Source organism: Dermacentor variabilis, chromosome 1 (assembly GCF_050947875.1).
Source record: "Dermacentor variabilis isolate Ectoservices chromosome 1, ASM5094787v1, whole genome shotgun sequence".
Lineage (NCBI taxonomy): Eukaryota > Metazoa > Arthropoda > Arachnida > Ixodida > Ixodidae > Dermacentor > Dermacentor variabilis.
The window spans coordinates 160,066,996-160,584,676 of NC_134568.1; the positions used below are offsets into that span (position 1 = coordinate 160,066,996).

Genomic DNA, 517,681 nt, shown 5'->3' on the forward strand with positions numbered 1-517,681 from the left:
CTCTTTCACTCGCACCTAAAACACAAGTGCGTGGGGCGCGATAGGATCTGATCGCACTTGGACTTAATTTATACGTACGGAACATGATGCGGCTCCAAGCTGTTGTTCTTGTCGCGCTGCACGCTGTTTGAGAGGTGCGTTTGCAAGCAGCCGCTTGTAATTCAATCATTTAACTATCTGCGTCAGCGGAAGTTACCAATGTTGATTGTCTTGGCACTCCTCTGCGGCAGAAGCGAAATTTCGTTATACTGAAATTGCACACACAAACACACTTCTTTATATTGAGGCTCTAAATGCATGGTGTTCTATGGAGAAGAGGTTATGAAAAGTTAAATACTTCGTTATATCGAGAATTTCGTTATACTGAGGCTTAACTGTATAGAGATTTCAATTTATATACCTTGTTGTTCAGCTCCTTGGGTCATGGTTTCTATGACTATGACTCATATAACTCTGTATCTGTTGCATAGAAAATCTCTCTCGCCCCGTTTCCCTATCGTTCTCCTTTTGGAGGAGGCCCCCTCTTGATGCTATCCTCTTTCCACTCTTGGCCCACATCATTTCATAATCGAGGCATGTAAGGCCACAGTTCCTTATGCGATGCAGCTCTGACATCATGTGTACCATACAGAATTGTACATGAGCCTGAGCCCATGCATAACCATTCTTCTGATCAAATGTTAATTTTTAGACTGACGTCCTTTCCTCTTGCATGACAGTTATCTCTGCTGTATTGTTGCTGCTCTCTCATGTATGTATACCAATCAATTATCTTAGTCAATTACTTCTTGAACATTGAGTCCAATCTTTGCCAACTTAAGTGTGTGTTGAATGTTAATCTTTTAAGACCTGTCTTCACAATCTGCCTCCACCTCATCCATTTTAGCATCCTCAATTCAGTCACTTCTCCATCCTGACTGCTAGGTGACTTTATTAAAATTGTTTAGGTTCCATACAGTATTGCTGGTCATGTATTGTCTTATAAGTTTATTAGACAGTGAAAATCTTCAACTTGACTGGAACCTGTGTAACATAAATATCATAATGCATCTTTTCAGTTTTTCCAAACTATGTCAATTCTGCTGATTCTGTGGGCTGTCCAAATTTTCCATGTTGGTGTTTTCAGTTATCATTGAACCAAGGTATCCGTCTTCTCTATGGCTTACCCTCAAGGCTTCCCTTTCATCTACTCTGAGAAATTGGCATGCGGCTACCAGATGTGGGCAGCTTGCCTCACAACACATGCACATGCTCAGCTACTTTTTCCAACCTTTGTGCTAGATGTCAATCAGCATGAGCGAAGCAGCGAGAATGGGGAATTATGAAATTAAGGCAGAGGTTCGAGCATTAAGGGAAGTCATACTTATGAGGTGAGTACATGTGAAGAAAAGTATTCAGAAATGTTGGGAATTTGCAGTTTCCTGTTTATTGGTCTATTAAACTCTCCCTAGCTATTTCAGTTATTTCATCATGTGTTGCAATTTTTAGTTGCAATATGTTCTTCTTAAGTGCTGCCACACTTACTACTAGAAGTTTGAGAACTTATATTTCTTATTCACTTGGTTCATTCATACCTACAAGCAGCAGTCTTTTCACTTTACATCAGCTATTGAATGTAATGCCCAGATATGTTCTCAGTCTACTTCAGTGGGAGTCACTAACACAGTGAATGATCATGAAGCATGTGTGTTCTTAGAAAGTGCCTTCATGTGATGCAGCTGTAAGTTAAGGTAGGGGATGCTTTGGAAAGCACGTTATGTCTTGCATGAGAATTATTTTATGCCAGAAAGCACACAAATATTTGTGTTTATTTCTGGTGTTCTTCTTCCTTAATTACTTTCTTGATTCAGCGCATATATATGAAGCAAGAGATCTTGGCTTGTTCTTTCTTTACATTAGCAAATTACATTAATCATATAATAGCACACTTTACATAATTGAGCACATTAAAAGTCACTTGGCGAGCAAAACATGTACTTGTCTTTTTGAATATCCCAGCTTAATGTTTTAGTGTGTGCAGTTTGGACGTGATTCTTGAGAAGCACTACACCTGCTTCAAGTATATGAGGTATAATTGCTTTTGCTTAAAAATAATCCTAATCTTCCTTGATAGCTGTCCTTTTTTTACTAGACAATATAAACATGGTGCTTAATTCCAAGATAAATATGCCTGCTGTAACTGCATGCATCAGTGTTTGACTATTCGTTACCTACTATTCCTATTAGAAAAATGTATTTGCCAACCTCCAATTATTTTCATTGAAGTAGTGAAGAGTTTGACGGCAGCCTGTCTGGTTCGGTCAAAAGAGGCACGGTAAGTAGTTTAAAATTAGATGCTAACCATAAAAATGAAAAATAAGAACTGGTTCAACTGGAGCTTTGTTCACAATCTTTGTGAACAAGGCTTTCAAGTGGGAGCCGAAGCATCTATCTTGCATGCCCGATCATCATTTGCTTATTATTATTATTATTTGAATTCATCTAGCCCTAAAGAGGTGGCAATTTATTTCGAATACTACTCTTTGCATTTTGTTTCCATTGCTGAGTTTTTTTTTTTTTAAGTAACTTCATGCACAACACAAGTACAACTCAAACATTTTCATTCTTTCAAGGACGTCACAACTAGTGGAAGGTATTCTGCACTAACATAATTATTTTGAGATTTCCAGTAAATACGCAGTCCTCATAAAAAGTATCTAAATAATTTTGGCCTAAGCGGTTATACATTAACCATGTAGGCTTCATCAACTTCTGACATCACTTGGTCTTGGCAAACTTGTGAGCTGACAAGTTTGAGCATGCAGTCACTTCCCTCCATATTTGTTTCGATGAAGGCTTGCCCTTTGGTGCTACTCTGGATCCACCCCAGTTTCCTGTGATTACCACTACGGGCTTCAAGGCCCACACCCTCAGGAAGACTTTTCATGCACAAACCTGGTTCTTTCACACTTTTACTAAGACAGACATTGAAAGCAAGGATGGCATAGCAGGCATGTTGGTTACAGAAGTACTTTATTAAATAGCTTTGTAAGTATTCATCTTGTGGACATTTCCATATCCTCTTCTTCTGAATTAGCTGGGGGAGCATGTCTCCTTCTCATGCATACCCCAGCCCAGCCAATCAGAACTTCAGCAGCGGATGAAATGGACATTTCCACTAGGTGGACACAGAATACATCCCCTGTGCTCTGTCCTATCTTTCCACCCTTTTCCATGTATCTTACTCAGTAAACTACTGGTTCAGCATGTTGGTCACCTTAATCAATCTTCCAATAGCTCAGCACTTAAAAGGTATACAATACAAATAAGGCACTGTAAACCCAAGCAGTTAGGCTGGCGATTGCTGCTGTTATGCACTATACAGGCTGAAGCAATGGCTTCACCGTTGCTTTTTAAGTTAACTTTACTGAACTTTGAATTTAGAGAAGGCAGAATATAAAAACAGACTAGCATCTTTCTTATGGGCTTCACGCCTCTGCTTTTTTGTGTTACTAAAATAAGTATGTTGAACCTAAATGAAGTAAAAGGAAAAGAATATTGTCACACTAATTTCATTTCACTGTCTTTTGAAAGTTATAGCAAGATTTTTTTATTGCATTACGAGTTGTTACTTGTTTCAATCTTAATGTTCATTTCTCATACTCCAATTGGACTACAACTGTTCCCTCATCCACAGCTATCAAGGCCTTATGGCAACTTTGGAAGCTCTCTGAACTGAGTAAATGCTATGCATTGCATTATTTCTTGATACATTTTCATGGCTGCCTTTAACCTCTATAGTTCCTTATTAAAGCCAGCATCTCTCTTGTGACCACATTTAAAGAGCTTGTGGTTATGTATGCCTAACAAGAGAATGGGCACTTTGTAGTGCTAGTATGCTCTAAGTAAATTGTTTTATGCAAGAATTGCTGACATAATTGTCTGACAAATACTGCATCATGTTTGCTATTTTGCCTTGTTTCAATTTCACTGCATCTATACATTTTTACCAGTGCATGAGTAGGGTTCAAGGCTGTTCTTTAAAATGCTCATGAGCACTTATCATGATCAGTTCCCCATATAAGTGGTTTTGCTGATGAGAATACAGGAATACGAGCAAAAATTGACATGGAACCAACATATAGATAACGTCTGCATGACTGTCTATCAAAAGTTATATTTTCTGAGAAAAAAGCTGGAACATGCATCGCGTAATGTAAAACTTATTGCATACACCGCCTTCATTAAGATGATACTAGAATATTCAGCCGTTGTTTGGAGTCCCCATCAAGTGACGCTCAAGAGGAAGTTAGAAAGGATACAGAGTCTGGCGGCACGTTTTATTTGTTCGACATACCGAAGGAAGGAATCGGTCACGCTTATGTTACAGCGTTGCAACTTCTATCTTCTTGAGGTACGTAGGAAAAAAATATAGGCTGAAGGTGCTTTATCAAATAATGCAGGATCAACTTTAGATTGATAAGCTCAAATATCTACACGCTCCAGGCAAAAGATACCCGCGAACTAACCACGACTACGTCATAAAGCCGGACTGTACCAACAGTGATACATATCGATACTCATTTTTCCTGGATGCGATAGAAATGTGGAACCAATTGCCAAACGCTGTTGTTAGCCTAAAAGATGTCACCGACTTTGAAGATGCTGCTGAAGCATATTTATGGGAGTTTTCGAATTAGTTTTGAAGTGCCAAGTGATATGTGCGACTTGATATTCATTGTACGTATTTTGACAAATGTCAGAAGTGTGCTGAACAGCATTCAAGTGAACATCTTATTCACTGTGAATTGACAAGTGTTAAGCAACTTTACGTACATTGACATTGTCCATATTTGATTTATGTAATTGTATTGTCCTCTCTGTTATGACCCTCTATGAGGGTTGACAGTATTAATAAATAAATAAATAGACAACGAGGAATGTGGGTAAGAACACTTTATTTTCAGCACACGTTTTTTTAATGAACGGCTGTTATACTTCTAAAATCTGCACATTTAATAAAAGTACACTGCTCTGCTTCATCACTCCATGCTAAGTGCAAGTATCCTGTACCAGGAAGTCAAACCAAGACGTGGGATGTTCAGTCTGTGAAAATAAAAACGAGTTTGAAACATTAACGTGCAAAAACTAAAGCACACTCAAGAAAATAAACACAGCACAGGAACATATCCAATGAATCAGAATTACCTTTGAGAGCAAACATATAGTTTCTATGCCACAGTGAAGAAACCTTATTCCTCCGGCTTTTTTTGTGCGTGAGAAAATATGAAAGTGCATGCGTTCTCCCCATATTGTGTATCTGTCACCTTTTCACACACAACAAAGATGTTGTCTCAATGTGCCCAACTGTCTTTGCATATCCATTTCTCTGCTCTCATACCATGATAACTACAGTTAAAGGCTGTAGCAATGCTTAGCTTGAATGAACCAACACAAGCTACATGCACTGTGCTGTTGAACATGGCATTGTAAGTTAAGATTCATGCACAGCACATTCATGTGCTATGAACATTTGATTGTTATTGTAGGCGAGATAAATAAAAAGAAGGTATGTAAATAAGAATGTTCCCTAATAAGCTGTGCAGAAGTGCTCTCCCGTTTGGACAGAATCCGAGCACAGCTGCAGTGAACAAGAAGCCAACTTATACAGCATTTAAAATCTAGGTTCTAAATGTGCTGCAGATTTTTCTGAATTCATGGTCGAAAATCTAGGTGTTAAAGGTGACAAACATTTAAACAGGTCTCTATTCGGACTGGTAATGCTATGTGTCACCTAGTTTGATAAAATATGCCATATCACTGGTCTCCCAAGCTAAAGCTGCTGTCCAGTTGCAAGTGCAAATCACTCAATTATGTCTAGGGCACGTTTGAGCAAAAGGCAGCCAAGATTACTGTGCCATTGAGGTCTATTTCCTGACATCTGATTTCTTCTCAGAAAGCTACCTCTCTAAAAAAAAAAAACCTTCCCAACAACATAACCCAAACCTTTCTTGAGAAAAGCCATCACACTGGTCCTTGAACACTAATTACACAGTGGCTCCTTGTGATGTAATGTTATGTACGTCAGCACCTTACAAAGTACAGGAAAATTTAATAATGGCAGCGTGACAGGTATACAAAAAAGTAAAGGGATAAAACATCACACAGGCTGCCATCAGTGTTCATATCTCTACTTTAATGTGGATGTTTTTAGCAGTGAATACACGTTCTCATTAAACTGAGTCATAATATTACAAAAGCGAAGGACAAGGGTCTTTACATTCTAAACCGACAAATGTGCATTATTACGATCCACCGCAATACAGGAGGTGTTTTGCAGTGAACGGTCACGTAAGGTTTTGGCTAACTACGGCGGGCGTGTCCTGCAGCGAGGCCTCTTGTGTATTGCGGTAAAGCGTATTATTGTGACAAGAGCTAACCTGGCATGTATGGCTTTAGCCAACAAAAGTTCTCAAGACATCATGCATCCTGCCGCGAAAATCTGCTTTGTTGAGAGTAGACCATTAGGTTCGTCGCTGACAGAAACCATACATTCCAGATTCACATAAATCTTTCCCAATATCGGCATGCTTCACCGCAACACACAAATATGTTGCGGTGATAACGGTGGTGGAACAGGCTGGTGCAAATGTTTCGACAGGGGAGCGTGCCTTCATCAGGGCAACTGCTTTCCTTGGCAGTTTTCATATACGTGAGCCCCCCCCCCCCCCCCCCACTCCCGACAGGGGAGATTTAGCTGGACCTTTGCCAAGAAACGTACCGACAAGCGTTTGGTAGTGGCTGGTAGAGATGCAGGAGTCTAAAAAGCGTTGCGAAATTCGGTTCCGTAAGGTTAGCTTCACCGCAATACAAATATGTTAAGCAGTTAGACATACATGTTTTGCGGTGAATCATAGCAAGGGTACCTGGCCTTTGATGCAAAGCAGCTTCCCAAGAGGAACGCTAATCCAGTGGCTAGTTATGCAGTTCCCCGCATGCGAGTGAGTTCCCTGCGTTCGGCGGTTTCCCAGTGACATACAAAATGACATTGATTGACTGTGTTGTAAAAGGGCGACGGCACTATATGCTGATGCAAAAGCGTCGTTTCGCTTTCGAAAACTGCGCTCGGCTAAAGAGAACACCTTGACTCGCATATGACCAAAGCAGTTGAACAGGAAACTACGAAATTACGTAGCTATTATGGAAGAAATCAACAGTTAAGAAAAAAATGGGCGTGTAAACATTAACTGGCTTACGAGGTCGACAAACCAACGGTTCAAAGCATCACAGCCACGTCCGAAATAGCGCTGAAGGCCGGCCAGCACACTTAGGCGCCTCGGCGCGCGTAATGTAATAGGAGACGGCAGGTCCACAAGTACATTATTAAGGAACACATATGTCGGTAAAAGCGGTCACTCTTCAGTTCTGACATGCTACACCGCGTAACACTAGTATACTGCGGCGAAGCTGACTTCAGGACGCCGATTTCTTCAACTCATCTAGCGAGGCAGGTCCGTTTATCACGCTTGGCAACGTTTGACATTTTCTGCATTAATTTCGTTTGCTCTTTTTAATTTTATTATCACAGTGACCCTGTATCACGCAGTAGCAGAGCTAGTGCCGCGTCTTAGCTGCGTTAGGAAAGGTAAGCGTGTATGCAGCAGGCACGGCGGCATTGGCTCTTGTTTGGAAACTTCAAGAGACGCTCTTCCGCGGAGCGATGCTATTTGTATTATTAAAAGAATGCAGGTGATGATTAAATGAGCCGCAGCAAAGCTGTAAAAAAGCAGTAATAACGCTGTTCTAAGATCCTCTCGCTCGAGCGAGATGGTCTTAGAAAAAAAGCGCGATGCAACGCGATCTGACGGAACAGCTCGTCAGGCTAGTGTTTTCCTGCGTCCTCGTTCTTACGCGCACCCTCCCCTGAATCAGACTACTGAATGGTTCTGTGCACGCACTGACGATCCTGACGGAGGCAATACCACTCACATGAGCAACTCCATATAACATGCCACGGCCCATTCCACATGCCGGCTGCAATTTGACGCGGCCATGAGGCAAAATATGCGCACAAGGTACCTAATGGTAACGCATCAAACAGCTCACAGCCCCAATCCTTTATTACACGCATATAGCGTGGAAAGATGAATTACTCACGCTCTAAGTGGGCACGGAATACGAACCGCTTCGCAGCGCAGCCGGCTCCGTAAGACAGACGCCATGGAAATGAGCGGATGTGACATCATGGGTTATAGCGGACGTGACGTCATGGGTGAACGTAGACATTTCGGGCACCTTTCGTCTGCTGTGCCCCGGGCACAGCAGACACGGCCTTTGAAAAACCCGGGGATCGAGAAAACCACTGTCAAGCACGAATTTAAAAACAGTGAAGCCCTCCGATGGCCTATTCAAAAGCGTCAGATGGTAGTTAGTACCTGAAAGCTTTATAATATAGTATCTTCCAGACAGGGGTAATTGGCGATCGCTGGGAGAGGCCTCCGTGCTGCAGTGCACATAAAAAATAGGTTGATGATGATGATGATCGTGGTTTCATAGTTGTGGGATGCGGTAGTGCACTCACTTTCACAAATTCACTGCCTCACCCATAGAGTTTCATATTAGTATTTATTTAGAAACTCTACGGTATCACATTAATATAAACTCTGTAATGAAAAAGTAGCATCTTTTGCTTTCGTTTCAGTAGAAAAGCAAGAAAATCAGTAGATTCAAGTGCTTTATCACTGAATCAGCAGAAAATTTTAAAAATCAGTAGATCTACTGATAAATCAGCAGCCGTGGCATCACTGCGTGTATTAGAATGGGGTAGTGGGTCCAACGGAGGCATGAACGGAGGCAACCGCAAGGGGCAAGAGTGAACAAAAAAAAAAAAAAAAAAACGCTGAAATTTGCGGCGGCGCTGCCATCGCCTTCTTCTAAAGTTCCGGCCAATCAGGTGCCTCGACGGCCCGGCGGCACCGCGTGCGTGCGTCTATTTGTCGTACAAAAATCCCTCACGTGACCTGATCCTAGGCGCCTAGAGACAGCATCGTTTAGGGATATTTGAGAAGGCGCGATGCTGGCGCCGAACGACGCCCTGGCGTGTTCGTCCTCGGCGTGATCGTTCTCTGGACCGCGCGTTGTTCAACAATTGCTCATGTGATTGTACGTGCGTTGCTTGTGTGTTGGTTGTAGGTTCTGTGTTACTTGGCGGAAAGACGTGAGTAGTGGCGGTGCGGCAGTGCGGCTTTGGCCTCTGTGAGCTCTGGCAGCACACAATCTGCGTTGTGTGACCCGTGCTTTCTTGAGAACTCGGCGGTGGTGACGATTGAAATATCGAAGTGGCCTAGCGCCTCGGCAGCGAATTTCTGCGAACCGCGATGTGGCGTCACCGTGTCTGACTTTGCTTAACGGACATCGAGTGATGTGCTATTCGCTACAAGTCATGTAAATGCAACTGCGTCGACCGCCCACTATTCAGCGCTGAATGTGTGTTTGGTGTGCTGTGCTTGAAACGAGTGGTGCAGCCGTGCAGCGGGGGTGGCGGAGGAGCAGAGTGGCTTAGGGGCTCCGTTTGAGCGTTCACAGACATGTGCTCCCGTCTTGGTCTCATTAGCGGCTGTCGCGGGATTGTGGTGTGCTAGCTCCTTGCCTAGTACGAAGTTTACGACGCTGACACACAGCATGTTCACGTTTTTCCGCGCTATATGTCATTTGCATGACGGCCGAGTTGAAAACGAGACATATGTCTGTGTTCTTTGCGTTTGTGTGTTGTAAATTACTTTCTATTGTGGAAGTTCTGGGAGTCTTATTACGCAAGGAGTGCAAACGTAAACATAAACACAGGTGTGTGTCTGAAATTTTGAATTACCATAATACCCTTTACGACCGAGAAGTGGGCTACACGGCCTGTGTGAATCAGCTACCGTATGTTGCGACGCTCTTCCGTGCGGTAGACTGATGCATGGTGCACGTTTATTTCTGTACTGTTGTAAAAACCATTTGTTTATTCACTCAATACAAATGTACGGCTTCTTCGCCGCAGTACATTTTAGTTACGCGGTGAAGCATACTAAAGTGGGAGGGGGCCGCTATCAGCCAGCATAGTATGTCCACTTAGGCGACCTGAGAGGCGGCGGGTGCGCGAGTGTATAATTAAAGAACTCTTATTATGTACAGTGACAGTGGCCCCTTTTCACTTTTAGCATGCTTCATCCGTGGCTTCATCGCAGTACATTGCTTAGGCTTCACCGCGAAATATTAGTGTGTTGCGAGAAAGATAATCGTAAAAAGCCTAATTATGCAACATTTCTTTTGTAGCTTGCTACACCGCAATACAGGGGTGTAAATAAGCATCGTGCAGTAAAGCATACTAAGAGTGGAAAGTGCACATAGGTTTACACTGTGCTCATTATTTTAAATTGCGACATAATTTGCAAGCGCATCTGTGCTCGCGCGCACTAAGCTTCATTGACAAGTCTTTGTACATTACAAATTCATATTGCAGGGAAGCTTACTAAAGCACATTCGACATTATGGTACGTGTTATTCACCTTCAATGCAGGAGCACAATGCAGATTCTTGCCCCTGCTTTTGGCTGGACTGCACATGCTCTTTGAGAATTGATTCATTCCTTGATTAAGCGCAAGACCTAGCAATGGTTAGCCCAAATGTAGATTTGAGAAAACCAAAACGAATTCAGCAGTAAGAAGCTAAAGGGTTGTTTTGGTGTAGACCAGTGGCCAAGTCCGGATATGAAAGAGGAAGAAAAGCAGAGTCTTTCCACTTCAACACTGGGAGGCACAACTCCCACAAATAAATACGTCTCTTACTTATTTGACTTTTTTAAGGAGATTACCGACTTGCATTGGCAAGTGTTCACTTCAACAAACACTGCATGAAGTGAGCTTCCTGTGCATATTTCACCAGCTACTGCATCATTGTTTCACATTATGAGTGAAACTGCAATTTTCTTTATGCCACAACTTGCCCAATTTTCTGTTTTGCAGTAGGATGTTAGCAGTGCTATTAAGGCACTTAAATACTCATGAATAGTAGTAAAGAGCAACAAATATAAGAAAGCAGTGGCTTTTTGTGTGTAGACTATGCATACACCTGGTGCTCTTATGGTCATTTTTTCTGCTAACCATTCTAAACAAGTTTATACACAATTAGTTTATAAACAGACAACTAAACCACAGGTATTGTTGCTAAGCAAAGTATATTTATTCGGTGACATTTTCTGCAGCCCTGCTATTGGGCTTGCCTTCCTTCCTTTTCGTCTGTGCAGGTTCATTAAGAAGTGATTAGACAGTTTGACAATTTTCATCGTTGAAAGACATAGCGAAACATTTCTCGGGTTGTTTTTTCTTGGTTTCAGACTCTGCACATTGCATTTTAAGGCGTGTTTTCTGTTGCTTTTTCTTTATGGGTAGGGCATGTCAACACTTTTTCCACTACGTCAAGTATGTGGTGCCATAGACTGTTCTTAGATGGAGTCTTGCCCTTTCATTCTGTACAATATGATGTCGGTTCTTTGTGTCCAAGGCTGTTTTACAGCGTGATTGTAGCATTTTGCTAAGTTTTGCCTCTGTCACCCAAGCTTGAAAGATTGCTACTCACTGCTGGTGGCATGACACATGTGACATTTCTTTTTCAATAAAAGGAAGTCTGTCACTTATCCTGTGCACTCCTGTGTCTTTTGTCTCTTTGAATTGCAATTTGTTGCCTATATCTGCTCTTTTGTTGCATTTCAGATTAGGAATGGCTATCATAATTGACATTTAACCATATTGCACACAATGTGGATGATACATATTTGCAATATATGGCCACCATAAATATAATAGAAGTTAATAATTCAAGAATAGTGCCTTTGCCTGGTGGTGCAGCCATGAATTGTGGCTATAAGGTAGCAGTGCTTGTGCAGAATATAGTTAAACTCTACTACTTTCAAACATCATTGTTTTTATCTGCATTTGTATAGCTCCAGTTTCTGTGAACACACATCTGGTGAAAGAGTGGCTTGCACGTGCAGTTGGGTCCAATGAATAGCCTAATTTCTGCCCGTTTTCATGTTATTTCCATATTAGTAAAAGCAGTCGTTTTTATAGTAGCCTGTTTGCCCAGTGTAGAAGCCGCTGCAGGGTGTCAGGATCTCATACACATCTTCAGCTTTGCAGGTGACACAGCATCTGGCACATAGTTTGCCACAGGCCATGTATTCGGGGCAAGTTGAGTTTACTCACTAGCATGGAGAACCAAGGTTGTTGGATATGAAGTAAACCGCCTGCATACTCATTGGCCTTCTTCATTTCGCGTGACATATGTGGTTATAGCGACCCTTGTTTTAAACACTTCTTGTCCAGCAGCAGTCGTTTGCTTTTGAAACACTCAGGATAGCTTTCAGCAAGCTGGACAGGAATAACACTGAATTGTCGCATTTATCATCCGAAGCTTCGTACAGTATGATGAGGGCGTAAATAAATGAGGGTGTTCCTCAAGGCCTTGTAGCACATGTCACGAGTTTGGAGCAACATGATGTATAGCACTTTTTTTGATCGCGTGCTATAGGTTTTGCAGGTGTGGCCATGGTTGAAGTGCAGTGCAAGGTCAAGAAAACAGATATCTATGAGGAACAATGTGCACTGTGTTGGAGATGTGACGCTTCCAGAAAAGGTGCAGCATGTGTTAGCCCTTGGGCCTAAGTTTGCTGTGGAACCTCGAAAGTCGCCACACGAACTTCTCACCCTTGTTAGGCAAGTTGCTGGACGTGCCGCGGACACCAAATCTGAAAGGTGTGTTGCAGAAGGTGTGGATGGTTCAACACGTTGCAAACCTTCCACAAAGGTACTCCCGATTGGATATGTTACATCATTCCTGAAAGGGAGCTCATTATCACTTTTACCCTCTGACAAAGAAGGTGGTTTTGCTGTCCTGCCGTCAGGAGACTTCAATGCGAAGCCCACCGTTGCCATTGATTCAGTTTTTAAACGTGATGACAGTGTTTCCCTTGCTAACATCAAATTGAAAGCAAAAAAACTATGCAAATCCCTTAGCCTTGACAAGCTAGCAAAAGTGATTGAAGAAACTAAAAAGCTAAGCCTAGACATTTTCTTTTCAGCTAAGACGCATAAGAATGACTGCCCTCTGCGGGTTATCGTAACTGAAGCAGCGACTTGGCAGAAAGCTGTTGGCTTGTTTTTTGCAAGATAAACTAAACCTTCTAGTCATTGACGATCCTTGCCTGGTTAGAGATTCTGGTGAAGTTATTAGTCAGCGCTGTGTATGTCGTCTTCACAGTCCTTGTCTTTCGCGCTGTACGTTATTTTTGATCATGAATTACCAACTAGCTCAAGCAACCACCCTAGTTCATAATTAGGCTTTTTTCCGATTATCTTTCTCGCAATACACTAATATTTCGCGGTGAAGCCTAAGCAATGTACTGCGGTGAAGCATACTAAAAGTGAAAAGTGGCCACTGTCACTGGACATAATAAGAGTTCTTTAATTATACACTCGCGCACCCGCCGCCTCTCAGGTCGCCTAAGTGGACATACTATGCTGGCTGATAGCGGCCCCCTCCCACTTTTAGTATGCTTCACCGCGTGACTAAAATGTACTGCGGCGAAGAAGCCGTACATTTGTATTGAGTGAATAAACAAATGGTTTTTACAACAGTACAGAAATAAACGCGCACCATGCATCAGCCTACCGCACGGAAGAGCGTCGCAACATACGGTAGCTGATTCACACAGGCCGTGTAGCCCACTTCTCAGTCGTAAAGGGTATTATGGGTAATTCAAAATTTCAGACACACATATGTGTTTATGTTTACGTTCGCACTCCTTGCGTAATAAGACTCCCAGAACTTCCACAATAGAAAGTAATTTACAACACACAAACGCAAAGAACACAGACATATGTCTCGTTCTCAACTCTGCCGTCATGCAAAAGACATACGGCGCGGAAAAACGTGAACATGCTGTGTGTCAGCGTCGTAAACTTCGTACTAGGCAAGGAGCTAGCACACCACAATCCCGCGACAGCCGCTAATGAGATCAAGACGGGAGCACATGTCTGTGAACGCTCAAACGGAGCCCCTAAGCCACTCTGCTCCTCCGCCACCCCCGCTGCACGGCTGCACCACTCGTTTCAAGCACAGCACACCAAATACACATTCAGCGCTGAATAGTGGCCGGTCGACGCAGTTGCATTGGTAACACTGAGCTTAGTGTCACACTTTACTTCCCCGCCCCTGCTCTAGCTTCTGGATTGGCGCGGCTCGCTACGTGCTTGCGCGCGCTTTTCCGAGCGCAGATTGCTGTGCGCCTGGTGCTGCACTAGGCTATTATACAGTTGCTTTTTCGAGCGCAGATCGGTGTGCGTCTGGTTTTTGCACTAGGCTTTTATACGATCGCTTGTCGCTGCTTTCCGTTCGTCGCGGCTTGGTACTGGCGCACAGACTTGGTGCGCGCCTGCTTTTTACACTGGTCTTTGAACACATCGCTCGCTGCTCGCACTTGAGCAAAGTGAGCGTCGCTTAGCGCGGAAGTGCTGCGCCGCGGGCGTACCGTGTATGTAAGCGCGCAGCAATGCCGGGAAACATTCATGCAAAAGCAAAGGGTCAGAAAACTGCGCTTTGTTTTCCATTATTACTTTGTCATGTACCTTCACACTGGGTAGCGCCGAGCGATCGCTTCTAACAAACGCAGAAATGAGTCTTTGCAGCGCGTGTGGCCATTAATTGACTCCCACCCCACAGCCATGTGAGGTGCGACTCCAGCAGCGGTGCAGTTACTCTGCAGCCGGCGGAGAGGAGGTGGCGCTTCACTTGCTGCCAATAACTTTCTTTTTTTTGCGTGTGAACGCCCGTGATAGCTCGTGAGGTTGTGCGGGATGAGCTGCTGGCGCGACCCCCACTCGGTGGCCCCGGGAGGATTGTGCAAATTGATGAATGCCTCCTTCGCGGCGAGCGAAAATACAATCGAGGCCGCCTGATGACGGGCGACAACGTTCCGCCGAGCCGCCAAAATCACGGCGGCATTGCAGATCGTGGACCATGGGTATTCGGCATGATCTGCGTGATCACCGGGCAGCTCCGACTATTCAAGGTCGACGGACGAGACGCGGCGACGCTAGGCCCCATTATTGCAGCCTACGTTGAACCGTGGACCACCATCCACAGTGATGAATATGCCGCATGCCGAACTTAGTGGATGCTAACGGAGCGAGCCTCAATCTGCAATGGGAAACTAAACCACAGCGTGCACTTTGTGGACTCAATCACGGGCGTTGACACGCTAAATAATGGAATGTTATTGGCATGCAGAAACTGAAGCGCCACCTCCTCTCAGCCGGCTGCAGGGTAACTGCACCGCTGCTGGAGTCGCACCTCGCATGGCTGTGGGGTGGGAGTCAATTAATGGCCACACGCGCTGCAAAGACTTATTTCGGCGTTTGTTGCGATCGCTCGGCGCTACGCAGTGTGAAGGTACATGACAAAGTAATGGAAAACAAAGCGCAGTTTCCTGACCCTTTGCTTTTGCATGAATGTTTCCCGGCATTGCCGCGCGCATTGCCGCGGCGCAGCACTTCCGCGCTAAGCGACGCTCACTTTGTAATTATATATAACTGCGAGCAGCGAGCGATTTGTTCAAAGACCAGTGCAAAAACCAAACGCACACCGATCTGCGCTCGAAAAAGCAACTGTACAAAAGCCTAGTGCAGAAACCAGGCGCACAGCAATCTGCGCTCGGAAAAGCGCGCGCAAGCACGTAGCGAGCCGCGCCAATCCAATCCAGAAGCCAAAAGAGTGGGGGGAGTAATGTGTGACACTGTTACCGTTGCATTTACATGACTTGTAGCGAGTAGCACATCACTCGATGTCCGTTAAGCAAAGTCAGACACGGTGACGCATCATCGCGGTTCGCAGAAATTCGCTGCCGAGGCGCTAGGCCACTTCGATATTTCAATCGTCACCACCGCCGAGTTCTTAAGAAAGCACGGGTCACACAACGCAGATTCTGTACTGCCAGCACTCACCGAGGCCAAAGCCGCACTGCCGCACCGCCACTACTCACGGCTCTCCGCCAAGTAACACAGAACCTACAACCAACACACAAGCAACGCAAGCATAATCACATGTGCAATGCTCAACAACGCGCGGTCCAGAGAACGATCACGCCGAGGACGAACACGCCACGGCGTCGCTCGGCCATAGAATAAAGCACCAACTTGCTCGGCGCCAGCACAGGCCAGCATCGCGCCACATCGCGCCTTCTCAAAAATCCCTAAACGATGCTGTCCCTAGGCACCTAGGATCAGGTCACGTGAGGGATTTTTGTACCCCAAATGGTAGTGACTACAGTGACGGGGCCCGGTACTTTAACATCTGCACTACAGTGACGGGGCCCGGTACTTTAACATCTGCACTACAGTGACGGGGCCCGGTACTTTAACATCTGCACTACAGTGACGGGGCCCGGTACTTTAACATCCGCACTACAGTGACGGGGCTCGTCACTTTAACAGCAACACTGAAGCGACGGGGCCGTCACTATGATTACACTAGCCACTGTACTATGATGTTGGTATCGGGGGCGAGGACACTTACCGAGTCGCCCTCTGTCGGAAGCGCCTTACATGCGTACGCGTAGTCTGAGGGATAACTCGGTGCGCTCCGCATAGGTTTGGCTATCGGCGCTAAATAAAGATACTACGCGGCAGCCCTCCTGATCATTTTTGCAAGTACTCTCGAAATGACACAAGTATTTTACCTTTAAAATAATAATGTTAAAAAAATTATGGGGTTTTACGTGGCAAAAGAAATAATAATGTTGGATAAACAGAAAGCACACAATGGTTTACAGATGCTATCTTTTTACCTACTACGTACGGTAAGCTGGGACACTGTGCGCGGTCACCGCGATCGATTCCCCCGAACCGTTTTGCGTGAAACGTAGGCAATCGCCGAGAGAAAACTATGTGAAATATGTTCTTATAGTGGGCTGGCTGTCTGTGTAACCAAATGTAGCATAACAGAATGAACCTTCAATGCAGCGATCGCACGGGTTCGCGGTGACCGACTTCGCGTCTGCATGCATGTCCTCGCACAATGTTTCGCTTTCGCTTCGAGCGCGTTTTCGCATCGTGCCGTGAGCTTTATGCCGCAGCATACGAGCATCACGGCGACTTGTGATGTGCCGTCGCGATGATTCAGTCTTTTTCTTTTCTTCTAAAGTCTTCGAAGCTTCAATATCATCATTTCTCAAATTTCATCGAACTGCATGTTTATCGGTCGTCTAAGCGAGCAATTACCCGCTGCTTCTCTTTCTTAATCCAGTACAATATTCATTGTCTAGTGCTACACAAGCATGAACATATGCCATGCCTTTCTTAATGTTTTTTACCGTTCTCCTTCCATTACAGTTAACTTTCTTTCTCTTTCTTTATTATAATCATCATAGGTATTACAGTGCATACGCAAAAGATTGTTGGAACCAATAGCCGCTAGCTAGTGGATGGGTCCGGATGCGAAATGTAATAGACATGCGGTACAAGCATAGGAGGATCAATACAGAGGATGAAAGCAACACATTAGCACATTAACAGAAAAAAAGATTTTTTTATTACAGCATACATAAAAATTATCACCAGTTACATAAACTATCAAACCGCAAAGAACAGAACGCCAAGCATGAATACAGGCACCAAATCAGTGGTTTGTAGCTAATAAATACGATTTCAGTGCTCTGCCGAAATTTTGTGTTTTTTTTTATTTTGGTGGGTAAGTTGTTCAATGCCTTAACTCAAACAAATTCAAGTAGTCTTTTTCCGCATACATTATGTACAGGAGGCAGGTTGACATTTCCAGCGGCAGTACTTCTGGTAGAACGTGAAAAAAAATATGGACGCACGGAAAGGATGATTGCGTTTCACAATATTGTTTACATAATAGCTATTTTACGTCCACGCATAAAATCGAATGGCAATAGGTTTAGTTGATTGAACAGTGGTCTGCTGTGTGTAACGGTGCTTGAGTGCGCCATTATTCTTAATGCCCACTTTTGTATGCAACCAGATGGAGCATAAGAGAATGAAGCTTCAATGCAGCGATCGCACGGGTTCGCGGTGACCGACTGCGCGTCTGCATGCATGCCCGCGTTCCGCTTTCGCTGCGAGCGCGTTTTCGCACCGTGCCCTGAACTTTATGCCGCAGCATACGAGCATTTTACAGTACACAAGCAACTATTGTTGCGTGGATGTTATCATACAGTATCTGCCATCAATCTGTTCATAGACCAAAGCTTCATGACAGTCGGGCAGTGCGCGCGGGCGAGCGTCTCAGTGCGCACTTTTGCTACTCATCGAACATCGCAGCCCGACGCCGTATCACAAATCTTCCTCGGGAAAGTGCTTGCTGCACAACCGAGTTGTAGCCAATGGCTGCTTGCCGGTTCTAAGTTTCGCGATCCAAGCTTCACGCAGCTTTTTGTCCTGCGGGTGTGTCTGAAGGCTGACACCGGGCTCCGTTGTGTACGTCCAGCACTGCGGCACCGAGCAGTAGCCTACCATGTTGGGCGCCTTGAAAGGCAGCCACTACCACTAGTATTTTCAAGTGTTGTCAAGCACACACCTGAAGCGGGAAAACCTCCCCCCTAAATCAGAACCGCAGCCGCAAGTGGAGACCTTAAACTTTCGTTTTCAGCTCGCTTCGGCGCTTCCGAAGCAGTCGACGCGGCCACTGTGTCCACGTGATGCTTCATACCACGTCACGCGCCGACGGCGGCGCCAGCTCTCCCAGGGGTGGAGCTCGCCCCTAAGAGGGGGTTTCCGAGCACGTGCTTCGCCAGTCACAACGGACACCTCATCCCTACACGTGTTTCGCCAGTCAGAAGAGCAATCTGTGACTGCACATGTGTCGTTAGTCAGTCGTTTTTTCTTTCGTTCTTTCTTTGTTCCTCCACCTTTCCACACACTTTGTGGCAGTTGCCACGGCCGTATTACGGGGCCTAATAATCATCATAATAATAATCAATGCATTCCGTTACTGCACGGAAGTTGCTGACATCGTGAATTAAATTCACATGGAATAAAATCTCGCGGTCCGTGAAGTGCTCGGCACCCCCATAGGCTCCAGCACGGAGAAGCTCATGCAACTGGGGGTCCACAACACCTTCGATGAGGTTGTCGAGTCACAGAAGTCAGTCCAGGTTATCAGGCTCGCTTCCTCGCCTGCGGGGAGGCGGATCCTGGAGGCGCTGGACTTTAACCCACTGCCGTCAGGGAAAGGCGCTGCGCGCTCGACGCGGGGTCGCGGGAGGGCGGCACGGTCTCGCCGTTCCCACGCAACATGCACCCGCAACACAATGTAGGCCGCGCTTCTCGGATCCGTCGCCGGCGATCCATGATCGGTCGCGTTCGTCGACGTCGCCCAATACGGTTAGTCCGACCGATTCGCGGCGGCCGGGTGGATCACAGCGTCCGTGCGGGGCTCGTCCCCGGCACTGGCGGAACAGATTGCGGTGGCCCTCGCCCTCCGGGACGAAAGCAGACTGCAGGTCTACACGGATTCCCGGGCGGCGGTCAGGGCCTTCGCCGCGGGTTCGGTCTCGAGGGAGGCACGTTGCCCCCCACGTCATCACTTGGTTCCCGGCCCACATGGGCAGCCTCGGGTCTACCCTGTCGTTGCCAACGCCAACGAGCTGGCACACGCCCGCGCGCCCAAACTCACCCACCGCGCCGGGGAAACGCCGCTCGCAGGCGTGGACGCAGGGCTCCACAATGAGTCGCTCCTCACGTTGAACGAGATTACAAAGCACTATCGACAGGAGGGTCTATCCCCCGCACCACGCCAGGACTCGTTCAAGCCCGATTGTCCGGAGTGCGGAGATCCATTCTGCACTTTAGAACACATGCTCTTGCGGTGCCCCTCGTTAAGGGACCACGATCACCTCACCACGGAAGAAGAGTGGGAGGAGGCGGTCAGGCACGGCCTGCCCGTCCCAACGTGGGAGCGGCTCGCGGCGGCCCCCTCCTTCATAAGGGGGTTTCGGAGTCGCGCTCCTCAGGACCTTAATAAAGTTATAGTGAACTAGAAGGATAATAAAGTTCAGTGCCTGCCGTGAAGTGCTCGAAGTTGTTTGCACAAAATGTATGAAAGAAGTGCGGCCACTGACGTCGCTACAGCGTCACAGTGGTTAAGGGGCCGCGCCCCGTCACTGTAGTGTAGACGTTAAAGTGCCGGGCTCCGTCACTGTAGTACTTATGTTAAAGTACCGGGCCCCGTCACTGTAGTGCGGATGTTAAAGTACCGGGCCCCGTCACTGTAGTGCAGATATTAAAGTACCGGGCCCCGTCACTGTAGTGAAGATGTTAAAGTACCGGGCCCCGTCACTGTAGTCACTGCCACGACAAATCAACAAATAGGATGGGTGGATGGATGTTATGAGCGTCCCCTTTGGAACGGGGCCGTGGGTTGCGCCACCAAGCTCTTGCCACTATGCTGCCTAATATGCTACCTAGGTTAACCAATGAAAAAAGAAAAAAAAAACACTATGAACTACCACGTCCAAATTTTCTGATCCCCTATTGCGAACTGTGCTTTTGTACGTCTCCGTCTTTTGTCGTTTCCCTACTTTTCTTCCACCAATCCTCCAATAGCCTCTTACTAATCTCTATTGCGGACCTGTTTGCTATACCACTGCTCCCGCTGAACCCAAGGGCTTCAAGGAGGCCAGTCGTGCCTAAATTGACCGCTGGGTAGACGTCTTCACATTCTAATAAAATATGCTCCGTCGTTTGTTGTTGTTGTTGTGGCCTGTGATGCGTGTGGCTCCTCCCACGATGGGGGATTGGCCAAGAGATGGGTGGATTATTCGAAATTATTATGGCGCATAAATTTCCTAATAGTTATTGAAATAGCATTGAATAGCGCAGAATTGCCTGTTAAATAACATCAGGAAGGTAATATTGAATTGGTAATAATTAACTTAAAAGTTCCCTAGCTTTACCGCAGCAAGCACATACTTCTTCTTCCTTCTTATATCTCGCTTTATAGGTGCGTGTTCTAAGGCATCCCGATCTCGCTTCGAAAAGTAATGAGCTTCCCTTTGAGTTATCATATAAATGGTTTCTTTCCTGATTTCATTTTTTCCTCTTAAGTAGTTACTCATGGCAGGTTTCTTTTCCATTGCCACCACCCGTGATATTAATACAGCCTCTCTGACTTTCTGCTTGACCTTCTTTGTTGCTGTGTTGCCCACCCCACAGGCCGCATACTTGCTGGTAAGCTTCCTAGTTCTTTTCCTCCACTGTGAATCAATGTTTTGCCTGTACAGATACCTGAACACTCTCCCAGGCCATTTACTTTCTTCCATATTCCTCAGCCGTTCTTCATACTCAATTTTACTGCGAGCTTCCCTCACTTCAAAACTAGTCCAGCCCATATATCCCCCTGCACAGCTTCATTTGTAGTCTTCCGGTGAGCGCCCAATGCGAGGCGACTCACTGACCTTTGGTTCCCGTCGAGTCCTGATTGTACCCCTGATTTAAAGCAAACAACCGCATTTCCAAAAGTAAGTCCTGGAACCATTACCCCTTTCCACATACGTCGGAGGACCTCGTACCTATTGTATCCCCATAGCGCTATGTGCTTCATTATGGCTGCATTTCTCTTCCCCTTGACTGTTATGGTTTTTTCCTGTGTTTCCATATATCCATTGCCTTCGTTTATCCATATACCAAGGTATTTATATTCTGTTACCCGAGGTATTTCTTGGCCCTGTATCTCCCCCGTCTGTTCACTGTTTTCATTGAATACCATAACCCCTGATTTTCTAACACTAAATTTCAAACCTAAATTGTTGCCTTCCTGTCCACAGATATTAGCCAGACGTTGCAAATCACTTTGCTTGTTAGCGAGCAACACAATGTCGTCCGCATAAAATAAACCTGGGAGTTGCTGCTCTATATTTTACCTAATTAAGCCACACAGTTCATTTATTCCGGTACCTCATCCCATATTCCTGTACACGAACCCCATTTCTTCGCAATATGAGCTGTGAATTTCGTTCCCTCACGACACAGTGAAAACAAGACGCACATAAGGTTTCAAAAAGGAAAGCAAAGTACAAACGCGATCCATCTGATTGCGGTCATGCTAGAACGCAACTGCAATGCTGCGTTCGAGCGCGTCCGTGCTTGTTTCGGCATTGTTGTAATCGCACCGCTGGCGCGAGTTGTTGGGAACTCGGCGCTGACGCCCGTTGTTGCACCTGGGTCGCAAGCCCCAAGGGTAGCGTTGGCCTGGAGGCCTGGGGTACAACTGGAAGCATCCGAAGGTCCCGGCAAAGCATGAGTCGACTGGTAACAACAAAACAACTTGTTTATTCTAACATCGCAAAGAGTTGGCGGTCAGGTTGACCGAAGTAGAGAGACGGGAGTGCACTTTACTCAACAGAAGAAATCGGAGCCCCCCTTTTGGCGTCCGGGGGCAGCTGCTTTTATACTCTCGCAGTTGAGGGCAAGAAGGAACCCCTCTATAGACGAGCACGTGACTGTGCCGCTCGGGTACAATGGGATAAGGTGACGCAGCCGTCGTGCCGGCGCCGTTCGGGCACAATGGGGAGGAGAAGGTGGCTCATACTGTCGTGTCGGCGCCGGTCGGGCACAATGGGGAGGAGAAGGTGGCTCACACTGTCGTGTCGGCGCCTGTCAGACCCCCTCGCTTCACAGTTGTTGGGAGCTCCTCTCCCCGGCTGCCGCGCTTCGACAAGCGTGGGCACCAATATGCACATACACTCACACACGCACCTGAAGACACGTGGCATCGGAACATGCCTGGACGCGCTTGGCGGGGAGGCGTAGCGGCGGCGCCGAACGGGCCAAAATGTCTGCCGCTTTGTTGCAGCCGCGCCGGCTAAACCGCGCGTCGTAGGCGAAACGTAACAGACCGCCCCGCCGGGGGAAGGAGATCCCGATGGTCAGGGGACTGCATCCGCTGTCCGGAGGGATGTCGCTCGATGATGCTCATAACCGAAGTCGGGCGTCCCTCGACGTTTCTTGAGCGCAGCGCACAGAGAAGGCCTCGTTCTCTCGTTCAGGTTCGCACAGGACACTGCAAAGTGACTTCGGGAGAGTTCACATTTTTGTTCTCGTTCCCGGCAAGCGTTAGAACTACGCTGAAACTCAACCGCTCAGTCAGCAAGCACGGCACAACCCTCACTAAGCCCTGCCAGGCTTTTTCCCCTTCTATACCACTGCCTAGTTCCTTACAGTAGTCTAGCAGCACTTAGAACGCGTCCACAAATTGGAAAATTGCACTAGAAAGCATGTCATCACTTTGGAACACTAAACAAAAGCAATATGTTAAAAATCCTGCCTCAGGAAGAAAAACATCAGTAACAAACAATTTTGAGGCTGATTCCTACGTTAGGGGTTTCGACTTAAGCCATCGGCGTTACCGTTGAGACTCCCCTTTTTGTAACGCACCTCAAAGGAATATTGTTGCAAAGCGAGGCTCCAGCGCAGGAGGCGGCCATTTTTGGGAGAGATGGTCTGCAGCCATTGGAGAGGGCAGTGATCCGTCTCAATGATAAACCTCGAGCCGGCTAGATAGCATGACAATTTCTGAACGGCCCACACGAGACACGCACACTCTTTCTCGGTGGCGCTGTACGCCGGCTCACGACTGGTCAGCTTACGACTAGCATACAGGACGGGGTGTTCTACTTCTCCATTTTCCCGTTGGCACAGTACAACGCCCATGCCTCGCTCACTAGCATCGCACTGAACTACGAACCCTTTTGTGTAGTCTGGCGATCGTAGCACAGGCTGGCTTGTTAGGGCGCTCTTTAGGGCGCTAAAAGCTCTTTCCTTTGTCTCGTCCCAGACGACTGTTTGCGGCTCTGTCTTTCTTAGAGCATCCGTCAGGGGAGCCGCGATATCAGAGTACCTGGGGATGTACCTCTGATAGTAGCCGGCGACACCTAAGAACGACCGAATATCGGTCTTCGTGCGCGGTTGCGGGAAGTCTCGCACAGCGGCCACCTTTATTTCAGAGGGGCGGCGACGACCCTGACCAATCACGTGACCGAGGTAGACAACCTCGGCCTGTGCTAACTGGCACTTAGGAGCCTTGACTGTCAAGCCCGCTTCGCGCAGGCGGGTTAGCACTGCCCGCAAGTGTGCCATATGCTCAGACCAGGATGCGGAGAATATCGCTACGTCGTCTAGATACGGTAAAGCGAATTCTTGCTGTCCCCGCAACACTTTATCCATGAGGCTTGAAAAACAGTATGGCGCGTTCTTCAAACCAAAACTCAACACTTTAGGACGGAATGTTTCCATTGGTGAAATGAACGCCGCATACCTACTAGCCTCTTCTGTAAGTGGAACCTGCCAATAACCCCTGACAAGATCTAGGGTGGAAATAAACTGAGCGCTACTAACTTTCTCAAGGCGCTCCTCGATGTTAGGGATCGGATAAATTTGATCCTTAGTGATGGAATTAAGCCTGCGGTAGTCGACGCAAGGACGAGGTTCCTTGCCCGGTACCTCAACTAAAATCAAAGGGGAGGTATAATCACTCTCACCTGCCTCAATAACACCGAGCTGTAGCATTTTCTTTATCTCAGCCTCCATAATATCGTTCTGGCGGGGTGACACCCGATACGCCTTGGATCGTACTGGCTCTGGGGAGGTAAGTTCTATATCATGAGTAAGTACAGAAGTCCTACCAGGCCTCTCAGAGAACAGACCTTGAAACTCTTGTAAGAGCTGGTGTAGTTCGGTTTTCTGCTCAGGCGACAGCGATGCTCCACTGACTAAGTCACTAATGACCTGATCGGTGTCTTTCCTGTTCGTCACTGAGCTTAGTCCCGGAAGCTCGACCGGAAGCTCTTCAGGAACGTTTACCATCATGCACACCACTGCTTCCCTTTGTCTATAAGGTTTGAGCAGATTACAGTGGTAAACTTGCTGTGCTTTCCGCTTTCCTGGCAGACTCACCACGTAGTTAACGTCCGACAGTTTCTGAACAATTCGTGCTGGGCCCTCCCACTGCACGTCTAGTTTGTTGTTTAGCGATGTGCGCAATATCATGACCTCATCGCCCACCTCAAAACGACGGGCCCTGGCTGTCCGATCATAATAAACCTTGGCCCTCTGCTGGGCCTTTGCCATTGCTTCACCTGACAACTCCTGTGCCCTTCTTAAGCGTTCGAGGAGCTTAAGCACGTACTCCACCACGACTGGGTCGTCGCCCCTGCCTTCCCACGATTCTCGAAGCATGCGAGGCGGAGACCGAAGCGAGCGACCGTACACCAGCTCAGCTGGCGAAAACCCCGTAGCTGCATGCGGCGCGGTCCGTAATGCAAACATCACCCCAGGCAGACACAGCTCCCAGTCAGTTTGATGTTCAAAACACAATGCTCTCAACACGCGCTTCATGACGGAGTGGAGCTTCTCAACGGAATTCGACTGTGGGTGGTACACTGAGCTGTGTAACAGCTTTACCCCACACCTTTCGAGAAAAGTTGTCGTCAAAGCGCTAGTAAACACTGTGCCCTGATCTGATTGGATTTCCGCAGGAAAACCAACTCGCGCAAATATGCACAGTAGTGCATTGACTATCTCAACTGAGCTGAGTTCTTTAAGCGGCACTGCTTCAGGGAACTTTGTCGCTGGGCAGATCACAGTCAAAATGTGTCTGTACCCCGTGGCTGTTACCGGCAGAGGTCCCACAGTATCAATAACGAGCCGTCTAAAAGGCTCCGTAATGATAGGTACCAATCTCAACGGCGCCCTTGATTTGTCCCCCGGTTTGCCCACCCGCTGACAGGTGTCACATTTCCTCACGAAGTGGTCTGCGTCCCGAAAACACCCTGGCCTATAGTACTCTTGCAAGAGACGGTCCTTAGTTTTCTTAACTCCTAGGTGTCCGGACCACGAACCCCCGTGCGACAAGCGCAACAGATCCTGACGATAGCATTGAGGCACGATCAGCTGATCGAACTCCACTCCTCTGCGGTCTAGATACTTCCGGTACAGGACTCCACCTCTTTCCACAAAGCGAGCATTTTTCTTGGCGATACCTTCCTTGACAATGCAGCGTACGTTTTCTAGGCTGCCATCCTTTTTTTGCTCGGCTATCAAAGCCGACCGGCTGACTTTTAGCAACCTATTAAGTCCGTCTGACGTAGGCGCGATGAGCAAATCTTTAGATAGCTCTTCTAACTTTCCCGTGTCGGGCATTTCCTCTCCAGTATCTGGCGCCTTCAACGTTACAGACTCAATTTTATTCAGTTCGGGCTCGGCTTGCTGCGCCTCTGACCCTTTCTCATTGTTCGACAACGTCGGCGCCGCAACTACCGCCTTTGCAGCGAGCTCCCGAACCTTCGATCTGGTTAAGGCCTGAACGCTAGCCTCACCAAACAAAAGCCCCTTCTCGCGCAGGAGGTGATCGGACCTGTTCGAAAATAGGTACGGGTACTGGGGGGGCAGCATAGATGACACTGCCGCCTCCGTCTCAAGCGCTCCGAAAGGTCCTTCAATAAGCACTTTTGCTACGGGCAGACACACGCTATGAGCTTCCACGGCTTGCTTGATCCATGCGCACTCGCCCGTGAACATATCGGGTTCTACGTAGGAGGGGTGAACTACATCCATCGTAGCTGCGGAATCGCGAAGCACTCGGCACTCTTTCCCGTTCACGAGGAGGTCTCGCATGTAAGGCTCGAGAAGCTTCATGTTCTCGTCAGTGCTGCATAATGACAAAAACACAACTTTTGGTTTTGTTTCCGGACACTGCGCCGAAAAGTGACCCGGCTTCTGGCACGTATAACAAACGCGCTTGCCTCATCTCGAACCGCTTTCTGCGTTTGGCTTCGGCTGCCGCCGTCTCCTTAGGTTCGGTCGCACTGCTTTCACTCGCATCCGCACTACGTGTGTTCCCCTTTGCTCTCATGGGTGTGAACTTCGGCCTCTCAAACTTCGAGCCAAATTCACCCTTTTGACCGTCCTTAGCTCCGCGAGCCCGACGCGTCACAAACTCCTCGGCTAGCTCAGCGGCTTTAGCCACCGTACAAACGTCTGGCCTATCCAAGACCCAGTACCGCACGTTCTCAGGTAACCGACTATAAAACTGTTCTAGCCCGAAACACTGCAGAACTTTCTCGTGGTCACCAAACGCTTTCTCTTCTTTGAGCCACTCCTGCATGTTTGACATAAGCCTGTACGCAAACTCTGTGTATGACTCACTTCTGCCTTTCTCATTTTCCCGAAACTTCCGACGGAACGCCTCCGCTGACAGCCTGTACTTCTTTAGCAGACTCGATTTCACTTTGTCGAAATCCTCTGCCTCCTCTCTATCCAAGCGAGCGACTACGTCGGCCGCCTCGCCGGGTAACAAAGTGAGCAAGCGCTGTGGCCACGTTTCCCGAGAGAACCCCTGCTTCTCGCACGTTCGCTCAAAGTTAACCAGGAACAAACCAATGTCCTCTCCAAGCTTAAACGGCCGCATCAGGTCAGTCATTTTGAACAATACGCGTTCTCCTGCACCGTGTGCCTGACTTCCATTACGAGCGCGTTCGATCTCTATCTCGAGACGCTTCATTTCCAAAGCGTGTTGACGGTCGCGCTCTTGTTGCTCTCGCTCTTTCTGTTCTTTACGTTCACGCTCTTCTTTTTCTTTCTGTTCTTTTTGTTCACGCTCATCTTTTTCTTTTTTCTCTTTAAGTTCGCGCTCCTGTCTTTTTGCAGTCTCCCTCTCCTCAATGGTCTCAAGGCATTCCGACAGCTCGTCATCCTCAGCTTCTAACTCAAGAATAGCCCTTAGCAGTTCAGGTTTTCTGAGTTTGTCTGAGACATCCAGACCCAACTCTCTTGCAAGCTCCAGCAATTTCGGTTTGCGCAACGACTTCAAATCCATGGCTGCTCTGAATGCTGCTTTCTCTACTGCCTATTATTGTCTTGCCGCAATCTAACCCGGTAGCAACGACAACCACAATTACCAGCTCTGTTTCTGACACTAACAAAAGCCTGGCAAAACTCAGAAGAAGAAAGTCCCGCACTCACCAAACCTCGTAGCCAAGAATTCAGCGCAGTCGTTCCGCTGCAGGCAACCAGTCATCACACAGGGCTCGTTGCACTGCTCCCGGATCGTTGTTGAGCTGCTCAGCATACAGTCAACTGCATATCTTCGCTGCTGGCCTCCGTTGTCGCGATCTCACCGCTGGCAGACAGTTGTTGTAATCGCACCGCTGGCGCGAGTTGTTGGGAACTCGGCGCTGACGCCCGTTGTTGCACCTGGGTCGCAAGCCCCAAGGGTAGCGTTGGCCTGGCGGCCTGGGGTACAACTGGAAGCATCCGAAGGTCCCGGCAAAGCATGAGTCGACTGGTAACAACAAAACAACTTGTTTATTCTAACATCGCAAAGAGTTGGCGGTCAGGTTGACCGAAGTAGAGAGACGGGAGTGCACTTTACTCAACAGAAGAAATCGGAGCCCCCCTTTTGGCGTCCGGGGGCAGCTGCTTTTATTGGCGGCGAGGAGTTACGGAGTCGCCATCTATCGGAAGCGCCTCGCTGGCGTAGTATGAGGGATCACGTGGCGCGCTCCTCATAGGTTTTGGTGTCAGCGCTCACTGAAAACACCACGCGCGAGCTCTCCCGGACATTTCTGTAAGTACTTTCGAAACGAGAGAAGTTTCTTACTGTCTGAATAATAATCTTGGGCAAACTGAAAGCACACAATCGTTTACAGACGCTATCTCTTTACCGAATACGTACAGTGAACGCCACTGCGCGCGGTCGCCGCGATGGAGTCTCCCGAACCGGCTTGCGTGAAAGGTAGGTAAACGCTCAGAGCAAACTATCTGAAATATGTTCTTATAGTGTTTGTATAACTAAATGGAGCGTAATAGAATGAAGCCTCAATGAAGCGATCGCGCAGATTCGCAGCGACCGACTGCGCGTCTGCATGCTTGTCCGCGCACTGTTTCGCTTTCTCCGCGCGCGCGTCTTCGCACCGTGCCATGAGCTTTAGGCCGCAGAATATGAGCATTTGACAGTATACAAGCAACCATTGTTGCGTGGGCGCTATCAGAGCTGTTCAAAAATAATTTCATCGTAGAGACTTCGACGCCTACGGGGACTGTGATGTGCCGTCGTGACGATTCAATCTTTTTTTTTTCTTCTAAATTCTTTGACCTTTCAATACTATTTCTCGAGTTGCGTCGCACTGTATGTTTATCGGTGTTCTCAGCGTGCAATTCCCCGCTGCTCCTTTTTTTGTAATCCAGTGCATTAATTCATAACACAAATATGACCATATGCCATGCTTTTTTTAAATGTGCTTCTTACCGCTGCCTTCCCACTCCACTGAACTTGCCAGTTTCTATAGCATCGACAGGTTCACAGACCAAACCGTCATTACATTAGTCGGGCAGCGGACTCGGGCGAGCGTCTCACTGAGCGTTTTCAGAACATCGCAGACCGGGCGCCGTAGCAGAAATCTTCCTCGCGTCTGTGCTTGCTGCATACCCGAGTTGTAGCCGATGACTGTTTTCCGGTTTTATGTTTCGCGAGCCAAGCTTCACACAGCTTCTTGTCCTGCGGCTACGTGTGAATAAGGCTGACACCTATGGCTGACACCGTGCTCCGTTGCGTGCGTCCGGCATTGCGGCACCGAGCAGTAGCCTACCATGTTGTGCGCCTTCAAAGGCAGCCACTACCTATTGTAGTGCTTTCAAGCGTTGTAAAGGAGACCCTCGAAGCGGGAAAATCTCGCCACTAAATGAGGACCGCAGCGCATGAGGGAATTTAAACTCTCGTTTTCAGCTCGCTTCAGCGCGCCCGAAGCAGCCGACGCGGCCGCTATGTCCACGTGATCCCTCCTAGCACGTCACGCCGACGGTGGCGCCAGCTTTTCCAGTGGTGGAGCTCGAGGCCAATACTCTCGCAGTTGAGGGCAAGAAGGAACCCCTCTATAGACGAGCACGTGACTGTGCCGCTCGGGTACAATGGGATAAGGTGACGCAGCCGTCGTGCCGGCGCCGTTCGGGCACAATGGGGAGGAGAAGGTGGCTCATACTGTCGTGTCGGCGCCGGTCGGGCACAATGGGGAGGAGAAGGTGGCTCACACTGTCGTGTCGGCGCCTGTCAGACCCCCTCGCTTCACAGTTGTTGGGAGCTCCTCTCCCCGGCTGCCGCGCTTCGACAAGCGTGGGCACCAATATGCACATACACTCACACACGCACCTGAAGACACGTGGCATCGGAACATGCCTGGACGCGCTTGGCGGGGAGGCGTAGCGGCGGCGCCGAACGGGCCAAAATGTCTGCCGCTTTGTTGCAGCCGCGCCGGCTAAACCGCGCGTCGTAGGCGAAACGTAACAGCATGCTCTGGATGGATGGATGGATGGATGTTATCCCAAGCAACCCTAGCCGAGTGCCAATGATTGGCCGATTGTTGGGAAATAGTCGGCAGCCGGCTTCACTGGCCACCCGACTTCCGAAAACAGTCGGCCCGACGTCTCCTTCCAGCTACATCGGCACGCGGCGGGCCGCACGGGCGCCGAGCCTGGCCGAGCGCGGCAGGCTGCCCGATTGATAGCAATCTCCAGTACAGTCAGTGAGGCTTTCTTTTTTTTTTTGGGGGGGGGGGAGTAGAATTGACCATGTTACTGAATAAAGGCTCTGATTGTCAGCAGCCTCCCAAGTCATCTTTACTTGACAATGGCGGTAGAACTTGGGATCAGAGAGCCAGTGATAGATATGCAGCTGCTAGGTGCTTTCCAGCATTTTACTTTTGTGTGATGCCTCGACACTTCTGCAGCCAGGTGGCTGTGCCAGGCCAAGGGGTCTAGTGAACAGAGCTCATGATGAGGTTCTCTTTATGAAGGGGTGGTATGATAGATATTGTTACGAGCTATCGTGACAATATGATAATAGAGTGAACGCGCAATATCCTAGCTTGGTTGCGCTGTTATGCAACCAATTAAGGTTGCGGAATATCCTGCGTTTATTCGCGCAGTCCGAGGTGCCGACGCGCTAAATGCCTAGTCGCGGGGTCGAGGAGTCGACCCTCGATGCGCTTATTCGCGCAGTCGGAGGCGCCGATGAGGGTCCGAGAAGACCGCGCGTGATGTGCATCATCGCCGAGTCGGAGACTCCCCATGCGCGAAATGTTTAGCCGCATGTCCGAGGATTGCGATGCGCTATGTGCTTCGTCACGAATTCCGAAACACCGAGTGCTGAAAGGCTTAGCCGCATGTCCGAGGATTACGCGCGTGAATCTTGGTCGCGAAGACCGCGTCGCCGATGCTCTGAATGCTTAGCCGCGACTCTGAAACGTCCACAAGCGTAGGGATCGGCCACGCTACTGCGATGTCCGCGTTGCGCCCGTTTTGACACGTCGAGATTACGGCGAGCGGAGACGTCCAGACTCGCGAGGTGCAAAGAGCCGAGCAGACGACGCGAGCGCAAGACCAATGGCGAACCGCGCTGGAGTCACATGGCGGGCGCGGCCAATCGCAGACTCCGGAACGACATTCAATCATTTGCTTTTTGTGCGCTTGTTTATGTATGGAGAAGGCCTATGAAGCGGCAAATTTGACGACAGAGAAATGCGCTTTCCAACGAGACCAAGATGGCGGCGCTCGGTCGCGCCGATCCGGAGATATTGTGGCTTGAAAAACGCTGTTCTTGATTTCCGCGAGATCTGTTGCCACCTTGGCTGATAGAACGAATTTTTTAGAGCACTTCTAAGTGGTTTAAAGTGATGATATTTAGGTATCAGATAGAAAAAGGGTCATAGAAACTGAAAGTGTGATTTTCAAAAAATCGATTTTTTTTGCAATTTTTCGCGATGCGAAACCCGCGTCCCCCCTTAAGTGCATAATGAATGCCCGCACTAATTTTCCCCGCATGAGAGTGGACATCGTGGCTGCAGCTTGCGACAGGAAATACCGGCTTCATTCAGGAAATTGGGCAATGGCAACGGCGGGCAGTTGGAGCGAAAAATGAAAGTCGCGTGATAATTGACAAGAGAATTCTCCTCCAGGACTGTGCATGGATCAATGAACTAGGATTGAAACTTGTCACACTAATCAGGGTGTCTAGAGCCATTGGTGCCTGGAGCAACTCTTTTATCACCAGGTTGGAAGAAAACTATGTGATGGGATGCAGCATAGCGATCCTGTTGTATGGCTTTGGTGTCAATGCAGGCACACTGGTGACACTGGGCAAGGTGTGAAAATATTCTTCGCAGGAGGATGTAGATGGATTGACAGGGACATTGATAAAAGAAATCTTGAGAAAGGTAGCAGGCAGATGGCCATAAACAAGGTCAAACAGCAAGTAGCATTAAACGGTGGTGTTGCATGCGAAATTGTGATGAACGGCAAAAGTGCACCTCAGTTTACCTCTGTGGTCTGTCTAAATATACACGGCTAGCATGTCGGAGAGTGTGCGATTAAACCATTCAGTCAGGCTGTTGGTCTGAGGATGGTGCTCGAGGCTTGGAGCACTGTGTATAGCAGTAATGAGCAGAATTCTTTTCCATGGTTGCTCAGGAGGACATGAGGGGTGCATCGATGCAGGATAGTCTCAAAGAACAAAGGCAACAACTTCCAAACCAGAAGCAGAACTTGTAGAAGTCGTTTCGGCATAGTGTGTCAGGTGGTCGATGGCAGTCACTATCCACCGATTACTGGCGGGAGTGATGGGAAAAGGCCCATAAAAGTAGATGCTAACATCCTCAAATGGTGCCATGGGACACGGAACTGGTTGCACTTGTCCAGGAGGCACTGAAGTTAGGTGCTCGCGATGCTGATGAAAGCTACAGGAAGTGACGTATCGCTATGCTAGTAGAAAGGCCAGGCTACTAAAACGACTTCTAATGTAGTCGTACATTTTGTGAAAACTAAGGTGGCCAGCAGTCAAATTGTCGTAAAAGGCCTTAAGGACATGAGGGCAAAGGAATTGCGGCAGAACAGGTACCAAGCATTGATCATAGAGATGGTAAATATGTTGGTAAAGCACAAAGTTGTACAACTTGAATTGCGTCAGTTGTCAATGAACATGGGTGTTACGCACTTAGGAAGCTTCATGGAGATGATCTATAATACATCAGCAGTACGGGTCAGCTAGTTGGTGAGAGGACAATGTTTTATGGTTGTCCAGAGGAAGCTGGTCTGCAGTGATCGGGGTCAAACCGGGGGAAAATAGATGTCTCAGTGCTTGTCGTGGAAAGCGGTTGCACATGCATTGAATGGTGGCATAGGAAGCAGGCAGTGAGAATGACACCTGAATATTAGTGCTTTTCACCAGACTTGTAGATTATGTCAAAGTCATATTCTTGCAAACAAAGTATCCAGCAGCCCAGAAATCCAGACAAGTTCTTGAGCATGGAAAGCCAACATAAAATGTGGTGCTTTCGTAACAACTGTAAATTGGTGGCCCTGAAGATAGGGGTGAAATTTATGTACAGACCAAACAACAGCTAAACACTCAAGCTCAACGTTTGCATAGTTCTTGTTGGCACCTGTGAGTAAATGGCTGGTTATGCAATGACTGTCTCGTGTGGAGAGTTGCAGGAAGACAGCACCAGTGTTGTGGCTGCAAGCACCTATTTTCAAAAGAGTAGGTGCAGCTTCGCCAAATGACAAAGTATAGGTTGAAATGCGAGGGCACCCTTCAGGTGGTTAAACTGAGATTCACACTCTGGAGTCTACGCAAAGGAAGCACCAGAAGCAAGTGACTTGAGTAGTGGAACAGCAATGGAGGTAAAATTAAATATAAAACAGCGAAAATAGAAAGCGAGGTGAAGGAAACTGCGCAAGTCTTTGCTCCTTTCGAGGCAAGAAAAGTGAAAAACCATAGAAACCTTGCCAGAGTTGTCAGGATAAATGCCGTCCTTGCTCACAATATGACTTAGGACTTTTAATTGTTTTGCTTACAACATGAAGCTTATTAGTGTTGAGCTGAACACCAGTGCATTCGCAAGGCATGTTGAAACAGTTTTACACTGTAGGTGCTTAGCAAATGTTGATGAGAAGAACGACATCTAGATATCACAAACAGTGTCAATCATGTGCTCAAAAGTTGTGGAAGCATTACAGAGCTTAAACGGCATGGCACTGAACTCACAAAGCCCATTTAACATGAAAACATATTTTTTTGTCATGTTTGTGCATAGAAATGTGCCAATAGTCTGAATGCAGATCAAGGCTGGAAAAGTACTTTGCACCTTGCAGGGAATCGAGGGCATTGTCAATGCAAGGCATAAGGTATACATCTTGGCATGTATAGTCTTGTTGAAACTCAGTAATCGACGCATAAGTGCATGGAGCCATCTCTTATTTTAACCAACAGGGGCCGAGCAAGGGCCTAGCTTAGGGGCACATAATTTTCAGTTGCAGCATGTCAGCGACATTTTCTTCAGTGATGCTTCGATCAGCTAGAGACATGCAACTGTAAATTGGTTGTTTGAGTGCACTTTCTCTGTGGTGCATGTGAGTGCCATAATGAAAAGCATGCTTTTTCAAATTTGGCCAATGACAAGCCCACACTTATGGCAGAAGTAGCTTAATTGGCAGTAGGTATTTTATGGCAAATGGAGGATCACAGTGCACTATTTGGTAAAGTTGCATTGATGTATAACCAACAACATGGTTTAACTAACAATATAGAAAAGTCATGGTCTCCGAAAGGAAAACAAAATGAGCTTTCCATTACCTTAAATAATCTTATTTTTTTTGTTCACATTTGAATTTGCATCTGCATTTGAATGTTTGCATTTAATTTGTTCATAACTGGTCACATTTATGCTTCCCAACATTTTCACTATCTACCAATGCTGTTACTTTTACTACTACATCACAAACCCACATTCCAAACATCTATGGGCTGCAGCTGTTGTGGCAATTTGCCTTGAAGGACAGTCTGCCCATACCGTGCTCATAGAATACAGTGCTCAAATTGATTATTTCACTCCAAATCAATTACTGCAGAACATACATGCTTAAGCATAGCATATATCTGATGCTGTTCTAGGCAAGAATTCACATTGACGTCTAAACCCTATGTCATAAATAATGGTCTATGGACTGGCATCGTCTTAGCTGTTAGTCTCATCTGCGAGCACTACACACTTTTTTTTAGTTAAAAGAGCAAATACACCTGTGTTATTACTTCAATTTTTGAGAGCACACAGTAGTATGAAAGCACATTATAATCACAGTAATCAATAGAATTTAATATAAGGCCTGTATTGTGTAATGAAGTCTTTGTACTACAGCACACTGTAGTTAAGGTAGCAATAGCCATTGTTTGCTGTCTTATGTTGGTACATCACAGGCCATAATTTGAAAACTCATTTTGTTTCAGGGTGTTGAAATTTGTGAGAAACCAAGCTTTTCTTGGCGTATTACCTACTCATATTGATAAGTTCATCACAATTAGTAGTTGCGCACGTTTTAAAGCATCTTCTTAAGCTCTTGCCTTCTAACTTAAACAGACTAAAGGACCTTACTATCACAAGGTGCTTGAAAATGGTAAAGACTACAGCAAAAACGAACATAATTAAGAAAGTCTCTATCACCCGACACTAACATGACAAAATTTATGGATGGTGCTCACATGTTTAATAATCCTATAGCTGTAGCAAACACATTAAAAAATTATTTGGTTCTGCTAGCATAAAATTAATCGGAGAGAACAGAAAGGAAACAGGAACACTACTTGTCGGCACCACGTGTCCTTTCTGTTCTCCTGTGTAACGTTGTGCAGGCCGAGCCGGTTGATATGCACCATCTAGCCCAGCAATATACTGTGTTATTTTTGAGAAGCTCTCATCCTCAGACTAATACATCTAGGCTTTCCTGCTTCCCTCACTCTTTTTACTTAAAACCCACACCACCAGAAGTCATTAGCAGTATAGTATATCTCAAGACTACCAGTTGTGGCCTAAACTTAATTCATCTATCCAAAATCAAACTTGTTGCTCGTGAGTTATCTTGTGCCCTTTCTAATATTCTTAATACTGCATTCAGTATAGGTGTTTTTCCAACAAGTATCAAACAGGGTAATGTAATACCAGCATTTAAAAAAAGATTGAAATCTTTTGTCTAATTATCACCTGATCACCATCCTATCTTTTTTTTAAGTAAAATAGCTGAGCTCATTGTTGCTCATCTAATGAACTACGTATCGAAATTTGACCTTTCAACCTCCAGCAATCCTGTTCTTGTGCAAACTTATAAACAGATTCAGTTATGATAAAATTTACTGACAACATAAAACCATTTCTCAGTAATGAGATATAAGCAAGGGCTGTATCTTTACATCATTAACCATGCCATTCTGTATACAAAACTTGAATCCCTGCGAATTTTCAGGCCTACTTCAGCGCTCTTGAGCTACCTTACTGACCAAACCCACATTGTCAGGTAACAGGTATGCAGGTGCTTCATCTTCTCCAATAAGAACTAACCAGAGCATTTTTATAAGGATCAATTTCGGGCCATCTGCTTATTTTTTTCATTGTTTATTATTTAAATCAATGACTTGTCATAATCTCTTGAATGTTATAACTTCATCCTTTATCAAACACAACCATGTATCTTTTTTGTAGAATTGAAATGAATTCTTTTATTCCATTATTCATTACAAAATATGAACAAGGCCGATAAAAAAGTGAATTCATGTTCACTTGACTGGCATTCAAACCCTGCAAAAAATTATATTTTGTTCTTCCCAAGAAACAATGCAGTAACAACTCCTCAACAGCTTACGCTTACAGGTGCCAATTAATTCCGTCTATTAAAAATTTTGTAGTTTCACCACATACATTACATCTTCATAAGCACAAAAGGCATACAGCTGCAGAACAGATTAAAAATTTTAAATTCATCAGCAAATTTTGCAAAGTTTACAAAATGTTGACTCCATGCGAGAACTCTCTACAGGAATAGTGATAAAATTATTAAATGTCAACCAGTGAAGGTCTAAATACCAACTTCATGAATATTGTTACATGGCGCAATAATAACTTGCTAAAAGTGAACCCTGCAAAAAAATTTTATTTTATTCTTCCCAAAAAACACCAGCAACAACTCCTCAACATTACACAGATTACCCTTCCAGGTGCCAATTAATTTTGTCAATTGAAAATTTAGTAGTTTCACCACATTTCTTGCATCTCCCCAATCACAAAAAGCACCCAGCTGCAGAACAAATAAAATATTTTCAATTCTTAGCAAGCTGTAATTGTCAATTAAGTTTACAAAATGTGGACTCTATGCGGGAACTTTCTACAGGAATGCCAGATACGACAACAATCATTTCTTGTATAGCATACTTGGAACGCACCTATCCAATTACTTGAAAAATATGCCTGATGTAAAACACTGAAAAACAGTGAAGCAGGTGAACCCACCAGAGGCATACTAGGGGATAACGTGGGACAAGATTAGTCAACACAAATGAAGCCAGCACTATGCTTGTTCTGTCTAATCTTGTCCAATGTTTTTGCGGTGTCCCCAAGCATTCACCTAGGTATGTACCAATAAGCTCATTTTACAGCCCTTCTGACACCGTTACATGATGACATACTGACAGCAAGAGCAAACATCTAGCCATCTACTTTTCAACTCATTTTTACTAAAACACTTTACACGTATCCAAACTTGCAGCACGGTCCAATCAAGTGTTTCAAGATGCTTGTGACACATTTTGAATAATTTTTATCAGTGATTTTGCCTTGGATGCACTATCTTGGCATGCAAAATTGTGTACAAAGTGCAGGAAGAGAATAGCTGTTGTTCCTTTAGCTAATTCTATTACTTTCGTGGCTGCTACACTTCATCCTCTACTAAAATACAATACTCATGTGAAATCAATTACCAAATTTATTTTGGCATCCGAGTATTCATTTAAACAAGGAATTGTTTCCAGCAACATTCTGAATCACCTTACTACGCTTTCATTAACAGTCACCTCATCTACTGTGTTTAATCGCGGGGCAACACGTAACTGACAGATCTGTAATCTCTTGAAGAAAAATAAATGGTGCAGAACAGATATGGATGGAAGAACACATACAACAGGATGGGTGTGTCCCTCCGTCTGTGTCTATTTTTCACCATTTATTTTTCTTCAAGTATGACACACCAACTAGATCAAACCTCTCACCCAACTTCAAAATCAATTAGTTCGTATACAGTACCTGCTCCATGCATTTACTGCAGCTTTGGGATTCTACTATTAGTTTGTACATTCCACCTTAAAGTACATCTATTAGTGTTTTGAAGTCGCAAGGATAACAACTTAACCCAGTGCATCTTTATAACACAAATAACACATTTTTAATGTGATTAGCATTCTTGGGGTACTTCATGCACTTTCCATTGTATGTTTGTTTCCATGTTGTAACCATTTTACCACCAACTTGGGTCACTAGGTAGTTCATGCATGGTGGAATGGAATCCTTCTGTGTGGCTGCTGTGTGGAAGGAAAAGTATTCAAAATTAAGGCCAGGATAACGTAAAACAATTCCAACCTGTTTTTATTTCAAATTCACCATCAGCCCTCTGTGACAGGCTTGGGTCCTGCCTTATAGTGGAAGTTTTATGGATTTACATTTCACGGATTTGGAATAAAAACAGATTGGAATAGTTTTACGTTATCCTGACCCTACTGTTGGACCAACTTGGGTCACTGAGTATGTGGCACTGGGTATGTGCTACATTTCAATTAACCTCCTTGATGGCAACTTTGGTCACTGGGTATGTACCACTTACTAATGACAAAAAATATCCTTTAATATTTATCTGGTGCTGGGCAGAATTGAACCAACATCATAAACATTCAGACAGTCTTCAGACACACATATTCAGACATGTGCCACACAAACTTCATGGAGCCGCCACTAGGGGGCACAGTGTGTCCGAAGGAATGTGCAAGAGAGGAGCCTGGCTGCATATGTGCTTCATACGCGACACATTTTAGCAGTGGCAATATAGTGTGAAGTTACATTGCTTCAATGCTAACAGCATTAATGTCGACCTTCATCGTGAGATAGGTTCTGCCAGAAATGTTATAACAGAACCTGTTCTTTAACTACCAAAAGGAAACTCCAACTACAGTAAAGTGACAGCCCTCTTTTCAGCTGTATTTATCCCTTTAGAATTCTTTGCAATATGAAATATTATATCATCACAGCCACAATACTGTTTCTGTTAAATGCTATAATAGTCTTTATGGACAACTTATGTTACCCAATTTGTTAAAACGTAGTAATGTGTAGTACTGTTTCACTGTTCTTTGCAATTAGTGTTTATGAATAATTATTTGCCTATAAGATTTGTTACTGCCACATTGCATTGTTTGTGTACCATTGTTTTGCTTATTCCAATATGCTTTCATTTATCGATTCTGCCACTTTAAACATCATTTGCCAACTGCACATTCTTCTTTACGTATGTGTTCTAACAGGAGGTCTTCCTGACAGTTTATACTATGGGATCTCCTTCTGTATTATGTCACTACATACACTTTGTACCAAAAAGAATACTTAAATAAACTTGAATTTGAAATGAACCCATAGAGAAGCATGACATGCTACTTTGCATGGCCCTTACAGCCACTATGGTTCGTCTCCCCAGTGATGCCATACACAAAAAAAGCAAGAATTGTAACAAACATTTCTCTGTTTATTATAAAATATAGGAAGGTCGCCCAAGGCGAATACATGTATGTAGGGGGATTTGACAATGTATCTTGACCACACGTTGTGGGCACACATTCACAGAGTTGCCCTGATAACAAAGTCGCTGGTAAATGTCACACAGTGTTTATTATTTTCCCTTTGAACAAAACGTATGACAGATTAAAAGCACAGCAACACTATGAAATAGTGCCTGCTTGCTCTCATCTCCACAAAGAGAGACACAATAACAGGGTAGCAGTAGCAGGGTCACAAGCTGTGTACGTAAGACAACAAGGACAAAGGTGCTACAAACACACAAGAACACGAGTACAGTCGGGTGCACTGATAGGCACACCTTAGGCAGCAACAAGTTCCTCCATCTCCAGGGGTGCTTGCTAGTCAGCACAAAATGAAGGGGACAAAAAAAAATTTTTTTGTGAGTTTCACATTGCACTGCTACCACAGCAAGCATCATATTGAGCGAAAACAAAGCCATTAGGCAATAACTAGTGCACTTACCAATTGCACTCTCTCGAAAATCATCTTCCTCGATAGGTGGTGCAAAGTGGGCAATGCCAATTGACATTTTCCACTGCCCACAGGTGCCCTAATGCTGAGTGTCACAGTAATTTTTCATGAAAGCTCCACATAAAGCAAGGTAGTGTATCATAAGCAGCTTTGCTCCGGATGAACACTGCCTATGGCACACATAAAGAAGGGTTCTGCAGCAAAGCAATTCCCTTGTAATGGTTATAAAAAAAAACAGCTTTATTCCTTTTTGTGCACACGCTGAACTTCATGCACACAGATTTTTTGTCTTAAATTTATGCACATTTTCTAAATGATATTACCATACACAAAATGATCAATATTGCAACAAAAATAACTGCAGATGCTATACACCTGCTGCAAACCTCAATGCATTGAGAGGTATGTTGAATAAGTTGATAAATCATCAACAAGCAATGTGTGCAGTTTTATGATGCACCATTTTTGTTATTTGCTTTATTATTCACCACAACAGTGAATTCAGGATCAAAATAGACTCCATTCAAATACAGGCTCAACTTGGTAAAACTTTTCTGATCGCTTGCTTGTCTTTCTCATGCAAATGTATTGGGTTGCATTAACATGTCAGTGCATACTTACAGGAACATTACTAATTAAAACAATGTTCCAAAGAATTACATATTTTGTATTAATGGCACCTGATGATGACACCTCTGCTAAGAAAAAGAAGGACCCTGACAGTGAATATGTTGCCACTTGCGATACAGCATACATATGCTTGCATCGTTCCCACTGTACAGGTTCATTGCTCTGCTTGTAGTATGTTTGAACATATGGGAAACAAAGTGATAAAAAGTTAACAGTAGCTCTTACAGTCAAAGTATTAAGCACTTCTGTCCTAGTTCTTCAACAAAGCTCAGTGGTCTCAAAGTCTGAAGCAAGTTTCCAATGAAATTCTTGAACAAGAACACAGCAGCTGCGTCTCTATCTTTAGAAGACTTCTGACACTTCTAATCTAAAATAAAAAGCAATTTTATTGCCAGGCTTTCCTAGAAGAGATGAGAACTGACAAGGACTGATGTGATCATCAGCTGAAAAATGTTCATTCTTAGTACAAACACCCATGTGTTCATGGATAAATCACACACCACAGCATCATGACAGAGCAACTATACACTACTTTTTTTTTTTCACTTTGACATGGAAACGGAAGGCAGCATTGTTCGTGCCAGCGACGAAACACATTTTGCATAAGAACACTTTACAATGTAGCCTCAGTGCCAGACAAGCATTATGAAAATGAGGGAGTGTTGACATGTGCATCACTCTGCATCGGCTGTAAGCTCTTCCCCTACTGGCCAATGACTCATGGCAGGGCAAAGTACCAGGTTAAATGACTCGTGCAAAAGCTACGTCTTGATTCTTAAGTGAACATGTTCACCACAAAAGCAGTTTTAATTCAATTTCTGTGCTCCTCAGCATGGCCCATGCATGGTTCTTAAAGTACAGGTGGATAAACAAAGCTAAGCAAGAATACAAGGACAAAAAATAAAATAAAAATATAGTGAAGTGTGTTTACTGTATGGTTCTGGCATCATTTATGTGCAATTGACATGAATGCAAACTGCATTGTCTATCATGTCTGCATGCCTCCGTGACAGGGGACAGACCTGTAGGAGGTGGCAAAGGTGCATAAAGCAGTCGTGAGCATGACCAAGTCTGTGTGCTGTAGTAAACATAAAATCGTCAGTTTAGCTTGGTGCACAGTTAAACAAAGATGCATGCATTCATTTCGCACAGAGCATTCATTATGCACAGAGTCCAAAATTCACTAAAGAAATTTGTGGTTTACTAACAGTGCCTTAACAAATGGCACGTGCATGCACAACATTGTTTTTCAAAGGCAAAATGGTTTGAATGCCACTGAATAGTAACAACATGTTTGCAAGGCTGTTCATGGAGTGAGCAGGGTGACATTTATTCATAATTTTTTTAACAGAAGGACTGATCATAGGTATTAGACACATGCAATGCAGCCATACTCCACATAAGGTGTTTGAACAAAAACAATCATTTATGCCTTTCCTTTCAATAACCTTTCTTTTGTGCAAGTCAAAACCACCTTTTTATGTGTGCAGGCCTCGTATACCTGCATGGTGTCTCAATTTTGAAAGGCTGATGGTTATGCATGCAGTAGATCAAGTCACTCCATGGTGCATAAAAGCTTACATCAGTAGCAAGTGACTGGCACAAGCAGGCTGGTGTGTAGAAGGCAGTACAGACCCCACTAACTTTAGAGGACTTTGAATCTTGCAGCTTGAGTACTTTAATATGGCACTTGACCAGCAGGCACCTTCTGAAGTGTGATGTCCTTATATATGAGTCGCAGTATGGTTAGAGCTTAAAAGCTTCCTGCTAAGAATTGCATTTTACCCAGTACTCCATTGGTGGCTTTGTAGAGTGGCAGAACACAAAGTATCAATTTTTTACTGCCACAATAAAAAGTTTCAGAACTTCTGCAAGTCCAGGCAAGCAATCAACTCTGCAGCCACACATCTGCAGGCAAAGTTAACGTTTACTGTATAGAGCACACAATGATTTAAGGCAATTCAAATGTATGGATTATAACAATGAATACCGTAAATGTGTATCCCAATATGATGTGGTGCATGGCTAGTTGGTGACCCCCTAAATGGAATATGTTGAGCACAGACAGAACAACATGAAGACAAACAACACTGAAGTGCTCCATTGTCTGTCTTCTTCATAGTGTTCTTCTGTTCACACTCAATATGTTCATTAAAGATGTGTGTAGCTGACACCAGATATGACATGCACTCATTTAAATTTTTGTCCTTCTAGATTAGCAAGAAACAAAAGAAGTGTGCATAAATCAGAAAGATTAGTATTTGTGAATGTTTATACACAACTGTGAGTGACCAAGATAATGTGGTATCTAACCAGCGCTCCCTTTTCAAATCCTATTAAACTACAGCTCTTTGTAGCCACAGTTAGTATCACATAATTTAACTGGCACAAAGCTGAATCAGAATTGATTCCAGCAACAAGCTAGTTAGACACTGCCAATGTCCATCGACTCAGCACCATATAGCCATGATTAAGCTTTTGTCACTTGGCCTGCACTTGGTGGCTGTTCTTTTACTTTACCTAGGCAGCTTTATGGTCATCACAGGAGGTGCTGGTGCAACGTGCTTTAAGACACCCTATGCAGCATAATGGGTACACTAGAGATAAATACAGTCATGCATCAGATGCGACAAACCCACAAGTAAAATAAGGCTGCAACAGTATATTCTGATAAAAAAAAAAAAAACAGACCAGTCATCTCTGGAATTTACGAGGAATTTTCATATTTATTAGCCAAAAATGACCCGTAAGCATATGACGACACTAAACGAAAATCGCCAGAGGAATGTGAATTGGCTTTACACATCTTTCACAACATATGGTGACTTCTATCCTTAGTTTGTAGGTGATTGTGAAAAAAAAAAAAAACCTATAATTTCTGTAATCAGGTGACATTCCAAATATTCCACATATGCTTCATATATATTTTCAATAAGTGTAGCAATAGGCATGGGGTCAACCAGTTTCATCTACTGTGTGCATGTCTCCTCGTGCTGTTCCCAGAAATGTATGCTAAAGGAAACTGGCATCACCCACAAGCAGATTTTCAAAATTTTTCCACAGTATACATGACACTATCTTGTTAAATTTCCAAATTTACTTCATATGCACCATTACATGTCAGGCAAATTATACAATTCTTTTTTATTCTTAGACCTTCAAGAATAATAAACACAGAAATCTAACGACATAGTGACCACCACACCAATAATGGCAGTTGGCTGACATTAGTAGATGCTAGTTTTAGCAATTTTGACAGTAGCTACCTATGTGGAGCCACTTTTCAGCTCTGCACCTTGAGCATAGGTGCACGCTCCGTGGGATTTTTGCCCATGTGTGAACAAAAGTGCAGTGCTAAAGACATCAATAATCCAAGCAGTCATTGCTAAGAAGTATCAATCTCAAATGTTATTCACAACACTAAACGTCCAATGCAACTTCTGCTTCAAGAACTCCTAGACTACTTTCTGGGACCCGACAGCAAACATTTACTTGCAGAAGTGTTGACTCCTTGCTGTATGACACTGACCAAATTTGTCCTCCTGTGCTGCATCATGATCAATGGCCCATAATACACCACCACAAACATGAACAAAAGTAGTGAAGTCGCAATTCTATAAGGCAATGCCTAGACACAGTTTCTGTGATGTTGGTATCTAAGGTACGATGCAAGAGAAGCTGGGTTGAAGAATGTAGATTGGGGAGGAGTGGGGGGTCATGAAGATTTGTGTGCAAGAACTAATCCTCAATGAATAACTAAGAATACCAAGTGCACAATGGTCTCTACTAATCAATGGCAGCAGCAAAACATCAGTGTGCAGAAGTACTGCACAACACCAGGCAGCCAGTTCAGTTCACATGTTCCCTCCACAAGCAATTTGAAAAGGAGAAATTCAACAGACCTCCAGTAGCTGCTGCAGATCAGACGAGAAAACACAAACTACGTGGCATGGAAATATCCAGACTGGAAATCCAATATAAAGTAACATTTATTCGCATGTAGAAATTGTAACCACAGTGAAATTTGTATATCACTGTGGATGCAGATTCCTTGGCAGTAATTGTCACTTAGAGACAACGTTGATGTGCTTGTGTCAAAATGTGCACACATGTGTGTGCGCTGCGTGAACATGCAATTTTTTTTAACAGTTTACATTACTGCCCACAAAAATTTACACCAAGTCTGAGTAATCTTCAGTGAATTGCATCAGTCATAAACAGCCTGACATGGATGCACTATGTGCACAACCAGAGATGCATATGGGAGTGTAGCAGACAAATGTGTATACATTATTAACACAGTTCGGATACAACAAATCTTCCAGGGCTTCTTCCCCTAAAGTTACTATCACATGGTACCATGCAAATAAACACTTACATAAGCTACATGCCCATCTCTTAAACCATGGGCTAACAATCATGTCGAAAACCACACCTGTAACATACTAGACAGTGTGCTAAGGGAAATAAAGAAAAAAGGTGCATTTTCTGAGATGTTCTCTCAGAAATGAAGCTTTCTAGGACCACTTAAGATGCATCTGTCAAATTTACAACTAAGAACAAAAAAAGGTCCCTATACTTTTTTGCGAATAGTTCATCATGTATAGCAGTTTCATGTGGTCGGCACTTTACCCCATGTTTTTACTACTCAGACCAGCTAGACAGGCATAAAGGAAACTCCCAATTAAGATAATTTTAAGACAGTTTAACCTGCCCTTAGGTGCTCAATAGGGCATGCAACTAATTCTTAGAGCTTTTCACATATCTGTAGTAACCACCCGTATTTTATATATAAAACACATAAGGCCAAAATTTATTACATGTGATGGTGTTTCACATTGCCATCATAAAGACATTTCACGGTACTAAGGTAAAGTGCACTTACAAGTGAAGATGAACAACTTTTGATACAGTATAAAGATTTAATAAAAAGACTTATAGGCATTTAAAAAGAGATTAAATGTGTTTTCAAAGTAGCTTCTTCAGATGTCTGGTTGACCATGCAAATGGAAATTCAAACCAAGTGAAATACAACTTTGCACATTATTCTTTAACAGACTTTAATAGAAGGGTGTGAGAACAAAACTAAAATGTCATTGGCAGTTTTTATGTCATATTGAGGCACAAGTCTTAAATGAATGTAGTAACAGTGATATGTTAAGCACAAGGTGCTGCAAACACATCTTAAGACAAAGCATACATAACAAAGACGATTAGTCTATTCAACATGCAAGCTCTGGGGACAAAGCGAGTCCAGGAACAGCAGTAAACCTTGTAGTTCCCATGAGGCTTATAGCAAAGCAGCCCACATCACATGAAAAACCTCAAAACTTTACAATCTCTAAATTTCTTCACAAAGCTTTGCAAGATGGAGGCAACCACGTCTTTACAGAAACCATAACACTTCAGGCTCCCCATACTGGACACATATTGTAAATGATACAAATATACCAGGTTAAAGTGTTTGTTCTTTTGTATGGGACTAACAGCACAATGTCAGGTAATAAGTATGAAATGAACAACAAAAGTATAATAGTACATCTGCACTGTCAGCAAACACTGAAAGAATAAACAAAGGAGGTTATCTGTACAATGCCAATACCCACAGTCACAAAAACATCCAGAGCCAGCAAATAAGGGCACTTCGCACTTATTCTCAACTCCACTTCTGTGCAAAGCCACACAGCACTACAGTAGTGGAATACCTTAGCAGTTGTGTTCAATGGACCCAATCCCATTTGATATACTCATGAGGAAAGTGTCCCACACCGCAAGACCTACTTGGGCCACAACTGCTTTGGGACCCTTTGAAGCAATACACGTGGCTGTGCAGGCCTAAACACTTTGCATACAGTGCAGTGTGGTGCACCAGTGTGCACTGACTTGTGCCACATGTCCGCAAGTGGAAAAGTTGCATACAAAGATACAGCAAATGCAATGCATTGCTAAGGTTACCCCAGACCCTCTGTGTACAAACGTGCACATTACAGCTGTGTAAACAACGATGACAACAGTACACAAACTTTGTATAACTACAAAAGTTAATCGAGGCATGACCACATCTTGAAATAGAAGCAATGCATGCAAGTGTACCAAAAGTGGGTGTACTTCCTTTCGGAGAATTGCTTCTTTGGCATTAACTGCTGTTCGTCCAGCCATTTTCGTTGTACAAATGCAGTTTTTTTCTGTGTGTGTGTGTGTGCAAAGAAAACATTACAGAAAACAACACGATAGAAGATAGGGAGCTTCTCTAAACAGGATAAGGACAAAGTTGATGCCAGCCGATGACCGCTGGACCCCCCCCCGTGCTTGGAATATTCTTTTGCACTGTCACACTAAAACAAAGTATACTTGGAAGCAACAAGAGGCCCAGTTAACAGGACCTTCTTTTCTTTTGTTGAACACCAACAAGTGCTCCATGTAGTAGATCCTCTTATTGCTTTATCCCGTAATAAATATTCACTTTCACAGTGACCTGAGCTTTTTTATGACACGGCTACAAAGCGCACTTTCACTCAAAAAGGCCAAACATGTCCTGCTTCTTTTACAGGCAATAGCAATAACTCCAATAAATGAGCTGCCAGTACTCCAGAATTCAGCTCTTTAGACTGGTCTTACTTCCCTCTAATTATTACTGAAACTTCACAACCGGTAACGATGCTGCAGTCTGTGACATGCTTACATCAATGAGCTTGCTATAGTCCTGAAAATATGTCCTCATCACAATTCTCCGTGCTTATTAGCTGCAACACCCAGATATAAACAAGACCATAAAGCCGAAGTGTAACATGCATGAAAAGTCCATATTTGTCCACATGACAGAGCTGCCTTTGAATATAATTTTCTGGATATGGATATGGTCATGTATAGTGTTAACAGATGTCCCAAATAAAATGACCATGATGTTATGAAGTGATGCCAGCAATAGCTCTTTCTAGTATAAGTGAAGAAAGTCCAGACTCCACAGCTACTGAACTAGGTGAAATGTTCTCACAACTTAATGCATCAAATGAGAGCCATTGAGCTAGCTGTCAGGCATGCTAGAATGACTAGAGCCAAGATCATGCAGCCACAGTGAAAGCTGCACTGTCATCTGGTCTACACAAGATATCTTTTGGAACATCTTTATATATATAAAGTTTAAGGTAGCAAACAGGAGTGACAATGCACATAATTTCACTGAAACAAATGGTTTGTAGTAGTTCCTAACTACCAATAAAAGTAGGTAATCCTACTTAGACACCTACAATGTACTAGCGAATTTCAATGTTCAATACCCGTGCCTCAACTTGGAAAAAAATGAAAGGCACTAAAGGCAAACATTAAAGTGGGCTAAAATGATAGGTACTGGTATTAAGATAACAAGCATCTCACTTTTACTAAAACCAGAACATCAGCAAACCAGAAAGCAATGTAAAAGCCCCACGTGGTGACACTACCTTTGAAATCTGAAATCAGCTCATCGAAGAATCAAAGATGTATATGCTACCCATAGTGATGAAGCTGCTGACTTAGCCAATGAAGCATCATTGTGCACACATTACCAATAAGTACAAGCCTTCAAGAGCACCACACGTTCTGTTGAACTCAAACTAATGTAATACAGCATCCCTATGTAGAGTTAAGGGGAAGCAACAAGGTACAACATGTTGACCACTGTTCCAAGAGATGTGCAGTCTAGTCAGGTGCTTTCTTGTTTTGCTTGGTTGGTTACCACTTTGTAAACTCTTGTTTCCCGGTGCCCCTACTTTTATCCAACTGTCACACCCTCTATTAGAATGGACGTAGCAAAAGCAGGTGCACCACAGGAATTACCATGTTTTGTAGGCAAGCGAACTTGCAAAAAAGAAGTTTAATCTTCAGTGCTTCCCACTCCATCTCTTTACAAAGAACATGAGCTAATAATGTTCCAAAAAGGTAATTTACCAGTCTTGCCTAACTTAATGTCTGCTTTTAGTGCCCATTTAAAGCAAAGCATATTAAAGGGACCCTGAACCACTTTTTATTGAACTCAAGAAATGCATTTGAAGTCAAATTAGACTATTTCAGAAATACCTTGCTGCAAAAAGTACTTCAATGTGTTCAGCAGAAGCAGAGTTAATGGCAATCAAACAGCCCCTTCACAGTGCTTCCCCTCTTTCTTCAATGACTTGCACTGCGAAAGCTATACAGCGGAGCGGGGCATGCCCACAACGCTCTGCCTACCGAGTATCACGGTGGCGTGTAGTTCATTTCAAATTTGATTTTAGATGTTCACGTAGGTGGCACTACTTCCGATTTTGCCACCAATGAGCACCAAACACAGCTGTCCTCAATGAGCCACAGTGTGCTCAGCCAGAGGACTCGTCGCGGCACCCCATGGCAGCTGCAGTATCTACGCTATGTAGTAGACCACAGTTACATGCAACTGCAGCGTTTGCTTTGTGCATGACAGGGCTTGAGTGTGCGCTTGTGCTCATACGCTCGTGTCTGACTGTGCTACATGGTGCAGACCAGCTTTGTCTTGCACTAGCTTGACCGATGGAGAGTAGCCACATTCGACTTACGCATATTGAAGAGCTATCAACAGCTCAATACGAAGCAAAGTCTGCCAGGAGCAGCCAGGCGTGCTAGCAAGCATGCGTGTGGTCTGACCTTAAATTTCATGTGGTTCAAAGCTAGTTTAGTGTTCAAAACTAGTCGAAATTACAGAGTCCCGATGGCTATGACACCGATAAGCAGGGTGGCCAAAGTTTAATTCCTACACGGCCAGCCACAGCCGAGCATGAGCAGACGATAGTTGACTTCTTCCAGAAGTACGCAATTCTTACCGAAATTCAAAAGCAGATTTTCACTTACTTCAGCCTGTTTATTAAACTGCATCAATAAATATACACATTAACAGTAGGAAGAAGCGCACTGATTCAAACCCCCCTCTTGATTTATGTCAGCTATCCACCAATAGCAGCCGCGTATTCGAATCTGCTCTATTACGAAATAAAGTGTCCAGAAAAGAGTGAGGAGCAGGCTTTTGTTGAAAAGAGAATGTTTGAGAAAAAAGTGACTTTGTGCTCTGCTTGTGAGCTACACGTGCTGTGCACGAATGCAGAATTTGGCTGAGATATTCACAGTAGCATATGCTATCTACAGACTGTGTTTTTTCACCAAGCCCGAGGGGTGGTTTAGGGCCCCTTTAAAGGAAAGAAAAAGCAATCCATTGCATTCAATCATTAAATCTTAGCAGCTCACAAAGCTGTATACTGCCACATAATTGGTGCTTTCTAAAAGTTACAGCAGTTGCAAAGAGACAAGAGTCTAAAATTATTCAATTATAATGACTCAGCGTAGAAGCAACAGGAAGGTAGTTATTCCACCTGTTAATGTAATGCTGCTTTTCTGATGGAATTAGTAAGTTCCAGCACTAAAATAACATATTTGAAACCTTTTTTAATAAATATTCTTAGTATAAGTCAGAACTTTGATGCACAGTTCTTGGTGGCATTTTTTTATGTGCTTCCCTGCCTCACCCTTAGGCATGTATAAATCATGTAGTCATCAAACAACCTATAGCACTGTGCAACGTACCCTTGACAAAGCCCTGACATCAACTTAGATGAAACTTCTTGCAAAGAAAAAAAAAAAGAAAAGAAAAAGAAAGGAAGCTATGGTATGCATAACAGCTGCCATAAAGTTCTAAACAAACAGCTAATTGAATTAAAGGTGCACAGCTGAGCTCCATTGTCTAAACAAAAAGAAAGAGACTAAAGTTGCACCTTGTTTTAATGAAGTTGCATCTGACACGAAAGTACCTTCATTTTAGCCAATATTTGTTATAAGCATATATGCTGATATTGGCAAACAAAATCACAATCAGGTTTATGTGAACCACAAGCGCGATGCCTCTGTCGAGAGAAAGTCACCTTCAGGTTTTGATGGTGCACCGGTGGCTAGCGCTATGACAATAATAACTTACATACATGTGTTTTGCATGGTTTCTAATACACAATTGTGCCATCGGTATGTGGTCACATGATGTTGGCATACTGGCACATTGGCTAGATGGCTGTGGTTCGACCAAGCCAAGCCACTGGTCAAAACATGCACATGTGTCCCAAATGTGCCATGTTAAGCTGCTCTTGCCGAGTAAGTCACTAACCAATTTTTCAGACATGAAGAGCTTCGCACACGGACCTGAGCTCCACTACTTTCAGGCTAGCCCTTACGTGTGATCTCATGCTTGATCGCCGATGATGGCCCTCTTGCTACCCATGGCGGCTTGTTGTTGGTCTGTGGAGTGGCTGACAACAAAACTTTGTCACAGCTGTACTGCCTAGGCCACTAGGCTCAACTACTGCCGCCTCATTGGCAAGTAAAGTTATGGTTTGGTCTTTGGAAGCAAGGCTACGTAGCAGCAACTTTGCTCATAGGTACCATGTTTGCAGGTTTACGTGTGAGGACCTTGATCGGAAAATTGAGAAGCACACTGTGTGGTGTCCAAAATTTCATTTCACATTATAAGTTGGTCCTGGGGGTATGTGGAGGTGTTGCAGAGGACTGTCCATGTAAATGTGCAGGCAAGAAAAATTGGGTACCTGAAAAATTAGATGGTGACTGAATTTGAAATTTTGGTTACCAGAATACATATTTTAAACCTTTCGTGAACAAAAATTTCTTTTGCTATGACCGTTATAGCAGGAGAATAACCCATTGAAACAAAGCATGAGCAACTATCCTTTAGATTTGTTTTGTCATATCAGACAATTAATTATATCTGTGCTTATTATATTGTGGTTTGACTGTATTGATCAGGTGATATACAAGTTAGCTGTGAAAAGCTTTCAACACTTTAAGCACGAATTAAAAAAAAAGAAAAAAAAAGAAAACAAGAAATGAGAGAATCACATACTATTACGATCAGTACAAGTTGCAACACATGAGCCATGGCCGAAATGTAAGCATACCCCAAGTACCCAAGTAATAGGGTAAGCCGATGCCAAGATGCCATTTATCTGAGAACAAACTTTGGAATGCCCATATATATATATATATATATATATATATATATATATATATATATATATATATATATATATATATTTTTTTTTTCTGCTGCTTCTTACTTTGTAGAAAAACTAAAATGTCACTTCTTTGCAGAGTACAACTTCAGATGAGCAAAGTGGCTTATTTTGTCACAGCAGGCCGCCACTCTAATTTAACATTTTAGTAACTGGACAAGCCTGAAAATCATTGGTTGCAGTTCCTCCGAAGAAAGAAGAGAACAATGGAGGCACTCAAGGAGGTATGTGCACCTTTAAAATGGTGCAACCTCCACTTTTCACTCAGCTAAACCATTTTATGGCACAACCAGCGTGCCATAGAGTACTATCTGGCCACTGCTTCAGTGTTGCAATTCATATCTATCACAACAACACATCAATAACAAATAGCTTAAGGCAAAGCAACAGCAACTAAGCATCAAAAGTTAACGATAAAATAAAGTGAAAGTGAGCTAAAAAGTATTAAGTCCTTAAAAGTTTGCAACTCAGAACTGAAGGGCCATGATTTGCACTGAGGATAATGGTTATATTTCAATCGCAATAAAGCATATGAAACCAACAAAAACATTTTGAATGTTTTCTGGCCCAGCACATCATTTTTTTGCCTGTTACTGCACAAAAGAAAGAAAACATGTGACATAAGTATAAATGTGCTTGGGGGCTACAATGTGATAATTTTTTGCACTTGCACACAGCAAAAAAAAATTACGCCTACCTGTTCCTTAACCGCCCTTGTCTGAAGTAGCTTTGCATAGTCAGGCATAGAATTCACACCTTCTCCTTAACACTGTAAACAGCTTTAGAGCGTTTGCTACTAAGCAGACTCCCCCTGACCCTCCCTCACTACCCAAATAACTCACGTGATGCCAGCCAACTCAGGGTGACAGAGCACGCATTGTTATTTGTCCTAGAGTAAGGTAAGAACAGATTGTAAAATTGTTTCATGTGAAAAGTTTATGATAATGTCATCTTCAGCTGTGCAAATTTTGTTTCCAAAAGCACTTATGAAACAGTGTTGCATTTAAACTAGCAACAGAAATGCAAGATATGAATATATGAACCAACAAAATGTAACAGACATGAGCAGAATAAGCATTACAATGATATAGCTAAAGAACTAAAGGTAAGGCATTGCCACTCATGCCACAAATGCATCAACTGGAAGACTTGCACTTGGAATGCAGCAACAGTACGGTGCAAGTCCACCTGTTGAGACATGTCAGGTGATGCGGCAGAGATTTTTGTCTTGCTTCCAACAAGAAAAGGTTTCTTGTTTTTCTTTTGCGTTTTTTTTTTCAGCTGAACGCCAATAAACACAGAGAATCTGATAAGAAGCTTGCTACTTAGCTACATAGACATTTTTCATAGCATTCATTCCCTACACGCTGACGCGAGGCATTACAATTCCACTATATGACAGATGTAATTTCTTGTCCCTTGAAGGAATGCTGCTATGTGAGATGATGAAAAGTTGCACCCCGACGGTCACCGGGTCACAACTGATGGAGTGCATGTTAAATGGGCAGCACGTTTCAGCTCCTTCCTTCAGTGTCCCTTAAGGGCAGCTTGGTAGAAACTTTAGACGCTGTGTAAATGCTGGCCCCCTGAGGGTCCTCTCCAGTTGTATTTTTTTAGTGTGTTCCCAGGCAACAAGCCTGTGAGACCACCACGATGCGTGACAAAATTCACCTGCAGCTGTTAGTGCAGGCACATCTGCTGCCAGGGCATCTGCAGGCCGTGAAAGGTTGCATGGACACGAATGGCAGCTAGAGCAGTGGTTGGGCTACATAGCCTGCCTCACCTGCATGAAGCCATAGTCGTTACACCCCATGCATTCACGAGCAGGAGTAATGTTCTGGCCCCACTTTAAGCCCACTCACTGCTCTGGCTTGTCTTTTTACACAATCCTGGCAACAGAAGCACAGCTGCTATTTTTCCTAGGTGTGGCTCAGCATCCCAGGATGGGCCATTGCTGCTGCACCAATGGAGCAGCTGCTGCGACGTGGTGGTCCTGTAGTTGTCATGCCACAAGGCCCATCCGGGTTACTTTGGCAGACAGGAATGTGTGCAGTGTGAACACAAATGGTTTAGGGCACTGCATCAAGTCCAGCTCCTGTAAAAGAACATTACAGAGCCTCAACGAAAGCTGGATCCAGGAACATTCTCCTGGGCACACTGCAGTAGCATCCCATACAATAGGACATTCGACCACGGTGCAGTTTTCAAACCAAGTGTTCCAGATCCAGCAAAGACTCCCTCTTCTAAAGCAAAACAAGTAATGCATTTCACACTAGCTAAGGCAATAGATGAACTAAACTGACATTTCTACTGAAAGGCATTTTTCTGTTTTTAAAAAGTCACTGTAGAGACAAGTAACAATGAAGTACCTTTTCTCCATCTTCTCCACCAAAGTCAAGCCAAGCGAGACGCATGCCATCATCACCAGAATTTCGTAATCTTTCGAATGAAAACTGCCAGAGGGTCAGTTGCCTGCGGTTTTCTTGCAAAAGAAAGCCATCTTCATAGTGTAATGTAAGAGTGCATTCCTGGCCTTGGAAAAGACAGGCTGGAATATAAAGAGAAATTTCACATTATATGAATTTATCATTTAAAACATCTTTTATATCATTAATGTCAAAATGATGGCATAAGAAGGAATCCATTTTTCAAAATGTCATTGCACACATCGAGCTGCGTTTTTATATTATACAGATTAAAAAAAAATATTGCTTGTGACAAGTAGCACTACGCTGCCATTTCAGCCAGACTATAGTCAAACCCAGTTATAATAAGCTGGTTCAAGCGCTAAATATAGTTCAATGTATCAAGTAATACAATAGACGCAAACCTGGGTATAAAAAACTTTTATGAACTTTTATGATGGATTCGTTATACATGGAAGCACAAACCTGCATGCAATACAGCTGAAAAACCCCATGGCAACCTAACTCACAGTAGTGCATATAATGCTGCCGTTTGGTACAATCTACAGCTCCCTGTGGGTTATGCATCATGTAACACCCCACCTGATTACATACTACATGGTTTCATCAGGCTGATGAAGCTTTGAATTTTCATGCCCTTCCAACATGCTTGATGACAATCGTCACATGGTCTGCTCGATGTTATCCCAATAGTTGGTAAGTTCTTTTTTTTTTGATAAGACGTATCTACCTGTGCAGACCAAAAGCTCAAAGCTTGATAAAAAATTTTGGGGCTTCACATGAAGGCAACAAGAAATAGTTGAAATGACTCCTTTGAATTTTCTTTTTACTGTGTTATCACGGTTACTGCTGCCGGCTTTGCAATGACACAGCATCTGCAATTGCGAGCAGCAATCATTGCCAAGCTGTCTGCTGTTGGCATAATGCTGTAATGCTTGCTTGAAGAGCGAGATTGTCAGCAGTAAACAGTGGCGACAACAAGTATCTATGCTGTACACAAGATAGTTTTGATGTAATAGTTCTGCGGAAACTCGCAAGGTGGAAAGAAGAAATTAATAGAGGGAAAATCAGACATCCACCCGTTTGTAGCAATTGCTACAAAGGAAACCCATAGGGGTTCCTCGAAAGAAAAGCCTCTCAGGTGAAGAAAAATTCATCCTGGTCCGGGACAGGAACTCGGGACCACCGCCTTTCCGGGACAACCGCTCTACCATCTGAGCTAACCAGGCGGCTAGCAGATGGCAGGGCGAAGTTGAATTTGTGAACAACTCGAAGCAATGGCAAGAGTTTGACTTGGTTTGAGTGTTTGAGTGTTAATTCGAATTCTGCGGGGATGCTACAAAAATTTGAATTATACAAAATTCGAACTAACAAAAGTCAGAAAAAAGTCGCTTGGTTAAGGCGCGTATATAGTCCGACGAGACGTGAGCAAGCACGCACAGACGCTACGTCACATTGGCATGAACAAGAACGTCTATACCTCGAAACACTGGCACAGCTAGCGTTACCAGACGCAGCTAATGTGGTCCGACGTGCCTGACGTTGAGATGGCTCTTGCTCCATCCGCGCGTTCATCGCACTGAGTGGCGCGAAGAAAAAAAAATTTTGCAGTTTCACCTGAAAAGCGAAGCATCGATTGTGATAGCAAATTAGTAGATAGCTATACGAAGTAAGAATAGTAGTTTTATTGGCTTTATTAACTTGTAAACATTCACTTACTAACTAATTTAACAAGTACTGTGTCAGGTGCACAGGTAAACTTGAACACATCTCGCTCGATGACCTCAGAAACTCGCTGAAAAACGTTGGAGTGAGGAATTGCGGCAGTAGCAGTGAACAAATTGACCTTTGTACAGACCTTGCTTAACGCAAGCATAACTACGAAACTACGAAACGCGAGCATACGAAGCTATCGACACTATGTGCACTCTGCAAACATAGCAGATCGCTTTGAAGATGAGGCCCACGCAGGTGCGCACTTTGGCCACGTCGCAGATCTCTTTCAAGATACAGCAACTGCATGGCTGCGCCGTAAGTAGCAGCCACCAGAGAAAAACGTCCCCCCTCCCTCCGCCTCACCCCCGTGCCTTGCGCGCATGACAGGAGAGGGCGCGCATTCGCCCCGCCTATCTCGCTTCAGCACGCGAGATTGAGCCGTGTTCATTGGCTCACCCTCGCATGCTTTCTCTTGCCCATACAGCATGTGGCGCATGGCAACGATTTTATTTCCCTTGAGCTTTGTACGGAACATCCCGGGAGAGGAGCGACCTGCAACAGAGGCGTTGGCCATGCATGGCCAGGCGCAAACGCAACTCTCTCCAGTCAAGCCTAAACAAAGGGCCACAGATGAAAAATGCAACGCTGCGTGGGCCGTGCGGCGACGCCAGCATTGCCAACGTGCTCCTGTGCACTAGCACTCTTCCCATCCACGATGGCACGGAGTTTGAATTATAGGTGGTGGTGCAGATTTCAGTGTGAATTAACGGGATGTGTTACATATTGCTTTCAATACATTGCTGGACGGACCGCGGCGGCTACTTCGAATTATCTGAAATTTCGAATTAAAGAGTTGTGAATTAACGAGCTTTTACTGTATATTGTAAGGAACCGCTTCATTCCAGCTGAGCTCATGCTGCTACCATGAGGATCAAGCTGTGCAGCTGTTGATGATATGTACAGATGAAGAAGATGTACAATGGATGATGATATGTGGAGATGATGAAGTTGAAAGTCGGGCAAGTGTTGCACTCACACTCGCTGTGGAAGCAGTCGCCTGGCTGCGTGGAAGTATTATGAAATGCGTGGAGTATATGGTTTTAAACGAGAGACATGCACTATCTCTGTCCCACGGCAATGGTGATCAGATGGCCTTCTAAGGAGCGGGACGTGGTAATTGACAGGTGATGTCTGTTCAATGACCATGTAAGAAGCGTGTGAGAAATTTTTCGCATAAGCGGGGAATGCGCACAGGAGTCCAAAGAAGAACTTCGTCACCAGGAGAAAAAGTTACAGCACGGTGAGCCGAGTTGTAACGAGATTTGCGAGCGTCCTGGGAGATGCCGGTGTTAAGGTGGGCAAGGTGACGGCAGTCCGCGAGGCAAGACAGAAACTGTTCTGAGAAAGGAGCTGCTGGGGGTACATGAGTCGAAAGGAAGGATACATCAAGAACGAAACTTGGTGAACGGCCATAGACATGGAAAAATGGTGAAAAGCCGGTGGTACATTGCGTAGCCGTGTTATAAGCGAATGTCACGAATGGCAGGAGTGCATCCCAGTTCGTGTGGTCGGGGCGGATGTACGTCGCAATCATGTCGGAGAGGGTACGATGAAAACGCTCCGTCAAGCCGTTGGTCTGCGGATGGTAACTGGAAGTCATCTTGTGAATTGTGTTTGAGGCGCGCAGAGCTTCGGTAAGGATAGAAGAGAGGAAGACTTTGCCACGGTCGCTGAGGAGAATGTGCGGAGTGCCATGGTGTAAGAAAATGTTGCATAGAAAGAAATCGGCGACTTCAGCAGCAGTCCCTGATGTTAGAGAGGCTGTCTCCGTGTAGTGTGTTAGATGGTTTACCGCCGTAACAATCCAATGATTGCCATGTGAGATTGTGGGAAGTCTATTCCAACTGCTTCGAAAGGCGAAGTGGGGCAAGGCAGAGGTTACAAAGAGCCAGAAGGAGCTGTTGGCGGTCGTTTGCAGCTTTGACAATGAACGCAGGAAGCAACGTACTTCGCGACGGCTGAAGACAGGCCAGGCCAGGAGCAGCGACTGCGTATTCTGTCATAAATCTTGTGGTAGTCTAGAAGATAGGCCATCGGATGATCGTGAAAGGCTTCGAGCACCTCACGTTACAGAGAATGTGGTATGACTGGGACCCATTTGTTGCCATCGACGTGATAAATGTAGCGATGTAAAGTCCCATTGTGCCGCTGGAATTGATTAAGTTGTTGACGAAGTTGGGCATTCAGAGGTGACGAAGAGCCTTCCATGCGTTGGAGAATAGTTCAGCAGTATGGATCGACACGTTGATAAGATACAAGGACAGATGGGCTGTTGGGTCTTAGCCAATCGAGGGTTGCGATGGGTAAAGCCGGTGAACAGGACTCGGGACGTACGCTAGTATGGAGAGGCGATGGTGAATCGTCCTGGTTTGGCAGAGGGTAGCACGATAGAGCATTGGCGTCTTGATGCTTCTTTCCAGCCCTGTAAGTGACATCGATATCATACTCCTGTAAGCGAAGCACCCAGCGACCAAGGCAACCCGATAAATTCTTTAGCGATGGTCAGTAACGACTGTAAAATGGCGGCCGTGAAGATATGGGCGAAATTTTTGCACTGCCCAAACAACAGCAACGCACTCCTGCTTGGTTATGGTGTAATTCTTCTCTGCGGTGGTTAGTGTATGACTAGCGTAAGCAATTACTCATTCGTGGAAGATGTCACATTGCAGTAGTATGGCACAGAGACCATGACTGCTAGCGTCAGTGTGAAGGATGGTGGGCGCATTCAGATCGAAGTGGCACAGCACTGGGTCCAACGTCAGGGCATGTTTCAAAGTCAGGAAAGCACATTCACATTCGTCGGACCAAATGATGAGCACATCTCTGGTGAGGAGTTGATGGAGTGGGGAAGCAAGCGCAGCGAAGTTGTGTATGAAGCGCCGGAAGTAAGAAGCAAGTCCGAGAAAACTGCACAGGTCTTTTTGACACAGCGGACGGTGAAATTTCGGAGACGGCAGCAAGCTTCTCAGGGTCCGGTCGAATACCTTCTTTGCTGACCAAGTGCCCCAGAAATTTGATGGTCTTTCTGGTGAAACTGCATTTTTTTGTATTGATCTGCAGACCAGCGTTTTCAAGAGAGGCAAGGACTTCATCAATACATTGCAACATCGCATGTGAGAACGTGGTTGAAAAGACTACAATGTCGTCGAGATAGCACAGACAGGTTTTCCATTTCAATTCACGCAAGACATTATCGATCACGCGTTCGAAGGCGGCAGGCATACTGCAGAGTTCAAAAGGCATCACATTGAACTCATAGAGTCCATCAGGGGTGGCAAATGCCGTTTTTTCTTTGTCGGATTTGGACATCGGTATTTGCCAGTAGCCTGATCTAAGGTCAAGGCTAGAAAAATATTCGGCGCCGTGGAGTGAATCTAGGACATCATCGATCCGTGGAAGGGGGTAAACATCCTTATGCATGATTTTGTTCAGCGCATGGTAATCAACACAAAAACCCACTGAGCCATCTTTCTTCTGCACTAGAACAACTGGGGAAGACCAGGGACTCGAGGAAGGACGTATGAGATTGTATTTAAGCATGTCCGATACATTTTCCTCAATGATTTTGTGCTCTGTAAGAGACACGCGTTACGGGTGCCGCTGAACAATACGGGAGCCATCAGTCTGTATGTGGTGAGTAGCGGCGGTAGTCATACCGAGGACGGGCAAATCAACATCTAGCAAGGAATGGTGTTTGTTCAATAGGGTGAGGAGATCTTGACTCTGGGCAGGCATTAGGTCAGGGCTCATGGCTGCCCACAATGGTGTGGAAGAGGCATTACTTGGTGGCGATTTTGATTCAGGTGGAACTGTCGAAAGGGCGACAATTGCAACAGGATGAGTGTCAACAGCACAAGTGACAGTTGTTCCACGAGGAAACAGTTGGGGTTCGGGAGTTTGGTTTAAGGTGGTAAGCAATGCAGACCCCTCAGAGAAGCGAATAAGGCCAGGGGTAATCAGAATCCCATGAGATAGGGTATGGCAGTGGGGTAGAATGAGTACGTCGCCATCCACAATGTTGCAGGAGTCGACACTGATAATCTCTTCTCTAGATGGCCAAAGAACGTAATCGGAGGAGGTGACGAGATGAATGCGTTCTTCGTGGTTAGGTAGAGAATTGCCGGTGGCATCCAGTTGTATGAGGCACTGACGACAAGATATAGAAGTGGACGCAAAAGGTAAGAAGTCCCACCCCAAGATTAGTTCGTGGGTACACTCATGAAATAGCGTAAAAACAATGGTGAAGAATTCCATCTATGGACACATGAACAGCACACTGCGCGAATGGACGAATAATGGCGTTGGTCGCTGCACTAAGGGCCAGAGTAAGACGTGGTCACTTTTCAGAGGCGGGAACAAAAGTCAGCGTGAATAATTGAAATGGAAGCGCCTGTATCAACGAGAGCTTCGACGTATACACCTTCTACAAACACTGACAAGTTGGACAGTCGCTCCGGAGGAATTGTAGGCTCTCCAGTGGATGCCATTTTCCCCTTCTAAAACTGCATTGGGGAGTTTTCCGAGAGGGTGTTTGTGACATGAGATGCTGTGTCGGAGAGGCGACATCGAACGACGACGTGGAGAAAGTGACCTGCGGCGAAATTCATGAGAATTCACAGGCATATCAGTTGGGTAGGAAGGAGATGGTGACCGGTGATAAGAGGAGCGGTAGGCCATGCACCGATAGCCCATTGCTGGATGGAAGCTTGAATGTTTCTCGGGAGCGTAGCCACATTGCTCCTCCTGTTGATGCCTTCAACAAAATTGGGAGATGTGCCCTCGAGTGTGTGCATATATATGTGTCTGTGAATATGCATATATTAACCTTGCCACAGGTATGTACAACGAATATCTTGCCATGTTGCTGCCTGTAGTCCACGGGGAGGTGGGACTAGTCAAGCTGCCGTTATGCAGCTTTTATCCTGCCATCCCTACTGCTTTGTATACATCAGTGTACTTATGTGGTAAATAAGCTTCTTCTTCTTCGATAGCCACAGTAGTAGCAAATGGGCCTGGCAGGACGCAGAGCAGAGTAGTAACGCTCTACACGCACTGGCGGTGACAACGAAGCCACTGGAGGGCAGTAGGCTGAGGGGAAGTAATGGCAGGAGAAAGCGCTGCAACGTCTGCATACGTTGGTACCGGATGAGTGCAGGGGCCATCGGAGCACAGGACGCGAGGCGGACGTGATCTCTTGCCGAATGATGTCATGCAAGCCAGTCAGTGGAGAAGGAACGGTACTTTGCGGAGTGCAGGAAGAGCACCGCCCATGAAGCTCTTCACGGAAGAGGTCGCGGATCAGCGTGCGCAAGTCCATGGTCGAAGGGAGACGAATGTCGGAAGTATTGGTGCACAGCCGAAGAGACTGGAGCTCCTCAAGTCACTGGCAAGTATTTATCACATTGTGGATGGTAGCAGGATTTTGCGTAGCAAGGGTATTGAAGGCGACTGTGTTTACGCCTTTTATTATGTGGCGTATTCAGTCGCTCTGGGACATGGTGGCATTCACACGCTTGCACAATGCAAGTACATCCTCAATGTATGAGGTCTACGATTCCCCAGCGAATTGCACTCACTGAGCTTCTTCTTCGCGGCCTCAGCGTGAACAGCTGGGGCACCGAAAATCTGCCGAAGCTGTTGTGTGAACGTTGCCCAGTCAGGAAGATCTGGCTCACGGTTCCAAAACCAGGTTTTTGCGACGTCGGACAGGTAGAATGGGACATTCCGTAATTTCTGTGAACTGTTCCACTTGCTGAAGTCGCTTAAGAGGTCATAGTTTTGGAGCCAGTCCTCTACGTCATCCCCATGTAGACCAGCGAAGAGTTAAGGGTCGCGCTGGCGGCTGTTGAAGGTCAGGAGGGAAAGCGAAGGCTGCAGTGGAGCAGCGGCATCGAATGTGCCAGGATTCGCTGAAGCGAGCATGGCCGGTGGTGTTATGCGGCGACCCAAGCGGAGCTCCAGTGAGAATGTGCGAGAAGTCTTGAGGAACGAAAAGCACCGTCCACCACTAGTAAGGAACCGCTTTATTCCAGCTGAGCTCGTGCTGCTACCCTGAGGATCAAGCTGTGCAGATGTTGATATGTACAGATGAAGAAGATGTACAATGGATGATGATATGTGGAGATGATGAAGTTGAAAGTCAGGCAAGTGTTGCGCTCACAATATGCTATATGCGTACCAAGCCCAAGGGCTGGCTCAGGATCCCTTTAATGCTTCTGCGATGCTTCCTTTGAGGCAGTATCGAGCATAAGGGAATTAGCCATGGACAATAGTCAAGTTCCCGGTTGGCTGCCACAAAGCTCTTGCTGTGCTGCATGGCACTGGTGAAATGATGTGTTGTCCAGCTGTGCCCATGCCGCAGTTGATTTTAAGGAATTACAAATACAGTAGAACCTCATTCATACGTTTTGGAAAAAAAAGCGAGAAAAACGTACTAACCGGGAAAACGTACAATCCAAATAACTAAAAAAATTTGACGGACTCCCAATTATTGTTGACATCTACGAAATGCAAAACATTGCACGGATCGTTGTGGCACGAGATGCCGACGCGTTTTGTTGTTTTGTATAACGTGGTGTTTTAAGAGGGCGACGGAAAACCGAAACGAAATCGAGCTGGTGGGCAACACCAGATGCAACCGAAGTGAAAAGTGATGGCCACATCGTGCATCCTGAAGCAGGGAGTGGCAGCGCATTTGGATTATTGCTTTCTAAAAGCGTGCAGTACGCTACCAATGGCACTACGCGCCACGTGCTGTAAAACAGATAGGTGAAGATGCTTATCGCAATAGGTTTGGCGGTGATAGCTGTGAATGCGGTGGCCGGGGCGGAGATTCGCGGGTACCGGAATAAGAAACTGTGTGCGTCGTCATTTTCACATGTGACGGGTGGCTATACATACACTACAATGCGTTGGCGGGCTAGTTGGTGCGAATCCATAATTACTTTGTTTAGCACAAAACAACGGACACAAGAGAGAGGAAAGGATAAGACGCTACTCTCAACTGACATCATTTTATTGCGTCACTCCTTTATAGAGAGCAGAATCCAGAAGAACATGCAGAGTGAGCACCGTGTGCAGGAACCACCAACATCCGATCACCAGAGCGCACTCATGTGACAGAATCCAAAAAACCATATTCAGCGAGGTACAAGTTTAAAGAAGGCACACTAATGCACTGTGAACCCAATGACTGTATGAAAAAAGCTTCCGATAATTCTCGTGCGGTGGTATCACAGCTCTTTTTCAAAATCGTAGTATCACGAAACATAGCTTTGCACTTGCATATTTTACAATGTTGAGCTAAATGGGAACCTGTGCCTGTCCGTGTGGATCGCTCATGTTCTCTAAGGCACTTGTTAACTCGTAAGCAGTCGTGTGAAAACGTGTCGATCCGAGTAGTTTGAGTAGCTTGTTGAAGAGTGCTGAGTCAAACTGCCAACCGCGATCGGTGATTATTGTGGATGGGCAGCCGAACCTTGCGATCCATGTAGACACGAAAGCTGCTGCAACAGTGGGCGCTGAGATGTCAGATATAGGTGCAGCTTCTGGCCACTGTGTATAGCGGTCGATGCATGTCAGTATGTAGCAGTAACCTTTCGAAGGTGGGAGAGGGCCGACGAGGTCCAGGTGTATGGTGTCAAAACGAGCATCCGGTGGAAGAAAAGACTTGGCAGGCGGAATTGGGTGACGCCGGATCTTAGAGCATTGACACTACAAACAGCAGCGGACCCAATCGCGAAAGGATTGGCCCATGTTCCGTAAACCGAAAGGCATGCGGAGAAATTCAAAAAGACCGAAGGGTGTGGTGATGGCGGTCTTGCGAATGTCTTCTTCAGCAACCGGTAGTTGATGATAGGCGCGAACGAGATTGATCTTCGAAAAGATTGTCGCACCATGCCATGCTACCGTGAAGTCCTGAATGTTCGGTAGAGGGTAGAGATCAGGAACTGTAATGTTGTTTAGTGCCCGGTAATCGCCGCATGGGTGCCAGTCTCCCGTCTTCTTCGGCACCATGTGAAGTGGTGATGCCCAGTTACTGGAGGAAGGGCGGATGATGCCAAGTTGCAGCATGTGTTTGAACTCCACGCGAGCGATTTTGAGTTTCTCTGGGGACAATTGCCGGGGTTGGAAATAGGCTGGTGGGCCAGAGGTGACGATGTGATGGCACACGTCATGTTGCACCGGATGCGTCCAGTCCGGCAGGCATGTCAAAGTGGGAAACTCGCGTAGGAGCGCGGCAAAAGGTTCGTCCAACATGGCAGAAATGGTGCGATTGGCGATGTGCCAGATAATGGGACGCTGGGAACGGATAGCTCGGTCACGAAGTCGATGAGACGGCGTCGTTGGATGTCAACAAGGAGTCCGTAGTTGTGCAAGAAGTCTGCTCCAATGACTGCACGATGGACGTCGGCAACCAGGAAAATCCAGCGGAACGCTCATCGAAGGCCAAAGTTTAGCATGGCGGAGCGTGATGAGAAAACTGGAATCCTGGTGCCGTTGACGGCTTGCAAAAACGACACAGGTGTCACTTTTTGGTCGGGGAGCTGGGAGGAGAGAATGCCGACGTCAGCTCCTGTGTCGACTAAGAATTGTCCCATAATTCTGTCCGTTACGTAGAAAAGACAACTTGTGTGTTGGGCCGGACCACTCGTCGCCGTTAGAGGTCGGCTGGCCTGTTTCCTGACGAGCGTAGTTTCCAAAACGGCGGTGGTAGTAGCAAACGCCAGACGTAGTTGATGTTTCATTGCGGGTGCCCGTGCATCTTGATTTGCTGAAACTACGGCTGCATGGGCGATGAGATGACGTGCGGCGATGTTCAGCTCCACAGATGATGCGTTCTAGGCGCTCACACAAGGAGTCGAGCGGAGATTGCGCTGCTGGAGAGCAGGGAAGGGTTTCCAGGGAGGTTGTATTGTCACCCGGAGACGATGCCGTGGTTGCGATGGTTGGGGCGGCTACTTCCATGACTTTGTCGGCCAAAGAAACAAGTCCGGTAAGGTCCATGGCAGAGGCTGTTGCCAGGACCATCTGCATGTTAGCCGGGAGTCATTGCAAAACAATTCGCGCAACAGCTTGTCGTCGATGGATCTCGCGTTGTTTCGAGCAGCTGCCTCATTCGACGAAAAAGTTGACTAGGGCGTCGGTCGCCGAGTTCTTCATGCGGACAGAAGCTGCGGTATGCTGTAGCAGGACTGCCTTGAGATCGTCATAGGTGGTGGTAGACAATGGGGAGTTCAACAAATCTGCTACCTCGTCAATGGCGGCGGGCGAGAGTGCTGCGACGGCATAATGAAACTTTGAGACTTGAGAGCTGATACCAGCGACTTGAAATTGCGATTTGGCCTGAAGAAACCATGCCTAAGGATGCTGGTCCAAGTACTGTGGGAGGCGGACAGCGATGGCCGAACAGGAGGGCTCACCACATTTTTCTGAAGAGTTCTGGCCTTGAGCTCTTGTATCGTTGGTCTGGTCCATGGTCGTCTCTACCACAGGAGCGTATGGCAGTATCACGTCCGGGTCACCAAACTGTGGCGACGAGCGACCACATAGACCTGTAGAGCCTCGGGCTCTCGCGGGAGAGGAAGAACCGACACTCGATGTCTTAGCTTAGCATTCTTTTTAATCTCTTCGGAACGCTAGCCCGTGCCGGAGCATGCCAGCCGCTCATGCCTCATGCAGACGCGAGCGTCTACGTAATTCTCATGCGACGCCGATGCTGCTGCAGCTACACTCTCCTTTGTTTCACTAGTTTACTTTTTATTTTTTTTGCTGAATACAACGTTAGTCAAATAGTGCTTTGATGTTTCCATTTTTATTACTTACAGCGCGCACTAAAAACATGGACAAAGAAGAGAGACGAAACACAAGCACTGTTTTGTGTTTGTACGTGTTTTTAGTGTGTGCTGTAATAATAATGTAGATGTACCGACTCGCCTAGCTAGCTACCGTACTACAGTTGATGTTTCCATACGTGAATCCTACTTTTGTTTTTGTTCATGAGAATTAAGTCTCATAATGTGCCCTTTGTGTTTTATTTTACTGGAGAGAGTGCAGCTAACACTGCGCTGTTGCTCACCTATGAATAACTTGTCTCGTTTTTTATGAGAGAAGTGTTCCTTTTCAAGCGTTGCTTTTACTGTCTCATTCTATTTATCCTTTAGTATGTTTATGCTTAGCTGTTATGCCTATGTGATATACTTTTATTGGTTCAGGTGTTAAGTGCTCATTGTGCCTTTCAGAAACCAAGAGATGGCATTCAGTTGTATTTTTAGTGTAAACTTTATTGTCATGAGGCAGAGGCAGTTCTTCATTATGTGCAGCAATTTAGTTTGCCTGTAATGTCTGCAGTCTGCCATTATATTTCACTGCATATATTGTGTACATCATTACGTATTTGTAAAACGGTTGATATGTAGAAGACGTTTCACAATAAAGATGCTGGTGGTGACAACTTGAGTTTCTCTTGGCTTAGTAATTGTGGCACTTCTTCGATTTGTTGTCTTAAACAGTCCAGGACTGTCTGAGAAGCTGTGTACGCCAATGCTCACTGGCTGTAATAGAGTCTAAAGCAGTCTGTGGCAGTCTGGGACAATAAATTGAAGAGGCCCAGTGCATGCATGCATGACGAATATAAGAAACAGCCAGAAATAGTACAAGGCACATCCAGTGGATGTAAATGTGGATATATATTAGATGTTGCAAACACAGCCATACATAGTACAATGGACGTCCTCTGGACGTAAGTGTGGTTAATATGGATATCTATTAGATGTAGTAAATATCTACTGGATGTTGTGGATGATGATTTGGGACTTTTATGGCGCGGCAGCCATGCAGGCTATAATGCACCAAATGGATGTTGTGGATATCTATTACATGTAATATATATCTATCGGATGTTGTGGATATCTAATAGATGTAATACACATATCTACAGGTTGTTGTGGACACATGTTAGATGTTACATATATTCGGACCTGACATCCCCACAACATACCACTTAAATGTTCTGGATGCATTTGTGATAATCCATAGTACATCCATAAAACATTTGCTGGATAAATCTGGATATCTAATGGATGTACTGAATGTTCAAGGTGTACCATAATATGCACATCTAATGAATGTATCTGGGTAACTGAGCCAGGACAACCGTCGGAGTTGTAGGCATTGATTTGGGCTGCGCCATTTCGGGTCCTGTTTTGTCCGTCATGTTGTCCAATCCGAGGTGACAACCACTGCGGAGCTCCGTTCTGTCTCGTGGGTACCCCGCACCTCCACCAATTTGTTTCGTTGTGGAAGTTGCATATAAAGATGTATTTACAATATTTACAAGAGAGGCAATGATACATAAACAAGACAGCTGTCCAGACCGATTCCACCTCTACATGTCAACTCGTCTTCTGCTGACTGGCGCCACTGTTGATTGCGCCGTAACAATATGTTACTGTGTCAGAACCTGAAACTGAGCTGCCACAAGAGCCTAGGACAAGCTTGAGTTCATGGATACAATAATGGTTGTTTGTATCCCTCTGATGAAGACTTGTTTGGATGCAGAAGTATATTTTCAGCTATTCTTTTACGGCATAAAAACTTTTTGGAATAATTTTCTGAGCTTGATACACATTCAAAGTGCTAATCAAAAGTGTCTGCTTGATATTCTATTGTATCACCAGAGCCAGTAAGAAGAGGAAAAAAATTTGGGCATTCTCCTTTCAGTTTACATACCCTATCATATACTTTGCTCACATCTGAGTATGAGTTTATTGAGGTTACATAATGTGTCCAGTTTTCTCTTTCAAATATTCAGTGGATATGCCAGCCATTTGCTTTGCACTGTTTAAAATTTATTAAGATTTTCTGCCGTTGGGTAGTGAGAAAAAATGCTCCAGATTTTGTTCCAACATTACTTTTGCCAGTTCACAGTCTTTGTTACACCACGGTTTTGGATTAACTTTATTTGCGCAGGACCCGGGTATGAAGCTTTGAGCAGAGCAGAGGATGTGCTCAGTGATATAGCTGGTCATTTCCTCTACAGCTAGGTGGTCCACATCTTCCAGGTGCAGTGTACATAGTTTTTTCGATTTCGACCAGTTTCAACTATGAAGCCTCCATTTTTCAGGGTAAGCAGGCCCATCATGCCATTTTGTTGCTTTGCAAGCACTGGGAAAGGATCGCTCCTATAAAGATTATTAATAACCCTCCATTCTAGGTATGAAAGAAGTGATCCTGACCCCATGCCTAAATTTATACATGAATAAGTGTTGTGTGTGGTTCTGCCTTGTTAAACACACAGGCTCCAGATGACAGAAGGAACTTTTATACTGCACCACCTTTCACATGACACATTGAGTCACCCCAGAATGTGCTGTGAGCATTAAAATCTCTGGTTATTATATAGGGTTCAGGGAGCTGGTAAATAAGTTTTTCAAACTCTGCTGTGTCAAACTGTTCATCAGGCAAGATACATATATGAAGTAAATAGTCACAAGTTGATTGAACAATATAGCCCGAACAGCCACTGCCTCAAATGAACTCTGAAGAAATGCATGCTGGCATGCAACTGACTTTTTGGCTATAATTCCCACAGCCCCTGACAAAGAATTACCATTATTTCAATCTTTACGAAAAACAATGTACTGCCTTAAAAAGTTCTTGCTTGTTGACTTTAAATATGTTTCTTGAACACAGAACAGCCTTGGCTGATATTCCTTCAGTAGATCTTTGACATCATCTAGATTGTGAAATACACCCCTAGCATTCCACTTTTTCGTGTAGCCATATTGAGGAAACAAGCTATGTTGTATGTGTTCAAGAGTACATGCTAAGATGTATACAAGGATGGTAACCATTTAGGTTACCTGTCCCTTTTTTGGCACAGTTACAAAAAGTTTGTCCTCAGTGTGCCTCGGAGGAGCGCAGATCTTTTGGCACAGATGATACCGGGGTTTTGAGGTCAACCTCCGTCGCCTCCTCTCAGGCACTGGATGACCAAGAGCCAGGCGCCAAGACGCGCATCTCAGGTCATGGAGTTTGGTTCAGCTTCAGACCCTGTGACACAGCAGTCTGCAGGCCTACCTCTGATGCTGATGGAGCAGCACTGGCTGCTGCCACCAAGGGGGCAGATGGAGTTGCTACAGGACTACTGTGCATGGACCCTGTAGACCCCTGAAACCGGTGTTGCGCTGCCCCCTGCTGCGCCACACTGGCACAGCTTATTTGAGGCAAGTGCCCTCGCTTTTTTCTAATTTCATAGGATGAGAATTTTTCCTTTATGGCAACTGCAATTATTTCTTTTTCTCTCTTCCAGCAAGAGTAGCTCCCTGAGTAAGCTGGATGGTCTCCTTTGCAATTGATACATTGTGCAAGAGCATTGCACTTGTCAGAAGGATGGCCATTGGCACTACACTTTGCGCATGTTTCTTTGCCTCTACATGATTGTGATACATGGCCGAACCTATGGCACTTGAAGCGCTGCCTCGGGTTCAGTATGTAGGGTCTGACATTGATTTTCGCATATCCTTTGTCATTGTTATTCTTTGTACCTGAATTACATTTTGCTCTTGGAATCCTTCAAGGAACTCTTCATCACTAAGGCTCAGGAAGTCTGATAAGTCCCCTGCTTGTGTTGAGCGAGCGATGTGCAGAGATTGTCACATTAATGCCGCTGACAATGGTGAGTTCAGCGAACTTTTCAACTAGTCCTTTCTTTGTTAGTTCGAGGAGGAGGTCTCCACTTGCCATTTTTGAGGCTTTGTAGCCAGGTCCAATCGTGTTTGCCAGGCATTTAGCTACTACGAAAGGCCACAGTTTTTGCACAGTTGTGTTGCCTTCACTGTGAAGGAGATGGTACTTTGGGAAGATGTCCTTGTTTTGTTTCAAAAAGAACTGGAAAGTTGCTTTGGTGCATCCTCTTTTTAGGGGGCGATCTTCAAGGAGGGAAAATAGTTTGCCATATAAACCTTGGAAAATTCGGAGGCGATGGTATCCACCCACTACCTTACCTTACAAGGTTGGAACACAACCTTACAAGGTTGGAAGAACACCTGCAGATGCCAGCCATACATTGCCGCTATAACCTAATATATATAGATACCCAAGACTGGATATATTACATAATGTTAACCCTTGCTGCCCGGAAAATCGGAAGTTAAAAGAAGTTAATAGAAGACAGGAAAGATGGAGAAGTGGGAGAAAAAGGGGGAAAGATAAAAGAAGGTTTTAAGAAAAGGCGACTGCCGATTTCGCCCAGGTGGGTCAGCCCGGTGGCGCAGTCTACGTGAAGCAGAGGCCAAAGAGCTGTGTTGCCTCTGCCAAGAGGCCATGAAAGGTCCAAACTCCTGGCTTTGGCTCAACGCCCAGGATCCCCTTTTCCCTGGACACCGCACAGCAATACACAGCTACACACAGGAGGGTCCAACCCCCATGTGCTTGAGCCCGTGGTGTTGCAACACACTAAATGCCTGCTGACGCAGAAGCCCCTGCAGCCCTGCTCGACAAATATGCACGGTGTTTACTTTTCAGAAATAGCAGAAATGTAATGTAATGTACTGTACTTTGACTTTAAATTTAGCCAGTTTGTCTGCAACTGTTACCATGTTGAGCAGTAGTGTTTCCTTGCCTTCTTACATTGCCCTTTCTCTCTCCCACCCTCCCCAAATGTATGCGAGCTGCGAGCAAAGAATGGCAAGGCTGTTATTCACTTGGTTTGTGTCTGCGTTGGTTCTTCCCATTCTCTGCCTACACTCTCCTACCTCCTCTCGACCGTTCTACCTACCTCCCCTTTGGACTGTTGCACGTTAGTACAAAGGTAAGCACGGCAGCTTCTGCGATGCTTTTGTGGGTGGTCACAGATAATTACAGCAGTCGAGAAGGCATTGTGGCAATGTGATGAAAAGGCCCAAACAAGTTTTTGCGTCATCTTTTCTCTCTGCCGCACTCCTGCCAAGTATACTTGCGCTTGGGACCACCTCTCGGTGTGGTGTGCGAGACAGCAACATTAGCAGCAACAGTGGAAAAGTTGACGGAAAAGGTAAATAAAGCTTCGCTTAAAAAAACAAACATATCTACAATAGTCATACCTTCTTTTCTAAAGGTACTGCATGACAGTAATGAGTGGCACCTGTACTAAGGGAGTAGTGAGGAGAGGCACACAGGACCAAGGTTACTGAACCTGCATAGAACACCAGCTTCTAGTCTCCTTCTCACCTCTAAAAACAAGGCACTTCTGTGCTTGCTCCAATTATCTGTGAAAAACATTCACAGCTACATGATAAAGCTGCATCAAGTGCGCTGTTGTCATACAAGCAGCAGCTGCTCACCTAAGCGCACTTCCTTGGCGGCAGCCACAGCAAGATGGGCACCATGCACCAGGTGGCGAGCCCACACTGCCAGGTCTCGGTGGGTTTCAACACGCATGAGCCGTGACTGGACTCCCTGGCGCGTGCCAAGTCGCAGTGTCAGTGTGGTTGCGTCACCCCCAGCTGATGGTCCCACGGAGACCCTGCCAGAACTTGTTGTCACAAGCCTGCAGAGAGTCACCAGCATTTCAAGCTGCTACTCGTAACAGGCTCTATACAGTAAAACCTAGTTCATACGTAGTTGGCGGGGAACGTGGATCAGGTACACACTACGCGATGTACTAATCAACTGACAATGGGCAGATGAGTGGCTGTAGACTTACTGGCCAAAAAAAAAAACGTGTTAATTCTCACTCAAACACGCATGCAGACAAGCTTTATTTGCGAGCAGGCAGCATGAAAATCTGATTTTCACTTGTCACCCTAGCGGCCTAGCAACGACAGCATCCACAAACTCAGCGAGGCCATGAGCCAGTTTCTCCATCAGATCCCACTTCTCTGTGAACACTCTCATGACGGTCAACGCACAAAGCGCGTCCGGATACGGAACGGCCACCATCTATGTTGTCATCTATGATGATGACGGGGAAGTGCTAGAAGCTATGACAGCAGGAAACACATCATGACTACCATGTTTTGACCTCACTATCAGTGGCGATTGCAGTTCAAGAAAGGCCTGTGCACCAAAATTTGGCTATCTATGGTCTGCACGCACGACATTTCACCGATTACACGCTTGTATGTGCCAAAAAATGAAGTAAATACTGCACACTAACCGTACGGCATGCATTAACTGACACAGCAAGCGGTCAACCAATATATAAGGTTCATTGGCGACAGGGTGGGGATTCAATGCGACTATATTTAAACTAAAATTACTTATTAAGTGGGTATGTAAGGTTTTACTGTGCCAGATTCCATTTCTTCCTCCAAAAAGCTCAACTAACAGTCCACATTCTTCAAAGTTTGCTTAACAACGCATTACATGCTGTGCGTGTGTGTGTGCACGTGCACGTGCAGGTGCATGTGTGTGTTTATTTCAGCTTCGTTTAAATTAGCGCTCTAGGGCAGTGCTTGCTTCTGCACAAATAATTGTTTGTTTATAAACGCCTGTTTAGCCTACATGCCTACAAGCACGCATACAGGTCAGTTCGTTGTAAAAGTCACACACCGTACCGCTCACATTAGAGCAGTCTAAGCATGTTCAACAAAAGAAAACATTTATTTAACATGAACTTAAGAGAAACTTAGTGAAATAAATTGCTGATTTTTCTGTGCACACTTTGTCTGATGGAATGTGCGACTGCAGCCAACTTTATTGCGCCAAGGTTCACAGCATGCTCAGAAGTGAAACACAGGAGCTAGGCAAATAGAGCTGCAGATAATCGAATGTCGCTATTGCTTCCCCTGCTGTCAAGATTATTGGTTCTTACAGGATCTCCAGCATTGTTATCTTTGTTTACATTCACGTCTTTTCCACCGTAGATGGTTTTGAGACGACTTCGTTGTTCATTTACATCATCATGACGTCATCAACTACGATGTATTCATCAGGTGTCGCATCTATTTACATGTTACAACAAATAGCATACAAGTTGAGTGATTCCTAGAGCAGTGCAGCTAGACTACTAATATCAGCATGCTCCTCATGTGCATCGATAGCTCTGCTGTTAGCGCTAGGGCAGAGCACACCTTGGTGACATTTTCAGAGGGCATTGGCGGCAATGCTACATGGAATTTGTTGTAAAACAACAAATCAGTCGTCAAGGATGTGTAAATCCCTTCATTGTATGGGCAATTTCATTACAGGTGTCTTTGTTGTAGGGGTCTTCATTGTAGATGCGTTCACAATACATGTAAAAGATAGGAATTCGGTAGGGACATATTTCATCCTTTGTTATACAGGACATTTCACTGTAGAGGCGTTCGACGGTATGTGAGAAAACATTTCTAGAACACAAGAAACAAGTGGTATAATGTAAGCACAGGGGACTGCTAAGAAGATAGGGCTCAATATGTTCTTAGCAACAAAACACATAGTGAAGAGCTCACTGTTCTAACACTTTCCATGTGCACTGTAGAAACAAGCCTATGTTTGATAAGCTTCCATAACGCATTTACATTAAGCAAGATCCCTCAACCACAATGCACTGCAGCACTCCTCCATGTCACAAAACTCTGAATTGAAAGGCATATAGCACCTTACATGCATATGGCCCCACCAGTACGAAGGGTGGGGGCCATTAGTATTGATTACCTAGTGTGAAGCAAAGGCACACTGTGCACAGGCACAGCCCAGGCCTCCTTGGTCCAGGGAACCAGGTCATAAAACAGGAGGTCCCTGTCCGTGATTGCCACGAACACAGCACGCCACTGTGCTGTCACTGAATCTTCTCGTGTCTGCAGCAAGAAAATGTTTCAATTTAATCGCCTAGCCACCATAAGTGAACATGTTTCACAAGAAACCTTCAGAATTCGCATACAAAATTGCCCATGACAAGATTTACCAGAAGCACCATGACATTAAGTCTGAATACAGACTGCACTTGAACACTGGGCAGAGTTGCATTTGCGCCTACTAAGTGAAGCCAATGTCCTCTATAATAAATAATCAGCGATGTGAAAATTCACGAATGAACACATTTTTTTTTCAAGAACACAAGTAAGTATGATAAACTTTCAAAAATAAGTTGCTAATGAAGCCCTTCGTTAAAAATAGCACTGCCTTGACATTTCACTTCCTTGGAATCCAAATCATGGCAGGGTAAGTCTCAAGATGCGAGTTTACAAACTAATGATTAGACCTGGGAATATAGGAACAAAAATATTACTGGAATAGAGACAATTTTGTGGACACGTATTTCTATAGGTAGTTTCATGGTGTTATTAACAAAATCACATTTATGCTTTTTTACCACCAAAATTCACATGCTATTCTCTTGCTTTTGAAAGATATGGCCAGGGCCATGGCCAGTGTCTGTTTACCTTAAGTGTGCCTAACAGAATCCTCAGTCAGAGGATTCTGTTATTAATGTTAGGTAATGTGGATTCTGTTGTTAATTATTAATGTTAATAATTGCTGCACTTTCCAGAGCTGAGAGGCAGAAACATAAGTGATGGCAACCATGCCCTTGTATATTAGGTCATCTTTATTTGGCTAGAGCCAGCAGTGCCACAAGAAGGAAAAGGAAAGAAGAAAGAATATTCCTGTGGACATGTGAACATTTTACATAAAAAATTCACTGAAGATTATGATACTCCCTAATGCGAAATTTGAGCGCAGCTATATATGCATTTTTATTTCACGATATATTGGCTGGCACAGACAATCTGTCTGCAGCACGTTGCAAATAGAGCAAAGTGTGGTGCGACTGCCTTGCTAATCTAGAGATCGTGAGAGGCAGTGCATGGGCGACTCATGGGCATGATTCACAGCAGCCGCAGCAGACAGACCTCCACTCATGCAGCGCTCTGTTTCTATATTGGTGGACGCGCTTGCTGCATGCCTTATCGATGGTGTCATCGGTGAACAGACAACATGCGTTACTCTGGTGCCATCTCTTAGCGATCGTCGAACACATCTTGCACGGCACTACTCTTTTCTTCTCGTGCTTATACCATACCCTCCTTTTCCGCTTTCTGCCTCATGGTTCTGCTGCACACTCCTCCTCTGCTTTCCTCCTTGCGCTCTCTTAGCTATTGCTGTCCTTCATCAACACCCTGTAGAAGGTGTCGCTTTCATCCCCCGCTGCAATCTGCATTCACTCTTTCATCCTTCACTGTGCTTGCTTGCTCAGTTATGCCGAAGGATGTGGATGCTCAATGCAGGAATGGCTGCCCAAGAGCTGCGCTCTAAAAACTATTCCAGCCTGCTCTACTGGCACAAGCCACCATTACTGCAATATGCTGTGCTGCCATGAGTACTTGAATCATCTCTTGCTCAATTTAACCAACTATGGCTAGTCCTCTGCCCTGGAGCCAAATGAGGTGGGCAGGGCCGCCCACTAATTTTCCAGCACGCTTGAGGATAACATGGTCCACCTATTCATCTCTGGTTTCATACAGTGCTCATGTCTGAAAGCCCAAACTTGCACAGTTTCCAATGTATGTTATTTGGATGCCACAGGAGCGTTCATGAAAGGATACTACAGTCACTCCTTTCTGATGTAAAGGCATTATCAAGAAGTGAATGACACATTGCATACAGGTGTGTATATTTAATAAAAGGACACAAAATGGAAAATCTTGACAACCCGGTAAATCTGCAACATTCCCAGACACTCAATGTATGTTCTGAACAATTTGGGACAACAAAATTGATGAAAAGCAAGCAAGAACGGCTTTGAAAGTCTTACCGGCTGCTGGCAGTGTTAGTTAACCAGAACATTTACCAAGAAAGGAAATGTCATGGAAATCCCAGTTCTAGCAACTATCTTTCAGCTAGTGCTAAAAAATAACCATCTTACTAACTTATTTTTGCTTTTGGCATTCTTTCAATGAATGTTGCATGTTACTGGGGGGCTCTCTGCTCATGGCTGCTCTTAAGGCAACCGCTAATTATCACGATATCCTCGCGCCTTCCCTTTGAAGAAGCCTTTATGCTTTTTGTGCCTGTCCTGCTGCACCTCCCCTGTCCTTTGGTTACTGGATGGTCATTATTCATTGTCTGCTTATTTTGAGTTGTGACAGACTACTATCCAGCACAGGTTAGCAAAATGAATAAAACTCACTCAGATTTGTCAAAATCAGTCTGTCCGGCTCACTCAGACTCGCCATAATCAGAACCAGCCTGGCTCACCTAGACTCACTCACCTGATATCAGAACCAGACAAGCTCATGCAGGCTACAACTCGGCAAGATCAGGCTCAAGCATGCATACATTTACTCACGGGGTCACAGACTCGTACTAACTTGTGCTCACTCAGACTCACAAAATCAAGGTGTCAGGTAGACTACCATTCAGATATTGATAAAGCAAATTTTTAGCACTATTTGGAGAAATATAATCAAATTAAATTTTTGTGACGGGAACAGAGGAATTTAGTAAGACCACCTTGCATAGATGAGCATTTAATGGGACGAACAGTTTTTGTATTAAAGCAACTTCATGGCAAAATGAGCAATACCATTGATGGCTAAAAAATGAGGCCAATTCAGTAATGAAAACATACTGCGGCTTCCTCGGTGGAGCTGCACATATATTCAGGAAAGCTTGTATTGTTACTATATGAAATCGCATGAAAAGAGAAAGCAGGCATGTTTCTTGATATAAAATATCATTCGCGACAACTTTAGGAAGCCCAAGACATAAAAGTAATGCCTCTTGTTACGTCTCACCACGGCCAAGGGCATTAATTAGACATTTGCCGTGAGGCAACCCTGCCCATTCAACAGCGCCTATGCAGAAGTCAATGCACTGTTGGTGCCGACTGTTGACGGGCCAACAAAAGACCCCTCTACCTGGACATGACAACCTGAACTAATTGATGAAAAGGGCCAACGTCGAATGCTACCGTGGGAACAACTTCAACCTCAGATCCCCGGGTTGCTAAATATGCGGGGGTGAAGGTAGAACATCGGAGGCGGAGTTTGGTGGAATGGTGCGATATCATGGGCAGGATATTGCGACCGATTCGATGATTGCAACTGGCTGCAATACAGACATCAGACTTCGTAGTCTAGTCACCTAGGGAAGATGACAGTATTAAAAGCAGAGACTTCTGGCACAGTGGGGGGTGCTGACGTGTCCTGATATGAACTCAAAGACGTTTAATATGCTCCTACATGGAGTGGGCTTCCATATCTGAAGCCAGTGTAAATAATGTAAAATAAGCCCTTTTTCCTTCGTTCTTACCACCAGACATACTCGTCGATTGGCTTGGGTGGATTCCTGGCCCAAACGCCACCTCAAGCCGCAACACTCTCGTTCTAATAGAAACAGAGGCTGAATTTTGTACGCAGGTCCGCCAGAAAACAAAAGACAGCCAAACTCTATTATCGAGCAAACATACATGCAAGTGATCGCAATGAGGGCATGCCGGTGCAATTCTGACTAATTGCTGCTAAGTTTACGCAACATTTCCACTGTGCAAGCTGTGCTTCCTTTGAGGTTGTATCCTCTATATGCGGACTCCAATAAAGCTTTTCTGTGTATATGACACCCAAACATTTTTAAGTGAATTTACCTGCGGGATACCCTCTGGTCGATAAAGAATTGAAATTTGCACAGGAACGCTTTGAGGGAAAATCAGGACGGTGCTTTTTCCGATATTAAGTGAGAACTTAATGCCATCAAGCCACAATTCAAGAGGACTCATATAGGACTGTAGCATTTGGTACAGTCCTATTATTTGGAACAGCTTATGTCGTTCTTACAAAAAGGTAATCCGCCTCTTTGACAAAGGCAGCTACGCTGCAATAAATTTTTTAATTTATTTTATTTATAAATACTGCGATCTTAAACAAGATCTTAGCAGCGTGGTACACGAGTAAGTTCACAAAACAATATAAATACAAAAATGGGGAATTGCAGTCAAAAATTCTTCAAACAAACGCTTCACGCAAGCGCAAAAAACAGGCACAAGGAACAGGCGCACAAAACACAGGCGCAAAAACAAGTGCTTCAACGTTACATCAGTGATCTTTCCCAATCATAAAGTAAAACAGCGCTATCACTGACAATATCAGCAAGTGCAAAAAAAAAAAAGTTAAAGATATGTTTCGAAAAGTGATAATGAGTCCTGTGTTACAGTTTTATCGGCCAGCTTATTCCAATCTACTATAGTTCTGGGAAAAAAAAGAATACTTGAAGCAGTTGACACGTGTTGTAAAAGGAGTTACAGCTAGTGAGTGTCGCTGTCTGGTAGCGTAACCTGTTGCATAGGTGATAATGCGAGACGTGTCGATGTTGTAGAGACCATTTATTATTTGGAAAAAGAATTTTAAACAACATGCATGATTTCTGTCACTTATAGAAGGCAAGCCGCTCCGAGATAAAAGGTTAGTAATAGAACTATGCCCATATGTATTGTAGATGAATCAAACTGCTTTTTTCTGTAAGCTTTCTAGCTTTCCAATATCGCTTTTAGTGAACGGGTCCCATATAACTATAGCATATTCTAAAACGGGGCGGACTAGTGTTTTGTATGGCAATAGACATACTGTTGGTGTGGAGGATTTTAATACGCGTCTTAGGAAAAACAACTTGCGGCGACAATTTGCTATTAATGTGTCAAGGTGCTTTGACCAGGAAAGATCCTTTGTTATGTACAAGCCAAGGTACTTATATTGCGCTACCTCTGACAAAAAAGCGTTTTCTGTGCCATAGCGATATACCAGTGGCTTTTTTTTAAATGTTATCCACATATATACTGTCTTTTCAAAATTAATGCTCATTTGCCATTGTCTACACCACTCAACTACCTTATTAAAGTCCCTGTTTAACCTAAGTTGGTCTTCCGTTGTTATTTCATCGTACAGAACGCAGTCGTCAGCGTAAAGCCTCATTTCAACAGAGAGGTTAGTGACAATATCGTTTATATATAACAAAAAGAAAAGGGGGCCAAGAACGGATCCCTGTGGGACACCAGAATTCACAGCAGCTATATCAGAGGTTGTTTTATTTACAGTAACAAACTGATGGCGGTTTGTAAGGTAGGCTTTAATCCATGCTAATATTTTATCATATTTAAGCACAGCTCCTAGCTTATGAAGCAATTTAACATGAGACACCCTATCAAATGCCTTGCTGAAATCCATGAATATCGCGTCTGTTTGTTTCCCTTTGTTTACAGTGTTAGCAAAGTCATGTATGATTTCAACTATAGTTGAGCAGTCGTCGAAAGGCCACTTCTAAAACCATGCTGCATGTTTGTGAAAACGTTATGTTCGTCTAGAAAGCCAGTTATATATTTATGAATTATATGTTCTAAGAGCTTACAAGATGTTGATGTTAATGAAATCGGTCTGTATTTATTGATGCGAGATTTATCCCCCGATTTATGTAAAGGTTTTATTCTATCAATTTTCCAGTCTTCCGATAGTGATCCTTCGTTAATTGACTTCGCAAATAGAATGTACAGATATTTTGCACACCATTCAGCATAACACTTTAGAAAACAGTTTGGAATATCATCTGGTCCTGGAGATTTTTTAATGTCAAGCTTTAACAATAAATTTAGAATACCCTGTTCCGAAATAACAATGTCGGGAAGGGAAGGCAGTTCAGCAGAAAAGCATGGTAAACAGCCATCACCACTTGTGAATGCACTCTTAAAATGGTTATTAAAAGCAGAACACACAGTTTTCTCATCCCGCACACTTTCGCCGTTTATAAAAAAGGTGTCGGAAGACGAAGAGGCGGGTGTCACAACCCTCCAGAATTTCTCGGGAGATGATCTGATAAAGTCTGGTAGTAATGTGCTGTGGTAATACTCTTTATCTTTGACAATCTTTTCGTGAAGTTTTTCGGACAAGTTATCAATATCGGCTTTCAGTTCTTCGACGTCCTTCATTAGGGTGCGTTTCTTTTTTAATCGCTTAAGTTTCCGCCTCATCTGTAACGTCTCCTGCGTAATCCATGGATTGCGGCGCCCTGACTTCTTCACTATTTTAGGAATGAAGCGTTCCACACAATCAAAAATGAGGTCTTTAAAAAAAAAGCCAGAGGTCGTTTACACTACAATCAAGGCCTTGAAAGTGATCGTAGTTAAAAGCTAGCGCATCTATTATAGAGTCATGCCGTGATCTTGAAAAATTTGGAAAATATTGAACGTTATTGGTTCGATTGATTAAAGCACTTTTCAATGTCAGGACAACTGCTTTGTGATCAGAAATACCAGATGTTATTGTATATGAGATGCAGTCTTTAATGGTGCCACTTACAAATCAAGAAATACATGACTTTTATGAACTATTTGAATCAAGTTTTCATTTGCACTCTGTGGAAAACAACTGGTCTCTCTTTCAGAATAAACTTAACACCCTAGCAGAGAAGTACATTCCAACTATAACCGTTCGCACTAATCGACATCAGCCATGGTTTAACAAAACACTTAAAACTCTCGAGAACAAAAAGAAAAATCTTTTTCGATCCGCAAGAATGATATCAAGCCTCGGCGTCTCCGAAAGATACTACGAGTCTGAGTGTGTCTACTTGGACGCTATCCGCAGACATAAACATTCGTTTTATCATAACGACCAAGGGCATTAATTAGACATTTGCCGTGAGGCAACCCTGCCCATTCAACAGCGCCTATGCAGAAGTCAATGCAGTGTTGGCGCCGACTGTTGACGGGTCAACAAAAGACCCCCCTACCTGGACATGACAACCTGAACTAATTGATGAAAAGGGCCAACGTCGAATGCTACCGTGGGAACAACTTCAACCTCAGATTCCCAGGTTGCTAAATATGTGGGGGTGAAGGTAGAACATCGGAGGCGGAGTTTGGCGGAATGGTGCGATATCATGGGCAGGATATTGCGACCGATTCGATGATTTCAACTGACTCACCACATAACTGATAACCCGAAAAAATTTTGACACATAATTATTCGCCACACTATCAGTATCCCAAACGAAATGTATGATCCTTTATCAGACGCTGACTGTGCTAACACTTTTAACACAACATTTTCTTCAGTTTTCACCATGGAATCCTATATGCCCATTCAAAGCATTTCTGCTTCTGCCATGCCAGAAATGCCTGCCATAATTTTTTCATTAAATGGTATCTGTAGAATAATAGAAAACCTCAAGATATCATCGTCTGCTGGCCCCGACAAAATTGCTTCAAAACTCCTAAAAAGCACTAAAATCATTTCTGCTTCTTTTTTAATGTTGCTGTTTTCCCAATCATTAACCACAGGTAACCTACCGATTGAATGGAAAGCGGGCAAGGTCATCCCGGTCTACAAATCAGGTAATAGGAACTCACCACTAAACTACCACACGATTTCCATAACAAGTGTCCCTTGTAAGATCATGGAACATGTCATTTTCTCACAATTAATGGACTTTCTCGACTCAAAAAATTTTTTTCATTCATCACAGCACGGTTTCCGCAAGGGATTTTCTTTTGAAACCCTGTTGGCTATCTTTCTTCATGACCTGCATTCAAACCTCGACACTAATACACAGATTAACGCAATTTTCCTCGATTTTGCAAAAGCCTTTGACAAAGTAGCTCATCCATGCCTGCTTCTAAAACTTTCACAGTTGAATATTCACTCTAACATTCTAAGATGAACAAAAGGATTTCTTAACAATCACTCACAGTTTGTGCAAATCAATAATAGTGCTTCTAACCCGGTTCCTGTAGCATCAGGCGTTCCACAGGGCTCTGTGCTAGGACCCCTCCTGTTCTTAATATATAATAATGATCTACCAATGGAAACTGACAATTGCAACGTTTAACACCCGAACTCTCTCGGGTGAGGCTAGCTTAGCAGGACTCTTTGAGGAACTATCAGACATTGTTTGGTATATCATCGGCCTTAGTGAGATTAGAACTGGTGAAGCTTATACATTGCTGAATAACGGACATGTTCTCTGCTATAGAGGTCTCCTAGATAAGAAGCAATACGGGGTAGGATTCCTAATCCATAAGGACATAGTGGGCAACAATGACGAATTCTACAGCATTAATGAAAGGGTTGCTGTAGTAATCAAACTTAATAAGAGGTATACATTAAAGTTAGTACAAGCCCATGCTCCAACATCCAGTCACGATGATGGGGAAGTAGATCAGTTTTATGAAGATGTTGAATTAGCAATGAGAAAAGTGCAAAATCAGTATACTGTAGTAACGGGCGACTTCAATGCAAAAGTGCGGAAAAAGCAGGCTGGGGAACAAGCAATTGGCAACTACGGTGTCGATTCTAGAAATGCTAGAGGAGAGATCCTGGTAGAATTCGCAGAAAGGAATAAGCTTCGAATAATGAACACCCTTTTCCAGGAAGCATAGCAACAGAAAGTGGACCTGGAAAAGCCCTAATGGTGAAACAAGAAATGAAATTGACTTCATACTTTCTGCTGATCCCAGCATAGTGCAGGATGTAGAAGTGATAGCCAGGGTAAAGTGCAGTGACCATTGGTTAGTGAGGGCTAGGCTTTACCTCAATTTGAAGAGAGAAAGAGCAAAACAGGTCAAGAAGATACAGGTCAACCTAGAGGCAGTAAGGGTAAAAGCAGACAAATTCAGGCTGGTACTTGCAAACAACTATGCAGCCTTAGAACAGAGAGATGATGATGACATAGAGCTAACGAATGAAACAGTAACTAGGTTGGCTTCAGAGGCAGCAATTAAAGTGGGAGGCAAGGCACCAAGGCAACCGGTAGGCAAGCTCTGCCAAGTAACAAAGGACCTAATAAAGAAACGGCAAAGAATGAAAGTGTTCAACTCAAGAGAGAAGATAGAATTTGTGGAACAGTCAAAACTGATCAACAAGGCGAAAATAAGTGATATTCGAAACTATAATGTGAGAAAGACTGAAGAAGCCATAATAATGGACGCAGCCTGAAATCAGTGAGAAAGAAACTTGGCATAGGACAAACCAAGATGTATGCACTAAAAGATAAGCAGGGTAATATCATCAGCAATCTCGAAGATATAGTAAAAGCAGCAGAATAATTCTATACTGACCTGTACAGTACCCAGAGGACTCTGGAGAACTCCATTCAAAAGGATAATGAACTGGATACAGAAACTCCTCCTATAACTAGAGATGAGGTCAGAAGGGCCTTGCAAGACATGAAACGGGGAAAAGTGGCAGGAGAAGATGGAATAACAGCCGATTTAATTAAAGATGGAGGAGACATATTGACTGAAGACTGGTGGCTCTCTATACGAAGTGTCTAACGACTTCAAGGGTCCCAGAGAACTGGAATGCCAACATTATACTAATCCACAAAAAGGGAGACAAAGAATAGAAAAATTACAGGCCCATTAGCTTACTCCCAGTATTAGATAAAATATTCACCAAGATAATTTCCAATAGAATAAGGGCAACACTGTACTTCAGTCAACCAAGGAAACATGCTGGCTTTAGGAAGGGATACTCTACACACACACACGTACACACACAGGGTTGCCCCCTTTTAGACAGCAAGAAAAAGAAAAAACAGCACCAAGAAGAGCAGAGGGGGAAGACATGCTTTTTTAAAAAAATGCACAAATGTATGTTTAACTGCATAAATGCACATATACAAACGAAACAAAAACAAAATAAAATTATGATGCGCCAACTACAAACTTTGCACACTGAAATTTATTGAAAGGCTTTATATAAAATATGGTAAACGCTTGAAATATTCATGCTGTTGTTGCAAAGGGACCCTGAAATGATCTTGATGATTTCGTACAAATGTACCGAGTCGTTAGGTAGGTCCTTCTGATCATTATGTAATACATTTAAGCACTCCGTGTAAAATGTGTAATTTATTATAAGATTTTAAATATATGCATGGCTACTGATCGCAGCGGCACCCCTACACTGAATTTTCACCTGGCAAATTTGGCCCAACTGACACCAGTTGGGCAAATGACTTGATTGGCTAACCAGGTCGTGTCATCGATAATTTTTCCAATTTTATGGCGAGCAATGTTGTTCGTAATAGTTGGAATGTTGGTTAATTTGAACCTATAAGAAAAAGTAACAGAAAGAGAACACCCAACGACCATTTATCACTACACTCAAGCACTTCCAGCCAGCTTGTGTAACAATGTGCTCCATATTGACGCAAGCTGTGCAGTCACTGTTGGTCTCAAACTTTCCTTTCACGAGCACCATGGTTTACTCTTGTTGCACTGTGCGCTGCAAACATAGTTACTGGCAATATGTCAAGCTGAGACATTGTGTCCCTCTGCTGCAAGGCAGCAGACAATTGGAGTGGCTGCAGTGCACCGAGCTGCCAGTACAAGATCAACTTCAGGATCGCCGCGTTTGCGGCCATCACTTCATGCCGGAGGATTACTACCATAATAGAGATTTTTAGCGCGTCCGGTATTCAGGCAAACGCAAGTGCAAGCGGATTGGGCGTTTTACCGGACGAGCAGAGGTGCAAACGTTAACGGCGTGCACAGTGCAGCCACCTGGTGGCACAGAGCTCAACCAGACAAACATAGAGCTAATACAGCAGTAACCAAGTGTATTCTACTTTGCTGCTGTTGTAAATTTTCGGCAGGAAGGTAACTGTGAACACATTGTCTTTTTAAATGTTTAAAATGTTTTACACTTGGTTATAGCAATAGTAGCTCTGTGTTTGGCTCGTTTGACTGTCTGCGCCACCAGATGGCTACAACGTGCAGGCCGCTCAAACCACTCACATTTACACCTCCGCCAATCCACCAAAACGCCCAGCTTCCCTACGGTTACCGGAATACCGGACTTGCTCGGTGCTACGATGGAACGCTCGCAACGCACGCTGCTTGGATAGCTCTCACAGGGGATCGATGAAGTAGACAGCACGAAGTCACATTATGACGCAGAGCCAGTGGGGCAGAGCTTAGCCCCGATCACTTAGCCAAGGAGTTGAGGAGAAAAAGCAGGGCTAGGGAGGAGGGCAACTCGTAATTGTCCATAGCTCTCTTAATACGAGACATTTCACTTAAATTGTGACACTAATGTTTTACTCTAGCTGTACCCTACGCGTCTACAGAATTTTTCCAAACAGTTTCAGGGACCCTTTAAGGAATTAAAGAAAATTTAAGGAATTATGAATGAATGTGCTTGTGATAATTTTGTTTTTCACTATGTATGAACACCCAACAGAGCACTTGCTATGCATAGCTTATAATTTGCCGATTTAGGGAGAACCAGAAAGTCAGCAAATGGCATGCTGGTGGGGGGTTGAGCCAGCACCGTGAGGGAAGAACCGGTCGTCCCAGTAGAAAACCAGCCAGGCGGCAGCCCTATAGCACATACACACATCATTCTGCAACACAACTGCATGCCTGGCGTTGAGCAGTATACTGTGGCACCTATCTGATCAGGTGCGGAAGGGTCACTGTCCCTGCACCACACCACACTATCAGTTACATCCGGCTGCACAACTTCAGCATTGCTGCAATTGTGCACATCACTTCAACGATGGAATATACAGAGCGGCCACACATGACAGCCCCAATGGAGGGTACCCGGAAGAGATTCCAAGTACCAGTCAAAAATGGGTCATGTTCAGTGTCACGAAGCTTCTCTCACCTTCTCGGAGAGCCAGCCCATGTGCTGGAGTTGCGCCTGGTCGAGTACATCGCGCAGCAGGTGTCCGGCCTCGACTACGGCCTGTGCCATGACGCGTGCCAGGGCCGCATGCAGCGCATTGAACCAAGCAGAGCATTGGGCCGTGTCAGCGCAGCGAAGCAGGCACACGCTGCGCCTGTCGGGCGAGTGGAGTTCAAGCACACGCGGCTCTGGTACGGTGAGCGAGCGCGCCAGCTGGCACAGCAGCAGTGGCACGCGCCGGCAGTCGGGCCGACCCTGTGGATGCGACGCTGCAGTTCCCCGGGACAGCAGGCCGCCTGGTGCAAAGTCCCAGCCCATCTCCGCCAGCACGGATGCCTTGCGGAAGTAGGGCGTCACCTCCCGCAGGTATTTCACTGTATACAGAGAGACGCAGCTCAGATCTTTAGATGCATAGCCGCTTCCTCGATGAAAGCATCGCTGCTGCACAGCCTTTGCTTACAGCGGAGTTGACACCTACACATTGCAAAAAAATTTACACCCTTAAGGGCATTGTTTTGTCAACTGGGCAACACTTTTACGTTTCAGTCATCATCTTTCATCGTTATCAGCCTATTTTTTATGTCCACTGCAGGACAAAGGCCTCTCCCAGCAATCTCCAATTACCCCTGTCTTACCCTGGCTGATTTCAACTTGCGCCTGAAAATTTCCTAATTTCATCACCGGCTGTGCTTCCCTTACCTTGGCACCCATTTCGTAACTCTATAATGGTCAACCAGTTATCTGCCTTACGCATTACATGACCCATCCAGCTCCATTTTTTTCCTCTTAATGTCAACCACAATAATGGCTATCCCCTTTTGCTCTCTGATCCACAATGCTCTCTTCCTCCCTCTTAACGTTACACCCAACATTTTTCATTCCATCGTTCTTTGCGCAGTCCTTGTATTGTACACGATAGCGAGCTCTAACTATATGTGTGATGAGAAAAGGCGTAGTTGAAAACTATGCAGTAATTCTGACCACTCAGTGCACACATAAAGACCTGAAACAAGAGTCTCACAGCAATTGCAATGAAAGTTTACTTATTGCATTTTTCGTGCCATCTGTTGGTTCTATCATTGTTTATAGTTGCCACAAGAAGTCGGCAAAGAAGAAAACTTCATTTTTTAATTCCCTCCAATGATTCCATCTTAGACCCCTTAAATATGTGGATGTTAGCCATGGGACAACCAAGTACCCTATATACACCCATAAAAGTGTTCAAATAATAAGTGTGTATGAGCAGCTTGGCAGCAATAAGAAAACGTTGAAAACTGGTTGTTCAGTACGTCCTCTACATAATATATGGCCAAAATAACTCAAATAAAATCATATGTGCTCTCTTGTTGCCCCCAAGAGCTGCAGCATCCTTAAGAAGCGCACCGCGATGGCAAGCTGTCAGAAATTCAGCTTCAAACAGCACGAAGAAAGAAACGTGGCTTTCCAAGTGGCGGCCACATCCAGCGTCGGTGGGTTTTTAGTGCAGATGAGCATTTCCTTTCTATTTCAACTTGCTGCTCAACTGTTCTTTTTTAACACTGAGGCATCGTATACGCAATCCCACTTTGAGTCACGAAAAACGATTTCCCTAATACATCACACTTACCGGATAGGAGCATGTAGCTCTGTATCTCTTACGTCAAAAAAAGAAAAAAAGAAGAAAAGGTCGTAGTAGTTGCTAACTTTAGGGTAGTAAGTGTGTCACGATACTGACTACCTATGTAGCAAGTGCAGGTGGTAATGGTAGGGGTAGTAACTTTACTAACGAAAAATGGTAGTAACCACGATAACTAATGAGACACAAAAAAGAAGAAATCGTTACTAATGTGCTTACTTAACTAACAAATGTAACCACTACGAACACAACTGCCTTATAATTACCAGCAATGTATACGGACAATTTTATTTATAAGGACCATTCCGATCGTCATATTATGTCGGTGCTATTGTTAAAGCATAGAAAGGTAAAATAATGATAACAGCATCTCTTTTTGTCACATTCAGTTGCCATGGAGCCTAATTGTCAAGCATACCAAGGACAACATTATGGCATAGACTCGGATAACTATGCACAGTGACAGAAGTTCATGAATGAACGGTGCACGACAACAGCAGACATACATCACACATACACACAACAACGAAGGAACTACGTGACCCATACTTTATGAATGATTTCAGGAGTATCTACAGCCATATTTTGGGCGAGACCATCTAGTACTGTGAATACCTATGCAATTTATAAATAACTGAGGTTATTGTCATCAATTTCCTTGCGCGCTGTCTGCACCTACGTGTGTGACGACGTAGGACATGACTGTTAATCGAACATAATGAAAGACATTGTATATTATCTATATTTTGCACAAAACTGACGCAATCGGGCATAATAGACAATGGCAAGACAAGGTAAAGGTTACTAACTTAGCCTCCATGCACTTACATAGATAATCTATGTTGGAAAATAGGTAGCAAGATTTAGCAAAGGTCCGTCTGAGGAAGCAAGTTCCACTATTACTATTATTTTAAAGTGAAGCTTTCTTTGCCTCTTCCTTCGATTTGCTGCTGTTGCTACTGCTGCTGTCTGGCATATGGCGTCAGGGGATAGTTCAGAGCATGTGTATACATGACAGTGAGGCAGAGAGGAAAGGCGACGCAAGAAACTCGTTTGGACCCCACCGCATCGAATATGCATGATGCACTCTGGAGCTCCCTGGACGCCGCCACATTAGCGTCTTGACAGCTGCAATTATCCGTGACCCCCCTCAAAGGCATTGCAGAAACTGCAGCGCTTACCTATCTACTAACCTTCCAGTCCAGGGGGGATGTAGATAGAATTGTAGAGAGGAGGAGGGAGAAGAGTTCCCACACAAGGGGGGCGAAGAGGAGGATAGGGAAAAGGTGACGTAAGAAGGCAAGGTAATGCTACTACTATAACATGACAGCAGTTGTGGGGAAACTGGATAAACTTAAGTTCAAGGTACGGTACAGTAAGTTTCTGTTATTTCTGAAAAATAAACATCATGCAAACATGTCAAGCGGACAACTTACGCAGGGCATGCAGAAGCAGAGCCGCATTATCACAGGGTCCAGGCGACACTACGGAAGCGGTCTCATGTCAAATAAACGCTTCTGTGCCCACCATGGTAGCTTTGTGGCTATGGCGTTGCTGGAGGTTGCGGGTTTGATCCTGACCGCGGCAGCCGCATGTCGACGGGAGCGAAATAAAAGACGCACGTGCAGTTGAATTTTGGGACATGTTAAAGAACATCACGACATCAAGATTAATCCAGAGTATTACGCAGACAAACAGCAGTGGTGGATCCAAGGTAACGTTTAACATCAACTCACCACTCTTGTGTTGGACTAAACGTTGAAGATATTACACATTCGTCGCCAACATCACCACTAATTATCGTCAATCAAAGCAAGAAGCACAGAAAGCGTCGCTTACATTAAATTAAATAATGGTGTTTACGTGTCGAAACCACGATCTGATTATGAAGAACACCACAGAGGAGGACTCCGGAAATTTGAGCTACCTGGGTTCTTTAACGTGAACCTAAATCTAATTACACGGGTGTTTTCGCATGTCACCTCCATCGAAATGAAGCCGCAGTAGCCGGAGCCTTGCTTACATCGATTCCTACACTGTGTAGGATCTGCATAATTTTTTTACAACATATTTTATGAAGAGTGAAAACTTCAGTTTCGACAGATGTTTGTGTGGATGTTTGATATTGGAGCTTACATGCACCACAGGGCCACCAGAAGGCGCCCACAAGATACTCGACCGCGTCACCAACACACACCAGATCAAAGGCCATCATAACGAAGGACGTACCCACTTTCACATTACGACAACTGTGTTTTTGCAAGTCTTTAAATTTCGAGATGTTGGCTAAGAGCCAATAAGGAGAGGGAATAAATAAAGAAGCAAACAAAGACAATATACAGGAAGCACTATGCCATTTTTCCCTACCGTAGACCTACCATATTCCACGAAATACGCAAGAGTGGCAGCAGTGCATTCATACAGACATCACAGGGAGAGGCACCGCCAAAACAAGTACAGGCCCTACATCAGATGCCTTCTGCCAAGATGCCAGCATGACCGACCACAACGCATCATGTGCCCAGGCAAGTGGTCTGCGACTCATTACGCTTCACTTTCGTAAAGAATCGAGCGGCATCGTAACATGTTCGTCATTCTTTAATTGTAACGTCTTAAAATGCATGTACGAGAGGCTTTCTGAAAGTAAGTTTCGTCATTTAATTTCACACAGAAACTGTTTATTACCAAAAAATTGTCACGTATGGGGGAGCGCTTAAAGACTGAAGTATAAACCCCATGTAAACGATCTTGTGCACGACAGCGACAAGCGACGCAATGGAGATGGCTGTCGCATTCGCTCATCGCCTAAAAGTCGTACCCCATGCGAGCGATGTCTCCCCAGTGTTACCGGTATGAGGGCAGCAATATAGGCGCCAAAACTAGCGTGACGCGTGCTTCATTAACTTAAGTTTACGTGTTTTACTGTAAAAAGCATCATAAATTATTTCTGAAGGCCTTGCAGTAGGTTCTCATTCTTGCACGTATAAAAATTCAATCGTTTGCTCGTTTTGTGTGACAAACGGAAGTGCTCGAGTTTTGTACATCCAGTTCCGGCTTTGCGCTATTGGCTAGTCACTCATAGCACTTCCGGGCGACGAGCGACGAATTCTAGATTTGCAGAACCGAGCGATCGCGCGACAAGACCGAGCGATCTGTTCAAGCGACGGCCTGATCCGTCGCTCGTCGCTGTCGTGCACAAAATCGCGCTTATGGGGTTTAGCCTTAAACCCCATGATAGCGATTTTGTGCGCGACGGCTTCGAGCGTTAAAGGCTAAACCCCATGAGCGCGATTTTGTGCGCGACAGCACCGAGCGACGGATCGGGCCGTCGCGTGAACAGATCGCTTGGTCTTGTCGCGCGATCGCTCGGTTCTGCAGATCTAGAATTCGTCGCTCGTCGCCCGGAAGTGCTATGAGCGACTAGCCAATAGTGCAAAGCCGGAACTGGATGTACATAACTCCAGTACTTCCGATTGTCGCACGCAACGAGCAAACGATTGAAGTTTTATATGTGCAAGGATAAGAACCTACTGCAAGACTCAGAAATATTTTATGCTGCTTTTTACAGTAAAATACATCAACTTAAGTTAATAAAGCACACGTCACGCTAGTTTCGGCGCCTATATTGCTGCCCTCATACCGGCAACACTGGGGAGACGTCACTCGAAGTCATCGCTCGCATGGGGTGCAACTTGTAGGCGACAAGCGAACGTGACAGCCACCTCCATCGCGTTGCTTGTCGCTGTCGCGTGCAAGATCGCTTGCATGGGGTTTATACTTAAACCCCGTGATCGCGATTTTGTGCGTGACAGCGACAAGCGACGGCTTCGAGCGACAGATCGGGCCGTCGCTTTAACAGATCGCTTAGTCTTGTCGTGCGTTCGCTCGGTTCTGCACATCTAGAATTCGTCGCTCGTCGCCCGGAAGTGCTATGAGCGACTAGCCAATAGTAGGCAGCCGGAACAGGATGTACATTAGTGAAGTACTACCGGTTTCCGCACGTGCGCGCTTCTCAGTATACAAACGGAACGAGCAAAGTACCAAATTTTGATATGTAAACAAAATAAACCTATTGCAAGACCTTCAGAAATACTTTATGCTGCTTTGTACAGCCAAACAAATCAACTTAAATAATTATAGCAAGTGCCACGCCAGGTTTGGCGCTAACTCGATCCCCTAATACCGGCAACATACGGCTTCGAGCGACGGATCGGGCCGTCGCTCATACAGATCGCTCGGTTCTGCAAATCTAGAATTCGTCGCTCGGAAGTGCTATGAGCGACTAGCCAATAGTAGGCAGCCGGAACGGGATGTACGTTAGTGACCTACTACCAGTTTGCGCACGTGCGCGCTTCTCAGTATACAAACGGAACGGGCGGAACGAGCGAACTATCGAATTTTGATATGTAAACGGGGGGAAAAAGCCTAATGCAAGACCCTTCAGAAATACTTCATGTTGCTTTGTACAGCCAAACAAATCAACTTAAATAATTATAGCAGGTGCCACGCCAGGTGTGGCGCTAACTCGATCCCCTTAATACCGGCAGCACTGGAGAGCCGTCGCGCGAAGCGGTCGCTCGCTTGGAGTTTGACTTCTGGGCGACAAGCGAACGCGACAGCCATCTCCATAGCGTCGCTTGTCGCTGTCGCGCGCAAGATCGCTTGCATGGGGTTTATATACTTAAACCCCATGAGCGCGATTTTGTGCGCGACAGCGACGGCTTCGAGCGACGCATCGGGCCGCCGCTTGAACAGATCGCTCGGTCTTGTCGCGCGATCACTCGGTTCTGCAAATCTAGAATTTGTCGCTCGTCGCTCGGAAGTGCTATGAGCGACTAGCCAATAGCGCGAGGCCGGAACTGGATGTACATAACTCAAATACTTCCGATTGTCGCACGGAACGAGCAAACGATTGAATTATTATAGTGCAAGGATAAGAACCTACTGGAAGACCTTCAGAAATATATTATGCTGCTTTTTACAGTAAAACACATCAACTTAAGTTAATAAAGCACGCGTCACGCTAGTTTCGGCGCCTATATTGTTGCCCTCATACCGGCAACACTGGGGAGACGTCGCTTGAAGTCATCGCTCGCATGGGGTACGACTTATCGGCGACGGGCGAACGCGACAGCCATCTCCATCGCGTCGCTTGTCGCTGTCGCGCAAGATCGCTTGCGTGGGGTTTACCGCGTCACCTCCGCCGCGGGTCAGCCCGGCATTGCAAGTGCCCTGCAATGCAAGGAACTGTCGCACAGCCTGCTCCACCTAAGCATTGTTTGGAATTGACGCTCCGAGAGTGCGGCTTTCAGTGCAGAGAACAAGTGCCCATTTATACTGGATAATAACACGCACTTCCAATGACGACCACGTTGTCAGCACACGTCTGTCTTGCCATCGTGATTTGTACTCGAGTAACCTCGGTCACGCCGGTCTGCCTAGTCAGCTGCTACTCTTTCTTTTTCGGCGCTCTGCGCATGTGTCATTCCTCCTCCGCTGACATTCTTTCCGTCATTCAACCAGCGGCGGGCGTGGATTCTTATGGCGATTGTTTATTTCACCTAGTGTACCATCTTCTCTTTAGAAAAAAATGACGAAACTTTCGGAACGTCCCTCGTAAATATTTTCCTGCTCGCACTTCTGACTTTTCAAGTCAGATGTGAAACGCTGTGTCCGCCCGTGTCACCACTCAGTGTGCCTGCAATGACAGGAAGGAATATTTCAATGCAAGGGGACGAGTGCGATGCCGGCCGCGGAAGCCGCATGCCGGGATGCAGGCGGGATGCAAAAACGCTCGTGTACCATGCTTTGGGTAAGGGCAACTTCGGCGATTTTTTTACCATGTCAAGATAATGGAATATTTAAGTCCCCGAGATGTCACGCGTCTGATAGTAGAATCGTTCCGCAAATTCGGAAATAAATTTAAATAAGCAAGAAAAGCGCAAAAACGAAAGCGAAACCTGGCCAAGCTGCCGAGCGAACCTCTTCGTGTGACGTCGACGGTCCCCAGCGGGGAACAACGTTCTTAAACGTACTTCAGTCTTACAGCTCCCTATGCGAGCCCACTGGTCAACGTGGCCGCAGCGGCTGTCACTGGAACTGCCGGCGCTGCAGTCGCGCCTTTCGTCACGCGTCGTCTACTCCTGCTGTGATGCGTCGTTTGCAGCAGCTTACCTGTACCACTTATCCGTCGGTAAACGTAATTTGAATGTGAACTCCGAGTTTTGTGACAAACCTACCGCGCTTAACAGCGACTTCACCGTGTGGGTGTATCTGTGTTAATGTAGCTTGCAGTCGCGTCTCTCTCCACGCACGGTGCTTCGTCTACTATGATTGCTGCGATGCGTCGTTTGCCCCACCTAACCTGCATCGCTTGCTCGTTAGCGAATGTTTTTTAGCTGCCCGCTCAAAATTTTATGCCAAGGTTAATGTGAAAAATGAAATTTCCCTGCTAAAAAAATTAAATTATGGGGTTTAACGTGCCAAAACCACTTTCTGATTATGAGGCACGCCGTAGTGGGGGACTCCGGAAATTTCGACCACCTGGAGTTCTTTAACGTGCACCTAAATCTAAGTACACAGGTGTTTTCGCATTTCGCCCCCATCGAAATGCGGCCGCCGCGGCCGGGATTCGATCCCGCGACCTCGTGCTCAGCAGCCCAACACCATAACCACTGAGCCACCACGGCGGGTAATTTCCCTGTGTCGACCTCGAAATGCACGTGTGGCTAGCGCATCGAGTCTGTAGCTGTACGACGCAAATGAGCGGCCGGGCGCGCCGATTTGGTTTTCCAACAAACTTTTCCTAGTCAGAAGCGCCACACTGGTTTGCTAAGTGCTTTTTTCCGGCAGCGTATTCATACCACGTGTTCATACTAGGTGTAATAAAGACGAGCGCCTGTATATAATCTGCAGCGGTATTAAGAACTTATTGCGCGCAGCTCGAGATTGTAAGGTGCATCAAATGCTACTCCTCTGTTGGTAAGCTAACCGCCTCTCATTAGTTCAATGCATAAATATTCTTTGGCGAGTACCCTTGCCAAATCTCTCTGTCACGCGAAAAGTGTAATGTCTTGTATCGACACAAAAATGCGTAATTTGCGAAGTTAGGACGAACATTAATTCGTTAAAGTAGTGTAAATGTACATGATTGGTATCTACGAGGGGCGTTCAATAAAGATTTCCCCTGACTCACTTCTATTTATTGTAGGATGCTGAAACTGCGCATGTGTAATGACATAAGTCACTATAGGTCACGTGCCAATGTGCAACTCTGAACTAATAACGGTCTTTCTTTTACAGGTGCTGAAGTGGTATGAGGTGTGATAATGGATGCAGTGGAATACAGGGCAGTCATCAAGTTCCTGTACTTGAAAGGCCGCACTCCAAGGGAGACGTTCGATGAGATAAAAGAGGTTTATGGGGAGGATTCCTCATCATATGATGTAGTGAAGAACTGGCATAGTCAATTCAAATGTGGTTGGACTTCGGTGGAAATGGCTCCGATTACAGGGCGACCCCACTCCGCTATCGATGAACACACCATCCAGCAAGTGGAGGCCGCCATTTTGGAAAATCGCCGCGTAACCGTTCGGGACCTGGCCCAAAATGTCAAGATTAGTGTGAGGTCCATGGAAAAAATCATTCAGGATCATCTTCATATGCGTAAGGTATTCGCTCGCTGGGTTCCCCGGCTGCTCACACCTTTCCAAAAGCAGGAACGAGTCGAATGCTCCCAGGCTCTTTTGACGATGTGCGATGGAAACCAGGAGGACTTTCTCAGCAGACTTATTGCACAGGATAAAAGCTGGGTCCATCACTGTGATCCGGAGACTAAAGTCCAGTCGATGCAATGGAAGCACTTGGACTCACCGCCTCCAAAGAAGGCCCGCGCCCAGCTTTCGGCGGGCAAGGTCATGCTCACAGTCTTTTGGGACCAGCACGGAGTAGTCTTGATGGATTTCCTAGCAAAGGGTGCCATGATTACTGGGGCATACTATGCTTCACTGCTGCGGAAATTGCGGGAGGCCAATGGCAAAAGCAAGAGACGTGGCATGCTCACCAAAGGTGTCCGCCTTCTGCAAGACAATGCCCCAGTTCACAACTCACATGTTGCGCAGATGGAAGCACGCTGCTGCGGCTTTCAAATTCTACCGCATCCCCCTCATTCACCCGACCTCGCACCATCGGACTTTCACCTCTTTCCAACAATGAAGTCATAGTTTAAGGGTAAGCATTTTCCAGATGATGAGACTATGATTTCTGAAGTCACAACATGGCTTCTGGAGCAACCTGTCGACTTCTACAAGCGAGGTATTTACAGTTGCATAAAAAGATGGGAGAAGTGTGTGTCCCTGGGTGGCACCTATGTAGAGAATGACTAATAAATCTGCGAAGTTTCGTTGCTCTCCGTCCACAGGAAGTGGGTCAGGGGAAATCTTTATTGAACGCCCCTTGTATACAAGCTATAAACGATAAACAAACGAAACTCCTATCTGCAAACTGAATGTGCTCGGTGAATTTCTTCGCCCGCCATCTGTTCCGTGTCTATTAAACCTAATTTGTGCATGCCTTTTTACATGTCTGATGTTATTGGGGCCGGATCACTCCAGAAAAAGGGAGAAGCAGCACGCGGAAGCACAAACACACATCAGACTTGTATTGACGCACACAACACAGATAACGGCACACACACGTGACAGTTTCCCAAAATGCCTCATAGACGACATGCACTATATCTATGGATCGGTGGATTATGATTGGCCTACAGTTCCGGCGGAAGCGTGTGTCGTCGTGTCTGAGACCTCGTGGAACCGATGTCGGCCAGCGGGGTCGGACAGCAGTGTCGGCCGGCCGGGTCGGACAGCCGTGTAGGACGGCCGGGTCGGACAGCCGTGTAGGACGGCCGGGTCGGACAGCCGTGTAGGACGGCCGGGTCGGACAGCCGGGTCGGACCGCCTCGCGGGGCTCAGGTGGCCCTGCTCAACAGTCGATAGACGGGAGCCTCCGCGTGCCCGGTTTCCCTCCGGCGGGGTATGCGCTCGGGAGCCCACGGCCGCAGTCACCGGTTCGCGTCCACAGCTGGCGGGGTAGCCCTGTGGCCGCTCACTCGAACGCTCGATCGCCCCGGTTCAGGACCGCCAGCCCTCCTGGACCAGTGCCCAGCGGAAGAGCGGGGCGAGGTAACCTCCCAACGGGCGACAGCGTTGACTCGGGTGTGGCGTATTGGCGCAGGCGGCGATAGCTCCTATGGGCCAGCCGCCCAGCGAGGAAGCTGTTTTTCATCGAACGCCGAACCTCGCGCACTGCTCACGCTGCGGGCCACGGGCCATACTCACTCGCGCCACGCTTTTTGAGGCGCCACTGCCGACGCTCCCAAATCGGTGTCGATGATGATGATGGTCCTCTTCGCCACCGCACGGCGCACTGCCTTCATATGTTTATGCTTCCACTCCCGCGTACCGTATATTATAACAATACCCCCCTTTTCGAGAAAGTTGTTCACAACTATTCTAACACAAGGACGCGGGATGAAAAGAAAGGAAAAGGAAAATTGTCGTGTACGTTTGTCCGATTGTTCATATAAGCACACGACACACATTGATAACAGGGCATTGCGCCCAGTTAAAGTACTAATGCACAGGTCTGTCCGGTTTCAAATATACACTAAGCGCTTGAGTGGTCGTATTGTCTAATCGCATTTTGATATATTTACAGGTGATTACGCGCGACTCGACTCAAGTAGTCAGCTCCGACATTGTCACAACCTCTTGTGTAGTTAACAGTACAATAATACTCCTACCAAAAGGAGACTCCAACGCAACACTCTGTTGACGTGTCTGGCGCGCTCCTCTGTGGGCTTGGTTTCGCTGGCCTGGTCCCCGGCGCATTCTCGACTTCGAAGGGCCTTGTGTCGGCGCTTCTAAAACTTCAGGACCGAACGAACTTGTCGTATTCTTCCACGCACACATAAACACACACCGACGAGGAAGTGGAGCGGCCTGTACTTTCCCTTTAGGGGTTGTCTTTTGGCACTTGTCACACGACTTCACAAAGCGTTTTACGTCTCTGTGTACATCTGGCCAATAATATTCTTGTAGGATACGATCGGTTGTCCTCCTGATACCTTTATGTCCTGCCATGATGTTTTCATGTGCCACTTCTAATATGCCATGTCTAAATATTTTTGGTATGACCACCTGCTTAAAGGTTCTGGCAGTGGCCCGGTGGTAAAGGCGATACAACAATCCTTTTTCTTCGACGAATTCGTAGCTGTGACCCTTTCCCGAGTTAAACGACTTGCTTACATTAGCAAAAATATGTTTCAGCGTCGGGTCTTTCCACTGTTCTTCAATGAGTTGTCCTTTTGTCCCGTCACGTAAGACGATTGTCGGAACGCACAAGGGACGAATCTTGCCTAGTTCTTCAGTTTTGGCTTCAGCCACGCTCGATACATGCTGAGGCTTCCTAGGCGCCTTATTAAAATTCATCCCTATCGACGACGACTCCGCGTTGGGAGCAGCGGGGTGCTTCCAGTCAGAGACCGGATCGTATGGTCCTCTGACGCCTGGAAGATTTCCCAGAACAAGGTCGTAGAGGGGCTCGTCCATACATGCCACAATTAATTTGTCTGTAAAGTACGGCGTGTTCATTTGTACGACAGCTTCAGGTAGGTATCTTGTTGAGCCGTCCAGAAGAAGAACGTTGCTCGTTCTTCCCGTCATATACATCTTTGGAACGAGTTCTAGTCTGACAATTGCGGTATTACAACCGGTGTCTCGTAGTATACGAACACTTCTTCCCAGCAGCCGGCCTTCAACCACTGGCATCCCGTCGATGAGGAAAGTTACAACAGTCCCAGGGTTCTTGTCGTCGCTGTCACTTGATCGGCGAGTCTTCTTTCCTGGACGCTTTGATTCTTTCACTGGACGAGTCCGGACTGGTTGAGATTCGCTGAGTGCACACGCAGAACTTGGTTTGTTGTCCCCGTACCGAGTTCGGCAATTTTCAGCTGTATGTCCCGTTCTGTCGCACAACTCACACTTCAGCATACGCTTAGGTGGGGCACGGCAGTCAGGAGGTAAATGTCCAAACCGGTGACAGAGGGTGCACATAAGTTGCGGTTTCCTGGGAACTTGAATGTTTTCCCCACCAGAATCCTTTGTGTTATCGGGACCCTTCCCTAGGTTTGTCCAGTTCTGCGCTTCAAGAAAGCGATCCGTCAAGCTAGCAAGTTCGTCAAGGGATTTGCACTCTCGCTCCTTCAAGAAAATTACTGGCTTTGGCTCACAACAACGCAGAAACTGTTCAGAGATCATGTGATCTCGTAGACCTTCATATGTTTTAGGCACATTAGCCATCTCAATCCAATGGTCAAAATAGGCCGAAATTCTTGCTGCTGTCTTCCAGTTTCGCCCTCTACTGCTCGCGCTTTCCGAAACTTCTCTTGGTAGCCTTCAGCCGTGAATTGAAATTTCTGTAGCAAAGCTTTCTTTAACTTCGAATAATCTAATGAATCGGCGGCAGTCATCCGACCAATCAGTTAACGCTTCACCAGTTCGACACATGCTCACAGCAAGAGCCCATTTTTCTTGTGGCCAGTCCTGCCCTGTTGCTACGCGCTCAAATAGCTGTAAATACGCGTATAAGTCATCGCGTTTCTCGTCGAACAAAGGAAGTAACTTCGGTGGATTGAGGGATGACGAGGAGGTGCTGGGCGCAGTGAAAATTTCAGAAGCCGCTGCCGGCACATTCCGAGCTCCTTCCCGAAGCTGCAGCTTTAGCTGGAGGATCTCACGCTGCCTCTCGTCAGCTAAGCGTGCTAATTCAGCAGCTTCCTTGGTTGCCTCTCGCTCCGCAGCTCTCTCGTCCCTTTGTTTTGCCTGTTCGGCCTCAATCCATCTGCGAAGTTCTGCGCCTGACAGTACTATTTGGAGTCCTATAGCCGTGATTTTCAGTAAATCCATGGTGCCGTCTACTAATGTGTGTCTGCGCTCAAGCGAAACTTCCCTCTTTCACTGTATTTACGAGTGAATCCTGGCAGGCTCGCCAGTTTGTGATATTATTGGGGCCGGATCATTCCAGAAAAAGGGAGAAGCAGCACGCGGAAGCACAAACACACATCAGACTTGTATTGACGCACACAACACAGATAACGGCACACACACGTGACAGTTCCTCAAAATGTCTCATAGACGACATGCACTATATCTATGGATCGGTGGATTATGATTGGCCTACAGTTCCGGCGGAAGCGTGTGTCGCCGTGTCTGAGACCTCGTTGAACCGATGTCGGCCAGCGGGGTCGGACAGCAGTGTCGGCCGGCCGGGTCGGACAGCCGTGTAGGACGGACGGGTCGGACGGACGGGTCGGACGGACGAGTCGGACGGACGGGTCGGACCGCCGGGTCGGACCGCCTCGCGGGGCTCAGGTGGCCCTGCTCAACAGTCGATAGACGGGAGCCTCCGCGTGCCCGGTTTCCCTCCGGCGGGGTATGCGCTCGGGAGCCCACGGCCACAGTCACGGGGTCGCGTCCACAACTGGCGGGGTAGCCCTGTGGGCGCTCATTCGAACGCTCGATCGCCCCGGTTCAGGACCGCCAGCCCTCCTGGACCAGTGCCCAGCGGAAGAGCGGGGCGAGGTAACCCCCCAGCCGGCGACAGCGTTAACTCGGGTGTGGCGTATTGGCGCGGGCGGCGATAGCTCCTATGGGCCAGACGCCCAGCGAGGAAGCTGTTTTCCGTCGAACGCCGAACCTCGCGCACTGCTCACGCCACGGGCCACACTCCCTCGCGCCACGCTTTTTGAGGCGCCACTGCCGACGCTCCCAAATCGGTGTCGATGATGATGATGGTCCTCTTCGTCACCACACGGCGCACTGCCTTCATATGTTTATGCTTCCACTCCCGCGTACCGTATATTATAACAATGTCCCTCACACATTTAAAAATATGTACGTTGAATGTGATCGGCCGGAAGTGGCAAGCATAGAGTTGTGAGAAACTCTGTGGTGGCAAGAACCGATTCGACAACTGAACATTCATAGGTCAAAAGATTATTTTATTTTCTACGAACAAAATTGGCAAAGAACCTTGTGAAGTATTATTTACTTGAGCAACCTTTCTTTCAAAGTAATCTTGCATCTTTTTACTGGCGGGTCACGTGCTCGTGCTCTGTAAGCGGTCGTTTTATACCGTTCTTTTTTTTTTTTTTTTGTAAAGTGAATGCGCATGATGGACATAAAACTTGATTATATGTCAACGATTACAAATCTTCACATCCAAATGCAAGCACTCACAGATGGTTTTTCCAGCCTGACTGGGCTGTTCAAGAATAAATCGCCGGAAGCAGCATTCACTAAAGTGTGATGAATTAATGTTTAATTCTGTACGCGTTCAATAACGGTGAATATGCCAGGATTGTTTTGAACGACTTCATACCTCTGCGAATAAAGAGGCTTGTGGGGGTTCAGAATCACGTACATTTGAAGCCACAGGCATTTTTATTGATCGTATTGCCCATACTTATGTTTCTGTAGTCGCTTGAGGGTTGTGTACGGAGGCTTGCTCGAACAGAGTTGCCTCCACAGCAAGAGATAACGTTCACAAGCTTTTGCAAGTACTGCACTACACTGTTTGTGGTGGACATATGATCTTGTACGTCGCTGTTTTATTTCGGCTTGATGTTAAGCGCTCCCTGCCGTGCTTAATTGTCAAGCCGTCTGCTTCTCCGAGGATTTCAATTACGCTTTTGAGGGTAGTATAGCCGCTCGAAATAGGATTTCGTGGATTTTGTTGTAGCTTTTCATGCAGCAAATTAGGTGCGATACTTTTCAAGGACAACACTTTCCATAACTCAAAATATTCCACCTACGAGTTGCTTCGTGTAAAGCGATTCACATATCGCTGCTGCGTCGCGTCGCCTTCAATAAATTCAAGCTTCCATAGTACAGAAGGCAAAACCACGGTCGAGAGCTTGTTGATTACAGCCAGTAGCGCATATATCTAAGGCAAGCACAACAATATTCCAAGTACAATTGGTTCGAAACCTGCATGAAGCGCATCACTGCAAGCTTCCGCCGAAGTGCCTGCCAAAACTCGAGCTGCTGCTGTTGGTGAACTTCGATTTTGCATCACATTTCTTGGCTTCGGGATTTGTTCGTGAAGACCGGAAATAACTAAGTCGTCGAATCGCGCCGTAAACAAGCGTCCATGTTTCCAGCGACGAATCAACATATATTTGTTCTCAATAATTAAAATATAGATCGTCGTCCTCAACATGACGTTCACACAGGTCGGACTTATCTGTGGGGCATTCTTTCTTTCGGCGCAACATCTATTTTCATATACAAAGCTCTCTGCCGTCGTCGCGGTGCGAAAAAAAAAATAATAAGTGACCATCAGCATCACGCTGCATCTGGCTGCTCGAGCTGCCGTAGGCAAAGCAGAACTTCAACACAGGAAACTTCTTCCTGTTATGAGACGACGAAACGCTTCTGCGCGAAACTTTTCACTTGAAGAAACCGCAGCACATCAACAACACAACCACAGTAGCGATAGACAAAGCAGCACCACCGAAAAGAAAACAAATGAAAGCAGAAGCGAAACCAGAAGTGGTAGAAGTGACGATAGACGTGATCGCAGCGCCAACAGTTAGAGTGAGCACCACTTCGGCCACCTCCCGAGCGGGGCTGTGACACTGTAGTATGCCGGGGAAGGCGTGAAGGCATGCCGGTCTCGCCCGCTAGGCGAACGAAACCAGCGAAGAGCAGACGCTCAGCTGATTCGTGACCGCACCGGACCTTCGGGTGACAATGTCAGCTGCACCAACACTTCGAATCTGTCAAATATTGACAGTTATGATTCTGACGAATTAAACAGCCACGAATCGCCATTCGCATTCGACCCGCCACCACGAAAGCCAGCGCCCATGCGCTACAGATTGTGTTGTAACATGAAGACCAAAGTTAGCCCTAACCACTGATTTTATACATGCTGCTTGCTATTTTAGGTGTTTTACCCCTTCTCAGGGAAGCGCTTCGCATGTTCACTGTAAGATGTGGAGCACGACTTTCCGCATTTGTATCCTGCAAGAATGTCGCTGACAGTCCAAAACACCGACCGGTGCACTTGTTTACATCGGCTGGTAGAGTGACCACTACTCATTCGCTTGAGATAAAATGCTAGCCGCTCATCGGTGACTTCAATTAATGTCAGAACATATCAATACAGGTAGATTCTGCGCATGTAAGCACCGTGCATCATTCTTAATAGCGCTATGAGCGAACACACACCTTCGAAAACAGCGAGCCGGATACCGTAGTACGGGAGTGTTGTTATGCTGCCTACGTATCATTCTTCGTATTCCCTTCATGCACACAATATGTTCCGTAAAGTGGACATTGATGGACTTTGCGCGTATGAGCATCATTAATTTAGAGAACGCGCAGTTTTCTCGCGGAAACGCCGATGCCAATATTGACACCCATAGGCGGAAGGTTTTCATTTTTCCGGGAGGGGGGGGGGGGGGGGGGGGAGTAGCTGGGTCCCGACCAGCTCTCCGAACTATATATATATATATATATATATATATATATATATATATGTGTGTGTGTGTGTGTGTGTGTGTGTGTGTGTGTGTGTGTGTGTGTGTGTGTGTGTGTGTGTGTGTGTGTGTGTGTGTGATTTCTTGCACTTGAGGAAACTTCGTGTGACCTCGAAGAATTGTTCACCGAAGTGACGGCCTTATATGCGAATTTACAACACCTCATAGTGGGAGACACTTCAGTTTCAGAGCCTGAGTCCTCTCGCACCACCAAGAATCAGGCGTCTCTCGGTGGTGTAATATTCCTTCGTGTAATCGTCGTATACTTCGCTATCACTAATACTGCTTCGCCTTTCCGGCGAAACTGCAGCCTCTCTCTGTCTTCGCACCTCGTACATTGTACACCTCGTACCTATTGTATCGCCATAGCCCTCTGTGCTTCATTATGGCTGCATTTCTCTTCCTCTTCCCTCTTATTGCGACCCGCCGTGGTTGCTCAGTGGCTATGGTGTTGGGCTGCTGAGCACGAGGTCGCGGGATCGAATCCCGGCCACGGCGGCTGCATTTCGATGGGGGCGAAATGCGAAAACACCCGTGTGCTTAGATTTAGGTGCACGTTAAAGAACCCCAGGTGGTCAAAATTTCCCAAGTCCTCCACTACGGCGTGCCTCATAATCAGAAAGTGGTTTTGGCACGTAAAACCCCAAATATTATTATTATTATTCGTTTATCCATATACTAAGGCATTTATATTTTCTTACCAGAGGTATTTCCTGGCCCTGTATTGCCACTGTCTGTTCACTGTTTTCATTTAATACCAGAACACCTGATTTTCTAACACTAAATTTCAAACCTAGATTATAGCCCTCCTGTCCACAGATATTAGCCAGACGTTGCAAACCACTTTACTTGTTAGCTAGCAACACAATGTCGTCCGCATAAAATAAACCTGGAAGCTGCTGCTCTACTACTGTACCCGCCTGTTTGTACGACAGATTAAAGCCGATATTACTTCCTTCTAGCGCCCTCTCCATCCTCACCATGTACATCATAAACAGCAGCGGGGATAAAGGACACCCCTGCTTCAGTCCCTTGTTGATATGAACTTCCTCTTCGCTCCTCATCCCTTCCCATTCAACGCAAAGGGTATTTTCTACGTAAATCTCTCAAAAGCTGTAGAAAATCGTCACCTAAGCCTTCCCCTTCCAGAATATGCCACAAAATGTTGCGGTCTACGTTGTCATAGGCTCCTGTAATGTCTAAAAAGGCCACATATAACGGTCTGTTTTCTAAATTTGATATTTCAATACACTGGGTAAGAACAAGCAAGTTTACATCCAAACGCCTATACTATTCTGAAGCCATTCTGAAGTTCTCACAAAATGCCATTATTATCTGCCCATGCTTGAAGCTTTAATTTGATTGCCTGCATTGCTAGCCTGTATACTACCGATATAATGGTCAAGGGTCTATACGAGTGAATTTTATCTTTCTCCCCCTTACATTTATAAATTAAATTCATTCTACTTTGTCGCTAACTCTCTGGTATTCGTCTATCTTTTGAAGTTTTTGACACTGCTTTCACCAGAGTTTCCTGACTTTTTGGTCCTAGTTAATTAATCAGCCTAACGGGAACCTCGTCTAGCCCTGTGGCTGTGCGCTTAGGAATTTTCTCTTCGGCTTTCTTCCAGTTGAAATTTGTCAGCACCAGCCCCTTTTCCACCAGGGTCTCTTTCATGCTCTTTTTTCTTCTAATACAACCTCGTCATTGCCTTGGAAAGATTCGGCTGTTATTTTTCGGATGTTATTTATTGCCGCTTCTCCTTCCAGTCTGTTTCCATATTCGCCTAGGATATGTTGTTGTATTGTTGTTGACTTCCTGTCTAATAATTTTATGTGGTTCCAAAATATTCTAGGTGCGGCCTTCTTTTTCTCACGTATTTCTGACAACCAACGTTCACTTTCACCTTTTAATTTTGCTTGCACCAGTATTTGAACAATAGACTTTTTCTCCCGGTATATTTCCAATTTACCGGCTACTTCATCCTGTGGCAACTGCGCCTTCTTTGCTTGCCTGTGCTCTCGAGATGCTTTCTGTCGTTCGGCGATCGCTTCTCGTATCTCACTATTCCACCAGCTTTTCAGTTTCTCGTTTCCTTTCCAACGAACATGTTGTTTCTCTTTCCATATTTCTGTCGTTATTACACTTAGAAGCTCACCATATTCCCACTCTTTACTTGGCCATTTGCCAAGTTCTTGCTCGATTCTAGTGCCTATATTTGTTATTTGTTCAGCGTTCAAATTTGGACTGGCCATTTTGCACGCCTTGCTCTCTTTCTCAACTACATATCACATTTTCAATATGGCGCGTTTATGGTCACTCCCTATGCTACTATACCCTTCCTCATCAATGACCATTTCTCTCAACTTATCAAGAATTCCTTCTGTCATCAGACAGTAATCAATGGTTGACTGCCGGTTTCCCATTTCCCACGTGATCTGCCCTTCACACTTAGGCCCTGTATTCACGATAACGAGGTTATGTTGCTCACAAAGGTATAGAATTGACTTCCCGTTGTTGTCGATATAGCCGTCTAAATCCTGTATGTGGGCATTCATGTCGCCTAATAGGATAATTTCAGCACCAGTCCCGAAACCCTTAATATCAGCGCTTATGCATTCCACTTACTCTTTATTCTTCTCGGAGCGATTATTTCCGGTCCACAAATACGTAACGCCCAGCCAAAATTTTTTCCCAGTCATTGTACCTGATAACCAAAAATGCTCTTGATATTTTGAATTTACTCTTTTCCATTTGGCTCCCTCATGGATGAGCATTCCGACTCCCCCTCCCTTTCTTTCCGACTTATTTCTGTTGCACCCTTCCCAAACATAATTCTCAATCACTGGCGGCTCTTATGAGTCTCTAAGGAGCGTTTCTGTGACCGCATACACTCCTATTTGTTCGCTATTTAACTGCTCCTCAATCTCTGCCCACTTTTCCTTTCTTCTGCTGCCTTGCATGTTTATGTAGTCTATTGCACGGTGAGCTCTCTTTCTTGCTTTCCTCCTTTTTCTGTTATTGACGGCGATGCTATACTGAGGTTCCGTTAGATGATCTTCATTACTACCTACTCTGGCCTCCTGAGCGCCCGTGGGCCCCCTAAAAAAGCAACAGCGCTACCACCAAGTCGCCAGCCCACTACTCGTGCCAGCCTGTAATTGAAGTGGATCCCATCTCGTTGAAAACCACCACACCTTCTCACTTCCCTGTTTACTTCGACAATCTCGAAGCCTTTCTCCCGGCTCATTTTCCATATCGCCTCATTAGCAGCCACTACGGCGAAGGTGTGTGTGTCGACAGCGCTGCAGCAATGGAGACGGGTACGGACAGAGGGGGGAAAAAATGTGGCGACGGCGCCTGTGCACGTGGCCTGCGCTTCTGTAGTTATAACGTCACGCGCGTTGGAGGCAGAGGCGTAGCCAGAAGTTTATTTCCGCGGGGGGTGGTCGGTGAGTAAAACGGTGCCCGCAGACCGCGCTACGGCTTTTCTGCGCAAAATGCAAACGCGCAGCCAGAAACAGCCAAGACAGAGCCGACAGCAGCGCGAAAGCGAAACTATGGTGGCTAGCAGAAGGAAAAGCGCGCGACGATAAGCTGGTTCTTTATTTTACGACGCAACTTCGACGCTCGTTGCAATGGACGCCCCTGACAACGACACATTGGCTCGCGATGCTGGGCTCGACTTCAGCGATTTAAGCGCTGATGAACGTGACCAGCTGCTGAGGGCTCGCGCTACCCGCGTCGTTGCGTACTACTACGACGGCGGCCTGCTTTGAAAGGCACTCCACGCGACTTCAGTAAGTCGGCGCTGAACTCGTAATCCTCTGGACGAAAGTGCAGCGAGCACACTACGTGATTTTTCGGCTCTTTACCAGCGCGATGTGGCAGAGGTACGGCACTTAACCACTTCGAACGCAGAGATTCACTCGTTGGCAAACAGCGATAAGTAGCGTTGGATTCGCCGCTGCAACTGCCCTTGGCCAAGTACCGCAGACCGTTCGCGCATCCCACGACATCACATGGACGTGGCATTCTCGCTGCTTGTTCCAAATGCAAGTTTCGCGAGCCAGCAGGACCACCGCAGCACGACGCGATAAAGAAACAACTGAAACTCCAAAGCGCGCGCGGCGCAAAGTCGAGCGCGCAGAGTCGAGCGAAAACGAAACATTTCGATCACCCACACTACTCAAGGGTAACGTCAAAATGTTATTTTTTCTTAGAATCGAATAGAAGCAGACCAGCAGCATTTTCTTCCGTCTTATAATCTAACGAAATGATCTTTTTAATATGAGTAGTTGAGTACCAGTGACATAATTTATGATGAGGAGTGCCTTCGTCATCGGGCTAGTATCGGAATGTCGCTGGGGAGTCTCAAATCGTGTCATGCATTTACCTCAATTTCTCGGTTACTAAAGCTCTGTTCGCGATTATATTGACGCCTTAGACGTTCTAGAGCATTGCTTTATCGCTTTAACTTGACTTCATAGTAACCTTTAGTGTCCCTTTAACAAGGAGGATGCACGTTTTGCAGCCACTGCCACTTCGCATCAAATTATGCTATCATCCTTATGCTACCTTTAAAAATGATGATATTAAAGAACTAACGTTTCGTTTACGAATTGATGCATTTATATAATGTATATAGATGACCTGAACAGCGCTAAAAATGCGGCCATAGAAAAACAGGACAGCGCACAATCGTGTGTCTTCTCGTTTGCAGGCCAGACTTGTTGCAGCCGAGGTAGCAGCGGAAATCAACGTTGTTTTTCAGCTACACCTTATAGTGAGTAGTACGGCCACCGCTACGTACGGGAAAGGGCGGGCACTATTTTACAAGTTTCCTACCACTCAATCGCGCTTCCGGCGTTGTGGGCATGCTATATTATGCTACATTTAAAAATAAAGGAACGATCGAAGCTTTGCGTTAGAACTTCGATAGTATCATATGATGCAAGTTTCACTCATTTCTGGTTACCTGCTGTGCGACTTGTTTGGAGAGATGTTTGCAAGTAAATTGCGATCATGGTATTTTAGTCATCACGCGACGTATTGGGGGCGAGGACTTACTGAGTCGCCATCTGTCGGAAGCGCCTCCCTTGCGTAGTATGAGGGATCACACGGCGCGCTCCTCATGGGTTTCGCTTACGGCGCTCAATAATAACACCCCGTGGCAGCCCTCGTGGCCACTTATGTAAGTACTCTCAAAACGATGGAAGTTTTCTACTGTCGATGTAATAATCTTGGGCAAACTGAAAGCACAGAATCGTTTACAGACGCTATTTCTTTACCGAATACGTACAGTGAACGCCACTGCACGCGGTCGCCACGATGGAGTCTCCCGAGCCGGCTTCTTGCGTGAAAAGTAGGCGAACGCTGAGAGTAAATTATGTGAAATATGTTCTTATAGTGGGCTGTCTGGATAACCGAATGGAGCATAACAGAATGAAGCCCCAATGCAGCGATCACACGAGTTCGCAGCGGCCGACTGCGCGTCTCCATGCATGTCCGCGCACAATGTTTTGCTTTCGCTGTGAGCGCATTTTCGCACCGTGCCGTGAGCTTTAGGCCGCAGCATATGAGCATTTGACAGTACACTAGCAACCATTGTTGCGTGGACGTGATCAGAACTGCTCAAAAATAATTTCGTTATGAGACTTCAACGCCTACGGCGACTCTGATGTGCCGTCGCGACGATTGAATATTTTTTTTTCTTCTAAATTCTTGGACATTTCAATATTATTTCTCAAGTTGCGCCGCACTGTATGTTTATCGGTCTTCTCAGCGTGCGATTTCTCGCTGCTTCTTTTTCGTAATCCAGTGCTTTAATTCATAACACAAACATGACCATATGCCATGCCTTTTTTTAATGTGCGTCTTACCGCTCCCTTTCCGTTCCAGTGAACTTGCCAGTGTCTAGCATCAACAAGTTCATAGACTAAACCGTCACGACATGCTGACACCGGGCTCCGTAGCGTACGTCCGGCACTGCGGCACCGAGAAGTAGCCTACCATGGTGCACGCCTCCAAAGGCTGCCACTACCTATTATAGTACTTTCACATGTTGTCAAGCAGACACCCAAGGCGGTAAAGCATCACCACTTAATTAGAACCGCACCGCAGATGCGACTTTAAACTTTCGTTTTCAGCTCGCTTCGGCGCTTCCGAAGCAGCCGACGCGGCCGCTGTGTCCACGTGATCCCTCATGCCACGTCACGCCGACGGTGGCGCCAGCTTTTCCAGTGGTAGAGCTCGCCCCCAATATTGTTATTTGATCACACTCGGGAATTGATGAAGCAGACAGTCCGAAGCAGGGCTGCTTCCTTTTCAGAAGCCTTTGCGAATATTACGGCATCCGTTGTTCGCAGTAAGATAAGGGACAGTAGCTCCGAGAGATTTGAAATTAAACGACCTGTCTCCTGGCACCCGTCTCTTCCGAAAATTGCCGAGACGTTTAGTTAGGGTGGGCTCTCCGCAGCAAGCAGCACGTGTTACGACGGGGTAGGTGAGTCTCAGCTACACTCTAAGAACAGTTTACACCCTTTGGCTTGCCCGTTCTGCCACACAAAAATAATCGTCATCTGCCTTGATGCCTTTCCTTTCTTTATCGCTGCGAGCCCAGAACTTTCCAGTAACGAATGGCACGCGCGTTATCAGCATAGAACAGTTTACACCCTTTGGAGTGCCCCTTCTGATAACGCGCGTGCCGTTCGTCACTGGAAATTTCCGGGCTTGCAGCGATAAAAAAAGGAAACGCATCAAGGCAGATGACGATTATTTTTGTGTGGCAGAAGGGGCAAGCAAAAGGGTGTAAACTGTTCTTAGAGTGTACACTCTTAGGCAAAGTTACACCCTTTGGCTTGCCCCTTCTGCCACACAACAATAATCGTTATCTGCCTTGATGCGTTTCCTTTCTTTAACGCTGCGAGCCCGGTACTTTCCAGTAACGAACGGCACGCGCGTTATCAGCCTAGAACAGTTTACACCCTTTGGAGTGCCCCTTCTGATAACGTGCGTGCCGTTCGTTACTGGAAAGTTCCTGGCTCGCAGCGTTAAAGAAAGGAAACGCATCAAGGCAGATAACGATTATTGTTGTGTGGCAGAAGGGGCAAGCCAAAGGGTGTAACTTTGCCTAAGAGTGTAGGCGACTGGCCACGGCCGTCCCATGGTGTTTAGCGATCGGGCAGCGACGAGACGCTCTTCCCTATGTCCATAATTATCCTCCAACTTCGTTCTTGACACCTTTTATGCACGTTCCCCCCTCCTCGTATCTGTCACTCCACTCCCCTTCTTAACATTCTTTTCCGTTAGTCACTGTCACATTCGACAACATTCACCGGTTTGTTGAACGGCGCGGCGGTCGCTAACAATTCTATATTTTTGTTCCTGCGTGGACTTCGAGGCCATTCGATCGCCTACCTGCCCTCCCACCTGTTTGTTGTGGCGGTTTCTTAGCTTCCCTGGCCCAGCACCTCCGTCCTTGATATATTTTGCCGTACGCAAATCAGCGTTCTTTTAAAGAAAAACATTTTTTCTAGAAAGCTTGCCCGTGTCGGGGGTGGTTCAGAGCGAGTATATACATGGAATGAACGTAGCAGAGAGGAAAGAAGATGGAAAAACTCGTTTGGACCTTTGCACCGCGTCAAATGTGCGCAATGCCCTTTGGAGCTTCCTGGGCGTCGATCGCCATATTAACCTCTTGATAGCTGTAATTATCCGTGACCTCTGCACTGCAGAAACCACTGCAGAAATTGCAGCGCTTACCTTTGTACTATACCCAAGTCCAGAGGGGAGCTAGGTAGACTGGTAGAGAAAAGGGGGTGGGAGGAGTAGGAGGCAGAGACTTGGTAGAACCGACGCAGTCGTGAAACGAGTGAATAACAGCCTTGCCACTCTTCGCTCGCAGTTCCCATACAAGGCGAGGAGGGAGGGGATAGGAAAAGGTGACGTAAGAAGGCAAGAAAACGCTGCTACTTAAGACACGACAGAGGTTGCTGGAAAACTGGATAAACTTAAGTTCTAGGTACGGTGACATGATAACCCCCTCCTCCCCCTTCGGACAGCCACTAGCCCTAGCCTTGCTTTCACATTCAAGCTTTCCCTTTCATCCATGTCGCTCTTTTGGAGCCCACCTCCTGAAAATTTCTGATCCGTGGGAAAGGGGTCATGAGAAATTTCGATGGGGTGGGGGTTGCCCCCCCCCCTCCTGCCTACGCCAATGGTCGGAGGTGACGGCGCGGCTGCAGCAGCGGTTGCGGCAGGTGCATGGGAGGTGTGGTGGCCGCGGCGGCGCTTGTGTCAGCGTAGTGCGGTGCCGTATGAAAAAGAATGTACGATTTCATAATGTATGCAGCCCATGTATGCAGCCTAAACAAAAAAAATTATGGAGTTTTACGTGCCAAAACCACGATTTGATTGTGAGGCACGCTGCAGTGCGGGACTCCGGAATCATTTGGACTACCAAGGGTTCTTTAACGTGCAGCTAAATCTAAGTACACGTGTGTTCTCGCATTTTGCCCCCATCGAAATGCGGCCGCCGTGGCCGGGATTCGATCCCGTGACCTCGCGCTTAGCAGCCACACATCATAGCCACTCGGGTACAGCCTAAACAGCTTCGCTGGTAATCTGTCCCCATAGAATGTTGTGGCCCCACGAATTTTTCTGCAAAGCTTTTGCGGGGGGTCACGTATAATTACAGCTTCCAAAATACTAATCTGGCGACGCCCACGGAGCTCCGGAGGGCACTGTGTACATGCGACGCGATAGATAGGTTCAAACGAGTTTCTCGCGTCGCCTTTCTTGTTCGGCACGCTCCTTGACATACACACACTGAACCACCCCGAGCCACCGCCGCCGCAGCAGCAGCAGCAACATCAAAATTCAAGGAAGAGGGAAAGAAAGCTTCGCTTTAAAATGATTACGGGAGTACGAAGTATGTCATGCAAAGTTTCGGATGCCGACCAAGGTGGTCTATTCAATCGTGTAATGGGTTAGAAGACGTTCTGGCTTTGACCACACCATTTTAGTCGGCGTTCTGCTTTCCTAAATGTGAACTGACTTCCCTCATTTTAAGAGTAGTTCAGGTTGCGTCCAGTGGTCCGGGCTTGCTCCAATTAAATCCCGCTCCAGTGAGTGATTTCGGCGCGAAAGCCGTTCACCATCTCCCATTGGAATTGCTAGACTTGCTCAAAAAGCTGAGGTATTCCGAATCTGTCATTGGCATTTTCCCTAAGACTTGTACAAACTGAAACCATAAAGTTTAAACGTATGTTTGAAAGATCTCACTGAGACTTCATCGCAAGAGCTTCGTCGCAACTAACCTATAATAAAATGAAACGTAGCTTTAATGCATATTGTTCATTATTGCGCATGCCACTTTTGTGGTAAGTCAATGCTTTTTCGGCGTAACTAAACTTCAAAATCGAGTAATCTCAGCGAATAACTGGCTTAGTGCACACAGGCGCACAGCCCCCCACCATCACTATTTTTTTTTCTATTTTTGTGGCCCTTGAACTGTTACAGACTATACACTCGAATGCCGAACCTTCTCGGTTAAACAGAACTTGGCGTATACTTCTCTCGTCGATTTCTTTTTATTTTATTTTATTTCAGACGGCAACAACGAACCCCCAAGACGTCCCGCGAAGGCCCACCGAGACGAAACTTATTCACATACACTCACACGCGTTCACATTAGACATACTTTTTCTATCTCGTCGTGTGCTAAACCAGAAAACGGCTCCCATCTGCACACTGCTTCGGACGCCTCCCTCGCCGCCAGCGCGTCGCCCATCTCGTTGGGCATGCGCGAACGCGTGCCGACAGGACAGCGGCGCCGATGGATCACAGCTGGGCGATCACATATCGGCCAAGCCGGGTAGGCGCTCGCACGCACGGCACAGTTCCCGTATTTAGACCGCGGCAATCCATAACGACCGGGAGCGATCCACTTGCGCACATGATGGCGCGCACACCGTCGGGCAACACTCGTGCTGGCCACGTCACAAGATGGGCCCCGCGGCGCTGTCGTATCGAACGGCAGCGCCTATCTGACAACTGCTCGTGCACCCGGATCGAGAGGAATAGTGAAACAAGGTCTATGGTCGCAGCTCATCTGACAAGAAATTGCAGTTTTCGTCTCGTCTTTAACAATAATAACACCACCACCACCCTGTATATATATATATATATATATACAGGGTTTCCCAACTATTATGCACCAAGATTTAAATATATGCAAATGCCACGTAACTGGACAGAACAGAGGTAATGTTGTTTGCCGTTGCTTGGAGATACTCAAACAATTTTTTTTTCATTCCGCCTAATTAGATAATACGTCTTAATTAATCAACTTCTCAAATGTAATAATTAGATGAAAAGTGTCAATGACAACATTGTAGAGCGACATAAGAAGCTCCCAATACAGCTTTCTGTTGCTCAATAGGTGCTTCATAAAAGTGTTTTTCCGAAAGTGCCTGAGCGGCCAGTCGCGCGGAAGCGCGTATTCAGCAACAGAAAACTGTATCGGGAGTTTTTCATGTCGCTCAGCAATTTTCTCATTGACACTTTTAATCTAATTATGACATTTGATAGGCTGATTGATTGATTAATTAATTAAGACGAATTATCTCATTAGGAGGAACGAAAAATAATATTTTGAGTATCTCCAAGCGACGCCAAACCACATTAGCTTGGTTCGGTCCAGCCACGTGGCGTTCACATATTTTTAAACTCTGGCTAAAGTTAGCTGGGACACCCTGTATATACATACAGGGTGTATATACAGCTCGGCTTTCCAGTGGCCGTGCGAATTGTCCATTGGCATATGCTCGGAAACGTGCATAGCCAACCAGTCAGAAGGCTCCGGAACTGACATCCGGCGCGTGATTTTTTCTGCAAATACAGTTTGTTTGGATCTCCCTGAACGTCTCGCGACAACGCCGAAGGACCTAACACCGTTGTTTACGCGAGGAAAAAACGAAGAGTCTGGCATCGCATACGACGACTCCCGATTACGATAGCAGCGCACCTGGCGGCGTCCGCTTTTTTTTTTTTTTTTTTTTTTGCATCGCGGCGCCTCCTGATGAAGTGGGGCTTTCTTTATTTCTCCTTTTTGTCACTTCGTCGGCCTACCCCAATGCGGCGTCAATGACGCCGACGTTCCTCCCATTGTGCCCTGCGACGCGGCGGGTCGGGTGCCTTCGTCGTCAGCACTGCTCGTCCCGCATGTACACCCATTCCGTAGCATGCAACAAAAATAAACGCCGTTGTTCGTATAACCGGTATATATAAAAGCACCCAGTACAACAAAATTCACCATGTTTAGAGGCGGGTAGGTAAGCAGCGTAACGTAAGCAGTCACTTTGCGTTTCCAGACGAGTACCGCGTGCACGGCAGGGAGCGCAGACCTTAAAACGCCGGGCGCCATGTCCAGCACGAAGGTCGCTCCCACGACTTCAACCGAACAATTTCCATTGCAGGGGCAAACATGCGCGCAACACCCCGACAGCCGCATTGCTTACGGTGTGAAGCCGTGCGCGGTGGGAGCGCGGTGGTTCTCGGATTTCGCACTCGCCGCGAAACAACGCAGTAACACCGGGGCCAGAAATGGAATCTACCATGGTCTCGGCATCGCCATACGGCTCGGCGCCTCAAGCAGTTGTAAACCGAGGGAACTCATAGCGGCCCGCATCAGAACACCGCGCAAGGTCGGAGGTTTACAACACCCTCCGATTGCTTTCAGCGAGCGATTTCAAGCAGGCGAAATATGCAGCAGAATAAATAAGTAAATAACTAAAATTTGGAGGGGTTGCTCCTTTAAAGGCAACTTTAACCATAAGGGGGCAAACCGTCGCAACATAGAGTAATGCATGCAACGAATTTGAACGAAGGAATCACTCCAGCTCAAGAAGTTTTTGTAAGCTGGCGGCGGTCAGCCTGAAGAAACCAAACAGATTTCAAGATTTTTGGAGCACAGGCCGCTTTTCCAACTATTTTATCCCTTTGCAGCCAGTCAACCAGATAGACTTGTAAATGTGATTACTGCAGATATCGATATCGTGACGATTCCTTTCATCTCGAACGTCTGCATATGCAGGAATGCCGTGGGGGTGCGCCTGATGACGGACGAAAATATAGCCACGGAGCAGCGGATGCTTTCATATATCTCGCCAGCTGCACTTTGCTGCAGTGATTGCGCATCGGATAAAAGAAGAAGAAAAAAAATCAACACGTTTGACTAGGCTCGTCTGGGCCACGAAAAACATTGTTGGAGTAAAAAAGAGAGAGAGAGAGAAAAACAACGTGATTGCCAGCTTGCCAAAATTCAGTTTTACCAACATATTCTAAACATAATGCATGGCGCATTTACTTCAAAGAGCCGCTCGTAGGACATGCGCCAAGTGCACAGAATGAAGCATCGTCTATCGAAACAGCCAGTGAGATGTCCGCGACTATCGGTAAGGATCTTTCTCCATACTGACGGGCATCGAATAGAAGCTGTGGTGATGAGACGGACATGCGGCTTCCATTGTCTGGACGCGGCGTCAGCACCCACGTTTCTAGCATTGAACACCATCTTTCCCATTCATTGCAGACGGCGAGTGACGTATCAAGCACCTATTGTAAGATTCGTCGGACGATCTCGCAGCTGCCACCATTTGTTAGAGGTGTCGGACGATCTACGAGCTGTAGGCCGATCTCACCGCTGCCATTCAGATGTAAGATTTGGCAGTCGTAGCTGTAGGAAGGAGCTTGACTCTTCGTCGGGACTTAGGAGAGCAGGATTTATTTACATGTTATTTACAGTTGAACATGAGATACATCGACAGTCTAGTGTGGCTCCCAAATGGCGCCCGCAAGACGAACATACAGCAACGGAGCACACAGCTCACGAGTACATTTCGAGCACAACGAGTACACACTAGCAGCCGACAATCGCTGCTTATAAGTACTCCGCTCGACGTCATAGTTCGACGTCATTGTAGGTGACCCGCCCTTTTGGAGGAGGCGGGCTCTCGACTTGGAGGATGAGGGCTCACACACACACACACGCACGCACGCACGCGCGCGCGCGCACGCACGCACGCACACACACACACACACACACACACACACACACACACACACACACACACACACACACACACACACACACACACACACACACACACACACACACACAGGTGCAATGGCCCGGAGCCGACGTCAGAGGGGCTTCGTAGAACTCTCAGCCGTCCCTGGTAGCGCGCCCGGGTAGCACATTGTCTGGTGTCTCGAAAAGCGCATGGGGAGGTTCCGCCAATTACCACCCCTCGAGAACTCCCCTGAGCTGACCCCTCGCATCGTGGCTGCCGGTTATCCGCAGTTCTCTGAAGTGCGCCACCGTCCCGGTTGGATCGGAACACGTGCAGTGGGCTGAAATAGCTGCAGGCCGATCCTAACACTATAACGTACCGTAAGAAGCCAACAAACAAAGACACCAAGGACAACATAAGGGAAGTTACTTGAAATTACTAATTGAATTAAAGAAATTACAAATTAATGGCAATGAAGGTGGATGAAAAAACTTGCCGCAGGTGGGGAACGACCCCACGCCTTCTCATTACACATGCGATGCTCTAACCAATAGAGCTACCGCGACGCCGTTTTCCCATCCACTTTCTTGGGTATTTGTCTTTTACTACTAGAAGTAACCTTGGGAGTGTTAGCCAGTGCCACGACTCCCGAACCTTGGCGGCGGATGTGGAAAATTTTTTCTGCCGCAGGCGTCACAAGTACGTGACCTTTTTGGGTGAAGGCAACTGGTAAATAAACCCACACATGCTGCCTGAAGGCATTGGCAGAGGACAGGCCGCTGACCACTGTCGACTCGGATAGAGTTACGTTTCGGGGTATAGGTATATAGATCCATTCATTTCTGACAATTAACTACCGTAAGAAAGAAATCAGACGGTGTTCCATCAAATGCTTGACAAGAGCAGAATACGCGTTAGCATAGGCTAGGAGTCCATTTTCCTGTGCATGCTTAAACGAAAAAAATTAAACACACTGGCTGTCGTCGGCGCTGAATAAAAACTTGGTCGTGACACCAAGAGCTACTCAACGTGACCTAAGAGCTAGATATAGGACCATATGTGACATCACCGCCGCTTACATTAACGAATGGGAATAAACCGAAATAATAGTGGGGGTAACATATTCCAACAAGTTGCACAGAGGTTGTTCGGACCGACCACACACTGCGTGCGCCAGAAGCACATACAGCGGGATGCGTGAAACAAGTTCAACTCGGTTCTCGCATAGGTGGTGTGCGCAAAGCAGGTGTACATCACGGCGCACGAGAAAAAAATAAAAGCTGGTGGGATAAATCGGCGGAAATCGTGCCAGCAAGCAAAAGATACAACAAAACTTCGCAGACGACCAGAGTGAGGCACTGAGAGGCGCTTAAGAGCACGCGAGCACCGCAGGCACCCAGGTATAAAATCAAGCTGTAAAATACACATAAGAACAAAAAGAAAAATGAGGTAGGTCAGCTAGAGCCGCGGCGTCGAGCAGCAAGTGAGGAAGGGGAATCTAAAAATGATAACGATGATAAAACGGTGCAAATGAACATCGAGAGAGCGGCAGTGAGGAGAGACCAAAGTGACGGCACACGCATCTGCGCAAAGCGCAGGTATGAGTAAATGTCAGCGCGCGCAAAATATATTGCCGCCGGCTCGCACGTTCCTCTTCTCTCTGGATCGCACCGCCTTGCACAACATCGTTGTGCGTTATTCGCTTTGCGCTCGCAGGGAAGAGATCTCGCTATCCTTTTTTTCCCTCTTTCCCCAACACACGCCCCCGCGCCAGAGGCGCACGCTGCGGCAACCACCCGACGTCGGATGATCCAGCTAACGTTGGACGCTGCGCGGTCGCCATATTTCCTTTCCCGGCGGTACTCTGCAGCCACAAGAGTCGGTGGCGAGGCCACACATGCCGCCTGCAGTGCGAAAAGCGCCGAAGGATGTTTGCAAAGCAGCTGCGCTGACGCCGCGCGGGAGAGCCCGCGCGACGCGATCTCGGAAGGCGCGCCTCTACACCGGAACCTAGTTCTATCATCCGCAAGAGGATTGCGACCTTTGCGAGGAAAGTACTTTGTCGCACTATCAAGGTGTCAGCTGCAAATTATAGAGTGCAAGGTCATGCAGGGCGTTCCGGAAAGCGCGTTCGAAGTTACTTAGACATATATCTATGATGCGATAATTAAGCGATTGCTTTTACCACAGATGCATACATTATGAAATGACTCGAGGTACTAATCAGGCAAGTAATTATGGAAATAAGACTAATGATCTTTTTAATCGTAAGAATAAGGCGACTGATCCCCATATGAGACGAAGCCCGTTATTTACATAACCTGTTCCATAACCTGTAAAAAGCGAAGGATACTCATGCTTACAACTGAATGAATTCCAGGCAATTTGACACACAAAAAAAAAAAGAAGCTGAACTGCCGAAGTGTGCAATTGCCACGCCCTTAGCACTTAGTAGACGCCCGTGAGTCCGCTGAAGGCCCGCAGACTCTTCTCTGACAGGAAACCACGTCACCGTGATGTCGTATAGCTTAAGTCCCGAGCTGTCCCAGGCGCGTGTAAATCGAGCACTCGCAACTCCACGGCTTCGTCCTATATCTGTTGTCTGATATAGCAATGCCGCGTAGTACTGCAATGGAGGGAGAATTCGGCGCACTTGCCGCCGACTTTCTGGCGTCCGAGTGAGATTGCGACGTTCCTGATCTGCAGTGGGCCGTTCAATCACTAGATTTATTCGTCGCTGCACTGGTGGTCAGAAGGCTCTCAAGGGAGGAGCAGTACCGCGTGCTGTTTTATGCAGAAACTGTGGTATCGACGTATAGACGAACGAAGCAAGCTCTTTTGATTGTCGAAGAGCACGAGTACATCCCTCGCCGGTGATTTTGAGGCTTCACCTTTCTACACGAAGAGGTGCAGAGGGACCTGAGCGAGAAAATTATTCGTCGCCATTTTACTTACACTATGTCATGCATACACACATATTCTTGTCGAACACGGGCATTCCATCGTTGTCGATGACAGAGAAAACCACCGTCTATCTGTCAATGGTAAATGGCCGTTCTGGTGGACATGCTGTAGATTGGTGCAGACGACACGACTTAAGTGGCACGCAAACGCGCAATGATTGAGCACAAGGAAATCAACGAGAGCGCGAAAGCCCGCCTCCGGGGCGAAAACGTTCCCACAGATCATGGGCGTCTGTGACCAGTCCAAAGTGAGTGCAAACTTTATTCGAAATGTCCGCGATTTGGGCCGGATGGGGCAATAAGCACCCCAGCCTAGGTGACGGCCTCGAGCCCTTGCACACGGGCGACTTCCTCGGCGTGCCGGACGGCACACAGTTGATCGGCGTCCGAAGTTTTTTTTTCTTTTTGCTCTAGACTGGCCAGCATTTTCAGCCACGACCTCGCTGACCAGTCCGGAACAAAAAGAAAAAAAACTTCGCACGCCTCTTTGGCCAATGGGTGGAACTTCTGAGAGGTTCCCTGAGAAGCGAATGTCGTGCGGGCGAACCGAGCAGTACCGGCTCATCCGGGACTTGTAAATGGAAGATGCCCACTGTTTACGCTTCACCGTCCGGCGAGCATGAAGCGAGTGCCTTAATCAGAGCCACACGGACCATACTAGCGCTAAACATAAGCAAGGCCTTTGACGGTGTCACGCATCGTTCAATCCGAACTGATCTGAGCCAGATGAACGTGGCGAAACGCAGTTTTGAATATATCTCAGACTTCTTCCGGGAGAGAACTGCAGAAATGCATCTAAACGACCTGAAGAGCGAACGCTTCACCTCAGGAACACGAGGAGACCCGCAAGGTGCAGTTATCTCACCTTTTCTTTTTAACATCAGTGGGCACGGCGGACCAGGCAGAGGCCATGTGGCTGCACGCACCTTTCTTCTGTCTGACCCAGGTTTTCCTGCTTGGTCACGCCGGAGCGGACTATCCGCACAACTTTCATCAGGAACACCATGACGTCACTCCCCTGTCTACGTGCGTCACACCTACAGCGCCGCCGCACCAACATGTGACCTGAACGAACTACCCTGTATATAGCCGACCGCAAGCGTTTCACTTCAGTGGACACGGCGGACCAGGCCAAGGCATGCGGCTTCACGCACCTTTCTTCTGTCTGACCCGGTTGGTGCCTATTATTGTGCATATAAATATGACTGTCGTGCCATACTGGTTCTGCCTTGCCCCCAACAGTGTATTCGTATTGCTTGTGATGTGTAGCAGTTGCTGCTGTGTGGCGATATCGAGTTGAATCCCGGCCCTGACCCCGACTCGGACAGTGTGAGCACGCGGGAATTGCTGCAGCAGTAACTTGCAGGACAGCAGAACTTGATACATGAGATGGCAGCATTAAGGACGCAAAACGCAAACATGGAAAAGATTTTGTGTGAATACACACAACAGCTTGAACTTTAAAAACACAGTCAGCCCGCGTTGAAAACCGCGCGAGAACTGTCACTTTCCTTCGCGCAAAAATTACTGATTTGGAGGACCGAAGTAGGCGTTCTAATCTGATTGTCTTTGGAATATCTGAAGAACCCAATGAAACTGAATCCGTTCTTAGAAAGTCATCTCTGAGGTTTATCTTGGTAAGCTAGATGTCACGTGGAATTCAGTCGCCAGAATCCACCGCATCGGTAGGACTGGAAATAAACCGACCTGTCCTACTGTTCTTTCAGGATTTTAATGAAAAACAAGAGGTCATGCGGAATGTCCGGAAGCTGAAAGGAACCGATTATTCTGTCAAAAATGATTATTCACGCGACACCCTTAGAATAAGAAAGCTGTTACGTGACAGCACTAAAAACGACAGACATCAAGGCAAGAAACCCATTCTTGTGCACGATAAATTGAAAATCGATGGGCAGATGTTTGCGTGGGATGAGGCCAACGGTTGCCGAGTCAAAATACGTAATGAACAGAATAAAGAGTGACTCTGATCACCAATCAACAAAGAACTCAAGCTTCTAAACATAAATGCACGCAGCGTCGTAAACAAGAGTGACCGTCTTGAAGCCACAATTCTGGGGTATCAGCCACGTATCGTTGTAGTCACGGAGACTTGGTTGCACGAAGAAATTGACGATGATGATGTTTTGCCCCCTCTATACCGGGTTTTCCGTCGCGAAAGAGCTTCCAGAGGAGGTGGGGTTGCCGTATAAATAAAGCAAGGCATCGACGCGTTTTTGCTTCTGGAAATTAAAAACAATGAAATCCTCGCAATCAAACTTTCCTGCTGGGGAGGGTCCTTCCTACTAATCGCAGTTTACAGAGCACCTGATTCCCCTCCGCAGTTTATGCGTGAGCTGTCAGATTTCATGAACGGTTTTCATTAAGACAGAATTTTATTGATCGGAGATTTTAATCTACCGTCAATTAACTGGGACAGACGTTTTCTTAGTCCCGATCATGCTATCCATGAAGAACACGTCTTTAATATTATGCTGAGGCATGACTTGCAGCAAATAGTAAGAGCCTACACGAGTACATGGTACTTCTATACTTGACCTTGTTTTTGTAAGCCGGTTAATCACAAACTTCCATGTTTCAGTCGAGCAAGGAATATCTGATAATATGGTATATTGTTCCTTCCCTACTAATCCTGTTTGTAAGGAGTCCGTGGCCAATTTTAGCATTGTAAAGGACTTCTCGCGTGCAAAAGATGAGAGCGTGCTGAATTTAGATTTTTACCTCAGCAGCTTCCCAGGCAATAATGTTAATGAGTTATGGAATAAATTTAGATATATGTGCATTCACTGCCTTGATAATTTTGTCCCTAACATGATTTAAAAATCGCGCAAAGCGTCTTCCTGGATCACTCGTGAAGTCCTGCAGTTAAAAAGAAAACTAAAACGCTTGAAACGAGGAGGTGGCAGTCGTTCTATTATTCAGTCTATCCAGCGATCCCTTAATGTAGCTGTTAGCTCCGCTAAACGCTATTATTTTGAGTACACTATGCCTAATTTTATTCGAACTTCACCGGAAAAATTTTGGAGCCACTTATGTCAGAAGGAAAGCCTACTGACAGAATAATGCACGACGGCACGCCCCTCACAGATGAACACGATACTGCTACTTAATTCAACCACTACTTCCACAATGTCTTTGCTGATACAAGTGTTATACCTTGTCACCTAAAACGCTATGTTGTACGTGCCCTGTTGTATCAAGATCTGGCGTTATCGAACTGCTCTTAAAGTTGAAAATGAAAGCGTCGCCAGGTCCTGATAAAATTCCAAATGCTTTCTTGCACCGGTATGCCGAAAAGCTTTGAGTTTCTTGTTATTTTTCGCACATCACTTTCTTCGGCTGTTATTCCTTCAGATTGGACGTGTTGTTCCTGTTATTAAAAGGCCCCTCACCAGGCCCCATAGCAAATTTTGGTTATACCCTGGAAGTTGTTACGTGTCCTCTAGGGAGCGTTCTGCCGCAAAATTTTTGCAAATCGGCTCATTAATAGCCGAGATAGAAATATTTCAGTGCCGCGAACCCATGAGTTCTGCAGGTGGGCTCGACTGCCAAGCAATACGCGCTTTCCACTCGCCCCGTCTAGCCTTCGCAAGCAAAATTCCTTCCTTGCATTCTCCTATACCAGACCTCGAGGATCGCGTGATGCATACGCCACAGGCCCCGCCTTCATTTTTTTTCTCTTTTTTTTTTTTTTTTGGTGTGACACACTTCCGCTGACGGCGTCGCGCACAAGCTATAGTCTCATTCGTGCAGCGCATGATTTTGTGCGCTGTGCACAAGGAAACGTGACTAGCGGTATAATTGGAAGACTTCTAGGTGGTGTTGACTCACCCCGTCTAGCCTTCGCAAGCGAAATTCCTTCCCTGCGTTCTCCCATACCAGACCTCGAGCATGGCGTGACGCACACGTCACAAGCCCCGCCTTCATTTTTTTTCCTGCGCTACGCATTTCCGCTGACCGCGCCGCGCGCGAGCTGTTGTCTAGTTCGCGCAGTGCACGAGGAGACATGACGAGACGTATAATTCAGTGCTACACGAATACCGAGGCAGAACAAGCGGATCGCAGAGCATGATCACGCGCTGCAACACGGTAGAAAATGGCATAGTTTCGGTACCTGCGCACGTGACCGGACGACCGTGGGAACAAGCACACGAAGAGGAGGCACATCTCTCTTGCTTCGGTGCGAAGTAAAACATAAGAACACGCAGACGTTCCGTTTGTGTGTTTTATTATTTCTCTAAACTTCAATTCGTCAATTCAAGCAACAGATCGCACAGATAACAGATGTCTTGAATAATTCTCGAAGTTAAGTGTCACCACGAGCGACGTCACACTGCGGACACGATTACGTAGGCGCAGGGGCACGATTACGTCACCGTCCGGCTTGGAGCGCGGCGGCCGCGAGTGAAGAGGGAAATGCGCAATGGATGCTCTGCGCTTGTCAGCTCAAAATGGCCAGACCTGGTGAGGGGCCCTTTAGGAAAGGAGATGCCTCACTGATATCGAATTATCGCCCCATATCACTCACTTCTACCTGTTGCAAGCCACAGAACACATCATCATTAAATATATCATTGGTTTTCTTAATGACAACTTAATCTTTTCTGATGTACAACATGGTTTAGGAAGGGCTATTCTACAATTACACAGCTAACATCGGTTGTTCATAGTTTCGCATCTGTTCTTGATAAATCAGGCCAGGTTGACATTATTTTTATGGATTTCAGTAAATTATTTGATTTCGTCTCTCATTCTAAACTAATTCACAACCTTCAACAAGTCGGTCTTCCTAACTGCATAGGTAAATGGGTTTCAGCTTACTTATCTAACCGAATGCAATTTGTCAGTATTGATGATCATTATTCAAATAACCTTCCCGTCTCTTCTGGTGTCCCTCAAAGAAGCGTCCTTGGTCCTCTCCTGTTTTTAATATATGTGAACGACATTGTTAACGTAATCAATTATCCCGTTAAAATCACGCTATTTGCAGATGACTGTGTTTTGTTTAATGTAATAATGTGTCGTGAAGACCAGGTCTTCACGACAAGTTCCGACTACCAACTCTTGCCTAAAAAACATTTCAGGGTGTCTACCAAGTTGACATTTCCAAATTCCCTGAGTTTTCCAGGTTTTCCCTGAATGCCTCTGCGAAATTCCCTGAGTGATGCAGAACTGTTTTATGTCAAGACCAGCTGAAACCATATTGCCCGATGCGCTCACTCTCTAGTAAGCAGATCAAAAAAAATAAAAAACTACTTAATCCAATTTGAATACTAAGGAGAAGTGTTCATGTTATTCAAGAAGAGAACAGAAGGAAGGGGGTTAGTAAAATGCACAGCAAATAAAATGTCTTCGAAAAAAATTGCAAATCGAGTCGGACATTCTCAAATACGAATAAAAAAGGAGATCCATACAAAAGAAATTATTTTCGAATATGAGCTATTTCTATCAACTGATCGTAAGCTCAGTGGTATGAGGTCTGAACTTTGTCACAATTGAGATTCATTCTCAACCGCTCGTAAGTGTACCGCAACTGTCCTGACATACTCTCAGCCCGCGCACGACGCCTCATTGTTGTGTTTCACTGCTTGAAAGAGTTTATTTTGGTTTGGATGAGGGACACTTGCATCTCGGCATAAGCCAACACTTTGTTTTTTGAGCTAAAGCTCCTTCAAAACGGCGGCCGCACGCTTCCTTTCCCGTTCATTCCTCAATGCGTAGGACCTCTCTGTTCTTGTACTCCTTCCGTCACTCGTTCGCCCCACGGACCATTTGAAGCATCTTCTTGGTCAGTTGCACAGTCCACGTCCTAGTTTTCGAACTCCTTATGGGCCGCGAAAACGTCCGAAAAATCGGCCAGTTGGAAAAAAATAAATGCATGTCATTTACTGCCCTTAAGGGCTCAAGCCGACACAGGCACATTCGAAAACGCTCTGAAGGCCTGTCGGTACACGTATCAGGCATATCGGTGCTCGTGCTGTGACAGGAAGTACGCGTGTATAATTAAGGAATACATAATGTGTCCAGTGGCAATAGCCCCTTCCCACGCTTGTTACGCTTCACTGCAATACTTTTGCGTATGCTTCACCAAGTATGTACGGAGGCGAAGCTGACTTTCGGGAACCGGCATTATGCATCGCACCGTGCTTTCCAAGCTTCTAAGCCAATCGCGAGGACCGCAAAGGCGGATTCAGTGCCATTGCTGAAAACAGCGAATTCTTTCAATAAAAAACACTGCACCCAACGACAAGAAGCTTCATAGCGAACGTCGAAGCAGCTAGGTCTAGCGTTGCCGCAGCGGTGGCTACGGCTGCCAGCGGATCTGCGTGCGAGAGCGCCGGTTTCAGGCGGCGAGGTGATCAAAATGGCAGCAGTGGTGGCTTTTATTAATGCCGTTTCGGACCTGCAGTCATGACAAAACGTCCGGAAAATCGGACAGTGAAGAGTTCTTGCGTACGAAATTTCAGACGTTCTGATACATTGACTCTATGGTGTACGTGGTGGTGGTGCCGCGAAGCCGTCCGAATTATCGGGAATCCGGAAAGTCGGTCGTTGACTGTACACTGGCAACTCCTCCAGCCGACGACAGGCCGTCAAAGACGATTCATTACGATTCCTGTCTTGCTCGAGCCAGCTTTACCGCGACTTTCGACCCTTTCAATAAAATTACAGCTAATTTTCCCTGATAGAGGGACAAATTCCCTGAGTTTTCCCTGAGTTTTTCCAGACTACTCAAAATCCCTGAGAATTCCCGGTTTTCCCGGTTGGTAGACACCCTGCATTTCCGATTGGTGTAATCAATGGGGCGTAAAACTTAACACACAAAAAACTATTTATGAGAGTAACCAACAAATGAAGTCTATTGTATCCTTACGCTCTTCCATCATTCCCGCTTTATGAGGTAACCGAATATCAATATCTTGGTGTGACGTTAACTAACAATCTATGCTGGAATAACCATATATGTAACGTGTGCGCATCAGGCTTCCGTAAGCTTTGTGTCCTCAAACATAAACTCAGAAATGCTCCCACAGACCTAAAATATTAAGCCTATTCATCAGTAATTAGACCTAAGTTAGAATACGCATGCATTGTTTGGGACCCATTTACTAAAACTAACATTCAAGCACTTGAAACGATCCAGCGCAAGGCCATCCGAGTCATCTATTCGAAATACCACTCAGGAGACTCACCTTCTGCAATAATGCGGGAACACGGGATTCCGACCTAACAACTAAGACTAAAAATCCTCAGAAAAATTTCTTTTTCTTCTCAAACATAAGAAACTGTCAATGAGCCCAGATCATTACATTAAACCATTTTCCACAATGCGGTCAACGAATCATCGTCACTGTGATTCAATAATCCCATTTGCCGCCAGAACTAATGTTTTAAAATATTCCTTCTTTCCTCGCACGAGTACTGACTGGAATTCCTTACCCATCGCAGCACTAATAGACATAAACACCACTGAAAAAATAGAACATTGACGTTCATAAACTTGTCAATTTTGTGCTTTCTGTATTGTTGTGTATTGCTTTGTCCCTCCTGCAAGGGCACAGAAGGACCTGCAGCATTTTGTAACTAAAATAAATAAACATTACTATGAGAAACAGAACAGACAAAACAGACAGCCAACAGCAGGCCTCCACAATAGGGGTTCCAATGAAATCTGGCCCAGTCCGGCCTGTGCTGAGTGCTGGGAATGCTCATACAGCAAAACACCTGCAGCGCACATGCTATAGCCGGGCTACAGTCTACAATCCGACAAATATGCGGATTAATAAAAAGAATCCCATCAAGGCACACAGGCATAAAGGAGGGGGACCTATTTCGGCTGATTCAGGCCTTTCTGGTCAGTTGCATACTTACTGCCACTTATAAGGCGAGCGGATGGCGGCAAAACGCCTTAATCCGTCTAGCATACTGAACAGCGTTGGGGCTACCCAAGTAGACCAATTCGGACAAACTATTAAGATTAGGCATAGATAACACTACAGAAGAACTGATCGAGGCGCACAAAACGGCGCAAGATTTTCCGTCTGTCCGGTACACTGGCCGGCAGGTACATTCTGGGCAAGCTGGGCCTAAATCCCACAATCGCCTCTGTGGGACGAACCCCCTTGCCACAAATAGCAAGACGACAATTGATCATTAAACGTATTTTTAAAAACATGCTCACAGGAAGGCACGACAGCCGCCGTACGGCCAGGGTAAAGAACTTGTGGGACAAGCATAAGAACGACCACTCTGTTGCCTATGTGGATGCGGCGGCGCAGGGTCACCGAAAATACGTTGTCAGCGTAGTGACCGAGAGCGGCCGCATTTTCAACGTGGCCACGGTCGAGGCCTTCTCCGCCCTTGAGGCGGAGGAGACTGCGATCGCTCTAGCCATCACAAATGACTTCGTTCATACAATCTCGAGCGATTCAAAAAGCGCGATCTTAAATTACAGTAAAGGCACTGTTAACAAAATTACGCAGCAAATCTTAAACAATTATTACTACAAGCGGACAGACTTATCAATCTAGTATGGGTCCCCACAAACTCCAGAATACTTTTAAAGAGAAGGTGCACCGCAATGCCCGAGGTTCAACAAACCGGGAGGTGCGCCACTCCGACTCGGTTTCTCGGGGTGCGGCGGTGACCACATATAACGAGATCACGAACTTGTATAAAGAAATGAGGCGCACTTCTCCGGCGCCTCATCGGGACCTTACCAGCGCGCAGGCCTACGTCCTTCGCCAGCTTCGGACAGACTCTTTTCTCAGCCCACATAAACTGGCGATTATCACCAATGGGGAATTTAGCCTCATATGTGTCAAAATTGTAACCTCAACGAATTGGAAACACAAGACCACATCCCCTGGGGATGTAAGGGTTCACCTCCCCCCAAAACGCTCTTGCCAGCACCCTTCAAACTTTCCTGGGAGGCCTTACTTATGAATGCCGCCGAGCTCGGGGAACAACTGAAAATCGTCACTTGGGCCGAAGGAGTCGCCCCCAACAGGGGCCACCTTGAGATCCCGCCATGATTTTCAATAAAGATGTTGTATACGTGCACCTGCCCGTAAACATGAGTTAATAGTCACTTCAATCATGCACGTCTGCTAATAAAGTGACAGTAGAGCTCTTCGGTAGTTCAGTATCGCTTTTACGGGTGAAATTGGCCGGATGCGGATATATTCATTAAGCTTACCAGCGTTTGCTTTCCACTAGTCTGGAACCACTTATGCGGACGACGGGCTTCAAGCCATATTAGACTTAATCGTCTGACACTTTCGATTAAAAGTTCATTAATCTGATTTTCATAATTGTTGAATTATGGTATTTGGAGCCATTTTAGAACATATGCCTCAGTGGTAAAAGAAATTCCGAGGAAATAATTATTGCATCACATATATTTCTGAAGAATTTCGGGTGCCTTTTCAGAAACACCCTGTATATAACCTGAACGGATACGCTCCAGTGACGCTGTTTAACCCTTTCCGTGCCAAGGACGAGTCTCACCAGGGTCCCCTCACTCCTCCGGGGATTTCCTTTCGTCTACACTCTTAAAACAGTTGCGCCCTTTGGGGCGTATATTTGTCCCACAACGATAATCGTCATCTGCCTTGCTTGCGCTTCCTTTCTTGAAAATGCTGCGCTCGCTACTTTCCTGTCGAGAATGCTATGTCACGCTGATAACACGCATGCCGTTCGTGACTAGGAAGTACCGGGCTCGCCACGTTAAACAAAGGAAATGCGGGCAGGACAGATGACGATTATCGTTTTGGGACAAAATACAACCCAAAGGGTGTAGACTTTTTTAGGGTGTATACTGAGTGCCACAGACGAGTGTCAGTCGCTTTATCATTTTGGTGTGTACATAACGATATTAAATATGCCACTATATAGCTTATCACAAAACTGATTTTTTGAGGGCGCGGTCGGCAGAAACGCCGCGTAAGTGTGGTTACCCTTGGTTTTAAATATGGCAGCAAGCGGCAGCGACGGTCGCCTTCCTCAATGCCAGTGTTTTTGGACGTTTATTCATATCACGTAAACACTTGGAGCTGGGAAGCTCTCGTGGGTCGTGTTCGGAGCGTCAACTTAGTACCGACGATTACGAGGAAGATAGAGCCTCTGGCGGCCTCTGTCGCGTGGACAAGGCTCGATGAAAACGTTTTGGCGCAGCCACCTCTGCGATTTCCTTTCCTCGCCGCGCCAACAATAACGCGTCGCACGGAGGACAACAAAGGCACGCTTGATTTCTATTCCAAGAAATATCAAGATTCACATACACTGTTTCTATGGCCTCGTTATATATATGCAACCCAAACACATTAAGCAAAAATTGACAGCAAAAGACAACAGAAAATAACAACTGAACTGCTGATTCGCTCACTAACTAAATTAACAAGCATGGTGCCACGCGTGCACAGGCAAACGTCAACACATCTCACTCGATGACAGCGGAAACTCAATGTCGGAACAATGGAGTGAGGAAGCGCGGCAGCAGCAGCGAGCGAATTCGCCTTTGCGCTAGCTGCCTTTCGCTTCAACGCGGAAAACAGAGCACACGAAGCTATCAGCATTCGTCGCACTCTGTCCCCATCGAAGATCGCTTTCAAGAGAGGGCAGCAGCGTCGGAGTAGAACGCGCCCCCCTTCCTCCCCCCTCCCTCCCGTGGCTTGCCCGCGACGCGCTTCCTTTCCGCTTTCTTCCCTTGCGTACGCGAGATTTAGCCGCCATCGTCTAAAGCCCCTTAAAGGGACCCTGAAACGCTTTTGACGATTTTCTACAAACGTACTGAGTCGTTAGAGTAGGTCCTTCTGATCATTAATTGACACATCTAAGTGCCCCGCGTAAAGCGTGTAATTTATTATAAGGTTTTAAAAGTGCACATCACTGCCGATCGCAGCACACTGCTCGGCGGAATTTTAAGCCGCCCCTACCCATATGACCGAAATCACCCATACGACGTCAGTGGGGCGAGCTATCCGATTGGCTGACAAGGCCGCGTGATCGATAAATTTTCCAACTTTATGGTAAACAAATGATCTTTGTAATAGTTGGAATGTTAGTTAATTTGTTTTTATGAAAAGAAAGTAACATAAAGAGAATGCACAAGAATAATTTTTCAGTACACTTAAGCACTTCCGGCACACAGCAAGTGTCGTCTGCTTGTGTTACAACGTACTCCATTTTGACGAGAGCTCCGCGGTCAGAGTCGGTCTCAGTCTTTTCGCGAGCACTATGATTCGACTTTGGTGCCTTGTGGACTGCAAACGTAGCGACTGGCAATATGTCAAGCTGCGACATCGTGTCCCTCTGCAAGGTAGCGTACGAGCGAACTGGCTGCTGCGCATCGGACTGCCGCTATCCCATCGGCGCCAGGATTTGCGCGTTTGTGGCCGTCACCTTACACCGGAAGATTACTAACGCAATAGCGTTTCGCGAGTCCGGTATTAGGTCAAACGCAAGCGCAAGGGGACAGAGTCTGGCCGCTTAACTGTACCGTAACGGGATGAGCCATGAGATGAGCAGAAGGGCAAATGTGAATGGTCTGCACGGTGCAGCCACCTGGTGGCACAAAGCTCAACCATACACAGTAGCAGCAACGAAGTGTATTCTTCTTTGCTGCTGGTGTGTATTTTTCGCAGGAGTGTAATCATCAACACGTTGTTTTTATAATTGTTTAAAATGTTTTACACTTGGTTAGAGCAATATTAGCGCTTTGTTTGACTGGTTAAGCGCTGCGCCAACAAGTGTATGGACCGTGCAGACCAATGCAGACCGATCAGGCCGTTCATGTACGTCTACAATAAAGTTCCTTCATCAGCTTGAGTTTATGCCTCCAGTCATTTGCCGAAATGACCAGCTTGCCTGTGGTTACCGGAATACAAAACACGTTCGGCGCTACGACAGAATGCTCGGAACGCACGCTGCTTCGATAGCTCTCGCTTGGGGTCGACGGCCAAGCGGCTAGCGGAGAGGTCTCGCGCGGGCGGGGGCGGGCTCCAAAACAACCCGAAGTGGACGATGTGACGTCGCATCGTGACGCTGAACCAGTGAAGGCGGAGCTTAGCCCCGCTCGCTCGGCGAACGAGTTGAGGAGGAAAAGCACGGCTAGGGAGGAGGGTAACTTCTAATCGCTTGTAGCTCCATTAATACGTAACGCTTCACTTAAATTGTGGTACGAATGTTCTACTTAAGCTGTACCCTACGCGTCTACAAAATTTGTCCGAACCATTTCAGGGGCCCTTTAAACTTCCTAAAGTATTGCTACGCTTTGAAGAATGCCGCCTCCTCCTCGCGCGCTCAGGCCGAGGACGACACCGCGTCGCTATTGGCCTAATAGCATCACGTGGGCCCTCGCGCCGTGCATCAGCGCCATTTTTGCTCGAGAAACGTCTATGGAGTGGCGAGGAGCGCATGTTGGCGCCGTTGCTACGCTAGAGCAGTGTAGGTGGCGCCACCGCCGAGGAGGGAGCGTGAAAGAGGAGAAACGAGGAGTGAAGGCGGAGGAGGAGAGTGTCGCTACTTTACGAAGTTTAAGGGGCTTTACCATGGTCGGCTCACCCCACGACCTACTGTCGTGGCTCACCCTCTCACGCTTTCACTCGCAGATACAACATAGGCGCGCGGCGACGTCAGAAAGCGACTGGAGTGTCCACGTAATTGTTATCGCAATAAAGAAAGTTGACACGGAAAGGGTTAATCGATCTGCAACAGAGCGGCAAGTCTACGAGGAAGCTACTGCAACGTGCAGCACTTATTTGGCCACACACCCTCGAATGGACCACGGTGCTGACAAATGTCCAAAGCACATGACGATCATAAAACGTGCTGGCAGTGTCGAAGACAGTTCGCAGCACTTAATATTACCACAGACGAACTAGAAGCACGCGACAACAACAGCTGTGCTGTATCGATAAGAAATGAACGACTCTGGTAATTTAGTTGGAATCACGTGGAAGAAAAATTAAGGAAGAAGGAGAAAAAGAGGCAAGAACGTAGAAGGAAATCGGTAATTTGCCGGATTATTTGCTGATCTTACTTGTTTCTTTTATTGATCGAGCTTTGATAGTCTATTCAATTAATGCATCCTTGCTTGCACTACTGAATTCTTGGCCTATCCCCCTTAGCGAGTCGAACGACGACGACGGATGGTCGGTAATACTGTGAAGGTCAAACTGTGGCAGCACTCCACTGCCAAGATACGTACACTCGCGAGTTAAGGATGCCGCGTAAGGAAAAAAATGAGACGCAAGGAAATGCACAGTACAGAAAAACGAAATATTCAGCGTGCCCCAATGAACACTTTATTTTTCCCAATCAGACTTAATATTTCGGCTACCGTTTTAGTAAGCGTTATAGGCGGCGATACACCAAAGCAAAATATCCAATTATGTCGCTCACTCGTGGTGCGTCAGTCTGCTGCGTATTCGCCAACGGCGATATATCTGCAGTTCGAAGAAGCATTTCGTAACATGGTATGATGGGCTGCTGCAGACTCTGCTCAGACATCATACGTTACCTGTCATCAGATAACACCACTGGACCCTATATATTATAGCCGGAAACCGAACCCTCAATTTCTATAATCGAGACCGGCGCTTAAGCCACACGAACGCTAGCATGAGTATACAGTGGACCTGCGAGAACAGGAGAAGTTGGCTGCTAAGGCAGTCAGAATATCCTCCGAGTCTAGGTCTATGTCCTACAGTGGGTGGGTGTCATTTCTTGAAGGAAATCACAAGCATTACCATCATTAGGAGTTGTTGCAGATACCATCTGCATTCCGACGACGAGGCGCTTATATGGGAAGGGACGCCGTAACGGAGGTGCCCTGGATTAATGTTGACCATCCGCGGCGTTCTTCAGAAAGACAGAATCGAGTTTACAGGTTCTTTTGGGACGGAAAGCTCGTAGGACGTCGAACCCACAGCAGTTACGCGGAAGACGTTGTGAAAAAATTTTCGATCTGTGGTCACGTTCGGGCTTAGATAGCATGCTGGAAAGAGCGAGATGCGAGCACCCCAGCATATCAAACAAAATTCAGAAAGCACGTGCGTCACCCAAACACAAGACATATTTCGTTTATCAACGCGACTTTGGCTCACGCCATCAAAACTATTGAAAACGTTGTCTACCGTAATGCGCACCCAATTTTGTTATGATGTCCTGTCGAACTTCTCCACGCTCACTAAGCGATCGAAGCACTTGAAGATATATAAAGCTACATTTTTACGAGTGATGGTGCAGTGCCTCGTCTTCCAGCGCCGACACACCATCACGGCATATCGTGGCTCACATGGGCAACACGTGGAACACTCGGTGATTCGCAAACCCGCACGCGTAGAAAAGTACGACGCCATGAAAGGAAGGCTGGCGCCGCTGCACTTGCTGACACGGAGGCAGACGTCTTTCTTTAATAAAACGCGCAGTGCATTTCATAAAGGCTAGCATATGTACACCGATTCATTACTACGGAAGTTTAACACCAGCGTTGCGCTTAATCTATTTTTACGCGACATTCCGCGCTAATGTATAACTATTGAATACCTCGTTGAACGGCTAACAGCGATAGGCCATGCGACACAAGGGGGACGAAGCAACCATACATAAGCACTGAACTACTGAACATTTAATGAAAGGAAACGATCTTTGCACCCAGAGGAAGCACATGTGGCAAAAAAGTGTGCGCGTGCACCTAAACATATGCGGTCAGGTAGATATTTGTAAACTATGCGCGTCGATCGCGACACGCGTATCACCCTTGTAAACGAAATATGCTTCAGCAATCGTACGCGCCGTCCTATGCCCGCGTTTAGACAGGACTGTTGTATGTCTAACAATGACGGACAGACTGCCAATCGGTCGCGATGCTTTTGCGCACGTGCCGCTCAAGTACAATGCCTTCTCCACAGCCGTAAAGGTAAAAAAAAAATCATGGGGTTTTACGCGCCAAAACCACTTTCTGATTATGAGGCACGCCGTAGTGGAGGACTCCGGAAATTTCGACCACCTGGGGTTCTTTAACATGCACCTAAATTTAAGTACACGGGTGTTTTTCGCCCCCATCGAAATGCGGCCGCCGCGGCCGGGATTCGATCCCGCGACCTCGTGCTCAGCAGCCCAACACTATAGCCACTGAGCTACCACGGCGGGTTATTCACGTGCCAAAACCACGATATGATTACGAGGCACGCCGCAGTGGGGACTCCGGATTAACTTTGACCTCCTGGGGGACCTCCTTTGACCTCATTCACGGCACACGGGCGTTTTTGCATTTCGCCCCCATCGAAATGCGGCCGCCGCGGCCGGGATTGCGTCCCGCGCCCTGGAACTTAGCAGCGTGCAACGCCAAAGCCACTACGCCACTACACGGTGGGTGGCAAATGTACTATACTATAGTTTTGCCGAGGTTGTTTTTAGCTGAAAGTATGATATTTAAGCCCAGCGTCGACCTCCTTCAGACGTGACACAGCATGCAGATATGGGGACACGGAGGAAGGAAATGAGTATAGGAGGCAGCGTCACGCCACAATCTTGAAGCCTAATCATTAAAAAAAATGAAGGAGAAATAAGCCCTCACGTAGGCTAGCGGCACATTCCAGTCGGCCCACTTTGGTTGCATATGCTGCGGGGGTTTCTAAGTAGGCATGACAAACGCGCACGCCGAGGTTAGTGAAAGTTCATACGCCAGTTGCAAACCGCAACTTTTCCAAATCTTGTCTCTCTCAATAAATTCTACCCACACTGTTATGCAGATCGTTGCCCTGGCTGTGGCAGGTCGCCCACAATCTTCCACGTCACGATTGAGTGCACTGCAAACCTCTTTCCTCCCTTGCCAACTCTTCTTTACCCCCTACGCAACAAAGAGCTGTGGGACGATGCCCTCCGCGACGGACCTCCCGAGGTCCTCCGAGCTGTGATACAACGGGCTCGAAACATCGCCGGAATCATCTTAGGGACCCTGGACTGAGGGTTCCTCCCAAACTGCTCTCGCCATTCAAATATTATTAATAAAGATGTTTTACTCTCTCTCATGCGTGTCACACAGTCGAATCTGTGTTCTGTCAGTTCGGTAACGCAGCGAACCACCTCACGTTACGCAGGCGTCAGGTAACCGGCATCGTGCCCAACAAACCGAGGACTAACTCAAGGACGCGTTTCGGGGCGGTTTCAAGGAAACGGGGAAACCTATCGACCTGAAAACGTGTGCAGGCAACCAAGCCACATGTGCAGGCGGTCAAGCGAGCGTCCAGGGTCCGCAGCGACTGCTTTCCCGTGGGAAAAAACATTCGTCCCTTCTTGTGCTCACGGATGGACTGGCGAGCCGGGAACCCCGAAGGTATTTAAGGCCATGCCGGCCCATTGTTAAAGCGGACGGTCCCAGTAGACGCTGTCGTTCTGCTCAAAGTCTTCGGCCTCTCAACAGACCGGCGAGAACTCAATAGGCGCGTCTCAACAGCGTAACGACGTCGCACCACACAATCTTACAAAATAGTGTACGTAAGTCTGAAGGAAAGGCGACAACTTCGGAGTTTAGAGCGCAGGCTAATGCTATTTATTTCTCTCGCAACGAAACACGCACAACACAACCTTTTACTAAGCGAAAACGCGACAAAAAGGTACCCCGCAAAACGTCTCGTCTCTTCCTATATAGCTGCGAGACAACATCCGTGGTTGCCCAGTGGCTATGGTGTTGGGCTGCTGAGCACGAGGTCGCGGGATCGAATCCCAGCCACGGCGGCCGGATTACGATGGGGGCGAAATGCGAAAACACCCATGTACTTAGATTTAGGTGCACGGTAAAGAACCCCAGGTGGTCGAAATTTCTGGAGTCCTCCACTACGGCGTGCCTCATAATCAGAAAGTGGTTTTGGCACGTAAAACACCATAATTCATTCAGGACAAAAATGAGAAAATATGCAACGCAGTTTAAGGTGCACAATAGTTGATTTGACGAAACAATAGACCATGCTCGGGCATTCTGGGCGGGTTTCGAGGTGAGAGGGCTGGCAACTCTACTAACCCTAACCGCGGTGGTAAGCCCAAGTGACGCTTTGAAAATTCTGTCGTCATGGGTCAGGCGCCCCAGTCTTTCTCCACGTTTCAAGGAAATGCGTTTGAAGCGAAGAACGACGTCCGCGGTAGCAGAAAACTACCTATTATACATCCTATGTGCCTCCATGCCTGTGACGGCAGGCGCTACTAAAAGTTACCACGTACCAAACAATCTCGACTAGTCCGGCAACCATGTGGGCCGAATCCTACCCAGGAGGCACCGCGCACTGGCCCGGAAAGTGGAAGGGGTGGCCTCAGAGGAGGTTGGCTTGCCGAGGCCACCATAGCCGAGGCTAGCGGAATCACGTGACGCTCCCTCCTAGTCTTTTTTTTTTTTCCTTCATTCATGTATGGGGCACTGACAACTGGATTCTCAGCGACCTATTCCCCCTTGTAAAACGGTACGTTTGGTTAGCTTCCAATTTTAGCTTCCCTAAAATTATTTCGTGAAGCGAAGCTAAAGTGCAAGCCTGCTAAGCTCCACAGTGAAGCTTTCATCCAACAAGTGCGGACATGACTTCAAGGCCCAGCTCAGAACGACCAAAGCGCATAAGCAACGTGTTGTGTCGCCCTCGTCTGGTGTCCGATCTCCTATAGTATCACATAACGAAATGGAAGTCAAGGATACGTTTTACAGATCGCGGTGAACACACACAGCAGCATACGTTGACAACCAAAGCGAATACACACGTTCCATAACCGGATGCAGTGATATATAGAAACCTTCCTTTTAAATTATAACATAAGCGCATTTACGCTGGTTCCTGCACATCTGTCCACTTCAACAAAAACAAGGTAGTCATACACGACACCATTCAAAGCAGCTTCAAGCTAACGGCCAACCTTGCTAAAATTCACTTTAATTTACACATGAAAATCCTGATTTCATTTACAAGCGCGATGATATGTATCATCGCGCTTGTAAATGAAATCAGGGGGAGTATTCTGTACGAGTCCACCTAGTGGACTGTCCATTTCGGCCGCTGCTGATTGGCTAGGGCCACTCGTCTCCTCCTCTCTCGTACAGCTGTATCCAGTCAGCAGCGGCCGAAATGGACAGTCCACTAGGTGGACTCTTAAAGAATACCCCCTGGTTTCCTGCATCTTCCATTCGTTGCACGCCTGATCAAGCTTCTCTGTCTTATCTTTCTCATCTTCATACTTGGGACGACAACCGATCGAAGCAGGTGACCAAGCGCGATCCGACTTGTGATATTGCTGAGGGGGTGGCAAGGGTGAGCGGAGGTAAGCTCGACCGACGCAACCGCTTCCCTCGCTTCGCCCGATTTAAAATTCACAAAAAGAGAGAGAAAAAAAGTTAGGATGTCCGGCAACTGCTTGGAGCGCGCATATTCCTTGAAACCGAAACTAGCACTAGCCTTCCGGGGGTTGCCGTTACTGCTTCCCTGTCGCTGCCTTTCCGCGTTGTCATCTTTGCTGCTGTCATCGTCGTCGTTGTTTTTCGCACATACCCGCAATGAGCGATCGGCCAAGAATCGGGCTGTTACCACGTCTGTCAGGCCCACTAACTTTTCTTCACTGCCACCGCGTTTTTCCCGATACTATTGAGAGTGATGGTGTGCCTTAAAATGATCGAGTGGTAGGCGCGTTGGTACTCCATTGCGAGCACTTAAATGAAAATGGAAGGAAACTATTCTTATACCCAAAGCAAGGACATGGGGTAGACAGCTTAACAAAAGGACGTAAAAATATGCATTTAGGCAATCCTGAGGGGGTATTCTTTAAGAGTCCACCTAGTGGACTGTCCATTTCGGCCGCTGCTGACTGGATACAGCTGTACGAGAGAGGAGGAGACGAGTGGCCCTAGCCAATCAGCAGCGGCCGAAATGGACAGTCCACTAGGTGGACTCGTACAGAATACTCCCCCAGGTCAACCAAGCGTTAGACGAAGATGGCTAAACCGGGGCATGTGTTGCGGGGCTCTTTGGTGTTCTAACATTGGGAATTCCAGTTCTGCGAAGTTTTTTCAGGTTCCCTAATGACAGCAGGTAAGCACAAGTATTTCACTTTACCTTCTGAGCAGGTATTCATTTTGCATGAATAAACCAGTTCTGTGCAAGCCTTAGTGGATTGACATAGGAATAGTGTCGCTCGATCCATTCGTCATGACGGCAGCCCATCTGCTGTCGGTGACTACTTGTACTCGAGGGCTTGAGTGCGTTTGTTGGGCTATACTTTCTGTGCACTCTTCACTTTGTCGACACATGCAGCCAAGGCTAAAGTAAAGAAAAATAGACACAGCCGTGATGCTTTAAATTTCTAGAGCAACGATGGGAAAAGAATACACGCACGTAATTTCTTGTTTTGTCTTGATGCACCATTTCTAAGATATCGTACTGAAGAAGGTTGAAGCTCTCTATTTTATCTGAATTTTGGAGCGTAGACGGTACCATACGCTCAGTTACCTTGCTTTAGGCTCAGTTTCGGTGCGTGCAAGTTTTTGAGCACCTGTATTATAGACGAGGCGCAATGTTATTTGTTTTGCCGGCAAAATGTATTTAATAATATCAGTAATACAAGTATAGAGTATTTAATGATAAGTATGAATTGGTAATCACCCTTGCGATGAAGAGTACTACTAAGTATTTTTTTATGAATGCTTGGTTTCTTGCGTTGCTGTTGTGTCAAAATAGTGTCATAATACTCGCCATGCTTTTCGTATATATGAATGGGACGCAAAGTATGACGGCAGGCAGATTATATGTGCTTGTAAGCGCTACAGAGATATGCTACCTTATCCGGCATGTAGTTCAAATAATGAGAGCAATTATAGGCTACTTCCTTTTCATGCAGAAACATGTAGCCAACTTAAAATTCTGTGGGTCCCTACTTCTCATACTGTCAATGAAATACATGTATTATATTCTGCCTTCTTTCTGTAAGCCACAAAATGCGTCGCCGTCATAACATACGTGACACTCAAGTTCCGCGTGACCAGCCCGTGATGGTTAATTTTCGCATTGGTTTGGATCTTCTGGAATATATGATCGCTCATTATGTACAAATTTCAGTTGTGAATGAAAATTGCTTCTGCAGATTGACATTTTCGACTGTGTGGTCAGTCTTTTTCCAGTACGGAATGCATGAATAAAAACAAAAACGTTCAACTTTTACTTGTGTTGAATTTTGGCTGACTGAGAAATCGGCAAGCTTTAGTTGATCTACTTCACAGCACACGTATGAAATTAACGATTTATGGTGTCAGGAAGTTATTTTCTCTATACTGCGCCCCCCCCCCCCCACTATTCTGTGGACTAGCTGAACTGTAGCCCTAAACTTAATCACAAGTTAGGAATTTCAAAGCGACTGCTTTCACGAAATGACGAAATGTAAAATATTACCTGAAAATATTGGTAGTTAGTGACGGTTTGCTGTATAAATATTTTTCGTTATAATTGCTTGGCACTGGTGTGTACGAGCGCTGTGCCAGTGCTATAAAAAAATTGAACCTTCCAAGGTAAACGCGCCAAAAAGAAAAGCGCTTCGTAAACACGGCACACTTTAGCGGGTTCTGCTCCGCGATTTGGCCAATGTCGCCGCGTGGCCAATGGCCGCGCAACAGTGCGAGAAAAATTTGGAGGACGCTTAAGCTTCGCCTTTAAGAGTGGAACGCGATAACTTTCAAAGATCCCTGACTGCTTCTTACGCCTCCCGGCAACTGGAGCGTATGTAATCGTAATGTTTACCGGGAAACTGGCCGCGAACGCTATGCACGAAGGCGGGCTTTATGGTAGAAACGCGGCCTCTTGCGTGGGCCACGATGTGGCGGAGGCGAGCACCAGCTGGAGGTGTTGCAAGGAACCGGGCGCGCCGTTCCGTGGCCCCCAAGACACCCGCGCGGCGGCGCGCGCAAATGGCGGACGCCGCGGCCGGTGTGTGAATTGTAGAAACGCTGGAAAAGGGGTTTCTTTGAGTTTTCGCGTAACAGAATTATGTTTTCTCGTATTGTCAAAGTACAATCCGAGAGCTATCGTGTCTGTAGGTTGAGCGTAAGTCGTAGTTTACGATTTTTCCACGTATTTTAGGTTGATAAATTTAATTGTTCAGTAAATTCTTGCATCACATGGAGGACCTCGGTATTGTTAAGAACGGCCTGCTGAGGTGCAAGTTTTGCTAGCCGGTTGCGACAGCGGCGTCAAACTTTTCCTGCAAGGCCGCCGCAACCCTCAAGCCACGGCGTCACTAAGTCGACTGTGTCCGGAGGACAATACGCGCGTCCTCGACTCTCCGTCGCAGGAGCCGAGATGAGTTCGACGAAGCAGGCTTTGTGCCGGAACACGACACCGCCAACCCGGTCTGCCGCGAGCGGGGGAGTCCCCGAGGGAACGTAGTTCGAGGCCCCTTCCCACGCGCCGTTCAAGACGCAAGACAATGGGCAACTGGCGGCCGGGCTGCGGGGGTCAGCTAGGGGAATAAAAGGCGCCTTTCCTGACGTAAGCCCCGAGTTCTACGAAGTCCGTCTGACGTCGGTTGAGGACCGTGAACCTGTGCGGAAGTGTGTTTGTGTGTGTGTAATCCCTCGCGCACAGAGGCGACTCGTTTACGATGACTGGTCGAATGTTTCCCTCACCTTGGGATCGAGGGAGGACCGAGTGTTTATAAACCGCTGTTGTGCGGCCGCTCAGTGCACTTTCTCTCGCAGTCATGCTAGACTGATGAACTGCAACGTCCTTATGTAGATACTATAAATAAACCCATATTTGTCTTTCTCGATGAGAAGCAGTCCTTCCCTTCAACAACGTCCTCAGCGTGGGTAAGTTGGACGACGGCATGGGCCAGCTACCTTCTAATTTATGCCCGACTCCAATCTTGACAACTGATTACGAGCGATGGGATTGAGCCCCCAATCCTTACAGTATGCGTGGTTCGAAAATATTTTTGCCGTAACGACATTCGACGCCGACGACACGGGCTCCTTAAAGAGACACTAAAGGCAAATGCTAAGTCGACGTGGACTGTATAAATACCATTCCAGAAACCTCGCAACGCTTGTTTCGCGTCAAGAAAATACTTAGTTTACGAGAAAATTCCATCTGAAGGGTCCGAATGCCTTTTTCGAAATTCAAATCTCCCGCCACCCACCCGGTGGAGTGGTGACGTCGCACAGGCCATCACCACCCTTTGCTGCCGTCGGTGAGTAAAACCCGCCCGACAGACGGCGGTACCGAGCGAAGACAAAGTGGTGGATTCGCCGCTGCAGCTGCTTTTTGGTCAAGTGGCGTAGACCGTTCGCGCACCCCGCGACATCACATGGAAGTTGAATTGTCTGCTACTTGCCATTTGTGCGAGTTTCGCGAGCCAGCAAAACCAGCACAGCACTACGCGACGAAGAAACTACTGAAACGCGAACGCGTGGGTGGCGCGGACTCGCGCAAAAATGGAACCCTTCGACCGCCCCCGTCGTTGTCAAGGGTAATTTCAATGAGTTCTTTTTTCTAGTTAATGAGATAGCACTGCACATGTAGCATTTTATTTCGTCTTATAATGCTATACAAGGATGCTATTTTGTAAAGGATGGTTGAGTACTAGTGACAGAATTTAACCGAATAGTGCTTGCGTCATCGGGCAAGTGCTTGAATGTCCCGGCCAGTCCCGGTCGACGGCCGAGGTGCCCCCGTATCGGCCGCCACCATTAGAAGCCGCAACTCGGAAACGGCTGAAGAAGTTGCGATAGCGCTTGCTTGCGTGGGAACGGAAGCAAATTTCATAATTAGCGATAGCAAAACGGCCATCTGGAATTTTGGAAAGGGCAGGATCTCGCCGGAAGCGGCAAGGGTTCTGGCCAGTAGACGGCTGAACAGAAAAATTAGCCTAATTTGGACCCCTGCACACACGTCCGTTCCTGGCAACGAGGCGGCCCACGAGTTAGCCCGAGCTCTCTACTTCCGGGTGGCTGTGGAACCGCCCGACTGCCGGAACATGGACGAGCGTCTGCAAAATTATACGGAGATTGTCGAAAATTATCGGCTACGCAGGAGACTGGTGCCACCACCGGATAAAAGTCTAAACAATAGAGAGGCAGTCGCATGGCGGCGCCTGCAAGCTGGGAACTTCGTAAACCCGGTCTGGGCATACCATGTTATACATGATAGAGAAACCGATGAGTGCAAACACTGTGGGGCGAGAGGGACCCTCGATCACGTAATCTGGGAATGCGCTAGCTCACCAGGGGAACGGAAGCAAATTTCATAATTAGCGATAGCAAAACGGCCATCTGGAATTTTGGAAAGGGCAGGATCTCGCCGGAAGCGGCAAGGGTTCTGGCCAGTAGACGGCTGAACAGAAAAATTAGCCTAATTTGGACCCCTGCACACACGTCCGTTCCTGGCAACGAGGCGGCCCACGAGTTAGCCCGAGCTCTCTACTTCCGGGTGGCTGTGGAACCGCCCGACTGCCGGAACATGGACGAGCGTCTGCAAAATTATACGGAGATTGTCGAAAATTATCGGCTACGCAGGAGACTGGTGCCACCACCGGATAAAAGTCTAAACAATAGAGAGGCAGTCGCATGGCGGCGCCTGCAAGCTGGGAACTTCGTAAACCCGGTCTGGGCATACCATGTTATGCATGATAGAGAAACCGATGAGTGCAAACACTGTGGGGCGAGAGGGACCCTCGATCACGTAATCTGGGAATGCGCTAGCTCACCAGGGGCTAAAGCAAACAAATTGTAGAGAGGCCTGGGAAGCCCTGCTGCGGAGCGAGGACCCTACTCCACAGCAACACGCCATCCGCCTGGCGGAAGAAGCTGCGAAGAGTCAAGACCTCTTTGCTTGCTTCTAATCGCGGAGGTTCCGGCCCCCGTCCCCAAGGCCTGTGTGCTGGGGACGGGGAGTAGGGGCCTCCTTATCCGGCGGTACAATAAAGTTGCTATCATCATCATCTTGAATGTCCCGGGGCAGTCTCTAACACTGTCCTGCATTTTCCTCAATTTCTCGATTATTAAGGCTCTGTTCGCGATAATATTGACGCCTTAGAGATCCTCGAGCGCTAATTTATCACTTTAGCTTGACTTAACATTTGCCTTTAGTGTCCCTTTAACGCTGTCGCGTCAAAAGCCAGCTTGCGCACGCTTGCGTGCGAAGTGAGAAAGGAGGGTTTCGCGGAAAGCCTCCCTTTTTCGGCGGCGCGCCCTTGCTCTCTACCTTCTGAGCTCATCAATGACGTCATGGAGGCATTGTAATTATTTACGGCAAACGCCAGTGGTGGAAGCGGCGCTGCCACCGCGTATCGGCATGGGACAGAGTGTCCCAAGGGAGCTATAGGGAGCTTGGGCCCCGGTAACTCCTGGAGACCTGCGGCACAGGCCCTCAAGCACGGTGGCCACAAAAAATCAGAAACTGCGCTTTAATCTTGTCTCATTCCGTAAAGCATGATATAAGGATTTTTACCATTACACACACACACACACACACACACACACACACACACACACACACACACACACACACACACACACACACACACACACACACACACACACACACATATATATATATATATATATATATATATATATATATATATATATATATATATATATATATATATATATATATATATATGGTGTCCCACGTAACTTGAGCCAAGATTTTAAAAATGAAAGGCGCTTCGGCAGCGAATTGAACCGAAGGCATACTATTCGCACTGGCCTATAGTACCTCAGGCAATTTTTTTGTTTTCCCCGTAACACACTAATTCATTAAGTTTAATGACCAACTTTTTAATAATTGGCTGAGCGCCCCAAGTATGATATGCAGATTTGTAAAGCACCTTCAGACACCACCGATTGAGTTATTTCCTGTACGATGCGTCTCACGTGGTCCTTCTTTTTCCCGGGTTGCAAAGAAAGCCAGCGAAATATGGAAAAAGCCACGTGATGGAGCGCTTGCACAGTGGTATCGCGCTGCTCTCAAGCGTGCGTTCGGTGAACAAGGTCGGCTACATCGTGACTGACGGAGAAGCGGCTGGGCGTTCTTTATCTCATCAGCAGCGCTCGGCCAGCAGCACGCATTGGCGCCGTCATCCTACGTGAGCCGATTGTTGGCCGATTCCGAAGATAGTGCAATGCCTGCCCGACCCGCGGCGGAGGTGAATCAGCGCTAAGCACTCCCCATGCGTGGGCCGATCCCGAAGATAGTACAATGCCGAGCTGACCGACGGCGGATGTGAAGCAGGCGTTAAACGGACACTAAAGGTTACCAGAAAGTCAAGTTAAAGTGATAAAGCAATGCTCTATAACGTCTAAGGCGTCAATATAATCGCGAACAGAGCTTTAGTAACCGAGAAATTGAGATAAATGCATGACACGATTTGAGACCCCCCCAGCGACATTCCGGTGTATACTAGCCCGATGACGAAAGCACTCCTCATCATAATTTGTCACTAGTACACAACTACTCGTATTAAAAAGATAATTTCATTAGATTATAAGACGGAAGAAAATGCTACTTGTCTACTTCCATTCGATTCTAAGAAAAAACATTTTGACGTTACCCTTGAGAAGTATGGGCGATCGAGAGGTTTCGTTTTCGCTCGACTCTGCGCGCTCGACTTTGCGCCGCGCGCGCTTTGGAGTTTCAGCTGTTTCTTTATCGCGTCGTGCTGCGGTTGTCCTGCTGGCTCGCGAAACTTGCATTTGGAACAAGCAGCGAGAATGCCACGTCCATGTGATGTCGTGGGATGCGCGAACGGTCTGCGGAACTTGGCCAAGGGCAGTTGCAGCGGCGAATCCAACGTTACTTATCACTGTGTGCCCAATAGTGAACCTCTCCGTTCGAAGTGGTTAAGCGCCGTGCTTCTGCCACAGCACGCTGGCAAAGAGCCGAAAAATCACGTAGTGTGCTCGCTGCACTTTCCTCCAGAGGATTACGAGTTCAACGCGGACTTACTGAAGTCGCGTGAAGTGCCAATCAAAGCAGGCCGTCGTCGTAGTAGTATGCAACGACGCCGGCAGCGCGAGCCCTCAACAGCAGGTCACGTTCATCAGTGGTTAAATCGCTGAACTCGAGCCCAGCATCGCGACCTAATGTGTCGTTGTCAGGGTCATCCATTGCAACGAGCGTCGAAGTTGGCGTCATAAAATAAAGAACCAGCTTATCGTCGTGCGCTTTCCCTTCCGCTAGCCAGCATAGTTAGGGCACCCTAGCATAGTTCCGCTTTCGCGCTACTGTCGGCTCTGTCTTGGCTCTGTCTGGCCGCGCGTTTGCGTTTTGTGCAGAAAAGCCGTAGCGCCGTCTGCGGGAGCCGTTTTACTCATCGACGGCGCAACGTCACTATGAGACCATGACGTCACTGCGCTAGAGGTACGCGGACGCTTCAGAACACATTTTCTCTTAAAATAAGTCTCTACTTTGCACGAAACAAGCGTTTCGAGGTTTCTAGGATGGTATTTCAACAGTTCACGTTGACTTAATATTAACCTTTAGTGTCCCTTTAAGCACTCCCCATACGTGGGAGGATCCGAAGATAGTGAAATACCGGCCCGACCCGCGGCGGAGGTGAAGCAGTCGTTAAGCACTCCCCATACGTGGGCCGATCCCGAAGATAGTGTCATACCGGCCCGACCCGCGGCGGAGGTGACGCAGGCGTTCCCCGCCATACGCCGCAACGAAAGCTCTGCCTAAAGGTAGTGTGGCCGAAGTCGCTAAATTCTTCGTCGAGAACATCCTGCTGCGACATGGTGCCCCAGAAGTCACCGATAGAAGAACGGCCTTCACTGCAGAGCTTACCCAAACCTTTTGGCAATACAGCCAGACTAGCCACAGAAGGAAATCTGCGTACCACCCGCAGTCGAATGGTCTTACGGAGCGGCTGAACAAGAACCCCGCCGACATGCTAGCAACGTACGTCGACGTCAAAGACAAGACGTGGGACGCCACCCTGCCGTACGTAACCTTTGCTTACAACACGCCAGTGCAAGAAACAACGCAGATCACGCCGTTCAAGCTGGTTTACGGCAGGAACTGTTAATCGCTTGTGAAGGTTTAGTTACAGGAAACTCCCGAACTTTGGGTTGCCAGGCAGCAAACCCCCCCGATTTTTTTCAACGGTTTCCCTCCTCGAAAATAACATACCGACTTTTACACTCCGAATTTCAAGAAATATAAAGCCAGCCCGAGAACGAAGATAAGCCAGGACACACCTCTACAGAAGAAATGCGTGTATATCCAGAAATCAGACGTGTGAAGCCGGCTCGACGGACAAAGCAGCGGCAGCAGCAGCGGCTCAACGCTAATCTTCGCGGCGCGTGCGGCGGACGGCGCACGAACGCTGCAGGGGCGCGCCTTATCGGTGCTTCGTACTCGAGCGCCTTTTGTTTTTTGCTTGGCGACTCGGAGCTTGTAGAGCCACGACTTTCGTTGTTCAGCTGCGGCTCTTGGGCTGCTGACGTCATTGCGACGCACACTGTGCCCCATATTTGCTTGCTCGTTTACTTGCTAGGTTGAGTTTAGCGTCCCCAAGAAACACTGGTGTTATGAGACACACCGTAGTGAGGCTCCGGATTACATTCCACCTCCTGAGGTTATTTACCGAGCATGTCAGTCTAACACGGGTCGCTTCGTCCACTGAGCGATGTCAACGCCTGATATATAGCCTATTTCGCGCAGCGTCTTGCGCTCAATGGAGCGGTATGCTCGCAGGTGTTGCACTTATCTCGAGTACGCGGCGTGATATGGTAGCTGCCAGGTCAAAGCGACTTGAAAGCATGAGGACACTACTGAAAATTTCTTGTAAAAAAAAAAAGAATAATGGCAGTTTTATAACACACTTTTCTGTTCACTTCTGTTTTGTGTTAGCCTGTTCTGTGATTTTACCAATCTAATGTGTTTTAGTTTTCCGTAATTTGACGCAATTGTTTTAGGTAGCTTATTAAGGGAGTAACTTCTACTCGCCTAATGACTGCAGCTTTCATGTATAGTACGAGATTACATCGAAGGCGCCAAATAAAACAACGGACGAAGGAAGGCGACAGCAGCAGACCGCACGCGGGTGTCCCGTGTCGCCTTCCTTCGTCCGTTGTTTTATTGGGCGCCTTCGATGTAATCTCGTACTATACATGAAAGCTGCAGTCATTAGGCGAGTGGAAGTGTATAACCAACTCGCCCACCAGCACGTGCATAGTACGAGAGATTCAAATGCCGGGATGCGGTTGTTACAGATCATACATGCACAAATGAGCAAGCTACGTAGAGCACATGAGATGTGACCAGTGACAAGGCATCTGGCGCCAAGACACCAGGCACCATATATACGCGACACATCCAAGTATCAAGTCTATGAGCTTATATAGCCAGGCACTGAGCGGCATCATTTGCCCTCATTGTAGCTGCATCTTATTCAGAAACTAAGACCAATTGGCTCACGCATACGAGATCTATCTGCGGCTAGTGAAACTGCACATGAAGGTTGAGGATACTAAAGAAACGAACAAATCTCATTTCGCTCTAATTATAGAGGACAAAATTTTTCACTTTACCTTATGAAGACAGTCTGTTAAAATTTTTAAAAAATCTTTGACCATTTACGGAAATACATTTTTTTAATGAACTAATATCTTTCGTTCATTGAAAGACAATTTCTGTAATAAAAATACGAAAAAATCCATTTTCTGTTTTTTTCGCATTTGTTTTCATAGTGTAGAGTGAAAGCGGCTAAAGGGACCTGATGCCAACTGGAGAGCTTCGTTCATGAATCGCAATTCAAGTGGTGTTTGTTACGTCGTTGTTCACCGTCGAAACAAGAACTCAGCTTACGTTGCAATGAACGGCATCCATCCAAAGAAATTATTTAACTTTTGCTTTCGATTCTTCGTTCCCCCGACGACTGGAAGGCGGATGCTTCTCTATAGGCTGAATCAAAGCGACAAGCGCAGTGTGCAAACTGTTGAAACACGTCTACGCCACGCTGCATTTCCTGAATTTCCGACGTAATTTTAGGAAACTTCTTCTATGGTGAAAGTCTTGCTTTCAAAACTGCATATCGAACTGTTTTTAACGTAACGGTATTTCTACTGCACTTTGCCGGTCAGCTTTGCACGTCAAGGTCTATTTCTGCTCAACGCTGAGGCGGAGCAATGCTTCTCACAAACTAGGAAAGGTGGTTTACTATACTTACTGCGCGTAAGTATAAAGGCTCGGTCAACACCAAATTCTTGCTTGGACGATGGACTGTGCTGTATTGCATATTTTGGGGAGTATAAGACAAAGAGGGAAAGCCAACTTTTAAAGGGTCCTTGAAAAGGTTAGGACAAATTTTCTAGACGCGTAGGGTACAGTTACTGTGAAACATTAGCGCCACAATTTATGAAGCTACAGACGATTACAACTTGCCCTCCTCCCTAGCCATGCTTTGAAATCGAAACTTTCTTTGCCTCTTCTTTCGGCTATTGCGCTACTACTGCTGCCGCTGCTGTCTGGCACGCGGCGTAGGGGAGTGATTCAGAGCAGGAGCGGTGGCAGAGCGGAAAGGCTACGCGAGAAAATCGTTTGGACCTTTCCATCGCAGCGCATGTGCACAATGCTCTCGGAGTTCCCTGGGTGTCGCCACATTAAGCCTCTTGACAGCTGTAATTATCCACGAACCCTTCAAAAGCATTGCAGAAACAGCAGCGATTACCTCCGAGTCCACAGGGGACGTGGATAGAGAGGAGGGGGGGGGGGAAAGGCTTAAGATGAGTAGGACCAACGCAGTCGCGCAAACGCTCGCAGTTCCCATACAGGAGCAAATGGTGGGAGAGGGAAAAGATGACGCGAGAAAGCAAGGAAACAGCGGCTGCAGGCAAACTGAAGGTACGGTACGGAACGCTTCTGGCATTTCTGAACAATGAACACAATGCAAATGTGCCAAGCGGACAACTGACGCAGGGCGTGCAGACGCAAAGCCGCATTAAAACACTTGTAGGGTCTAGCGACACAACGGAAGCGGTCGCACGTCAAATCAACACTTCTGTGTCCGCCGCGGTAGCTTGACGGCTATGGCATTGCTCGAGGTCACGGGTTTATTCCCGACCGTGGCAGCCGCATTTCGACGGGAGCGAAATACAAAAACGTCAGTGCACTTAAATTTAGGTGCGCACTTTAAAGAAGACCAGGGTGTCAAAATTAATCCGGAGTCCGCCACTATGGCGTGCCTCATAATCCGATCATGGTTTTGGCACGTACAGTTTAACACGTGCCAACAGTTTACAGTGTACAGAGTGTACAACAGTGTACAGTTTAACACGTCTTCCACGATTCGATGTGCCATGTGAGGCAATGACAATGCTCAACCCTCTCAGAGGTTATGAACAATGGCGCACAACAACGCCTCAAGCAAACACGTCTCCCTGTGTGTTCTGTGTACTACGCCGACAAACAGCAGTGGTGCACCAGAAATAACGTTTAACATCAACTTAACATTCTCGTATTGGACTAAACGCTGAAGAAATTACACATTAAATGTCAACATCATCGCTCATTATCGTCTATCAAAGCAAACAGCATAGAAAGCTTCGATTCCCACAGGATGTGGGATCCGCACTCATTGCCTCTGCATCATGAAGTGAGGTCGTGCTGTCTACTTCCGGTGCCTTGGAGGCAGCGCGCGAAGCCTCTCCAACCTCCCCATTAGTTGCCGCCTGGACGTCAATCCCCAGCGAGAGCTATCCAAGCAACGTTCGTTGCAAGCGTTCTGTCGCTGCGCCGAGCGTGTCACGCCTTCCGGTAAACGCAGGCGAACTGGGCGTTTTGACGGATGGGCGGAGGCTTAAACTAAAGCCCCTCCATACTTCTACCGCTGTGATGAAGGGGCTTCGTAAATGTGAGCGCCTTGAGCCGCCTGAACGGTGTAGCCACCTGGTGGCGCACAGCTTAACCAGTCAAACACAGAACTACTACAGCTGAAACGAAGTGTAAAACATTTTAAACATTTAAAAATACAATTGGTTCACGATTACGCTCCTGCCGAAGATTTACAGCAACAGCAAAGTAGCATGCACTCGGTTACTGCTATATTAGCTCTATGCTTGTCTGATTGAGCTCTGTGCTACCGGGTGGCTGCACCGTGCATGCCCTTCACGTTTGCGCCTCCGCTCATCCGGTAAAACACCCAGTCCGCTTGCGCTTGCGCTTACCCGAGGACAGGACACGCTAAAAATCTGTTACGGTAGTAATCCTCCGGCATGGAGTGGTGGCCGCAAATGCGTAGATGATGGCACCGATCGGATACCGACAGCTCGATGCGCTGCAGCCACACCCACTCCACTCGCATGTTGCTTTGCAGAGGGACATGATGTCCAACTTGACATGCTGCTGATCGTTGGATTTGCAGCCCACGACGTAACAAGGACGATCCATGGTGCTCGCGAAAAGAAAGCTCGAGACCAACGATGACAGCGCAGCTTGCGTCGACATGAGTACATTGTAACAGTGGAGACACTTGCTGTGTGCTGGAAGTGCTTGAGTGTATAGTGACAAATTGTCGATGGGTGTTCTCCTTCTGTTACTTTTTTTATAGAAACAAATTAACAAAATCTCAACTGTTCCGAACATTTGTTCACCATAAAGTTGAAAAAATTATCGATGACGTGACCAGTGTGGCCAATTGGATAGTTCGCCCAAGTGACGTCAATTGGGATAACTGCGGCTGAAAATACATGGGAGCGGCGCCACTGCGATTGGTAGCGATGGACATTGAGTGACCTTGTAATAAATTACATGTTTTACGCGGAAGCTGAAATGTGTAACTTAATGATCAGAATGACCTACCCTAACGACTCAGTACGTTTGTACAAAATCGTCAGAATCGTTTCAGGGTCCCTTTAAATGATTTACGCGCGCATTTTATACTAACATTTCCGAAAATCACATGCACAGAGTCGATACCACTTATATGCAACGTATATACGGAACGTTTTCTGTCGGCAAAATATAGCCAGCTTTGAAAACAAAATCGTCAAGAAACGATCGCGAGAGGTGGTAAACACGGGTTAACAGGGTAAGGGCGCGCAACATTACTTGCCATCGCTAAAGTCGATTTTTGGTTAATTTCCAATTCCTACACGACATACAGGTCATGTTTATTACTAGCAATTGGTATTCTAGTACACTGTACTGTTGGGGTCACGGGATGCCTTCGGCTTGGCTTAGTTATAGTATCACTCAAGATGGAGGGGCACGAGCAACGAAGCACTCGATCGGCGCATGGCTTCTTGCGCGAACACGGCTCTGTACTGAATGCTAACAGTGGGCCACTGCCCGCTGTAAGGTGAGCACACTCGCGAGGCGCGATCGACCAGATAAGTTATAGCAACGGCGCACGTCCATCGGTCCAGTGACGGCAGCGGATACCTATTGGCGGGATGACGCAACTTCACGCAGGCGAGAGCTTGCGCAAACAAAGGAACCAGAGAACGGCTTCTGCACGCAGTCGTCCCATCGCCGCATCTGCTGCGTCGAGGCGATGCCCTCACCCCCACGCTCTCCCCTCACCACTATGACCTACTTTCGCGCGTCACTCAATCATTTCGGATTTCCCGCGAAGCGCCGGTTGCTATACCATCGGGAGATACAATATTTTGTCTTGAAATTGCGTCGTACCGCGGATGGGTAGCCGCTGCCGTCACCGGACCAATGGACGCGCGCCGTTGGTATACTTTATCTGGTCGATCAGGCCTCGCAAGCAAGCCGAGAAGTGTCCCCACCTACAGAGTGTGTGTATATATATCTTACACCGTAATAATAATATTTGGGTTTTACGTGCCAAAACCACTTTCTGATTATGAGGCACGCCGTAGTGGAGGACTCCGGAAATTTTTGACCACCTGGGGTTCTTTAACGTGCACCTAAATCTAAGCACACGGGTGTTTTCGCATTTCGCCCCCATCGAACTGCGGCCGCCGTGGCCGGGATTCGATCCCGCGACCTCGTGCTCAGCAGCCCAACACCATAGCCACTGAGCAACCACGGCGGGTATATCTTACACCGTAAGCCGCTGTGAAATATGCATTGTCGTTTCTGTATGTCAAAGCAGACGGCAGCTCACAAACTACTTAATTCAAGCGCGTACGAATGCAAGTTCGCGAGCGCGTGCCTCCACGCAGGTGCTCGTCATATATATGGTTTCGAATTAATTTCCGCGGTTGGTTGTGACTGCATGAGCATCCCCTTTGAAATTAAACACTGGCACATGCTACCGAACTCGTTCTTTTATTGCGATAGCAATTATATGGACACAAAGTGCATTTCTGCCGTCGGTGTCGCCGTGAGGTTCCGTATAAAGTCCCACGGGCGATGACCGTCGCTGCGCGTCCTACGCTGTATGGGCAAGTGAGAGCGTGCGAGGGGAGCCAGCGATCGCTGCTCAATCTCGCCCGCGCGGAGGAGACGAAATGGGGGAGGAAGCGCGGAGTCCCGTCGCGCGCGAGGCACCCAACGCTACGAGGTACCGGGGGGAGGAGAGGGTGGGGGCGGCGTTATACTCCGCGGCTGAAACTGTACATTTGGCGGCTGAGCGCGGTCGCGCGGCCCTATCTTGAGAGCGATCTGCGTTGGTGGCAGAGTCTAGGTGCGTCAGTGGCTCGTATAGCTTTATCCATGCTGTGTGTTCTCGGCGCACACTTTGCTTTGAAGCGATAGACAGCATGAATGTCACTTCGCTCGCTGCTGCTGCAGCGTTTCCTCACGCTAGCGTTTTGACAGTTATGTAAATGTGTTTATGTTTGCTTGTGCGCACGTGACACCATGCTTGTTAACTTAGTATGCCTATGTTTACAAGTTTATACGGCCGATAAGACTATCATCCTTACTTCGTATAGCTGTCCACTAATTTGCTATCTCAATCGATGCTTCACCTTTTGGGCGAAACTGCGACTTTTTACAGCTAAGATGTTAAGGGATACTTTCCCCAGTATCGCGTCCTCGTGTAGAAAAAACTATCTTCATCAGCAATGGCTCCAACGTCGTCATCTTAGTCCACAGCCGACTCGCTGGCGCCCCTCGGCGCTAGCGTGCGAACGCGCTCGTGCCACTGCCACCGCGTTCATTGTCGTCATTATTTAAATAATATTGACACGTGTACTTGTTTGCCTTTACCGGGCGACACGTTTCACCGCCTAAAAATGTTATCGCACAGCGCGTGACGTGCCTACATGTATCCGAAGTTTCTGGAAAGTTATCGGTGCGTCTATAGACCAGAACACGATAGCCTCGCACCCAGACTAACCGAACGCATACTCTCGCACCCGGGTTGCCCAGTCGACCAGCGCCATCTTGTACTGGGCTGCCAAAGTGTGTTCGCCGGCGACCGGTAGACATGGCAAGCGCCAGCTCTAGGACTCCAAAGTGCGGAAATGTGCCCGTTCACGCGGATCCAAGGTACAAGAAGTCATCTGGGCATCATTGCGTCGCGTTTGGATGCCAAAACAACCAGCGCAAAAGGAGCAGGTTGCTTAGCGCTGTTTGCGAAGAGCACAACACACGTAGGGAATCGTGCCGGTGCGGTGTTTTCAGCCTGCACCGATTTCCATCCGCAACGAAGAATGCCAAGCTGCGCCACCGGTGGATAGCTGCAGTGAATAGGAAGAACTACCAACCCAGTGAAAATGCACGAGTGAGTATTCGATCTGTGTATATTTTGGTGCCACGTTCAACTTTGCGCGCTACGAACGTAATATGTGTAACACGCAGGTTTGCTCCAAGCACTTTCTGAACAACAAGCCTATAGAGAGAATCCCGTGCCAGTGCTTCGCCTTGGCTATAACAAAAAGGCAAGCCTTTTCGTGTTTTCATTCATGCAGAGCTCCCGACGATTAAGCAGCAGAACAGTTGAGTTTGCGGTTAGCGATACTTGCAGCTGGTGCACGGCAGGACCATTAAGCGTGAACGACAAGTTGTAGGCAATAGAATGTTGCCCTGCTGGTGAGCGTTATTGCTATGAAAGTAAACCGAAGTCTGCTCGTCACGTAGCATGCGTCCACAAAAACGTAAACGACGACTGCTCGTCGCCGAAGGTGTTCTTGCAGCGCGCCTGCCTTTACGAGCTGCATGGTATTGCAGATGTCGTTCGTAACGAATTCATTTGAGCCTCCTGAGCTCTAAACTGCGTGCGGGCTGTTATGCGGGGCAAAGCGCAAACTTTTTCCGTTCATATAGCGAGGAAAATATGGTGGTTAATTTTGTTGTATTTTGTAAAAAAATTTTGCTCGTTTCCGCCAGTTTTCTTTTCTTTTCTAAGGGAGCGCCAACAATCCGATATGGCCTCGCACAAGCGAAACAGGTCTGATACCAGGTAGCTACAGTTGGTGGGACTAATTTCTTGGAATGCAGGTGCGGTTGTTGTCTTGTACCAAAGGGGTCCCTGATGATGCAGCTTTAAGTAGGGATGGTAATTTTATGTGCCCTGTCATGGTTTGTGCAACAACTGTACAACACGTGCATCTGTCATGCTCACCCTGTTATACGGGCTTTGACTGCACATGTAGTTGAACATTATAACTACTGTAGTTCCTCATTTTCCAATGGGTGCAGGTTTTTAATATACTGCTTGTTCGAGTGCTGTAGGCTTGTATTCTGAATGTTGTACTCTTAAGTGGTTGCACCATACAATTGGCCTGGTTTATATTCTATTTCATTTTGAGAGGACTTTATATCTTCGCAACAGTGATGGCATGGGAAAGAACTACAGCCCTTCTTACTATAACATATATTTTGTTTTCAATGTGCAGGTGGTGAAGAGCAGGCGTCAGCTAATCAGGCAGGCTATTGTCCTCGAGCTCCACCACTGGAAAAGCTGGCGCCACCGTCGGCGTGACGTGCTAGTAGGGATCACGTGGACATAGCGGCCGCGTCGGCTGCTTCGAGAGCGCCGAAGCGAGCTGAAAACGAGAGTTTAAATTCCCTCGTACGCTGCGGTCCTCATTTAGTGGCGAGATTTTCCCGCTTCGAGTGTCTCCTTTACAACGCTTGAAAGCACTAGAATAGGTAGTGGCTGCCTTTGAAGGCGCGCAACATGGTAGGCTACTGCTCGGTGCCGCAGTGCCGGACGTACGCAACGGAGCCCGGTATCAGCCTTATTCACACGTAGCCGCAGGACAAGAAGCTGCGTGAAGCTTGGCTCGCGACACATAAAACCGGCAAACAGTCATCGGCTACAACTCGGGTATGCAGCAAGCACAGATGCGAGGTAGATTTCTGCTACGGCGCCGGGTCTGCGATGTTCGGAAAACGCGCGCTGAGACGCTCGCCCGAGTCCGCTGCCCGACTAATGTCATGACGGTTTGGTCTAGGAACTTGTCGATGCTACAGATACTGGCAAGTTCACTGGAATGGAAAGGGAGCGGTAAGACGCACATTAAAAAAAGGCATGGCATATGGTCATGTTTGTACGTGTTATGAATTAATGCACTGCATTACAAAAAAGCAGCGGGAATCGCACGCTGAGAACACAGATAAACATAGTGCGACGCAACTCGAGAATATGGAAACGTCCAAGAATTTAGAAGAAAACAAAAGATTGAATCGTCGCGACGACACATCAGTCCCCGTAGGCGTCGAAGTCTCTACAATGAAATTATTTTGAACAGCTCTGATAGCGCCCACGCAACAATGGTTGATTGTATACTGTCAAATGCTCATATTCTGCGGCCTAAAGCTCATGGCACGGTGCGAAAACGCGCTCACAGCGAAAGCAAAACATTGGGCGCGGACATGCATGCAGACGCGCAGTCGGTCGTTGCGAACCCGTGCGATCGCTGCATTGAGGCTTCATTCTGTTATGCCCCATTTGGTTATACAGACAGCCCACTCTAACAACATATTTCACATAGTTTACTCTCAGCGTTTGGCTACCTTTCACGCAAGAAGCCGGTTCGGGAGACTCCATCGCGGCGACCACGCGCAGTGGTGCTCGCTTTACATATTCGGCAAAGAGATAGCGTCTGTAAACGATTCTGTGCTTTCAGTTTGCCCAAGATTATTATTTAGACAGCAAAAAACTTCTCTCGTTTCGAAAGTACTTACAGAAATGTCCGGGAGAGCTCGCGCGTGGTGTTTTCAGTGAGCGCTGACAGCAAAACCTATGAGGAGCGCGCCGCGTGATCCCTCATACTACGCCAGCGAGGCGCTTCCGCTAGATGGCGAGTCCGTAACTCCTCGCCGCCAATAAGCCCAGTCAAACGACCTCGCCAGTTGGTTGCCAAACGCGGCCAACCCAGTAGTTACCATGACAAACAAGACAAAACTGAAAGTGCAGAGGACAATGTTCTGCGTGCTTTAATAATATATGGCACCAACACAGTGCTGTATATTCTTTCACAGGTTACGTGCCAGAAATGCGGAGATATTACAGTTCACACGTGTTCTAGCATATAGCGCGCGGTCTGTACAAACGTAATAGCGTACTTGCCCGATGTATTCGCTTCTGCAGTCTGCACAGCACTCAATGTGGCCATTGCGGACTTGCATGAGGTCTTGAAGTTTGATTGGATCGAGACAGCGAAAATGACAGGTAAGAAAAAACGCGAAACACGCCTCGCTTTTGCGCCGGGTCGCATCTCCCGGCGTGGCAGCCCAGGCCTGCTACTTCGCGGCGCTTGGGATAGATGACGCGACCGGCGCTCATCAATATGGCGCACGCTTTGAATTCACGGTGTTCTGGTGTATACGCTCTGTTGTTGCCGAACCTTGTGTTCATGGTTATATTGCGCTCAGTTTTACAAACACGATACTAAGGAAGGAAGGACAGGACGTGGACGGACGAAGCGCAATTGCTTTACTAAATGAACCTTGTGTTAACTGATTTCATCGCCAGACGCGAATGGTGTAGAACTTTGTGGAAGGCACGCGGGTCCCAACGATTAGTCTGGAACATTCGACGACTGCTGTATAAATGCCGATGCGCTTGACCCGCTGATCAGATTTTCGACGATCGCCGACCGTGTTCGCCGCTATCGTTGTGGAGGTATGCACTGAGCTTGACCCGCGAGGCGGCGACAGTGTCGCTGGGGCAGCCGCGCCATATTGACGGTCGGGAGCATCGAAAAAAATGGCAGCGGTCTTACTCGCGCGAACATCTGATCCCTATCTTTTGGCTCGCCGTTCGCCTTGTTTTCTTATCCAGTCGCTGATATATAAGCAGGACGTTGCAGTGTCTCGTGCGCAGTGCTGTTCTACGTCTACGTACAAAGTTTACGTATCCGGACAGACTACGCTCCGGCGTGGCCGTGCGTCAACTGAGCTTCGGTGTCGCGGTGAACTGTGCTATGTTCGGACGCAGCAGTCACACAAGAAAGAAACTCAGTGATAGGAATATGTTCAGATTGGGTTCCTCTCGACACGTGGTTATCTCTCTTCTTAACTGCAACCTTATGTAAAAGAGCAGAGCAGCTATGTGCGAGGACGCCTCTGCCAGGCCTGCCTTGCAGGCGCAGTGTGCCGCCAGCACCTCGCCGTTTTCTTTTGAGAGAAGCCATGGTGGGGGGGGGGGGGGGGGCGAGTGGCTTTTCATAGAATGACTGTGATCGACAAACCTGGGAGGGCAAAAAAAAAAAAAAGACTGTTTTGGCAAGACCAGAATAATTGACGTAGCATAAAAATTACGAAGGCTGTGTAAAATCAGTGTTTGGTTCTCGGGGGGGGGGGGGGGTCTTTTCTTTTTTCATGAAAGCAAATTTAACGCTATCCTTTGACGACGCAAGTGGACAACGCGGAGTAAATTCCGTAATGAAGGCGACCATGTTACGCGAGCACTTTGACGTGCGGCTGCTGCACCCAGCCGCTCGCCAAATCATTGTGACCTTCCATCGACTTGTAGGCTTTCGATTGCTCGCGGGTCGCGGAGCTCGTTGCATACGCAGTGTAATCCTTGCTGTCTGCGACGTCCACACGAGGCAGTAGTCCGACATCGCGCCGAAGCTGATGATCTTTGAGTTCGAGCTGGTCGACCCAGTCGCATGAGCGCACTTCGTTTTCATAACGCGATTTTTCTGGTTCACTCAACCCACTTTGACGTGCGGCTGCTGCACCCAGCCGCTCGCCAAATCATTGTGACCTTCCATCGACTTGTAGGCTTTCGATTGCTCGCGGGTCGCGGAGCTCGTTGCATACGCAGTGTAATCCTTGCTGTCTGCGACGTCCACACGAGGCAGTAGTCCGACATCGCGCCGAAGCTGATGATCTTTGAGTTCGAGCTGGTCGACCCAGTCGCATGAGCGCACTTCGTTTTCATAACGCGATTTTTCTGGTTCACTCAACCCACTTTGACGTGCGGCTGCTGCACCCAGCCGCTCGCCAAATCATTGTGACCTTCCATCGACTTGTAGGCTTTCGATTGCTCGCGGGTCGCGGAGCTCGTTGCATACGCAGTGTAATCCTTGCTGTCTGCGACGTCCACACGAGGCAGTAGTCCGACATCGCGCCGAAGCTGATGATCTTTGAGTTCGAGCTGGTCGACCCAGTCGCATGAGCGCACTTCGTTTTCATAACGCGATTTTTCTGGTTCACTCAACCCACTTTGACGTGCGGCTGCTGCACCCAGCCGCTCGCCAAATCATTGTGACCTTCCATCGACTTGTAGGCTTTCGATTGCTCGCGGGTCGCGGAGCTCGTTGCATACGCAGTGTAATCCTTGCTGTCTGCGACGTCCACACGAGGCAGTAGTCCGACATCGCGCCGAAGCTGATGATCTTTGAGTTCGAGCTGGTCGACCCAGTCGCATGAGCGCACTTCGTTTTCATAACGCGATTTTTCTGGTTCACTCAACCCACGCACGTACGTGCTTAGGCCCATCCTTGACCTAGATGAACTACTCGATAGCCAAGTCAGAAAGGCACATTTAAAAGGTCGTTTGACGGTTCGTGCGTATCAGTGGGCCACTTGGCGACGCAGGCCTGCTCGCGTAGGCAGCGCGAACTTGCGACCGCAGTTATGGCGGCCTCCGCGGATGCCGCTAGCGCTCCTAGCGGATGACGTCATGTGCATACCTCCTATAAGTGTAGCCTGTTTTTGTGGGCACAGGTTCGCTCAATAAATGTTAGTTTTGTCTTTCACAGTATTGCTACTGTGTTCTTCAACGTCACGACAACGTGACAATATATAATTAAGAAAAACAGACATACCCATAATTGAGGACGACTTTAATGAACCGTCGGGATTTACCCAGTGATAAACACCGGGGCAGCACGTTTCAGCTTCGCTGGTTAACCATCTGTACGGAGTGCTTGGGCTGATAGTTTACTTTTCTTGTGCATCTCAATGTTTAAATACAATTATACACTAAGCTAATTATTCGAAAAGTTCAGTGCCCTTCCACTCTGTGAAGAAGGATGACCGGCAAAGCTGTGTATGTGGGCCCCTCAATGGCGAACTGCGCCTCCGCCGCGGGTGGGCCCGGTATCGCGCTATTTACGGGATCGGCCCACGTACGGGTAGTGCTTAACGCCTGCTTCACCTCCGCCGCGGGTCGGCCCACGTACGGGAAGTGCTTAACGCCTGCTTCACCTCCGCCGCGGGTCGGCCCAGCATTTCACTACCTTCGGGATCGGCCCACGTACGGGAAGTTCTTAACGCCTGCTTGACCTCCGCCGCGGGTCGGCCCGGCATTGCACTATCTTCGGGATTTTTTTCTACACGCGGAGACGACAGTGGGGAAAGTAGCCCTTAAAAGCTTCGATGTAACATAGCCTTTAAGCCACCACGGTGGGTCGTTTGAACGGTAAACTGAGAAGTTTCAGAATAGACCGGCGCTAGCTTTATGCGCGTCTCTCCCACTATGAGGAGTAATTTATCTTCAATGACTACTTGTACAGGCAAATGCAACGATCCTGAAGCCTATACAACTAATGAAAGGTTATACTCTAGCAAGTATATGCGGTCAATACTGGAAGACGAGTTAGAAGCTCCCCGTCGCGGCGGCTCAGAGGCTATGGCGTCGTGCTGCTGAGCCCCATCGCCTCCCGGCCGCAGCGGCCGCATACACCCATGGAGGCCGAATGCAATTAACGCTCGCGTACCGTGTTTTGGCACACGTTCAGAACCGCAGGTGGTCCAGACTAATCCAGAGCCCTCTACTACGCCGTCTCTCGTAATCTCACTGTTCCTCCAGTTACGGGACGTTAAACCACACAATTTGGCAGGTAGCTAACATGCAAAAGACGAACCACGCCAGCAATATGATATCTTTAATGATTCTCTATACGTGACAAGTGCAAAAGTAATAGAAAACAGTTTTTTCTCTTTATAAACAGATGCTACGTGCTATAAAGAGATGTTATGTGCAAGCACAAATTGTGAAAATCGACCACAGATTGTGATTAGCAAGGTCACCTAACGAATTATGATGTACATCACGATAACATCTTTGCAACTTCGCAGCATAAATATATGTCAAAATCGTTAATTTTGGGGGGATGTTTGCGATCTTGCGTTGCTGCATGAGCTTGTTGGTTTGCACTAAACGCACGAGCTGTCTTTATGCAGCAAAGGACCATGGCTCCACTAGAGTGAACTAATTTAGTTTACTATAACCATGGCCTTTGCGCAGAGACGAGGTCTGTACTTTGATAGGCCCAATAAGGCTTCTACCAACGAACAACGCTGCTCTTCTTTCAACTTTCCCTATTTTCTCAGCTCCCTACTGCAGCTGACAGCCAAAAGTGCGCACTAAGTCTGGCCGCCGCTGGCCATGCATTTCGGTTCCACATAAGACCATGGCCTTATGTGGAACCGAACCAGAAGGCGCTATAAACCAGAAGGCGCCATTGCAATGGCGCTTTCTGGTTTACGCCTTCTGACTTGTGGCGCCTTCTGGTTTCATTTGCATAAACGAAGTGTTTTGCAAATTAGTGGAAAGGCGGACGGGGGTATTTTGGAGCACGTTGCAACTTCCTGTCAATCCCTTCCCAATCACCTGCTATTGTCTTGGAGCTGTGTACATCATCGGGGTTTTGTGCTGTAGGACCCTGGTTGGATCGCACCATCGGGTACGTAATTTTGTTTTAGTTGAAGCTTTTTCTTTTTTGACGCGTAAGCATTTATATGCTTATCCAACGAAAAAAAAAATAACTGTCCATCCGCCCCGCAAGACGATCGCTTTCAAGATAGGGCCCGCAGCAGCGAGCGAATTCACCTTCGCGCTACCTCTCGCTTCAACGCGAACTCATCAACGAGAGCACAGCGCTCACAAAGCTACCAGCGCTAGCCGCAGTCTCTGCCTCCATCGGACATCGCTTTCAAGATATGGGCTCGCGCGTCTCGCTTCAACGCGAGACTCTCCATCGCAGATAGCTTTCAAGATAGGGCCCGCGCGGCCGCGCCATACGCAGCCGCCGCCAGAGTACGGATGATCACGGTTCTAATGGTTAGGCGCGGATGGATAAGGCGCTAAAGAGCGATCACAGCTTATAATTATCAGAACTTCATCACTGCACCTGGCGCCGCCACCTGAAGTAGTTTGCTGGCGTCATCGATTCACCTTGCGCCGCCGTCCGCAGCAGTTCGTGTCGCCGCAGCGCTGTCGTTTATACTGGTCGGATCAAGCTTCATAACATTCATATATGACACCGGCCTGCGTGGATATGAGCAAGTGGCACAATGTTTACGCATACTTAGACAACGCTCAGTTTCTGCATGCTTTTTTCTACCTCCATGCAGTATTTTAATGTGTTGTCGCCGGCTGTTTGAGTGACAATTAAGCTGTCGCTGAAAAAAAATTAAATATAAAGAAGAAACACTTGATCGCTGGTGTGTTTCAAACAAACAAATATTATGAGGTTTTTACGTGCCCAAACTACGATCTTATTGTGAGGCACGCCGTAGTGGGGGGGCTCCGGATTAATTTTGACCACCTGGGCTTCTTTAACATGCACCTGAATCTAAGTACACAGGCGTTTTTGCACTTTAGCCCCATCGAAATGCGACCGCCGTGGCCTGGATTTGATTTGAAACCCATCACGGCGGGTGGGTTTCAAACTTAGGTCCCCCAGCGCAGCAACCCGATGCTCTACTGATGAGACCACATGGTGCTTTTCCCTTCATATTTATTAGGAAAAGTACACATACGTGCGTGAAATATATACATAGCCGCGTCTACGAGCATAGAACAAACACTAGGCAGGACAATTAATAAAGTAAACAGTTCTTCAAAAGGGAGGCAAGCAAACATACTTCAACATAGGATACCAGTCCGGTCGACCTAAATTGATCATAAAAAGTGTAAATTCATTTGAACGAAATGTGATTTTGAATAAACAATCGGTTCTACATTGCGTTCCCACATGCGAGTTTTCCCTATATAAACTGTGCAGCCCCATAAGTAGTATCATGCCAAAAGGCACGTTATCGCTTTTAAATGGCATGAGATATGATACGAGGATGTGTCTGTGGCCTAATATAATGAATGGTTACACCGCAGACGCATGCATGGAACCAGCCATCATCGTGCAAGAAGCGCTTTCAGACACTTCGCGAGTGAGTCGCGTCGCACAGCAACAATTTAGCTATAAATGCGAGAGAGAGCGCTCTGCCCGTCCGGCAATGGATATAGAAGCTTTATGCATGAAAAAGAAGCCCTTGTAGCCACGCCTTCATTAATTCGCAACCATATTTGCTGAACCCTAATTTTTCAGTTTCACTGGGACAAAACTTGCTGCGGTTGGAAGGTCGTGCCATAGCGTTTTCCTTGTGGCAGCAAATATGCGGAGACAACTCAGCATATTCTAATAGAATGCGAGAATATAGGTAACGTCCACATTCCAGAAGCACTGGGATGTAAAGCGGATGGAATCATTAACCGGTGGGCAGTCGTGATAAGCGTGACACTAGACTTTTGGTGTAAAAAAAAGCATAGAAGTGACTGATAAGTCCGGATCCGTTACAGGCATATAGGTAACTGTAGAAGATAAAGAAGTTTTAAGGAAGAGAGAAAAGATTAAGATGTAGGCAAAATGCTAGAATTAAGATCATGTACAGCATAACTAATTAGCTCAAGCAGGCTAGGTGACTACTTGCCACCGCCACGCTTCAAAGGGTATGTCAACGAATCATCATCATCATCATCATGATCATTATTTCCTTCATGTCGTGGTGCATGGTGCCGCTGTGTCGCGTTTCTGCAAGTTAAACGATCACCGCCGTGGCTGCACGTTGCGAGACGCGTTTGCCGCCGAAGTCCGCCGAGCGTTTCTTATCGTGATGCACCGTTTTGTCTCGCTATAGCTCATCAAAGCTTTGCTTACACCTATTCCCACTGTTCGTGACATCTGTCCGAAAGGCGAGACAGGAACCTACCTACCGCAAAGTGCCTGAGTGAAATAATGCTCCGCCTTAAGAAGTTCACGAACTATATAATTGTTCATGAGAGTGGCTTGTTGGGCTACTTGGTAGATTATGCTAGGAGAATGCCACCAAATTTGAAAAGGGAAAAAATCGAGAGGCAGACACAGACAAAGCGATACGAAGGTGGCTGGCATGTTCCTGTCGCTTTGTTTATGTCTGCCTCTCGTTTTATTCCCCTTTCCGAAATTGCTGGCACTCTAGTGTATAGTTGTTGACGGTAGTTTTGAAACAGGAATGATCATCCATCAGGGCTATGTGGGTGGGAAGATCGCCACTGCAAAAAACAAAAAAACAAGAAAAAGAACATTGACATCGCAAGACCGCTTGCCTAAGCTGACTGTAAAGGAGTTCGTGCACGAGCAGCTCGACAAGCACCACAGAAGCGGGGAAATAAGTACTGCGTTTTTTTGTGTATTCTTCTACACGGCGACGACGGTACCAACACGTCGGACCGCAGCAACAGCGTCGCTTGACCATCATCGCGGGACAGAAATTTCAGACGCGTACTCACGAACATGTTTCAAACAAAATATCAAACGAATGGTCAAGTGCACGTTCTCTACATCATCGGGTCACGTGCCCTCAACCTAGTCGCCATCCCCTCAACGACGCTTCCAAAATCCACTGCTCTTTGCGCGGACTGTTATGATTGGGGATTGGCGAGGGGATTGGTTCAATCCCATCGCTCGTGATCCGTTGTCAAGATTAGAGTCGGGCATGAATTAGGAGGTAGCTGGCCCATGCCGTCGTCCAACTTATCCACGCTGAGGACGTTGATGAAGGGAAGGACTGCTTCTCATCGAGAACGAGGAATATGGGTTTATTTACGGTATTTATATCAGTCTAACATGACTGTTTGAGAAATTACATCAGTCTAACATGACTGCTTGAGATAGAGTGTCCTGAGCAGCCGCACAACAGCAGTTTATAAACACTCTATCCTCCCCCGATACCCAGGTGACGGAAACGTCCGTCCATGCACCGTAGGTGAGTTGACCAGGCACCGTAGGGGATACGAGGCACCGTAGGGGATACGAGGCACCGTAGGGGCATTTATTCCCCGAGCTGCAGCGCGCCCGCCGGCCGCCCATTGTCTGGCGTCTTGGTCGGCGCGTAGGAATGGGTGTCAGTAGACGTTCCCGCGGCTCAGTAACAATAGTTGGTCCACCGAGCCCGTTAGTCATAATGGCGACTTCGTCAAACTCGGCTCCAGCGACGGAGAGTCGAGGACGCACGTATTGTTGTTCACACACAGTCGACTTAGTCACGCCGTGGCTAGAGGTGTGCGGCGAAGCTCCAGGAAAGTTGCCGCCACAGTCGCAACTGGCCGGCAAAACTTGCACTGCAGCTGGCCGTTCTTAACAGGACTTCGGGCCACTCCACGTCTGCAGCCTTTTATACACAAGGCCGCCCATGCGCATGCCGCGCGCTTACGTTGGTATGGACCCGCCGTGCAACCAAAATTATAATTCACGTTAGCGCCCCTTCCGATGTTAACAGTTATTCTTAAAAGCTACGCAGTGTAGGCGACTCGCGACGATATGGACCCGAGTCAGGCATTGATGCCAGTCATTTTTAACTTTTTCACTCCTGCGTGTCCCTGCACGATGCAACAAGTATACCATCTTCAGCGATGCTGGTTATCATTTTTTCGAGCGTTTCGATACGAGCGATAATAACAGGGATCGGACGAAATGACAACAAAAAGCAGAACACAAGAGTATAAGCTCTGGAGGCAGACCGGACGGATCGATGCCTATCGCATACGCATACATACACAACTGCGGAAGAACCGGGGCGCGAGCCGCTCAAACAAACCGCTTTATAAGCGACAATGTAGAGAAGAAGCGTATACGAACCGACTTGTACACGCCCGTCCGAGCACCAACGGGCGCTGTCACATGCTTCAAGCAGGAAAAAAAAAAGAAGAGAGGACGAACGTGCGAGCAAACCTTTCACGCGCCCGCCTAAAGGCAGTGAGATCAGCAAGATGCATGAAGCCGGCAGTCGCGATCCGAACAACCAAGGCGGAACAACCGCGGTACCACCACCAAGAGATCCCTTGGTGGTGGTACACCGCATCTCTTCAGCCTATACCCGACTCCAGTTCACCGCCGACACAACCACCGAACGGTGCGAATCGCTCTCATCCGAAATGCGCATAGGTGCGCGCTTGCAAACCTGCAAACGAATGTAAAGACGCAGACAAGAAAGAAAGAGTCACGGCCAGAACACTCATTCCTCCGTATTCGCTTTCCAGGTTTGGTGTCACGGCAGAGCTTTTCGGCGAAGAAGTGAATGCGCGTACAGCCAAAGTTGGCTAAACCGACAAACCCGGAGTGACGGAACGTCGTGCGGTAGACAGGTATATACCTTCGATTTTCTTTAATATGTCAAGAAAAGAAAGAGGCGACGCGGAACCGACGTATTTTCCCTATGGCGCCTCCCAGCGTGTAACCGCGTCGAGATATCCGAAATGCGCCACGTGCATTAGCATATCTGCTCGAATCGATAACTGCAGGGAACACATTTGTGCTGAAGTTTTCGCGCCAGTCAAAACGCACCGTATCGTAAAATGGGCGCGCCGACAACGAGCGACGCCACGCCAAGAATACGTCGCGAATGCGTTCAGTGTTAAAATTAAATTATGGGGTTTTACGTGCCAAAACCACTTTTATTATGAGGCACGCCGTAGTGGAGGACTCCGGAAATTTTAACTACCTGGGGTTCTTTAACGTGCACCTAAATCTAAGTACACGAGTGTTTTCGCACCCATCGAAATGCGGCCGCCGTGACCGGGATTCGATCCCGCGACCTCGTGCTCAGCAGCCCAACACCATAGCCACTGAGCAACCACGGCGGGTAATGCGTTCAATGTAGTTAATGCATTTCAAGACAATCGAGACAGCTGGAACTTCGGCATAAATCGGATCGTCTGAACAGGAATGCCGTGATATACTTACATTTCCCTGCGGGGAATAAAGGAGAAAAGCTGGCGGTCACTTATATACCGCTGCAGGACGCGTTATATAAAGAGCAGCTATCTATAAAGAAAGGTGCAGCCGTTATCAGACTTAACCAGGACATATAGTTGTCGTGATACACACTTTCTTCCTATTAACGCATACAGCCCAAAGCTGATTTCTTGAGAAAAAACAAATAAGCCTGCACTTGGCAATGCCCAGTCGGTGGTAAAGTTTGCCTCAGTCCGTAGGAATAATCATTGAAAGCGTATCCGGGTCAAGTTTGACGGTGGCTGCAGCACACAGTCATACAAGCAAATATAACGTAATTATTTTCTCGTTCAATACATTTCGACGCCAATAACTTGGGGAATTTACAATAATGCAAAGGAAGACAAACTGCGACGGGAGTTGTGAACATTTTTTTTTTATCACGACAAGACTAGATTTATTTTACTCCCCAAATTGTACCCACAACTATTTCGAAAATAGCATGCTTCAGCGTATTTACAATATATAGCGACTCCTCACCCCCCCCAACACACACACACACACACACACACACACACACACACACACACACACACACACACACACACACACACACACACACACACACACACACACACACACACACACACACACACACACACACACACACACACACACACACACACACACACACACACACACACACACACACACACACACACACACACACGTGCACATGCGTGATTGCGACTAGCAAACTCTTAGCAAACGAAGCAGTTACAATGTTTTGCAAACATTTCTAACTATTAACCTATGTCACTAAATTTGCACCCGAGTAGAGCGAGAGTATCTAGGCAAGCTACAGTTCCGCGTCGTAATTCTCAGAGGCAGTAATGCAATTCGCCAGCTAATGCCCTTCAGCACGCTCGGCTTGATGATGCTCATATATATATTTTGTCATTTTAACAGTACTTTTCATATATAATTTTAATCACACAGGAAGGAATTTATTATTTCGTGGTGGTAACGTTAATTTGATTCGTGTTACGGCTTGCTTGTCAAGAGACCAAGAACAACGCCCAGCGCTTCATGCTATCGCTTGGACAACGAAGACATTTCAGACGCTTAAAGTCCCGTGTTTCCAGCGGCGAACATGGTCAAGAGTGTCCGCTCGCAGTTCCTTGCGCTGCAGTAACGTCATTATTCTACACACGTGTTTTTGTTGTCAATGGTTACTTGATTTGAAGCGTATTCTAGCGGCATACCAGCTCTTACTTATGGAAGATGCGACAAAAGCACACATCCTTAGAACAGTGGCCCTGTTGCAGTGGCACTGAGCCATTGTACAGATGAACGCACTGTGCACTTTTGTATGAGGCAGAAAATCCCATCAATCGAATTATAGGATATAATATTCCACAGTAGCACAGGCTAGGACGCTGTAGTGTGAGGCCTCCGGATTTATTCTTCGGACGTGCGCCTAAACCTAAGCACAGGAGCATTTCTGCATTGCACACCGATCGGAACGCGGCAGCCGCGAATGGGGAAATCAAACCGCCGCTGAGACTCGGAGTGTCGGCAAGAAGTGGCTGGGCGCGCCGGAAGCGCCATCGGTTTGTAGTGGGTCAAATGGGTCATTAGTGTTTCATTCTCGAACGGCTCTTAGGGCTAATCGCTATTTACGTAACAATGCGAATAATCAATCATCTTGTTTTTCCTACTTCGCCTTCAGCCCGGGCCCTCTCCTATGATCTAACTGGTCAAGCTCCAGGCCGCTGGGCCAACGATCCTCTGGGATGAGGAGGCCCATGAACACCCGTTAAAGCCACTTTGTGACCTATGAAACTTTTTGTCTTCTTATTTTTACAGGCAATGTGATGCGGTTGAAGGGTAGTGATCAGAGCTCCCGCATCAAAGTCTCGGTTTCCTAATCCTACTAATGAGGTTTGTTTATTATTATGCTCGAACGCCCAGGCGTTCGAGCATAATGTTAGAGATAACCGGATTCCGCACTCACGACTGCTTAGTGCAAAAAATAAAATAAATACTTCGTAATGTACCGGAGACCACCAAACCTTTCCCTCCCACGGGGTCATCATTGTTTGAGGAACATGCTTGAAGAGCAATGCCTCTGAGGCTCTTTCTTAATTTGAGACGAGGACACGCTGCTTTCACTTATACAGATAGCATACACTGGTGCTAATCGTGTCAGTATGAGAAACTTTAAATTGGAATAATTTAGCGTGTACTACAATTTCATCTTTAAATTAGAAAATTACAAGTGCTCATCACCTTTCCGGCGGCTTTTCGCGTATTACATTTTCGTTACATCCCTGCCTCCTCTGTCACTCACTGCCATAACGTGATGTAATTAGGATGGATCAAGGTCGATTAAGGAGGATTAAGGTGAATTACAGTAAGCTTTACAAGGCTTTCGCCTTTGCATGTCTTAGGCGATAGCTAAGGACACCTGAGACTTTTTGAGAAAGAGACCCACGCGCTGTGCCAGCTGCTGTAGTTGATCGCTAAAGTATTAAGCTCTCCGATATCCTCTACAAGCGCTGACTACAACGAATATCTTTTAACATGCGTTAACCGAAACCGTTATACAGGGTGATCATTTCTAAGTTTTGCGGAATTTTTAAAAGTAGCCCGTTGCAGGTAACATAATTCTAGTCGTTGAGCTGGATTACTCAGAAAGGCAGGCATTACTTGCACAAGAAATGAAAACACATATTCAACTAATTAACAAGAAATCACTCATTGTTTTCTGAATTAATTACTTTACGGCATATATTGCTAGTTACGAAATGTATACCCGGTGAGTTTGCAAGGCGTATCCACTTGGAATAATTTCCAAAATGACGCCAGTTTGGAGACACGCGCCATCAAACTCGCCGTAAAAATGCGCTGTTCGACTTACTTTTTCAACAAAACGCTCTTTTAGGCACTAGCTGAAGCACAAACGTTATGCCTTAACGATGCCGAAAATAGATCACGGCGAAACAACTTAATTTTTTATGGCCTTCCAGACTCTGAGAATTCAGAAAGTTACGCCCAATCCGAGGAAGTAGTCGCACAGCATTGTCAGGACCTCTTAGGTTTTACCTTAGACTCAAAAGAAATAGAATGGGCCTATCGTCCTGGCCGCTACTTTACCGGGCACAATCGCCCCATTATTTTTAAGCTCTCTTTTTGCAAAACGAAATAATCCATCCTTCCTAACGCGCGAAAACTAAAATGAACGAATTACAGCATTGCACAGAAATATTGCCGTTCTGTCAGAGACGCGCGTAGGCATTTGATTGCTTTCGCCAAAACGAAATCTGTCCGTTTTTCCCTACGTTGCAAAACCCTTTTAATTCGTTCGAAAAAAAAAAATACTTACGACAAGGTCTCTCAAATGGTAAAGGAAGTTGCATAGCAATCCACTCAGAATAAGTAGAACACACATCCCGGCAAGGTTTCTCGAGCTAATAATAATATTTGGGGTTTTACGTGCCAAAACCATTTTCTGATTATGAGGCACGCCGTAGTGGAGGACTCCGGAAATTTTGACCACCTGGGGTTCTTTAACGTGCACCTAAATCTAAGCACACGGGTGTTTTCGCATTTCGCCCCCATCGAAATGCGGCCGCCGTGGCCGGGATTCGATCCCGCGACCTCATCGAGCTAATCTTACATTCTCTGTAATCTTTACTGATGTATACAGCTACCTGCCGAAGTGGGAACTCGTGTCCAACATTGTTTTGTCATCTGCCAGTAATGTACTTATATTCATTAACATAAACGTGGCTACATGGCGATATCAGTGACGACGAAGTTCTTGCTTGCCGATTTGCCTATTTCAACCTTTATCGCAAAGATTGTCGTGATGCACGCTGGGGTGGAATACTTGTGGCGGTGAATCAGCGACTACCATCTTCAGTATTTCATATCGATTCAGATATCGAAATGTTGCGGGTAGTTTGCCGCGCTGCACCGTGAACCGTACTTTTAGGCGTCTGTTACAGGCCGCCTCAAACTAACTCCGACTGCCCCCCACCGAATTTAACAATATTCTAAGCATCCTTACGGGTGACATCAGAATGCAGACATCGTTCTGTTTGGAGATTTTAATTATCCTGGTATAGACTGGCGTAACCACCTAACTTTAATAAGCAACCCAGAAGCAACCAGCCTTATTGACGTCTGTCATAACTTAACCTCTCGCAGCTAATATCTGAACCAAAGCGTGTAACGGAGAATTCGGCAAACATTTTAGATTTAATATGAACCAACAATCCTGACAGCCTGTCACCTAACATATCTCAGGGAAATAAGCGACTCAGGCACATACCCGGGGGGGGGGGGGGGGGCTCGAAATTAATCGACATACCCCTTCCCCCCCCCCCTGCCGCCCACGCCACCAATCCTCACACACATTCCTAAAGCGCCGCCAAATCAATCTTGAGTCTTGACAATTATTCGGCGGTCAACATTTTGCTGCCTTTATCACTCCTTTTGGATGGCGGTATAGTTATCGTCATTTCCTGGGGTGCGAATGCCAGTTTCCTCATCGATTCGGTGCCCGAGCGATTAACTCGAGGTGCATTCAGCTGTCACCATCTATTCAACGATCACGCACATCGCTGTTGCTTCGCTAGTTTAACCTTCTTTGTTTAAACTGATCCAGGGACCATGGAAAGAGATTCGGTTCGTGGTCAGCTGGTCTGTATGCTCGTGGAACGAGTTGCGGCCGGAGAAAACGCCAGTCAATTGCGTTTAACTTTTCCTTTCGCTTCATTATTTTCTCGAGTGACGGCTCGCCGCGATGCTGGAAGATCCTCGGAAGCATATACCCATGATATAGGTTAGATAGGGTGTAAAATAAAATAATGCGAAACAGCGTCCATCATCAAACCCTGCAATAATCCTTAAGAGGAAGCTTTAGCTCGGGTGCTCCTATCTAAATACATGTAAAAGGAGAATTCGTTTTTCTCGGCAACCACTGCACCAAATTTGACGAGGTTTGTTGCATTTAAAAGACAAACCAAAAATCTAGTGACTGTTGGTTTCGAATTTTTGAGTTAGGTCGTCAATTTTTTATTATAAATTGGCAAAAATTGAAAATTTTCAAACAATGAGACTATCAAGTTTACAACTATGTAATTCAACCAATAAAAATGATAATACAATTCTGTGAATTGCATCTAATAGTACATCTAAAGCGGACAAAATTGATATGTTACACATGAATATAAAAAATGTAATCAGAGCAAAATACAACTTTTGCAAAACCGTTGTAACCAACATAACAAATTCACGTAAGATGTAAAATGACATATTGAATTTGTCCGCTTTGAATGATCTACTGGATGCCGTTTACAGAACCGCGATATCAGTTCTTGATGCAGAGCTATGAATTTGTAAACTTCGTGCTTCTATTTTTTTCGAACGGTCAAATATTTGAAAATCATTTTAAGAAAATTCAAGCCCTAAATCGAAATTCGGCTTCCAACAGTCACTAGAATTTAACTTTCTCTTTCAAATGCAACAAGTTTCATCAAAATCTGCCCAGGGGTTATCTCATAGAAACGTTTTTGCGTTTTACATGTATTTGAATAGGCCGCGTCGGAGTTGGGCCCGAGCTAAAGCTTCCTCTTAAACCCATAGGCAATATGACTGTCAACCGTTGCCTGGTCTCGTTTTTTCCCTAATTGTACAGCACTTTTCGTGCAAAATTGGCAACTGGAAACAAAAGTCCAAGCAGTTGAGAAATTAAGCGATCTACTAAGGGAGAGGGCAGAGGCAACCGCCAGACAGTAACGAAAAGCGAAAATTAACAAATTTAACCATTGTTTATGAAAATATTAATGGATCAGCGTTTTTTTTTATTTAAGAAGTAGAGAAAACGCCGCCGAAAGTGGAGAATAATTCCGTGAATGACGCTTCTACAGTTATCAGTCGAGACACTTGACGTAGCTATTTCTCTGCTGTGCTTATGTGGGCGTGTTTCTAACCTTCCGCGGTGGCCGCTGCATGTCGTAGAACCGCAGCGTCCTGCGCTCTACGCGGTTGTACAGGACTGGCGGCCACGCATCGTTACGCAAATTCCCAAAGAACAATGCGAGTTGGTTTTGGCAGTTGGTAGAGCAGTAAGCGAGGGGTCCAAAAGAACTGTCATTGTTCCGCAAATATATATTTATCTATAATTCTTCCAGAGCTAATTCAAAAAACGCTACTAGAAATCTTTATTTTACACTTTCGCTTGTTTACTTGTTCTTGGCAGTGTTCTGCCTGCGCTTCTTTCCTGCGTGAGTCCAATATTGATGTGATTCCTTGTTTGCCCCCCTCATTTTCACAGAAAAGTTACTTCAGAACAGACCTCCCCCACGTCCTCACCTCCTCCCCCCCCCCCCCCCGAGCGCGGGTTACGGCGTAGCGGGTCGCGTAGTCCGCCGCGACTGCAACCCACTTGTTTCCTGATGTAGATTCCGGAAATATGCCGAGAAGGTCTAAGCCGACACGATGGAAGGGCTCGACAGGGATGTCGAGCGTCTGCAGGTAACCAGCGGGGAGCTGGGAAGGCTTCTTGCGTCGTTGGCAAAGTTCACAAGCGGCGACCTAACGTCGTACGGAACGGGCAAGGCCCGGCCAGAAAAAACGGCGACGTACTGTAGGAGTTGGAGCGGTCGTAGTTGTAGGGAGGACCTTGGCAGGAACTAGGCGAGCAGGCTTTACTGGCAGTATTTACATTTTGAACAAGACATACATCGACAGTCTAGCGTGACCCCCACATGGAGCCCGCGCAAGACTAACATACAGCAAACAGCTTACGAGCACACAGCTCACTAGGACATTTCGAGCATGACAACGAGCACGCAGCTCACTAGTACATCTCTAGCATGACAACGAGCACTCAGCTCCCGACGACGAGCACGCTCTAGCAGCCAGCAAACGCTGCTTATAAGCACTTGGTCCCAGTGGACGGAAACGTTCGTCCAGTCATCGTTCGACGTCACCGTTCGACGTCACCGTAGATGACCCGCCCTTTTGGAGGAGGGCTCACAAACACGTGTTGCACAGGTTTCAGTGCCGCACACACACACAGGTGTAAAGGTCCGGAGCCGACGTCAGAGGGGCTTCGTAGAACTCTGCTTCGCCCCGGGTGGCGCGGCCGAGTACCACATTCCTGAGATGACCCCGCGCCACGTGGCTGCCGGTTATTCGCGGTTCTCTGAAGTGCGCCCCGTCCGGTTGGATAGTAACACGTGCAGCGGGCTGAAAGCTGGCACGTTGTCACCCCGTCCCGCCATTCCTAACAGTACACGGTCATAGGTTCGAGATACGCCGAGGTGTCCTGCCGTTGGTGCATCGTGAAGCTCTTCTAGAACGGTTGAGCAGAGGTGTTTAGGTATGACAAGTAGGAACTCAGAGCCGTCCGGATGAAGGTTACGACGGTACAGAGTACCGTCGCGGAGGACGAAGAGGCATAGAGTGGCGTCGGCCGGAGAGTGTTCAAAACGGTCGATGAGTGCTCTGATGTAGGCGTCACGACGTTGCTCGTCGGCGAAATGAAGCAGCTGCGACACAGAGAATACGCAAGCAGCACTGGTAATATTGGAGGAGTCAGGGTCGTCAACAGGGTAACGCGACAAGCTGTCAGCGTCTTGGTGCAGGCGGCCAGACTTGTAGACCACGGAATATGAAAATTCTTGTAGCCTCAAAGCCCATCGACCAAGCCGGCCTGTAGGATCTTTTAGCGATGAGAGCCAGCAGAGAGCATGATGGTCAGTGACTACGGAAAAAGGGCGACCGTAAAGGTAAAAACGGAACTTCGCAACCGCCCAGACTACAGCAAGGCAGTCTCGTTCCGTAATGGAATAGTTACGCTCCAATGGTGTGAGGAGGCGGCTCGCATAAGCGATAACGCGATCCTGGCCACGCTGACGCTGGGCTAAGACGGCACCTACTCCATGACCGCTGGCACCTGTACGCAATTCTGTAGGGGCATCAGGGTCGAAGTGGGCGAGAATAGGTGGTGACGAGAGAAGAGTGACGAGACGAGAGAAGGCGGCGGCTTCTGCAGCACCCCAGGAGAATTGTACGCCTTTCTTCAACAGATTAGTGAGGGGTCTAGCAATTGCTGCAAAATCTTGAACAAAACGATGAAAGTACGAGCATAGCCCTAGAAAACTTCGAACGTCTGCGGCTGTCTTCGGAGCCGGAAAGTCTCGGACAGCGCGAGTTTTGTCGGGATCAGGCTGTACTCCGGAAGCGTCAACGAGGTGGCCCAGAACAGTAATTTGGCGGCGGCCGAAACGACATTTGGACAAGTTGCAGCTTCGCCTTTCGAAATACATCAAGTATAGCTGTGAGACGCTCAAGGTGAGTGTCGAACGTGGGCGAGAAGACGATGACGTCGTCGAGGTAGCAGAGACATGTGGACCATCTGAAACCTCGGAGCAAGGAGTCCATCATACGCTCAAATGTGGCACGGGCGTTGCATAATCCAAACGGCATTACTTTAAATTGGTATAGGCCATCAGGTGTGATGAACGCGGTTTTTTCTCTGTCCATATCGTCAACAGCAATCTGCCAGTATCCAGAACGAAGATCAATTGAAGAGAAATAGCTGGAACCGTGGAGGCAGTCCAGGGCGTCGTCTATACGTGGGAGCGGGTAGACGTCCTTCTTAGTAATGTTGTTCAGATGACGGTAGTCTACACAGAAGCGCCACGTGCCATCCTTTTTTTTAACCAACACTACAAGTGATGCCCAGGGACTCGAAGAAGGCTCAATGATGTTTTTGTCTAGCATTTTGTTCACTTCACTTTGAATTACTCGGCGTTCCGACGCAGAAACTCGATACGGTCGTCGGTGAATAGGAGTAGCACCGCAAGTAAGAATCCGATGCTTGACCGCGAGCGTCTGGCCTAAAGGGCGATCGTCGAAGTCGAAAATATCTCTGTAGGACGAAAATACTTGGTAAAGGTCTTCAGCCTGCGCAGAAGACAGGTCCGTCGCAACCATTTTCTGTATCTTGGGATCGGCGGCCGAGGCTGGTACGATGGGCCTGCTAAGCTCGCAAGAAGCATCGGTCGATAAAGTTGCCACGTGATGGTCACCGAGACAATCAACGTTGGCAAGGCAAATACCTTGCGGTAGAATTTGCTTTGCCAGTCCAAAGTTAAAGATAGGCATGAAAGTGCGGTTCGCAGAAATAGTAAGTATACTGTGAGGCCAGTAACGTCATACTGCAGTGGAATGTCGGGCAGAGGAGTGACGAGGTACTCGCCATCAGGAACTGGTGGGGAAGACAAGAGTTCAACATACGCTATTGATTTTGGCGGCAGGCGAATAAAGCCGGTGGGGCGTAGGCGGCGCTGGGGTGCGTCAGAAGGTTCTGCGAGAATCGGCAACTCAAGGCGAAGGGTACTGGTAGTGCAGTCAATAAGAGCAGAATGCGCGGAAAGAAAATCGAGGCCGAGAATGAGGTCGTGGGGGCAATGAGCAATCACGGTGAAGAGGACAGGAGTGTGGCGGCCGGCGATGCTAACACCTATGATAGGCACAGTACCGCCATCCGCAACGCGGACGACGCGTGCCGACGCTGGGGTGAGGAGCTTGTTCAGTCGTCGTCGGAAGGCAGCACTCATAACAGAAAGATGTGCACCTGTATCGATGAGTGCCGTGACAGGATAGCCATCAACGTCAACGTCAAGAAGGTTTTGGTTCGTGTGTAACGTGAGCAGAGGATTTGAGGGCAGGGTGGACAACGCAGCTTCACCTCTAGAAGCTGCAGTGCCTAGTTTTCCGGCTGGATCCGGGAGGCGATAGGCGACGGAGAGAAGCGACGGGGTTGGAGCGAACGAGACTGATGGCGTCGAGGTGAGGGCGAGCGGCTGTAGCGAAGGTTCGGGGCAGGCGCATCAGCGGCAGTGGGTTCATGGCGGGTGGCATAGGGAACAGAAGGTCCAAAGGTGCGGGAATGAGCGGCGGTGTATGTCCAAGGAGGTGGTGGCCATCGGTTGCGGCAGTGACGAGCGACGTGGCCGATGCGACAGCAGTGGAAGCAGATCGGCCTGTCATCAGGGGTACGCCATTCGGACGGGTTGCGGGAAGATGTGGCAGAAAAGGACTGCTGGAGACGAGGAGGGCTGCTAGAGAACTGGGGAGCCGTGGGTGGAGACGATGAACACACGGGGTTGAGATCCATGTTCCCGAATTTCTGTCTGACAATGGCCTGAATCATCGCAGTTGTGGTTGTTGGCAGATTAGGTGGCGCCGCGAAGAAGGTTGGCAAACAGGCGGCCTCGAGCTCACGGCGAACAATACGGGTTACGTCGTCACAGGGGGTGGTCTGACGCGGTCGACCCTCACATGTCGACGTAGCGGCAGTGTTTGGTAGCCGCGTGATGTGATGTGCGATACGGCGGCTCTTAGCTTGTTCAAGGCGACAGCATTCTTTGATGATGGCGTCGATAGTCGAGACGTGGCCGAAAACAAGCAAATTGAAAGCATCGTCGGCGATGCCTTTCAGCACATGCCACACTTTATCTGCTTCAGACATAGTATCGTCTGCTTTGCGGCAGAGAGTCAAGACGTCGAGGATGTATGAAACGTACGGTTCTGTAGATGTCTGAACACGAGACGCAAGAGCCTTTCTCGCGGCAGCCTTGCGCCCAATGGGGTCGCCGAACAGTTCCCTGAGCTTTTCTTTGAAGCTGTCCCAACTGTTTATCTCGTCGTCATGCGTTTGGTGCCACACGCTTGGGGTGCCGCCGAGATAAAAGATGACATTGGCGAGCATGATCGTTGGGTCCCACCTGTTATTAGCACTGGCGTGTTCGTAGAGCTTGATCCATTCGTCAACGTCCTCTCCCTCCAGGCCAGAGAACACACCAGGGTCGCGATGTTGGGCAACCGTGATGATTGGAGCAGTCGGACAAGCCGAAGCCGTTGCAGAGACGGTCTCGTCACCGGAAGGCATGGTGACAAGCTCGATGTACCGACCACTCCGGAGTTCCGTGGTGAGGACGGGGATCGCTGACCTCCACCTGTCGCTGGGACGGGGATCGCTGACCTCCAATCTGTGTATTTCCACGTGTGGAAATACACAGATGAAAGAGGCTATACACAGGCCATTTACACTTGAGCCAGACCGCCAGGCCGACACTCGCTCGCGCCAAGGGCAGAGACCCACTTCGTCGTCGTTCTCGCGGCGGCTCGTCCCTCGAGCATCGCTCGATGGTATCGTAATAATACTAAGGAAATTTCTGCAAACTACCTGTGTCTTTTGTATCCCTTTCGACAGGTCACATAATTGATGACTAGAAAGTGGAAAAGGTAATTCCCATTCATAAATCAGGCAATAAACAGTCACCGTTGAATTATCGTGCAATATCTTTAAAGGGACACTAAAGGTTACTATTAAGTCAACGTGGACTGTTGAAATACCATCACAGAAACCTCGAAACGCTTGTTTCGTGCCAAGGAGAGACTTATTTTAAGAGAAAATGCGTTTTGAAGCGTCCGCGTATCTCTAGCGCAGTTCAAATCGCCCGCCCTCCGATCGCGGAGTACTGACATCATGGTCTCATAGTGACGTTGCGCCATCGGTGAGTATAACGGCGTCCGCAGACGGCGCTACGGCTTTTCTGCGCAAAACGCGAACGCGCGGCCAGAAACAGAGCCAAGACAGAGCCGACAGCAGAGCGAAAGCGGGAGTATGGTGGCTAGCGGAAGGAGAAACGAATTACGTCCCACATTACGTCCCACGGCACACGGAGAGTCCGTTTTCATTAAACTATAGGCTGCGGCGAGCTTGCAGCGTGGTCGGCGTGGTCTATGAGAAGCGACGAGCCTTTTCGCACTCGCAACAGGGCATAAAAATGCGCGAATCGACGCAAAACTCGGCCTAGAAACGTGCTTCGCCACAGCCAGGGCTCAATACGACCCAAGCTGGCACGACCCAGATGTCGCTTCCCGCACCGCCACCAGGCGCCGCTACTATACCTCAAACTCCAGCGCAAGACCCATAAGCTGGTACTTCATTCTATGACGCTAACTTCGACGCTCGTCGCAATGGACCCTGACACCGACAGATTGGCTCGCGATGGTGGGCTCAACTTCAGCGATTTGAGCACCGACGAGCGCGACCTGCTGCTGAGGGCTCGCACTGCCGGCGTCGTTGCGTACTACGACGGCGGCCTCGACACCGGCTCTCCGGAGCGGGAAAGCAACGAGGGCTTCCCACGACATCACATGGACGTGGCACTCTCGCTGCTTGTTCCAAATGAAAGTTTCGCGAGCCAGCAGAACCCTCACAGCACGACGCGATAACGAAACTACTGAAACTCCAAAGCGTGCGCGGCGCAGAGTCGAGCGCGCAGAGTCGAGCGAAAACGAAACCTTTCGAACACCCATATTACTGAAGGGCAACGTCAAAACGTTATTTTTTCTTAGAATCGAATAGACGTAGACAAATAGCATTTTTTTTCCGTCTTATAATCGAATGAAATGATATTTTTAATACGAGTAGTTGAGTATTAGTAACACAAATTATGAGGAGTCCTTTCGTCATCGGGCTAGTACCGGAATGTCGCTGGGGGGTCTCAAATCGTGTCATGCATTTACTTCAATTTCTCGGTTACTAAAGCTCTGTTCGCGATTATATTGACGTCTTAGATGTTCTAGAACATTGCTCTACCACTTTAACTTGAGTTTCTGGTAACCTTTAGTGTCCCTTTAACAAGTATACCCTGTAAAATCATGGAGCATGTGGGTTTATTCACAAATCATGAACTTCATAGACTCCAACAATTTCTTTATATATAGTTCCTCACAGCACGGTTTTCGCGAAGGTTTATCCTGTGAAACTCAGCTAGCTAACTTTCTTCATGATTTACATTTAAATTTGGACCATTATCAACAAACTGACGCCATCTTAGATTTCACGAAGGCTTTCGATAAAGTGTCTCATCAGCTTCTACTAATTAGACTTTCTGGTCTAAATATTCAGCCTCTTGCTCTTAACTGGAGTGAAGCTTTTCTGAGCAATCGTTGCCAATTAGTCTTTGTTAATGAGCACATTTCTAATCCTCTCCCAGTAACGTCCGGTGCCCCTCAAGGGTCGGTATACTGGGGCCCTTGTTGTTCCTAATATACATAAATGACTTGCCTTTACGGGTAACATGTCAGATTCTTATGTTTGCGGACGACTGCGTCATTTATCGTTCCATCACTAACCTTTCTGAGCAGCAAGCTCTTCAAAATGATCTTAACTGTATTCAAGTATGGTGTGACCAGTAGCTCATGACACCTAACCCCACTAAATGTAAATCAGTATCTTTTTCGCGTCGTCGCAGTCCCTTATCTTTTCCTTATGCTGTCAGTAACGTTAATGTTGAGAGTGTCGAAACATATAAGTACTTAGGAGTAAAATTGTCATATGACCTAACATGGTGTGCACATATCACTAACATAGTAACGTCTGCTAACAGAACACTCGGCTTTCTAAAACGTCATCTACATCACGCACCTGAGCAGTTAAAGTTGCTGACTTAAAATCCATTATCAGGCCATAACTTGAGTACGCCGTAGGCATCTGGAGCCCGCATCAGGTGTACCTTACAAAGACACTTGAGGTAGTGCAGAATCGAGCAGCCCGATTTATTCATTCATCCTATTCGTATCGTACCAGTGTATCATCCTTAAAAGCAGAATCATCTCTATCGTCTCTCGCACTTCGTCACCGCATCGCATCTCTAGCCCTGTTCCATAAGTTTTATTAAAGCACCTGTGAGCGTCCAAGCTTTATCATCCCACCAGCCCGCATATCTCATCGTACCGGCCATGCCCTTCAAGTCGCCCGGCCACGCAGCTGCACTGCTACATTCTCCGACTCCTGTCTTCCACGCGCAGCATCCGGTTGGAAAGACCTTTCCCACAGCATTGCCGCTATCACCTGCCCGACATTTCTTCAAAATGTAACAGACTACCAGTCGCGTAATTAACATGTGGCTACCTTTGTTAAAAAAAAAATTCTGCATATCCAGTCCTTATGTCACAGCCCCTAAGGGGGTCCTTAAAGGGACACTAAAGAGAAAAATGATTTATTCTGCATCAGTAAATTACCGTTCTACAACACCAAAAACGCCACTCTTACAACGATAAGACGTTTGGTAGGCCAGAAAAAGCGCAAGAACGAAAGACGGGTGGCGACGCCTTCTTCCCGCACCTGGTCGCTGTGACGTCATGTATTTTGATGGCATCCTTTAGGGCCTACCTAATTATACAGCGGTAGACTGAATACATTGTGTACTAACGTAACCAAAACTTAAACATGGCAAGTTTCGGGAACCTTTACTCAGCCAACACGGCCCAAATGCGAAAACGTACTTTGGAATCCCTGACGTCACGCTGACGCACCGGCCTCGGGGTTTCGGCGCGAAATTCAAATACTCATACTTCGACCTTCATTTTCCCATCTAATAATCAAACTATTATTCTGAAATGACTGCCTGCACGGTTCTCAAACAATGCTGTATTAGTCTAAACTGATTTATTGTTTCGCTTTAGTGTTCCTTCAAGGTAATAAAATGAAATGAAATGTAACTGGAACGTCTATGTGTTTCGTCCCACACTTCGGGAAATGACTCGAAAGTGGTGTCATCCTAGAAATTCATTTCAAATGGATACGTCTTGTAAGCTTACCGCCTATAATTCATAAATTGCAATATGCGCCGTAAAGTAATTAATAAGTTAATCAGTGTACCTTTAATTCGTTGAATATGTGTTTTGATTTCTCCTGCTAAAAATGTCGGCCTCTTCGAATAATCCAGCACAAGGACAAGAATTATGCTATCTGCCACACGTGATTTTTAAAAATGACATTAAAGTGAAGAATGGTCACCCTGTAAAAGTGACACAAGTGAATAAACCCTATGATCTGGTAAAGGCACTGGTCGAGTTTCATCTGTCGTTAACTTCCGCTAGGCTTATTAGGACAACTCAGTGCCTCATAGGTGTATCTCGCGGAAAAAACAACTACAAAAACTACTACTTACATCGCCCGAACGCGGCGTTAATGGGGAAATAAATAAATAAATAAATAATAAGAAGCAGGTCGCGTCTGCTTTCTGGGGTGCAATTTTCCAGCCGGGCTATCGAGCGGCCGTGGGATCAGCGACAGTCGAGCCCCGGGTTGAGTCAATCCGCCCTACGCAGTATTCGTCGAGTCAGGCCCAACGCGGTAGGCAAGGGACATAGCACAATCATATGTCAAATGGGCGGTGCAGAAGCTACAACCGGGCACTGTGCTCGAACGCTTTGTTGTCTCGTCTGGAAGCTACCGGCTGCTGCGACCTTGGCCCGCCAGAAACGAGTCCGTGTGAGTGCAGTCGGCCCGGGCTGTGTCGGACAGGCTTCTGACACGACACGATCACGTCGAGGTTTATGTGAGACAAATAAATAAGTGGAAAAAACAACAAGAACGCAATACAGCTAGGACGGACAGCCACGTTAATTGCTTTTCGTTTGTTTGTTTTATTCGCGACATTCAATTTCAGCAATTGTGACTGAGGAGCTCGTTATGCAGCCATAAGACCGAAGTTGAAATCAAAGCCTGTATGCGAACTGAGCCGTAACGCGTGCTTATCTAATGCCGGGAAATCCTCGGGAGGGGGGGGGGGGGGGCGTATGCCTTTGCAAGCGCTTCACACTTCGCGGCGCCGCGCGGAGTGTGTGACGCGTTTGATACGGTTCGGGGGGCGAGGTCGGTCATTGAGCTCGAGGAGGCGCGGGGATCATCCGGGACATCGTAGCGTTGAACTATAGTATACGAACCGCGGCTCGCCGGCTAGACGATTGCAGGGCCGCCATTCAGCGCTGACAGGGGTCGCCTGGATTCGATCACGGCGCGCTTTCCCCCGTGTCTTCACTGGGACGATCAACGGAGGTCAGGAAGCAACGGCGGCACGCGAAAAAGTGAGGCAGGAAGGCGTGGGTGCAGAGAAGCCGGTCTTGGGGGAAGAGGGGGTTGTACGACCTCTCGTAAGCCACGCGGCGCTTGCCGTGTTCATGCCGTGTCATTGCGAGAGCACAAACGGTCACGGGTGTCCTCGCAGCGGGTACTTGGGACATTTGCGCGATTTATGTTCTAGCACGGGAGGAACTCCAGGGGCCGTGATGAGACGAAAAACCGAAGCGACAAACTTCAGCTGTGTGTTGTACGGGCGCTAAGGCTGTCTGAAGAGCGACTTTATAGCAGCGCTCCTCATAACAGCCTCGTGTATTAGGTGTCACTTTTTTTTTTATTAACGCTCGAGGCACGTTCGCGGCGTCGCCGTCGTGCTGTTCCGCTAGAGACTGCGTACGCGGAGTGCGTTTGACTGCAAAAACGACGAAGCGAAGTGGACGTACCGTCAACGCTCCGCTCAATTAGCTCGGTGGCGAAGCCAGGACAGCGTCTTGCTTAGCAGAAATCCTGAGACTATAGCGTAATGTTAAAGATATCGGTCCGCAATTGTGCTAAAATATGCATTGGCGGTGCAATGTTATTCTGGACTGTTAGACGGAGGCTTTAAGAAACTTAACAGCATTCCGTGCCACATTTTGAAGAGGGATATGTCACAAATGGCGATAGTCTCAAGAATTGTTAAGCAGACATGATTTCACTGCTGCGTAATTTCACGATATCAACACGCAACGTAAAGTGAATAAGTAAAATGCTAATTAGCTGTTTTTGAATATGCTGCTATACATAAGAACTTCTTCGCGCACGGGGACATGCCACATTTCTCCGCAACGAACCAATGTTTCTATGAATCCTTCGGTGTATTGCTTTATTTTATCATGGCTGCGAACAACAGCGTGGCTGAAAGGCTCTTACGGGGTTGCTAAAAGCATTAGATCGTTCTCAGCTCCGCTCCTTCACTTCCAACGCGACCAGCCAAAGCCACCTTTGGCTTCGAACCAGCACGGCAGCTGTGTCCACGTGATCCCTCATGCTATGTCACGCCGACGGCAGCGCCAGTCTTTCCAGTGGTGTCCTTCGCCTTCATTTTTCTTACTGTACACGCGGCCAGATCTTTGGTGGTTCGTTGGTTGCGTTTTACAGGAAGATAAAATGTGACGACTTTGTCATTTTTAAGCACGCGAGAGGATGAAAGACGCAGGAAGTGAATATAAAACACGACGCAAGTGCTGTCCCACTTCCGTGTTTGTCTTTTCGCGTTAAATATCACCGTCCCATCATGTCCAAATGTACATGTTACTGAACTTACTGGCAGCGGCTTCACGCTGTTGTAATACACAATACACCAGCTCATTTCAACGACCCTCAGTGAAAGTTATTTCTTTCTCGTTTATTTGTCAGCGCGTGCGCTAAAGGTTTAATAAGGGTGACCACTATAAATACAGTAGCGTGATCGAGGCACGTCCAAGTACGCCATAATATATATAAGCAGGTCACTGGTTATACTACCCAGCGTATTATGCCCACGGCCTTCGCAACAAGACCAAAGCGATCGCAACGCCGTATCGACCGCGAAACCCCCTGCGAACTTGACTGAAAACGTTTTCGCATTCTTTGTTTCCCCTATAGTCAGACATTGTATATAGAACGCAAGCATTCATTCTGCACGGAACTTTATGGGAACATGTGGACGAACCCGCCTGTGAGCAAAGCGGCCTTCGCGCACATCGCAGCATGACAAGCGGCTGCCCGAGAATGGGCGAAATACGCCTTTTACAGCCACGTTCAGCTGTTCCTGACGGCCCCCGGTAAACCCAAGGCGGGGCAGTGACTGCAGAAGGGGAAGAGGTGGGGGAGGGGAGGCGTCTTGCCTCCGGCATCCACGTGCATGCCTGCCGATGCCGCCACGAGATGGCGGGATCGATTAAGCGGCTGCGTGCTTCCGTTTGGGAAGCGGGGGGAATCAAATCGCATCTTAATGAACCGCTAATGAGTAGCTCTAATGAATTCTAAAACACACGTCGCTGCAGCGCCGCCAACCACAGTGTATACGTATACGCGACGCGTAGACAGCCGTATACAACAATGACGCCATTCGTTAATTTTGACTAGATTGCATGAGGTCACTTTCCAACAACGCAAACCAGGCACATTAAGTTTTTTTTTTCGTTTTTTCCCCACGCATTTTGGTTTCGTTGCGGGTCGATGCAACTTTAGCTAATTAAGAACACCAAAGTGATTTTCTATTTTGGATGTGAGCGTGCACAAACACGCGCACAGGTTACAGTGAGCAATGCCGCAGTGCGCGCGGCTATTGGCGGCGAGGAGTTACGGAGTCGCCATCTATCGGAAGCGCCTCGATGGCGTAGTATGAGGGATCACGTGGCGCGCTCCTCATAGGTTTTGCTGTCAGCGCTCACTGAAAACACCACGCGCGAGCTCTTCCGGACATTTCTGTAAGTACTTTCGAAACGAGAGAAGCTTTTTACTGTCTAAATAATAATCTTGGGCAAACTGAAAGAGCACAATCGTTTACAGACGCTATCTCTTTACCGAATACGTACAGTGAACACCACTGCGCGCGGTCGCCGCGATGGAGTCTCCTGAACCGGCTTCTTGCGTGAAAGGTAGGTAAACGCTGAGAACAAACTACGTGAAATATGTTCTTATAGTGTTTGTATAACTAAATGGAGCGTAATAGAATGAAGCCTCAATGCAGCGATCGCACAGATTCGCAGCGACCGACTGCGCGTCTGCATGCTTGTCCGCGCACTGTTTCGCTTTCGCCGCGTGCCCGTTTTAGCACTGTGCTATGAGCTTTAGGCCGCAGAATATGAGCATTTGACAGTATACAAGCAACCATTGCTGCGTGGGCGCTATCAGAGCTGTTCAAAAAATAATTTCATTGTAGAGACTTTGACGCCTACGGGGACTGTGATGTCCCGTCGCGACGATTCAATCTTTTTTTTTCTTCTAAATACTTTTACCTTTGAATATTATTTCTAGAGTTGCGTCACACTGTATGCTTATCGGTGTTCTCAGCGTGCGATCTCCCGCTGCTCCTTTTTTGTAATCCAGTGCACTAATTCATAACACAAACATGACCATATGCCATGCTTTCTTTTTAATGTGCTTCTTACCGCTCCCTTTCCACTTCACTGAACTTGCCAGTATCTATAGCATCGACAAGTTCATAGACCAAACCGTCGTGACATTACTCGGGCAACGGACTCAGGCGAGCGTCTCAGTGCGCGTTTTCCGAACATCACAGACACGGCGCCGTAGCAGAAATCTTCCTCGCGTCTGTGCTTGCTGGATACTCGAGTTGTAGCCGATGACTGTTTGCCGGTTTTATGTTGCGCGAGCCAAGCTTCACGCAGCTTCTTGTCCTGCGGCTACGTGTGAATAAGGCTGACACCGGCTTCCGTTACGTGCGTCCGGCCCTGCGGAACCGACTAGTAGCCTACCATGTTGCGCGCCTTCAAAGGCAGCCACTACCTACTGTAGTGCTTTCAAGCGTTGTAAAGGAGACACTCGAAGCGGGGAAATCTCGCCACTAAATGAGGACCGCAGCGTACGAGGGAATTTAAACTCTCGTTTTCAGCTCGCTTCGGCGCTCCCGAAGCAGCCGACGCGGCCGCTATGTCCACGTGATCCCTCCTAGCACGTCACGCCGACGGTGGCGCCAGCTTTTCCAGTGGTGGAGCTCGAGGCCAATAGCTTTCAACTGTTTCTGTGAACAGAACAGCGTTGGTTTCTCCCAAGGGACGACGGCCACCTGACATGGGACGTGTTCCGAGTCCCGAAGGTTTTTCAGGCGATTTTAGCGGCTATAGAGGATGATGTGGAGCAAACAGAGCCCGTGCTCCGGCCCGCTGCCCCTCCTGCTTTGGCGCCCTGGAGGCTGCCGAGGCACCATACAGAGCTGCTACGGTGGCTCGGTTGTAGCGCAGGCTAAAGCCTCTTTAGCGCTAGCGTGAAGCACGCCTGCAACGGGCCAAGCTGTCGCAACTATCTCGTCGCCGGAAATTCTTCAGTCCACGCGCGTACGTCAACGTGGCCGCGCACGGTACGAGCGCAAACGCGTTGACGACGCCACGCCCGGGAGCGGCTTGACGGGCTGCTTATCGCGCAGTGGCACTCGAGAAAGAGGACGCAACAGCGCGCTTTCGTTTACGCACGCGGGCACCTACGCGTAGCGTACAGTGGGTCCACTGTATAAGCACCTCTTTATAAGATACTGCGTGAGCAAGCTTGCTTGTTTCAAATCTGTCTCGAATGCGTCCGCTACGGCGTTTCGAGACTCGATGTCTAGATGTGACCTTCATTTTGGCAGGGGCATCGCAGCGTGTAGGGTGACCCTCCACCCTAACATCTTTTTCACAAACATTGTGTGACATAAAGCAGACAACTCGCATAAGCGGCTGGACAGCAATGGCGATTGGCATACTGAATACAGATTTTGTTTGTCCAAGATCACTTAAACGTAAAGGCAAATAAAAAAAAACAAGATTTCTTAAACAGTTATTGCCATCATCGCTTTGTACTGGTCGTGCTTTGAGCAAAACATTTAAATGTGTGCCGATGAAAACTTGCCACTAAGCTTAAGAGGCAAACCTCGAAAAAGATTTATTGAAATGTTTTTGAACGCCGCCCACTCGGTCAACGTGCGCAATAAAAGCGCCTTTCACTTGTTCCGCAATCGTATAGGCTTCCTTTAACTGCGAACAGCAAGAAATGAAGGAAAGTCAAACGGGAATGAATTAATGGGTTTTACGTGCCAAAACCACGATTTGATTATGAAGCACGCCAAAAGTCAAACGGGCCCAGCGAACTACTGCGTATTCCGCGCAGAGACCTGTCCCGCTCACCAAGGCCGCATGCCGCGCGACGTGTATGACATGAGAGTGTAATGGTATAGCGCGACTGTCTGCACACCCCGTCGCACGCGCCCCCCGGATTCCGCTGGACTGAAGCCAAAGTTGTAGGTCGCACGTCTCGGCGTTTCCCATTGCAGGCGGTTCGCATGTGCGCACACAATCACCGAGCGGAGCTGAGACGGGCCGCCCGGGCTGCAGTCGACGAAAGTGAAGATACACGGCTCATCTGCTTCTTTCTCTCTTAAAAATCCCCAAGACACGACGGAGGAACGAGATATGGAAGGGGGGGGGGCACACTTTTAAAGCGGAGCTGCCTTAGGTTGGTTTCCAACGTTTCGTGATGTGCGCAGGCAAGAACGATGGCGGCGCCTATAGAGCTAAAATAGCTTAAGCATAAGACAAAATCGTATCAGCGAATGTGTCCCAGCTGCGTTTGAGGCCAGATGTGTCACCACCGGTCATGGATGACGGTTTGATGTGTCGCGATCTACGCAAACAACGACAGCGCGGCCGTTGCACCCCGTGCCTTATCGACGACGGGCGAGACCACCGCCGTGGAATGTGCCGACGCGTGCGCCGTATACAGGCTGGGGACGGAATCGCTGTCGTCGCCGTATACGTTCATCCCGGAACGTCAAAGGGGGACCTCGAAGACTTTATGATCGACACATTTGGGTGGATCCTCCCGGCGGACCCCAATCCCATCGTCAATTTGGGCGACCTTAACGTCGATGTGTCTCGTCCCGACGGAAAGTGGTTCCTGGCGTTTCTATTGGAAAGGTTCGGCCTTCAATGTTACACCAAGACCAATGTCTCCACGACGCGCCATCGGTCGTGCATAGACATAAGGTTCGCTAAGAACATCTCTAGTGTCGTCACAGAGCCCATGACCGTCTATCATAGCGGCCATAAAGTTATAATTACTGTGGTCACGAGATAAACGTATATACAAATAGACATAATAACGTGCATATATTTGTTATAGCTGTTGCCGTTTTTATTTTATTTATAGTTATATACAGCTTCGCTGGTCATCCACATTCACAGAGTCGAATGGCTCTGAACTTTTTTAAAAAAGCTTTTCCTCAGCGCACACGCCTTTTAGGTGATATAACCGCACTTTATTACAGATGATTCCCCTTTAGACGCAGCACACAAGCAGTAGGAAACTTGAAGTAGCTGAGCATGAAAAGCAACACGTCGTTTTCAGATCACATGCGACTTCTAATGCCACCTTGCTGTTGCCAATTTGGCCTGTTCCGGAAGTTGCATCTATAAACTTGTTCGAAGCAACTGTACCCTTCTGAGTGCTTTCACCATCGTACTTACAACGGAAGGTCAAGAAAACAACGAGCGAAACTTTTTCGTGAACAGATGCTTAGAACATTTAATGTTTCTTAAAGCTTGACGCAACATCCGTAATATAGTAGAACAAGTTAGCAGACACACTTATGGGACATAGCTCAATTCGCCAGCTTCGTTATGCAGACAAGCGGGCAGGACATTCCAGACAAAGTGCGCAGCGATCAGACGGCCAGACTATGAAGTGGACTGATGAACTAATTCGTTACTGAGCTAAAAATAAGCGGCTTAAACCTTAGGGGCCTTCATTTTGGGGTATAATTACGGATTTTTGCGCTCCGAACAAGTTCTATTTAAATCAGGTTAAATCCGATTTCTTCCCGAAGTTTCACCCTATCGAAAATAATAAAAATAAATGAAGGTGTTCCAAAAACCAATAAATATTGCCCGCCTTGTGTGAGCAAGTGGTAAATGTATATATTGATGTTAACCACGCATGAATATGATATATGCTTCCTTTTAGCTGAACACGCGAGCAAAAACCGGGATATACACAGACCGCGCCCACCGGCCTCGAGTGAACGAAAGCTTCCTGCCCTTTGTAGCAGCATTTACGTGAATACAATGGCACGTTGTATCGCATTTTCCTCAAGTCTCATAAGACGGCATGAACCGAACCTATGACTCTTTGAAACTATGGTAAACATGAAACTAAACATGAAAGTAGACCGTAAAATTATCTTTTGCCTCTTTCTCTTTTTTTTCTTTTTTTTTTACTTAGCTGAAAATACTTCCGTAGTGTCTTTAATCAAATAATCCGAGGACACCTAAGAACTTGAAATCCTCGCTGGCAAACGAGTGCGTTGAGAGGCTTGGCCAACGCCTCCTAGCTAGCACTAGGTCGGTCCGTGACATCATGCTACCTTGCCCGACTGCCATAGAATCTAACGGGGACGCTCACTAGTAAGCTGCGGTGATCTTGTGGTCACCTTTTTCGTCAGGCCAGCCTTGGCAATAAAAATTTCGGTCCAAGTAGCAAGATGTCATGAAGCAGAGTGCACAGGCCTGCTATCCTAGGGTGCGCTGGTTTAGCCCAGTGGGTAAGACACTGCTGTGAAGTCAGGGTCCGTGCGGCCACGAATATATTATGGATGGTGCCGTGCCAGGTGCCGGAGAAAGAGTACCGAGCAACGTATAAGAGAACAGAAAATGGGATTATATTCAAAAATGGTACACGATTCAGTTTTACAAACACAGCTCCAACTTCCGCAGCACACTACATATGCTAGTCTTTGCATGTACGAGCGTCTCCTTACCACGGCCGTCCGGGTCCGCTTTTTATGCCGTTTATTTCCATGTTTTACCTCGTCGAGGGAATTCACTGGCCAATCACAAACGCCGAATCATTGATCACCTCCCGTTCCCCAATGTGTTTCGAACGTTGCACAATACGAGGCAACCAGTGGCAAACTGTGAACCGGCCGTCGACGACTTTCCCCGGGAGTTCTCGACAATCCCCCTGTCATCAATCAGTGGCCTCTTCGTGACCGTCAGGAGTGGGCGACGTTGCTGTCTTGAAGCGAGCTGTCATTTCTGGGCGCTCGAAAAGCCGAAGATCTGAAACCTGCCTGCCTGTCCGTAAGAGTCAGGTGACGCTCATTGAGCTGCCTTGAGTGAACGATGTGGCGTGATCAGCAACCGTGATAGCCGTATGTCTGCCGGTGAAGCATCCTTTATTCTGAGGGATCGCCAGGCACAACACTCGGCTTCTGAGCATGGGGTCGTAGGTTCGAAATTCACTACTGCCAACGTTTTCCCATTTGAATTTATTGTTTTTATGCACTAATTTCTTTACAGCGATTACCGAGCCGAGGTTAGAATGCAGGCGAGAGATTGCGTGGAAAGAGAACGCGCTGATAACACACGGACTTCCGAGAGCGAGGGTGACGTGGCGTCGCGGCGATGCCCGCTCCCCTAATGCAACACATGACGCGGCAGCAGGTCTTCCCTTTCGCCCGCTCTGCTACGTCGAGGCGCGCACGTGTCGCAGCTGATGGGAATGTAGGTGCCGTTTCGTTACTACAGACGCCGGCTTTCTCACTCAATGAGCCATTTGTTGCTTTCGCATCAATACTGTTAACTTGAAGTGCATGCTTGCACTATTTAATGTTCTGAAAGCACGCCACAACGAACGCAATGGTGAGGCTTTCAGAAGTTAAATTCACTCTGTACACGTTTGGTATAACGTTATGTTTTCGCTTCGACAGCAACACGTTTTAAAAATTAAATTATGGGGTTTTACGTGCCAAAACCACTTTCTGATTATGAGGCACGCCGTAGTGGGGGGACTCCGGAAATTTCGACCACCTGGGGTTCTTTAACGTGCGCCTAAATCTAAGTACACGGGTGTTTTCGCCCCCATCGAAATGCGGCCGCCATGGCCGGGATTCGATCCCGCGACCTCGTGCTCAGCTGCCTAACACCATAGCAGCAACACGTTTTACAGATGAATGTCAAGTGTGAATTTTCACATGGCATTAGTTCCTCTTCAAGATTGCATTTTTCCGTCTAGCAAGTCCCCAATATTCACTAGAGTTGTATTTCTTATCCTTTCACGTCTTACGTATTATTGACAGCGCTAGCTCGCCCTACGTCCACTTCTAGCAGCGGTGTTTTCACGCGTGCACGAGCATTCAGTACCTCAAGTCGCGAAAAGTCAACCGCTTTCAACGTCATGCTGGAGCATGTGCACTTGATGGAATTGAATTACGGGGTTTAATGTCCCAAAGCAACAGAGTGGAAAGCTCCGTGAGGTGCACCATTTAGAACGACGACCATATTTGCACTCCATTCGGAATGCGGCCACCAAGAATCAAAGCTACGACCTCGTCGTGCTCAGCAGTAGAATGCGGGGTACTTGACCCAGTGTCACGGGGCAGGCGTGTTCCCTCCACAGTGCCGTAATAAATATTCCGCAAATAAAAGCACCGCCTCTCTCTGCGTTTCCACTCGGGCAACGACGGCCACTACAGTCTATACTTTAAAAAATGACTTTCCCACCAAAATTTATGAAAACGTAGGCACGTTTCGAAAGGCGCCACGTAGAAGTCACAAGGTTCGCGTGACTGTGATAGGAAGTACCCGCAGTCATTATGTACCGGCGTGGTACCGAATATATGTGCGCTTTCGCCATCGGCTGAATATTATTTTTCATCGATTTTCGGGTTTATAAGCAGTACACAGTCGCCGCAGAAAACCGACCACCGCATGCACTTTCTTTCAATGAATGGCACCGCTAGCAACGTGAAACGTTGCGACGATGTCGCAACTGTTCTAATGACTTGGTATATACCCTTTTTATTTTTGTTCTTAACAACCAACTGCGCCGATGCTTTTTTTTTTCCCCTTTGCCGTCACCGACAGCTCCACTGCTGACATTCTCTCCCCTCAACCCTCACTTGTCCGAATTAAGAGGAACCCACTCAACGCCACATGTTGTGATTTAAAGCTCCAATATTTGTTATCCGCCAATATTCGTTGCGGCCCGGCGCAGCTGCTCGGGCACGGTAGCCTGGCATTTCCACTGGGCTATCCCCGATCCTCGGAAAGCGTGCACAGCTGTGCGTGCCCGCGGTGCCGGACGAGCGCACTGCCATGTTTGCAGCGACCGACAAAGACCATGCTGGGCACACACACGCAGGTGCGCAGCTGAGCTCGCCGATCCCCATCCGTCACACACACACACAAGCCGACACTGCAGGCCGTTCGCGTATTAAAGCGAACAGCAGAGTCCGTGGCCTACAGAGCCGCTTCACTCGTACCCATCTAGACTAAAAATAATTCGCCGTGTGGTGGGCGCTGAAGCACGCGCAAGTGAAACTTACAGGTTAATAGCGACAAACAACATTCGGGCCACGCGTTCTAATGATAGAAATTTAAAAAAAAAAGAAAGAATCCGCCTCCGAGCAGACATCAGTCCAGCCGATATAGGTGCTTGGCGCCCGGCACTGCCAGGGCTCCCAAAATGTTGTTCGTCCGTCTCCTGTCCCTCGCATTCCGCCACCCACAGTGGAAGAAAGGTGCTAATATCTTCTTCCAATGGCAACCTTTAAACCAAGCTCGAAGGAGCCTTCACAGCAGCGGTATATACGAGGTATTTCTTTTCTGAGCCCATTGAGGGCCCGCTTTTGTGCCATCACGATGAAAACAGACGAAGCTATGGGATGGTAGGCTTGATTTCACGTCAAGAGACCTAAGTTCAGCGTATACGTATTCAATAATGTTGCACGAACTTGCGATCTGAGTTCGTGTACACTTTCGCACTCGGTGAAGGGAATACGCTGTGTTCCGCGCGCTAGCTCAAACGTCCACGGGGCTTTCGAAGTAAGCGTTTGCTGAATCTCGGAGAGTGAGAATGTTACCAAGACTGGCCATCGCGTCCTATTCATCCTTAAAAGGTCTGATCCTACGTCCTGTGTCAAGCGATACTGTCGAGCTCACTGCTCGGAGGAACGAAAGCTGGAGATACTGCAAAAAACAAGTTACCAAAAGTTTACATAATGTGGAGAAAATGATGTGTAGCATAATGTTTATTTACCTCAGCGCGACCTATTGTATTGGATAAATTTTGACCACGTGTTTCCTGTTTTGATACAAGAGCGCCAAATGACCGATGAATGAAAAAGCCGGCGTCTGTTGTCTGTAACAGCGAAACCACAGGTTTCCATTGGCTGCGATGCCAAATGCAAATCAAGGCTGCGATGCAAATCCCATTGGCTGCGATGCAAATCCCATTGGCTGCGATGCCACGCCACGAGTGCGCCTCGACGGAGCAGAGCGGGCGAAAGGGAACACCTGCTGCTGCGCTAGCGCAGCAGGTGTTGCGTGAAAGAAGAGGGCATCGCCGCGACATCACGTGACCCTCTGAAGCCTGTGCTATCCGCGTATTTCTTCGTTGCCCGCGCAAGCTCTCGCCAGCGTTCTAACTGCGCCTCGGCAAGGTCAAATCGAAATGCGCCAAGCACCCGAACGCGCTCTCTTGCTCGCGAGGAGTTCGTAACTCGAAACTCATCATCGTCATCATCGTCATCATCGTCATCATCATCATCATCACCATCAGTCTGGTTACGCCCACTGCAGGGCAAAGGCCCTCCCATACTTCTCCAACTACCCCGGTCATGTACTAATTGTGGCCATGTTGTCCCTGCAAACTTCTTAATCTCATCCGCCCACCTAACTTTCTGCCGCCCTCTGCTGCGCTTCCCTTCCCTTGGAATCCATTCCGTAACTCTTAATGACCACCGGTTACCTTCCCTCCTCATTACATGTCCTGCCCATGCCCATTTCTTTTTCTTGATTTCAACTAAGATGTCATTAACTCGCGTTTGTTCCCTCACCCAATCTGCTCTTTTCTTATCCCTTAACGTTACACCCATCATTCTTCTTTCCATAGCTCGTTGCGTCGTCCTCAATTAAAGTAGAACCCTTTTCGTAAGCCTCCAGGTTTCTGCCCCATACGTGAGTACTGGTAAGACACAGCTGGTTATAAACTTTTCTCTTGAGGGATAATGGCAACCTGCTGTTCATGATCTGAGAATGCCTGCTCAGGAAGGAAGGACCGCTCAGTGGAGTTCAATTGGACATTAGTGCTTTCGCATTCACAACTCATAAGAAGTGCTTAGGTGTCCTCGGGTTTTTTTTATTACCAGATAAATGATTTTCCCCCTCAAGTTATCGTTCTTTCAGAGCCCTCGCATATCCATCTGCAAGTCGCCACCTCGAAGCATCGGTCAAAAACGAGAACTCTCTGGATTAGTGCTGTTGGCACTCTCGCGCCTGCTTTCACACTAAACGCGCTTATGTCTATTTTTTAACAGCAAGAAAATAAACGTCATGCACTAACAGATGCATCTCTGCTTACGTCTAGTTTACTCCAAGCAGGCAAAATTTTCCACCATCCAGACCGACAAGTCACAAGTGGGTATAACTTGTCTGCTCTCGCGCGCATGCTTGGCCTCTACCTGCGCTTCACGCGTTATTCTCGAACTCTCATCAGGAATTTTGATTACGGTATTGCTGCAATCGTCTGGAAGCGTACTGGGACGATGGCAGCTCCGACAGCGTGGCCTCTGACAAAACAAAGACGCAACAATGGCCGTAAGCTCAGGTGGCGCGGTGGGCCTTCGTTCGCTAGAGTGCGTGACTCATGAAGGAAAGAACTAGGAGGGAGCATTAGGTAACAAAATTGGAGGGAAGCCGGCCCAACACGTGATCCTGTCGCGGTAAGTTTCAGTGTCTTCCACCATCCTGCTAGCCGCGCTCAGTGCACGCTTTTCCATAGGGACAACAACGAGTGCGACTGCAACGGGCGGCGGTCCACTCACACGTTGCAACGAAGACACAAAATGCATACGTTGCAATAAATGACTGAAGTTGCACAAGAACATCGAGACATTGATTCATGCGGTTCAAAGTCCTAAGGCAACAATAGGTCAATGAGGAACGACTTAGTGGAGGGCTCCAGATTAATTTTGACCACCTGGGTTCCTTGACAAGCACCTAAATCGAGGTACACGAGGCGCTTTTGCATTACGCCCGCATGAAAATGCGGCATACAGAAAACGAACGCTCCACTTCGTGTTCAGCAGCAGAACTAATATAGCCACCGCGCCAGCGCGGCGGTTCATATCGGGACAAGATGTGCACAGAGCTTTTGACAAAGCATCCAAACATATGCACGTCTTAAATAGCCCACTGGGAATCAAGCACATTGGGTCGAGACCACCAAGCGTGTTGGGCCGACTTTTTGAGAGAGAAGACAAAGGGGATGGCTTCGCGGAGAGTTGCCTTGCGAAGGATCGCTGCCTTGCGTAGGATCGCTGCGTGACGGGTGGCACAAACTCTTCAAGGGCAACTCCGGCGTTTTTTTAGCCATATTAGGATATTGTCATTTTCAAATGGCATCGACAGACCTGTGATCGGTAGGGTGGTTCAAATTGCTTAGAAATTCATCAATAATTTTAAATAACCAATAAACGACATACCGAAATCGGAACAGGTAGCTGCTTCCTGCGACGTCACGATGAGTCGATGACGTCAGGTCCTACACTACCATAATGTAAACACGCAGAGCGCGTGCTAAACACGCATTAGACGTGGCGCTAACGCCAAAGAAGCGACGCTGATGATGTTTCCTGACGACACAGGCACCTTTTGCTGAGTTTCAGAACTAGACGGCGGAAATTTAAACAACGATTTCAGCGACAGTGGCGGTGCAGTCTCTGACGTCACAAACACAGGGTGGCCAGTAGAAATTCATGAGTCAGGAACGCAACCAATCTTTAAAATTCATTTTTAGGAAAACTAAATGACTTGCAGCCGTATATTTTGGCACATATAATCAGAGTGCAAAAATGAAAATATTTTCAAAATTTTGTTAAGATCAGTGAACATCGAAAAATCGCCGGAGTTGCCCTTTAAGCCCAGCCCACACTTACGCTTGCGGACACGCGTGAGGTCGCGTCCGCGCACCCACACATGCGCAGTGTTACACAGACGGTGTAACACTGCTCGTACGCGTCGAAACGCGGCGCGATCTCGGTGAACAGATCCTCTCTGTTAACGCGCGTTTGGCCGGCCCTGCGTCGGCGAGCCTGGATACGCAGCTACGGCACGAAGTAGATTTATATCATGCAAGGAAGTGCTTCTTTCCTTTTTGTGCTGATCTAACAGCTGTAAAGATATAAGAATTCCGTTTATAGATACCGAAGCATTTTGCAACACTGTCGATAACAAAGTACGAAGTGGCGTCGGCCAAGGCGTCTATGAGTGAGCCCAGTGAGCGTGCTGTCGCGCGCCTCTGTGGAAGCAAAGCGCCATTCCTCGCGAGGTGCGGCAGCCGCAGGGCGCGTAGACGCGATCTTTCGCGCGTCCGCAAGCGTACCTGTGGTCTGGTCTTAAGTTTACTTCGTTCCTCCATTGCGTTACGCGCCGTGGTGACTATGGCGTTGCGTTGCTGACCACGAGGTCGCGGGTTCGATTTGCGGTCGTATTCTTATGGGGTGGAATACAAAAACGCCCGTGTTGCGTGGTCCCCCCCAATTCAATTCAATTAATAAGTACAAGTAAGTTCCCCTATGCTGTCCGTGATGTCTTTGTTGGCTTCTTACGATATAACTAATAAAAAATCGGCCCCCGGTTACCTTTCTTCTCGTTCATTACATAGCGAGCGTATCGAATCCGCCAGCATTGATTGTCTTCAGGCAGCATGCGTGGGTTTATTAAAAAATATTACGTACACGTGACGCCTGCGGCAGAAAGTATGTTCCACTACCGCCGTCAAAGCCGTGAGAAGTGGCGCTGACTAAAAGGTGCATCTCGAATTTAGTGCTGCGATGGGACAAATGTCTGAACCGGTGTGGGGACTGACTATGTGGAAAAATAGTGTAAGGTGCGTCGAATAGTACGTATATTTGTAGTTATCTGTATGTACGTTATTTTGGCTAATAAAATGTAGGGGCAAATACTTTCTGATGGTTCGCCCTCGTATTATATATATATATATATATATATATATATATATATATATATATATATATATATATATATATATATATATATATATATATATACAGGGTGTTTCAGCCAACACTTTAAGAATGTTTTAAAGGTTGCTTGTGGCAGGTAGCTCAATTCTAGTTTATGAGCCGGTCTACTCGAAGCGGCGGACACTACTTGCAAAAAATGAAAAAAATTGAAAGGCAAAATTGACTAATTAAAGGGACACTAAAGGTTACCAGAAAGTCAAGTTAAAGTGATAAAACAATGCTCTAGAACGTCTAAGGCGTCAATATAATCGCGAACAGAGCTTTAGTATCTGAGGAATTGAGGTAAATGCATGACACGATTTGAGACCCCCCAGCGACATTCCGGTACTAGCCCGATGACGAAGGCACTCCTCATCATAATTTCTCACTAGTACTCAACTACTCGTATTAAAAAGATCATTTCATTAGATTATAAGACGGAAGAAAATGCTACTTGTCTAATTCTATTCAATTCTAAGAAAAAAATAACATTTTGACGTTACCCTTGACTAGTATGGGTGATCGAAAGGTTTCGTTTTCGCTCGACTCTGCGCGCTCGACATTGCGCCGCGCGCGCTTTGGTGTTTCAGTTGTTTCTTTATCGCGTCGTGCTGCGGTGGTCCTGCTGGCTCGCGAAACTTGCATTTGGAACAAGCAGCGAGAATGCCACGTCCATGTGATGTCGTGGGATGCGCGAACGGTCTGCGGAACTTGGCCAAGGGCAGTTGCAGCGGCGAATCCAACGCTACCTATCACTGTTTGCCAACGAGTGGATCTCTGCGTTCGAAGTAGTTAAGTGCCGTACCTCTGCCACAGCGCGCTGGTAAAGAGCCGAAAAATCACGTAGTGTGCTCGCTGCACTTTCCTCCAGAGGATTACGAGTTCAGCGCCGACTTACTGAAGTCGCGTGGAGGGCCTTTCAAAGCAGGCCGCCGTCGTAGTAGTACGCAACGACGCGGGTAGCACGAGCCCTCAGCAGCAGGTCACGTTAATCAGTGCTTAAATCGCTGAACTCGAGCTCAGCATCGCGAGTCAATGTGTCGTTGTCAGGGTCGTCCATTGCAACGAGCGTCAAAGTTGGCGTCATAAAATGAAGAACCAGCTTATCGTCGCGCGCTTTCCCTTCGCCTAGCCACCATAGTTCGGCTTTCGCGCTGCTGTCGGCTCTGTCTTGGCTGTTTATGGCCGCGCGTTTGCGTTTTCCGCAGAAAAGCCGTAGCGCCGTCTGCGGGCGCCGTTTTACTCACCGACAGCGCAACGTCACTATGAGACCATGACGTCACCACTCCTCGTTCGGAGAACGGGAGATTTGAACTGCGCTAGAGGTACGCGGACGCTTCAGAACGCATTTCCTCTTAAATAAGTCTCTTCTTCGCACGAAACAAGCGTTTCGAGGTTTCTGGGATGGTATTTCAACAGTCCACGTTGACTTAATATTCACCTTTAGTGTCCCTTTAACAAGAATTCACTAATTAACTTTCTTGCTAATTATTTTATGACCCGTATTGCAATTTGCAAATTCTAGTAGTGTACTTCGCAACGCGATACATATATATATATATATATATATATATATATATATATATATATATATATATATATATATATATATATACACATAAATTCCCGAACTTTGCGTTCCAGTTGTGTACTTCAGTGCATGAAACGACATTTTGTTAAATTAACTGGAACGCCAATGCACTTCTCTGCAAAGTTCGGGCATTTGTATCTCGAAACTGGTGCAATCTTGAAAATTGAAAATTCGTTCCAAGTGGATACGCCTTGCGAACTCATACTAGAATTTGTAAATTGCAATATGGGCCATAATGTAATTAGTTAAAAACTTAATTATTGAACTTTTAATAATTTGTCGATCTTGCTTCTCAATTTTTTGTGCAAGTATTGTCCGCCGCATCGAGTATACCAGCTCATGAACTAGAATTGTGATATCTGCCACAGGCAACAGATTTTTGAAAGTGTTCACTAAAACACCCTGTGTGTGTGTACACACACACACACACACACACACACACACACACACACACACACACACACACACACACACACACACACACACACACACACCATAAGAAATTAACAACACCCCGAATTTCAAAAGATATGAAATCCGAAAACGAAGGACCCTAAATTATATATATGAACCAGAAGAAGGAAAACAGAGGGGCCCGATTCTTTTATTAACACGTCATAAGAAGCCAACAACCATACACAATCGACAACATGGGGGAAATTACTCGTACTTACTAATTGAATTAAAGAAACTATAAATTAATGGAAATGAAAGTGGATGAAAAAACAACTGGCCACAGGTGAGATACGAACCAACGTCTTCGCATTCGCATTACGCGAATAGGTGGGTTCGTATCCCACCTGCGGCCAGTTCTTATTTCATCCACTTTCATGCTTCACCGCCTTCATGCGCCTGCTTCACATCCGCTGCAGGTCGGCCCGGTAGCGTAATCGCAAACGATGCTGAGTAGCCAGTTAACAGCAAAATGATTGGCACAACGTCGATTCCCACAGTGCGTAGGATCTCCTTAATCTTTCCCGCCAAGGGTTTCTAGGTCGAGGGCCTCTATTCAAACCCAAAATATAATGAACAGTTGACATGTCAGTAGTCTATAACGTCTTGGCTAGGTTCAGGTAATCATTAGTACCTATAATATGAAACCAAGCAAAAACACTAAAGAAGAGGTCAGATGATGGCACTACAATGTTAATTCCACATGATCAATCGGGGAAAATTCATAAAGTCTGCACACCGCCTGAATTTTGTTGTTTATTCTTCTCTATTGAATACAGCAAACACTTATCAGTAATTTCTTTCAATAAATGCAAGACTAATGTGGCTTCATTTCAATACAAGTGATCGTGCCTTTTCAGACATTTACAGCACATGATGCCTAACTGTGGTCTTTTACCAAGTATGAAAGGCCGGCCATTTGCCATTACACATACAGTCCACTGATATCATTAAGTGGAGCTGCATGCTGTGCGTCTACCACATGTAAAGGTAAGGACACTTTACTCCACTGAACAAGTGTAATGGGCTGAAATTAGCAGCACAGTGTGTAGCAAAATAGTAAACTTAATACATCACGCTGCTTCAATGTCCCTTTAACCTGGCTTCAGTGGAGCTCTTCATCACTGCTCAGATGTTGATGATGTTAATGAATCAGCTCAGACAAGATGGCAAATTTTATTTCTGTTCATGTGTGTGTTATTGTCTACATATGTGATGTGCACGGTAAAATCTTGATATAGTGAAGGAGCAAGGACTTGAAAATAACTGAAACACTATTCAGAACATGGAATGCCATTTTCAAATATAGGGAAATGGGCAGCATGTAAATGAGCAACTGTAAAATCACCACAACCCATGACACTAGCAACAACTTAGGAACTAAACTTGACTAGATGCCCACTGGAAGTGCAGTTAAATATATACAATATGGGGATAAGAAATGACTCCTAATATATCTTGTACATGGGACTAAAATACAACTTCACAATGACATGCATGTTACAAATGCAAAAATTATTGATGTCCTCCACCAAAGTAAAACAACACACCTATTTTGTTTTCACATAAATCAAGATAAATATTTATACGGGCAAAAAGTAGAGCATCCCGGGTTAATAGTAATAAAATAGTAAGCGAAAACTAAACTCTTCCTCATGCTCATGGGGTAGCTGCTACCCCACGCAGCAAGTATGGCTCTAGCTGCAAAAATACTTATTTAGGTACTAATAATTAAAAGAAGTTTTCATATTGACAAAGTTGGCAATTCTTGTTGAACAAACACTTCCAAGCACCATGACCTCAACATGTATTTCAATGCTCAGTGATAGTTAGATACATTGCAAAAATATATGATTGAAATAGAAATGAAGCAACTAAAATAAGATGCTGCAGTTTTCATAATGTCGGCAACTACAGCCTTTACAATTGAGTGTGCAACATATCTAAAACATTTTTGTTTCCTTATGAGTCAGTACAGGTCCATGAAAATTTGTGAGCTGTGACATTCCTGCATAATAGGTTTCATCATTCACAGATTCAGCTTCACACTGCTGATAAATGAAATTTCCACAAACTTTCCCGTTTTCAGCTACTAATATTAGCAGATGAAAACTATTTTCCAGTTTATTTCTAGTTCAAGCTATTTTGAAGTCTATTTTTGTTTCTTACATAGGTTTGTGATGCATTTCTTACCAATACTTTGGTTGTTATTTGTTCATTACAAGGAAACAAAGCTCATTTAATGTGTTATAAGCAGTTCACAGTATATATATAGGGAGGGAGAGAGGTAGACGTAGAGAGAGAGAGAGAGAGCACTGACAACATTGCGCAGTTTCATCGATAACACAAATGTATACATACAAGGAAAACAAAAATACGAAAGTAACAAAGAATAAATGCGTCTCAACTCGTCTGCCATATTTGCATTCTCTTGTCATAAAATAATGCCTTCTCAGATTTTCAACCTCCATTTTCCTTTTTTCAACGCTTACGTGGGCCACAAATCACTGTTTTCTATAGCGCATGACATAAACAAGATAAAATGTTTATCAGACGCTGTTGCTTCGTCAGGTGATCTTGTTTTTGTCATAAGCACGAAAAATGACATCGCAGTTAGCCAAAGCGACATCAATATGGCACGCCCATCCATATCAGTGCGGTCTTGACACCGACGCATACACTTCTTATATACAGGTAACTGCTTAGTAAGTTACACAAAACAGCTAAACCTCAAGTACTCAATGCTCGAAATGAGCCATACCCGCCGTGGTTGCTCAGTGGCTATGGTATTGGGCTGCTGAGCACGAGGTCGCGGGATCGAATCCCGGCCACGGCGGCCGCATTTCGATGGGGGCGAAATGCGAAAACACCCGTGTACTTAGATTTAGGTGCACGTTAAAGAACCCCAGGTGGTCGAAATTTCCGGAGTCCTCCACTACGGCGTGCCTAATAATCAGAAAGTGGTTTTGGCACGTAAAACCCCATAATTTAATTTTTAAATGACCCATTCTGATCGGCGATCGGTCAAGATCGGCGATATCACGCAGCTGTGATCCACAAGCTCGTAATCTTAAATTAAACAGCCGATGAATTTTAACAGCAGTTCACCATATCAAAAAGTGTGTCCATGCGAAATAACGCTAACGCCGAACGAGCGATCGTGGTTTCACGATGAGCAGCCGGCACGCATGCTAAACAAAAAAAAAAAAAAAGCTAGTGCATGACGCGGCAACGGCGCACGCACGTGAATTCAAATACGCATACCAATGATGGTGTCATGCGTATTAAACTGAGTAGTATAAGTGTGCCCAAATCACGGCGCACCAGGCGTGGCGCAGATGTTTGAGGGCTCCGCTCCTTCCGTAGTGGTCAAACAAGCCACACGCCCCCTCCAAGCGCGGCGCTTAGAGTGAGCACTCGGAGCTGGTGGAATATGAGTTGCGGCTAGACGTTCAGTCTAGGTCACTGTCGTGCATGTCGCCAAACAATAGCTAACGACAACGAATGCTGCTGTCCTGCTCACCTTCCAAGTCAACAACCTTGCCGGCACGCTTGAGGGCCCTGACCGCTTCGTCGTGTGTTGCGTCCCTCAGATCTTCCCCGTTGACCGACAGGATGGCGTCTCCAACGTAAAGCTGTTCCGTTGTGTCTGCTGCCATGCCTTTGAAGATCTTGCTTATGAGGATGGGCATCTTGTTCTCTTTGCCGCCTTTTATACTGATGCCGAGACCGTTGTTGTCCTGCTTAACTACTCGGACGACCCGCTTGGTGTTGGCGATGCTTTCCGGTATGTCGCTTGGTTCGCTATCCGAAAGCGTGCCGTTATTAGTGATTGGCGGTACTTCGTAGCTCTCATCTAGGCACAAACTAAGATGGTCCTCTTCGAGCGTCGCTAGCACTTTGTGCCATTGCTGTTTGGCGTACACTTCAAGCACGCCCGTGCGAGTGTACGACGACGTCGTAGTCGCCATCTTAGCCCTCGACGGACGACGGCTCGCGAGCTGCAACTCGTCTGCAACTGAGGGCGCAGCCAGCAGTACACGGCGGCCGCGCACGCGCGCAACGCCGTAGAGAAAGGAAATCCAGGAAGGCCGCGTAGTGGTGTAAACTTGCACTTCGCAGCGTTCGCGTTTCGATTCCAGTGATTCGGGGTGTTCGTTGTTCCGTGTTTCGGCGCACGTACGCATGTACGTATATATGAGTACAATCCATGAGTAGTACGAGCGCCATGGTTCAGAGGAATCACGGAATATAGTGATCTCCACTTCCTCAAGTGAGGGGAGAAAAAGGGACATCATTTATATTTAGGTGATTTTTATGTGTTCCACCCCATACATGCTTTGGTAGGGTGGCTAGACTTTCTGATTATGAGGCACGCCGTAGTGGAGGGCTCCGGAAATTTTGACCACCTGGGGTTCTTTAACGTGCACCTAGATCTAAGTACACGGGTGTTTTCACCACGACCCTTATACAGTAGGTCGTGGTTTTCACATTTTGCCCCCTTCGAAATGCGGCCGCCGTGGCCGGGATTCGATCCCACGACCTCGTGCTCAGCAGCCCAACACCATAGCCACTGAGCAACCACGGCGGGTGTTACACGAATAGACGAGTGAGTTTGTTTTCAAGGGCATTGTCCAGCTTATAGACCGATTCTGAGGGATATAAAAGGCCCTCAAGGTCCCACTCTTTGGATGCCTCTGGTGGAAGCTCTCTGGGGATATTGCCTTTATGGTGCTTCGCAGTCTTCACAATGTGTGGGCAAAACACGCCTTCTCGCCACATAACCTGCAATGTAATAAACTAGCCGTGCGTCGCTGCGGTGCTCAACATAACTTTGGTGGTCCACAGCATCTCGCCCTCGAGTGACGGAATGTCGGGAGGAACACTCCAAAACAGGCGACGAGACCAACTGGCAGCGGAGGGCGCAGGCCAGCGCGGGAGTACCACGCCGTAATACCACGCCACGAGCAGCAGCGCCGCGTTCCCCCTGGTGGCATCGGTGCGCAAGGGGGTCACGCGCGCCCGAAGGAAAGCGCCGCCCGTATTCACACCTCCCCTTTAGCCACCCTAGCTTTGGTACGCATCATTTCCATTCATTTATGGGTCTTCATTTATCGATGACAGCACAGAAGTACAGATGTGCGGTTATTATTGTTACATGGTTACAGCCATGGTTGCAGCAATGCCTGGTTACAGCTGCTGGAACGCAGTGCAGTGTCAGCGGGTTTAAGAAAGCATCTGATTGAACGAGGCAACATGCGGTTCTATTTGATCATGTATTTGATAGCAAGTACACAGGCATATTTAAATGGACGGATGGAAAACTTTATTACGCAACATGATGGCACGCTGGCGTATGTTAGTGGAAAGTGGAAATGGGAAAAATAAAACACGCTCGCTTCGTCACGATTGGAGTGTTCTAGAATACAGTTGAGTGGGACGAGCGGCTGGGGCGGCGCATGCTTAGCAATGAGGCGCGCGACGACGAAAAATACTGTGGCGGCGCTGCGATCGAACTGGATTGGGCATCAAAAGGTCGCGCCGTTGGAAACTGCTGGTGATTCTGCCATATTCTGCTCGGTGGGGTCGTTCACACTGCTTCGCGCGCTACTGTTGGGGATCAGACCGCTCAAATGGTGTTTATAATTAGATATGACGTGTTTTTATGCCTTAGGAATCGATGTCTTTCTTTCTTTTCTTTCTTTCATTTTATTGATTTTTAATGCCGCACGGTGACAATGCCGCACGGCGTGCATTGCGGCCGCAATGTCGGCTTTCATTTTAGTATGTTATTGTATTGTTCCCTTTGGAGGACAAATATTTATCATGTTCTTCAAGCAGCATCTATCTCTCGTGTGTATATTTGCGCATATAGTTTTCCATCAGTAGCTCTTGCGAAACGGAGACGGAAAAACATGTAAACTTCCTGCTCGCTGCTTCAAACAAATAAAACATATGTGTCCCACCCTGTACTCTGATTTACGGGAAGTATTCTTATAGAAAAAACAGAAAAAAATGGCAGTGCATCATTCCATTCATATTTCCGTTTTCCTCGCGTAACAGAATGTGGAGTAATTGGTACAGGTTCGTTTATTGCAGTCGGACCTCGGGCGCCGAAAAAAGTTTTAGGAAGCCATATATGGTAATATTTGGCCCGTAAGCCGCGTAAATTTTTTTGTCCAGTCCATGCTTAACAAAAAGAAAAAAGGAAAAAAAAAAGCGGCGCGGTAGCCTAATTTGGCCACATAGTGGATATGGCGTTGCGCTGCTAAACGCGAGCTCACAGGTTCAACGCAGGTCGCGGAATTTGATGGGAACGAAATGGAAAAAAAAAAAAAAAACACTCAGCACGTTAAAGAACCCCAGGTGGTGAGAACTGAACAGGGTGGCTCATAATCATATCGCCAGACCTAATATACCCGAATTTGTTTTAAAAAAAAAAGAAGGTAGCTGCGTTCTTCGGCTTTTTTTCTAGCGGTGCAAACGAAAGAAATTATTCTCGAGATTGATTTCTGTGAAAAACATGTTACGCTTATCCCATATTTCATACCTAAATGTATTGCCGTTCCCAAAACAGCTTCTACATTAAATACGGCTGCTTTCATTTATACGGCGCAGTATTATAAGGACGGTAATTAAGCAATTGAAGGAACGGCATGGCTCGCGTACACGTAGAGATATTGGTAGATCTGCTGAGTTCGTTGAAGAAGATAAATGTGGTACCATACCGGGCACCCAGTTTTAATGTGTTACAGATATAGTGATCAAGACTGCCAAAAAAATGTTTTCCTTGCCAGAATCAAGTTAGCAGATATACAGGCTGCCTCAAAACGGGGCGTTTATATTGAATGACCGCTAGGAAATTGTTCAGCAGAAACCATTAGCAAGCACCCGTGGGTTTTCTCCCAGGAACTGGTGCGCCTCTGCGCAACAGCCACGACTCTCCAGCAGCACAATCATTCGGAATAAGAGTCCTCACTTGCATCGGCCCCTCCCCTTCGAGACTTCAAAAGTGCAGTTATGCGTTACATTCTAACGCAAACGACTATTCAATAATTTTTAATAGTAAATTCTGAAGTCGAATACGATCTGAATAGTAAATACCATTCGATTAGACTGTATGTTTCTACTTTATTTCGTCTGCTGGCAGGTTGAAGGAGATCGCCAGACAAGCCACAGCGAATTGGTAAAGACTTTCCGGTCTCCCCGATTCAATCTGAGCACATATGCAATATCTTTTCCCTAACACTGTTGTTCATTTTAACGTCCAATAATTGCCGTGATTCCTTTTCTCGGAAAGTCTATTGCTTCGTCTGGGGCACGTGCAGCTTTTAAAGGAAACACGCTTATTCCAGTCGGGAGTTTTCACTTTTTTAATCAGCGCACTTATAATATTTGATCATTTTTCTCTTGCATATATGTCGTGGATATATATATATATATATATATATATATATATATATATATATATATATATATATATATATATATATATGTACCCTTAGATTTACCTAAAAGTGCATTGGTCATCTGCATCTCTTCGCGCCATGCAGTTAATAAACCTAATTTATTTCAACCTAATAATGTTTTCTGTGATCATCGTCCCAGATCAATGTTCCACCAACAAGAAGCGCGCGTAAAATGACACGATATCAATAAAATTTTCTTCAACATCATCAGCGTATTTCATCTCAACCGCAGGACGAGGGCCTCTCCCTGCGATTTCCAATTGACCCTGTCCTGCGCCAGCTGATTCCAACTATAAAACAGCACCCGCGAATTTCCTAATTTCATCGTCCCACCTACTCGTCTGCCGTCCTCTACTGCGTTTTTCTTCTCTTGGTACCCATTCTGTAACCCTAATGGTCCCACGGTTATCTAATCTGCGCATTACATGACCTGCCCAGCGCCATTTATTTCGCTTCATGCCAATTAGAATATCGGCTACACGCGTTTGCTCTCTAATCCAAACCGCTCTCTTTCTGTCTCTCAAGGTTATGCCTAGCATTCTTCGTTCCATCGCTCTTTGTGCGGTCCTTAGCTTGTTCTCAAGCTACTTTGTCAGTCTCAAAGTATCTGCCCCATATGTCAGCACCGGTAGCTTCATGTTGCAGATAGGCGACTTAAATGGCGAAAATTACGTCTTACTTTTAGAAAACAATGTTAAAAATAGCAGTTCACCTGCCTAAAACTACAGTTGTACCGGCCGACAAGAGTCACGGGCGCACTAAATCAAGTAAAACTATAAAAAAAATTTACTGCACAGACTTTCTGCGATTAAAACTGGGCGTCCGCCAGCGTCCGCGCAACGAACGCGCATTCGCTAGCAGACGACGCACTTGACAACGACAGCAAAATTGGAGACGTCATGTTGCATAACCCATGTCACGAATATGTATACGTAGCAAAAAGGTGCTGATATAAATTTGCAGCTAGAATAAAGCACAACTAAAAAAGCGTACGTGCGTAATTGGTCTCAGCGCCTGCAGCAAAATTGCGTGTTATTTGCCGCGAAGCGCGTCTGCTCCCTAATCCAGTTCGCTCGCAGCGCCCTCGCAAAATTTTTCCACACTCGGCGCCTCAGCGGGAGAGCGCCGTTCGTTCCACTCGAGCATCGTTAGGTACACTCTAATCACGATTTGAACATGCACGGCCGGCATGACGGCCGGACTCATAATAGAGTTTCTCACTATGGCCGGACACGACTCTCTCCTCCGCGAGGAGAATCGTCGAGTGCGTCCGTGGAACATGTTAATAGTTTATATCATACTTCTCGAGATGGCGCACGTTGACATGCTAAAGTTGCAGCAGTATCATCCTATAATTCATATCGTAAAGTGATCTAGTACGCATCACGTGGTTTTATTTACGCGGTAACTTACGCGGTCTTCGTTACAACTGTTGCGAAAGGCCAAATTGCATTGGTTTCAGTATGAACACGAGCATTTGCGGACAAATTTCACAGCTGACGTGCAACGTTATTCGGAGAGACGTGTGTGTGCCTGTTGGCCATATTGTGATTGCTGAGAGATGGGCTGGCAGCGAGTTGCATACCGCCCTAAAGAGTGAGCTTTTGCCATCATTTGCATATTGTTTCGTTCCGAATCACTACACAATGGTGGCATTTTTATGAAACAACTATCAAAATTACCGTCAGGCGAAAAAAAAAAAACAGACACTTTCAACCGACATGTTGTGAAGCGGTTAATTAGATGCAGTGCATACAATTGTTTTTATATTAGTTCTATGCAGAGTGTAACCTCGTGTAATATTATTGTGTTTATGCATCGCACAGGTCACAACTTTAATGTCATGACATGTTTACGTTGATGCACCAGACCGTTCTAAAGCTATGCCGAAATGCAAACACCAAATCAGGCGGATGGAAACTGGCGATGTAACAAACACTAAGGCGATGTATGTTGCTTGTCGAGGAAAGTATGAGGATAAGAGGCACATGTATAACGGGGTGCACAGACGCTTACGACACACGAGAACCCGCCGTGGCGGCGTAGTGTCTCTGGTGTTTCGCTGCTAAGCCCGAGGGCGCGGGATCTAAGCCGCATTTCGATGGGGTGAAATGTAAAAACATCCGTGAACCGTGCGTTGGGTGCACGTTAAAGAACCCCAGATGGTCAGAAATGATCCACTTGATCCATTTGTCAGTAAAGATGAAAAAAGTTCAGGCAAGCATATGAGTCCACTAACGCATAACTGCTTTTGAACTTGTGTATTTGTCAAATATTTTTCATGTGTGAGTATGCGAATGCACATGCATGTGTTTATAATCAACTTTGTTGTAATGCTCTCTAGCCATAAATTTGAGGATATTTTTCTCCGCAGTGCAGAAAAAAGAATGCCCTTTGGCTCAGTTAATTGAGCACTGGTCTTGGAATTATTTGTCCAAGCCTGGCTTAGTGGAGAGGAAGCTATTGTTTCTTTTAATGCATGCTTATCTGCTGAAGAACAAGGCTCCTACATGTAGGCACAATCTGTTGAGAAGTACACCACTTAAGAGCTATTGCTATCTATAACCACATTTTAATAGAGCATGAAATCAAAAACATTTTTGTTGTACAGGACAGGAATTGACAAAATTTAAAAACGTGACACTGGTTTGTAAATAGAAAACCAAGTATGCAACATTGTACATCCTAGCAATATGTCACAATTATTGCTTCATGTGGTATAGCACTTCAGCCTTACAATGGACCTCATTCTAAAATGGTAAAGTGGCTTTCCCCTGATGCCTTCAGGGCAGCTATATCGGCAAAAAGTGTTGCAGAGTGTTTTTAATGGGGAAACGGGTCGCTGACCACTGTTACATATGCAAAAAAAGAAAAAAAAAAAAGGTAGATCCAATGCTAGGTTGGAATCTAAATGACGCGAAGCTTGTTTGAGTTCGTGAGATAGCAGCAGTAGTGGATAACTCGAGCAAAGCTTCGTTGCCTGTAAGTGCTAGCTGTCTGTGTCGCAAGGTTAAAGTTGATGTATAATGCTTGTCAAGAGAAGAATGTTTATGAGATGCATATGCACAGAAGAGTATGACGTTTATCTAAGTACACTTAAGGCTTCTAAACCCATTCTACAGGTCTAAAAATAGGTACATACCTGCCCAGCAGCACATCGTACTCAGTGGCCAAAAACATGCAGCCAGCAGCAAGTTGTCTATTCGGCCATATACTCAGCAGTACATACCCAATGGCCAAAGTTGTCTGTGTGGCGAGACAGCAACAGCAAAGTGGGAGGAAGAGGCAACGGAAGCTTCACTTTTGCTTTAACACAGCGCAATACTTCAGAACCTGTTCTTGGCTTAGTTTATGCAGTTGGTGTTTGGTAAAGGAAATATTTACTGCTAAAGAGATGAATATTGTCACCCTAATGATAAATATGTCCTTTAAGAGCATGTTTTTGGAACTGTAACATTGCCACTGCTACATCAGCAATGGCCATCAACTATACTTCGAACAGTGTGCGCTAAGCTATGAGAATTCATTCGCTTACAATAAACCTTTCAAAGTATATATTAAAGAGAATAGGTTGCTTTGCTTTTGCCCATTTTCATGATTGGTGGTTGGTGGTGGTTGGACTTTCACTGCCAATACAAAAGTGCCTAATGCATAGCGTACATGGTCTTGCGCAACAGAGTTGCGTGGCACATCCGTTGCTGAGCACCAACTAATTCTTTAACACACACATGCTGTTGTTCGAGAGCTTTGGAGTGTTGTTTAGATGCTGTGATCGAGCTTTTGGGAAAGCACAGCTGAGCTGGAACTCGAGATAGCATTCCAGTGTGGTCGTGGTGAAGGACAGCCCTCCTCTTCCTCCTCTCCCTGTGGTGGGAAAGGAGGATAGCAGTTGCCTTCTATGCCGACCTTTGAAGAAAAACACATATGACGAATCAGTTAATATTTATAGCCACCTTTACTACCATCTCAAAGGTGTTGGTCAATGACTTTTCTATGGAATAATGCAATGAAACATCAAATGCTACCTAGATATCTTCACTGCAACAAATTGCTGCCGTCAAGAGCATCATTCTTTTAATAAAATGAGTGGCTTTTTAGAAGCATTCCGCTATTTGCTTACATTGACAATCATTGTCAATGGCTTCCACACACTATTTTATTGTGACATTTGAAGCTTGCAATGTGGAGCTAACAGATCTCTTTTCTCTCACAGGCTTGCTTCAAACAGTAGTTTCAGACCACTTGGGATTGGTTGATTTCTACCCATCAAGTGACAGTGCTGTCCTGTACATCACAGAGGCTGATCTCCTCAATGAGCATGCTATTAAGAGGAAGATTGTAAAGTTGCGAAAGGTACGTCAACATTGTTCAGCACACAAGTCTGTTAACTCACAGAGGAGTGAAAGAAATTGACTTTGTGCTTGTATTAGTTTTACGGTGAACATTGTTTCACGTCATTACTCCTAGGTGTAACACTCCAGGAGGACACAAATAGTTTTTATATGGCTGCATATATATGCCACGTTTTGAAAAAGTATCTGGCTTTTACACATTTGGCAACCAACAATAACATAATAAGCATACCATTTTAGTTACCAATGCTGCCTCAGTAAGCATTTTGGTACATTTGTGGACTTCTGAAAAATCTTGTGGCATAAGCACTTGCATTATTATTAATCTGTGATTGATGTTAGAATAAGCTGGCTGAATTTGAGATGTCTGACTAAGCTGTGACAAGCCAGTATTAATATGGTAGGAATGTATAGCAGGATCAGTCAGTATAGAAGTGGGAATGTTTGTACTGTTATATATTTACTTTAATTAGTTATAAACTAGTGAAAAAAGGTGTTCAATTCTCTAGAAAGACCAAGTCGTAGAGGCATTGCATTGTCGCAAAAGTTGACGAAGCATATATAAATCTTTGAGTAAATATCTACAAAGATTGTACAGCTATCTTAGTTCTTCATAAGAAAAAGTGGAAAAATATCTATATAGAATGGTGTCAGGGCAAGGCGACAATTTATATAATGCTACCTACTGCATGCTTAAAAGAAGTAAATAATACAAGCTGGTCAAGTCCAGTAGGCAGTATGTTCTATTTTTTCGTTATGCCAAGAATAATAGCCAGACCATCAACTTTGTCACCACCCACAGCAAGACTTCTGGTATGTTTTGGTATGTAGTAGTAGTAGTAGTAGTATAGTAGTAGATTTTGTTGCAACATAATGGCTGCTATGTAGACTAAGTCGCGAGATGCACTAATGACATTTGTCAATGTATGGCCCCTTTACCTAGTCAAAAGTTGGAAATGTACTTGAAGTGCGTCCTGATGAAAGTAGATTTGAGATGGCCAGCTGCATGGCCTCTGTAATAGCACCTCATGTAGAAGTGGGGTAGCCCTATGCAGACCGTGAGTGCACAAGCCTGACCACTTTCAGGTGTACAGGTAATGGTCTAAGCTGAGAAAATACAGGCACATTGTAGCAAAGACATCCAACTAACAGGGCCTGGCAGATTTGTAAAAAAGATGATTTGGGTGACTCTCATGACTGTCTTGATATACATCAGATACGAACAAAGCTGTCAGTTTTTTTCTTTAGCTGTGAAAGAAAATGTTTCCCAGCGCATTAGACAAGGACGACAGAAAAGGACACACAGAGCACTGAACTTACAAATTAACTTTATTTTCCAGAGTACAGCTATAAGTGAACTTTTCACCAGGAAAAGAGGAAACAACACAAGTGAGACACAAAAAATTGTAATCTGACAGATTACAACTTCACCAAAGCTCAACCTTAATGAACTCTGAAACATGCTTTGACCAATATGAATTATGGTCTATGATGCCAAGAAATTTGTGGTGAGTTAGTGAAGGTATAATGTTCCCATCAGGTCATAGCAAGATAACATGTCATAAATTTTATGTAAAAGTCATAGTCACATTCTTTGTTGTTGAAAGCTGCTGTCCTTAATGATTGAAATATGTGGACATGATCGACACTGCATGCTACAGCTCTACATAGTGGCCTTGGAAGTCTGAATCCACTAGGGAGTGTGTAACAACTCACCTGCCAAAGCTACTAGCCTCGAAAATGGATGGCACTCTAGCGTCGCGCCTATCCCCGGCTGTCACCTACAGCTGTCACAAAAGCATGAAACATGGGAGTGCTAAGCCGCAATGTGTAGGATGGCCGCAGCGGTGGGTGTTGAACATGTTGGGAGTGAGAGAGCCACCACTGGTTGCAGATCTTGGTGGGAGTAACAAATAGTCAAGTGAGAACCCTGAGGACTTGAGTGCAGAAGGGTTCCATGTGGAAAAAGAAAAAAAAAAATGCACCTTATTAATGCTATGCATAGAAATTTTAAGACATATGTCAAGTCACCTCATATGCACAACAAAACTTAGTTAAGGTTTCGAGTTGTCTCAAATGCAAATTTCTCACATCCGAAGAGTCTAAATGGCAATGTCATATTTGGCCCGTCTATCAGAATACAGTGGAATCTCGATAAATGGAAATCGCTCAAATGGAACTGCTGCATAAATGGAACACCATCCTCATGGTTGGTTGGTTTTGTATTCATGCAGTGCTCTCTGCAGTGTCTCTCAGTAAATGGAACTCCTGATAAACAGAACCAATTTTCCTGGGCCCTTGAGGTTCCGTTTAAAGAGAGTCCACTGTAATTGGAAAGTGAAGTTTGAGCATTCTCTGCTTGGAAACCTGCCAGGCGGCCTACAGACCTTGGGTGTTTCGTTGAATTATTACAGAACAGTAGATCCTTCTCCACAGTGATGGCAGCAAGGCACATGACATCATTATATATTTTTTTTTTGTAGCAGCACAAACCGCATCTAGGTCTTCAAGGATGTGGACTGGAGCCTCAGCAACAGGTGCCTTAACTTCATTAAGAAGCATTTGCAAAACACAGAAAAACTGCACAAGCATTGCCTTGATTTGCATATCCAAAGTTCGCATTCACATTGGGCTTCTGGTGACTGCACTTTTGCACTACAAGCCTATGAAGGCAGCTAAGGCTGTGGCCGTATCGTAGTGTCCTCCATTAAAAACGATGTTGCAAACACAATGTGGCTGGAGGCAGAGCCAATGCTTGAGGCACAACAGGAATGCATGTTGCCTTTTGCTGTGATTTTTTTGGTTAACCTCCCTTCCTTTCTTTTGCTCCTCTCTCTCTCTTGGCTGCAATTACTTTATGATGTACCTTAATAGCCGCTTCCCTGTGTGTGGCAATTTTGCACCGTGTCCCTGAGCATGAGCATTTCACTATTTAATTTTGGGCATTGTGGGGTCCATTGCAGTTAATGTATGTCTTGATGGACACGCCAAACTCCAACTCTTTGTCATCACCACTACAGGGGGGACGAATCGTCTTGCTTGTGCACACAGTGGTCATGTGGCTAAATTTTTCAGCGTTCATGGTGCTGCCATGGCCTAGGGACATATCGATGGACAGGATGTCTCATATATCCTGCTTTCACGTGCAGTGGTAACTTTTCTTCAAAGAAAAGATTTATGTGCTTTAACCGTTCGAAATAGTGGATGACCTTGATGTAAACAGCTAAGGATAGTAGTGTTGGTAGATCAGTATCATTAATATCCATGTCCATGTGTGGACTTAAGCCAGGGTCGCGTTAAACCTTGCCGGGCGTTCAATAAAGTTGTGTCCATCCATCCATCCATGTATGAACCACACCAGCAATGGTGTTGCTTTCGTGTGAAATGAACCACAACTTCAAATGTGTCAAAGATGGTTCATGTAGACACAAGAGCAATAAGTGCTATACATTTCTTCATACATTACCGTGAACCTCTCCGACTTGCATGGAATTAGCCTCTTAAGATAGGCAGCGAGTTTCCAGGTGTAAGCAGACTGCGCTCATCTGTTACACTGAAGTCGGCAGTAATTTACTTCCTTTCCTTTTACTTTATTTAGTTACATTAATAAACTACTAACTGCTACTATCATTGGGTGTATTGTGGTTGTTCGTAGTTGTGATGAGAACATAGGCAGTTGTATGTTTGTTAACAGTGGTGGCATATTGCAGTCAAACACACTCACAGCAATTCATAGCCTCTTTATTGCCACCATCAGATTCCATTTCATGTTGCAGCCTGACAGCAGAAGCAGTGGACTGTCTGTGATTGCTTTTGACGGTGTACTTACCACTAAGGCACCAGGATACAGACATAACTCATTACACCTTGTAAGTGCATGAACCACTGCAAAGTTTCAGTCTTTCTTCAATGGATGATTTGCTTAACACAAGTTTCTCTTCCTTTTTCAAGTGTCTTCAACATAGCATTTTTGAAGAAGCAGTCACCATTTTTAAATAACATCTTGTAGCCCAAGTTCCAGTTCTTGGTGCTGCGTAGCTGTAGTTTATAATATTTTGACTTGCTATTTGGGACACCTCTCTAACACATATAGTATATATAATTTAATATCTAGTTGCATATTATAGCAACATTTTTACATAACAAGGCAGATTACATTTTAAACTTGTGTTTTGGCATTGTCTTTTTACTGAATATATTCTTACTCTGGCTGCTTATAAATGTCTATGCACTCATGCACAGGAAACTAGAATGTGCAAATATATGCATGCACACTATTTTGCCTTGGTACTTTAAAACTCTCAGATGGCTCACCTCTATGAGCCTTTGCTGAACTTGCCATAAACACAAACAATTACATTTACATCCGGAAACTGTGAGCACACGCAAGCTAATATACCCATGTGGAAAAGAAAAGTGATAATTTTATTTTACTATAGATGACTCGGTTTTTGTGAAGACCAGACTTTTGTGATTTATCGATTGCCCTACAGCTGGCGCAAAATTAACTCACAGGACCACTATTTCCAGCAATGCACCCCTCTAGTGGCTTGGACATTCCTTGAAGTTTAATACAAGTATCAAATGAAACTTTTAAAAAATTGTTCTCGTTAAACAAAAAAAGCAAATTTCATCTTTATTTGACCTGTCAACTTTTATTTCTTCTGCAGAACAATGCTAAGAAGCCATATGTCATTGCCGAACAGGCCGAAGCCCTTCAAGAACAGTACAACAACTTGCAGCAGTTTGCAGTAATGGAACTAGGAATCCCTGTTATGGCTGTGCGTAACCAACTTGAAGCAGCACAGCTTCTTGCTCAAATGGTATGCACAAAAGTTAATCTAATCCTTGCTACCATTGTTGTCCTTTTAATTCTAGCATAGTCATTTGAAGGACAATGCTTTTGCAGGTAGTAAAAAGTGTGCATGCAGAGCACTAATTGATCTTGGTCCTGTTTCTGGTTGCTGCTATTAATATAATTTGATGGCACCGAGATAACCAGTGCAGAAATGACAACCATCCAATTGCTTTTATTGTGTTGACTTTTAACATTGTTTCACTACCATTTGGCACATTCTTACATACATGTAATAAGCATTTTCAAACATAGATGTAACTTCCCATGCACACATGCCGTATTGGGGGAACAGGAAACACTCAGACTCCAGAACAAGTTTTCCAGTGAAAATAGGCAATCATTTATTGCCTTTTATGCCTCCTTGCTTTCCTTGAAGTTATGTCAGACAAATAAAAGTTGTGTAATGCAACACTTCTTAAATGTAGTAACTAAACTTGCAATAAGATGGCGAGTTGGGCTGGTTGGTTGACATTCATATTTGAGTTAGAATTGAAGCGCACTGAAGACACGGACACGGAAAGGAAGTAGAGAGGATAGCACTGCCCTGTCTACTTACTTTCCGTGTCCTTCAATTTTAACTCAAGTAAATAAGCTTGTTTAGTTTCTAGACAATAATGTCATGAATGTCTCAGTGTGTCTCCCTTACTCTTACACAAGAGTAAACACGGCTACTGGGTGGATTTCTTGCAATTTAACGACAAATAAGCAGTGCCTCTAGCAGAGTCAAAAAGTGGAAATCTCTTATCACTGAATGGGCATGTATGCCATCTGGTGGCAAATGATACTGGTGTTGAATGTGCCAACATTATGGCTTCAAAGACGGGTAGTACAACAGAGGGTAATGCCACATGATCTAAACGTCATGCCAGTACAAAAGCTCGGCATGATGACTGGTGAAACGTGGTGGCCATTGTGCCATACAGGTGTGGCACGCAGCTTTGTGTGCAGTAGGCATGACGAAAAGGAGGAAAAGGTTGCAAGGGCATAGCAGGGACATTTGATGATTATCTAACATCATTAACTCTTTCCTTACCATTATATATGTGCTCTTTTTTATCTTTTGTTTTATTTCAAGACATAGTAGTTGCAACGCATACCGTAGTACATAAAATTATAGCCTGATTACTGGTGTATTAAATAGATGTAAAGCATTAATAACTGCTCACACAGTTCTTGAGAACTGGTACGTGAAACTTCAAAGGAGCACCTCAAGGAACATGACTGAAAGCAATAATCTGCTATTTTCAGTATAAGTATCGAGTAAAAAAAAACCTGAATTACACAAAGTATGCACCCGGCTCCTAGTTCCCAACTTTTATAAGTCAGACTATGCAAAAACATAATTACATAGTTTTATTGGCATCAATCCTAGCCATTGTGATGCCCATGCTATGTGGCAAAGCAGTAGCTTCGCAGCTGGGAAATTAGGTAAGTTCTTGTTGTGCAGCAAGCATTTTTTACTCATTGCAGTAGGCACCTGGCTCATATTTTACTGCATTTTTTATATGCGCGGAGCAATGGTTGTCAGGTTAGGGAGCACGCAGAAGCCTTCTCATACTTGATTATTGCATTGGATCAGCTTTCCTCTGCAAGCAAGCTGGTCTATTGTGCGTTCAACTGGCACTGGAGCCCCCACATTTCTTTTTTTCAGTTTCTGCACAGTAGTGTATAGTTATGTAGAGTGTTGCGCAATATTGTAGAGAAATGAATAAGGGCACTTGCACAGGTGGTGTTCAAAATGCAAGAGGTTAGACTGCTAGCCAAGCTTCAATCGAAGGTCGGTCAGAAATCAACTGTGTGCTCTTGTGCGCATGAGAACTCCACGAGACTGGAAGGATTGCTCATAATAATTTGTACATACGCTGTTGAAGGGCTAATGGATAAAAACAACCCACGGGTGGAACAACAACATTGCACTCTATATTATTTGGAACGCAATGATCAAAACCCCACATACTCATGAACACCTAGTGACGTTTGAGACATTGTTAAAACAGTGTACACATCGGCTCGGAGATTTACACAGCCCAACAGAAGCTTCCGAGTCTTCACTGATGCTGCCATTTAAAAATGAGATGGCAGAGTAGACCAAAGTGGAAATTTTGCATCGTTTGATTACGGAGGTGCTAGAGGCTAGTTTCGACAGTGCCTCCAGTCGAAGTTTGTTTTTCCAGACTCCCCAATCTGCTAAAAATTGTCAAACCTGACCAAGTTTAGTTGTCATTTCAGATGGTGCACGACGTTGCTAGTAGAATTCCAACAGAAATCTTATGCGTAGAAAAACTGTGCATAGAACTTATGCATAGAAATATGCGTAGAAAAACTGTGCATAGAACTTATGCATAGAAATATGCGTAGAAAAACTGTCAATTGACTTCTATAGGCTTGCTAACGAAAGAGTTAATACAAGGTGCATTAAAAAGTATTTCATTGGAAAAAAATTCCTAAAAAGAAGCATTTTAATACCATACACATTCCATACCCCTCATAAAAGGTGCTGCAGAGTCATTTGACCAAAAAAAAAGGGGGCTCCTTTAACATGCAAATATCTTTTGTTAGTATAAACTTAGAAATCACATATAAAGGACAGAAATATAGAAATATTGATTGCTATTGTGGCTTTGATCAGAGTGTAATCTTGTGGTGAAGATGCAGAAGTAAAGCCAGGCAGCACATAAACACTTAAGGTATCTTGTATCTCCATTCTATACCCACCACAGTGGCTGTGGCATTGTTCTGCTGAGCACAAGGTCACAGATTCGATCCCCGGCCATTGCGGGCAAAATCTGATGGGGGCAGAATGCATGAATGCTCATGTACTTAGCTTGTCAAAGAACCCCAAGGTGGTCAAAATTAATCCTGAGCCCCTCACTGCAGTGCCTTTCATAACCCCAGTGTTGCCTTGAGATGTTAAATTCTACAAATCAATCAATCAATCTTTGTCCTGTGAAACTTTGCACACTTCGCTTTTATGTTGTGTGCCACAAAGCAGCAGCTCAGCTGCAGTTATTGCTGGTGTAGGCAAAAGACAAGTGTGGAATGCAATTGCAAGCTTGTGGGCACAAAAATTGAAATGAAGACAAGCACCACTGGCATTATTTTTGTTAATAGACAAAATTGATGATACCTTGGGACATGTTTTCGGAGCTTTCTTGACAAGTGTTAATAAAAGCAGGGGAGGTATTCTGTAAGAGTTCACCTAGTGGACTGTCCATTTCGGCCGTTCCTGATTGGCTAGGGCGGCTCATCTCCTCCTTGTTTGTACAGCTGCAGCCAATCAGCAGTGGCCGAGATGGACAGTCCACTGGGTGGACTCTTACAGAATGCCCCCCCCCCCCCTCCAATGGACAGCAGAGCGTACTCTTCTTGCTTACATCCCTGGTGTTTTCATAGGCTACGCATTGCAATGCCCTTTTGTTTACAAACATGCAGCATATTTATACCAAAAAGTGATGCATTTCTTTTTATATCGTCCATTGTGTAGCAGTTTGCCTGTGTCTAAGCCTTGAAAAATTAATATAAGATTTTTGTCTATTTACTTGTAGGAGGCTGTGGAGAGTGGAGAAAAGCAAAACCCTTTTTTAGCGCCGTGGCGATTACCTCCCTTGACTTCAGCACTTGCCACCTGCCTGCTACGAGTACCTGGCTTAGGTGAAGTCAAAGCCAAGGCCTTGCTCCAGAAGTATCACAGTGCGTTGATATGTGGTAGAAAAATCTTGCTTTTGCCCTTTTCATTTTGTGTGGCACATGGTTTGGACAACACCGTGGTTGGGACAGCTTCACATAAAATATTTTACTAGGTTATCCTGTTTTCAAACACAGCAGATAACCTCATCTGCTTCGCTAGCCTTGTTATGTAAAGTCTTGTTGTCTTTTTCAGGCCTTCGAGCAATAGCTTCATGCAGTACAGAAGACCTTACAAAAGCTGTAGGACCAGCATCTGCAGCAAGTATTCACAAGTTCTTCAATGGCCTCAAGTGATGCAAGGGGCTATGAATAGAGATGGCATGCTGTAGTGTTTACGCGTAAGGGCCAATCAAATGTAGACAGATGTGTGGTTGGCATTTGAAAGTTAGATGGCACATATCATTGCTTGTACTACTGCGGCTTTGTGTGAATTCTATGAAAATGTTTGGGCAAGTGTGTGAAAATGTAATGTTGAAGCCTCAATTTTGTGTTTCATACCAAGTGCGTTCATTTTGCCTATACTGCTACAAACCACTTCTCAGCAGTGCATAATAAGAAATTGTGGAGCATGAGTTCAGCAGTTCAACACAGCATGCCTGTGAAATCACTGAGTAACAAATGCCGAAGTGCACGTCTGGTACAAACCTGCATGGTGGCTGCATGTACACTGTCCGCTGGGTACTCCATCATTAATGTTGACGAAGTCCGAATGCAGACACAGTTGGCATCTGAAGTGTTTCCTCTTTAATAATTGCAGACAGCATTGTCTCATTTCTGCCATAAGTGAAGATATGATTAATGTACAGAAATGTGGGAGTCTAGAACAGGCCATTGATACCAATGACAAAAAAGAAGTACTACTGCATATGTGGTATGTCTTTTTGGCCTGAACCTTTCGTACCTTTATTGGTGAACAGGAAGTAAAGAAAGATGGGAATAAGCAGGGTTTCTATGATGCTTACATCTATCTGCTGCTCTGCTGCTTAGCACCAAGTCAGCACTGCCAGTAGGGATGGTTTAGCAAAACCGTGAACCATTCCGGCACATTCAGAACGGACAGCTGGTTACTGCACCATGCGATATTGTTAAGGTGAACCAAACACTCATATAATATAGACCTGAGGATAAAAGGGCAGTTGGTGTTTCTGAAGGCAACTACTACTGTGTGGGCATACGAAGCACAGCAGTGGCAATGCACACGGGCTGGTTTTTATACAAGCTTAATCTGCGTGCACCTGAATGGCAGTAAATAACTCAATGAAGCAATAAATGCCTGTTTGAAGTACCTGCGATGCTCTGTATCTTGAAAGAATGTGTAATAACCCTGCAAATATTATTTTATACCTGATATTACCACCTGCTGATAACTTTGTAGAAATAAACAGTTTTTGTTAACTGAGTCAACAAATATTTAAGATTTAAACTTGCCTTATTGTTTGTTGCACTACATGGGCCATATTGTAGCCCATAAATCACTAATCATGCTTGTACAAGAGGGAAAACTTAGGGGCCAGATTTTGCTAAATCAGTCAGATAGGTCCCTTACTGCAGCAAACTATAATGTCTAAAGTGACATAAAAGACCAACTTGTGCTTAGCCCTTAAAATATATCTTTTTATAACAGGCTATGTTTTCACTATTATTTACAGCTGCTGCTTGTAGAAATTTGGACAATCTATATTCAAAAGCAGATATGTTCCACTATGCTAAGACCTCATTAAGGGTCATCGTTCACTGTACATGGTGTGAGCCATTGCAAAAGCTTGCAAGGCAAGACATTTCGAAGGAGTTGCACTTTGTCACTCCAGTTCTATCACTGGCCCGGCACAATGATGGAAGTCTCTGCACACTTAAAATGCATAATAAAAAGACTAAGTGGGACAGAAATGTACGGGTTTCAGATGTGCTTGGCCATTGTGGTTTCAGAGACAATGCTAGTCTGTTACATTGCTGCCCTGGACTCTGCCTGCAGGGTAATCTTTCTGCATACGAGGAGAAGATGCAGCAACATTTCGACTAACATTGTGCAAACTGCAAATGCTGTAGGATTGTAGGACACAAATTTCTTGACTACAGCAGCTTCAGTCACAGCCGTAAGTGTGGTTTCCTCATGTACTGGCACTCCTATATTTTACATAGACTTGCATACCTCCTCCTTCATACAGGTGGCATAATTTAGCCTGAAAGGCCGCAACTTCTTTTGATTCGCTGGCACCTGCTGTTATGATATTTTCTGCTAATATTTTTGAAACTTGCTACACATCACGCTGTACATGCTGAGGCAAGATACACAATTTGAAGAGTGTTAAAGGAAACAATCATACATAATATGCTATGTGCATGATTTGCGATAAAACTTTGGATCACCAAACCAAAGCTTTATGAAGTGCGAGATTTCACTTCAGAAAGCTGATGCTCGACACCTTGGATGGCTACAAATTGCACTAAAGTATCAAGATTGTAAGCAAATGCACCAATGATATTGTTCTCCAGTTGTGTGTGCTGGCTGCATAAAAATTTTATGCAGCGAGACTGAAAATGTAACACATTTACGCAATTGAGCTTGCATTTTTTCTTTTTGCCAGCAAGAGAAGCATTGGCAATACCATTTTATTCTGTACAGACCTAGCGAGACTGATCTCCAAGATCTTCTATTAGGTCTTCATCAATTTCTGGCCACTTTTCAGTGATGACATCAAAAATATCATCTTTTACATCGCCCTGAATGACAATTTCGTCATCACCAGTCACTGACGAACCACAGGAGAACTTGTGGGAGAAGAATTTTGATGCATCTTTTAGGTCAATATCAAAGGTACTCAACCCAGTCACCACAGTCACAAACTTCTTCTTTCCCCTGAAAAAAGAAATAAAACAAATATTAGGAACAAAGAAGCATTTATAGTGATTACGACCTAGTTTTATGGCTTTAGATTGTAATGGGCACAAGGGAAATGCATTAAAGATGATTAACAAGCATGACAACATAGCAGACTTGCAAATGTTTAAAAAAAATGTAATTAATACTACTTCATTAAAAGTCTAACTGATCACTTTTATGCTACTTTCCTCCCAACGTTTAACACTGCACAGATACAAGTAGAATGAGCTGCCCTGGCTGTTTCAGTGCATCCTCTTCAGCCATTCACACTTGCTTATCTTCACTAACAATTGCTTTTCAAAACCTTTGTTCGTCATCTTTCCTTATTGTGAAGTAATCAACAGCAACACTGAAAACTCCTTTGATGTGCGTGTTGGAGAGAAGGTCAATGTTGTAACGTAAAAACACCTTGCGCAAAATATTGTGGTTACTCAATTCCGCAATGCTGCTCGTGTCTGGGTCCTCTGTGAAGTGCAGTGCTTCGTTGTTGGTGAGACTCGAAGAAGGTGCTCCCGATAGGTCCAATGAAAAGCTGAAAGACTCGTCTGTAGGCAATTTCCTGGCATCGAAATCCAAAGTGGCCATTGCTATCAAGTCATAACAGCACTGGCTCAGTTCAACAACCAATGGAGCATTAGGTTTGTTCGATTCAGAAAAAGGTGCACGGCACCACAAACGAAAAGGTGCAGGGGGTGCCAGTTATGGTGCGGCAGGCTGCACCCACTCGCTGCAAGGTTCAAGGGTAAACTGCACCGCAGCGGCACCTTGCCTTGCACCCCGTTCAATCGAGCACGGAGGTGCAGGGTGCACCGCTGCACCTCGGGGAATCGAAGGCCTAGGTGCAGCGAATAGGTGCAGAAGGTGCAGAGAAACTTGGCTGAATTGAATAGACCTATTAAGATGAGCAAACAGATACTGAGCACATGGGTTTACCTGTCTGAACAAGAGCATCCACTAGGCTGCTGTATGGCTAACCGCAGGCTTTCTAGTGCTCAAAGGTGTGTTGCTTGTTACAACTTACTCATCAATAAAGAAACTGGTTACATGTAATTTGTTACTGAAAAAAGTAATTGAAATGCAGTGAGCATCACCGAGTAAAAAAAAAAAAAAAGTAATCAATCAATTGCAAAACTACCAAAAATGTAACTGTTTAAAAGTAACTAATTGCATGTAATTCGTTATGTACAAGTCTGCAATATAGTGACAGAACGTGATGCTTAAGAGAGAATGTATTTTCCCATTCCATAAATGCACAAGTCGATCTGTCGAACTGAGGGACGGAACACTGTTATATCCATAGAGCGACACCGCAACACATTAGGCGGTTGCCAGCTTTTTCACCATGAAAATGTTGGACTGTCAAATGTAGCATAACTCGAGAACGATGGGGACGCCCTGGAAGGTGAACTACGGCCAGGTTGGCCAGCTCAAGTCGCCAAAGGAAACGTGTCGCGAAGTGAAACATGGTTATAAGGAATTTGCTTGGCAGCATCCATGACTACTACAGACCTTCGCGACACCGCAGCCACATGCGGGAGCTTTGTGTATCTGCTCCTTGCAGCTTGTTTCGGTACAAAGGCGCCTGCCACAATCCAGTGTCTAGAATGGCTGCGTGCACAGAGTTTTTATAGAAAAGGTGTACATGCCAGTGCTGGATCTGTACTAGTAGAGGTCTAACACTGCTTGCAATCGACAAGCTTGTCATGCGCCAAACGAATGGTGTGATGTACAGTATGTCTGCAATGCACTGGTATTACGCCCAAGTATAATTGCAATAATTAACTAGAACATGTGTGCCACGCTGAAAAAATCGCACTTTGGTGCAACCCACACTAACGAGTAAACTTACCGCGACGCTCTGGACAGGCAAATTCGCTTGTCTTTTTCCACCCTCTTTTTGGCTTTAACCATTCCTTTGCCACCGCGCTTTTGTCGTTTCTTTTCTTCATCACCGCCAGCTCCTGTTTGTGGAGCGTCACTGAGGTTTAATCGTCGCTCGAATTCCTCGGGAAGGTTCTTCTGAAGCCACTCTTTGCACTTTTGCGAGTCCGGGTAGTATTCGCAATACTCAAGCGGCATAGAGCACTCCCCGCAGTAGATCACTTCGATGGGGTACGAAACGCCGGGCAATGGTCCAGTTGGCAAAGCTTGCGTGCCTCCTTCAGACATTTCCCTGTAACCACAGTTCACGGCACTTTCCTAAAAACACATGAACGGCACAGGTTCCGCACGCAAATGATACCGGCTTTTTGCACCCGGCACGAAAATACCCTGGCCTACCGATACCAAACAACAACGCGCATATGCGTGATGCTCCGCGTGGCGCCGGAAGCGACGAACAACCACCTACAAGGCCAGTTCGCGTACTTGCCGCTAAAATAGAATAATTATGGAGGAAGGCAAAAGTTCGGAGAAAGCATTAGTCAAACACCGAGCCTTGGCAAACGAACGCCCCGTGAAGCCTATAGATTTGCTCAGTGGTGGCCCAGCACGTGACCTCTTGCGTAGAGTTCACGGAGCAAGAACCTACATTTGCTGATACGTTTGGTCCCAAGTAGCTGTGCCAGTAGTTTTTATTCGATGCGCGCTTGTTCAGCTGCCCTGTCGTGGCTCTGCCTGCAGCATGGAGGAAGGAAAAACACTACTGTGTTTTCCTTCCTGTATGGCCTGCAGCATGGCCTGCTGAGCAGACTTTGACGTGCGATCACGTGTTGGGCCATCACGTTTGGCTTCATTCGCGTTGCGCGATGCTCCCTCCTAACGTGTTCCTTACTCCATGAGAAAATAGACACGCTGGCGCTGCTCCCATAGAGTTGTCTGTGGTTGCGCCGTAGTCGCTGCGCATGCGTTAGCTGAGATTGATTGATTGAAAGTTTTATTAGAAGGGATGGCCCGTGGCCTAAGATAGGGCTGGGGGGTTAGGTGAAAGGAAGGATGCCTGCCTCCTTCGCAAAGGAGAGCAAAGCGTTGATTCTTCTGGTGGCATCTGCTTGAGGTGCGACCCAGTCTTCGTACGATGCCACCTTTAGAGGTCGGGTGTGCTTGTCCCTAAGGGTGGCTGTGGCAGGACAGGACCAGATCATATGTTTAAGATCGACGTTGATCGCAGAAGAAGTTAGCTGAGAGAAGGTGAGGCTATGAGGTGAGGAAGGAGAACGATTGTACCATTGTACTTTAACAAATGTAACCAATGCCTCCTTTACTAGATGCCAGCCGCGTTGCTCGCTTTCCCATTGCGGCGGCGGTTCCCTTAGTTGAAGTTAGTTCAGCATAAATTCCGTGAGGCAGCGCTCGTTGCCTTTTCAACTTCCGGCGGATGTGGCAGCGGCGGCTGAATGCTCCGCCGGCGCTTTAAAAAAATGCGCGGGCGTCTGTTAGCGAGCGTTATCGCGGGCCTCCGAGATAGCAACAGACGCCATGGTAATCTCAGAGGCCGCAGCACGTGATCTAGGTTGCAGACGTCCGCCACAAGTGGCGCTCGTTGCCTTTTCGCGGAGGAGAGAAAAGGGAGAGGGCCAGGAACCGAGTTTACGGACAACGCGGCTGGCATCATAACATCACTGTTTTTTTTTCCTGTTTTTTTTTTTTTTTGCAATAGCTACTGAACTCTGGCGATATGGCTCGAATCTCGTTCGCGCGCGCACAGTAGGCATGATCTTGTAGCTCGCTTTTTGTTTTTTGCGCATGTTTAGAATCTTGAAGTTGGGGACACTGCAGTGGGCCAGGGCAATGCCTCCTTTGGCCAGGGCTTGCCGACATATCCTCTTGAGTCCTGGCTATGGGGAATTGTCCAATATTTTGGACAACACGTCGTCGTCTGCTCCGAACGCAGCGCCCATTATTTGCCGTTGAAAACAGCTTTTTAGTTTTTTTCAACATCTACTAGCGCTCTCTATCAAGTATGGGCAAAATCAGTGCAGCGACACGCCTGGAAGGCCAGTTCAAAATGGCAGCGTTCACCAGTGGCATAGAGTTTCCTACAAAATTGTAGGAAACTCTATGACCAGTGGCGTGTTCTACGGCACCACCCGTCAAAGTAAGTGTTATTTAAAATATATAGCGTGTACTTGATTAGTTTTTTAACTTGGTTATTAATCTTAAGTACTACAGGCACATTTTAACGAGTGTTTCGCCGAGGTGCCTTCATTTATTTTAGTTTGGCGAGCGCATCTTTGTCGCGTCCATTGTATTGGACAACAGGACTCTGCTCGCGTTTTCCTGACAAAAGTGGCACTTGAATGTTTGCGTGCGCTGCTTTGCATAAATCGATAAGTTGCTTATTTCTCGTGAATATTTCACTATAGCCTTTTTTTTCTCGATTCAGGAGACCGATCAAGGATAAGCGATGCGACCGCGAACCGTGTTTTGGAGAAAATTGCAGAAGGAGACACATCAGAATTGTCTGAGCTTTCGGACAGTGATGATGACACCATTGAGCATGTTCCTCCTATTTCCGCTACGGATCCCAACACGGAACTCAGTTCAGAGGATGACAGTGATGGCGATGGAGAAGAAACCTATGTAGCGCCCACTAACAAAAGGCCTTTGTTATGGAAGGTAGCTGAAAGGTGACACAGCCTGCACTCATAGGTAAAAGAAACAGATTATGATGACTGCTGCAGATTACATCTGTTTTGTACTTCGCAGGATTCGTTAATAAGCATTTTGTTCGTGTACAGGAAGGCAGAACAATTGTTTTTGTTTTGTAATTACAGGTCAGTACCGTCCAGCAGCCGCAGTTCCAGGTCATGCCGGATGACGCCGATGAGCGAGCCTCGTGGAATCCAGCTAAATACTTTGAGAAGTACATAGACAACGAAGTGTATGAACGCATGGCCCTGGCCATGAACACAAAACACGTAGCTGAGACAGGGAGGAGTCTCAACACGTCAGCTGAGGAATTGAAAATGTTTTTTGGCATGTCAATTGTTATGTCAGGCCTTGGGTATCCACAAATCAGGATGTATTGGATGAAGAATACACGAGTGCCAATCATAGCAAATAGTATGACGAGAGACAGGTTCTTTCAGCTTAGGTCACGATTGAAGGTCGTCAACGACCTTTTAGTAACTTCTAAGGACAAAGAGGATGATAGGCTGTGGAGGATTCGACCGTTAACTGAAAAGGTGCTTGAAGGTTGTCGCAAACTTCCGCGTGAGGAATTTCTCAGCATCGATGAGCAAATGATCCCGTTTACCGGAAAGACGCAATTAAAACAGTTTGTTCCAAGAAAACCTAATCCAATAGGACTTAAAAATTTTGTCTTGGCAGCTCCAGATGGTCTTATTCTCGATTTTGAGATTTACCAGGGAAAGAAGACATTGTTGCTCCCAGACTGTTCTGGAATAGGAGAGTCAGCAGTCTTGAGGCTTTCCCAAAGTCTTAGTCCAGGTACAAAGCTCTTCTTTGATCGCTACTTTACGTCATCATCTCTGCTGGATAGGCTCGTTGAAAAGGGAATTGGAGCTACAGGCCCTATCATGAACAATCGCCTTCCAAAAGGTATCAAGTTGTCCTCAGATGCACAACTGAAGGCAGTTGGACGGGGTACTTCGGAGATGTGCATCCGTAGTGATGACAGGCAAATTGTTGTGCGATGGTACGACAACAAAGCTGTCACGTTGCTGTCGTCGCAACATGGAACGCAGCCACTGGACTCATGCCGCAGATGGTCTGCCAAAGAAAAAAAGTACATAGAAGTACCAAGGCCTCACAACGTACAAGTATACAATGCCTACATGGGTGGTGTAGATATGGCCGATCGAATGATTAGCTACTACCGCCTTAGAGCGCGCGTTAAAAAATGGACCGTCAGGTGCATTTTTCATTTATTTGATATTGCGCTCAGTAACTCGTGGATCCAATACAGCAGGCATATGAAGGCCATGCAAAAGAAGCCTACAGACATCCTCAAGTTTCTCGACTTCCGCAGTGAAGTAGGTCATATGCTTATTGCACAGGCCGAGCAGGCATCGACAGAGGAAGAAAACTGGAGCCCTCCAATGAAGCGGAAACCTCTACGGCCAATGAAGGCTATGAGAAATTCAATGAAGCACTTGCCGAGGTTGGCAGACATTCCGAATGGTGCTCGATGCAGGCTAGAAGGATGTCAAAAAAAAACTAAATTTTTTTGCATCAAGTGCGATCTTTTCTTCTGCATCACAAAAGACAGACGGTGTTTTGAGAGAGCACACATCAGAAAGTAGTGGTTCTCGTACGCTAACGCAAAGGCGAACTGTTTTTGTTACAATAGCTGCTAGGACTTTTGTGTCCTTTATCGTGCACTAAATAAATATGTTCTGCCTGCTTTATTGCTGTGCTTTGTATCAACTTTATTTTGAACCAAACACTTCGCAAATCTTGGTGGATGTTACTGGTGGAGCATTGGATGCAGGATTCCAAGTGGAGTCCTGGTGTCCAATATATTGGACATTCCACATCATACAAACGCAAAGTGTAACTAAAGTAAGCTTTAACACCTTTTACCTACGTGGTCTAGATAAGCTATACTGAAAGTATTACAAAAATGTATGCACCCAACTGCAACCCGGGACTCTGGAGGATATGTTGCCCAGCTGCCGGTGCTACGGTTCTTTATTCACCGCGACGCACTTGAGTGTCATGCGATTACCCGTTCTCTTCCTTGCTAATACTTGTACAAACCGGTTGCGCATCCGAGCTGTGGTCGATGTGTTCTCGAAATTCGAAGGAACACGATACGATTGTCGCAGGTCTCGCAGCAATCGCAGGATAATTTATTCGTTCGTGCCTTCAACAATTATTATTCGTACGCGTTGCACCGATGTAAAAAGAACGGCGGGAGCTTCCACGCACCAGCAATGCATGCACTCAACTAGTGTGGATGTCATCCTGTGATATTTGTCTCGTGCGTCGGTTTTTTTTTTTTTCTCCATCTCTGTATCTCTGTAGGATGACTACGCTATGCGCATCTTTACCCATGCAACACATGGCTGCATTTAATTACATTTTTTACTGCTTGCACTGAGGCTTTCTCACTGCTTGTCGGAGGCTTTCATTTGTTGCAGTGAGATAATGAAAGCGTATTTCCATCACTTAAAGCTTCTTAGCAGCTCTTTTGGGAGCCGTAGAGTTAAGTTATGCGCTGTGTACGTTGTGAACGAGCCGGTAAACAAACCCACTTAACTGCTGCTGTCGCTTTTACGGGAAATTTTAAAATTTAACATATATATATGAATGTATGAATCGGCTCGCCAAGCTTTCTATACACGTCCGTTGCTTTCGTTCATAGATCATGTACGCAGCTTTGCAACTGTGATCGACATTGTAAAAACAGCAAGAAGGCAGATGACACAAATAGTGTGTCTTTTAGAGCTGTTTTTAGGACGACCAACTCCATGCACTCGTGATGTTTACAGCTAAAACATTTTTTTTTCTTGTTGCACGAGGAGCATTTGCTTCTAAATGTGGCAGTAACGTTGTGATTGACCTCGGCCCAGATCGCTGGCTGTGTGCAAATTTGTCTAATTTGTTTCACTGTACTGCTGTCTTTACAGCTTCTGGTTATTTCCTCTGCCTGCACCGTTTATTTGTTGTGTTTATCAAGATCTGGCCTGTTTCTTCCTCGTTGAAGACAAATGAACACAAGTACTGCTTGCTGTTGGTTTGCTCAGTCTGAACCTGGTATGTGTATCCATTTGCTATAAGGGCATGCTGCTGCTTCTAATGCAGGTACTGCTCCTCTAAAGGTGTATTTAATTAGTAGTGATTTGATTGATGAATGGCACCAGAGAATTATTGTTCTAGAAAGGTGGCAAAGCTTGTCCACAAATTTAAAGTATGGAGATGCTTAACCATTTATGTGTTCTAAGTTGCCACAAAGTATCACACATCTAAAATTGCATTCGCAAAATACATAATAGAACGAGAAACCAGGATATTTGCTTCCACATGTCCTGAGACAATAAATTGTAGAGAAACAATTATATTGTGAGGTGCCACTGATTGTCGTCAGCTCTAGCCAATTTTACTATACAGCCACTGTTGCTTCGCTGTCTGTTGCCATCACGTGCTTGCTATAAAAAAAAAAATTGAGCCCACCGATTCCCCTGATTTTTCTCGCTCATACAATACAAATGTCTCAACTTTGGCATCTTTGGTGCCTCACGGTAGAAAACGAGGGTTTATTGGCCAGTTGCCTGCTTCTAAGATCATGTGCTATGTAATGTGGGTATTTTAAAGTATACTTCACATCTGCCATCATGATTGTCATTGCTGCTGCCTAGCACTCGCAGGATTATGTTTAGTACACATGTGCAACTATGCAAGAAAATGGACATTGGGACAACCGCCGCTGTAGCTCACTTGGTAGAGCATCGCAAGTGCAAGGCAGGAAATGTGGGTTCAGCTCCGTTGTCTCTTAATGCAAAGCATCATGATCTATCTCAGATTTCTTTGTACATCTGGGCAGGTAGCCTCAATAATCATTAGTGACCGGGTAATTAGTGAATCTGGGTCCCTGGTGCAGCAGCCGAATTCTTTAGATTAGGCTACAGGTGCATGCGTAGCTCGCTAGATTAATCTCTCTGGTTCTGTTGTAGCAGCTAATGCTTTCAGATGTAATGTGACGCAGAGTTTGGGATTTGCCTGTTTCAGCTCAGATGCAGCATAAAGCAGGTGTGTCTGCTTCGGTGAGGCGTTGTGTGTGCAATTGTTTTGGTTTCTCTATGTTGACATATTGTGCTTTGTATTTCATGTGGTGTTAGGCATTACCTCAGTCACAGCTTCAATGCTGTGCCTATAAAAACAGTTGTAGGTAGATGCTCGAGAGTGACGTGAAGCTCATTCTTTCTTGCATACAGCAGGTAGTGCGTCCGGTTTATTGCCGTGCACATGTGTGGGGCATTTCCTTGTTCTTATTCTGCTGATGTGTCATGTGTTGTATATAGGGAGAAAGCCAGTCCTCCACATCATGGTTGTCAGTGCTACTGAATACAGTGCAGTCTCGCTGCCTTGACACGCCATAACAGCTGACTACTGGGGGTGAGCTAGCATCTTGCTGTCCCTTGTCATCAGACATAGCTGGTGGCGAGGTAGTGTATTGCTGTCCCTTGTCATCAGGCATAGCCAAGGCTGGAGGTAAATTCTGCACACAAAGTTCCAGGTTGAAAAGTACAACCAGCACCCCCACCAAATGTGAGCACAAATTTAGCTCTAAGCGTGATTTATGCCAGGAATAAAGATTCAGGAAAGGGGCTTGGTCATTGGCCAAGCAGAGTGAGCACGAGCACCGACAACTGTCCTCTTTCACATCCTTTGTTGGCGCCTGTCTTTCTTGCTACATAGTAATTAATTAGTAATTAGTTTGCTAAGCTATCCACAACTGAGAACTCACTCGAGCATAGAAAAAAAACATGACTATAGGCACCTATGTTGCTCATGTTTAAATCACAATTTTGAGGTATCAAGTAAAACATAACATAGATGATACATTGGGCATTGCAACCCTGCCATGTACACATTGAATGCCTTTTTGCTTGTTCTTTTGAGGATGTTTGAGATTTCTGGTTGGGTTGCCATAGATGTGTAGGATGCTTGAGATTTCTGGTTGTGTTGCCATAGATGTGTTAGCTAAGTGCATCTTCCTTCCAAAGTTAAGCTGCTATAAATGTGTCCTCATTGTTCAGGTTACGTCTGACGATGAGTGAGTGTTCCTGTGGCTATGATGTGTGATGCTTTAATACACACATGGTGCTCAATTCTGAATTATTGTTCGCATGCTTTTTCACAAATAGTCTTAGTAACATGATTGCACAGGCAATACAATACGAGGCATAGCATATGCTTCACTTCCAGCATGTTCATGATCACTGATGGTATATAAAAGAGTGATGCAGACCAAGCATCACAAAGAATTAATGTTTCTTTCTTACAAGCTGCTGTGTTTCACCTAAATCTACTTTTCCTGTGTCCAGTGGCCTCGTCGCTCAATTAGTGCTTGCCAATTTCTGTTACACTGCTACCAACTAATGTTCAAATGCGATGCCTCCCCTCTCTTCCTTTGTCCTTCTGGCCTTTCACTCTGCTGCAAGCTTTTAGGTTTCGATGCTCGAATGATTAAGACAAAAATTGGTGCCACCATATTATTTGGCAGCTATCATGACGGCAGTCACTTAGATTGACCTGAAACTAAATGAGAAAACAAAATAAGCATGTCTGAGTAGGAAATAACTGTTCCTGGCGACCAGACTGACTCAATACTAAACTTGAGGTCGTTGCCTCCAGGAAATTCGTCTTAAGAGTCTCAGTTGGTCTTAAGAGTCTCAGACCCTTTTTGTGATCTCGTGACTGTATCAGACCTGATAGGCAGTCACAGAGTTGCACAAAAAGGAGTGACTTTCTCTTGGGGAACTGTTTTTATCACGAGTAGCTATACAGTGCCATTTGTGCTATGAGCAGGCACAACTGCATGCATAAACTATAGCCTGTTCTCTACTTTAAAATAATTTGCCATTTATGAACATCCCAAGCCACTTCACAACTGCAAGCTGAATCTGGCATAGACTGTCTCAGGGTCATGGCCCATATTTTGGTGAAGACTAAGAATGTATTCTGTGAATGAAGTTTAAGCATTTTGAGCCCACCATTTGGAAATGCTTTTTATGGGCACTCAGTAGGAGACAGTTCTCCAAGCTTCTTGACATGATTTTGAGTGATCTTAGGAGTAACACTTATTGAGTTGCATTATACTAATTTTTTATATTTTCTCTAATATACTGTGGTTACAATTACACCGCACTGTTTAAAAGGTGTTGAGAATAAAAAGCTACTTATTTGCCCTAGTATAACGTAGAAATGGGCATTCTACTGCAGTCTAAAAAATGAAAAAAGAAACATTATGGTCGCGACATTCACAACCACTTCAGCTGCTCATAAAATCATCGAAGTGCATGCAAACAGCTTCTACGTTGTGCCTGTCAAAAGCATGTTCCATCCTGCTGCAGCATTATGCACTTTAGTCATGTATAGAAGCTATGGCTGTTGCAATGTTCTGCATGGCAATTCATCCTGGTTATGTGGAAAGCCACTGTTGTTGCAGTGCTCTTTACTGTTATACATGTCAACCTTGTGGCAATGCCACCGCAGTTGCACTGTGCTGCACCACAAAGCATTTCAAATTTGTAGGAAAGCACACTTACTAAATATTGCATGTGCTAGATTTGGGCATTCTTAATGTCCCGGCTCGTTTTGGTCTTCTGCATTGAAAACAAAAATATGTTGGCCAATGCACCCAAATCTATCCATTTGGCCACTGTCATGCACAAACTTCTCGCTCACCAATGCATAGCTGAATGTATGGCATAGTGGCACTTGTATTACGGTGCATATGTGTCGGAGCATGTGTACATATACAAGTTGCTTATGAGAGTGAGAGCATGTCAGTCTCTCCCATTCTTCTTTTGTGGCAGGACTTTGAGGTGCTTTGTTAGACTGCACCACCTTCAGGATTCGCTCACATTTACAAGTGCCCTCACTGTAGCAGCTAGCACAACATGGACACTGTGCAACATTGCAGTTGTGCAACTGCAATGCAATGCAGTTGCACAACTGCATTGTCTTGCAAGGCCCTTCTGACCTCATCTCTAGTTATAGGAGGAGTTTCTGTATCCTGTTCATTATCCTTTCAAATGGAGTTCTTTAGAGTGCTCTGGGTACTGTACAGGTCAGTATAGAATTCTTCCGCTGTACTTATTGTGCCTTCGAGATTGCTGATATTACCTGCTTATCTTTCAGTGCGTACATCTTGGTTTGTCCTGTGCCAAGTTTCCTTTTCACTGATTTCAGGCTGCGTCCATTTTTTATGGCTTCCTCAGTCTTTCTTATGTTATAATTTCAAACATCACTTATTTTGGCCTTGTTGATCAGTTTTGATGGTTCCGCGAATTCTATCTGATCTCTTGAGTCGGACACTTTCATTCTTCTTTATTCGTCTTTATTCTTTATTCGTTTCAACTGGTGGTTGGAGTGTAGGCTTGTTTACTACCTGTAATCTATACCCCTTATTAAGTTTTATTAAGACTACTGCTATCCTCTCATTAGTGCTGTACAATTTGTCAATGTTGCCCACTGTCTTTATGGATTAGGAATCCTATTCCCTACTACTTGTCTGGGAGTTGTCTATAGCAGGGGACATGGCCGTTAGTCAGCACTGTATAAGCCTCACCAGTTCTAACCTCACTAAGGCCAATGATACCCCAAACAATGCCCGATAGTTCCTTAAAAAGAGTCCTGCTAAGCTAGCCTCACTTGAGAGAGTTTGGGTATTAAAGGTTGCCAGGGTCAGTTTCCATTGATCACCTGTCCGGGTCCAGAGATTCTTGGCACCCTTTGCTGCGTTACAGGTCTGACCGCTGCCTTGGTCAGGTGATCCGCAGCTGCTGGGGACTGAGGGCCATTGGTTGATCGAATGAGTCATTTGGGAGGGAGTGGTCGAATCTTTCACCAAGGAAGTCAATTCCTGTTCTGGTGAGGGAGTGTCTTTTTTTAAAGCTTAGTGGGTCTTCCTAATTTAGTTTTACCTGGATTAGTATAGCCCAACTGGCTCTTAGCATCTTTTGTCTGTGTCAGGTGCCACTCCAATCCTGGAGATGTACTTCCTGGGAGTGCACCATTCCAAAGACTCATGGTTTTGCACCATTTATACAATATTTATACGATTATATTGTATACTTGTTTCACCCATCTTGCTCGAATGTTGCTGAACAACCCATAGGAGCTGGAAAGCATGAATTGTGGGAAGCCTGGTACATCATGCACATACAGTAGTGTGGCACAGAAGCACAGTATTTTCCTGTGGCGAAAGGAAAAAGGATTTTAAAGCTAGATCAATCACTTTTTGGCCCAGAAAGCAGGAGTCCATGTCCAAGGCTCTAACATGAGCCTACTTTGCAGTCTTCCTCTAACGTGCTGCAGTCTCCTTAGGCTCGGGGTAACAAGCAGCAGCACTTACTGTTGCTAGAAGGTGCATTTTAGTCGGTGTCAAGAATCACAAGTCAACTTGTCAAACCCGGCCCCTTCAGTGCGAAGCATTATTAGGATCAATCCTAGAGTTCATTCATATGGCGCCGGGTAGTCTAGTTTAATTTCAACGACCCGAGTACCAGTGAGTGCGTAATTTAAACCTCAATATAGCGAATTGGGCAAAATCGACAATTTGCTTCGTGATATCGAAATTTACTTGCATTGAAATTTGACCTTTATGCAAGTAAGTACAGTTGCCGATTGATTTTTCTTACATGGAAAGGGGCTGCAGAATTTTTTGAATTCACAGGCAATCAAAAAAAAAAAGCAAAATTGAATGAGGAAACAATTCATTTTGATAAATTTGGGAGTTGGCAACGAATGGTATGGTTTCATGCCACGTATGCCGACAATATCTTCACATCGGTGGTATGAATTAAGCGAAGACAGCCACATACGCGTTCGCATGCACTCCGCCGTCACTCCTCCCCCGCGGCTGATTGTGTCACCCGCACTGGGATGACACTGTCAGGAAATGTGTCGACAGCGGGAAGCGAATGCTTTGTCTGCCTCTCGCTCCAACGGGTCACCGAAATGCAAGATTACGCGACCTCCAATACTAAATGCACGCGCACACAGACAGATGGTGCCGTGCCGTCTCGGCACGCCCTCTTTGCACCACACGCGGCAGATTACCTCTAAACCAGGGTGCGTGGCTGCATATGCGCTCAGCCGCGCTTACAGCCATGCGAAGCCACGGCTGAAAGGTGCACCAGAAATGGCGACGTGCTCCAACTTATCCCACTCCCTCGCGCGCATGATCGCGCTGTCGCGTGCCTGCTCCCCTCCCCCTTTCCCTTTGCTCCCACAGGAAGGCGGCACTTGCGAAGCCACCATCTTTCTTGTCTCACCGTCGCACTCCTTCACTTGCACCTAAAGCACACAGTGCGCGGGGCATGATAGGATCATATCACACTTGGACTTTATGCCGAACATGATTCGGCTCTACTTCGACGGTCGCTCTTGTCGCGCGATTTGAGAGGTGCGTTTAGAAGCAGCCGCTTTTAATTTAATCATTTGACCATCTGCGTCCGTGGAAGTTTCCATTTCTTGCCTCGGTATTCCTTTGCGGTGGCTGTGAAATTTCGTTATATTGAAATTGCAAACACAATTTGTTTCATTGAAGTTCTAAATACATGTTCTTGGGCGAGATGTTATGAATACTTCGTTATAACGAGGTTTAATTGTATAGCCAATGACTTTGATGATGAAGTAGTGCCAGTGAGCACATCTCTGCATATTTTCATCTCTGATATTTGAAACAATCACAACTTCAAGTTTCTACTGTTAGGAATGGCCTGCCGAGGTGGCAACGTGCAAGTTTTCTCAGCCAGCTGCAGCTACGAGCGTTGCGAGCTTCCTCGAAGAGAACCATGGAAGCCTATCACTATTGCTGCGGTGACTCATTTCGTAGGGACCTCGATGTGCCGCTTCAACACCCCTCGGCGCCGTTATCACTAAACGCGATCGGCGGACCAACTATTGTTACTGAACCCGCCACTGCCGGCATGGTCTCTCTGCAGCAAGAAGAGCTTCCCTAACAAAAGGGTGCTTTGCGGTACGTGGGCCCCAGATTCGTCACAGTCTGCTGACACTCATGGTGACTACAGGATGCAAGACAATGGACAACCGGCGGCCACGCTGTGGGGGTCAACTCAGGGAATAAGACACGCCTTTCAAGACGTAAGCCCAGAGTTCTGCGGGGTCCGTCTCACCTCGGAGGGGGGGCAGTGAAACCTGTGCGGAATGTGTGCGTGTAAACCCCCTCCCCCCTTCCCTCAAAGGCGGGCCGGCTGCGATGACTCGAACGTTTCCCTCACCTAGGGATCTAGGGAACATGGAGTGTTTATAAGCAGCTGTTTGTCGCTGCTAGTGTTTGCTCGTCTACACGCGAGCTGCGAGCTCATGCTCGAGAAGCAATGTGTTTGGAGCCTCATGCTCGCATGTTGTATGCTTCGTCTTGCGTGCTCCATTTGGGAGTCACGCTGGACTGTCGAATGTATCGCTTGTCCTCATGTAAATATCTGTAAATAAACCCTGTACGCCTAGTTCCTCCCAAGTTCCTCCCTACGACCTACAACTCTTACAACTGGTGGCAGCAGCGAGATCGTCCGACAACCCCTACACTACGTATATTTAAGCTTCCCCATTCTTGTACCACTGGGTATGTACCAATTCATAGCCAATCCTCTGAATGGCTATGTGCCACTATGGCAAAAAGGGGTATAGAATCTTGAAATATGTTTATATATGTTTGTTAATTCATGCTTAATGGCGCAAAAGCGACTAAGGCCATGCTGCGCGAGCCACAAGATGTTAAGAAATCAAATGTTAAAGCAGCGAAAGCTGCGTTACTTTATATATATACATATAGTCTGTGCAAAAAACCGGTTTCTTCTATAAGTCAGTGAAAGGCACTAGCGGATCATCTCCCAGTATTGAGGCCGGTTGTAAAGGTATGTGTAAGTGATAGAGATTCTGTAAAAGCTTCCGTATTTCAGTATTTCGGTGTTTCAGTATGTGAACATGTCATAATAATGTGTATTACTGCAAGTGGTTCATGGCACTTCTCAAAAGTTGGTGGGCTTTCGTTTCTAAGTAGAAAACTGTCTCGGGTGTGTGTGCCCAATTTGAAGACGACAAATGATCACCTCATAGAAGCGTTGCTGGTGGCTCCACGACCACTCGTCAAGCAGAGGTTTTGTTGCATGTAACTTGTTATTCATGCAAGTCCCATTCTAGTTGCCACTTTGATGCCAGGCCCTTATGAATCGCTCAGATACTGTCTTTATATGGAAGTGTTGTGTGCGTTATGCCTTTGTGTGCGGCCATGAACACGCATCTATCTGCTGCTTCATTTCCTGGTATCCCAACATGGCTTGAAACCCAGCAAAATTGTATGGTTCTTCCATATTTATTATAGGCCACCATGTTCAGGATATTGCTAAGCAGAGGCTCACACACGGAGTGCACCGAGTGCATTTAATGAGTCAGTATAAATGATAGCATTCTTCTGCTTGTTGGTGGTAATTTGTTTTACTGCCGTCCATATTGCATAAACTTCGGCGGTAAACACTAAACAAAAATTATTTATCCAAATGCTATTTTCGAAATTTTTCGTTAAGATTCCTACACCCACGTATTCTTGTGTTTTAGAGCCGTCAGCGTAAAATTCCATGCAATTTTTATATTTATTTTGAATAGCTCGGAACTCTTGTATTATGTGTTCTTGTGGAATGTCTTTTTTTCTTTAAGTGTGTTAGTGTCTAGTCACATAGTTGTGGCAAGATTACACCATTGGGGCAACCTTGATGCCCTTTCAGCAACCTGCAGGACCTCATGAGGAATGTCATAAGTCCGACAGTATTCGTCATGAACGTGTTTTCACTTCATGTGTTTTCAGCCCCCCAAAAGCTAGGAAGCCTTTGTTCTCGTATCGAAAAAATAATAGACGATAAAAATGGATGCGGCACCAAGCATGCGCGACCGTTCATGAAGTGCAACGAAGGCGTTGTGTACGAAATCTCCCTCTCATGCGGGCGCTCCTACATAGGGCAAACGGGGCACTGCGTTAACGACCGAATTAGGGAACATGAGAGAAATGTAGAACAAGATAAAGAAGGGCCAAATATTCCCAAGCACATTAAGTCCTGCCCATCACGCTCTTGTGAGCCATGTTTTGCAGGGGCGCGAATTCTGGGAAAAGTAAAGATCAAAAAGCTCGGGAAGTGATTGAAGCTTTCTTTATCGGAAAGAAAGGAAGCATGTGCGTCAGCGACCCGTCAATATCTTTATATATGGCTGAAAAGAAATATTTAACCAGTGCACTTCCATATCAATCTTGAGGTGATTGTGTCCTTGCGTCTAAGACGGGTATATCAGTGTGTGGTGTGCCTCCGAATAAAAGCAGTTGTAAGTGGCGCTCTGTCCCGTCTCCTTCCTTGTGTCGTGTGTGTTTTCGCGCCTAGTAGCCAAGATGTATTGATGCCACATTCGTTCATCCAACAAATGCTGTGCAACTCTGCCAGCAGCCTCATTCCTGCGGCCTCTGTGTGGGGAAGTATCCACTTAAAGAGTACTGGGTATGAGGGGTATACAAATGGCAACTTTTGAAACTAAATTGAACAGGAATTGAATTGAATCAAACATTAAATACGTTTTGAAGAGTTTTTGAATAATGAGCAGCCTTTATTTACAATAGTATAAGGCTATATACGTATTGATATAGGTATATAAGTATATTGATGTATGTTCATGTTAAGTTTTTGTCGTTGCACTGTACACGAAACATGGTTTATTAGAAGCACAAATGCAGCACTAGAAACATGTGAGCAGCTTGTTCACATATGAAGTAGTTCAGGAGCATACGTGGTCATGCATTATGAGGAAGTTTAGCAGGGCCTTGTAGACACCTGTGTACTGTTGAGACTGATTTGGAAATGTGTGTCATCTGCGGCAACGGCAGAATGACATACACATTTTTTCTGGTCTGTATGATCACAACCACATGGTGCCACTATATCAACTAATGCTTCAGCAATGCATGTTTTTATTAACTCTATAAACAAAAAATATGTGCAGCACTCATGAATAGCTTCGAAGTCCACTGTGCCAGGCCATGTGTTAACAAAATTTCAGTGTGAATGATTCACTGGTTTAGCCAGAAAAGTCTGGTTCTGTGAGCAACACGTCTAGTACACTACTATGTAACTTGTGTTTTAGAGTCGCTGTGGCAGGATGAAAGTTGTCGCACTTCTGTTTCGGTTTCATGTTAGGTCCTGTACAATTGACAATATGAACTAACCCTTTGACTGCCACTATATATACTCGTTTCATGTATTCAGTGCACTCACAGTCTCTACAACAGCAACCTGAGCAAAAAATAACACTGGGTATCAGCTGTGCTCATTTAAACACACAAAACTCATAATTTAAACTAAAAAAAAAAGTTATATTATGGGGTTTTACGTGCCAAAACCACTTTCTGATTATGAGGCACGCCGTAGTGCAGGACTCCGGAAATTTCGACCACCTGGGGTTCTTTAATGTGACCTAAATCTAAGTACACGGTTGTTTTCGTATTTCGCCCCCACTGAAATAATTTAAACTTGCAACAGTAGTTAGGATGCATATCTTGTGGCTCTCTCACTCTGTCTTGGCAGGTCAGCCATTGCAAACCAGTTTGGCAAGTGCATCTGAACTTTGTCAGGCGAGCAAATTTATGAATGTTTAATAAAATCATTGAATCAGGAGGCAGCGAGGACGCAGAATCTGCCTCTGTAGCATGAAAGCTCCGCTGAACCAATATGCAAAGGAAACCTGGCAGGCACTGAGCAGTAGCCGAAAAAAAAACAACAACAACAAAAAAAAAAACCCCGCCAGTCAAAAGGTTAAAGACACCATTCATATTTACAAGTAGTGGATATTCGATTCAAGGTTGCTGATCGATTACTATTTGGAAATTTCAAATATTCACCCCCCCCCCCCCCTACTGACAATTTGTACCTTTGAAGATGCTATGTCGGATCTTAGCCAGATCCAACCTATATTCTGTTTTCTCTTCCAGGTCCATGCTTCATGTTATTTGCGCAGTATTCCCACAATACAGATAAGAAACTCATCAAAGTGCTACAAATTGAATTAACCATACACTATTTCTTCAGCAATGTGTGTGCAAAGGAAGTTCATTCTTTCACAGCAAGGGATGGAAGTGTGAACGTTCATAGTGAATTTTTATTTTTTAAATAAAAGGTGTTACAGCTCCAGAGCCATTAATTTAAATACCACTCCCATGCAAAAAGTACAACTACATGTAATCAGACAAGATTTCAATTACATGCCGCTAAAATTGACTCATAAGCAGCTTTCTGCTGTATCACAAATGAAAAAACTCAACTTCAAACAACAGGCCCCCCCAATTCATCTTGATGCAGGAACTTATGATACATTTAATAAAACAATTCGAACAGTAAAAATGCTCAGAAGCTTTACACTGAAGTTTCATCTTTCAGTATAAGAATATTACAGTCCTTACATTCGGGTTGCATTATCATCAGGAACAAACCCTCCATATGCCAGTTTTGTTGGCCTATCTAGTTCAATAAAACAGTATCTCACATCAGGCATGCGCATACAAGACTAGATATCCGAGCACAATGAACCTTCTGATGTTTCTATGCATCACCGTACAAAAATATATTACAAATGATACAAAGCATTGCACACCACCACAATCTGAAAGACCAGAACAAGTGCCCTAAATTATGGCACTCGCCAAAAATAACAAGGCTTGTTGTATGTTGTACAAAAGAGAAATGCTGCTTGTTATTATACAATGCTGCTTGTTATTATACTATATAATATCTTGCATAGTCTAAGATTTCTTCTGGTTCCAACAATGTCTTGGTAAGTATTGCAACGCCCATAATGTAAGGCAGGCACATTTTTAAAAGTAGATGGGTGGGTGGGCGTGAGCACCCTTGGTGCAATAAGTTGGCTGCCACAGTCTCTCAGTCTTCAATGCAGTGAAGATAAAAACAATGGAAATATCAAAATGTCACAACATAATCAGTAAACTGCAACAGAATCCGTCGAGATTGATGCAATTAGGCCAGTGGTTGCTGGTCTGCAGCACGTGTCCATTTGATTAAAGTCTCTGGGGAACGATACAAGAATATCAGTTTGGCAAACAGGTCTTCTTCAAGGCTTAATTCACGGCTCTCCCGCACAAGGTAGATGTCGAGGCAAAGCTGGAGCACACGATCCACATTAGGCATGTCGTCAAACATGATGGTGAACGAGCTGCCAGCCATGAAACCACGAATCAAACGGGAAACGACGAGCACGAAGGTGGTGTACAGCCCTGCAATTCTGCAATGTTACAGTTGAAAGGTTATTACAAAGCAAGGCAACAAGTATACTCAAGGGGCAAATGCATAGCACTCTTCTATATCTGGAATGTTCCTTTGCAGAGACAGCCAATGAATGGAACATTAGGATAGACATAGTCTTCAGACTTGTACATGCAGTTAAGTAGTTACTCCATAATACAATTAAACAGTGTTGCACAATAATACGTGCGATTCACAAACAATGACAGGGTGTAATAGACACTCCAAATGGGGTACGAGGATTGGCTCCAGACTTTATGATGAGCAAAGTGCAGACCATTAAATTGTTAAATTTTCTTTTTCCATTCTGCTAAATAATGCACTATTCCTTAAAGATGCCCTGAACTACCCCTTAGACTAGGTGAAATAATGTCCATGGGAAGAATACGCTGCTGTGAACATCTCCGCCAAGTTCTGCTGTTGCACACGGTGCGTGGAGCTTGCAAGAGGAGTGCGAAGTCACCTTTCTCCAAACGCTTTCTTTTCAACGGAAGCCTGCTCCTCATTCTCTTCTGGACACTTTATTTCTTAATAAAGCAGATTTCCATATGTTACGTGGTGTAGATACCGTGGCCGCCACGAGTCCACTGGCTAAGCGCACTGTAGCTTGCTGAGGACAACCACGTTTGGCTTAAGTTTAGTGTGTCATAAGCACCAAAATTGGAAGTAGTGGTGTCTGCATTAGCATCCAAAGTCAAACTTGAACTGCCTGCCACGGTGACATTCAGTAGGCAGAGCATTGTGGTCATGCCCTGCTCCTCCGTAGCTTTCGCGGTGCAAGGCATTGTAGAAGGAGCAGAAGCACCGCGAAGGGAGCGTTTGATTGCCAATAAGTCCGCTTCTTCTGAATGCGTTGAAGTACTTCTTGCGGCAAAGAATTTCTGAAATAGGCTATTTTCACTTCGAATACTTTTCTACACTTCAATAAAAAGTGGTTCACAGCCTCTTTAGGAGCATAGTAGTGTACAACATAAGCAATAGCATGCGTCAGGTGAATTAATATTCCACAAATTTTACCTCAGACATATCAATTTTGACCTTCCTACCAGCAGGAACTAAGGCTAAACCTCGATATAACAAAGTATTTAACTTTTTGTAACTTCTTGTCCTCAGAACACCATGTATTTTGAACTTCAATATAATGATACGCGTTTATGCACAGTTTCAATTTAATGAAATTTCCCTGTTGCCGTGAAGGAATACAGAGACAACAAATGGAAATTTTTGCGGACGCAGATTAACAAATGTTTGAATTGCGTGAGGCGGCTTACAAATGCACCTCTCAAATTGCCTGAAGTGCGGCCGACAATGACCGCCCAAGTGTAGCAGTGTCATGTCCAAGTGCGATAAGGTCCTATCATTCCCTGCAAACTGTATGCTTTAGGTGTGAGTGAAAGCGTGCAAGCCAAGAGGGATGGTGGCACGAGTGGAAAGGGGGAGGAAGCTCCTGGTAATGTGATCAAGTGTGTGCCAAGGCCGATGGGGGCAGGTTGGCGCATGCCTTCTTTTCTAGTGTGTCCCTGGTTGTGCAGGGCTGTTGGCGTAGCTGAGTGCATTTGCAGCCTGTGCGACCTGTTTTAGAGGCAATTTGCTACCTGTGCAAAGACTGGGCAAGCTGAGATGTCGTGGCATCACGCGCTGTCTTCCTACGCGTTTAGTGCTGGCGGTTACGTAATCTCAAGTTTCGGAGATGCATTGAAGCGAGAGGCAGACAAACTATTCACTCTCTACTGGCTATGCTTTTCATGATAGCGTCATTCCACTGCAGGCGACACTATCAGACATGGGGGTGGCATAAATGCTAAAGCGTGGCTGGCTTCGCTTCATAATGTCTATGTGAAAATATTGTTGACGCAGCATGAAACCATATTTTTCGTTGCCAACTCTCAAATTTAACAAAATAATTTTATCTTTCTTGTTGGAATTTTCTTTTTCAGTGTGCCCAATAATTCGGAAAACTTTGCGGCCCCTTTCATGTAAGAAAAATGCATCAGCGACTGTACTTACTTACATAAAAGATCGAATTTCGATATAAAAAATTTTCAATATAACAAAGCAAATCGCTGATTTTACTGACTCCATTACATTAAGGTGTAACTATATTCCTCCCATGACAACAACTGAGTATGGTATGTCACAGAATTTAAGAATTGTAACAAAAGCTGCAATCACAACTAGCTGCTTTGTTCATAACATCACATGTGGTGCACACATAGCATGGACATTAACATTCACAAGCACCATGTGACAGGATTTTGCTAATACCTTGCAGATTGCCCAGTGTAATCTTTTGGAGCCTTATGTTATTTCTTATGTGGAATGCAGACAAAGGGTTAGGTTAATACAGGTTGAAAGGTTTTACAAACAACTTCTCTGCAATGTACTACTGTAGAAAAATAGCAGACGAAGCTGTTCTCAATTAGAAGACGTTTCAGGAATAAAAGCTTACCCATATCCTGTTAGTTGTGAGAGGGCTTGAGGGAAGACTTTGTCATTGAAGACAACTAGACTTAAGTCAGTGCATGAGCCTTGATCGTCACGCAGGAACGGGTACGGATACGAATCTGTGCAGTGCTCTTGTACTTCCCACCATTCGCTGCGAGCACTCAAGTTGTTGAAGGCTCCTGTTCGCAGTCGAAGAGTCAAGTTGCGGTATGGTCCCATGCCAGGTGTGTCTAGTGCACGAATAACGTCGGACTTGCCCTTGCGTGGTACCAGGAGGAAGCGTGGTAAGATGGGAGGTACCGTAACATTAGTTTGGTTTCCATTAAGCATCCTCGCCAAACTCTGCCGCACACTTTCATCAGAAAGTTGCACTGTGCGCTCATTGCCGACAACTTTCTCTGCGTTGGTGTTATCCACTAATCGAGAGAAGGCCCAGCTGAGGCGAAGGGGCACAGCCGAGCGGTGCAACTCTGCAATAAGGGCCTCCTGGCTCGGGGGACTCACTGTCCATATGGCAGTTGAGTTGCCATTCAAGGTCACCACAGCGACATCAGCTGCATCATAATTGGCCAGAAATGCTTGGGCTGCTGCACTGGACTTGTACTCCGCCTGGATTGAACAACACATCCATCAGAATGATAGCTTTGAAGATGATTTCAATCTGCCTAAATGTAATCATGTCAAAGCAGATGCCCGTTTTTTACAGCTTTTACAGCTTAGATTAGATTATGTGGTTTTTACATGCCAAAACCACCATCTGTTTATGAGGCACGCCATAGTGGGTGACTCTGGAAATTTTGACTACCTGGAGTTAATGTGCACCTAAATCTAAGTACACGGGTGTTTTCAGATTTCGCACCCACTGAAATGCAGCCACCATGGCCGAGATTTGATCCCGTGACCTAGTGCTTAGCAGCTCAACACCAAAGCCACTAAGCAACCACGGTGGGTGGCTTTTATAGCTATAGAGTAAATTATGAGCACACAATTAGTGATACAAAACTCAAGCTCAATTTAAAAAAAATTATAATTTAACAAAATATTTTCTATTTCTCTCTCATTTCAAATCATGACTCTTTTTTCTCAGTTTAACAAAGTAATTTTGCATTGCTGCTTTAGTTTCAACAAAAGCTTTGCGCATCTCACACATATACACAAGCACATCAGCAGCCAATGTGCATTTCACCAGGGGCCCACAAGCAGTGGCGTAGCAACAGGGGGGGCCGGGGGGCCGTGGGCCCCGGGTGCAAGGGGCCAGCGGGGGGGGGGGGTCATATACGTCTGAAGACACCCGGAACTTGTTGATATCCGCGCGTTCCTCGACTACACACGGGGGGGGGGGGTGACAGAAGACCTATGGGCCCCGGGTGCCAGAGGACCTAGCTACGCCACTGCCCACAAGGCATTATTGAGCAGTGCATATCACTCATTATTATGGCATAGTGATCATGCTGGCACTTATGATTAGACATATCAATAGGGACTGCTGACGGTTCCTGTGCGCTGGCAGCACACAGTTCTAGCTATCCCATTTCACAGATTTATGGGGCTTGGCATAGCATGAAATGCGTGTATTGTATTTGACAGAGCCCATACTATAGGGAGATGGCTAAATGTTAAAGACAGCACAAGGAATTTTTAAATACACATAAAACATGCAGATGAAATAAAAAACAAAGGCAATCAGCTTTCAAGTTAAGCTCTACTGAGAACAGTATGAATCCTCTTGCAAATGTTCGACCAGTTACAATATTCAAGCTCTCAAATAATCCAACAGGTCCTTTTGCCATGCAGTTTTTTAAACACTCACCCAGGGAGGACCAGAAAATCAGTGAATATGTGCTGGCATGGAGGTTAAAGGGGAGCCAGTGACACAAGAGAGAGAGAGAAGGCCATGCTGCTTGAAAACTGGGCAGATGACAACAGGCTATAAAAGTCCAGTAACAAGGGTTGCCAATATCCTACTTCTCTCAGTGCAAGTGGGTGGAAAATTACGAAATGGGGAGTTGTAATCTGCTGTTTCATCCTTCCACAGCCTAGTTTCCTTGAGGTTGTCCTTGAGCCATCAGTCACTTGTTGGACCACAGATTTAGCAGAAATCAACATTCTGTGTGTACTATAACCATTTAGCAGCTAAAAGCCAGCATGGTTTGCTCACAGTGTAGCCAGACTTTTGCAGGTTTCATTGATTGTTTATAGTGATGGCATCTGTAGTTCTTTTCATAAATGTCACTACCAGTAAAATATAGTGTTTTTGTCACTATATATAGCTACTAATTATAGCAGATAACCTGTGGACCATTAGAGTTACACAATGGGTGCCAAGGGAAGGGAACCACAGTCGAGGACGGTAGAAAATTAGGTGGGGTGATGAAATTAGAAAAGTTGCAGGTACAAGTTGGAATCAGCTAGCTCAAGACAGAGGTAATTGGGAGAGGCCTTCATCCTGCAGGGGACATAAAGAAAATAGGCTGATGACGATGAGATGATGCTGTAGTTGCCAATTACACAGTTACCATTTCGGTTCTGTTTGTTGAAGGTTGTCACATGGTTCAGATTTTCTTTTCTCTTTCACCATCACATATATATATAGATATGGGGCAATCACTTTTAAGTTTTACAGAATTTTTAAATACCGCCTGTTCCAGATAACAATTCTAGTCCTTGAGCTGGATTATTCAGAGAGGTGGAAAATACTTTCATGAGAAATCGAAACATATTCAACTAATTAACATAAATTCACTAATTCTTAGTTACTTTACGAGAAATATAGCAATTTACTAATTGTAGCCGGTGAGCTTGCAAGGCGTATCCACACGGAATGAATTTCTAGAATGACACCAGTTTGGAGATATGCCCCATCAAACTCGCCATAAAAATGCACTGTTGTTCCACTTAACAAAATGCTCCTGTATGCATTGAAGCACAAAAGTAACTGGAATGCCCATGTATTTCGTCCTGCACTTTGGGACATATCTTGAAACTGGTATAATCCTGGAAATTCAATATGTGCCATAACGCAACTAATTATGAAGTTACCTAGTTAATGTTTTTTACTTTGTTGAATATGTGTTCTGATTTTTCATGCTAGTAAGGTTGGCTTCTTCAACGAATACAGCTCAAGGACAAGAACTGTGCTACCTGTCACAGGCGATTTTTAAAAATTCCGTAAAACTTAAAAATTATCATCCCGTATATTCAAAGTTATTTTTGAAACGGAGAACATTTCATGAACCAGCATTACATAAAAACACTTCAACAAGCTGTATTTGGTTGCTTGTCTGACTTCAGAATAAAGGTTGCCTGTGCCAACCTAAACACAAACATATATAACAAAATACTGTGGGCCAGTACTTCACACTTAGTAGGCATTGATGCCCATCAAAGATACATATAATGTAAGAAAGTTAAACAATGGGAGACAAGTTTCAAGCTGTAGCTCTGGGTGCCAATTCCTGGCATTATGATAAAAATGAAAGAAATCAGGCAACAACGCTTTTATGGGAACAAAAAATATTAACCACACATCTACGTTATAAAACCAGACCATTATGAAACATAACACAGGTTCATTTAAGAAGCTTTTGCTTGAGCCAAAGTCTAGTTTCTCTTGTTCAGCTACGTTTGAAATGGAGAAATATCCTCACTAGGCCAGGCAACCACTCGCCAAATTTGAAATAAGTGTGTTTTACCTGAAAATAGTTCAATTGTAGTGACTTTTAGAAACGGATAAATAAACATAATTATGGGATTTCACAAGCCAAAATCATATGATCATGAGGCACACCGTAGCGGGGGCTCCGGATACATTTTGACCACCTGGGGTTCTTTAACGTGCACCCAATGCGCGGTACGTGAGCGTATTTGCATTTCATCCCCATAGGAATGTGACTGCTGTGGCCAGGATCGAATCTGTAACCTTGAGCTCAGCAGTGCAATGCCACAGCCACCGGGCTACTGCAGCAAGTGGCAGATTTTTACTTCAGCCCTTTAAGCTTATGAAAGTCACAAAATTTTTAAAGAGAAAGTTTGATAGTGCAGGAAGGCAAACTGGTTTAAGCTACATCTGCTGGAGCATCCAAACTGGACAAATTTCCACTCCACTCTAATCACCCTACATCAAAGACCTTTTTATAAACAGCTTCATATCTTTACTCTGTCAGTTGTGTCCAGTCTCAGTGTCAACTTTCAGTATAGTTTCTTCCCTTTTTTTTAACCTAGCCGATTATTTATTGTTATACTGTATACTAAAATCAGCATATTTCATGTGTTCATGAATCCCATTATTTTAAATTATTTCTTTCGCACTTTTGTAATACTTCAGCTGATGACTTGCTCATAGTACCATAGTTTTGCCAAATATTTTTGGGTTATCTGTTCTTTTATATGCTTTATTGCATTCTCTAATATCCTCACTGTGTTCTAGAATTGATACCTTGTTACCCCGATGTTGCAACTAGATGTTTTCTACATATCCTTTACGATTTTTCCATAGTCATGCATTATTGTATGTTGTGTAATAATCCCCTCTCCCCTGCACACACCAATGTATGCAAACACACGTGCACGTGTACAGACACACACATTGCCTTGGTTCTGGGCTCTTGAGAATGGAAAGAAAACAGGCTGAGTAGAAGAATGTATCTATATCTCCTGAATTGTACTTCTACAAGAGCCATGTAACTAAAATTTCATATACGCTATATTTTAATGTTAAATTTGTCTGCTTTAAGCGCTCTATCATGATAGTATGCTTTATAGAAGTTCATATATGAGTTACTTGATGTGTTTATATTTGTTTTTTGTTATATTCATCAATGAACCCTTCTAATTTGCAAGTGCACTTCTCTGCACTGCACATTTGCCCAACCAATGACTGCACCGGTAACCACTCAAATGCAGACAAAATGCTAGATGCACATGCTGTGTTTTATCTCTTGCACATGGTTTCATCACGAGAGCCACGTATACATTTTCCATGTCATAATAAAGCAAACTGTGCTAGTACACATTGTTCTTAAAAGTGACTATGCTGCCATTAGTTGGGCAAGCTACCTAGCAGAAAAGCTAGCATTACAATCACGAACAGGGTCCACCCTTATAAAATATTCAAAGGCTTAACTCAAGGTTTTTCTTCCATCAGTCACTTTTTTCTTGCTAAGGCATAAGTTCACATAACTTAGGAGTGGTGGCCCAGTGTGAAAATTTTTGCACTTCAGATTTACTTGAACAGGGAAATCTATGTCTTATGTTGCCTTTTATGGTTTATCCTCCTTAGACCCTGGTGTCCACCCTCATGGACATCATCTTTGATTCTTTTCAATATCAAACCAGAAAAGAACAACTAAAATATTCTGGTGCAACATAAAGCTACATGTGGGTGGCACTATATGTCAAATGATAACTTTGTTGTCACTAATTTTCGATCAAATTGATACTTTGATAAAATTGAATACCCACAAAGTAATTAACTGCAAGCAGGCTCAATTTTCCAACATAGTTGCTCTTGTATTCTCTGAATTTGTTGGGCTTTCACTCTTGAGGCCACTGAAAATACTAGGTTCATTTTTCGACTAACACTGTACCTGAAATGACCATATTCTATACACATGTAAAAAACATAGGGGTGTAGCACTGACCTGCAGACGGACCCAGCTATCATAGGGCAGCTGTCGTAGGTTTCCCTGCTGTGCACTGATCTTGAAGATGGGCTCATAGCCACCAAGGCTCAGCTCCACAGTACAGTCATGTGGGAGAAGGGTCTGGCCAACTGTGTTGCCCAACGAGAAGAGCAGCAGTGGGAACCAGATGACCAAAATGATGGCAAACAGCATGACGCCACCCAAGCCGTACTTGGTAAGTGACGAACGTCGTGAGCCCCTAGGAGTTGGGTACTCTTCCTCAGCTCGTCGCTGACACTTGAGCAAGAACACGTTGGCAAATATGTCTTCCATTTTAAGCCAGTTGGTCAAATTCATGCTTGTGTCTGTCCAAATCCAGTCCATGAGCGAACGCAGCTCATATAAGAATGGAATTAACATGTAGCTGCAGGGAACAAAGAGAGCAAATGGATGCTCACTTAACAACACTGGAAACTGCTTTTTGGCAAACAAAGCAAGAGTGATACATCACATTCAAAAGGACACTTCAACATGTGCTCGGCACTTTTAAAAAATGATGGTGAGGTGAGAGGAATGCGTGCTGATACAGCTGATCAACTTAAAAAAAAATGTATACATATAAGGACCTAAAGAATAGTGGAAGAAAATTTAATCACACAACTTATGAGTACCTTCATACGTAAAGTTCAGTACAAGCACATCTATTTAAATATGAGCCTGTACAAATCACTCAAAGCTGCAACGAAGGATGTTCATGCCACTGATGGTAGTGTGGCTCTTTCAAATAATAACTCTTAGCATAAAAAAATGATATTTCAACATTTCAGACTATAAAGAAAGCAGTGAACTTTTTCTTGCACCTGAAGCTTGAACTCCCATGTTTACATAAATATTCTTCCCTTTCATTCGAAATACAATCATCTTTATACTAGGACATTTTCAATACAAATCTTTTCAACATTTTTAGAAAAATTTTCACAAAACCTGACATGTTATAAACCAATCTGACTACTTTTATTTGAATTCTTTGTGCAGACTGTTGATATACATTTTTGCGTATGGGTACCAAACACGTTGGCATTCACATGCACCAACGTGTACAGGCAGAATGGAATAAAACACAAAACAGCAACAAAAACCTTGCACTTGCTTTTCCGCTTTTACCTGTGTTCACAGCACTAGCGTTTATAAGTTACAGATTCCATGTTTTGGACCTACAGCATGTTTAGTGGCTGGTTCTACCATGATGTTAAATCACAATTTCAAGTAACTACATGCAAGAGGCACTTTATATTTTCGTATTGTCTGCGTTTTATTCTTGCCTGCCTGTACATACATGCATTCTGCAGACTTGCGTTATAGTCATGCCCTCTCTCTGTTTCTTTTTTTGAACATCCATATCATGCAATCAGAGTGGCTATTACCCAGGTCAAAATTTAAGCTTTTTGTGTGCTAGAGACATTTTTGTGAATTTAAATTCACAAGATAAGACAACCCACAAGTGTCGGCATGTTGGTCAAATGCGATTATTTAGTTTAAGTTTAACATATGTCTTGAGAAGGCTGAAGTGTATGTCATTATTATTAGTCATGTAAACACCTACAAACACCACAAAGTAAACCATGCACTGACGTACAGCTATGGCTACAGACTGACAAAGCCAATTTGGGTTCATTTCTCCTTTCATAGGAAGAAAATACCTTTTACTTTTTAAAGTTAGGGGTGGAGCTTATGTATGGAAATAATCTGAAGATTTTTTTTCTTTATTCGCTCTTTACTAACATTTAAATTATGGGAGCCCTTTGGTGAGTACTGTAATTTCTCAATGTTATGAGAAGCAAGTACAAAAGAGCAGCTTAATAATAATATTTGGGGTTTTACGTGCCAAAACCACTTTCTGATTATGAGGCACGCCGTAGTGGAGGACTCCGGAAATTTTGACCACCTGGGGTTCTTTAACATGCACCTAAATCTAAGCACACGGGTGTTTTCGCATTTCGCCCCCATTGAAATGCGGCCGCCGTGGCCGGGATTCGATCCCGCGACCTCGTGCTCAGCAGCCCAACACCATAGCCACTGAGCAACCATGGCGGGTAAAAGAGCAGCTTCAGAGAATTATAACATTGACAGCGGAACTTGAGGTGAGTTGTAATGAAACACATATGGAATGCAAGAGTTCATGGTAACGCTATAAACCCAACACTAGTGTGAACAAAGATAAAACATATCCAAAGAGAATTACAAATATATAAGCAATCCAAAAGCATTCTTTCTTTTGCATACTTTCTTTTAAGGAACATTCAGATCTAGTCAACAGTGTGTGCTCAGGAACATAATGGAAAGTGATTGTGCACTGAAGCTCACAGTGATTTTATGCAACTAATAACATTGGTTTAGGAAAGCAATCAAGTGGGAAAATGCTCACCAATTTATTACCCTATACTTAAAGTGCACACAGAATACACATGAACAAATAATTCTAGATAATTTTCGAATTTCTTGCAAGGATTTAGTACTGAGAGAGTTAAATTGAGTATGAATGACACATACCCTTTAAAAAGGAAATAATTAATATAGTTGTACTTCTTGCAGAAGAAGTTGCCCAGGATCCGTGTTGGATAGCCAGACCGTATTTGATATGCAGAGAGGATCAGGTAAATGCACTTGATGAAATACCACAGTTTTGGTGGCAAGTTCTTTTCTTCCACGAAGGATCGCTGAGAAATGCCTGGCAGCACAAAAAACATCCAGATGTGGATGACAAATACTATGAACACCTGGAAGATAAGCTTGCCCAGGATGTACTTGCGTAGATAGAGTGCCCGATCGATCACAATTAGAGCAAACTGGGCCAACAGCATGATAAGGAAAGGCACAGGAACCTGCAAAGAGTACACATGCTGGTTTTAATGAAATTGAGAAAAAGTCGTTCGTTATTAGTGGCAAAGGTAAATTTATTTTGACATTCTACTGCCATATGGTTACAAGTTTCTTAAATTAAACCCCAGACTTACCTCATTTTTCTGAAAATATGAGGCAACGCCATCTTCGGATCCTCCAGTCTGCAATAATAACACTGTCATTAAAGCAGCCATTCATATCTTTAACCATAGCCTATCACACAAAATAAAAAGAGCAAGAAAGTGAAATGCTGCTTGAGGCCACATGTAAATAAACTTAAATTAATTACAGGCACTTAACACCTGAAAAGCTTCAAATCATATGCCAAAAAATTTGAAGGCTCATTGATCATAATCATTAAGAAGTACAATTTTGAGGATTAAACTTTGAACACCAAGGTGGGTTGACCGAGTTACAGGGTTTAGCGTCCCAAAGAAGCACTGGAGGCAATGGGCCAAGCAGTAGTAGAGGGCTATGGATTCATTTTGACCATGCAAAGCCTGGTATACAAAGTATTTTTGCATTCCACCATTATCTGAATGAGGCCATTGCAATTGGGAATTGAAACTGTGGTCTTGTGCTCAGCACTACAGTACCATAGGCACTGAGCCACTCTGGCGGGCCACTTTGTGGCTCAGCCCTTTGTTGGACAATGGGACAGACTCGCAGAAGCTGAGTGAAGCCTCATTGAGCTTCACTGCACCAATTACTCAATGTCACACCATCACAAAGATCCCTATCAGTTTTTTTATGGCTACCTCCAGTCACTTCCAATAATGAAAATATTTTTTATAGTGTGTCCAATGCAGCGTTGAAGTGGCTCCTGTGCTGCTATTAAATGGAATGCTAGTGGTTCCAAAAGCTTAAATTCTTTTCTCCTGCAGGTTATGAAAAGTATAGCTTACAACATAGCAGTTCCCAAACATGCATACATACACCAAAGGCCCAGTAGCCAAAGACCATGATGAAGAAGTTGATGAAGTCACAGAAGAACATGTAGGCATAAACATCTGTAGTTACTCTGTACACAGGGTGCAGAAGATTTTCGAAGAAGTTGCGGAACGGTTCCACGTAGCGGGAAATGCTGAAGGAAAAAAAAGAAAGAAAAAAGATGATTTGGTTATCATGTACTGAATATATACTGATGGGCTAGTTGGTGAGTCGTGACACTGATGAAGCAGTGCATTTAAAACGATATGTTCATGCACACATGAAGCTGCGTATGTCCTTTTTCATCTGTGCATGAACGTGTCTGTTTGAAATGCACTGCTTCATCAAAGTATTATGTGTTAACTTTTGCAGTGGATATTTGTAAAGGAATTTTTGATCCAGACCACTTATGCATACAAATAGGGCAATTGTAAATAATACAGGCTACCTTCTGGCTGTGAGAAGTGGTTGGCCCTCTCTTCAATATGAAAAACAATTATAACTTCACCAGTACTGCCAGCCACATTTTCTACATTCCTGTCATTATGTCCAATATGTTGCAAGAGAGAGCCAACACGAATTTTTAACAGAGCACTAGTCATTATATTGTTCATTTTTTCACCGAACTGCATGCATTTTATTAAACAATGCACTGATCTTGTTGAGAGCAGGAATTGTGCATGGCACAGAAAGTGAAGAGGTGAAAACACACTGCTTTGTCATGCTTAGCATGGTCTACAAAGCAAGTTTGGATACCAAAATAGGCAGTGAGCTTTGACAGAATGTAATGCACATGTTTTTGGAAGCACCCATTTCAGGATGGGAAGGTAAATAAGCAAGCTAAATGTGGATTTTATATAATTTATCACCAACATAAGAGCACAGTGTTTAATCTTGCTTGCTAAACAAAGCCTGCATTATAATTTGACACATACAACACAAAAGCATGTAATTTCCGAGGCTGAACATTCCAGAAAACTATGGCTGGCTTCTCAAATATAAAATGTTTCATAAACTTCAACAAAATGCAAGACATTACACATTCCCAGGTAAAACAAACACACATTTTTCAAGATATGTTTTTTGCATTCAACATCAGTTGCTAATTTCTTTTTGCAACAAGCCTGCAAATTCATCCTGGGACAGTATATGGTCTGAAAACCTTTAACATACCTGGCCACACACACAAGCACATTTAGATCCAAATCAATTTTTTTCACAGAATAACAACTCCGCTACTAAGGGGTTAACTCTTTCCTGATCAGGCCATAGAAGATCAATGAATTTGACAAATTTTTGACATGTTAAACATTGTTGTAACCCCAAGCAGATGGCTAATTAGCCAGCAATCCATGTCTTACTCCAAATCATGCTGTTATTTTTTGTCTCTGCTTTCTACTATCATGCCAGCCTACCTGCCTGACTGTGCATGTGCGTGTAGTATACAGTGAAATCTTGTAGTATAGCAAAGGCTCAGAGCTTGCTCTGCTTCTGCCTTAGCATACTATGGTACCTACCACATCATTAAATTTCATATGACACCTCATGCCACATGGCAGTTCATATGGCCTCTCTGAGCCACAAAACATTAAAAGTGCATGAAATACCTCAACAGTTTAAGGACAGATATTGAAGCTGTTAGCAAACTTCCCAGATGCCTTTTAATTAGGAGTGTTTGAATAGTGAAATTTCTGAATCAAATATCAATATTTGAGAAAAATTATCTTTGAACATAGAATAGAATATGGATTTTCTGATTTCTAAATGAAGTGAAACTTAAATTTCTGTGGTGTCTCACCTAAAAATCAGGCACATTTACATAATTTGATACATTCATATAATGCTGCTTGGGACTGGAGGTTCGCGCAATTGAGAATCTTGCAAATGAGAAACAGCTGCTTTCAGTTCTCGAGCGACAATGACAGCAATGAAATGAGAACAGGATGTTATCATCGTCAAATGTGTGCAGAGCGTTGTTTGCTGTAGAGAACTTCAATACTACAGCACTGCACATTGTTTTAAAGGGATGCAAACATGCCGGGAATGGTCAAATAATAAATTGGTTTGCCTAAAATGAGACAGCAAATATCTATATAGGCTGCATACAAGCAAGACATTCTTATTGAATGAGAGGAAATTATTGAACAGAAATTATCTGCCTTCTGTGTTTGCTAAGGAAATAGCACCTCTGTGCAACAACCGCAGCTCTCCTGTGACATAATCATGGAGAACATTCCCTACTTGTATAAGTACCTCTCTTCCTCCAGACTACAATAAGTGTTGTTATCCCTTGTAGTAAAACAAAAAATAAAATTTGACTATTTTGAATAGTTAATTCTCAAACTGAATGCGAATTGAATTGTGAAAAATATTAGACTCATATATTCTAAATTTCGAATGCTCGCACACCTCTACTTTTGACTTTTTATGACAGTGCCGACGAATAGCCAGTAGTAGTTCAATTGGGCTTTTCACAGGTTACTGCAGCCCATTATAAGCATAATATGTTGCATAGCTATCTGCTAATTGTACATTACAACCATTGATACCATTTTCTACCGTTGATACCAATGGCTTTGCGGGCATGCTTGCTCCTCGAGGCATTAGCAGAGGCAAGTGAAGTGTCCAAGGGCAATGCAGGGTCATGACCAAACAACAGGTAAAACGGCAAATAACCAGCAGTTTCATGGCGTGACAAATTGTAAGCAAACGTGACGTAGGGTAGTGCAATGTCCTAGTCACGGCGGTCTGGCGAAACGAAGCCTGTCTGTGATGATCCGGTTGAATTTCTCAATCAGGCCACTGGTCTGAGAATGGTGTGAAGTCGCAAGCTTGCAGTCTTGCTTGGTAAAGCTAAAGCCCCTCCATCCACGCGCCACCGCCGCTTTCTTAAGTAACGACAACCTTTGTTGTGTGCATCCTTTTCCCCTCACACCAAATTCGGTTCCGGCATTTCCAGTTTCAAAATTTCCGGTTCCGGCGTTTCCGCTTCCTGGAGTTGCGCTGCAGGAATTTCCATTTTGACTGCCGATGGTGAGACGCCTGCGCGTGCTTAGCAGAGCTGTGGCAGTCACCATGAGAAGAATGAAAAGGCGACAAGCTGTTGTATTCCGCTGAAGTAGTAGTTCGCGGTCGCTGATTTTCCAAATGCACGAAAAACGGCAGTGGTCTCCAAGCGCCCAGGCACTACATTACACTGTACGTTGTCTCTCGTGGCACAACCCGTCGCAGGCTGACACGAAGCAGCGAACACGATCAGATCACTAATTACAATAGGCGGTGGTTCTTGGATGGAATCGCATTCACAGTTTAAACCGCAGCTGGTGCAATTAAAGCCTCTCCATTGACACGAAAGTAAACAACGCTAAAAAACATAGCGTCACTTCCACTCGGAACAGGAAGCTGCAGCTACGGAAGTTCCGCTTGACGCCGGGAGCTAAGGGGGCGAGTGGGAGAGGAGCGTGGAGGAGGAGGGTAGGTTGGCGGTACTTAACCTGGTCGGCGGAAACGTGTATGGGGGGCTCTATGTAAAGCAAGACTGCAAAATGTCGGCAATGACTTGGGAAAGGAAGGTACGATCACAGTCCACAAGTAGCTGTCGTGGGGCACCATGTATTAAAACGATGTCGCGGAGGAGGAAATCCGCTACATCACTTGCATAGCTGGTTCGAAGCACTCGGGTTATGGCGTAGCACGTCACGTAATCCGTAACCACAGCAATCCACCTGTTGCTGGACTTGGACTTAGGACAAGGACCGAGAAGATCAGACCTACTCGAAAGAATGGCTCAGTTGGGATGTTGAGGGGTTGAAGATACCATATCGCCATCGGCATTTCAAAATGGCCGCTTCGTACATGCTTTGAGCCTATCTGCTGTAGCTTTCTCCATGTGCTGTAGTATGTGTGCTTAGGGCTTAGGCAATGCTTCCTTTGGCTTAGGTTAGTGCACCGAATAAGAAGATGATGCAAATATTTTCGAATATGAACTATTTCTATTAACTGATAGCAAGCTCATTGGTATGAGGCCCGAACTTTGTCACAAATGAGATTCTCTCTCAACAGCTGGTAATTAAGTCAACCTCAACTGTCCTGACATACTCTCAGCCTCCCACACAACGCCTCGGTGTTGCATTTCACTGATTTAAAGATTTTAGTTTGGTTTGGATGAGAAACACCTGCATCTTAGCGTCAGTCAACACTGATTTTTTTTAGCTCAATCTCATTCAAAGAAGTGATGGCACGCTTCCTTTCCTATTCATTCCTCAATGTGTGGGTCTTTTCTGTTCTTATCCTCCTTCCGCCGCGCGTTCGCCCCATGGATCATTTCAAGCATCCTCTTGGTTAGTTGCACAGTCAACGTCCGATTTTTCGCAATCCCTAATGGCTGCGAAATCGTCTGAAAAACCAGGCAGTTTGAAAAAGGAAGGATGACAAAAAATGAATGCATGTTTTACTGACCTTGAGGGCTCATAATCGCCAGAAGTACATTCGAAAAAGCTCTGAAGGACTGCCAGTACATTTATTAGGCACATCGGTGCTCGCACTGTGACAGGAAATGGCGAGTGCTCGCGTGTATAATTAAGGAATACATACTATGTCCCGTAACAATTGCCCCTACCCACGCTTGTTATGCTTCACCGCAATACTTTCGCGTATGCTTCACCGCGTAACATTTCTGTATTGAGGCGAAGCTGACTTTCAGGAACCGGCATTACGCAATGCGCCGTGCTTTCCGAGCTTCGCGCCATTGCTCAGAGCGGCGAATCCGTTCAAGGAAAAAACACGGTACCGAACTGCAAGAAGCTTAGAGGGCCCCTCAGGAATTTCCATTTTGACTGCCGATGGTGAGACGCCTGCGCGTGCTTAGCAGAGCTGTGGCAGTCACCATGAGAAGAATGCCCCATAGCAAATTTCGGTTATACGCTGGAAGTTGTTACGTCTCCTCTAGTCAGCGTTCTGCCGCAAAAAGTTTTCAAATCGGCTCATTAATAGCCGAGATAGAAATATTTCAGTTCCGCAAACCAATGATTTCAGCAGGCGGGCTCCACTGGCAAGCAAGACGCTCTCTCCGCTCACCCCGTCTAGCCTTCGCAATAGAAATTCCTTCCCCGAGTTCTCCCATACCAGACCTCGAGGATCGCGTGACGCATACGTCACAGGCCCCGTCTTCATATAATTTTTGCTCCTAGCTTTTTTTTTTCGGAGCTATGCACTTCCAGTGACGGCGTCGCACGCGAGCTGGTGGCTCGTTCATGCAGCGCACGATTTTGCGCGCGCTGTGCACAAGGAAACCTGACCCGCGGTATAATTCAGTGCTACACGAATACTGAGGCAGAACAAGCAGATCGCAGAGCATGATCACGCGCTCGAACACGGTAGAAAATGGCATAGTTTCGGTACCTGCGCATGTGACCGCACGACCGTGGGAACAAGCAGACGAAGCGGAAGTACATCTCTCTTGCTTCGGTGCGAAGTAAAACAAGAAACATGCAGACATTCTGTTTGTGTGTTTTATTATTTCTGTAAACTTCAATTCGTCAATTCAAGCAACAGATCGCACAGATAACAGATGTCGAATAATTTTCGAAGTTACGTGTCACCACGAGCGACGTCACACTGCGGACACGATTATGTAGGCGCAGGGGCACGACTACGTCACTGTCCCGCTTGGAGCGCGGCGGCCGCGAGGAGAAGGAAAGACGGCGCTCAGTTTGAAATTTCAGATCTTTCCGCGGCGCGTAGCGATGTAATACTTTGCAGACACGATCGGTATCGCGCAATGTATGCTCTAGGCTTGTCAGCTCAAAATGGCCAGACCTGGTGAGGGGCCCTTTAATTGCGAACGTCGAAGCAGCAAGGCCTGGCATTGCTGCTACGGCTGCCAGCGGATCTGCGTGAGAGTGCCGGTTCGAAGTGGCGAGATAATCAAAATCAAAGGTGGTGATTAATGCCATTTCAAACCTGCGGTCACGGCCAAAAGTCTGGACAATCGAACGGCGAAGGGTTCTTGCGTCCGAAATTTCAGACGTTCTTATACATTGACCCTATGGGATATGTGGTCATGCCACGGAAAGCCGATCGTTAACTGTACAATGGCAACTCTTCCAGCCGTCGACACGGCGTCAAAGATGATTCGTTAACGATTCCTCTCTGTTATTTGAGCCAGCGATACCGCGACTTTCGTTCCCTTTCGATAAAATTACAGCTAATTTTCCTTGATAGAAGCTAAAATTCCCTTAGTTTTTCCTGAGTACTTTCAGACTATTCAAAATCCCTGAGAATTCCCGGCTTTCCCGGTTGGTAGACACCCTGGCTACGTACGGCGCGGCCCGTCTTGAAAACGATCTGCGGCGGAGACAAGAGTCTACACATCCAGGCACACCGCGCTGTGTTCTCGTCGAAGTGAGAGGTTCCACAAAGGTCAATTCCCTCGCTCCTGCTACTGCACTTTCTCTCTCCAGTGTTTTAAGAGTTTCTGCTGTCATTGGGTGAGAAGTGTTCATGCTTGTGTGCGTGTGACACCATGCTTGTTATGTAGTTAGTAAGCGAATGTTTAAAAGTTTATACGGCCGATAAAACTACTATCCTTACTTTTCGTATAGCTGTCTACTAATTTGTTATCGTAATCGATGCTTCGCCTTTCGTGCGAAACTGCGACTTTTTTTATTAATTGCAACTTCAGTTCATTGGCAGTCAATCTCACTTTTTTCAAATGCAAGAAAGTTGTACTTCTGTATGAAAGAATTGAGGTGCGCAGTACTGTGAAGGGCTTTCTTTTGGTTATGGCAAACGGGTGCGCGTTACAATCAAGGGCAAATTTTTTCGTTTTTGTTTTTTTTGTCACGAAAAACGGGTGCGTGTTACAATCGAGGGCGCCTTAGAATCAAGTAAATATGGTATGTCCCATTCTAGGCATGGCAGAAGTGTGGCAGAGGAGATAGCTAAGTTTATCAGGAAGTATGTGTCATGTGCTGTACTATAGAATGTCGGCTCCTTTTTATTTAATAAGCATGCTCCTGAAGAAACAAGGAAATGTTCTATTAACCGACCTTTTGCATCGCATCGAGAGTCTACCCAAAGAGTATGGTGTGCATTGAAATCCCCAACGAGTACATAAGGCTCAGGCAGTTCATCAATTAAGACTCAGAAATTCTGTTCTGTGTAATCAATAGCGAGGCGGTATGTACATAGAAGAGATTGTAGTGAGTTTACCAAACAGTAAGGCTTGAAACGCAACTGCCTCAAGAGGCATTCGGAGTTCTAAGGCCTGACATGCTACATGCTTATCAACTAAATTGCGACACCACCGGCTGAAGCATGAGCATCCTCACAGTCCTTGCGGAAAATGGTAAAATGCAGTAGAAAGCCTGTCTGTGTAAGTTTTAAATGGTCTCTTAGACACACAGCACCTTTGGATTATATTTACGTAGAAGTTCCTTGACATCCTCGAGGTTATGTAGAAGTGCCCTGATGTTCCATTGTAATATTTGCTTGTCTATATTACGGCAGGTGTGTATGCAGCGTGTTTAGAGAGGAAAATTGATTTAGCTTACCTGTAATGTGGCGTTTGTCTTTCTTGCCACAGTCCGTTTCATCTGATATGTATTTTTGCCGGTTGTTTACCTATTCTATTCTATCGTATTGTTAAACTCATGTTCTGATGGGGATTGGTTGCCTCCACCGTGTTTTGAGTATACTTGCATTTTTCACACTACCAGATATTGCATAAAATTTGTCCTTTCCTATTCTTTTCTCATCTTTGTTTCTTTTTGACATTTACGTAATTTTTTAATTGTATCTAATGTCTTTTTATATTATTTACATTGTACACATTGCACTTACGCTTGAGCTTTTCCATCCCCCTCAATGTAATGCCCGAATGGGCCCTTTGGGTACTCAAATAAATAAATAAATAAATAAATAAATAAATAAATAAACAAACAAACAAACAAACAAACAAACAAACAAATAAATAAATAAAAATACGGAAATGCGAATGTGCAGGAAGTGCAGGGTCGGGTGAAAACTAATACTTTTGACAGCTTGTGTCGTCAAGGGTAATGTGAAAAAGATTTTTTCTAAGAATTGAATAGATGCAGACAAGTAGCACTTTTGCATAACTGCAAGTCGGCCTAGTTGGAACAGATTCATCTTAAAACTTTTTGTGCGCAAACAAACAGGGACAAAGAATAGAAGACACAAGGACAAGCGCTCGTCCTTGTGTTTCTTCTATTCTTTGTCCCTGTTTGCGCACAAAAAGTTTGAAGTAGCACTTTCTTTGCCATCTTATTTATTTACTTATTTGAAAATTTTCAGGCCCATATGGCACTGTGTAAGGGGACGTCAAAATGCAGTGCATACAAAAACAAAAACACTGTGAGAACAGCTTCAGCATCAAAACCAGTGCATACACAACCAGAATAAGCAATAAAAGAAAAACAAAGTACAATACATGGTAAATAAAATTTGAACGCATAATTGCAGTACAGAAGAGAAGACCAAGCGACGTGGTAATTACAAGAAGAAATATGGGACGCAGCACACAATAAAACAAAAACAAAAAAGTTCATGGCACATGGATCAGTGTGCAATCCATCAAAGCGTGATAGCCTCAGTAAGAAGACACGCTAAACGACGGCTTCAGTGAAATGTGCAACGAGTTGGTGATGGAATGTATCAGGATTAGACAGAGAAGCGATGTTGTCTGGCAGGTTGTAATGCAATGATATTTTTGGTTAAAACACATTGGCGGGCTAGTTGGTTAAAATCCATGATAGAGTGTATAAGCACGACTGAATGAGTACATAGAAGGACACAGATACATAGAGACAGCGCTTCTTCAACTATAGGGTTTATTTTGGCACGCATCAATGTATATATATCATACGAGCGGAAACAAACGTGACAGGAAAAAAACAACAACATTCAGTGGTGCATATCGATGAACCATACCCGTGCGCAAGGCATGGTGAAAACATAGCACTGTCTTTGTGTATCTTTCTTTCTATGTACTCGTTCAGTCATGCTTATACACTCTATCATGGAATTATATTTTTATTGTAAATGGTTGAGTACTAGTGACAGAATTACCATGAGTAGCTGCTATGTCATCAGGCTAGTACTGGGATGTCCCAGTGGAGTCTAAAATTGTGTCCTGCATTTACCTCAATTGCTTGATTTACTAGAGCGCTGTTCTCAATAAAATTGACATCTTAGATGTTGTTGAGTACTTGAGCATTAATCTACGACTTGGTCCCTTCAAGTACCCTGGTTGGATGCTGAAGGGAGCCTCTCCATGTACTTGGAGAAAGTAACTATCTGCTCATGTTCTTTGTTGTAAAAACCACTTTTATTGACCTAAACACACAAGTTGAAGTGTAACACCGCATGGTAGGTTGGCACGCTGATTTAACGTGAACTCGCATTATTTGAAACTTGCTTCACAGCTGCTTTTCGTCATCTCTGATGATGCAATGGTCTAGATCATATTTGGTGCCAATTGTCACGAAAGCTGACGACAAGAATATGCTTAACCCAGTTCCATACTCTATATTCAGGCTGACTATTTTGTGTACTTGCATGTGAGTAATTTGCATCGAACCTGCGACCTCATGATTGACACCAGAATACTGTACTGACTATGTCACAATTGTGGGTATATTCTACTTACTGAAGATGAGAAATTTTTAAAAAGGATTGAAGGCAATGTGCATTATAATGTACAAGGGGTTGCATGAGGATATATACTTTACTTCTTCATACTCAACAACCAAGTATAATTCTAATGACACTTCTGCATTAGTATCAGAGTTACACATGAAGTAGCAGAGTTTAGTACCAATTGAAGAAATTGCCATGAAGCCCATCCTGTGATGTGACGGACCCAATAATAGTGGCTGAATTAAGCTCTTTCATGCACAAATTTCAATGAAGCTGCTTACATACATACCTATACACATTTGTGTGCATGCATACAGAAAAAAATGCAAAAACCTGGATTTTCTACAAGTTGTTGGCATTGCAAGGGTCAGTGACTGCTTCCTACTTTTTCAAAGAGACTGAAACGAAGGAATTTTTTTGTAGACATGTACTCACCCATCAAAAAGCTTGCTCAGGTGAACAAAACTCTCTTCCAATCCACTTTGCCCAGGTATGACATCTGGCCATTTAAGCAGCAGAAAGAAAAGGAACAGCATACAATATTAACAAACCTAGATGCAAAAGCAGTGAACATTTTATTCTATAGGGTTATATTACTTGCCTCCCTTGCTTATAAGACTTTCTACTAATCATTTCGAATTTTTTGTACTGTAGTAGCAATGCTTTTTACTCACCATCATAGCACCTTGAGGCTGATGAAGCAGTATCCACTGGTAAAGCTGACAGTTCTAGAGTCTGTAATTAATAAAAGTAACCTTATTAAGACTACCTACAGTGGCTGTGATGCACACTACTATTAAAACCTTTTTCCCAAGGGTGAATCACATATGAGTTTTCCTTCAGGCACTGTGTGCACAATTGTGCATGCTAAGATAATGCATTAAAAACAAAAGTACAGATGAAAACAATGATATTTAAAACATGTCGCATACATCTTGGAACACTTCTGATTGGGCATGTGTTGCAAGTTTGAATAAAATGTGTCAAGTGTTACATTAAAACGAGTTCGAAGATAGATGACTGGACATCTTCTCTCGGTCTCAGTAAGTTGTCACGTGGTAGGTCACTTCAATTGTTTTTCACAGTGTTTTACATCACGCATATCTTCCAAGTGATGGGACAGTACAAGCATGCTACACATGAAATTCACGTTTTCATTTCTGACATTCCTGTAGAGAGTTCTCACATGAAGCCTAGATTCTGTAAACTTGACAAAGTTACGAACAAATAGAAAATTGTTAATCCATTCTGCAGTTGTGCACTTTTCATGATTCTGAAGATGCAAGAAATGCGGTGAAATTAAAATTTTAATGAACAGAATTAATTGGAACCCGAAGTGGATATTGTTTTATTTTAGTTAACCCTTGCTATGCCAAATTATTTTTTGAGGACAACTGCACTGAATGAAACCAATATCCTGTTTTTGTTTTTTTTAATGTTTGCAGCTGCATTTATTTACCATTGTAATTTTTACTTTTCATTTATTAGAAGGCAATAACATTGTTCAAAAACAGGAGTGAATGTCTATCTGCTTTCTACAACATGGGTTGTTCCGAATAGGGTGAGAAATGAGAAACCTGGAGATGCAAAGAGAATGCATGCTTGAACTTACACTTCCAATAAATCAGTGTCCAGCTGCGTCCACATGCATGACTTCAAAAATTCACTGCAAATCTCCCTTGAAGCTTAGTTCTTTACTGACAATTAAATATAATCAAAGGCACATTCTTCAACATGGAAAACAACCATTTGTCACAGGAACAAACCCAAATGAATGCTGCTATTTTTAAACCCAAACAAGCCAGATCATTTTGTTATTAATGCAGCTAGCAGTTAGATTTTTTTCCCCTCTCAGTGAACGAGACCAAGTGATGCGTCTTCGCAACACCATGCAGAAGATTGCCAACACTTGTCCAGGATCACTTGGGGATGACACACTTGCTGGATGTGTAAGATTCATCACCAATAAAATTTGCACAGCGAGTCTGGTCAAATGGAACTTGACCATGGCATCAAAGGGCTAGCATCACATTTTCTCAGAGCCCTCTTCACAATGCTTCCACATGTCAGCAAAACAGTAACAATTACCATAGAATTAGGTACGAAGCAAGTTCTTTGTTAACAAACCTAATACTGTTACAGTGCATTTGGACAGGGCCCCGTACGCAAGAGATACATGAAGAAGAAATGGTAGACTGTCTATGAGAGCTGTGACCTGTGTACCACCCTGTGTGTTTACAACTACCCTTTCATATGTAAATACTTGTATATGTGTTTGTGTCTTGTGCTTCCTCTTCGTAGCATTTGGTGGACGTGTAGGGTAACGACTCAGAATGAAGCTTTGCAGTGGCTATCACTTCAGTTCTTCACCAATATTTTAAATATATATAAAAGTTTAGAGGATTACGCATGATTTTTACTCGTTTCACAAACTATACATCATACATCTTACAGACTCAGAAGGACTGCATTTGTCAAATATGACTATTTAAAACATATTAAAGACGCCTTACTTAAATTGTGAAGTGTATTAAGCCTACTGTTGCATGCTGACTGAATACCAGACCTGCCAATATTTCCATCATCATGACATAACTCTTATACTGAAATATATATCACATGGAGCTGTGTTCACAGCTAGGGTACTGTCAGGCAAATTGTTCCATCAATAAGCTCTTTAAATTATTTATTAAATTCTGGGGCTTTATGTGCCAAAATCACGATAAGATTATGAGGCATGCCGTAGTAAGGAACTCTGGATTGATTTTGACTACCTACGGTTCTTTAACATGCACCCAATGCAGGGTGCACAGGCATTTTTGCATTTCACCTACACTAAAATGCAACTGCCACAACCGGGATTTCATGGATTGGATAGTTGTAGATCTTCTGTATGCGTTTAAAATGTATGTACTCAAAATGCGGACAAGCCAAGAGCTATTCAATCTTCTTACTTTAGCAGTGAAGGTTATGAATACACAATTTCCCTCTTGTGATATTAGCAAAAAAACGTTTTGCAGTGATCATAAATATAAAATAGGGGTGAACATGCCAGACTTACTAATGCACCTATACAACACAAACTGACTTAACAGAGCAACCACAGCAAATGGCTTAGAAGAATGTAAAAGAAGTAAATAGTAAATGGGAGACTAGCTGTAAATTCTATCCATCACTACTGCCTAGCACTTCCTTACTGCATATGAGCAGTGATGGCCAACAAAGAAGCACCACCCTCTACCGTCTTGTCTTGCTGCTACTGATACATCGTGTTAAACGATTTTACATTTAGGTGAGCTGTAAATGCACTAATTTGCATTTTAACTATGTGTAGAAGCCCTCAGATGAAATACGAGGTCTAGGATGAGCTTTCCTCCATTGCTCAGATTGCTTGGTGCTAGAGCATGGTGCACTGTCCAAAGAAAATGTCTCATTTCATTCATAGCACAGTTCCAATAATAATGTGAGGTGCACTTTTAAGCTGGACATTACAGAAGATGTGCCATATATTGTTGTAAAAATGGTATACATAGAGATGGAAAAGTGTGGTAACCATAAGTGTGATGGTGCTCTTAAAGTCTTCCACTACTTCTTGCTTTATAGGCCTTTTAGGTCTTTTACAGGTCTTTTTATAGGTCTTTTTATAGGTCTTTTTATGGTCTAAGCACTGGCCTGATGTCCTACCTGTTGTGCTATGTTTTGAAATAATGAACAAATGGGTAGTTTGCCTATTTCATAAAGCTTACCCCACTGGTACCGGGCAGCTGATCTGGTGGTACACTGGCGAGGAAACCAGGTGCTGCCACACTGTGCTCAGATGCCCGTCTAGCAGCTGTGAAGTACTGTTCCTCATTTGATGCTGGCTCTTGTTGCTGAATGGCAGACACACTGACACTTCGGTCGGTATCTTTCCAAAGGCCAAGGCTCTTGAGCATGAAGCGGTGAAAGAAGACCAGCAAGAGCAAGAGCAGGTCGTAGAGTGCATAGTCATTGTCCTCCTTGCGCTTCTCAATGCCCAAAATGCGCGGAGGGTCAAACGGCCTGTTTACAGGCACCGAGTCATTCCAGTCGAAGAAGTCAAATTGGAAGAGGTACTTGACAACAACAATAGCTTCAGTGTAGGTGATGATTGTGATCCAGAAAGTCTTGGTTGGACGCGGCACTGATAATGAGCCCCACAGGAATGCCATCAGAGGCAGTGGCAACGAGAGCAGGCTGGCTGACTTCATTTGGTTAAGGACAATGACTAGGTAGCAAACAACTTCAGAGCGTGACACAATAGCATAGTAGCATGCAATCAAAAAACGCACTAATGAAGGGTGGTGCTTGTGACCATCTTGCTTGTCAGGACCATCTACCATTTCCAGACTCCCACTGTAAACCAACAAAAACAAAAACAGCATCAAAGAGCCATGTAGAAAAACTATCTACTTTTTTTATGTAGAAAAACAAACAAACAATTCAGGCAATTCCACAGCACTGCATTGTCACTTCAGCAAATGAGTGCAACCTAACAATCTATAAGGGACTTTACAGAATAACACGAAACATAATAGGTATGAAGCATTAAGCACAAATGCATGTGGGTCATTCCACACCAAACGTCAACAGACATTGTGCTCGACCCTTTCCAATTCCATTTCTATTTACACAATTTCTCCTCATAAACTACTTTTGTGAGAAAATTTATTTTTGGCCTCTAAGTGATTTCAGTGATGCAGTGTTGAGTGAAACGTAGGTTGCGGGGGGTGGGGGGGGACGCAAAAATACAATACCATATGGAGTGTCCTGCAAATCAGTTGGTTGCTAGAAAAGGAATCGTGCTTTCTTATTCCCTCCCATTGGCATCTGCTACTTTGTCAGACAATGTGCTTTGTAGTGAAGCAATACGATGATTCTGGATTGATCTTGGCCTTTTTTTTTACAAAATTTGACAAGTTTTACAGACACAATAGGACTACAGCATGTGTCTGCTTAGTTGGTGGCAAGTGTGATAGGCAAGTAGTTTCGAGGTGGAAGAGCCACAAAAATTGAAAAATGTGCAAAGTGCTTCATGTTCAGGCACATGTAGATTGCTGATCTGGTCCAAGTAAAAATGCATACTTGAATTCATTTGGAAGGGTGTACAAAAGAGATTTATTTCTGAAAGTTTAATTGTAGTACTTTGTTCTTTAGGAGAGAAAAAAATTTTTATGCTCAGTGTCCACCACATCCCAAGGCACTGGCCCATAAGTCTGCTTCACTGCGCCATGTACTTCTCCAGGGCCACAGAAATATGCAGTGGCCACATGGGTGGCAAAATTGTATGCCGCTTTGTTGTTTTCACATAGCTGGCTGCTTGACAATACTAATTCTACACATATTCGCAGGTTTTTTTGTGGTGCCACCAATTAAGTAAGTGTCAGAGAAAATGAGAGATGGTTTGTTCAGGAATATATTGTCATATAAAAGTGCGTAACGCAGGGGAAACACTTATACTTCTTTCTTCTGAGCTGCTTGCTTGAACATGAGCCATGCCATTCCTGCTATGGAGCCGACTGCTCCTTTGATTTCCTATGCTCAGCTCTTTGGTAGAGATGAACTTGCCTCCTGAGATTGCATGACCAACCGAGCACCATCCCTAACATAACACAACATAAACACTGCGAATGGTGTGTATACCAATGTCTTGTCATATTTTACATGGAGCGTCTGTGCTCATATACTGACAACAGGTTGGTTTGTACAACTAAAAGTGGAAGCGATAAAGATCTAGAATTAAGGACAATTCTGCCTGACAAACACAGAGCTGACCGCATTGCATGCAGTATGCATGGCGAGAGAGCACGTGGGGTTTACTATTTGACTGTGTACAGTATGTGATTTGACTTCTCATGTGGATGTGCCAGTGCTTCTTCTCCTGAAATTTGTATCTTTGAAGGTAGGCATCAAGAACTTTTAAAGCACATTTATTTCTTGGTTTATGAAATAACTAGTACTGTACATTAAATGCCTTCTTCAATGGCATGTGCTTGTTTCTTCCACACTGTAGAACTATCGATCAAAATGAAGTTGCCTTCGGTTACGCTTAACCTCAAGTTTCTAATATGAACATATACGTAACAATGAGAATAAAGAAATTAAAAATTTTATTAATTTGTGAATCTGTCCACTATACTTTCTTGCAAAAATTATGTCTGCCAAACCACATGTGCAAGCAGAATTTGAGGAGATAACTATGATGGTGCACTATATATTTCTTAACGAACACGGCAGCTGGAATTTTCTCCGCACGTTTATGTCACATCTCCTGCATTTCAGGAAGTGAACTGCTTGTGTGTTCACCTGGCCATATGGATTGACACAGGACAACAGTCAAAACAACAGCAGATATTTAACTTGCAAGATCTCAGTGAAGTAGAGTGGTCTCTTGAAACTGCAGTGTAAAGTAACCAAAGCATCTCTACAGTATGCTACCATCACTATACCATGTTTTTGAAAATGTACAGAACACATGGTGTGAAAGTGGTGCTCTAGCCCATTCCTCATGCACAATAAAAAAAAAAAAACTTATCTCACGATGATTGTCGATGGTGTCTACGGTAATGTGTTTAGCACTGATTCAATATAGTGACACAATGTATTGCCACCGTCAAAACGAGTTATGTATGAGGAGTGTACTGCAGTGGGATTCCTCTTTAGCACTTCCTCAAGAACACTTGGCTCCATTTACTGGCCCCATCTGCTGCTGCAAAGCCTGTGTGTGTAAACGCCGAGAAGCGTGTCATGCACCAACTGGGCTCCCCTCTCTCACGCTCCTTTCTGGACATGCTGCGCCATTTAGTGGCACTGCCAAGAAGTCCGTGCGTGGCCTCCAAGATGAGTAGCGTGGCACACTGGTGCCTGAAAACACTGATAATTGTTTCCTCACTTGCCGCACACCTAGTGGCACATACTCAGTGACCCACATTGGTGAGAGGTTCATTGAAAAGCGGCACATACTCAGTTCATTTGTGGTGCAGCCTGCTAAAGTGTTGGGGTACTGTCCTTTAGGAACCCTTGTGACCTGGTTTCCATTCTATGCAGTATCTGTGAAAACTAAAGGATCTTTTGTCATTGTAAAGTGGCACATTCCCCGTGGCACATAGTTGGTGTCAATGACATTCATTGAAGAGTGGTACACACCTACTGGCACATACCCAGTGATCCAAGTAAGCATCAAAGAGGTTCATTGAAGACCAGTACAGAGCGAGTGGCACATACCAAGTGCTCTAAGTTGGCATCAAAGAGTTTCATGGAACAGTGGCACCTACTGGGTCCCACATCTACAGTGACCCATGACAGCATGAATGAGGTCCGTTGAAGAGCGGCACAAATGTACACATTGCCACATATTCAGTGACCTAAGTTGGTTTTGGTTGGTTTTGAACACTGCTCCTTAGCACAGCAGCCCGATGCGCTACCCATTTGTCCATGGACTATCCAGTGACCCAGGTAGGTGTGAAAACAGTTAGATACAAACAAACATGTATAGATAACCCCTGAAAAGTGCCTGAAGTACCCTAAGAATGCTAATGCATTAATAGGCAGGGGACATGCATGACTACCACGACTGTGGCTGGCCTCCAACAAATGCTGGGACTCATTCCGGGGGGAGGTTGGGCCAAAAGTGCATGTGTGCTATACTACGTTGAAAGCTACAAGCCCTGAAGGTTACTCTCCAGGAAAGTGGAATTCACTCTGATCCGAGTGAGCTGGAACACCTAAATAAAGACCTAAATGAGACGCTGGCTGCTATAGGGATAAGTCTATAGGGGTAAGTATAGGGTAAAGAAAGAATGCTCGACAGACCTGTACAAAGAAGGTCAAACGGCTCGAGAAGCACCAAAAAGATAGTCTATTCATACTGGGTCTTCAACAGCCATGGACATCTGCTGAACATTGCAGTGACAAGTTCTCAACAAGTGACTAAATAGCTATAATGAACCAGTTTAAAAGAAATGTGAAAATGAAGGACTGAGAAAACTAGATTTTGACACTAGCTCCATTTCATTGTCACATGAAAAAATTATTAAGTTCTTTGGAGCGTCAGAGTAACAGGCACGCAAAGCTATTTGCATCAGAGCAAAGGACGAAGTTCTTGGCATGCATTCAAGAAAAACAGAGTGCCACATCTGCACCAATCCAGCGCTGTGACAGTGAAATATCAGCTCCTAGTGCTAATCGGTAGCCATTTATACCTTTCCGGAATCTCATGCCAGCCAGCCACACTGTTTACAAGTTGCTAGCAATATGAAAACACAAAGCATCACGCAATCTTGCCACCCACGCGGCTGCCGCCACTTTCCGTTGCTATAGAGAAGTGCGCGGCACAGTGAAGCGGACTTACAGGCCGGCGCCCAAAGGTGCTGCGGACGCTCAACGTCAAAATTTTTTTCGTGCCTAAAACAAAAAGTACCCCGATTAAACTTTCAGAAATAAATCTCTTTTGTATACCCTTCAAAATGAATTGAAGTGTACATTCTTTACCTGGAGCGCATAAAACATTTAGCAAATTTTTCAATGTTTGCACCTCTTCTATCTTGAAAATACTAGCCTATTGACTTCAATAGTTTTTGGGCACGCTTATTGCTAACTATGCAGACACATAATGCAGTTGTATTGTGCCTGTAAACTGGTCAAATTTTAGTAAAAAGGCCAAAATCTGTCTAGAATCGCCGCATTGCCTCACCACAAAGCACATTGTGAGACAAAGTAGTGGCCACCAATGGGAAGGAATAAGAAAGTTCGATTCCTTTTCTAGAAACCAGCAGATTCACAAGGTGCTCGTGTCATGTTGTATTGTTGCAGGTGTATTTTTCACAATTTAGATTTTGCTCAACACTACAACATTCAAATCATTGTAAGAAATAGAAAAAAAAATTTATTGGAAAAATAGTTTACAAGGGCTAACAACAGTGTAGCAAAATGATTGCCCAGAATTTCATGAAATAGAATCTGAGAGGGTTCAATGCAATGTCTGGGACGTTTGGCATGGAATGAGCCATGTGTGGAAGGCCATTACATTTTTTTTTTAATTTCTCATGCCGACAAAGAATACTGCACTTAGGCACTCATGTGAAAAAATGAGGACAGAATACTTCAAGTAAGATTGCTAGTTATATGCAAGTTGACAAACCTCTATCATAACAGCTCAATGATAGGCTTCATACCTGAGGAGCATTTCTTCACTGCTTTTCTTGTCAGGCACAGTCTTAGCATGGTGACTCTCTGTAGAGTGTCTATAACAAATTCATTCAGAAAGAAAGTATAAGTAAATATGCAAGAATGCTATAGTGATTAGGCAGTGCAAACTACAAATTGATGGTAGAAGCTACAGGTAAAAACCCAACCAGAAGCAGCTGTGCAAGCAAGACTAATTATAGACATACTTTCAAATATAAAAAAATACCTACATTAGGTTTTCTTTCCACAGTTAAACTTCTTTATGATATGCATAAATGATGCTAGAAATATGAATTAGACTACATGTTCAAATTTAGAATTAAAGTTGAAATATTACGAGACACAAAATATGTGTCCAAGCAACAAATACGGAAGGAAAATCTTGCCTTCGTAAAGAATTGATAAAGTGACTAGCAAACAAGTTCACATAAACATAATTAGGTTTACATTAATTTGAGAATGAACTAACGAAGCTCACGGAAGACATACTTACTCATGGAAGTGGAACTTCCTGCTTTTCACAGTGTGCTCGCCAAGTGTGGTGGCAAGGCCATGAACAAACTTTGGAAGGAACACACACAAAAGAACTCATAAGAGCACAGAACTTTATACCAGACTCTCAATGTGAAGACACACATATTTACATTCGCCTATTTTAGCTCAGATAATTTATTTATCGTAACTTATTCAATTTGAACAATTGCCTTTTGACATGCTAGAAAACAGTGCCTGGCATTTTCCTACAAGTAATGTCAACCATTGCATAGCCTTAAAGATGGAGCTTTCAGTTTTGGTTGCATTTTGCAATTTTTTGGCCTGATTTGGGGAGCTGCAATAAATAAAACCTCACTGGGAGGTGATGTCAAAATTGGATTCCAACGTATGCACTGGCACTTCTGAAGTGGAACAACACAAAATCTGTGCTTTGCTCATTTCGAGTGAGCAACATTAAAATGAAAATAGCCAAGAAAACTAAGCAGATTTTGTTGGCTCACCTGATTTTCAGCTCTGACAGCTACCTATGCTGCTTTACAAATTTTGTTACCAGCAGTAGACTTAGTGTTGCTTTCACTGTTATGTTCCATAATTACTGAATGCTCCATAATTCCATAATTTTCAATAATTGGTGTTCCCTTATTATAAGAACATAAGTACAAAGTACTAGGGAATGCTTCCTGCCAGATGGGGTTTTTTACTGAAATGAGAGTGTGAGATTGGTTTCAACCTGACCCTCATCTTGCTTGTTTATTGCTTTCCAGTGGCCTGTTTGAACAAACTGGTTCTCTATCCTCTATTCTCGATCCAGCAGCTTTGGAACTAGCTCAAAGTGCTCAGTGAAGCCAGCTTGCTTCTTGCTTTCAAAAAGAAGCTGATCAATCACACCTTCAATCATGAGAAGCATTGTGGCCACTTCCCTTGTGGCCACTTCCCACCTTAAAAGTCATTGCACCTAAAGCCTAAGAAAACATAGATCAAAATCAAGCACAAGCCATGCTGCAGGCAGTCAAGCATTTTCTGACAGATTAGTGCCTATGCTTCACAAGACAGAACTGCTCCCCTAAGTAGCATGAGCATAATCATGGTTAACATAAATCTAAAAAAAGACTATAGCTTTAAATTAAATTAAATTCTGGGGTTTTACATGAAAAATCCACGATCTGATTATGAGGCAAGCCACAGTTGTGAACTCCAGTTTATCCCGACTCCTTGTGGGGTTCTTTAATGTGCACCTAAATGTAAGTAAATGAGCATTTTTGCATTTCGCCTCCATCGAAATGTGGCCGCCGCGGCCGGGATCGAACCCGTCACCTTGGGCTCAGCAATGCAACGCCATAGCCACTGAGCTACCACAGCTGATAAGCTTTTATCTTCGTATGTTCTAACTAGACACATTCAGACTGTGGGCAAAGCATATATTTCTGTAAATTGCCAATTTTTTTTTACTTGCAGTATTTCTAAGGCAAATTTTTAAAAATAAACTAAAGAGCAACAATAAATCAGTTTATGCTGGTGAAGTGCTTTTTCAAAACCATCTTTATTTTTTTGCAGACAAATATGTTTATTGTTGGACAACTTTGGTGGACAAGCTGCTTATTGGTGGAAAAAATAAAAATAAGTTTGCCCTTTTTGAATTTCGCACTGAAAGTCAGGTGAGTTACGATTTCAAGGACATCATAGATTTCGAAGTATTTTCATGTGTTTAGGCTGCTTTTACACAGAAAAAGTTATTGGAATCTTGCTAGTTGATTCATTGATTCCTTTAGAAAGCAACATGACCCTTGTTTATCGATAAGCTAGTAACTAATCCTGAGCAAAGGTTATTATATTACATGAGGTTACCAAGAGCTAGTGCAAGAATTCAAGTTGGTGCCTCCACATGTCTTTCACCCCTACACAAGTCCTCTCTTACCAAACCTCCCCATATGATAAGACTGACCCTTTTGGTGTTACATAGCTGCAATATACTAATTCAAAATTAACCTCATGTTCCTATTTAATGTTAATGTCCCTTTAACAAATAAATGTTCAACATTTAACCCATAACTTTTACATTGCATTTTTTCAAAACAACTACGCTAAATTTGAACATATCCGAGCAGGCATTACAGCTCATACTTTGATAAATTAAACAAAATAAATAAGTACACACCAAAAAGAGAGGCCCGTTTTCTGCATTGAGGAAAGAAATGTTTCTGGGTTGCCATGAGGACAAAGGCTACCTCGTCTATTACACAAGCCTAACCAATACGCTGATAAAGACATCATTATGAAAGCCTTACTATACAAAACATAACTTGACACAAATCAGACACAGGGGTCACGAGAAAGTGGACACTCGAAGTGATCAACAGCGGATGAAAAAGTGAAGCCTCAGTCTGAAGCCAATGGTTCAAAAAGGCAACTGCATTTCTTGTCAGGATTTATTCAGCTCTTTCTTCTCCAAGGTCAAGGATCATAAGTGTGTGCAAAAAGAGTATAAGGTGAGATCTGGGCAAGGAAAGTGGAAATGTGTCTAAAAGGAAGGATTAGCTGTGATAGTGAGAGGTGGGGGGGGGAGGGGGAGTTCTGTAGATACTTCTTTTGCAGTGGTGGCAAGCAAGAAAACCCATCACGTGTAAGCTGAGACTGTAAACCTGATGGGCTTAGTTTTTCGTATAGATGCAGTCAAGAAACTTTCTAAAGCAGTCACTGAACATTTTAACCTGCCAAGTCACAGCTTCCAAACACCTATGGTTTGTATTTAAGGGGAGACTCTCCTCGAAAAAGCATTTCTTTAATATTTGTACTAGAGATTTGAAAATCCACCCACTTATAGAACATTTCAAGTAGATTTCAAATGTGTCATTAGTTTCTGTGTAGCTTGTTATGATTGGCCTGCAGGGGTATCGACCTGCAAAATTTTCCCAGCTCGCTGCAGCAGTGGGGGTGGTGATCTTTGGAGAAGCGACCTTGGAACCCTTTCCAGCCTGCTGCAATGACTCGCTTTGTAAAGACGACAATGCGCCTCCTCGTACAGCCCAACGGGGCTAGCCGTTCAGCAGACCAAGTATTGTTGGTTGATTCGCTGTCGCGTTCACGGTGTGCTTGGAGCGGGAGAACTCCTGGAAGAGGATGTCTTGTGGTGCTTTCTCACGGGCCCCAGAGGTCGTCACAGTCAATGGACAGACGCGGCGGGTCAGCTGTGGGATCAAGAGGCGCCTGCTCGGGTCAAGACCCCTGTCTAAAAGAACCCTCTCACCTCGGTGTGTTCTGTGAAACCAAAGTACGGGAGTGAGTGTGCGAACCCTCCCCCTCAAAGGCGGGTCGACTATGATGACTTTGGACGCTTTCATTGGTCGAAGGTTGAACGGCAGTTTTCCCTCACCTAGGGATCTAGGGAGGACAGAGTTTTTAAGGAGCTGTTTACGGCTGCTTGGTATGCATTCTCTTTCAGTCATGCTAGACTGATGAAATGTAACATTCTCCACCCTTCATGTAGATACTGTAAATAAATCCCATATTCCACGTTCTCGATGAGAACGTCCTTCCCTTCAACAACGTCCTTAGGGTGGATGAGTCGGATGACAGCATGGGCCAGCTACCATCTATTTCATGCCCGACCCCAATGCTTACAAGCTGCTATAGTACTTGAGTTAAGGGGGGACACTGCTCTTCAAATAATGTTCATGATGTTTTCCATCAATATTCATGAAACTTTCCATTCTTGTTAAGACATTTGTGCTGATTTCAAATATGTAAGTATTTTTCCAATAGGCCATTTAGTTCTGAAGATAAATGAAATTCATTGTTCATAATTTGCACAAACAATAGGAAAAAAAAAATGCGCTACAAAATTCATATTGGCACATGCCTTGGTATTAGAAAACATAAGGAACACAATGGTAGGAATACTATTTTGATACATCAAATATTAGCAATTTTATAGCAATTCAATCTTTACTGTTCGAATTGTGGCTACCCCACTGTCTGATCTAAAGCAGAATTGAAAATTTTTAAAGCATAAATTCCAAAATCTGACCCTACCATTGTGTACTTTGCACCCTCAGCTACAAGCCACAACAAAAATTATGGCTCTATCTGCTTTGAAGGCAGAGATATCGCCGCGGCAAATCAGCAACAAGTCAAAAGTCGGTGTTTCGAGAAAACGAGAAAAAAGGAATACATTCACTTTTAATCAAAAGTACAGAAATAATTTTGCATTATTTTGTAGTGAAAGTGGCTAAAAGCCACCAGGAAAGTAGTTGCCCTGACCACGGCCACCCAAATGCGCCAAAAACATCGTTTGGCACCTTTCGCCGATTCCCGGTGGCTTGCATCGCGCGCGCGGCAAGGTTGTCGTTCAAGCGGGTCGAGTTTCACGCCGACGCGATATCGCCCCAACACGCGCATGTGATAACGATCTTTATGGCGAGGCCAGATTACCGTTCGCTTTTGCCTCCTGCGACGCTGCCGCCGCACACCTTGCACTTGACAAACGACATCAGTGCGTTCAAGGAGTCCTACTGAGGATAGCGAAGCCTGCCTCGGCGTCGACTGGCGCGGCTGCAGCGCCGTCGGCGCGAGTGAGCAAATCCAACACCCGCTTTGTTGCTGGCGTTGACGCAAGAACTTTTTGAGCATTCATCTCCCTCTGCGAAAAATCCGCACGCTGCAACATTGCAGTGTCACGCCGAACGCGGCCGCTATCCGTAACGATTTCACTCATTTGTGAGCTGGCTAGGCCTACTTCGGCATCGTCCGCGGCTTCGGCATCATTTGCGGTTGGCGGCGAGCTACTCTCCATGCTTTGAGAAGCAATGGAGCGCTTTTGAAAGTTATAAGCTGATCGCTTCCTTTTGCCGAACTTGTGCCTCGTGGTGAACTTCCCCGGTGGACTGGACATCGTTGGGCGTGTGCCAACAAACCTACGAGACGCGCCGTCGCGTCGCCTGCGGAGTGGAGCAGACGATGGGAACCTCGCGTAGCCAACCACAGCACGCGTTTTTGGTCACGTGCGCTAGTCAACGAATCGGATCGCGCGTTCCGGCTTTTTTTCTTCCCCGGATTTCAACGTCACTGGCGTACCGACGGAGTCACTTTTGGCGGGAAATTAAAGAAGGAAGGCTCCTCTTTCCAACGAGACCAAGATGGCCGCGATCGCGCGCATAGAAAAAGAACTACGCGCCGCGATAAAAAGGGCTGTTTTTGCGCGGAATTCAGCTCACAGTGATGTTATAACTTGATATTGCGGAGGAAATACTCTTCCCTGAGATTTGAAACTTGGTGAATTAAAGGAATATTAGCTGTAGAATTCGAAAATTTCATTTTCAAAAAATCGATTTTTTCGCGATTTTTTCGCCGCAAAGACCCGTGTCCCCCCTTAAGTCCTACAAAATTGCAAAATAGAGTGTTTTTGCGGCCACTTTATTGTGTAATAAATTTTCGCAAAATGCTTTGTGCTGTAGCTTATTTAGCTCTTTGTAGGTATCAAATGGCCAATATCTATTCAAACAGCATGTAGAATTACTGGAACTTGTACACTTGAAACCTTGTACACTTACAATTGTCTTATACTAATGAAATTTGGCATACATACTCTTGAAGATATGTACTGTGCTACTGTATACTTGAAATCGCAATATCTCCAAGCAGTAAGCTGCTAATGTACACTGTTACATTTCAAAGAACTGAGAAAAAAAATTGGTTAAAATGCGTAGTTTCAGTAATTGTACACACTGTTGGGTTAGATATCGGCACTTTGCGATCTACAAAGAGCTAAACAAGCTACAGCATGGTGCTTTTTGTGAAAATTTATTACATAAAGAAGTGCCCATAAGGATCACTATATTTTGTCATTGTGCATGACATAACTCTAATACTATAACAGCTACACAAAAAGTAGTGCCAGATTTGAAATATGCATAGAAAACTCTATACTTTACTGAATTTAGAAACCTCTAATACAAGTAATAAAAAAAGGTTGTTTCGAGGAGCATCTCCCTGTAAGTCACACTTTTATTCTTCCACAGAGATAAAAATATAAGTTGTACCTCATCCACAAGTTTGACAAGTAACAACCAATAGGCATTAATGATTCATTATACTACTAATGACAAGAACATAAAAACAGCAGTCTTAAACTTCTGCCATCTTACATCTGGTAAATCAGAGCTAACTATTTTCTTCTTTTGACAAGCCATGTATTTTTTTACTGTTTTTTATCTATTATTCACCCTTTATTAAATTTTAGTGTACATTTCTTATTTATTGTTATTTTATTTTGTCCATTTCTTTTTCTTTCTCTCATATTTCGAAAATATGTTTGCCCACTGCGTTCTTCTCTCAAAACTTTTTGCTCTTAACTTGACACATCTTGATGACTTTCAAAGCGCTTATTTTTCAATTTTATTATTTCCAATAGTCCAAAGCCTATCTGCTTACTTCATGAAAAAAAAATCAAGCCCACAAGTTGACAATCATTGAATATCTGCAGTGGATTTTCTTGCTTGCAACTACCACAAAAGAAGCATCTGCAGTAACCCTGCCTTCCGCCACCTCTCAGACAGTCACAACTAATCTTTCCTTTCGAGCATTTCCAATTCCTTTACCTAGCCTAAACCTTACCCTTTCATGCCTGCTTAGGCTTTTCATACTTTGGGGGACTGAGGCTTCACAGCCCCTTTTCTTCTGTCATTTTTCTGGTTACTTCATGGAGAGTGTGCCCTGCAGTTCAAGACCAGCAGGTGTGGTTACACTAGGGATACACAAAATTTGCTCGAGGCCAGACCAATCCTGTGCCAAGTTGAACTCTCATTGGCTGAATGTGATAGTGGGTCTTAGATGCCTATAAAGTTAGATTCAAGACACTTGGCAGGTTATTCTGTTCTTGTGCATGGTGCTATGTACTACTAGCTCAAATGACAGTGGTCAAAGTCAACCTATTCTTTGTTTTTATTCTGGTCTCGTACAAGGTGTGCCTCATACTGTCGGCTGTGTCAACAGAGAATTTAGAGGGCCCCTCACCAGGTCTGGCCATTTTGAGCTGACAAGCGCAGTGCATACAATGTGCACTAACAATCGTGTCTGCCAAGTATTACACTGCTGCGCGCCATGAAGAGAGCTGAAATTTCAAACCAAAAACCGTGCACCCTTCTCCTCGTGGGGGCTGTGCTCCCAGCTGGAGAGTCGACATAAATTGCACAAATGCACCAACATTAATTGCAGTGCTGCAACATCACTCACAGTTAAATGCGACACTGACAATTATTCAAGGCGACATCAATGATTTGTTTGATCTGTTGCTTGAATAGATGATTTAAAGTTTCGAAAAATAATAAAGCCTACAAACCGAATGTCTGCGAATCTTTGTTTCGCGTCGTGCCATAGCAAGAAGGATGTAATTCCGTTTCATCTGCTTGTTCCCATGTCGTGCAGTCATGCACACAGAAAAAGAAACTATATGCCATTTTGTACCGATTTCCAATGCACGACCATGCTCTTTGATCCACTTGCATCTGCCTCAGTGCTTGTGACTGTGGCACTGAGTTATACCGCTAACAAAGTATTCTCATGCAGTGCATGCAAACATGTGCACTGCACAAAACAACACAAACACAACAGCTCGTGTGTTAGACAGTCACCAAAAAAGCATAACTCAAGCAAAAACGCGAGCAGAAAAAAAAAAGAAAAAGAAAAGGCAGAGTCCATGATGTACCTAACCATCACTAAATCCTCTGGCTCTGGTATGGGAGACCACAAGGAAGAATTTCACTTGCGGAGGCTAGACAGGGGTAAGTTGAAAGAGCGAAGGAGCATCTATGTTGGCGGTGATGCTCGCCTCCCAAAATCATGGGTTCGTGGCACTTCAAATATTTCTATCTCTGCTATCAACGAACTAATTCGAAAAATTCTTGCAGTAGAAAACTCCTTAGAGGGCACATGACAACTTCCAGCATATAAGCAAAATTTGCTATGTGGCCTGGTGAGGGCCCTTTAAGAGTTGTGGTCAGTGCAGCTTCTCTTGTTTCGTTGTTTCCGTACATATCTTGCAAATGAGTTAGCTTCTGCAAAGCTTAAGACCTTCTTGCATTAAGAGTAGCCACACTCAGTTCCCCCAAAAAATCTCTCAGCAATGAATGGCAGACAGAATCTACTTTGCCTCAGACTTTAAAGTACCTGCCCAGTCATCGCTATTGTAGCTCACGCAGAAGGAACACTTACAACTTTACACAGCCTAAGCATCCACCAAGCGCACAGAAGCACTCATTCTCTGTCCCAATGATTGAAGGGCTTGAGATTGCTTACAAAGCATTACAGTAAAAAGTATACTCCTGGTCAAGATTCTGTTTCAAGTAAAGCAAAGCGTTTAATGCTTTTTAATTTTGGCTAATATCATCATCATCATCATCATCACCAGCCTATTTTATGTCCACTGCAGGACGAAGGCCTCTCCCCACGACCTCCAATTACCCCTGCCCTGCGCCAACCGATTCCAACTAGCACCTGCAAATTTCCTAATTTCGTTGCACCACCTAGTCTTCTGTTGTCCTCTACTATGCTTCCCTTCTCTTGGTACCCATTCTGTCACCCTAATGGTCCAATGGTTATCTACTCTACGCATTACATGACCTGCCCATTGCCATTTTTTCTCTTCATGTCAGTTAGAATGTTGTCTATACCTGTTTGCTCTCTGATCCAAATCGCTCTCTTTCTGTCTCTTAACGATGCACCTAACATTTTTCATTCCATTGCTCTTTGCGTGGTTGTTAACTTGTTCTCAAGCTTCTTTGTCAGTCTCCAAGTCTCTGCCCCATATAACAGCACCGGTAAAATGCACCGATTGTATATCTTCCTTTTCAATGATAATGGTAAGCTTCCAGTCAGGAGCTCACGATGTCTGCCGTATGCGATCCAACCCATTTTTATTCTTCAGTGAATTTCCTTCTCATGGTCAGGGTTCCCTGTGATTAGTTGACCTAGGTAAACGTACTCCTTCACAGACTCTACAGGCTGACTGGAGATCCTGAATTCTTGTTCCCTTGCCCGGCTATTTATCATTATCTTTGCCTTCTGCATATTAATCTTCAGCCCCACTCTTACACTCTCTCTGTTAAGGTCCTCAATCATTTGTTGTATCTCGTTTGCAGTGTTGTTGAATAGAACAATGTCATCGGCAAACTGAAGGTTGCTGAGGTATTCACCGTCGATCCTTAGTCCTAAACCTTCCCAGTTTAATAGCTTGAATATTTCTTCCAAGCATGCAGTGAATAGCATTGGAGAGATTGTGTCTCCTTGTCTGACTCCTTTCTTTATAGGTATCTTCCTACTTTTCTTGTGCAGAATTAAGGTGGCTGTGGAATCTCTATAGATATTTTCCAAGGTATTTACGTAAGCGGTCTGTACTCCTTGATTACGCAATGCCTCTATGACTGCTGGTATCTCTACTTAATCAAGTGCTTTTTCGTAATCTATGAAAGCCATATAGAGAGGCTTATTGTACTCTGCGGATTTCTCGATAACCTGATTAATGCCATGGATGTGATCCATTGTAGAGAATCCCTTCCTGAAGCCAGCCTGTTCCCGTGGTTGACTAAAGTCCAGTGTTGCCCTTATTCTATTGGCAATTATTTTGGTAAATATTTTATATAATACTGGGAGTAAGCTAATGGGCCTGTAATTTTTCAATTCTTCAATGTCTCCCTTTTTGTGGATTAGTATAATGTCTGCATTCTTCCAGTTTTCTGGGAGCCTTGCAGTTGATAGACACTTCATATAAAGAGCCGCCAGTTTTCCTAGCATTACGTCTCCTCCACCTTTGATTAAATCGACTGTTATTCCATCTTCTCCTGCCGCACTTCCTTATTTCATGTCTTGCAAGGCCCTTCTGACCTAATCACTAGATATAGGAGGAATTTCTGTATCCTGTTCATTATTCCTTCGAATGGAGTTCTGAGTCCTCTGGCTACTGTACAGGTCAGCATAGAATTCTTCCGCTGAATTTATCATACCTTCGAGATTGCTGATGATATTACCCTGCTTATCTTTCAGTGCATACATCTTGGTTTGTCCTATGCCAAGTTTCCTTCTCACTGATTTCAGGCTACATCAATTTTTTACGCCTTCCCCAGTCTTTCTCACGTTATAATTTCGAATATCACTTATTTTCGCCTTGTTGATAAGTTTTGGCAGTACCGTGAATTCTATCTTATCTCTTGATGATGATATGTGATGTTTAATGGCACAAGGGCCAGGTATGGCCAAAGAGCGCCATGGCAAATGATAATTTTAACAATGTATTGTGAATGGCGTGGACAGTGAAGTTCATCATGGTAGATGTGACATGGCTGTAGAAGTCTTATCTCTTGAGTAGTCTTATCTCTTGAGTTGGACACTTTCATTCTTTGTCATTTCTATATTAGGTTCTTTGTTTGCCTACTGGTTGCCCCACTTCAGTTGCTGCCTCTGAAGCCAGCCTTGTTACGGTTTCATTCATTACCTCTATGTCATCATCATCATCTCTCTGTTCTAAGGATGCAAATTTGTTTGCAAGTAGCAGTCTAAATTTGTCTGCTTTTACTCTTACTGCCTCTAAGTTGACCTGTTTGTTCTTGACCAATTTTACTCTCGCTCTTCAAATTGAGGTAAATCCTAGCCCTCACTAACCTATGATCACTGCACTTTACCCTACCTATCACTTCTACATCCTGCACTATGCTGGAATCGGCAGAAAGTATGAAATCAATTTCATTCCTTGTTTCACCATTAGGGCTTTTCCAGGTCCACTTTCTGTTGCTACGCTTCCTGAAAAAGGTGTTCATTATTCTCAGCTTATTCCTTTCTGAGAATTCTACCAGCACCTCTCCTCTAGCATTTCTAGAATCGACGCCGTAGTTGCTAATTGCCTGTTCACCCACCTGCTTTTTCCCCATTTTTGCATTGAAGTCACCCATTACTACTGTATACCAAGTTTGCACTTTTCTCATCGCTTTCAACATCTTCATAAAACTGATTCAATTCCTCATCATTGTGGCTGGATGTTGGAGCGTAGGCTTGTACTACCTTTAATCTATACCTCGCATTAATTTTGATTACAACTACAGCTACCCTCTCACTAATGCTGTAGAATTCGTCAATGTTGCCCGCTATGTCCTTATGGATTAAGAATCCTACTCCATATTGCTTCTTATTAGGGAGACCTCTATAGCAGAGGAAATGGCTGTTATTCAGTAACGTCCTCTGCTATAGAGGTCTCCCTGATAAGAAGCAATCTATCAAACATATATATCAATTGACAAAAAATATATTTACTTCAGTTATTTATTTAAATAAATAAAGGGTTATTGGTCGACAGATTTATTATTTGAAATAAATTGGTATTTTGTATCACTTTGGAACAACAATACATTGGGAAAGGGTACTAATGCATGCCAGGTTTATGCTGAATGACTACTGCTCTCATATAGTGAAACATTCACTGTTACTTAGCACAAATGCCTCAGAGCTTTTCTTCCTGCAATATGCTCAGGCATAAACCTTTTCAAATAACAATGGATATGCAGTACGAATACTGTTTACATGTGCTTGGCGTTCCTCAGCTGAAACCAAAGATGCTTTAGCTTTGCACAAGCCAAACACTTTGCATTTTAGAGAGTTTTGTACACCATGTACAAATATAAAATGTGCATGCATTCCAAGATACAATTTACATTGTACACTTGGCAGGCACTTGCACTTTTCCTCATTCAGCTTTTTGTATTCATCCTGCACTTAACATTTGCATCAATACAAAGGCCATTTCTAACCTGAGCCTTGACAATGCGCTTTTCGTCGGCAAGCTTGCGTGCCACATAACGATAGTCACGGGAGACTGAATTGAGCTTGGCAGTGGCACTGATCAGCATGCTGTCCAGAAGAGCCCAGCCAAAGGCCAGAAGGCTGCGTATCCGTTCAGCATACGTGTCCTCCACTGGTGGCTGTTGAGCTGCACTTTCCAGTGGTGGTACTTCACTCCCTGGCACCTAAAATAGACATAATTGTTCAACAGCTAGTTCCTAAAAAACAGTGCAATTACTTCAGGAAATCAGAATGGCTTAAGTAAACCCCTGATGGGGGTTGAGCTGCAGTATATATTCTCGTGCAAGGGCGACAACTTCTTAGTAAAACTCATGAATTTTTTTTTAATTCACAAGCATTCGAAATTTAACTTTATGGGTTTAAGCATGCTAACACCACAGTACGGTTAGTGTGCCCTAAAAACATCACAATATGAGTAATAAGTAATAATCCTGTTTAACATCCCGAAGCTACACCTTGTCTACAGAGGTCACTGTAATGAAGAGCTCCAGATTGAGCTTGATCACCTGGATTTTTTAAACATGCACGAAAACCTCGGCACATTGTTTTTGCAGTTGACTGTGATTGAAATGCTACAGCAAGAAATCAAACCTGGTATCTTGAACGTGGTGGCAGACCCGAGCATATGAGTTATTGCGAGCGCCCAGAGCTCCAGAAAAGGTCAGTACATTTTGTAGCAATGAGCGAAAGGTGACTAAAATGCAACAAACACTGCATTCGTCCTTTTCATGCATTTTCGTCAGCCTCCATTAGGAGAGTTCAAAGCTTCCAGAAAAACCACAGCGTTTGGCACACATGAATGTGTGCATTTCACACTGTGCACATATTGAACTTGTTTTAGTGTTGACACACACAGACATAAAAAGGAGCCCACGATACATGAAACTTCGTGTAATGTGCCCCTTGTGTTTATGTATGTCAGTGCTAAAACAAGTTCACTGTGAGAAATGAACTCGGCCAAATTACCACTGTAGTGACTGTGTACATAAACCATGAGACAATTCAGGTTTTTAAATTTGGTAACAAATACACAGCTCACAACCTTGGTTTTGTGTTCCATGTTCTTGTAAAAACATGGGGCCCTTCACCACTCTCAAAGAAAGCAGAAAAATATTCCCTGTAATAATCTGTCCTGTGACAGGATTTGAACGGATTCTCCCAGAGCCAGCACTGGTGCACATACTAGACATGCTAGCCACTTGGCCATAACCCATCTGCTGACAACTATGCCTTATGCATGACATGTAACAGGTAAGACTTGAATAATGATGTGCACATCTTTTAAGTGCAAGCACTTAAAAAAGAACATTCTGGTAATAAATGCTAGTGGCACATCGTCTGTAGTGGAATAGAAGAGCCTGATGAGAAAGAAGTGTTGCCTGCAATTATCTCAGCCATGGTAGGTGGGTAAGTCTACAGTCTAATGGTGCCAATTTTTTTTAATCACTTTAATGACCATGTATGCAGTGAAGAAATAACACTGCCTAAGCGGTTTGTGCCACAGTACAAGAACAAAACTTGTGCAGAACAAAGATGAACTTCATGTGTACCCTAATTTTTAACAACAGACTTTCCAAACCTAACATAAAGAAAGGGGAGCAACAGTATTTATGAAAACATACCAACCAACACAGGATGTTCATCAGTGAGGATGCCACAACAATTTCGTAAAATTTCAACATACTCAAGGTGCTGGGAACCAGGGAGCTAACCTGGCTAGGCTCTTGAGGCTGTGAAAGCTTGGAAGTAGTGGGACCACTAGAAAGTGCGATGGTGGGAGCAGCAGCGGGAGCCGCAGTGGGAGCAGCAGTGGAAGCAGCAATGGTGGCAGTGGCAAGAGGGAACACAGCAGTCTCTCCCTCATGAGTCTCATGACGGGGGTCCTCTGGGAGGACTGCCTCGTCAGCACTCGTGGAAGGCAAGTCGCTTGCACTTGGCAATGGTCTGCTAGATGACTTGGATGGCTGCAGACACCATAATGCTTCTCAACAAGCACATACTTGTAAGGATTTCTGAAACACACGTTCCTATGCAACAAATAGGCTACAAGTATAGCAGGTATATATCGGGACTGTGCTGCAGGACAGTCATATAACCCTGTTAATGCGTCATTGAGGTCTCTTCCACGACAGCTGCAGCAGATGACTCCTAGAGAGAGCAGCTCACTTGCTGTGAATAATGCTCCCTCTAAAAATTTTATCATGAAATATGCAAGTGACTGATGTAACTCTGTACTACGAACAACAAAAGCTTGGTTCTCAGCAGTGTGAAAGCTCAATAGAAACTAAAGTTAAGGATTTGAGGAAGGATTGTCTGAAGAAAGAAGAAAATAGTTAAGAAAATGTACACTTGCCATTCAAAACAGAACATATATGCACTTTCAGAACACAGTATGGGTACTTTGATAACAGAAACAAAATGCACAGCAACTTCAGTTATATATGCAATGAATGACGTAAGGTCTGCAAATAAACCTTGCGAAGTGGAGAGGGGACTGCATTCTGTTTATCATACGTGCAGTAGATGGCATGCATGATTCTAAAAGCATGTGGGATGACAAGTTTATTTTAGCAATGATAGGGGCTGAATTGAAGTTAATGGCATCACATATTACTTAATGCTGCTCGGTCAATTCATTTAATGAAGAGTCTTTCGGCCACATCATCCAGACATTGTTTTAATGATTTTTCTGCGAGGTTACTGGTTTCATCAATATAGCTTCCCTGGCAATTTCTTGTTTTCAATGCTCTTTTTGCTCTGACGAGTTTCTACTTCAGCTTGCTCACGGGGGCTTAGCAGACATTACAACTTGAATATTTGATGATGATGATATGTGGTATTTTATGGTGCAAGGGCCAATCATGGCCAGAATGTCAAGCAATGTTGTCATGCAGTCAATGATGTAATAAATGACAAATGGCATCATGGTCGGCTATAACAATGTAACGTGGTTGTATAGGGGCCTAAAAACAGTAGTAAAATAAGTATATATCTATTAAAATAGTCACAATGACTTGTCAGATGTGCTGTGAATCTAAAAGGTATGCTCTGATAGAATGAGATACTAAAGTATATAAATGTTAATAGCATTATTGCCTCAGCGAGGCCCTTAAATGCAAGGGCCTGTAGGCACGTGCTCTACAAAATGCTACTATCGTAGCAGCAGCCTCTGGTGAGATGCTGTGCTACGAAACTCTTGGGCCTATAACTTGCAATAAACTAACATCTTGCAGAAAGTTAAAAACAGATTTTCTGTCAAAAAGTGAATCAGCACCAAGCAACATTGCTGGATATAAAGGAATATTCTGTCGGTAGGCTAGAGGGAAGCGCTTTTTCCTTTCAGTTTCAATTTCTGTACACTCCAGCAAGACATGTTTTCGTAATGAGCATTTCCATAGTAATCAGCCTTTCTACATGCTTTACTACGCACACACAAATTCTCTTTCAGAAGTTGTACAATATGTTTGCTTTTGCAATTGTTTGCTGATCAGAGATTCTGCAATCAATAGCCATGATCACACATAGGCGAAGGTACACTTGAAGGCAGTGAGCAGTGCATAATCATCCAGCATAATGCTGGAGCAGCCACTGATGTTACTGACAATGTGTGTGAGATGCACACTGCTACACACACTATATATTTTGCACAGTTACAATGGGGTTTTAAGAGATGTTCAACATGCAATGGTGCACAGCAGAAAATGAAAGATTGAAAGCGCAGCCTGAAGTGATGTGCAGATGGATTAAACAACAGAAGAAACATATAAGTCATAAAACAGAAATGCAGTGACAAGAAAGGCATTACTGGACACCTCTGGCATCTTTAACTGATTTACTGCAGTTGTTTAAGTAAATCAGTAACTACAGTGTGACATTATAGAGGCTATAGATTTACTCTGGTAAATGATTTACAACATGGGTGTTGGGTTAATTATTTAAAAGAAGTCTTTATTTGAGTTATGGTGCTGAAAGTTTATTGACGTGTGTAATTTTATGTGCTTATTTTGAATATGGGGTCCATTTCTATTTAATTTGGTTCAAATTTTATGAATGATTTTCTTGCTTAATGTTCCAAAAAGGTTTGCGAAAAATCAGTTCCTCAAATTTTACTAAACAGGGTATTGTGTGTGTGCATGCTTTTGCAGGATTAAAAAAATCCAATAAGACAAACCTCATTGGTCTGTCTACCCTAAAACACATACACACAATAGAGTGTAACACTTAAGCGTTACACTATAGCATGACATTATAGATATAAAGTTTGGCCATTATGATTGTGCTAATTATTTCGCAACTTTGAAATTTTGCAAATATCACCTTTAGTTCCTTAGCACTCCTTGTGACAAATCTTATCACTGCATCCCCCTTAGTTAACCCATAAAAGCAATTTAAAGTATGCAATTTAAGTGTAACACCTGTAGTGCAACATTACGTGACAGCAAAACATTACAAGCACTAAAACTTAGCTTTTTAGGGCATTACTACAATGTGCAAAAGAACAAAAGTTGGTATAATTCCTTGCACTAATTTGTGTTTTCTCTTCTCTATGTCGTTTTGTCCTGCCATGTTTCAATATGACCAGCTCCATACCTGCATAACTGTTAATTCTAGTGAACCTGAGCACTTGCAAGGAGGGGAAAATAACATAAGTAACACTTAGGCTAACAGCTGTTTGTTAAAGGTCAAAACATCTGAAATTGCTTTCAAGCATTTCCTTTAACAAAAAAAAAAAGGCCTACGTATTTAAAAAAAAATTAAAAGAAGTTATTTTAATGCTTGCAAATACATTACCACACGTGGGCTATATTGCACTGCAAGTACAACGACCCATCCTCTTTAATGCATCGCATAAAAAAACGAAACAATGAGCCTTTAGACAGGCAGATAAAACACATTTTTTTAAAACATGCAATATTCAGTTATAAAGCTTGAATAACTCTGACTTCCAAGCTTGAACATGCAATGAAAAAGGAAAAGCCAAGACCTGTGATGTTCCGGAAACGGTGCGACTGAGTGGTGATCGGTCCATGCTCACAATAGGAGATAGACGGCTTGACTCATTAACATCATCTGCCTCCTCGGACACCAAGCGAGCATCTTCTGATGCACACTTTATGGTTCCACTTTTCATTGCATTACTCAGCAGCTGAAAAAGAAAACAGACTTTGATAAACTGCAATGAAGGTGAAGATTACATCCATCCTCATTAATTTAGCTGGATTCCGCTCCTTCTTCAATGCCTTGCACTGCAAACGCTATGGAGGAGCGGGGCATGCCCACAGCACTCCATGTCACCGTGACGTGCAGTTCAAGTACACACCACTACTTCCGATTTTGGCGCCTAACACATGCCAAACGTAAGCCAAACGTGGTTGTCCTCAGCAAGTCGCAGTGCACCTAGCCCGTGGACTCGTTGCAGCACCCTACAGTGGCCACAGTAGAGAGTTTTAGAATAGGGGCCCCAATAGTTTGGGGCCCCAAAGAGCTTTGTGGGTGTTAGCGTTGGGGCACCCAGGAATGCAGAGTTTTAGAATAGGGCTTTGCGTTTGCTGATAGCGTCTTGCACTGACAGTGCCACTACTGCGTCAAAGAAAAGCTATTAGAAATAATTAAACAAAATATACCATTTTATAATAGGAATAGTAATTTTGATTTGCACGTATTCACGTTTAATTACAATTTAGAGGTTATTCTGTAAGCAGCAAACAATTAGTTGTGCTTAGTTTTGAGCAATCCGACTTTATGTGCCTTCAACAGCCAAGCTTAGCCGTGTTAGGCCTACGAGCCATAAAATCCACAATTGAATTCGGAATCAGCGGCGTCTAATAAATCAATCTTCATAATACACGCTAGTTGAGAGAAAGCGATAACCACAGTCACTTTTTCTAGCTTGCGAACTTCACGGGTTACCACAAATCGAACCCAGTTTAGTGCTAGGTTAGAGCCGTCGCTTCGATGGGTGCCGCCATGTTTGCTGACGCAAAGCTTTTGGGGCCGCTATTTGGGCTCCCGCTAAATCGGTGAAATAGCGTTCCGAACGCAAAACCCAAACGCAGTTTGCGTCTCGCGCATGCGCAGTGGCTTCGACACTATTTCTTTGGGGTCCCAAAACGTTTGGGGCCCCTATTCTAAAACTCTCTAGTATCTACACTACACAGCAGACTGCAGCTACATGCAACTGTAGTGCACATGTGCAACGTTTGATTTGAACGCGACAGGGCTCGAATTTTTTCACCAAACCTGGGGGGTGGTTCAGGACTCCCTTAACTTATGTAGGAAGCACGCATGTAGATACTGGAATAATAATAACAGACCAGCCATCCTTAGAATTTGAAAAACACTATACCCAAAGCCAAAAAATATTAAAATTTGTTGAACAATAGTAAAAAATTGATTCATTATTTGATATGATGACTGTTTATTTAAGGTTAGCAGACTTTGTTCTGTAGGGGTGCTGTGAACAGGCACTCTGCTCTATAGTCACAGCAACAACAATCCGTGTTCCAGACAAGCAGAAATGTTCATAACCTGTATTATGAAATATTCACGTAACAGTTGTCGATGATTTGGTTGCTGTTATTCATTCCAACCAATGTTAATGTTATCAATGTTCCAATGTTATTCATGACCAACCCTTATATATAGCTTTCATTGATTACGAGAAAGCGTTTGATTCAGTCGAAACCTCAGCAGTCATGGAGGCATTACGGAATCAGGGTGTAGACGAGCCGTATGTAAAAATACTGAAAGATATCTATAGCGGCTCCACAGCCATCGTAGTCCTCCATAAAGAAAGCAACAAAATCCCAATGAAGAAAGGCGTCAGACAGGGAGATACGATCTCACCAATGCTGTTCACAGCGTGTTTACAGGAGGTATTCAGAGACCTGGATTGGGAAGAATTGGGGGATAAGAGTTAATGGAGAATACCTTAGTAACTTGCGATTCGCTGATGATATTGCCTTGTTTAGTAACTCAGGAGACCAACTGCAATGCATGCTCACTGACCTGGAGAGGCAAAGCAAAAAGGTGGGTCTAAAAATTAATCTGCAGAAAACTAATGTTTAACAGTCTCGGAAGAGAACAGCAGTTTACGATAGGTAGCAAGGCACTGAAAGTGGTAAGGGAATACATCTACTTAGGACAGGTAGTGACTGCAGATCCGGATCATGAGACTGAAATAATCAGAAGAATAAGAATGGGCTGGGGTGCGTTTGGCAGGCATTCTCAGATCATGAACAGCAGGTTGCCATTATCCCTCAAGAGAAAAGTGTATAACAGCTGTGTCTTAGCAGTACCCATGTACGGGGCAGAAACCTGGAGGCTTATGAAAAGGGTTCTACTTAAATTGAGGACGACACAACAAGCTATGGAAAGAAGAATGATGGGTGTAACGTTAAGGGATAAGAGCAGATTGGGTGAGGGAACAATCGCGAGTTAATGACATCTTAGTTGAAATCAAGAAAAAGAAATGGGGCATGGGCAGGACATGTAATGAGGAGGGACGATAACCGATGGTCATTAAGGGTTCCGAACTGGATTCCAAGGGAAGGGAAGCGTAGCAGGGGACGGCAGAAAGTTAGGTGGGCGGATGAGATTAAGAAGTTTGCAGGGACAACATGGCCACAATTAGTAGATGACCGGGGTAGTTGGAGAAGTAAGGGAGAGGCCTTTGCCCTGCAGTGGGCGTAACCAGGCTGATGATGATGATGATTCATTAGTTCTGTCAGCTGATGGCACTGCTGTGCAGGTTAGTTAGTATAATTGATGGGTTTGAAAATGGGCTATAAAAAATCACTCGGTGACTTTATTTGTCTTTTCTGAAGTTGGTTTCACCCTATATCTCATGCAAACTACAAGTCGGAAAATCGGAAATTGTGAACGAGTGCTGAAAATTGGCCATTTTGCAAGCAAAACAAAATCCGTGGACACCTAAGTACTTCTGAGTTGTGAACGCAAAAGCATTAATGTCCAATTGAACTCCACTGAGTGATCTTTCGAGTTTGAACTCCTCAAGAACAAGTGAGTATGTTCAGACACTTGGCCAACGCCTCCTATTAGCATGAGGCCAGTCTGCTTTGATTCGTGATGTCATGCTACCTTGCTCGACTGCCATGGAATCTAATGGGAACACTACTGAGCAAGCCATGGCAATTTTAACATCAATGCTTTCATCACGCCAGGATGGCAATGGAAATTTCGGTCAAATAGCACATCATCATAAAGCAGAGTGCACAGGTCTGTTATCTAGGTGGCATTGGCTTGGCGCGTTTTGATCTGGCCTTATTCTTATCAAGGTGCAGTTAGGATGTAGGTGAAAGCTTGTGCAGGCAAGGAATGTGGGGATAACCTAGGCTTTAAAGAGCAAAAGTGAGGGTGACGTGGCGTTGCGCCGATGCCCTCTGCCCTCACGCAACACCTGGCGTGCTATCGTGGCAGAAGGTGTACCATTTGGCCCGCTCTGCTTTGTCCAGGCGCGCTCGCAACATGGTGTCGCAGCCAATGGAAATTTAGGTGCCGTTACTCTTGTCCAGATGACAGATGCTGGCTTTTTAGCTCCATGAGCCATTCGATGCTTTTGAATCGAAACTATAAAAGTTGGCAGGTACGTAATACAGTTCAACCTAAATATAATGAACTTCAATATTAATAAATTCATTACATAACGATGTATTTAACTTTTTATAACATCTTGTCCTCGAAAAACATGCATTTAAAGCCTCAATATAATGAAGTATGCTTATACAGGATTTCAATATAAAATTTCACTGCCGCCATGAAGGAATACTGAGACAATAAATGGAAGCTTCCGCAGATGCAGATGGTAAAAATGTTGAATTCAGCAACCAAGAGCCACCGCCGAAGCGACGCAGCACCATGTTCAGTCCGAGTGCGATAAGATCCTATCACATTCTGCACGCTGTATGCTTTTGGTACGTGTGAAATCATGGAGGGTGAACCCAAAAGGATGATGGTTTGGTCAGTGCTATTTTCCTGCGCGCAAGCAAGGATAAAGTGTGTGTGCGTGGGGGGGGGGGAGGGGGGAAACAAAGTGCGCTCACGATAATGTGATCAAGCGCATGCGGAAGTTAAGGCAGGGGGACATGCCTCTCCTTTTCTAGCATGGCTCATGTATGCGCATGGTTGTCAGCACGGCTGAGCGCATATGCAGCCCACACATATGCAGCCCACACACTGTTTTAGAGGTAATCTGCCATATGCGCAAAGGGTGTATGTGCTAATGGCTTGGCATCATGTGCGCCGTCTTCCTGCATGTTTAGTACTGGAGGTTGCGTGATCTTGAGTTTCATAAGTGCATTGAAGCGACAGGCAGACAAAGCATCCCCTCCCCGCTTCCGGCATTTTTCATGATAGTGTCGTCACACTGCAGGTGACACTATCAGCTGCAGGGGCAAAATGAATGCGAAAGCGTGGCTAGCTTCGCTTCGTACCGATGATGTGATGATATCATTGACACGGCACGAAACTCTATATGAAACAACCTTTTGTCGCGAACCCTTAAATTCTACAAAATGACATTTTTCTCTTATTAAATTTAGCTTTCCGCAAATGCTTGATAATTCAGAAAATCTTGTGCTTCCTTTTGTGTAAGAAAAAATTCCATCCGCAACTGTACTTACTTGCATAAAGGATCAAATTTCAATTGTATGTTGCCCGCTTCTGGAACACATGACTGCCCTCCCTGAAACGGTGCTTTTTGCAGCTGCCGGCAGACAGTGACACAAGTTTATGCTTTCGCCATCGCGACAGCAGCTCGCATTACCATAGGCGAAAGTAAATTTGCACTTTTTTCTTAAAAACCAGGCAATGAACTGTGTCAAGTGCTACACTAAATGAAATAGACTCTAAAATGCGATCTTTCTGCAAAATTTGAGCAAGAACATCGCAGCGGTGAGTGCAGAATCATTTTTCAAACAGGCACAGCGAACTATGCAGGACCCTGCAGTATTTGCTGTAACTACCTGAATGGAATTATTTGCTCTGCTAAAGCGTGTGCGCATTGATTTGGCAAAATTTTCTATTGAATGAATTTTCAGCTGCAACATTACACAAGAAACACAGTTTTTTTTCCTGGTTTTGAAAGCACATTTTTTTTTCTCTACAGTTCTCTAAATTACTAAATTCTTTTGCTAAGCCCATTTGTCCACATAGCCTCTGTCCAACTGTTGGGACCACATGCCTATGTACTCTCACTCAGCATAGTAGTATAAAATCCTGCAGCAAAGCATTTAATCATTGAGGAAGCACACACTTTCCAAGACAAAGCCTAAACACATGCCTAGCTAGATTGACTAGAGTCAATACTCATAACCAATCTTCTAATAGTTCATAAACATTGCCACATGAAATCCTACATGACCAAGTTCTTTTTTATTCCAGCTAGTCCACTCACAGCATTGATGCCCCGGACTTTGACATCTGCATCTTCCTCTTCAGTAGCTTTTCGACTTTTGACATCAAGGTCAAGATCAATATCCATTCCAGCAAAGTCATCAAAAAGGTAGTAGTCCCCGGAGCGTATGGCTGCCAAAATAAAGTAGCAACAAATTAGTCAGAATAACTAGCACCGCAAACATGCGAGTGCAAGCAGTGTCCATAGTACAAGCAGCTATAACAAGACAAAAGCAACAGGCTCCATTGGGTGCACATCAACTGCTTGAATCTCATGACAGCCAGAAGCACCATGCTGTGATAGCAAATTATTTACTTAGACACTTGCCTTTTTGGATGTGTGAGTAAGATGACATGAAGCAGTGAGCAGCTACTCTTACCCCCGTATTCAGAATTGCAACTTAAGTCGAAGCCCATGCTTGACTTGATTTAGATGATGCCTGGCGTTAAGGTGCCCAAAGACGCTCACTGCGTTTCCTTTGGTGCGTTCACGATAGGCATCACTTAGATCAAGTCAAGCATGGGCTTCAACTGAAGTTGCACTTCTGAATACAGGGGTTAATGTGCTAAAAGGAGGGCAGCTATGACACAGGTATGGGAGCCCAGCACAAACAGCCCAAAGCCACGAGACGACGCTGTCTGTACAGTACAGACAGGCGAAGCACTAGATGACAAGCTATAAAGACAGAAATGGCATTCAGACCACTGTGCACAATCACACCAATACTGGGAAAGGAAGCCTGCCATGTACTAGACCTTACATGATGACAACCCCAAAAGCTGCAACAGCTAATTTGCATTTGCCACTGCAGTGAGCAAAATAAGCATGAGAACTTCAGCAACAAATGTGCTACCTTGTTTGCACCCCAGGGCGATCTATAAACCACAATACAAGCAAAACCAAAGTGATGTATGCAACTTTGATCGAATACACAATTTTTTGTACTCGCATCAATACAAGCAACGAAATAAGGAATCTAACCTGAAAAGCTGACGAATTATGTACATGGTTCACTGCTGTAGTGAGAGAAATATAAATTCACATTTAACTGCATATTCTAAGAAAACATGCAGGTATATTATAAACCACAGTGCCTAACATAACAGCTGTAAGGAGAAGCCATCATGTAAAGCGAGCAGGCACAAACGGGCAGCTAAGGACAGGCCAGCTTTACACGCATAGTGTGAGGAGCGACGACTGGACCCCTGACGCTGTGGGGCAATGGCTGAAGGCCGGGGCACACTGGCAAGCCGCACGTGTGGCTGCCCAGCTGTTGATAGCCGGGGCTCCATGTAGCTGTCGAGGTAGGCTGTGAAGCCCGCTGAGACAGGTGACATTGTCAGCTGCCCCATGGATGGAGACTCTCCTCCACCTGCAGGAGGCTCTTCCTCCAGTAGGGATTGACCCCCCGCAGGGGTAGAGTAGGGGGTGGAGTACTCTGTTTGTAGATTGCCACACGTTTTTGGGGAAGAGAGGGGCCAATTTTATCTTGATAAACCTTTTCACTGATAAAACATTCTACCCAGTTGTATGTGCACCTGTTCATTATGAAATGGATTAGCTCTATTCACACTACAACAAATTTACACATTAATATGGAAAAATAAAGCTTCATCACAGTACCATCTCATAGATAGCAATAATCCACAAGGGTTTTGTTGCTGAAGTTGGGCAAACACTATGGAGACAGATTTCGAACTGCATTGGCAAAAACAATAGCCACTGAAAATAAAATGCTTTTGGCATTTTCTTAACCACACCAACTGCAAAATGTCAAAAGCAATATGATAAAAACAACCTCAATCATTTTTGCTCATTAGTAATACCTGGGTGCTGAACAGCATCTGGTCTGTTACCTTTTTAATTTAAAATACGTCACTGACATCTTGCTGCAGTTCTGACTGGACCTATGCTGCAAGTTTGAATAGTAAGTGCAAAGTGTTTTAGTAAAACGAGTTGGAAGTTAGATGGCTCGATGAATGCCCTTGCAGTGCCAGTTTGTCTTCATGTAAGTGGGTTCAGTTCATTCATTGTTTTCACCATGTTTTACATCAGGTGTACATTTCAAGAGTCCAGATGGGTGCTTTTCAAGTATGCTAGACGAGAAATAATTAAGATTTTCATATTCTGTTTTTATAAAGAGTTCTCTCATGAAGTCCACATTCTCTAAACTTGAGAAAATTCAGTAAGAATAGAAAATTACTCATTTCTTCTGCAGCTATACAGATTACACGATTCTGAAGGTACAAGAAATATGATGAAACTAAATTTTCATTTCATAGAATTAGTAGGTGCTTGAAGGGGTTAACTCCTCAAAGTGACATATTCAGCCTTCAAGTCCGAAACCTAGGGAGTTCTTTTAAAGGGACACTCAAGGGAAACACTAATTCAAACTAAAGTGATCTATTAGTGCTCGAGAATCTCCAAAGCGTCAATATTATAGTGAACAGGACCTTAATAATCGAGAAATCAAGGTAAATGCAGGACATAATTACAGACGCCCCTGGGACATTCAAGCACTTGTCCAATGACGAAAGCTCCTCAGTTAATTTCTGTCCCGAGTACTCAACTACTCGTTGCAAAATACATCCTCGTATTGTATTATAAGATGAAATAAAATGCTACTTGTCCAGTTCCATTTCATGGTTAGAAAAAAGAACTAATTGAAATTACCGTTGACAACGACGCGGGCGTTCGAAAGGTTTCGTTTTCGCTCGACTCTGCGCCACCCATGCTTTCGCGTTTCAGTACTTTCCTGATCGCATTGTGCTGCACTTGTTTTGCTGGCTCGTGAAACTCGCACAAACTGCAAGTAGCAGAGAATTCAACTTCCACGTGACGTCGCAGGATGCCTGAACGGTCTACGGCACTTAACCAAAAAGAAGCTTCAGCGGATAATCTGCCGCTCTGTCTTGGCTTGGTGCCGCGGTCTGTAGGGTGCCGTTTTACTCACCGACGGCAGAAAAGAGCGGTGATGGCGTATGCAACATCACCACTCCCCCGATTGGGTGGCGGGAAATCTGAATTTCGAAAAAGGTATTCCGACCCTTCAGATAAAATTTTCTCGTAAGCTTAGTCTTGGCACAAAACAAGCGTTGCGAGGTTTCTGGAATGGTATTTAAACAGTTTACACCGACTTAGTATTTGCCTTTAGTGTCCCTTTAACTCTTCCCTTACCACAACCACTGAACGCAGGTCAAGGACGAGCCACGAGTGCCGCACCTGATTTCAATCCTGGCGACATTACGGACTTGCTTTTCAATCTAGAATGGAGTATAAGGAGTAGACTTTCGCGTTCCGAGTAGTACATAATTTTTTGTTCTGCCATGCGGATGAAATTCTTAACGAATGTGCAGAGGTGTGCACCTGATAATGGTGAAGATGGCAGGTGCTCTGGTAATTGCGTTCTCACAAGAACGACATTCTTGCAATTCTGCTCTATCCTCATGATACTATAGCAGTGAATCTGAGGATGTCAGATAATAGAGTTCTCATAAGCTTTGTTTTGATATATAGCATGCTGTTGTAACTGCAATAACATATTTAACTCTTTCAGGGTCAAAGACGTAAATATATGGCACCACGAACAAGTCCAAAATGGTCGATGCCATATATTTACGCCGCCGTCTGTAGGTTTAAAAAGCGTGCCAATTTCCTAACTTTTTCTTTCCTGGCATGTGCTGCCACTAGGTGGGAATACAGGGATTTTTTTACTCACGCCTCCCTCTCTGTTTTCGTTGGATGGTTTGTTTGCTCCGGCGCGTCTATATACTACCGCTCGCACATTGGTGTGCGGGTGGGTAGGCGGAGGTTAGTTTGGGTTTTGTTCCGCGGGCAGTTCCAGCTTCTTGCGCTCCCAAGAATGATGGCTATCTCGTTACTAATCGCTCAAAAGGCGACTGCCTGTTACTCGCTCGTATATTGCTCACAGGGGTGTGCATATGAAGAGTGCCGCTGTGCATGCATTTTCTTTCTTTTCTTTTAAGACTCAGAAGAACTAAATGCCTCTGGTTGGTGATAAGCTGAAGATTAGCGGAAGTTTGTCACACATTTTGCTTTTTTGACAGGCACACAACCACAGAGTTTTCTTGTGTGCACTCACCTATGCAGTTCGATTACGCTATGGATGTAAATATTAGTGTAAGAGAAGAAACATTTAAGACTTGTGAAATATTCTCGTGTGTGCATTTTTTAAGCCTTGAATTGCGTTAACAATGCATCAAATTTTTAATTCTTAGACGTTTATTTCCTTTTTTTATTATTGTTATTCATGAATAAACAGTACATATATACCAATACAATATATTTTTTGCTCACTTTACGGTCACCCTAGAAAAATTACGGAAAATATTTTTCGAAATAGGTCCCTTTGAAGAATTTAAATCTGCAATAAAAAAAAATCGACCCTGAAAGGGTTAATACAAAATCATCGCTAAACCTTCAAGAAAGGGTCATTTGTTTCCATGTTACGGGAAGAGTTAAGAGAAAGCTTTAGCTCGGGGGCTTCTAGCTAAATACAAGGGAAAGGAGAAATCGTTTTTATTTTGACGAGGTTTGTTTCATTTAAAAAAGTTAGAATCTCTTGACTATTGGTAAAAAATTGCAATTTTTCAGAAAATAAGACTACCAAGTTCACACTCAAACACAGCAATTAAAAACTATATCACAATTCTGTAAGTTGTGTCTAATAGTACATCTAAAGTGGACCAAACTGATATATTACACATGGCTCTCAAATAGACCACTTATATGTGAGTAGGACTTTTACAAAACACTTGTGAACAATGTAACGAATTCTTGTAGGATATAAATTGATATATTAAATTTCTCCGTTTTGGATGCTCTAACAGATGCAATTTACAGAATTGCAATATCTGTTCTTGGTGCAGAGCTACGAATTTGTAAACTTTGTGCTTCTATGTTTTTTTAAAACTTACCATTCTTTTCAAGTTCCTCATAAATTTTCAGGTCCTAAATCGCAATTGGCCCAGTGGTTATCCAAGAAAAGCGCTTCTGCATTTTATGTGTACTTGAATAGGCAGCATCGGAGTTGGGCCCAAGCTAAAGCTTCCTCTTAAGGCTATTGCAGTTTTTTAAAGGGAAACCTTGTTTGAGGTAGCAGAATTTTGCCACATTGGCTTGATTACTAGGACTAGGCAAAATTTAAATGTGAAAAATCACAATAGGTAATTACCGAACTATGAAAATTCAATAGATGCTTTTTCAATAAATTACCTTATAGTACACATAATTGAGGCATTGAAGCTGGTCAATGCTAGAGGCATCAGTTGCTGTGGTTAGCATAAGATTTGACACATTTGTCTGTGAAATATTCCATGGAATACACTGCTGTTCTGTGTAAATTCATACTTCACTGCATAATTTTTTTTTTTCAATTCAAAGAGTTTGTTCAGACAACGTGGTACAGTTGCCTAGGGCGCAGACCAAAAGGCAAGTGGTTGCCTGACAAGGAGTCTGTGCCCTTGCTCCCATTCGAGAGCACAAGACATTCAGCGCATAAAAAAAACACTAAACAAGATCGAAATACAGAGTGGTTGGTAACATTGAGACGAGAGTTATTTCACATTGAATATGTATGTACAATTGGGAAAATTGCTGTAAGAGACAACAGAAAAAAAAAAAAAAAAGAGGAGTGGTTATGCCTGCAGTGACAATAGATACATAGTGATGCTATTTTTTAAAGCTTTGAATGATTTACTTTCTTGGATAATGTTTACAGCAGGATGGTGATCGTTTAAAAAACTGGAAATTCTGTAGCTAAGTTTCTGGGTGCCGTAGTTTGTACGTATTTTTTCCTTATTGTAACATATGTGCCGGGTGTTGTAGGTGTGTGCTTTCGTTAGATATTGTTGAAAAAAAGCCGTAGGATCGGAATGCATTTGTAGGTAACTAGCTAACGCTATCTTTTTGTTTATAACATTCCACAGTGTAAGCAGTTGATGTTTTCTAAACAGTGGGGCAGTGTGGCTAAGGTATGGTGCATTATCTATTAGGCGCAAAAATTTCTTTTGTAATAAATATATGTTTTCTATGCTTGTTTTAGGTGCTGTGCCCCAGACAAGAAGACAATAGTGGAAACGCGAATGTACCAGTGTGTAGTATAGTTGTTTCTTTAGCCAGATAGGCAAAAGGCTCTTTATTTTATGCATGATACCAATGGACCTAGATATACCAGTGCGAACTTTTTCAATGTGAGGTGACCAGTCAAGATGCTCGTGAAAGATGACACCAAGAAATTTATGTGTTGGTACACGTTCGATAAATTCATCGCGAAATTGGATAACTATTTCTTGTTTTATACACTTGTTACGAGCGCGGAATATAATGTACTTAGTTTTTTTAGTGTTTAACTCTAATTCATTACCGTAGAGCCACGTGGACAAATTTTTCAGCCATACATTGGTTTCTACTTGGAGGACTTTTAGGTCTTGTCCGCAGAAGAATACATTGGTATCATCAGCGTACATTATTATTTCTGGTGTAGAGGGCACGTTAATTATATCATTTATATAGAGCAGAAATAACAGCGGCCCAAGAATTGATCCTTGTGGAACTCCATAATGTATCTGACCTAAGCTGGATTTTGCATTCGTAATATTCGTGTACTGGTGACGATTTAGGAGGTAATTCTTTATTAATGTGAGAGCCGTTCCTCTAATGCCATATTTATATAACTTGTACAGTAAAACAGGGTGCTTAATGGAGTTGAATGCCTTTTTAAAGTCTAGGAAAACACCTATTGTATATATTTTCTGCTCAAAGTTGTCTATTATCTTATCCTTAATTTTTACTAGCGCCATTTCAGTAGATTTCTCTTTCTGGAATCCGTATTGCTGCTCGGCGATGATATCGTTTCGCTTGCAGAAGTTTAGTAGCCTGATGTTTATAACTTGTTCAACTACTTTCGAGAGGATTGGTAGGACTGAAATTGGCCTATAATTATTTATGTCATTTCTATCACCTCCCTTGTGTATGACAGAGATTTTTGCAATTTTTAATTTATCTGGAAATATTCCGGTACTCAGAATCAGGTTGCATATATGCATAAGTGGCTGACTAATCATGTGACTGATGGATTCTATAGGTTGAACTTTAATATCATCAGCACCACATGCACTGTTATTTTTTAGGTTTTTGATTACTGTACAGATTTCTAATTCAGTAGTGGGAAACATGAAGATTGAGTTTTGGATGTTGGACGTGATATACGTTGTAAAATCACAATTACTTGCCTGAGGTTTACTTGAAGCCCCTGATATAAGAAAGTGCTCATTAAGTTTGTCAGCAAGCGACGCCCCTGTGTAAGGCACTCCATTTATAACGAGTTCAGAGATGCCGTCTCTTTTGTTGTTGGACATTAGCTGGTTTACTGTATTCCATACTTGTTTAGGGTTGTTGCAGATATCAGCAAACTTATGTTCGTAATAACTAGTCCTGGCTTTTTTAATATCAGAGCTTAATTTATTACGAATTTGTTTGTATTCAGTCAAACAGTCCATATTTTTCGTTCTGATAAAAGAGGCAAATAGTCTGTCACGTTCTCTAATTCTTTTTAGAAGGTCGGCATTTATCCATGGCTTTCTGGCTTTTTTACACTTTTTGATTTCTACGGTAGGGAAGGCTTGATTGTAGAGCTCAGTAATTGTTTTAATAAAGGCGTCATATGCTGCGACGGGGTCAGATAGTTGAAGAATATCTGCCCAGCTTGTTTCTGCTACTAAGTTTCTAAATATTGTGGTCTTAGCTTCATTAACGATTCTGTATGTAATGGGTGCACATGTTTTGGAGAGACTCTGTGGTGTATGGTAGGGTTTAAAGAACATAAAAATAGGTAAGTGGTCACTAATATTAGCTATTAGTACACCTGCTTGCACATCATCTTTTTTGTAACTTGTAAAACACACATCTAGTAAAGTATGGCACATGTCTGTCACTCTAGTTGGCATATGTATTACATTTTCACAACCAAACGAGAAAAAAATATCAAGCATTCTTTGTTGATTACAATCAAGCAATAGAAGATCGATATTAAAATCACCACAAATAACTAAGGGCAACTTAAACTGCATGCACTGTTCTAGCATGTTTTCAAGAAATTCTAAAAAAGTAGCCTGTGATCCAGAAGGCGGCCTATATACAACGGCAAGTATGGTACCAGCACACTTTAACATGAGACATTCAAAGTGTTGATTGATTATACAAAACTCTTCTATGGTGACATAATTTAGGTAGTTCATTATATAAATAGCCACACCTCCCCCTCTCTTATCACTCCTTGAAATTGATACGCATTTGTATCCTGGAAACTGTATAACATCATAATCGTTGGTGAACCAAGTTTCAGTGAAAGCTAAAATTTCAAATTTATGGTCTACAGTCGCCGACCGATTTTCCGGACTCCGAAAATTCGGACATGCCCGATTATTCGGTCAGCTTCGCGGCACCGCCATTCTCCCCATAAACCATAATGTATAACAACTGCCGAAAGTTCGGACACCTTGCAACCTCTCGTCTGATTTTTCGGACACTCCTTGAGCGAACTCGATCGAGAGCACCATGCACCGACTCTGATCGGCTCATGGCTCGACTTGCTAAACGCCATTTTTGTTTTGAACGGAGCCTCCTTGCTGCCCCACGAAGTGGCGCTACTGGAAATCCCCGCTCATCATCATCGTTTCTACTGGTTCGATAGAGTGGCTCTACAGCAGTTCCGGTTTCAGCTTAGTAAGCCATGTCAAGACAATCCAGCAGCTGATTTGTTTCTTCGCGCACGACGCTGCGAGTAGGCCGCGTTTTTCGTTTGTGCGACTGGTCTCGGCACGGTGGTGTTTGCTTTGTGCGCTGTGCCGAGGTTTCGGTGATCCAACACGGCATACGGAAACATCGCGTCAAGTGTCTAATGGCGCCGACAGTGCCCGCACAGACTGCGCTGGGGAATGCCGGCAAGCGGGTGCCGGGAGGCCTAAGATTTGTCGCCTTCCGATGTGCTCCCTACTGACGCGGAAAATGTTGTGCCGAGACCTGCGCAGTGGTTGCATTGCGACTCCGGACACCGTCTCATTTGACAGTTTCACAGGTGCCGACACAGCTGTACTGACGTGCGCAGAACTCGACGACGGCGAGATCATTCGTCAGATTTCTGCTGCACCGCTGGACGATGACTCTTGAGTCGGAAGATGACGCACCATGTGCTACGCTGCCGTCGCATGCGGAGCGTGTACAAGCAGTGACTGTGCTTTCAGCCACCTATAGTGATCGTACGACCCTCTCCGAGATCAGGCTTATCCGATTGCACGTAAACGGAACGGCGTGCTACGGCGCATTCACGATTTCTTCAAGCCTACTGCCGAGCCCGAATAAGTGCGTGGAAATAAAGGATTTCATTTTTTTTTTTCATAATCTGCTTTTTCGGACACCTGTTTATTCGGACATTTTCGCAGTCCCCGCGAGGTCCGAATAAACGGTCGGCGACTGTAATTCATTTAGGAAGATTTCCACAGAATCCTGTTTCTTCCGAAGGCTGTGAGCATTGAGATGGAATAAGGAAATTTTTTTTTCTCGTAGGTGCTTTGAATGTTTGAACGAATCAGCATCATGATAAGAATATGTGAACGGGACTGTCATTTTCAAGGGTGTCAGTTCTATCAGTTACTGCGATGCGCGTACCGCCCGTTTCTCAACGTATCTTGTCCAGATCGTTTGTCGTCCTAATCCTGATAGCTCGGCTGCGGGGGCCGCGACGGACAAACATTTTTCCATTCTTCAGCCAGGCAAACACATACTCCTTTTCTTTCACCATTTTCTTCATTTTCCAGAAGAGCGTCTTGTTTTGTGCTGTCAGGTTTTCATTGAAGAAAATTTTAGATTTCGTTTCCTTTAGTTGTCCTTTTTTTGCAAGCCATGCGTCTCTAGTTGAACGGGATACGAAGCGAACAAGAACAGATGCAACCTTCTTAGCACTGTCCCCGACCTCAATGTCATTGATAGACCGTGAGGGCAATCGATGAACAGCCTCAACATCTGCCTCGGAAAGGGGTGGAAGTTCGACATGGCTTTACAGAATGGCTTTACAGGAAAATACATAGAACACCTATGTAATTGGTGTATTTTGAGGATGGATATCTCAAGACTGGTGATAGCGTCTCGATTCCTACTTAAGTAAGTATGCTCCATATTAGCTCCAATTCTGCCAATGCAATATGTGCACGAGAGTAAAAGAAAGAAAAAAAAAACGATTACTGAAATACAGTCGAACCTCGATATAGCGAACAGTGTGGTGATTGTGAAATAGTTCGATATAGCCAGAATTCAACATATAAAATCACGTAAAAGACGCGTCAAAAACTTCTGAAAATCAATCAATGAACTAAGGGTGCGATCGGGGATCATTGTTTGGAGCGCACATTCGGTTGTGCCATGCGCGATTGGCCTAGGCCGCGCCGCAAACACACAATTTTACACACACAATTTATTTATTTGGCTGAAAGTACGGCAACAGTGTAGCCTGCCTGCTATGTGTAGGACTCGCTGTGTAACAAGCGAGTCCTACACATAGTTTTAAAAGATCCACAAGCGATAGGCCAGTAGTGGCGTAGAAGGGCCAAAGCAGCTACGTTGGGAAGTCGGGAGCGTTGGGAGCAGATGAAGTCGGGAGCGGGGCAACATCAGCGCTTGCAGGAACAACCTCGGCAGTGTCTACGTTTGGCTGCTAATTCTGCTGCGATCTCCACGTCCATCAACCCAAGCATTTTGAAACACTGTCAATAACAAAGTATGAAGTGGCGTCTACCAAGGCATCTATGAATGAGCCCAGTGAGCCTGTGCTGTTGCACGTCTTTGCGGATGCAAACCGTCGGAGAAGAACACGCAGCATTAAATGCACTTTGTATCATCGTTAAATTCCAGCGAGTCTTCATTTTAGGTTAAGCCATCTTGGACTTTAAGACTTTAAATTTAAGCCGTGCTGTTTCATCAGAAACAATCACCGTACATGTCAAGTCAGTGATTGTAAGCTGCAATGGTTGTGCCAAGTCAACCAAGATCTCTTTGGTATCAGTCTTTGCAGCCACACAGCCCCTGGAAGGCTGATTTCTCAGCATTAAATGTCAGTGCATGCACAATAACACTCCTGGTGGTCTGTTTCTCAAAATAAACTTAGTTGCAAGTGAGCATCTTTCCTGTCTTGGTCTCCTTTTCCCGCAACACTTCTGCACTCCCCTTTGCAATATATAATGTCAAACCAACTAGCCCATCCTAATCATAATCCTAATCATCATCATCATCATCATCATCATTTTATTTTATGTTCGCTGCAGGACGAAGGCCTCTCTCTGCTATCTCCAATTACCCCTGTCCTGTGCCAATCGATTCCAATTAGCGCCTGCGAATTTCTTAATTTCATCACCCACCAAGTCTTCTGCAGTTCTTGACTGCGCTTCCCTTCTCTTGGCACCCATTCTGTAACCCTAATGGTCCACCGGTTATCTAACCTATGCACTACATGACCTGCCCAGCTCCATTTTGATCTCTTAATGTGAATTAGAATATTGGCTATCCTCACTTGCTCTCTGATCCACACCGCTCTTTCAGTCTCTTAATGTTACGCCTAACATTCTTTGTTCCATCGCTCTTTGTGCGGTCCTTAACTTGTTCTCAATCTTCTTTGTCAGTCTCCAAGTTTGTGCCCATATGTCAGCACCAGTAATGTACACTGATTGTACACCTTTCTTTTCAATAACAATGGTAAGCTTCTAGTCGGGAGCTGACAGCGTCTGCCGTATGCGCTCCCAGCCCATTTTTATTCTACCATAAATTCTCTTCTCACGATCAGGGTTCCCTGTGAGTAATTGACCTAGGTAAATGCACTCCTTCAGAGACTCTAGAGGCTGGCTGCGATCCTTAACTCTTGTTTTCTTGTCTGGCTACTGATCATTATCTGTCTTCTGCATATTATTCTTCTACCTCACTCTTACACTCTCTCTGTTAAGGTCCTCAATCATTTGCTGTAACTCGTTCCCAGTATTGCTGAACAGGACAATGTCATCTGCAAACTGAAGGTTGCTGAGATATTTGTCGTTGATCCTCATTCCTAAGTCTTCCCAGTTTAATAGCTTGAATACTTCCAAGCACGCAGTGAATAGCATTGGAGAGTTTTTGTCTCCTTGTCTGATGTCTTTCTTTATAGGTATCTTCCTACTTGTGGTGAATTAAAGGGCCCCTGAAACGGTTGGGACAAATTTTGTAGACGCGTAGGGTAGAGCTTAAGTAGAACATTCGCACCACAATTTAAATGAAGCATTACGTATTAATGGAGCTACAAGCAATTACAAGTTACCCTCCTCCCTAGCCATGCTTTTCCATCAACTCGTTCGCCGAGCGATTGCGGCTAAGCTCTGCCTTCATTGGTTCTGCGCCACAATGCGACGTTGCATCATGCACTTCCGATTGTTTTGGAGCCCGCCCCCACCCGGGCAAAACCTCTCTGCTAGCCGCTTAGCCATCAACCCCAAGCAAGAGCTATCGAAGTAGCGTACGTTGCGAATCTTCTGTCGCAGCGCCGAACGTATCTGGTATTCCGGTAACCACACACTCGCTGAAAATTTCGACGGAACGGTGGAGGCATAAACTCAAGCTTATGAAGGAACTTTAGCGTAGACGTACGTGAGCTGCCTGATCGGTCTCCACAGTCCAGCCACCCGTTGGCGCAGAGCTTAACCAGCCAAAGAAAGAGCTAATGTTGCTCTAACCAAGGGCAAAACATTTTAAACATTTACAAAAACGTGTTAATGATTACCCTCCCATGAAAAATTTACACCAGCAGCAAAGAAGAATACATTTTGTTACTGCTACTGTGTTTGTTTGAGCTCTATGCCACCAGGTGGCTGCACCATGCAGACCATCCACACTTGCACTTCTGTTCATCCCATAAAACGACACGCAAGGGGACACGGTCAGACCCTGTCCCCTTGCGTTTACCCTAATACCGGACTCGCGAAATGCTACTGCGTTAGTAAACTTCCGGTGTAAAGTGACGGCCGCAATCGTGCAAATCCTGGCGCCGATCGGATAATGGCAGTCCGATGCGCTGCAGCCAGTCCACTCGTCTACTGGCTTGCAGAGGGACACGATGTCGCAGCTTGACATATTGCCAGTCGCTACGTTTGCAGTCCACAAGGCAACAAAGTCGATCATAGCGCTCGCCAAAAAACAGACCGACACAGACGGTGGAGCTCTTGTCAAAGACGGCGCACGTTGCAACACAAGCAGATGACACTTGCTGTGTGCCAGAAGTCCTTAACTGTACTGAAAAATTGTTCTTGTGCATTATGTTACTTTCTGTTACTGTTTTCTGTTTCTGTTCCCTTTATGTTACTTTCTTTTTATAAAAACAAATTAACTAACATTGCAGCTATTACGAACATCATTTGTTTACCATAAAGTTGGAAAAATTATCGATCACACGCCCTGGTCAGCCAATCGGATAGCTCGCCCCACTGACGTCATGTGGGTGATTAACGTCTTATGGGTAGGGGTGGCTTAAAATTCCACCGCGCAGTGTGCTGCGATCGGCAGCGATGTGCATTTTTAAAACCTTATAATAAATTACACGCTTTACGCGGAGCACTTAGATGCATCAATTAATGATCAGAAGGACCTACTCTAACGACTCAGTATGTTTGTAGAAAATCGTCAAAATCGTTTCAGGGTCCCTTTAAGGTAGCTGTGGAATCTGCAGACATTTTCTAAGATTTATGGAAGCATCCTGTACTCCTTGATTACGTAATGCCTCTGCGCCTGCTGGCATCTCTACTGAATAAAATGCTTTTTCATTATCTATGAAAGCCTTATATAGATGCTGATTTTGCACTGCGGATTTCTCTATTACATGATTGATGACATGGATATGATCCATTGTAGAGTAGACTGAATTCAATATACATGTAGTCAGAATAAGTATTGTATAGCCAATAAATGTTGCCCTTATTCTATTAGAAATTATCTTGGTGAATATTTTATACAATACTGGAAGTAAGCTAATGGGCCCATAATTTTTCAATTCTTTAATGTCTCCCTTTTTGTGGATTAGTATAATTTTGGAATTCTTCCAATTCTCTGGGACCCTTGAAGTTGATAGACAGTTCGTATAAGGGTCGCCAGTTTTTCAAACATTATGTCTCCTCCATTTCTGATTAAAAATTAAATTAAATTATGGGGTTTAACGTGCCAAAACCACTTTCTGATTATGAGGCAAGCCGTAGTGGAGAACTCCGGAAATTTCGACCACCTAGGGTTTTTTAACGTGCACCTAAACTTAAGTACACAGGCGATTTTTGATTAAACTGACTGTTATTCCATCTTTTCCTGACACTTTTCCCCGTTTCACGTCTTGCAAGGCCCTTCTAACTTCATCCCTAGTTATAAAAGGAGCCTCTTTAACCTGTTCATTACTACTTCGAATGGAGGTATCGTGGCTCCTCTGGGTACTGCACAGGTCAGTATAGTATTTTTCCGCTGCTTTTACTATACCTTCGAGATTGCTGATGATGATATCCTGCTTATCTTTCAGTGCATACATCTTGGTTTGTCCTATGCCAAGTTTTCTCCTCACTGATTTCATGCTGCGTCCATCTTTTAGTGCTTCCTCAGTCTTTCTCCCAGTATAATTTTGAATATCCCTTATTTTCTTCTTGTTGATCAGTTTGGCAGTTCCATGAATTTCTTCAGTTCCAGGAATCTTATTTCTCCAGTTGGACACTCATTTTTTGTTGTTTCTTTGTTACTTGGGACAGCTTGCCTACTGGTTGCCTTGGTGCCTTACTTCTCATTTCAATTGCTGCTTCTGAAGGCAGCCTGGTTACGGTTTCATTCATTACCTCTATGTCGTCTTCATCTCTCTTTTCTAAGGCTGCATATTTGTTTGCAAGTACCAGGCTGAATTTGTCTGCTTTTACTCTTACTGTGTCTATGTTGGGCTGTTTCTACTTGACAAATTTTACTCTTTCTCCCCTCAAATTGAGGTGAATCCTAGGCCTCACCAACCTATGATCATTTTTAACAGGGATAGGCGGGCTAGTTGGTGGTCGATATTGGAATGCATCATGTAACCGCGCAAAACAACAAAGGACAAAGAAGGAAACATATCCGCACCTGTCCTGTGTGTTTCCTTCTTTGTCCTTTGTTGTTTTGCGCGGTTACATTATGCATTCCACTATGATCATTGCACTTTACCCTACCTAACACTACTGCATCCTGCACTATGCTGGGATTGGCAGAAAGTATGAAATCAATTTCATTTGTTGTTTCAGCATTAGGGCCTTTCCAGGTCCACTTTTTGTTGCTGCCCTTCGTGAATAAGGTGTTCCTTATTCGCAGCTTATTCCTTTCGGCGAATTCTACTAACATCTCTCCTCTAGTGTTCCTAGAATCGATGCCGTAGTTGCCAATTGCTTGTTCACCAGCCTGCTCTTTCCCCACTTTTGCATTGAAGTTGCCCATTACTACTGTATACTGAGTTTGCACTTTTCTCATTGCTAATTCAACATCTTCATAATACTGATCTATTTCATCATCGTCATGACTCAAGGTTGGGGCATAGGCTTGCACTACCTTTAATCTGTACCTCTTATTAAGTTTTGTTACGGCTAATGCTACCCTCTCATTAATGCTGTAGAATTTGTCAACGTTGCCCGCTATGTCCTTATGGATCAGTAATCCTACTCCATATTGTTTCTCATCTGGAAGTCCTCTATAGCAGAAGATGTGGCCATTAGTCAGCACTGCATATAAGCCTCACCAGTTATTCTAACCTCACTAAGGCCAATGATACCCCAAACAATACCCGATAGTTCCCCAAATAATTCTGCCAGGCTAGCTTCACTCGAGAAGCTTTGGGTGTTAAGCATTGCCAGGGTTAGTTTCCACTGGCGGCCTGTCCGGGTCCAGAGATTCTTAGCACTCTCTGCTGCATTACAGATCTGACTGCCGCCTTGGTCAGGTGCTCCGCAGCTGCTGGAGACTGAGGGCCCAATTGATTAAAGGAGTCATGGGGGAGGTAGTGGCCGAATATTGCACCAGGGAGGCCAATTCCTGTTCTGGTGAGGGAATGTTTTCTGTTTGAAGCTTCGTGGGCCTTCCTAATTTGGTTTTACCTGGATTAGTATAGCCCCACTGGCTCTAGGCATTTTTGCCAGTGTCAGGTGCCACTCGAAGCCTGGAGATGTAGTGGAGATGTAGTGAGCTGTACAAGTCCCACTTAGTCACTTCAAGGATCACCTTACTGAATTCGCATTCCACAATCCCGAACAGTCTGTTGGAAGCAACTAGAACAGTGAATGAAACCTTAGCAAACTTGACGTGTTGGCACTGGCCACCTTCAGACCTATTACCAAGTTTTTTACCTCTTGCATGTGGTCAACTGTCACACACAATGGGATAAAGCCACAACAGGCAAACATTTTTGTTTAAGCAGTGCTAATGAAAAATGGCAGTTTTGAGCGTGACATATTGTTGCAGCTAATTTGGAGACTGGCCATGGTTACACCATGTCCCAGGAGAATGAAAGGAAGAAAGGCCTCGGCTCACTAGCCACACTAGCCCAACAGCTTACTATTCAGAGAAATCACCTTGCCAATGAAAGTGAGTGTATTGACAGTAATCGAAATGGCCACAAATGTGTCACAGGTACAATGTTCATGCACCAGGGTCATGTCTGAAAAATCTATGAAAACATCACATGGCGTCTCAAGTTTCACCGTGGGGTATGTAGTACTACTAAGGCCATGATCGAATAATTGAGCAGGTCTGAATGATTGGTTAGCAACTGTATTCTTTCTTGGCCAAAGGCATATGCATCAGGTGTGTCAAACCATTAAAACGAGTTGAAAACACTAATCGAACCAAAATAGTACTAAGAAGTTAGACAGGTATACCATATTTACTCGCATAATGAACACACTCGTGTTATGAATGCAGCCCCTACTTTTCCAATTAGGAAGTACGTTTTTTCCCTTTTTCTTGCATAATGATCACACCCTGAACTTGCTGCCGTGAAGTAGGAAGCGCACCGTATGATTCGGAGTCTGATATGGCGTTTGGCGTGTGCGATTGTGTCCGACACCGTGTCGGATGTCGAATTGTAACACGTCTCCTACTTTTATTGCGATAGCAATTATATGGACGCTACAGGCACATTTTGGCCGTCGTCATTGTCGTCGCTGAGCGCCGCATGGTGTAGGTGTGAGTGAAAACATGCGAGGGAAGCTGACGATCGTGGCTCCATCTTGCGTGCTGTCTTTTGTCACGCAAAAGGCCCCAGGGAGGACGGGAGGGGGCGAGGGGGGGATGGCGGCGTTGTACTCTGGCAGCAACTGCGCATTGCACAACAGAGCCTGAGAGGCATCGACGATCGCGGCTCAATCTATCACATACAAGGGAGGAAGGTGGAAAGGAAACACACTGTCTTCCGTCTCACGCATGGCGCCGGGGCGGAGGGGAGGGAAAGGGGTGCGTGGGTTCTTACTCCAGCAGCCAGCAACTGCGCATTGCGCGGCCACAGTGTGCCCTATCTTCAAAGCGATCTACGTCAGGGGCTGAGTTGATGGCAGCTCATACCTTTGTGCGTGCTGCATTCTCGCCGCTCAGTTTGCATTGAAGCCAATGTTGGCAAGTTTATATGGCCGATAAAACTACTATCCTTACTTCGTATTGTTGTCAACACATTTGCTTTCGCAATCGATGGTTCGCATTTCGGGCGAAACTGACTTCATTAGTGGTGGCCACAGAAAAAAAAGACAACTCAAAATTTTACCCACATAATGAATGCGCCCCCCAATTTTGCGCATATTTCTCGGGAAAAAAAGTGTGATCATTATGCGAGTAAATACGGTATTTAACTAGACTGTACAAGAAGAAAAGAAAAGAAGACAAATAACACTCTGTGCTTTAAGATGCTATGCATGATACAGCGACTATGTAAACAGAATTGGTTCCCCAATGCAATATTGAAGCGGATTGCCAAGTGTCTTGTACAGACACAGCAACAGTGGGTATAGAAAAAGGAAGTTGTCTTCATATTCCATGCTATATTTCCCAGCTAAGTTTACATTCAGGTCCAGTGATGGGCACACTCATGAGAACTTGAATTTTGCGTTCAGTATCATAACACTGTCTGCATCACATACACACAACATCTACTACACATTGTATGCATGTTCACTTTGCAGTAACATTAATAGGTTCACTAAAAGCTCACGAAGCATTTATAAACTCGTGATGCCTCTTTCACAAGACAACAAAGAAGGTGAAACAAATGCACTGCAAAATCGTGCTCCTTGCACATTACTTGTGTTTGGACTTCTAAGCCGTGCATTACAAAAACTTGATATTGGGAATCTTCCTTACTTAGCAGACTTCCACTCCAGTTAGAAACAAAAACTAAACTGGTCCAATTAAACACGACTATGTAAAATGGCTAAGCAGTGATTACTTTAATTACAGGAGTAAATGATACACTCAGCCTCCCCTTTCCCCCAACAAACACACTTTGTTGTCTTAGATACATATTGGCCACTTGAAAGCAGCACAACTTGCTCGAATTGACTGGCTTGTGCATCTACGATGAGCATTGTGGGGACGCTAGACTGTCACATGTTCCCTGATGTTCTCCCCGCATGGCTGTCGCGACACCTGTAATCTGGCTTCTCTGCATAGCTAAGCGCCAACGGTGGTCAGTGTAGTTGCAACACATTACGAGAGATGGCACGAGTGTTGCACCGCTAATGCCTCCTAATGGAGGGGTTACTGGGGCGCAAAAGGAAGTAGGCTCTTCCTCTCTGGCTTGGGGTTGGTGAGTTGCATAGACATTTTGCACGCTTGCCCACCGCTCATGAGATCATCCTGCAAAAGGCTTAGGAGCAGGACACCGGGATGGACAAACACGATCGTTCGAGCACAATGTCGTTCGCATGACTGCACACGCTAACGAACAGGCATTGATGTCCAGTTAGGGAGCGACCATATCCGCTCGCTATCTAGTCATGGTGAGTCAGGTTTCCTCAATTTGTTGTGTGCGTATCGGCATGTTCAATGGGAAGTAATTCGCCTAGCAGGCATTAGTGTATGAAAGCTGCAGTAAATGCCCTTTTGATTGTTTGCACTACTGTGTTGTCATTCCTTTGTCCTGAGAGCATGTTTGAGACCCCACAACATTCATCACTATCTGTGGCTGAGTCCTGGCATTCGAGATATTAGACACAAGATGCTCAAGGAATCTTATGCTCCAGAGGATTATATGCCCATTGGATAGCACACAACAAATGCACAAATGCATTGTTTCAGTACCTGTGTCACACAAGGCTATATCCCCGCCCATCTTCATTTTAGAGCGAAGCTGTTAAACTACTTTGCCCATTATCGTGTCCGCATGTAGAAAAAAAATCCAGAAGCTAGTGCCACGCTAGGCTGACTTGCGGCGGAGGTGACGCAGGTGTTAAGCACTCCTCACGTGGGCGGATCCTGAAGACAATACAATAACGGGCCTACCCACGGCAGAAGTGAAGGAGACAAAAGCTCCCCAGATGCGAGCCGATCCCAAAGATAGTGCAATGCCGGGCCAACCCGCGGCGGAGGTGAAGCAGGCGTTAAGCACTCCCCATACAGTGGCCAAACCCGAAGATAGTGCAATACCGGGCTAATTTGTGGCGGAGGTGAAGCAGGCGTTCAGCACTCCCCGTATGAGGGCAGATCCCGAAGATAGTGAAATGCCGGGCTGGCCTGTGGTGAAGGTGCAGTTTGCCATTAAGGAGCCCACATACACAGCTTCGCCGGTCATCCTTCTTCACAGAGTAGAAGGGCACCAAGTTTTTCTATTAATATTTTACTAGATGTGTTGCGGTAAACCTCCCAAAAAAGAAAGAAAAAGCACTTACCTTGAAAGTGTGTTTCGGGTTCAACATATTCACCAGCCCTAACTTTGTGCTGGTTCGCACGAATTTTGTCCATCTTCCGTTTTATTTTTTCCATGATGTCTCTCTCCGCTGCTCTTTGTTCCTGTGTGAATGACCAGTGCAAGTTCTACAAGCTGCTCAGTTGCTGATTTATACTAAATAAAATAACTATAAAAGGGACAGACATTGTAAGAATTTGCCTGGCAAATTGAACAGTTCTTGCTTTTCACTTTGCATTTGATTTGAGAACTTGATAATCAATATTTCTTATTACCCGATTTAACCAAACATCAGGCATACTACAGTAGAACCTTGTTCATACATTTTGGGGGGGAAAAAAAACAAGATAAAAAATTTGCTAACTGGGAAAACGTATGATCTGAGGTAACAAAAAATTTGACAGAGTCAACTATTGTTGATATCTAAGTAACGCGAAGCCTCACACAGATCGTTGCGGCATGAGATGCCGACGTGCACCGAGCTGGTGGTGCTGTGGAGGCCTGAGACACGTTTTGTTGTTTTTCTATTGCATGGTGTTTTAAGAGGGTGATGCGAAACCGTAAGGAAATCAAGCGGGTGGTTGACACTGGATGCTGCTGAAGCGAAACATGATGCCCACATCGTGCCGCTTGGCAGCAGGGAACAGAGGTGCATTTGGATTATCGCCTAATAAAAGCATGAAGTATGCTACCAATGGCACTACACGCTATAAATCGGATAGGTGAGAATGCTTATCGCAATTTTTTTGGTGGCAATAGCTGTGAATGCCACGTGCGATGGCCCCAGAGAAGATTAGCTGGTACCGAAATGAGAAACTGAGTGCACGCCGGTGTTTTCACAGGAGACAGGGTGAGGGGAGTATTGCAGTGAAGCTGCCATGGCGGGCAGACATGTTTCGATAATGCACGCCTCGCACATTTACTTTTTTTCATGGGATCTAGCGGCTGAAAAAAGTATTATGGGTGAATCCAGATAAGAATGAACAGGTGGTCTTGGTCACCAATCCCGATTTTGATGAAATTTACTTTAGGCGCAGGTTTTGGGCCCAGAACAAAGATTCTGAACTTAGTTTTGTGAAAAAAAATGTTGTTCTCCTGAAAAAAAAAATGCACAAATTTTGGCCGTCAAGAACACTTTTCCGCCAGTTTTGCGAATCGTGAACTTTGAGCGCGCATAAAGAAACAATAGTACACTTCTCCATCACAATATTTTTCCCCATAAGGAACAAGTGGAATGCTACCTTACGAATATTTTATTACAGTTGGCTACGGAAGGAATCCTGAGAAAAAAAAATCACAAACATGGTAAACGGACCGGAATACCTGCAATTCAGGATTTTATTGCTGTGAACTAATTAAAGTGAGGATAATAAAACTCGGTGCACATGAACTTGTAAGCTTTCACATTCTTTTCGAAATAATTTTCGTTGTTTTGTTAAGCGCCATTATATTTAAGAAAAGCACTTGAACATAAATGGTTTGCCAAAGACATCGAAATTTGAAAATAGTTTTCTGAAAAAGCCCATTTTTAATTTCTTTGAAAATCACTCTGGTTGAAATCAAGGATGTAGTCAACCAGTGTGCGTAAAAAACATTGCATTATTTGTGTACCAAAAAAAGTTACAAAGCGTCAAATGTGACCACACTCAGCCTAGTGGCCGCAACACAAATTTCGTGTGTTCTGATTTGTTGAGCTATGCAAGAACTCATTCAACGTAATATTCATTGTCAAAATATAACGCTGCCAAAAAGCAATGCTGTCCTGTGTAGGCGTAAACCTTTTTTTAACTGCATAGTTGCGCTTGTTGTATGTCAGTGTGGCCGAGGAAGAAGGCTGACAGTAGTGTTGCCATGGGGTTATATTAATCTGGTCTTGCACCTTTTTGAGAACATGCAACATTTGATTTCACTGCTGAAGAAGTTGCTTATTCAAAGCAACTGTTCTTGCCACGAACAACTGCAGTTCGGAGTTATGGCTGCGCTTGCACTCCCACATATGCCACGACTGAATACCAGGCCTCGCAGGAACCGCAACCCATTCTCTTGCCTTCAATCGCCTGAAAGATTCAATGTCAGATTTTGGAGCGTAAATTAATGAAACCTTTGGGAGATTAGAAGTCAGAACTTGCACCATATCAGAAGCAGAGTTGATGGCAGATGAGGCAGGATTCCGAAGGTTGTGTAGCGTCACCTGGTGCTTCACAATGCCTCCGATTTCATTGCAGGCATTTTTCCAGCGTCCAGAAGCGCAAAATAACCACTTTGCCAATGCGTACCGGTTGTTTTTCAATTCATGAATTTGAAATTTGTTCTTGATATGAGCAGAAGCACTGTCACTGACATAAGTAATATGAGCGTACACTGCGATGTGCTCTTCAAGCCATTCGTGCGTGCCTCATAATCAGTAAGTGGTTCTGGCACGTAAAACACCATAATTTAATTAATTTTTTTTTAAAGCCATTCGTGCACCTTAGCCACTGCATAGCATGCATGGGCTGAGTCATGGCACCTGTCATTGCTTATGACAGCAAAACTGTGTGCCCCTTTCTGGGTCGTGGTCACACAGGTGAATATGGTAACTTGACTTTTACTCCAGTGATGAGACTGAATTTCGTCTGGTAGCATGACTGTCCAGTTGTCTGCAAAAAATGCAGAAGAACACTTGCTTTCTGCATAGACTTTTTTTCTTTACTGATTGCTTCACCTTGAATGCACCTGATGTAGTTGTGGCTTATCCATTTCTTTAGGTATGTCTGAAGGTGCTCCAGGAATGCACTCGGGGTAGACTCTCTTTATTGTCGCCTTTCTCCCAAGTCGCATATAATATTTCTTCATCTTCAGGAATTCTAAGGTCAGTCAATGTGAGAGCTCTGACCGTCACACACACTGGACACTCTCCAAGTTCGCACTTCAAGCAAAAGCGATTGTACAGGCAAAGGTTGCGAAAGTCTTCGGTACTTTTCTTCTGATCGGAGCTCTTTTCCAGCACACATACTGCCAATTTTATGTTAGCACAATAAACACAGACACGCGCTTCTTGTGTCGACGTGGGTGTGACCCATTTCGGTCGCAAAGAGTAGAACTTAGTCCAACCGACTGCAGTGTCAGGATGAGCTTCCTTAAAAATGTGGTAAGCTTCACGTATAGAACACGTCATTTCACATTTCGCAATAAATTCTTTCTTGCCATCCAATATAACGTGAACCACATCCTTCTTATTTGGGCTTGGCTGGCTACAATTAAACTAATCTTCAGTGTAATAGTCCAATGATGCTTCGAGATCTTTCTGGTCTACCCTTTTTCTTGTATAGGGACAGGGTCGGACCACACACCATGACTTTCTTTGTACTTTCTGGATTAACGATCATACAGCATGTCGCTGTTGGAATAACATGCTGTATCAAGATCTTTGATGTCAAGCGACTTTGGCAGCAAAGTTAAAAAACAACAATGCTCACTGAACGACTCCAAAGCTTCACAGGCTTGCTGTAAGTTGTTCAGCTAGTCAGAACAGGTATTGCAGCTTTCTGTCCTTCATGTCACAGGCTGGCTTTCTGTGTCATATGCTGCCGATAAACTGGACCTAAGTCTCTTCTTGAGAGCATTCTCAAATTCTCCTTCGTTTCGCATGCCATATGAGCTTTGGTGTTTTCTTTTAATAGAATGTGGAGGTTTTAGTGGCGAAACTTCTGGGCACCGCACATACCTGTTGAGCTCTTCAAAGGCAGCTTGTTTTGCAACGAACACTTCCTGTGACGTAGATGCCTCCTCAGACTCAGATGAAACATCATTTCCAGATGTTTCAACCAGTGTCGATGCATCCTCATTTGTCAGCGTGTGATCACGAGCCGGGGAAGTTGAAGAATCCGCGGTCAGTGCCTTGAAGCGATTGACACAGTTCCCGCAGAAAAAATCAGTTTCTCGAACAGGAACACTCATATCAGGCAGGTGTTGCCTTACTTGAACAAAGCCCAAGTCCTTTACGCTACAAGAGTTCCGCTGATAAAAAATTTTCTTCCTGCGTCTGTGCAGGTAGTCAGCACAAACTGTGTTTCAGGCTATACTTTGGGGCTTCAGCCATCACAGCGAAGGAAGAAACATGCGTCATGCACTGGAGATGTCCTCAGAAAAACTAACGGCAGACCTGATGTATAATATACCTTGTTGACACCCTGACAGCTTTCACAGTTCACTTTCTATGTTCCTAATCTCATTCACTCTGCGAACTTCGGTGTCACGCGCAGGTGGACTCCGCTTACAATCGAAGCCGCACTGATCGCAGATCGCCTGCTAAAGATTGCTAAGTGCCGGATCGGAAGACAAAGCTTGAGGCACCATGCAACCCGGCAGTGCGTTTCTTTTCTCTTTTCTTATTCTTATTTTTTGGGGGCTTCTTTATAAGTATGTCGAAAAAATTATTTTTGAACGACCTGCATGTGACTTGCAGCACAATACCAGCGGCGCAGCCACTAGGCTGAGCGTGGTCACATTTGACGCATTGTACCTTGTTTGGTACTCAAATAATGCAACATTTTTTTTATGCACAATGGTAGACAACGTCCTTGACTTCAACCAGTGATTTTCCAAAAAATTAAAGATGGCATTTTTTAGAAAACTATTTTCAAATTTTGGTGCTTCTGGCAAACCACTTATGTTTAAGTGCTATACTTAAATATAATGGTGCTTGACAAAGCAACAAAAATTTTTTCTAAAGAATGTGAAAACTTAAAAGTTCATGTGCACCGAGGTTTATTATGCTCACTTTAATTAGTCTAGAGCAATAAAATTTTGAATTACAGGTATTTCAGTCCATTTACCATGTTTGCTATTTTTTTTCTCAAAATTACTTCCGCAGCCAACTGTAATAAAATACTTGTCCTTTGTGGGAAAAAAATATTGTGATGGAGAAGTGTACTATTGCTTCTTTATGCGCACTTAAAGTTCACAATTCGCAAAACTGGCGAAAAAGTGTTTTCGACAACCAAAATTTGTGCATTTTTTTTCCAAGCGAACAAAATTTTTTTAAACATTGAGTCTGGTGGAGCCCACGCACCATGTTCCGATCACTTCAATGGCATGGGGTGTTGTGCAGATATATCTACTTTTAAGAGGATGTAACAGGATTTTCAATCGCAGATAAGAGCTGATGGGACTTCATGAGGTGAATCAGATTGTCTGTATTTCCCACTGGGTTTTCATTTCTGTAGTTGCAGAAATTGTGGCACATTTTTAACTGTCTCTCAATTAACTGCTTCATGGTTTTGGCATGTGAACCTCAAGGGGAAAAAAAACTCTCATTCATGAGCAACACAATTGAGCTTAGGCTGATCAACCTCCACTTGCAAATAAAGTGACATTGTTTGAGGCTTTTCTTTTTTGCCCTTTCTGCCCTTTACATGAAAATTACTGAACATTCGATTTGGTGTTTGAAGGCAATCTTTTTCAAAAACACTAGGGCAAAGGCAGCTGTTCCACTGCAACCACCTTTACCAACCAGATGTGACGGCACCCTCCATTTCACATGCACTTCCATCATTCCTGGCATAGCAAAGCAAGGGGCAATTTTCTTGGTCATAGGTGCTCCACAAAGATGGCTCATTGCCATAACAAAAATAGCATACTGCACTGCACACAGCAGAGACGAATCCTCGCTGCTGCTCAGGCACACAGTAGTACACACAGCATAAGTTTTGTGCTTGCCAGAACTTACTTGCACATCCTTCATTTGAATCTCGTGTATCATTTCGGCTCCCCGTGAGGCCAGCTGCTGCTGGGCCAAGATCTCAATGATGAGATGATGGAAGTAATAGGAGGTGAACAACCGCTTCTGCATCAGCAAGAAGGCCAGGCAGATGCCATCCCAAAGTAGGCCAGCTTCATCTAAAGGCACCCGGCAGCTTCCACCTGCTGCGCTGGGCAATGCAGTGCTGCTCCCTGCGGCCATATAGATCCACACAGTTGTAGCACTCGCAATTTGGTGCCCCTTCCAAGGACTGGGCATATCTGGCTTGACACTATGCAATGTGCCTTGCATAAATGGAGGTGCTAGGCAATATTAAACATTGTTTCATACTACCTAGCACCATGTGTGGCAGTTCACTGTGCAAAGCTAAGAAAGGTAGTGAATGCTGTGTATGGGTGGCTTTACTTCATCATGCAAGCTCCAGAAAACAGCCTTGTTTAGCTGATGTTGGAAAAATAAGATTTCATGTAATGTGACAGCTATGCAATAGCAAATATTTTAATGCATGGTGATACAGGAAAGTTGCTGAACTGACACCATATTATTTCAAAGGACGATATCCAGGTATTACTCTTCACAATCTCCCCCAGTGATATCTCCTTGGGAGATAAGTGTCTTGGCAATTCTGCCACTGTTTAAATGCTGTTTTGCCCAAGAATAGCAAAAAGGGCGAGTTACCTATGCACTGTAGTTGTGCACAGTCATCACACTAAAACAGAAATTCGGGCTAGTTGGTCTCGCATAATAGGTCACTACATTAATTGCATGCACTTGGGACCGCAATTCCTGACCACAATTCCTGCAGAAGACCCCCTACATGGTCTATGGGTAAGACTAATGTCTTCACACTGGTGCAGTTGTGTGAAAACAGACATTCACCACATAAGAAAACTAGAAAATTAAAGAAAAGAAAGAACATGAGACATTTTGTCTTCATATTGTTCATTACTTAAACTTTACTGAGATGTGGAAATGTGGATTTTATGTGTGCTGCTATTTCATTTCTGGGTTGTGCCTATCAATGCAGCCATATTACCCAGTTATTACAAGCCTACAGAAGCCACATTCAGCCAAGCGCAACCTTCATGAGGTTTTAACAGGTCTGAATTCATCTTTCCTTGTGTTCACTGCACATGCCAGGATAAGAAGCATGGCTGTAGTGGCATGACAATGTTCGACTCCAGTGTCAAAATTATTTAAAAAACAGCCAGAACTGGCACTAGGTTGTGCAGCAATTATGTAAATGGATCTTAAACGACCTAACAATCTCTACGAACCAGCAGGTGAACCTTTTCAGTGATGGCAAGGGTTACTTGTCAAGGGATGTTACATTTGTTCACTGTCTTCCTTGTTTGGAGACAACCATAATGCAGATGTGTGCTTTGCTCAAAGCATAGTCACCAGATGCTTAGTGCTCTGATGCAGTTTCACAGTGCAGCAGCACAAGCTTTGATGCATGCTTGTTGTTTCTCTTTCCTATTCATATATTGGCAGCAGGACATTGGGAATATATGGAGGTGAAATCAGAAATGACTGCATAGGGCATAATGAATGCTGGTGCAATAACTGCTGAAGCTTCCATACAGGCACCTTGTACTGAAGCTTTCCATACTGACAGTAACACCAAAACAGCCTAGCAAGTGGAAAATGCAAAATTGAAGGGACGCAATTAAGATTTGCAATGACACTTCGAAGTGCTTATCACAAGTCAAGGGTGGTTGAGTACTGCAGCATGAGTACAAATTGCCAAGCTTGAGCGTCGGACTGGGCAAACCCGAGAGTAACACTCATACAAATGTCTCTTGGTGTTTGGAAGGTTGTTTCATTTTTTTTTTTCAGCACTCTACCAGCTGGCGTGAACACTAGAATGATAAATCAAAGAGTTACAGTGTCCTCTGGCCAGTGCAGGGTGCCTATACAGGGTTTGTTTGTAAAGTAATGAGACCGGGTCTGGTAAACAGAATCTATTGATCCAATCGGTACATATTGTTACGCATGAAGAAAACGAAGACGAGTGAACGTGCTTGCGGTCCCGAGTGGAAGAAGAAAGAAGAGAACGACGCTCAGTTGATAAACCAGCTGACCGCTCTTGCGCTCACCTTCGCGACCTAAAGTAAACGGTCCCCTTCATCCGTAAGGGTTATAAACAGTCTCCTTCGCGCGTAACAAAGTGGTGGAGGTGCGGGGTATCGCTCACAACAACGGAACCATCACTGCCGCAGCTTCGTCGAAGCCGTCGACTTGCCGGCCTCCCGCCATCAGCCGTGACCATCTTCGACATGCCAGAAGAAGGAGCCACTCCGAGGGCAGCGCCTAGCAGTCTGCTGCCATACTACCGAGTTCCACCCACCTTCGGAGGCAAAGCGGGGGAAGATGTCGACGAGTGGCTCGTCCACTACAAACGAGTGAGCAAATCCAACGGGTGGGATGCAACCGCTCAGCTCACCAATGTGGTGTTCTCCCTGACCGGTACCGCCCTCGTGTGGTATGAGAACCACGAGGACGCGCTTACGACGTGGGAACATTTTGTTGACGAGTTAAAGGCGTGTTTTGGGGACTCAGTCGCCAAAAAGAAGCGTGCGGAGCAGACACTGTCGTAACGGGCGCAGCTACCAGGTGAGACATGCACAACATACATCGAAGAAGTGTTAAAGCTGTGCAAGGTGGTCAATGCTCGCATGTCGGAAGAAGATAAAGTTGGGCATTTGCTGAAAGGAGTGGCTGAGGATGTGTACAATTTTCTAATTGGAAAGGAGAGCCTCAGTTCTGTGTCCGACATCATTCGGCACTGCAGAACTTTTGAAACGCTCAAGATGCGTCGGATTGCGCCAAAGTTTGGTCGGTTGGCAAACGTTACGACGGTTGCCAGTGTGGACACGAGTCCTTGCCTCGACCTTCCTTCGACCATCCGACAGATTGTCCGCGAGGAACTTTCCCGCCGCGAAGTGTCGTTGCATTCAACTGTTGACCACCATGGCGTGTACACGTCACGTGAGGCTATGACAGCACCACATTCGGCCCCTTGGCAACCAATGGTAACCGCAGCGGCCGTGGAGTACAGCGCAGCCCCACAGTCGAGGATTACAACACGCCCGCCGACTCCGCGCTATGACCAACGCACTCAGCGCACGCCTTCTCGACGCCCGATGTATCGTCGTGACACACGCCACGAACCAACCCCCCACTACACACGGGAAAATGATACTATCCGCTTCATCGACGAACGCCCAAGGTTTAGACCTCTCCCGGTGTGTTATTCCTGTGGTGTCCCGGGTCATATATCGCGGTTTTGCAACCAGCGTATGACCACGTGGTATGGCCAGCCGTCAAGAGTTTTCTCGGCCCTCCGAACGGCCACACGGTGCCCCGTGGCCAGCACACGTATCGTCTGGCGACGACTATTGGCCGAGCAGCTCCCGGAATCGCTCCCCAGCATCTGACAGAAGTTTGACACCCCCACCGCAACGTCGTGCTCCCCGTTCTCCCTCACCGCAGCGTCGCACCGCGTCCCCTTCGTCACCGGAAAACTAGCTAGCGCGGCCGATGGAGGTGAGGTCGCTGGAGACGTGCTACTGACAGAAATACCTCCTGTGTTGATGCTGAAAAACAAAGTGTGCGTGCTTGTAGATAATGTCCCTGTGATGGCTCTGGTGGACACAGGCGCAACAATTTCGGTCATGAGTGTCTCTTTTAAACACGTGTTAGGGCGAAAGGTTTTGTTTAAATGGGACGAAGATTCAAAGTTCTGTGGAGTGAGTGGTGAGCTGTTGCGACCTATTGGTGTGTGTAGTGCTGACGTATTTTTGGGAGGCCATGTTATTACGACAGAGTTTGTAATTATTCCTCGGTCGACCCATGATGTTATTCTCGGCATGGACTTCTTGCGGGAGTGTGGTGCTACTGTCGACTGCTGCACAGGAAAAGTATTCTTAAGTGGTAGGATTCCATCAGGACTCCTGGAGAACCCTGTAGATCGCGAAACTACACTGTGTGTTTGTGGTGATACGGTCATACCTGCATCATCTACCGTTTGCGTTCCCATTGTCTGTTGCGGCGCCGATTCCGACTGCTTCGAAGCTACCGTAGAACCGATGCACTTTAACTGTATGAAGAAGAATGTTTTGGTGCCACATTGTGTGGTGTCGATCAAAGGCGGACGCACTGGCTTATGGACCGTAAACTGTTCTAAGGAGCCCGTTATACTATCAGACGGCATGAAATTAGCCTTCGCCAGGGAACACGCGTCCTTATCAGTGGCTGAACTTACAGATGTGCCGGAAGAACCTGACGGCCACAGTTCGGAAACGGCCCTTTTGTCGATGGTAAATAAATCACTCAGCACGAGTGAATGCCGAGCGTTAGTAGGTGTGCTTTCGAAGCACGTTTCGGTATTCGACTTTGCGCAGAAGGACAATATACCTGCAATCCCTGCGTCTCGAACGCGCCATACCATCAACACGGGTTCGGCAAATCCGATTAGACAAAAGCCATATCGTGTTTCACCATCAGAGCGCCAGATTATCAACGAACAAGTGCACGAAATGATGAAAAAGGGAGTCGTACAAGAGTCAGCAAGTCCGTGGGCAGCTCCAGTGATTCTTGTTAAAAAAAAAGATGGATCTTGGAGATTTTGCGTCGACTATCGCCGTTTGAATTCTGTAACAAAAAAGGACATGTACCCACTCCCACGTATTGATGATGCAATAGACTGCCTTCATTCCGCCTCTTACTTTTCCTCAGTAGATTTACGATCCGGCTATTGGCAAATTCCGATGCATCCTGCCGACAAGGAGAAGACTGCCTTTGTAACCCCTGACGGGCTCTTCCAATTTAATGTGATGCCATTTGGATTGTGCAATGCTCCGGCAACTTTCGAGAGATTTATGGACACTGTATTGCGTGGCTTGAAGTGGAACATCTGCATGTGCTACCTCGACGACGTCGTCATCTTTGGCCGCACCTTCAGCGAACATAACTCGCGTCTGGATATTGTCCTGAACTGCATCAGAAACGCTGGTCTAGTTTTAAACTCTAAGAAATGCCACTTCGGAGACCGCCAAACCCTTGTGCTTGGGCACCTCGTCGACAAGGATGGCATCCGCCCTGATCCCCAGAAAACAGCAGCCGTTGAAGCGTTCAGTGCACCGCGCTGTGTCAAGGAGCTCCGTAGTTTTCTGGGGCTTTGTTCCTATTTCCGCCGATTTATTCCTAAATTCGCCGACGTTGCGTATCCGCTGACATGCCTGCTACGAAAGGACACCCCCTTTGAGTGGACTCCGGAGTGCGACTCTTCTTTTCGTCAGTTGAAGTTCCTGCTGACATCACGACCAGTTCTTCAACACTTCAGTCCTTCAGCTCCGACAGAACTCCATACGGATGCCAGTGGCATAGGTATTGGTGCCGTCCTAGTTCAACGCTACGGTGACCGCGAACACGTGATCGCATATGCAAGCCGCTCATTAAGTAGGCCCGAGCAGAATTACACTGTGACGGAACAAGAATGCCTCGCGGCAATATTTGCGGTTCAGCGGTTTCGTTCTTACCTGTATGGACGCCCCTTTACAGTGGTCACCGACCACCACTCGTTGTGTTGGCTTGTGAATCTTCGTGACCCTTGTGGCCGCCTTGCGCGCTGGGCGCTCCGACTGCAAGAATACAGCTTCACCGTCTCTTATAAGAGTGGTCGACGACACGCGGATGCGGACTGTCTCTCGCATATGCCACTTAGTACTACGGACTGTGACGCCGACGACTTCGATCACCTCGTGGCTTCTGTGTCGCCGCGTTTTCCAGACTTCGACTGCTTCAAAACCGAACAGCGAAAAGACAATAAATTAACACCGCTCTTCACCGCTACGACCGCCTCGACGACAGCAAACCATTTCTGTGTACGTGATGGACTCCTCTATAAGAAGAACTTTTTCAGCACTGGCGCACGTTTTCTCCTAGTGGTGCCGGAGAGCCTTCGCACAGCGATTCTGAGTGCTATGCACGACGACCCTACGTCTGGCCATCTGGGTTCGGCGAGGATGCTTTATTGGATTCAGGAACGCTTTTATTGGCCTGGAATGCGACAATCTGTTGAGACGTATGTGGCCAGCTGCATGCAGTGTCAGTGCCACAAACGGCCATCTACTGCTCCAGCAGGTCTTCTGCAGCCGATCCCGCCTCCAAGCACGCCTTTCCAACAAGTGGGCATTGACTTCGTAGGCCCATTTCCAAAATCAGCCAAGGGAAACCGTTGGATAGTTGTTTGCGTCGACTACCTCACACGCTACTGTGAGACGGCGGCCGTGCCCTCCGCAACTGCCACTGACGTTTCAACATTCCTGCTCCAATATGTGATCCTGTGACATGGTCCGCCCCGCGTGATCATCAGCGAACGTGGACGACAATTCACCGCGGACGTCGTAGAGGAGCTGCTTCGTTTGTGTGATTCCCACTTGCGTCACTCGACACCATACCATCCACAGACGAATGGGCTTACTGAGCGTACCAACCGAACAATTGTAAACATGCTATATATGTACGCTTCATCCGACCACAAGAACTGGGATGACGTACTGCCTTTTATCACGTACGCATTCAACACCGCCAAGCACGAGACCACCGGCTATAGCCCTTTCTTCCTGCTGTACGCACGGCCACCCCGGTACACAATCGACACTGTTTTCCCCTTCTGCAGTCCCGAAAATCCCACTGTCGCCGAGACTCTCTGCCTCGCCAAAGAAGCTCGTCGTATTGCTCGTTTGCGCACTTTGGCATCGCAGGACAGATCAAAAGTACGCTACGACATTCGCCACCGTCCGGTAACCTATCGCCCTGGTGATTTAGTCTGGCTGTGGACTCCAGTACGGAAACGCGGGTTATTCCAAAAGCTTTTGGCCTCCTACGATGGACCGTTTGTGATTCTTAGCAGACTCACGGAAGTCACGTATAACATAGCTCGCCTCACGGCGAGTGGTAGAAGAGCTGCCAAGACACAAGTGGTCCATGTCGCCCGCTTGAAATTGTTCACGTCAAGACACATGGATTGACTCGCCCGGCGGGCTTCATCTGCGACGAGAGGAATGTTACGCATGAAGAAAACGAAGACGAGTGAACGTGCTTGCGGTCCCAAGTGGAAGAAGAAAGAAGAGAACGACGCTCAGTTGATAAACCAGCTGACCGCTCTTGCGCTCACCTTCGCGACCTAAAGTAAACAGTCCCCTTCATCCGTAAGGGTTATAAACGGTCTCCTTCGCGCGTAACAATATTATTAAAACTCTTCAAAATAGTCTCCTTGGACAACAATACAACGCTGCCAACGCGATTCCCACGCTGCAAAGGCTCCCTGGAAGTCAGCTGCCGTAACCTCTTTCAGAGGCGCTGTGACAGCTTGTTGGATGACAGGAACATCGTCGAAACGGTGACCTTTATGGCTTCTCTTGAGCTTTAGGAACAGGAAAAAAAGTCTGCTGGGCTCGCATCAGGGCTGTACAGTGACTATGACAAGGTTGCAACCCCTATCCGGGCCAGGTAGGTGGTCACAATAAAAGCGGTGTTGGCTGGAGCATTGTCGTGGAGGAGCTTCCAGCGATTTGCAACTCTCGTCGCTTCCATTTAATGTTTCTGTGAAAGCGCTCAAAGACTTCTTTGCAGAACATGGCATTGACAGTTTGCCCCGGAGGTACAAATTCTTTGTGGACCACCTTACACTTGTAAAAAAAACCAATGAACACTGTCTTTACCTCGGACTTGGGCATTCTCGGTTTCTTGGGGCACGGGGAGTTCATGGTATGCCACTCTGAAGTTTGGTGCTTGGTTTCGGGGTCATACTGGAACACCCGCGATTCGTCACCCGTTATTTCACCATCTAAAAAGTCCCATTCACTTTCGAACTACACAAACATCTCAGGGGAAATGTCAACTCTTTGTTTTTGTTCATCACTCAACACTAATGACACCCATTTTGAACAAAATTTCCGCGTGCTCAAATTTTCAGAAATAATTTTGTGAACAGTTGTTTTGCATATGTTGAGGTCTTCGGCGATTAATCTGATACTTCAACGACGGTCGGAGTCCAGGAGCTTTTTTTTTTTACTTTGGCCACATTTTCGTCCAACCACTCGTTGAAGGGCGTCCAGATCGCTCCATGTCCTCAGGGTTTCTCACCCGTTCTTGAAGTTGCTGAACCACTCAAAACCTGGGCCCTTGACAGGCCATCGTCTTTGTAAGCCTCCTTCACCAAGGCAAGTGTCTCGGAATCAGCCCAGGTGAAAGCAAAATTTAATCACATACCGCTGCTCCAGCGAATGCTCCATTTTTGGCATTTTCTGCTGCGATAAAAACTCGAAAACAGTTTTTATGCCACTTAAGATCCTGCGTCAGAGCTTGGACGCGACTGCCGCCTGGTGCGTTACTTAGCTTAAAACCCCCACCACAAGTCCCACCTCGGAGGAGCGTGTTACTGGCAACTTCAGCACCGAGCGGCAGGCAGTCATTACTTTACAGACAAATCCTCTATGTCCACATAACACCCCAATGCTGCCCTGTGCTGCTATTTCTCAATCCTGCCAGTTCAGTAACTTTTTGAACAAACCTCACACATGTAAGGTGGTCACTGCCTGAAAGAGCACTACTTCTGATCTTCCGGCACCATATTTCATCTGTCACCTCTCACATGACAGAGAGTAAATATTAAACCTCACACATGATGGGTGGTCACTGCCTGAAAGAGCCCTACTTGTGACCTTCCAGCACCATATTTCATGTCTCACCTCTCACATCATAGACAGTAAATATTAAAGGGACACTAAAGCAAAACACTACATCAGTTTAGACTGATAAAGCAATCTCTGAAACCACTGAAGTCAGTAACTTCAAGATAATAGGTTGAATATTAGATCAGAAAGCGATAGGCAAAGTTTCAGTTTGTGAATTTCGTGCCAAAACGCCGATGCCAGTATGCCAGTGTGATGTCACTAATTTCACATTTCGCATTTTTTTCGCATTTGGGCCACGTTGGCGCAGTAACAATTAAGAAACCTGCCATGTTCAATATTTGGCTCCTTTAGAACACAATGTAGCTGGTATTTACCACTGAAGAATTAACTAAGCCCTAGAAGACACCATCAAAATTCATGGTGTCGTGGCATGCTTGTGCGGGAACTTCAAGGAGGTGCCGCCATCCGTCTTTCATTTTTGCGCTTCTTCTGACTTACCAACATAACATTGCATAACAAGAATGTAGCAACCTATCAGTAATTTGGGTACATAAAGATAAAGATATACAGTACAGTCTACTTTCACTAAAGGGAATTCCAAATCAGTATACCAGCACTGATTACAGCTCAGTTCTAGTACAAAGGGCTCAAAAATATTTTTTTATCAGTAGAATGTCAGTTGAATAGAATGAAGTGATTTTTTAACCCGTTTAGCTAAGAATTAGTGACGTTATGTTGCAGTGAATACCAATCAGGCTTTCAGTTCAGCAGTGAGCCTTTGTATCATGGCAAACCTTTACTGCATAGAAAGTTTTGTTTTCCAGTTTTCTTTCAAGATACAGAAGGGCTTTCCAATCTTTATGGCAGGTGGATTATCGTACGGCCTATCTGTGTGACAGACGAAAGCGCAGACTGTGCGTCATGCGACTCAATAACCGCTTCGCGTGTAGCTGTCATTGGCGCTGTGCAGGTCGACAGCGGTCAGCGCTGACAGTAGAGCAGGCGCCTTTTCATTGTCAGGTACAGCGTGATTTGCCAGCTGTCAAAGATATTGAAATGAAGAGGGTCATGGGAAGTTTGCATGCTCTCTACCCTGAATATATCGAATATTTGAAAAATAGAGTAACAGATATTCGATTCACAAATTGAGTTATTCAAATGTTCACTATTCGACTATTCTGAGTATTCACACACCACTACTTATCACTAGTGCTTGTGACAAATAAGAGAAAAAACAGACTTATGAGTGCTGAAATTGAGTTAATCCAGAAAAGTTCAAAACTGTGATGAAGTGGCCATCCTGCACTGGCCAAGTCTATGCAGCAGCTTTCAAGAGGCGTTCCTATTTATAACTTGGTCCATTTTGCTTGTCAAGAAGAAACTATTTTTTTTTCTTCACTTCTGAGCACGTACAGTAGAACCTCGTTGATACATTCCCGTTACGTACGTTTTCCCGGCGCCAATATTAACAATCGAGAACACACAAAATGACCCAACAGAGTTATGCTCACTTTTTGCCTTACCGTTCATACATTCCCGCAAAACACGATTTTTTGGCACAAACATTCAATGCTTCGCCAAACTGCAATCGTATGATAGGTTTAAACAAGAAAATGCGCGAGGCGCGCGCGATCGAGAATAGTATATAGCTGCCCGCCGCTGCAGCTTCACCGCAATACTGGCCCGCCTGTCTCACTTGAAAACGCCGGCGAGCACTCAGTTTGTCATTTCGGTACCAGCAAATTTTCTTGGGGGTCGTCGCACGCGGCATTCTCAGTTATCACCGCCAACCCTATTGCGATAAGCACCTTCGCCTATCTGCTTCACGGCGCATGGTGCCGTCGGAAGCGCAGCGCATGCTCTCATAGGCGGTAACCGAAACGCGCTGCCCTTTCCTGCTACGAACTGCGATTGTATACGTTTTCCAGCCACTGGATCCCATGTAAACAAGAAAAGGCGCGAGGCGCGTGCGATCGTAAACAGTGTATAGCAGCTAGTCTCTTGCGTAAACGACGACGCGCACGGTTTCTTGTTTGGTACCAGCAAATCTCCGTCCAGGACCATCGCATTTGCAGCTATCGCCGCCAAACCTATTGCAATAAGCATCTTTACCTATCTGTTTTACAGTGCGTGGCGCGTAGTGCCACGCACTGTCGATAATCTAAACACGCCGCAGTTAACTGCTACAGGCGGCGCGATGTGGCTATCACTTTTCGCTTCGGCGGTATCCGGCGTCGCTTACCAGCTCGATTTCCTTTCGGTTTCCCGTCGCCCTCTTAAGACACCACGCAACATGAAAACAACAAAACGCGTCTCGGGCGACCGGAGCACCACCAGCTCGACGTGCGTCGGCGTCTCGTGCCGCAACAATCCCCGCGACGCTTCGCATTACGTAGATGTCAACAATAGTTGAGTCTGACAATTTTTTTTTTGTTACTTCGGAACGTACGTTTCTCCAGTTAGTAAGTTTTCTCTCGCAATTTTTTTTCTTTTGTGACGTAAGAACGAAATTCTACTGTACTTATTCCTTTCTGGGCATGCAAAATGGCAATGTGGTGAATAACCATAAGTCAAAACACTGCTAGAAAACTGCAGCACAAGCTCAAACAATGCAAGGTTTCCAGGGCCGCATTCGTTATTGCAATGTACTCATGGAAGACCACACAGTGAGATAAAATTGATGAAGAAGCTCCTCTGAAATACAATAAAAATAATGTGATGAATATCCTACCTTTAGTTTCTGTACAAAAGCAAAAATCCAGAAACAATAAACAATGTGAGAAAAATATCCAAGGAAGCAGCGCAACTGAAGTGGTAGTGGTTAAAAAAAATTATGGGGTTTTACATGCCAAAACCACTTTCTGATTATGAGGCACACCGTAGTGGGGGACTCCGGAAATTTGGACCACCTGGGGTTCTTTAACGTGCACTTAAATCTAAGTACACGGGTGTTTTCGCATTTCGTCCCCATCGAAATGCAGCCACCGTGGCCGGGATTCGATCTCGCGACCTCGTGCTTAGCAGCCCAACACCACAGCCACTAAGCAACCACGACGGGAAGTGGTAGTGGTGCTGCAAATATAGTCAAGATGTAACATGACGCTTACCTTTAATTTCTGGAAGAATGCAAAGTTATACAACTATTAGTGATGGACAAGCATCAGCAGCTCTATTTAAAAAGCTTCGTTTTATACAAAACAGCTTGATTCTGCACATAAATTATGTATTCGACTTAAATTTGAGCAAATGGCTCTGATAAAATATGTATTTGCCAAGCTCAGTAAAGCACGATAAAACCAAATTACACAAACATACTAAAGCCACTGACATTGTAAGACACCATGACAAAACTCACCAGGAAGTGGTTCATTCTGCACGCGCTTGAGACAAGCAATCCCAAAGAGCTGGACCATCCAGCAGGAGTACTTCGACAGATAGTCCAAGAAGACGCAACCAACCACCTAGAAACAGTCAAAGTTCTTAGTTTTCAGTTTGTTTTCTCCCTTTATTTCTCATTTTAGAGTTATAGATGATGAACAATTTAAAATTATGTGCAAATCAATACATATTGAAACCTATCACGAAACTTGCAGACCTTAGCAACATATTCTCAATGAAAACATTAGTTTATTGGCATTTGTGTTACTTTATTATTGCGCATTACTTCTTTTTTAATGCTAGCTAAATTCCAAGAAGCAAACTAACTACTTTTTGCATTTATCACACCAAACTAAAAAGAAAACGAAGACATTATCAACATGCAATGTTTGTGTACTATATATGTATACAGGGCCTTCAAGTACAGTACCAGTATTTCTGCTTGCACAGGTGATTTACACACTTTAATGGACACTATTTTGGCAAAGTGAATAAACATGTAATTAACACTTTTAATTAATTTTCGAATTACCAAATATGTGTATATTAGAAATTTAAGAATTTCGTTTCCAAAGACAACATTATTCTGTTTAATACTTCTAGAGTGGCCATGTTCAGAAATATTCATAAACAAATCTTATATTCAGCACACTAATTTGACATTTGTAGGAAGGGCCTCAATACAGATGAACTTCCATGTTATCCAGTTAATTACGGAAGAAAGAAGGAAGGCAGTCTTGTTTTTGTCAACTGAGAGCCTTTGGCTTTCTTTATTGGCATAAATTTAAAAGGTATTAGAAACAACATGCATTCTCTTGAGGATTAGTACTCAATGCCTTGGGAGGACGTGCCAGTAATATCCATCAAAACACCATGAAATCTGCTGAAATCTGGCATGGACAGTGAGCGAACCTGATCAAGCATTACATGGTTGTTGAGGATGCAGCAAAAATGCGTACCCACATATGCTACCTACACATATAAACCCACATATGCTACCTGAAAGCATCAATGTTGCGGGAATGAGGACCCTCGTTATGTAATAAACGAGAAGAAAGGGGGTTAACCGAGGGGCCCGATTTTTATTAGTCATATCATGAGAAGCCAACAAACACTGACACCAAGGACAACATAGGGGAAATTGTGCTTAATAAAGGAAATAAAGAAACGATAAATATTTGGAAATGAAAGTGGATGAAAAAACAACTTGTGGTTTATTGACCAGTTGCCTTCACCCAAAAAGATCACGTTCCACGTCCACCGCCAAGGTCTGCGAGTGGTGGCGCTGGCTAACACTCCCAGGGTTCTAGTAGGGCACATAAATACCCAAGAAAGTGGATGGGGAAACGGTGCCGCGGTAGCTCAATTGGTAGAGCATTGCACGCGAAATGCGAAGGTTGTGGGTTCGTTTCCCACCTGCGGCAAGTTGTTTTTTCATCCCAAATTCATTTCCAAATCTTTATTGTTCCTTTATTTCATTTATTAAGCACAATTTCCCCTATGTTGTCCTTGGTGTCAGTGTTTGTTGGCTTCTCATGATATGACTAATAAAGATCGGGCCCCTCGGTCAACCCCCTTTCTTCTCGTTTATACGCAGGTAATTGTTATTTATCATCACTCCTACCAGTCACATCACTACGTAGGCCATTCATTGGTAAAAATTTGCTGTCATTGTACGAAGAGACTCCTCTCCATGTCATGCTGAAGTTCAGTACCGTTTCTAAGGGATGGAAGAACGACAAATTTCTAAATGTGCATCAACAGTGGAGATAGGATGTAGTCTCTCCCATCTGCTTCACAACCTTATTATTTCTCTAAGAGAACTTCTTGATGGGCAAGTTGGTGTTGACTCATTATACCTATATTTAAGGCGTCAAAAAACAACACACAGCACACAATCAAGGACAACGGGACAGAGCGCCTGTCCTCTCTTGTGTGCTGTGTGTTGTTTTTTGGAGCCTTAAAAATAGGTATAATGATTACTTCTCTATTCTTTTTCTTTCGGATGCCTTATGATAGTTTGGTTCAGTTGTTAAACCAACAAGGTGAACTTGTAGTGCTGTAATAAGCAATTCATTTTGCCAAAGAGCACATAAGATTATGATGCTGCAGTGCAGTTTAAGCTTCCATTGCTCTAAGCTTAATTATGTTATCAGTAGTTTCCAGCATGTTTTTGAACAGTAACAGTTTCTGAAGAGCACAATGAGCAAGAAAACCGTCTTGCCTGAAGGGCAAAGCATTGACAGTGATAAAGTATTTGATTACTATACAAAATAAAGCTCAGAGTATTATGGGCAGTATAAATTGCAGTAAAGTTCACTTACTAACTAAACGTGTGATATCACGTCCCTAAAGATACAGATGAATAGAGTTTTCTCGATTACTATGAGCTTGCCATCTCAACACTGGCATAATGAGGAGTGCTGGCAGCAGGGAGTGCACATGCTTGTCCCAAGGCAAATGTTACATGCTGCCACTCCCTATACCATTTCATCTGTACTGAGCCTCTGAAACTCAGCAGATAACATGACCTTCAACACTCTGTGCACGAGTCGTGCATGCGATCCTGTAACAGCAACGTGGCTGCACAACAAGCATATATGAGTGCCCACATATGGTATCGCAATAAAAGCAAGAAAAAAATAAAATAACCATTTTCCCTCCATCAAGTGAAGGTAGTGAAGACTTTCTAAAAGCAATATTACCTGGAGAATACATTTGATGAAGATGACAACAACGTTATAGGCCAGCAATGTATTCCACCTAGAAAAAAGAAGGGTAGTTGCAATCAGCTACACATTGGCTGCATAAGGCTAAATCATACCTAAATAAAACAAAATGTATATGAAGCTACTGCAGTTTTGAAAAATATAAAACTAAACCTGAAAAAAAATTTTTTAAATTTTTTTGTGAGGTAGTTATGCTATTCTTTTAGTAACAAAATGACATAGTTTACTTGCCCTTTCGTAGAGAAGAGCCTGAATTTCCCAATTTAGAAGTGGATACAAAGGACAGCCTTGCAGCTTCACAAATAATCTCTCAATCTATTTTGATTCATTAAATTGCTTTCAATGCATGAGTTTATATGCTTTCAGAACAATTTATTATGGTTATTCTATAGTAATATAATGCTATGAATCGGTCAGTAAAATGTCTTATCCAAGCAAAACTTGGTACATCAACAATGAAATCTCTTTAGTGCGTGCTTTCACGTTTTGATATTCTAAGATCGAGTGTCAGCGGTATCTTATATATTGTGTTATATTGGGGCAGAAATTTATTAAAAAGCTTTTATTTAAAGAGAAAACCAGCATATATTAGATGGAAAAGGTTTACATAGAGCTTAGTCCTGTGGCTTACAAGGTGCCACTTTGGCAAGTCTGCTTTACCAAGCTGAGTGCCAGCAAAAAGAGCCCCCAAAATGAAAACAAGAACAAAGCACAAGAGCAACTCTGGGGATGACTATGTTGCTAGTTGCTTTCAATTATGCTTTTATGTCTCTGTTTATAAGAAAATTTCATGAGGAGGCCTGTCTCGATTCAACACCAAAGATATCTGATTAAAATGCTTAAATCCATTTAGAACTGTGCCAGATTAATTCATTCCTCATACTTCCATGACATTAGTATTTCATCTTTACAAGCGCAATCCAATCTGCACATGTTACCGTCTCACCACCAAATTGCTAGCTTGGGTCTGTCCCACCGAAGCTTTATCATTGTCTACTTCTTCACACTTCATACATCTTACCCTCACACAGGCCACCCACTACAATTCACACACACACACACACACACACGCACGCACGCACGCACGCACGCACGCACGCACGCGCGCGCGCGCACACGCACGCACGCACGCACGCACGCACGCACGCACGCACGCACGCGCGCGCACACACACACACACACACACACACACACACACACACACACACACACACACACACACACACACACACACACACACACACACACACACACACACACACACACACACACACACACACACACACACACACACACACACACACACACACACACACACACACACACTGTCACGTAGCAGTGACGGTGAAGAAGGCAGCAAAACTGTGATTAACGAAACTAGCGTGTTATTGGGCGAACTTGTGCCCTCAAAAGCAGGCTACACTCAAAGAACAATGATAGCAGTGAACATAATCGGCGATCGGTGAAAATTTGATCAGCGGGTCAAGCGCGTCGGCTTTTATACATCAGTCGTCGAATGTTTCAGAGTAATCGCTGGGACCCGCATGTCTTCCACAAAGTTCTACACTATTCGCGTCACGTATACATGCAATCAGATTACACAAGGTTCGGTGACAGACAGCGGATGGACCTATCGATAACATTCCAGAAACTTTCGATACATGCAGGCGCGTCCTGCGTTGTGCGATAACATTTGTTAGGCGGTGACAAGCTGTCACCCAGAAAAGATAAACAAGTACACGTGTCAATATATATATGCACCAACATAAACAGAAACTAATATCCTCAGATAAATGCCAAAAAAAGTTTGAGCCACCATGAGCAGTGGATCAATGTGCAATGTCACTATAAATGTGTAACTACAAGGGGCTATTACGTACACAAAGCTTAAATTAAAATTTTGCATGTAACTTCTCGAAACTGCAAAGTATGTTTTGAGGACACGCTATAGTAGGGGGCTCTCCTTATTTTGATCGCCTCGGGTTCTTTAACATGCACATAAAGCATGGTACACACATTTTTTCTACATTTGACCCTGAAAGGAATGCAGCTGTGGTGGCCAAGTATCAAACCTGCGTCCTCGTGCCCTACAGCACAACGCTGTGGCCACTGAGCCACCAGGTGAAAAGGCTAGCTGTCAGTAAAATTGCTAAACAGTCCTGATATTTTTATTTTGCTTATAATACAAGGGACATTTTAACAACTTCTTTAGCAACTTGTGTGAGAATGATAGTGCTGTAGACCCCAGGCAAAAGAAGAGAATAAGCCAAAGAAGAGCTTACATCTTCAGGAGAACATTCATAGGCTTGAGGTAAAATTCATTTCCATTCCATAGGAAGAAAAAACAGCCAAGCACATAACCCATGGCAAAGAGGCTGACGCGATTAGTGCCAGCAAGGAACATCACTGCCAGGGTGATCCAGTAGAAGGAAAAGAAGAGGAATACTTTCACCATTGACAGATATGACCTGCGTGGACATGGATATGCACATGAGTAACATCTTTACTGGTGCACATTTTTTTTTTTTACACAGACATGCACACACTATTCCAAATACATGCCTACATAAAGATATACATTATTCTAAAAAAAAAATTCTTTTTCTCCATTAAAGGAGCCCTGAAGCACTTTTTATTCAATTTGAGAAATGCATTTGAAGTTAAACTAGACTACTTCAGAAATACTTTGCAGCAAAAGGTGCTTCAATGCATGCAGCAGAAGCGTAGTTATTGGCTATCAAAGATTGGCTGTGATCCCATTCGCGGTGCTCCCGCTCCTTCTTCAATACCTTGCACTGTGAAGGCTATGGCGGAGCAGGGCATGCCCACAATGCTTTGCCTACTAAACGTCACTGTGGTGCACAGTTTAAATTTGATTTTGTATGCTCATTTAGACACCACTATTTCTCATTTTGACATCCACGATGCGCCAAACGTGGTTGTCCTCAGTGAGCCGCAGTGTGCTCAGCGAGCTAAAGCTCCTGGATCTTCTAAAAGTAGCACCAACTGCCTGCAGCGCCTGGTTTGGTCCGAGTGAAAAAGATCCAAAATGCGTGCGCCTGACATGCCGTGTTGCATTATGCAGCTGAGCGAGATCAACAGACCAATCAGTTATTTAACGTTGCAACGTAGTCTTTCGCTGCTTTCCCTTTGGGTGAACAAGCAGAAAAGAGCCAGGTTCCCTTCTTTGATTCCTTTCCAATCTTATCATTCGCCGTGTTGACATGTTGGCTAGGCGGCCAGCAACAGCATTCCGCAATGACATGGGCGTGGTGGAGGACACAGGAGAATCAAGTGATATCTATGCGTATGCTCCATTTGAGAAGGGCGAACAATGCTTGCTAGGCACGTGTCATCTGCTAGCTGCTCTTGGACCGAACCAGGAGACTGAAGTTATCGTCCAATTGCGTAGCACAGTGGTGAGATCAAAGCCTTTTGCTACTTTGAGAAAATCCAGGGGCTTTACAGCGAGCGACCTTGTCGCAGCACCCTACGACAACCACGGTAACTACACTACGTAGCAGACTGCAGCTGCATAAAACTGTAGTGTGTATACGTTTGCTTTGTGCAAGACAGGGTTGGAGTGCGTGCTCATGCTCATGTGCTCCAGTCTGGCCATGCTATGTGGTATGGACTGGCTTTGTCCCACACCAGCTTGAATGACAGAGTAGCTATCCAATGTGTGCGTTTTGAAGCGCTGGCAATAGCTCAATACGAACTGAAGTCTATAGAGCTAGTATATCAATTCTAGAGGAAAACATTTTTTAACTGCGTGAATAAACAATCACAGAGAGAGCACACAAGGACAGTGTGCTCTCTTGTGTGCTCTCTCTGTGATCGTTTATTTGCACGGTTAAAAAAGTTTTGCTAATATGCACCAACTCGCCCAACAAGTTCTTTTAATTTAGAGGAAAAGTTGGGTGAAAAAAGTGGCAACCGTAAAGGTGCCACCATGCTGCTACTACTAATTTTTGTAACACGAGTAATATTCAAAATAATATGCAAAAACAAGTATTTACATGTAGGACATATGTATGGACATATGTATGTATTAATTCCGCATATTTTTCAGAAAGACCCATTGAATATTTATGAAATTTCGATGTAAAACTTAAAGTGCATGAAAGGATGTGTTTTTTTTACCGGCTGCAGTGGCTTAGTGGCTATGGTGTTGTGCTGCTAAGCATGAGGTCACGGGATCGAATTCTGGCCATTGAAAAGGCATTTATATGGGGGCGACATGCAAAAACTCCCGTGTCCTGTGCATTGGGGGCACATTCATGATCCCCTGGTGGTCAAAATTAATCTGGAGTCCCCCAAAATGGCGTGCCTCATAAAAATTATGAGGTTTTATATGCCAAAACACCTTTCTCATTATGAGGCATGCTGTAGTGGGTGACTCCAGAAATTTAGACCACCTGAAGTTCTTTAATGTGCACCTAAATCTAAGTACACAGGTGTTTTTGCATTTTGCCCCCATCGAAATGTGGCCGCCGTGGCCGGGATTTGATCCTGTGACCTCGTGCTTAGCAGCCTAACATCATAGCCTTCCACGGCAGGTGGCATGCCTCATAATCAAATCGTGGTTTTGGAATGTAAAACACCAGAATTTTTCAAAGGATGTGTTTGCAGGCACCATAACTAGATGGCGCCACCATACTAAGAGAGGCTCCGAATTGCATTGATTGTGCGTCTTGTCTCAATTGTATCTTGACATCTGCGTCTGCACGCATGCACAAAGTAGCAACATGGCAGTGTCTTTGCGGTTACTGATTTCAATACATGGACGCTATGGGTAGCTTTTCCTCTAGAATAGGTTATATTAACTCTATGGCGAAGTCTGTGGTGTCTAGCCAAGAGCAACCAGGAGAGGGCGCGTGCTACGTGTGGCCCAACTTTTAAGTTATGCATGGTTGGAGGCTAATTAAGTGTTTAAAACTAATTGAAATTAGTGAGACCCAATGGCTATGAAACCGATAAGTAGGGTGGCCAAATTTTAGTTCCTACGCAGGCGGCCGTCGTTCTTACAGAAATTCTAAAGCATATTTTTGCTTACTTTGGCCTATTTATTAAACCGAATCAATAAATATACACAGTAACAGTAGAAAGAAGCACACTAATCCAAACACCCTTCTTGATTGTTGTAAGCTATTGGACAATAGCAGCCGTGTATGGGAATTTGCTATATGATGAAATATAGCAGCTGGAAAAAAGTGAGGAGAAAGCTTCTTTTGGAAAGAGAGTGTTTGAGAAAAAGGTAACTTCGCACTCCGCTTGCGAGCTCTAAGTGCCCACACGAATGTAAAGTTTGGCTGAGATGCTAACAGCAGCATATACTATCTGCAGATTGTTTTTTTGCCAAACCCAATGGGTGGTTCAGGACCCCGTTAATGCAAAAGGTTGAATACACCAGCTGTATTGTTGTAAGCAATAATTCGTAACACCCTCCAATATAGAGAGAGAAAAGAAGGAAAGGCACGAAGTTTAATAGAACAGGCATCCAGCTGGATACCCTGCATGGTGAAATATTTATATTCAGTCTTTCCTGGAGTAAATAGAAGCAACATGTTTAATCGTTTTTGATTATTTTTCGAATTGTAGCCAGAAATGGTACTAATTATATTTCACTAAGCAAGGAGCACTTTCAAGTGCCCCAGAAGTGCTCTAGTGAGGGATCACACCTTACAGTGTTAGAACAGAAGCAGGAATGCAATGATACAGGACCAGCAATAGCTGACAGACAGCAGGTGCAGCATGCTATTGGTGGTGCCTGCAGAGCTGGAATGATTGGTGGGAGCTGTGACATCTTGTTTTCACAAGCTGCTTCATAACGTGAGTACTAGAGGCTATCCTGTGTAAATGTACCCCTTAGGTAAGCCTAAATGGGGTTGCACGTTATCAAATGCTGTCTGTCTAGTTCGAAAACATTCAGCATCTGCTTCGCATTCCAGGTACTTTGCCTCATGTTAGGCTTCCAGTTACTGCTGAGCAGTAACCTTCTTTCATTGATTGGAGTCTTTGGAGCACGAGTGAATTCATCAATGCACGTCTCCACAGATTGGATCCATGCCTGCAACTCCGTCTTCCACCACGATAACACGAGCAAAAGCAACACTTCTGTGCTACCTGCGGCTCGGCGAGGCATTCCCGAATGCCTATTCCTTCCGCATTGGAATGGCCGACAGCCCTGCTTGTGACAGTCTCCGTTACAATGTGGCAAGAAAAGTGCTCACGACCGCGCTTGTAAAACTGGACGATTGCCCCTTGACAGAGAAAGAACTTCTAGGATACTGGTCAAGATGGGTTTCGGCACTCATGGCCTTAAGTGCTCTACTCAAGTTATTAAGGACTTGTAAATCGTGCATTTAAATCTGAAAGTTGTAGTGCGTAGTATTGCATTATTGTGTTTTTATGACTATTTTATTTTTTCGTTTCTTCTATCACCTTTTATTCCCTTTATCTCTTGCCCCAGTGCAGGGTAGCCAGCCGATACATACAGTGGCTAACCTCCCTGTTTTTCATTCCCTCTTTTCTCTCTTTAAACTCTTCAGTCGCAGTGTTTTCAGCACAATGATGCACCGCAGTTGCAATTAAGCTTGGTCTCCTTTGCTTACACATGAAGAAAAAGGTAATGTCGTATGACAGTTGTATATCATTGTATCACATGGTAATTTTTTTGCCTACCACTTGGCATGTACATTATGCTCAATGCTGCTGCTCTAGGGAGGATTATGACTATTTCAGTAATAGAACGAAGTCATTTTTGCACTAACTGCTTGGCCCTGCTGTTATTCCTACTCAGTGGAATTAACCACAAGTTTTATTAAGCGCACTCTCCTTTGATCAAAGAAGAGAAAAAAAAGATAACACAGCTGTTTGTACTTGCCTTGTGTAGGTGACAAAGTCAGATATAGGGTTAGGTGTTTGGCCAATGTAACGGCCAGTGTTGTCATAAATTTCCCTGTTGGAGCCACCTTCATATGCAATGTTTGAGTGTGAACTTTCCAGGAAGAATACATGGAGTTGGCAGCAGGCAAACAGAAGTTGAACAAAATCCACTGGAAAATAAGATGAGATACCTCTTGTAAAGTGCAGACTGATAATGTCTCTTCATACAACCTTTGTCACTAAAGTTACAGGACGGAGCTCATAAACAGAATTTATTATAGCAAAAGCATTAAATTGCTCATGAGGTGGGAAATCCGGTGTTGGCAGCATGACCAAACAATGGTAAATAAAGGCTACGAACCTTCAACCTTTGGTAGGAGTCGAATCCACGACCTTTGGTGTTAATAAAGGCACAGTTAATTAAGATATAGGTAATTTAAGACAATCGAACCCACAACTTTGGTGTTAAAGCAAAGTTAATTAAGCCACAGTTCATTTGGATAAAGTTAATGAAGGCACTCGAACCCACGACCTTTGTGGGATTCGAACTCATGACCTTTGGTGCTAAGGTGAGGTTAATTAAGACACAGTTGATTAATGTATAGTTAATTAAAGCACCCGAACCCTCCACATTTGGTGGGAGTCGAACCCACGATTTTTGACAGGGATCGGACTGCCCAAAGTCATTTTGGATCAATTTTTGGAGCAAGTGAAATTGTATTTTGAAGCAGTTTGGAGCACACAAAACAGCATTTTGTAGCAGCTTGGAGCAGACGAATTTGCATTTTAGAGCAATTTAGAGTGGATAAAATGTAATTTTGAAGGAGTTCGGAGCAGGCTAATCTGAATTCTAGTGGAATAATACATGGAATATGGCAGCGCACTTTAGAAATCCCGACAGAACACTGAATAAACCAACACTAGTGCTGTACAGCAATTGTCTTAAGCAACAGCTTACGCTGAATTTTGAAGCAGATTACCCTGATAGTGAAATCATCTAGTGCATGCAAAATTTGGTAGTAGTGCCTGTAGATATTTAATTAGTGGTAGCAGTCACAAGAAAACTTTCATTCTGCAGTAGTGAGTCTGAAAGTTTGAAAAGTAGCTGAAGACACTTTTTATAAATGCATTTTCTTTAGTGTCTCGACAGTGTGGGTGAAGGGCCTGGAAATGCACTTCACCAACAGACCGTACTGAGAAGCCAGAGTTATGAACTACTGTGATTTATTGAAAGCCATTTCTACATAATAGATAGTTTCACCTTGCCACAAGCCAATCAGAATGCAGGGCGGTAGAAGTGCGCTTTGTAGCTATAGCGTACCAGAATACAGAAGGAGCGGGTCCAGCGATGGCACAGTGCATGCTTTCCTGTAAAGCCAGAAACTTCGGTGGCACTACAACCAAACTATATATTCCTATGCTGATGCTCATGTTCTCAAATTATGCGGTCAAATCAATGTGGTAACACGATTTCTGAGTTACCATATGTCTCTGCAGACCCAGAGAGCCGCAATAGACCCTGGGCTGGTATGTCGTAAAACTATTCCAATCCAAATCTGCCATTATCCCTTCGCAATAGGTCAAAATGGCTCAGGCCTCGCCCATATGTGCACAAAACAGGGTTGGAAGCGGCCAAGGAAATTTTGGAGCAGCTCTGAGGGCAGCAAATTTGACACTTTGGACCATGTTCGGAGCATGAATTGTATGTTCTGGAGCAGTAATACGCGTTTTGGAGCAGCTTGGTAAACGTCAATATGAGAGAAATACAGGCATATTAAGAAAATGTGTTCCTTATTTGACTTTGCAGAACACTATTAGGTTACAGCAGATCAGTTCTGTGGAAGCCCACCAGGCGAGCAAAATTTATGAGAGGGAAAAATTGTCATTCACCTGACTATAGCATGAAGCTACAAAGGAAGCCCATACAGGTTTCTCAGAAACCAACATCAAATTACATACAGGATGTTCCAACTCAATGTATCCAGCAAAAAATAACCTAGGGCGTTCCGTGAATAGTGCCCACTAGATGCTGACAGGCTTGTTTTAATGCTAGTCAAAATTTTTTTTTCATTGTGAAAGAGCAACTAATATTTAGTTTTAACGAACTAACATTTATTACCTTACTTATTCAATAAGGTTCCAATGCACAGGTTGTGGAATACACCGAGAAATGACAGATAACAGCGTATCTAGCAACCTAGGTCTTGTGTGGTCCTCTTTTCCGACAAAAAAGGAAAAGCCTGCAAAATTTCTTTATGTCCACGTGACAACATGTTCCCGCACCAGTAATGTAAGAAATCTCAGATCTCAACGTTGTCATTGGTGCATTGTGTATATCACAAATGTGCAAATCAGGGCCATGGTCTTGTAATGGTTCGCTTTCCGAACCGTTACAAAATCTCGCAACTTCACATTCGTCAGCGACCGAAGACGCGCACCAAAAACTGCTGACGCAGCAAGAAAAAAGTACGGCCGCGCGTTCTCAGTGCCCCTATTTAACAAGGTTTGCATAAAGGTTCATGCAATTTTTGGTACACAGAAGCGTCGAATGGTCACAGCATTTTTTTTAACATTTATTACAGGAGCATTCTTTTTAGTAAAAAAATTCCATGAATCCTAAGTTATTTTAAATTCTGTCATTGGTCATTTGTCAACGTCATCTACAATGTTTACGTTGACATCTCATCAATTTGGCAAATTTATAAATTTAGCTAATTAAATGTATTCGTGTACAATGAATGAGAAATATTCACAGCGGCCACCATGAACAACACTTATCAAGGTACAGTGAATGCTGTTCGCATAGTGCTCTCAGGTAATTCTTAATTCTTGGCGTCCTTCAGTCAAGATAGCAGAATGCTGCAAAATAAATGTGAAGTGATGTACTGGTCATTGCATGTTTGCCAATACATGTATTTTGTCGTGTCAACACTTGTCAACACTCGTCGTTGACACTTCGTCGTGTCAACGACGAAGTGGGCAGTTGTGCCATCATTAAAGAAGGACCATCGTTTGGCAAGTTTGTTTATTACCTCTGTGATATTTTTCTGATGTAAGTGTGGGGTAGATGATAGGATCATTGGAGATGAATCATACTCCTGACTAGACTCCAGTGAGTAGTCCTACAATGTTTACCCTTGTACACATACATACCAGCTGCCATCTCCAGGGGCTCCAGCCATAGCACGGGTTGCTACCTGATCGTACCAGGACGATGAGCCAAGCATCTTTTACTGCGGTTGTCGCGCCAGCGGCACTGATTATCCTCCATCAGTGACAGATGCTCAATTCGTTCCATGGAAGCAATGCTAAGGACACTGAAGACTGGCTCCGATTGGGCTGCCGAATTCAATGGCTGGCCCCAAGAGCACAAGCTGCACAATGTGTACTCCGCTCTCAGAGATTTGGCCAAGAAGTAGTTCGAGAACCATGAGGAGTCTGACATTGTGGGACGAATTTTGACGGCAGTTAATCGCTGCATATACCAGCGTGCACAGAAAAGAGACAGTGGGGTTGGCGATTGAGGCAAGAATCCAAGGTCCTAATGAGAGCATCACCACCTATACTGAAGACATGGCTCAGCTCTTAAGATGTGCAGACACTTCAATGGACAGAGACAAGAAAGTGTGTCACCAAATGTGAGGTGTCAAGCAGGAAATCTTTGCTAACCTTAACCACAATCCACTGACGACACTTGCAAACTTTTTTGCTGAAACAACTGCAATGGAAAGGGCTCTACAACAGCGTGCCAGACAATATAACCACAATGTTACTGCACTTTCAAGTAGCCGCTCTACTTCTAACGTGACTTTAGGAAGTGACATCAGTGACTTGCAAGAATTGATCATGGCTGTCATAAGAGAAGAGCTCCAGAAAATGCAGGCAGCCAACACCTCGGTCACGCAACTTTCAGTGGCAGAGATGGTGTGAGATGAGATCAGGAACACCGTCCAAGTTCCTGACAGCTATGGGGCACCACAGTAGTGACAGCAAGTTAGGGTGACATATGCGGAAGCCGTATGACATCCGTTGCTGTACAAGACCTTAAATGTCATGTGCCCCATGGAACAGGTGGAAGCAGGATTCCGGCATCACACTTCACTGTCCATCGACGAGACCAGGCCAAAAAAGAGTGACATTTGGCATGCTCCAAACCAAAGGCCCCTCGGTTTCCATTGCAGGAAAGCCGGCGACATCTACAGGATGTCTCCCTACTGTCGCGTGGGTCTCCGTGGGTTCTCTCCGAATACGCCTGCTCCATGACCTGATGAGCAGCCACTAGAGATTGAGAGCTTTCTCACGAGTTGTCACAATTTGTTTGAGCAGCAAAAGCACGAGGCCTGTTCATCGTAACCTGCTTGATACCAGTCCTGTGTTCCCTCGAGACACTCCTAGACACCGTTCACCCAGCCCTGAAAACTGAGAAAACTGAGGTCAGCAACCACCGAAGGTGAGGCTGCTGACACCAAGTGTACTGCATATCCTCCATTACGATAACAGCGACAACAGATTGACGTTCCAGCACACTCAGGTGACCTAAACCAAGTGGTACTGTTGGACGTAACAGTAACAATAGACAACCTTTAACTGACAGTGGTGCAGGCAGCTCGGTCATGAGCAGAGAACTTGCCGTTAAGCTTAAAAAAGTTTATACACAGTGGATTGGGTCGCAGGTCTACCTGGCCAAAGGTAACCTCCTAACTCCCATGAACAAGTGCACAGCTCATGTAAAAATTCCCGAATGCATGTACATCGGGGACTTCATTATACTGGCCATTTGTTCTAGGAACTTGATATTCAGAATTGACTTCCTGCAGGAAAATGGAGCCATAACCGACTTGAAATAATTGTGGGCAACTTTTTCAACCACACGCAATAGTGAGCAACGCTGATGACAGGCATAATCAAAATGCCTTGCACACCATCAGTAACAGCATCACAGCACTGCTGAGAAGTAGCCTAATGACTCTCGTAACCTGCAATGCATTCGACGGGTTTGTCCAGCTTCAGCAACAAGTATCAGCATGTACCTCAAGCCCAGCTATAGCCTTCCTCCATGGAATTGCTGCGATCTCCAACGTGTGCCCATTGGAAGCCGCTTCACTTGAGTCGACAAAAGCCAATAGCCTGAGCTGCTGCATACACATTAACCCTGGCTTGTCAGAAATACAGAAACAGCAACTACTAAAAGCTCGTGAGTGACTTCTCTGGCTGCTTCTGCACTGAGTCTCAAGTCCATCGCACCTATGTTACAAAGCACCCTATAATTACAGACGAGCCGGCACATCCTGTTCGCCAGCATCTATAACGCGTCTCACCAATAGAAAGAGAAGTTACTAAGCACCAGGTTCAAGAAATGATAAATGATGACGTCATTAAGCTGTCGACAAGTTCATTGGTGTCGCCTGTCGTCCCAGTAAAAAAGAAAAACAACATCCTACGCTTCCATGTCAACTACAGACAGCTAAACAGTCACCAATTAAGATGTTTATCCCCTGCCATGGACCGATGATGCCTTGGACAGTCTGTGCCACACCCAATTCTTTAACTCTTTAGATTTTAAGTTCGGATACTGGCAGTTCGAAGTACACGCGTGTGATCACGAAAAAAAAACTGCTTTTGTGGCTCTTGACGGACTATATGAATTCATAGTCCTTCCCTTTGGCCTGAGTTTTGCACCTGCTACACTTCAGCAGATGATGGACACTGCCTTTGATAAATTGAAGTGGTAGACATGCTTGGCTTACTTGGACATCGTCATCGTGTTTTCAAGAATGCTTGATGAACATCTAGAGTGGCTCAAGAATGTAACGATTGCTATCCACAATGCAAACCTCACCCTCAAGCCTGAAAAATGCCACTTTGGCTTTCAGGAGCTCAAGTTCCTCGGACACGTGGTCAGCCCAGGGCTTTCGGCCAACCCTAAGATGCTAATGGCCGTCAGAGTTTCCACGACCTACAGACAAGAAGGCTCTTTAGTGGTTTTAACGCCTCTGCACTTACTACCGTCACTTCTTCGAGGAATTTTCCAAGGATTGTGGAACCAATACCAGACTTGCATGCCAAGAGGTACCTGTCGAGTGGATGGAAGAATGACAAGAATCCTTCACAGAATAGGGCAGGCATGTGCCAACGGCTACTGTACTCTCTCATTTTGATGACCAATCTGACACAAAAATATACACAGATGCCAGCAACATGGGCCTCGGAGCTATTCTCATTCAGTGGCAATATGGCGCTGCACATGTAGTAGCCTATGTGAGCCACAGCCTCACAAAGGCAGAGGTTAACTACTCCACGATTGAAAAGGAGTGTTTGGCAGTCGTTTGGGCTGCCAGTAAGTTCCAACCCTACCTTTACGGTTGACAATTTCAAGCAGTAAGTGACCATCATTCACTTTGTTGGCTTCCCAATCTTAGGGACCCTTCAAGCTGCCTTCCTCATTAGAGCCACCACCTTCAGAAGTATGAAATCACTACGGTCTACCAATCCGGACAGAAGCATAGAAATTCTGACTGCTTCTCACATGTGCCCATTCCATTGGTGCCATCTGACTTGGAGCAAGATTGGCAGTTTCTTGGCATCGGCATGGTCAAGATGGCCAAGTACCAACGCGTGGACAATGAACTGCTCCCTCTGATCAGATACCTATAAGTCGCAGACGTTGTCCCACAACTGATGTTACAAAAACTCACTTCTTACTGCCTCCAGTATGACGTCCTCTACAAGAAGAGCATTGAAAACAGCCAAGAAATGTTCCTTGTCGTCATCCCCACTGCAAGTTTTGCAGACGTGTCATGATGTCCTGTGTGTTGGACACTTAGGCTTCGCCAGGATGTTAACGCATATACACCAGAAGTATTACTTCCCACAGCTATTCTCGTCTGTTCAACGCTACATAAGAAGCAGCTGTGACCGCCAGCATTGTAAGGTTACACTTGTGAAACCCACCGGTCTTCTGGAATGGATCTACTTGGCTCATTCCCTCATCCTTTGGAAACAAATGGACAGTCACTGCCACAAACTATCTAACATAGTGCACAGAGACCAAAGCTGTATGCCGGTGAACCACTGCAGAAGTCGCCAAGGTTTTTGTCCGTGAAAACATACTATGTCATGGTGCCCCTTCTGCCCTAATCACCAATCGAGGCACAGCTTTTAGTGCTGATTTATTGCAGGAAGTGGTCACACTGACGGAGAGCAATCATCGAAACACCACAGCCAGTTACAACCAAATTAATGGATTAACAGAGTGCTTAATTAACAGAAAGCTGGCCAATGTTCTTTCTATGTACGTTGACATACAGCAGACAAGACATGGGATGAAATTTTGCCATACGTGACATTCTCATACAATGCAGCTGTGCAGGAGACAATCCAGCTTATGCCATTTGAACTTGTCTTCGGACGCTGTGTTATGACACCGTTGGACAACATGCTCCCGGTAGATGACGGAACCACGTGAAGTGACAATGCTGACGACTTCGTACAGAAAGCTGAGGAAGCTCGACAGCTCACACGGAACCGCATCCGCAGCCAGCAGTGTTCCATCGCTTGCCGGCAGAACAGTGGCCAACGAAAAAAATTCACCGACGATTACAATACTCCCTAATGCAAAATTTGAGCGCAGCTCTATATTCGCGATATATTGAGGCATTGCACTGATCACCGCACCGACTTCCAGAGCCGCGACGCGTGGTGCTACATATAGACCGGCCCCACAGTTGCCACTTCCCGGCAACTGCAGCTTATGCAAACGTAATCTTTACCGGGAAATGCTTGCGGCAAATGCTGTGCACGAAGGTGAGCCTCCTGGTGCTTTTTTTTATTACCCCCGGACGGCCAGCGTCGCTGCTGCCACAGGATGGATGGATGGATCTTATGACCGTCCCCTTTGAAACGGGGTGGTGGGTTGCGCCACCAAGCTCTTGTTATTATTCCAGCAGAACTTTTTGTTGGGCTAGTTGGTGCATGTTAATGAAGTACTAAAGCGCGAAACAGATGACACAGGAAGAGACACGGACGAGCGCTAAGCACTCATCCGTGTCTCTATTTGTGTTGTCTGTTTGGCGCTTTAGTACTTCAGTATCTTGTTATTATACTGCCTAATGCCCTACCTAGGTTAAAAAAGAAAGAAAAAACCAGTATGAACTCCCACAACCAAATTTTCTGAGCACCTGTTGCGAACTTTGCTTTTGTACGTCTCCGTTTTCTGTCGTTTCCCTACTTTTCTTCCACCAATCTTCCAATCACCTCTTACTAATATCTATTGCGGACATGTTTACTTTACCCACTGCTCTCGCTGAACCCAAGGGCTTCAAGGAGGCCAGTGGTGCCTAAATCGACCGCTGGGCAGATGTCTTCACATTCTAATAAAACATGCTCCATCGTTTCCCTAGCTTTACAGATGCGCGGTCGTGAGCGCCATCTGGTGGCGCTTCAAGTTGGCTTCCTCTACTTTCCTTCTCACGCGCTCTTCTCTAATGCAATCTTCGGCTTTTCTACTTAATTTTCGCCTTACTCTCCTCGTCTGCTTTCTGCCTCATGCTTTCACTACAGCCTCGTCCTCCGCTTTTCTCCTCGCGCTCTCTTCACTATGCCCTTCTTTCATTCCTCAGTGAGCTCCGCATTTGCTCGGTTATGCTGAGAGAGGATTGGGCACGCTGAGGCTCATCGCAGGAACAGGCGCCTAAGAGTTGAGCTCTAAAACATACAATACGACCCTGGCAACTAAATGTGGGTGTACACCCGTCCGTCACAATTCCCTCAGATAAATTATAACAATACTTTGGCCCATACAAGGTTGTCCACCACCTCATTGATGTGAAATACGAAGTTGTACCTCAAAGTACTTATTCTAGTTCGAACCCGACTACAGTCGTGCACTGAAATTGCCCACGTAGTAAGGATGAAGCTGTAATATACTCATGAGTGAAGTGCGACATTTTGACTTTCTTTTTCTCTTTCCTATTCTTTATTAACTGTTGCCATGCTGCGCCTATTCTTCCTTCTTCCCCATCCGTGACCACATGCATTTCTGAATGTGGGATGGTCCTTTTTCAGAAGGGAGCAATGATGCGAATTATGATGCCCACTGCAGTTGCCAGTCGCCAGCAGCCAGAGTGAGGACAATGAAGTGGGCAGTTGTGCACGCTCTCTCCAAGTGTCTGCCATCATTAAAGGAAGACAATCATTTGGCAAGCCTATGCAGGTGTTCACGCACACTAACACAACCACACATGCTCACCAGCCACAGACACAAGTGATACAAGTCTTATATAGCCTCAATTTTGTGATAGTGCAGCAGCAAAGGATGAAGTAGTGGTGCTCAAATCTTATGAAACCAACAAGTTTCCCTAAAAATATTTAGTAGCTAATCTTCAAAAAATGCTCACCAAGAATTTTTCGTGCCAGAGGTGGGTCTTGGTAGTCAGGTAGAAATAGCCACAGTGCCGTTTCCCTTAAAACCTTTTTTGATGGATCCCACCATGGATATTCTGCACACACACCAAATAACAACTCAATGTTTGCCTCTCCTTGACAGCAATAAGCAGTAAAGTAGAGTTCAGCTCACCAATGCAAAGGCCTGGGGGTAACCCAACCACCACCAAGTACTGGAGGGGCAGTACGAAGCAGAGGTACGCCACATAGAATGGCCACACCTTGGCAAGATTTCGTCGGCGTAGCAGAAACATGGCACAAAGCCACAGTGATGTCATCAGTGCAAAAACATCAAGCCGCATTCCAATGCAGGTGACCATTGTTACAAAGCACACCTGTTAAGAAAGTAATGAGAGCTTCTCAAAAACTCAACCCACAGAGAAAAATTAATAGCTAGCTACAAAGCCTAGTAGCCTGATATACCAAACACCTGTCTGCATTTCAGACTAAGTGGAGCCTTATGATTTAGCTGTGCGAGGACATCATTGTTAAGTACAGCATAGCTAAGCATGCCTGACAGACATATTTAAACTGCTACAAAGAACAAACTACTTTGTGGAAGAGTCGCATCAAACAGCAGAGTCAGACATTTTTTCATATCACTGGCTATGAAACTGTTAAGGTGTTTTCTAGGCTGTGAGTACTTTTACTAAGAAACAATGCTGTACATATGGCATAGGACACAATAACAATGCAATATTAAGAGTATGAAGTGTGGCATAAAGTATAATCAGAAGCTTTATGAGATGTTTGTTTGCTCATATAGCCTGACAGTGGCATAGGCAGGAAGGGGGCTGGGGTTCAAACCCCCATGAAGGTTTCTAATAACAATATTTTGTTCAATCTTGTCAATTGGGAGAGGACGTTTGAAGAAATGAAGAACTGCACATGTTCTCATTTGTGCCACATACGAGCCTGTGAACTTGTGGATGTAGTAAAGTGGTTTTTCAAGCTCAAAGGAATGAGAGCAGCATGAATCCTACTTCATCTAAAAGTTCGATATGGTCAAAGCTGGCCTAACTGATAATGCAGGAATTTTGTCATCAATATGTGTTAACGGCTGGCAGAAAACTCCCCTCTCCACTCCAAATAAATCCAAGATACATAACTGGAGTTTAACTGAGGCACCAAAGTTAAATGTGCAAATGCCTCTGCCATTTTAGAATACCACAAAGTGAAATATCAACTCACCTCCACACCAAATTTGTAGAAGAAATAATTGAGCAGGTACATAAGGCACTGTTTGATACCATCATCAGCATTGGAGCGACTGGCTTGAATAAAGACTACACCAGGGCGTGGCTCTGGAAGCTCATGTCGTGCTCGGTAGAAGCGCTGTCTGTAACGCACCATTGCGTGTGCTGAAAATACTACTATCAGCATAATGTAGCCCTAAAGAACAGAGAAAGTCATGGTTATTACAGAAAAAAAAACAAACCTGAAATTAGAGAATTCCTCACCTTACAATATGAGGTAAGATTTGTTGTCTTTTGAAACCCGATCCAAATCCTGTTGTCTATGGTAGAATTAAATGGAGCTGGGAATTCAGTTGCATTTCCATCAAACCCAGTGACACTCTGCAAGAAAAAAGCAGCAAGATTTTTAATAAAGAAGGAAAACGCACAAAAAGGAAGTGCATATGCAGCCGGCAATGGAAGAGCAAATGCTAGTTTTATTCACTGTCACTACACTCACTGAGCAGTTTGTGGCCCAGCCATAACGATCAACAAAGTTCAGCTGGTATATCATCTTGGCAAGCAGCAGCATGGAGGCCCACATAGAGCAGCAGTGTGTGAGGAAAAGCTGCATCCAGCGGAATGGTAAGGCCACCACAACAAGTGCCACAAATATGATGTGCACTGCACACACCTGCAAGACACCAATAAACAAGAGTTAGCAGATGCAAAAGCTTGTAGCCACATTTCAAAAGTAAGGTGTGAGAAGGGTCCAATGATTTGGATAAAGAAAGAAAGCACTTGTTTTATTATTTGAACAAGTTCCCTCTATTGCTGCTTTATTTGTGCTTCAATGTAAGCACATGAAAAAGGATTTCTACACAGTTTGCGTAAATCACTTTGAAAGCTTCATAATGCCAATACACACTGCTTTTTCTTTTCTTTTTTTTTTCACTAGCCATACCTGTTGTACAGTGTTAACAATATTACTGCACTCTATAAAAATCCATGCCTGTTTAGGATAAACGATTGGTAACTGATAACTCAGTGAAAGTATTTTACATTTCAGAGGCAACTCATCCTCTCCATGTCAAATGTGAGCATGAAGAGCTGTCCACATTAAATGTCTAAAGGGCTGCTGTTTAAAATAGAGTCGAAACCACTTATAATGATACCAGTTTTAACAATATATCGGATATAAAAATGAGCAGTCAATGCACCATCAACTTTTGTATGTGTTCTATGGTAAAATAAACTGCTTAACTACTCCCATCCTGCATTATTGGTTCTAAAAATTAAATCTGGCTACTGGGTACATGCGTTGAAAGAAAAAAGAGCTCAAAATTATTAAACAAAAATGCGACCCGCTGCGCCTGTCTGTGTACCGCACACCCCGCATGGCACGCCTTCGTCACATCGCCCTATACATCGCTGGCATCGCATGCTTCTCTCCCGTCTTCCACCCCTCCAATGTCAGTGCAGTCAACTCATGTATCGGAAGGGTACAAGGGAGATGGGAGAGGGGCACAGGAGGCAGACAATGCGTAGGGCCATGCAACGAAGGTGTGCTATGCAGGATGCGTGGCACAAAGGCGGGTGTGGCAAAGGTGTGCGGCATGCAGGCTGGTGCGCCGGCTTGCATTTTAAAGCGAAACTTTCTTTGCGGGCCATCCCGTACTTTCCCAACTGTGGCTGCCACCTGATGCTGCTGTTGCTGCTTATGCTTTCTTGCCGAATAGCTCACACTACTTCAGCCACAGCAGTAGAAGGTAAAAGGGGGAAGCTGGCCTGTATATACAGACAACAGCGATGAGATGGCCTCAAGTTGTACATGCATTGCACATGTGTAGCGCTGCCTGGTAACTGCGTAGACCATCGCATCTGTGCCTCCAAGGGGAGGTCAGCTACCTCACACAAGTAGCGCAGAAAGCCAGCTTGCCTCTTTCAACCCCTATAACGCTGGTTGCATTCAAAGGTGCATTGCATTGTAGAGCTCGTTGTCTGGGGAATCCTTGAGCCAGATGAGAAGGTGAGAAGTTATCTGAAAAATCTCTTCACCTAATTTAATTACCCATTACTGCCTCAAGCTTTAGCACCAGCTAAATAATGCTACGGCATAAGTTCTGTTAGAAAATTATTATAACCAATTCATGCCAACTTACATCATATATTGCCAGAATGAAGACTGCCAGCAGCACGACTTTCATCATATGAATTTCAAGCAAACGCCAGCACACTTCGGCTACCTTGGACAGCATGCTGCCAATGCGTTCAAGAGACATCCACGCAGAATCACGGCCTTGCAAAAAGAAAAATCAAATTAAATGGAGCAGAACAAGACGCACAAGTTTATCGGACAAGCTTTAAAGAATACATAAAACTCAAGTAAGCACAAGATGTAATCTTTAATAGTACTTCATGCAATTTAGCCACACCTTTTACTCTTTATTCCCCACCTGCAGCAAGTTGTTTGTTCATCCACTTTCAATTCCATTAATTTATAATTTCTTTATTTCAATTAGCCAGTACAAGTAATTTCCCCTGTGTTGTCCTTGGTGTCTGTTTGTTGGCTACTTATGATATGATTAATAAAAATCGGGCTCCTCAGTTAACCCTCTTTCTTCCCTTTCAACCATGGGGGTAGTTTGCATGACAAATTTAGAGGCAGTCTCACTTTAATGTACCCCCATATTTTTTTAAATCTTGAAAATGGCACCTAATTTCAGATACTATTCATCATCAAATATCATCGCTCAATCCAGGCAATATAGGAACTGAGCGTGCCGGGAGCACAGAAAAAGTAGCCTTGTTATGCCAGATGGAAATGCTCTATTACAAAAAGCCCAAAGTATGAAAGTGCGTGTTGCAGCCAATACTGAAAGGCACATTTTGCCTGGCAAGAATTTGCCATGACATACAATATCAGTATTAACCACAACGTGCCATCATTCAAAATTCGTCACATGCTCTGCCATGGGGCATTTCCGTCTGACGTAATATAGCGAGGCTGTCGTTTCTTTAATCCCAGATCACTGTTTGATACTGATATTGCCTGTTTAGACCACTGAAATTTGATTATGAATATCTTGAATCAGGTGCCATTTTGAAGATAAAAAAATATTTGGCCATAATAAAATGTGACTGCCTTCAAGTTTGTCATAAACAACTGCCCCCAAACTTCTAATAAATGAACAATTTCTTGTCAATTTGTCTTCTCAAACTCATATTAGTGGCAAAGTATGTTTGCCTCACCTTACAACTTTCTTGTGAAAATGTGATGTTCATATTGCTCATAGCTTTATTATTTTTTAAAAATCTGCATAGTCTAAAAAAAAAAAAAAGCACCCTGTATCCAAATATACAGCGGAATCTCGTGAATTTGAACCTGGTTAATTCAAACGGACACTGTTGTGCTGTCAAAATTATGTGTATTTGAGTGCGCGAAAATGCCTGGCAATTCGCACCAGTAAATGCTTGCGATGGTTATTTTGAACATACCGCGCCGCCATCCATGCTCTCAGCAGCGCGCCAACTCACGTGGCAGCGTTTTTGACCTGACAGTGCAGTCATGTGCCGGCTGCTGCTCTCATCTCCCATTGCAAGTATTCGTATTTTGGCGCGTGTAACTCGCACCTAAAATGCAAAAATGTTAATAGTACAGTCGAGGTGCGAGTTATATGCGAATTTTGCCTTGAGATGCAGCTATAAAGCAGTAAATATTTTGCCTAGATGTGTGGCTTCACAGCAGCATGTACCGCACTGCCGTGAAGTCACACTTCTGGAACTCGTTACTCGCATATTTGAACGGTCACATGCGCCCCTTAACATTCAATGAGCTTTATTCAATGAACTTCCCTTAATTTGACCTCCGTTTAATTTGAACAAATTTTGAGGCCTGCTCGAGTTCAAATTATTGAGATTAAACTGCATTATACTACTTGTTCCTTATCTTTTTATCTTTCATTTAAATGCGCAAGAAAAAAAAAAGAGAAAGAAGCCTGTGACAGGTAGCCCAGTGCAGCCTCTTCAGCTAGATCAATTGAGGAAGCAGACATCATGTGCACAAAAACTCACAATGTGCAAACACCCAGTTAACAAAATTTCCCAAACTTTATAATTCACTACTTTAAGAAACATGCACCCACAGAGAAATGAAGACATTATGAAGTTATGGCATGTAAATCTAGCAGGAATTCAAAGACTACCACCGGTTTTGGGATATTTATCACCAAAATCTGTGACGAAACACAGCACATGTTTGCGTTTGTGTTCCACATAGTTAGGACCCACAGTGCTAGAAAAGGTGCTCTTTATATTAAGCAGGAAATAAGTGCATTTGCTGGAAGCATGTCGATACCTCAAATAAGTGCTAGTATTAGGATTTCTTCTGCATAGACATGACTTCAGCATTTCCTGGCTTCAAACCTGCAATTGCAACATGTACTATTGTGTCTGGGGGTCCCTTGGGACAAAGGATGCTTCACCAGCAGACATGCAGCTGTGGAGTGCTATTCACGCTTCGTCATTTTGTCAGGGCCAGGGAGCTGGCAACTAAATCAGCGTCACCTGAGACTAACGGGCAAGCAGTTACGCTCCGTATCTTCGGCTGTTTGACTGCCCAGAGCTAATGGGCGAGATGAGTACCTTCCCGGACTAGACTGGACCTGGCACCAACTGTGACACGCAAACAAAGGAGCTCATTTTGAGACAACAACCACCGCCCCATGTGGAAGCAGCAACTACCGCGAAGATCACTCTACCTAAACCTGACCCTGACAAGCAGACCGTCATGCAAAGCCCACTAATTGACAAAGGGGCCAATGTTGAGGACTTCCATGGGAACAGTGTCGAAATCAAGTTGCCAGTTTGTAACGTCGTCGCCTCATATGCGGGGGCGATTGCGCAACATTAGAGGCGGAGTCCAGCGGAATGGCATGATGTTATGGGTGGGATTTTGCCAACGGTGCGACGATTGTGATTGGCCGAGAAGCACAGTGAATTTCCTCATCAACTGAAATGGTGAAATAAACTGGACTGTTGTGGGGGTGCTCGGACATGCAAAGACTTTAGCATGTAGGGTGCTCCGCGAGTCATGCAGTCGATTTTTGTAAACCACGATTATGTAAATTTGTATATAAACCCTTTTTTTTCTCATCTCTTGAATGACGCTTAGGACCTTTCTTTCTCCCGGCATCTGGCACAGCACCTGGCATGACACCTGGCATGGCACCAGTCATGGAACCTTCATGGCCGCTTGAACCTCCAACTTCACAACAGTGACTGGCAGCTTATGGGATTGGTTGGCATTGGTTACATTGGTGTGATGAGTGCTGTGTGTTTGCTTCTCTTTTTGCTAGACTCATTAGCGTAGGAAGTCGATAATGATATTTAGAATTACTTGTAATTTTGTTTTGCAGCCCAAGAATTGACTGGCTTGTTGGCTAAATTACTAGAGGGAAAGAAACACAGGGTGCACTGTAAGCATGGATAAGTTTAAAATCCAACTAGTACTCTTGGAAAGTCATGAGCAGATCGGCATTTTGGTTGGCCCTGCGAAAGGCAAAAGGCAACAACTGAGCTTTTGTAGAATGAGGAGGGGAGTTGGGAGGAGGCCGGAAAGGCCAGGAAAATTATTTCTTAAGAAAGGATCGCTGAGAAATTTTGCAGTCTCCTGATGATAGCAATAAGGACGGGCTAGGTAGTGCCTGATGTTTGCTCTTCATGTTGCCAGAACTCTCTCTTGTACAAAAAGGCAGATGCTAGGAAAGTATTTTTGTGTTGTCTGGCGGGCACTGTATTGAAAATTTACTCTATTTAAATCGCGAATTTTAGTGTTAAAGAAGGGTGAATTTTGAAGGCAAACAAGATCGCTGTGGAGAAATTAAAGTGCAGGACCTTCTTTTAATTTGCGAGCATTCAGGCATTTCCATTGGCTCCGCAAACACAAAAGAAGCAGTTCTCGACGTCATGAAAGCAGAAGATGTGATGGTCGAGGAAGCTGACGACGCTGAGGAAACCATTGTTGAAAGGAAACAAAAAGCAGAGGGGTGAGAGAGGCGTGAGGATGAAGCAGTAGGGAGGTGCAAGAGGTGTGAGCATGAAGAAGCAGAAAGGTGCAAGCGTGAAGCAGAAAACCGCAAGAGGCAGCGTGAAAGCATGCTCTTAGGATGGCAGAGCTTGTGGGATCTCTCACACCCATACTCTTGGGACAAAGGAACGATAACACAGTCGTGCAAACAATCACAAGGGCACTTATTGCACCTTTCATAGATCAATGCCCGCTAGCCGAATTGCTATCCACAAAACATGCCGATGGGCGCGCGACAAATCTAGAAGTCCGACTCACCGCGACTGGATAGCGAGTGAATATGTTCGCCCCATGCTGGATCCCAACACCTGGTCGTTCGCGCGTACGGTCACGCGAACGGTGGCGCGTTCCAAGGCGGCCATGCGAGACGGTCTCGCAGAAGCATGGATTGGCGCACGTGCGGCATCTTGTCTTGTCTTTCGGTGCCCAAGTAAGCCCGCCTGTCGGCGGCGTTAGCAGCGCAACACTCGCGCCATCTCTCGTACTGCGCCTCAACCACTCCGACCGCCGCGGGCGCCAGGCCACGCCGCAAAGCCGGATTACAGGAGACGCGCTATGCGGGAAAAACATATCAGGCGACGCGCGAGAGTCGCGCTTCCCCACAAGCTTGAGCTGAAAAGTCGGGCACTTAGATGGCAGATAGCGCTACACCAACTCAACACCTTCAGGACAGACGAGGATATAGTTAATTCCCTCGCTGGTCTTGAATGAGGGTGTGAGAAAGAAGGTGTGAGCCGGGACTCGTGGATGGAGAGATTAGGAATGGTGCTCCCATTTGGTGCCGCTGCATATTTCGTGAACTGTTTGTCAGATGAGAAAGCACGAGACTACAACAGGGCTAAGAAGGCTTTGTTCAAGCACTGGTGTAGCATTTCAGGCCGACTGCGAAGGCCAAAATGAGAGAGGAAAAGCCGAGCCTGTCGAAGGCAATGCTAGTAATGAAATGGCTAGTTTAGAAAGCTTTGAAAAAGGTGTGATGTAAGTGACGCACACACAAAGCAAAGATAGCAGTCATTTTCCCACTTCAGAAACGCAGGGTCCTTTACGGCAAGTGTGTACGAAGGCGGCAATTTCGGCCAGCCTGCCATAAAAAGCCACCTATTGCTTTTCACATAAGACAGACCAGATGGTAAAGGAAAGGCGACCATTTTCTCCAAGGAGGAACAAGAAGAGTTTTTTTCTGAGGAGGAGTAGTGAGAGTTTTTTCTCTAGTAAGGGAGCTTTCAGGGCAAAACCATGTGAGAGAACTCTGAAACTGATAGGCGTGTACCCTATTGAGCAGTGCCAGAGGATCAAGAAATAATTCCAGAGGCACCTGTAAGCACTGATTAGTCAAACGTATTAGTAGGAAGAAGCGAGGTGAAGGCAGTCACTGAAGAGAACAGTGGCTTTCCTGCCCTAGAATTAGTGACCGACTGTGAAGGTCAAGACGACGGTAACAAAGCTAGCCTTGATGGAGCTAGTTTAGAGAGGGCTATAGTGCCAGTAGTTCACGCACATAGTGACAAGCATGAAGAAATAGTTGTTTCACCATTTAGCGAGGCTGTTCTGGAAACAGGCAGACTTTGAAGGCCAGCAAGGAATTCCGCATGCTGTCGAGGGCAGTGATAAAGCTAGGCCAGCTGAAGATAGGCTTCATGATGAGCTAGCTTGTGCAATGGTCAAACCTGGTCATGCTCTATCACAAAGGCAGATGCACTGTGGAACCCAAGAAGGCAGAGCAATTTCAAGTGCATGTGCCGATGCTGCAGGCTCTGCGAAGCATGCCAAACAGAAAAGACGTAGGTCGAAGATGAGAAAGGCAGACGCGGTCGAGATGTCTAAAATCAAACGTGCAAAGTGCCAAGGTGACAGAGGCAAATGTGTGAAAGTCAGGATCCAGCCAGAGACTGTGAAAAAGCGGAGGGTAAATCTCAAGCTTAGGCGTTTGCAGAGATCGGGGATCTATGCAATGCATGTCGCGAAAAGGAGAGTTTTGCGAAGATACAGGCTTGGTAACCATCGCCTAACCGCATCGCGTACTGCTCATTGTAAGCAGAGGGACTGTAGGCTGTTACAATCGTTTTGTTCATTTGTATATGTCTTGTATTCATCTTAGTTGTATGTTGACTGAATTCGGCATCCGACATGGCGTCCGACACAATCGCACCCGCCCGATGCCATATCAGATGCTGAATCGTGCCGTATGTATCCTACTTCACGGCAGCAAGTTCAGGATGTGATCATTATGCGAGAAAAAGAAAAAAAACACACTTCTTGATTGGAAAAGTGGGGGCTGCATCTATTACACGAGTGTGTTCATTATGCAAGTAAATATGTATATGCTCTAGGTGAAAATTGAAATCTCATCAAATTCGCAATATGGGCTCATTCATATTAACGACTCGCAGAGTTCGTGTGACCAGGTTGGTCACAAATAGTTGTAAATGATCGCTTTGGTCGAAAAGCGATTGTTTTGGGTTGCTCACCGATCAATTTTTCAGTTGCATGACTGCAGTCGCAAACCTACTGAACCAATTAGTGGCACAGGAACAGGACTTCTATCTCATTTCTGTTAAATGTCATAATGTTGAACATTAAGAGGTTTAACAAGAAACTTTACCAAAGCCCCTGCTTTCCTAAAATTCCTTCGTCATAAAAGCCTCTTATACTCAGAATAAGCTTCATCCCCTTAGGGTCCTGACCATGTTATGCTCATTAACCCTTTCAGGGTCAATGAAGTAAATATACAGCGTCGCAACAAGTTCAAAATGGTCGATGCCATATATTTACGGCACCGTCTTTATGTTTAAAAAGTGCACCAATTTCCTAACTTTTTCTTTTCTGTCATGTGCTGCCACTATGTGGGAATACAGGGAATATTTTTCGCACGCCTCCCTCTCTCGGTTTTCGTTGTATGGTTTGTTTTAGAGCTAGTTGGCTCCCGTGCATCTATATACTACCGCTTGCACATTGGCGCGCGCGGCAAGGCGGCGGTTTGGGTTTTCTTCCACGGGCGGTTTCAGCTTTTTGCGCTTGCAAAACTGATGGCTATCTCATTACTAATCACTCAAAGGGCAACTGCTTGTTTCTCGCTCGTTTAGTGCTCACAGGGGCGCGCATAGGAAGGATGCCGCCATGCATGCTTTCCGTTTTTTTTTTTTTTTGAGACTCGCGAAAACTAATTGCCTCTGGTTGGCCATAAGATGAAGATTAGCGGAAGTTTGTCACACATTTTGCTTTTTTGACAGGCACACAACCACACAGTTTTCTTGAGTGTGCGCACCTACGCAGTTCGATTACGCTATGGATGTAGATATTAGTGTAAGAGCAGGAACATTTGAGTCTTGCGAAATATTCTCGTGAGCGCATTTTCAAAGCCTTGAACTACGTGTATAACAATGCATCAAATTTTTAATTCTTATAAGTGTATTCCTTTTTTTATGGTTATTCATGAATGAATAATACATATATACCAATGCAAAATATTTTTTTCTCACTTTACAGTCACCCTAAAAAATTACGGTAAATTTTTTTTGGAAATAAGTCCCTAAGAAGAATTGGAATCTGCAATAAAATAAATCTACCCTGGGCGGTCGCATATGGCAAGAGAAATCTACCCTCAAAGGGTTAAGTCTCTTTAGTTGGTACACAAAAATGCCTATTGTTTATCCCATCTAAATACAATCATGCAGCTAGCACAAGAAATGCCATAAAATTCCCCTTGTATTTCCCATTCGTTTCTCTGCACAGAAAGCTTTCTTGCCTTTGCCTTTTCCAAGATATTAACCATTACTATTCTTTGTACAGAGAGTTCGTCATAATGCCCATGTATGTGCCCTACAGAGTCAATGCGACTGACACTACCTACCTCTTACTGCCACTCATTGATTGCAATTCTTTAGCTATGAATGTCATTATTATTGTATGTGTTATTTATACATCTATTTTACTGTATTATTTATGACATTACTATACGTTTATATATATCTCTCTCTTTATGCAAGTCCATTTCCCTCTCTAAAACTGACACCTGAGGGTCCCCCCCCCCCACACACACACATGCGTGCACCAATGTACATACTTTGCACAGACAGGCAGACACAGACAGAAAGACAGACAGAAAGACAGAGAGAAAGACAGACAGATAGTGCTTGTTGCAAGGTGATGCATATCCCGTGCAGGTATAATGCCTTCCTCTTCTAGTAACCTATGTGAAGAAGCATAACCGTGCTGTATGCAACAGGTGAATTTTTAAACAATGAACTTGAAACTAAATAAAAGGAGAAAACAAAACATTTACAGTATACTGTCTTAAGAGAAGCAGATATTCAGTACTTGCTCCTGCATAATGGTGACAATGCACATGGGATAATGGATAGAAGATAACTCAGTATCTTCTATAAGCAACTATATGAAGGAAATTAAAGCATCACATTAACATTTATTTACAGAAATAAAGTTACTTACAGTGAATGCTACAGTCAAGTTTACATTTATTATTTCTACTATACAGCCATAGAACTGCTGTTAATTCCAACTTCCCTTTGGTACTTTACTTGAGTAAATATAAGGGAAGTATAAATTATGTCACAGTAGCCATGTCCCAAATGTAACTACAGCCTCCTGTTCCCATGTCATGCTTGAAAACAAATGCAAAGCAATACAGGGCTTTGCAAATGCTTACGTCTGCGCAGGTAGCGTAGGTGATTGCCAAGGGAGTAATAGCTATAGCGATGGGATGCCCACCGCAACTTGGATTCTGTAGGCAAGTGCAAGAGTGAAGATCATGCTTGTGACATTCATACTTACAAGTAGCAGCAAGCAAGCCCAGTGACAGAAAAGGCATGTAAACTACAACAGTCATGCATCTGGTTTAGAGAAGCAGAGAAAAGAAGAATGTAAGCATGGCAAAGGCACATGATTTAAAGCAAGCTGCATTCACAAAAGGACAAGGAAGAGCAAGTCGTACACAACATCTCCAAGGCACATACTCTATGGGGTGATCATTTCTATGTAATATGGAATTTTTGAAAATTGTCTGTGGCAGATAGCATCATTCTTGTCCTTGAGATGATTATTCGAATATGTGGACATTACTAGCTCGAGAAATCGAAACCTTTAACTAATTACAACAATGCCCTACTTAAGTTCTTAATTACTTTATGGCTCATATTGCAATTTGCAAATTGTAGCCAGTGAGCTTGCAAGACATATTTATTTGAAATGAATTGCCAGAATGACACCAGTTTTGAGATATTATTCCACAAAGTGTGGGACGAATATATGGGCATTCCAGTTACTTTGTGCTGCAATGCATAAGAGAGCGTTTCGTTTAAGAAGTAAGTGAAACAACAGTGCATTTTTACAAGTTTGGTGATGCATATCTCCAAACTGGTGTCATTCTGGAAACTCATTCCAATTGTATATGCCTTGCAAACTCACCAGCTTTGATCAGTAAATTGCAATTTGTGCTGTAAAATAATTAATTCAAAATATAGTTAGTGGATTTTTGTTAATTAGTGGAATACGTGTGTTGATTTCTTGTGGAAGTAATGTCTGCCTCTCTGAATAATCCAGCTCAAGGACTAGAATTACGTTATCTGAAAAAGGCGATTTTTAAAAATTCCGTAAAACATTAAAATGATCACCTCATACGTGTTGAAAAATAAACAACCAAAAAACAACTAAAAGCAGCCTCAAGTAACCTATTTGTGCTGTTGAGGAAGCAATTCTCAATGGGAAATGTTATATTAATACAGAAGTTATAGTATGAATACACTGACAATATCATCAAGCTGTGAAGCGTGATAAATCAGTGGTATCTTGCCTAACAGTAATTTATTACAATGAGGGACTACTGGGCAGCAAGTATCTAAGGCACTTCTATCCTTTTCTAAGCAGGACATACATTGTCATGCTCAACATTTTGTATGATATTACAAAACCTTCTTTTTCCAAGTACACTTCAATAAAAGAACCTTTTTCAAGAGTTAGGCATCCTTGAACTGAGTGACAACAGTAAGTGGGACCTCACTACTTGAAGAATTTTGGATAATGACCCTCGGCAGTGGCTTAGCTGTTATGGTGTTGCACTGCTAAGCATGAGGTCGTGGGATCAAATCCCAGCCACCGTGGCCACATTTTGATGGGGGCAAAATGCAAAAACGCCCGTGTCCCATGCATTGGGGGAAAGTTAAAGCTCCCCTGGTGGTCAAAATTAATTTGGAGTCCCCCACTAAGGTGTGCCTCATAATCAAGCTGTGGTTATAGAACGTAAAACCTTAGAATTCAATTCAATTTGGATAATGAAACATTCATATAATTATGCTTGAATTATCCCCTTCCCCATAAAACAAAAGGAAATTAAGTTCCAAGCATGCAATTTTATTATAAAACCAACCACCATCATTCCACCCTTTACCACACCATGAATTTCGGAGGTAAAAGAAAGTTTGAGGAAGAATTCGGAGAAGAAAGATGCTGGACTTGCAACTTTCTTGTCTGATTTCTTCCTCATACTTTTTTACTGTTGGACGTCATAATGCATTACTCAATGAACTAATTAGCCTGTCGCTTACCTTTAAATATTTTACACTCTCTTCCCTTTCTTGCATGCTTTCTGCATATGAACACCAGGACAGTTTGCAGCCATCTGTTTTCTACCACTGCACTTGTTAGAATTACCACTAACTTGATTATCAACATTTGACATGTTCTTTTATGTGAACTTGAGGTAATCAAATCCAATTTATCTAGTCTCATTGAGGTCAAATTACCCCCCCCCCCAATGCTGAATGTACTATTTCTTGTTATGGAAAAAAATAATAAACAATGTTTTATTGCACATTCTTTCAGGACACAATTTTTTAACCATGAAGACACACTCACAGTATAGATGTCAATTCGCAGTCTCAAAGGGACCGTGAAACAGTTAAATCACCAAGATGAATGTATCAGTACATCTTGGTGAGAAAAAAAAAACTGCAAAGTTTTGAAGTTGCAGGATGGATCCAAAGGGAACAGCAAGTACCACTTACTCTTAGGAGAGGCAGCATCTTCTGGTGGTTGTGACTGGCTAACTTTAGCAGCACGCGGTACCACTGTGGCAGGTGTGGCCACCTCATCAGAATTTTCGGCATCTGAGTGGCGGCGTGGTGGGCTAGGTGCTACCACTGAAGGTGGTGCTTCCACTGGAATAGTCACATCCACTGTTTGAGTTGGAGGTACAACTTGAGGATGGGGCCTTCCTTCAGTGGCACCTGGCTCATCTTCATTGCTATTTGGATGGTTGCTGCACAAGAATGAAAAATCTCTATTCCCATCTGCAGACTTTGGTCTGTGAAAATACTCGATTTTAACTTTACTCATCACATATTTTGTAACCAAGACTGCAACATTAAATAATACACTTGGGTAAGGATGATGATAGACCCGCAGTGTGTGCTTAAGCCTTTCCCAACAATAACTGCATTACTTTGTTCCTTCAGTTACTGGCATGGCATGCAGTAAAAAAATGGAAACAAACTGCACTGCTTGGCAACCAGTTCTTGTGAATTTCTCACGGCTCTAACAAACTGCTGTCACCTCAAGAGCGGGAAATTCCAGCTCTCTCTATAATGTAAAGATTATGGTTGACCGATGGTCGTATTTATTTTTCCCAGCCTGCATTATACTCCATTCCATACATAGCAGTCAATGCTGTGGAAGCTACGCAAGAAGTTCGGTCAAGAAAAGTTACCACTCCACGCGTTCCGTCTATGCTTCATTGGGCGTTCTGTCCATGCTTCACTGCGCACCAACCAGCGTTCACTCGCGCGAGCATGCATGTGAGGGTTCTCGCAACAGGTTGCAAATAAAAAAACTCAGAAAGAGCAACAAAAATTTAAATGATCTAAAACAATGTATCAGCAGCCATACACCACAGTGTATGGATTAAACAAGGGTTAAAACTTGTTTCATTCGATTACTTAGCCTAAAAACAGTTCCGCACAATTGTGGTAAAAAACATCAAACTTTAACCCAGGGCGAACGAAGCCACTGCAATAAGTCCCTCTAGCCTCAACAGTGTTGACTGCTATATATAGAATGGAGTATAGGTACTGGTGTCTTCAAAGTTGACAATCTTTCTGGGAAGTGAAACATTGTGAAAGGAAGACTTGATTTTCATCTGTTTCTTAGTGCAACAAAACTACACCGAAAATCAGGCTGTGTAGAAGTGCACAACTATTATTCGTGGCAAAACAAGCTTAAAGGAAAAAATAGGCATCTGCTCACCGGTAGTTGTCTTCATTAAGCTTAATAAACTCCTGGTGAAAGTAATGCAGCTGGATGATGGTAATTATAAGAAAGAAAGTTGGTGTCAGTAGTTTGAGGAAAAGAGTGCCAGGATCAGACTGATACACCTCCAGACCAATGTCCTTTTGGCTGAAAAATGATAAAACATTATATGAATTCGATCAGTGGAAAGGAAAAGTACACAATATGTTTTTGTATGCAGTAGTGCAATTAAATTGTTGCAGTAAAGAAAGCAAAAAAGAAGAAAACATCACTGTTACACTTATGAAAATATTAGGGATGATTAATAAAATTTAGGATCAAATTAAATCCAGTTAAAGAATCTTGAATGGTGAGCAGCCAAGTAAACATGAATACCATTCATTTGCTTTCAGGCTTTGTAAAAAATATTCACTAAGGGAAGCTTTGAATAGAATGAGGGCAACACTCAACTTCAATCAGCCCAAAGAACAGGCTAGTCTTAGAATGGGATATTCAACAATAGGTCACATCTGTGTCATCAATCGGGTAATTTATAAATCTGTAATATAACCAACCACACTACATGACCGTTATATATTAGGCAAAGGCACTGTAATCAGTACAGACACCAGTAGTCATGGAAGGACTGAGTGGTCAAGGAATAGAGAAAGCGTATGTAAATACCTTAGGAAATACCTAGACCCCCATAGCTACCATATTTCTTCAGAAGTGGAAAAACAGCTGTTAAGGAGGTTGTCATGTAAGGAGACATCCACAGTGTTATTTACCACATGCTTGCATGAAGTAGTATAACAGAAATGCTAGATTCAATGATTGCTCAGTATTCAAAATGCTAGCCCAGTAGCTATGGCATTGCACTGCTGAGCTCGAAGTTGTGGGTTCGATCCCGGATGCGGCAGCTGCATTTTGATGGGGGCGAAATGCAAAAACGCTCGTTTGCTGTGCATTGGGTGAACATTGAAGTACCCCAGGTGGTCAAAATTAATCCGTAGTCCCCTATACAGCATGCGTCACTAATCAGATTGTGGTTTTGGTGCATCAAACCACAGAATTAAATTTTTAAATGGGAGATTGGGAAAGATTAGGGGTAAGAATTACAGGGGAATACCTCAGCCACCTGCAATTTGCACATGACATCACTTTGTTGAGCAATGCTCGTGATTACTTACAATAAATGAATCAGCACTTGAACCAGCTGAATCTAAAGGTAGGTATAAGGATTAATATGCAAAAGACTAGCATGGGAACAAGAGCTTGTGATTCTTAGTATCTTGAAGCTGTGCAGGAATATTTTCATCCATGCTAAGTAAGCACGGGGGGGGACTGTGATCATGAGAAATAAATTTTCAGATGGTTAAGAATGGGTCAGAGCATATATGGAAGGCAATTTAGCTCATGAATGGAAGCTTACTGACATCCTTGAAAAGAAAAGTATATACTATAGATGTGTTCTACCAGTACTAGGCTATGGGAGCTGAAACTCTGAGTACACCAAGGAAATTTGAGAAGGCTAAGGACTGCATGAAGTGGAGTTTGGCAGTTCATGCAATGTATTAAGCAGATGATCCAGTGGCTTATCAGGGTAACATAGTGGGTACTGGGGAAGGAAAACGCAGTCGAGGATGGCAAAAGATTAGGTGGTATGATGAGATTAGAACATTTTCAAGCAAAGGATGGAGCTGGCAGATGATCCAAGATGGGTAAGTAGCAACTGCTTGGAGAGACCTTTGTTCTACAGTGGACATAAAACAGGCTGATGATAAAAAATACCAAATGCAAAATATTGGTTAGTCTTCATAGAAAAAAAGAGGCGTTTAAGTTCTAGTATTTTCATATGGCTGCTCCAATACTCAAATTTTGGTGCAGCACATCTCAAGCTCCAAATCTAATCTGGAGAAAGTTCACACAAGCTGAATGTTCAAGAAATGTTCACAGCAATCTTGTGTAACGAACGAAGTGATTATTCTGTGTTAAAATAATTATTAGCAATGTTTCAGGCAATTCAGTTATACCAACCTCCACCACCTTTTTCCTGTCAAGGCACATTTGTACTCTGATATCAAAGCAGCTACTGGCGCTATAATTTTATGGCAGTGCAGCACTACTCTGAACATAGCTTTTCAGCATAGCCAGCATGCCCACCACCTGAACTGTGCTCATTTGTTGCCATTGTTCTGTGGAAGAAAAGAACAACTAATTCTCAGCATACTCACACGCTGAGAATGTAATGTTTTAAGCGGACTCTATGTCAAGGGTCCCCACAAAGAAGATATAGCACAACAGCCATGAAGCTGTGTCATCACACACAATCTATATTCTGACCAGCTTGCTTGGCTTTCTGTTGTTTTAATTCTACGAATTTCAGGTGTTGCGACATGTCTTTTTTGCACACTCACAAATGCTGCTGGTTAACTACTACTCTTATTGCTGCAAGTACACATGATAATGAAACAAAGCAAGCCCAAGGCACATTGAAAGGAATCTACTAAAAATAGTGGGAATTAAGTATAGATAAAATTCAAGCAAACAAAATTCGACAAGAATTTGAAAAGCCACTTAGCACCAGAAAGCCCACCACTACACTCTTAAAAAAGTTTACTCCCTTTGGGTCGTATCTTGTCCCACAACAATAAATGTCATCTGTCTTGCCCGCGTTTCCTTTCTTTAATGCTGCGAACCCAGTACTTCTAAGTCACAAACGGCTTGCACGTTAGCGTGACACAGCATTCGTGACAGGAAAGTAGGAAGCGCTGACTCTTCAAGAAAGGAAACACAGGCAAGGCAGATGACTATCAATGACTATCAATTTGCAGGAATAAGAAATAAGGGCTGCACCTTCTGTGTTATACATGGGCCTCTAAAATTAACAAACCAAGGCCAGATGCTACATAGCTGGGCTAGTTAGGCTAACAGGCCTAGACTTGAAGACCAATTCTGAGTGTGGTGCAAGTGATATCTGTAGCAATAATAGTTCGCATGAAATAGGTTCCTGTTTAGAAAATTGCAACGCTTAATAGATGCATAACATGAAGAAAGATGACAAGAGGAGCACAACTCTTGCACTTGCATGATATGTGTGTGCCCTGCTATCTATGTACTTCTCTGAATGAAGATTGAGCAACCCAGCTCATGACCTTATACCGGTGTCGCACGTACACTTCTGATCGAGATTGGGGCTGATCCGGATCGGATTTCTTGATTGTGATCAACAATGATCGCAACTACACGGTACCAATGATCTGGATCGAGTTATTATCCTCTGCCGATTGTCTGTGACTCTCAAAACTGCATAATAATGCCTTGGCTACAAATTCAGATTTGCCAAATATGGTTAACTTCGGACAATATTTCAATTTTACAGCTTACTATCACTGTTAGAAAGGTTTTTAAACATTTTTTATTGTGCTGCCTTCCCTTTTTGTTTAGAGTTTACAGAATACTGTGCTAGGGGGTGCAGAGATAAGCCTGTGATTGCAATCAAGAGGCCTGATCAGGATTCACTGATCGCAATTGTCCGCTCCGGATCCCGCATGATTGCATGATTGCATGATTGCATGATTGCATGATTGCATGATTGTGATCCCGCATGATTGCGTCACTACACTCGTCTCAACGTGTCTCTCAGCGTGTCCGTGCCCCGCCGTCACGGGCGCCTCTCGCAAGCCGTTCCTTCTTGCCCTCGGCTCCGAGAGTATAAAAGCAGCTGCCCCGGACGCCGAGGGAGGCTCCGATTTCATCCATCGAGTAACGTGCTCTCCCGTCTCTCCACTTCGGTCGACCTGACCGGCCGCTCTTTTGCGATGCTAGAATAAACAAGTTGTTCTGTTAGCAATCGACTCATGCTTTGCCAGGACCTTCGGATGCTTCCAGTTGTGGCCCAGGCCGCCAGGACAACGCTACCCTTGGGGCTTGCGACCCAGATGCAACAACTGTCTGCCAGCGGTGAGATCGCGACAAGGGAGGCCAGCAGCGAAGATATGCAGTTGACTGTATGCTGAGCAGCACAACGACCATCCGGGAGCAGAGCAACGAGCCCTGTGTGATGACTGGTTGCCTGCAGCGGAACGACTGCGCTGAATTCTTGGCTGCGAGGTTTGGCAAGTGCGGGACTTTCTTCTTCTGAGTTTTGCCAGGCTTTTGTTAGTGTCAGAAACAGAGCTGGTAATTGTGGTTGTCGTTCCTGCCGGGTTAGTTTGCGGCAAGACAATAGTAGGCAGTAGAGAAAGCAGAATTCAGAGCAGCCATGGATTGGAAGTCGTTGCGCAAACCGAAATTGCTGGAGCTTCCAAGAGAGTTGGGTCTGGATGTCTCAGACAAACTCAGAAAACCAGAACTGCTAAGGGCTATTCTTGAGTTAGAAGCTGAGGATGACGAGCTGTCGGAATGCCTTGAGACCATTGAGGAGAGGGAGACGGCAAAAAGACAGGAGCGCGAACTTAAAGAGCAAAAAGAGAAACAGGAGCACGAACTTAAAGAACAGAAAGAGAAAGATGAGCGTGAACGTAAAGAACAGAAAGAGAAAGAGCGAGAGCAACAAGCGAAAGAGGAGCGCGACCGTCAACACGCTTTGGAAATGAAGCGTCTCGAGGTAGAGATGGAACGCGCTCGTAATGGAAGTGAGGCACACGGTGCAGGAGAATGAGTATCATTCAAAATGACTGACCTGATGCGGCCGTTTAAGCTTGGAGAGGACATTGGTTTGTTCCTGGTTAACTTTGAGCGAACGTGCGAGAAGCAGGGGTTCTCTCGGGAAACGTGGCCACAGCGCTTGCTCACTTTGTTACCCGGCGAGGCGGCCGATGTAGTCGCTCGCTTGAAGAGAGAGGAGGCAGAGGATTTCGACAAAGTGAAATCGAGTCTGCTAAAAAAGTACAGGCTGTCAGCGGAGGCGTTCCGTCGGAAGTTTCGGGAAAATGAGAAAGGCAAAAGTGAGTCATATACAGAGTTTGCCTACAGGCTTATGTCAAACATGCAGGAGTGGCTCAAAGAAGAGAAAGCGTTTGGTGACCATGAGAAAGTTCTGCAGTGTTTCGGGCTGGAACAGTTTTATAGTTGGTTACCTGAGAATGTGCGGTACTGGGTCTTGGATAGGCCAGACGTTAGTGCGGTGGCTAAAGCCGCTGAGCTTGCCAAGGAGTTTGTGACGCGTCGGGCTCGCGGAGCTAAGGACGGTCAAAAGGGTGAATTTGGCTCCAAGTTTGAGAGGCCGAAGTTCACACCCATGAGAGCAAGGGGGGACACACGTAATGCGGATGCGAGTGAAAGCAGTCCGACCGAACGTAAGGAGACGGCGGCAGCTGAAGCCGAACGCAGAAAGCGGTTCGAGACGAGGCAAGCGCGCGTGTGTTATACGTGCCAGAAGCCGAGTCACTTTTCGGCGCAGTGCCCAGAAACAAAAACAAAAGTTGTGTTTTTGTCATTATGCAGCACTGACGAGAACATGAAGCTTCTCGAGCCTTACATGCGAGACCTCCTCGTGAACGGGAAAGAGTGCTGAGTGCTTCGTGATTCCGCAGCTACAATGGATGTAGTTCACCCCTCTTACGTAGAACCCGATATGTTCACGGGCGAGTGAGCATGGATCAAGCAAGCCGTGGAAGCTCATAGCGTGTGTCTGCCGGTAGCAAAAGTGCTTATTGAAGGACCTTTCGGAGCACTTGAGACGGAGGCCGCAGTGTCATCTATGCTGCCCCCCCAGTACCCGTACCTATTTTCGAACAGGTCCGATCACCTCCTGCGCGAGAAGGGGCTTTTGTTTGGTGAGGCTAGCGTTCACGCCTTAACCAGATCGAGAGTTCGGGAGCTCGCTGCAAAGGCGGTAGTTGCGGGGCCGACGTTGTTGAACAATGAAAAAGGGTCGGAGGCGCAGCAAGCTGATATTCAGAGCACGTCCGAACTGAATAAAATTGAGCCTGTAGCGTTGAAGGCACCAGATACTGGAGAGGACATGCCCGACACGAGAAAGAAGAGCTACCTGCAGATTTGCTCATCGCGCCTACGTCAGATGGACTCAATAGGTTGCTAAAAGTCAGCCGGTCGGCTTTGATAGCCGAGCAAAAAAAGGATGGCAGCCTAGAAAACATCCGCTACAATGTCAAGGAAGGTATCGCCAAGAAAAATGCTCGTTTTGTGGAAAGAGGTGGGGTCCTGTACCGGAAGTATCTAGACCGCAGGGGAGTGGAGTTCGATCAGCTGATCGTGCCTCAGTGCTACCGTCAGGATCTGTTGCGCTTGTCGCATGGGGGTTCGTGGTCCGGACACCTAGGAGTTAAGAAAACTAAGGACCGTCTCTTGCAAGAGTACTATTGGCCAGGGTGTTTTCGGGACGCAGACCACTTTGTGAGGACATGTGACACCTGTCAGCGGGTGGGCAAACCAGGGGACAAATTGAGGGTGCCGTTGAAGTTGGTACCTATCATTACGGAGCCTTTTAGACGGCTCATTATTGATACAGTGGGACCTCTGCCAGTAACAGTCACGGGGTACAGACACATTTTGACTGTGATCTGCCCAGCGACAAGGTTCCCTGAAGCAGTGCCGCTTAAAGAACTCAGCTCAGTTGAGATAGTCAATGCACTACTGTCCATATTTGCGCGAGTTGGTTTTCCTGCGGAAATCCAGTCAGATTAGGGCACAGTGTTTACTAGCGCTTTGACGACAGCCTTTCTCGAAAGGTGCGGGGTAAAGCTGTTACACAGCTCAGTGTACCACCCACAGTCGAATTCCGTTGAGAAGCTCCACTCCGTCATGAAGCGCGTGTTGAGAGCATTGTGTTTTGAACAACAAACTGACTGGGAGCTGTGTCTGCCTGGGGTGATGTTTGCATTAAGGACTGCGCCGCATGCGGCCACGGGGTTTGCGCCAGCTCAGCTGGTGTACGGTCGCTCGCTGCGGTCTCCGCTTTGCATGCTTCGAGAATCGTGGGAAGGCAGGGGCGACGACCCAGTCGTGGTGGAGTACGTGCTTAGGCTCCTCGAACGCTTAAAAAGGGCACAGGAGTTGTCAGGTGAAGCAATGGCAAAGGCCCAGCAGAGGGCCAAGGTTTATTATAATCGGACAGCCAGGGCCCGTCGTTTTGAGTTGGGCGATGAGGTAATGATATTGCGCACATCGCTAAAAAACTCGACGTGCAGTGGGAGGGCCCAGCACGGATTGTTCAAAAACTGTCGGACGTTAACTACGTGGTGAGTCTGCCAGGAAAACGGATAGCACAGCAAGTTTACCACTGTAATCTGCTCAAACCCTATAGACAACGGGAAGCAGTGGTGCATGATGGTAAACGTTCCCGAAGAGCTTCCGGTCGAGCTTCCGGGACTAGGCTCAGTGACGAACAGGAAAGACACCGATCAAGTCATTAGTGACTTAATCAGTAAAGCGCCGCTGTCGCCTGAGCAGAAAACCGAACTACACCAGCTCTTACAAGAGTTTCAAGGTCAGTTCTCTGAGAGGCCTGGTAGGACTTCTGTTCTTACTCATGAAATATAACTTACCTCCCCAGAGACAGTACGATCCAAGGCGTACAGGGTGTCACCCCGCCAGCGCGATATTATGGAGGCTGAGGTAAAGAAAATGCTACAGCTCGGTGTTATTGAGGCGGGTGAGAGTGATTATACCTCCCCTTTGATTTTAGTTGAGGTACCGTTCAAGGAACCTCGTCCTTGCGTCGACTACCGCAGGCTTAATTCCATCACTAAGGATCAAATTTATCCGATCCCTAACATCGAGGAGCGCCTTGAGAAAGTTAGTAGCGCACAGTTTATTTCCACCCTAGATCTTGTCAGGGGTTATTGGCAGGTTCCACTTACAGAAGAGGCTAGTAGGTATGCGGCGTTCATTTCACCAATGGGAACATTCCGTCCTAAAGTTTTGAGTTTTGGTTTGAAGAACGCGCCATACTGCTTTTCAAGCCTCATGGATAAAGTGTTGTGGGGACAGCAAGAATTCACTTTACCGTATTTAGACGACGTAGCGATATTCTCCGCATCCTGGTCTGAGCATATGGCACACTTGCGGGCAGTGCTAACCTGCCTGCGCGAAGCGGGCTCGACAATCAAGGCTCCCAAGTGCCAGTTAGCACAGGCCGAGGTTGTCTACCTCGGTCACGTGATTGGACAGGGTCGTCGCCGCCCCTCTGAAATAAAGGTGGCCGCTGTGCGAGACTTCCCGCAACCGCGCACGAAGACCGATATTCGGTCGTTCTTAGGTGTCGCCGGCTACTATCAGAGGTACATCCCCAGGTACTCTGATATCGCGGCTCCCCTGACGGATGCTCTAAGAAAAACAGAGCCCCAAACAGTCGCCTGGCACGAGACAAAGGAAAGAGCTTTTAGCGCCCTAAAGAGCGCCCCAACAAGCCAGCCTGTGCTACGATCGCCAGACTACACAAAAGGGTTCGTTGTTCAGTGCGATGCTAGTGAGCGAGGCATGGGCGTTGTACTGTGCCAACGGGAAAATGGAGAAGTGGAACACCCTGTCCGGTATGCTAGTCGTAAGCTGACCAGTCGTGAGCAGGCGTACAGCGCCACCGAGAAAGAGTGTGCGTGTCTCGTATGGGCCGTTCAGAAATTGTCATGCTACCTAGCCGGCTCGAGGTTTATCATTGAGACGGATCACTGCCCTCTCCAATGGCTGCAGACCATCTCTTCCAAAAATGGCCGCCTCCTGCGCTGGAGCCTCGCTTTGCAACAATATTCCTTTGAGGTGCGTTACAAAAAGGGGAGTCTCAACGGTAACGCCGATGGCTTAAGTCGAGTCCCCTAACGTAGGAATCAGCCTCAAAGTTATTTGTTACTGATGTTTTTCTTCCTGAGGCAGGATTTTTAACATATTGCTTTTATTTAGTGTTTCAAAGTCATGATGTGCTTTCTAGTGCAATTTTCCAATTTGTGGACGCGTTCTGAGCGCTGCTAGACTGTAAGGAACTAGGCAGTAGTATAAAAGGGGAAAGAGCCTGGCAGGGCTTAGTGAGGGTTGTGTCGTGCTTGCTGACTGAGCGGTTGAGTTTCGACATAGTTCTAATGCTTGCTGGGAACGAGAACAAAAATGGCAACTCTCCCGAAGTCACTTTGCAGTGTCCTGTGTGAACCTGAACGTGAGAACGAGGCCTTCTCTGTGCGCTGCGCTCAAGAAATGCCGAAGGACGACCGACTTCGGTTATGAGCATCATCGCGCGACATCCCTCCGGACAGCGGATGCAGTCCCCTGACCATCGGGATCTCCTTCTCCCGTCGGGCCGGTCTGTTACGTTTCGCCTACGACGCGCGGTATAGCCGGCGCGGATGCAACGGACGCCGGGGCTTCGTTCAAAGCGGCGGACATTTTGGCCCGTTCAGCGCTGCCGCAACGCCTCCCCGCCAAGCACGTCCAGGCATGTTTCAATGCCACGTGTATTCGTGTGTGCGTGTGTGTGTGTGTGCATGTTGGTGCCCACGCTTGTCAAAGCGCGGCAGCCGGGGAGAGGAGCTCCCGAAGTGTGAAGCGAAGAGGTCTGACCGGCGCCGGCCCGGCGGATGCGTCACTACACTCGTCTCAACGTGTCTCTCAGCGTGTCCGTTCCCCGCCGTCACGGGCGCCTCTCGCAAGCCGTTCCTTCTTGCCCTCGGCTCCGAGAGTATAAAAGCAGCTACCCCGGACGCCGAGGGAGGCTCCGATTTCATCCGTCGAGTAACGTGCTCTCCCGTCTCTCCACTTCGGTCGACCTGACCGGCCGCTCTTTTGCGATGCTAGAATAAACGAAGTTGTTCTGTTAGCAGTCAACTCATGCTTTGCCAGGATCTTCGGATGCTTCCAGTTGTGGCCCAGGCCGCCAGGCCAACGCTACCCTTGGGGCTTGCGACCCAGATGCAACACCATGTAGCAACACTTGATTTGGATCAAATTCAATCCGGATTGACCCCGATCATGATCAGATGTGTACATGTGACACCAGTATTACTGATGTTCTGTTCATGCATACAGACTTCATTTCTGTAAGCATACATCCTATTCTAAACAGTGACCAGCTTTAGGAACAGTAGCAAGCACATTTACATATTCTTACTAGAACATAAAAATAAAAATTAAATCACAAGGTTTTATGTGCCAAAACCGCAACTTGATTAAGAGGCATGCTGTAGGGGGGGGGGGCCAAAATAATTCTGACTATTTGTGGTTATTTCACGTGCACCTAATGCATGGGACATGGCTGTTTTACAGTGTAACTGCATATGTCTACCCTCCGATAGATTTTTCAATGTCGCCGCCTCAAAACTCCCGCGTCCTCTGTGAGGAGGCAAAGCAAACCAGTAAGGCATATGCTGACAGCTGGCATAGCAAGAGGAAAGCTAAGAAGCCACCCAATACTATATAACGCTGCCCTCTATGAGGAGGTGGAGCAAGCCAGTAATGCGTGTGCAGATACCTGGCGTAGCAAGAGGAAAGCTAGGAAAGGGGTGGCGGGTAGCAGCAAAGGTTGTGCCTGAGAGGCTGCCCGTAAGTGGCAGGCTCGATAGGAAGACGGATGTCGCGAAGCAGGCAATGGAGCAAAGCGACGCAGGTACCATGTCAGTAAATTGGATGAGCACAAGGGTGCATATGCGAAATTTCAGAGGGACTTTCTGGACAGACATTTCGAATTCAGTTGTGCGATGTGCGACAGCTGTTGTTTGAGAATGATTTGATGGTGATTACTAACGTTTGAGATGTCATGAAGCATGACCGCAATGCGGTTTCGATAGCTACCCCAGCTCCTGACTTAGCCAGCTGCTCGGTTTGGCTGCGCCGAGGGAGCGCTAATGGCTGTAGCGCACATCGATCAGGTGGTTGCTAACAAGCCATCTACTGCATTTACTGTGCCTGCGCAATGAACCGAATGGGCAGTTAGTACGTTGCATGCACTGGTATGGGGAGGCCACGTGTAGTGTGTGCTGCTGAAGAACAAGCTGCTCACGAGGCCCAACTTAGGGGCACAGACATGAGTGTGAGTGAGAGCGGTGGGTGGCACGAACCAGTGAGGAGCGTGCCGAGGAGGCTGCCCGTAAGTGGCAGGCTTGAGCAGAAAGCCTCCCAGATCACAAAGCGACTAATGTGGTGCAACGACAGAGGCACCACGCTCGGAAAGCCCACGGTTACAGTGGTGCAGATGCGTGATTCCACCGAGATGTCGTGGACAAAATGTTTGGCTTCAATTGTCGTGTGTGTGACTGATCGTGGTTTGAAAAAGACCTATTAGTGATTGTGAACATTTCTTACCACAATGTTTACAGCTCCTCTGATCATCCATCTTTGCAGGGCGGAATGGCCTTGAATTTTTTGCACTTTGCCAAATTTAAATTCAGCCACCGTGACTGGGATTTGATTCCGCAACCTCGTGCTTAGCAGTGCAACACCAAAGCCACTAAGCCACCGCGGTGGCTCTAACTAAAGCATCATGAATAAGCAGACCAAGAATTATGGTACTACATGACAGCAACACCAATAAGCGAGGCGCCTACACCAGGCTTTTATGAATAAAAAAAGAACAAGAAGGAAAGAAAAACACCCCTCTGTGCATTAGCATAGACACAAGTTTCCAATATTTGCCAATTCTGCCATGTGTGATCTCAGTGATGGCCATGTTAGCATAGTAAACTATTCTATGGGTATGTGAATTATTCATGAGGCTGAGCGCCAAAGTTACGATGAATCATCTGACATTATCATTCCACATAAATGTAAAGCTTAAATGTTTGCACACAAATAAAAAAATTTTTCCACTCTTAAAAGAAAAGGACTTACATCTCTTTAGGTATGTGCAAGTAGGCTTGCCAGTAGTGTGGAAATTTCTCAAATTGGTATGTGTATATAAGAATCAAGACCAGCATTGAATAGATGATCACGGTCAACCAGAAGCCATACATGACTTTTATCCACAGCTGGTATGAGACCTGCAAAGTAGAGATCACAATGTGCATATCAATACTGAAAAAAAAAAAGTGAAAGTGAGATTTGTACTCAGTGCCTGTGCAAGCCATTATGTGAAAATAAGTCCTACTTGGCATTATCAAGCCAAGTAACTCTAAACAGATAAAACTAGGTTGCCAGAATATGTACAGCCATGCGTAAAGGAAACATTAACAACAAATCCCTTTTTACGAGTAATAACTTGAGGCCATGATCTCACACTAAGCATACAAGCTGAAATCAGGCTGATGTTACATGACTGGCAAAAGCAGAAGTGAAAAAATGTGCTCCAGTTAGCCCCAACTTGTTTGTATTTCAATTTTCCGTGACTGTAAAATTCCATAAAATGCTAAGATCCAATGGAACTCCCCTCCACTAAATGACATCTATGCCCGCAATCAACTCTTAGTGTCATGGCTGTTACCTGTGTAATGTACAGCATAAAATTGCACAGCCCTTCAGTCAAACTTTGATCCATTACAAGAAATGAAAACAACTATGTGCTTCATGAGGGCAAAGAATAAATGGCATAAAAAGAGAAAGTTCTCCCGACAAATGTAACAATGGATGCATTTTATTTCTGGAACCTTAGATGACAGCATTACAAAAAGCAAGTTCATGCCTGCAACATGCGAATCGTGAGAAAGCGAGGCGACACACTGACACAGTATTCCAAGGTGGAAGTGATCAGTCCTTGCAGGATAGATGAAAAATAAGTGTTCCAATTTAGTGACAATTCTCAAGAAGAAAACTATATAGAGGGTATTAGTGCTGCAGAGTTACCACTTCGGAATTGGAATGACTCCAGAATCATTCCACATTTTCGTGACCCCAGAATGGAATGGGAATGGAATTAAGTGCCTTTTGCCCGGTATGGAATGGGAATGGAATTATGTCTTTTTCCGAAAATAGAGCGCTTTTTTATCTACGTGCCGTTTCTTTGTCAAAATATGCCGAAGAACAAACCAGCCCACATTCAAACATTAGTAAGTCAGAGACTTGAATTTAAAAATAAAGCAGTACTTTTAAAATGGCTTGGCTGGTTACAAGCACGGTACATTTATAAGCAATGCACCTACTACAATTCTGTCCTTATAGACAGAGTTGCTCCAAAGTTTGTCTCAGTATCTTCGCATAACCATGGCTCTATGCTGTTGGTATCCGTCATGCGGAACTACAGTGGTGGCATACTCCCCCTCTGTATGCCATACAATTTTTTTTTACCTCAGCAGCACCTTCACCCCGGACGCCTGCTGCCTCCCTACCTTCACTTTTTTGTTTTCGCTTCTGTCACCGTCGCCGACTCGGACGCATATTCGAAAAAGCGCTTCTCTAAGTTGTGACGCGTATTGATGCTGGTGCGATGCTTGCGTTCACTACAAGCTTTCCCATACCAGCTTGCGCGCCGTCTCACTTCTTACGAACACTTTTGCAATACTGTCCGCCCTGTCTAGACACACGGACACCTTTGCCCGAAACTGTGTCGACCAAGGTCTGTAGGTCAGCACAGCAAACACTCGTACACAATGAACTGTGCGCCCTCTCCCTCCATAGAGAGAGAGAGAGAGAGAGAGAGAGAGAGAGAGAGAGAGAGAGAGAGAGAGAGAGAGAATACACTTTTGAAAGCACTGATTCAGGAAGCCAGCCGAAGCAGGAGAGCCCACGTAACTGCAGCCACAGAGGCGCCTCCCCAGTCCTGACGTGACGATTCGCACAAAAGAAAACCCATGTTCACTCTGTTCTAGGGAGCTCTGTTCTATGGCAAAAAAAAATTGCTTCCATAATGCAGTGCCACACTGGCTCCTGCACCCAGCGGCTCTCTCTCTCTCTCTCTCTCTCTCTCTCTCTCTCTCTCTCTCTCTCTCTCTCTCTCTCTCTCTCTCTCTCTCTCTCTCTCTCTCTCACACACACACACACACACACACACACACACACACACACACACACACACACACACACACACACACACACACACACACACACACACACACACACACCAAGTTTGCCAACATGACCCATTGGAAACAATTTTTTAAAATTACCCACGAAGAAAACAAACAAGCTGCAAGTTGCAAGCTTTGCTCCAAAACTATACATGCTGTAGGCGGAGTTTCATCTAATTTGATTCAGCACCTAAAAAGAAAGCACAAATGTGAGTACATGCAACATGAGAAAGGGCTGGCAAGCCAGCCGAAAATAATGTCAGCCTTCACCGCTGGGTGCAGCTCTGTGCCTGTTCATCGAAAGGCTGCTCTTGACGACACCATAATCAACATGATTTGCACCGACACGGAGCCCTTTCGTGTTGTCGAGAGGGAGGGTTTCAAACAATTCATAATGGTAAGTTTGACAATATTATAAGCTGCCTTTCATCAAAGTAACTGCTTTGTATTCTTTTCAAATTCAGGTCACTGTCCCAAGCTACAAGTTGCCATCGCGGGATAACCTAAGAGAGATGTTTCTGCCCAGGAAAGTATCAGCGCTGCAGACCAAAATCTCATTGTCTTTGATGGGAGCGGAGTACGTCTGTACAGCAATAGACATGTGGACGTCGCTGTCTACGGAGGGCTTCCTGGCTGTCAAAGCAACACTCGTGGACAGCGACTTCATGGCTCACACGTACCTCCTCAGTTTCACTCATCTGACGGGGAGCCACACAGCTGCTCGGATCCGCTCCGAGTATGACGCAGCATTGCTGCAGTGGAACATCGCTGACAAGGTGAAATATGTATTTTCGCACACTTTCAGCTCCGTTAACTGTTTTTATTACATTTTCCAGGTCTTTCGTGTGCTGACAGATAACACTTCATCAATGATAAAGGCATTTGCATTTACCAGGTGGGAGACTGAAGAGGACAGTGATAACGAGAATTTCGATGACTGCCCGGAATGCTTAATCAAGGAGCTTTTAAGCGAGTTCCGTTAGTTGGAGCAATTTCGATTTGGCTGCACTGCCCACAGCCTGCAGCTTGCCGTAAAAGATGCCATTCGGCAGGGATGAACTATTAAGTAACTTATTGGTTTCATCTTATGTGCATTGATACACTGTTCATTTATTACTATTTTCATGAACTGTTTGGGCCAAGCTTTGTTAAATAATTTCCTATGAATGCATGGACAAAAGAAAACACGAATATAATAATTGTACGAATATAAATGCAAAATACAAAAGAATGTACGAATATAATAATTGCAATTTGAAAAGTAAGGGCAGACAACTGTGCTTATTACAGTTTCAATGCTTTAAACCTTTATTATGCAACTACCCCCAGCTCATGTTTAGCCAAATTTTTGAGCGTGCTTTGCTTTTTCATCTTGGGGATTCGTGGTGCATTTGCTGCCATGGCCAAGGTCACGAACTCTGCTTCCCATCAAAAAGTGGTTGCGAATCATTTTTCTGCCACGGGCCAGGCACCAAGCTTATGCGACTTCACGGTCTCCTCCCACCACGTCAATCAACTGTTCTGAAATACCTCTAAAGAGAACCAAAAAGAAAACTGGCCCATCATGTAACGAATGCCCACAGTGTCCCGAAGTTACATTTTCGAAGATTTGGATTTTGTTGATTTCTTGTTCAAGCTGTTTTTGTCTTATTGCATTTTGTGTTCCTTGCTATTTTTTTGCTTTCGTGACTTCCCTCTCCTTTTTCTTGTATTACAACCCCTTTTCCCGCTCAGGAAAATGAAATGTTACGTACATCACTCCTAGTACAAATTGCTCTGCCCGTAAACGCAGTTGCCTGGCATATAAGACCAGTCAGCAAGGCGGCAGTCTGCTGCTAGTATGTTTATTTGAATTGCGAAGCCCTCTTCATTAAGATAATACCAGCTGCAGTGCCGTAGCCATGGCACTATGTGCGCAACATTTATTCCTAAGAACAGGAAGGCACAGCCTATGTTTGAAGTGCACTCAATTTATTGCAGGGCTGGAGAAAATGGCTGTGTCTGTCTCCACTTTATTTTGTCTAATGCAGTCTTGAAGAGTGTCAGTGTCTCGTCGAGTGCAATACCGTACCATTACATATGTCCTCATTCTCTTTCTGAAACTATTGCCTTGCATGTTTGCCATTTGCAATACCTGTACTTGCAGTGGCAATATTCACTAATTGTCATCCTCACTTTATTTTTGGACCCAAATGTCGAGGAAGTCGTACAAAAATGCAGCGCCATCGTTGCATCTATACACAAGTGCACCGCCAACATGGAAGAAGTGTTGAATATGGCCAGTCTGCATTTGGAATCTGACAATGTGAAGAGGTGGAACTCACAGCTGCGAATGATGAGAAAGCTTGTTACCCCTTTTTAGAGTCATCCAGGCCTGACAGAAACTCTGCACGTGTGCAAGAAGGATAAACTGTCTGAATATGAACTGAGGCTGGTGACCGACTTGATTGAGCTTGTCTCCCCTGTACAGGATGGCAGGGAGAGCTGCAGAAAAGGCACGAGACAGCAGGGCTTCTGCTTCCTGCATTGCGAAATATCGAAGTTTCTCTTGCAGAAATTTGAAGCAAAGGCACACATCTTTGCAAAGAGGTGGCTAAAGGCCTACAGCGAGCCTGGAGAAGCGGTTTGCAATCACGTGGACTGACTGTATTTTTGATGGGCACCCTCCTAGACCCACGGTTTAAGTCTTCTTGGTGTTTAGCTGCAACAGCCAAGCAGATGTGTTCTGCTGTGCTGGGGGAAGGGCCTCCTTTGTTAGGGCAGGACAGCTCCAGCACCGTCATGAATGCAGACTCTGAAGCAGGGCCAAGCAGATTGATGTTTACAAACATCAGGCAAAATGAAAATGCCTACCAAGACAACATGCCTGGATCCATTGCAAAGGAAACCTTACAGAGGGAACTAGCACAGACACGGTTAAGCCCCTGACCTATTGGAAAGGGAATGCTAGCTGCTTTCCCACCTCGCAAGGGCAGTTTTTACTGTGAACGCTACGTCAGCTGACGTGGAATGCGTGATTTCTACGGCACCCCTGATAATGACAGTGAAGCGAAATCGGCTGTCAAGCACCTCTTTCGAGCAGCTCATGTTTCTGAAGCGCAACACATAGTTGGGTAGAGGGAAATTGTTTTATCTCGCTTTTTGTTTTTGTTTTTAGAGCTAACTGTTGAAGCAGCCGTCTTTTACATTTCGGGTTTTCAAAACTAAACGGTGAAGTACCCATTTAGCTCATGCCCTTTTGCTGCAAAATTTAGATGAATAAAACAAAAATAAAGCTTCTTTTTGCGCCTTGCACTGCTTGCGACCTTTATTGCAGCGTTTAAAAATAACAAGGACACCTAAGCAAAAGTATGCTATGGCGTCATTTTAGCATTAACACATTTAAGCTTAAACAATATTAAAACATCACAAGCCATTAAAACATGCTGACCATGCAAATACTATAGGTAGCGGGAGAACTGCCCCTATGGGAATTAGGTGGTTGTACTGCCCGAGCCTGTCCGGAGCCAGGTATTCTTAGCACCCTCTGCAGCGTTACAGATCTGACCGCCGCCGTGGTCAGTTGCTTCGCGGCTGCTGGGGACTGAGGGCCGGGGTTTGATTGTTGTATTCATATAGGAGGTTGTGGCCAAGTACTGCACCAGGGTGGCCAATCCTGCTCTGGTGAGAGAGTGCGTTACCGGTTCTGGTCACCGGGATCAGGCCGCACTCCAGGCCTGTTTGTGCAATTTCTCAACACACGGTTTTTTTTTCTTTTTTTTTTTGTATTTCCCGGAGGAGAATTGCGCGGCACCGGGATTTGAATCACGGTCCTCTTGCACTGGAGACGGATACTCTACCGTCCCCGCAGGAGTTAAATTAAAAATTGAATTATGGTGTTTTGCGTGACAAAAACCACTTTCTGATTATGCACGCCGTAGTGGAGGACTCCGAAAATTTCGACCACCTGGGGTTCTTTAACGTGCACCTAATTCCAAGTACATGGGTGTTTTCGCATTTCGCCCCCATCGAAATGCGGCCGCCGTGGCCGGGGTCCGATCCCGCGACCTCGTGCTCAGCAGTCTAACACCATGACCACTGAGCAACCACGGCGGGTCCCGCAGGAGTTGTACGCCTCATTTAACCTACAGTGGCGCCCTATTTGATCAGTCAAGGTGGACCAATCTGAGCTCGGTTATACCGCATGGATGGCACTCGGCTAGAGAACCTGGTATTTATGACCTGCACATGTGTGGCCACACATAATTGAGGATATATAATTTTTTTTTAGGAGGGTTTCCGTACAGTGATAAAAGGAAGGAAAATACTTTAAAAAAAAAAAAAAGGAACATAACATGTGATTTGAACTCGTGATCCTTCAATGTTGCCCGGAAAGGTAGCTCAGTCGGTTGGTTCGTCAAGCCAGCGGTTACTTTCAAGCGCCATAGCTCCTGCTCCGAGCCTCATACTTATGTGGAAAGGGGCTGGTGTTGTCCGCGACAGTCGATTTTTGCTGATTCTGAGTGGTTGGAAGGCATAATTTCTTGGAAAAATGGCCGCCAGAGGAGCAGCGTGAACTCGAGCGGCTTTAGAGACTAGTAAAACTGCCTTAAAGTATTTAGAATTGAGGGGTAGTTTCATTAACAAACTATAACACGGCAATCAGCACTCAAATATAATTATAACCCTAATAATAATTGTAAATATTCATCTCATCTATAGTATCTAAAGCGCGCGCTGTTTCTTGCCTCTGCGTGTAGTAGTTAAGAGAGCCAGTTTAAGGGCGGAGAAGAGGGAAGGAAAAGAAAGCAAACTTGCAGCGCCGTGGTTTTAAGGCGCAACCGTGGTAGAGAAACGGAAAGGCGATATAAGCATGCGTGGCCATGATACGCACACGACAAACTGCCTTACAATATTTAGACTTGAGGGGAAGCTTCGTTAACAAACTATAACACGGCAATGAGCACTCGAATACGACGAGAGAAATAATTGAGACGTGGAAAATTCCCTTGAAATAAATCTGGTTTGCGAGACAAATGCTTGTATGTATTGAATCTCTTAAAAGATGAGGGGGGAAATATGCGCTCACCGAGAGGGCATCGTCCGCACGAGACCACCACCAGGCTCCTTACGGGGATGTGGAGAGCTTCGCGGCCGGAACGAAGCCCCCCCTCTCCGCCGGCCAGGCGTGGAAAACGCGCTTTCCGATCGCTCAAGGTTGCGTAGGAATAGTATAGTTCTAGCGTCTAGGAAAAGTTTTAACAGGTGCAAGGACGGCACGCATAGCGTGGGAAGCTAGCCGCCGGAATAGCTATCTTCGAGAGCTATTCTATATTATATTATATTATACTTCGAGAGCTATGACTGATGCTTTTCTATATATATGTATTCATCTCATCTATGCGATCGCATGCGCGTGCTGTTTCTTTGTCTCTGCGTGTAGTAGTTAAGAGAGTCAGTTTAAGGGCGGAGAAGAGGGAAGGAAAGGAAAGCAAACTTGCAGCGCCGTGGTTTTAAAGCGCAACCGTGGTAGAGAAACGGAAAGGCGATATAAGCATGCGTGGCCATGATACGCACACGACAAACTGCCTTACAATATTTAGAATTGAGGGGTAGTTTCGTTAACAAACTATAACACGGCAATCAGCACTCGAATATAATTATAACCCTAATAATAATTGTAAATATTCAGACAGGCCGCCATTGGAATCTGAACCTGGCAACGTTTAACGTTAGAACGCTATCTAGTAAGGCGAGTCTAGCAGTATTATTGGAGGAATTAGAGGGTAGTAAATGGGATATAATAGGGCTCAGTGAGGTTAGGAGGACAAAAGAAGCATATACAGTGCTAAAAAGCGGGCATGTACTGTGTTACCGGGGCTTAGCGGAGAGGCGAGAACTAGGAGTCGGATTCCTGATTAATAAGGAAATAGCTGGTAACATACAGGAATTCTATAGCATTAACGAGAGGGTGGCAGGTCTTGTTGTGAAACTTAATAAGAGGTACAAATTGAAGGTAGTACAAGTCTATGCCCCTACATGCAGTCATGATGACCAGGAAGTCGAAAGCTTTTATGAAGACGTGGAATCGGCGATGGGTAAAGTCAAAACAAAATACACTATACTGATGGGCGACTTCAATGCCAGGGTAGGCAAGAAGCAGGCTGGAGACAAGTCAGTGGGGGAATATGGCATAGGCTCTAGGAATAGCAGAGGAGAATTATTAGTAGAGTTTGCAGAACAGAATAATATGCGGATAATGAACACCTTTTTCCGCAAGCGGGTTAGTCGAAAGTGGACGTGGAGGAGCCCGAATGGTGAGACTAGAAATGAAATCGACTTCATACTCTGCGCGAACCCTGGCATCATACAAGATGTAGACGTACTCGGCAAGGTACGCTGCAGTGACCATAGGATGGTAAGAACTCGAATTAGCCTAGACTTGAGGAGGGAATGGAAGAAACTGGTACACAAGAAGCCAATCAATGAATTAGCGGTAAGAGGGAAACTAGAGGAATTCCGGATCAAGCTACAGAACAGGTATTCGGCTTTAACTCAGGAAGAGGACCTCAGTGTTGAAGCAATGAACGACTATCTCATGGGAACCATTAAGGAGTGCGCAATAGAAGTCGGTGGTAACTCCGTTAGACAGGAAACCAGTAAGCTATCGCAGGAGACGAAAGATCTGATCAAGAAACGCCAATGTATGAAAGCCTCTAACCCTACAGCTAGAATAGAACTGGCAGAACTTTCTAAGTTAATCAACAAACGTAAGACAGCGGACATCAGGAACTATAATATGGATAGAATTGAACAGGCTCTCAGGAACGGAGGAAGCCTAAAAACAGTGAAGAAGAAACTAGGAATAGGCAAGAATCAGATGTGTGCGTTAAGAGACAAAGCCGGCAATATCGTTACTAATATGGATGAGATAGTTCAAGTGGCTGAGGAGTTCTATAGAGATTTATACAGTACCAGTGGCACCCACGACGATAGTGGAAGAGATAATAGCCTAGAGGAATTCGAAATCCCACAGGTAACGCCAGAAGAAGTAAAGAAAGCCTTAGGAGCTATGCAAAGGGGGAAGGCAGCCGGGGAGGATCAGGTAACAGCAGATTTGTTGAAGGATGGTGGTCAGATTGTTCTAGAGAAACTGGCCACCCTGTATACGCAATGCCTCATAACCTCGAGCGTACCGGAATCTTGGAAGAACGCTAACATAATCCTAATCCATAAGAAAGGGGACGCCAAAGACTTGAAAAATTATAGACCGATCAGCTTACTGTCCGTTGCCTACAAAGTATTTACTAAGGTAATCGCAAATAGAATCAGGAACACCTTAGACTTCTGTCAACCAAAGGACCAGGCAGGATTCCGTAAAGGCTACTCAACAATAGACCATATTCACACTATCAATCAAGTGATAGAGAAATGTGCAGAATATAACCAACCGTTATATATAGCTTTCATTGATTACGAGAAAGCGTTTGATTCAGTCGAAACCTCAGCAGTCATGGAGGCATTATGGAATCAGGGTGTAGATGAGCCATATGTAAAGATACTGGAAGATATCTATAGCGGCTCCACAGCCACCGTAGTCCTCCACAAAGAAAGCAACAAAATCCCTATAAAGAAAGGCGTCAGACAGGGAGATACGATATCTCCAATGCTATTCACAGCATGTTTACAGGAGGTATTCAGAGGCCTGGAGTGGGAAGAATTGGGGATAAAAGTTGATGGAGAATACCTTAGCAACTTGCGATTCGCTGATGATATTGCCTTGCTTAGTAACTCAGGAGACCAATTGCAATGCATGCTCACTGACCTGGAGAGGCAAAGCAGAAGGGTGGGTCTGAAAATTAATCTGCAGAAAACTAAAGTAATGTTTAACAGGCTCGGAAGAGAACAGCAGTTTACGATAGGTAGCGAAGCACTGGAAGGGGTAAGGGACTACATCTACTTAGGGCAGGTAGTGACCACGGATCCGGATCATGAGACTGAAATAACCAGAAGAATAAGAATGGGCTGGGGTGCGTTTGGCAGGCATTCTCAAATCATGAACAGCAGGTTGCCACTATCCCTCAAAAGGAAAGTGTATAACAGCTGTGTGTTACCAGTACTCACATATGGGGCAGAAACCTGGAGACTTACGAAAAGGGTTCTGCTGAAATTGAGGACGACGCAACGAGCTATGGAAAGAAGAATGATGGGTGTGACGTTAAGGGATAAGAAAAGAGCAGATTGGGTGAGGCAACAAACGCGGGTAAACGACATCTTAGTTGAAATCAAGAAAAAGAAATGGGCATGGGCCGGACATGTAATGAGGAGGGAAGATAACCGATGGTCACTAAGGGTTACGGACTGGATTCCAAGGGAAGGGATGCGTAGCAGGGGGCGGCAGAAAGTTAGGTGGGCGGATGACATTAAGACGTTTGCAGGGACAACATGGCCACAATTAGTACATGACCGGGGTAGTTGGAGAAGTATGGGAGAGGCCTTTGCCCTGCAGTGGGCGTAACTAGGCTGAGGATGATGATGATGATGATGACTGCCCGAGATATGTCACAAAGCTATTATCCCTCGACCTTAGTAACATGTTTTGCTTATTTTTTGCAGTTCTTAATGCGTCTGGTGACATCAGCTTGATGGTACGTTCATCGGTAAGGCGATAAAACTGCTAAGATGTCTTTCCTATGTTGAGGAATTACAGGAACAGAATTGAACTGTCTGGCCATTCTTGGAGTGGGAACAGGCTGTTTTTTCATTCCGAGGAATTGAAAGGAATGGAATTGTAATGGAATGGGGGTGCCCATTCCATAACACTGGAGGGTATGCACTGACGTCATTGAGGCCACCATGTTATTGTACAGCTAGCGCAGTGAAAAGATACACATTATATCGATCTGCTTAGCTCCAGCAGCAGCTGCAATGAAGACAACGAAATGGCATCCGTGACGTCACTTAGTACACCACACGAGCTGATTGATAATGTACCTGCTTGGAGATTCCCTGTGTCAACAATCTGGTAACTGACAACAACACATATTTTTATTTCATGAGCAAGGGTATCTTTGTCCACGACTTGCTCAGTGCCATGAACATGGCAAAAAAAGAGACACTTAAACACTGAAGGATTATGAAGATTTTGTACAAACATACCGAGTCATTAGAGTAGGTCCTGATCATTAATTGATGCATCTAAATGCTCCGCGTAAAGCGTGTAATTTATTATAAGGTTTCAAAAATGCACATTGCTGCCGATTGCAGCACATCGCTCAGCTGAATTTTAAGCCATCCCTACCAATTTGACGTTATTTGCCCCAATGACGTTAGTAGGGTGAGCTATTCGATTGGCTACCCAGGGCACGTCATCAAGAATTTTTGCAACTTTATGGTGAACAAATGTTCTTTGTAGTAGTTGGAATGTTAATTTGTTTCTATAAGAGGAAAGTAACAGAAAGAAAATGCACAAGAACAATTCCTCATTACACTTAAGCACTTCCGGCACACAGCAAGCGTCGTCTGCTTGTGTTACAACGTGCTCCATTTTGACAAGAGCTCCATGGTCAGAGTCAGTCTCAGTCTTTTCGTGAGCACCATGATTTGACTTTGTTGCGTTGTGGGACGCAAAAGTAGTGACTGGCAATATGCCAAGCTGTGACATCGTGTCCCTCTGCAAGGCAGCAGACGAGCGGACTGGCTGCAGCGTATCGGACTGCCATTATCTGATCGGCGCCAGGATTTGCATGTTTGCGGCCGTCACTTTACACCGGAAGATTAACGCAATAGCATTTTGCGAGTCCAGTATTAGGGTAAAAGCAAGCGCAAGGAGACAGGGCCTGGCCATTTGACCGTGTCGTTTCACGGGATGAGCAGAAGCGCAAATGTGAATGGTCTACATGGTACAGCCACCTGGTGGCACGGAGCTCAACCACACACAGTAGCAGTAACGAAATGTATTCTTTGCTGCTGGTGTAAATTTTTCACAGGAGTCTAATCGTTAACATTGTTTTTGTAAATGTTTAAAATGTTTTACACTTCGTTAGAGCAATATTAGCGCTTTGTTTGGCTGGTTAAGCTCTGCGCCATGAGGTGGCTGGACCTTGCAGACCGATGAGCCCTCTCACGTGCGTCTATGCTAAAGTTCCTTCATCAGCTTGAGTTTATGCCTCCAGCCATCTGTCGAAACGCCCAGCTCGCCTGTGGTTACCAGAATACCAGACACGTTCGGCGCTGCGACAGAATGCTCATAATGCACACTGCTTCGATAGCTCTCGCTTTGCCAGTGAAGGCGGAGCTTAGCCCTGATCACTCAGTGAATGAGTTGAGGAGAAAATGCATGGCTATGGAGGAGGGTAACTTGTAATCATCCATAGCTCTCTTAATACGCGTCCCTTCACACAAATTGTGGTGCGAATGATTAACTTTAGCTGTGCCCTATGCGTCTACAAAATTTGTCTGAACCGTTTCAGGGGCCCTTTAATGGTCAACTATTACACTACCGTGGTATCGGATTTGATCATCTAGAATACTTTTTAAGCAGCATCGTGGATGACACATAGTTTTCAAAAAAAAAAAAAAAACATGCAGAAAGGGGTTCCCACAGAAAGCACGGTGTGAGAAAATGTGCCTGTGACAAGTTGACAAAAGCAGGTGCAATCAAACTCGCAAGCTTATGTTTCTTTTGCCCATGGAAAAGCGTATTAACTGCTCAAACTAATAAAAAATCACAAATAAAAGCAAATAACGAAGAAAGCCAAGTTATGCCGCACCAGTTTGGCTTCAACTGCTCTCTGCAAAGGCACATTGAAAACAAAACACATTACTGACAAAGTTTTTTTTCCCCTCAAAAATGCCAAAAGTTATTTGGGCCATATAGTCTGAATGCTGATTACCTACTGCATTATTCACTACCACACTAGGCTTCTCAAGCTAGCCTGGCAGCCCCTTCTACAGATCGGTGGCGGTGGTGTGGCCCAAGAACATCTTGGGAAGCTAATGAATCGGCAAGTTCAAATTCTCCTCCACTATGCATTTCCTTTTTCTAATCTCTTTCCCCGCTGTGCTAGAAGTTGCCTGATATCTGGAAACTTGCAGGCCTGTGCAAGAAATGCAATAAACTTCGTCCTACTGACACCATGAGTGACTGAACCCCTTGTGCATGACACACCAGCACGAAGAATGTATTTCTTTCTGTAAACAAAGCAAAATGTATGCACTGCGATAAAATGCATTACGTTTTCTCTTTTTCTGGCGATCAAATTCAGGAATGCATTACATTTGAGGATGCATTAGAATCAGGTAACTGTGGTGCCGTGCAATAAAAAAGAATAAGAAATTATGGGGTTTTATGTGCCAAAACCATGATCTGATTATGAGGCATGACGTAGTGGGGGACTCCGGAAATTTGGACCACTAAGAGTTCTTTAGTGTGCACCTAAATCTAAGTACACGGGTGTCTCACACATTTTGCCCCCATCGAAATGGGGCTGCTGTGGGCGGGATTCGATCCCGTGACCTCGTGCTTAGCAGCCCAACACCATAGCCACTAAGCAACCACAGCGGGTCAATCAAAAGAAGAAAAAAAATAACTGCCTACTTCTTAATGTAATGTGGTCCTTTTCATGTGGTGAAAAATTGCACAGCATCATGCAGATCCTGCAAAATCTATGACAGCACATGGGGTTGGTGCTGCAATTTCATCAACCTTGACATTTTGTGTCATTTCTGGCTTATCAAGCCTAGGCTCCCGATTATTACAGGAGTGTAATCTAGTAGTCCCCTCATGTTTAATAGTGTTTCTTTGGTGTCCCTTTAATATGGCTCAAAGGAATTGAACGACATCTAAGGGCGACTTACCTGGAAGACAAGGATGAAGAACAAGAAAAGCAACATGTAGGCGATGCGATAGAGTACCACGTCAGTGCCACCCAGTGAGATTACCATCAGCATGGTAGCCACCACCCAGATCCAATAGCGAGTGAGCCACTGCTGCACTAAGTGGCCCAAACGGCGCACATACAGCTGGGTGCCCACGCCAAGGCTGGATGTACCCATGCTCATCTGCCGCCGAAGCTCTGAAAGAGAAATCATGCTTTTGTGACTCTTGAATGTCGACTGCAACAAAATTTCACTTTTGATAAATTGGTTATAATTCAGAAATATGGTTTTGAAGCAATCTTGACAAAGCTGCAGGGCTGACAATTGTCTAGTATTTTCATTAACAGCTTTTAGGAAGTACCTTTTATATTATATATGTTTTGTAACAAAAAGAAAAGTTATAACTTGAATAAACTTGAACTTAAGCAGACAAAGTGGGCACTTGGCGGTTAGCAGATATGATGTACAGTACCCTCGCAAAAGTTCCCAAGCCACAGCATGAGTGAACACGTTAGCATCATGCCATGTAGTGGATCTTGTATTAAATTCAAAGAGCTTCAAGGTTCTCAAGAGGGAAAGGGACACTGTTTCTCATGATCTGAGCTTACAACTGTCAAAATTACTTCAGGGGCCCTGCCACCAGTCTGAAAGTCAATGCGTTCGTGCATGCCGCGACTTGAAAATTTTTGGCCGGGACTGTACATCGCGATACATGGCCTCAGAGATATTTAAGCCACCCAATCCTGGAGGTCATGCTGTTTTTCAATATTCTGGGTTCTGTCATTCCTGGCATGCGATAATGGTGTTTCAATTTTTTTAGGTATTAGAAACAATATTTTTTTAGCTTCTTGTAATGCATCCTCATATTTAAAACGTAAAATTTTGAAGAGAGGTTGCTCTGTATCAGTATCCAACTAGGCTGTGTTCAATGGCTGTTGCCATCGACTTTTATAAGTGTTCACAAAATGGTGATGCCTTTTTGGGCCATTCCATCTCTTGCATCAGCCAGATTGCATAAAAAGGCGCCTATCGTCAAAGTTATTGCTGAAGCATTAGCTTCTGTTTCACATCCCCTGAACACTGGAACTTTGCATTGTAGTGGCTGTGAGTGCCACTGCCCCATTAAGAGGTTCCTCACTAGGCCTCGTCGAAACTTTTGGTTATACACTAGAATAGAGGCTACGAGGAGGCAGCAGGGCAAGTATCCCCGCCGAAGCTAACTCTTTTACTCTTCTGGGGACGGGGGAGGGGGTGTCGCGGGTTTACGTAGGCAGCAGTGAGCTCCATTGGGCCTGACATCTTCAGCTCAACATCACTCACATTACCTTCCTGAACCATAAAGTGGAAAAAAATGTTGTTCTTTTGTATTGGATGTGGGATTGGATTGCTTAATGGAGTAGTCCGCTACGCCACACACAACATCATTGACAGACGTCATTAGGCTGCCATCAAATAACACTGAATTAACTCATCTGCACAAGGACAAGCCAATGGGTTATGTTCTGGCCTGTAGAGGGCTCTTTTGCATTCTTTTGTAAGCTCAGTGGTTTGCATCCCCAAACTTTGGTGCGCACAATCTATATTCCCTACTGCCATGTGTGGAGTGTCCCATTCTGGCTTCCCCACACATGAAATGGGTAACACATTTGGGGTCGTAGAAGACCTTATATTCTTTTTGTAATATACAATTATTTGTCTTCGAATGCATAGATTACTTTCTGTCAAAAAAAAAAAAAACATTCTTTGTCAAATGCTACTCTAGTATCGAGGTTCTAATCCACTCAGGGCCCTGTGAATTTTTTTCTTGTTTCTTTATGAGCCCGCAAAAGGCTTTTGGATTCCTGCAATGGACACTGGTGGATATCAAAATGATTGGGGGAGTGAGTGAAGAACAGCTAAGGGCTGTTCCGGGCTCACATGAACTAGTGTGCCTTGATATGAGTGCACAAGAATTGTGTAGAAACCACCGACAATGATTGTCAATGTAAGCAAACAGCCCAAATGAACAAATGCTTTTCTTGCCAAATCTGACCATAGACTACCGACCAAGCACGAAAGCAGATGAAAGAGCCAAGTATATAAGGCCATTCACTTAAAAAAAAAAACCAGGTGGCTAAATAAATCCAGTGTCTTCCACTACAGCGTGCCTCATAATCAGATCATGGGTTTGGCTTGTAAAACAACAAAAATAAATTTAATTATGACATCAGAATTATCAGCCTATTTTTCATGTCCTCCACAGTATGAAGACTGCTACCAGCAATCTCCAATTACCCCTGTCTTGCACTAGCTGATTCCAAGTTATGCATGCAAATTTTTTTAACTTCATCATGCTCCCTATTTTTTGGTCGTCCTTCACTGCGCTTCCGTTTCCTTGGCACCCATTCTGTAACTCTAAATGACCACTGGCTATCTGCCCTAAGCATGACATGGTGTGCACAGCTCCATTTTTCCCTCAAAATTTTAACAAAATCAGCTACCCTTGTTGAATCTCTGATACACGCACCCTTCTCCTCCTGTCTCTTAATGCTACGCGTAACATTTTTTTGTTCCAACGCTTGTTGCGCGGTCCTTAGCTTGTTCTAAGCTGCTTTGTTAACCTCTTAAGTTTCTGCCCCATATGTTGGTAGTAATTATAGTAAAAGCTCATTAATTCAAATTCTGCAGGGATGCTATGAAAATTAGAATTATATAAAGTTCGAACTAATGAAAATCAGAGAAAAAAATCACTCAGTTAAGGCGTGTACATAGTCAGACGTGGCGTAAGTACATGTGTACACAGCCTATGTCACATTGGCGTGAACAACAACATCTATACTTCAAAGCACTGGCGCAGCCAACGTAACAGGACGCGGCCAACGCGGTCCAACGTGCCCAAAGTCGAGATGGCTCTTGCTTCATCCGCACGTTCATCGCGCCGACTGGTGCAGAGAAAAAATAATGTCGCAGTTTTGCCCGAAAAGCAAAGCATCGATTACGATAGCAAATGAGTAAATACCTATATGAAGTAAGGATAATGCTTTTATGGGCCATATAAACTTGTGAACATTCGCTTACTTAGTAAATTAACAAGTATGGTGTCATGCACACACAGGTAAACGTGAACACATCTTGCTCACGGAAACTTGCTGAAAAACGCTGGAGTGAGGAATTGCGGCAGTAGCAGCGAGCGAATCGACCTTTGTACAGCTCTTGCTTCAACACAAATAAAACGTAGAAAGTACATCGCATATGAAGCTACCAACACTACGTGCACTCTGCAAACACCGCAGATCGCTTTGAAGATGAGACCCAAGCGGGCAGGCACTTTGGCCACGTTGAAGATTGCTTTCAAGATACGGCACCCACGTGGCCACGCTGCAAGCAGCTGCAGCTGCCGGAGAATGCCCCCCCACCCCCCCACCTCCCTTCTCTTCACTCCCGTGCCTTGATTGAGCTGTGTTTGCCGGCTCACCCTTGCACACTTTCGCTCGCGCATGCAGCATACGACACACGGTGACAATTTTATAGCCCTTGAGCTTTATACAGAACCTCATGGGAGAGAAGCGACCTGCAATAGAGGCATTTGGCCATGCCTGGCCAGGCACAAACGCCTATCTCTCCAGTCAGGCCTAAACAAAGGGCTGCAGATAAAGCTGCGTGGTGTGCATGGCGACGCCAGCTTCGCCAACGTGCTCCTGAGCACTAGCACTCTCCCCATCCATGATGGTGCGGAGTTCGAATTATCGGTGGCAGTGCGGATTTCAGTGTGAATTAGCGGGATGTGTTACATTTTGCTTTCAATGCATTGCAGGACGGACCGCAGCGGCTACTTCGAATTATCCAAAATTTTGAATTAACGAGTTGCAAATCAACAAGCTTTTATTGTATAATTATAATAGTAATTGTAGCAGCCATCGTCATCTTCTTCGGCTGCCTTTTATATATGGTGTGCTCTGGTGCATGTGTCTTCTGTCTTGTGCAGCGAGCTACGAGGTTAGAAAAATGGGAAGACAAATAAAAAAGAAATAACTTCTGCTCCTGCCATAAGTCTAAACAGTTCTCAGGCCTTTGGCTTGCTGAGTCATACATTGTTGTAGTGGACCTAACCTCGCTCCCTATAATGTGGCGACCCAGAGATGATGTAGCATGTTTCTGCAGGCTTCAACTTCTGGCATAAAAACCTGTGTGGGCACCAGAAGTTGTGCTGAAACTGTTGTAAAACGACACCGACAGCCACACTAGATGCATCGGTGATAAGACGCATTGGTGCAACATGTAGGGGATGCCCCAGGAGGGTGGCATCTGCCAATGCGCTCTTCGCAGCCTGGAAGGACTCTTTGGCACCAGAGGTCCAGGACAGTGAGGCGGATGGAGGTTTAGTGGTCTTGAGATGCTCAGTAAGTGGTATAATAATTCAGGCGATGTTGGGAAGAAAATGGCGGTGGAAGTTGAGCAGCCCAAGGAACTCATGGAGCTTTTGCAGTGACGCTGGGTTAGGGAACTTGCGCAAGGCTTGAACTTTCTTTTCCAACAATCCTTTGGGGGTCACACAATGTCTGAGGAACTCAATGTCGTGGACACCAATGACACACTTCGTGATGTTGATGAGAAGGCCGTGTTCCTGGAGCCAACAATATAGCAGGTACAAATGGTTGCTATGCTGCTTGGGGGAAACAGTAGCCACCAGGAGGTCATCGAGGTATGCAAAGACGAAGGGGAGTCCCCGGGTGACCTCACTGATAAACCTTTGGAACGTCAGAGAACCGTTTGGACTGACAGCAGGAGCAGAAGCTCCTTTTCTTGTTCTTCCCTTTTTTCTAACCTCTTAGCTCGCGGCATGAGGCACAAGACACACACACCAGAGCGTGCCATATATAAAAGCTGGCTGAGGAAGATAATAAACGCTGCTAGAGTAATTATAAGTAAGTATAAGTGCTAGTAATTATAATTTAATCTAATTTACTTTGAAGGGCAGAACTCAACTGAAATGTTCGGAAAATAATGACGCTTTTGTGCATGCATCCTCTTCTAAGTAACGTACATATACAATTAAACCTCCATATAACGAAGTATTTAAGCTTTTATAACTTTTGGTCCGTAAAACACCATGTATTTTGAACCTCAATATAGCTGCCACCACAAAGGAATACAGAGACAAAAGTTGGCAGGCACTTTAGACACACTAAAGAGAATGAAGGCAAAAGCCTGCCCGCTCACGAGACATTCATTACGTTGCTTTACATTTTCATTCTAATGCATTGTTACTTCCTATTGTTTTCTTCCACCAAAGGTCATGGGTTCGAGTGCCTTAATTAACTTTACCCTGAGTAACACCAAAGGTCATAGGTTCTAGTACATTAATTGTCTTAATTAACTATATATTAATTACCTTTGCTTTAATTAACAACAAAGGTAGTGGGTTCAATTCTTGTGAGATGTGGCCGGTTTGCCATGTAGGGTTGTGGGTTCGAGAGTCTTAATCAACCTCACTTTAATTAACACCAAAAGCTGCAGGTTGACTCACACCAAAGGTTGTGGGTTTAACTCTTGACCTTCACAATGTCAAGTGGAATCCAACTTGGAGATATGGCCCGTTCACCCACATCTCCAAGTGGGTTTGACTCCCACCAAAGTTATTTAATTCTATCTAAATTAACTGTGCCTTAATTAACCCCACAGGTTGTGGGTTCAACTCCAACCAAAGGTCGGGCGTTCCATCGGTTCAAGTGCCTCAACTAACTTCACCTTCATGACTGCCACCACGAGAGTTGAACCCTCGACCTTCACAATGTCAACTTGAATCTAACTTGGAGATATGGCCGATTAGTCAATATCTCCAGGTGGGTTCGACTCCCACCAAAGGTCGTGGGTTCGAGTGCTTTAATAAGCTATATCTTAACTGCCTTAATTAACACCACAGGTCATGCTGATGTTTCTTCTCCGCCTTGGCTGCGCACTTTCTTATAAAGGGGCCTAATTTGCCCTAATTAACACTGAAGGTCATGAGCTTGATTCTCACCGAAAGTCGCGAGTCTTAATTAAATTTGCCTTGATTAACACCACAGGCAGTGGGTTCGACTCTCACCAAACGTCGAGGGTACGACTCCCTATGAATTTTGGTGCCATAGCGCCGACGGCTTAATGCCGGACATCGGCCTTATCATCCCATGAGCCGTATAAGGCTTTCACCTTAAGTGAAAATTTCTGTGGACATAGATGGTGAAATGGTAGAATTACGTGCGGCTGCTTGCAAACGCACCTCTCAAATCGCACACTGTGCGACCGAGAGCGACCATCGAAGCGGAGCCGCATAATGTTTTATATAACGTCCAAGTGCGACAAGGTGCTAGGTGTGAGCGAAAGCATGCGAGAGCAAGTCGAGCAGGATGGTGGCTTGATGAGCATGATAAAGGGGGAGGGTAGCATATGGAAGGGGAGAGGGAGAGGAAGTGGGGCCAGGTTGACGTGCACCTCCTTTTCTAGCGTGGCTGTGGCGGCACACGGACGTCAAACATGAGCACATTGTGTAATGAGTTTGTTTCCTTCCTTGTCCTGTCCTCCCGCAGTTCACCTAAAAGTCTAGCTGGGGAGTTCGGAAGGCGAATCCACTTGGAACGAATTCTCAGTATGGCACTAGTTTCGAGATATTAATTCCCGAACTTTGTGGAGAAATGCATTGGTGTTCCAGTTACTTTTGTGCTTCAATGCATAAAACGACATTTTGTTCAGAAAGCAAATGGAATGACAGTGAATTTTTTGCAAGTTTCACGGTGCGTATCTCGTAAATGGTGTCATCCATACAATTCTTTCCAGGTGAATATGCCTTCCAGTCTCACCCACTAGAATTTGTGAATTGAAATATCTGACATAAGGTAATTAGCTAAAAACTTCATTATTGAATTTTTGTTCATTAGTTGATCAGGCATTTCAATTTTTTGTGCAAGTAATGTCCGCCTTTTCAAGTAGACCAATTCACGGACTAGAATTGTGCTACCTGTCACAGGCAATTTTTTAAAATGTTTGAAAGTGTTCGCTGAACCACCCTGCGCACGTGCGCGCCCCCCCCCCCACACACACGCACATACACACACGCATACACACAGTTGATCCCAGATATAATGATCTATCAGTTATAATGACCCACATTCAATGGCATTTATGATTTTCTGACCCTGCTGATCGAAACTTTGTCCAGATAAAAAGAACATATTCAAAAGTTCCGTACTGTTACAATGAACACTTTAAATTCGGTGACTCTAAAAGGAGGGTGCACATGAAGTTCGGAAGCGCGACAGAACTGTGTGCACAGTACACATGTGGCCGATGTGGCTGTGGGCTCGCGTGTGGCCGATGCTGCAGCTGTAACAGCAAGAGCTTTGCAAAATTCTGGTATGCAGCGGTTGTCCCTGCTTCCAGTCAACTAGAACCACAGTGGTAGAGTAGGAGAGGGTGGCCAAATGGTGCAGCTTCACCAATGCTCCGAGCCTTTTGCAACTTCTCTCAAGTAGCCGTCTTATGCAAGGTGTCAGCATGGGTATTTCGCCGTACGTGAAAGTACGTAGTCACAGACACCACAAGCAGTCAAGCTGTATTTTTACGTCTCGACCATTTGAGAAGGAGCTTCATGTCGTCGTGTCATACAATAGAGAGGGATTAAATGACACTGAATATTTTAAGTCGCTTAGACCGTGGATCTGCGTGTATTTGCTCATGAAGCATTCCTGCAGATGCGTCATTCACTCCTCATTGCTTGTTCACTTATTTTTATTTGTTTATTTTCCTGGATACGAATTGGTGCTAGGGACTAAATAAATGTTGTTGCTAAAGGGCCGATGGTTGAAATTAATTATTTTTTTTATATTGTAGCAGTTCGTTACCATAGTTAGTGTTATATGTTAACAATAAATATTTACTGTTTACTAAAAACTTTAGTATTAACATGTGTTAACCGCATTATTATTATTATCACGTTGTTGTCATTGCTGTTTTCGTTCTTTAGAGGGCATGCAAGTATGTTAAAAAATATAAAGCACATCACAATTGCAAGAACATAAAATGCTGATTGTTAAGTGAGCATGGTGGTATCTATCCACAGTTGGGGTTTTCGTGCAAGTAGGGAGCTTCCGACTTGCAGTAAATAGGGGGTTAATACGCCAAATTTTCGGCCTGAAATTGATTACCTCTAACTTCAAAGCTGTTTATATGGGGTAAATGGGAATAACAATTTTACTTTACTGTTGCTATGTTCACCAGATATGTATTATTATCCTTTGAAGATCACAAGAAAATTATACCTAACGTACTACACAGTAAATTGCCAATGAGAATGTGCCAGTATGCGAAAGACGAAATCGAAAAGCGAAGGACAAAACTAAAAATTGGGAAGCTGTCAGAATTTGCGTTATGAAGTGCTTCGCAATAACACGTGTAGGAGCATTCACTTTTATTTATTTTTCTGAGCTCAATTGCAGTGTCGCTATATCCAGGCCATTTCTTTTCATTATGCATTGTAACCTTGAACAGCTATCCCCTTTCTTGTGTATTGTGCAAGTAAAGTACCATATCGCAAATAAAATTGGTTTCAATTTTTTTTAAGCAGATTGTTCTCCAGTTTCATAGAGAGCTCAACAATAATTAAGCAAGTGCTGACCCCACCACCGAGCAATTTACTTACACCTCTTGTGTAAAGTAACTGCTCATAAGCTCAGCACTACACACGATGACCTGTAAGTCAAATATTTTAGGCACTGTGCATTCACCGAAAGGAATTTTACCGCTTCAATAAAAATAAATGTACATCGCTCAATATCAATGACCTGTGACTGTCATAGTGAAATTGCCCATGCCTATTTATTGTTTTTAAGCTCCATACAGGGTACACTTACTTTTGTGTACAAGACTGGCTGAAAGTCTCAGCATGCTACAGAGATACCTCGTCGCTAGAAACACCACGTCAACAAACTTTTCAGACTAACAAACTTAAATCACCTGCTGATTGCTTATAGCTTCAATGTAAAGATATTTCAGTACTACAAACTTCAGAATACCGAACTTTTCAGAATAACGCGCTATTCAGTTTCCGTGTCATGTTAACAACAACTCAGCACTACAAATTAATATTCAGAAATTTGAGAATTCTTAGACTTCAGTCACAGCAGCCAGAAAAGCAGGCTAGCAGACGACAAGGTGCACAAAGCGGATGCCACGGCGCATGGGTTCGGAAAACCTGAGACAATGCCGGAGGGAAAAAACTTTAATAATAATAATAATAATAATAATAATAATAATAATAATAATAATAATAATAATAATAATAATAATATTGTGGAGGCGATGACGCATTAGGTTTTGCTAGTGCATGCTCTGCCCAGACAAGTGTTTTTCCTTTCTTCACCCTTCTTTGAAACAGTTCAGGTTGTGCATCCCAAGTGAGACAGTTGCGGTGTATACGGGCAAAGGATATGAAAAACAAACAAACAAACAAACAAAAAAAAACTATGCTTTGGAGGTGACAGAGGTTCCTCTTTGTCGGTGGTTTCCTCAGCGTCAACGTCTCTTGCGTGTGCCCCTCTTACTATACGGTGCTTCGGTGGTGCATGGTGGTGGAATCTACGGAAAATTGCAACAGCGTGGGCAGAGAGCCAACAGCAACGTTTTTGTGGATCGCTCATATGGTGACAACCTATGGGTCGATGGGCGGAATGGTTGAATTTAGGGCTTCCACTATAACAACCTTTCAGAACAATGAACAATTTGTTGCGGTCCCATGAAGTTCATTGCATCGAGATTTCTCTGTATTAAAAACATAAATAACCTCTTAATGCAAGAAAATTTGTGATAATCATGGACTGTTTGCAATGCAGAGAGCTTGTAAAGCACTTATCTAGGCCCATAAGGTCGCCTCGCCACCTGGCGACATTTGCACAAACTTGAGAGGAGTAGAGATGTGCTTGCAAAGCTCGTTTGGCCGCCTCTCCTATTCTACCACTGTGACTAGAATGCTTGGCTATTGTATGCAGAATTCACTCACGTCCTGTTGAAAGCAAAATATAACACAAGCTCTTGAAGAAAAGTGGCAGCGGATGTGCTTGTAGTTTCGAAATAGCAGGTGTTTGGAACCGGCCAGGCGCCACTTTGAAGGAGGTACAACATTGCATTTTGTTCTTTAGATGACATTTTTACCAGAAACTTGCAACTGGGTGTGGAAAAGTGATGGGAACAAAAATGAAGGTACTGAAAATCCTATTTTCAGACCAAAGTGGTGTCAAATAGTAACTGCCGACACCAGCTACAGTGTGGTCAAGTCTTCACAGCAGAAGCTTCCTCGTGTTCTCTTGACCAGTGCTTGTAAGCAACGTGTCTCTCTTGCCTTCTTCCATATCAGAGTGAAGGGCTCTTGTGACATTCACATCACAACCTACACGGCCATTTTTACCTTCTTGTCTTGTTGTATGTTGCATTTTTGGAAGAAATTTTATGAGCTCTGCTTTTAATGAGAATCCCTGAGTTTGCACTGCAGCTGGCTATCAGACTCTAAGACTGACATGGAATTGTCACGCATGTGACACCACTTTGCTGGTGGGGAGAGTGGCTACCCTATGAAAATTTCCAGTTGTTTTCAAAACATACATCAGTGTGATATTTGGCGACATACTTTGCAGACATGATCGTCATCGTATGTACAAAATGTGAGCATGTCGTCCACCATCCACCATGCAGTAGGAAAGGCATGCACTTCCTACAATTTTGGCACAAAAGCTTTTGTCATGTTGAAACACATTTTTAAACAAGTCCCAGAGTAAATTTTCATAGCTATTACCAGCCATTGTGTTGATGACATAACTAAAACTTTGATAGAAGTACTTTAGAAAGGCTACAATCACCCCCTCTAATTCTTTATTATGTGAATGCTCTGTGCCAATGCACTTGCCACAACACGAATCTGCCTGCAAGTCTGCAAATTTGTCCACTACTTGACTAGAGCTTTAGCAACTTCTTGATTTTATTTAACCCTAAAATGCAAGACAAAATGAATGAACTTGTGCAAAAAGGGCACTCCAGAATTCCCTGCAAGTCACTGCGTTTACTGTTGAGTTTTACCCGACCTGAACCAGGAATATTTTAATGTAAGTTCATCACTCACCGATGCCAAGTGCAGGGGGTGTGCGCTGGTGCTCCACATACTGGCGCAAAGTAATCCAGAACATGATTGTGTACAGCATCTGTTTACACAAAAAGAAAAGCATGGTGACAGGCAGCTGCATACAATGGTAGGCAGTATGTGGCTCTGTTGGAACTGCTTAGTATTGCAGTGCTAATGCTGTAATGACCCAGATTTGAATTTCTTCTTATTGAATTTCACAACAGTTCTTAAACGTCAATTTGAAGCGAGCCATTTTTCTGTGCTATCATGGCAAAGGCAGTCATAACAGACAATGTTATGCAGCTGATCTGAGAATGTTCAGTCAAGAATTGACATGGTAATAGTTAATGGCTGCAATACAACCCAGCATGTGTTAGTGCATAGAGGCTGAACATGCAATACATTATGCACAATGAATCCCACGCACTTGCAACAGCATCACCATTATGCAAGTGGAAGGAGATCAGAGTGCATTCAATCTCTTTCTTGCTTGCTTTATTTCCCTCTAATATAAAATCATTTTCAGAATGAACTGTCTCGTTGTGAGTCCCACAATTTTCTTATGTTTTCTTATGTTTGCTTACAATGGAAGTGTTGATGTGTTTCCACTTCCAGCCTACAATTGCTCTGGCAAGTAGGTGTAAGTTTGGCTTGGGCATGCTTTTTCTGGCTTCAATCTAGAGAGGGCTTCCCATCGTTGCGACCCAAGTTGGAGCACGGTAGGAACCAACCGAATGTACCATTTGTTGTTAGTTTGAAACTGATCATCCACTCACTAATCAAGCTTTTGCACAGCCCCCCAAAATACATTCCCATGCATTTTTAAGCCATTGTAAACCCTGTTAGGCAAGTCTCTAGTGCTACAAGTCAGCCATGCTGTACATAACTGCTGCAAAAAGTTCACTAATCACTAACCTTGACAGCCAGTGGCTGGTATGAGTTGTTGCCATACTTGAACAGGCCCACCTGGGCCAGGTTGACCGCATTCACCCGCGGCGGCAGCTCTTCATCAGTCAAGTCAAGGCTGTACAGATACTGAAGCAGCAGCAGGAGCTCCGCATAGGCCACCAAAGCAGGTGATGACCGCAAGCAGGCCAACCGAGAGCTTGTATCACGTACACACAGCAATCACTCACATTGCACACACCAAACAAGACCATGACAATATCACTTACTTCAAAATATTTTCACTTATTTCACAATATCATCACTTATTCACAATATTGTATAATGCTTGGAAAACTGGCAGCTCTATATACGAAGTGTCTATCGACTGCAAGGGTCCCATAAAACTGGAAGAATGCAAACATTATACTAATCCACAACAAGGAAGATGTTAAAGAATTGAAAAACTATAGGCCCATTAGCTTACTCCCACAGTATTATAGAAAATAGTTACCAAAATAATCTCCAATAGAATAAGGGCAACACTGGACTTTAGTCAACCAAGGGAACAGGCTGGCTTCAGGAAGGGATACTCTACAATGGATCACATCCATGCCATTAATCAGGTAATTGAGAAATCCGCAGAGTACAACAAACCTCTCTATATGGCTTTCATAGATTATGAAAAGGCATTTGATTCAGTAGAGATACCAGCAGTCACAGAGGCATTACGTAATCAATGAATACAGACCGCTTACATAAATACGTTGGAAAATACATACAGAGATTCCACAGCCACCTTAATTCTACACAAGTAGGAAGATACCTATAAAGAAAGGGGTCAGACAAGGAGACACAATTTCTCTAACGCCATTCACTGCGTGCTTGGAAGAAGTATTCAAGCTATTAAACTGGGAAGGCTGAGGAGTAAGGATCGACGGCGAATACTTCAGCAACCTTTGGTTTGCCGATGACATTATTTTATTCAGCAATACTGCAGACGAGTTGCAACAAAGAGAACCTTAACAGAGAGAGCGTAAGAGTGGGGTTGAAGATTAATATGCAGAAGACAAAGATAATGATGAATAAAGGGAAAATCAGACATCCACCCGTTCGTAGCAATTGCTACGAAGGAAACCCATATGGGTTCCTCAAAAGAAAAGCCTCAGAGTTGAAGAAAAATTCGTCTTGGTCCGGGACTCGAACTCGGGACCACCGGCCTTTCCGGGGCATCCGCTCTACCATCTGAGCTAACCAGGCGGCTAGTAGATGGCAGGGCGAAGTCAAATTTGTCGACAACACTTCGCCCTGCCATCTGCTAGCTGCCTGGTTAGCTCGGATGGTAGAGCGGCTGCCCCGGAAAGGCGGTGGTCCCAGGTTCGAGTCCCGGACAAGGACGAATTTTGCTTCAACTCTGAGGCTTTTCTTTCGAGGAACCCGTATGCGCTTCCTTTGTAGCAATTGCTACGAACAGGTGGATGTCTGATTTTCCCTTTATTCATTAGTTCTCTCCACGCTGCGGGTATCCACAGAACTACTACGTCAAAGATAATGATGAATAGTTGGGCAAGAGAACGAGAATTCAGGATCGGCAGGTAGCCTCTAGAGTCGGTAAAGGAGTACATTTACCTAGGTCAATTAATCACAGGAAACCCTGATCATGAGAAGGAAATTCATAGAAGAATAAAATGAGTTGGATCGCATATGGCAGACATTATCAGCTCCTGACTGGAAGCTTGCCATTATCATTGAAAAGGAAGGTGTACAATCAGTGCATTTTACTGGTGCTGACATATGGGGCAGAGACTTGGAGACTGACAAAGAAGCTTGAGAACAAGTTAAAGACAGCGCAAAGAACGATGGAATGAATAAAGCTAGGCATAGCGTTAAGAGACAGAAAGAGAGCTGTTTGGATCAGAGAGTGAAAGGGTACAGCCGATATTCTAATTGAAACTAAGAGAAAAAAAATGGAGCTGGGCAGGTCATGTGATGCGCAGGTTAGACAACCATTGGACCATTAGGGTTACAGAATGGATACCAAGAGAAGGGAAACGGAGTCGAAGATGGCAGAAGACTAGGTGGAGGGATGAAATTAGGAAATTCGCCGGCGCTTGTTGGAATCGGTTGGCGGAAGACAGGGCTAATCGGATATCGCAGGGAGAGGTCTTCGTCCTGCAGTGGACATAAAATAGGCTGATGATGATGACCCATCAAAAAATGCCTATTAACAGCAAGCACCACCCCTCTCCCTCTCTCAGAATGAAATGAATCGCAGAAAACCTCCCACCTGGGCATCATCCAGAGGACACAAGACCACAGCAACAGCACAAAGGTGAGCCAGGAGTGATAGGTGATGCTCCAGGCCATCATCATTATGAGGGTGACCACATAGCTGCCACGTGTCAGCAGCCGGCACCCCTGCAGCACCATGAGCAGCAGAAGCTGACGGCTACCAGGACCTCGGTCAGGAGGCATGCTGCCTGCTACTGTGTCATCCTCGGCCAAACAGCCAGCTGCAACACTGGCTCCACCAGTAGGAGGTACCACTCCACCAGACCCCACTGTGCCTTCCAGAGAGGTCCAGGCAACACTGGCACTGGGCTCCACACTGGCCTTGACAGCCATGCTCTGGTACGACCGACCCACATGGTCATTGTCCAGTAGCTGGACAAAGCCACAAACACAAAACAGTAACTAAGCTCAGCTGCAAATATACATGCAAAGCTATATTGTGAAGCAATAAACTGCTGAAGGTTCAATGATTCCAGGTGTACTCTGCTTATAGCTTCGTGCAAATAACTTGACACACCTAGATAGGCTGTGCACAAGCTTGATTTATCCAGACCAGCATAGTCTGCATATCCAATGTTGAAGTTTACCTCAACATGGATCACCTAATATTTAAGTAACAACAGCCAAACTGAAAGAGTATTGAATTTTATACTCCTTATGCATTAAAATTGGATATTCGTGCACATATGTAAAATAATCAGGCCTGAAAACCAGTAAATTGCTTACTATGGTGGTAGAAAATTTACAATGGAACCTTTAAACATTAAGTTCTGCAACTTTTACTAAAGCAGGACCAGTTTAAAGGAAGTTTTAGCTCAGCGCCAACTCCAATGCTCCCTATTCAGATACATGTAAAACACAGGAATGCTTTTATGAGACAACCCCTTAACCAGTTTGAAGGAAATTTTTGCATTTAAGAGAGAAAGTTAAATTCTAGTGATTGTAGGAAGCAGAATTTTGATTTAGGCTATCTATTCTTTTACAGAAATTGCCAAAAGTAAGTAGGTTTAAAAAATATAGAGGCACAAAGTTTTGAAATTCGTACCTTTTCATTTCTGCAAACTGCATCCATTTCTCACTTATATGAGTTTGTTACAATGTTTATGAGGGTTTTGCAAAAGTTTACTTACAAGATGGTTGTATATTTCAGAGGCATGTACAATACGTAACCTTTCTCCACATTAGATTTATTATTAGGTGCAGTTTACATAATTGTGACATTGTTTTTCATTGCTGAGTTACACAGTCGTAAATGGGATAGTTTCATTTTCTGAAATTTTGCAATTTTCAACAATTTCTGTTAAAAAAATTAAACGCATAAATGACAAATTTGCTTCTTACAGTCACTAGTTTTCAACTTTTTCTTTTAAATATAACGACCTTCATCAAATTGTGCGCAGCAGTTGCTGAGAAAAACAATCTCTCCATTTCCATGGATTTAGATAGGAGCCCCCCCAAGATAAATCTTCCTCTTAAGGTTGAACAGATATATGCATGACAGCAGAACCTAACTGCACATGCACAGATTGCCCTCTCCCCAGCAGTGGAACAGGACGCACAGCAATTGCACGACAGTATCATTGCAGAATGCCGAGACCAGTAATTTTAGACATGTTAAGCTTAAACAGAAGTATATTTTGTAGAATGATAAACTAATGTCAGTTCAAGCTGAGTAAACAATTATAACTGTATAACTGCAAATTTGTAAATAAAAGAATCAACTGTCTTTCTAGCATTTCACCGTGAATGCAAAGCATAGCTCTTTAGAGACTAATACATAGTGAGCTGTTATTAGTGCCCTTTCTGTTAACTAGCGGCTTTGAACAACACCCAAATGAAAATCATTATAGTTTCGCAACTCCAGCTAATCATTACTGCAGAAAGCTAGTAGTTTGTGTACCAAAACAACAAATTTTGTACAGCAGCAGCTGCAAATGCATTGAAATCTCTGGCACAGTCATATGGTGCAAAATGTAAATACAGTTGGTTTCTGTTAATTGGACTCTGATGGGGCAGCATGAATTGGCTGAACTATATGGTGGATCAAGTTATAAGGGCAATATATTCTGTAGACTTTCCATTATTTCATACAGCAAAATCAATCTTTATTGTCAGCCACCACGTCCGAGATATAAAACAAACAAAATTACAGAGAAAATAGCATTACACAAACATTACGGAATGCATGCTGATGTACGCAACACCTTTCGGACACTGGGCTCAAGCAGAAACACCTCCTCTGTAGCAATTTCTACTGTGCTCAGATATACATATCAACTATCTGACACAATCAGCACAATCTTTACAGCTCTCATTATCACTAACCCCAGTTACACTGCCAGTTGCTGAGCAGAGAATGTTACGAGTTGCCATTGGTGACAGCAGACTTCACTTCCCTGACAAATCTGGTAAAACTCATGGTACACTGCCCTGTACAGCGTAAGGAACAATGTCTTTGGAAGAAGATCATATCACAAGAGCTTGAATGCTCTCCAATTGAATTTGAGCAAGCAAAATCTTTCACATGCCTTCTTGCTCCTTCCTCTGCTCCATTATGCAACCTTCTGCAAACCTTGTACATGTTCATTTGGGGGCAAGTGAGGGAGAACACATAAGATGTGGCACCTTCCACAGGCAGACAGATAGATTTCCATTATGCTGTTTGCATAATTTCTCTTTGCATTTGTCAATTGGGACCAAGCAGAACATCAGGCTACAATGAGAAGCCCTTTTTTCTTGATATTGTTACATAGGAAGACGTAGACTAAAACCTATATACAAGTACATTTACAAGAAAATACGCCACACTTGGCCAAGACGCAACAGCCCGCGCTAGCCTCTAATCGTCGTCGTCTTCACACTGCTCGCCTCTTCGTCAGCGCAGATACTGTTCCGTAGCACTACCCCCAGCGGCAAAAGCACCGTCCCGAAGCAACTAAAGGCCGGACTCGGAAGCAGTGTAGTAGGCCTTGAGCCTACTGACGTGCATGACATCACTAGATGCCAGAGTAGAGGACGAGGTTGAACTTAACAGGAGCAATTTCGTACGTCACAGGTGTCACCTGGCGCAGCACGTGGTAGGGCCTTGTGTATCGCGAAAGGAGCTTCTCTGAAAGTCAGACATGACGAGAGGGCGACCACAGGAACACGAGAGCACCAGGCGAAAACTGTACGTCACGGTGGCAGGCGTTGTACTGATGCTGCTGAGTGGTTTGCGAGGCCGTCAGTTGAGTACGGGCAAGCTGGCGTGCATGGTTGGCGATGGCGATGGCGTCGCGCGCATACTCGCTTGTTGAGATCACAGCAGGAGGAAGTGCTGTGTCTAGGGTTAAGGTCAGTTCGCGACCATACAGTAGATAAAATGGAAAAAATCTGGCGATGTCGTGCCGGGAAGAATTGTACACAAATGTGACGTAAGGAAGGGCAATGTCCCAGCCGAGGTGGTCCTTGGAAACGTACTTCGACAGCATATCGGTAAGAGTATGGTTTAACCGCTCTGGTCAGGCCATTGGTTTGAGGATGGTATGAGGTAGTCAGCTTGTGTTGAATGGAGCAGGAATGCACAATGTCGGCGATAACTTTTGAGAGGAAGTTACGACCACGGTCAGTAAGCAGCTGTCGTGGGGCACCATGAAGCAAGATAATGTCACGCAAGAGAAAGTCCGCGACGTCAGTGGCGCAACTGGTAGGGAGAGCCTGCGTGATAGCGTATCGGGTGGCGTAATCAGTTGCGACGGCTACCCATTTGTTCCCAGAGGATGACGTGGGAAAGGGACTGAGGAGGTCTAATCCAACACGAAAGAACGGTTCCACAGGGACGGTGGTCGGCTGGAGATGACCGGCAGGTAGCACCTGAGGTGTTTTCCGACACTGGCAGGGATCGCAGGCAGCAACATAGCGTCGGACGGAGCGAGCGAGACCAGGCCAATAGAAGCAGCGGCGGACGCGGTCGTACGTGCGGGTTACCCCAAGATCTCCTACAATGGGTGCATCATGCATCTCAAAGAGTACAGTCTGTCGTTGATGCTTTGGCACGACAAGAAGAAGATCAGATCCGTCAGGGAGGAAGTTCCTTCGGTACAGAATGCTGCCCTGGAGGACTTATTGGTGAACGGATGTGTCGGTAGGTGTAGGGCGCAAACGCTCGATGAGTGCTCATAGCGATAGGTCTCGGTACTGCTCATCGGCGATGTTAGCGAAGGCAGACACAGAGAAAATGCCGTTGGCGGTACTACTGTCGGCGTCGTCAGGCTCGTCTACCGGGTAGCGAGACAGGCAGTCAGCGTCCTTGCATAGTCGGCCAGATTTGTAGGTGACAGAATACGAATATTCTTGGAGGCGTAAGGCCCAGCGACCAAGTCTTCCTGTAGGATCTTTCAGTGAGCATAACCAGCAAAGTGCGTGATGGTCTGTGACAACGGGAAAGGGTCGGCCATATAAGTATGGGCGGAACTTCGCAACCGCCCAAACTAGGGCCAGACACTCACGCTCAGTGATGGAATAGTTGCACTCCGCGGATGAGAGGAGCCTGCTGGCGTAAGCGATAACATGGTCGTAGCCGCACTGGCGTTGTGCCAGTACTGCGCCAATGCCGTGACCGCCGGCATCAGTACGAACTTCGGTAGGCACAGAAGGATCGAAATGGGCTAGCACGGGAGGCGTTGTGAGAAGGTCGATTAGATGCGAGAATGCAGAGGCCTCATTATCGCCCCACTGAAAAGTGGCATCTTTTTTCAATAGCTCGGTTAGTGGTCGTGCTATGGGCGCAAAATTTTTCACGAAACGGCGGAAGTACGAACAAAGGCCGATGAAGCTGCGCACACCCTTGATACACTTCGGAAGAGGGAAGTGCGTAAAAGCGTGGATCTTGCCTGGGCCCGGTTGCACTCCGTTCGTGTCAATGAGATGTCCAAGGACGGTAATCTGGCGATGGCCGAATTGGCACTTCGATGCATTGAGTTGCAGACCGGCTCGACGAAAAACGTCCAGGAATGCTGAGAGGCGCTCTAAGTGCGTAACGAACGTTGGGGAGAATACTATAACGTCGTCCAAGTAGCACAGGCATGTGGTCCATTTGAAACCGTGAAGAAGGGAGTACATCATGCATTTAAAAGTGGCAGTAGCGTTACATAGACCGAACGGCATCACTTTAAATTGATAAATACCATCAGGTGTTACAAAAGCAGTCTTCTCGCGGTCAAGATCGTCCACGGCAATCTGCCAGTAGCCAGAGCGAAGGTCAATAGAGGAGAAATAGCGAGCACCGTGGAGGCAGTCAAGGGCATCATCAATCCGAGGTAGGGTATACACGTCCTTTTTGGTAACCCTGTTAAGGTGCTGATAATCCACGCAAAAGCGCCATGAGCCATCCTTCTTTTTTAGCATTACAACAGGTGATGCCCACGGACTACATGATGGTTCAATAATGTTCTTGGCAAGCATTTTGCGAACTTCGGCATGAATAACTTAACGCACACCCGGTGACACTTGATACGGACGGCGATGAATAGGAGGAGCATCACCGGTATGAATGCGATGTTTAACAGCTGTAGTTTGGGCCAAAGGATGATCATTAAAGTAAAAAAAAATATCATGGTAGGAAAACAGAACGCGGTAGAGCTCACGAGCGTGCTTGGATGGCATGTCAGGTGCAATCATTTTCTGTAAGACGGCGATGGTATAAGTTGCCGACTGCGATAGTAGAGGAGGATCGGCTGAATTGTCATCTACTGCAATAGATGCTACTGAGTGATCCTCGAATGAGCAAAGCTGGGCCAGAGACATCCCGCGTGGCAGCACTTGTGTCGTCAAGCCAAAATTGACCACTGGCAGGCAGACGCAATTCGCCGCAATAGATAAAACTGTACGAGGTACTGTGATCCCGTATGTAAGGAGGACATCTTGCATAGGAGCCGCGATGTAGTGATTGTCGGGGACTGGTGGGGATGACACCAAGTCAACGGAAATCAGTGCCGAAGGTGGCAAGCAAACGAAGTCGACGGAACTGAAGCGACTGGGGTGTGGTTCAGCGGGATCCAGAACAGGCAAGTCAAGGCGGAGAGTACTGGCGGAACAATCGATGAGAGCAGAATGTGCGAAGAGGAAGTCTAAGCCGAGGATGATGTCGTGGGGACAGTGGGCGATGACTGTGAATAGCACGATAGTGGAGCGATTGGCGAAGGAGACGTGGGTGGCACACATACCAATTATGGGGGCTGTTCCGCTATCGGTGACATGGACAACGGCGTGATTACTTTCTTCAGCCGGTGACGAAGGTCAGCGCTCATTACCGACAAATGCGCCCTAGTGTCTATAAAAGCAGACACAGAAACACCGTCGACTTGCACGTCAAGAAGGTTCAGATGAGTGGGCAACGTCAATAGAGGATTTGGTGGTGTAGGGAGCAATGCAGCGTCACTTCGAGGCGCTGCATTGTCTAGTTTTCTGGCTGGGAGCGGCGTCCGAAGGGAGTCGGCGAATAGGAGCGATGGGGCTGGGGAGAGCGAGATTGTCGTCACTGGGGCGAAGGCGAACGAGAATAGTGGCGGTTCGGCGCAGAAGAATCAGTGGCGGCATTATCGGAGCGTGCGGCATAGGGACGAAAAGGGCCACCTCGGGGGCGAGAGTAGGCAGTATAAGTAGACCAGGTCGGGGAACTCCAGCGACTGCGACAGTGCCGAGAAATGTGCCCGATTCGATGGCAGTGAAAACAAATGGGCTTGTTGTCAGCAGTGCGCCATTCAGATGGGTTGCGGAAACATGGTGGAATCGAAGAAGCCGGGTGGGTATCAGGGTGATGGGCGGAGCAGATGGTGTGAAGACCCATGTTTGCGAACTCCTGGCGGACAACTGCCTAGATCAGGGAAACCGTGACTGCAGGTGTGTTGGAGGAGCTGGAGTCGAAGGCAGCCGGATAGGCGGCCTCGATCTCACGGCGGATGATCCTGGTAACATCGCCAGTGTTGTTGGGAGGAGGAGCGTCGGCACAGGAAGATGTCGCTGGGGTGTTGGGCATACGGGCAAACTGTTGGTCGATACATCGGCTTTTAGCGAGTTCCAGGTGGCGGCAATCTTTTATAACTGCATCCACTGTCGCTATGTTGTTGAAAACGAGCAAGTTGAAGGCGTCATCAGCAATGCCTTTGAGGATGTGGGAAACCTTGTCTGACGCAGTCATGTATGCGTCAACTTTGCGGCACAGAGCCTAGACGTCCTGAATGTACGTGATGTAGTGCTCTGTTGACGTCTGCATATGGCCGGAAAGCGCCTTCTGCGCGGCAAGTTGGGGACCATAGGGGTTGCCGAACAAGTCTCGGAGCTTTTGCTTAAGCGAATCCCAACTGGTGAGCTCATCTTCGTGCGTCCGAAACCAAACTCGAGGTGTGCCACCGAGGTAAAAGACTACGGTGGTGAGCATGATAGTAGGGTCCCACCGGTTATTGCGGTTGACATGTTCGTACAGGCTGATCGAGTCCTCGACGTCTTCCCCATCTTTGCTCTAGAATACACCAGGATCACGGGGAGCGGGGAGAGTGATGTAGGTCGTCGAAGTGGCAGCAGGTGTCGAAGCCGGCAGAGTCGAGTTGTCGAAGCTGGGAGCCATGAAGGAAGGCTCGACATACCGTCTACTGCAAAGCTCCATGACGAGCTACAGGGAACGTCCACCTCCACCAGATATGTTACGTAGGAAGACGCGGACGAAAAGCTATATACAAGTATATTTACAAGAAAATACTCCGCACTTGGCCAAGAGGCAACAGCCCGCGCTAGCCTCTAATGGTCATTGTCATCTTCACACTGCTCGCCTCTTCGTCAGCGCAGATACTGTTCCATAGCAATATACTTATCTTGAATAGCAATGCTGCATCCATGCTACAGATACAGCTCTGGTGCAATTTTTCCATTGCCTAGCATAGTTTAGGTGCATGCATGTACGTCAGCCAATGTTGAATTTTCCCATGCACAGCACCTAACTCAGCCCAGAGATATTGTTGGCTCAGCCAACAGACATTGTTGCCAGTGAGACCTTTCGATGGGGTTGAATAAGTGAAGAATCTTATTAACTAAAGTCGAATTAACAAGGTCCACTGTAAATGCGTCCACAGCCACTAAGCTTTCAACAGACACTAATTGCCCTGCGCAGCTGCAACACCACAATTATCTTAGCAAGAACATAAGTACTACCAAACAATGCAACCATGTCACACACGCTTTACAAAGGCCTAGAAAATTACATATTCCTCTCGGAACATTTACCAAATTAATTATTATGGGTGCACAAATCCAATGATGTCTCGCAGCACAAATAAACCAGTGGCTGTCTGCAACATGTATAATTATTATTTTGAAATATAGTCCAATCAAGGTTCACAAGTGATGAAATTAGGCCTAAATGGCCTGTGACTATCACAAATGAATTGTGGTGTGTTATGCTTGCAAGGAGGGTACCCCATAAGCTTGTCCTTTGCTGTTTATGTCAGTTCAGCTTATTTGAATATATTGAAAGCTCAACTCCCTAATAGCAGTCCACTTATAACTATAACATGTGATTATGTGCCAAAACTGCATAATATATGTGATCATCACAGTGTACTAAATGCAATGATAAAAATTTCTTGATTGAAAAAGCCACTCCCTCTCCCCTGAATAGTGAAAAATAGTGAAATACAGCTAAGGAAACAACACCAATATAAGCTCTCATTATTGCAGACAGTCACATGAGAGCACTTTCAAAGACCCATTAGCCTACATAAAGTGCCTGGTTTCTAAACAGCCCAATGGTCAGGCTCTACCAGTATCAAAAAGTGCAGACTTCCTTCAGAGAGCTTAACACTGAATATACAATTCTTTTGTTTAAAGGGAAGCTGAAGCACTTAAAAAAAAAGAAAGTGAGCTTTTAGGGAATTAGTTTTTCACTTTCTGCACACGAAAATCACAGTTTACTATGTCACAAGTTGCCAGAAGTCACTTTAATTTAGCAAAAAATGAGCAGCAGCATCTGTGAGCGAGACTGTAGGCGAGCTAGCGGGCTCTGATGATGAAGACTATAATGACATCATCGTGGGGAATCGGCAAGATGCGTGATTCAAACAGAGAGCTTATGTGACCCTTGTGTTGATGTCATCCTTGGGCCCAGTTTTTCTTGGCTACGTTCCATGCGAAGGGAAGGAGAGCATCGACGAAAATTTAAATGCCGATCGTGGTGCAGCTACAATGCAGAACAGAATTGAGCAAATGACTTCAGGTGTTGAACTATAGCTTTGCAGCCTTCCAAACCACCTTAAATCTTCCAATTCTAAATCCTCTTCAGCTTTCCTTTAAAGGCTAAAATTGAGGTCTTATCTTACACAGACTTCCTTTCATGCTAAATAGCTTCTTTGACATTGGACTAAGTTTGTGCAGGTAGCCGCAGGGCTGCCTTAAAAGATGCACTTTTCAAATGCTCTAATTGTCAAGATAAAGATAATAAAAAGTGCTGCTTTTTCATGAGTGCATGGGCAGTCCTGAAAGACAGTTTTGTTTGTCCCAGAGATAATGACAAGCTATGAAAACTGGATTTTTAACTGTCCTGAGTATTGTTATGAGTGGACCACACTAGTAAAGAGTTGCTGAGCTGAACCTTATACTACGAAAGCACTGCAGTTGTAAGAACATGTGAAGAAATGACAGCTTCAGCCCAATGCGAACAATCTAAATGACGTATTTGTCACCACAGCTTTAACTAAAACAAAGGCAATTGTTTAATCATTGGCACTAGAATAACACTTCACATTTTTTTTTCACTTTTTTCTACATGTACCTATCGTTCCACAACTTTAAACTCATATTGGATTTGCTTACTTTTAAATTTATTATAACCAAAGTGAGGAAACATGCAAGGACTAGATCTGCAAGAGATCTTGCATATCACAGTTATCTGCCTCGTGTATAAATGCACAATAGTAGCTTATAATAAAGGCACATGGCTAACAGAATAGTGAGTGGGTTTAAGTTTGATGGAACCAAGACTACATTTACGACAAACTGCAAAGGCCCATTAGTTGCATATGCATAATGCAGTGTACTGGTAAATAATAAGAGCTCATTACCAGAGTAGAAGCATGCACTACTACATGGACATGGTATATACCAGTGCTGAACCACTCAAGGAAGAACAAGGTCCAGATAAACGTTAACAACCTCTGATACTCATCTACTACAGCAAAATCTCTGCCTTTTCCAAATGACAAAATATATGCACAATAACATAATTAGCAGTCAGGCTAACATATGCAAGGATGACTCAAGTATTACGTATAAGAAAAATTACAATTTAGTTTATTATCACCTAATATGTACTGCTTCAAGTACAGTCTGTTGGGGAAAAAAAAATGGCACTCTGTGGCCAGACTGAGCCTACTTTAGTGTTGCGGAATTCACCAGTGTTTTGTTACAGCGAGGTTGCAGAGGGCAAGGAAAATTAGCACTCATGCTAGCAATGTGATGATATCAAAGGCACACAGTACCATATGAAATGTGCAGCTCCACTAACCGCACAGCATTTTACACAGGTTAATTAAAAGCACTTTATTTCGTTAACAAAGCCGCATGACATAGCAGCAGGATTAGCTAGCCGGTGGGCACCAAGTGCCACAAAACCTGCTGTTCCACATCGCGCAATCTACAAATTTTTTTCTTTCCCATGTTTTCTGTTGAATTGATAATAATAAAAAAAACCTTTGATGTGAAATGACATGCAATATTCAGAGACTGACATTGCACATGACAGTGCATGGCTTTGGTATAAGCAATTGTGAGTACAAGCCATTTTTCCTGTAGCAGTGTTCCAAACAAAGGTGCAGTAGCCTTCGCAACAGATTGTACATGATTGTGCTGCAGTGAGCTTCTTCGATTATGCAGTCTCGCATTGTGCGCAAACCGTCCGTGGCTTCCAGTCTGACTAGCCCTGACAGACAAGTACATCACAGTGAAGTGATCCAGCTGTCGGGAACTGCTCAAGGTTTCACTCGAAAGCAGCATGACCAAAAGTCATTCTCCTGGCTGCTGTTGTCTGCTCATAGCTACTCATAGATAGCACCACTACTCAGCGAATTCATTATAGTAGCCTCCAAGATAGTGCAGCCTTGAAGGACACATCGGTCACAACCATAATGCCTGCATAGTGGAGTTGCAGCCTGAGTGAATGGAACATGCTCGCAGAGCACAGTTTACGTCACACTCTCGCTCTTCATGCCACTTAACTGATGTAGTTAAGCTCTCTCATTGCCTGTGAAATTTAAGTAGAATATCCACACGAACATAGGCAAAATCACAATCGTACAACAGCGCTGCTCACGCAGAAAGCACCCGCCGATATTCTTAAAGCTCGTGAGGCCATCTACGAAAGACCCGACGCGCGTCTCGGATAGAGCGCATGTACACTGTACTAATTCTGCATGTCAAAAAGCAAGCGCTTGAACTTGGCACCATAAGGGATGAACATATGTGAAAAGTAATCGGAGAAACTCCAATTGTATACCACCCCTGCTACCAGAGAGAAACAGCCATGTATGCAGTAGGACATGCTTCCTTGCACACCTGTTTCACTAACCTAAAAGGTGAAATCCACCTGTTCATTACACATATAGTAATGAGCATGACAGATTTCACAAACGCATCAAGAAAAGTAAGCATGTGAGCTTCTTTTCTATTTATTTAATGTAAATAAATAAATAAATATATAAATAAATAAATAAATAAATAAATAAATAAATAAATAAATAAATAAATGTACACTTGATCACTGGGCTTGTCTCTTAAATAACACATGAACTAAAGCTGCAGAATTACACGACTCATGAAAAGCTTGCATAATTGCAGAAAAAGCACCGATGTACGAGACATGATAGCCGAGTGTACAATACTTGCCGTCTGAAACGTGCAAAGTAAGCCGAAGCACATGGCATCTTTCATAGCATGATGGCAGACTCCGTGCGCATACTTTTTAGCCATCATCTGCTAGCTGTTTGCACTTGTCCAAGCAAAAATCTGCTGCAGCTCCGACAGTCTGCGGGCAGTTTGAAACTTCCAGTCCGCGAAGAACGAACACGCTCCTGGCAACTCTTGGCCTAATGGGTGGAGCTTCCGAAGCTGTCCGAGCAAAATTGAACGCAGCACGGCAGTCCCACGCAGACCGGGACTGCCAGGGACTGATAATCGAAGAGGCTCACTGTATTTTCAGAAGAGACATCAGGACAGAAACATGCTGCACTAAAGTTATTATGACTATGCTTAAAGGGACACTATGAGGTATTTCAATTTTCGATCTAGATTGTGGGGCATGATTCGTAAATGAGGACAGTACAGAGCTCTTATTTATTTATACTGAAAAAAGAAAAAAGAGCTAGTTACTCCACTGATCCTAGGGAGAACTGCTGCAAAGTTACGAGTCAATACCACACATGCAGCTAGTTAATGCAATAACATTTTTGCTGACTGCACTGAAATTCAAAACTGCTGTTTAATTCCATCTTTATAAAAAACATACTTATATTTGTTCCTGCGAATGTGAAGCTTTGTTAAAAAAAAAGCAAGAATAAAGTTATGGCACGAGAGCTCTCGATTACACACTGGTCAAAAGCTACAAGCGAGGCGGCCTGCACTCCTATTAGTCAATCATGTCCTATACTCCTATTAGTCAATGGCACTGTAACTGTTTGTTGGGAAGTCAATTCAAAACTGAATAATGATCCCAATGTGAGGAGGCATGCATGAAATTCTGCATACACATGTGCTAGGATGGATTAGTTTTTCAGTCGGTATCAGTCGGATTAGTTTTTCAGTCGGTATAATACTCCTATTAGTCAGTGGCACTGTAACTCTTTGTTGGGAAGTCAATTCAAAACTGAATAATGATCCCAATGTGAGGAGGCATGCATGAAATTCTGCCTACACATGTGCTAGGATGGATTAGTTTTTCAGTCGGTATCTCCAAAATTTATGCTGGGTATGTAAACAAGTGAAGCTGCTTTCAAGAAAACAGTTTTTTTTTATCAGTCTTTCAATCTGTACCTCAACAATGAAAATAAACTTTAGTTTGAATTGCCCTTCCCTATTTTTTTTCCTGGCATGCAGAACTGACACTCCATCTTCAATACCAGCCGCCTGTGTGCATTTGGGAGAAACTTCACTCAAGGAAAAGGCTATGTATAGAGTGGCCCGTCCACAGGAGTCTTCTTATCCATCTCAACTTGGGGGACTTAATATTAAGCTATCCATGCAACATAATAAAGTGAAGTCAAGCCAGAGGCAACAAGAAGCTCTCGTAGGACCTACTGTACTTGATAGCACCAGCACCTTGTTCAAGATTGGCTCGTATTGTTATATTACCCAGGGTGGTGGAAGTACAATATGGCTTTTCACAAACCACTTTTAAAAAAATATGAGCCTTAATGAGCATAAAAATAGCAAGGCATGGTGTAGTAAGCCCGCATGTAAATTTTTGAGAGCGAACAAGTATAAATCATGCTCAGTGTCCCTTTAAGAAAACAATTATTCTTTGAAGCCAGTTTGACGAGAACGCACAAAATGCCTATTACTTAAATATTATAAGCATGCAAGAATACATGAAAGCAGCAAAAATGCTCAGGAGAATAAGAAATAAAACACATGCAGCCATAACAGTGATGTTAGGAGTTAGCAGAGATACAATGAGAGTTATTTCACGTGCGCATTCAAAGCAGTCATAAGTGCACAGGCAAGGGCATGAACAGGCACAGCCCATGCAACACAAGCCTCGGTCACAGGCCCACAGTGCTATGTGGTGTAGCAGGGCAATAAGCACCATTAGCTACAAAATGTGGTTGTAATGCACTCCTTGCAGTGCTATTCACATTGACAATAAGCCAGTAAAAAACAATCAAAAGATACCAAATGGCAATGCAAATAAAGACTGCATACCAATGTAAATTTCATTCAAACAAATTGGATTAATGATCTTGCAAAAAGGGTACACATGTAGAAAGTACTTGCCATCAGACTGCCACACCTGTCAGCCTAAGAGCAGAGTAAACCACGTACGTAACACACAACTGACCACCCCAAAAAATAATAAAAATCCATTACAAAAAGGTACCAACCATGGTTTCTATCCGAACTTTTTTGCATCACTGCACAACAAACAGTAAAAAGTAGTATGGTGCATAAAGAGTGCACTTTAATGAAAATGCTAGAAACTCAAATTGAACTGAGAGCAACAATATTAAGTTATTCCACTCTGCTTATGAGCTGTATGTTCCACAAATTCATGTCACAACAAAACTAGCATTCTTTGAGAGTTCTTGTCTAATGCTCTCTCAGCTCTGCTCTAAAGGTGACAGATACGACAGCCCTGGCAAGAAGCTTCCAAAAGGGAGAAATGGCGATGCAATCAGCTTCACTACGTACTGGAGCCTTCTGGATGGCATCTTCATCTACACCGGCCTATCCACGCAGGCCAATGAAAAGGGGAGGAGGAAACAGCATGCCCAACAGCACAGAGGGGAGAAAAAAAAGAGCAAAAAATGGGGGAGAGAAAAAATAACAGCATTAAGAGCAGAATGACAAGCATCAATGGTAGGTACAAAAACAACAAAATAATGCTATCAAAAGCAAAATTATAGCCATTGAATGCAGGTAGCAAATAACGGTTTTCTCAAGGAAGCAAAAGATAAATATGCTAATGCCATGCAGTTAACACTCCTCAATGATGATGCATCACCCTTACAATTTTTCACAATACTGATAGTATTGACTATCAGCTGGACAAAAGTTCTGAGCATCTTGAATTTTTAACCACAAATAGAACGCACACCATCTTGATAATGGAAGAGCTAAAAAATGGCCATGAGGCAAAACTATGGTCACAGAAACATGAAATACCTAAAGAATGCTTGCAAGGCACTTGGCTAAGACAATTTTTTTTTCGACCGAACCTAATAATCCTGCTCTAAATAGCGAGCCATGATGCACCTCACCTGCTTGATAATCAGTGTAGCAGAAAACTGCTTATAAATGAACATGTTCTAAGCTCTACACACAATCTCACAAGCAGTTTGCAACTGCGCTAAAGCTGAATAGTATGCACAGACGAACTCCTAGTGTACTGGAATGCACAATAGACTCCTTTTAGGACAAACTCTACTAAATCGACTTCTTTGCCCAGCCAAAAAGTCTGGGGACCTTTGTTTAGTTCCCATTTGGGCATCTTTTTTTAGTTCCCATAAATTCAGTAAACCAAAGTTTACCTTCTGATATGGCAACAAATTTTTGAAGCCCCATCATACTCATAGTAAAGGACAGTAGCTAATCTGCGACAGTGGCTCAGTGGCAGTGGTGTTCTGCCTCTGAGCATTAAGTCATGAGATTGAGCCCTGGCCATGATGGACATTCAGATGTGGGCAGAGTGCAAAAACAACTGTGTACATTGATTTTGGCCAACTAATTCTATCCCCAAAAATAATTAGTTGGCAGCTTCTGTAGTTCACTGAGAGCTTCTATGGTACATGTGCAGCAGGCAGTGAGCGTAGCAGATGATGCAAGGGTGCACCAGCGACATGATGCAAGCAACGTGCCTATTCTCACTGGTCTCAGAATGTTCATGCTCTACAATACTGAGCCCAGGCGCTTCCATGTTCCCACAAAGTAAGATTGAGATAGTACACAAGTAAGTTGCTGCCAACGATGACGACAGTGAGCATTAAGTATTGTTATAACAATCAAAGCTATACCATTCATAAAGATCAGATGCTCACTGTAGACATGGCTGCATAAAAAGACTTAAAATCTGTTATGAGGCCTCCTTAGCAAATGCAAAGCAGGCTGCGTGCAATGCTGTGCACCCATATAAATGCACTCTGGACCAACTCAGCTGAATCTTGGGTACTGTTCCAGCTAGGACAAACCGTTCACTTGGTTTCCTTAAACGTAACCTCAAACATGCTCCCGTACACTTACGCAAATTGGCATACACAACACTAATACGCCCTAAAATAGAGTACGCTTCAGCCATATAGGATCCCCATCAGACATACCTAATAACTGACTTAGAAGCCCTGTAGAACCGTGCTGTACGGTTTATCTTTTCAGATTATTTACGACAAACCAGTGTAACAGCATTAAAAAATTGTGCCAAGCTTGAAGCCTTGTCCCTTCGTCGTAATATATCTCGTTTAACACTATTCCATAAGCTTTACTGTCACGTATCTCTTCATAACGAGTTCATGCATGAACGCTCAGCCATTTTTTTTTTGTCGGAATCATTCTTGCAAAGTCAAATGCATCATGTGTCGTTCCCTCTCATTTGGTCAGTCATTTATACCTTGCACCGAGATAGAGTGGAATAATCTGCCATCGCACATTGTCACGGAAACAAATGCCTCGAAATTTACAGACGCTCTGTGCAGTACCATTGCATACCTAATATATTATGTTTCACTCTCCGATTTGTAAACTGAATTTTGCTTTTTCATGCGCCGACAACCAAAGTCTCCGTGATGTGGTCATAGTTTGTGCAAATCATTTAAAGTTGCTGTACTGATAACTATTGTTATTTATTTTTTTTCTTGTGTTCTTACGTTGATGCACTGTAATTAATTTTATCCCAGTTTTGTTTTCGTGTTGTACTTACATTTATGCACTGTTCTTTGCCTCACTGATGTAACCTTTACCCTATGTAATACCCTCCCTTGAGGGCCTTTAGGGTTATTGTAAAATAATTAAATTATGGTTATATCTGGGTGTTGCACTTTTATTTTCCAGCAGCCTTTCTAGCCAAAACAGAGGAAGCCTCCCCACAGGATCTTAAGCAGCCTTTTTGACTTGACATTCAACATATGCTTTGGTGCATCTTATTTTTGTGCCACACAATAGGTGTCACGAGCTCCTCTTTCAGAATACTTGCACTCAGCATCCGTGCACTTGCCTGTCAGTGTTAAAATTTGCCACAGTATACATGAGAAGCTCACACTGGCAAGGTGACTTTGAAAACATGTCTCTTGCAAATAAGCCTCTACAGTGCTCTATAAGAAGCATTCACTCGCAGGCACATTGCGAAAATGAGGCCGCAAGCTCCCATAATTAGCTCTATTGAGCAAAACGGGAGTCCTGTAAGAAGCTTGGTAATGATGTTTCTTTCCAATAAATAACTTTTCCATGGTGGTGCTAAGGCCAAAAATGCATAAAAGCTATGTTCATACCCCAGTGCTGGTACATGTATAACTGAAGTGGGTGGATCATTTTTATTACTTAACGAAAAAGTTGGCACCATTGGGGAATTCAACCTGTGACTGAATGACCTGCATTTCCCGAAAGCATTTGATTGTTTAAGCCATACCATTATAAGTAAACTGTCCCAGTGCAAAATTCATGGAAAACCCCTGGAATTGATTAAGTTCTAATCTGATTCATTCAGTTCTGATTAATTAACTAATCGAACTCAGATGGTATGCTTGAGAAGTCACCAATCGAGCTTTCTACCAGTAAAAAATGGAGTACCTCAAGGAAGCCTCCTAGGCCCTCTTGTTTGTTTTTATAAATGATATCGTACTCATCGACAGAACAGTGAAATTTATCATATCTGCCAACGATTGTTCCATACTTATGCCAGGTCTAGATGCAGATACATTAGGGAAGCAACATGAAGATTTTCTTGTGAAGTTATCCTCATAGCCACACTCAAATGGTCTGAAACTTAGTACATCTAAAACTAAAATAATTGTTTTCAGAACAAAAAATAAAAGATTTCAATTAAATCATGCCATAACCTATGAAGGCCAGAATATTGAAATTGTAAGATCACATAAAATTCTTGGAGTTACATTTAATAATAACCTCAACTGGGGCTTGCATGTTGCAAACATGCAAAAAAGTTTCTACAGTTGCCGGGGCCATCTCTCGCTGCTGAACATTTCTTCCAATGCAAATAAAGTTAAACCTATATCACGCATTACTTGTGTCCCACATAATCTACTGCCATCACAACAATGAAAACTAACAAGGATAAAATCCTTACAGTGCAAAAAAGAATCATCCGGTACATTGGAAATCACCCGCGTCTCTCTCACACCAGTCCCTTGTTCGCAACCTATAATATCATTCCCGTGACAACTCTGTATAACTTCCGAATTTTATGTGTGCTTTATTCTTCAAACAGCCTCTTTCATGACTTCTTAACCGCAACCACTTCACTAGAACGCCATAAACATATTGTTTCCACAAGTACTGATAACTGGTATGTTCCTCGCTTTAGAACTAATTATAAACATCAGTCACCAAGATATAATCTCCCTTCAGTTTTAAATAGCTACACATTTCATACTAGGCCTACGTTAAACCAGCTGAGGCAGCAATTTCTTAACACATAATGACAAAAACACTTAACAATGCCCTGAATATCCATGTATTGAAAAGTTTGTTGATCTTGATGTGCTTTTTGTATGACCTGTGCAGTGTTCCATTGTTGTAATTTCTTTTAGTGCTTTTACTTTTTGTTGAACAACTTTTCTTTCTTAGTTTTACTTAGGTATGAAATGGTTTCATGTATCAGCCACATTAGGGTATCTGTAACTTTGTTGAAATTTCAAACAGTGTCTGTTTCAAGGAGTCAAATTTCAAACAATGTGGATGCTGAACACCTAATGACATGTTGGCTACTGATACCGTATTTAACTGCGTGTTCTGTATTAGCTGCATGGTCCTTTTTTTTTAACACCTCAATTTTGTTGTTTAATTTAGCATTTTACTGATGTTCACATTGTCACACTGCTCTACCTTGATGTGGTCTCTTCGGCCTAGTCAAGCTGTTTCGCACAGCTTTTTTCCCAAGAGCTCCGACCATGTGTATGGTGAAATGAAAATGAATTGAATTGAATTTTGTGTTGTATTCCCTGACAACACTTAACTGCAGACTAATAATACAACAGGGGCACAAAAATGATTATGGCAAAGGAAGCTGCCGACTCCACAGTGCTGAAAGAGCTTCTACGACAGAATGTATACCTGCCATGGTGGCGTAGTGGCTTTAGTGTTGTGTTTCGAAGTACGAGGGGTCGGGATCAAATCCCGGCTGCCATGGCTGCATTTAGATGGGAGCGAATTGCAAAAACACCTGTGTATCGTGCATTGGGTGCATGTTAGAGAACCCTAGGTGGTCAAAAACAATCTGGAGTTCCCCACTACGGCGTGTCCCATAATTTTGGCATGCAAAACCACACAATTTAATTTTTCATAGGATGTAGTAGCAGAAACAGTGCTAGATAAATCTAAGGTAAAGCTCATGCTATCTCTGCCATAATCATAGTGTAGCATAAAACTTAACTGAAGATCTATACCCCCAAACATATAGTATCTTGAATCTATTAGCTGTTAACCAAACTAAGATGCAGCAGCACCATCAGAAATCTCGGCAAAGCAAATAGAAAACTGACTAGGCTGATACTTAATTCAAAGGAACCGACAATTTTCATGGCCCTTTTTTTTTGCTGCTATGGAAAGATTACTCTCCAGAGTGTCCAATCCTGCATGGTTACTTTCTATAAGAATTTTTCAATCTGTATTCACAATTGTGTTTACAAAGTCCCGTGATGGAAATAGTGATAAGAGAGCACAATATTGATTGTAGTGCTGACATTATAAAGAAGCCAACTAGTGTGGCCCCAGAAGTAGAAAACTAAACAAGGTAATTTTCATGTGGCTTGTGCTTTTATAACTGAATTGTTTCTATGATAATAGAGGCACACCTTTGCTACTGCCTGCAAACTGTTTGTTGTGCTCCAGTAATTTCCAAGCTAAGCCAAGCTTTGCCTAAGTTCTCTTCTGGCAAATATGACTCCTTTATAGCACAATGAGTTGATGGCATTTTGTATGTCCCAAAAACCAGAGAACACTGGGATGGGGGGGGGAGAGGGGTTTGCAAACTCGCACACATACAACTTGTGTGCAATGCAATAATAACCAGCACTGTACTTCTGTTCCACTCAATGGCAGCAAAGGCAGCACGATTTGTAAATGTGAACTTCCTTTAATCGCCACATGTTGAAAAGAATGAAAATGCGCACAAAATATGATGAACACTTCTTTAAACAAAAAGCATGATGCACTTGACAGCTAATCTACACCACTTTGCAACCATGTGGGGGGCTCCAATTTAAGTAGTACCAATTTTTTTGTAGCTATGTGTTGTTGCATGCAGTCTTAAGTGACTTTATGTGTCAATTTAAAAACAAGTTTTCTCTTTAAACTACAAAGATCCTAAACAATGTTATGAATATAAGGTGTAAGGTATATTCTTTTCACTTACACCATAATCACATGACATGCATTGGTCAGTTGTCAGTTCCTTCAAGAAGATGCAAAGGAATGTTTAGAAGAAATTATATTAATGAGAATGATACAACTTCAGCATGAATACTGTTTCTGTACCATGCATTCTCTATTACACTGAAGTGATGCACCTAAGAGCAATTGCTGATAATTGAGAACCTTAATAAATTAGAGAAAAGTTAAATAATTAGAAGTAAGCAGCCATGTCTCATTTGCTTAAGACTACAGATAATATCTGCAAGATTGAGGGCCGCATGAAGAACCAGGACAGAGATGGGATCCTACAGGATGAGGGCTGAACTTCAAATTTGTTAGCAGAGAAACGCCTAAAATGATTCTTTCTTTGATGTTACATATTGCCACCTGGTGTTTTGAGCCAGCGAACATTCAGCATTGCGTGCCCAGCAAAACGGCGAAGAAGACGACGAAATCGAAGATCCCGCGCCAGCTGGAGAACCGTCGCTCAGTGCTTGGCATTTTTCGTCTCTGGCTGATCGTACTGTCATTTACTCTTGTGTTAGCGCGTGACAAACTGGTGGAGGTGCTGGGTACTCTAATCTATGAACCACACCCCTCCGAGCAGCAGGAGCTCCAGCCCCGTACCGGTGGTTACGCCTGTACACCGCGCCAGCAGAAGGATCCGTGAACAAGCCCCTGAGTTTGGACTTCTCCCAGAGAAAATGGCAGCTCCGACCATGCCAACTGGTATGGAAGGCCCAACACCGATTCATTGTACGCTACTGAATCTGCGAACGCCAAATCCCTTCCACAGCGCCATACATGAGGATGTTGAAGATTGGCTGGTCCACTATGAACGTGTTGCCGCGTTCAACAAGTGGGATGACGCAGAGAAACTGAAAAACGTATATTTCAGCCTTAACGATGGTGCACGTGTTTGGTACGAGAACCGTGCAGATGCCCCAAATTCATGGGCAGAATTCAAACGCCGGATTCTTGAGACGTATGCGAGCCCTGATTGCCGGGAGCGAGCTGAGCGTGATCTCCAGTGCCGTATACAAATGCCGAACGAAGGTGTCACAATGTATGTCGAGGACATGACGCGTCTCTTTCGACGAGCCGACCCCAGCATGTCGAAAGAAAAGAAGGTGCGATACCTGATGCGCGGAGTGAAAGAGCAGCTGTTCGGCGGTCTCGTGCGCAGTCCTCCCAAGACTGTGTCAGAATTTCTTTCCGAGGCCGTCACCATGGAACAGACGCTCCGGCAGCGGGCACCACCATACGAACGCCAAGTGAACGCTGCCTCACCTAAGGACCTCTTCGGAGCTCTCGGAGGCCACGTCGATTTCTTTTGAGAGCTCATTCATTCCGTAATCCACGAAGAACTCCAGAAGCTGTCGGTACCCTCACAGCCGACGCTCAACTCCTTGTCCAGCGTTCTCCGTGACGAAGTCCAGCAAGCGCTAAGAGAACCACCCTTCAACACAGAAGCTCGACCGCTAAGAACTGACAGCTCCCGTATGTCGTATGCGCAAGCTTTGAGGCAACCTGCCCCACCTCCCTCCCCGCTTCGCACCACGTGCCCGGCCATGCTACAGCCCGTCCAAGTGGCCTCGTATTACCAGGACCACCGACAGGCCCCAAGGAAATCAGACGTGTGGCAGGCACCTGATCGCCGTCCCCTTTGCTTTCACTGTGGCGAAGCTGGGCACGTCTACCGACAGTGCTCCTATCGAGAGCTCGGACTACGCGAATTTTCAGCAAACTCGCCGCGACCAACACCAGTCACGCTCCCCTTCGCTGCAGCGGTTTTCTCCGACTCGCCGTACGTATTCGAGCGTGGTGCGGGGTCAGTCGCCCAGCCCGCGCCGGGAAAGCTAACCACAGCGGCCTTCGGTGGCGAGGCCGCTCAGTCTGGACGTGCTCAAGGACCTCCACTGAAGCGTGCGCGGACCGACGATACATCGACGACGACAGTACCTGCTGCTTACAGAAAAAGAATTTCCTTGGACATTCCTGTACTGCTCGACGGTCGTGAATTGACTGCTTTAGTGGACACTGGAGCGGATTATTCTATAATCAGCGAAAAACTGGCCACCCTTCTGAAGAAAGTGACGACGCCTTGGAATCAAATGCCAGTTCGTACAGCTGGCGGGCACATCGTCACCCCACTCGGCATGTGCACGGCAAGAATACAGATTCGCGGCTCTACGTTTGTTGCCAGCTTGAGCATTCTCCCTCAGTGTTCTCGAGACCTAATCATCGGCATGGACTTTCTCAGGGAGCACGGAGCTATCATCGACATTCGACAACGCCTTGTCACTTTCTTGACAAAGAGCGCCGCAGCGACGACCAACACCATCCACCCTCGAGCACCTCTTCGTGTCATCGACGACGCTGTCACGTTACCACCACGTGCAAGTGTCGTGGTTCAGGTGGCATGTGACAGACTCTTACACGGTGAAGCGGTCACAGAAAGCAATCGCTCTCTCCTGCTTTCTCAAGGTGTTTGTGTAGCAAGAAGCCTTATTGATCTCCATGATGGCCACTGTGAGGCTCTTGTCACGAACTTCAGCTACGAACACTGGCACCTTTTCCCCGGTACTGTCATCGCCTACGCCGACCCGATCGCCGATGTCACTGAGTGTTTTGTTTCCGAGGCAATCGACAATGCTGAACCATCTATACGCAACGTCGACATTAGTCCAACGCTTCCTGAAGAGAACAAACAACACCTTCGCGAACTGTTGCTCGAGTTCCACTCTTGCTTTGCACGGTCGCCGAAGATACGTCAAACGTCGATTACGAAACACCGTATCATCACCTATGACGACGTGTCCCCCATACGGCAACAGCCTTATCGTGTTTACCCGACCGAACAATATGCGATTCAAACGGAGGTGAAGGAAATGCTTCAAGACGGCGTAATACAGCCTTCATGCAGTCCCTGGTCATCACCGGTCGTTCTCGTTAAAAAGAAAGATGGCACGCTTCGGTTTTGTGTTGACTACCGGAAGCTAAACAACGTCACAAAGAAAGACGTGTACCCGTTGCCTCGTGTCGACGATTCTCTGGATAGACTGAGGCGCGCGAAGTATTTCTCCTCTATCGATCTGAAAAGTGGCTACTGGCAAATTGAAGTAGATGAGCGGGACCGCGAGAAAACTGCGTTTGTGACTCCGGACGGCCTTTACGAATTTAGAGTACTCCCTTTCGGCCTCTGTTCCGCGCCAGCCACATTCCAGCGAATGATGGATACAGTTCTCGCTGACCTCAAATGGAAAAGCTGCCTCGTCTATCTCGATGATGTCGTTATCTTTTCGGAGACTTTTGACGAGCACCTTCGACGCCTTCGGAATGCACTCGAAGCCATTCGATCGGCTGACCTTACACTCAAGCCAGAGAAATGCCATTTCGGTTACGAGGAACTGAAGTTCCTTGGTCACGTCGTGAGCGCGGCAGGTGTTCGGCCCGATCCCGAGAAGACTGATGCCGTAGCTGCTTTTCCCACTCCAACCGACAAGAAAAGTGTCCGACGGTTTTTGGGCTTGTGTGCCTATTATCGACGCTTCATTGAAAATTTTTCTAAGATTGCAGAGCCACTATTTCGCCTTACACGTGACGACGTGCCATTCCTCTGGACTGATGAACAACAGACTGCCTTTGCGGAGCTACAACGTCGATTGTCTTCTCCTCCCGTGCTCGGTCATTTTGATGAGGATGCTGACACAGAAGTACGCACTGACGCCAGCAATATCGGTCTCGGAGCTATCCTGGTGCAACGGCAAGACGGAACTGAACGAGTTATCGCCTACGCAAGCCGCACTCTGTCACGGGCAGAGTCCAATTATTCCACCACAGAGAAGGAGTGCCTCGCGGTTATTTGGGCTACTACAAAGTTTAGACCGTATCTCTACGGGCGGCTATTTAACGTTGTGACCGATCATCACGCTTTGTGCTGGTTGACCAACCTCCGAGACCCTTCTGGACGATTGGCACGTTGGAGTCTGCGACTCCAGGAATTTGACATCACCATCGTATACAAGTCTGGTAGGAAACATGAAGATGCTGACACGCTATCAAGAGCACCTGTTGAATCTCAGAATCCTGACGAGGAAGACGACAGCGCCTTCCTGGGAGCCCTCAGCAGACCGGACCTGCTCGCTAAACAACGATTGGACGCTGAGTTAAAGCCCATCATTGATCACTTAGAAGGCGGCATCGCGCCCATTCCTCGCCCACTTTTGCGACGGTTGTCGTCATTTTGCCTTCGAGAGGGCATCTTATACAAAAGAAACACAGGTGCCGGTGATAAACCACATCTTCTAGTAGTGCCTGAAGCCCTTCGCGACGACATCCTATTAGCCTGCCACGACAAGCCGACATCTGGTCACTTGGGTTACTCAAGGACTCTGGACAGGGTACGGCAACTGTACTACTGGCCTAGACTGACTGCTTGCGTCAAACGCTACGTGAAAGGATGCCGTGAATGCCAGCGCCGAAAGTCACCACCCTTCAAGCCTGCAGGCCTTCTATGGCCCATCGACCCTCCGCGTATGCCGTTTGATCAAGTTGGAATGGACCTTCTTGGACCATTTCCCTTGTCTTCCTCCGGCAATAAGTGGATCATTGTCGCAACTGATTACTTGACGCGTTACTCTGAGACGAAGGCACTACCACGTGGGACAGCATCTGAAGTTGCCCAGTTTTTTATGCATCACATTGTGCTTCGGCATGGCGCACCATCATTCGTCATCACTGACTGAGGGACGGCATTTACGGCGAAGCTTCTGGACGACATCTTGAAGTTGAGTTGCACAAGTCATCGAAAGACCACTGCATACCACCCTCAGACTAACGGCTTGACAGAAAGACTAAACAAAACACTGGCAGACATGCTCTCTATGTACATCGATGTGCAGCACAAAACGTGGGACGGAATCCTGCCATTTGTAACGTTTGCGTACAACACTGCCACACAGGAAACCACACGATTTGCGCAGTTTCACCTCGTTTATGGTCAAGATGTTCAAACTATGCTAGACGCCATGATTCCATATGAAGACATCGATCAGCTCGACCAGTTAGCTCCTGACGTCGAGGAGTACATTCAGCGTGCCGAGGAAGCACGTCAACTGGCCCGTGTCCACATAAGACAGTAGCAGTGTACAGATGCCATAAGGTACAATCTTCCCCATCGACAAGTTACCTATGAGCCTGGTGACCAAGTTTGGGTTTGGACCCCCATTAGACGGCGAGGCCTCAGCAAGAAACTCCTGAGCAAGTACTTCGGACCATACACAGTACTAAGGCGTGTAAGTGACGTGAACTATGAAGTGGTTCCAGACGGAGACCTACCATCGCCCAAGCGCTGTTTACCACGCGCAGAGACTGTACATGTCGTCCGCCTCAAGCCGTATTTTGCACGGTGATGTTAAGTCTACTGGTGAAACAAACTTTTGTTTTTTGCTGTCGTCGCGTCGTCCTCCAAAGAACTGCGAAGTGTTTTTTTTTTCTTTTTTTGTTCCCGACGACAGAACCCATTTTCTTGCCTCGTGTGCATGCCCGTATGTGTGCTAGCGTGTTTCCCCCCTTTTTTTTCATGTCTTACCTAATGTGCGTACTTTCCGTGTACGTCTTGTGTTTGAGCATCGAGTCGATGCTTCATAGGGAGGGGGAATAATGCCACCTGGTGTTTTGAGCCAGCGAACATTCAGCATTGCGTGCCCAGCAAAACGGCGAAGAAGACGACGAAGTTGAAGATCCCGCGCCAGCTGGAGAACCGTCGCTCAGTGCTTGGCATTTTTCGTCTCTGGCTGATCGTACTGTCACTTACTCTTGTGTTAGCGCGTGACAATATTATGAAGCTCACACTAGCACACTTTCAAAACATGAAACAGCATAAACTGGCATTAAAAAAGAAGAAGAAGAAGGTAGAGAGAGTTTCACCCGAAGGGTAGAGCAATGACCGCAAAAGCAAGGTTTAGTGCTGCACTCGAGTTCCCTGGTTGGTGTTCTAACAATACACAGAAGTGACATGTTGGTACAACACAGCATGTTGGGGAAACAGTGCCCTACAGCTACCAGGTGTGTGTGACGAGTGCCACCAGCAGCGTTGCTGTGCTGGCAATGCACATCGATGGCGTACAAGATGAGACTCGCAAAAAAACTGCCACCATTTGTGAGTGCCCAATGAAAGGATTAGATAGGTTTAGCTGCATGATTCTTACTTTCCATTTCACTCAGGCCATTGACTAGCCTTCCAGATGAATGGCACACAGCTGCCCAGCAGGAACCAATTGGTCAGAGTGTGATGGTGTGTCCACTCAGCCTTGTCATTTTTTGCAGCCTAATGCAAAGCATGTTGCTCATGTGTCTGAAAACTTTCTAGCTCCCTCCACACAGGCTGCAGATGTGCTAATACCACGACAGCACAGTGGCAAAGAGGGTACCGATAGCGTGAATGTTCCCGAAGTGGCTGCATAACTGCTATTGCAATAAAACTTAATGACATGACATGTTAACACCAACATCCTACAACTTCAATACAGCAAACAAGCACATGCCTAGCTGCCATCAAAGAAACCTATTTCAATTTCCAAAAAGCAAATTGAAGCCTGATTTATGCACTTGGCCCTTCTTGATATGATAGGCTTCTACCAGCTCACGAGATTGGAAGAACATACACAACAGCATTTATGAAAGAACCAAACTGCATTCAATGCTTCACTTTGCAGACCATGTGTCCTGGGGCAATTCTATTTGCATGCACTCTGTCTAAGGCATCAGTCTAAGCCTTCTTACAAATATACAACATTGATGTCATGTTTCAAGGCAACCTTCATGTGATGTGACAGAGCATGCACATACAAAATGTATGTCACTTGTTTCAGTATGCATTCTGTTTCTCACTGCAGTTCTCTTTCAAGCGATGATTCAAGCATCTAAGAATTTTTTCTGCAACAGGATAAACTATAGTATTGGGGTGCCCAACATCTGTAACCCCTATGATCTTTGTCCCCTGATGCAATATGATAGCTCATTATAAGGTGCGGCATATCGCTAATTAGCAATGCAATGTAATGCTGGGACTGTGGCTGCAGACCCATTCGTAATGACGCTTTCATCAACATGCGCGAACTGGTTGAAGGCCATCATATGAAAAAAAAAAAAATAGGCCAAAGCATTGCTCAGTCTGATTTTTCTTCTGGAAAATGGAATACTTCTTTTTGGCCAAGGCTAGACATGTGCTTGTTTGCATGTACCAGCAGTGAAGCAGAGTGATATTGATACCAACTTGTCATGTCAGCCTTAAGTTCTTGATTTTTTTTTTTTTGGCTCTGCCGGTTTACTTTATTTCGTGACATATTCATAGTGGGTTGTGTATGCATCATGGGTATTAACTGCTCACTTTTCTGCAACAAAATTTGGTTGAAGTTCAGTGCTCATTTTTTGTGATCCTTTCTCTGCCCTTAATTATAAATCGACATCTTGCCCAATGTTCCAATTCATCTACCGGGTGTTTCAGCGAACACTTTAAAAATTTTTTTAAGTGGCAGATAGCACAATTCTAGTCCATGCGCTGGGCTAGTTGAAGAGGCGGCCATCACTTGCACAAAAATTAGAATGCTTAATTCACTGATTAAGAATAACTCACTAATTAGGTTTTTAACTAATTACCTTATGGCACATATTGCAATTTACAAATTCTAGCCGGGCAGTTCGCAAGGCGGATCTGCTTGGGACAAATTCCCAGGATGACACCAGTTTCGAGATAATTCCTTAACTTTGTGGAGAAATGTATTGGTGTCCCAGTTTACTTCTGTGCTTCAATTCATGAAACAATGTTTTGTTAAGAAAGTAAGTGGAATGACAGTGCATTCTTACTGCAAGTTTGCGGGCGCATATCTCGTAAATTATGTCGTCCACACAATTCTTTTCAAATGGATATGCCTTGCAGTCTTACCCACTAGAATTTGTAAATTGGAATATGTGCCATAAGGTAACTAGTTAAACACTTAATTAGTGAACTTTTGTTAATTAATCGAGAGTGCATTTCAATTTTTGTAGCAAGTAATGCCCGCTTCTTTGAGTAGACCAGCTCATGGACCAGAGCTGTGCTATCTGCCACAGACAATTTTTTTAAATGTTTGAAAGTGTTCACTGAAACACCCTGTATTTAAAATGACTACATCCTTATCAGAATTTCTGCTGAGCTTATGCAACAGTTCTAAGTTATGCTTAGGCATGAAAAATCTATAACAGCTCCCAGGTGCAATATGTGAAGCAAATGTGTTGCCACAATAGGACAGCAGTGCTATGCTTATTAAGTATGAACACTAATACCATAAATTTCATTAAATCACGCAACACACTTCGATCTGTGCACTGTGTCCCAGTTATTTCTGGCAGCACGGTACTGTGTGACAGAACATTATGAGCCATGGCTGAGATGCATGTTAACACTTCCACCCCGTATGTGGGACAATTTTATTGCTCCTGTAATGACTTAAATCCACATTAATTGGTATTCATCAAAACAAATGCATAAACTGATGCTTTGACAAATATTTCAAAGACTGAGGCTCACAGCACACACAAGATCATGAATGCTTAATGGTGACATGCAGGGAGGCCAATTAGAAAGCATAACATGCTAGGACGCCTAACTGCATGCTGACCTGAGCGTCTAGTTTTGCTAGTTGGTTGAACTGTCCAGTGCAAGTAGTACGTAAAGACAACAAAAAAGCAGATATATGTACTGTACACTGTCACTGTACACTGTACTGTCACTGTACATGTATGCCTCCTTGTTTACAGTTTCTGAAACTACGTTTAGGAAAGCTGTGGCTCAGTGATGATAGACTATATTAACTGCCTCCCTATATTAACAATATTAACTGTCTCACTGTAGCAAGGCAATTAGTATTGTTATGCAATAATTCCTTACATATACATTAATACATTCTAACAAAGCTGAACTGAGGCAATAATACTTCCATTATCATCCCTACTAGAAGCTACTAGAAGTTGAAGCCAGTGACATAAAAAAATTTTTAAGTGACTTAAAATTTTTTTTAAACAGGCAGACAAAGCTGTGAAGGAAGAAAAAGAGAGAGGGTCGGTGCATGCGCGTTCTCGAAAACACTGTGCTTTTTCTGCCCAGCATCTGCTGCTTGTGACAGACCACTTGCATGCTGTGTGCAACTGTCGTGCAACTGCAAAGTATGTTACACACAAATTCTCTCATGAGTACTTGAGTTCTTGCACAGGGATGAAATGAAAATGCAAGGAATTTTTTAAAGCATATAAATAAATTGCTCAACTTTTCATTTTCTTTTTGGAGAATGGCTTTGGCTTTCTTTCGGAGTTTTAGTATATCCGAGTTCTCACGAGTCACCTGAGAAAACATTACAGTGCCATAGAGCCTCTTGCGAAAAGTTTCCAAGGCTGCATTAGCTTTGAATTTAGCAATCCCAAAATCAAGAGCCTGAGCTCGTATGGGCTGAAATAACCTCACAACAGAGCTTTTGTCAATGCAATATAACCAGCAATGGCACAGCAATAAAACCACTTTGAAAGTGGCATCTAGTGTTACTACCAACGAGCTTAAAAAAAATCTAAGCTAATCAAGCTCTCAAAAGGTTAAGCAATCCAGGGTTCGCATAATGCAGTGATTCTTCATATTTGATTCCATTCCATTCTTACACATCTGTCAGGGCCAAGTGGCTGATTCTAGAAATAATTCAGGTGCTACTTGAGTGAATATGACAGGAGATGAGACAATCAGATTCAAATGGAATGGCAATGCAATTGTGCTACTGAGGTCCAAGTAAGCAATACGAGTTACTAAATGAATGGCAGACAAAAAGATAGTCTTGCACATTCTAACATGTAAAAGCAAGAGAGACTAATAAAGAAGATAAGAAAAGCCTCACTGTAGTGAGTCAGTTAATACAGTTATGCAATTATAACTTACATATACACTAATACATTTCAACAAAGCTGACCTGAGGCAATAATACTTCCATTACCATTCCTACTATGCAGGTTGTGCAGTGCTTTATGCCTGCCTTCATTCCGTAACACGTATCCAAAATGAATACTTTGACAAACTTTACAACAGCATATGGTTAAAGCTTATGCCTTGCTCATGTATAAAGCTATACATGGGTGCTATTTATGGCAGACACTTAACACAGTCCTCTAAAAAAATTCAGTGCAAATTTAAAAGCCAGAGCTCAAAATAAACACCAAGGTGCTAAAACTTAAAAGGAACAGCACAAAATGGCAATGTTGCAGAACAAATAAATAATGTAACATTGATTTTACTACATTTTAAATACTCCTGTTTGTAGAGAATTATTTTGCCAGTGAAACAGACATCTATGTAATGAGGATCAATCTTTGCTTGAATACCTCAATATGGCAAAGTTATCCTCCAGCAATATCTCCAAGCTGTAAAACATTTGTGCAAAAATCTTTGGCATGCATGTTCTGCAACATTATGATCAGCATGTACACTGAAGCTAGGGTAAACAAACTAAAAGGAAGCAAGTGCAACGCAGCAAAAGTTACCCCGCTTTCTTTTCTGTGCCTTCGAGAGAAGGAGATTGCCGATCGCTGTGAACTGCGTTTGGAGTCCTGGCGAGGAACGTGGCTTACAACACCACTTGTCGTTACCAAGCTGGGAGATTCGTGAGACTATGAGCAAGAGATATAAAGAGAAAAAAAGTTGTCAACATTTGCTACCGAGCTGCTGAAAAATTATCAGAAGTAAGGAAAAGGCAGTTCTTCATTATTAGGAAGCATTAGTTGAAAGGTGTTCACCATACAAGCATTCTCATATTTCCTCAATTTGCACTCATTTTCCCAACTTGCTCTGGCACAAATTCTCTGGCAATCAAGTGCTCCGCTAATTGTGTAAGAGGGAAAATTGTTGTCTCCTAAAGAAACAATCCACTGTTTGAATCAAGCGGTAACTCGCAAAACAAAGTTGGTTAGCCTTGTAAAACTGTTTCCTAAGAACTTTTCTAACACATTTTTTACAATTATTTCAAGAGCAGCACAGGAATGAGATCTGAAGTCCCTTGAGCTTATTCCTCTTTTAATTAGTTACAGCTAAGATGAATGAATTGTTGGGCTAGTTGGTCTTGTATTGCTGACGAGGACAATTATAAGAAACAAAAAGAAACTTGCACAGGATGAAATGACAAACAAGCACTACTCAACAAATCGCTCGTATTTGTCGTTTCTTCCCGCATGAGTTGTCTTTTTGTTTGCGCTAATTGCTGCTGCTTGTTCTAAAGGCTACAAACTGGTTACAGTGGAGGGAAGAAAGAAGGGCATAGGGGCACAAACTCTCAAATGGGCACAATACTTTTCACTGCACTGTGACAAAACAGGTTACAACAATATAAAATTCTCCAGTTTGTGCTCAGAGGAAAAAAAAGTGAAAGAAAGCAGGGCTCATTCTGGCTATGCTACACTTTCTAGCAAGGAACATGTGATGCTAACAGACAGTGAAGCCAAGGAAGGCATGGGAAAATTAACCTTTCTTATGAACTGCAGAATTAATTGTAAATGAGAATTAAATTTTTGTCAACTTGATATTATTAAAAAAATTTAAAGGGAGATGAAATTGAAAGAAAATAACTTTGTTGTAGGTAGAAGCAGAACCCACAACCTCTGCATGATGCAAAGAGTGCGCTGCCAATTGTGATGGCTGTCCCTTCGTCCACTTTCTTGGGCATTTATGTTTATGTATTTACAACCTGGCCATGGGCATGTTCATCGGCACCACACCTTGGCAGCTATTCTACTGAATGGAGAACACATCAGCAGTCTACAAGTCTGAGCTGATTTTCCAAACTGCCTGTGATAACATGCCAAATGATATACAGCATATGCTTGACTACAATACAGTATCTGTCAGTGCATTGAGTTTTGAATGATTGAAGTGCCTTAATTATATAGGAAATTCTTTGCGTCATCTCTCGAATAATGAGTAACTATGTTTTGCCACTTCATCTTGCACAGGCAGTCACCATGACCTTAAAGGGGCTCTGAAACACTTTTCTAACATAGTAAGAAAACGTTACCCATCTGTTAAAGAAACTGCTGTGAATATGTCAGCCAAATATTACTGCAATGCATGCACCAAGGAATTTATAGTCTCGTGTCAAAAGCAATGAACAAATGATTGCTCTCGCATTGACAATGTCGGCATCAAAAGCTGATCGAAAGCAGTTGGCCAACTAACACTATTCGCTAATTTTATGACTGCGACAACATTCTCAGTACAGTAAAACCTCATTAAACCGTACCCACTTGAACAGTAGTTTTGTTTTAATAGTAGTAAAGTCAAATCCCTGACTCAGCGGCCATTGAGCATAATGTGTTTTGTATGCGGATAAACCGTACCAGCTTATTGCGTACATGTCGGTTAACACATAGTGTTTCCACTTTTCGTCGCACAAACACAGTGGTGCATCGTCTTCATCGGGCGTCCCGGCAGAACAACAAGCCTCAGATCAGAACAACGGCCTCCAAGTGCCCTGCGCATTTGCACGTGAAGCCACATCAACATCAACATCATTTCAGTGCCGTGCCAGAGAGCGTTGTGGCGTTGAGCAAACAAGGAATCGCGTCATGCCGATGCTTGGATGAAAAACATGCAGGGTGCTCAGCATAGAAGAAAAATTAGAAATTGTTTGTGCTGTCGAACTTGACACGAAGAAGTCGGCGCTGGCACGCGACAGAGATCTACTGTTAACTACGGTGTGTGGTATTTGGAAAGCGAAGAAGCTGCTCAGCAGCGCTGCTGCGACCGCAAAGAGATGTCGGCTACAAGGCTCGACTTTTCGCCATCATTGCCTTTTTTGTTGCCGAAGTGTCAACTAGCAACAGTGATGAGGACGACACGGAAAGCGACAGCATGGGTGATTCAGGCCCGACAGTGGCAGAAGCTGCGTGTTACGTCAGCCTCATGAATCCAGTCGTCACGACGAGAACAGCACCCCGCAATGAAAAAGGTGCCCCGCGACTTCTGCAGCGCTACCGCCCGCGTGCACGGAGAACATGTAACACCAACGAGGAATCTGCCATGCGAGTGTTTGCCGAGAAGAGAGGGCTGGCTGAAAAGCTGGCTTGCAGCTTCAGTAAGTTTGAGGCCGCTGTTGTCGCTGCTAGGCCACCATGGCATCAAACGAAAATAACACTTTTGTAGCACGAAGTGAATAAATACTGCATGTCTTCTTCCCCTTTCACCGCACTCTCTCAGAGTTCCATTTTTGACAGGTAAGTGGGCGAGCTCATGCTATTTCGGTTAAGCAGTACTACTGTTTAGTACATACTTTTTCCGAGCTCCGGCCAACTACGGTTTAACGAGGTTTCACTAATACATAATTGCTAATTTTGAGTTTAACAAATGACAAATACATATATATGTCAGCGAACTAAAAAAGACAAAAAAATTGTTTAATCTTTGCACAGCACATAGCTGCATTAGCTGCGCTTGGCCTCTGAGATGGAAGCAGTGTGCTGCATAGTGTAGCCCTCTGCAGCTGCCACAAGGTGCCATGACAAGCCCTTTCGTCACTGCGACACTCAACTTTTGGCTGGGGATTTGCGCTACCTTGTCTTCCAGCACGCTAGTGGAGATGAAAAGACAGAGAAGGCTGGGTAGTGGTGCAATAACTCCACTTATAATTGAAGGATTAAAAACATTTTCGTGGAATGAGATTTATGAGACGACGTCCTTTAATAGTGACGCCATTTCATGATTAGTTAGAAAAGTGTTTCAGGGCCCCTTTAAAGTCAAGCCTTACTATTCACCTACCAAAACGTTTAAATACAGTTTCTTTCCTCAAACAATGAAAAACTAAATACTTTACTTGGTGATATCTATTTAGTACCCGTTCATATGCTTCTTGATGCTCTAACAAATCATTAACCTTTTTTTTTCTGTGTCTACATTTCTGCAACTTGCAACTATGCTATTAGTGCCCTGCTGGCGTCGTTCCTGTTTTGGTTAGTTTTTGCATTCTTGGTCTTCGATTTTATTTTGCCTTTTACTTGCAGTTATTCATTAGCGCACTTGTTTTCTTTTTTTACTGCTGACTACTTTTTGCTTGCCATTTTTTTGTATGTGTAATTACAATAGCTTTCATTTTCCTTCCTTTTGTATGGTTTTGTTCTACTGCCTTCTGAATTAATGCATTTTTATACTCTGCCACTCCTGCTATAGTTCCTCCATGAGTACATGTAAATAAATAAATAAATCTTGAGAGTAACAGCATATATTCACACAATGATACAACTGCCACACAACTTTCCAACAGTGTTGCGTATTGCATACGCTTCCGAGTGTGCAACAAATAATGAAAACAAAACTGGCAAAGTTGGCTAAAGGTCTTATCTTCCACCAAATTTTTTTTTAATTACAGCAATACAAATCTCAGTAACTTTATGTTTACTGTTAAATTGTCCCAATTGGTACCTTTATGTAGGGTGTAATTTGCCCAGTTATACACAAAATTAACAGCTGCATTAATAAACTTTTCAAATTTTTATATTAAATGACTAAGTTTGAAGAATAACAAACTTTACAGCCAAATAAAGCTTTGATAAAAGGTGTTCCAATGAAAGCTATGCAAACAATCAATTAACTTCTGCAGGCTCGCTGAAAGCTAAAAAGACTAGGAACTATGAAGGACTGACATTGATTTCATCAGCCACCAGCCAAGTCATATGTTGCCACTGTCACTACTTGCATGGTTCCACAGCTTCTACCTTGAGGCCAGCCTGATTTTGTCTTTATTTATTTCTTTTTCTAACCGTAAGTTGCCCAGACATTTAGCGCTGGTGGTGGCGAATGCAAAAAGCCAAAAATCTGATGAGGTTCAGAGGTGATGCACGATAAATAGTGGTGTAGATTTAACATGAGACTGGCAAAGGACTCTACACTGGTGCCAAATGCAAGAAGATTACGTAGGCCATCCGCAAGGCACCAGCTCATGGGGCTTAGCAAAGGCTGACATTGCCTGCATGATCATAGGTGGGGGTAGCGAGATTGACATCATAGGCAATCACTTTTTTTTAATCAGATTCTATTTCAACAAGCCTGTGAAGGGGAAATAATTGTGTAGTTCTCAAGATGACTCCTTTATTCAGGATTTGATTGTTTTGGCAAGATTGTTTGGCAAGTTGAAGACAGGCTTTGAACTGCTCAAATGCATTAGCCATATAAGATCAATAATTGAACAGTTATCACAACTACAGAAATTGCTTCTGACCTATACTCCGTTCCATACATAGCTGTCAATGCTGTGGAGGCTAGAGAGACTTCCTGCAATGGCTTAGCTTGCACTTGTATATAGTTTGATGTTTTTTTTACTGCAATTGTGCGCAACTGTTTTTTATACAGGCTCAGTATTGAATGAAACAAGTTTTATTCCTTAGAAACAAACACACATGGTATACGGCTGCTAATGCGGTGTTCTAGATCATTTTTATTTTTGTTGCTCTTTTCTGGTTTTTTATTTGCAACCCATCACGAGGATCCTCAGATGCATACTCGTGTGAGTGAACGCTGTTGGCGTGCAGCGAAGCATGGACGGAACGCGCGGAGTGATGACTTTTCGTGACCGAACTTCTTGCATAGCTTCTACAGCATTGACTGCTATGTACAAAACGGAGTATAGAGTCTACCAAATCTGGATGCTCAAACGATAAACATAACATCACAAATTACATCTCTCTCATTCGGAAAATTCAGAAAATTTGCAGCAAAGAAAGAACCCTTCATATAACTTTCTTAATAGTGAAACAGTGTAAGTGTGTTATATTTCAACAGCTAGCACATCTTAAGTTGTTTCTGCAGTTGTCACAAACTCATCTCATAATTTCCGTTCAGCCAGGAAATCTTCAGCACTAAGGCATTCAAGTGAAAGCTAAATTAAAAAGTCCACTAAGTGACCAATCGGGGCTTAGCTCACCAACTGCTGCAGGAGTTGCAGTCGAGTCACAGTGGCAACAGTAAAATAGAAACTCAGCAACACCAGAGGGCTGACGTAGAGTGTCCAATGCAGTGACCTAAACTGCAGCACCCTTATGTCTGCCTCCGTTGGCCCCGTTGAATTGCAAGCAGGAATGCGCAGTGAAGTCAGCCCCAAAAGCCTGAAATGCAAGCAATGTATACATTCAACAATAACAAGATAACAAGCTTTTAACAAGATAAAGAAAATGATGGGGTTTTACGTGCCAAAACCACTTTCTGATTATGAGGCATGCCGTAGTGGGGAACTCCAGAAATTTGGACTACCTGGGTTTCTTCAACGTGCACCTAAATCTAAGTACACGGGTGTTTTCGCATTTCACACCCATCGAAATGCGGCCACCATGGCTGGGAAATTAAACAACACATCCAGAAAAATTACAAGCATTCAAATCATTGACACTCCTCTTTTTTCTTATTTAAGAAGCTGGCGTTATCCGTATCAGCCATTATAAGTTTCTATTGTAGTAATACAAGGTTTTCCGGACTATAGAAACTTGAACGTTGAAATTTCGCGGGGTCTGGACTATACACGATTGTATTTCTTAAAATTGGAGGTGTGCAATGTCAACGAGGCCAGACAACAACCTGCAAACATTTCCTGCACAAAATCGCAGAGCAAAGTCAGTTCAGCAATGGTTGTCGCTGTGCACAAGCAATATTACCAGCTCAGTCTGGAAACTCTGGATATAGTTTAGTGTATGAAATATACGCTATAAAATATGAAACAGAGACAATATGCAAGCAAATGCTGCCTCTTCCTGGCCTTGTTCAAGCTCAGTGAAGTTGACTGCGCAAGAATTAAACATTCTGAAGCTGAGGCAGATATCAAGGTACCGTTTGTCGAATTCGACATACTTGACTTGTGATTCTCTGGCAGCCCTGATGAGAGTGATTATGACGGCTTTTAGTATTGATTTCTATATACAGTCTAATAAAGGACCCAGGCTTATATTGATTCACAATAGAACTTTTTATTACCTACAGAACTGGAAGAATTCCACTATTATACTAATTCAGAAAAAGGGAGACGTTAAAGAATTGAAAAATTATACGCCCATTAGCTCACTCCCAGTATTATATATTCACCAAGAGAATTTCCAATAGAATAAGGGCAACACTGCACTTCAGTCAACCAATGGAACAGGCTGGCTTCAGGAAGGGATACTCTATAATGTATCACAACTATGTCATCAGGGGCATAATCGGGGGGGGGGGGGGGGAGGGCTTATGGGGCTTCAGACCCCCCCCCTCAAAATTTTTTCGTGCTGTCATGCACTGCACCATCGACCAAAGCAACTCCTGGCTTTGGAAATCATTCTGTATTTTGTCTAGAATGTCTTTTTCATGCTCGAAAAGACATTGCGGCGCGATCATTGTGAACTGGCTGTATTTTGTGGCAACGCCCATGCACCTGGCGTCACATAATGCAAGGAGCCCCAACCGAGCACAAAGTTTCAAGGGCGTTTCGATGGCGAGCGGGCTCGTTGAGGCATCTCGCAGAGGCCGTGGAACCTACGGAGTGTGCACAGGTTTTAATTCCGGAACTGTATGGGTACAAGGTTCTAATAAACTTTTGATGCGAAAGTTTCATTGACATTTCCAAAGTTGTGCTTTAGATTTTCAATTCCGGAACTTTGTGGGTTTAATGTTGCTAGAAACATTTGACGCCAAAGGTGCATCAAGTTTTCAAAGTCGTACATCGGACCATACAACGAGACAAGCCAAATCAACACACTATCAGACAAATTGTCAAAGCACGCAGCGAAGTCTGATGAGACGAAGCATTGTGGTGGTTCATTTGTGCCGTCATGTCACAGAAAAGAATATCAACATTTTTTTCACCTGCACCAAAGCATCCATGTGAAGACACTAAAGCCAGCAAAGGTAACTACGTTCATATTTTTCTCCTTTGAGTTTTATTTGCAAGGACCACATTGAGCCTCTTCAATTCTCTTGTTTTTGCTAGCCACGAGCTGCCAGAGGCAGCCAGAACGCATGCGTTTTTCTCGTGTTGCCCGATCACTGCATGGTGCACTTCTCTGGCTGAGTGGATTTTCGCCTGGCAGAGTTTTGGACACTTTCTGGCTAGCAGACGTGAAACATAAACAATGGTCGCTCACCACCATCACTGTGGCAACTTGACGGATTTCATCGCGTTCGCTTGAGTGCAACCTCTCCAGAAAGTCTTGTCTCACTGGTGTAGGATGCCGAGCAGTATGTGTATGTTTCTCTATGGACCAAGTGTCTCATGTTTTCTTTGATATTCCTTTGGTAGGTGCCCAAAGCAGGCATTTGATCGCGGCCAACTTGCTTTCCTTCACATTTTCATTTGGATGCCCTCGCCCCACAAAAAAAAAAAAAAGACATTGCTGCAGCGCGGCGAATTGTCGTATCGTGAAAGCTCCATTTTGTCACTTCTTTTGCGGAAAGTAATGGGCCACAGGATGCTTCGGTTGCCAGATACTCGTATTATATTATTGTGATAGCAATTATATGGACATTCCAGGCCACATTCCTGCCATCGCCCTCATGTTCCGTATAAAGCCTAAGGGCGATAAAATCATGACCAAGCGCCGCATGCTGCATGTGCGAGTGAAAGCGTAAGAGGGGGGGGGGGCATAGGTGAGCTTATGATGGTGGCTCAGTCTTGTGTGCGTAAGGGAGAAAAGTGGGGAGGAAGCGTACCACCTTCCGTCGCGTGCGATTTTATCAGGTGGAGTGGAGGGGGGGGGGGTAGGCCTTAGGATTCTGTGATCTGTGTATCTGTGATTTTGCAATATCTTTATTTGCCTTGTTTGAAGCATTATATACAGTGACTTCCTCTTAGATACCTTGATTTATTGGAGACTTATACGTATATTCAATTTTCTTGTTACGAGGTTTCGTATACACATACAGTGAACTTTTGTTTCCAGTGACACTCTTTTGCCCTTTATCAAGCTGTATCTTCGCATTTCTAATGTCCGAGGGCAAGTCAAATGAAAGTGAGCCAACCCACCTCACGCAATAATGGTTCGGTTCATTATCTGCGCGGCATGTGCATAGCACACAGGCATCTCTAATTTACAAAAGTAACATGCAGGTGTGAGGATAAATGTTCTTTAATGCTCTCATACACTGTATTGCACATGGTTGCGTGACATAATGGACGCTTCAAAAGTTGAACAGCATGGTGTCGCAAGGTTCTTGGCAGCTGAACGTGTTTCCCAAAAAGAAATTATTCGCCATATGGCTGCCTTTTATGTTGAACATAGCATTTCATTGGCCACTGTGGAGCGTTGGAACAAATGGTTCAAGAAGGACGTGAAAGTTGCAAAGACAATCCAAGACCGGGCCAAAGCCACCGTGCAATCACCCCCATCACAATTGCAAAGGTTGATGAGCTGATTAGACAAGAATGGAGGATGAGCACCGATGAACTGGAAGAGCATGTGAGTATCAGTCACGGTTTGGTTCACACCAATATTCATGAACACCTCGCTTATCGGCTCTTCTGTGCGCAATGGATGCCCAAGATTTTGAACCACCGCCAGAAAATGGAGAGGTTCGGCACCGCCTTGACTCATCTGATCCGGTATCACAATGAGGGTGACGCCCCAATGAGGGCGGGGACGAATCATGGTGCCACTACTACAAGCCTGAAACACGATGGCAAAGCTCACAGTGGAAACATTCGAATTCACCACCCGAAAGAAAGCAAAGGCCGTCATTTCCACCGGAAAGGTGTTGTTGAGCTTTTTTTTTGATCGTCAGGGGCCATTACTGATCGAATTTGCTGAACCTAGAGAATATAAATCGTTTCCGGTATTGTGAAACGCCGGATTGGCTGCATGTCGCAATTGAGATCAAACAACGTGGAAAATGGACGAATGGGGTCATCTTGCTCCACGACGTCGCTGATGTGGTTAACACAAAACTGGCAAAGTTCAAGTGGGAGACACTGAAACATCCGCCATACAGCCCTGACCTGTCGCCTTGGGACTTCCATATTTTAGGGCAACTGAAAAAACAGCTCAGGGGAACCTGATTCGTGTCGAACGACGACATGAAAGAGTCAGTTACACACTTCTTGAAGCAGCAACCCAAGGAGTTTTATGGGACGAGAATCACGCGACTCGTTAGTCAGTGGGGCAAATGCCTAAATACTCATGCAGGCTACTTTTAAATAAAGTTCCTCATTTGTCATATATTTGCATTTACCTTGCCCTCGTTTATTTTGCAGAACTGCTGCTTTTTATATGTCCTCTCTGTTGAGGCTTTAATTTTGGTGCAATTACAATACACGACCTGTGATAGCTGCTCCTACGCAATATGTTGGAACAAAGGACAGTGTTATTGAGATTTTTCCCTGGCCGTTGCATATGTACAAAAGTGTAAGCAAGGTTCTTGAATGACACAGTTTCATTGAAATATTTGTCCTCAACTTGTTCATTTAATGGACTTTACATTTTTCATATCAGCTGCATGCACTGCTTTGCTGGTTTCGAACTGATATAGTTCTAAAGTTCGTGTGATATTTTCTTTACTTATTAAATGGACAAAACATGAAAGCATTGACATCAGTTATTTCGGGCACAATTTTTGGGACATACGAGTATATTCTTTTATGAAAAATTACATATTTTGCTCGTCTTGACAGTGCGTAGCGTTCAAGAATTTGTTTGCAGCATCCTTGGCAATGGCAATGCAGTTATTATTCAGGTATTTGATCCCTTGACAAATGCCACAAGGAGCAGGCCGAGCTGCAACGTGAGCTCACCCCCCCCCCCCAACGAAATTTCTGGCTATGCCACTGCCTGTCATCAATCAGGTAATCGAGAAATGCGCAGAGTACAATCAGCCACTCTATATGGCTTTCATAGATAACGAAAAGGAATTTGATTCAGTAGAGATACCAGCAGTCATAGAGGCATTATGTAAATATCTTGGAAAATATCCACAGAGATACCACAGCTACCTTAATTCTCCACAAGAAAAGTAGAAAGGTACAATCGACTCCCGTTAATACGAAGTTCACGGGGACCGCTAAAAACTTCGAATTAAAAGAACTTCCAATTCAGCACAAAACACAAAAAACAGCACTTTATTTGTGGCGAAATCGAGTATTTTCTCTAAGAAAAATAGTCGGTCATCTTGCTTTGCTTCTTCTTGCCGAATCGCGATGCTGAAAGCAAGTTCTGCAGGCTGTAGATGTGGCGGAACGCTTCTTCCGCGTTACCTTCAGGGGCAAAGAAGCGCTCCGCAAGAGCAAGGCCCGCAGCTACATCGGCAGCCTTAGGTTGCGGCTCGCCTTCAACGTCATCGTCACTTTCCTGGGTCGCTTCCTGGGGCCGAATAATCTCTACAATTTCGCTATCCGTCAGCGCACCGCACGTTTCGACCGCCTTGTCTACGGCGACGTAATCTTCAAAATTGACGTCCCCGAGAGCATAACCAAAATCAGTGCTGTCAAGCTCGCTTGTTGACGCTTCCTCCGCTGAAATTTCAGAGGCATCCTCCGAAGAAGCTGCCACAAAACCGCAAGCCCTGAAGCAGTTTGCGATTGTTTCTTGCTTCACACGATCCCATGCTCGCGCCAACATGTGGATGGCACTAAGCAGGCTCACCTCGTACTTTGTGGAGCTATCCATACACAAAATCATGCGCTCGAGGAGGTGCCGCCTGTACAGGACTTTTAACATTCTTGATGATGCCTTGGTCCATTGGCTGCAAAACAGCCGTTGTGTTTACAGGCAAAAATGCGAGGCGTATTGCACTCAAGGCTGGCACATTCACGTGAGCACTGCAGTGATCGACAAGGAACAACACCTTGCGGTTCGAAGCAGCAAACTTGCGGTACAATTTGCTTATCCAGCTCTTGAAGATTTCGGCCGTCATCCACGCTTTTTTGTTCGCCTCATAGTCCACAGGCAGCGTCTTCACGCCTTTAAAACATCTCGGCTTCGCAGCTTTCCCGATCACAAGTAACCGACATCGTTCCGTGCCAGTCATGTTTGCCGCGATCAGCACCGACACTCTCTCCTTGCTGCGTTTGCCCCCAGCACAGTCATGGTCCTTGAATGTCAGGGTCTTCTCTGGTAGAAGCCGATAGAAGAGTGCAGTCTCATCAGCATTGAAGATGTCTTCCGGTCTGTATTCGGCGAGATATTCACGCAGCTTTCCGTCCTTCCACGTGGCGCATGTTTCCTGGTTAACGGACGCCTTTTCACCACACATGCTCTTGAAAACCAGGTCATGGCGATCTTTAAAGCGCGTCAGCCATCCATCTGACGAAACGAAGTCATCGATCCCCAACATTGCTGCAAGCGTTCGGGCTTTCATCGCAACGATGTCTCAGCTGAGAGGAAGTTTGTTGCTCCTGGCCTCCCTAATCCAAACCAGCAGAGCCTTCTCCAACTCTAGGTAAGCACCGGTGCGCATTCGCTTCCGAGAAGTCTTGAACTTGTAGTTCTCAAATGCATCCATTATTGTGCGCTTGTTCTTGATGTAGTTAGACAGCGTGTTCGGCTTGATCCCGTACTTCCGCGTTATGTCTTGTTTGGCGGCACCTCCCTTCTCAACTTCCTTCAAAACCTCGACTTTCGTTGCCAGGTCGAGCGTGCGATAAGAGCCACGGTTTGCCATGGCTATAAACTGCGCGACTAGGTACAGTCAATTCCGAATCACTCGTGGAACAACCTAGCCTACGAGCTTCCCGCACAAAGGCGCTCGACCAACACACGCCTCGACGTACGCTGCGCACGCTGCAAGAGTAATCTCGCACAATCTCGCCACTGCCAGTATGCAGCGCTGCGTACACCTATGGCAGCTGCGTGGCCTCCGCGATCAGCTCCGGCCACGCGCGGCAGCCGCACGTGGCCTCAGGCGGGAGCCGCTTCGCCTCCCGCCGGAGTTGATCGCGGAGGCCACGGCAGCCGTAGCAATGAATAATCGCGCCGCTCCAAGAAGGATGGCGTTGCGGGCGGCTGCGGTGGCGATGACACCAACGCGGAGCACGGAACTGTTGCAACACTTGAAAAATTGCACATTCTACCAAAGAATGACGGTCACCTCGAGGATCCCGGCTGAAAATTAACTTCCAATTAAACAATATTACTGGATGAGGACTTCGAATTATCGAGCGATTTCTTCTATAGGATTACATGCAAAACTGACGGGACCAGCACTTCACTTCTAATTAACCGAAAATTCCAATTAAGCGGCTTCGAATTATCGGGAGTCGACTGTACCTATAAAGAAAGGGGTCAGACAAGGAGACAATATCTCCAATGCTATTCACTGCGTGCTTGGAAGAAGTATTCAAGCTATTAAACTGGGAAGGCTTAGAAGTGAGGATCAACGACGCACATCTTGGAAACCTTCGGTTTGCAGATGAAATTGTTTTATTCAGCAACCCTGCAGACGAGTTACAACAAATGATTGAGGACCTTAACAGAGAGAGTGTAAGAGTGGGGTTGAAGATTAATATGCACAAGACAAACAATGTTCAATAGCCAGGCAAGGGAACAAGGGTTCAGGATCGCCAGTCAGCCTCTAGAGTCGGTGAAGGAGTTCGTTCACCTAGGTCAATTACTCACAGGGAACCCTGATCACAAGAAAGAAATTTACAGAAGAATAAAAATGGGTTGGAGCGCATACGGCAGACATTGTCAGCTACTGACAGGAAGCTTACTATTATGATTGAAAAGAAAGGTGTACAATCAGTGTATTTTACTGGTGCTAACATATGGGGCAGTAACTAGGGACAGACAAAGAAGCTTGAGAACAAGTTAAGGACCACGCAAAGAGCGATGGAATGAAGAATGTTAGGCATAACGTTAAAAGACAGAAAGAGAGCGGTGTGGATCAGAGAGAAAACAGCTATAGCCAATATTCTAATTGACATTAAGAGAAAAAAATGAAGCTGGGCAGGTCATGTAATGTGTAGGTTAGATACCCGGTGGACCATCAGGGTTACAGAATGGGTGCCGAGAGAACTGAAGTGCAGTCGAAGACAGCAGAAGACTAGGTGGGGTGATGAAATTAGGAAATTCACAGGTGCTAGTTGGAATCAGTTGGCGCAAGACAGGGGTAATTGGAGATCATAGGGACAGGCTTTCATCCTGCAGAGGACATAATATAGGCTGGTGATGATGACAGTTTACTAGTTGCAGACAGGCTAAAACACCTAATTTCTATCAAAGTTTTTATTTTAAGCCCAAATTGGCCCCTGCGGACTACACACAGGGTGTGGACTATAGACCGGAAGATATGGTACTGGCATTGGCGTAGCCAGGGCATAGCCCCCCCCCCCCCCCCCCAAGAAGAAATTTTTTGTGATGACTACCCCCTTCCCCTTTTCCCACAGAAGAGAAAGATTCAGGAGGTGGGCTCCGAAAGAGCGACATGGATTAAAGGGAAAGCTTGAATGTGAAAGTGAAAGGGGAGATGTGGAGGGGTTGTCATGGGGGCGGTCCCTTTTCCCATGCACACAACATTGTGGCCATACTTATGGAAGACCTCTACCTCATTCTGGGTCGTGTTAACCGTAACTGCTGAGGGGTGATAAGCGCTAAAAAATTCCACACACAGATAAAGATGGGATGAGTGCTTGCATACAGCTTGGGGGCATTGTTTCTCCCCACCAGGCCTTCATGCCATCGAAGAGCTTCTTATTTCTGCTACTTGACCGAATCGTCAGTGCAGAAGAAAAGCATTCCGAAAATATTGCGACTTGCTTGTCTAGGAAACACATTATAAGCAACCCCCCCTCTTTTTTCTTCCTTCTCTTGTCTCTAACTTTCATTACGTTGATAAACTTGACAAGAGCTTGCTTCTTTCCCTTGTCTATAACTTTCATTATGTTAATAAACTTGACAAGAGCTTGCTGTTAGGTTAGTTTGTACACGCTGGGAAGAATGAAAACAGGGCGAAAAATTGGGACAAGAAAGAAAGACCTAAAGACAGAATGCTGATTTGTGCACGGCAAAATACATCAAGGACAGGGGTGCTGGGCCAGGGAAGTTAAGAAACTACCACAACAAACAGGTGGATGGCCTCGAAGTCCACACAGAAACATAAATATAGGAATGTTAGCGGCCATGGCCACGTTCAATAACCTAGTGAATGTTGAGTGCGACAGTGACTAACGGAAAAGAATTTTAAGGAGGGGAGTGAGGTGATGGATACGAGAAAGGTGGGAGGGGGGCGATTTGCATGAAAGGAGTCAAGAACGAAGTTGGTGGATAATTATGGACATAGGGAGAGCCCGATCGCTCAACACCAGGAGGTCGTGGCCTGTTGCCTAGCTGAGGTTCACCTACCTCGTCGTAACACGTGCTACTTGCTGCGGAGAGCCCATTGTAACTAAATGTCTCTGCTATTTTCAGAATAGACGGGTGTCAGGAGACACGCACTTTGAAATCTCTTGGAGCTACTGGCCTATATTTTACTGCGAACTACCGATGCTGCAATTTTCACAAAGACTTCTAAGTAAGAAGCAGCCCTGCTTCGGACTGCCTGCCTCATCAATTCTCGAGTGGGATCAAATTACAATCTGCGTCACGTGATGACTACAATACCATGATCGCAAGTTACTTCCGAACATCTCTTCAAACAAGTCGGACAGCAGGTTACCTGAAATTTAGTGAAACTTGCATCTTATGATACTATCGAAGTTCTAGCGCAAAGCTTTGTTTCTGTATTTTTAATCTAAAATAACACAGCATGCCCACAACACCAAATGTGTGATAATAGTGCATGCCCTCTTCCATACAAAGCCGTGGTCGTACCACTCATTAGAAGATCTAGTTGGAAAACAATGGTTATCTCCACTGTTGCCTGGGCTGCAACAAGTCTGGCCTGCCAACAAGAAGACACATGACAGTGCGCTGTCGTGTTTTTGTTTGACCCCGTTTCTAGCAGTGTTCGTTTCTTTAAGTCAGGTACCAGCTATAGGTCATCGACAGATTATCTAAATGCATCAATTCATAAAAAAATTTTTTTTAATGTCAGCATTTGTAAAAATAGCATAAAGATGACGGCATAATTTGATGCAAAATGGCTGTACGCCTTAGCAATGAAAAGCTTTTGTCAGAAGTTAAGCAAAGTGTTGTTTCAGCAATGCAAAAACGTGCATCCTCATTGTTAATGCATTCTTGTCCGGAGAGTGCTAGGAGTTTGTCTTTGCGTGGCGCACAACCCACAAACCATCCCACCCACCCACACACACACACACACACAGAGGTGAAGGGGGGGGGGGGGGGAGAGTGGTACTGGTATGTGTAGAGGACCGCAAAGTGCATGGAACTATAAAGCAGCAGGAACATGTACATGTGCAAAAAGTGCCCATAAATATGACTGTTTTGCGATTGTGCATCACATAACTCTAAAACTATAACAAATACACAAAAAGTAGTGCAATATTTGAAATCTGCATAGAAAACTGAATACTTGACTGAATTTGAAACCTCTAATACAAGTAATAATAAAAAAAAGTTTCGAGGAGCGTCTCCCCTTAAAGGGACACTAAAGTGAAAAATGTTTTCTTCTGCATCAGTAAATTACCGTTCTACAACACCAAAAACACCACTCTTGCAACGCTAAGACGTTTGGTAAGCCAGGAAAAGTGGAAGAACGAAATACAGGTGGCGACGTCTACTTAATTTCCCGCACCTGGGGGCTACGACGTCTTGGATTTTGATGGCATCTTCTAGGGCCTACTAATTATATATAGCGGTACATATTGACTACATCGTGTTCTAAAGGAACCAAATATTAAACATGGCAAGTTTCGGGAACCTTTATTCCGCCAACGCGGCCCAAATGCGAAAACATACTTTGGAATCCCTGACGTCACGCTGACGTACTGGAGCTGGAGTTTCGGCGCAAAATTCAAATACTGATACTTGGACCTTCATTTTCTCATCTAATTATCAAACTATTTTTTGAAATGACTGCCTGCAGGGATCTGAAACAATGCTTCATTAGTCTAAACTGATTTATTGTTTCGCTTTAATGTCCCTTTAAGGTGACAAACTGCATCGAGCACAGACAGCAATCCAATTACACTGCTAAAGTCTCGCTGCTACCTGCATGTAGTCTTATTGAAAATTCCAGAGCAGTCAATGGTGTTTGTGTCAATTCAAGAACATTCTACAGAATTTGCAATGTGCGTACAGTCTGATAATAAAAGATTCATCTCTCTATGATGTGGCAACATTTCCAAAGCTTCTGGTGAAGAAAGCCACCTTGCACACAATAACAGGACCATGAAAGCCAATCACCAGCCAAAAATGAAATTATGAACACATGGCATTGCTCAAAACCACAAGTATGTTTCAAGAGGTCACATTTAGGCAAAATACTGCAGATACCACACAAAGTACTTTCAATGATACATTATGTAGATGCGATTACCTGCTAGAGTACGCTTGAGGACCATTTTTCATTACACATTAACAAAGTAAGGTTTTCAACACATTACGCTTAGTTAACCCTTTCAGGATCGATTTTTTTTCGCCATATGCGACCGCCCAGGGTCGATTTTTTTTTTTTTGCAGATTCCAATTCTTCTGAGGGACCTATTTCGAAAAAAAATTTACCATAACTTTTCTAAGGTGACCGCAAAGTGAGAAAAAAATATTTTGCATTGGTATATATGTACTGTTTATTTATGAATAATAGCAATAAAAAAAAGGACATAAACTTATAAGAATTAAACATTTGATGCATTGTTAGACACATAGTTTAAGGCTTAAAAAATATGCACACGAGAATATTTCGCGAGTCTCAAATGTTCCTCCTCTTACACTAATATTTACGTCCATAGCGTAATCGAACTGCGTAGGTGAGCACACTCAAGAAAACTGTGTGCCCGTCAAAAAAGTGAAACCTGTGACAAACTTCCGCTTATCTTCATCTTATCGCCAACCAGACGCAATTAGATTTTGCAAGTTTAAAAAAAAAATAAAGTAAAAGAAAAGGAAACACATGCATGGCGGCATCCTTCCTATGCGCACCCCTGTGAGCACTAAATGAGCAAGAAACAGGCAGTCTCCCTTTGAGCGATTAGTACCGAGATAGCTATCAGTTTTGCGAGCGTAAGAATCCGATACTGCTCGCAGAACAAAACCCAAACTGCCGCCCGCCAATGCGCGAGTGGTAGTATATAGACGCGCCGGAGCAAACTAGCTCTAAAACAAACCATGCAACGAAAACAGAGAGAGAGGCGTGAGAAAAATATTCCCTGTATTTCCACATAGTGGCAGCACATGCCAGGAAAGAAAAAGCTAGGAAATTGGCGCACTTTTTAAATGTACAGATGGTGCCATAAATATACGGCATCGACCATTTTGGGGTTGTTCGCGGCACCGTATATTTACGTCCTTGACCCTGAAAGGGTTAAAGAAATTCAAGGACATCTTTCCTTTGTATAAGGTAGCATTTTGAAGTAAAGTTACTATCATTATGCTGATACTTGAGTATTCCCCTATAGCATTAAGCATCACTGGTTATCTACTGATCATTGATTGCCTAAAAAAATTCCCTGCAATCCTGACAAACAGCTGCAGTGCTACCGTTGCAAAACTACAAGGCTAACCTGGCTTGCAGGCTGGCAGGTGGCACCAGCTCCTGGATGTAGTCCAGCTGGTATGTGTAGAGGGTCACAAAGTGCATGGCACTATAAAGCAGCAGCAGTGTGCGCATGACCCGATAGCCTGTCGCTAGTGGACGGTGCATGCCCAGCCATGTAGCCGACCAAAGAAATGCCACGAAGTAGGCAAGTGAACAGAGTGATGCATGCAGAATTCCTGCAGCTGCCATTAAAAGCAGCACTAAAAATTCACCCAAGAGCATGAGGAATGTGTGTCGTCGCCGATGCATACCACCACCACCACTGCGCGGAGTGTCATCAGGGGTGGCTGGAAAAGACAATAATAAAGAAGGAAGTCTTACTTTTTATTCCTGAAAAATAATGACATCAAAGGAAGACAACTCAAGGCAAGTCATACAAACAGGAAAGTTAAAGCACATGTCAAGCAATGAGACAAATACTGCAGATTATTAGACAGTACTATGTCATTAGCATTTTCATTAGCTTTTCACACAAAGCTCATCTTCACAGAGGACACACCTATATATACTTTTTACAAACTGAATTTTAATGGCTCTTATACATATCTTTGAAAGTCTGTTTCTTCCCTTTTGAAAATATGGTACGAACAGAAGCCATAGTCTAACAAATTGTTTCTTCAAACACACAGTCAGCCTGTGAGAATTACAGGTCCCAAATGTGCTCACCAAGCTTTTCACAGATCACCAAGGTAAATACAGCTGCAAATAGCACAACAAAGTCTAGGCCAAGAAGAGTGAGTGCCTCTGGTGCCTTGATTCCATCTGCCCGATGAAGCCCAGCCAGTGCTAGCAGGCGTTCTTGTAGGCCACAGCTGTGTGTGAAACAAGCATGGTAAATCACTGCAACAAGGGTGCTAAATACTGCTGCTATTATGCTTTTAAACCATAAGCAAAATAAAAACCCCACAATTAAAGCTAAAACCACGTCAAATACCAATCATACATGACAAGCTTACCATGCCTACAAGCATATATGTCCCAGTAACAACAAGCATCTGCACCTGTGGAAAACTTAATACAATGCAAAAAGGATGAAGAAACGTATGCACGCTAACATAATCGCCAAAGTAGCATGAAGAAATATATTCTCCAGGTGCAATCTGTGAATCCTTTTTACAACTAACATTTAGGGGGAATATAGAGACCGCTTTAGGCATACAGCCAAAGTAAACTATTATATATACTTAGTGCTTGTGTCACACTTTAATGAAACCAATTCAAAATACACTTCAAGTGCAGCATGGATTTAGGCATGAAGCATGTTATATCATGAATATCTGAGCTGGTGGTCCCATGGCACCACACGATACTGATGTGCACACTGGTCAGTCCAGTGTGCTGAACACTCGAGCCACATGGTTTCCATGCCATTGAAAGCTAGGTGCACTGAGCCCTCAATGGAATAAGAGGGGAGAGGAGGTAATAGGGAACCAATCTCTCGCAGAAGCAACAGCAGAGCACTAGGCTTATTCGATGTCATATGCAAATAAGCACAGAGTACAGGTGGATGGAAGGGCCAATTTCACGGTGTTTGCCCAGCTCTTGACAACATGGTCATGAAGCAGCTTTCAACCATGGCACCACGTTTACTCGGGCTTGCATAATCCGTTTGTCATACCATGTGACCGCTATCACAGATTTCCACCATGTAACTTGCTTCCTGCTTCACAGCCATAGTTGTGCTGCACTTGACATACATCTTTACCTTGTCACATTAAATATGATGCATAATTAGTGATTGGTAGTGCACCTGTGACAAAGAACATTCATACTGTGATTACGGAGTCAACAGCTATGCAAAAAGCAAAAACAAACAACATTTTTGAGTCTGTACTCCTTTCAGAAAAAAATAACTGACCCACCATCGCGGCCCAGTGAAAGTGGATGTACAGCAAAGCTGTTGAAAACCACCACTACAACTGCTGACGGGGGCATGCAATGCTTTATTGCTCAATTATTCCTCTGGCGCATTTTTCAGCCGCAGGAAAATGTAGACGTGCGGATTTCCCCTGTGCTGGAATTCCATGGCCATACGACCAGCAGCAGCATGCCGCCGCTGGTCGTACTGCCATTTCTTTTCCCTTTGCTGCTCCTCGGATTCACACTGCACCCCCACAGTCCTAAGTATGCGTCGCCTACCCATAGTGGTGCTGCAACAATAAAATCAGTTGCTAGGCTGGTTCTGTTATATATGAAAGGCTAATGACATCACTCCCCACGTCGCAAGCCGCCATCGCCGCACGGTGGCAGCTTGTGCAACACTAATAGTAACTGGGAAACGTATGCTGGGAGTGCTACGTGCTTCGCGCTGTTAGCAGGAGTGTCTTATCAATTATGTGGTTTGGATGCTTCTTTTGTGCTTGTTCTTTATTAAAACAAATGCTGTGCTGTATGTTGTATGCGCGATACCACAGCATGTATGCACTTTCGCTTCAATCGCTCAAGGTATTTTTTTTTCCATGAGGAAGCCGCCGCAAAAAATCCAGGCCAACCAGAGGCTAACAGCTTCACTCTAAAAAACATGAAAAAGTTAGAGCAAAGCCCACATTAAAACTAACCTCCCTTTTAGGCTGCTCCATGGCAATTATGATGTTACGAGAGAACTACAGATGTTGCTCCTTGCATGGATTCACATGGCTTCCTGCAATGCGCATAGGTTCCTCAAATCACACTACAGTGCAATGTTGTTTAAAAGAGAAATTAAGTTTAATATAATATTGTTATACAGGGTCCATTATGAAAGTAATGCGCATTTTCTGGGGAAAATAGATTTATTGACTGGACCTGCACAAATGGTTAAAATTTTTCAAAATACTCTCCACCTCCATCAATAGGTACACTTGCGGAGACGTGTCTGCCACACCTGGAAGACACCCCGAAAGTCATCGATGGGAATGTCTCTCAGGAATGCTGTAACATGCTTTTGGATGTTTTCCACGGTCTCCCAATGCTTTCCTTTCAGCGCTCTCTTCAGTCGGGGAAACAAAAAAAAGTCGTACAGAGCCAAGTCGGGACTGTAAGGTGGATGGGGGACCACAGGGGTGTTGCACACGGCCAGGAAGTTGGTAACGAAGGACGTATGGCTGGGGACATTGTCATGATGGAGTTTGACCGTGTCTTTAATGTCAGCCCTCACGCATGCGACCCGGCATTTCAATCTCTTGAGCACCTCCATGTAAAAGGCTGAGTTGACAGTTTCTCCCTGCGGGACAAACTCACCATGGACGATTCCTTGGGCGTCAAAGAAGACAATCGGCATTGTTTTGATGTCCGACTTGCTCATTCGCGCTTTCTTGGGGCAGGGGGATGATTTTGTGTTCCACTCGCTGCCCTGCCTTATCGATTATGGGTCGTGCTCGAACATCCAGAATTCGTCTCCGGTTACGACAGAGTTAAGTCCGGCCCATTCTGAATCAAATCCAACAATTCTTGGCAACACAAAGACTCGAAGCTCTTTCTGATTTTCCATCAACACTTTCGGCACAGACTTCGTGCAGACCTTGTGCATTTGCAGATCCTCGGTCACTATCCCATGTACCGCAAATGTGGACATGTGTAGGGTAGAACCCTCGCCACATTTTCCGAACGGTTTTACAGCGCTGCCATGGATACTTGCGTCATAATAAAATCATGCGCATCACTTTCATAATGGACCCTGCATTCCTAACAAGGCAAAATTTTTTTTATAAGATTCAAAACCTTTTCCTTTTTTAGGCTTGTAGCACAGCTCAGAAAGAGCAAAAAAGGAAGGAGGTAGGGGTAATGAAAGGGAACGGAAAACAGAGTGAGCGCTAACTTCCAACTGATGGTTTATTTCGTGACACAGAAGGCTACTTATACACTCGGCAAACCATGTGACTTGCACAGCACTGCAAACTGTGTGGTTGCAAACCCGTCTTAGAGGAATGCCTCATTCTTGGTCGTAGTCGTAATCAGCTCACAAGAGAAATCATCGAAGCAAAGGCTATCATTAGTCTGGGCCATGCATGTGTAAGCTCACCTTCATTATCATTATCAAGCAATGAATTGGCGTATCTCCGACTGCAGCCACAGGCTGTCTGATTATGTTGTCACATGGTTACTATTGATTTTGTTGCTTGGTTTTTGCAATTTCTTGAAGTCACATGGTTTGCCGAGTGTATAAGTAGCCTTCTGTGTCACGAAATAAACCATCAGTTGGAAGTTAGCATTCACTCTGTTTTCCGTTCCCTTTCATTACCCCTACCTCCTTCCTTTTTTGCTCTTTCTGAGCTGCGCTACAAGCCTAAAAAATTCATGACATACCAACTCGCCCAAACTGCCGTGCTTTTGACTTTTCCTTTTTGTTTTACAGGCAATACTGAGCAAGTAATTAAGCTGAATTTTGATTCAAGCCAACTTTCTTTTCTCAAGCAACACAACCACAATTAATAATAGAGCACCACCATGAGGCAAACAGTATCACACTAGATTTTGCTTTTTATTTTTCAACTGGTTTTACACCGCACCTACAGCAGCAGCTTTGGGAACAGCAACTTAAAACAAAATCCCACTACAGCAACCGCAGTGAAAACTGGCTCACTGGTGCAGTCCTGGAAAGCATAGTGCACCATTAGCACAACATTTTAAGACCTTCCATACTTCCCATTACTGTCAGGGACTTTGTGTCAGGGCAATGCGTAACGAGTAAAATGGGAAGCAGCAAGTGTTACAGTGCTAGTGACATGCACTGAAGACCATGAAGAACAAGGTTAAGGCACTTTACGTAGAAACATAATCAGGACAAGCATGCACCTCCTTAACAAGTGGCTACTTCTAAAAGGCCCATTAACGAAAAGCAGTGTACAAAGCACAAAGTAGTGCTTGCAGCAATGTTCCATCAATGGCAGGGCAAAGCAGTTTTTCTAACCCAATGGAATAAAAATAACCAATGGATTTTAACATTTTGAATGCCAACCCCTGTGCGCCCTATGCCAGGTTTTCTAGGGATGTATTCTGTAACGATCACTTTCGGCAATACTATCTCCTTGGCCACGCCTTTGCAAACGGTGCGCGCCCACTGCTACTTTAGCAAAATCGGATGAGCTGATTGGCTGGTTCAGCAATTCATCATCTGATTTTGCTCAACCAGCCATGACGGTGATACTATCACCGAAGTGTCACTGTTGCCGAAAGTGATCGTTGCAGAAAACGTCCCATGGCTTTTTGAGGTACTCATGTAGACTGAGTACAGTGGCCAAATGAACATTTAACATTATTCTTGTAGCTGTTGAAATGTAAAACAATTTTCCAGACGTTTGCATAGTCTCGGTGCACAAATGAGACACATTTGGCAGACACTGTTGCAACGTACCACATTTGCCATGGAAAATGGAGAATATTTAAGACTGCGTCTCACTGTGAACAGCATGATGTAAATAAAAGCATGTTAGTTAATCTCAACAACACATTAAAACAACCAAACAATGAGGATGAGCATTTCACCTTTCATCTTCTTATCCCTAGTGTTGCTAGGACAGATAATATGGCATGTGAGTAATGTGTAAAAAAATGAAATTTTGGGGACAGCAGGGGCGTACTATCCCCAAGACATAGATGGGTGCACTTGTGTGTAGCAGTGCAAATATCATATATTTAAATAAGCTGTTCCATGCTTGATAATAAGTGGCTTACCTGTCAGCAAAATTGTGCTCTTTGCTGTAGCTTTGTGTTGATAGCAATACTATTTGGTAGACCACTTGGGCCATACAAAACAAAGTGCTTGCCCCTACAACTGTCTTGAGGTAGCAGTTTGTTCGTACTGAAAAACACAAGACCATTTCAAAGTCATACTAAGACAAAAGGCTGGCTCAAAAAGATACAGTAGACTCTCGTTAAGACAAACTCAGTTAAGCCAAAATTCCCGCATATAACGAACAACATGATAATGTTTGTTTGGTTTTCCACAGACTCAATGGCAAAAAAAATCCGCTTAAGATGAGCTGCCTCAGACGTGCTCTTCGGTTAAGATGAACATTTGGAGTGACCGCTACCGATCCTGGAGGCTACAGTGCCTCAATGCGCCACGCGCAGGGATGCGCGCATCAAGGCACCCTACCGGAGGCCTGCAGCGTACATCGCCCATGGACAGAGGCGAAAACGAGAAGAAAACAAAAAGAGACAATGATGTTTCACTTCGTGAACGAGGGTGATGCGCAAGCATATGGGTGCTATTTTTTTATTATTATTATTATTTTTTTTTTTGCCCTGTTGAAGTGACTCAACTAGCCCGTTTCTTTTACCTTTAAATTGAATTGCCCATGTATAACTTACCGTGTTTTGAAAACTCTGTAAGTTCTGTTGAACTTTTGTTGTTTCTTCTTTCTCATGTCGGGTAAAAAAAAAATCTTTTGTGAAAGTTCATAACTGTTCTGTAAAACCTTCCCCCCCCCCCCCCCACTGTAATGCCTTTTGGTGCCTGTGGGTACTGAATAAATAAATAAATAAATAAATAAATAAATAAATAAATAAATATAGCGCATACTAAGCTATCAGCCCTCTGTGTGCTTAGATTGTCCACATCGCAGATTGTATTCATAAGAGGGCTTACGCGGCCACGCCATACGCAGCGGTCGCCAGAGTAGAACGCTCCCTTGTGAACATTCCCTTACTAACTAAATTAACAAGCATAGTGTCAGCACACACAGGCAAACGAACACATCACACTCAATGACTGTGGACACTCGTCAAAATGCTGGTGTGAGGAATCGTGGCAGCAGGAGCGAGCAATGTGACCTTCGCGCTGTGTATCGCTTCAATGCAAAGTCAGTGGCGAGAACACAGCACACGCAAAGCTACGAGTCATCGGCCCACCTAGACTGAGCCCCCAAAGCAGGTCGCATACAACATCCCTCTCCCTCCCCTCCCCGGTGCCATGTGTGTGACAGAAGATGGCACACTCCACCCCTCCTTTCCACCTTTGCACATGCGAGATTGAGCCGCCATCGTCAGCTCACCGTCGCACACTTTCACTCGCACACATAGCGTACAGGACGCAAGGATGACGTTATCATGAGAGGAACCCGGTACATCTGTATGGCAAACGAAACCTGTAGCAACTGTCAGAGGAGGTCAACCCAGCGCTCCTCCGCCTGCCTTCCACCTCTACAATGCTTCGCCTTGTTTCTCCTTTCATGCTTCACTCAACATCACCTAGACTTCTCTCTAGGTTGCGTTGCTTTGCCACGTGCTCAGCGCGTTCCTTCGTACTTTCGCTAGCTCAGAGCCTGCACCGATGACCTGTGAGGCACCAGATGCCTGCTTTAACTCCCTAGTGAACATTTTCCAGCAGCACGAAGGCATAGAATTTTTAAGGTCATTAGGTGAGATGACATCGTTTGAGGCTGCTCGCAGATTTGCACAGAATCGCCAAACATCCATTACGGGCCGGATGAAACCAAGCAAGAGTACCACTTGAAAACAGTTTTCTGTTAAGCTCAGCTAAACAAATGCATTTTATGTCACTTTTCCCCCATTTGAAGTCTACTTCATTTACCATTTTGAAGGAAGATATTTGGATGCACCTAGTCAGTTGCTAATTATCCTTCCGATAAGACGAACTTCTGTTAAGATGAACAAATTTTCATGGTCCCTTCGTGTTTATCTTAAAGGGAGTCTACTGTGATCTCAAACTGCTTAAAATATTTAAGCTATCCATTACGTAGTTGTCATGCAAGTTTGCCAAATTTGGCACTTCTTTAAACTTTGTAAATGTTTCCTACAAGACCTCTCTTTTGCTCATTCCAGCCCTGGTTATTCTGCCAACACACAAAAGTCATAACCATTCAACTATGCAACATAGAAGTCTAACAGACAAGATTTCTACTACACAGAGAAAGAGCCAACACCCATCTGGTACTGTGATGGTACTGGTAAGTGCAAGACATGGCCACAATTCACAGGGCACTACGTGTACTTCTGCCACAACACTGATTACATAAGCCAGGCGTCATGAGCCTTATCCAGACCATTTTCTGCAACCAGCTCTTGGAAAAGGATGCCATAAAGTGGCTGCTCGGACAACGAAAAAGACTTCCTCCAGAGAAAAATGCAGATCACATCTTAATAGAGAAAATACAGAGGTTTAATGTCAATCTGAGTTACTTTCTGGCATGGCATTTCAAGACATTCCATATATTGTACAAGTGAAACCTTGCATGACATGTAGCCACTTTTAACAGCACAGTAAATTCACACAAAACAAAATAATTTTAGTGGGCTTAATTAGTTTGGGTCTCAAAACAAATCAAATCAACAAGAGTCAGTGTCAGATAAGTTCACATACTGAAGCTCAGATTCACAAGGCAGTGAAGTTTATTTGGAAAAAGCTTGCAATTAGTCGCTTCTGCACTGCAAAAAACACAGAAAGCATAATGGTGATTTCAAGCTGAATGCAGACAAGTTTCTCACCATGACCCGTGCAGTATAACATGTACCCAAAGCACTCAGTAGACTTTCAACAGTTGACGCATATGGAATCGCTGCCTCTGAACCTTCAACTGCTTGACACATCAGCATCACGCAAGCTTCATACTTTGCCTCATATCATATCTTCCATTTCTTTTTCCTCTGGCAGTGTGTCATCCTTTCCCTCTCTCGTCTACCCATGTGAATACATCTGCACTTGTGTTTTCTATTTCAACTTTGCTTTTTACACTCCCTTTAGGTTTTCTGTTTGTCATGTAATGCCTTGAAAGCATACAATTTGGCAAGACCACTCCATCATGGCTACTGCTGTTCCACTGCAGAAAGACGGTTCCTGCAGAACATTTGACTGACTCAAGGACAATTCAAGGATTTCAAACATGCTGAAGGCCGAAATTCAAGAAGGGGGAAAGTAACTTGAGGCAACGCACAAAAAAGCACGAGGACAAGAGAAGGAAACGAAAACACAGCGCATCAACATCTTCAGCATCTTCCGTCTCTTGTCCTCGTGCTTTTTTGCACTTTGCCTCAAGTTATGCAGTACCAACTAGCCCACGAGTCTGTTCTCTTAGGGAAAGTAACTTCATCAATATACGTCAACTAACGAATTCGAATCTCCTTAGTAGTAGCAATTTTTTGTAACTAAGGATCCGCCGAGTTGAACAGGTGCTTCAAACTTTTCAGGTGGCTTTTCAAAGTAAAATAGCTGAACTTGCACACCACTTCACTCACATGTGATGCACACCTGTGGCTGCATGAACAGTGTAGATTTCACTTATTTAAGACTTTCCTCCCAGCGCTGCTAAACCCTAGGGCTTGAATATGGGGCCACAATGGCTATGATGTCAAAAAGCAAAACAACGAAAATTGTGGCATGGCTTGGTCATCAGGTCTGGCTTTGTCCAGCTCTATGATGGCAATAGATGCAGCCCTACATTTTTGAAATATTTAAACAAGCCTGTCATCAGTGGTTGTGGACACACTGTACTGTAACAATGATAACTCTTAAACTGGAATACATATATATGTTATCATTTCTGGACAACGTAGCAAAAATGTGGAGTTTATTTTTTTGAATGTTTTGCTTTGCAGAAGTTGCCCCAATTCTTGTTTTCAAGGAATTCAAGGAATGCATTTATTTTCAAGACTCTAATGTAAATTTTGATGGCCACACTATTTTTGTTTTCCATAAGTATTTATCTTTAAGTGGGATCAGCATATAAAGGAGTGATACCAAGAAGACGTGTAATAAACAAATATTAAAAGGACCCAATGGTAGTAGAAATGAGCAGGTGGATCACGAAAATGAAACAAAAATCCAATCAAAGGCTTTTTTTTTTAACCATAACAGGGAGTAACTACCACAAGAAAAGGAGATTTTTTTATGACAACAAGGAGTCAACAACACAGAGAAACAGGAGTATTGGGGTAAATGAGGCAGTGAAGTAGTAGCCAGTTACACCACTTGAATGTTAAAGAGCTACTATGCGCAGATACCCAAAAAACTTACCTATATTTGTGTTCCTGGAATTTGGTCCAGGAACTAATGGATTGGCCAAGAGCAGAAGTAAGTACACAAAGGAGAACACATTGTAGCGAAACAGCACCGCTGCAACAAAAATAAATAGTGAATGCGATTTTCTGTCACCATAAATGCAGTAATTATAAACAAGAAAGCACCTTGAGCAGCAGCAAAGAATAAATGTAGAGCTCAAATCTAAAGTCTAGTCCATCATCATCATCCTATTTTATGTCCACTGCAGGACGAAGGCCTCTCCCCGCGATCTCCAATTACCCCTGTCTTGCGCCAACCGATTCCAACTAGCACCCGCAAATTTCGTAATTTCTTCGCACCACCTAGTCTTCTGTCATCCTCTACTGCGCTTCCCTTCTCTTGGTACCCATTCTGTCACCCTAATGGTCCAACGGTTATTTACTCTACGCATTACGTGACCTGCCCAGCACCATTTTTTTCTCTTCATGTCAATTAGAATGTCGTCTATATCCATTTGCTCTCCGATCTAAACTGCTCTCTTTCTGTCTCTTAAAGTTGTGCCTCGCATTCTTCATTCCATCGCTCTTTGTGCAGTCCTTAACTTGTTCTCAAGCTTCTTTGTCAGTCTCCAAGTCTCTGCCCCACATGTCAGTACCGGTAAAATGCACTGATAACGGTAAGCTTCCAGTGAGGACCTCACAATGTCTGCCGTATGCGATCCAACCTATTTTTATTCTTCTGTGAATTTCCTTCTCATGGTCAGGATTCCCTGCAATTAGTTGACCTAGGTGAACATACTCCTTCACAGACTCTAGAGGCTGACTGGCGATCCTGAATCCTTGTTCCCTTGCTCGGTCATTCATCATTATCTTTGTCTTCTGCATAATTAATTATGGGGTTTTACGTGCCAAAACCACTTTCTGATTATGAGGCACGCCGTAGTGGAGTACTCCGGAAATTTCGACCACCTGGGGTTCTTTAACATGCACCTAAATCTAAAAGTACACGGGTGTTTTCGCATTTCGCCCCCATCGAAATGCGGCCGCCGTGGCCGGGATTCGATCCCGCGACCTTGTGCTCAGCAGCCTAACACCATAGCCACTGAGCAACCATGGCAGGTTGTCTTCTGCATATTGGATGATAATGGTTGCAATGATGAGTATTGCGATGCAGACCAAAAATACACATTTTCGAGCTCTTTCTTTAAGTGGAGCCAGAATGCGAGGCACATGTGACTCAGCATTTGTACATACTTATCTGGTGTATCACACACAAAAGAGGAAAAAAAGAAACTTGCAGGTGTATGCCAATAAAAAACAGCAAAGCTGTATAAGCGAGTTATCACACTTTTTGTCAGAAGTACTAGGCAATGCTGGTTGTTTTTAGTGGTGACTCATCACCACTGCTACCTCCACATTCTTACCGATGCCCTGATCATATGGCCACTTTGGGGCTCCCAAGGAGGCTGCACTGCTGGACCATGCCACCAGCTTTCACCACTGAAGCCATACGAACCCCTAGCTGACCACCCAGTCACCTGGGTTTCCCCTACACTCCAGCCACCATTAATGACTACAAATACAAATATCATTATAATCCAGTTATATAAATATGCCCCAGCTGAACACTTACACCAACATGAGAAACAATGCTTAATTAAAATGTGCTGAAGGAAAAATGAAAGAAAAAAAACATTTGTTTCAAAGCTAGTCTGATGTGCTCAATTGTTATTACCTTCACCACAGTTCCTGAAGGCTAAAACAGAAAATGCCGTGAATTATTGAAGTTTCAGCAACAGAACATGGTGTTTATTTTGAAGGCTTAAATTTCCTACTCAGTATAAGCCACCGTATTAAACGTACAATTCCATCAAAAGCAACTTTTTGGTGAAAACAGTAGGCTTTCAGATATAGCTGCTAGCTCAAGCAATAAAAATGTCTCATTTTGGCATGGAACATAAGGTGTACTAACGCATGATTTCACTTCTGTAATGCATGTTACAAATAAAACATTATAAAAGCTAGATAAAAATGTCAAAGTACCGCTAAGACAGCCTAGTTTTAAAACACCCCCCCCCCCCCCCTGACTTCCACTACCTATGTTTCTTCCTTATCATGGACCAGTGAACCCAAGAAACAAATTCCAGCAAGTGTAGACCTTTGAATATAGCTTCATGAAAAAGATACATCCTCTGCATAAAAAGTAATGCATGTTCATCCAGGTTAACCCTACAACTTGAAATCTAGAGTTGTACCATTAGCACACAGCACCAATATCAGCAAATACAAGTATTACTCATCCATGCCACAGCCCCTTTCGCTCTGCTATGGCAGTGAACTGCGCTCAACGACTCATTCAGGGCACACACTCGAGAATGGAGGCTAATGTGTTTTATCTGATCGTTTACAATTTGTTCGTTATGATGAATTCACTCTCTTACATTCAACTCAAGATTATACATGTGTTGAGGAAAAGCCTCTTTCACAGAACATGTTCATTGATGTTCTCAGTGCATATAAAAAATGAATTGTAGATTTACTATTTTTCCAAACAGGATCTTACTTACAAAAATTTAGTGAAATAAAAGACAGGACAAAATTTTGCACATTGTATTCTGAACTAGGCTAAAACACTTTTAATACATAAAGTACAGAAGGTTGTCACACATACCTAGCAACAAAACAAGAGGAAGTGCAACTCTAAACAGCACTTGGCAAACAACTGCTTTGACCATTTTGATGCTTCTTGCAACAACAAATGATAAAATGTGTTTTGAAGGACAATTGAAGACCTCCTTTGTCCCTTCCTTCAGCTTAACAGGCACATTCTGCTTTTCCAAGCTTCATGGACGACATCACAGTGTGCCCAATGCTGCAAGAAAGAAAAAATAAAAAAAAGGAAAAGAATACTGTTACGATTTGTTGTGCATGTCACCCAGATAAGAGGGGCATGGTCTTGTAGTTCTGACAACAGCAGAAGTGTGCTGAACATTATGCCATGCCATAAGATCAACAGCTGCCCCAAAAAGTAAAATGAATACGAGTTTCATTGTAAATGCTGCATCTACACTAGTTACATCCAGCATTAAAATACTTGAACAGAACTGAAACTTAGTCTATATAGCTTGAACTGCAATACAAGAAGCAACAGTGCTGTATTGCTGTAATCCTTTCCTTTGTGTTGTGCGTTTTTGTGCTACAGACTTTTTCATTTCTTTTATAAAGGTATTAAATATAACACTTGTAAAAATATAACAGGTTTGTTAATTACCGGGCACTCTTCTCTTTTATTGTATAAGCGTCAATAAGAGCCACCAAAAAAGGAGCAAAATCTAAAATAAGGCAAGAAGGCCAACAATTTACAAACTTGGTGGAATTGCCCTTTTAAAGCAGGTGACCCAATAATTGTATAACTGAAGTATTACAGACAGCATGCAGCATAGAAACAATAGTTCTCTTTTGCTCAATCATTTTTCTTAGTCCTAGATGGTATGTAATAATGCTACAAAATTTTGCATTTCAGCCTTCACTCTACTGATTGTGTGACAGTTGTAAGAAAGAAATGTGTCAAATTCTTGCATTTGTAATGATTTCGCGATCATCTCAATGCTCCATTCCATTTTCCTTTCTTCTTTCCTTATGTGTCACGTCGAGTGGCCAATCCAAGCGATAACAGGAGCACAATGGTGTATGGGCCACATCAGAATCAAAGACTCGGGGCAAGAACAACACAAAATAAGATGGACCATTAGAAAATATGTTGCCACACTATAGGCAAATGCCTATTTTTTTTTTTCTGTGTCTCCATGCCACGCACTTACATGTAAGAACAAGTGTTACAAATTACATTTATCAGGCAGTTTATGATGTTTGTACCTAAAAACCTAAAGATGCCCTCTAACATAGGCGGAGAGTTTTCATTTTTCCGAGAAGGGAGGGGGACCAATTTTCCGACCCACACATATATATATATATATATATTTCTTGCACTTGAAGAAACTTTGTATGACCTCGAAGAATTGAGCACTGAAGTGATGGCGTTATATAGTATATACAAGACCTCATAGTAGGAGATAGTTCAATTTCACAGCCTGAGTCCTCTTGGTGGTGTAATCGTCCTTCGTGTAATTGTCGCATACTTGGCTATCACTAATACTGCTTCACCTTTCCGGCGAAACTGCAGCCTCTCTTTTTTTCTGCGAGTCCGAGTATAAGCGCTGCTGCGCATGACTGCTGTTGATTCTGATTTCGAGTAAATCTGGCTCGGCCTCATTTCGGTTACTGAGTGAATTATACAGTGTTCCCCAAATATCATGCACCAAGACTTAAAGAGCAGTTGCGTTACTTGAAGGAAACCTAGTGCATATTGTTCGTGGTACAATGGAGTAGCCTACAGTAATTCTTTTGTTACTGAGATTTAATTCCATAATTGCAATTAATTATCTAAATTGAGAGGTACTCTCCTTATTTTCAAAGTGTCAATGAGGCATCTGTAGGCACGCCAAAATGACATCTAACTGCAGTGTTTTCAGTGACGTACTAATTGCATACAAGTTTTTCCGACTGGCAAAAAACCCTCACGAAGTATGAAAACTACCACGTGAGTGCGCTGCAACCCACATCATAAAGCAGTGCCCTCAAATAAGCTGATTGAAAGCAACTGCTTTGCCTGTCGCAAACCCGAAGAGACAGTGCGTTACCTTGATAATGGTACGGAAGAAGCACCAACAGCAGGCTTCGCAGCTACTCCTTCCTCTCATTTCAGCATCACACTTATTATCCGTCTCTCAAGGCCAACTCATCACATTGATAACAAAAGCCCCTTGATAATGCAGCCAAAGCGCCGCTCTGACCACGCACGAAATGCGAGAAGCAATGTAATAAATAGACAAAGAATGTTTCAAAATTCCGGCTTTGCTCGCACCACATCGAAAGAGGGGGTGCAAAGCTATATTTCGTGCCAGAAACTTGCTTTAGACCAAAGCCAGATTAAAGAGACAGTTTTATTTTTCATGAAAGTGTATACGTGCTGCAAAAAACAGGTTCGTGTCAAAAAAGTAAAAGCAAACTAAACAGACCGGGAAGCGACCAACGTGTAGAAAAAAAGTGAAAACCGATGCGTTCAAGAAAGTAAATATACCACTTCTAATGAGTCGAATTGACAATCAGGATGTCTCGACACACACACACACACAAAAAAAAAGGACATCAGATTTCAGCGTGCACTTATCTATGGATTCGTAAGCTCCGCTGAATACCAGCCTAGACATGCTCGAAAAGGTCTCCTTTTGCAGCTACGCAGTACTATGCCTGTTTTATCACATCTTCAGCGGCTTTCTTGATGACCGATGCCAGAATTCTATGGCAGACATCCGTTATCCTTGCCTTGAACTAATCTGACATCCGTCTCAATCATGTAAGCACAATCTTTCACATAACCCTAAAGAAAGAAATCAAACGGAGAGAGGTCAGGTGACCTAGCCACCAATTTACAGGCCCGTGACTTCCAATCTATTGTGCATGAAAAGTCACACCCAACCAGTTTCGTGCTCGGCTGCTGCTGCATGCAGGTGCCCCATCTTGCTGATACCGCAGAAGTGGAAGACGTGACAGCGGGACTTTGCTGAGAAACTCATCCACCACTCCTTCAAGGATTTCGTTCACGTAATGCTGTCCAGTCAGTGTGTGATCGAAGAAGATGGTACCGATTATTGCACTGGCGTAAATTCGAAACCACACATTGAGCGACCACTGGTACTGGCGCCGATTGCACTTTACTTAATGTAGATTGGAGTCCCTCCAATAGTGTGCATTATGCAAATTTACCTAAGCGTTTCTGCGAAAACTGGCTTCATCTGTGCACATGATCTTGCTCAAAAAGTACGGAGACTCATCGTCCTTTGTGAGGACCCAATTCGAGAAATCGAGACGATTCTACAGGTCCCTATCTTCTAAGCTCTGTTGCTGTTTAATGTGGTACGGGTGAAAGGCCGTCATATAAAATCCTTTAAACTTATGACTTGGAAATTGATACCTGGGCAGCCACGTCCCACACGCTACCACGAGGGTTTGAGGCCACAAATGCTAGAAGATCTGTGCGTAGGCTAGGATTCAAAGATGGAGTCCTCTGCCACTGTTTCTTGAAGCTGCCGGTTCGTCTCCGGTTTTCATAATTTCTGATGATAGTCGATGCATTTGGGCTACAGCCATACTTCCATGACTGATTTATATATTTGCGGCCTTTCTCTTGTTGCCATTTGCAGGTCCCAAGGCAAGGATCATGTTTACCTTCTGCTTAGTAGAGAAAGAGATGGCGACTGGGACGAAACAAAACGCACCTTTAAACCTATGCACTGACGTTATCAATTCACTTTTGTGGTGATAGGTTTGAGCAAAAAAAAAAAGAAAAGAAAGAAACATCCATGCACTTTATCTATGCTAAGACAACAGCTATCGCAGCTTGTTTCCAACTAACACCAAACGTGACATGTTACTTCGGCCGGAGCATGGCAGATAAGGCACTGGCTTGATCACGTTTTTATTTATTTTTTTATTTCGTTCTGGATAACTCAGAAGGAGCCTGTTCGAGGGCGCTGCTTTATGGTCCAGGTGGGAGTGCAGTCATGTGGTATTCTACACATTTAGCGGGGTTTATTTATCAGTCGGAAAAAATTTAGTACATAATTAGTACGTTGCTGAAAATACCGCAGTTAGATGTGCCTTGGCTGTGCCATCAAATGCCTCATTGATACTTGGATAATTAGGATAGTACATCTCGAGTTAGATAACTAATTACAATTACCTAATAAAATCTCAGTAACAAAAAATTACTGGCAGCTACTCCACCGTACTGTAAACAATATGCGCTAGGTTTTCTTTGAGTAATGCATTGCTCTTTTTTATATCTTGGTGCATGATAATTAACTGGGACACCCTGCATATATTTATGACCTTTGCATGCAACTAATGATGTTTCCATCCCTAATAAATGTTGTAAATTATTAGAAATGTGTTTTCTTTCTTCATGAGTCGTTACCATTACTTACTGCATAGAGAAGCAATACTGAAACACATATCATTCACTTGCATTTCACACGCCATTGATAAAAGATTCTGCCGAAGGAATCACTGAAGTCTAGGTTTTTTTCATGGTCAAAAAAGCACACAAAGCAATTTGAAGCATGGTGAACATACAGCAACATATTCATTCTCTAGGCATAGGCTATCAATGCCTTTATAGATAATTTTTAATTGATTACCTCCATCTCTTTCAAATATATGATAAACTTAGTCCTGTGTGTAATTGAAATATATTATGTATGTGTGTGGTGCTCACAGTGGAAATTTAAAACAATGTTGAAGTGAGAAAATACTGATGAGGCAGCCGCCGCTAGTGCTTCTGATGCGCGTGTCCCCCTATTGTCAGGATTTGCAGAAATCAAGCGAAAGTATGAATTAAAGCCATGCACGTGCGCGCCAACAATAATACAGTAAGCTATTAGCCCCAGCAAAATTCCAAGTGAAAAGGTCAAGGAAAGTCAAAAGAAACCTCAAATGATGTGGGTGACAAAGCTCTATTAATGACACTTTAGGTGTGTGTGTGTGTGTGTAGGGGAGGGGGGGGGGCTTGGCATCGGCCAGGGGGGTTGACCCCCTCCCCCTTCCAGAAAACTCCGAAGGGGGCTCGGGCCCCGGAGCCCCCCCGTAGTCAGCGCCTGTGGCCTTTAACATATTTTTTTTTCAAGAAAACGCCCTCTTTAGCCTGTTGTCATGCTTTCAACTAGCCAGATAATGACAGTACAGGCTGCTCTTACCATAAACACATTCTTGCACACAACATAACTCTGTTTTCATGGTTGGCAGCGCAAAGGTGGTGGCTCTTCTACCGAGTTTCATCATTCTTATTGGAAGAGCAAGTTGGGTGTGACATTAGAGTACATGTGTAGCTGCTGGCTGGAACACTTGCATTGTTACTATAGTAGGAACGTAGAACTGTCAGATGCTAGCATGCATTTGCATTCCGTCTCCTCGAGTAAAGCAGCATGAACAGCTATAGTAGGCAGTCTACCATTCCTGGCCATTTTTCACAACAAACACTTATTACAATACACTCTTCAAGCGTACAATAATATATGTATTACAGTATCAGACTATCTATCCTATGAAAGAATTTAATTCCAAGTGACTTCCAGTACCTATGTTACCTAATTCCAAACCAGTGATCTCGAGAACAAAACTCCTGCAACTTTACGAAAATGAATTCACGAAAAAGAAGCCTTGCATGAATAAAAAGTAGTCCCTATTAAGCTATAAAGCCAGATCTGCACACATGCTAGCACACTAAATCAATATCAGCAAAGTCCTACTCATTAAGGCCACAGTTCATTTTGCTTTGTTTTTTCTTTGCATTATTTTCCTACTCAGTTCACTACCATTAGGAATGGGTCCAGACCGGATGAGGCAGCTGAACTCACAATAAGCCAAGCCTTCATTTTACAGAAGCCGGAGCACCTACCAAATGTTCAACTGCACTTACTTTTGTAGGGTTCAAAAATAGACAAATTCTCATTGGCAATATCAAGTACTTAAGAGGAAGTTTTAGCTCGAGTGCTCCTATCTAAATACATGTAAAAGGAGAATTCGTTTTTCTCGGCAACCACTGCAGCAAATTTGACGAGGTTTGTTGCATTTAAAAGAAACTTAAAATCTAGTGACTGTTGGTTTCGAATTTTCGAGTTAGATTGTCAATTTTTTATTAAAAATTGGCAAAAATCGAAAATTTTCAGAAAACGAAACTATGAAGTTTACAACTCTGTAACTTAACCACTAAACATTATAATGGAATTCTGTGAATTGCATCTAATAGTACATCTAAAGCGGACAAAATTGACATGTTACACATGAATATAAAAAAATTTCATCATAGGGAAATACAACTTTTGCAAAACCGTTATAACCAACGTAATAAATTCACGTAATATGTAAAATGACATATCGGATTTGTCCGCTTTGAATGATCTAATGGATGCCATTTACAGAACCGCGATATCATTTCTTGATGCAGAGCTATGAATTTGTAAACTTCGTGCTTCTATTTTTTTCAAATGGTCAAATATTTGAAAGTCGTTTTAAGAAAATTCAAGCCCTAAATCGAAATTCCGCTTCCAACAGTCACTAGAATTTAACTTTCTCTTTCAAATGCGACAAATTTCATCAAAATAGGTCCAGGGGTTATCTCATAAAAACGTTTTTGCGTTTTACATGTATTTGAATAGGCCGCGTCGGAGTTGGGCCCGAGCTAAAGCTTCCTCTTAAAAGGCAATCTATAGAAATTAAAGTGTGCCATGTGGAGCAAGAGGACACTCCAGCCTAAACCTACCATAACATGTGAATGATTTTCTGACAAGTTTTGGTGAATGTCCGCAGGAAACTTGCCACAATACACTGATCACTCCATTAAAAGCACATGAGCACTTGCCCTAAAAAGATTGTGGGATTTAACATTCCGAAACTGCACATTGGGTTATGAGAGATGCTGTAGTACAAGGCTCTGGTTTAATTTTGACGACCTGAGTTTCTTCAATGTGCACCCAAAGCATCGTACACAAGTGTGTTTGCATACTGCCTCCACCAGAATGCTGCTGCCGTGGTTGGGTATGGAAACTGCAACCTCAAGTTCAGTGGCACAATGCCATAGCAACTGAACCACTGCAGCTAGTACACACACTAGCTCTGCTGCCACCATGATGCTAAATGACTTTGCCACTTTTTCACTGTACTTTGGTTTAAGGCAACTTTTAGCAGAATGCCAAGGTATATAAGATTGTGAATTCTGCCATTGAATTATTGTGATGGGAGTGTCTCAAGCCACTTGTAGGATCTTTTTATTCTCTTGTCCCTGTCCCATCATCTCAATGATGAAAAGCTGATTCGCTAATGCAGAAAAAAACAAAAACAAATCTTACAAACTATGTGCTTCAAAACAGAGATGCCCTTCAGTTCCCTATGTACATTAAGATGGGCATCCTTTACAGCAGTGGTGGCGTAGTGAAACTTGTCATGCGACTGATCTATTTCTCGCAAAATAGAATTCCAGTGACCTACAGAGCTATGTCCTGACCAAATCTATAGCAAATGGTGTAACAAAAATGAACACCAAAAAAATGTTAACCTTGCATATATTGTGGTTTCTATGTGGACAAACTTAGGGTATATGGTTATACTACTACGAAGGAAGCTGTTATTTTAGAAGTTCAAATACCCGAGATAGCTTGCAAATGGTGAAACTAGTTCTGTACAGTTCACCTAAATTTATCACACCCTTTTAATAAGCCCCAAGCGCTTCTAAGTAATCTAAACTGCCAGGTGGAGCCCTTTACTCTATTCACCAAGTTATGCTTCTATAAGCTGCCATAAGCTTTCTTGCAGAGCCTTGTTCAAAACTAGAGCTGAAATGCTACCATCAAATGCATGTGAACAATTTACTATCCCCAGTGCACTATTCTTGGAAGTAGCAGGCCTTAGCTTACCATTGTATATCGTAGTGAACATTGCTTTCATACATCTTTTTCTTTTTAATGATGTCATAATTTATTTCCTGCTGCTTATTCTGTTTGTTCATTCACTTATTTTGGACCGTACATGGCACTCACCCCGTGAAGCAGAACAAAAGGGGAGTTATCATTATTAGCCTTCTGATGGGGCCGTGGTATGACGGGGTGTTAGAGCAGCATTCAACTAGCAATAAGAAAAAAGATAAAGAAACATCAGACATGGCATTTTAAGTATGCCGGTGCGACTGTTATGCATAAATTCCTTGATAAAGTTTTACTTGGCACTTTGTGACAAACATCTGACTGCATAAAGCACATCAACAAATCCTACTACACTCCACACATGTTCCAAGATATGTGTGGCAGGGCTTCTGAATGGCTGGTTTTATACATGTGCTTTTCACAGAGTACAAATCAGGATTCTGTCAATTTTTGCTGCATGCACACATCACATACGTTTCGACTTGAAATCGCTCACTTATTGGCAAGATTTATAGTGCCTAAAGTGCAGTATGAGGTACCTAAAATTTACTTATTTGGTGCCTAAAGAACCAGCCTCTAATCATGACAAAACAAAAAGAAAACAGCATTTCATAGTTCAAAATAATAATAGAGTGATAAAATATTTGCTTTAATTCAAAGCCAGGGTACTTTGCGCAGATTATAAAGCGAGAGTGAAAAGTGAGGAATTAAAAACTAGATGAGTAAGCAAACAGAGATATATTAAACTATGGCAAATAAAAGAAGAAAGCCCAAAGAAGTCACAATATTCTCGATAAACTGTTAAAATTGGATACAGACTGACTAAAACTAAGGTGAAAGATGTTAGAAGCAAAGACAACATGAAACTCAAAGAAATCAAGCTCGTAATAAGGCCCATCTTTTACACCTTCCTCCTCTTTATGAGTTCACTAACAATCTTCAGTGCTTTTTTAAATATGGAATACTCTCTGAAACTTTTATAAGGTAAAGCCCTATCTTGATGAAGCACCTGCTCTGGCACTCTCTCCAGAGCAAGCACCAATGCAAACAAATGAAGGATGGTTGAAAATGAACTTCAAGTGAACCTAGTAATTAACTGTGCCTTCTATATTTTCCATAGTTCATTTAAATCCTTGAGTAATCAATGTATCATTGTAATCGAATCAGCCCCAATTTACAGTGCTGGTGAAGACATTCATATTAGAAACACAATTAACACAATGCCAATCAAAATGGCTTTGTCAAAGGGATTAGACTTTTCGGCTTCCACACGGAAGCCTTGCTCACGTACTTGCCAACTAGCAGTGATCAAGACACTGCTTAGCAAGGGTCATCATGCCATAAAAGAATGATGAAAAGGGGGAAGTAATATCATAAAAAGCAAGAAAAAGAAGGAGGATAAAACAGACAACAGCTCAGCAACTGAACTGCAAAACAAACAACCTAAACTACAACTCGGAAATAAAAAATTCTACTAGCTGAGAATGTGAATCACAAACAGTGCAGAAAAATTCGCACAGAAATTATGATTATGTACCATCAACAATGTACCAAGAATGCAAGAAAAAGTGGCAAGGAAGATTCTTGTTATAAATGCAATTGCAAGCAGTTTAACATACATCATCGGATGTTACAGCCAAGAGGTGCAGCATCCTGTTTTAGTTAACGTAACAAACATCCTGCTCTACTTAAACATATCGCTTGCATTTGATGATGCTGGGTAAGCTGTACGCAGTGGCTAGCCAACTAGTAGTTATGCATCTGTTTCCATTGGATGCCATACATGCTTAGTGGCTCACTGACACTGACCCATGTTGACTCCAGAGTTCTTGAAGTACAGTGTCAAAGCTTTACTGGACTGCTTGCTATTCCCACAGATAAATGAGAAACTTAGCAAAAGGTAATAACATGTATAATGACATGTCACGTACTTACTTTTTCATGGCACATATATTAGTTGCATAATCAACAGTTATAATTGAAAGTCTTATTTAGGAGAAGCAAGTGCATATAATGAGCATTCCTTATATTTGCACATAATAATGTTGTACTTGGCAGTTAACATTTTAGTGCAGCTCTAAAACAAAGAAAAAGCCATCATTTTCATTCTTAGAACAGCAACGATCGAACTCATTTGATCAATAAAACCAAGCTATGGGGTTTCACATCCTGAAGCCACAATCTGGCCATGAGAGATGCCATTAAGCAGGAGGCACCGGATTAATTTTGACCACATAGCTCTTTAACCTCTTAGAGAGTGAAGACCACCTCTAAAACTGGACTTAAAGGTACATACTTGAAGGTATGTGATGCCAGAACATCCGAGAATTAGTTCCCAACCCTTTACTGCACCAAGGTGAAATTTATTGTCTTTGTTCTAAAAATCTAAGAAGAGCCTCTAGTGCAAAAAATGCTGTTGTATCCATGCATATTCTCCCTGCACGTCTTTTGCTTAGAAGGCAAACCACGTCAAATCTAATGGCAGCTTGTAGAAAAGTTGGTAGAGCAAAGGTGACTGCGATTTGTGCACCCAAATGAATGCAGTCGAGTAAGTTTCTTGGAGTGTTCAGTCTCACTGAAAACTGTGCACAGGGCATTCCTTTGTAAGTGAGAGGTGGTGACACACAGACATGCTTTTGTTACACAAGTACACAACTTGAGATCTTGGATATTACTCATTTAAAGGTCCCATGATGATTGAGGACCTCAGACCAAGTATGTAATGAAGTTCGAATAACTCAGACCTCAGTTAAACACAATTAACATAAATGTGTGCCAGTCGCAGAAATAGCTCCCTGAAGTGCTCCCAGATGTACACTATCAGTAAAGGCTATTGAAAGTGTACATGTTTAAAACATATGTCAAGATAGACACACACATCGAAAGACAAACATCCATGCTCTAACACATACATAAAAGACCTTTCAAATATAAATGTTTCGACTGTTCTGACGCCCAAGCATTTGTGAAATTATATGCAGCTCTACTTTTCACCCTTTTGCCCTCTGTCTTTTGGTCGAATTAATTTGAAAGGGAATGTCAAACCATAAACATTGTACCTGAAATTCAAATGTGCCTATAATGAATGCTCAGCGGTTGTGCATCACTGTAACTGCCCACACAGAGTTTAAACTGACATTGTATGAACCAGGGTATGAACATGTATGATATACTATTTATTTGATGTGTCATATAAGCATGTTTTGACATCAATTACATCAAAAACAGATTTAAGCAGGATAATACTGTTTTGTGTTATCATTTCTGTACATCCTGTTTATTATTCAATTATGGTTAACCTTCCTAATAAAGGGAAAGCAGAGGTGATCTCGCCAGTTACAAAAGCATTTGCAAAACTCTCCTGTGAGATACGAACCAAAACTAGAAGGCACATCTGTGTTTCTACTCACCAATGGGAAAGCCGAAATTGCGCACTTTGTGCTCACTTGCATGGGTATCTATCAGTGCTGGGCAGTAAGATATATGCAACCTAGATGCTATCGTAGATATACTTTAGGTGTCTTGTATCTCTATCATGATACCTCTGGCATAAGGTATATCAGTATCTGTGTTTCCAATATATGAAAGGTGTCATGTATCTTAAGATACCTGATACTGCTATCACAACGTAACTGTAGGGAACTATAAAAGTTGGCTGAACTCTGCTTCTGAAGCTAACACTGCTGACACTAAGCAACCTGAATTTCCACAGGCACTGAATATTCAATTCTCTCAACTTAACAGGTAAGTTGACAATGCCTCTTGCTTAAATGTCATACCTACAAGTGGTGCCACCTGCATTGAGTTTCTACGTATTCATAGCAATTGTGTGATACAGAACTACCTTTCTATTTTACTTACATTTCTCGCTTTTTTAGCTCACCCTTAAATTTCTTCTTGTTGTAATTCACTAGGTAGTTGGAGCTATCAGAGGCAGCAGTGTGAATAGCAGCGGTATGCTGCGACACTTTGTGCCACTACAATACGTATGAGGCATTTTTGGGCTGCACAAGTTTTCTCGTAGAAGAAAAATCATAAAATGGTTACACATTAATGAATATGCCACTAATGAATGCTTTACACTAGCAGATTAGTAGAATATGAATGGTCATCGCGGCTTTATGTGCACTCAGTATACACAATCTGTCACGAAAAATGTTGCTACCAGCGTTGTAGCTACTGTACATCCGTCCGGTGATCAGGTATTGCTTAAACAGTAATATGTTTATGGACAAGGTGAAACGCCACAGCGGCAATTGCACCATCATGCAGAGGCCTCTTATTGAAGTTCTTGTAATTAGATGGCGACCAGCTATAGCTGGTTCGCAATTTGAGCAGCGACTCCCATCAATTACAAATGAGAATTAAAAACCACTGAAAGCACAGCTCATAAAGACCTTCCATGTTATGTAGCTAAAGCAACCCCAATAAAATGTTTCTGAATGAAAATAATATTCTTTGAGCAAGAACGAAAAAAATTTTGAGATACTAAGATGTTTCATTCAAAACAAGGTTGGTTGGAGTTAAGGAATTTGCAAGCAGACATTTTTGGCATAGGCACTTGCTGTTGCACTAAAGAGATCTATAATAAGAAATTTGCCAATGTATCAAAGTATCTTAAGATACAAATGGAAAGTATTGTATCGGATACAATAATTGTGGTGGTATCTTGTATCTGTATCTCAAATACTTGTTTCCCGAGTAACTTGTATCGTATCACGGTACATTTGCTAAGTATCTTTGCCCAGCCCTGGTAGCTATGCACGTTGCAACCGTTACAGAAATTTGCGCTTCTTTTTTTCGCTTTTCTGGGGTTTTACGTGCCGAAACCACGATTTGGTTATGAGACACGCCGTAGTGAAGGACTCCGGATTAATTTTGACCATCAGGGGCCCCAATGCACGGGACAAGGGCGTTTTCGCATTTCTCCCCATCGGAATGCGAGCGCCGTGGCCGGGATTTGATCCCGCGACCTCGTGCTTAGCAGTGAAACACCATAGCCGTTAAGCCACCTCGGCGGATGTGAAAAGGCATCACTTACGCTTCGATTGTAATAAGCTTTCCACCTATAATAATTACATAAATGAGCGCAGTAAACGGTCGCCCAGAGGATAAGTCCAAGATATAACTCGGCCGGAAATTGTATAATTTAAAAATTCCAATAATATTCAAAGTTGTTGAAATGCTGCCTTCAGTGTGACCTGTCAAACAGCGCGTAGAAACAGCCTCGTATCAGGTCGGGCACTCGTCACCAGGATCAGCAAATCCGAACTTTTGGATACCGCACCCGCACATGAAGCACACCACATGACAGGTAGAATACGCACAAGGGCCTACCAAAACGTAGGCGGTCGTCAGACATCGCAAAGCAAAGCGAAAGCCACACCGACACGTTAGTTCTATACATTCAAACACAAGCATCATTTCGGATGTGCGCGGCTATCGATCCGGTCACGAAAAAGTAACAAAAACAACCCTAAGGCCATGGTGCATGAAGTTCGTCTACACGTTGCGTTCTGTGGACAAGAGTGGACCCTCAGATAACGACGTCCGCTCGAGCTTTGCTCAGGATCTCCATTTCTTGGACTCGGGTACATGACGAACAAGCGCAACTTATCTCTTCGGACTTGCCACAATCGCCACTGAAGAGTATTCCGTATGCACAAGGGCTATAGTTAACAGTATACTCACAGCCGACTCCATCGGAACACCTCCACACGCTGTTTCTGTTCGTCTATCACGGCTGGCCTGTCACAGGCGATATTGGTGAAACGGTGAAACCGTGTCGATGATAACGCGGCCACCCCCCTTTTTCGCTCGAGCTACGCACGATTACGCTCGGCCGTAACAAACGCATAGCGCGGACGGAATCGTACGCCGGCCAGCTGGATAAGGATCATGCTACGCCCTCTGCTCAGAGCTCGGTCGCTCAGTCGTCAGTCAGGTGTTCGACGCTTTGAGTGAAACCAGAACCAAACAGCATAGAAGAAGGCAGAAGCATAATACTCGCTAGCGCGCCATGCGGCCAAATATGACGTCTCTAAAGTTAACGATATCATAAATTTTAGCTTAGTTCGCTATGACTTCAGTTCAAACGTGCTTGAATTACCAGGTTTTATAGGTTGCAATAATTCTGAAGCGATAACTAACACCTAAAAATTTGTAGTTTACTTTATAACACTGCAATGGTAAACACCCATAAAAATTTTTTGTCAATTTCACCATAAATTTTAAATATTTTACGTTGTGTATAATTGCCTGTCATACGTAAGAGGAATAATATAACAGGAACACACAATGCGTTCTTGAGCATGGCTCCGAAACCGAAACTAAGTTTAGTAAGAGCAGACGATGCTACTTGCTCGCGTTTACAAGATCCGACAATCAAATGAGGCAATATTTCGTCACTCGTGGCTAATGGCCTGCACACTTTCGGCAAAATAGTGACAATTATGGGTGTTGCTGTTACCAGATTTTCTTGTGCAACTATTATTCAGCTGGTTTATAACCTTCAATGGGCTGGGTGAGTGAGTAAACACTATTGAAAATAAATAAAATAAGGCACGGTGGTTACATTTGCCAGAAAGATCGTGACAGGCGTGGCACAGTCCTTCTTAAAAGCGCGCTTCTCTGTTTAACTGAACATAGTAAGCATCCCGTACCACCTCCATTTTAGCGTGGCACTCAAAGCAGGCAGCGATGGCATCCTTATCGTTCTTGAAACGAAAGGCGGAGATGAGTCTGTGGCCGAGAGGTTTTGGCGAGGGCGCATTCGTAGCAGCAATTGACAGAGATCGCGCGACCGACCACGGCCGACTACCTGGCCACAAAATAAAGAACATCTGGCTGTCACCACGTCGAAATGGCTCGCGATTGATGCCCTTCGTGCCTTCTCGCCCCTAATTCACCACCTAAAATAAGCGTCCGCAGGCGTACAGTTCCTGCGCCACTGATTAGTCCTGTAGATTTGCGACTGCAGTCGCGCGGCTGAAAAAACTTCACCGGCAATTACGATACTCCCTAATGCGAATTTCGAGAACAGCTGAGGTGTTTTAAATTCGCGGTATATTATCGCAAATGATTTTATTCAGAAGGACAAGGTGCTCTCGGCGACGGCACTGAGCCACTGCTCGGGCAGCTCGTTTAACAGCAGCGGTAGACAAATCATTTCCACCGGTTGCGTCGCTCAGTGTTCAGAAAGAAAGCGTCAACACGGGAAGCGTGGCTCGTGCGGTGCGCATTCTCTAGCGGCGGCGGGGGCGGCGGCGCCGCAGGCGAAATAGCGCATGCGTAGTGGGTCTGAAACCCACGCCAGCGCTTTGTTTCCAAGCTGGCCGCCTGCCTGGTCGTCCCTAATGCCCCTAAATTAATCGTGCCGGCACTCCGCGTTCCTCCTCACCCCATTTCGCCGTATACCCTCCTCCGCTTTCCGCCTGGTTGCGCTGCACCCTCCTCTCCGCTTTCCTCCTCGGGTCTTTCATCCCCCCCCGCTGCGCTCCGCGTTTCCTTTCATCTTTCGCTGTGCTCGCATGGTGCTCGTTCGGATCGTTACGCCTAGACCGACGCTCGGCCGCATGAACAGGCGCCAGACCTGCGCCATGCTGCGCTCTAAAATCTAGCAGCTGTTGCGACGCTATTTCTCAGATTTAGCGTTAGCGTTGTTGCGTTCTCCAGAGTAGCGTACCCCACCGCTGCCGAGTTGTTGCTCGGCAGCGGTGGGGTGCCATGGTAGACCATGGCGACCAGGCAGGGACGAGACGATTTCTAGTGCGAAACTTGCACTGTTTATTCAATGGTTGGTGAAGGATAAGAAGAAGAGAATGAATTAATTGAAAAAGTACATGGGGGGGGGGGACTTAAATAGGCCCATTAAAATCGTAGGGGGGATCTTGCTCATGTCAACGTCACGTGACATGCACTTGGTCCCCATCAGGACTTTGCGGCTGCTCCTTCTCTCCTGGCCGAGGTTGCACGTCCCCGTTGTTGCTTTGCGGCTGCTCCCCCTTTCCTACGCGGCGTTGCACTTGCTTGCCCCTGCTGGCGGCAACCCGCAGGTCCGGGATGGGCGGCTGTTCCTTTCTTCTAGGCGACGTTGGTTCGCGGAAAGGGTCGTCCCCTAGAGTTGTACAGTTCGTGGAAAGGGACCCTTGGTCACACGCACAAAGGGGCCTGTCACCACTGCGGGGCGCCTGCCAAACCGGCAACCACTAGAGACAATCATAGCGAATTAGGAATCCACCCTCCGTTTCGGTTGAGCAAGGTCTTTCGAGCATCCTTTTTGCCCGGGGTGTTACTCGCCAACCGTAACACAGCCAAGCGACTGACCCAAAACAGTTGCGTTTCGACCAGGGAGGTTAAATGGACTCTAAAGTGAAAAATGATTTCTTCTGCGTCAGTAAATTACCGTTCTAAAACCCCAAAAACACCGCTCTTACAACGATAAGACGTTTGGTAAGCCAGAAAAAGCGCAAGAACGAAATACGGGTGGCGAAGCCTACTTAAGTTCCCGCACCTGACTGTGACGTCTTGGATTTTGATGGCATCTTCTAGGGCCTACGAATTATACATAGCCGTACAAATTATTTACACTGGCTTCCAAAGGAACCAAATATTAAACATGGCAAGTTTCGGGAACCTTTATTCAGCCACGCTGACGTACCGGCGCTGGGGTTTCGGCGCGAAATTCAAATACTGATACTTGGACCTTCATTTGCTCATCTAATAATCAAACTATTTTTTTTAAATGACTGCCTGCAGGGTTCTCAAACAATGCTTCATTAGTCTAAACTGATTTATTCTTTCGCTTTAGCGTTCCTTTAAAGAAAAACTGCTGCAGTGGAGGGAGCTCCCGTCAAATGAAGCCGAAGCCGTCGCGTCGCCATCTTGCGGGGGGCGAAAGCACGCCAGTCGCCGCAGCTTATGTATTTCGGGTCGTCGTTTTTTGCCGTGCGCGGTGCTGCGCGAATTCCAAAATGTGCTAGCCCACTCGGGTGTTTTTAGGAAAGTTGACGTACAAGCAGTTGACATGTTAGCGTTATCCTTCTCATCTAAATAAGGTTGCAGATTAGCGTCGCCTTGCTCTAGAATAAAGGAAAATTTTATATTTCAGGCTAAAAGGAAACGGCTGCCACCAAAGTTCCGAGACCCTCCGTGTAATGAGGATGCTAAGGCATCGGCAACGCCTGATGATAATGAGGATAATAATGAATACACTTATGTTCCTTGCGTGGACTATTTCTGATGCTACATTTCCATTTTTCAATTGCTTTTTGGTCTGACAGCTTTCATGATTGATAAATTTCTACACTGCATTAAATAAGGTTAATAAACGCTAATTACGGCGCTAATTTTTTTCTGATCGGCATATTCATGCCGATAAAATGGGAAAATGCCCGGATATACGGATATCTGTGATCCGTAGACCTCCAATATGGCTCGTCTCATAGCCCGCAATGTTGCATTAGCACTTGAAAATCTGTTAAGCAATTAAAAACCGCTGGAAAAGCGAACAAAGTCCGCGAACTGCGCTGCGAATTTCTTGGCAGGCCGATTGTTGCTCCCCGCAAGATGGCCGCTGCCGGCTTCACCCGAGCCCATAGGCAGGTATAGGCGACTTCCACTCCAGCAGTTTTTCTTTAACCTCCTTGATTTCGACCAAAGCGACTATTTGAGACAGATACCGGTCGCGCAACCTCCGCTAGTCGCCAGTGTTAATGAAGCGGTGAGTGGGCGTGGCCGGCTTCCAGACCTTTGCGAATCGCCCACTGTCGTTCGTACAGGCTGCGAATTCTGCAACAGTTACTAACACAACTGCTTCAAGGTAAAATAAGTGTTATAGGAATCCCGTGCGCCAACTAACAAGCGTCCGCGCATTAAAGCCGATTTATGCACTTGTCGACCACAGCAGCATGCTTTAAATGCAAGAGTTCAAGGAGAGAAAAAAATGTTCTGATTTTTCCTTGAATCTGCCCAAGCCTGGTCAGAGACGTTTGATGCTCTCTCCATCTTTCTCGCCTTGCTGTATGTTTGCAAGTTGTACATTACGGTCTCCTTCTCCACGATGCTAGAGCGTTCTCGCACCCTACTCATTTGACACTTATTTGTTCAACAGGCGATAGACGACTTGTGGATACTATATACGAAATGCGGCGCGTAACTCAGGCGATGTGTTGACGTTGTTGAATGCTACTGCCAAGGAGTCAAGGCACTTGTAAAAAGTTTGTCACACTTCACAATAAGCGACCTTGTGAGGAGACGCCCGCTCGAATCGTTTTCTTCTACACCTGCAGCCGGCGTATTGGAACTCTTCCTGCGCGTGCAGCCGCCAACTTCTTTAATATCAGCTACCGTAATAATATCCGCGAACTAGCGCCTTATACGGCGATGTCGAGATCAAAGCGGACCCGAGTCACAGCGTCGTCTGAAAAGGTCCGTGTCTGCATCGCCGCAAGGCGCTGACGCGCTGATATTATTGATGTGCGGCTGCACGTGCATTTGGCCAGGAAGATTGTTAAGACGCAGTGAGCGTTAGTAAATGAACGGCTGACCATGATTCGGTATCAAACTTGTGTCTTTTGAAATCAGTGCTCAGCCGATTGCATCACCAGGCTGTGCCCGCATGCGCTAATGGCCAGGATCAAATGCCTCGCGACGCTGCGTGTGATGTGCGCGCCGAATTATGAGCAGTGGTAACAAATGCAGCGCCTAGTGTGTACTCTATGACAAATGGGGCGCTGTGGCCGAGGTGAGTGGCAGCGCATGCGAAAACAAACTCGCCCCAAGGACGACGCAGTGATGAGAACGACCGTGGTGGCGGGATTTACGTCATCTGGGTATTTCAAGAATACAAGATGGCTACAGCCTGTACCAGCAGAGCTGTGCGACTGTCCACATTGTATGTCTCCGTCCTGTTTTGCGTGCTCGCACATCGCCACTCACAGGACCACGCACGCTTCGACGGAACTTTGTGCCAAATATACACTTCATGGCCTTGTTGCTCACAGTCAAGCCGCAGTAGCTGCTGCTGGAACAAGGAACCTAATTCCAGGCGCTTGCCCAGGTCGTCGACCACGCTGTTGAAGACGTCCAATAATATTGAGAGTTCCCTGTCTGGGAAACTATGAACATTTCAGGGTCCCAGAAGTATAGAAAACAGACGCCCCCCCCCCCCTTCTTTTTTATTATTTCGTCTCTGGCTTATACTATGTAAATAAATCGTTAAGTTCTGCCAAATTGAGTCTCGTCCCTGCCCGATTTCTCCCCTCCGCACGCTCGAGCCCAGTCTTCTGAAGTCGGCTAACAGCTTTGTATAACACATTGTCGCAGTTCACAATGATTATTATTTCTGGATTAGCAGTTCGAGGATTGGACTATAGCAAATCAAGTCCGAATCACAAATGATCCTTCAAGTTATCCAGTTTCACCGCCTTGACTAACGGAACTGTAGGTCGGGGCTCCACGTCTGACCATAGCGGGTGCATGCCAGTAGTAGTTCTCAAACAGTTTTGAAGAAAAAAAAAGTGATTATAAGTTAAGTAGATTTGGGCGAGTTGGTAGCATTACGTGAAGGCAGATTTTGGGCACAAATTGGAATCGTAGACAGGAGACTTGGCGAACAAATGATCAATATGGATGAAAACGGACGGAACAGAGTCTGGTGCTTGAAAAGGCCCCTCACCAGGACCCAGCAGAAATTTTGGTTCTATACTATAAATTGTAAAAAAAAAAAAATCATCCAGGCAGCGTTCTACAGGAATAATTTTTCAAAATATTTCAGCAATAACCAATGTAGAAGCAATTAAATTGTTGCGAGACGATGGTACGAGGAGGTCAGCTACCCTTCCCGAAACAGAGGCTTCCTCCCTTTACCACGACTACTGCCCACAAAGACATTCTCCCGAAAAATATAGAACAATGTGGGCTAAAACATTCTCCGAGAATTACGATACTCCATAATGCGAAATTTGAGCGCAGCTCTATATGTATTTTCATTTCGCAGTATATTTGCTGGCGCGGATGATCTGTCTCATGCGGCACGTTGCAAATGTAGCGAAGTGATGACACGGAGGGACGTTGTTTCCACAACTCGCCCGTCTAGGGCGGGGCTTCTGAGCCACCACCTTCAGTGACGTCACAGATCACGTACGCGGCAGTTAATTTTTTTTCTGCTGTTGACTGTTTGTAATTTCTTCTAGGTGGCGTTGTTTAAAGCCTCTCGAGAAATGCAGGGAAGTAAAAAAGAGTAGGCAAAATGAAATGACGAACAAATAGCGCAAATAGCGACCGGCATAGAGGAAGCAATAGAGAAACATCCCACGGAAAAGTGGGATTATAATCAGTTAGAACTACTCATTATACAAAAATAAAAGTAAAAGGAGTGAACCGCTGGAGAGGAAAGAGGAAGCCACGAAGTTGGTGGAATAAGGAAATTAGGGAAGCCATCGAACAAAGACGGTTGGCATCACGGGAACACGGAGAAGCAAAGAGGGTGCAGTCATCTGAAGAGGAAATAAGCCAAAAATGGGAATCTTATCGACAAAAGAAACAAGTGCAGGTCCTCGTCCAGGCTAAAATAAAGCAGTCCTCTGATCGCTGGCTGGCTGAAGTTCGCGATGCAACTAAAGGGGGGTCAAGAAAATTCTGGAACCATATAAGCTGACTGGGTAAAGCGAATCACAGAAAGTAGGAACAGATTCACGATGCCGAGGGAAAATGTTTAGAGGTAGATGACGCTGTGAACTACATTGGTTCAGTTTCTAGCTGAGTCATTTAGGAAAGACGATAGGGTAATCGCCCCAAATGAGGGAGCAATACAGGATAGCACAATATAAAACAGCTTATAACTGACCAATCTTAACCGGAAAAAGGCGGAAGCAAATGTTCCAAATTGCACGTCCGCAGGGATAGACGAAATTCCAATCAAGTTAATTAATGAACTTGGCCCAAGAAGCAAGGAAACTCTGATAAAAGCATTGGAGGCAGTCATAACAAATAAGCAAATTCCACACAGCTGGAAACAGAGTAAAATGAATTTGATTTATAAAGGGAAAGGCGATAAGACGAACATAAAATCCTTCCGACCAATTACGGTAACATCAGTTATATATAGGTTGGCGATGCAGGCGGTGAAATTAAAAATGCAGTCATGGGTAGAACGTAATAGAATACTCGGAAAACTTCAGAACGGGTTCAGAAGTGGTAGGCGCTTAGATAATAGCCTGTTCGTGCTTACCCAGTGCATATAAACAGCTAAGGCGGAAAATATACCTCTGTATTTAGCCTTCCTGGACATAAGCAGTGCATACGACAACGTGAACAGGGAACTCCTGTGGAAGATATTAAAAGATGAAGGTATCGGTCATGAGGTAATTGATTTCTTACAGGAAATATATCGAGAAAATAATGTTGAACTAACATGGGAAGTAATTAAGAGTACGACAACTGTCGAGGTACACATAGGATTAAGGCAAGGTTGTCCTCTATCACCGCTGCTGTTCATGCTTTAAATGATAAGTATGGAAAGAAGGCTACAAGGAAGCAATCTAGGGTATAATCTGTCGCACAGATAAGGCGGCAAAGTTGTTGAGCAACGACTACCGGGTTTAATGTATGCGGACGATATTGTACTGTTAGCAGATAGCCAGGAAGATTTGCAAACTCTGGTTAATTATTGTGGAAACGAAGGAGACAGTTTAGGTTTCAGTTTTAGCGCAGTTAAGTCCGGTGGGATGTTTTCCAACGATACAACTGATCAGGAGCTTACAATACAAGGCCATGAAATACCCCGAGTGGCCGAATACAAATATCTCGGGATATGGATAAACAAAGGGCAGATGTGCACGGAAAAGCACGAACAGTCTCTCACAGCAAAAAGGCGAAGAGATTCCGGGATAATGAAACATAGGGCATTGTGGGGGTGCAACAGGTATGAAGTACTGAGAGGTATTTGGAAGGAACAATGGTGCCGGGGCTTACTTTCGGGAATGCGGTCCTGTGCTTAAGAGCAGAAGTTCAGTCGAGACTAGAAGTAAATCAGAGAGCTGTGGGAAGATTAGCACTAGGTTCCCATGGAAAACCACAAACGAGGCAGTGCAGGGGGTATGGGCTGGGCACCGTTCGAAGCACGGGAAGCTCAGAGTAAAATCCTATACGAAAAACGCCTGAGGAAATTGGACGATAACAGGTGGGCAGCTAAGGTATTTAAATACCTATACAGAAAGAGCATTGACTCACTATGGCGGAAAAGAACTAGGAAGCTAACCAGTAAGTATATACCAGACACGAGGACGGAGAAAGACAGAGCATTAAACGACAGGTTAAAAACACGGAAGGTATAAATTGGATAAATTCAATGGAAAAGAAGTATAGTGTTGAACTATATCGATACTGGAAACAGCAGATCAGGAAGGAAGCGTCTTATAACGCAAGAGGCAGTGCCTTACTCTTTGAAGCTAGATCAGGATGCCTTAGAATGCGGAGCTATGAAAAGAAAGTTAACGAAGAAGATCCATGTACTGTGTGTGGAAAATCTGAAGAAACAATAGAACACCTCATACTAAAATGTGGTGGTATCCATCCCGATGTCGATGCGGGCACAGCCACGCTTCCTGGGGCCCTAGGGTTTAGAGACACCACATGTAAATAAATATGCGGTGGAAATTAGCAAAAAGCGATTGGGAGATTGGTGGCTCAAAAGCAGAGAGGTGACATAAGGTTAAAAGTGTATAGGAAGACTTATTTAAAGAAAATGGCGAATTTTAAAAACTTCCAACACAATTAAACAAAAATTAAAAGCTGAGCATGGTGGCAACTGCCATTACCCCGTTTAAAAGGGGACGCTTCTACCATCCATCCATCCATCCATCCATCCATCCATCCATCCATCTATCCATCCATCAGATTCTCCCCTTCTTCGTTCCTGCGTCAGACGCTTCGGGAACAGACAAGCACGTATTTTTTTTTACAGCGAAGTTGTATATGGGGCCTATCCGATTCATCCGTCCGTCTGTCGCCTGTACGCCGAAAACTACTCCGGCGCAACCCCATGCTCATACGCGAAAAAAGAGGCGTGTGATTGGCTACGTCAGTAGGGACGTCGTTGCACTCTGTCGGAACCGAGCGCGTACGCAGCAGTTTCTTAACGGCTCCGAAATGCGTAGGCCACGCGTCATACGTAGGAAGGCAGCTTTCGATCAGCAACGCCGCAAGCAGAACCGGGAACGAACTCGTCTGCGCTGTACCGATGCTGCAGCCCGGGCACAAGAACAGGCTCGTGCAGCCGAGCGCAAGCAGCAACTGCGTAGCGAGGATCCGGCAGTTTACCAAGCCGTCGTTTAATGAACCGTCGGGATTAACAAAGTGATAATTAAACACCGGGCCGCACGTTTCAGCTTCGCTGGTTAACCATATGTACGGAGTGCTTGGGCGGTGAGTTTTTTATTTGTACTTACCATCAGATGAGGCGAAGTACCAAGTTTTAATTACCCCGCCGCGATACCCGAAACAGGCGCCCATACCTAGAAGACACTTGCGTGAATTCATTTGGTGTAGAACGATCGTACTGCTTTTATTATTATTCTTGTGCGCGGCTGCTAAAGAACTTCGGCCTGTATTCATATTGTTGTGTCATGGTTAAATGCATCCCTCTGTAGTCCTCACATTTAATTATTATGTCAGTTCCCACGTGTACTCGATGTGCCATGCAACGATTGGTTCATCGTCCACGCGGAGTCGGCAGATCTCTGTACCAGTAATTAATTTTCCAAAGTTAGCCCAGCTGTAGCGTTAAAAAATAAAAGTTGATTAAATGATCACATGTCGTCGATTTACCCGTCGAGACAGAAGCATGCATTCACTTTAGATAAGAATGTGATATTCCTTCGTTTCTATAGCACGAAGATTATAATTGATAAGTGAACAAATTTACAGCGCTCTACGCGGTATCATTATCACTAACTGTGTCCAAATTATTCGCGCTGTCCACACAAGCAGGCACAGCGAGTCACGCACAGCAAGTGCGAGAGTTGAACCTCTAAAACACCGGCGTTCACGACCTTCAGGCTTCATTAGCGGCTACTTCAGGCTATTTTCATTAGCGATTGAGGTCAATCCAAAATCAAACGTTTAGATCGTATTTGGGATAAGGACGGTCAAAGACAATTATGCGAATGAAAGTGACTCTGTAGCAGCGCTCCGTCCGAATTTAGGTCTATCTGGATCGAGGTAGTCCGCAATCGAAAGTGCCCCCTTGACAGCGGTATGAATCACCCTCACCGATTAGTGCTCTCGCCAAGCTTTCTTCGTGACGAACGAACCGCGAATTGCACGTTGGCAGCAGCCAGTGATGGTTCCAGCTGTTTCAGCTCATCGTTCGATTTTAAGCAGCCAGACCAAATGTCATCGTCATGTTTGGAGTCCTGCAAGTGTCTTGTTAGAACGGGTGCCTGAACAATATCGCTCGTTGTAGACACGTCAGTGCCTACAGCAAACCGCAAGTGAGTGAACAGAACGTGCGACTTTATTGGCAGACGACAAGCAGTGTATATACATTCTCGTGCATAAGCAAAAATAAAATTTCCATGTTGAGATAGGCTAGAATCATTGACGCGAGCTCGTAAACGGCTCACCGTCGTCGTCGCACATGGCGGTCTGATAAAGAGCGACAACCAGCAGCGCAAGCAGATTGGACAGTGTCCCACCTGTTTACACCGACAGTCGCCGTTAAAGATGAGTAACTTGCATTGCGAAGCAATCGGGTGACGCAGGCATCTGCTGCCGCAACCAACACAGCAAGATGGCCTATCCGCCATTTTAGTGTTAACTCCTTTCCAACCTGCACGTTTCTCTCGGGGGCCGCTAATGTCTGGCTCGCATTTGGGGCCCCACTGCCCCACTTTGTCTCAATATGGACAAATCGGTTTCGTGGGCATCACCTTCGGCAGCCACTTTTGCGGGCCTTTCCACCCATGTGGCCATCAGCCTCATACATGTCGGACCATGTAAGTACGCATTCTGGTCTCAGAATGCGTACTTACCGTACGCATTTGCGTACCATAAGCAAATTGGCCACAGGCACAATTTGCTTATGGCTGCAGCAGGAAAGGACGAACGAGGAGCACGAATCATGGTGCGTGTAAATTGGGAGTTATGTCGCTGTGTAGACTACAGGAACAAATGCTTACCTCAAGAGACTGCTTCCCAGTGCAACGGACCATGCCGCCACATCCGAGAAACGTAACGCGGCGACCGTAACCAAGTGACATAACAGCGAAATGAAACGGAAATCAATCACCCATAAGTTTCAGACAATACATTATACATTGGCCAAGATCCATATGACAACAGTGAGCATTCATGTACACGTGTCGCTTACGGTACATTAAGACGCCCACCTCCAGGCATAGTGCTTGCCTTAGTCGCACGTGGGGGTCTGGTAACGAGCGACAACCAACAGTGCAAACATATTGGACAGAGCGGCCCACCTGTTTGAACCGACAGTTGCCGTTGAAGATGAGCAACTTCCCCTGCGAAGCAATCGGGTGACGAAGGCATCTGCTGTCGCTGCCAACACTACGACATGGACTACTCGGCATTTTAGTGTTAACTCCTTTCCAGCCTGAACGTTTCTTCTCTTTCGGGGGCCGCTAATGTATGGTTCGCACTTGGTGCCCTACTTTGTCTCAATATGGACAAATTGGTTTCGCGGGCATCACCTTCGGCAGCCATTTTTGCTGGCCTGTCCACCCATGTGGCAATCAACTTCATACACGTCGGACCATGTAAGCACGTATCTGGTCTCTGTTCTCACCAAATCGCGGCCGAGGAAGCCCACAAGCACAATTTGCCCATGGCTGCAGCAGGAAAGAACAAACGGGGAGCACCAGTTATGGTGCGTGTATACTGGGAGTCTATGTCGCTGTGCGGACTGCAGGAACAGGTGCTTACCTCGAAAGACTGCTTCCCAATGCAACTGACCAGGCCTCCACATCCGAGAAACGTAACACGGCGACCGCGATCAAGTGGGGCAGTGAAACCGGATTCTGCAATCAATCACTTCAGTGTAGCTTGCGCAAAGACCCAGGCTATGAGAACAGCATTCTGGGCAAGTTGGTAATCCACTACTCAAGTATTATTGTGCAACAAAAAAGACACGGACGTAAGCGAAGAAGAACACACACCAAGCGCAATGGTGCGTGTTCTCTCACGTCCGTGTATATTTTGTTGCGCAATAATACTTGACACCCAGGCTATCTAGCAAGAAGAGCAATCCTGAACGAGACGAGGAATTAAATATGGGAATGAGAAAGCTTGCATTCAAGAAAGAGGACACTCTACGTTACAAGCACTGAAAGCAAGAAACATTAAGAAAAGGTAAATGCTACATAGCATACGATGCAAAGGTTAATGCAAGAGGCACGCCGATGCCGCATCAGCTATTTGAGGAGAGGAATTGCACGTGGCAACGTGCACTAGAAAATACTGCCACATATATGTTATGCTACTAGACAGTGACTAGTATGAAGTATGAGCGAAGAATCGGTTGACCTTTATGTTTGGAATAAAGAAGAATGATCTCTAACAAGACTGGGCAATGAAAAGGCTTGAATTCATAAAAAAATTACCCTTGGCACAAATAGAAGTTGACATGGCAAGGAAGCTGATTAAGGAAGGGCAAACTGACGGAACTCTTTTGGCCAGCGTCGTCCATGCTTGCTCAGCGGTTGAAGGTGATCTGAACAGGAAGAACTTCTAGAAAGTCCTTGTTGAGGTATACCTGGATGACTTGGCCAATATCCATGCTGGTGGAATGATGGCTGAAGCTCTTTCCAATCTTGACACAGTCCTCCGTAGGATTGATATCTCATCCCCATACTTCTGCATTCACTTCTTTGTTCGGGGTGTAAAATCCTTGCAAATTCGGCTCCAGTACCTTCCAGTTGGTGTAGATGGGGGCTCCTGTGACACCCAAAATATACTTGGCGCAGAATCTGCTGGGGCATAACAGTGACACATGAGATACGGCATAGATTAGCCAAGCTCATGTAGTGTTTTCTTTTATGTTCGAACCAATTATGTTGAACCGTAAATATGAACAAACATTCATATCATCTGCTACAAACAAATGACATGTATCTCAAGACTAGCAAGCCAAACAGCATATATCAAGCATATTTGTTTCTGAACCCGGTGTTGTTTACCTTGCAGTAACAGCCAAAGTCCACGCAATGGCCTTGTTGTAGCAGGCAGTGGCTTCTGTTCAGTGCGTGGGTTGTGTTGCTTTATACTGGTGCCGCTTCATTACTGCACGTCTCGAACAGAAATTTTGACTGCATCAGAAATTGAAAGAACACAATTTTGCAATATGAAATGCAAAAAGGTGTGACATATATATTGTAATGTTTTGTGACTACAGAACACATGCGAATGTACACCGTTTGTTCTAGGGTGCTTAAGCAGGATGCTAAATAAATAATGTTACTGTCCATAAAATTGATGTCTGCCTAACGACAATGCATGTCAGCAGCTTAAGTATTATTAAGATCACAAATGAGAACATTTGTGCGCTCATTTATACACCAGAAGAGACCGCACTGCAGGTTCCACAAGCAAATGCATGAAAGTCATGAAGCTATTAGAACTGATACATTCTTTTTCTACACGAACGTGATGCACCGCTTCACTACTGCAAAAATAAATGCCCTACGGCAAACCAAAGCAAACAGCAAGAACATTTGGAACGAACAAGTACGAAATATGGGGGAATTATCATGCGTGAAACTGTTTGATACATTAAATTCTGTACTTTTACTTCAATTTACCAAAGAGTTATTCGATTTTGTGGACGAAAGAAGTTGCCGGCGCAGTTGAAAAAATTATATATATATATATATATATATATATATATATATATATATATATATATATATATATATATATATATATTGAAGGCCCCTCGCCTTCGCTCAGGGGGTCCGCGAGCAGCGACCAGCACGACAAAGGACCAAAGGCGCAAGGAACAAAGACCGCTTTAATTTACGATAGAATGTAACACTCAAAATTACCGCAGCCTCGCGGCCAATAGCAGAAAAGAACAAGGCAAAGAAGCAAGCAGCAAAGAAGCAAAGCAGCAAAAAGCAGCAAAAGCAAAGAAGCAAGCAGCAAAACAGCGAGGCAACAAAATATGCAAGCCAAAGGGAGCGACGAAAGAACGGCCGCTACAAACCATCAACCAACACAATCTTTCGGGCGATAACAGAATGCATAAAGCGCAGAAAGCAAGCAAGCACCGAACCAGGCGCGCAGATAGTCCCAAAAACGAACAAGAGCACTCTTTCATGCAGACACAATACAAAGACGCTTTTCCCCCTGCTCTGCAGCACGCTCGGAAAGAAACCTAGACGGGCCACGCCCCACCAGCGCCTACCCAGGCCCGCGCCCCGCAAAAAGCCCTCAGTGCAGTCTCCGCTGCCTTCTTATCGGGCAGCCGCCTTCCCGGCAGTCCCCGCGCGAGTTCTTACGATAACGCGATCGATGCTCATGCTCCATGCGACGAGTGCCGTTGTGGCGCGCGTTTCAAAGGCTTCCCCCGTGCGCGCTGCAGAGAGGGCCAAGGGCCCGACACTATATATATATATATATATATATATATTGATAAGGCTACGGAGTCGCCTATGGCCGCGGCTACAATAAGATTTAAAAAATGTGACGCGCATTTCGATATCGCTCTCTCTTTCGTGATTGTGTGCGTAAAGACGGCCTCGAAACTAAAGGTTTATTTAGGAAACAGCAACGGAGGCTCCTGAATGCCCATTTGTAATGCAGGATCTGGTTCGTTAACTTGTCTCCGCCTGTAAGTTAACGAGACGAGTATTACATAACGATTCAAGCAGCGACGTTAAACGACCCACCGTTATTGCGGTCGTCAGTCGCAGCAGAATCCGTCTCCTGTTTCGTTGGCTCACGACTGAAACCCAGCTTTCGGGCTTACATGTCCGCTCGCAACACGTCAGTGGACCCCAAGTTAAACAACGCTAGGTATCGAAGCGCAGTAAGCTGGTTTTAGCACAAAATAAGCAACCAGCTTAAGTGTACGAACCAATGAATCCGTGCCTGCCGTGCAAGTGAACATACCGGTAATTTTAAATCCACGCCAGAGGTCACGTGGGAGATCGATGATGCTGAACGCTATTTGCGTTTATAATAGCAAAAAACAACAAGGTTACTAATAAAGTGTACTATATATACTTAAGAATGATAACTTTGTACTTTTTTGTAATGTAATAAAAACGCTTCGATAAGTGTGGGAGAAAGTTTGTAGGTCAAAAGTGCTCTATTACAGCGCCTCTAGCGGGAGATATTGAACTCACATAGGCAGCGCGCCTTCACATAGCTGTACTATGCATGTTTTATTAGCAGCACCATGCAGTCGATTTTTTCACTATCTGTGGCCATTTGTTGAACTTGAGAGTGTGCTACTCCTGGTCGGACGTCGTTTCGGAAAAAAAAAATGTCGAACCACTCATACCCAGGCCCTCCATGTGGCGTGAGGAAGTTACTAATTGAATTTCTCAAGCTGAAATACATAGAAAAATCATAGACTTATACACAACCCATAGACACGATAGTGTCGGATTGGAATTTGAATATACGAGAAACGTAATTCTGTTACGCCACAACTCAAAGAAACTCATTTTCCAGCGTTTCTACCATACATAGACCGGCCATGGCGTCCGCCATTTGTGCGCGCCAGCGTGCGAAAATCTTGGAGACCAGGAAGCGGCGCGCCTGGTTCGTTGCAACACCTCAGTATGGCGCTCGCTCCTCCGCATCGCGACACACGGAAGAGGCCACGTTCTTATCAGAAAGCCCGCCTTCGTGCATAGCGTTCGCCGCCAGCGTTTCCCGGTAGACATGACGGTTACATACGCTGCAGCTGCCGGGAAGCGTGAGAATCAGTCAGGGGTCTTTGAATGATATCGCGTTCCACTCTTAAAGGCGAAGCTTTAGCGTCCTCCAAATTGTTTGCTCATTCTGTGGCCTACGGCGTGAACCAACGTATGCGTACGACGGATGGCAATCCTATCTATGATACCAAGCGGGACGTCAGTACGATAACATAAAAAATGGCGGATAAAATCAGGTACCACCATTGATGCGACAATCATGTGGACTGCTTGAACAAGAGTGATGCTGTGAAATAAAATGCACCTCACGAGACACACACGCGCGCGCATGCACGCACGCACGCAGATTTATATTTATGTAACCACACTGAGGACTATCACTGGAAACACTTCGTTTTTGGTAAAAAAGCACTCAGCATAACGCTCATAAAAACGCTACTAAGTTTTGGTAATGTATGCACAAAACCAGTTACAGGAAACGTGCCATGGGAGGCCAGACGACAAAGAAAAGCGACAGCAGATGACAGCCATCGTCGTCTTATTATTGGCTGAAGGTGCTTATTCTAAACCCGGACTAACATCTGTCATGGGCGAAATGACGTCACTCACGTCTTTCAATCGCTTCGTGCGATGTTCTTTGTATAGGTTCCTCCTCTCGCTAAAGAAACCCTTCATAGGCGTTTGTAAATTCAGCGCAAGAATTTTCTTCCAGCCGGCGACTGTCTTGCGGTGCTCCGCTCCTGCTGCGCAGTAGTCAGTTCAACATGACGGCAGGGAAAAGCCGGCCACAGTAGCGATGGTAGCTCGAAATGAACGATGTGAAGCGTGAGCGACGCTAAGCGCGGTCACTAAAACGCCTAGTATCAGCAAGACCAGCATTTACGTCGCTCGAATTATGCTGCCTTGTGCGCTCTCCCGGCGGCGCACAGTTCGATCCCTTAATTCAGTGCGTTCGGACAATGCTACGACATTTCTAACTGGCGGAGTAAGCACATGTCGCACGGGTTCTACTGAAGGACTATACGAACTTCGCATCAAGGCTGTGGTGCTTGCAGTCATTGGGCCGACAACTCAATAATTATTTCATTTATGTGTAACTTCCATATTTACGTTCAGCCACTGCGCACGTACCCGCAGCTTCTCAGGCTTCGACTCTGCTCTCGTGCACGCTCTCGTGGCCCGAGACCCGCGGTGCCAGCCGGCGCGCGACAGGATTGAATCGGCCGTGATCTTTGTGAAGAACAAACCAGCAGTCGCCCGCTGTTCCTGCGTCCAGACCCAGTCGGCCCCTGTGACAAGCCCCGTGGACTCGTTCGGTTCTCCGCCCCGGTGTGCCCGAGCTGGAGCTTGCTTGGTGGTTTGGCTGAGTTTTGGGTGGATTAGTCCTAGTTATATCACTTATCTAATTTTTGTAGGACCTATTTCGTGATTGAATCAGCACTGATGTCTAAAAACTCTCCTGGGCAAGGGCCCCGCCCTTGGTCAGCCTCCCTTGCTCCTGATGATTTGCCTTTGCAATCTTTCTTCCGCAGCGGTGTTAGCAGCATCCCTGTCGCGCTGGTGCCCTCGAACGGTGGATTCATCCGGCTGAACAACCCACAAGCTGTTCAGGCCGAACTCCAAGCCATGACGCATCATTTCCAGATGATAAGCGATGTCCGCCGATTTGGAAGAGGTGGGATAGTTTGTAGGTCATCAGATCCAACCTGTGTTGCAGACCTCTTAAAGTGTCAGACTTTCGCATCTGTCCCGGTGAGTGCGTTCATCCCTCCTCATCTAGCATGCACTAAAGGCATTGTCCGGGGCGTAGACTCTCGATTGAGCCCAACTGAGACTCTGGAGAAACTGTCTGATGCCGGCGTCATAGCTGTATACCGCAGTAACCGACTCGTAAACGGAGAAAAAGTTGCCACGGAATCGGTTATTGCTACGTTTGCTGGCATGTCCTGCCCATCTGAACTAAAAGTGTGGCCACTTATTTTTAGAGTGGAGCCTCTCGCTTCCCGTCCACTTCAGTGTCGGAACTGTTGGCGTTTTGGCCATAGTGCAGGAGGCTGCAAATCAAATGGACGCTGTCGCGCCTGTGGTGGCGATCATTCCCCCAATGAATGCACGGCTGAAACCGAGACGTGCTGCCTATGTGGAGGACACCATGCGGCTGACTATGGAAGCTGCTCGGCTAGAGCTAACGAAATACAGTTACTAGAGATAATTGACAGCCGACGATGTTCGCGGCGGGAAGCTATTGCAGTCGTCAAGGAAAGAGCCTTTGGATACGCTGGCGTCACTGCGAGGCAATCTACTTTCCATGAAGACAACTTGCCTAAACTTATTGAATCAGCAGTAGAAAAAGCAATGACAAAGGCTATGCAACATATTGTCACAAGTGTTACCGAATGTATTTCACAAGTGTTTACTGCGCAGATGACACAGCTGTTGCAAACAGCTGCCACACCAATCACCAAATCGATTGTTTGTGCTGCAGAACAGGTAGCCACTTCAGTCCTAGCGCCGAGTACCACATCGGACCCAACATTTGTAGGATCCGATCCTTGTTCTTCGCGTCAGTCAGACTCGCAGGTTGACATGGAAATGGGTCATGATGTCAGGCCGCAAAAGCGAACTGGGTCTCCAGTAACTACTTCTTGTCCTTATACCAAAAACAAAAAAGGTAATCCTATTTCTCATTCTGGCATCCAAGAAAGTTTATCGCGACGGTAGTCGCTGATTATCAATTAGATCATCACCATAGCTTTTTTAAAAGTGCTACAGTGGAACTGTCGTTCCTTGTTCTCTGCTTCAACAGACTTAAATTACTTAACAACTGAACTTAATCCTGACGTCATAATCTTACAAGAAACCTGGCTTACTCCTGAGAAAACTTTTCATTTTAAAGATTTTCGATCTTTTCGATTAGATCGCCTTTCACTAGGAGGTGGTTTAATGATTTTGTTATCATCTAAATTCTGTCATAAGGCGAAAATAGCTTTCAGGTTAATGTCTCCAGAATGTGAAATTTTGGCAGTGCACCTTAGCATCCCAGGCTACCGTTCATTTTCTATTATAGATGCTTATTTCCCTACGGGCGTACACAGTACATACCAATTGGATAGTGCGCTTGCCAGCTGCAAAAATGAAGTCGTCCTTACTGGTGACTTCAACTCGCATCACGTGTCATGGGGTTACAAAACGGATGCATGTGGGACACGTCTATGGGACTGGACCATAGATAAAAATCTTTCATGCCTTAATGTCAGACGACCTACTTTTATCCGTGGGCAATCTCGCTCAGTGTTAGATTTGACGTTTTCTAGCACAAGCGTCGCCGTGACATCTTGGACTACGATTGATTTCGGTACAAACAGTGATGATCTTCCGGTATACTTTGAAATTGCATGCCCTTTAACATCAGTTGATCGACACGGCAGAATATTTGTGAATTGCAAAAAATTTAAAGACTGCTTGCGCTCCACCATTGCATCATTACACCTAACAGTAATAACGAAGAAATTGGCTTGAATATTTGTTCAGCGTTACAGATGTCCCGACAAAAGTCTGAATTTGTAATTCAGACCGCTAAGCGTTCCCCATCTAATCCTTGGTGGAACAGTGAGTGCACACGTGTTTATCGAAGAAGGAAAGCTGCTTGGAAAAAACTTCTACATAATCAGAGCCCACAAAATTGGAAAGATTATCAATTTATTTCGGCAACCTTCAAACGTGCTATTAAACACGCAAAAGATGAGTACGATAAAAACCATTTCGATTATCTATCTCAATCCAAAAACAAACGTGCTTTATTTAATTACCTTCGGTCTAGAAACAGACTCCCAATAAGCGTTAATGTAGAATCAATCGTCTATACCTCACAGGAAATGCAGGAGTCCTTAGAGCTATTGGCTAAAGGATTGGAGAGCCGGTTCGCGACGCGCCTTCAAGCTTCTGTTTTTACTCCTGCATTGTCGCACTACAAAGAGATATCCTATTCGGAAGTAGCACAAGTTATGTTACGGTTGCCAACTACAGCGCCTGGCCCGGACGGAATAACAAATGCAATGTTAAAGATTTTTTTTCAAGAAGCTCCACGTGAGCTTCTGAACTTGGTAAACTACTCTGTTAGCAATGCATGGATTCCACAAGAATGGAAGATTGCCAAAATTATTCCGTTACTTAAAAAGCAAGGGGCAGGGTACACTATCGACAACATCAGACCAATTGCGTTGACATCAAACATAGTGAAACTTATTGAAAGAGTGCTTCTCGGACACATAATAGAGTTTATTGTCGAAAATCAATTGTTGAGTCCTTGCCAAATTGGATTTCGATCTGGCTATTCAATATGGCACGCGCATGTAGACCTTGAAAGTCGAATTAACATCGCCAGACAGACAAAGCAATACGCGGCTTTAGTTACCTTAGATATATGTAAAGCCTATGACAGCATTGAACGCACAATTTTAACAAATCGGTTACAGAGCCATTGTTTTCCAGGCTATATTGTAGCATGGGTGCATGAATTTTTAAAAGACAGGCAATTCTATTGTTTTCGAAGCGGCTATTCTTCTAGAAAACATAAGCAAACAAGAGGTGTGCCTCAGGGATCGGTACTCTCACCAGTATTGTTTAATATTTTACTGAGCAGAATCCCCGTTCACCCAGGAGTTAGTACGTACGTTTATGCTGATGACATTGCCTTTTTTGGTATGGCTAGTGACACATACTCTCTTTACGAAACTTTGCAGTCGTATCTACGGGAACTGGAACACTGGCTGGATAGCTTACACTTAAACCTGAATGCTAATAAGTGTGCCATACTTGTTTTTCCTGTTAATGACCCAGTATACATATCGCTGAACTACCATCTCGAAGACATCCCACAAGTAGAGTCATTAAAGTACCTTGGAGTTATTTACAACGGTAATCTTAACTGGCGGCCACATATTGAATATATTGCGACAAAAGGAGCTCGTACAATGGGCATTTTGCGCAAGTTAAGCAATCGAAGAACAGGTATTCGCAGAAAATCCCTCTTGATGGTATATAAAATGTACGTTCGTCCGGTGTTAGAATTTGGATGTGTTTTATTCTCAGGTGTTCCATCATACAAGCTTCGGCCGCTAGTTTTGTTAGAACGAGAGGCCCTACGTCTGTGCTTAGGCCTTCCAAAATACGTTGCAAATGCCGTATTATACATGGAAGCAAGAATCCCACGCATATTATGCCGATTTCACCTTCTGACCGTTCAGACCTTCTTGAGGCTATATGAATCATCATTCAACCGTCCTCAAATTATTTTCATCTCCGATCCAGAATTATTTTTTCCTGTTCATTGGCCCAGGTTTCATAGACCACAGATTATATTTGTGCAAACATTACTTGAACCACTAAATGTGCAAATTCGTGATGTGCTTCCTAATAATACGCATTCAAATTACCCAGAGATCAGGTTCGACGACATTTTCCCGAACCACGCGAAACTACTCCCTTACGGCATATTAAACGCCATGTTGCAAGACCACCTAAGCACCCTAGAAACAAACATTATCATTGCAACAGATGCCTCACAGTGCGAGGAAAAAGCTGGCATTGGAATCTTTTGTCCTGCGCTCGACTGGTCTTTTTCTTTAAGATTGCCTGATTTTGTGCCTATTTTTCTGGCCGAGTTGTTAGCAGTAATCCTAGCTTTACGTAAATTAGACCACATGATTACAACGGCTGCTATTCTTACTGACTCCCTTTCTGTATGCTCTTGCCTTACCGCTACTAATGAGTCACCCATGCTAAAACTCTTCCACTTACTAGTTCCTGCTCATGTGCAATGTCTTCATTTGATTTGGGTGCCTGGTCATAAAGGTTTGTTTTTTAATGAAACTGCCGATTCACTGGCACATGCATCACTAGCGGGCCCTGTTCTTCCTATTCTACCAGTGACAGCACAGATCACGGCGGCAAGATTTCGGATGCGATCAATTAGATCAGCCTTATCAAACACACATTTGACAGCTTCTCCAGAGTATAAACACCTGGCATTTCCCTGGCATAGCGAATCTTGTTACACAAAGATGCTTGAGGTCTGCCTCACCAAATTACGCTGCCGCATTCCCTCCCTAAACTTCTATTTACACAGGTCGGGTTTGGTTCCCTCTCCCCTTTGTTCTTTTTGTGAGGAGGAGGAGACGATACAGCACTTTCTTCTATCTTGTCGCCGCTTTGCTGCGTTAAGAAAAAGATTGTTAGAGATACCTTTTCGAAGACTTGGCCTGGACTTGACAGAACCTGCAATTCTTTCGTTCGGGGCGTCCACTTTGGGTTTCAGCCACAGGGATGCATGCTTCGCTGTCCAAACATTCCTTACAGAATCTAAACGAATGCCCTGCTAAATTCTATTTTTATTAATTTTAAATTAATTATTCCTCATTCAACAGCACCTTCCTGATTACATTTTAACCGGTATTTCAACTCTATTCAATGCTATTCCAATAGATATTAGGAAATTTATGCTCTATATTATTTTGGTATAATCCACCCATTTCTTGGCCAATCCCCCACCGTGGGTAGGAGCCACACGTGCCACAGGCTACAACAACAACAACAACTCTGCCTCAGGGATAGTTCTGATTTCACATGTTTTAATCACACGCAAGTGGAAAAATACTTATCGAGAAAATGGTGAGGCGCCTGCTCGGGTCAAGACCCCTGTCTGCAAGAAACCCACGCAGCTCGGTGTGTTCAGTGAAACCTGTGCGGAAGTGAGTGTGTAAAGCCTCAGCCTCAAAAGCGGGCCGACGACGATGACTTTGGACGCTCCCCTTGGTCGAAGGTGGAACGGCCGTTTTCCATCACCTAGGGATCTAGGGAAGGCAGAGTGTATTTAAGGAGCCGTTGGCGGATCCTCAGGGTGGATTCCTCTTTCAGTCATGTTAGACTGATGAACTGTATAGTTCTCATGTAAATACTGTAAATAAATCCCATATTTCTCGTTCTCGATGAGAACAAGTCTCTCCCTTCAACAACGTCCTCAGCGTGGATAAGTTGGACGACGGCATGGGCCAGCTACCATCTATTTCATGCCTGACCCCAACCATTACAGGGTGGCCCAAAAAAGCTTTTAACCAATCGCGGAGGGCTGATTGCAGAATTGGACTAGAAAAGTTTGGAATAGTTTTACGTTATAGAGCCCTTGGAATCAGCTAGCGCAGGCCAGGCATAATTAGAGATCGCTGGAAGAGGCCTTCGTCCTGCAGTGATCATAAAGTACGCTGATGACGTTTTGCAATATCCAAAATCATGCAGAATTTTAACGGACTGTTGCTCTTCATCCGCAGTTCTCTTCATACTGCGACGCTGCATTCGCATGTTTACAGAACGGCGTCGGGCGCCGCTTGGATACCACCACCCATCTTGGCATCGCGCTATATGCGCAGTGATGGCTCCGAACAAAGTACGTCAGTGTCGCAAGATCGACGACTTGAACCGATTCGATCCGAAACCAGCTAAAATGTTGGACAGCTATGCATGTGCTTCGTGTACGGTGCTTTGCAGTATTCTGAGGTGCACTTGAGCGTGCGCTATGAGGCTGGTAAATTTATGGCAACGTTGGCGCTGAGCATCGTGGTGATGTTGACTGATCAGCTTCGAGTTCTATGAAGTGCCACTTGGGCTCCAGGCTCTAACGTCACCAACTTATGATTTATTACCAGTCTCCAAAATTGATATGTACGCGCCTTTATGCATTTCGCCTCTGTCAGAATCCGGCCGCCTTGAACCTGCAAAACAAACTCTTGACCTGGTGTGAAGCATCATCGTGTTTTGTCATCTCGGGAGAAGCCGGGATGAACGCTGGTACAATGTCAGTGATAGGCAGCGTAACTTACTCGAGTGGATGTTACGTAGGTTGTTAAGTAGGATGTTACGTTTTCTGTCATGATGTGGGTGCTATCGGTATCTACGGCTTCTTTCTGCATTTCCCTTTCAAGGCTACTTTGATACCTCTCCGTGGCCTCAATAGGGATCCTATGTGAAGGGAGCGTGCGCTTCGTCGTCGGTAGGCGCTCGACGACATTGTCGACTAGGGAGCCTCCCCCGCGGGGAGGAGGACATTGAGGCCCCCAATCGACGAACAGCCCCTTTAGACGGCACCGGCTGCCAAGGGAGCTGATATTGAGCCATGCACGCCATTAGAACCGCACCTGCAACCGTGTGCAATGCGATCGCACATATGAACATACGTGTCCTGATTGCCTTGTCTTGAGGTCATATAAACTATTTATTATGCAACTTTCTTTCCCTTTCCGGGATGAGTATCGAAATAAACTAACTGCGGCTGTGTAGTGTGCCTCTTTCTGTGTTCCCGTTATTCGTGCTATAACTGTTTAAGGCTAGTAGCGCCGCTCAGGACGAGCAAAAAAGGAAAGAGGTAGGGGTAATCAAAGGGAGCGGGAAACAGGGTTCACCCTGTTTTAGCGCTCACCCTGTTTTCCGCTCCCTTTGATTACCCCTACCTCTTTCCTTTTTTGCTCGTCCTGAGCGGCGCTACTAGCCTTAAACAGTTATGACATACCAACTCGCCCAAACTGCCACGCTTTTGTTATTCGTGCTGTTTGCAAAAGAATGTGTTCGTACCAACAAACTCGGCTAGCCACTATTCTGAAATAAAGACGTTTAGTCGCTTTCTATTATTATTACTATTATTTATTTATTTAGAAATACTGTAAGGCTTCTTACAGGCTCATACAGGAGTGGGTCACAATCAAAACAACAAAAAATTGTTGGTCAAAACAGAAGAAAGCAATGAAATACGCTAATTATTACAATTCAAAGATATAACAACCCGCCGTGTTTGCTCAGTGGCTAGGCGTTAGGCTGCTGAGCACGAGATCGCGGGATCGAATCCCGGCCACGACGGCCGCATTTCGGTGGGGGCGAAATGCGAAAACACCCGTGTACTTAGATTTAGGTGCACGTTAAAGAACCCTAGGTGGTCGAAATTTCCGGAGTCCTCCACTACGGCGTGCCTCATAATCAGAAAGTGGTTTTGGCACGTAAAACCCCATAATTTAATTTTTTAAAGATATAACATGAAAACAAAACGACAGACCAAAGCACACAGTGCAAGGCAGATAATGCAGGGAAGGGGTAAGAGCTACTAACTATTCAAATGAGGTGGGAAACAGCCAAAACACAGTTGCGCAACGCAACGTTCTAGCGAAGCAGTAAATAATCTGAAACAGACCTAATCATAAAAAAGTGCACGTATTCTGGTTGCAAATTGTTCGATGGAGTCAACATGTGCAATTGGTTTCGGCAGACGGTTCCAGGCTTCAATTGCAGATGGAAAAAATGAATATTTAAATTTGTTGCAACGCGCAGAAAACTGTCTGATGCACTTACGGTGATTTGTTCTTTCCGAATGTTGGAAGGGTGGCCTAGTGTACTTTGTTTTATCTACATTTATGTGCCCGTGATAAAGAAGGAAAAGGAACTTCATGGCAGCGATACGTCTTCCTGATAATAGAGTCGGGATATTTGCTTGTTCACGTAAAGCAGTGACGCTGTCGTATGGTGAGTGTCTGGAATAAATGAAATGGAGTGCCATGCGCTGTATTCTATCAAGTTTATCAATGAGGTAAGACTGCTGCAGGGACCATACAATGCTGGCATACTCAAGTATTGGCTGAACGAGGGTTTTGTACAGTCGCGATCAATTTGAAGGTGATCGCGCGAGCATCGACCGGCGGGCCTTCCAAGCAGCATAGCGGCCGATTCCGGAACTGCGAAGATAAAAATTCGCTGCCTTCTTCCCCTTTTATGCTCTTCCAGTCTGGAACCGTCACCCCCAAGACTAACTCGCAACATTTTTGTTTGTTTCCCTTTCATGGCAATGATGTGCGTGCGTTGATGTCTCATGCATATCTTGGCTAACAATGACGCCTCTGTGCAAAAGCTGATAAGGTAATCGAAATGAATTCGCAGGTTGTCTCGTGAAGGGCGACGGGAGTGACAGCTCTTCAGGGAACAGCAAAAGAGAGAGAGGGGAGCTATCTGATGCTTCCCTCTCGACTGACAACGATGACGTAATGTGGCGCTGCTCCTAGTTTCAGTCGCCGCTCGAACAATCACCTTCAAATTGATCGCGACTGTACGCAGTTAATTTGACATGGGATGGCGCTGTTGCACATGTGATATCAATGTGAGTGTCCCATTTGAGCGAGCTCGAGAATGTCACACCCAAATATTTTACAGTATCTGATCTTATTATAGCTGTGCCTCTTATGTTGTAAGTGAACATGTCAGGTACCTTTTTATGCGTAAAAGTGATGCATGCTGTTTTACTGATGTTGAACTTCATTCCCCACCTATCACACCAATTCGCAACGCTGTTTAGTGAGGTGTTTAGTTTAGTTTGATCATCCGCAGACCGAACAGTTGTGTAGACAACACAATCATCTGCAAAAAGACGTACGGTTACGTTAGGCTCAACACATGATGGGATGTCGGTGACATACACAAGAAAGAGCAATGGCCCCAGCACGGACCCCTGTGGCACACCAGAAAAGACTTCAAGGCTCTCTGACTCATTATTGTTTACAGATACATATTGTGATCTGAGTGTGAGGTAAGATGCTATCCACGCAACAGTGTTAGATGCAATGCCAATAAGTTTAAGTTTTTCGATCAGTTTACAGTGAGGCACGCGATCGAAGACTTTGGAGAAATTGAGGAATATGGCGTCTGCTTGTAGTCTGGAAGTAATTATTTCTGCAAATTCATGCGAAATTTCCAATAGCTGTGTCACTGTAGAAAGGCCCTTCCTGAAGCCATGCTGTATCGGGTATATCAGGTTATTGTTTTCTAAGTAACTAATAATGGATTTGTTGATAATGTGGTCCATTAATTTGCAACAGCAGCTTGCTAAAGAAATTGGTCGGTATGTGTCTATGTGCAACCTATTGCCACCTTTGCGAATCGGTATTACTTTTGCGACGAGCCAGTCTGAAAGTAATGCAGCTGCTTGAAGCGACGCCGTAAAAATACTGTGTAAGAACGGAGCTAGTTGGGCAGCAAATCGTTTTAGAAACGTATTTGAAATATTATCGGGGCCAGGCGTTTTTTTTTTGTGTCAATGTTCAAGAGCAGGTTCAGTATGCCTGGCTCAGTTATAACTACGTCAGGCATCGTTGAATCAGATGCAAACGAAACATTACTTGGAAGGGAAGAGCGTGTGAACACGGATTGGAAATGGGCATTAAGAGCGTTAGCAATAGTGTGTGCATCATGGGTAAGAGATCCTGCGATTTCAATTTGCACTATTGGGTTTTCAGGTTTTGACAGATAGCGCCAGAATTTGTGCGGCTGATTGTGCATGAAGTTCGTCAGAGTATTCGAGAAAAAGTTATCTCTCGATTTCTTTAATTCAGACCTCAATGCAGCCTAAAGATGCGCGATTTCCAGTGGGTTTTGTTTTTTTCCTGCGCATCCTTCGCATTTTTCTTTTCAAGTGGATGATACTGCGGGTAATCCAGGGTGTTTTTCTATTTGTTCGTTTACGTATTGTGGGGATAAAATTGTCTTCACAATGTTTTATGGCACCCTTAAATTTCGCCCACAATCCATTAACATCATATGAAGGCAGTGATGTGAAATCCTCAAACACAGTTTCTAAGTAATCTATGATGCTCACGTCATCTGCTCTTCTATAATCTTTAAGATCAATGTAAGGATGATCTTGGTGACCCGCCTGTGACGTTAGCCCAGAAAAGGTCAAGAAAATCATTTTATGATCAGAAATACCATCTTCTATGCTAATTTCTGGTTTGAGAGTGTTCGAGACAAATGCCAGGTCTAGCACTGATGCGGCGCCTTCCTGCTGCTTTGTTGGATGGTTAACTAGCTACGATAATGAGAAGCTACACATTATTTTCACTAATTGGTCGCAGCTTTCCTTTTCTCTAGCCCCAAACGTTAGGTTATCCCAGTCTATTCCTGCCAGATTGAAATCACCGGTTAATATCAGCTTGGTTCTGACATTTACCTTGGTATTGAGGAATCGTGCAATTGCATCATGTATTCGACGGAAGCGTTAGGACGCCTGTACACACCACCTATCAGAACAGACATTCCGCACACGTTAACGGTACACCAGATGCTTTCATGACCAGGTATGCCCTCGTGTTTTTGAAATAAAAAGCTATTTTTTATTACTAGGGCTACGCCCCCACCGCGACCGTCACGGTCTGTGCGAAGGAGGCTATAAGCCACTGGAGCTACTTCAGGGTCATGAATGTCGGGGTGCAGCCAGGTTTCAGTAATTACCATGATGTCAGGAGAGTACAACAAGACAATTTCTTCTAATTTTTCTCTTTTGTTCACAATGCTACGTGCATTAAGGCATATTAATGTCAAGGGGCTTGTGTTTTGCGGTCATTTATTAGTTCCGGGCAGAGCAGCGTCAACGTGTGTATGCTTAATCACAGTTCTTCTATTTTTCTCGCCGTCCCACGCCTACCAGCGGTTGCCCATTTTCATTTTATCAAACCGAAGGCTCACCTTTTCACCTTTCGCGCAATCAACCTTCGACGACTGCCACAACTTTTTCCGCACTTCCCGAACAGCTGGCGAAAAATCCTCAGAAATGGATATGGTATTGGTTTTCAATTTGAAACAGCTACGAAGGGCGGCAGCTTTTTCATAGAAGTCATACAAGCGTAGTATTACTGGTCGTTCTTTGTTCTTAATCTTTCTAGCAATGCGATTAATGCGTTCGAGTGATCGCACCTCTACCTCGAGCTTTTCCTTAAATATGCTCTCCGTGACATGTTCTGCCAATGATGTGTTAGTTTCATCATTGTCTTCCTTTAGACCAAAGATGACAATGTTATTGCGGCGGCTCCGATTTTCTAGATCATCCAGTTTTTTGGCCATGTGTGACACTTCTTTCTGCACGGCCGTAATTGCTACTTCACACTTGTCTACCTTCTCCTGGTAAAGTTTAAGTGATGCGAGTGCTCCTTCAATTTCTGTCAGCCTAGTCTGCACATTAAGTAATCCGGTCTGAAGAAGCGTTTGAGACGCCTGAATTTCAGTAACCTCGTCAATCTTAAGCCCAGGTTGTGGTGTTGTATGGTGGTGGTGTTGTTGCGGGTGGGGTTAACATGGCAGACCTGGCCAGCAATTGCTCCGATTGATCCTCTCTTGCTGCGTCAAATATATCACCATCAGTCCTGTCTCTCGCAGAAGTGTGAGAAGAATGCGTGACACTTCCACTGCAGTTCTTTTGACAGTTCTTTTTGTGAACGGGCGAGCGCGGATGCGCATGTCGGCGCTTTAGCAGACGCGCGGAAGAGGAAGCTGTCGAACAGGGATGTGCAGCGATTTGGCCGTAAGAGTATAGCCTCAACTATAGGTGCATGGCGTGCGATCATGCTGTCAGTTGGCTGCACTTTTTTTCGTTTCTTGTCGTTTTATCCGAGATTTGCTTCATCCTCGCTCTCATACGACTCCGTAAGTTATATGCGCTGCCACTTAGGCTGCATCCATGTCTCACCGCAAGGACTTTTTGGATAAGAAATTACGTACGGACAGCGTAGCTCAGTGAAGCCCACCTTTGATCACTTAAAGAAAAAAAAAAAACAATTCACACTTCCCCAATAGTATCGTGGTCTTCTAGGTCCACCATTGCCGATCTAGAAAGGATCACCAGAGAGAGAAATGTCTGAATTGAAAAAACAAAGTGCGTGCACCTTACGCACGGAAAATAACAGCTTTCATTTTAATTCCATTTACTTTGTTTAAACTATGGAGGGTTATTAGACAATAGTTCAAGTACGAGCATGGGACCGAATATATACTAATGGCATCGGCATATCTAACATTAGTGGCCGCCGTGGTTCAGTAGCCATCACGTTCTGCTGCTGATGACAAGGTTCCATTCCCTGGTAGCGGCGACCGCATTGCGATGGGGGCGGAATTAATGCCGCAGAACGCCCGTCGCGTACCGTGCTTTGAGTGCACATAAGGAGCCCCAAGCTGTCAAAATTATTCGAAAGCTCCCCACGATGGGCCACGAGGGGCGCCACAGTGAGAAATTATAGATTAATGTGGGGTTAGCTGCAGCTAACCTCAATTTGACAACGAGCAGCCAATATATGCATGGGTTGCGCGTGGCTACGTTCTCCTCGAGCACAAGACTATTTTGCAGCTTCATAGCGCAGCTTCATGACAGAGGAAGAACAAAGTGCAGCGCGATAAGGGAATGGTGTCACACAACTGTTGTTTATTTGGCACGTTTCAGATCATGCCATCTGCCTCAACGAACAGTGTCGCCTGCATGAGAGCGTACGCTGCAAGAGAGATGTGGCGCTTCAGTTCTTCCGCGGCATTCGCCTCGTCCTGCTGCACGAGCATTCGCAGCCGGTCGAGCTTGTCTCGGACGACTGGGAAGGCCACGATCCTCTCATGGTTGGTGTCCGACTGGCCGAAGATGACATTCCTGCGGGCGAGAATCGCGAGAGGCACGGTTACAAAACGCAGAACTCGCGTCGCGTGATGCCAGAATACGCAGCGACTTCCGCACAGACGGAGTGTGTGCCATCAACGCAGCCGAACTTAATTGAAACATCCTTTCGCGAAGGGTTTCTCGGCGTTCCATGATTGACTCACCAGCTTGAATAGAGACAACTGCAGTGGCGAAGAAAGTAACGCACATATTCGAAAACGTCCGCATCGTTTGTCTGAAAAATAATTCGGTAATAGGACGCTTCGTGGCTAAGGCATTGGCCGAAAAATGTCAACAGATCAGTGGGAGTGGTGCTATATTGTTAAGCATTTACTTCAACCGCTTCCGTTATGTGACTGAAACCGGCAATTAGGGAACGCACGAATAATCTGGACAGAGGCTACAGAAGCATTGTCTCTGCGCCCCTGCACCCACTCCTGCAGAAAAACCTACGCAATTCCAAAATGTCGGGAGAGACTTCATGAAATTATTTATTCGAGTACTGTCTGTTTCAGTTCTATCGTGTGGCCACATATTTCTGATGCTTGCTTACGTCATGCGACGAGTCACATCTGCATATATCATTAAATTGATTCCTGCATTATATCAGTACATATGGTCAAACAAGACACGCAGTGACGAAACCAATCTCTATTCTTTTGCAGCGCCACTATGTGCGGGGCCACGGCACCGATTTGGTGGCACCAGAGTAACGATCATCCTGAGCACAGTTGGGACGTGCTCTTACACCAAGTATTGCCAAGCAAAAGGGAATAGGTTTGGGCATGTTGGTTGTTCATCGTGATACAAGTAACATAGCGCAGTAAGGACGAGGGGCAAGTCGAGACAGGATAAGCGCCAAGATACGTACTGCAGTCTCACCAAGACACAGCCAAGACGGGGCGATCGGTCTGCCCATTGCACGTATGTACCAACCTCAGTTTTCCCGGAGCTGTGGAGTTCTCTACTTCTTGAACGAAGCTGCGCTGCAAGCCCATCATCTTGTCGTTGTACCGTCGAACCTCCAGGGGGCTTGAAAGAAGGGTGAAATGCAAAGCACGGAACAACGTGAGCGCATATCTAAGATCAACCATGTTAGCCCTCCTAGGAGCACGCTAGATCATGCGGGGGAATGGGTTATATTCTGACGACAAACAAGTGCATGTCAATGTAAGGGCGGAGGCACAGATTATAATTGCTCTGGAGCATCCGCATGCTAGTGGATGGACCGATGAACATTACTTTAATTTTTTTTCCAATACAAACAGGTACGACCTCTTGTTTATCATCTGATGAGGAAGAGAAGGCGTATTTGGATGGGGGCGTCAAAAGTGTGCACGGAGGGATGCATTCGTGCACAACTATGAGCACAAATTCCCACATTTGTGAAGGCGCATTCGCCTATTGTTCTCATTCTGCTTCAGGCAGAAAAGAAATAAAGATGCAATTACTACAACCAGAAGTCTGAAACTCGCTGTAAGTATGCAGGCTATATAAGCACAAAGTCGCCCACCCGTATTTTTGAAAACCCTTCAACACTATACAAGGTGCAAAAGGCTTGTCGCGAACTTTGAGAGTCCTCTGGGCGAACACATTCGGTCCATTTGCCATTCTGTGACTGCACCATCGTCTGCTTGGTGTTTTTCAAGCTAAGCTTGTATTGGCTCACAAGTGACATTGTCGCGGTCACGCAAAAAAATAATAAAACTGAGAAAACAGTTGCTCCCAGAGCAGAGCAGCTGTGGCAAAGGGTTTGATAAGCTGAAAGCTGTGCCGGCGCCGGAGAGTGATTCATTAGCAAGGGTTCCAGCTGCATAGGCGCGCGCTCACGCCACTCTCTCAGCCAATCAGATCCGTTTCGCTTCCACCGGGAAGGGAAAGGGCAGGAAAAGGTTTCGCGCGCGCTGCGCCGGCTTCGTTTCCGTTCAGTTCTGTCTCGGAAAACGGGCGGGACGCCCACGCGTTGTGCTCTCCTCCAAGGAACAGGCAGCATGCGAAAAGCGGCGGCGAGAACTCGCCCGCGAAAGGGCTCGTCGTTGGCGCACCGATCCAGCCGTTAGAGCCGCCCGAGCCCAGGTAATCCGACAGCAGCGAGAAGAAGATCCCGAGCTGGAGGGAGCGGGAGGCCGAAGCCATCCGGCACCTGTGGGTTACTGAACCGTGACGAACGTCAAGTGCACGCAGAACAAGTTTCGCTCACCCCCGTTTTCCGGTAGGGGAAATGTTCAAATTTTTTTGAACAACCCGCATTCGCTCCTCGGCTGCTTACTCGCTGACCATACACAGCGCTAAAGCACTTTCCTTCTTTCGGCTACTGCACCTCGTTCTGCGCAGCCAGTGGAATACCACGGCTCCTATAGGTACGCCGCTTACGTGACGAATCTCTGTAGGGCAGAAGACTGGGTAATTGTTGCGAACGATATCCTAGCTCATAGCGCCTTTTCGCAGCGAAAAAAGTGAAGAGGTCAACATTTTTTTTTATTGTACTAACGTAGGGATGTTGTGCTGGACAGATGAGTAGGTGCTTAAATCATTTCCTGTATGTTTTACAACGCAAATGTGATTGAGCCATAATGAAGAACAATAGATGTAGTAGCGGTCTCAGTGTGCAATACAAGCATGCCATTTATGCTTGTCCTTATACGTCATATGGGGCTTGCACAAAGGTGAAAAGAGAAATCGGCTGATGCGACTTACTTCTTGATGTCTACTCTGTGGAGCTCTGCCTCGAAGTTGTTCAGGTACATCGTGAAACGCTTGACGGCTAAACTAAGGGTATCTGCGAAACAGAAGGGACGAGAAGGCGTAGGGTGATCACTTGCTCTGAATCCTCTACAACGCCTCGTTAAACTAAATGAATCAGCAAATTCAATGGAATTAGCGCAAATATTGCCAAAAAGGATCCTCGTCCTTTTTTTTTTAATTTGGCACAAATTGTTTGTTATTCCTAGCACTATATGTTTATGCCGGTAAGCAACAAACCACTGCAAACTTTGGGTCAGAGAATAGTAGCACTTGTCAGAAACAATGCAGCAAAGCTTTCGTCACGTGGCATTGCTTATAATAGTTTATGAGCAGTCTTTTTATGATATGCCCTTTATAGTATCGCGTCCCCTCAATATGCCCTGTAATGGAAGGACCCTTAAGCGTAAATAAATGACGAAGAGCTATATAGGCTGCGGGGGAGACCTACTTTATTAGTTACGCTTCTCCGCTGCTGATAATTATCACCTTTACGTATGTACGTGTTTGCATGTGCCTCTCTCACAATCCAAGTCTTTTAGCGCATTTACGCTCAGTATGAATTACCAACCCGACCGAGCAGCAGCAATGCTTCTAGTTTCGCTTGGTAGTTGCCTGGCAAAAGTCAAGAAGTTAGCTTGCGTGAAAAAGTTATTAGTGAGCTACAGAAATAGAGACGATAACAGGTGTTATCGGCCACGCATGAAAAAATAAATAAACTCAAGGATATGCTTGGTACTGCGCAAGCGCAGTGCTGCTAAAGCTGTTTTGTGCGCTAGCTGCTTGCGTACGGCATTCCTAAAGCTCAATTAACTGTATGCAGCCACTAATTCCCGACATTTAATAAAATAACGAACCATAATGGTCAAGTCTTTTTTTTAACTTTATTTCATACTCGGGTATATCTTTTAATCTACTCTGTATTCGTATAGCTT

At 44.8% G+C, this 517,681-nt stretch overlaps 5 protein-coding genes and 2 long non-coding RNA genes across 13 annotated transcripts in view; 3 read left to right on the forward strand and 4 right to left on the reverse strand.

The window, feature by feature from the left end:
• Positions 1-51,893: 51,893 nt before the first annotated feature.
• On the reverse strand, positions 51,894-203,134 carry Syn1 (Syntrophin-like 1). 2 transcript variants are annotated; one of them, XR_012829566.1, is made up of 7 exons: positions 202,595-203,134; positions 85,661-86,055; positions 73,719-73,861; positions 71,423-71,628; positions 54,267-54,445; positions 53,760-53,992; positions 51,894-53,680 (listed from the first exon to the last, which is right to left on the reverse strand). XR_012829566.1 is itself a non-coding variant. In XM_075698611.1 (6 exons), the coding sequence occupies exons 1-6, from the start codon at positions 203,040-203,042 to the stop codon at positions 53,900-53,902; spliced, it is 1,464 nt and encodes a 487-aa protein (XP_075554726.1). In that variant the 5' UTR covers positions 203,043-203,134; the 3' UTR covers positions 51,894-53,899. The 2 variants fall into 2 exon arrangements, 1 of the variants encoding a protein (XP_075554726.1); XM_075698611.1 differs by having other exon boundaries at positions 51,894-53,992.
• Positions 203,135-207,797: 4,663 nt separating this feature from the next.
• Positions 207,798-220,836, forward strand: LOC142587548 (Fanconi anemia core complex-associated protein 24-like). Of its 3 annotated transcripts, none has more exons than XM_075698645.1 (5): positions 207,810-208,136; positions 210,754-210,893; positions 215,563-215,715; positions 219,296-219,440; positions 219,631-220,836. In XM_075698645.1, exons 1-5 carry the CDS (start codon positions 208,004-208,006, stop codon positions 219,729-219,731), a joined length of 672 nt encoding a protein of 223 aa, XP_075554760.1. In that variant the 5' UTR covers positions 207,810-208,003; the 3' UTR covers positions 219,732-220,836. The 3 variants fall into 3 exon arrangements, with proteins under 3 accessions (XP_075554750.1, XP_075554760.1, XP_075554770.1); XM_075698655.1 differs by adding an exon at positions 208,367-208,503 and having other exon boundaries at positions 208,005-208,136; positions 210,752-210,893; positions 219,296-220,836; XM_075698635.1 differs by having other exon boundaries at positions 207,798-208,136; positions 219,296-220,836.
• A 1,158-nt stretch (positions 220,837-221,994) lies between these two features.
• DENR (density-regulated protein) lies at positions 221,995-224,777 on the reverse strand. Its single transcript, XM_075698663.1, has 2 exons — positions 224,168-224,777; positions 221,995-222,294 (listed from the first exon to the last, which is right to left on the reverse strand). Exons 1-2 carry the CDS (start codon positions 224,485-224,487, stop codon positions 222,063-222,065), a joined length of 552 nt encoding a protein of 183 aa, XP_075554778.1. The 5' UTR covers positions 224,488-224,777; the 3' UTR covers positions 221,995-222,062.
• Positions 224,778-228,886: 4,109 nt separating this feature from the next.
• LOC142587572 (uncharacterized) lies at positions 228,887-239,463 on the forward strand. Its single transcript, XR_012829576.1, has 3 exons — positions 228,887-229,980; positions 231,246-231,339; positions 236,669-239,463. It is a non-coding gene; the product is annotated as an uncharacterized LOC142587572 (long non-coding RNA).
• Positions 239,464-241,082: 1,619 nt separating this feature from the next.
• Positions 241,083-483,547, reverse strand: Piezo (piezo type mechanosensitive ion channel component). Of its 4 annotated transcripts, XM_075698585.1 has the most exons (45): positions 483,300-483,547; positions 477,726-477,810; positions 469,745-469,945; positions 467,090-467,188; positions 462,790-462,916; positions 457,804-457,949; positions 457,103-457,424; positions 444,461-444,641; positions 439,041-439,166; positions 422,592-422,627; positions 408,163-408,539; positions 405,906-406,095; positions 404,991-405,069; positions 393,845-394,062; positions 379,899-380,047; positions 368,142-368,291; positions 366,905-367,158; positions 364,552-364,626; positions 355,960-356,096; positions 354,318-354,491; positions 354,083-354,199; positions 353,814-354,014; positions 352,756-352,957; positions 352,577-352,678; positions 343,180-343,351; positions 338,576-338,761; positions 336,270-336,327; positions 333,542-333,647; positions 321,449-321,672; positions 315,722-315,842; positions 295,776-295,906; positions 290,346-290,507; positions 287,074-287,325; positions 285,310-285,525; positions 273,522-273,589; positions 273,016-273,084; positions 267,571-268,198; positions 264,499-264,559; positions 264,260-264,323; positions 254,171-254,318; positions 253,348-253,395; positions 252,884-253,215; positions 250,352-250,757; positions 244,717-245,321; positions 241,083-242,247 (listed from the first exon to the last, which is right to left on the reverse strand). In XM_075698585.1, exons 3-45 carry the CDS (start codon positions 469,806-469,808, stop codon positions 241,983-241,985), a joined length of 7,848 nt encoding a protein of 2,615 aa, XP_075554700.1. In that variant the 5' UTR covers positions 469,809-469,945; positions 477,726-477,810; positions 483,300-483,547; the 3' UTR covers positions 241,083-241,982. The 4 variants fall into 4 exon arrangements, with proteins under 4 accessions (XP_075554700.1, XP_075554693.1, XP_075554708.1 ...); XM_075698578.1 differs by lacking the exon at positions 477,726-477,810; XM_075698593.1 differs by lacking the exons at positions 422,592-422,627; positions 477,726-477,810.
• On the forward strand, positions 382,690-393,207 carry LOC142587576 (uncharacterized). The gene is made up of 4 exons (XR_012829577.1): positions 382,690-382,782; positions 390,602-390,645; positions 392,908-392,991; positions 393,083-393,207. It is a non-coding gene; the product is annotated as an uncharacterized LOC142587576 (long non-coding RNA).
• Positions 483,548-513,772: 30,225 nt separating the features above from the next.
• The window catches only part of LOC142587582 (N-acetylated-alpha-linked acidic dipeptidase 2-like), an 84,701-nt gene continuing 80,792 nt past the window's right edge, over positions 513,773-517,681 (reverse strand). Inside the window, exons 16-18 of the mRNA XM_075698699.1 lie at positions 516,702-516,783; positions 514,941-515,036; positions 513,773-513,998 (exon numbers count right to left, since the gene is read on the reverse strand). Of these exons, the coding sequence (XP_075554814.1) occupies positions 513,797-513,998; positions 514,941-515,036; positions 516,702-516,783 (380 nt within the window). The 3' untranslated portion in view covers positions 513,773-513,796. The remainder of the gene's footprint in view (positions 513,999-514,940; positions 515,037-516,701; positions 516,784-517,681) is intronic.

Coding starts and splice junctions, on each gene's coding strand:
- Syn1 (XM_075698611.1), bottom strand. CDS start 203,042: ATGGCGACTACGACGTCGTCGTACACTCGCACGGGCGTGCTTGAAGTG. Junction 73,862..85,660: donor TGGGCTGGCTCTCCGAGAAG/GTGAGAGAAGCT, acceptor TTCTTGCTGCAG/ACACGAGAAGATTCAGTGAC. Junction 54,446..71,422: donor CGCCAAGGAAGTGCGCTTAG/GTGAGCAGCTGC, acceptor TTTATATTCCAG/CCTGTCTTTTCCAAGGCCAG.
- LOC142587548 (XM_075698635.1), top strand. CDS start 208,004: ATGAACACGAGCATTTGCGGACAAATTTCACAGCTGACGTGCAACGTT. Junction 210,894..215,562: donor AGATTGTAAAGTTGCGAAAG/GTACGTCAACAT, acceptor TTTCTTCTGCAG/AACAATGCTAAGAAGCCATA. Junction 215,716..219,295: donor CACAGCTTCTTGCTCAAATG/GTATGCACAAAA, acceptor ATTTACTTGTAG/GAGGCTGTGGAGAGTGGAGA.
- DENR (XM_075698663.1), bottom strand. CDS start 224,487: ATGTCTGAAGGAGGCACGCAAGCTTTGCCAACTGGACCATTGCCCGGC. Junction 222,295..224,167: donor TGCCTGTCCAGAGCGTCGCG/GTAAGTTTACTC, acceptor TTCTTTTTTCAG/GGGAAAGAAGAAGTTTGTGA.
- Piezo (XM_075698578.1), bottom strand. CDS start 469,808: ATGGTCAAAGCAGTTGTTTGCCAAGTGCTGTTTAGAGTTGCACTTCCT. Junction 380,048..393,844: donor TCTTCATCCTTGTCTTCCAG/GTAAGTCGCCCT, acceptor TCTACTTTGCAG/GTCTCATACCAGCTGTGGAT. Junction 264,324..264,498: donor AGCCTCAAGGTGCTATGATG/GTGAGTAAAAAG, acceptor TTAAATGGCCAG/ATGTCATACCTGGGCAAAGT.